The sequence below is a fragment of the Pagrus pagrus genome (assembly GCF_965226575.1).
Source record: "Pagrus pagrus genome assembly, chromosome: 1".
Taxonomy (NCBI): domain Eukaryota; kingdom Metazoa; phylum Chordata; class Actinopteri; order Spariformes; family Sparidae; genus Pagrus; species Pagrus pagrus.
The window spans coordinates 4,459,705-5,014,960 of record NC_140185.1 but is presented as its reverse complement, the minus strand read 5'-3'; the positions used below and the strand labels follow the sequence as shown (position 1 = coordinate 5,014,960).

At 41.1% G+C, this 555,256-nt stretch overlaps 6 protein-coding genes across 16 annotated transcripts; 4 read left to right on the top strand and 2 right to left on the bottom strand.

The window, feature by feature from the left end:
• The first annotated feature begins 13,246 nt into the window (after positions 1-13,246).
• LOC311263163 (AP-2 complex subunit alpha-2-like) lies at positions 13,247-35,251 on the top strand. Its single transcript, XM_084363083.1, has 23 exons — positions 13,247-13,519; positions 17,995-18,063; positions 20,131-20,273; positions 20,438-20,631; positions 21,349-21,478; positions 22,149-22,250; positions 22,342-22,450; positions 24,274-24,424; positions 24,773-24,941; positions 27,021-27,158; positions 27,242-27,424; positions 28,179-28,276; positions 28,415-28,646; positions 29,627-29,791; positions 30,116-30,205; positions 31,108-31,241; positions 31,644-31,726; positions 31,898-31,988; positions 32,195-32,317; positions 32,402-32,518; positions 32,997-33,066; positions 34,151-34,285; positions 34,407-35,251. Exons 1-23 carry the CDS (start codon positions 13,453-13,455, stop codon positions 34,482-34,484), a joined length of 2,871 nt encoding a protein of 956 aa, XP_084219209.1. The 5' UTR covers positions 13,247-13,452; the 3' UTR covers positions 34,485-35,251.
• A 4,074-nt stretch (positions 35,252-39,325) lies between these two features.
• On the bottom strand, positions 39,326-43,593 carry LOC311252689 (protein C19orf12 homolog). Its single transcript, XM_084346101.1, has 3 exons — positions 43,478-43,593; positions 42,452-42,626; positions 39,326-40,341 (listed from the first exon to the last, which is right to left on the bottom strand). Exons 2-3 carry the CDS (start codon positions 42,609-42,611, stop codon positions 40,076-40,078), a joined length of 426 nt encoding a protein of 141 aa, XP_084202227.1. The 5' UTR covers positions 42,612-42,626; positions 43,478-43,593; the 3' UTR covers positions 39,326-40,075.
• Positions 43,594-43,789: 196 nt separating this feature from the next.
• On the top strand, positions 43,790-48,459 carry LOC311252598 (tumor protein p53-inducible nuclear protein 2). Of its 2 annotated transcripts, none has more exons than XM_084345888.1 (4): positions 43,790-43,855; positions 45,924-46,067; positions 46,206-46,392; positions 47,290-48,459. In XM_084345888.1, exons 2-4 carry the CDS (start codon positions 45,944-45,946, stop codon positions 47,516-47,518), a joined length of 540 nt encoding a protein of 179 aa, XP_084202014.1. In that variant the 5' UTR covers positions 43,790-43,855; positions 45,924-45,943; the 3' UTR covers positions 47,519-48,459. The 2 variants fall into 2 exon arrangements, with proteins under 2 accessions (XP_084202014.1, XP_084202013.1); XM_084345887.1 differs by lacking the exon at positions 43,790-43,855 and adding an exon at positions 44,471-44,608.
• LOC311252483 (uncharacterized protein F13E9.13, mitochondrial) lies at positions 48,226-56,615 on the bottom strand. Of its 2 annotated transcripts, none has more exons than XM_084345675.1 (6): positions 56,556-56,615; positions 54,223-54,305; positions 53,953-54,133; positions 53,492-53,642; positions 52,260-52,387; positions 48,226-48,744 (listed from the first exon to the last, which is right to left on the bottom strand). In XM_084345675.1, the coding sequence occupies exons 2-6, from the start codon at positions 54,286-54,288 to the stop codon at positions 48,554-48,556; spliced, it is 717 nt and encodes a 238-aa protein (XP_084201801.1). In that variant the 5' UTR covers positions 54,289-54,305; positions 56,556-56,615; the 3' UTR covers positions 48,226-48,553. The 2 variants fall into 2 exon arrangements, with proteins under 2 accessions (XP_084201801.1, XP_084201800.1); XM_084345674.1 differs by lacking the exon at positions 56,556-56,615 and adding an exon at positions 54,812-55,643.
• On the top strand, positions 55,618-63,965 carry ccne1 (cyclin E1; the record flags this gene model as incomplete). The annotated part of the gene is given in 13 exon segments (XM_084345559.1): positions 55,618-55,633; positions 55,636-55,792; positions 56,330-56,380; positions 56,585-56,672; positions 57,007-57,072; positions 57,219-57,385; positions 58,104-58,239; positions 60,240-60,386; positions 60,558-60,653; positions 60,988-61,122; positions 61,949-62,060; positions 62,197-62,354; positions 62,876-63,965. Coding segments are annotated over 13 exon segments (1,515 nt in total). The 3' UTR covers positions 63,062-63,965.
• A 239,046-nt stretch (positions 63,966-303,011) lies between these two features.
• Positions 303,012-531,423, top strand: znf536 (zinc finger protein 536). 9 transcript variants are annotated; one of them, XM_084349074.1, is made up of 9 exons: positions 303,012-303,568; positions 328,605-328,686; positions 348,155-348,263; positions 382,708-382,807; positions 414,684-416,977; positions 451,163-451,321; positions 459,687-461,450; positions 528,318-528,641; positions 530,832-531,423. In XM_084349074.1, the coding sequence occupies exons 5-8, from the start codon at positions 414,685-414,687 to the stop codon at positions 528,596-528,598; spliced, it is 4,497 nt and encodes a 1,498-aa protein (XP_084205200.1). In that variant the 5' UTR covers positions 303,012-303,568; positions 328,605-328,686; positions 348,155-348,263; positions 382,708-382,807; position 414,684; the 3' UTR covers positions 528,599-528,641; positions 530,832-531,423. The 9 variants fall into 9 exon arrangements, with proteins under 9 accessions (XP_084205200.1, XP_084205199.1, XP_084205201.1 ...); XM_084349073.1 differs by having other exon boundaries at positions 529,286-531,423; XM_084349075.1 differs by adding an exon at positions 321,506-321,577 and having other exon boundaries at positions 528,318-531,423.
• The last annotated feature ends 23,833 nt before the right edge of the window (positions 531,424-555,256 follow it).

The window sequence follows — 555,256 nt, the reverse complement described above, 5'->3', positions numbered from 1 at the left end:
ACAGAACGAGCTGTAATATAACTGACTCACAACCAGCCATGGAGTACTTATTCAGTTATCTGTCAGTATATTGAGAATATAGAATATAGGCTTTACGTGTTTAAAGGCCGCTCCTTTTCCAAATGATGAGCTTCAGAGGAAATAAAACAGACACAAACAAAAAAAACCTTCAGCAACAATTCATGAACATCAAACATAAAACCAACCATTCAAGGAAGGTAAAAAAAAGTAACAGTATTAAGAAAATGTGCTAACAGAAAGTGTCACAATGAAATTCATCTTTGAGTTGTTGCAAAGTGGTTACCAACTTCAGTGTGAATTAAAAGGGACACTTTGCTCGTGGCCCCCAAAAATCACTGAGCAGCTCTCATAGGAACAAACGTTGCTCCGCCTCAGACGCTGTATCCAGAGTTCCCTTGTTAGATCCATGCCATGTAGATACCGGTGCAGATATGTGCCGATGATTTTTTATCCTTATTTTTCTTTAAAAAAAATTTAATGTATATATTTTATAAGCTTTAAAGATTTTTTCACCTTTTTTCAACAAACCAAAGAGGGGGAAAAGACAAAAAACAACAAAAACTAAAACGATGTAGGTTACCCCAGAATTCAAACAAACCCATCAACGCACCCACACAGGTAGCTGTCAATTAAGTAAAATTCTGTTGGACAGTAATTTTACTGTAAAACTACAGTAAAACACAGGCAGGTTGTTAAAATCTGAATATGGAAGATTGCCATTTAATAGTAAGACGATCAAGTGAGAATAACAAAAATATAGCACACAAAAGTCTGCTTGTGGATCACCACAACACTTACATCCTGAGTCAAGACCTGGAAATATTTGAGCTAAACTGCTTTTACAAAAGTGTTCACCTTATCTTTATGCATACATTTCAAAGTCCTCAGCTATGCTCAACATGAATGTTAAGGGAAAAGAAAGTCAATAAGAGTATTTGTAAGTATTATAAATTCTATGTTTTAACCTTATTCAGGCATTATAAAATACATCTAATGTATTATTTGTTTTAATGTCCAACACCTTTCAGGAAGGATGCTAGCCTATACTGTACACCAAGTGAGTTATTGATTAACTTTCTCTCTCACACATAGTGCACACACACACACACACACACACACACACACACACACACACACACACACTATATCTAAAACCACAGTACGGTCTACACACATTAACAATTGTTCTAATTATAATCAACAAAACAGACAGCAGTGAACTCTGTGTGTGGGGACTAGCACCATTTCACTTGTTTAATTTCATATTATCCACTCAGAACCAGTTAAACGTCTGTGAAAGTTAAATGTCCAATACTATTATCATTTTCATGTTGAAGTTGTGATAAAATGGCATTTTAATTTTCATATTGTCCTCAAAGAGCATGATGAATTGTAAATGTAAATGAAATACACTGGGGGGCAGTTTGCTTATTATATTTTATTGTCCACAGTAGAACAGGTGAGGTCTTTGTAAATTAAATGTCAAATAGCTTTTCTATTTTCATTTTGATATACCCATTTCACGCCCATATGTAGGTATGTGATATTATAAATTATAATGCTATTGTGGCATTACATTTAAATTTTCCAGTTTGCATTATCATTTTTAATAAAGTCCCCCATGGGCTCTGATAGACAGGACTGATCCACTCCTGGTCTTCTTAACAGTCAGATCTGTATATCGAGAATTGAGCTGGCGGTATTTCTGACATTAACAAACAAACCAAAAAAACATGATCTGAGTAACCAGGGCGTGATGTGACAACTAGCCTGTCACTGCCGGCTTCATTCATTCTGCAAACTCTGACTTAACGGGCATTCTTCTTTGCTATCTCATGAAATTCTTTTGGTTTTATACCAGTATTTCTTTTGGCATTCCAAACATGTCCAGACATAGTGTATGTCTTAGAGTAGGATGTGCATAAAAACACAGAACAAATCGAATTAATTCAATAAGCAACAGTGCATTTTTTGGCCACCTCTCAAATTCATACATAAAACAAGTGGGGGACAGCATATCACCAGAGTACCTGCTACCTGTAGCTGCAGTTAGTTAGTTAGCTCAGTTAGCCATGCAGCTAGCTGTCCTACTGGAAGCTCAGAGTGGTACTTTGAAGGCGAACAGGCCGGGGCTAGCTGGTTAGATGCTAATTTTAGCAGATATCTGCAACACAGCGCGTATACGTCTTTGATATATTGACAACACTAGAATTTCTTCACATTCTGTTGATCATTTTTGTTAATGTGGTTTCTGATGTTTTATTTGTAAAAAGTGTATAAACTGCACCTTTAACCTGTAACTAACCGGTTCAATTATCTTCAAGCACTGAACGATGGAGCGCGCTGGACTGCATCTCCCAGTCAGCACTGACGAAGCTGCAGGTAGATGTGAAGTTGACTCAAGTTTTTGAGAGCTTTCCAGCTGTCCTTGTAAAAGCTAAGGTTAGCTTGTCTGCCGTGGCTATATTGAGTTTCAGCTCATCATTCTTCTTCTCAAAGTGCTCTTCCATATTTGTAGTCCCGGTGTGATAAGGTACTTGAGGTAACATTCTCTTTGAATCCCTAACCCTCTACCACACTGATTGACAGCCAATCGGCGGCGCAGTGAATGATCCTTGGACATGGCACAGGGTTTTTGGTCTTGATGTGGTACAGCATAGTGCCGTTGTTCTACTAAACTGACATGTAGCATCTCACATTTTAACTTACATTTGACTTTGTTCCTGGAGATGTTCCCATACTGAGCTTCTTTTAGCACGCTTCATATTTGACCTCAGACTGCTCTAGGGAAGCCATTAACAGTGTGTCTGTGTGCAAATGATCCTATAGCTCAACATACGTAACCAGTCAAAAATATACCTTTCAGTTATTCATGGCAGTGAGAAGGCATCCCTAGGTAAATGTAACAACTGCACACTGTTCACTGAAAGAATTCATATTGCACGAGCAGAAAAGAGTGAGCTGTTTACGTGTGTTACATTAGCTAACCGCAGGAAGCTAGCCTGTGTTACTAAAACCAATGAACAATTACCATACTGCATAAACAGGAAGGTTTACCCGAGGAATGACTTTGGATTATTTGATTTATTGCATAAGCATATTCATGTATGTATATATTTATTTAATATTGACTGAAATGGTAAGGACGTTAGACCGCCTTTTATAACTCTTCTTTAACTGTCTTCACCCGCTGCTGAGAGAAAACTGGTCAGAATGGTCAAGAAGAAAATAATGATAATTTTATAGAAAGGAATCCCAGATCTATGTTTCTGTCAACAGTGGATGAGAAAGAAATGATAGATATTGTTAATAATGTAAAAACAAGATGTCTGCTGACTTTAACGAAATACACATGACAGTAGTGAAAGGGGTTATTGATGGGATTTCAAAACCACTAACATACACCCGCAGCTTGTCATTACAAACCAGTACATTTCCAAACAAAATGAAAATAGCAAAAGTCATACCACTGTACAAAACTGAGAACAGACACCACTTCACAAATTACACACCTGTTTCTTTACTTCCATAATTCTCCAAAATTCTGGAAAGTTTTTAATGACAGACTGGACAAATGTATTGACAGTCAATATGGATTCAGACCAGGAAATCACAACCTCCATAGATCATAAAGAACATGCTGTTGGGGTATTTCTAGACCTTAAAGAAACATTTGACAATCAATTGTGAAATACTGATTAGTAAACTGGAACGATATGGCATCAGGGGCATGGTGTTGGATTGGGTAAGAAGTTATCTAAGTGGCAGCAACAATTTGTGAAGTTGGGAGAGTTTTCTTCATCGTGTTTGGACATTGCTTGCGGCGTCCCCCAGGGGCCAGTGTTGGGTCCCAAACTGTTTATTTTCTACCTTAATGAGGTATGTATAGTATCCAAAATACTGAAGCTTGTGTTATTGGATGATGATGATTACAAATAGTTTTCGTTCAGGTGCGAATCTACTACAATTATTACAGGTTATCACTACAGAAATCGGAAAATTAAAAAAGTGTTAGATAGAAATCAAATTTGAATAAAATAAACAAAACAAGGCAAATAAAAAAAAAAAATAGATTATAAATATATAAAAAATTATAAGGCAAATACTCAAGTACAGATATAAATAGATGGTGTCATCATTGAAAGAGTTAATGGGCACAAATTCCTTGGGGTGACAATAAATGACAGAATCAGCTGGAAAGCTAATAAAAAATTCCAAACAGTACTTTTACTGTTCACTGGTTTTACCTTATTTAAAGTTATTGTGTGGAGGTTTGGGGCAACACATACAAAAGTTCACTGCAGTCACTCTCTACTAAACTAAATCCAAAAATTCTGGCCATATGTACAACACTCAAACGTTTTTCTGTATCAGTTCCTGGTTTAAAACTGTGGAACAGTTTGAATTTGAAGACATGTCCAATGAGTTTCACACGGTACAGTGATGCAGAAGGGCTTTAAAATTCATCAGGGGATTATGATGGTTTTTGTATTGTTTGTTTATTTATTTATGTTTGCAGAAAGGAAAGTGGGTAATGTATATATGTGTAAATATGTAGATATGTATGTATGGGAATTATGTTTATAAAGTTTATTTATAAAGTTTATTATAAATGTATTAATACATGTGTGTGTGTGTGTGTTGCAGGAATTGTGGAGTCATCAAGTCATCTCCATGCCATGTATTTGTTCTGCTCAGTCACTGAACCAGGTGCATTCGCTAATTAACTCACCTTCCTGGCTGAAGAGCTGTGCTGATTGGACTCAGCTGGTTTAGTGCATGGACAGAACAAATACATGGCATGGAGATGACTTGATGACTCCACAATTCCCACCTCTGGTGTGTTGTAGTATTATTCTGTGGGGCTGTTTTGCTGTCAGTGGATCTGCTGCTCTAAAGAAACTAAATGGAATAAAACCTAAAACCTAAAATCATCAGCAGAAGATTGGCTCTTGGGTGCAGTGAAGAAGAAGTGGTAAAGGAATGGATCAATCAGGCTAGAATTGAAGTTTTGGAATGGTCTTCACAAAGTCCTGACTTGAACCCCATCAGAACATTTGGACTGTACTGAACAAACAAGTCTGTGCCAAGAAGCTCACAAATTTAGTTGAACTTCACGGATTCTGTCAAGAGGAGTGGTTAAAAATCCATCCAGAAGCTTGTGATGGCTTTCAAAAGCACCTAACTGAAAATGGCCGAGAGACATTTAACCAAATATTAGAATTACTGTATGTATATTTTTGATCCAGCAGGTTTGGTCACATTGTCAGAAGACCTATAATAAATTAATTATTAACCAAACTTCATGACTGTTTTTGTGACAAAGTAGTTTGTGTTCCTCTCATTCATCACAGAGAAATGAGAACTGTAGAATTCATTGGAACTGAAGACTGTCATGATGAACATGTTCTTTATGAGTGGATGTTAACTTTTCACCGCGACTGTATTTGTATCTGAACAGTCTGGAGGACTGTTGAACAGTCTGATAGGATATATGTTACATTCCTTTAATAGCAGGACAAATAACACATTTCAAACTGTACATGTTGCTTTGATTTATTTATGTGCTTACATATCAGGTTTACTGTGTGATGACTTTCCTTAATTAGTTGTCTTTGCACGTATTATTTCCATGATACTGTAGCTCCTCAGCTTTAATGTGTGACTCATAAATGTCTCCATGGTGCAGTAATGATGTTGCTGGTATGAGCAACTACACATGTTTACAAGCTCTTACCATCAGTAGCAACATTAGGGGTAAAATTAATGAGCTTTTCCTCCTGGAAAAATTGACTAATGAGCGAATCAGACGTTCTCACGGGATGGCCTGGGGTTTGTGGCTGCTTTTATCTACTGCCTTTACATGTCAGAGGTGCTGATACACTGCATGTGTTTGCAAACTGCAACTTTGTATTTTTATCTTTTATTTATTTAATCAAATATGATGTTGATTGCCACCAGAGAGAAAAACCCCATGTGCTCGTTTATATTCCTGGCAGACTTGGGATTGCACTTGTTCACATAACAACACTGAGGATATGGCTCAGTAATTTGCTCTCACACGATGGATGTGGGTTTCTGAAATTGTTTGTGACGAAGTAATGATGTATGTTCACTAGCAAAGGGGGTAGGCCACACACATGGTTTAATAGTCACAGAATGTTTTATCTGCACAATGTAGTGTGACGTCTATCTGAACTGAGCAGATAACTTATCACCCCAAACCCCAAATATGTATTATAAAGCTTACTAAATGACCACTGAATTTGTCTGAGCATTCCAAGATTGTAATTAAAATCATGAACAACAAACAAACAAACAAACAAACAAACAAAAGAAAAACAATTAATATATTTGAAAAAAAAGGATATGCCTCAGATGCTTCAGTTGAGTAGCCTACATGGGAAACAGTAATGAAGAAATTACTCAGTTGTTGTTGTTGTTCACTATTTTTCCTTTATTAGACCCCTTATTAAAATATTCCAATATGTTTCTCATATTTCAAACCCTGTCTTTTTACAAACCTGGTGAACTTTTACTGTTAACTTTGACTGCAGAGCATGACTTTGTTACTGACATATGAAAAAGAGAAACATGGGTTTGATTTAAGAAAGATGGAACATCCTGTGATATTGCTTTGGATGGATGGATGTGTTTTTTCAATTCATTCTTTTACATATATATTTAATATATATTTCTTTCTCATAATAAGTTTTGCCTAGATGTGGTACACGTCATACAACAGGGCAACTCAAAATAATTTTAGTAACCTAATGCATAATGTATTATAAGAATTGGAATAATGGGTACATTAATAAAACTTTGTGCAGTATAACACTCTACATTTAATCAATACAAATGTGTTACTCATGCATATTATTCTTATATCAGAACAGTCAATAACATTGTGATACATGATACATCATCAAACAAGCAACACAACACACACACACACACACACACACACACACACACACACACACACACACACACACACACACACACACACAAAATGCACGACAATACAATAAGAGAGATAACAGAGTACCAGTAGCTAAATGGGCCACAGAGTGCCATAAGTTGCCCCTGCTGTCTGTACCTCTCAGTGCCAGTTGGAGGATCACGCTGGCTTGCTGCAACTGAGTCATTCAAGCCAGGTTTGTATGGAGCAGTGCCCGTCTGCCACTCTGTCTGTCTGCCCTCTCTGGCCCAGAGACACACCTGGGGTCGGTGTGTTTAAAGGGAAAAGTACAGCTGGCAATCTGCTCGCCACCGCCAGCCACACAGACATTCCAGCGCACATGTATAAATGCTCACCACAGCTCTGGCTCTGCGTAGTAGAGCATGGTGACCCCATACATTGATATTTTACAGGGTGAATGAACTGATAAAGTCTGCACTGGTTATCTGATTTTTGCTATTGGTGTGGGTGGGAAATAAACTGTTTGGAATACAACAACTTTAGCGCCAATGGCCACACAGGCGGTTAACCAGCTGTGGGGCAGATGTTGTTAACCACTGTGTCCAGTCTGTGGTTTCAGTAGTCCATATGTTAGGGTGTGGTTACATTGAGGTGTTTCAGCTGCAGATGTACCCATCTCTGTGTGAAGGAAGAGATACCCTTGTATTTTTTAGCAGACTAGCTGTCCACCAAAGACTTGCATTTCACTCTCACAATACATGTACAAACATGTTAAATGTACTTGTATGAGTCAAGTCTATTATTTTTTTAATTTGTTTTAATGTTTTTTGCACATAACAGCAGTGATTGTCTGTTGGGCTCTGAGAGCAGCCAAAAAGTATAGGTGACTTACACTTTGCACTGCGCCTGAGGACATCCTGTATAGACACATAGCAGTTTTGTTATGCAGGTGTCATGATTAAAACCTCCAGTTAATACATGTGTGGTCATCATCACGACAACTCCCTATCTAAAATAAACCTCTTTGCCAGGAGCCCCCTTCACTCCAGGGCCCTGGGCATGTGCCCACTTGGCCCATGCAGTAATCCATCTATGATGACTAATTATAATTATAGCAGGAGACAGGAAGTCTCTATCTGGTTCTTTAATTTTGTCTGAAACAGTAGCCTGTTTCTTGGAGGCCTCATCTGAGACCTGGCATACGTAAACACATTTACAACCGGATCTGACCGTCAAAAGCCCTCTTAGAAGGAAATGACTGATGCAGGTTCGCTAGTTACAAGTTATCTGTGGCCAGGATCTTCTGAGAGTTAAGTAGCATAATGAAAACCAGTGTTAGAGTGTGATCCATCTGCTCTCTGTTGATACAATTAGAGAGCCCAGGCCTTTGTGTAGCATTGAGAGGTATTGTGCAATGCGTTCTACTGCTGTATGGCCTCCATACAGGCAACCACACGTTTATTTTGGTTGCTTAATGTTATTATATAGACCCTGTCATCACTGAAACATCTTAAAATAATTCACATGGATGACAGATGTACCTGACTCAGGATTTTATCAGTTGAATCAGATTTGGCTGTTTAATAAAAAGATTCAACTATTCATCTTTTTTTTTTTCAGTTCAGTACAGCACTACATGTGTGTGTGTTACCTGTAGCCCAAGATTCACAGTTTCATGCCATTCTTTGTCATTTGTGATGTGAAAACATCACATTTCCACACAGTCAGAGAAAGTAAATCTATGTGTCACTCACTACATGGAAAACTTCTCAAGCAACATATCAATTCCACACTGAAAACACTACAAGTGAAAGTCCTGTATTAACAATCTTATATAAGTATGTAAGTATTATCAGTAACATTGACTTAAAGTATAAAATTACATCTCTCATCAGTTAAATGAGACTGTGTGCGAGACACTGAACAGTGCTAGAGCTGTTGACTCACAGGGTTGCTCACCCTGTGAGTCAACAGAGACAGAATGAGAATATTAGAAAAGGCCTTGTTTTTGACCATTCGACACGCCGAATACTAATAACAAATGGTACGCATATTATGTATAATTACTGTGTCCGTGTGTGTGTGTTCCTTTCTACCCTCTATCAGAGCACAGAGTATCAGAGTACAGCCCTGCATCTCCATCACTTTTGCAATCATCTCCTTCAGCTCCTCCTAACCCATCTCTGGCTCCACCTCCATTTTGTTCATATCCGATGGTGCAGACACCTACTTCATCTCCTCCTACTCCATCTCTGTTGGTGCGGACCCCCTCACTGTCTCCACCTCCTGGCGACTCGCATGATGTGGCTTGTGACCAGCTGGACGGCGAGCTGTCTATCGTGTTCATAGACAGTGTTAAAACCATCTCCTCCATCTCCTTAATAATGTTGTATACAAGTATTGGGAGGAGCTCTGCTTTGGCTGTCAGATCAACCACCCCAGCCAGAAGCATCATAAGTGTGTGTTGGGAATCCCTGAATTTTTCTGTGAGAGCAGCTTTGACCGGCCATTCAACGCTTCTGCAGCTCTAAGTGCATCTATGTCCACAAAGCCAGAATTCAAAGGGCTGCAGAAGCTATTCTACATGAGCTGAAATCAGTAGAGAGGATCAAGGATAAGATCAAGGACATGTGTGACACAAAGATTGGTGAGGACTACATCAAAATGGTTCAACTGCGTGTTACAAGTGACTATTAGAGAGGGTTAGATCACTGGGATGAGTTGTAACCACAATGCAGAGCAGCATTAACTGACATTACATTGTTGACTTTTGTTATTCTTTTATTTTTTTGATTATTCATTCTTTCTTTATGTAGTATGCGTGTGTGTGTGTGTGTGTGTGTGTGTGTGTGTGTGTGTGTGTTTAAAATCTGAGCCATGTTCTTGGTGATTGCTAGAATAGAATTGAATAGAATAGAATAGAATTACTTCATTGATCCCAGACTGGGAAGTTCTTTCGTCACAGCAGCGATGGGAAAGAATGCTATCATTGCTATCAATGCTAGCATTGGTTTTAATGTCTGACATTGTTTTACTGTGATTAGAACAACTGTGAAATAAAAGTCTGTGTAACAAACATAATGTGGTCATTCCAGTCTCACCTCTATCATGGAAAGCACAATGCAAAAGATGTATTATGATCCTGCTCATCCTGGAGGTCTTGGAAGTGTCTATAAGCTTTGCAGTGCTGTCAGGGATTGTACAGAGGCACCGAGGCTACCCGATGTTAAACGTCTTTTCTTGGGACCAAATGTCTTTACACTTCATGCCAAAGCTGCCAGACATTTTCCTAGGAACAGGGTTTTGGTTAGTGGCATCGCAGACACTTCCAGATCGATTTAGTAGATATGTGTGAATATTCTACTGAAAACGACAGTGTGAGATACTTGCTAACGTGTATTGATGTGTTTTCTGAATATGCGTGGGTCAGATGTCTTGAGAACAAATTAGGTACGTCTGTTACAAAAGCTTTTAATAACATTCTGAGCGAGGGTCGTATACCTGCAAAACTCCAAACAGATGCAGGCACACAGTTTTATAATAAACACTTTCAACATCTATTGGATCAGTATAAAATCAAACATTTTTCAACATTAAATGAGACTAGGGCTAGTGTAGGGGAGTGTTTTAACAGAACCTTCAAGACTTGTGGATGTGAAGGTATTTAACACCTGGTAATTCATGTAGATATGTTGACGTGGTCCAGGACCTTGTTGATGCCTATAACTGTGCCTATATGTCTCATCATAGATCAATAAAGATGCCGCCCAACGCTGTCAATAAAGATAATGAAACCAGTCTTTAACACTTTATATAAGTTGAAACCGCAGAGAACAATGTCCATTAAATATAGTTTGGGGGAAAATGTGAGAATATCAAAACTTCATGGTGTGTTTAGCAAAGGTTATGAACAAACCTACACAGACAAATGTTTTTGCTGAGCGTATTACAAGAGATCCGCCTGTATACAGACTATAAGTTTGTGTGGGGGAGGTCGCAAAAGGTACATTTCATGAGTCACAGCTACAACTAGTAATAATTGATAAAAACAAAGCTTTAAGAATAGAAAAAATGTTGTCCAGAAAAAGATGTGGTCGTAAAAAGATGGTTCTTGGTAAATGGCTGTGATGGCCTGAGAAATTTAACTCCTGGCTCCCTGAAAAATATATGATCCATGTGTGATAAAAGGCGTATGCTAGCTGGTTACAAGCAAACTTTTGAATGTGACACATACCTATCAGAGCTATGGAGAAGAACAGTTTTTATGTTTCACTGCCTAGTAATGCTTCAATACATGTAACAATATATGGCAATACAGGACTAAATTAGCTAAACCGATAGTTCTGAATGAGCCATATGAGGTCGGTGTTATTGAAGTCTAATATCCCTGTGTATGGAATAGTTTCACGGCAGCTGATGCTGATGTGGATATCTATGACTATAGAACACAGTAGACACATACTATATCTCTATCTAGCTGTTTTCTATGATTCTAGAACACTCGCGATGATGCTAGATATATGTCGTACTATATGAACCAAGATGGGGGAGAATAACCAGGATTTATAGGAACAAGTACACAATATGTTGATGGGTTAGGAGGAATATTTCACAGTCTATTCAGGTTAAGAAGTTGGGCATCAAGAATGGTAGAGATCTGATCAGACACTCCAGGACTTTGTCTAAAGACATATTGTAGGCTAGACTTCTAGGAAGACAGCCATGGCACTCATTCATAACCAGTCTGAAGAATGTGTGAAGACTGGGATGGATCTGTTTACCGTTCCTTACACTCAGACGTCCATTCAGAAATCTACATTTGTTGAAATCCCTCTAGTTTCAGCAATAACGGACACAGGTCCTCTCGAATTTTATATGGGCTAGTGGGGAGGACTACCTACCCCTATATGAATCATATCTTTTCACACTTGTGAGGATTACAAGTGCAGACGGTACAAACCTAGCTAACGATGCCAATGTGGGTTTTATAACTATCCAGGATGCATAATACTCTCACTGGTTGATGGGAGACAGACTCATAACACAATCCTCCAACACATATCCCTATCACAGTATAATCGAATGTTTGATTAACTATGGAAAGGACACACTGGACACGCAGCTCAGCACCAGTCTGTTTTGTAAAGACACCAGTAGGCCTAATCATATGAACGATGCGTCCATAGAGGGAAACAGGGGCTGGTGGCTAGAGGCGAATACACTGGAGACAGACAAATTGTGGAGTTAATCGCTCTGATACACGCTGATTTCAAGAAAAACTCTCTCTTACAACTGTGGGGAAATGCACAATATCATGTTAAGATTATGCCAGCCAGCGTATTTGTAAAAAAGGTGTCCTACTGTACGGTTGGCACATATTCAAAGAGGTACCAACAGTCAACAGTCACATACTCCTCTCGTTGACCAGTTACAGATACAAGCTTGACGAGCTCCACCCTTGGCAGGGTCGAGGTACGGGCATTCAAGGCACACGCCTCGGGCCTCCTTTCTACTTGGGTGCCCAGACAGAGGGGTAGAGAACATCATCTGCCCATATTAATTGCATAAATAAATATATTATGGGGGCGGCTGTAGCTCAGTGGGTAGAGCAGGTGACCAGCCACCAGAAGGTTGCTGGTTCAAACCCCGGCTCCCCTGGGCGGAACTGAGCTACATGCCGAAGCATCCTTGAGCAAGATGCTGAACCCCTACACTGCTCCTGATGTGCAGTTGGCACCTTGCAAGGTGCAAGACAGCCTCTGCCATCAGAGGGCCCTGGATGAACTGGCGTCTCATTCAGGGATGTGCCCTGGCCTTCGCCCTGTGAGCTGGATTTGGCCCCAGTAGCCCCGCAACCCCCCCGAAAAGCGGCATCACCCCGCGACCCCAATAGGGAAAAAGCAGAAAGAAAATGAGATGAGATGAGAATATATTATAAAATATTTTAAAATGATAAAAATAAAAAAAACATGTATTTAAATGTTTGTATATTTATGTAAACTTTTTTTTAAAGATGAAAAACGTTAGTGGGTTCACCTCATGGAGAGTCAGGAGAAAGCATGTGTAAGTTTAAGCTTGAAATTTAAATAATGGTATTTATATAATATATATTACACATTTCTTCTCCAGAGCAACAACACGGTGCTGGCTGCTGACTCCATGTCTGTAAAGCAGCCTGCTGTGTGAGGCTGTCAGGTTGATCCAGCTGAAGTAAGAACCGGTTGGTGTTGTTGGTGTGAAACTCCACGTGAATGGAACGCAGCCCTGCCTTCAGTTGTAGTTGTTGCCAACGTCTGTGGTGTTGCTCCAGAGATGTATGGAACGCAGCCGCAGTGTGTCTGGTTCCTGTCTCCTTCTCAGGCTGTCACATATCGGGGCTCCCCGCTCTCCCTGCTCTCCCTGCTCTCCAGCACCTGCTAGCTGGTTAGCAGACTTTGTAACAAAGTGACCTGTTCAAATTAGTTTAAAATCCAGAAGAGAAGACGTCACAGTAACAGGGAGCGGACAAAATGCCTGCGGTCTCTAAAGGGGACGGGATGCGTGGCCTGGCCGTGTTCATCTCTGACATTAGGAACTGTAAGTTTGTTGATCACACTCACAGACAACACTTTGCTGGCTCGTAACAAGCTAGTTCTCTGGTGTAACGTTGAACGGCATTAGCGGTCTGACGGGAACATGTCCCCAAGTGTCTCCATCGCTCCCTCACTCACAATTTGGGCAACTTTTAGGTGTTAAGGCGGGTTTACACCCACTCAGCTGGCTAGCCTACACTAGCTACGTTAGCTGCTAGCTTCCAGTTGCTAACACCATGTCAAAGGGCGTGGACCGCTAGCCTGAGATAATACAGACCATGTAACTGTCATCTGTGAGCGGCTGATGGGTCTCAGATAGTTGTGAGGATTATTGTGTTATTATTTGAGGTAAAGTCAACAGGACGGTCACAGTTATGATCAGGGTCAGTGATAAACACACAGCATGTGCATTTAAATAAGAAAAAAGAGGAAAAATGTGTGAAAACACGTTTGTCACAAACAATACACATTATTTGAACACATTATTACTACATACACATCCTGCATAAAGTCAATCAAACAGGCCACTTCCCTCTTGGATGAACTCACCAGGATCACTGGTTCAGGGAGTTATCTGTGACTGCCATGATGAAACTAGTCTCATTTCCTTTCTGTGAATCTATATCATTGCGTAACATTACATTTTCTTGCTAAGTAAACAGGTTTATTTTGCAGTTTGGATCTATGAGAGTCTCAGATTCCAGCTGTGAATGGCAGCCCTGCTAACAAACGACCAGGATCTCTACAGATGGTTTATGTCAGAACTGTATTCACTGAGAAAACTCAAACTGGGGGATTTGAAAACAGTCCCAGAAACAGAGCATGTAGTTCCACTTAACATTTTACATTTGGTATATGAAGATCTGCTGGGATCAATTTATTTGATATGTGCAGTGTTGTGTGTTGCCTGTGTCGTATTCCACACTGCACTTCCTTAAATCTATTACACAGAAAAGTTTGGATACACTAAAGTTTGTTAAACTAATCGGGCTACAAGCATCTCGGGTTTCCTCTTTTTAAGAATCAGCGATATGTTTGCAGCATACAAAGTACGGGGAAAGAGTCGCTTTCTAGGGAGCGCAAGTTCAATTTAGTTAGAGGTCCTGTTTGGAGTTTAGAGTTTTAGGAGTGTATACAGCCAAATCGTAGTCTTACCCATATAGTACACCAGTTATGAGAACATGATGACCAATTCTTCCTTTAATATATTTATCTAAAATGAATGCTGTATTTGTATTGATCAGAATAGCCACTCCTCTGTTACTTGGTCAAAAGGAAGAACAGTTTAGCTGACTGAGCTGTTCTCTTCTAAGCTTTTCCTGCTCCTTATCATTGCAGTTGGTCTCCTCTGTTAATGCTTTGTTAGCGCTTTCTTTCTTCAGCCATGATAGAACTTTTTTGATTTTAATCATATGATTTAACCCTTTGGTATTTAATGAAATATATTTAGTTTTACTCGTTGCATTGAATTCTTACCCAAGAGTATGACTAGCATTTGTCTTGGAAGTGAATGAACACAGTATATCGCTTTATTAAACACAGCTGTTTGCAGGATGCATGGCCAGGTAATGTATGTATTTTAGGCTATGTAAGATTAATAACCGTTATATGACTGTGATGAAGAAAGGTGCTGTACCACCAGACTACAGAGCAGCAGCTTTGCTCAGGCTTTTAGACTCCTCAGTTGATCCTCAGCACTCTGCTCTAGTCATTTCACTTATTTGACAGGCACTTAGAATAACCATTATAACTATACTGAATTTCAGTCTTTATGCTGATGCTCTTGTTTGGTTATGTAGGTCATATAGAGTGGTGTAGCGAAGACGCATTTTTGTAGGCTAACCCTGAAGTTAGCATCACCCCGATTCCCTCCACAAAAAGTTTATGGGATTTTTCAATAGGACTTTGGAATATCGGCAAAAATGTATGTTTATGACACTAACATGTCATGTTCAGCAAGATCATCTTCACAGATGAACACCGCTTTTGTGATTTTTGAAGCATAAATTAAATCATAAAGTAAAAAGCTAATGTTAGGCTATAAACAGACGACATCACAGTGACATGACTGAAACGTCACCACCACTAAGCATCTTACTACTCAATTACTATACAGGTTTTCTGTAAATTGATCAATCTACAAGTTATAAAGATCGATTTAGAATGATTTGCAGCTGAGGTCTGCCTGTAAAGACGGACTAGTGAATAGATGAGTCTGTGTTTGGCATGATGACATTTAATGTCCCCGACAACTTCTGTAGTCGCGTTTAGCCACTTGTTAGTGCACAGTAAGTGCTTTATAATTAAATTGTGGGACGTTAAACAATTTATTTTATGTTGTAGAACAAAACATGTAAGGCATTTAACCAAAAATCAAATTAAAAAAACACTGACTTTGAAACGAGGGAGCCAAATGTACAAATATTGTAACCAACGTCAAGGTTTTAGGACTACATCACTCTATCGAGGCATCAGTATTAAATTGAGACTGTTTCATAACCAGTTAAAAAGTCATTGTAGTACGTTTAACTACATTTTGCAATAACTTACCTTGCGAGTAGTTCAACTACATTCATATTTGCATATCGGATCGAGTAGTGCATCCCCCCGCCTTCTTGTGTAGTTAATTACTAAAATGACCAATAATTTTGGGCCGTATTGTGTTTTTCATTCTTTCGTCCTGACCACTGTGAAGAAATGCAAAGATAAATGCAATCATAGGTGTCAATTTGTCATACGTGTTCATTATTGCTAATTATTTACAAATGTTCAGAGAAGTTGTTGCATGCTCTTTCAGAAGTTACCTTGCTAACTGAGAAATCCTTCTTGGTGCAATACCCCCACCCTGACTCGTTGCTGGAAATCACGTTTCTCACTGATGGAAATTGTATCCAGAACCTAAGCTGACACTCCTGCACTTTAATGTGCATGAATGTGGGGGTGTTTAATGTTTTTGGGTTTGTATATGACCTGTGAACAAGTGAGCACATTTTGTGGTATTTTTTGCTCGTAAATGACTTTTTTTGTATTATGTTTTCCATATAATTTCCCATCATATGTACGATGTCAGTTTGATAAAAATGTTTTATTTATTTATTATTTTTGATTTATTTTTCAGTAAACCAAGCTACGTTTCTCTGTTAGGTAGCTTTGCTATACCGCAGTTCAACATCTTCCATTGTAAAGTAATTGGTAGCTTGCAAAGCTATGCTTTCAAAGTAGATTCCCACACACAGATAATTATAGACTCCATTGTGACCACTTACAAACACACACAAATATCACATATTCACTGTGTATTTCTATAGGGCTGAACCGTGGCCGAGCAAGTTGCCTAACATTTCAATTCCTCCATTAGCGTTCACTTCTGTCCCATTATAGTATCTATATTATACATGTAGAAAGGGGTCTAATTAAGGTACTGACTGTGTGTTAGAATGAATATGTGACTTTGAGAAGTGTGAACAGTTCTATGTCAGAGTAGCACACTGCACTCACCAAAGGAAAACACATTCAGAGATTATTTTGAGTTGACTTTCACATGCCATAATTACAACTTATAATATTGCAATTAGGACAAAACATAGTTGTAGTTATTATATAAATGTCTTGTAATTATAGGTTCTTTATCTCACAATTATGGCAATATTGACAACTTATAATAATGACATCTTTAAAGGATAATTGTGAGATAATGATTCAAGGACAATATGAAGAGTTGAGATAATAAGAGAATAGCGTTAGCTTCTGAATGTTTCTTCCTTGGTTTGGAAGATGGTATTGACTAAGAATGATGCGTCTCTGTCAATGACCCAAGCATTGTTATTTATTGGGAATGTCGGGTCACAACCACACACACAAAGCTCACACTTATTTACTGATTGTCTTGTTAGTCCACCAGTCCCAGCTGCTGTAGGTCATTTCACAGGTTTGAGCAGAATACTTGCTGTGTCCGTGTATCTGTGTATACTGTCAGCACGTACACTATATATATTTTAGTGTGTAATGTTTACTGTCACTTAATGCTAACTTAACCTCTGCACTGAAGAGGTTGTTTGAATTGGGCCCACTGGGATGAAAGAGAAAGGACCCTCTTTGGACCTGTTAATCTGCACCTTCATTCATTATTGGAGATAACTTTAGCCTGGTCTGCTAACTCTGTTTTGATGACATGCAGATGGTAGGGTCAAAATCTGGTTCAAACGACATGCACACATGGATCCACCCTGTCTAGTATCAGGCGGGAGGTCCTACCCAGTACTAGAAAGGTGTACCCAATAAAGTGCCTGAGTGTAGCTAATATGGCTCATATTATGCAGCTTTTTATAAAAACACATGACAGAGCCATAATGTTGCAGTGAATTACATGTTTTCTGTATGAAGCAGAGCAGTGTATACAAGGAAATCAGATGGCTTATTCAACCTTATCACTTGATCACAGCATTATATAACATGCAACATATCTTGATCTATTTACAGGTAAAAGTAAAGAGGCTGAAATTAAGAGGATTAACAAAGAGCTGGCCAATATCCGCTCCAAATTTAAAGGTAGGTGAACAATTCTGACAAACCAGGCTAATATTCAGTGATCGGGGAGGTAAAACTGACTGTAGCACCTGATGTGTTATTGATTCTAATAAAAACCTTCCTTTGCATGACACAAGTTCTCCAGTAGCTGCTAATCCGCTTTGCTAATTTACCACGTGACTTTGTCTCAGCTTCGCCCTTTTTCAGTTTCTCTGCAGTTTTGAAATGTCTGTTGCTTTGTCTGCACCGTGAGAGAAGCCTTATGTTGGTGCTGTTTCTTCTGCCACCTGTTCCTCTCTGTCTATAATTAGTTTGCTCCAGAATGAAGCTGCCTCCTCTGTCCATAGTGACCAGCATATTGGCCTATGTTCATTGTGGCATATTCCCTATGTGTTCTCCTGTCCCTGCACTATACCAAGGTTTGGCCTTACCTCAACAGTCTCCACAACTACTGTAGTCTGTGATGCCATGTGTGTCCTGGGCACATAATTGAAAACTACAGTAGGAAATGAAGGAAGTAAAAAGCTGTCCATAGTCAAGTCCATTTAATGATAATGAAACACACAAATTCGACCCATCACTGCAATGTCAAGAAACATCCTCATAACTACAGTCAAAACAGATTTCAGCTGTTGTTAGAAGGAGGGTTTGTTGAACTTTGTTTCCTTAAAACTCATCTTCCTCGCCTGCAGTTATTTTCTGAGTCAGCCTGACCAACCGTTCGTAAGTTACGAAAGATTTTCAACATGTTGCAACTTCCTGGAACCATGAAGAGTGTTTTTTTACAAACTTAAATGTGCAATATGTAATCTGTAAAAAAGACTTGAAACAATGTGTTTAGTTGGAAGCATTAAAAAGAAAATTGCGGGATGAGCAGTGCATGTTTTGGCAAGCTCCCTGATTGTCTCATGGGCCTGTCAGACACAGTGCTCGCTCCTGGGTTCAGTGCAGTTACAGCACCGCTGAGCCCAACCTGATTGAAAGGTTACTTGCCAAGTGGTGCACTGAGCCTTGCACACCACTTTGCTTGATGCAGCAAAAAGCCACCATGGCTTGTGGAGCGGAGTGTTGTCGTAGTGTTGTGTCTGAGAGGCCCTTCAGCCGTGCTCCTCAGAGTACACCATTTCCTGTAATCTGTGTATTTGGTCTTACACATCTGTGTGCATAGAAAGTGAACGTTTTCCTTGTATATGATAGTTTATTTAGCTAGAAAGCCTAAAGGAAGTCTGATGACATTATTTATAGATGGACAGAGGTTAGGTATTCAGAAAGTCATGCTGGCTGAGTGGATCTTGTACAGGACTTCTATGCAGGTGCCGCCTCCGGCTAATAGTTTTTAGGGACACTGCACAGATTTTAAAGCCCCCTGAGGAATTGTGATTTGTCATCTTTAGGCAATGTAAATGAAATTGACTTGACTTAATTCAGTGTGACGCAGAACAGTGCAGAACAACTCAGTTGTGTTTGCTTCTCCAAAGCGCTGACCCTGCTGCTGTACACTGGCAAGCTTTTCCACCAGATGCTGGAGAGATGCTCTGTGATGGGTTCTATAACTGAACTTTGACCAGGAAGCACACTTTGTATTTCTTTAACTGCAAATGTGAGTCTTACAGGTAAAACATTGGACTCATGCTACAGGAGTTGAGTAGTGTAGCTGCCCTGCAGCTGCGCTAGACTGTTCTGTAACTGGGTTGAGGCCATAGATATTATTGTCATTCTCATAATTTTAACATGTTGCCTAAAATGATGAGAATGACAATAATATCTATGAATTATCTATGAAAACTAAATATCTATGGATAAGGCAATGCATGAACCACAAGAACATAATAAGTTAAAGTCAGACATCAGCCTGAAGTGCCAACTCTGAATCAAATCCTCATCAATGCTTTGTTCGCTCTAAAATGGATATTTGGCTGTAAAAATCTAATTCCACCCTGTTCCTCCATTACTCACAAGTCTGGTATAGGATGCCTAAATGCATTGTTTGAAATCTCTGCTTTTATTTTACTTCATGTAAACATTCAAATCCATGTGTGTGTGTGTGTGTGTGTGGATGTGTGTGTGTATTTGTGCATGTGTTGATAGGAGACAAGGCTCTAGATGGCTACAGTAAAAAGAAGTATGTCTGCAAGCTGCTGTTCATCTTCCTCCTGGGACATGATATTGACTTTGGACACATGGAGGCTGTCAACCTCCTCAGCTCCAACAAGTACACAGAGAAACAGATTGTAAGTTTGTCCTCATGTCCATCCAGTGTCTAAAGTGTATGTTACAAATATTTTAACATATTTGTAAGGGTTGGGACTAAACACATAGTTTAAGATATACAGTATTGTTTCTCCTCTATGTGGTGGAATTGCACTACAAACATTTCTCCCATGTCTCCTTGCAGGGTTACCTATTCATCTCAGTGTTGGTGAACTCTAACAGCGACCTGATCCGTCTCATCAACAACGCCATTAAGAATGACCTGGCCAGCCGCAACCCCACCTTCATGAACCTGGCCCTGCACTGCATAGCTAATGTGGGCAGCAGGGAAATGGCTGAGGCTTTTGCCTCTGAGATTCCCAGCATCTTGGTGGCAGGGTTTGTACATAAACCCTAATCTTTCATTTTCAAACATGAATCCTCTCCAGTCTTCACCTTCTTGCATCCACTGTTGATTCTGTGGAGTATATTAATGTAGTTCTGTCACATCTAGAAGTTTCTTGGTCCTGCAGAGAGACGTTGAGTGACCCAGATCTTGCTATGAAACAACTTTTTAACATATTTTGAATGTAGATTTTCATATGAAGGATTATTTTCATTTCCTTGAAACTGTTTTATGTTAAAGTGTTACTACTCATTATGCATAAACAAATGCTCCTCAGTATGTGCGTTTTTGAAAAAAGATCATTCTTCTTTCTTTTAGCAGTAATAATACATTCAGTGGCTTCATTTGGTAGGTAGATATTTGTACTGTGTTGACCTAAAGGTTTTCTGTCTTTGTGATACCTATTGAGCCTGTTTTTTATTGGGTTCAGGACATTCGCCTGTGACAGTTGCTGATAGACGGATGGTTCATCCAATGACCTGCCAAGTGTTTTTTGAAAGATGATTCTGTGTAACAATACTCATCTGGCACATCAGGTTGTGAAAGTTGATGATATGTGTGAGATGCGGGTCATTGTCAAATTGGATGTCAGGTTGTCTGATTGTAATCTATGCTGGACTGTGCTTGTAATTCTATGTAGTGTATAATTTAGATTAGTTGAGATGATGATTGTGGCGACTGAAGTTGTGAATTGTGCTTGCTTCTATCAGGGACACCATGGACAGCGTGAAGCAGAGTGCAGCACTATGTCTGCTACGGCTCAACAGGACGTCTGCTGACCTGGTGCCCATGGGTGAATGGACAGCACGAGTGGTCCATCTCCTGAATGATCAGCACCTGGTAGGACTGTACTCATGTCCCAGTTCCATACTGCATACTGATTAATGTGCTCACTTTGGAAAAGTGACAAAATACAGTATCCTCAAAGAAGCAAGTATGCACACTAAATATGGCTGACTTCAGAGTGTGCTGTTGATACACACTGTTCTCTTATAATCCAGTCTTTAAAGAAAATAGAGTTTCTCACAGCCGAAAAAGCTGTCAGTAAATTGTAGGCTCTGGTTACCTTATGTGCCTCAAGGCACAAGGCATCCATCTCAAGATATATTTTACAAACAACAGAACATGAGAAAAGTACTAATAACTCCACTAATCAGGACTTCGGAGATAATCAACACTATAAAACACTGAAATTAATAACCATTAGAATCAATAAGGTAAAAACAAAATAAGATACAGTGAGTGCTAGCTGCTCAGATGGTGGTGAAAAAAAAAATGGATTTCTCTTTGAAAGTTTCAATTGGCAGTAGTAGTGTGTTGATTTTGATAAAGTAACTGCTAACACAGAATACTTTGATGATCTACATGTAATACTCCAAAATGAGTGTGCAGCATGTTTAGTGTGGCCCACTCACTCGCTCTAATGTCCGTGCACCTGAAACAGGCCGAGGATAATGAAGTATTGTGTCAGGTGGTCCGTGGTTTAAAAGGTGTGTCTGTCTGTTTTCAGGGAGTAGTAACTGCAGCCACCAGCCTCATCACCACTCTGGCCCAGAAGAGTCCAGACGACTTCAAAACATCCATCTCACTGGCTGTGGCCCGGCTCAGTAGGGTGGGTATCTTTCTGTGACTGCATACTGAGCTAAAAGATCATCTCTCATGTCACCATCTCTTGATGTGTTCTCTTGTTGTTGCTTGTACAGATAGTGACTTCTGCATCCATCGACCTCCAGGATTACACATACTACTTTGTTGCTGCACCATGGTTGTCTGTCAAACTGCTGCGCCTGCTACAGTGCTACCCTCCACCTGGTATGGTACAGTACAGTCATGTGTTTCTGGAGGAGAAATTATGTTCCAGTGTAGAAAAGTACAGTCCCATCACCCGATAATTAGTGGAACACATTTACTGCTGCCTACATGTAGTTTGTACATCATTTAGGAAAATATATTTTATGTTCACAGCAACGATATCTCAAAGACCACTAGCAGGATTGATATTCATGGTGCCCAGATGATCATTCATGTTTTTGTCATTTCTGGTATTTGCTCTTTTATTTTAACTACCATGTCAAATGTTCAGCTTTTCTCCATGAGGTCCATGTAGCCTGAAAATGTTCAGCCCATAGCTGATTCAACACCATAGCTCAGGAACTTGACTGGTGCGCAGAGAGGCACACAACTGCGAGGCAGTAATTCTAGTTGTAAGTTCTAGATGTAGCCTGTCGAAACGATCAAAACCAGTGTGGTACCAAATAACATGCAACAATCAGGTGTAGAAGAACCTGGATATGAAAAGCTGGAGGTGGATGGGATGGAGGAGGGTTGCACAAATGCCTGAAACGAGAGGCTGACAGCAGCAGAGAGGAGAGCGGTTTTAAGTTTGACAGCAGAGATGTGACTGGCTGATAGTGTTCGTGGAGTCTGGTTGGTTAGATGGAGAGGGAGAAAATGGAACGCCCATGGGAGGGAGAGAGGTGATTGAAAAGATAGTCTTCTTGACTGAACTTAATCACTATCCTCTCCCACAAATCCTCCAGAGCTTACAATTAAGGTATAATTAAACAGTTTTGAAAAATAATTGTATAATTTTCTTTATTAGTGAAATAAGAAGATCAGTATCGATCTTCAAGGATCCTCAATTACAGAGCAGGAATGTAATTGATTGTTTGCTGGTGTCATTATTTTAAAAAAGCAGCACTTTTTTAAAGAAAAAATAATTTAATTTAATTTAATTTTGTAATTTACTTATTTATTTATTTTATCACAAATGCTGTCTGGATCCACTACAACGACTTGACTGCTCTACTGCTGCTGACATGTAGCCTTAGTTTCATTTGGTTTGGTCTACTGGACAGAACACTCGACCTCTTTAAGTCATTATCACATTGAACAACCGGCACTACAGCTGGAGAGGAACACTGTGTGGTAGATAACAACCCCAAATCACAAATTGTCCTTTTTACATGTCTGTTCATGTACAGGTTGAGTAAACAGGTAGGCATGTTATTTCCTCTTTGGACAGAGTCACTGTGTGAACTTCTACCTCCAGTCTTATGTATATAGGATTTTATATATATATATATATATATATACATATATATGTTTGTTTGTATGTATGTATGTATGTATATATATGTATATATATATATATATGTATGTATATATGTATATATATATATATATATATATATATATATGTACACACACATTATATATATATAGTCTTATATATACTAAACTGAACTGAGGGTTTGAATAAAAAAAGGTTGCATGAAGTGATTTTTGCCACCAGATAATTAGTTCCAAAGTAGAAAGGCTAAAATAGCAGAAACCTACAGAACAGTAATGATCCTTGATGTATCAGTTTATCTCATTCTTTTGGATAATGAGATTGCAGAAATATTGCCTGTGCTAACTTGGACATGGAGCAGAAAACCAGCAACATATGCCTTCCCACTGAAGTCTGTAATGTCTCTGCTTGTAATGTGGCACTACATAGAGTGATTTGATTCACTGTTAATATAACAATGCATGATGAAGGCCTTATAATAACAGTGAGTTGAAGTAATAATGTTGACAAGAGTTGAAATAAAGGTTAGGAGGTGCTAAGAACACAGTCTTTGTCGTTGCAGAGGATGCAGCGCTGCGCAGTCGTCTGACAGAGTGTCTGGAAACCATCCTCAATAAAGCCCAGGAGCCGCCCAAGTCCAAGAAGGTCCAGCACTCCAATGCAAAGAATGCTGTTCTGTTTGAAGCCATCTCACTCATCATCCACCATGACAGGTTGGTTCTGTTCACTCTGATGAGCTCTCTGCTGCTCATTGAATTACAGTGGTGTGTTCTGGAAAAGGATTTTAATATTGTGTCACTGGATAGGCATTTAGTGAATAGTGTTTGTTTCCAACAAGTTGTATTAAATGTTAGTGTTCTGTAGTAGACACCAGACTACATTAAAAACACCAAGAACACTAAGCTCTGACCAACATGCTTTATCTTTAGACTTTACATCGAGGCTACAGAGCGAAACCTTTAGTTCACATTCTGTGCTGTGTAGCACTTGTGGGTTATTGGATGTTGAAATGTGTGTTGGTATTGTGACACTACAGCTGGTTGTTGTATCTTGTTTCTCAGTGAGCCCACCCTGTTGGTACGAGCCTGCAACCAGTTGGGCCAGTTTCTGCAGCACAGAGAAACCAACCTCCGTTATTTGGCTTTGGAGAGCATGTGCACACTGGCCAGCTCTGAGTTTTCTCATGAGACAGTAAAGACGCACATAGAAACTGTGATCAATGCTTTAAAGGTGAGTCCTTACACAGCTGTGTGCCCTTCATAAGCTTTTGCAGGTTAATGTGAAAATGACGTGTACAGCTTGGATCATCTCTTGTAGAACCTGATGGTTGCTCCTCCATGTTTCTTTTAACCATCTGACCAGTGGGAAGCTATGGAGTCTGAGATGTGCTGCAGGAATTGTTTTTCACCTTTTCAGTGGTTATTTATGATCATTTAATTAACTGCCGCAGTGCCAGTTCAAAACATGTTGTTCGGCAGAGATGATCAGGTAATGTGAGGGGTGTACAGATCCAACGTGAAGCCTTCTTCATCATGGCCGCACCGATTATATCAGACATGTTTACATTGATATTTACCATTAAAAAAATCTGGATGATTACATTGGTACTTTCCAACAGCCAATGAGAGAGGCATCTAGAGGAGCTCCGCCCAGTAACGGTAGCCCTTGAAGCTTACGTTAGCATACTGCTGTTGACTGTAACATTAAATCTCACCTCCAGTTCTCACTGAAGAATAGAAAAGCCACGTGGACCGCATCTCCTCACTCATCCAGACTCCTTTAACTTTCAGGTTTTGTTTCTAGTGTCAATGCAACATGTTACTTCAGCAAGTTGTTGTACCATGCTAATCTCTATTTTGTTTGCATTTGCTTCCCCATGAGATCACATGAGAGGAATCACTTGAGGTGGTGCATTGCCCCCTCTGGTACAATAACCTTATCGGTAGTGTGTGATGTGCCATTATTTTAAAATCTTGTAGTCTGTGCATGTTGTAAAGATGAAGATGTTATGAAGATTAGAGAGAAGAAAATCGGAGTTTCTCTTTATGTGTGTGACACAACCCGATTTCAAAACCTGTTAGGACTTCAGAAGTACTGTAGTTCAGTCTGCGGAGTCGTGAAGCCAGAGCGCTGAAGCCATGCTCCTGTTGCTGCACAGAGTGGTGTTTGCTCTTCATTTAAAATATTGTTATATTGAATGTCATGTGTCCAAATTTCACCAAATTCAACACTAGGCTTCCTTGGGTCCTCAGCAACAAACATGTCAAGTGTGAAGTAGATCATTTTGATCATTCAAAAAGTACTTTTTACTGCAGTAGTCGTTTGGACAAATTGATTAGCCTAGAGGAGAGAGAGACTGATAATAAAGCTCTCAGAGGATCAATTTGGTTGCAGACTTGAGCTAATAGTAGTAAATATTAAGGCTGAAGCCACAGTCACTGTTGTCAGTGGCTACGTTAACATGCACCCTAATCTTCCGCTATTATTCCGAATATGTCAATATTCAGAATTTGATACAGGTCATGTAAACAGCATATTCTGTTTGGATATTCCTAATTAGGCCTTATTATGAATGTAGCATTTTCCAGTTAAGGTGTTGGATATACCAGTTTTATTCTACTTTTGGAGCATTTTGTATACAGTGCATCTGGAATATGTGCCTACATTAGGGTTTTTACTACAGTTTGCAACGCACAGCCTTTTTCCTGTTTGCAGCATAGGCTCAGTTCTGTGCATTGCAAACAAACCAATGCTTGTAGCTGCAAACCGGAAGTCCAACAATTTGCAAGGCTGAGGTAGAGATGCATGCACAGAAGAAAGGAGAAACACACCTACTATTAAACATTGTGAAAGTCTTGGATATCAACACGTGTAAATATCACAATGCTGATTTCTTCAAGAAGCTGGTTGAACAATGTGCATCATTACGCAACCGGAGTATGTACAGCTGCATGTAAACAGGAATATTTGTGGAATATCCAAAACCAGAATATTGTGTGCATGTACACGTAGCCAATGTCACTTCTTTGTGAAGGTTTCGGTGAGAGCCAAGAAACAGACATTCCTGTTCTCAGACAGAAGCTGTTCACTCTGTCAGTTCTTATTCTTTGAAGACATTAATACATTACATTAATGAGCTTAATAGAGGGCAGGCTTATGTGGCAGAGCTGCTGTCTCCGTAGTTTGTGCCACACATCTCCCTTCATAACTGTGTTTGTATAACAGCCTACAGTGGAATTTAAGTAGCTGATACAGTTTATTAATCTGCATTTGTTATTTAATATATTGTGTTCGTTTGTTTTTATACAGACAGAGCGAGATGTGAGTGTCCGCCAGCGGGCTGTTGATCTGCTCTATGCCATGTGTGACCGTAGCAACGCCAAGCAGATTGTGGCTGAGATGCTGAGCTACCTGGAGACCGCCGACTACTCAATCAGAGAGGAGATAGTGGGTCATCAGCACAGGCGTGTACACCATTTAGCTTCTCTGTGTGTTGCTCTTGTCCTCAGCCAGTTGTTTGTCTTTCTCAGGTGCTTAAGGTGGCTATCCTGGCAGAAAAATATGCGGTGGACTACACCTGGTACGTGGATACCATCCTCAACCTAATCCGCATCGCCGGCGACTATGTCAGTGAGGAGGTGTGGTATCGTGTCATCCAGATTGTCATAAACCAAGAAGATGTCCAAGGCTATTCTGCCAAGACTGTCTTTGAGGTAAGCATTAAGATTTAGCTTGATGTCAGTGTGCACACTCAGCATCTGCCTCACCAGTAAGCTGTGGGCCCCTGTCCTGGCAAAGGTTTTGTTGGACACCAAGAGGACTAATTGTGGGCTAAAGACTCAGACACACCAAACTGACAACAAAGAACCAGCTGTGTCGAAGGTCGACTGTTGTGTTGCCTCACGTCTCATCGTGAATATATATTGTGCACTGATCCACTCACCCATTAGCTGCTGCCGGTTGTACATGCTCAGTCGGCCAAAAATCTGCAGAAAAGGACCGTCCAGAGCCACACATGCTCACTGATGGCTCTGACAAGGTCCCACAAGCTGATGTCAGCTGGTGTGTCAGGGCCTTCAGTGGGAATTGGCTACAACTGTTAGCTCTGTGGTCGAGTCCAAATATGAGTTTGGTCACATGAGTTGCAAAAGCCCATTTCACCAATCATCCCCAGGTGTCACATGGGCTCTTTTACTCTTTTGAGTGCACATTTAAAAATATTCTTTTCTTGCGGGCGTACACACTAACATGCTGCAGCAACTATGAATTTCCTGAGCCGTGTTCCGAGCCAATAGTGACATTGAAATAACTATTAACCAAATTATCCATAAATCAAACATTTATTAATGATGGTTATTATAAACTGTTACCCCTTTTCCATTCAAAACTTGACTGGAAATAATGGTGTGCAGATCTCTTCCATGTTGTTCCTAACCCACTGCTGTCATGCTTTGTGACCACTTGCAGGCGCTACAGGCTCCCGCCTGCCATGAGAACCTGGTTAAGGTGGGGGGTTACATCCTGGGAGAGTTTGGGAACCTAATTGCTGGAGACTCACGCTCCAGGTACAGACAGCATTCACTGCTCTGAAAGTGTTATCAGATTTGCCTGACTCCCAGGTCAGGTCTTAAAGAATGTAGCGGTGTTTACTGTAAGAAATGAGCAGAAGTTTTACTGTTTCCCATTTGTGTCTTCTCTTTCAGCCCTCTGGTCCAGTTCAACCTTTTACACTCCAAGTTCCACCTGTGCTCTGTGCCAACTCGGGCGCTGTTGCTGTCGGCCTACATCAAGTTCATTAACTTGTTTCCAGAAGTGAAGGCCACCATCCAAGACGTCCTGCGCTCAGACAGCCAGCTCCGCAACTCTGACGTGGAGCTTCAGCAGAGAGCTGTGGAGTACCTGAGGCTCAGCTGCATCGCCAGCACTGACATACTGGTTAGTGAATCTGTGTGGACGACTGATGTGGTATCATCAGTAGTCCACACAGCTGTGTCAGAGTCAGATTTCCTCTGGTGAATTATTAGCTTTGGTTCTGCTGCTTCAGTCACTTGGTTGCTCTTTGTAATTCTGCTTGGGTCACCTATATAAGCCATAATTCCATGTTGTGACCATAAAAATTAGTTATTTCAGAAATAAGTCACAAATAACTCCCACACACCCTTTTAAATAATACAAAGCTTTGTACTTTTTTCCCCTCACATGTCCCCCTTCATGTTTTCCCTCCTTTGAGGGAGGGATGGCTCCACCATTTGGAACAACTCTAATCATTTTTGCACTCGGACATGGTCGGACTACATGTTGTATGTACTAGTTCTTATTGAGCATTCACTGGCAGCAACAGTGAAGTACAGAAGCCTCAACACTACTGATATGGGAACTGCTACACTGTGATGTGCCTTTTATAATAAAGTTTTTGTTAAAGATCAGTGTTTTCCTTGTAGAAGGCTTTGATGATGGTGTTTGATGGTTCTCCCTCAACAAAATGTTACATTTATCACACAAATTCACATAAATGACACTATTAATATTACATATCTGTGCACAAACATTTGGAAAAGCTGGAACAGATAATAAATGATCAACACTGAAAAAACTTAATGATAAAACTACAACCATTAGATCTGTCAGTTAGTTAGTTTCAGTGCTCTCTGCAGTGATGTTACATTCATTTGGCACAGATGGTGCCCATTATGGTTTGGATGTTGCACCTCAGGCCCGGAGATTTGGCCCATTTCCTCAATAGTCGACACGTATGAGTTGACAAAAAACACTTTGCATCATAGTGGCCACGTTGTGTCATATGTCTAAGACTTTACTCGGTTACTAATAACTGAGAATGAGTGGTGTAGTAGCGGTCTGTAATGCCCAGGCCTGAAGCTTTACAGCACTGTCTTGCTCTCTCTGCCCCTCCACAGGCCACAGTCTTAGAAGAGATGCCCCCATTCCCAGAGAGAGAGTCTTCAATCCTGGCCAAACTGAAGAAGAAGAAAGGCCCAGGCAACCTGCCTGACATCGACGACACCCGGAGGAACGTCAACGGCAGCACTGAGCACAGCGAGAACACTGAAGCCACAACAAAGGTAATTACACAGTAGTGCTGTAATAGATGGCTGAACATGGTGATCAGTACAGATTGGACTCATTTATTTGTTACCAAACATTTGTTCATATTAATCCAACTCAGGAAAACTTAAACTCTTTTAAAAAGCAAAGCTTCTCATACAAATCAGCACATTTAATAATTGTATGCAATGTGTTGAGCTTTTTGGCCTTTGCCTTTATTTTCTTCCATTTATCGCATTTCCTTGATCTTTACCTTCGCTTGTCTTATCTCCTCCTTCTCTGTCTTCACCCCTCTGTCCTTCCTTTCCTCTTCCTGTCTCTTTCTTTCCTTTATCCATCAGTCTTCTCCTTCACTGATGGCAGACCTTCTTCCTACCAACAGACCTCGCCCTGCCTCCTCTAGTCCCATCATGCGCTCTGCTGGGACCATGGTATATAGAGACAACACATAGTATAGTGAATTACATGCTGTAATTATTAATTGGCACTGGAGTGGCAGCTACTTTTGTCTCATTACATGGTTTGATCCTTTGGAAATGTATCTGAGTGACCCTTTATAATCATTATTTTGTATTATTAATTAATTAATCATGTTACTGCAGAACAGGATATACAGTAGGCCCAGTACGGGCCTGTATTTGCATGGTGTTTTTTCTGGCTCACTAACAACAGTCAGCGGACAGACATTCTGCACATGGACTTTTCTGTCTCTGTTATGAGAGTTTCTGTCTGACAAAGCTCAGGATTGACAAACACAGCCAGAGCAAGCTTCTCTTCCATTTTCTGGATTACCAGGGTGACAGGTGACAATTCTGACTGATTTAATAAATGATTGGCTTTCTTAAAAAAGAGCGCCTGTGACATCACTGGCACCTGCCTGAAAAGTTGAGAGATTTTAAACTTGAAGCGCTCGGAGCGGCAGCACAAAAGAGGAAGAGTGCTCTGACAACAGACGCTTGGCACAGGACTAGGCAGCCGCGTGTGGACACATACGCTCCTCAGTTAGAGACACAAAGATGCTGGTGCTCAGAAAAAACGCAATGTGGACGCAGGCCCTAATAAATGTTTCAGGAAATTTAAGTCTAACATGCTAGCATCAGTGTTAGCTTCTTCAACAGGCTTAAATCAATGTTAGCTTCTCCAACAGGTATGGTTTGAGTCATAACAGTGTTCATGTTGTTCCCCATCTTCCTTGTCGTTGCTATAGAGACCTAACAACAGTGGTGCTGACAGTTTTGGCAGCTACTTTGAATTTAGGACAGGGTTCAGTTTCTGGTGTTCTCTGTATGTCAGAACTGTTGACAGATGATGTTTACTGATGTTTCTCTCCCAGGGTGCCACCCACCCCTTCACGGACCTGCTCAGTCTGAACTCCCCCCCTGCTGCAGGAGCCAGTCTGCTGGTTGATGTCTTTACTGAAAGCCCTGCTGCTGCATCTGTCGATGTGTGTGAGGAAAACTTTCTCAGGTGGGACCATACTGTGAGCTTGGTTGATGAAATAAACAGAGAAATAGAGGTTACAACTATTTGTAAGAAGTTGCACATACTGTAGAGTAATCCACACTCCATAAAATATTAAAGGAGCACTCCGGCGATTTGGTAATGAACCATCAGAAAGTTGGGTGATGTGCAGGAGATAGATGTGGAGATAATGCAGAGTCTCTGTGTGAAAAGGGCTTCTGATTAGACCCTCTTGAGATTAAACCCCCTGTGCCTTGTTTCATACTTAATTTGAAATGATATGAAAATATTCTGCTGGTGTTTGTCGGAAACCAAGCAAATGGGTGTAAGTGCGACCTTTTTTTTATTTACTTTAATATTAAACACCAATGGAAGTTCTTGTTGTAACTGTGTGCTTGTAAATTCCAGGTTCGTTTGTAAGAACAATGGTATCATCTTTGAGAACCAGCTTTTGCAGATTGGACTGAAGTCTGAGTACAGGCAGAACCTGGGTGAGCAGCTTTATAATACTATCTGTCCCAGTATGCTTGACTTCTGCAGAGACTTCTCACAAGCTCGGGATGAGGAATAATAGAAGATGGGATCAGTCATTCTAAAGTAAATATTGTTGATACAATTCAGACGTGATTGTTCAAAGATAAGGAACTCTAACTGTCCCACAGGTCGCATGTATGTGTTCTATGGCAACAAGACGTCCACACAGTTCCTCAGCTTCTCCTCATCAGTGGCCAGTCATGACACGCTCGAGACTCATATCCTTTTCACAGGAAGCACTGGAGTTAACGCAAGTAATTAAATCAACAAGTGCTCCCATTACCTCCCAGACATGGAGAGTTTTGCACTTCCATTCTGCAGCACTGCTGCCTCTGCATACCGCTCAAACCTTTATTGAGTTAGTTAAGCCTACTAGTTTACTAGTCATTTATGTTTCTATAGAGTCCTTGACAATTGTCTCCACAGCTGAATGTCCAAGCGAAGACAGTAGACCCCCTAATAGACGGTGGGGCTCAGGTCCAGCAGATGCTCAACATTGAGTGCGTGTCAGATTTCACAGATGCACCGGTACTCAACATCCAGTTTAGGTTGGTGTCTGAATCCACACTTAATATATACTCATATATACTCTGCTTTACTGTATATGCTAATTACACTCTGTGTGTAAACAGATATGGTGGAACTCTTCAAAACATCGGAGTGAAACTCCCTGTGATGCTGAACAAGTTCTTCCAGCCCACAGAGATGGCATCCCAAGACTTCTTCCAACGCTGGAAACAGCTTGGAGCGTAAGGTTACTTTTACGTCCTCGCTCCCTGTCCTGTCCGATGTGTCCTGTCAGCAGTAACTGATGTCCCTGCATTTGTCTGTCAGAAAAAGCAGAAATCACTGCAGCGCTCAGAGGCTTTAAAGGTCCAGTGTGTATGATTTAGTAGTGTCACAACCAACTGAACACCCCTCGTCTCACCCTCCCCTACAGTGGTTGAAAACACCAATAATCTATCTGTAACATGGCTTCAGATTCAACAAAGTGCGATCAAACCCCAACCCCTCACGAGTGTCATTGTTGGAACACAAAGCTTCCTTGGACTGTTCCTCGCATTAGGTCATATATAAAACAAAAAAGGAACAGTATAAGGTTCAGATAGCTTGTGTATATTGCAGTGTTTGCAGTGGTTAGCATTCTATAGTAACTGGTTCCTCTTACTTTGCCCTGCCCCCCTCCCAGTCATGAGTCTGATGATCTTTTTTGGCTTTCTTCTTCAGTCCTCAGCAAGAGGTTCAGAACATCTTCAAAGCCAAACACCCGATGGACACAGACGTTACCAAGGCCAAGGTAAGAAACCAGTTCTTCAAGATAACTGCCCCAGATGAAGACATGAACCAGCTCTTTGTGAGTTTTTTGATGGCTGACTTTGGCGGTTACTGCTCCACTTATTTACTTATTAAATTAGTGATACATTTATGATGTGTAGTCTGTTTATTTGATTCATTCATGCCTCATTCTAAAAGTGTAAATCATTCTCCAAACATTCCCAGCAGTCTGCTGGAATATTTTGGTCTAAAATTACATTAAAGCATATTTTCTAGAAAATGATGAAGCAGTTTTTGACTTTCTGTCACTTTCTTTAAACTCTGGGAAAACAATTGATTGTTGAAGGCACTAACAGAAAGCTTCATATAACTAATTAGTTCCCATAAGAAAAAGTGTCTTTGGATTGAATGCTGATAGTTTGATCTGATTAACTACCTGAACCAGTATGTAGCAGATCTGTGAGGGCAGCCTCAGGGCCACCGTACATTAAAGCCTTTAAGCTTTATTCTTATCCCCCAGCTGTACTTCCTTGATCATATTTCATGTCTTACCAGGACCTTCACCAGCACCAGTGCAGCCCTCTACACTGTTTGAAGGCAGGGCTGAATCCCCACTAACTCACTTGTATCTGCTACAGCATTAGCAGAAAGAGTTTCATTAACATGGTGCTTAAAAGATAGAAAACAATTGAGTAAGACCTGGAGTCAAGGCTGTTTTGTCACATGTTGTTTTCCAAGGTCAAGCCTGAACTGTCACAGACATGGATGAGAACTAAAGGAAGGAAAACAGTCACTGTGTCCTGAACAACCCAGAGTAAAAAGTCTAATCAACGGAAGCAATCAATTACAAATAAACAGTTTGCTGACAAGTGTGTTAAAGCACATGTGATAATGTCTTTGAGACAATCACGTGTTTCACAAAGTGTAAAGAATTATTATTTTGACCTGACAACTCTGAGAGTCAGACTGTGAACTAGTGTGTCGAGGTCAGGAAATTAAAATGGTGCCTTGTGATGTAAACCTTTACTTTCTGTAATCAATGTGCTTTGTGTGTACATGTAATCGTCACTGGTCTTCTAACTTCTCTTGTGTACATTCTTCTATAGATCTTAGGTTTTGGTGTCGCTCTGCTGGACGGGGTGGATCCCAATCCTGCAAACTTTGTCGGAGCTGGAGTCATTCACTCTAAGTGCACACAGGTGGGCTGCCTCCTCAGGCTGGAGCCCAACGTACAAGCACAGGTAAAGACACACACACACACACACACACACACACACACACACACACACACACACACACACAGAGGTTTATCCCTGTACTGACGCATGATACAGCCTGTGTAACTGTGTGTTCTCTGTGTAGATGTACCGCCTCACCCTCCGGACCAGCAAAGCCTCAGTGTCTCAGAGGCTGTGTGATCTGCTCTCTGAACAGTTTTAGACTCAACTCCCCGTAGCTTCACTTCAGATTGGAATTGATGTATTGTACAGTGTAAATTGTTTTTATTTTTTTTATTTTACTTACTCTACATGTAAATGACTTGAAATGTATTCTGCTCACAAAGCTTTACTAACACGTCACTGCTTTAAACCGACCCTGATCTCTGCAGACAGCTCTCTGTAGTGCTGCAGTGCCTGTTCTGAACACCTTTTAGTTTGTGTGTTGTTGCTGCTTGGTTCTGCCTTTCTTACAAACACTTTGAAGAGTTAGTTAGGAAGTGTTCATGAGATTAAAGGGACATTTTGGTATTTTTAAACCTGGGCCTATGTATTTTGGTGTGCAAGTCATTCTTTCCTACCAAAAGTTTTGCAGTCGGACAAGAAGATCAACTCCAAGACTAAGGCCCAGGTTAAAAAACACCAGAATTCCCCTTTTATTTAGGTAAAAGTCTCAATAAGATTGTAAGATTACCAATGAATTCAGTTGTTCTGATAGCCTTTCTATGAAAAATTTATTCTTGTAGTGTTTCAAACAAATGTTGCACAGAACTGAGAAGCTTTCCTGAACTTCTCACCCATTTTTGCACTTGTTGGGTGAAATAAGATCACATAAGTAGATGAAATAGATTTAGACATGATCATTTTGACTTTGATGTCAGAATTATTACTTATTTCACCAGTTTTACACATCTGTCATCTCAGGAGGCAAAGAAAAGGTTTGCTTTGTGGTATTTTTTAGCAAAAAATAGACTTTGCATGCACCAGTTATGGTTCTGTTACGTGTTTTTCTTTTAAGCTACATTATGCGCAAATTTTACACAGAACTCAGACACACAAATGAAATAGCGGAAAGTCAATCAAAAACACTAGGTAGCAAATATGTATCATTTCGTGATGGTGATGGAATTTCCAGAATAATTTTTCAACACAGCCGTGCCTGTAAACTTGTGTTACTCTGAAGAGCAGAAACAGCCTCTGAATAGACCAGAGTAATATTCTCAGTCTAAAGCACTGCCACGCTGTCACACTACTGTCACCGAAATGTTCACAGAGCACTGCCAAACTGATAATATTTCTATATTTCAGTAACACATGGTGTCTTTTCTGTTTTATCCAATATAACCTCCTGGCTGTAGCTTCATATATAATGGACAGATATGAGAGAGATGTTGATCCTCTTGTCTAACTCTTATCAAGAAAGCTAATAAGGGTATGTACCAAAATGTCAGACTATTCTTTAAAGAAATATTGATCAAAATTAGTAAGAAGAATTAGAGAAATAAATGTAAATGAACATTATGTTTAAGGTATGAATAAGGGTACTTTAATCTGGACCTGAGAAGCTACACCGTCACAGGTAATTTCACCAAAGTTTTAGCAATGGCTGTAGGCCCTTAACCATTCACACATTTGTCTTTTGGAGAAAAGGTTTCACTTCATTTTAGAAACCGTAGACTCGACCCTTTTGGAAGTCTAGCGATGATCTGTGTCTTTACACTCAGCCTGGACCAGCCGGCACAGTGCTGCAGTGGGCCTTCTGTTACTGGATGTCAAGGGGTGAAATTTCATATATGCCAGCAATGAACAGAACAAAGTATAGCTGTAAATGGCCACTTGACAATAAGCATTGATGTTCTGTTCAGTACTATGGAAAAGTCAAATGGGTATATGTTTACTGTCAAAGAGGACAAAGCCAAAGAGAATTGGTACCTGAATCTGCTCTTCTTCTCAACTGCACGGGCTTTTTTAAACTGAACTGTTCTGGCTCAGACTGTACGCTCCCATTAGAGCAGGCAGCAGAAAGGCTCTGATGTGCCCACCTGTCGAGCACCAAAGGAGCATTTTAGCCACATATTTCCATCAGAGTACAGGAAGACCTCTAGACAGCTGAGAGGAGAGAAAATATTAGAGTTCGATTAGCTAGGCTGCTCAAAACACCCAGTAAATGCTAATGTTGCTCTGAATTTACTGAATGTGTCATGAAGCTACTGTTTGGTACCTTTGTTATGGTCTTTATGTGATTTTGTTAAGTTTGTGTTACTTTCAGTTGCTCCCAACAAATCTGTTAATGCAGGTTTAAAGCAATTCTGTTTTCCAGCCTTGGTTTTGTTCGTCCAGTATACTTGCTGTCTGGTTTGCTGCTCTCTGCTCACCTCTGCTGTTACAGACGTGGACTCAGCTGGTCCACAGCTTTACAGTCCAAATGGGGCCACCAAAACACAAGCACCAAAAGGACTGATAAGTAATTGTTTACCTTTACTTAAAGCTAAAGAATGCTGACTGTGATAATTCACACCATCACAGCAGCTGAAACATTACTGTGGATGAGGATCGGGGCCACTGTGAAAAATGTGAGAGAACTTCTCCACAGAATGTTCCCTTTATAGACCCAATCACAATGTTTGCAATAAAATAATTTAAAAAGAAAATGAAATTATATATAGTGTGTGATGCAGGGTTTTCCTATCTGAAGTTATTGCAAAGTGTATATTTCTAATTGATTTTAAATGCTTGTTTGATGCTTTCATATCTCAATAACTCAAAGACAGTGACAGCTTGAGTTGACCCAACACTAGCAGTTAGTCTGAGATATGGCTGTTGGCGCTCAGCAACCCCGTACATAAAATAATCATAGCAGAAATGTCTGCCAGGCTGGACCAAGCTGTTTAATCTATATCTATATATCTTTAAACATTACAGTTACTGCTGAAATTGACAACAGAAATAAACAAGTAAATAAGTTTGCCGATTTCACATATCTCAGCAGCACCGCCGCCAAGTGACTAAACTGGGTGTCACAATTACAACTTTATTTTTTTATGTATTTTTTTTTTTTTTGAGAAAAAAGTCAGAACTCTGGCAGTAGACAACTGTTTAGCCTTGCACAGTGTAGCGGCTGTAGAAAAATGACACCATTCACATAAAGGTTATCTTCACTGTGCTGTTCTGTCTGCAACTGGGTTGGAATTCTCCCCCAAAAATGAAGGTTGAATGATGGTATAAAGGAAGTGAGTCTGCCACTGTGCAACCACAACAGGAAGAGGAATTCTTTCCCCAGCCACGACTCAAAGAATTCTGGGAAAATTCAGAGCTTAAAGTCAGAATTCTTTCTACTTTTTTTCTCAGAATTTGGACTTTAAGATGAGAGTACTGAACAACAACAAAAAAAGATTGACAGTGGCCCTAGGCCTCTACTGCGTTTTTCTCAAGGCTTGCTGGATTCTAATATAAAGCAGTGTTTAAGTGGAGTAAGGGTACAACCTTATGCTAAATGATACTATAGATATATGGGCCTGATCTGTGACATTAAGACATAGTTTGTGTCCTTGGTACTGTACCCAGTACACACGCTGTGTTTACATGACATTTTCACAAATTGTAACGATGCTGTGGCTTCTCGTGCCTTCTCGGACTGTTCGGTCAGACTTATGCTGCATTTGAAAAAAGGAAAAAGCTGCATATGCTGTTTACATGTAATGACATTTCAACATCCACATCCAAAAAGGTTTTTTATGAATAAAAAATGTGCTTGCTTTTCAATGACAAAAAAAAATAAATTTAAAGTATAATTGTACGATGTTTTAAATATAACTCAAGCCTCAGAATCTCAGTGTATTTGAGACGTGTCACTGCTTCATGCACTCAGTGCTGAAGCTCTCACACAGATGTGTGTATCATTTCCATCTCTGCTTTGCATCACCAGTTTTACATCATCATATCTGAATGAATATCCACTGCTGGACGTACCAATGACATTTTAACACCCGTGATTTTATACTAAGGCTGACACTTTAACAGATAGAGTCGTTAATACACTTGAATTGTTGCCACTTACTTTCAGGACCACCTTATTTTACCAGAGACATACCTGACACTTTCTGGTGTTTCACAATTACAGGTGCCATCATGATTTGACCTAAATGATGTGAAAGACTCGATGTAGAAGCTTTTATAGTTGTTGAATAATAAAAAAATCATTGTTAAAATAAAGAGGTACATTTGATATGTTTTTCTAACCACCCTGTGCTTTGTTCTGAAACAGGCTGCTTTTGTCAGATCCAGAATCATTTGTTACATCTACACTGTGTTCGTTGTCACCATGTGGTTATTGTAATATAGACATTTGTGTCTTGCATCCCATCTGAGTCATATTTTGTCACGTTACACAGGTTAGTGTCTGTATGACACAAAGCTGTGTGTTCTCTGACTGACTCAGTCATCATGTTAAAAAAGGGTGAGCTGTAACTTTGGAGAAAAGTTCTAGTGTGAGTGCAATATGCTTCCATATTGAGTCAATGTAGTCTTTGTAAACCATATGTTTGGCACATTATCTCATAACTAACTTACCATGAATCATGTTATAATAGATAACAAAAAAAATCCCCAGCGTGGGATTTATAAAGTTTTATATTATCTGCTAACTTTATCTCTTCATTTCCTCGGCAGTAATGGGGTTCTTTAGACTACAGTATCTATAGTTACTTTTACCACAAGGGCTTGATAAAATTTAATATGACAACATGTATGTTATTTTAACTATAAAAGGTGAATTAGATATGTTAGTTATGGGCTCAATAAAAACATGTTTGAGAATGGAAGATCATAACGGACCTTTGGAAGCGGCATGTTAAAATAATCTGAGCTCAACCTCGTAGTGTTCTGGAGCCGTGAAGCTTTGAAGCAGATTATTTTGTCATATAACAAGAATATAATTTGCCACATAAAACAAACCGTGTGAAGATTAAATTGTTGCAGCAATTCTTGTTTACGGATTTACGTGCATTTTTTAAAATGTGCAGTGTAACAATCCTGAAAAAAAGAAAAAATAGTTAAAAACCACAATAGCTTCCAATGTTTACTTTAATTGTCATTTATCAGCAGTGGTATACACGATCAGCCATAACATTAAAACCACTGAATAACAATGATCATGTTGATACAATCAAATGTTCTTCTGGAGAAACTTTGTGTACTGGCATTCATGTGGATGCTACTTGACATGCACCACCCACCCAAACACCACTGCAGACCCCGTCCCCGAGGCTCCAACTCTCCCTGATGGTAGCGGCCCCCTCAGCAGGACGATGCTCCCTGCCACTGGAAACACCACTCAGGACTGGCCTGATGAATGTGACCAAGAGCTCAAGGTGTCAACCTGGCCTCCAAACTTCCAGAGGGGTGTACTCGGTCTGCAATGGTGTTTGAGTGGGTGGGTCACGTCAAGTGACATACACATGAATGCCAGGACTCAAGGTTTCCCAGCACAATGTGTATTGTAATGAGATGATCATTGTTGTCAGTGGTTTCAACGTTCTGGCTGATAGGTGTATTAAAACACCCTGATACAGAGTGTGGGAATAAAGACATGCTATTCAAATCCTGAATAAATGACTTCCGAGGCACATTTTAAGAAAACTGACATCAGATTATCATACAAAACATTATTTGTTTATACTTCACTACCCATCCATTATTGAGTAACACAGGTAGGTGTCTATGATGACTGTCCAGTGATTTCTTTCTTGTGAAGTACAAAAATAAGAAATGTTTGGCAACCTGGACCATCCCGAAGAGTCCATGTGTAACCATGACTTAGTCCTGATAACGCACCTCTGCTCTAAGTTCCTTTGTGATGTAGTTGAGCAGCGCAGCAGTGACCTGCTGCTGAAGGGTGGCATTGCCCATCACAAGGGCGATGAGCTGGGCCGCATCCATCCAGTCCAGGTTGCCTAAGACAGCCACAATGTCATTATAGAGCTTCTTTTGCTGGGTAGGAGGCAATTCCATCAGGATCTGAGGCAGAGGCCTGAACTGCCCGCTGGTCAGCCAGCTGCCCAAGAGACCGCCGATTGCTCCACCTGGTACAGAGAGGGTAGGTACAGGTTCAGTATAAATCCAGTTGTAGGTTTCCACTGAATGAAGCCTCAGCTTGACACTCTGACGATTCCCTTTGTCTTCATCCACATCATAAATAATCCACAGGACTGCTCGTTAAAGTTCAACAGTTTACTTCTGTGTGGTACAGAAAATTGTCCATTACTATTAATGACTGAAGCAAAAAAATCGTTCTGCCTGAATGCATGGGGCAGTACCAAACAAAGCTATTCTCACCAGACTTTCAAAATAAAATAGTTACTAGGCACTAATAATCATCGATACCTACTTCCAAAATATAACAAATGAAATATAAGTGAGATTTTATACATTTTTAAACTAAATTCTCCACTGTAATGATGAACTGTAAAAATATCAACATGCAAAATTATATATATTACTTCCACTTGCTTCTTAATCCGTGTAAATTTCTGTTATACAAATGAACTTAAATTATTAAATGTAATTACTTAAACGCAAATAGGCTGCATTTAGGCCCCAATGTAAACATGTACTAGTATGAAGTAAACCTGCACCAACGACAGCTGAACACACTATATATACATATACACATATTTTTTACATATATATATACACATATATATACACATGTATACACACACACATACACACACACACACAATCCTGAAATGATAATACCCAACCCAACCAACAAAAGGCCTCAAAACTCACTTCAAACCCAAATGTGTATAAATCCACCTCTGGAAATAGTCCCCAGCAGCCAAACATCACTTGACAATATATTAAACTACGGCTGTGTGTTTGTAGTTTATCTTGCCTTATATGTCCTGTTGGGTTAGTCGAACTCTAAAAAGGTCTCATTTGTGAATGATCTGGTTGACTAGAGGTTTACCAACAGTGGGTTTTTTAAGACCCATATAATTCTGATAGTTTGGAGCAGGAAGAAGCTCATAAAGAAGCTGATAACAGTCAGCCTCTGTAGTAGGGTTGGGCCATATGGCCTTACAATGATATTGCCATATTTTTAGGATGTCGCAATACATATTTTGAAATCTCCTCAACAACACTTAATAAATGCTAAGATTGGGCAACTAAATCAAGTATCACAATATTTTTGACCAAATACCTCGATATCAATATTGCGACAATACTGTGATACTGTGATTATTGGCACATGAGATTTTTGATAAATGTAATGTAATGTGGATATGACTGTGTGAGTGGGTAAAGGCAAGTGTCTGGTAAGTTCAGAAAGTTACATCAAATGACTGTAATGCAAACTTTAAAACCAGGAAAAGACAATGGTTAAGTCATATTGCAATATAATGAAATCCAAAATCTAAGACCATAGGCTCACATCACTTGCTGTGTCTCCCAGCACAGTCTCAAGAGCATGGAGGAGATACCAAGAGACCGGCCGTTACACAAGAAGAGCTGGACAGGGCCGTAGAAGGGCATCAACCCAGCAGCAGGACCGGTATCTGATCCTTTGTTCCTCCTCTGGCCCTGGGTTCCTCCTGGTGGAGGACAATGCCTGGCCTCATATGGCCAGAGTGTGTAGACAGTTCCTGGATGACGAAGGCATTGATGCCACTGACTGGCCCTCTCGTTCCCCTGACCTAAATCAATTGAGCACCTATGGGACGTTATGTATCGGTACATCCGACGACGCCAAGTACGGCCACAGACTGTCGTCCCCCAGGACGGATCAGCCTGGGATTTCAATCATTACTTTGATTTTCGTTGTGATTTTGAATCCAGCCCTCAGTGTGTTGATGATTTTGGTTTCCATTGACCGTTGTTACATCATTTTGTTCTCAAGTGAAGACATCAGTAAAGATTTTCAACTTGAACAATTCATTCATCAAGATCTGATGTGTGTTTTAAGTGTTCCCTTTATTCTTCTGAGCAGTTATATCAATGTATAATCCAGCCCTACTCTGTAGCCTGCACAAAGTTTTGTATTTTCCTTCAAGGTAATGGGACCCTACAAATCTCAAAGCCCCCAGTCAGTGTGGGCTACATTTTGGACCTGTTGATCAGGCAGCTGTAATGTCTCCTTCAGCAATGAGTTTCAGAATCACTTATTTTCATCTGAGTATTTATTCTTACCAACAGCAATCCCTGGAGGTCCAGCAAGTAGCCCGCCTGCAAAGGCAGTTCCTCCTGCCACCATCGCTCCTTTGGTGGAGTTTTTCACCGCAACCTTGATCTGATCGTGAGCTGATATTTCATAGCACAGACGCATGACATCATCCACTCGTGGAGCCATCTCTGCATTGAGACACTGGCATGATAGGAAAGAGAGGACAGTCAACTCTGAGGTCTTACCTACAATACAAAAGAACGCAACACAATGCACACATACTGTATGTTGTTGTTTATGCAGCAGTCTACATCCTGAAGGAAAACATTCACATCTCTTTATAAGAACTAATCTGCTTTCAGATAAATGTCAGGTAGACTGAGGCTAACTGGATTGGTTATAAACCAGGAAGAAGAAAAAGTGCATCACATAGGATTTTTGAAATATGGTTTCACTTTGACTTCAGGTTCAACATAGCTTAACAGCTTATAAAATAACAACAACAACAACAATATTGATAATAATAAACCATAATTAGATATAGCCTATGTCACTGACATCTATATTTCACCAATATGTTTGAACAAATCTAGATTTTTAGTAAAATGATGTAATGCTCTAACAACGTGTACGCAGAATGCCCACTCTGCTGGTCACAATCTCAATGTAACATTTAAACAACAACGTTTATAAATGAAGTTGGGCGTCAAAGTTTTGTTTGTTAACTTGGCAGCCGAGGAACGTTACTGGTATAAACTTTGAGGGTCCATATAAACTCAATTAATATAAACTAACTTAATATAAACTAAGTAAGCACGAGTATAGTCTTTACAGTGTTTTCAGACCAGATAACGTCATTATATAGAGGCCATTGGGTTTCATCAACGATGGTTAGATTAAAATTCAACAATACTCCAACTTTCGTTTCTATTCTACATCTAACACGACATGACTTCAAGCCCCTGGAGTCATTTCTTCTGTGTTTATGAGGACAGCTGTCACCAGCCTTCACTTGACAAGTGTCTAATTGCTGCAGGTTCCTTCAGTCTTACCTTCAGTCCTCTCCCGAATACGTAAAGAGATAGTTTTTGTTCTTCACATGCATTCGGCTCTCCTCAAAACGTAGGTTTGCAATGTATGATGGGAATCAGCAGTCGTCTACTTCCTGCTGTACAGAAAATATATCAGAGAGTGTATAACAACGAATCGACACAAGATGATTCTTTTCAACAAAACCCATAAACGCACAGAATTACGCCAGTCTATACCAATATCCTAAAATAAAACACGTAGGCTAAATCAATGAAACAAATATAATATCTGTACTGATAAGTTGTTCCTCACTGCTCAGGGGACAGTGCGCAGTTAAAGTCGACACAAACACAGACTTATCTTCGTGAGCAGGAAAAGAAAAAACCTGAGCTGAGACGGTAACTGCACCGGCTTTATCAAATTTTTGTTTAGAAATGCATGAAAATCAAAGATTTGCTTCAGAATGCTTCTATTTTGTTCGATTTTATTATTATAATGAGTGTTTTTCACCCTTACACAACTTTAAAACTTCGCCTAGGCTTACTGACGTGCCTGTAAGTAATCTGCGCATGCGCTCAAAGCAAGGCAGTGGCTGGTGTTTGGAGTAGGTTATATCTGCAAGTGAAGCAGAGTTCCGCTTAAAGTTACACATGGAGTCAGCTTGTTTGACATGACTCGCTCGCTCATGAATCTGTTTAACTATAAACATAATAAGTGAGTTTATTGGACCCGGTTACAACAGGCTACATTAGCTAACTGTTCAGAACGTTAGCACTACTGGCCCATGTACACATGACTTATTGTAGGCTACATTATGCGGTCGTGGTCCCACTGTGAGTAATTAGTTGTGGTTGATAGTTATGATACTTAAAGTAATTAGTTGTGATGACTCAGTTGTGTAAACAGCCTTTAACTGTCACATCTATGCAGAACAGGGACAGTGGGTTTGTTGACATGTGACGTAGGGACTGACGCACGCTCGCCCCGCCTCACTGGGCGGGGTTTGGTGACGTTTGAGGACACAGCGAGGACTCCTGCAGATAAACAACTTTGAGATCAAAACAATCTGTAGAGCAGACAGCAACTGGATCACCTCTGAACACCGGCCACACCCGAACAGAACCTTTATCTGTAGAACTTTATCTGGTCAGGTGAGTCAGCATGTGAACTGATATGTATCTGTTCATCAGTGGCCTTTGTGAGGCTTGGATTTCATTTTTCTTTTGTTCTCTTACTACGGTCTCTTGGCTGTGAGAGGTCTTCGCAGTCTTTGCCTGCTTGTAATTTGAACTGAACATCGTGTATGTTGTATTATAAAGTATGTTATATCAGGACTACAGTCTCCACTTGGAAAAACTAAACCAATTCGAGTGATTACAAGAAATGAAGCAACTCTAATCTGAGCGCACAGTCATCTGTTTTTTCCTCTGTGGACATCTATATAGATTATAGGCCTGTTGACATGATGCCAGGGACAGGGTTAGTTGCAGTAATGTGGTGTCGCGGACAGTGTCCTGCCGTGTGTCCTGCAGTGAGTCTGTGTTGACAGGGAGGGGTCCGGTGACACAAAGTTCAGGGCGGACACCGATAAGTGAGCAGGGAGGCATCCAGACACGGGAAAAACACGGGTCTATTTATGGCTTTATGTTTTAAACAGCAACAGCAGATATTAACCAAGTCATGTAATATAAATGTAATATGCCATGGAATATTAGAGCCATGATATATGTTGGGATATACCTAAAGACATGTTGAACAGCTGAGGGAAACACGTCTTCTGTAGTTGTTTTGTGATCTGCTGACAGGACTTGACGAGTGAATGTTGTACCGACATTATTCACATTATGATCACTTATCTTCATACTTTCACACGTTTTAAGTTAGATTGATCAGTTTTGGTGTTATAAGGACAATAAAATAATGCAATACAATTGCAATACGTAATATTAAAATGTCTTTAGCCAAGAATAACACGGGAACCTGTACCGAGGAATAACAAACACAGTGTCGATCCTGTAATACCAGGGTCAGCTGCCTTCACTAATAAAAGTTAGGCCCTTCTTCATGACAGTTATCTGAACAGATTACATAATATCGCTGCAATCAGTGTAATTCCAGCCTCTTCATGTTCTCTCAGCTGATTCGGGCCTAACTTGACCCCACGTCACGTCACGGCGACGTACTAACTCAGCTGCTCAGATTTCCGAGCTGCGCAATGGAAGGTGGTGGTATGTAAGGAAGACAGGTGTCAGGGGTGTTTGTTGGGACAGCCTCTAGGGGGAGCCATGTACATAGTTTATGTGCGTGAGACGCATGGTGGAATCTCAGGTGGAGGAGGTTATTGGAAACAACTAAGAACTTTTGTATTTAAAATATTAATGTGATGTCATCAGCTGACACAAGACTTTCACTCCTCTGTAGCTTCGGTCTATTCTTTTAATTGACCTGCTTGCTGTTATTTTACAGATTGCAACAAAGGGATAAAGATGTTTGGAAAGATTCTGTCCCATCTGCTTGGGAGCGCTGGCGACGACTTTGAGGCAGCAGATGACCCTTATGAGGAGCTGATTGAGTTTGAAGAAGGAGAATGGGTCATTGTTAATCTGCCAGGTGAGAGATAGATCCTGCCAGAGGTACAGAAATATGTTATACACACTGATGTAATTTAAAACAGTCTTGGCTCAGGGAGGCCGCTGCTTATACTGGGATGAAAACTGATCTGGTTGAACTCTGATGTTCCTCATACAGAGAGCAGGCCGCTGTCAGCCCCTGAGGTGGACCCTCTGGAGAACCTGCTGATCGAGCACCCCAGCATGTCTGTGTACCAGATAAGACGCAGGATGAGTGGAGCGGAGGAGGACGAGGAGCTGGGCTCTGATGAAGATGAAGAGGACGAGGAGCTGGGCTCTGATGAAGATGAAGAGGACAACTCCAGGTTAGTTTCCATCTACAACTCCAGCCTACACATGCACATGTTTAAAATGAAAAACCAGACTGAATTTACAACACTGTTCGTAAGATAAGTGAACATGTAGTGTCATCCTCTTCTAAAAGAGTCCTAAAGAGAGGCCAGAACAGCTTCTGTGGCATCAAACTGGTAACTACAAAGTGTTATCAGATTCCAGTAATTGCCTCATTATTTGTTAGATTGTACTTCCAAGATGGAAAGTCACTCACAACCTGTGTTTTCAAGCCTGTACTACTATAGTGTAGTAGTACACACTGTGATCTAAGTTGGGGTCACCTCCACTGATCAATCATTGATGTTTAGGGGGCAGCCCCAATATTAAGTACTCTCCACAGTGACTGGCTTGGAAGGCCTATATGCCGATATGCCTCACCTGTCAGATGGATTGTGTGCACAGAAAAAGTCTTAAATCTTTTATTTCAACTTGTGAGAAATGGAAGCGAAAACACAAAAGTGTTGTGTTTAAAGACATGGACATGAGAGTTGTATCAATCTTATCTATTTTTCTGTAAGATATAAAATAATCACTGTTACTCAAATGTCGAACTAAGGATGATAAGTCCTTAAGGAAGGGTTTCAAAGTCAAGAATCAGCTGTCATGTTTAGCTAACAAAAACTCTGTTTTAGGGAAAGCTGACATGTATTTCAGCAACTTAGGTCGCTGAGTGGAAACAATCTTATTGATGATATTGACTAACTCACCTCTTGAGAAATGACAACCATCCAAAACCTTGCAAAAGTGTCCTCACGTTTGGGGTCTAAATCTAACTTACATTTGGTTTTCACAGGATAGAAGAGGCATCCACACAGAGCTGGTGTACAGTTATACTAATCTCTCTTAACACTTCATCTGTGTCTGTCCAGGCCAGTGGCAGTGAGGCGGCACATTTCCTGGCGTCTGGCTGCCTGGGGAATTCCTCTACCCTGCGACATCCAGCTGCTGGCTGTCCAAAGGGCCAGGGCCCAGGCTGAGTGGAAGAAGCTGAGCCGCAGCGCACTCCACAGGCAGAACCTGGCTAAGACACGATTCTCCCCGGCAGAGAAACGCTACGGCCACTTCAAGCAGCCCTGCCAGCGTCTCTACAACTACTGAAGAGGAGGAATGGAAGTTCTGGTGAGAGGGTGCGTCTCAAGTTGCCTCCACCCCGGCCCAGTGTGCAACACAGTGCCTTGATTCAAAATTACTCAGGTTTTCCACCACTGTTGCACATCACACATATCCACACAGGCTAAGCATCTGAGATTCACCACTTCCTGTGCAGTATCATCTGCTACATGTACCACAGCAACACACCTTTTAATCTTGATGTTAATGTCGCCAACTTGCACTGTAACTCTCACGTCAGAAACCACTGAGTACAACAAACCTCGATCTCCTGACTTCATGAATGACACAGTTGTTCCCTCAGGTTGGAAAGCATTAGTAACACACGCAGTTACTTTCAAATTAAAGCGTCTGTACATCATTCAATGAGAACAGTTGAGTTGTTTGAATTTTTTTGATTGATTAGATAAAGTAGGGGTAGGGTGTGTGAAAGTTTGATGTTGTTACTGTTGCAATGTGTGACACTGATCCAAATATGGAACATTCAAACCTGTAGAATACTTTGCTCTAAATGATGATGCTGTTGCATAATAGCACATTTGGATCGGTAGTTCCTTGGTTGTATTCAGTATGTATTATGCCATGTGCCTTAGCTTAGATGTTCATGTAATGAGTGCATTAAAGTTTATTTCATACCATATTGACCTGTACAGTATTCATGATGTTCAAAGACATAATGATACTCTGAGAACAGATAAAAATGATAAATGTTCCTTTAGTTTCTTATTGAGTCTTAAGGAATAAAACAAAACCACTGTTCATGTTTTGTACTGAGTCTACCATTTTGTAATTTTTCAGCTGGTTCTCACACTTTCACAAGTTGTTCATTTTAGACTCATGTGTGTAAATACATTTGAATATTATGTTTTTCTATTGATGTGTATTTATAAAATGTACAAAAAAACTGCAAATAAATATTGTTTTCTTAAGGTGGTGGCTGTATGTGCTTTAATGTGGCATTACATACAGTTATTATGCCTGGAATTAAACGTGTAAGGAACTGGGCTGATGAGAGAAAACCTCTCATTTTACAAGGTCACATCTCTTTCCCATGAACCTCTTCACTCGCTCTGGATCAACAGCATTGGCCCAGTGGCCACCCTTCTTGAAATGAGAACCGATGATCATCCCATTTGCATCAAGGTAGCCCTCAATGTTGTCATAGGTCACTCCAGAACCTATAAGCACTGGGATTCTCACAGATTGCGAAACCTCTGCAAAAAAAGCAAAGAAACACACTGTTTATGGGTTTTAAAACATTAAAAAAAACATTAAACGGCTCCATACAACATGTCTGGTATGTCATCCGGCCGCCCGAAGATTCTAAATTGATATGAAAAGACGTTACACATACCCGTCGACGTGCACTCAAGCTAATGTACCCATTCAGAGGAGCTGCACACTCATGCTTTTGGCTCAGCAAGCTCCAGTGAAGATTTCGGCTTTAAAAAGGTTGTAAAAACATCTTTTCAAATCAGTTTGGGATGTTGGGGCTTTCAGAGACTTGGATTATACTGGACAAGCTATATGGAGCCTTTTTTCTGTTTTAAAACAAGTCCCTATCTACTTCAGTAACTGCAACATTGTTTTGCTGTGAAGCTCCAAAAATGTTTTGTGGACGACAAAACTTCACCTGACTTTCCATCAGCAGGGGCTGAGTAGATGATGACTGAATTTAATTTTTTTGGGTGAACTTTTCCTTTAAAAATGGGGTTGGTAAGATAATAGAAACCAGCAAGCGCAAACTAAATTTTAAACAGTGTCCAGCCGCAAAAAATCCCACTCCCTCCCTTCAGAGCCAGTCCTCCTTAACACATGACCATACACTGCCTGACCACAGCACACAGACTGCCCCAGTCGCTCTCACTGGCAGGCAGGGGAATGTGTTAGTGGCTAGTTCGCCATGTTCAATGAGCTCGCATAGCTTTTTCAGTCTAATCAATACATATCTGAACAACTCTGTTAAAAATCATATCAAAATCATATACACACAAGAATGTTCCTCAGTTCAAAAAAGGTACCTGGTGTGACAGTTAGTCCTTGCTGCTGGGGGTATGTGCTTGGTGCTAACTGGGTTGGTTGACTGAGGTGCTGTGTGCTTTGTGCTACTCAGTTAGCGGCGGCTAGGACCAGGGTACTGTGAGTGCAGCAAATCCTCATCGCTAACCACTTCCAACTACCTCATGTCTCACATGGAAGAAAACACCTAACATTATCATAATGAACATAAACAATGCACATGGCTATCTCAGTACTCGTTGCTGTCTAGCTAATATTAGTACTGGAACATTTTGGCTGCACTTTCTCCTCCAGTGTTGTGTGACCAGCTTGTTGATACCCATACAATTAATCCACCAAGCCTTGTGGAAGACTCTGGCCACATGCAATGAATGCAGAGGGACAGCCACAGATATCGATTTGTGATTTTTTAGTTTTTTAGTATTTGACAGAGCATTAGATTTATTGATTGCTGTCGGGATGTTAAGATATTTTCTACAAATACAACAAAAAATGCTCCTAGAACAACTTACCAACCCCAGACTTTAATGAATGTCACCCACAGTGTCTGTGACTAGTCCCAGCGAGGCTGTGACACAGTAAACCTTGGACGCAGTGGAGGCAGCACACTGCCATCATAAGCTCCAGTTTCATTGTGTCTGTCTGCTGCCTGCATGTTTGTGTTAGCAAGAGAGTGCATGTGTGACAGAAAGAGATTGGGGTAAAGTGTGTGTTTGTTCTTGTGTGTGGCAGCACACTCACGTGTATGAACCTGAGGCTATGCCTGTTAAGCTCCAAGTATTTACAGTCTTTCTTGTATGTTGTGTTGGAGACACTGCTTAAAATAGAAGCCCCTGTCTTGCTATGACAGAGATATACTCCAGACTTTAGACCCAGTGGCACTCATTAGAAACAGACCTGGGTGCCTCTTGTCACAGCCTCCTTGCCTACTGATGGAAAAATATTAAAATTCTGGTGGACCCCCACAATGTAAAATGCTGCATTATGGGTCTATTAAAGTCCTGTGAACAACAAAACTTTACCTGACTTTCCATTGGCATGGCGGTGAGTAGATAATGAGAGAATTTTTATTTTTGGGTTAACTGTTCCTTTAAGTATTAGTGAACTAGTACCAGGTAAATGTAGTCAAGTGTCAAAGGTGCACATACTCATTATATACAGTTGTGGTCAAAAGTTTACATCCACTTGTAAAGAGCATGTATCATGGCAGTCTTGAGTTTGAATGATTTCTACAGCTCTCACTTGTCTTTGATGGAGTGAGTGAAACGCACGTCTCTCTTCATTACCCATCGCTGTACTGGGTTAACGGTGAAGCCCTGTCATGTTGTCTTGTCTTTGTTTTGGCTGTCTGGTAGCCTTTCTGTGCCTTTCTAGGTAGCATACTATGGGAATGCTTTTTTATTTATGTGTTCTTATGCAATAAAGACGTTACTCACTTCTCCAGTAAATAGTAGGAATCATGGATAAGACTTAGCACCAGGAGATAAACTAGTCCACTCAGCTCATGGCTGTGCTCTCTGGAGGGGGCCTTTAAACTCCCGATGTTACGACAGTACAGGGCTCGGTAGTCGATGACAGCCATCGGTGAATGACGATGGAATCGTTTGTCAGCCCAAGTCTAGTATTCACCCAGACCATGGTAAACCAGGTGATAACCATATATGGGTTAGTTACTATGAGCGACACCTGTTGCTAGGCCCTTTTCACTGTTTTCAGTTGTCATAGTAGGAAATGCACAGCTGTTACTACTAATATGAATCACCTGAAACTGAAACAAACAGATTTCAGTCATTTTATTACAGTACACTTGCATTTCCCAAAATGTCCTCTACAAGGCACGTGCAGTGAACATATAACGATTAGTGCAGCCTTAAGTCTACAACTGTGCTTAAGAACAATGTAGTCTTTCCACCACTGGTTTCCACCTGGTCATCACTGAGGACTGTAATGAATAAACCAGGATTCAGTGGTGCTACTCTTACTGTGCATGCTTCTATGCATGTGTGCACTGGAATAAAAAGAACCACTGTCCAGCTTAATCCACTGGAAATGAATCCATTCCTTCAGTTCTGAAAGAAATTCAGAGTGAGAACAGTGTGTACTGCTCAGTGTTTGTTGGGTAGATGGTCACCATTAGTGAGTCAACAGTTATTTGGTCAGGTGCTGAGGCTTCTGCAATTCACCTCAATAAAACCCTCCCATCCAGTGGAGCTCAGATTGGATTACTTGATATCCAATAACACATTGCTGTACATGGTGTGTGTGAGAGTGAGCATGCATATCCAGCATTCATTACTGAGCTGCAGCCGGGCTTCAGATGGTTCTATATTGAGTGACTATTGATTACTGGTCTGAAGGTACCATGTGCTGACCAATAGAGGACACTGAGACCTGCCGTCAGGAGCTCTCACAGGGTTAGGTGAGGGTGTCCTCTGGTGGACAGACAGGGTAGTGACTGAAGTATACAGCATAAGGCTGTGGTACTCTGGGAAATTACTTTCTCTTTTTCATTTTATTTCATTGATAATTGAATACTTTTAGATTTTTATAACATTTTATATGATGAATTTAAAGATGAATGTCGAATCAATCAAATCTATGCAAAAAATAGCTATGAGCTGCAGCCTTATATGGCTATCCAAAACTGTCTGGCTGTGTGATCAGCACCTCGCTCCTGGTTGTATGAAGTGTGGAGTTACTGAGGAGTTACCTCTGAGCTCCTGCTGGTCAGCCTGCACTCCAGTTGCTGCTCCTGTGATGATGACTCCATCAGAGAGGAAAAACTCTGCTGCACGCGCCGTCTCTTCAATGCTCATGTCTGATGTCAGGGCATGGGAGCTGGGAAAACACACAGGGAGGGTAAATAAATAGAAATTAAAATGCATTTTAAACACTGACTGACAACTTGGACCAAGAACAACTGAGCATCAATCGCCTAAACCCTCATAGTCCCTCAGACTTTCTAACCCATTAAGTACTTTATTTCAAAATAAAGTAGGAGTAGGAGTGTGAGCTCTGTGGGATAGTGGTTACCCTCAGAACCAGAGAATGCTGGTCTGGGCCTGTATTTACCAAACTTTACTTCACATTCACTCTAAAGAACCAAATGACAAGAGAAAGAAGCTCTTGAGCGATCACATGATTAATCACATGTGCTAAGAGAAGGAATAACCAATCAGAGACAAGGATTTAACTACATCTGCCATACGGTTTGTTCTTCCTTCCTTACATTGTAATAAGTGATATCTTCTCTAATATAAATACATGAATTACATGTTTTATTAAGTTCATTTCAACTGTGTGATATCCCTGACATTTCTATTAGCCTACACCTTAATGCATGATGCCTTACATTTTTAAAATACATAAATACACATACACATCAAGGGTAAAATATTCACACGATGACTAACCCAAACAAACAGGCAGGAAATTCAGCTGCACTTGCACATAAAGTACAAGTGCAGAAAATAAAGATGCATAGAAACCGATGAATGCCAGCTTTATTCTTATCATTTGCAACAGCAGTTGAAATTATAAGGCCAAAACAACCTGACTCTAGATTACACATATTGCTTCTGATAACAAATACGTTGTCCAGTCGTTCCAAAACATGTCTTGGATCTTCTGACTTTTATATGCGCCATTTTCACCTTCCTTGGACAGTGGACAGTGTGGAGACAGACAGGAATTCAGAGCAATAGGTCCTCTGTTGGACTCAAACGTGGGACGTTGTGGTTAAAGGGTATGCGCCTTATTCTCTTTAAGATACATATTATTTTGTTAAGCCACCCAAAAACTATTAGTATGAATCCTCATTAATTACAGCTGTATCCAGAGACGGTGTCTCGTTAGTGTCAAATATGCTTTTAGGTCTTTTATGCATTTCATCGGCTCGACAGGTTCTACTTTCTATTCAAACTGTATAGATAGTGATCTCACCTGTGCTTCTTTTTGATGTCGGTGAATATCCGCACATGCTCAGCTCCAATCTGTTTGCGATATCTGAGTAAGTCGCCAGCGCAGGCATTCAGGAGGCCCTCATCAGCCACGTGAGAAAAGACAAAACACTCGGCTCTGATGAAATCCAGACCTACGATCATACAGTGACATTATAATGGTTTACTAACTGGTAGCCACTGTGTCAAATACAGGTAAGTTTTAGCTAACACATAAGTAGTTGACCTTTGTTCTGAGAGTATGAAGTTTCTCACAGCTCATTTCACTGGTTAACACACCCTAAGTTAGAAAGTGCTATGCATGTTTTGTAGGAAAATCTGTTGACAATCAGGCCACGATGACACATTACTGAAGTCCTCTGCTCTGTTCTGTCCTAAAAGCTTTGACTGCCAATGACTATAGCCTCATATACAGTTGAACAATGATGAAGTCAAAAACTGAACCTGAAGCCAAAGCTACAGCTAGTGCCTGCTGGTTAGCAGAGGACAATATCTGCACTCCCAGTGGCAGTGATGGACAGACGCCTCTCACAGCAGTGCACACTGCCGTCATAGAGGCAACCACCTCAGGGCCCACGGAGAAGGAGTAGGGGATATCATGCATGTTCTCAATGATCACACCATCCTAAAAGAAGAGTTCACAAGAGGCGTTTACTGGTTTGCCTGGAAAGAATTCAAATGTGTGAACAATTCACACAATGTGCAATAACTTACAATCCCTGCATCACGGTAGATTGCTGCTTCCTTGCATGCTTCTTCAGTGATCTGGGACATTTTCATACAACCCAGGGGGGTGCCTGAGGTAGAGCAGACACCTGATTACATACAGCATGACTTTATATATGTTTACATTTAATTTCACTCCTCACATCTGCTTCACTACAGTTCAGAGAGAATACTGCATACTCTATCCAACTGTGTTCATTTTACAGTTATAGTTACTAGTTTGTTTTATTATTCACAAAAACATTATGATCATTAGCGTTTAAAAACATGAAGCACTGTATCAAACTACCCAACAGTACAGTAGTTTAAACTAGTTTCACTCAGACTGTAACAACAAACATGCTTCTTACTTGCACATGAATGCATGGGCAGAAATAATCAGATATTTAACAGTCATATTCACATGGCACTGAGTGCTTCTGATGCTTTGAGCAGATTGAGTTAAAACAGACTGCACGTTGACTTCAGTAAAATGGCAGCACAGTTGTAATGGAGTACAGTGTGGCAGCCTGCAGCTCCAGTGCTTCCTCCACCACTGAACACTTGTCTGAGGGCACAGACCTGTGCATCCGTTTACCTGGTAAGGCTCTAACATGAATCATCCCAATCACCACAGATCTCAGGCGGCCAAAAAGCTCCAAAAACGTCATGTTGTGCGGCGAAACACGGGAGAGGAGAATATCTGGTTTGTGTGTCAGCGCGGGGTCACGTGACTGGCCAAAGGTCATTTGCGTTTCATCAAACAACACAACACAAAATCAATCTTCTTCACAATCTATACCAGGCTCCAACAGCTGTTTATCTCACATGACCCGAGCAGCTGTATTAAAAACTCACCACGCAGCACAGACACTCTGTTTAAAGACAGGTGCTGCGTGGTTGCGTCGGAGAACGACTCTGATTCGGTAACACATGCGGGAAATGGGCGCCGGCAGCAGCACCGCAGCTAACATGGTTAACATAGTTGATATACTGTTAAATAACAGCTGCGCCCACAGTGACAGCGAGTCACCGGGATATGTAGAGTCCACAGGCCGGAGAGGCGCCATCACATCACCACTCTCGTGTCGTGTTAAGTTTTATTTGAGGTTTAATCCAGAGGACGAGGCTTTGTTTACATCTGACAGACTAGCCACGCGGTGCCTGAGCACTTCCGCTTTGGAAAGCCCGCCCCCGCAGCTGTCACTAACAGCAGTCACGCCTCCCGCTTTTAAACTTTAATTTTCCTTTTCTTCAGCTCCGTGCAGACTGACTCCATCACACAGGTGTGCTGTGCTGTCTGTGCAGGTGTGAACGCGAGGTGAGCGGAGGAGAGATGAATGTATAAAGAGGCGGAGAAGATGGACGTTTAGCGCCAACTTAACTCTACTCCCCCTGACGTTGATGCTTCCAGTCATCTGTTCCTGCGAGGCGCCAGCTCAGAGGAACTAGCCCGGCCTGGACCCGCACACACACCCAGACCAGCTCCCAGCCAGAACTACCGACGGACCGAACTCAGACTACATTCATTTATTTTTCAGACTGGGATAAGAGTGAACTTCAAGGGTCCAGTCTTGAGGTGAGTGGATGGAACGAAACTTCGTGTAAGTTTAGTTTAGCTTCTGCTGCAACTTGTGTAGCTATGCTCAGCTCAATGCTGTCTAAACCGGAACAAGACGGACTAAGATAATGGATTTAAAGCTTCTGTGGATGAGGCTTGTGTTAGCTTGGTGCTGGCTGTTGTTGCTTTTACTGTTTAATGGTAAATTGTGAAAATAGGCGTCCTAGCTGTGCCTGTGTTTCGGCCATTATGTGGCCAGCCAGCTGTCCAAACTTTGTGGAGGGAAATAATCAGGTTCCCCTCAGAAATACACAAAATGACCACGTTAAGCAGTTAATATAGCGTGTGTTGTTCATTCCCGCCTGTTTTCGTGAACATACGTACATTGTGTGGTACTTTTAGCGACTTGTAACATCGCGTACCGTTTCCATTTCCCCGCGCCAGGCTGAGCTGGGCTTTGTCAGAAGGAGGGAGTTGAGAGTGGGGGTTGGGACTCAATCAATGTGTTTTCTTAAACCCCAAAAAATCAAACTTAAACCCATTTCTCATTCACAGGTTTACTCCACAGCTGACACAACCCCCTCTGAGTATAATGCGGGGACAACGGTGAGTTTAATATGTTCACTTTTAGGCGCGTCAATCAAAGTGACGACAGAAAGAAAAGTTGATGCAGCTTTAGCCATCCGGGTAGTTAGCTCGCTGCTATAGGACCTGATTCTGGCCATATGAACAGCCTTATCCAGGCTTCTTAACATGTTTTATGTTGACTGTGAAAACTTACAGCTACATTTGTGTTGTTGGTTGTTTCAGGGAAGAGACACAACCCAAGTCTGTTGCTCCCGATGTGCCCAAGGAAACTACAGTGCGACCGAGAAAGAGGAAGGCAGATGTTGCCATTGTGAGTAGACTGAAAGGCTTGCAGACCAGCCTATAGGTGGCCTTTCAGCTGCAGCTAGTTTGCAAATGTAGGCCTAGTTGAATAACCCAAACGTAAAACTGCTGTCACATACATTCATCAGTGCTGGCAAATAAGTAGAAAAGTATTGATGCAGCTGATATTGTGGATTGTTGAATTGCTTGATGCCTTTTATTGGTGCTTGCAAAGCAGCACATCCCCGGGGGACGGGATTCTGTTTCTACCTTACACAATGTCTTATCTTAAATGAGATTGGACCAGCTCTGTGCTGATGGTGAACTATATCACATACGAGTTTTCCATCATTGTTCCTCAGTATTTACAAGATCTGGACGATGAGGAGGTTGCAGAGATGACAAAGAAGAAGCAGCGCGAGTGTGAGGTAGCCATGGTTATCTTTTAACACTTTGTGTCAGAATATGTGCCCCACTCCAGTCTTAACCCAGTTCTGTTCATGTATCTGTGGCCCAGTCACTGAGCCTCACATTTTCTTTGTGTCATCTCTCTGCTCTCCCTCTTCCTGTGAAGCCGGGCTGGAGTCCTGATCCTGGTTACACAAGTCCACACAGGTGGATTCCCACACCTGATCAGGAAGAGGACCAACCAGTCACCCTGATAAATGCAGGATTCCCCCACTATAACTTTAACAACATATTTACAACCCCTGTGCATTGTGCACCGCTTCCCGCACTGTGGTGAGTACTGTTGTTGTACTGTGGTCGATTATTTTAGGTTAGACGCTATGTCCTGCAGCCACCTGTGCTCTCTCTTGTATCCGAGCGCATACTCATGAGTTTTAAATTAAAGACATATCCTAAGCCAAGGTTACAATGTCTAGGCTTTGTTTGTGTCTTCTTTTGTGGCGTTGCCTTTGTTTTGGTTGCAGCTAATAGTTTTTCTTGTTCACCTTTAATCACTAACTCAGGGTTTCTGCCAGAAAAAGTTGTCAGGCCTGGCAGGAGCTGCCTTCACCCTTACATGCTGGTGAAAAGCAAGACACGGGAACTCTGTTTGGGTTTTGAGAAGTTGTAGCATTTCTTAACCAAAAACAGCCTAAACTGCACTGCTTCGTTCACTGCTACACTGCTAACTTCTTACTCACTGTCTCACACGTGCTGTCAATGATCGTTAGGGTTAGGCACACAGTCTCCACACTGAGTTACTCTACAGGAGTTCATTACTTGGATAACACATTTAAGCAAAGAAACAAACAAACCCATGTTTAAACTACACTTTTAAACAATTTGCCTGGGCCCAGTGGAGAGTCAACTTAAGTCTGGCGGGCTGCCGGGCTTTCAATACACTGGCGGAAACCCTGCTACTGTCCTCACTAGAGCTGCAGCCCAGAAAAGCCCTGTAGGAACCAGATTAGTGATGAGTTACCATTGTTTCCATCTCTCTTGTTGTTACCAGTTGGGCCAGTAAGGATGTGGTATGGAACAACATGTTGGAGAAGGATAAGACCTACACCAGGGATGTCCACATGATGGAGAACCATCCTCATCTGCAGCCCAAGATGAGGGCAATTCTCCTGGACTGGCTCATGGAGGTATGTAGCATATCTTAGTGACCAGTATAACACCTCTTTGTCGACACCAAAGCATATATTTGGAAGGAAAAAGTACTAAATAATAAGCTGCAATGACTGGTGATATCTCATGTCTCTGAAAGAAATTAACCTCATCTCATTTGGGCTAATCAATATTCAGTAAACGCCCCATCTGCTTTCACCCTTTAGATTTTAGTTCTTGTCCAGTGTTGGGACTAACTTGCTTATTTGTTGTAACGAGTAACGTAACACTTTAGTTCTGCAATTCAAGTAATCCATTATTTAGTTAGTTTATCATAAAAGTAATCCGTTACTGGAGGATATTGCTGTCTTTTCCTTTCTTTTTGTCGCCACAAAAAAACAAAGTCCCTGCAGCATTTGCACTGCTTCGGTTTCTCTCCTGCTGCTCAGCAGATGGCTGCTTGCCAGCGGAAGGTAAACCTACAGTTGTCAGTGTGCATGCGTAGCTAGCTAATTCAATGTAGCGGGATGGCAGAGGGAGAGGACAGCATTAACTCTGTGAAAATATTCCCTTTAATTTTTGGGTGAAAAGGACAAGAACTTCATCACAATGAAATGCTAGCTGTGCCTAAAGGATAAGTGCTCACCAGCTGCGAAGAGCTCTACTTCAAATTTGAAGAAGCATCTGCTTCAGCTACAAATTAGCGGTATAGTCAATACTTTCAAAGATACACGTGGCTACACACCGTCTAGACAATATAACCGACATGCGCAACAAGTTGCAAAGGGGTTTTACTGGAATTTACTCTTAACACGTTACTGCATTATCTACTGAGAAAAGTAACATAACAAGTTATTTTTATTGTCAGTTCTTTTTATCTTTTGTCTATATAATGTGGTAGTTGGATAAATGTTTGACTTGACCAATTTAAAGTTACAGGAAACTTGATTTAGAATTGTTTCTTCCACATTTATATGTAGGAATACATGAGATGTATTGTGGAAAGCATGTGATGTAACTGAAAAACAAAATAACCAGTAAAAATTGGCTTGATTTTTAGATTTCACACAGAAGTCCTGTACAGTTCATTATAGACTGCTACAGCAGTACACAAACTTGGCTCACAGTAACAGTCGCCGTTGTAGCAAATTTCCCCATTGTGGGACTAATAAAGGATTATCTTAGTAGCTGTGAACTGTAAATTAGAGCAGGATGATTCCTGAGCAACCAAAACTGTACAAAGCAGCTCCACCAAGTTCAAGCCAACATGACGGTGAATTAAATGTTTGTTTGTGCTGAACATTGACGGATTATCAATAACTGGAATATTAATACGCAGATCCACCCAACAAGCTCCACGTTACACTGAAGCAGCAGAGAGACAGAGCGATAAAGTTTTTATTGCAAAAAATCCTTTAAGTCTTTCAACTGTAACATTCCTGACTGTCCAACACTGGGACAGAAGTCACTCCCTGTCAACACGTCTGTCCATCACATATCGTAAGCAGGGTTTGGGCCTTTTTCTTCCTTGTGACTAAACAGAGCTAAATGGGCTTCACACCCAGCATCTGAACCTGGAAATAAACAGAATAAAATTCAAAACATCATCACAGTGGTGACATTTCTAAGCGTTGATGACAGATGGCATACAGTACATAATTAACACCGAGCCTAACCCTCCACAAATTCACAATTTTAAGCTGCCTGTGCCTTTTTAACCACTTATTTGTTCTTGGTTGCATATTTTTGTGAAGCATTGTGTGGAAATCAAACTCAATCAGTGCCATTTTACTTTTTGAAATAAAATATAAATTAGGCATGACACTACATGAGCACAGATGGAAATGCCTCTGATCTAATTAATAGCAACATATCAATGGAATAGATGCTGTTCCTTCATTATTGTGAACTGTCTATCATCTGATGATGATCTGATCATCTGTAGTTTCTCAGCTAAACAAACCTACAAGTGGATATGGATTGAAGTCATGCGAGGCCACATCAGTCCCGTGATGTTGTGTTTGTGTTCATGTTGTAGGTGAGTGAAGTGTACAAACTGCACAGGGAGACGTATCACCTCGCTCAGGACTACTTCGATCGCTTCATGGCCACACAGAGAAACGTGTTCAAATCAACACTGCAGCTCATCGGCATCACCTGTCTCTTCATCGCTGCTAAAGTAGAGGTAAGATGGGTTGACTCTACAGGATGTTTTCTTATGTAGTCTGTAGTTCTTTGTAGTCTTTTGTTGTGGGTTTCCGTGAAGCAAATCATCCTGCCGCTTCAGCATTTGACAAGATATTGGTTTGTATGATTGGTTGTTATAATGCTCTTCCCTTGTTTCTGTGTCCCCCAGGAGATGTATCCTCCCAAAGTCCACCAGTTTGCCTATGTTACAGATGAAGCCTGCACTGAAGATGAGATTCTCAGCATGGAAATTATTATTATGAAGGTAAAAAACACGCACACACTACTCATTGTTCCATGACACATCAGTAAGTGCTGGTCTGCATTTGTCTAAGTATCATATACCTAATCTACCTCTACCCTGGACTTTGATGAAACTTGGTGTTGATTGGCCCTTAGTTACTGAAGGCACTAATGGAGGACAGCACGTGTTTATGGCATGATTTTATCGCATGTCTGTCCTAAAGGTAGTACAACCCTGGAACTGTGAAAGATCTTGATTTTCTATCTAGATTTAAGTTGCAGTAGTAGTATTGCTGTTTAAGATTTTACATCTCCAACACCAACGGTTTGTCTGCTCTCCTTTGTTTCTGACACAGGAGCTGAAGTGGAGTCTCAGCCCACAGACTCCCATATCCTGGCTCAATGTTTACATGCAGGTGGCCTACCTGAAGGAGACAGACGAGCTGCTCATCCCCAGATACCCCCAGGCTACCTTCACACAGATCGCAGAGGTAGTGTGTGTGTGTGCGTCCTTACTAATGAATTGATATATCATTTGGGTTCTTCATTAAAGCTGCTGTAAACGTCATCGTTTTAGCCGACTTCCTGTCTGTTCTACAGTTAGCATTCTCCTCCCTCTCTGCGTCACCATGTGAACGTGCAGCATTAATCTCCAGACACAGCAGCAAACAGGAGGATCTGCGTGTTTGCAAACAGACAGGGCCACCACATTATCCAGTTCTCTGTCCTGATTGGATAAAGTGGGCAGGGATACCAGAACATTTTCTTTTAGTGCATGAGCACGGGGAGGAGAAACATGGGCTACTGACCAAACACTATATATAGAAGTATAAAGAGCTGTTGAATACTTAATTTAATAAAAATATATCTCCATTCAATATGACCGAGTCATGTATCAGCTGTGATTTTTGACAATTGCACATTTAACTGGACGCTGGACAGTTAAATTATCTTGCTATGTTTTATTGTTGTCAGAACTTATTAGTTATATTAGAACTGTTAGACAGAAGTGCAGGCTGCACGGTGCAGTTCAGCTTGAATGTTGTTCATTTAACCTGGAAGAAGTTTTGATTCATTCAATCAAAAACATAATGAACATGAACATACTGCTGTGAGAGGCAGATAGGAAGGTTTATTCAGTGTAATCGTCCAGCATAGAGCAGAGTAGGAAAGGGAACAGCTGTCCATGCTGTGTTCAGTGTCCCTCCACAACCTGTGATAAGTGGTATTTACATAATTGCCAAAGATGACCACTTGTTGGGAGGTATGCTCTGGTGTTTAATTCCAGTTGGTTTTCCTTTTTTCCCTTCCCCCTAGTTGTTGGACCTGTGTATGCTAGATGTGCGTTGCCTTGAGTTTTCTAATGGCATCCTCGCTGCTTCAGCCCTGTTTCACTTCTCTTCCCTGGAGCTGGTGGAGAACGTCTCAGGTAAAAAAAAACAAAAAAACAAGCTTGTCTTTTAAATGGAGATGTACTCTTATGCAAAAGTTATGTTGGAATAGGTTTTTATTTTTAATGTTAATGTTTTCCTGCCTATACCCTGGTTGTGTTTCTGTCCATGCAGCTCTGAAGAGGGTAGAGGTGGAGGAGTGTGTGAGGTGGATGGTGCCTTTTGCCATGGCGCTGCGGGAGGTTGGAGGGTCACCTATGAAGACATTCACAGGAATCCCTGCAGATGACATGCACAACATCCAGACCCATGCCTCCTATGTTACATGGCTGGTAAGTGGAAGTAATGTAATGAGAAGATGATGATGATGGAAACAGCTGGAAATAAACCCTGAAATCACTATTTAAAATCAAATGACATTTGCTTGGCTGTATAAACTTAGAAGTAACATTTGTTTATGTTAGAACTTTAAGTTTTATTATATTCAGTTGTCAGTTTTAGGCTGTGACTATGTTGACACTTGGTTAGGGTTCGGAAAATATGTTTTGGTTCTTTAATCACATAAACATTTGGAAGTTCTTTGGTTTTGTTGGTACAAATACGGCTGGAAATGGTGCTGTCCTCCAATATCATTGGTTTTTCACACTTACAAAGGTGCCTAGCTGTAATGTAATTTAAACGTGATGTGATCTGTATGACCAGGAAAAATGTGAACTCATACATATTTTGCTAAAGCATGGAATGCCAACATTTTATTCTGGCCACAGTATGCTGGTAAAATGTGCATAATGGACCTGATTCGACTGCTTTCTGGCAACAGGACAGTGAATATGTGTTTTTCTGCCGTACACAGGAAAAGGCGCACTCTTACCAGGATGTGGAGTTGGAGCGTCACGGCAACTGTCCTGTCCCTTCAGGCGTCCTGACTCCCCCTCTGAGTATTGAGAAAACTGAAGCGTTGGTCCTAGTGGATGCTACAGTGCTGAAAATCAGACCGAGGATGCGTACACCATCCCCTCAACGGCCTCTGCCAAAGTAGTGGAACAACCACTGAATCTGACAAGACAACAGAAGAAGACCAACTCAAATGTGTTGACTCTGAACAGCGACTCTGCAGTAACAGTACACTCGTATATCATTGGATTTTCAGTGGGAAGTCTTTGATGGAAATGGTATTTTCTCCTTACAGTCATGCAGATTCCTTCGTTCCAGGTGCTTGTAAATGTCTTTGTAGTGGGTGCACGCACTGACTTTGGCTAAATTGGGGAAACACTGATGCACAGTGAGTAAATAGTTTGGATGGTCCCTGTCCCCACGGGAAATGTTGCCTATTTAACCCTCCAGTTTGGATGAAAACGCAAAGCAAGAGACTGTTTGGGATGGGACGGCTCGAGGAGATTTTTGTTTTTGAACAGCATTGCACCCAAATGCTTGCATTAATTGGCGACCACACTGACAGGAAGTGGTTGCCATTCTTCTTTTCTATGCAGAGGCCAAATTGAATGGACATTTTATGAGTCTCTCTACTTAATTTAGTGTGCATGTCTGTTTGGTGATTGCTGGTTTTAATCTATTAGTGGCCTCATTTGCCCAAAAACTATTCCTAGAGTCATTTTTGGCTCTATGTGCTGCTATAAAAGTGGGCTTTTCATGATGGAGGGTAAAGAGTGTATGTGTGTGTGTATGCATGTGTATGAAATGGTGTGTTACTCTAGTTTTTGGTTCTACTCTTGTCATTTTATTGGACAACATGACCATGATTTGCTTGGGGACCAGTAGCTTGGCTACCTAAATGGACAAGTGAACCAGCCAGGCTTCAGAAGCTAAAATGTTGATTGTATTTAACTTTTATTTTAATCCACCCCCACAGACACCCCACACCACCAAAATGTAAGATTTCTATTTGACGTTTTAATAAAATGCTGCTACATGTTTTCATTGAAGACAGTTTCTGTGGACTCTTTCTTTGCCTTATGGACTATAAACTATAACTATATAAACTATTCTGACAATTGTTGATGAAGGTTCTCACTCATCCAGGGCATACTAGTACCAAGTGCTATATCGTAGGCAATTGGACTTTTTTCAATTTCTTGAAGACATTTAACGTCATCAGAGGAGCTTCAGTTCAGAGCTGTTGAAGCCTCTTGGATGAGACGTGAAACATCTTGTTGCCTTGTTGAAACAAATCCAGTTGCCTACGATGCAGCTCTTGGTATTATGACAATTATTTGAAATATTATTGGTAAAAAGATACAAGTGTGACTCCCTCCATGTAGTCTCCTCTGTACTGTAATAAATCCCTTCACTCTGGTGTTAATGGCACTAGATGTCCACTAGATGTCAGTGTGATCCTTTCTGTTTGAATCATTCTATTCTCACCAAGAAAGAAACATGCACATATACCATCATTAAAGTAGCAGACTAACGGTACAGTGACATCACATATCAGAAACAAAGACATCAACACCAAGTTCCCAATCAGCTCATACTGTGATTTTTTTTTTTAAAGCTCGAGCTGTAAGATAAGATAAGATGTTCCTTTATTGATTTCCCTTGGGAGAAATTCACAGGTAGCGCAGCAGTACAGAGGGAAATAAGAAGCAGTGTGAGTGAGTCTCAAAAAATAGAGACAATAAAGAGATATTGGAAAGAATAAAATAACAATTTGAATAAAAAATATGATAAAAAAAACTATTAGAATAAAGATAAACATACTACATACAGTTACTGTCCTTGTGTGTACATGATGTGTGCAATATATAATAAATGTGCAGGGTTCCTGAGATATTAAATAACAAGAACAAAAAAACAATCAGTCTTTGTGACCCTCTCAGCTCCTCTAACTCTCAGTATGGTTGAGTCCTTAATCAGTGGAGGAAGCTCTAGGTCAATCAAGACAAATCCAAGTGAAGTCTTTGTGTCTGTATGAACAAAACCATACAGAACTGAACCTTGAGTGTGTCATAATTCTAAGATCTTGGAATTACAAACCAGTGCCATGCAGAACATGTTTAAGATTAGGTGTTGGCTCCCAGTTGGTTCAGAGAAGTCCAGAAGTGTCTTCAGTTAGTGAAGGAGCAGCAGAGGCAGCGGCTAGACATGCTCTTTACTTTTGAAATGTAATATTGTAAGTTGATGAAAGGTCTGTTCAGCAATAAAAAGTTTCCTTTAAACCACTTAACCATAATGTAAGGTCACCAGATCCACATCAAACTGTACTCACTCATACAGTAGATACCAGCCACGTGATACACCTGATCTTTTCCATCAAGGTCCTTGTATTATTCCCTGAGAAATTAATGAAAATGTAAAAAGTAAAAAACACCCACAAAGTAAAAAAAAAAAAATGCTGGCTCTGTCCCTTTATCTGGATCCACACCAAAAGTTAATGGGGTCTATTCTTGGCTGAGACCCGTCCTCCATCCAAGTTTTGTGGAAATGGCAGTAGGTTAAACTCAGAGTATCAGATCAAAAGCTGCCAACGACCTGCATTCTGACCAATCAGATCACTGGAATATAGAGCCTCCACAGATTTCTGACAGGGACAAAAGTAAGCTGAGTAAGAGTTTCTTATAAAGCGACAAGTAATAATAGCAATAGATATTAATGCAGGTCAGAAAAATCACTTTGCTGTTCCAGGCTTTCTGTTAGCGCTCTGGTTTTTGGACAAAGATTTGACAAACACAGGGACAGTTTACAACACTCAATCTGAGTCTTTCATTCTGGACAGGCTCTCTGACAGTGTGCTTTATATTCCATCACTGAACCTCAGAATAACTTGACATGTTTAATGCTCATAAATGCGACAGATTGGTCAGCTGGACCTCAGCAGACATGAACTTCTTCTTCCTCTGTGTTTTGACAGTAACTTTCACTCTTTCATGTGTTCGTCTCGTTCTCTTTAACTGACTGTATTGTACCAGGCTACATTTCATCCCAGTGAACGTATCTTCTGCTGTGACTTCAACAAAACTGTCCTGAGGATATATGTTTCATCTAATTTGATATTAAGTACTTCATTCATAGTTGATGATGTTGCTTGTTGCTGAACTGATAAACCAGTTGATAACCAGCTTTGTGATGCAAGTCCTGAGGATCACTAATGATCAGCTCAGTCAGGTTTTGCTTAATCCCACGCTAAATCATTTAATTGCTATAAAATAAATCATAGTGGGGTCACCTGGAACGAAGTCAAACTTACTTAGTGGAGTTTTGCCTGTTGTATCTATGCTTTAATTAATTTTCAGCACATATTATACTAAGAAAGCTCACACTGAGTCATGCAGATCTTGAACACCCAATGTCATGTGACACGACAAGAGTGATCGAGATCAGTGGGGTTTAATTCATCTTTTATGTGGAAGCCTGACCTCATCTCTGGGCTCCAGCATGAAATGTTGTTCAGTTCTGCTTTGTTTATTAAAGCCTTGTTGTTTTTGCTTTAATATTCTACTAAAGTACAGAAAAGGCTCTAATTCTTACAGAAACTTAAACAGGCAAAATTCTGGAGCCAAGTTCTTGTCAGCTTTTTCAGAGGAGCAACAGAAAGCATCTAAAACTGGCATCATTCATGTGCAGCCCAGGACCGGAAGGCCCTACAGTGGGTGATTAAAACAGCCCAGAACATCTACTGAGCCTCAGTGAAGTGAGACGTCTGCACAGAGCCCAAAGATACTGAAAGACAACACTCACCCAGACACAGTCTGTTCACCTGCTGCCATCTGACAACACATACAGAAGTACTCGCTAAATTAACACACTCTCTTTGTTTTCATGACTGAATCAACTAACTGGCCATAAAGGACAACATCATTTATACTGTTTTACTGTGTTTATATGTGGCGGACCCTGCCATCTTTATAGCTTCAAACAGTGTTCTGGGACCTTATTTTCCTCTGAGAACAGCTTGTTTATTCATTTATGGAAAAAATATTTATTTCTGAGTTTGTATTATTACCTCATCAATATTGCAGGTATTAAAATTCTGGGTTCATAGTGCCCCTTTAATGTCTTGGGTCTGTGCTTCAAAGTTATAAAATAAATCAGACTTGATTTTAACTGCTCAGCTGAGATGGCTTTATGAAACTATCTGCTTAAACTTTATTATATATAATACAATTTACATGTCTAATATAACATTGTCTCTGTATCAGGCCTTTTAATACTGCACTGTTTTCACTGTCACCAGATAGAGGATACTGCCACCTCATATTTATCTTGTTTATTTATCGTGTTTCTACCATTTCATTGCACAGTGACAGATAAAGTTTCTTCATCCAAATTTTAGACTGAAGACTTCTTTTAGACTTCTTTGCTCTTTGTCAGCTGCCTCTCGGGAAACCAGCTCTGCAGTGGAGAGCTGGAGACTGAGTAGCCACACAGAAGCCAGACCAGCCACCACACTGAAGTTCTTGTTAACCACCAGCGCAGCTCTACACTTGTTTGTCTCCGGTGGTTAGTTTCTTCTCTGTATGTTGACACTGCCAATGCCAAACAACACGTTTGCTCTAGCTGAGCAGAGTCAGAACCAGGCCACACGTCCCCCCGGGCCCTGCCACCATCCCATGTAAACAAGTTGCTGCAGTGTATATTAGCAGACACTTTGATGTCACCAGCTGACTTAGTTTCTATTCTCTTACTCTTAAATATTTTATTGACTAAGGCTAATTCACAACAGTGGAGTGAGATATTGACTATAACAAGGGCTGCGACTGCTGTCTCTTTCTCAAAACCTCAAAGGGATAGGTTTATTTTACAGTGTATGTTATCACAAACATGGCAGCAGCACATACTACATGGAAATGATTTCCAGTTGATTAATTTGAATTTCTGAAGGGCTGGTGATTGTTTAGGGGGCTCCAGAAACCCTGAAGTACCCTTAGACTATGAGAAACTGTGTAGAAATACAGTACTCAGGGACTTGTGATGTTCATGCCTGTCTCTCTGTCATGCTCTTTTAAATGTGTGTCTGCCTCCCTCTTGTGGCCACTCTAATTAAATGCAGGACCACTTGAGGAACCACAGATTCCCTCACAGAGCCTCATGCTCCCCCTCTGAGACCACACATGGAACAAAACACCTTGTGTCTGAGAGAGAAATGTATCTTTTTAACATAATTTTAACTAAACACCTCCATGACAAAGTTAACAAAAATTGACTTTTTAACAAAGCGATCACACTAATGGTTGGTAGACATTTACAGACTCTTTTGTTTTGACGTTGTTTTTTTGAGTAGTTACAGTTTGCCCCCTGCACAACATGCTTCCAATAAGAGCACAACATCTAAAACAGAGATCACAAGTCATGTGAATGTTAATATGCTCCATGAATCCACCATTTCATAAAATTCGGAAACAATTTTTTCCAGTGCTTTACTTCTTTTTGTGTTTTATGTTGCTATTGGGTTGGTGGGTGACTGTGTGAAGTACTCAGCTTTACATTTTGTTGCTCCTGCATTGTTTATCCTTGAATAAGAAGGTGCTGTAGGCCGACATAAAAATGATGATAACCTCAGTCTGAAGAAATGCAGGTATCACATTTTGCATTTTATAATGTGTTGTCTTTGGTCTCTGGGGTCTCTTGTTTTGAATGAGTATGTATACTGTGTATGCATCTATTTCATAAGAGATATTTTTACTTACCAGATGTGTAGTTAGAGGTATACTATGAAGGAATATTGCATAAAAATGTCTAAAAACAACTGGAGCTTTATTATATATTTTGTTGATTTGTGTACTTCATACATTTTATCACATTATTAGTATCCAGGTGTTTGTTCCTGTAGAGGATCTGGCTCTGCACCTCACTCTCTAGCCTGCTCTAAGCAGCTGAGCAGCAGGTCTGGCCCTCCACACAACACCTGGTCAACGTCTTCTGTTTCATTTCAATAGCTGCAGAAGTTACATATTGTACATTATAACTTGTGTTGCTGTGCAATTTAAAACCTGGCACCTACATTACCCACTGTGCAACTTAGTCACTAAGTGACATCAGACCACTCAGTCCTTTAAGGCAAATCTTGCCACTCGGCAGCCATCTTGGCAATGCCCCCGGGGCAGTTATATCAGGCTAGCAACACCAGGCTCCTATCTAAATCACTGGGCAGAGAGCCAGAGCATACATAAAAACTGCATGTGTAGAATCGCCAATCAAATCTGATAAAAATCCGCCATCTGATAAAAAACACTTAAAAGTTTGGTGTCAGTCAACGAATAGATTTCAAAATCCTGCTGTTGGTTTATAAAGCACTGACTGGTTTCTGATCTGCTGCTACGTTCTGAACCATCCAGACCTCTGAGGTTGTCCGGTACAGGTCTGCTTTCAGTGCCTACAGTCAAAACTAAACATGTTCAGTTATTATGAACCACATATCTGGAACACACTCCCAGAAAACTGCAGGTCTGCTCCGACTTTCACCTGAACTGCACTGACTTTCATTCTTTAGTCTTGTCTCTTTTAAACCTATTCTATTTTAGCCTACTTTCCTATTTCTCAACTTGTTTAAATGTTTTGTTTCTTGATGTCTTCCTACTTGTTTTTAATGTATTTTAAATGCAATTTTTTATTTCTTTTAATGTCATTTTATGCTCCTGTAGAGCACTTTGAGTTGCCTTGGCTCAATACATCATGCTGTAACATGACGTTAGCTCATTCCACCAGAGCACTGAAACCAATGTGAGTTTGATGTCTAATGTTTGAATAACCTCACCTTCAGTGCAACAACACAACTCTTTTGGGGGGAAGGGATGCAATGTGTGTCATACAACCGCCATCTCTGGTGTTCTGGACTCCTCTATTCAAAATGCCTTAAGTGGTCTGTCTCTTTCTCATAATGTCTCTGGTGACATCACTGGATGTTATTTATTAGATTACGTGCAGCTCCCTCTGGAGTCACAGAAGCTTTATACTACTTTTTTACATGTGTGCAGTAGCACTCGTCAAGACCTGTAGACACTTTACTGTGTGAAGCTGGTGAAGTTACCCTTTAAGGATGGTTCTGTTTCATCAAATGTCAGTGAGCCAGTGTCCAATATCAGCTGTATGAGAGGCCCATTACATTGTCCTGTATATACACTGAGTTTTTACTCTTTTTTTGTACTATAGTTTAAAGTCTTTTATATTTTGGATTCTTTGAAGAAAATGAGTCTCATTAGGTGAAAAACTTAATAAATCCATCATGCACTGTGTCGTCTTTTGTGATTCATAGTGTAGAATTAATGTTAAAAAGTCAGATTAACAACAGCTCAGAGAGGAGCAGATACTACAATCAGGCTTCACTGCTGATCTGAAGTATTCAACGATATCTGTCACAGAGAGGATGTATCTCTACAGAACAAGGGTTAGACCACCTGCGTTTTCATAAATTTACTAAAATTAACTGATTATTATTATTATTATTATTATTATTATCATCATCTGTCCCCCCATTTAAATGAACCATGCTTAATGTAATTAATGAACATTAAATCACACAATAGAGTATGTAAATTACATATAGCATATACAGCAACAGCACAATATTCTGACATCATACACATATAAACATGTACAATGTCTTAAGAAATCTTCAACAATTGAAATGAAATAAATATACACACACCTCACAACTATAAACATCATAGTTTAACCAAACATAACCCTAACAAGATAGGTGACATTAATGCATCAGTCTATGGCAGTTACATCTATAGAACTAACTTCTACCATAACAGATAGGTACTTCTGTCGACAAGAACGCTGCCGATTGGATGGATGCACTGTTCATCTTTTCAGACCATCATCAGACTGTAAACTCAAACTGGTAATGTCTGTATTCCTTATGGTTCTGACACAGAAGTTTATGAGCTGTTGTGTGGGTAAAACACCAGCCTCTTCAGTCTCTGTCTTCTGCTGCTCCTCTCGGGGTCACTTGTCCTCCGGAGTGTCTCTGGGCTAGTTAGGTAGACTGGACAGGTCGGCAGGACAACCAGTAGGGCGGGTCTTGCGAGAAATGTAGTGGGATCCATTATAACGCATATGTAAATGGTGTATGTCCTTCCTGTTAGACAGTGCATCTGTCCAATCAGCAACAATCCTTGTCCACAGAGAGTACCTACATTTTTTTCTGTTCACTTTACAAGATACAAAGATTCTTTCATCCTCAACCACACCTCTGTATCTCCCAGTTTTTAATGTTTTAGATCTGGTCAAAGATCAGAATAACCATTGATAAAATGTAACTACAATTTATTCAAGTACAGTTTTGAGGTACTTCAGTATTTCTGTTTTCTGTTACTTTATACTCCACTAAATGTATTTTATAACTTCAGTTACTAGTTACTTTGCAGATTCAGATTATTCTGTGTTATGCAGCTTCCTCTGGAGCCACAAAAGGCAAAACATTTTTCACATATGCAGTAATACTCCCCAAGACCTGTAAACACAATTTAATTTGTAAAATTGGTGGAGTTACCCTTTAATCACATTACTTCCTGCATGGAGAGGGTTGCAAATACAGCAGATTCCACTCAGAGCTAACATCATATTCTTGCTCTTTGACACGTTGTGCTCATAATTCAGGCTAATTGGTTTAAAAAACACAAAGATTATATATATATATATATATATATATATATATATATATATATATATATATATAAAAATACATCAACCACTTGGTCAGTGCAGCTGGTGAGAGGTGTACGAATCAGGTGCAGTTCCTGTTGTGCCGGAGCTGGGTGAGAACATTTTTTAAACTTGTGGGCTGTGATGAAGATAACAAGCATATAGCACATCACGTCTCTGCTGGGAAACAACCCTGAGCTGCTGCATAACATCAAGATATACCGATCACATTAACTATAGAAAGCAGCCCAGCTGCCACAATAAAATGTTGGCCTTACACAATTCTGCAAATCAGCATAAACAAAACACGTTATATCACGTTCAGATTACATGTACATGAACTTACTTTCATGTCTGGACGAGGTGGGGCTCATGGTGTCATCACAGCTGGTGAGATGAAGCATGAAATCACTGAATATTTTCAAGGTGGTGTGTTTTTGGTGACAGAACCAGGTAAGCCAAAACACCATCTTTTCCAAACCCTGATCAAGCATTTTTTGTGCCTAAACCTCACCAGATTATAAGCACAGCGCTGCCCCAACATAACAGAAAATGAACAGAGAAACATCAGGTTGCAGCATAAAGTTCACATTTTCAACGCATCAGAGGTTTGCAGATTCATTCATTGCCAACATTTATCTTTGCCACTGAGTTAACAAAAACACCGCTCTGGAACAACATAGCAATGATAGTTGGTTGGTCCAGGCTGAAATATCTCAACAACTATGGGATGGATTGGTATTACATTTGTACAGATACCATGGTCCTCACAGAATGAATTATAAGAACTTGAGTGATTCCCAAAAAATGAATCAAGGGCCATCAGGTCCACATTTTAATTTGTCCTTTTATGTATTACTATGTGTATTACTTATGTAGTGCTAATTAGCAAATATTATCATGCTAACAGCTAATCTAAGATAGATAAGATAAAAATAGTAAACTCCCATCAGCATGTTAGCATTGTCACTGTAAACATGTTAGCATACTGACATTACTGTAGCTCAAAGCACTGCTGCGCCCACTTCCAGTCAGACAGCTCCCTGGTTAACTTCCTGGTTATTAGTCAGTCCACCGGCGGCTGTCCAAATGTCCCCCAACTTCCTGCATTAATACGTATTTTTATGGCAATGTTCATAAAGGATACTGTGGTATAAGTTATGATCAGTGATTGCACTTGGGTACTGGTGTTAACAAGCACACTGCCTTTCCAGTGTTACATTACATCACATGTTCTATGTACCAGGGTGGAGAGACATAAACAGTATAAACGACTTGAATAAATACAGTATGTATGTGATTGTTTTTGGGGTACAATGGCATCAAATGTTTAGCCTTTTAAATAATGTTCATTTGTGGATTTAATCTAGATCAGTATGTGGGTCTGTGGCAGACCCAGAACTTCAAGAAATCCTTGGCAAAGTGCTCCATTCTCATGTTTTCCTTGATAAAAGAAGTATCTGTATCTTCCCTTATAATTTAGACTGAAGGGGACATATTTGGAATAGATCTTAGCGCTGTATGGCACAATAGAGCATGTGTGGATTAGGCCTATTTAATAATGCGAGCACAAAGGCACTCTGTTCTTTTAAGTCTTTATGGGATTTCATAATGTGTGTTTGTGTGTGTATGCGAGTGTGTTGCGTGCGTGTTAGACATGAGAGGCCGTTTCCTGTCGATACTACTCCACACATCCCCGGTTCCTTTTCCATTGTAATTCCTTTAATTAAAGTGATTTTATTCACAGGCACACAGCTGGCACCGGCTACTTTCCATTAGCCATCTGAGTGGACGCCTCGTTCGGAGGGAGGACCCGCACTGGGGCTGCTTCCTATGGAGCACACAATACTATTTTCATCTCCCAGCTGAGTTTGTTGTGTGTTTTGAATTTATTAATCATTGATTTTAATGTGCTGCCTCTTGACAGTGGCAGCTACCCACACATTAATTAATTCCTGCTTTCCAGCCTTACAAAATGGCATTTAAAAACAATGAGAGGTCGGCTGGTGTTTCCTCTGACCTATAAATGGAAGGTGTCAAAAAGCAAAATGTCAAAATTTGCTTTTATTTGTTCTTCCCTTGGCAGATTTTATTGCCTCCTTTTATTTGATAGAGCAAGATAGAAATGAGGTTATTTTAGGTCTATTGAAATGATGTGTAAATACAGTTGTGTCACCTTTAATATTCTGCTCATCTTTTTGGAAGGCTGTGAAATGCAATAATGTCTCTTTTGTCGGGCATGTTTCCCTCAGTGCACCTGCTTTGCATACGGCATCTGCCAGGAGCACTCTCAAAGGAACTGTGGGTCTTAAGTTGAGGATAAAGGTGCATTGCCATCAACAATAGGTAGTCTGTGTTTATCCTTTGAGGTCTTAAACAAGTATGTGTACAAAGATTTGCCTTCCGTGAATTGTTGGAAATAGAAAAAGGGAGATTAGATCTTAAATTAAGCATATGGTGCTAGAATCTGAATGGTGTTGGGATTTGAATGTATTTATGGAAGTATATTCTTTTTTTATTTATTGAGCAGACCTGAATTGTTCATCCATTTAAATGAGTGACTGGTCTGTGTGTTTGGAGAGATAAAAGCTCGCTCTCATAATCCTTATTGACACTCTGGGATGCGTAAAGACAGCTATTGCTAAGTCCCTGCAGTGCCCTGCCCCATGGAAAGGGCCTCATCCCTATTCACAGTGGGTTGTTTAAAGCTAAAGATTTCCTGACAGATTGTTCTCAACAGATTGATTAGCACATGTTGTGAGAAAGACAACTACCCAAACTGGGTTTGTGAATGTCTTGCATATTTGCATGTGTGTTTGTGGGTGCACACTGGCGCTGCTGTGTGTGCATGCAACCCAGGAGTAAGGGGGAGTCGTGGAGTGCTTATCGCACGCTTCAAAAAGCATTCCTGCTATAATTAAAAAAGCAAACAACCACAGTCGTAACCTGATGGCATTTAGTGGGAGCCCCGTCGAGCTTCGGCACAAAACCGCGAACAGTGCTGACAGCTGCAAAAGATAATACACCCGCTCTTCTCAGCTCACCTCTATCATATTCAAAACGGCTGTTACGTAGAAAGAGAAGAGGTAAATAGATACCGTGTACACGCACACACATACTCACAAAAAGTGCTTATGCTTCACAAACCTATAGTATAGTGTGGCTGATCTGTGTGGATCGTAGCACAAAGGCCATCTGATACACTCAGGTCTGATTTGTGAGGTCATGAACCACTTTTAGAAACAGCTATAAAATAATCAGGCAAATTGGTTTGATACGGAATCAGTGACTTCATTCAGCGTTCACACATCCACACTGCTGTTCTTTGGTACAGATACAAGGCCTCTGGCTCCGCCTAGCCTCAAAGTAAAAATAATCATTCCCATGCAAATGCACTGTTTGACATGTTCAATTAGACCCTTGTGAAGAAAACGATCGGCGCTTTGAAGAGAGACAGTTCCCACTGTTAGTGCACCTATGAAGCCCTAAAGCTGCTTGGCCTTTCTCCCCCTCCTCTCTCTCGTTGTCCTCCCCGTTCCAGCCTCCCCTTCCTGTGCCTGGCCTCTAAAGGGAGAGAGAAAGAGAGATCCATCGATCAGGGCGATCGTTGAGCACCCGCCCCGCCTCCTGCCTCCTGCCTCGCATTGTTTTTATCTCATCTCTCAACCCTGTTGCCATGGCACTGAAGATGGCACTTCAACCCTTGTGCTTAATGATCTCTTGGATGATAGCCTACTTGTCAGGCATTCATGCCCTGTTCTGTTGAAATGCAAGACAGAGAGGAATGAGCTGCTGCTGCTCGTGAGAGGGAGGGGTGGTTATTTGAACGTTTTATTCTGAGCTTAACTGGTAGTGAACATAGCGTTATGGGTTATTTACCAAATGAGCTTTCTTTAACAGCTGTTTTGTTTCCTCTTCCTGGCCAGCTGAGCTGTGTTCTCAGAGATGGACATTGAGAAAGACAGAGAAGCCAATTTGCATTCATTTAGTGACTCCTTTTGTTTTGCAGCATTACTTTAAAAGCCATCCCTTTTTCTGGCAGTTCAGTGCTGGGTGAACGATTACTCATATAAATAGCTGCCATTGATTTGACTAAGAGAATGCTTTGTGTCATTATGAAGGCAGAAAATCCTAATTTGGAAATTGGAACACAAAAAAAGCGCTGAGCATTCAATTCATATCCATAATCCACAACATTGCATGAAATCAGGGGTGTCGCGTTACAATGCTTGATTTTAGTCATCGCTGTGATGGAGACAAAGGTAGCGCCTGGAGCCATCATGGCGGTGCTACTCAGTAAGGGAATGTGTCATTTTATTATGTTTTATCTGGCAGCCTCCCTCTGTGCTTTGCTGTGTGGAAGGCCTATGTCGGGAACATGCAGGGGTTGTGATCTTGGCAGACTGGGGTTAAAGACACTAGCTATCATCGTGAATCTCCGACCAAAAAGTGAATAATTAACAGCAAATGTGTTCAAATGTGAATGCAGTCGTGCCTAATCACGTATAACTTGAGGGAGATGATGTGTGCAACAATGCCCCCACCCCCTGTTATTTAAATATGGATTCAGGCGTCTCACTCAGTCGAACACATTAGTGACTGCTTATTGATTGAGATTCTTGGAAAAGAAGAGATATGCCGGCTCGTCAGCGTTTGAAATGAAACTATTCGATCATATCTGACCTATTATTCATGTGTGGCAGGTTACAGTTGTTCATTTAGTCTTGGCGTGATTCCCCTTTGTGTTTTTAGGGATTCACTCTGAATGATCACTTTGATTGGTTCTTGATGATCAAAATGTGACAATTATAAAGATAAATAAAACAGGGAGAGGGCTCTATGTAGAATCTTTCATATATCCTCAGCTAAAGAACCTGATGTCTTCTAGGTTTTAGTTAGGTGTGTCGACACTTTGAGTCAAATATAACGCTGGTCTGAGTTAAGTTAAATGTGTTAGCTAGTGTTTTGTCTCTTGAACACAGACAGGCAGCATTATGAAGCGACTTAATCCTCTCCACCCTTACAGAACAGAACACAATGAAAAACACACTCTTGGTTTTATCTGCTTTTATCCCCCTTTGTGCCGAAGAGCTTTAAAGAATCAGCGTCTTTATCTCTCCCCCACTCCCCATAATGCAATAGGGCAAATGCTTCCTGTGTGTCATAAATAACGTATTGAATGGTCCAATTGAATTAAACTAAAAGATCTGGGAAGAAAATGGGAAGTACTCTCACTTTTTCCCTCTCATTTTTGACGGCGGGCATTGCTGTAAATTGACACTGAAATGGTCCGTCTCGCCTCAGCCGCCCTCCCTTAACACCCCCCGCCCCCCCCTCCCCTTGCTGGCTCCATACGCCCCCTCAGCGCAGTCGGATAACGTGCATATTAACGGGCACTGGATAAAGTGTGTTGAAATGGGACAGAAATGCAGTAAATGAGATATCCATTGTCTCGCAGATAGCATTTTCCCTCATCAAGCGGCTGGCTTGATCTCCTCCCCTACTGACACCTGATGGGTTTATGACGTAGCCACTCCAAATTAACTGACCTTGGCCTTGCTGTCTGCGCACGTACACACACACACACACACACACACACACACACACACACACACACACACACACACAGTACTCAAGAAAATACCTCAACTCTGTGCAATTTAGCAATTTTTTTCACAGTATAATTGATTCACAAAATCTCTGAAGTGGCATTTGTTGTCAGAGTGACAAAGTCACATAAAGTCAGACTGCCTGATGGCAGGAGAAAAGGTGTACCTGGGTATCTTGGGCAAAAGGCTATGGGGATCAGGGGAACCAGGAGGCAGGACTTAAGGGTAAAATAGGTCTGGAGGGCAAGGCATGTCTTTGGGGAAACAAGGAGGCAGGGCCAAAGGGTGAAGGAGGTATGGGGGGTGACCAGGAGGCTGAGACGAGGGGCAGAAAAAGGCTTGAGGACAACCTTGGGACAGGGGCAAAGGGCAGAGCAGGTCTGGAGGGTGACCAGGAGGCAGGGGAAGCTTTAAATACACTACACACATGTATCATGTCAGCCTTCAGTTCCAATGATTTCTACAGCTCTCATTTTTCTGTGATGAATGAGAGGAACACAAACTACTTTGTCACAAAAACATTCATGAAGTTTGGTTCAAATCTGAATTCATTATGGGTCTTCTGAAAATGTGACCAAATCTGCTGGCTCAAAAATATACATACAGTAACTTGAACAATCAATTTCTGTCATTATAGAAAGTTGTGTGAATCAAATTTGCTTTGTAGCATGGCCTCTTAACTTCTTCTGAATGATTCTGATTGATAACAACATAACCATTTTAATAGGACTTGTTTGATACAGCCATTAGACTCAGCCACAAACACTACAATGGGAAAGTCTAAAGAGCTCAGCATTGATCTGAAAGAGCACATTATTGATTTGAACAAGTCAGGAAAGTCACTTGGAGCCCTAACCGAGGTCCCAAGATCAACTGTATATACAACTGTTTGTAAGTACAAAGTGCATGGCACAGTTGTGTCACTGCCACCATCAGGAAGAAAACACAAACTATCACCTGCTGCTGAGAGAAAACTGGTCAGGATGGTCAAGATTCAACCAAAAACCTGCAATGAATTAGAAGCTGCTGGAAGACAGGTGTCAGTGTCCACATTCAAGCGTGTTTTACATCAACATGAGCTGAGAGGCTGCTGTGGAAGAAAGAAGCTCTTGACCCAGACGAGGCACCTTAAAGCTCCACTGAAGCTTGCTGCTGATCACATGGACAAAGACAAAAACCCTTCTGGAGGAAGTCTGTGGTCAGATGAAACAACAATTGAGTTGTTTGGTCACAATGAGCAGCAATATGGTTGGAGGCGAAAAGCAGAGGTTCTTTCATCCGAAGAACACCAAACCTACTGTCTAGCATGGTGCTGGTAGTATTATACTGTGGGGCTGTTTTGCTGCCAGTGGATCTGCTGCTCTAAAGAAAGTAAATGGAATAATGAAGGAGGAGGATTATCTCCAAATTCCTCAGGAAAACCTAAAATCATCACCCTGAAGATTGGGTCTTGGGTGCAGTTGGGTGTTCCAGCAGGACAATGATCCCAAACGCACATCAAAAGTGGTAAAGGAATGGATCAATCAGGCTAGAATTGAGGTTTTGGAATGGCATTCCCAAGTCCTGACTTGAACCCCATCGAGAACATTTGGACTGTGCTGAAGAAACAAGTCAGAAGAAACAAGTCAGAAGTCAGAAGTCAGAAGCTCACAAATTTGGTTGAACCGATTCTGTCAAGAGGAGTGGTTAAAAATTCATTCAGAGGCCTGCAGAAGCTTGTGGATGGATATCAAAAGCACCTAATGGAGGTGTAAATGACCAAGGGACATTTAACCAAATATTAGAATTACAGTATGTATATTTTTGACCCAGCTGATTTGGTCACATTTTCAGAAGACTTATAATAAATTCAGGTGACACAGTAGTTTGCGTTCCACTCATTCCATTATAGAAAAATGAGGGCTGTAGAAATCATTGGAACTGAAGACTGCCGTGATATACATTGTCTTTACAAGTGCATGGAAACTTTTGACACTGATTGCCAGCAAAGAAAGTGGGGCACAGCGGCAGTCTGTTTCTGAGGGGAATTGAGGGGAATCCCTTACTTCTGCAGGGAGAGGCTGGATTGTGCAGCTTCTCCTCTGGACCCGGCACGTGTTTAGTAAACGCAAATCTGTGGGTCTTCCAGCAAGGTTTAAGACTCTGGCCTAGGTGAAGGTAAAATCCAAACGTCTGGGTGCTTCCTTTTAGTAACTGCTGCACAGGAGAAAGCTAGTGCTTTCAGCAGTGCCTTATGTGGGACTGGGGTGAGTTGCAGGCATGCAGCAGTACTTAAACTCTATGGATGTCAAAGCTGTCGCACCAGGACTGTGTGTTCAGGTGCGCTTTCAGCCAATGGGCGAAGAGACCTTTGAATCTGGAGGAAGGTAACGACCATGTGTGACTTACTGGACCGCTTTGGTTGGCACAGTCACCTTTGTTTCAGGCTTTGGTTTTACATGCAGGCCTCTATTGTTAGGACACTGTGTTGAGGTCCCAACAACACACAGCTTGGGTCACTGCTGCATATTGTTCTTAAAGCTCCTGGACATTTCAACACAGGCTTGTATGCATGCCAAACTCCCCATACCCATACATAACTAGTAGGAAAATTACTTGAGTCAAGTTAAGACTTTGCTCAGAGATAACATTTCCACGCCAAGGTAATGTTTTATAAATAATGACTTATAGATGGTTTACTGCATAAGTCATACCAGAGATCAAAATAAAAATCGTAAGTCTGTTTTATGAAGTCTGGCCTATGCCAAAACCCCTCTGACATTAAGATCAGTTTAACACTGTCTATAAATTGGGAAGACCTGGTGGGACTCTTTATTTCTCAGCTCAGGGAAAGGCAAGAAAATGCAGAGTGCTGTGGCATTTCCCCATTGATACCTGTGAAATGTAGGTTAGATGTTTCGTGGAACTTGCATCAGTGTTTAGTGATTGTCATTTCTACTTTGGCACGGCATTATGGGGATTCTCTTCCTTCGAGTGGCAACTGTCAGGGAATATTTTGGTGTGTGTGAAAAAAGAGAGATGCCTTGAATACACATGCTATTAATAATTAACTATGTGCTTTATTCCCCTTTGAAAGTTATTATGCAGAATTAATATTTCATATGGGTACAGGCTGTACATGACAACTGTGCTAAGACAAAGGATAGTAATGGCACAAAGTTTGACAAGTCTGTCTGGGCTTGCTCTAAAATCATTGGCCTTCATCTTATATTTAGTATTCTAGAGACGCCATGAGATGAATCTCTATTTTTGTTCACTTTCTTATTCATGAATTCTTCTTTCCCACCCTATGTGCAAAATATAAGAAGTGCTCCATTTTGAATGCACAGTGGTAGGCTTCCCCTCTGGAGATGGTAACTGTCATTAGCCCATCAGGATCTGGAAGCTCTTGTGATCCACATCAGCCCTTAACACTTAGACCCTGAAGAGACTTAAAAGATCCTCAGGGAGAAGAAGCATCAGGTCAATGGCAAGTGCGCCCTCTTTCCTCATGTGGCACTTGGGGGACGTTCTGCCAGCCCATTATGTCCTGGGTCTTCAGTGTCTATTGTACTTTAGCATGAATATCAGCCTGCTATCAGTGAATCTGTTAGTTTGTTGTTCTGTCTTTGCAGCATTTTCTGATCTTTGTTTTTGAATATATGTTCACAATTTGAGATAATACATGGTGATTCTGTTATGACTAGACTGCATTTGTTTTCTTTGAAGATCTTCATCAAACAAGTGTTTACTTAAAGGTTCAGTGTGTATGATTTAGTTGGATATATTTTCAAAATTTGAATATAATATTCACAATTGTGCTTTCATTAGTGTATAATCACTGATAAGAGCTGCTATGTTTTTGTTACCTTACCACTGGTTGCATGTACATTGCAGAACGTCTCTGGTACGGTTTTGCTCTGTGCTGTCCGGCAATCCCCACTGGCTCCATTTTGAGTGCAGCACTGCCGGACAGCTGGAGTTGCGAGACAGAGGAGTTTCCGCGATACAGCAGTTATACGTGTGTGTTATAAACACAACAAACAACAAAAGGTCTTCCCAACCAAAGGATTAGAAGAAGTGCTTGGATTTGTCTCTTCTTTGAGATTTCTGTGCTGGCGTCAACACGGAGTGTTTTAATATGAAAATGAATGTTGTTATGTTGTTTCGGTGTCTGACTTCCTGTCTGCTTTGTGCTGAATTCAGCTGAATTGCTGCGCCTTGCTCCAGCATCCGGCAGAAATAGAAGCCTGGAAGGGTCTGGACTGCCGGAGCTGCAACGGAGTAGATAGGCAACGCAGAGGAGCCAGTGGAAGTACTCACACAGACTAGAGTGAAACCTATCAGCTCCACTGCCGTGACGGAGCAGAGACGGACCAAACACGAATCTGGTGGAATTTAGGGGTTAGAGTGAGCACCTCTGTGAGTTTAGCCAACATAGGGGTGAGTGAGGCATGGGGTATTTAGTTGGTTGCAATCTGCAAACTCACCACTAGATGCCACTAAATCCTAATAATAAGTGCTTTACAAAAAATCAAATCAGTCATGTTACTTGCAGTGCACAAAGTGGGCCGGTGCCGCCTGGTTCACAGTACTGGCACTTTTACATTTTACTCGTTTGCGTATCGTGACTTTTTGTTGCATACCAGCACTTCTCACAAGCTGCTACTCAGTTCTGTCCTCTCCATGTTGTGCCAGGGACACAGGATGATATGGAGCGCACCCGCTTGCTTTCAGCACTCATGTAAACCAATTGGGGTGTTCAGAGCGAAAGGCAAAGCATTAATACCTGTTCCGAAGGGCAACTCTCAAAGTATGCTATGGTATCACATGAGCAAATCAGAGAAAAAGGGAAAGAGTAATTCATGGTGTTGGACTTAGTTGTATACAAAAGTGTAGTTGTGTAAGTGTAAGAAAGGGAAGTTAAAATCTTTATTGCTTTCTCAAACTGACTCACCTGGCCAAATCTATGTGCTGTGGGCGTGCTTGTCAGATTGGAAAGATTTAGGGGATTAGGGAATTAGGGGATCCAACAAGGGCTTTGTTTGAAACATACTGGGGCCCAAAGGTTCTTCACTCACAATCAGCACTCGGAGTTGTACTCAGGACAAGATTGGGAATAGAGCTCTCACCAAGGGCTAAATTTGTGTAGGCTTAGGTTTAGATTAAAAGTAGTCAACCCACAAAAGCCCATACCTGTCCGAACACTGACCCTTATTATTTCCTTGTTTGTCTTATTAAGGCAACAAAAAGGCGTGTGTGGGTATGTGTGTGACACAGGGACATGTGCAGGGTATGTGTCTGTGTGTGACGTAGGGGCATGTGTGTGTCGTAGGTACACATCCTCACTTTCACTTAGGAGAAACTTGTTTTCTTGCAGGTGGTTGATATCTGATCTCCCAGATACAGGCAATTCCGCTCCAGAGGCAGGAGGTAAGGAAGCTGGGAAAACCAGCCTGGGAAACAAAGAAATTCCTTATCATCACTTTCTCTGTAAAATTGTCTCAGGGGCTCTTTCTTTCCATCTCATCCTTACCCCTTGATTCCACTGGTCATGTCTCTGTTACCTGGCGTGTGTGCCACTGTTTGGTTCAGTTCTCTATGCAACATTATATCCCACTGGGAGCTTTTCTGAAGCGACTGAGGTGCGGCGTGACGCAGCTGGTGGAGAAACAAGGACTGTCTAGAACGGCTGTCATCAGCTCAGCTGATCGTAACATGGCCGTGAAGGTCCCAGTGTAATCTGTTGGTTATCCTTCCTGTGGTATTACAGAGTGGAGAGGAAACAGGCGTGATACATGCACAATCCTCCTGTCCTCTCCACTATCCTCCCGCACAATGTCATAGTTAACAGGGCCAACCTGTTCAACTACTCTGTATGGTTCTAGCCACTTTGGAGCTAGTTTCGCAGTGAATTACTTTTTCTTTTTTTGCTTTCGAGTATGGGTGTAAATGAAGCCAGACTCTGTCCTTTTCCTGTAACTGTTGGTCTCTGTGGGTTTTGTCATAATTTCTATGCGCAACTCTGTCAGTGTGTCCCTGAATTTTTTCCACCGTCTTGTCGTTTGCCAAATCCAGTGTGGTATCCCTTGGCTGAAGCAGTGTATCTGCTAGTTCTTGGATTCCTGGATGGAGTTAAGAGCATAACAGAATTCAGGCAGGTGTGAATTCAAGCTTTTGTGGGTATCTCCAACATAGGAGGCATCATAGTTTTAGCGTTCTGTTGATCATTTCTGTTAGGTTGGTTTGTGGGTGGTAGGCGGAGGTCATATTTGTATAAGGCTGGATTTCTCACAGGTGGCTCTGAAGATGGAGGAGACGAACTGGGGTCCTTGATCAGATAAGAAGGAGTCTGGGACACCCCCCCCATTGAGGATTTCTTGGGTGAGTATTTTTGATATTGTCTACGATGTAGAAGTGCACCATCATTGTCTTTTGCAGGTTGAACTTCTTCAGCTGCCGCAGGAAGAACATCCTCTGTTGAGCTTTTTTGGTGAGGGATCTGATGTTCAGCTCCCATTTTAGGTCTTGGGAGATGATGGTGCCCAGGAAGTGGCAGGACTCCACAGAGTTGACTGGGGAGCCACACAGGATTATGGGGGCGGGTGGGGCTGGGTTCTTCCTTAAGTCCACGACTATCTCCACTGTCTTTAGAGCGTTAAGCTCCAGGTTGTTCTGGCTGCACCAGGTCACCAGATGCTTAATCTCCCACCTGTAGGCGGACTCATCCCCGCCAGAGATGAGCCCAATGAGCGTGGTGTCATCCGTGAACTTCAGGAGTGGTGACTGGGGGTGTATGGATACATACACCCACACAGACATTGCATACATACTGATTGACTGATGGACATAATTATATTGCTTATTTCATTTAGTTTATTGAAACCTTTTGCATTATTTACAGACTGTGTGGTCTCCCTCTTTTGTCACACACTGTTGAGCCAGCTTGTGACAGATGTGAGTAGTCCACAAATACCAGTAGGTAAACATTACTCCTGTAAAAGGGGCCCATTAAATCCACTCCCAGCATCTCCTAGTGCTTGGTCACAACTGTTTGCTAAACTTTCCTGCAACCCTTCAGTACTCAGGTGTGTACTGCTGGCACACTTGACCTTCCCGGACATAATTCTCTACATCCAAGCTCATCCCCAGCCAAAAGGGTCAGTGCTTTGAAACTGCTTATGGGTTTGATATGGATTACGAATTCATGAGGACCCTTTGGCTGAATTGACCAGCCAAAGGGTCCTGCAGTGTTGTGTTTTCTCTTCCTTCTCTCTACAGTGACGGCAAACTCTTGCAGCCACAGGGCCCGACGAGTGAGGCGTGCACTGGGTCTGTGTTTTAAAAACCCAATAACAACATGGCAGAGTGGTTGGTGACAAGGGTGAAGGATCTACCTAGTCCAGATAACACCTCCACCTTTCCAATGCCCACACTACCGCTAAATACTCCTTTTCATTCGTTGAGTAATAGCGCTCTGCTCTATTCAGGCTCCTGCTCCCATATGCCAGTAGCTCCTTCATCCGCATCTCTGTTTTGGGGCCAGCGCAGACCCAAGACTGACATCACTGGTGTCAGTGCTGATGACAAAAGGAAGGTCAAATTTGGGTGTTCAAGGAATGGTGCAGCGACCAGACACCTCTTGAGGGTTTTGAAGGCAACCTGACACTTGTGGATCCACAAAAATTTGGTCCCCTTCCACTTGCAAGCATTGAGAGGCTCAGCTACTTGGGAAAAGTTGGGGACAAACAGGTGGTACCATACCAAGAAACCTTTGGACCACTTTAAGGTTATTTGGCAACAGGGACGCCACTACAGCCTGGGTGTTCTCTCGATACACTTGCACTCCCCCATGCTGAGACACTGTGTTATGACCCCAGGGGTCATAATTTGTATGTTCTGTTCTGTTCTGTTTGTCTGTGATGTTGTCTCCCTCCTGCCAAGAGGAGGTGCTGTTTTCTGTTTGTGTCCAGAACACCCTTACAGGTGGAGGCTGCGGATTGGGGAAGCTGGAAGGCTGCTGATTGGTCAGATCTCAACGCTGGGACATTTAAAAGTGGAGCCTGGAGCAGACCTCGTCGCCTCGCTCTCTCTCTCTCTAAAGCACCTTGGCCGAATCATTGTGACTCCCATTGAATTCAGAAACACTCGATGTTCGTGTTTGCAAAGGGATTTAATATCTCTTTTGTATATATTGTAAATAGTTTTGTTAATATTATTCAGTCCAGTTTTATAGTAGGGGTGAGTAGCCTTTTTCTTTGTGCACCTTTTTCTCCTGTTTATGGTTAGGGAGTTAGGTAAGACAACCTGTCTTTTTGTTGGCTTTTGTTTTTGGTTAGGACAGTAAGTTTTGAAGACCCAGATCGTTTTGTTTGTTGTTTTAGGTGAGGCTCACCCTGAAGTTGTATTTTTCGTTTGGGATAAATAAATTCCCTTATTTTGGACTGCATCCTTAGTTTTGTGTGTTATTCTTGGGAGTGGGAGAAAGAGAGGGAAGCCATATGTTATGTTCTGGTAAACCCTAGGCCGGGGCATAACATAATTGGGGGCTCGTCCGGGATCATTGTCCCCTCGTTCTTTTTTGTCGGACAAATTCAGTTTTTTTTTTTTCTTTCTTTCTTTGTTCGTTCCTTTCACGTATTTCTGGCGGACACTATTTCATTTAGTGGCACAATGGAATTTGATTTGGATGGTTTTGTTAGGCAGCCTACGCTGGAGCAAATTAATAAGTGCAGAAAGGTGGATTTGATGCTCATTTCAAATGTGTACAATGTGCAAGTGCCTCCGAGCGTTAAAAAGGAGGAGCTGAGGCGGCTCCTGGTGGAGACGTTGTCGGAGAGGCAATTGTTTGCTGTTCCGTCGGCGGTAGAATCTGCGGGAAAAGGTGGCGTGGAGCTTCGAGAGCCTGTTCCGCCTGTCACGCCCGTTCGCTCAGATCCTCCCCTTACGTCGGGTTTGTCAGCGGAAGAGCTCCAGCTGACACTCCACATTAGGGAGATGGAGATGAGGAATAGGCAGTTGGAGGTGGAGGCTATGCATCTGAGGGTGAAAGCATTAGAGCTGGAACGCCAGCCTAATGTCGCTCCCCGTTCCCCTGTCACCCCGCAAGACCCGCACTCTCTCCGACAGAGTCTAGACGTGAGCCGGCTCATTGCAATGGTGCCTCCGTTCAGAGAGTCCGAGGTGGACTCCTACTTTAGCGCATTTGAGCGCATCGCTGCCACCTTAAACTGGCCTAAGGATGTCTGGACTTTGTTGCTCCAGTGTAAGCTGGTAGGAAAAGCTCAGGAGGTGTGTGCCGCCCTCACTGTTGAACAGAGCTTAAATTATGACATTGTTAAAGCTAGTGTACTACGTGCCTATGAATTAGTTCCCGAAGCATACAGACAAAAGTTTAGGAACTGTGTGAAAAGTGTCAGCCAGACATATGTGGAGTTTGCGCGCGACAAAGGCGTGCTTTTTGATAAGTGGTGTCATGCCAGCAAGACCAAAGATTTTGCGCAGCTGGGAGAGCTGGTGCTTCTGGAGGAGTTCAAAAAGTGCCTGCCAGAGCGCATCGTGGTGTATTTAAATGAACAAAAAGTTGTGTCGCTCTCTCAAGCTGCTGTTTTCGCGGATGAGTTTGCTCTAACTCACAAGAGCGCGTTTTTGGCACCTGTCCGAGAAACGCCGAGGTCCGCGGTGACTAATAAACCTCGGTCTCCTAAAAACTCCCGGCGTAATTTCTCTAACACGGGTGAAAATCGTGAGTGTTATTATTGTCACGAAACTGGCCACCTCATTTCAGTCTGTCCTGTGTTAAAAGCAAAAGACCAGTCAAAGAGTAAAAATCCCTCTGCTGTGGGTCTGATCAGTTCAGAGCCTGCTATAAGCCAGCACGGAAATCTGACAGAGGTTGATGATTCCTTTAAGCCATTTACAACACACGGGTTTGTCTCTCTGACTGGAAATGAGGCGTCCAGGGTTCCGATCACTATCCTGAGGGATACTGGTGCAACATATTCTGTGGCCCGTCGTGGTATGTTGCCTTTTTCGGATAAGTCGTACTGTGGTTCTGATTTGCTGTTGTGGGGAATTAAACTGAGCGTGATCCGTGCGCCGCGTCACACCGTTTTTCTTTCCTCCAACTTAGTGTCCGGTACAGTACAAGTAGCGGTGCGTGATCAGCTGCCGATGGCCGGAGTTGATCTCATTTTGGGGAATGATTTGGCTGGGAACAAAGTTTTTCCGTCTGCTCCGGAGGTAATTGAAAATCCCATCGCTGATCTGTGTGTTACCTCCGCTGCACCTGACGCGCCGTCAGTTTTTCCGGCGTGCGTCGTAACCCGTGCCCAAGCTCGTAAGCTTGGTGAAATAGTCGATCTGTCTGACTCGTTCTTGAACTCATCTGAGGTATCCGTCAGCCCCTCTTCTGACCAGAAAAACGAACCTCTTTCTGTTGAGGTGGAAACAGAAGACAAAGAGTTGTGTTTGGCAGTAAATAAAGAGCAGTTAATTAAAGCGCAGCAGTCTGACAGTACGCTGGCTGCCTGTCTGTCTGCTGCCCAAGGGCAGAAAAACGAGAAACTGCCTATGACTTACCTTTTTGATGAAGGTGTGTTGGTGCGTAAATGGTCCGCGATGTCCGGTTTGGAGTTTGATGTGGTTACACAAGTTGTTGTGCCAAAAGAGTTCCGTCTCCAAGTGTTGAGTTTAGCCCACGATCACAACTTGTCCGGTCATCTTGGCGTGAAAAAGACATATCACCGTGTGCTCCAGTATTTCTTTTGGCCAGGGCTAAAGTCTGATGTTGCCCGGTTTTGTCGTTCGTGCCATATCTGCCAGACTACGGGGAAACCAAACCAGGTTATTCGTCCGGCTCCTTTACGCCCAATTCCAGCCATCGGTGAGCCCTTTGAGCATGTCATCATTGACTGTGTCGGTCCCTTGCCAAAAACAAAGACTGGATACCAGTACATGCTGACCATGATGTGCGCAGCCACACGTTTTCCTGAGGCCGTCCCGTTGCGCTCGCTGAGAGTTAAAGCTGTAGTGAAAGCTCTGGTCAAGTTTTTTTCCACCTTTGGTTTGCCAAAACGCATTCAAACTGATCAGGGATCTAACTTCATGTCGAGGGTTTTTGCACAGGTGATGTCGGAGCTGTCCATTAAGCACCAGGTGTCCAGCGCGTATCATCCACAGAGTCAGGGCGCACTGGAGAGATTCCACCAAACATTAAAGTCCATGCTTCGCAAATACTGTGCTGAGTCTAACAGGGAGTGGGATGAGGGTCTGCCACTGCTCCTGTTCGCCATTCGGGAAACCATGCAGGAGTCTCTTGGTTTCAGTCCCGCTGAATTAGTTTTCGGGCACACTGTGCGTGGTCCGCTGCGTCTCCTGCAAGAGAGGTGGCTTGCAGACCGGCCCGGTCCCGCGCACAATGTCCTCGACTTTGTGAGTTCATTCAGGGAGAGGTTACACACTGTATGTGAGCTGGCGCGGAGTTCCCTCTCCGCTGCCCAGTCTAAAATGAAGAAACAGTATGATAAAAACACACACGTTCGCAACTTTCACCCAGGTGACCGTGTGTTAGTTTTGCTACCTGTTGCTGGGTCTTGTCTTCAGGCCAAGTTCTGTGGTCCTTATGAGGTGGAGCGGAAGTTGAGCGACACAGACTATGTGGTCAAGACGCCAGATAGAAAAAAAAAGTCCAGAGTGTGTCATGTTAACATGCTGAAACAATATGTTGACCGCGGATGCGCTGACGCGTCGTCCGTGCCGCCTGAGCCATGTGCATCACCTGTCGCCTCTGTGGTGTCACCGTCTTACAGTCCGAAAGAGGACGGGCTGTGCGAGCGGTCTATGTCAGTTCCGTCGGCCCGTTTGGAGAACTCAAAAATTCTGGAAAATTTGGAGGGACATTTGTCATATTTGTGTGATTCGGCTAGAAATGACATTTGCCACCTCATTCGTAATCATGATGCGCTGTTCGGTGATAACCCCACACAGACCACAGTCCTCATGCACGACATCGATGTGGGTGATCACAAGCCAATTAAGCAGCACGCATACCGCGTTAATCCGGTGAAGCGGGCGGTAATGCAGACAGAGGTCGCATACCTCTTAGAAAATGGTTTTGCTGTGCCGAGCTCCAGCCCGTGGAGCGCACCTTCGCTCCTGGTGCCCAAGTCTGATCAAACTCCTCGGTTTTGTAATGATTACCGCAAGCTGAACGCTATTACCAAGCCCGACTCATTTCCTCTGCCCCGCATGGATGACTGTGTAGATAGAGTAGGATCCGCCCAGTACGTCACGAAACTGGACCTACTCAAGGGTTACTGGCAGGTGCCTCTTTCACCTAGGGCATCTGAAATTTCCGCCTTTGTCACTCCAGATCATTTTCTCCAGTACACTGTCATGCCTTTCGGGTTGAGAAACGCTCCTGCCACTTTCCAAAGGCTGATGAATACTGTCCTGTCAGGTGTGAAAAACTGTGAGGCGTACTTGGATGACATAGTAGCGTATTCTTCCACCTGGTCTGACCATCTAGCCACACTGCAGGAAATATTCAGCCGCTTAAAGGGTGCCTCTCTAACCTTGAATCTGGCCAAATGTGAATTTGGTAAAGCTGTGGTGACTTATTTGGGAAAGCAGGTAGGACAGGGACAAGTGCGCCCCCTGTCAGCCAAAGTTCAGGCCATTTTGGTGTTCCTATCCCGCATGCGCAACAACAACCAGCGTCTCATGCGCTGGTCACTGTTGCTGCAGGATTTCAATGTGGAAATAGAACACATTAAAGGTAGCAACAATGTTGTGGCGGATGCCCTGTCACGTGCAGGATTTTAGGTCAAACATGTCGTAAGGGGAAGACATGTTTGATCTTAGGTGGGGGGGTGTTATGACCCCAGGGGTCATAATTTGTATGTTCTGTTCTGTTCTGTTTGTCTGTGATGTTGTCTCCCTCCTGCCAAGAGGAGGTGCTGTTTTCTGTTTGTGTCCAGAACACCCTTACAGGTGGAGGCTGCGGATTGGGGAAGCTGGAAGGCTGCTGATTGGTCAGATCTCAACGCTGGGACATTTAAAAGTGGAGCCTGGAGCAGACCTCGTCGCCTCGCTCTCTCTCTCTCTAAAGCACCTTGGCCGAATCATTGTGACTCCCATTGAATTCAGAAACACTCGATGTTCGTGTTTGCAAAGGGATTTAATATCTCTTTTGTATATATTGTAAATAGTTTTGTTAATATTATTCAGTCCAGTTTTATAGTAGGGGTGAGTAGCCTTTTTCTTTGTGCACCTTTTTCTCCTGTTTATGGTTAGGGAGTTAGGTAAGACAACCTGTCTTTTTGTTGGCTTTTGTTTTTGGTTAGGACAGTAAGTTTTGAAAACCCAGATCGTTTTGTTTGTTGTTTTAGGTGAGGCTCACCCTGAAGTTGTATTTTTCGTTTGGGATAAATAAATTCCCTTATTTTGGACTGCATCCTTAGTTTTGTGTGTTATTCTTGGGAGTGGGAGAAAGAGAGGGAAGCCATATGTTATGTTCTGGTAAACCCTAGGCCGGGGCATAACACACTGTAACCCTCTCTCAGCTTATGCAGGACAGCCTGGAGGTCAAGAAAATGCTGCTCCCAGGATGGTGAGTAGATGATGATATCATCCAAGTAGTTCGGCTCTCCCAGGGTCAGCTCCATCAACCTTTTGAAAAGAACTGGTAGAGGCCAAAGGGACAGGTGAATACTGTTTTGTCCCTGCTACCTTTTTCCACCATGCACTGCCAGTACCCACTGTTGATACCAATATTGGAGGAAAAACAGAGCCTGTCAATGAGTTCAGTACTGCCTAGATGTTTGGCAGGGATAGGTGTCAGTGTAGGTTACAACGTTCAGTTTAATTCACACAGAACCTTGGTTTCCCTTCCATCCCCTTAGGAGCAAGGACACCTGGTGATGCCCATGCCAAGTGCTATATGATGTGCACTGCTCGCATTTCATCCGCTCACTCATCACTTTCAATTTGGCTGGGGAGACTTGATAGTCTTCTACCTGTCCCTTAACAGGTTGCAGAAATGCCTCTACCCTACTCCGTCAGTATCAACATCTGAGACAGCGAGATGAGTTGCAGGTCTGGGGTTGATGGCTGAATGATCTCTGAACCAGTATGTGCCATGCAGTGTTGCCAACTTAGCTTATATTTAGCAAGTTTTCAGACCCTGCTAGTCACTTTTTTTTCAAAAAAGTGACTAGTGACAAATGTAGCAGCTTTTTCTGGTGTATTTGGAGACTTGTGGAGACTCTGACGTGAAAGCATGTATCGTTCAACGAGCAGTGGGTGCTGCCGTGGGACCGTCCCAAAGCACTCACAGGCGGCCCAGTCCTCGCGCAACAGTCCCTCCCAGCTGCAGTCAGAGCAGAAGTCCACCCCTCGCGTCCAGACTGCGAGTCGCGCATGCGCGAAGCTGCCGCTGGCTGATCCCACCCTGGGTTACAGTCAGGGCTGGATGTAAATGTAAAATGTTCTTTGTCCAAAATAAATCACTGCACTAAAATGAGTTAATTTGTAGTTCTAAACATATTAAGGGTGTTTTTTAAATCTCTCCCACGATGTTATTCCTCTCTCCTACAGCGTCCATTACAATTAAATGCACATGGCCAGTTATGCAAATTAGGTGATGATGTCATTTAGTGACTTCTAGTGACTTTTAGGACAACCAATAGCGGCTTTCCTTACTGAGGAGTTGGCAACAGTGGTGCCATGTCCAACAACCATTTGCATTCCTTTGATGCTTAGTAAATCCAGGCCTAAGACTCTGAGAGGAAAAGACCACCACTGGCAGAGAACATGTGAGTTCATGAAGCTGCATTGTAACCTAGTGCCATCCCAGTGGCCATCTCCTTCCCCCCATCAGCAAAATACAGAGGCTCTCCAACCCAGGGATTCAAATTTACACCCTCCTCCTTTATGGCTAGCCACAACTCTTCATTTAAAAGAGTGTAAGATGAACCTGAATTTACCATAGCTCTCGCCTTCACTGAACCACTGGTTTCAGGAACAGACCAGCTGGTGAGGCAGATGTCTTGATGAGGAGAAAAGGAACTGTGCCATCCCCGGCTGCAGATGTGAGATAGTATGGACTGTGGGATTGCTATGGAGATGCTTTATCTTGGGTTGGAAAAAAAAGGACTCTTTCATTATCATTGTGTGATGGGTGGTATATTGTACACAAACTGTATGATACACTAGTGGGACAGCTGTAGATTAGGCGGTAGAGCAAGTCATCCAGTAATCGCAAGTTAGCTGGTTCGATCCCCTGGATTGCCGGCTGGACGTCGAAGTATACGATAATGAACCCCAATTAGCTCCTGATGAGCAGGTTGGCACCTAGCATTGCAGCCTCTGCCATCACTGTATGAATGTGTGTTTGAATGGGTGAATTTGACAAGTGTTGTAAAGCACCTTGAGCGCTGGAATACTGGAATAGCAATGTACTGGAATAGCAATGTAGAAATGCAAGTCCATTTGTGACCTGCAATTCTTGTGTGCGGTAAGTGCATATTGTTGCCTTACGGTTTCTCTAAATACCTGGTTGTTGGAAATAATAAGGGTGTTCTGACAGGTAAAGGCATAGTAGGGTTGACTACTTTTAACTTGAATATATTATTTGTCACACTCAAACTCTGACTGGCACCCCAGCATACAGTCAGCCACTACATAAGAAGGAGCACCCCAGATGGGACATCAAATCTGATTAAACAATGGGCAAAGAAAAGAGTGATTGTGAAGTTTTTCAGGTTAAAATGAAAGAAGTAATTGGAAGTTAGCCGCCTTCAGAGTTACCTGATGATCTATAATAGTTTGTCCATCACAGGCTGCTTTCAGGCTTCATCACAGGCTTGTACCTTTTGTTGCTTATTGAAAGGTCACAGATGAACAAGGTGGACAAGAGTCAAGGCATAACACCAAAAGCTGCGTGCACGCTAAAGGCATTGCTCCCATGTAGTTCGGTATCTTTCCTCCCTCTACAGAAAATTAATGTCTGAACACTGATGTGTAAAATCTAATTAGGCAACTTAGATTTTAGAATAAGTTTTAGATTTACATTAGGAAAAGTTCTATTTGGGAATATCATTAATTGTAGGAACAACCTTTTCATGCTGCAGTTGTCATTGATTTTCAAAGTGTAACAGCTGTTACCATTGCATTGTACCTTAACACAATTAGTTATTAAATTATACTGTGCTGTATGAAAGCTATATGCTGTTAAAGTGTAAGGTATTGCGATTACAATACATGTTCCTTTTTTGAAATTTTGGTACATCTCTTTGTCGCAACATTTCTTTCCCCCCTTGCTCTCCCTCCTCCTCTCTTGTCTGACTCTCTTGTCTCATGATATGCCACAGAGAGACACAATTATCCACTTCATTTGAGTCATGGTGCTAATGGTTGAGACTGGCCTCTTGGGGGGGTGGGGGTGGGGGGGCAGGTACCAGTAATTGTAAATGGTGTAATGAGTGTGGAATGGCCACAATGTAGCGCACCGCTATTACAGGTGACCCACTCCTGCCCCCCTCCTCCCCTCAACATCACACTGACAACAAGTGAGCCCCCCCCTCTCTCCTTCAGGGTTCAGCTGAGACAGAGGAAATATTAGTCTCACAGACCATTACTCCCAAGTGGTTTGGCGATTGCTCCTTCTTGCCTCCTTCTGTGGATGGCCCCCTCACCTCCTGTTTCACTTCTCGCCTAATCTGACATTTGATTTTTTCCCCTAACTTTTGTCTTTTTCCTGACAGATCAAATTAACCCTGTGGTCTTGGGCTGGATTCAGTATTTGTATAAAAACATTAAGCAATGATATAGCACATATAGCCCTTCGTTTTACCCCCAACAAACCATTTTGTCTGACATTCATTTAGTTTCATATTTTGTGAAGGTTTGAATCAGTTTCCATCATTTCAGTAATTAATTTGATTGGTCTGACAACTGTTGTATCTACACCAACATTGCTGTTTGAGAGAATCAACATCACTAAGCCTGGCCTAACAGGGTTGCTATTATTACCGGTAAAAAAATCTGTCAAAAGTTCTGTAAAATATAGAATTTTTAAATTAATCCAATAATAAATGATCTTTCAACTTGCTAAAATTATTACCCACACTTTCTGTTGTAAACATCCATCACAGATTGACTTCCTGCTTCAACCTACTGTACTTGCTGTTGTTGTTTGCAACCTCTGCCTACGCACAGAGCACATTAGCAACATTTCAAGTGTTCTCACTGTGAGTTTTACCTCAAAATAAAGTTAGTTAATTTGCCTAAACCCTTGGCTTAATTACAACCTGTCTAATTGTCTGACTAAGATGTGGTGATGTCACCACGTTTGCAGGTGTCAGCAAATTACTTTAGTGAGTACGTTATCAAAGCAGATGGCTGAGCTACAAACGTAAGAAACAGGTCTAAATACAGACTTATTCTACAACCTTAAAGTGCCCAGAATTCAAGGGTAGCTCCAGAACAATAGGGGGCAGCATGATGGCTAACTGCTGCTCATTATACTGGACTTGCCAATCGGTGACTATCTTTGACTGTAGAGACTAGCTGCTGTTAGCAGGTAGTCTACCTTAGCTAGCTTTGCTGATGAGTTTTATTTTGTCTATGTTGAGTTTCAATGAAGTATGTTTACGATGAGTTAGTGAGGCTATGGTATTATGAGACAGGGTGGGACAGGGCTAGCTGGTTAGCATGCTTACTTCAGTAGACATCTCTGCAACACAGTACATGGTTGTCTTTGACATATTGTCAACACGGTTGTTTCTTCACTCTCTGTTGGTGTTAGTTCATTTTTTTAATATTTTAAACTAAAATCCTGGCTATATCTTAAGAAATTGCTCCTTTAATATTGAGCAGAGAACTTTATTATTTCTCTGTCATCTAAGGTGTTTCACTACTATTACCATTTCTACTGCTGAAATAGCTAGTTAGCTCCCTAGCTAGTACCCACCATGGCTACTAGTGAATATAAGACTGTTCTCTGCAGTGGCCATGTTTTACATTCTTTTTCATTAACTGTAACAGAGAGCCATTTTTTTGCCTAATTCTCTGCCCCCTGCAAACCTTTTGCAGAGGGGAAGGTGATGGATGTGTGTTGTTGAAAAAGAGAAGATAACTGAGCCTTCCTTGGTGATGTCTTCATTACTGTAAGTATTCTCTCTTGGCATCAGAATCCTGTAGGAGACAAGCAGCCAGTCACAGTTCTTGCAGTCTCCACAGTGTATCTCTGTGGTTGCTGTAGCCTCGAAGTGTAGTTACATATCTGAGAACACTCATGTCAGCTAGCTATGGTGGCTCTGTGTGCGCACAACTATAAATCAACCTTAAATTGTGTTGCAATTCCCACTAGCCACAGACAGAGGACAGTAAAGGTAATATATTACTAAACAACTTTTAATTCCTATTACTCTCTCAATCACATAAACAGCAGCTGTTTAGGTGGTGAGAAATAAAAGAGGAGGAGGAAGAGGAAGATGAGGAAGAGGTGCTGTTCCTCTCCGGTGGGCGATGACATCCCAGCACCTGCGCGGAGACAGGTGAGCGAGCGCACTGACTTTCCCCAATTATCACAAGTGACACAGTGTCAGCGAATTACCTCCCTGCTCACCGACGCCTGGAGTGCTGGGGAGCAGCGGGAGGCCCGACAAACCTTAGGCAACATTTGTCGAAGAGAGCTGCCTGGCTGCCTGTGGAGGAGCAACACACACACACAAGTAATTTCAACTCCTTCTCATACTCACATGATGAGAGCACTATTCTATTCTCCCATCTCACAAACACACACACGCACATACATACACACACACACATTCCTCTCTGGATGAAGTGTGCGATGAGCTCCTTGTCATGGATTCCTGCTTTTTCAGAGTGTGGGAGCAATATGTGCTTGCTTTAAATGTCCTCCATTAATTTGCTGTCCCCCACTCACCCCTCCACTCCAGCCCAACCTTTCTCCCTATTGTAAGAGGCATCACTGTCAACATGTCTTAAGTCCCTTTCTGGCTCTTTTTATTTGGTTCAACAAGCTGAGTAGTTTTACTGAGTGATACTGTGGAAGCAGGAGCACCACCTGAAGTGTACTCCCCTTTTGGTCCAATTTACCTCATTGTTGTGTATGACTTATGACCATCACTTATCAAAACACTTGTGGTTGAATAGGCCATCTGAAATATTATATAACTTCTTCTGAGTGTAACCTAGTTGTGATGCCTTTAAACAGCACAGTCAACTAATTTGGTGCTAAAAACGTCTACCATGAGAAAACTCACTATATGACTGAGAAACTGCACACACTAAAAATATTTTAATTTTTACAAATGTGTTGCAAACTTAAAGGAGACCTATAATGCTTTTTATTTTTTCAAATTTCGCTTCAGTGTGTTTATATAAGTTCCTATGCATGTAAAAGGTCTTGAAAGTTAGACAGACCAAAGTCTGCACCAATGGGAGCTCCTCTCTCCCATAGAAAGCACTGCTCCTGAAGTGTCTGAAATGCCTTGTCAGTAGTCCTGCCTTTAATTCCATGACTTTGTGACATCACACTACATCACTATGTCACACATTTACACAATTCATGCCAAATGGCTAGTTTGACAAGTAAGAATTAATTTAGCACAGCTGCTCTGGTGTTGTTGTGAGCGCTGGCTCAGGTTTGTGTGAGGTGACCAATTAGAGCAGACTGGAAGTTTATTCAGAATGGGGGCCTTAAAGAGACAGGAGCTAAAACAGCATTTTCAGATGGAGAGACAGCATGAGAAAACATAGCATTAGAGCATGTAAACCTACTCTAGTAATAACCCAACATTCAATTCTGAAACTAAATATGAGCATAATATGTCTCCTTCAAAAGGCAAGTGCCATAGAGTGACAAAATAGAACTTTGTTCACCAAAGTGAAATTTTCTGTTTAAAGGTCCCATATTATGAAAAACTCACTTTTTCATAATATGGGATTTGGGGTGTTATTTTGGGTCTATGGTGCTGCCACACGCATACAAACTTTGAAAAAAGACCATCCGTGCTTTTTTGAGTGAGATACAGATTTCTGACGATGTCTCGCCAGCAGTTTCCAGATGAGCGAGTCAAATGACCGGTTGTCGACGTCGAAGGTCGGTCATTTGAATAATCCCACCCACAGTGTCCACCCACCAGGTACAGCACTACCGTCTCGGAGATCCGCCATTACACTATCGAAAGCACCATGTCGAAGCACAACGAGAAGTGTTCTGTTTTTGTTTGTAAAAATCAACATAAGTGCCTATATTCTGTCCCAGCTACAGAAGAGACAGTGGTTGCGTTTCATTTTTAACGACAACGTGCCGGCTACAGTTCTTGTGAGTCTGTTTGTGTGTGCTAACCACTTCACATCGCACTGCTTCAGTAACGAGGGTTAGTACAAAACTGGCTTTGCCTCGACACTGACCCTCGTAAAAGGATCAGTCCCAACCATACGGGACCCAGCAACTGCACCTGAGCCACAGGTAAGTGTCGCCACGTTTTGATAGTATTTACAGTTGCCTACGAGTATGGTGAAGTCAGCTTGAAACTGGCTAACTAGTTAGCTCCACTATGCAACAGCGTTTGAAGCGAGTTTAATGTCAATAATATTACGAGGGAGCTTGGTTGTCGCAGTAAAAAGTCTGGAAACATGTGCAGACTGGAGACAAAGACTATGCGAACAGTGTCCAAGAGTTTGGAGACTGTGTTGGAGACAAACACAGCTTTCGCTAGCTGTTTTTAGATGTTACCTGTTGCAGGTCAGTGGGGGATGGGAGCCAGGTGGTTGTGTCGGGGAGTCCTGCTGCAGCCGCAGTCTGTATTTTTCTGAGCCTCTCCTTCTGGGTCCAATTCTGGGTTAAACTGGTATGGTTGAACGACAGCATCTCGGCGAGCCATAGTGATACATCCACCTTAAACATTAGCACATGCTACCGCTAGCGTGAACGGCATCCTCTTCCTGAGAGGGGCGTGTGTTAGGACGGAGCTCATTAGCATTAAAGGTGCAGGCACAGAAACAGCCTGCTCTCAGCAGAGCTCAATAGAGCAACTTTTAGACAGCTGATATTCAGGTCCACTGATGGGTTTGGGGCAATACATTTCGAATACAGTGTTGTTGGACCTCTGACAGCTGTGTGGAATTGATGAAAAACAGTATAATATGGGACCTTTAAGCATTTCATTAGTCTGATTTACCAAATACAGACTGATGGTAAGGGCACCTATTGCAGGGTACCATTCCCCTCGTCCTCCTGTTATCTTAGTGTTAGTATTTTCAAAATCCCTGTCGCTACTTGAAACAACAACAACCTCCAAGCTAGCAAGCTGCAAGCTGAAAATGGCAAGTTACCCTCACACTAACGGTATGAACCCAAACAAACTAGCAGCTGTTACCTTTTCTCCTGCAAGGATTTAGCCATTTTAATGCCAACATGCAAAACAACAAGCATGTGGGAAGGTGTGCACGACACTCCATCCTGGGTTTATCACCGCTCAAGACGATTATGATTGGTTTAAAGAAATGCAAACAAGGCAGAGCGCTTTTTCTCCTATACTAGAATGACGATTGGCGTGGCCAGACCTTTTTTCAGCATTGTAGAAATAGTTCTGGCTATGAGAGAAAGGTGTTATGAATGTTTTTTGAAAATTACTACTGAAATGTATAACACCAATAGTACCAAAAAGCACCTAGTCATTCTCCATTTTGAAAAAAATTGAGTTGTTTGGCCACAATGACCAGCAATATGATTGGGGGCAAGAAGGTGAGGTCTCGAATCTGAAGAAATACGGTTGGGCGATGTCTGCTGAACTGATGTCCACAGTGAAACATTGTGATGGACGGTGACATCATTTGAGGGAGCGTATCTCCTCAGTGTTGCCTTAAGGCAGCAACTGCATTTTAGCTCACCACGGTAGCCACCGCTTTTTCCCACTGTTGCTCTGACATGAATCTCCAAATGTCTCATCCTGCAGAGGAAACTATGTCCTGTTACCATCAACATACATCCCTGTGCCAGATTTAAATGCATCCTCGTATCCTCGCCACATGTCGGTAACTTAGCTTTGTTCAGCCTCATTTGCATAAAACAATGTTGGCCGACTAGCCAAGGAAGCCAAGCTAAGAAAACTGTGTATAAAATCGGCATGACTGAGAGGAACAGTGGCCCGTGGGAAAAGAAACACTGCTGCTGCGAATTCGGTTCACCTAACTGAGCTGGTTTGATAAGAAAATAATGAACAGGACATGGAGACATAATGTTAGTGCACTGAGCAGCAACATACTACTTTTCATTTTCCTCTCCCCACGTATCACAAACAACAACAACAACTCTTGCCCTATGGCAACTTTGAGAGGACACGCCACTTAATTGTGCTCTCTGGTGGGGAGCCTTTTGAATCATGATGTTACAATGGTCAGGGAATAGTAGATGATGGCTGACAGCCATTGGTGATGGATTGGCGATGGATGATGGCATTGTTCATCAGCCCAACCCTATTTTGAAAACAACATTTATCATAAGCCATAGAGGAGGTGGCCTACGACATTACTTATCACCCACCTACAATGCTGTACTGAGTTCTCTCCCCAGACAGCTTAACAACCATTCACACCTGGGCTCACCTAGCCCTAGCAACCCACATGAAGGCTGGCTGGGTCAACGACCCACAAGTGGCCCCAACGACTCTGAAACTCAGAGCTCATACGTGTCCTTAACGACTTTGAAAGGACACACCCACACTTAGTTTAAAAGCCTGCAACTCCTCTCCAGTTAGTTAGAACTGAAGAAGTCTCATGGATGAGAGGTGAAACGTCTTCAACAAACTGAAACACGTCCAGTTGCCTACGATACAACACTTTAAATTACCATGACCTGGATGACTGAGAACCTTCATCAACATGTTGCTTACCATTTTCGGAGGGATGCCCTTCAACTGGTACGGGAGTACTAAAGAACATGCAGAAAGCTGGCTGATTACAAGAACCACCTGGATTTCAACTTGAGATTCAACACAGGATAATTCCTAAGAACTTATACCTGGGTTCCACCCTGAAAGGACACAGGGCCACAAGGATCCTTCAGAGGGCTCAAAACAAGCTACTCAATGAAAGAGTGCAACAGATTAATTTCACCATCAATGCACTCACTACTAAGACTGACCAGATATTTGAGGAACTAACATCACTGCTACCAAGCAATGTCCTGGAAAATGTCTCCAAGTTTGTTGAAAAGGCACAAGCATCACTACACACTAAAGGTAAGGAATGACAGACACGGAAATTCCAAACATTACAGACACGTCAAAGCAACTCGCATAGAACAGAAGCTCTCACCTGGAGAAATAAGGACATCAACAACACAGCTTATCCAGACATACAAGAGAAGTGGGTGAAAAACTTGTCAAACAGTGAGCTCACCTAACTGGAGAAGGATGTCCTTGCCAAAGGACTGAAATTTGCAGTAACTCCAGAACAGATACTGGTACTGTAATAGATCTCATCACAGCAACAGAGTCAGCCATCAGAAACAACAAGTTGGCAGACACAGAGGCAGCTAACAGCTACAGCTGAAGGTATCAGCCGCTCTTGTTATAATGCAAAGCACCCCCCTCCAACCTTACTACTGAGGAAAGGAAGGCCCTGGCTTCACTCAAAAGAGACCGGAACATCACCATCAGCTATGTGAAAAGTGAGTCTCAAGAAGGGATTTAAAAGAGGATACTGAGTTTGCCTGCCTATGATCTCCAGGCAGGGAGTTCCATAGCTGAGGGGCCTGAACAGCAAAGGCCTGGTCACCTTTAGTGACAAGTCGAGATTTTGGAACCATTAGGAGGGCCCTGCTGGAGGATCTCAGGCGGCGATCAGGCTCATAAGGAGTCAGCAGATCACAGATATCACGGATATATTATATGACCGACTGTGCCCCGGGGAAGCCATCCCATGTATCTATGGGCTCCCCAAGATGCACAAGGAAGGAACATCGCTCAGACCCATCAGCAGCAGCATCAACTCAGTTACCTATAATATATCCAAACACTTAGCCAGTATCCTCAGTCCTTTGGTCGGTAACACTCAACACCACATCAAAAACTCACAGGATTTCGCTAACAAAGTGAGAGAAATAACACTGGACTCAGACGAAACAATGGTTTCTTATGATGTCACCTCACTTTTTACATGCATTCCCACTCAAGATGACGCCTGCTACCGGACAGCACTCTGTCCAGCAGAAGCAACCGCACCCCAGACCACATTTGTTTCTTACTTGACCTCTGTCTGATGACCACCTACTTCCAGTACAGTGAAGGTTTCTACAGACAAGCACGGCTGTGCCATGGGCTCACCGGTGTCCCCAACAGTGGCCAACCTACATGGAAGAAGTTGAGAGCAGTGCTTTGATTACTTTCCTACCTTTCTTGTATTTCTGTTCTGTTTTTGTTGTTCTTGCTTATATATTTATTACTATTATTATTATTATTATTATTATTATTATTATTATTTTTCTGCATATTTGTGGACTTTGAATAGAGCAGTTGTAATGCAAGCAATTTCCCCTCGGGGATCAATAAAGTTTTTCTGATTCTGATTCACAGGAACTGTTTCGAGCAACTGGTTCAGGTATGTTGACAACACCTGGGTCAAAATCAGAACAAGGGAAGTGGAAGCTTTCACAGAACATATACATGCTGTGGACAGTAACAAATGGTCAAGTTCACGCGGGAAGACGTCAGAGGAGACAGTCTGCCCTTCTTGGACTGTGCTGTACACATTGAAGAAGACAGAAGCCTCAACATTGAGGTGTACAGAAAACCTACACACAGATCAATACTTGCTGCTCAACTCTCAGACCGTGCCCACTAAGTCAGAGGGGAAGGAGAAAGAAAATAAGCACATCAGGGGAGCACTTAAAACCTGTGGTTACCCAAACTGGACCTTGTCAAAATCCCTAGAAGATCCAGAGCAGACAGAGAGGAGGAGATGAGAAAACGTAACAACATCGCCATTCCTTATGTCTCAGGAACATCTGAGAAACTCAGGAGGATCTTCAATTAACATCAAATCCCGGTTCACTTCAAACCTACCAACACTGAGGCAGAAACTTGTCCATCCTAAGGACAAAACACCCAGGCATAAACAGAGTAATGTAGTTTATGCTGTTCAATGCAGCCAAAATTTTACAGATTTGTACATTGGGGAGACAGACACCTCTCCATAAATGAATGACACAACACAGGAGGACCAACTCCTCAGATCAAGACTCTGCTGTCCACTTACATCTGAAGGAGAAAAATCATTCCTTTAAGGACAACAATGTAAACATCTTGTCCAGAGAAGACAGATGGTTTGAAAGAGGAGTAAAAGAATCCATCTATGTCAAACTGGAACGGCTGTCTTTGAACAGAGGAGGTGGCCTTAAACCTTACTTATCACCCACCTACAATGCAGTACTGAGTTCTCTCCCCAGACAGCTTAACAATCATTCACACCTGGGCTCATTTAGCCCTAGCAACCCACACGAAGACCAATTGGGTCAACGACCCACAAGTAGCCCAACGACTCTGAAATTTAGATCACACACATGTCCTTAAGGACTCTGTAAGGACTCTGTAAGGACACGCCCACACTATGTAAGGACACTCCCACACCATGTCAGGACACTCCCACACTGAGTTTAAAGCCTGCAACTCCCCTCCAGTTAGTTAGAACTGAAGAAGCCCCTTGGATTAGAGGTGAAACATTGATGAAGATTAAGATTAACAATGTATTAGTAAATTAAAAAATCAGTATTCCGGCACACAACAGGATGCCATTGACACCATTGTATTAACAGTTACATTAAAAGGAAGAAGGAGCGAACTACACATTTCGCATGTAGCTTCATCAGATTTGCTCTGTGCTTAATTACCAACAGGTGTTTCTTTCTAAATATTCAGGTGCTGATCGGCAGAGAATCGTACACACTTACAATACCATTTTGTATAAGATAATAAGATACACATTTCTTTTTTACATCAGAATATCGAGTCAGTCTGATCCGAAAACAGTACTGCAGAAGACTTATACAGAATCTTTACGATTTCATAGGATACCATTAATATATAACAATAAAAAGAACGGTAATACATGTAATGTATTAGTCAAGTCAAACATGTTAAAATATTTCACTCTCCTCCATGGCAATGTTGTCATCTAACATCAAACATTTTTTCTGACTTGAACCTGGGTGTTTTGCAGGGGAAAAAAATCGAAGCCTATATCCATCTATGGTAAAACAGACATTTCATTTATCAACTTTTGGACTAAAATTCCAGGGAGGAGAGAAGCTATGAGGCGCTCTAGCAGATCTTTGACTCATGATGGGACTCGAGGAGAGGATATTAAAGTCTTCATTGCCAGAGAGACATCTGTATCACAGCTGAGCCCTCCTCCCATTAGCCTCCAGCTTCTCCCCCCCTTTGTCCTACAAGTCCCAGTGGCCTTTGCTCTTCCAGTCTCCAGTGAGGAAAGGGAGAGGGTAGGGGTTGTGCTGACAGACTTGGATCCTCACCCTTTTGCTGGCTGTCCTCAAACACTTAACAAAGGGATTGTCAGTTGGGTTTAGAACACTGCAGCCTGAGAAAGTATCGTTTTTAAAACACATATAGGTATATATGGTGCAGTCTGTAAGTGTTTAGGCAGTGACACCTTTTTCTGTTGCATTGGCAATAAACTCTAGAACATAAGATCTGAATTTAAACAATGAGATCAAAGCTTTAATTTGAGGAGGTTTATTTTGAGACTGGGTAAATGGCACTGGATTGAAGCCCTGTTAAAAAGTTGAGGATAATGTGTATATAAAAAAAAGAGAGGCTAAACTCCCTTCTGACTGAAAGACTGAATCATCGTTTCATTTGAAATCCCATGTGCTAGGATAGAGAGCCGAAAAAAGTGTCACTGTTCAAATACGAAAAATAAACACTCGTTGGTCCACAATATCTAACAGACTACTGACACCTTTGCACAATCTTTTTTTCTTATTTTTTTCTTTTTACTGCTTTTAGATGTGGCACATTTGTTTTAATAGTCTTTCAAATATTTCCTAACAACTCTTCTCTTAAACCACATTGCAGACATTCTTATTTGTACCTGTGGGCAAGGATGTTTTCTATAGCATCCTCGGTGGATGGCTTTCAAATTCATTCCATCACCCCGTATTGTCTATTTAGTACAAACTCACGTGAAATCATACATCTGTGTGGGTTTTATTATCATCTGTAGTGAAATCATTCAGCTAATTTGAATAAAGTCTTAAATTAGTTTACATTTATACATTTTATTTAAATTGTATCTATAACAGTGATAGGACCCAAATGCAGACAAGATAGTACACTGATTTATTGCAGCTCAGACAACGTGAAGGCTTGCAGTGTCGTTAGGCAGGCAAGGGTCAACACCAGAATGGCAGTCCAAATAGGCAAACAAATCCAGAGGGGCAAAGCAGGCAGGCAGGTGGTAAATTCAAGAATAGAATAAACCGGCACAAACTCAATAGGGTTCTGCCCTTTGGGCTTGAACCCTAATAACAGGGCACTTTCATATTGCATATTCCAAATTCTGGCCTCAGATGTTCTCATTTTAGTCTCATTCCGTCCCTGTCTTCAGTCTCCTCTCACTTCCCTCAGGCCCATGTCCTTCCTCTACCCCAATTGCACACATATGTCTTGCAAACGTCGGTAAGACGCAGTATGGTGAATGTTTTCTAATTAAGAAGATGTTGCTGACAAGTCAACCAAATGTGGATGTCTCAATCAAATGCCGACGTCTCGACCAAATGCCAACGTATCAGCAACGTCTGATGTCCAGTGGCTGTATTTGCTGAACGACCAGCAGATCATCCAGATCCTCATTTGCCCATCTCTGACAACACCCAGTCAGATCATTCAGATGCTTTGTGGTCAGTCTTTGCCAATGCCTTGCCAGATCTTTGAGATCTTCAGTGAGACGCCCAGCCTAGTCATCAGTCGGCTGTCTTCCCTGACATGCTGCCAGATACTCCAGATCACCAGTCTCCAACGACGCCCAGCCAGATAATCAATTAGAGATTCTCCATCGACGCCCAGCCAGGTCTTCAGTCAGCTATCTCCACTGTCCCGTTACTGGCCTCCTGCTCTTCACTCCTGCCGCCGGCCTCCTACCCTCCACTCTAGTGATCCACCTGTCCAGTGCCTGCCTTGGCCTGCAGCCTTCTAAACAGCTTCACCTACACATCAGGGTCTCTCCCAAGAGTGTCCAGACTGTACCTCAGAACCGTCCTGTCAATGTTGCTGTCACCTGGGTTGCTCGTCTTTTGGTTGTCCTTTAGAGCAATGTAGAAATCCCATCCAAGCCTCAAGCCTCATCCAGACTTGAGCTTTGGTTTCCTTTGGCTTATGATTCAGTAAGCCTATGTACCCCGACTTTGTATTTAAATCGCTGAACTCATCCCGTCTGTCTGGACCATCTGATCTGTCCTTTTCCAGTTATCACACACTCACCATCATGACAACAACAAATTTCTTCCACAGCAGAAAGCCTTACAGAAAGATTGGTGGGAGACAGAAGAACAGTAACACTCCTTTTTGACTGAATAAATCATACCCCATGACAGTCTGGGTAAAATATCATTTGAAATCAAAGAACCACACGACAAGTCCTGCACCATTACCATCTGATCACTCTGAGACCTTGTCTTGTCAGGGGCTTTATAAATTGTAATTTTTAAGTTAACATTGTGCTTACATAGTGAGAATTCTTAATTAAAGTTGTTTTTATTTAAATGAAAATTAACTTATAGACGGACAAAAAAAAAACCTGGGACAGGTACAGGTAGTACTGGTTGTTTCATGGGTCTCTAGTTCAAATATGATGTCCTATGTAGTCAGCAGTTAGCTGTGTGTATTCAGAGGTAACAGGGCACAATGCATACAGAGCGTGAGAAATGGGCCATCAAAGGGGGCCCAACAACCCATTTTTTCACCAGGACTCCATTGTGGGTTAATCCAGCTATGATAGATCCACTTTCCTCGCATTACTGTTATTTTACAGCACATATACAGTACATGGGGCAGACAAGTACCAAAGAAATCTAATACAGCAGTTCTGCAAAAATGGAATTTTTTGTCAAGCTTCGAATGCTCAGTTTTATTGAGCAGAAGTTTAATTTTGGAAAGTTTGTGTTGTTTTTAAGAGATGCCGTTGTATTGTCAGGTGTTCATATGATTTTGTGCACTCACTGGACTTTTCTGTCTTCATTATGAGCTAGTAACCCAAATCCTCCAGCAGGGGGTGGTATTAGCACTTGTTTCTCAGCTGGGGCCTCTTGGGATAGACAGCTGAAATGCCAGCACTGCCTACAGAGACAGAAGGAAAGAGGAGGGGTGGCAAGGGGGGGTTGGGGGGGGGGGGGGGGTCTAAACAACCCAACAGTATCAGACATGTAGTCTGAACGGAGTCAGGAGAAGCTGATTGTTATTCAAAGTTATGTGTGTCAGGGTCGTTAAACGAGTCGATGACAGGGATTTCAACTGCAGCCTGCCGCTCGATCCCACACCGTACCAGGAGCTCACATCTATCTCAATTCCCTCAACATATGTGTTTGAACGGGAAATAAATCATGGTTCATCATTGGTGTCTCAAAACACTGTCAGTCACTCCTGCTCATCATTCTGTTTTCTCCTACTTTGCTCTGTGGAATTCTATTTTATTCTTTTTTTTTTTTTTTTTTTAAAGACATTTCTCACATCACGTAGGCATTAAATCACCCATCCCTAACATCACCCCCTTTATAGCCTAATCCGGGTCTGGTCAAGTGAAAAAAACCAACTCCCACGGATCCACAGTTAAAGAAATAAGCTTTTTCATTTTTTATTCCTGTGGATTTAAAGTCAGTCAGGAACATTATCAGGCTGGGCCCAACCGAGCAGAAACATTCCATAACCCCAACCTTCCCGCTGACCCCTCCTTTGCTTTTAACAACTGCCGACATAGTTTGGCTCTGTTATGTGATCATGCTTGGATGAAATCTGTCAAACAGCTCCCTGAGTTATTAGGCTGTCTGCGCCTGACCTTTCCGCAATCAAAGATATATGACTTAAGGGCTCGGATTTGCCATGGCAACGGCTCCAATTTGCCGCCGTGAGAAAAGGTCTAATTGTTGCAGAAATTTAATGATCTAGCCCCGACATCAGGGGCTGTGAGATTTTATGAACTGTTTACGCTATAATTTTCTTTTGTTAATGCATTCCGCCTTAACCCCTTCCCCACTGGCTGCCTGCAGGGAGGGGAGGGGGGGGTAAGAGAATGTGAGTGTACATGTGTATGTGGTGAAGTAGGGGGGTGTGTATTGGGTGAGGGAGGGTGGCGATGAGGAGGAGGCGGAGGAGGAGGGTGATTTCTGCCCGCAACCTGTTAGCTTACGTGTCTGGCTCCTCTTTAAAAAGGGCAGTTTTGTCTTTAAGAAAAGCAGCTGCCTGCCGCATTATCTGCTCTCAGCGATGTAGACATCAGTAATATATTCTACAAGGTCAAAGACAACTGAGATTAAAATGTCTAATCAGTTAATTTGTTTTATTGAGAAGGACTGCCGTGTGATTGGACACACAGAGAGATAGAGGGAGAGAGCGAGAAAGAGGGAGAGGTGGAGGAGGGGTGGAAGAATATGGAGAGATGGAGGGGAGGAGGTGCTCAGATTTGCACATTGGTATTTTGACTGAGCTTGATGCTGGAAAATATGGCCGTGCCACTCAGTTATAGCATGTTGATGAAGCTCTGACACCCTTTGTTTTTCTCCCTCGTCTCTCCACCCTCCTACTCCTCCTCCCCTCTTCGCTTTTGTCTCACCCTCTCTCACCATTCATTTTCAATCTATGGCACATTCATACAAGACTGATTTTATTAGTTGCTGAAATAGACTTATATTTTATATCTCATTAAATATTCAAAATAAATTCAGCATATTTGAGCTGTTCATACATATTCAGTTTCTGTAACTAGGATCAGAATATTTTGATTGAGCCGGTACAGCAGAGACATTTTGAATTTCTTTTTGTGTGCAGATAATTCCATTCAGAGGAATGAGTTGAATCACAATTGATCTCGTTGTTTTCTTTCCCCCCACTTACAATTAAATGTGGAGGAATATATTTCTATGGATAAAATGACTACAGAGGGTATTGGTTTGTGCAGGCCAGCACATTTCGTCGTTTGACTTCTCCAGAGACTTCTGAAGAAAAATGTCTCTATAATGAAGACGCTAGCGTTAAATCACCAAATACTGTATGCATGTACAATATATGGGATATATGGGCAACCTGACTTTTAATACATGATATCATAAGGATTACTGTAATGACCTTTAATGCCTCATAATGACCTATATCAGCATGTAGGTGAGGGCTGTGATGGAGCACTTTCTAATTAATTTCATGAAATAAGATCTTGTAATTGGTTATACGTTACTGTAACGCACTGTGCTGGATTACAAATGTAAGCTTCAAGTTGAGCTCTACCTCCATACAAGCGCATCAATTTTAACATTTCTCTTGCTCAGCTCATAGAATAGCAGGAATTGAAATGTTATTGCAGATATTTTTTTGAAAGAAAAAAATGTAACAGTGGAATCTGTTGTAACACTTTCAATAACCATTATTAATTAATGGTAAATTCATAGTTAGGTAATCATTAGTTACTATTTATTTGACTGTTAAGAAACAATGACATTTTGTTAAGTATTTGTTTATTTAAAAGTTGCAATTGATGTTTCTAATACTTTGTAAATGTTTAATAAATACGGTGTAGTTCATCTACAAACATTATTTGGATGGGATTAAAGTTGTGGCTGATGTTTAGAAACCTTTACAGTTGCTTAATAAACGGTTTATAAAGCATTTCATTGTTTGGTAACTGGAATTTCTATTAACTACAGTTGTTTAACTATAAATTTGCTTTTATTTTATTCATGATGGTTATTATGTGTACCTGAATCAGCTGTGACAATTAGAGGTGAAACAATATGTATTTGTTAATAGACAGAAAATTAATTGGCAACAACTCTGATAATATATTAATTAGGATTAAAAAAAGCAAATCAATCATTGATTTCAGCCTCTCACTTAATATTATAAAATTGTATACTTTGTATACCTCTGAATTTGGAGATGTAGTCTTAGGCAATTATAGCAGAATTGTTTTCACTATTTTCAAAGATGTTTTACACAAAATGATTGAGCAATAATTGAGAATAATTTAATACTGAAAACTGATAACCATTCACTTTAGCCTGAGTTGAAATATCATTTAAAGCAATGGTAATGCAGTTGTGCAATATATAAATATAACATTTTACCCAACCAATCCTATACCATTGATAATAATAAATAATAAATAAATGTTTTTATTAGTGCTACTCACCAATTTATCCATGTTAATATTATACGAGTATAGTGAGTTTTTCAGTACATGTTCTCTTGGCAGGATAATTAAAATTACTCCTCCTCTACTTTATGCAAAGGCATTGCTCACACTCAGGACACCATATAAGTGTGTTTGTGCTTGCTCTGTTTTTTTCTTCAGGCGTGTGGATAAATGTGTCTCTCTGAATGTGACCTCCATTAGGAACAGCTGAGGAGATCCATCCAGGGGCAGTTTGTTTTCCAGAGAGGAGCAGCAATGGTGGACGGCCCTTGATTTATTAGAACCATGAGCCAAGTGACCATGATGAAGTGCATTTGCATTTTAAAAGACTATACAGCTTCATCTGGAGAAAGAAGAAGAAAGTTAAAGAGCTGCGAAACACGAAGAGAATGGGCTGATGACGAGAGCCGAGCAGACTGCTGAGCTTCAATAATCACAAAGACAGGAATGACTGGAGAGTAGAAGAGAGAAAATAGATACAGTAGACAGTCTGTTTTTAGCATACCCAATTTGAAAGATATTATAAAAACATTTTTAAAATGGGAAATATTATTTTTATACTCTTAAACACGGGGATGAGTGTGGTTGCTAGGGAAAAGGAAAGAAGAGGCAATTGTGCAAAAAGAGGGAAAGTGAATGATTTAGAGATGTTTTTAGACGGGACACTGATATTAGATATTTAATCCTGTGTGAAGTTGTTAACATAGAGTAATGCCTGATACTTAAGCAGGAAAACATTTTGGGATAGTTGCTGCCAACCTTGCAATCATGCAAGGGTTGTGTAAGGGTTGCGAGGGTTGTGTAATGAAAGTAGGGCTCTGGCAGTGCATGTATGGCATGTCACAGAGTTCCTGTGAGGATACTGCTTTTTAAGTGTCTCTGTCAACATGAAACTTAAAACATCTAAATGAAAATAAAATTGAAGAAAATAGAATTGGATGCATCCTGTGTCCGCTGCGAGCTGCATGGCTTGCGTGCATCCTTCAGATGGAGTGTAACAAACAGGCTCCCAGCCGAAGAAGTGATGGAGTGTTTCTTAAATGAAAATACACCTGTCTTTAGGACAAATATGTGGCACTAATTACCTGTCTAACCTAAATCTCTGGGCGCCAGATGTTGCTAAAACACAGCGAGACAGAGACAAATTGCAGCATGCTGTTGTAGCCCTGCACGTAAATATAGTAGAGGCTTAAATCATCTTTTCCTTGACCCTGTTAGAGAAGTTGCTCAATGTGATTTTCGAGTATGCTGCACCTGTAGGAAACTAATTGTAAAGATAGGGTAAGGTATCACAGTATCACATAATCTCTCTTCCGCTCTCGCTCTCCTCAGCCTGATCGAGTCATAAGCAGGATTACATTTTGATCTGTATCCTTGCTTCTAATTCAGATTTCTATTTCAGTTCTGTAGACTCCCCATATCCTCCTCCTCCTCTTTGCTCCTGTCTTGGCCAGATGAGAGAAGGTCAAAAAAATGATGCTTGATGGCATGTACAAAGTGGTAAAGACTTATGAGGCGAGCTTCGCAGAGGACCTTGGAAAAACTTTCCAGGTCTAAGTTACAGTAACCCAATAAGAACCCTTTAATTCAGCACTCCCACTTAGTCCTCTAAATGCACCCTCCTCTTACTCCTGCTCCTCACTTTTCTCTCCTTCTCATCTTCTCACCTCACATCTGTGGTTCTCTCTCTCTCTCTCTCTCTCTCTCTCTCTCTCTCTCTCATCTCCACAGATCTAACATTTATGTTTGGCATTTTTGTCTTTCTCTGCTTCCAGCTTTGTGATTTTCCATGTAAAGAATGGGTGAACAAAATGGTTGGAACACCAAATTACACACAGTATAAGATTATCAGTTTGCTTTAAAGCAGTAGGACCCAGGCCAAAAGTTGCAGCAGCAACAGCAACCATAAACAGTTTGAAAGATCTACTGATGCACATGCAAATTAGGCAGGTATTTGGCTTCTGGATTCCTGAATGGGTAAAGCAGGCACAGGCTCAGGGGCCCAAGGGGTCAAGAGGCCCCTAAGCCATCGTTTCTTAAAATGTAACGAGCTGAAAGTGAACACGATGAAACAGTAAAACACAGCAGATGTTTGAAAGAACAAACAGGACGAGAGAAACTAAAGAGATTCAGTTAGAAGCTACAAAAGTACTGAGAGCTGAACACACTGACTATTAAAATCGTCTTTCTCTAAGGTTTCCTGCACGGACAGTAGTTAAGTATCGCTTTCAGGGGGAGATGAGTGCTTGTTACGGGTTGGTCACAGTCGCAGGATGTCATTGCGGCCCACCTGGAGGCGGGGCAGCCGCAGCTTGGCCCTATTCCGGAGCAGGTCCTCCGTAGCGGCTCAGCTCAGCGCAGTTAAAGGGGAACTACCGTTTTTTACAACCTGGACCTTATTTCTAGCATAAAATACGTTCATTTACTCACCCAGATAACTTTGGTGTCATTTGGAGTCGATCGGACGAAATTAGATCCAGTGGAGCGCCGCATATATCCATATAATGCGAGTGATTGGGGCACCGAAGCGCAGCCTCTATGAGCATTATCTGCCACGAAACTAGTTCATTTCATCAATATTTTGTTATGATACGCTAGTGCTATTCCCTTCTGAGTCCGGGCTAGTCTGTTATCAACATCCGGGGTCTGTAGGTTGACCTAGCCATTTAGCCTAGCCGCAGCTGTTTGTTGTTCTTTGGCCAGCTGTTCCTCTCTCTGCCTCCGCATCCTCCTTTCAACGAGCTCCTCATCTGTGTACTCTGGCTCAAAACGGTAAGGATGTCCATCATAAACAAAGTCATCGTCCACCACCTCAGAATCGGAAAAATATTCAGCCATGTTGCAAAAAACTAGCAGTAGCAAACTACAGGTAAACAAGCCGGCTGTCGCAGGTGCGCGTGGCTTTCAGAGATGACATCATCCAGGTCAGAGGTCAGTAGGTCAACCTACAGACCCCGGATGTTGATAACAGGCAAACCCGGACTCAGAGGGGAATAGCACTAGCGTATCATAACAAAATATTGGTGAAATGAACTAGTTTCGTGGCAGATAATGCTCATAGAGGCTGCGCTTCAGTGCCCCGATCACTCGCATTATATGGATATACGCGGCGCTACACTGGATCTAATTTTGTCCGAATGACTCCAAATGACACCAAAGTTATCTGGGTGAGTAAATGATCGTATTTTATGCTAGAAATAAGGTCCATGTTGTAAACAACGGTAGTTCCCCTTTAAACTGATAATGGAAAAACAAACCAGTGTGGCTCAGTTCGACTCGCCACCGCCAAGAGTGGAGAAATGGCATTATTCAGTCGTTTAGGTATAGATGTGTTATTTGTGTCCATAATTACAGACGTGCACCCCTAGTGTACAACACAAGGAAATGCAATTCTTAGAGATGATGATGAGAGATCATCTTTTCTATGCACATGGAACATTATCAAGATCAGAACAGGACCAATGATGCAGTCAGTTAGCTAAATTGTTTTTATGCTAACTTCCTGTGGCACACAGTGCAAAAGGTTTGTTCGGGAATCAGCTTCAAAAATGTACATTTTTCAACATACTTGAGGCCGACCAATTAAAAATGGAGCGAGGAGTTTTGTAAACATATCACATTTCCATAGCAATGAATGGACTTGGGGTTGTCTTGTATACATACACAGAGCTATATGGAAACAAGCAGCCTTAATTTCCAGTGTGACCACAATACTGATGTTCAGGTACAGTTCAAACCAACAGCAGAACAGATTGAGTATATAACGCATGTGAAATGAAAAATGGATTGATAAATCAAGTTTAAAGCTGATTTATTTAAAAAGTGAAAATAGAGTCATGTTTTATCATTTACTGCGTCTCATATTGATCATTTATCATTCATAACACAGACATGGTTATTTATTAATTAAGGAAGGTGTCCTCAAGGGTAAAAGTAACAAAAAATAATTGAAAAAAATGGAAATTATGAAAATGCTTACCACTTAATAATAAAAGTAATAAAAAATTGTCTGAATTGAAAAAGAGACAGGTAAACTGTCAATTGATTAATAAAACTGACTGAAGTTTATTTTACAGTATGTGTCTGACAATGAACTTGGCTACCATTTATCATTCACAACACCCACATTCATCGTTTACAGCGAGCAATTTTTGTTACTTCTGGTGAAAAAAAAGAGAGACCACGCCCACTTGGTGAACCACTTGACACTCATTGGATCCAACTGTTTTTCTTGCAAGACCCATATCTTATAATTCATCCAGCCCATTTTTCGATGTGAAAGGGCGGGAAAAAGTTGTCCAGCTGGCAGCCCGCTAACGTTAGACAACAAGATGGAGGGAGGTTGGTGTGGTCTGTGCATACAGCAGAGGGTCTTTTCTCGGCTGTCCTTCCCGTGTTCACACACGAGCCATGTCCGCTGGACAACCAGAGGGAGGGGGCCTTAGGCCAGTGGGACACCGTGAATTTAAGGTTTAATCAGATCACAAATGAGACAATAATTATCTTGCTAGCATTCTGTGTCATAATGGGATGTCGTTTCATGTGGTTGGCCTGTAAAACGGGGTTGTGAGTAGTTGTTTCCCCAGTGAGTTTCTACACTGACCTCTTCAGCTATCCCAGCTGTGTTTCTGGGTGAGGCATAGTGGAGAAGTCACGGAGCTGGGGTCTTGCAAGAAAAGCAGTGGGATCCATAAAAAAAAGAGTGTTGAGCGTTTTCTTTTTTTGACTGGAAGTAACAAACATTGCTTGCAGTAAACGATAAATGTCAGTTGGGTGTTGTGAATGATGAATGGTAGCCAAGTTGATTATCAGAGAAATACTCCATCCATCCATCCATCTTCATCCGCTTATCCAGGGTCAGGTCACGGTGACAGCAGGCTGAGTACGCTTTCCAGCTCCTCCTGGGGGATCCCGAGGCGTTCCCAGGCCAGATGAGATATGTAATATCTCCCGTGAGTTCTGGGTCTGCCCCAGGGTCTCCTCCCAGTTGGACGTGCCTGGAAAACCTCCAAAGGTAGGCGACCCAGAGGAAACCTGATCTGATGCCCGAAACACCTCAACTGGTTCCTTTCGACGTGAAGGAGCAGCGGCTCTACTCTGAGCTCCCTCCAGATGTCTGAACTACTCACCCTATCTTTAAGGCTGAGCCCAGCCACTCCAAGGAGGAAACTCATTTCATCTGCTTGTATCCGCGATCTTGTTCTTTCAATCACTACCCACAGCTTGTGACCAGAGATGAGGGTTGGAACACCCTCTGGCTACAGGGGAGGCCTGGTGTCCCTGTACCGAGCGAGGTACTCGCCGTATCATAGGGTCTTCTTGAATTGCTCTTAGTCCGGTCCCTCCCCTGAGACCAATTTGCTTCGGGAGACCCTATCAGGAGCTAATGCCCCCAACTACATAGCTCCCAGGATCAGAGGCACAAACAAACCCCTCCACCATAGTAAGGTGGCGATTCTTCAGGGGGAAATTCCCTATGAGCATTTGAATCACTTAGATTTTTTAAGATTATTTTTTGTTACTTTCACCCTTGAGGACACCTTCTTTAGGTAATAAATGTCATTTATATGTTGTGAATGGTAAATGATGAATTTAAGAAACATTTCATTATAAGACATGACCCTTTAAACTGTTCCAATGTTCAATCAATGTGAGATTTGTCATTTCTTATAGTTATTTTACTCACCCATATACAGAATTAAAAACTGTTCCCAATCCTGTTTCAAACCCAAGCATCTAGTCTGGTATGAGCCAGAAACTGAATCACTACCCAGACCTCTGTCTTCTGACTATGGATGGGCAAACAGAAAACTCTTCCACTACATTCTGCTGAAGTGTTCCTTGAACATGTGTCTGTATATGCCATAAATCTGTAAGGCCTTGATATGGATGCATTAATACCTCCAACACAAACCCCTGCACATTTATCCTCTGCAGTTGGCAAATGAAGTGCCTCTGATTCTTTTTCTTCTCTTAAATCCTCTTTTCCCTTCCCTCCATCCTCATGTCTCTGTCTTCCTCTATTTCCAGACTGTCCATATTTGAATTATAAGTGAAGGGGTAATAATAATAGGGGAACCACAAACAGCCTTGCTCGGCTTTTCCTTAAAGGACAGGATAATGAGACGGAGTATCTATTTGCATAGCATAATGTGTGTGTGTCCAGACGCTGTTAAGAGACACGTGGATCTCTCTCTTTCAGCCTGGCTGAGAGGTGGGGTGGGGAAGCTTATGGAGCTGTGTTTTTCCCCACATTCACTTCCACTGAACGGCCTGACGATCCCGTCCTTGCAGCTGTAGGAAGTTTGGCGCACATTGCAGGAGATTTCTCTTGTTGGGGTTATGATGTGCACAGTCATTGGCGCATCAACCTGCCAGTCTTAATCACAGAAAACCAATATGCAGCAAAGGTAAATATGTCCATTAAAGGCCCCCAGGGGCGGGATTATAAGCGGCCAGCAGCCTATGAAATGCAGATTCCCCCATTCAGAATGCTACACACACCACTCTCCTGTGTGATATCAGCCATGAGCGCTCATTCTAATTATTTGGGCAAATGTACTAATTAGCTATCAGGTGCCCCCACCCCACCCCCATCCTCACTTATCATCCTCCCCCGACATCTTTTGTATTCAAAATAGGTTCCCAGCATGGTTGGAATTTTTCAGGCCATCAGCAAATATTTACCAGTTCCATCTCATTATGTTCCAGGCTAAAATGCTGGCTATGAATATCTTAAGGCCCCTGGTACATGCCATCTAAACTTTGCCTTGACCTTTTACTGCTGGCCGCCTGCACTGGCAATTGAGCTGCAGTTTCGCTATGTAGGCACACATGCACATGCCCACACTCAGTATCTGTGTCATCATGTCTCAGTGCTGTTTCACTGTAGACTTAAGACTAAAGCAAACTGATGATTATGCATATGCACCTTCCTCTGCATAGTTCGCCTCGCCATCCCTGCCTCCTGCTCTGATCAATCCATTAACTTACATCCTGTTGTATATATCTGGTTTAGCACGATCAACAGAAATGCTGACAGCTCTTATTTCTTTTGCTTTGGCGATTAGCAACTTGGTCCTTGTCAATACAATAGTAATGAATGGGCCAGATAAATGTGATTTGGGGGCATAATCATTTTTTTGTGATAGTTTGATATTGCTGGTCTGCATTTTTGCTTTAAGAGCAAAGTGATTAATCAATAATTAATTTTGAAGCGGGGGCACTGATAGAGGCGAAACGATGAAAACATTTGCCATAAATCTGCACTTTATTGCTAGTACTATTGAAGGATTCGTGGCAACACCTCGTCAGTCTCGGTAAGTATGTTGTGAGCATTTTCTGTATGGTTTGCAGAATGGCTGAGAGAAAATATTCATGTATCTTATTTACTGCCAAATGTCTTTTTATGTAAGGGATATTTGTGCACTTATCAATTTTATTTAAGCTGGAAGCTCTTCCCTGCAAAGTCTGATGGTGGTAAGTCGGCTGCTTCACAGAAGTGAGGGTGCTATGGATGTTAGTGTAATACTTTTGTATTAAGGCTTTTAGGACCATTTCCTGTATTCTTGGCTGCTACTTACTGTATGTAAACTGTATGAACTGGATGTGATTTTTCAGGTGCTCACCTGCTTGTATGTGGAGCTTTTTCTTTCGAAAACTGGACGTGAATTTTCTGTTTAAGGTCACATCATACTGTAAACTCCAGCTGATGGCGATGCCTTTGAAAGAATAGTTTGATATTTTGGAAATTGTATACACTTTTTGCCAGCAGGTAGATGAGACGATTGATACCACTTTCATATCTGTGCTAAATATGAAGCCCCCAGAGAAGGTACTGTAGTAGCTTAGCGTAAAGACTAGAAGCCGGGGAAACAGCCTCGGTCTGTCCAATGGATTAAAGGAGCAAATTGTAAGTTGTGACCATTATTTTTTACTAACATTATCAGTAGTGTGAAGAAACACCAGTGCTGACATTGTGTTGCAGAGATATCTACTGAAGTTAACCGTCTAGCCCCAGCACTTCCTGTCTCATAATAGGTTACCACTTTGTACGGGAGGCGATAATCTATTAGTATAGCCCCTTGTAGTTCCAGCAGGGAGATAGCAGTAACTGCCAGCAGCAAGTTCACTACATTTAACAAGCATCTAATTTCCTCACAAAACATAAAAATACAACAGTACCCTTTCTGAATTCAAATGTATCTCTGTTACCGAACGAAGATGAGCTTAATGATGAGTCTTATTACCAAAACAGTCTTGGTTCGTCTTTCCACGATCACTTCTTGGTCAAAAGAAATTCTCAATTCACAGAGAAAGACGGGAGAACATTTTGGGCTCTACAGTTCAGGGGGAGCCCCGTTGCCCATGGTGGCACCCACTATGATCTGAGGTCTTGGTCCAGGCAAACTCAAGGGCCACTGGCTCACTAACTTCACTGCTAACTGAGCCATGAGCTAATTAGCTAACAATAGCTAGCTACGTTGTCAGTTACTCTGGTGATCTTATATTTTTGGAGCTACCTTCACATTGTGTCCATATTTTACAAATGACACCTTTAAACAAATAACATATAACGTGTGAATGAGTTAGCGTCAGAGGGGCTGCTAGGCTGATTTGTTTATACATTTTGATATAACCAGGCTAGCTGTTTCTGCAAGTTTAAGTCTTATTAATGAGCTAGGCTAACTCTCTACTGGTTTTAGCCTCCTATTTAATGGACAGAAATTAAACATTAACACTAATTCCAAAACATTGGATTGCCTAGTCAACCTTTACTAAATTTGAAACCATTCTCTGATATTTAACATACACCTAATATTAGCCTGCTCTTCAGCTGCTTATCCTCCTGCTTTATAGCAGCATCTCTGACTCAGAATACAGAGTTGCAAAACAAAAAGGGTTTTAGTGCCAAAAATATCCCTCTACATCATCATTTTAGATGTATAGAGATGTGTGTGTATGTTTGTGTGTGTGTGTGTGTGTGTGCGTGTTTAAAGGAGACAATGGTGTGAATTTAAAGACAATGCTGTGTTCTTGCCAGGGCTTTGAAGCTGAGCCAAGCCCCATCATTCCCAGAGGTATTTACCCCCATCTCTTCCTACCACATTGTTAAACACTACCTCTGTACGTTTTTATAACACCATTGTTAAGCTCAATAGATTTTTATTTGGCTGCTTTACCCCTCCCTCCCTCACTCACTCTCCCATACTCGTTCTCTCTGGCTCGCTGTGTTTGTGTGTTTGCATTGCCCCATCCTTTCACCTGGAAGTGTCTAGGTGTGTATTTATAGTTCCTTAGACAGCAGACATGTGACCCAAGACCAAACATCCTTTTCCTCTCTGGAAATTACAGAGACTGGAACAGCAAAACTGTTGACTCTAAGATGTCTCATGTCTCTTCTTAACACAGTTTTGGTCCATGTGTTTGTGCGAGACGCTCATTTGTTTTAATGTAACCACGAGCTGCTCAGTGGATAACTCATCTGTGTTACCTTTTATTATCAAAAATATTTAAGAATTTAGCTTCAACCTGATATAATAACCTCACTGTTAACATTCATAACATTTCTCATGCTAAATAATCTGTACTGTAACCTGCTTTTCAAGTTTTAAAGCATTATGTTGGTGATATACAAAAAGATATCCTGTGAAAAACACGCAGTTGGTCTTGATCTAAAGGCCCGAACACAACAGGCTGATGTTCAGCTGTCAGCCAACATCTGGGCTGTCAGTGAGCGTCTGTGGGACTCGTTGTTGCAGTGTGCCACGCACTATTGGCCCTACTCGGCCCTTGTCTGTGGCTTTTTGACAAATTGAGAATGTAGAAACAGCGACAATCCATCAGTAGGAGAGATGACTCCTATTGGCTATTTAGATAAGTGAATCAGTGCACAACTTTTTATCAGACATATTATTGTGAGAGTGGTGTGAAAAATATATCATAACAATTATTATAACAACTGTTTGTATATCTGCAGTCTGGAGTCTTTCAGTTTCCCTTTTTGAATAACAAATGCAGACCCCTGCCACCTGGTGGTCTGGGGGATCATATCCTCTCAGACATGCGCACAAGCTAGTTGGCTGTCAGCTGCAGTCTTTGCAGTGTGTTCAAGTGCAGCTGACATGAGGCGACGCGACAGGGAGCATTTGTCACCACTGGTTCTGTCAGTATGTGGTTTGGTGTGTCTGGTTCCTTACTTGGCGCACAGACACACACACATTAGTTTGTGTGTTGCACTAATGCAGCTGTTAGAGGGCAATTTTTGCAACATTGAGTTGAGTTCAATTTTGATACAGTTGGAGGTGCAATGAGAGCCCTGGCAGTCGGGGTTTTGAAAGGGACAACGTAATGGAAAACCCAATCATTTCTTTCTGAAACAGCGCACTCCAGTAAACCCTGTGAAGACAGTACCAAAATGAGAAAAACGCAACGTTTGTCGTCAGCAACTGCTCGTATGATTTTTTTATTTTTGAATTATCCAGATTAGTTTGAATGTGTCATAGTCTCATATTCTGAATACATTAGTCTTTTTTAATGTCAGATTGGTGTCACTCTCATATTGCCATTTGTCCAGTGCTTGATGACTGCTCCTCGCGTCCAGCAGGACAGATAGGGAAGGATGACTGAGAGTGGAAGAATGGATGGATAGGGGGAGGAAGGATGAATTTGTGAACGGAGGGGCACAGAAAGAGAAGAAAGTGAGAAAGGGGTAAGGAGAAAGGAGGTTGTGCTTCAGCCATCTGTTGTGTGTTCCCCAGCAGCAGCAGCAGCAGAGCAGAAGAAGGTGAGGTCTGTCCACATCTATCCTCTGGCCGCACATCACAGGCCCGCCGTTGGCCCAGTGTCGGCCCCGCTGTCTCCCTGTGTGCACGAGCATGTGTGTTTGTCTCTGTGTGTGTGTGTGTGTGTGCATTATGTGGCCAGCGTCGACCCCAGACACGAGCTGCTCTGGCTGATTTAATGAGAAGGGCTGGGTTGCCATGGCTAGGGCAGGCACTGTCTCTTTCTCTCTCTCACCCACACACACACACACACACACACACACACACACACACACACCACTCGACATGCCCAGCCGATTCCCCACTGCCATGTCACTCCCCTCCAAAATCACACACGCTTGTGGAAACTCACACAGCTCTTCTGGAAAGTCATTGGGAAAATATGAAAATTGAAAAGAGAAGGCCCATCCTGGACACGTCAACCCTCCTGCATTTTTGTGTCTTTATGGAATTTGGGAGCATTTCGAAAGAATGGGGGCAAAAAAATGCTAATGTGCGCTACAATGAGAGACTTGCCTGCTCTCTCGCCTGGCCAACAAGTGTGGCAGTGTTTTAATGATGCATCTGCTTGTGTCAAATGATTCTGGGCACATGGCGAAACCCAGGGCTGCTGGCCCCTTTGATGTCACCGAGCATGCACGCACACACGCTTTCTTGAAAATACTCACACAAGCACTTCTGCATGTGCCCACACACACCCCTTCACATACTCCCATCAACACATACACACTCACACACATGCACTCCCATACAGCTATGTACTGGGCAGCGGTTCACTCGGGCCCCCCTCTGGTGCTGTGGTGGCTGGTTTTAATGTCCCTGCCTAATGATCTGGCACGCGTCGAAAGGTAAATGATAATTTGCTTTAAGTGGAGCCTTTAGGCGGAAAAGCCTTGTAGGGCTTAGCTGTCTCCCTGACATGACAGTGTTTACCACAAGCAGCCCTCGACAGATTTCATTTCAAATATGATTTCTTTATGAAAATTCATCGGAGCGACACCCTGACTCTGCTGACTGTTGCATGAACAGACATACATCTGTATTTGTGTGTGTGTTTGTAATTCTGAGAGATCCTCCATGAAGGCATCCAGGACATGATTGAAGACAATTCAGTTGGAGACGGACGCCGGCGGATGGACACAGCAGCAAGAATTACCCAGAGAGAGAGAGACAGAGGAGAAAATCACTTTTTTCTCTGTGGGAATGATTTTGAGACTGTGAAAGCACATTCTGAGGAGACAGCGCGAACATGCAGCCTTGGTGTCGTGTCTCTTTGTAGGAGAAATCTGGGCAGTTTCAAATGAGTTTCTCATCACTGAAATGGGGACTCATTATCACTTTTGTATACTCTCTCCGTTCCATTCTTCATCAGGCTTTGTAAGCACAAAAAGTGCTAAAGCAGTTTTTTTTTGTTGCCGAATTCTCTTCACTTGTAAATCAGTCAGGAGTTACTTATGTGATGAGCGAGTGGAGAAACTGCTGAAAGTAAATGTCTTAACACCACAACATGTTGGGATTGTGACAGCTTTCTGTATTTTGCATCCGAGCAAAAATAGAATTGATCACATTTCTGTTGTGCCAGACATACGAACCGTAAACACTGAGCGTTACACCACCAATTTTCAGTATCTGGTGAAATACTTCTCCATCATAAACCACTTACTGAATCACAAAAAATCGTTCTAAATGAGACGCCGTCAACAACAATACTCTGTCACGACAACTCCACACTACTTGTGAAGCGATTCACAATGTGAATGAACTGATCTCAGACAAGGAGATATGAGGATGGAATCCGCAGTGGAACAAGAGCAGAGAACAGAGGAAGAGGTGAGAGTAAATGTCAAAGAGAGGTGAGGAAAATAGACAACACCTAAAAACACAAGGCAGTTTAGATCAGCAGAAACGAGATGAGTGGGTGAGTACCTGACAGCTGATCACAACATGCAGCTGTAGGGTGGATGTCTTGTCCCCTCGCCTCTCCTGCCTCCGACTTACTTTCATCCTTTCCCTTTTAATCCTCTCTTCAACAAGTCTTTCTTCATCCAACCCCCCCAAAAATCACTTTTTTCCTCTTTCCACACCTCTTCCTCTCCCGACTCAAATATTGCGTATTCAGAATCATCTCTCACACCTCTCAATGCCTTTACCATGCCATCACTACTGGAATCATGTCTTTGTAGCACAGCACAACCTATTTTGCAACGTTGCTCACTGACTGTACTCCCCAGACATGTAGCCTGCAGGCTTTGGGTTTTTGTTTTGTCATTTCCTGCTGATGGAAACATCGACACACATGACAGCAGAATTTCTTCTGAGCAATATATATTGACTCAAATTATGATTTCATTTTTTTCTAATGCAATTAATCTTTTTAAGGCCTCTGGAAATATTCAGATCCTCAGTTTTTCTTAATAATTGGCAATAAGTGACAACTTTGATTGTTGTTTATTTATTTATGAGATTCAAACTCTTCCTCAGGACTGTGTGGATGTGGTTTGATCACATTTGATTGACAACAACAACCAACTGTCATCAGATTTTGATCCAAGTGTTGCAAAAATCCTGTTTGGAATATTTGACTTAAAATTTCACCCACTTTAAATTTGGTGAGAAAAGCTCAGACAGAAACACAATATCTCACAGGTGAAATAACTACAATTTTTGCAGCAAATCTTGTGTTGAAGAAAACATGTTCAGGGCCTTAAAAGGGACTTAAATTACAATAATTGTTTTTTTTTATCTTTATTTTTTTCAAATGTTTTTTATTAATAGTCTACTAGTGCAGTGGTCTTCTTTATAATGTTGTATTCCTTGTTGTGACAAAATATCCTGAAGCATGTCAAATTGATCTGGAAAGAAGTGAATACTCGAAAAAAAATGTTGAGACAAATATTGTATAAATATAATATAAGCAGGCGAATCTTCTTTTGATTTAGTTTTCATTTTTAGTTTACTTTCTCATACAGATCTCAGGTCTGTCTGCTCGATATTGGAGGTGTAAGTCTGCTCTGCTCTCTGACGAGAGTTACAGTACATTTACAGTACAGTTACATTTACAGTACAGTTACAGTACAGTCAGCATGTCTGTCACTCACTTCATTTCTACAGACTAATAACAGTAAAAGCAGTGAGGAGAGGAGAGGAGTGACAGATAAGTTGTTATAAACAGTACATCAATGGTCTGTAATAAGGTTAATATTCTGAAAAAAGATACATACATTCAAGACATACATTCATAACGGCTGACTACAACCACAATAATCTGTTAAAATCATTCACGTTTAAAACTAAAACATTAAATGAATTACTATATTAAAAACAATCACTACACTTGTTATTGTTTAGGTTAAAATACCACATTGTTAATCTGTGATCTGCAAAGTCCTCTGAAACGTCCAGCCTGAGATCAGCTGCTAGAATTAATTTGTTTTATGCTTTATGTTTTGATAGGAGCGTGTCCACCATTTTCTGTCGTTTGTGAAGTCACTCGTCTACATGTTGATGTTTTACACTGTTCTCTGTATGATGTGTTTAGTGAGAGTTTGCCAGTACTAGTTAATCATGTCTGACGGAAATACTGTATTTTAGTTTAACTTAACAGGGTATGTCTCTCCTGCAACACATTTGTTTCTTGTACATTAGTTAATTTATTATGTAAATGTTTATATTCAAATATATAATATCATAAAGCTGCTACAAGGACCTGTTATCTGTTGCTGATTTTAGCAGTTTTAATTTTATTTTTACTTAACCTGTATCAGTATTAAATTGCGACAGTTTCATAACCAGTTAAACGTTAGCATAATGTATTTATTTTTAAACATATTTTATATAAATGTAACACCACTGTGTTTTTAAGAGGGTATTACATTTCTTTCCTATAAGATGCTTCCTTTAAAAAATCTCTCAACATCTATCTCCTGCATTATCCTTTTTATCTCTTCACTTGTCTTAAACTGGTAGAAAAAGGCATGCTTTTAAAGTGATGGGAAAATGTGATTTCCAGGCATTAGCAGTACATGTGTATGGTTGGAGTAGCTGCAGGGAAAGGAGATGCTGTTGCTTTAGCTGCAGATTTCTTCCTGCTACGGGCGCAGAGAGGGAAGGCCCTAGGGGCACAAAGCCTCAGGAAACGTCTGGATATCTCTTAAGAGGCTGTTTCCCCCCAGCTCTAATGGAGTGTGGAACATAGAAAAACTGTGTATTTGTAGCATAAAGTTCACTTCATGATCACTTAACTGTGTGGATCAGGATAAAGACGAAGGAGAGATACTGGGTTTACACACTGCACTTGAAGTACTGCCCTTAAGACATTTTATTTTATCAGAAGCACCGACATAAAGCACATTGTGAGTAAATTATGATTAGTACGAATGATGATATGACACAAATATAATTGGAGCTGCAGCTAATGATTACTTAATATTGATTAATCTATCAATTATTATATTCCTTCAGTATTTCACTTCAACTTAATTATGCAGTCCACAAAATTATCAATATTGTGAGTGACTAATAACTAAAGCTCATCAGGTTACTAAAGTGATGTCCTCAAATTCCTCATATTGACTCAAATATTCAGTTGTTGAACACATTGTTATGCTTTAAACATGCTGAAAAAAATTCAACTGCATTCTAAAGTACACAAAATGGACCATTATTTTCATATTTGGGCCTTGAAACTGCTCACAGAGCAGCACAGGATTGTTTTAATGACTGAAGGAACACTCACAAAACATTGTATTCTAAATTTACCATAATGTAACCGACAGTACATTTCATCCCAGACTCGGACTCGGACTTGCTGATCCACTTGTGCTTTTTGTGTCAGTGTCACGTTTTGCCGAAGAGTCGACTGTGAAAGCACGTTATTACAACCCATATTGACATTTGATGTCAGAATAACAGTGACACATGTAGGTTAAGGCACTAAAACAACTTGGTTAGGTTCAGGAAAACATCATGGTTTGGGTTGAAATTACTACATTACTTGTGTAACTTCCATTACAAACATGTACATGTTGGTGAAAGTAGTTCCAGAGGCTGCGTTTTTCTGGGGTGCTAGGGTGTCATTTTACCTCGCCTATGGTTGTCACCCATAAAATACTTAAATTTCCACCACTTTTGGTTTTTGTGCAAAGTTGAGCATGTTTAGGCCCCTCAAAAAATTATTTACTTTAGGCACAGAAAGAAGGAATAGTAATTCCATCAGATTCAATAGGACTGGTGCTCGGGCCCTAATAACTGCTTTCCTAAAAGAGAAACTATTGATTACCTGCTTCTCATGGGACTTGAACCCTGATCACCTAGGTGAAGGTCTTATGAGTGAACCATCCCCAACCTCTGCCTGTCATTGAGTTTCTTGCTGTTTCTACCATGTTCGTCCATTGCTCCCATCATTAACCGCCCCTGCCAGTATTGCACCTTCGTAGTGTATACTTTTTGTACCTATAGGCAAGGCAAAACGTCACACTCACGGTGTGCTCTAGTGGATTAGCATATCTATCAGACACTTTGCTGTGAGACTGGGCTGGTTCACCTACTTGCTAACTTTGTCAGCTTGGCATTTGCTTTGCTGTGACTGAAAACAAATGAACCAAAAACGATGAGCTGCAAGACCCTTGAATAGAGCTGAGGGAAGCTGAAGAGCTGGGTGACAGTCATCTTTACGAACGACACATACACATAACACATAGTAAAGTGATCCATTATTCATGCAAAGCAGCCTTACTGTCTGGTAAACTGATCATTATGTGCAAAAGTGGTGGACTACCCCTTTTGAGGCTGAAGTCTAGCTGTAAAGTTAATTAATTTCATTAATTAACTGAAAGTTTGTGATAAACACTTCTGCTCATGGCAGACATTTTGCCTGTGTGTATGTTCTTTCAGTGGCCTCCGCCCAAGTCAATTTATTTAAAGACACTGACTAACTCCAATTACGTGGGACCCCTCCTTTGATACGCTGTTTTCCTTTCTTCGCCAGCCATCTTTGATTCCTGGGCCGATCCGCCTCCTCTTGCACACAGCTGCCTCCTCGCTTGTTGTTCTTGGCACGACATCCAAAAGTCCTCCAGCCTTTCTGCGGTCCCCTCAAAAAGAAGAGGGACATCAAAAGGCTTTCGCAGGGCTCTGTCGACATGAACATCGCTGAACCTTCCTTGTCTCTCAGTCGGCGAGTATATTTGTTGCGTGTAGGGGTTGCGGTGGTGGTGGTGGTGGGGGGGACTGTAAGCCTCAGACCCCCTTTGGCTCTTTGTGTGTAAACGCAACAGAAGAGGCTAAGGGCCCTCTCCTTTTCCAACATAAAGAGCCCCAAGGTTAAAGCTCAGCCACTGATCCCCTTCCAGCAGCCACGTTCCTCCTCTTCTTCCCCTTCCTTGCGTCTTATTCTATGCCATGCCATGCCATGCCATGCCATGCCATACCATGCAATTCCTTGCCATTCCTTGTCGGCCTGACAAACAGGTGCTGTTTGTCTGACCTTGACTCTTTGAAGAGATTATATATTTAGCAGCCTCCTCCCCTCTTGTTGATGAACACTGTTCCCTTTTCCTCTCCACTGTTTCTTTCTTTAAATCGTTTCCTCTTTCCTTGATTACAAAGCACCTTTATTTGGTGGGGGCTACCAGATTACACTGTGCACACAGACACATGGTCTGTAGGCGTCAGCCAGTTTGGGTCATAGTGCAGGGTTTCTACACAGACTAGACTTTATCTAGATTATTTGCATAGATGGATATTTTAGATTTTTTTCTTACATACAGGGTGAGGTTTGGTAAGACGCCCAAACAAATGGAACTCAGCCTGTGAAGATTCCAGTGAAGCTAATGTTTATGTATGTTTTACATGCAGTAAGACAACATTTGTCAATCTAGATCTTACATGCTTTTCTTTTGTACTTCTGTACAGCAACACACTTTAAGGTAATTAGATCAAATTTATTTGCACTTTTTGATTTTTCAGGATCTGTGTATTTTGACAAAAATCTTGGTAATCAAATGAGAAGATCCATGTGAGGAAACACTCATTAGTTTGGGGCCAAAACCAAAATGGATTTCTCCGATAATTATAAAAATGTAAATGTTGACAAGGTACCCCCTATTGGTTTGGGCCACAATACCCTGGATGCACCTCCACTCCTCCTATATTTTACCTCCCATGTTTTCACCCGTATCCACTGGTTAGTGGTTTGTCAGTAGGATTAGAAAAAAACTACTGAACAGATTTCCACGTGGCTGGAGGATGAGTCTCAGCCCAGAATAGACCCCATTAACTTTTGGTGCAGATCTGGATAAAGGGACACATCCAGGAATTGTTTCTCACTTTCTTAAACAGGGTGTTTTTTTTTTTTTCATTAATTTCTGAGGGAACGATGAATGGATCTTAATGATAAAAATCAGGCACATTTAGGTGGCTGGTATTTATGAGTTTGAGTACAATTAGATTTGGATCCTAATAAAAATCTATTAATCTTCCACAACACAACAGAGATTATGATTCCATCTGCATTGTGTTATTGTCCGAGTGGTTGGCTGTTACAGATCTGGTGTGCGTGAATTATGGTTAAGCAGTTATGGGTGGTTTAGAGTGATACAGGGCTATCCAATTTAATATTGGATTAGGCTTGTTTGAATTAAAGGAGCCTGTTCTACTCTGATCTTGCTTCTTGTTTTATATATTCAAAGTGAAATCTAAATGTTAACTTGAATTTGCTTTAGGTTAAAAAAAAAAGAAATCAAATTAATTACTCTGTAACTCTGTGATTAATTAATCGAAATTAATCAGTTTTTGAGTGAATCAGTTAATAAATGGACATTCTAAACTTTAAAAGGAGGTGATATTTAAGCTTGTAGTACTCTGATAGTTGGAGAAGTCCTTGCTGCATAAGTTGCACAAAATGGTGCTCCTGTCAACAGTTCCATATGGGCGTATGTTCTTTCCTGACAATGTTTTATAATTTTTGACAAATTATTAATTATTATTATTAATTTTGTGCTTGAACTTAAATAAAATTAAGCTGTCGCTAGACGTGAATGGACTACAGTAGAATGTGGGACTTGTCATCCAACAATCTTGGCCTATGGTATCTTAAGAGTTGTGGCTCCTTTAAGAACAGGGCAGTTTGTAGTAAGTGAGTGGAGAGCAACAGAACGGTCAGCAGGGAGGTTCTCTAGTGGCATTACATGTACAGCACAGGTCAGTTTGACAGTGAACAAACTGCAACTCCTTAATACACAAGGAGACCTCATGTCTGAGTAACAGCTATCACTTTCACTAATATCCGCTAAAATCCATGCTATTTGCATCCGTGCTAATACCCATGCTATTGCTATCCATGCTAATGATGTTATGGTAGTGATGGTATAATGTTTGACTATTAACCCCAGTCCATTCTCAGTTTGAGAAGAAATGTTACCCTGTTAGTCAGAAACACTGGCTGCAGTGGGAGTTTTATGCTCAGCAGCGTTCAGTCATCCTCCAGTACTGCGTTTACAAAGCTGCTCTGGATCGTGTTCAGTGGAGTCAGGTCAAGGGGCTTCAAGGAGTGCCATTAATATGCGTTTTTTATTTAATGTTATTTTTTCTGTAATTAATTAATCAAAATTACCCCACTATTGGTGCCACTAGCAAACCACATCCCAGGAGTTCTTCACTGTCACATATCTTGACAATACTCCGTCCTGGACTCACTGAATGCTGTTAATTCAATGCTTCAACATGTCTGTCTGACGTCCAGTACAACTGGCCAAATGAGCTGTTTGGGGTGCATTTTTGAGGTGGATTTCAGTGTTCTCATGCAATAGCAAAGGTGACATCTTGGGTCCGGTTAATCAGAACAGTGGGCAGTTCACTGCATATGTCTGGTAACTGGGTGTAAATGTGTCTAGCTGTTCTGTTGTGGCCCTGCAATGCATCCTGTGTGATAATAGGCCTGGCAGCAAACAGGGCAAGGAGGGGAGGATTTTGCACGATGGGAGGAAGGCGTCAAAGGGACAACACGTGTGTGTGTGGCATATATATATTCACATGGGTGCATATACATGTTTATATGCAAGTGCGTGTATGCCTATGTGTGTGACTGGGCTCGTCGGTTACCAGGGAAATGGATGTGTTGGCCTCATCAGAGAGTCTCCAGCTGGTGGAGAGGCTTCGGAAGCGACGCCTTGGCAGCCGCCCGGTCAGGGGGGAGTTTGCATCTGTGCTGCCTTGGCACTGGACGGGATTTGGGTTGTGGTGTATGTGTGTGTGTGTGTGTGTGTCGAAGGTTTGCTATTGCAGGCTGTGGGGGCTGAGGGCCACCCCTTTTCACCTCTTAACAACCCCTCACCTCACCCTGCACACACATGCACACACACGCACACACACACACACACTACATACTTGGTATGGTTTGGTAAAAAGTGACATCAGCTCCTTTCAGGTATATTACAGTTAATATTGAATCAACGTCGGAACCCATTGGCTATCATCTGATGACAACTAACCCAGGAATTCCACTGGATGCGTTGCGGAACGTCTCCGGTATAGTTTTGCTCCGTGCTCCCTCGTCCGTCAACCCCACCGGCTCCGTTTTGAGTGCAGCACGGCGCAGCACTGCCCGGACAGCTGGAGTTGCGAGACAGAGGAGGTTATATGTATGTGTTATAAACACAACAAGAAGAAGTGTTCCCAACCGAAGGATTAGAAGTACTTGTATTTGTCTCTTTTTTGCGATTTTTGTGCTGGCATCAACACGGAGTGTTTTATTCTGAAAATTAACCAGATGTTATATTACTGTTTTGGTGTGTGACTTCCTGTCTGCTCTGTGCTGAATTTCGGCTGAATTGATGCGCCCTGCTCCGGCAAAGTAAAAAAACAGCTAAATAGTCATCAGATGATAGCCGATGGGTCCTGAAATTACACTTTGGTGCATTAGATCTACTTCTTTTGCTCTTCACACAGACCGTTTACCTGCATTCAACCAAAGTCTGCTCACATGGCTGGTCAATTTACTTGCAGTACAACAGACTACAGACAAAAACCAGAATGCTTCAGATACCAAAATCATTTCCCTTGCCTATAAATCCGACATTCACAAGCTAATTATAGAGATTGGATTAGATCTACCTGCTAGTGATCAAGCCTTTTTAACACTTTGTTGACACTTTCCATTATTTGCTTATTGACACTTTGCAGATTAGCTAGCTCAGAAAGCTTTTTAAATTCATGATAGAAAACAAATGGCAACTATTTAGATTAACAAGCACTTGCATATTCAGAGCTTGCTAGCGTGTTAGCTCTCCAGCTACAACAGTTTACTGACTAGCCCTGACCTCACCGAGCTAGAACAAAATATTTTACGAAGATGCATGGATTAATTTTGCCATTCTATTTTCTCTCTCCTTGGTGTTGCTGAAAAGACACGACCATCAAGGAGTTTCTAATATAATAGAGGTGAAGCTCCTCCCCTCCTGGTTGGTGGTTAATGATGAACAAAGTTTGAATTAAATGAATTACACAAACTGTATGATGTTTGTCAATTCAAAAGACAATTTTGCAAGTCAAAAAGGTTGCAGTTTGTTGTAAAGATACTAAATCACTGTTTAGTATTGTCAGTGAACTAAATCATCTTGCACGATATAGGCTATGTCATTAACACTAACACAGCGGTCACCTTGGCACAGAGGAACAGTATGAAAATTAAAAATCACAATTAGTCTGACCATATTATTAGCTACAGTTATGCGAAAGGAGTGTTAAGCCAGTTGTGGAGCTCGTGAATATATGGGACCAGCGACAATGTTTCAGTTCTGGGTTTCGGTTAGTGTTAAACGAGACAGCGTCACTGTTGGGTGCGTAGTCTTTCTACCAGCTTGATGACAAACTGCAACTTTCTTGAGCTGAAAAATGATCCTTTAAATTGACAAACATCAAATGTATAATTCATGGCAAAATACAAATGGGATAAAAACACAATTTGTCCCCCACCATTAGCGACTGCACATCCTTTATCTGAAATCAGGTCCCGTGTTGGTCGACCGGAAGAAGGTGTGACTTCACCTCACTATACAAAGAGAACACATGATAGATACAAAGAAATCTCTTTCTCCACATTTTTTCTAGTACCTCTGTCTTTCTCCCCTTTTCCAGCCACATTTTTTCTCCCTCTTCTCCCTCTACTCCTCCTCTCAATCTGGCCTCCCCCTCTATTTTTTTCCACCTAATTTTTCTCCCGTTCCCTCCATTATTCACTCTTTCTATTCACCCTCATTTATCCTTCTTTCTCCTCTGTCTGTTGTTCTCTCCTTCTGCTCCTTTGAGCCCCCTCTCCTTGAAACTTTCTATCTATCTATCTATCTATCTATCTATCTATCTATCTGTCTGTCTATTTTGTTCTAGTCTGCAGTCTATTTGGATACTCCACATGCTCCGCTGTATTTGTTTCAATCGAGCGTCTTATTCCTTGCTCATTCATCCCTGTCCCAGCTGTTTTTATCCGCCGGCGACTGTCGTTAATATGTTTTTCCACCACATGTGCTGCAGATTATACAGCCTGATACAGCGATGATAGCAGGAAGTTGTCTGGATGAGCGTTTACTCGGGCTGTAGCCATAGCGGTTTGGACGGGCCACGTATCACAGACCAAGTTGAAACACAAGCCACCAGGAAATGAGCCTCAACACGACTGGCTGACCTCTGACCCAAAACTGCGTTGCTTTGTTCCGATGGCGGCCAAGCTTGAGGCGTGCAGTCGTGTTTGTGTGTGTGTGTGTGTGTGTGGTTATTTCAGTGTGTCTATAAGTGTTTCTACAGTATACAGATATGAAATGTAGTCTTTGAAAATGGGGCTGACATTGCAATTGAGGACGGCGTTTGCTCTGGATATAGTACATGTGTGGGGGTGGGGTGGGCGGGGAATTGTTAGGAATTGTAATTGGGAGTAATGGATGCATTGCTCAAGCGGCTGGAGTCAAGAAAAAGGCATCAATTGGGCCACATGTCAGTTTTCCTCTGTCCATATGTGCACACACATACAAACACTGTGTTTCTGTCACTTTTAGGGACATTGTATAGACTTACATTCGTTTCCTGGGAATCTACTCGAACTATAACCATAACCCACTTTTTGCCTAACCCTAAGTCCTCCTTACATTAGCCTTAACCCAAACCTGACCTTACTATACCCTTAAACCTTAAAGTCTTTTCCCTAAAATGTAAAGACACATTTGTGTCCTCACAATGTGAGTAATGTGAGTGTGTCTATGCACACACACACACACACACACACACACACACACACACACACACACACACACACACACACACACACACACGTCATATCATTATTCCAATCCACCCCACCACTAATCACTCACCCAGCCCGGATCAGACATATTTCAGATTTTCGGTACATTCTTGGTCTATCCGGCTGTTCCCTTTTTGTTTCATGTCACTGTGGCCATCTGATAGAAAGTGTGTAAGTCGTGATGATAGTCATCTGTGGAAAAGATGAAGGGGAAAGTGGCTGGATCAGGACCAAAAGCCACAATACACCCTGTCCCTCCAGATCTACTTTTAGGCATCGCTAATGGAAAGATGGAGGGAATTATTGTCTTCACTCTTTCACCTACTTTCATTCGTATCTCCCTTTGTCACAACAATTAGGGCCTCGGGAAGTGTGTGCACACACATTATATCCATATCCATATGTTTATTTCTCTGTGTCTCACACATGTTTCTCTGTTGAAATGGTTTTCATTGTTGGTATTTTCTGAAGCGTACTCGGTGTCTAATAATGTCTGGAGCAGAACCACATAAAGATGTGAACTGAGCAGTGCCTGATATTAATGCAAAACACTCCAGACAGCTGCAACGTTGAAACCTTTGCATTAGATTTATATCTGAAGTCAACATCTTATGTAGTCTATTTTTGTAGAGTGACTCAGCTTTTTAAGTTTAGAGTTAGCTCTAACAACATGCAATTAAGCAATTATTATTTGAGAAGCATTAATTTATGTCGACATAGACACGACTGGCTTTGATTGTACAATTTTATATATTGTAAAGCCTGTCCTCATCAGAGCAATGACCATATACAGCAGGTCAAAAATAAAAGCAGTTTATTATGACCCTTATTCACTTTTTTGGTTGTCAGGCAGCGACCTCTACCTGCTGTAGTAATTATTACAGTGGCAAAGGAGGAAGTGTGGAGAAGTGTTATAGGTCGGGATGGACAGTCGGGTTCAACAAGCACAGGACTTTCATTCAGGAGGGAGCTGCTTGTGTCTGGTGTGAAAACAGAAATCAAAGGTGACTTCTTTTAACTTAGTCACGTCGTGAAGTAATGTCATGTACATAAGGTAACAAGTAACTTCGGTAACGTAAGTACGGTTGTAAGTTACAGAACTACATAGTGATTTGAACCCAAACCACAATGTTTTCATAAACCTAACCAAACTGCAGCCGTACGATGAAGGTTGGGCGCATGTGTTTCTGTCATACTATTGTTATGCTAATTAAAACCTATGTGTTATGTTGTTATAGGAATGGTGATATATGTCATTTTGGGAGACGCTGACTGTGACCTACTCAGTCATTCAGGTATAAGGATGTGTTGAGGATTGTACAGTTGTGTGTCAGCCGCGGTGATAGCTACCACTGAAGAATGCAAGGTCAAACCTTTCCCAGACATGAACATCGGTATTGGACCATTCTGTAAAATGTTGAATGTAAGGATAAGGACTGTAAATGGGGCCATCTGGGTGTATTTTAATCTGGATCGTCTCAAATAGAGCTCATCAAAATCTGATATTTTCTTCACTCGGTTTGCGAGCCTCCACAGTGCAAGGAGTGAAAATGTGACTGTGTGAATGTGAAAAGTTACTTGGTTGCACTGGTGACTGAGTTTGTTCTAGTTAGCAAAATATGCAGCTGTGCTAAGCTCTGACTATTATTATCATACAACTGTCAGTAGTTAAATCTGGGAGGAACTTGATGACAAAATAAAACCTGGTTGTTTTACTTTGGGAGTCACATTCTAACAGTAAACAGTCAGATTCATATCATTTCAATAATTTAAGTTTAGAAACTGAATATTGCTAACAAGTATCACAGGTATTTGGATTGCAGCACATTAACCAACTTTAAACTCATTAAAAATGATATTCTACTAGTAAAAAACGTGTAAATAACATTTTTTTTTATCTCCTCTACATCACTGCTAGCAATTGTCAAACATTTAACCTTGAATACATTTTAATAAGAAGGCCTGTAAAACACACACAAAAAGTCAAATATGATGTTGAATTCTATTAATGTCTATTGACCTTTACTGTCTATTGACTATTGACCTTTTTTGTCCAGGTTTTATTGAATCTGCTTTAAAGGATAATTTAGGATATTTTCAGCAATGGGTCTTGATTTCCTGCCTTCATGACAGTTTCTTCACTGTTGAGCGTTACAGTGTGTCGCTCTCAACCTTTGAAGCTGTAATGGCAGCCCTGCACATCCCTGTCCATTACACATTCTTTAACAGATGGTGTGTCAGCAGATGAAGCCTGAATGAATAAAACTACAAATACACATTCCTGTACATTACATTCACAGAATTATTTGGGACTTAAATACAGTTCTCCCATTACAAACCTTTTGGTGCTCACCCATCTAAAAGTGAGCATCTCTACCGAACAGCACTGTGTGTGTGTGTGTGTGTGTGTGTGTGTGTGTGTGTGTGTGTGTTGATGGGTTGTGGAGAGAGTTTCTGGTGCTTCCCTTCCATGTTCAACAGCATGTTTGCGTGTCTCAGCTCAGAGCGTCTCTCAGCCTAATCCGTCCTTATCTCCCAGTGCGACAACACAACAAGAGGATCTTTAAAGAAGACATTTCTCTTTTCCACAGCGCTGAGCTGCTCTACTGATACTGTTTTAATGCTGAATGCTCGTCTATTTGTGTGTGTGTGCTATGCCTTTTCTACTTCTTTCAGATTAATTTCATTTGTGCACATATATGAGTCTCTTTAAGTCTGTGAGAAATAAGTGTGTATGTGTGTGCGTAGGCCCGAGCTTGTGCATGCCAGTGTGGATGTGAATGCTGTTGTCATTCCAAAGCTCTTCCAACATCAAACTCAGACTAAAGGTTGTCTGCACGTCTTGACATTAGATAAATGCCTAGTCTGGTTGTACACACAGCTGTACCAATTCTCCAATAGGTCTCTCTCTCTCTCTCTCTCCCTGTCTCTCCGTTTCTCCCTCTCTCTCCGTCCAGGCTGATCTAATGACTCATAGGAATGCATCGAGCCGCTTGTCAGAGATCAATCATCTTCGTCAGGTCGTTCTACCGATTGTTTGAGTAGAAGGCCATTAGAGAGGAGCTGTTTGGAGGTGTTTTGTGAACCTAAGCGGCTCCAAAGGTCAGCGGGAGAGAGAGACAGAGGCAAGGAGTGAGAGAGAAACAGACAAAAAAGTGTGTGACTGTGTGTGTGCGGCTGCTACCGGAGAAGGAGAGGCAGTAGACAGGTGGATGTATGGAGATAGAAAGACAGGCCTTGTCAGCCCCGTTGCGTGACTCCACTGCCCTTTGTTAGTATGAATCCTTAAACAGCTCACCACAAGTACAGAACCTGAGATTAATAATTCCCACGCACTGCCTGGCATCCATCCCTGATCTGAAATATGCATGGTGGAGGAAAGAGGAGAGATGAGAGGATGAGGAGGAGAAGGGGGAGACCAAAAGGGCCCACTAGATCGTGGCTGCCGAGCCTTTTGGAGGAGTGACAGATTCTGTTTTATGTGGCCTGTCAATAGCGCCTAATGAGGAATCCCACCTGTGATTTGCGTTGTGCAGTGAGCAAAAACCCCTGGCCGTAAACTGCTAACATGAGGTGCCATCAACTTTTCAAAGGTCCTCCCTCCTGAAACAGCCACATCTTCCCGTTTGAAATGAAGTTGTGAGATGGTGTAATTTAAAGTTGTTCAGTAACTGGATAGAAGATGTTTCCCTTTTCTTTATTTTGAAAGCGATTCAGCGTGTATGATTGTGTCGGTGTGAGCGTGTGTGTGTGACACCGTCTGTCCTTTGAAAAGAAATGGACTGGGATTTCAGCAGAAACAACAATTGATGATTAAAAGGTTTTATTGCCAAGCTTTCTGCAGAGTTACAATCATAATGCTGAGGTCATTTGAACAGGCTGAAACTTTGTTGCTCACCCATGTGTGGCTGCAGGAAGTAAAATGCTGTGGCATCTCATTTTAAAACAGAAGACGTGTGCAGAGTTGACACCAGATATGAAACCTGAATTTCTGTTGAGGTTTGGCTTTTAAACCTGCTGCTTTACAGTAATCTGACCGCTGAGGTTGAAGTGATTGTTTATAAATGGAAGCTGATTTAAGGCGGTTGTGCCTTGCCAGTAATTGGCGATGCGGTGAAGACCTCTGTTGCAGACCTGTCTCCTGTCAGAAAACACTTCATAGGAAAAAGCTGATTTTAAATCAGCTGTTTAGCAGCTAATGTAAAGGCAGATTTCTGTTATGAGGATATGGATGTAATGAATAGTTAAAATGCGAGACGGAGAAAGGGAGGAAAAGAAAGAGCCAGTGTCTTCTGCTCATAAAAGTCCTCTGCCACACAAACCTGCATGCTATAGCTATTAAACTGAAGGTCAGAAACTCATCATTTCTGTGGAGTACGATTGCTAAACAAAGGACATGATAAATACACAGCCAGGCAATTATCTTATTTACTTTGGCTGCTAGTTTATATTCTTAATGCTACTTTAATCTATTTTTTTGTTTGTTTATTAATTTTTCCCCTTGTTTTTCATTTTTTGGTTGTTCCTTCCCAGTTCTCACAAAGGGGGAGAGTAGGAAAGTAGGGCGCTCACTTTGCAATTTCGACTCAACCCCAGACTACTTCTTTATAAGGCACTGAATTATTTTCTTTTAAAAACAAACAAACAAAAAAGCGACTTTCAACCGGGAAGAATATTTAATTGTTTTTTGATTACTTAGGAATGGGCCATGGGAATAGGCCTTTGTAAATATTTAAACAGATTCAGCATGATGCCATATTTCCATTCTGCCATTAATGTTTTTAAATGATTGTCATTGTCATCTGGGTTTGTCATTCACACTAAAAATGAATTACTAAAAATAGAGAAAAAAAAGGACATAAGTTTATTTCTGTGTCAGTTCAGAGGAGGGCAGTGGATTGAACTGAGATGTGAAGCCAAACAACACGAGTCAACAGCAGCTCCACACAGCTGAATGGAGAGTCCTGCATTTCCTCTGCTTCCCAGTGGGTGGCAGCAGTGAGCAGAAAGCCCTAACAGAAGGCTGCCACTCAGTGATTATAATTTATGATCCATTTCTATTATAGGTGGGGTGTGCAGAGACAGTTACAGTAATAATTATCTGGACTAAAGTGTTTCCAAGGCAACCAACATACCCCCCCTCCCCTACACACAAACAGTGACTTTGCCTCATACCCTCCTGTGGCCTGCCTGTTCACACTAAAGAAATCATTGACTTTTAGTTTTGAGAAGGCTTTTGTTAAAAAACATGCTTGTTTAAGATCACAGAGAGTAGTTTGTATTCTGCTTTGATCCTTCAGTAAATTAATTATGCGGCCAGGAACAAAGACATGAAAATACAAGTGAACAACATTTGAATTCTTATCTAACAGATTTGAAGTACGATTTGAGAACAACATTATCTCAAGATATTCAGTGTCACCTTTTTATTTCAATATTTTGCTGTCATTAATTTGCCCTGCCTGTACTCCTTGAAGGATAAATCCTAGTGTATTTTGTGTAAAGTTCTATGCCTGATTAAATAAAGGATTATGTTATTTCCCTAACAGTGCCTGAGGAACTTCCATTCAACTCTCCTTCTCTCTTAAATATCTACTTTGATTCCCTTGAAAGTGTCACACGCAATTACTAATTACAATACTACTGCTAAACTCAGGGTAAGTAAGTAGAGGACACATTGATTATGAGCTGCAATTCTACTTGTATAAACAGAGCCTGTACCAGAGACATCTCCTTGTGCATACCATACACAAAGAATGTGCACTCAACCAGCAAACATGGAATAAACCTGTAACTATGAGCCCCGTGAAAGAGTCAGTGTACCGACAACTGCATCCACTGAAGTTCGGCAATGCGTAACAGGAAGGTGTAGAGTTGGAGGGCTCCATCTATGCTCATACAACTACACTTATAAAGCCCTTTTAAGACACTGACTATGCAACATCAATTTGAGTGGACCAAGTTACACAGGAGGACTACCTTTGATTCAGAAACATCAAGTTTGTAGTTTCCATTAAAGCAACATTACATTGAAAATTTCTATTTTGTGTGATTTGGTGAACTGCCATAAATACAAAGCCCAGGTTTTTGTAACAGTTTCTCAGATGTAATGTAACATTATGTGCCAACGACAAACCAAAAGCATGTCATCACAATGTTATGTCTTGAAAACGTATGACTTGAAGGTAATATGCATGCTCAGGTAGGAAAACCTCCTCCTGGTGGCCCAAAGCTTCTGTGATAGTGGTGTAAACACCAACACTCCCTAGTGGTGCCCGAGCAGTCATCATTGAGAGCGTAGACACAAGTAACATGGCATCATTTTCAGGAGCTTAAACACCAAATGAGCTATAGTCATGAAACATACCCAACATTGTGTGGAAACTCTTATTTCTTTTGTCAGCCCAATGATCACATCAGGCACCTCAGTGTCTCTGCCTATGTGGTGGCCTTTTGGAATATCTCTTTGAATTTCCCAGATTTTACTGCTGCAGGGCATTTGAGACAAGGAGTTTCCATCTTTGCTTCTCCTGCAGCCAGCTCAGGTGGCTCATTGTTGGTCAGATCCTCCAGGAAATATCCCACAGCAGGGTGGCTCTTTTAGTTTCTATGACTGGTTCCCTGCAGCTCCATTGGGTGTCTTTCTGAAGGTCAAGGATGCAACGACTTGGATTCATGGCCTACCATGATTTCACAAATCCTGCATGGTGTTTGGAGAGTTGGCGATGAGGTAAAAAACATTTTTTAACTGCATTGAAAAAATGCATGCTTGACTTTAAAGTTTCTACTAAAACAAGATTCATCAATGCAACTAGTAATGGATGTATGGTATGTTTTCATTTTGTCTTTGGATTCTGGACTGAAGACTTTTGTAATGGCCTCATGATGGCTGGCCCATCATAACCCTGGCCCTGGATGACTTCATCAGTTTTGAAGATCCTCCCCTGTTCACTGTACATTACACAGCTGAATACAGTGCTCCTTTATGGCCATGTCATACACATAATTAACAACAAAGGATGCCTGTAATGTATGACACAACAGTGGACTCCTCGAACAAACTTTTCAAAGCGAAATGCTTTATCAAATCATTTTGCGTTCTGTTAGAAAGGAGAGACACCTGATTTTTTGTGTGAGACTCACTTCTCCTTTATTAAATCAAGATGAAACATGAGGACACTCTTATTGACTAAGCAGTTCCCCCAGCTCCAGGAAGTTTCCTCTGTTTGAACTTGAGGCTTTCATCACAACCTCTGAAGTGTTGAAGTTTAATTTAATGTCAGTGAAACAAGAGCTAATCTCTCAATTCTTTGTCAGATTGCAGTTAATGGTCTGCCTTTTCAAAGGCAGTGTCCACTGTCGTTCTTTCATGGGCATACCATCTGATCATGATTAGCATATGTGACTCACTCACTACTGCAGTGGTCATTGATTCTGTGTGCGGCCCATTTCCACAGGTTAACCCTCCAGGTTTACATCCAGTCCTACTCGCACACCTTTTATCATTTCGCTGAAGCAGGCCCACAGCATCATTCTCAGGAGAATATCCTAACCAGGGTTGCTGTATATACAAGTGCACCTGAAAATGCTGTTTTTTGTGGGGAAAATTGCATAATGGATTGACAAGGTCCAATGAAATTAGCTAATTTAATGGAGGCCTCATTATGTTTGATGTTTTCATTTTGGACGGTGGACAATTGTATTTGAGAACTGCAAAAGATGTAATTCTTCTCCTCCAAATTCCTCCAAATCTTCACTTTCTCTCTCAGAAAGTTCCCTTCCTGTCTCAATATTCCCCCTTGTATCTTTGGATAGAACCTTTCTCTACTATTTCCTTCTAGTTTCTCTCCTTTTGATTGCCATGTCTTCTTTTGATTTTAAAAAGCCATCACTGTTTTGTGCATCTTGGCTCATCATCTTGAACACATGATGGAAATGTAACATTTTGCAATGCTGGTTTAATGTCCCCAACACATACTGCATGAGTCTACAGCACCTTTTAAGAAAAAATAGAAAGAAATATTTTTTTTGCAAAATGCAAAAACGTTTTCCTGTCTCATTTTACATATGTATCCATGGTTGCACCATGAATTAAGATTCACTCATCAGCACACACAATAACAATGCTCAGTGTTATTGTTATGTTCAAGATGCACCTCTTGCCCATAAATTCATGAATACCTTAACAAACTAACTTTACCAGAAGATATGGAGAACATATTGTAACTGAGATAAGGTAGGTGGATTATTAGATATTTCAGTATTGACTCACAAAACTTTACAGGTGTGTAGGTGAGATCAAAACTTTCCTTGAGCTGAGAAAAGTGATTTGACAACCTGTGACATCATTACAGTGTAAAGTCCTATGGATCATGTGGCAACTTGTACAGTAGGAGAAACTCTTCCGCGCATATTCAGAGAGCCGCATAACCAGGAAGTACACCCAGACAGCTGGAAGTGTTTTTGGCATATTCGCCAGACGAGCAACTCTTACTGGACTCAATAGCCGCCATCTTTAAGGTTCAGTGTCTAGTTCTATTACAATTCAATGAGGCTTCAATTTAGTGAACAGTTATTATTTAATGCAGCATAAAAGTATAATATAGAAATTCTTAAGCCCCAACGTCATCAGCAAGTTAAAGGGGATAACGAAGCCGCAGGTAGTGGACCACCATAGCTACCACCAGTGTGAATGACAAAGATGGTGGGATCTTGAGCAGGCTTCTAGTGAGCAAGACCTGATGCTGGAATGATTATCCACAGGTGAATGTGGTGAAGGGGGGTCGTGACGGTTCACTCCGAAATGACAACTGACAGCCAGAGGGGGAACAGATTTAAATTTGACAGCAAGGACAGGTTGGTTGATAGATGAACGTGAGGAAATCTGGTTGGTTAATTGTGAACCCCTCCATCATGTAGTCTTCCTGACTGAACCTAAGCTCCATATCTGCAGCTCTGAGTTAGGGTGCAGTTGGTGAAGATTAAGCTGAAAAAGAGACAGGGACCAGCCTCACCTGAACCATGCCCTTTCCCCACCTCATGCTCCTCAAGCTACAGGGCTCAGTGGTTTGTGCACATCTACCTATATGGGCCTCATACTCTTGACTGTTAAAAATCCAAATAGTTTAACCTTACCAGCCATTTTCCTTGCCTGTACAGCCCCAACTAACTGAGGAAGAGCAAGTGAGAAGCAGCAGGGGAGGGAGGGAAATTAAGAAATGAATTGTGGCTAACAGGCAGGTTTCACGATGGCTCAGACGAGGGGTAATAGAAGCAAATTAAGACAAGGTGAAAGCACATTAAAAAATAGGACATGATACAGCATGATACAAATAACTAGTCTACATAATCAAGCGACACGTGTTGCCAAACAAGAATCAATTAGGTAAAATGTTGAGATTACATTTTATTTTTAGGATTTAATTAAAAAGAAAAAAACATGTAATTTTGGTGCTTTGCTCGTTTTGAAACCATGTCTGAGATACATTAAACACACACACAAGTATAGTGTTAAAATGAGGCCTGTTTTTATCATATCAACTGATGAGGTGAATCCCGTCACAGCTGGAAGATAAGAACACAAAATAACATTAAGCTTGAGGTAAAAACAAAATGAATTTGAGTTGTATTTTATGCTTTAAGCAAGAACATTTTTATTTTGTACATACAGTTTAATATTATCATTTTCCTCGGTGTGAGGAGATATACGGTCTGAGCAGGATGCTAATCATTATGGATAGTCCAGCCCAGATTATTGTATGTGGGTGTAGGGCTGTGCAGGGCCGGGCAGTCCTCTGAGCAGATTGTGTGGTAACTGGTAGTGGCTGGCATTAGCAATGCCAGCAGGGGTGAATTAGAAACAGGATCAGTGGCACGGCTTGGCCTCAGGCAACGCAGTGTTAATGCCGCCTGGCCAGACCCTCCTCTCTCTCTCATTCTGCCTCCCTCGTTCTCTTACACCAATACACACACACACACACACACACTCTTGTCTCCCTCTCAAACTCTACCCCCCCACCAGCCCCCCTCCAGCCCCCCTCCCCCCTCCAGCCCCCATCCCCCAAGTGTGTGTGTCACTGATGGAGGCTCTTGGCTGATGTGTCACCAGCGGGCATGCAGATGGATGCTAGTCAACACACCCCAATGAGAACACGTTGGCACACACAAACACAAACAAACCAATGCAAAAGCATGCGCACACACATAGACACACACAGACACACACACCCACACACAGAAAGACAGACAGACAGACACACACACACACACACACACACACACACACACACACACACACACACACACACAGAAAATCACATATACATCTATAAGGGTAAAACAGTTTATACTAAGATGTAGTGATGTTGTTTTAGAAGATTGTATTAATACTGACAAAAAGCTGATACATGTTATGAATTATTTCATTGTTTCAATTGTGATACTGATTGAACAGCTCCATGTGAACATGTGGGCAGCTTTATCAGAGGTAGCTTATGTGTTCAGTGCCAGGTCCAGTCAGGTTTGGGTATAAGTACATGTTAATAGTAGAACACATTATAATTCACACTTTCCTTTACTTTCTTTGGAAAACATTTACTATAATATTTATACATCAATGCTTCTTTTTCTTTAAATCAGCTATGGAAGTGGTAATAAATAGGAAAGATCTGCTCTGATGGAAATTGAAAAAATGCATTTTTAACTGTTGCCAAAAAAACTCTAGAGAGGGAAATATAATAATGAGGGGATTGGGTATCCAGTTTAGAGATTTTGTTTCTGTCTTTAGACTACGACTATTATATGTTGTCCTTTGAGTTTACTTGTTTGAGTTTGCTCCTCTATTCAGCTTACGTGGCGCTATGTTAAAGTTAAGTTTTGTTTAGTCGCCCTCTTTGATCAGCCCAGAACTTTATTACATATTTCTTAAAAGTTTAGCTTCATTTTTTATGCTCTTTTTGAAAATCCACCTATCACTCCTCTTGCCTGCCCCTTTGGTCCCTCAAAGAAACACTTGCTCGGATTTTATGAACTTGTCTGCTGTGTTTTTGCAATTTGAGTTTATTCACCCCAAACAGCCACACCAACTGTACGGAGGGTAGCTGCCGGAGCATGTGTGTTTAGGTAACAGCTCAGCCTCTGACTGATCCCAGCACTCATGACTCTCCAGCTCCTTATGTTATTTTCTGTTTTCTTCTTTTTGTCCTCTTGGCTCAGTACTAGGGTTGAGCATCGTCCATCGCCAATGACAGTCATTAACTACTGAGCCATGTACCATTGTAACATTGTGATTCATAAGGACCCCGACCAGAGAGCACAAAATGTAGTGTGGCCCCTCCGAGTTGCAGTCAGGCAAAAGTTGCTGGCGTTTGTGATGCGGGAGAGAAAATGAAAAGAAGCTTGTAGCTGCTGAATGCTCTAATATAACATCTCAGTGACTTGTTTATCATTTTCTTAGTAAGCCGGCCAAGTTAGGCGAACTCAAGATGCTCTGTTGCATTGGTTGCAGTGGTGTTTCTTTTCTGGAGGCTGCTGTTAGTGTGTTTTTCTCAACTGTGCTGTTGTTATTTGCAGTCTTAGTTTAGCTTCCTCTATAAAGCTAGCCAGCATACTATGTATCAAGCTTCTGAGGCTAAACACAGCAAAATTAATGTTACAGATCTGGAGCAGAGACGAAGACCCTTTTAACCCGGCACGGGGATATATGTGGGTGGTGACGGGAGACAGTTTTCTTGGCTGGGTGAGATCAGTGGGTCAGAGCGAGAGTGGGAAATACATACTGTAACCTCAAATTCAGATGCACATAGTAACCCACCCACACCTTCCCCCCAACAACAATATCATCGCCCTTCACGACATTTCACTGTGGACATTGTCAGTCGCCAGTTAGGTCTACATCGCCCAACCCTACTTGGTACATTTATAAATTTGAGTAACAAAGCCTCTCAATTACTGCAAATGATGTAGCTCAAGAAACAGTCTGTTTACACTCATTTGCTTCATTTCATTGCATTCAGTCATAACACACACTTACAGCTGTTAAGATGTGTGACGTGCTATTTTGTAACACTATAAAAACGTTTACAATGTAGAAGTTTTAAAAAAAACCACAACATACACTACTAGTTGTACTTCCTATGGTTCACTAGTTTATGGATAGCTATGATTATATTCTTGTGCTGATAAGCTGTTGAACTTCTGTTTTTATATAAATACCTTTGTTTTTGCATGTTGGACATTAAAATGTGTGTTTTATTCCAAAATAATATATTTAACAGTGAAGAATCTGATATCAGATACCTGACATTTGCATGGCATACACAGATAAATATAACATATATTTAAACTCACTGTAACTGAGCAGTTCTTTATGTGTGTGTGTGTGTGTCATGTTTGTTTGTTTGTTTTGGAGGTGCTGTGCCTTTAAGAGAGCAGTGTGCCAGCTACTCCGGGCCTAATGTCATTACTCTGTACAAACTTGGTGTGACAGAGGCAGGAGGCGCCCACAGATTGATGACATTTTATTGTTATTGCAGCGCCACTATTAAACTGTTCACCACTCCTGCCTCTGCTGCTGAGGGCTTCTACCTAGTGAGAGAGAGAGAGGGAGAGAGAGGGAGAGAGAGGGAGAGAGAAAAAACACAAAAACAGCAAATTGAACACATCACCAGTGTGATACAGATAAAAATGATTAATTTAAGTATAAAATTGCTATTTTGATGTTATATTTTCTGTTGTGCATTTTCATACCATCATATTACAATCCCCCACAAAGACCTCGTGTACATTACATTGCAAGGAGAGACATATTTAATTTGTGTACTAGGCTGGCTTTACAAATGTGTTCTTGTTTTTAAAGCATGGCGGTCAGAATTGCAGCTGGAGATGGGCTTTAAATGGTTCACTGTATGCTATTAAAATGCAGCAACATAATTATGTGTAATGCAGAGGGCTATTGTGTGATTGACAGAGATGAATGAATTGGCTCAGCACTGTAAGTTGGTTTGGAGTATGAGTTACAAGAGTAATGAGACCAGTCAATGAGTCTGTTACTTTGACTTATTGATGGCAACATGTTTCATATCAGTGTAGCTTTTCAAATATCTGATTTTCCAAAAAACATCTGGCTGAGGGTCTATTGACAGAAACCTCCTGTATCATTGATGACACATCTAGCTACCATTCATTCAGGTATCTTTTCATCTACGATCCACTTCTCTATCCATCTACCTGTTCATCCATCCATTATTGATATCACTCAGAGGATAGACCGGGGGCATATATGTGATATAATTCATTTATTTATAAATAAACGATCAGACAGCAAACTTGGCTGAGACATATACTTTTAGCAGCTGCCTCTATGAAAACAAGAAAACACAAGCTTGTACATGTATAGCCTACAGTACATCATGTTAAATGTTTGCAACTGTTGAACCAGCAGAGGCGACCCTCTCTGCTCGAGTCATCTTGCTAGCTGACTGGCGCACTTACACAACACAACCATATGACACACCCAAACGTGGCTGCGACTGCGACTGCCTGCCAAAGAGTAAGAGAGAAACAGAAACAGTGTGAATGCATTTGGGATTTTCTTTTTAGTTTCTTTTTTCCCTCTTTTATCCCCATTTTATTAACAGACAAGAAGAAATATTAGACAGTTCAGCAGTAGTCTGTATCTCACATGAACAGCCAGTCTGAAAATTGATAATTCATTGAGAGAAATTTCTGTGTTGATATCTGCGTATGGTTTAAACCCTTTCATTAAAATGATCAGCTAGTTTATCAATGTTGTCCCCATGTGACTGGTACCAACTACTGGGGTTTGCGTCCGTTATAGATGGGTTATCTCAAATTGTTATCCACTGGGACTGTGTGCTGGATCATTTTGTATAGCTATGCAGCTTTTTCCAAATGTAGTGCACAATGTTCAGGCATGGTGTTATGGTGTTTCATAAAAATGTTTTAACTGATTAGATATGGTATATTGCTCTTCGGTACACACCCACGATGGTTTGGTTAACTACATGTAACTGACTTAAAAAATGCACACATAGTGAAAGAAAAATTAGACCTGCCTTTTTTTGGGTGTTTTTAGTGTTGTAAGCCTAAATTGCACTTTTCTTCCATTCCATACAAAATTAGTCATAACTTTGATACATTTTATTGTATAGATTGTCAGGCATTTGGATTGGCAACATACTTAACACACAGACCTATTTTGGGATGGCCATCATTTTTATGGCAGATACTGTGCCCCCAGAGGAAAGGCTGAGGCCTTTGCATCTTTCAAGGTTTTTTTTGTAATTTCTCCAGAATTGGGGAAATATTAACTGTAATTATATTATCAAAATCAAGAGGAAATGTGATGCCAAGGTAAGTGAGAGCATTTTGTGAGATTTGATATCAAGGTGACCAGAGAGAAGGAGGGCCTCTGTTTTTGAGCACTTCAATCTGTAGCCCGAAAAAGATGAGAAATTTCTATGGTTTTGCGAAGTCTCCTTAATTGATGATTGTGGCCGAGAAAGGAACAAAACAATATTGTCTGCATATAATGAACCTCATTAGCTTTACTGACACTATGTATGTTTTCATCTTGTCTTATAGAAGCCAACAGCCAAAGGTTTTGATTTGCACTGACGGACAGAATTTAGCAGTGTTTTTGAATTACAGAACTAATGTTAATGAGTATTCAGACTACAAAACCGTAGTCTGAATACTCTAACAAGTTACAGTGTAACACATTACCAGCAATGTTCGACAGTTTCTGGGAAAAAGTATTTTCAATTGTAGTCTTGATTATTAAAGCTCATTGCCAATTATTTCTTCAGGTGCTCTTCATAGCCACCAGAGAAAATTATAGCCAAAAGGCTCAGTAAAGTGCAGTATGACCTGCTGTGTCACCAGAATTTAATTTTGTAACGTGGGTAGCACTGATGATGCAGGATGAATGGCACCAAAACTGTCCAGTCAATAAGTAACTATATGTCACTCAGTCGATATGACTTTATTTTTGCCTCTTGCTTCTTTTCTACTAAGTCAGTTTGAACAAGGCAAACATCAAGATCATTTTTCCTTGATCCGGCACAAATAAAGTGAACTACAACTGTGAAAATCCACCTATAAGCAGTGTTCAAATGTGTCCACACTACAATACAAGCAACCTTAAAGGTGCGCTCTGTAGTTTTGGGGGAGAAATTTTGATCAGAAGAGAAAAATCTTTATTGACTGATTGTTTCTGCCTTAACAAACTGAATAAACAAACTCTTTATTTTTATGACTGAATAAACAAACTGACCTTAAAGGACAACACAGTTTCATACTGTTTTACTGTGTTTATATTTGGCGGACCCTGCCACCTTTCTAGCTTCAGTGTCCTGGGACCTTATTTTCCTCTGAGTTTAAATTTCATCTCCAAAACTACATAGTGCCTCTTTAATTCACCACAGTGAAAGACCTTTTTTGATCTTTTAAACTCAACCTTTATCTCAGTGTCACTCATACAGCCTGCATGTACACTACAGACAGAAAGGAATTTGTAACATTGCATGACGAATTAATTCCTGAAATGCAGTGAGCATGACATGTTATATCTAACAGTATGCGTGCCTAAAGATGGATTTTCTTTAAACACATGGGCATTAGAGGAATAATAACGAGCCAAACAATGTTTATTGTTGCTAATGCTCCTAATACACAGCTTTTCTCTACAACACACCTGCCATATTGCATCATGCCTGCTCTTGTTGATTGGCTGAGTGGCATTGTTGCCTTGGCATCTCGTTGCTACGGCCACCCGCAGCCTGGCACTGATCCACCACCCTGATCAGGATTGGCACTTAATGACATCATCATTGCCCATCAGTCAGCCCTGCTGTTACAACGAGTGTCCCTCTGTATGCCACTTGTTCAGCCAAGCAGTGGGGGGTATCAGGCATTGAAGTATTGGCAAATAAAAAGGTGAGCAAACTATGAACTCCAGTCAGCCATCATCTTACTGCAAAGAAACAACAAAGAACACATTTTAACAATTTTAACATAAACCTTTGAGACCTGAATCCATTCATTTCTACTCATTAGAATTATTTTTTCTTCCTTGTAAAAAAAAGAGGCTTAATCTTAATTGTATGCAATCTGATGTCTATATTTTTGGCATGTCCACTACAATTAACATTTCAAACACAGAATGGGGGTGTGGTCAACTGTCGTACATAACCCATTACCATCACAACCAAACGTTCTAGCAAAATCAACATCACTAGCAAGGATTAGCGATAGCATTGATATGAGCATGGCTAAGCAATAGCATGAATATTAGCATGGATAGTAGAGATGTAACGATACCAGAAACTCACACTGCAATATCATCACGATATATAGTCCATGGTACGTTATGTATCATATTTATTAACACATTAAAAAAAGAGAAAGAAAATGATTTGAACAACGTCCTTTAATAATAAATGAGACCTACACATGTGTAAAGTAGCCATTGGACTCTGTACAATTGCATAACAACACAGCAGCCAGTAGCAGGGGTGACACTGGGGATAACTGAAAACAGGCACTTGGCTGCAGGTCGCACTACTCTCCCTCCCTCTTGTTGTTCAGACCAGGGCTACTAAAATCTCTGTCAGCGTCACTGACACGTTATTATTTCCTAACTTTACGTTCAGTGGTTGTCGGATGTTAATGGGGTTTTTCTTGTGGAGCTGGTGCAGGGGATTGTGAGCCGTAGTTACCCCACTGGTAAACACACTGTCTGGCTGTCGCAGCTGCAGTGTCTTTGGCCTTGTTAGGTGAAGCAGACAGGATGGGTGGTGGAGCGGTAGCACGGCAGCCCACTCTGTGGATAGCTGGTCTGCTTGCTCCACCTCAGGTTTTGCAGTGAAAAGCAGCTCCGGAGAATGAGTGAAGAGGTCGCAGTGTTACTAAGGCTCAAGCACCGCCCAAAACAGACATCACTGTGTGAGCTAACAGTTTGAGACAAGCATTGAGAATGAAAACCAATGAAGCCAACCAATCACAGAAGGAGTAGGCAGATGATGCACGACTCCCAGACTCTACCTTAGTCAAACGTCATTGTTCCATTTTAGCAACAGCTTAACTTTTGTAACTTTGAGCACAAAATTAAGTTATTTGTCAAAAAATATTTGGTGAACACTGTAGCTTGTCAACATTGTCAGGAAATTACTCAGGAAAATATAAAATATCATAAATATACTACACAGGAGTGGAATGAAATTCCTTATTCAATTAATCCTAATATTTGCATGTGTTTTAGACTGATGGACCACAGCCCCACAGCCCCACAGCTCAGGGTTGGGCAAGACATGACAATGGGCTTTTTTAAGTGACATGATACAGGTGAGCGAGAAGGCAGGAAACGAGAGAGAAGAATGGACTGCATGTCGGGAGAAGGAGAGCTGCACACACAAATGTTTGGACTGGCGCTAAGGCTGCTACACTGAGAGTCTGTCTGTAGAAGACGGGGCAACCGAGCAGGAAATAAGGCCTGAGACGTGGTGTGATTCAGCAGCCGTGGGCGTGCCAGAGGAACGTGAAAGCGGAGGGACATGGTTCAGCGCCTGCTATAAGCTCAGTACAGGAAAGTGATTCAGCTGACCAAACCTGTGTGTGTGTGTGTGTGTGTGTGTGTGTGCGTATCTCCCCCTGTGTGCAGCCACACTTGAGGTTGCTTTTCTTCTCCTCCTTTGCAGCGCATCAGTCCCAGGAAGGAGGGGCAACAGGACTGGTTGGTGAGGAGAAACGCAGAGGACACTAAACCAAGCAGGTCAAACATGACAACAGTAATACAGACAGGTCCCTACACTACCCTGATGAACATAAGTAGGACAGTTACATCAAGTATTCAGACTGTAGCACCGCCGTTTTAATACATAGGCTATATTACCAATTTTTTGTTTTGCTCTTTGACTCATGCTGTTAACTTATTTATGTAAATCCAGCCATTTTAAAGCAAGTTTTACAGGATTTTGGTGCTTTGAAGTGGCTGTTTTTTGTTTTTAACTTGTTTTAGTTTATGAGCATTGTTGCTGTACTTTAGACTATTACTTGTAATTCATATTTTAAAGCTCTTCCACTGCGTTATTATTTTATCTTTTTTTACAGTTGTAAATACCTTTGGGTTGCTGATAATAAGAAAAAAACCACACACTATTGTGTGACAACTGTTCCTTTAGATCATGGGGGGTAACACACATCAAGGGCTTTAGAGAGGTGCTGATCACTGACAGCTCAGGCTCCATACTCACTCACTAACACCAAATTCAAGAGGTTCATAGTTGCTGCTATCATCAGTTCTATTAGAACTGGAGAGTATATTTCATTAAAACACTAGTAAAGAATGGCACTAAAGGCTTTTCTCCATGGAAAATATGTTTTGGCTCTTCTCTCGACTGGCTTAGGCAAGAGTTTGAATTACCAACTGGCTCTGCTGGTGGTAGAGCTTTCCTACTGTTTATCTTATTGATTGAATTTAGGCCATAATAGACAGTGTGAGACAGATGGTTCATCCAATCACCTACCTGTTTTTATGCCCTTTTAGATTACATTATGCACTTTCGAGCGTTGCCTTTACAAATGATTTTTTTAAACAATCTGGCGCGTCAGGTTAATGTCAAATGACCTGAACATTATAACATACAAGTGTTTTTCTTTTTTTCAGTTAATGGTTGGTCTAACTATGTGTGTGGGTGTTGCCAACTATGTGCCGTTTCTGCCTTAAGGTTTTTCTGCCAAAATTAAGAAACTGGAAGAGTTTTGTCCTTTGAACACAATTGGATCTTTTATAACTCTAGTGGTAGGAAAACACTGCAACTAGAGGCATAAACCTTCATGTAACATTTTAAAAGATTTACTTAACTCAATTGTCCCATGAAGTCTGAGCTTGAGTTGCCAATCAGCTCATCAGGGAAAAGTGAGGTGACAGCTTTGCACAAGATAACAAGAAGCTGCCAGTCTGACGACAGGGAATGCAGCACCAAGATGGGTCTCTTTGCGTGTTTCGCTCCAGGCAACCCGGGGCCGAATGTTAGTCAGCTAACAGGGTCACTAATGTTAGCTGAATAATTAAATGAGCAAGCGTTAACTGTCCAACAGCAGCTCTGTAAACCATCTAGGTACTGGATACCCTGTTGTCTAATTGGCCATAGTTGGTGTTGGAGCTTGTGTTCATACTGGCTGCTTCACTTTTAACTGGTACTGTTAGCCGCTAACTTTAGCAACAATGGAACAGCAGAAAACATTGTCTCCATAAATTTGTACGTAATACTTGCTTGAGCGCATGCAGGGCCATCGTCAGACAGTGTCCCAGCCCCCCCTGTTCTTTTGTCAGGAACACTGCTTCCCTGATTTACTGGAGCCTACTGGTCATTTTTGATTTTTTTTACTTAGAATATTACAGTTTGACCCTTGTTCTATATAAAATTCCTCTTTGTATAAAATTGTTGAAAAGATAACAAAGGCCTAACATGGCTTTATGGCTTTCTGCAATATGCCCTTTAAAATAGGAATACTGTAAATGTAATTATTATTTGCAATAAAATATCAAATATTTAGGTATTTGTCATAGTTACAATGCAGAGATTCTGATGCATGACGGTGCAGCATACAGAGCAGGAATTAGAAAAACTTGTCATGACAAAATCTTTAGCAGCACAATGACCCAGGAGAGACTGACTTGTGTCTCATACATATGTGAACATATTTATTGCCCTGATGTGATCCTCCATGAACCTTGCATGAAGCCTGGCACAAAGTCACTGTTGTTATGATGCATTTCTTACCGTGAGTATTTTTGTAACTGAAAATGTTGGAAGAAACTCTGAACAGATTGTTAGCTACAAATACTCCCAAATGACTGTATGTAAAAGTTTGGACATGTCTTGTTTTAAATTAATGTAGATCATTGCTGCTTCTGTTTGTGTTACTGTAGTGTAACTCGTAGCCTCATTACTTGAGTGTGTAGGTCAGGTGCAGTACAGATCCTCGGCCTCAGCTTGTACATATACTGTACAGTATGTTGTGTAACAAGTTGCATATGTAGAGCTGTTCAGCTCCGGTGGTGAGATGATGACAACTGTTATTTAAAACAGACCATATAACTAAGTAGTTATAGCAAATGGCCCCTTTAATTTAAAAATGTAATGAAGTGTTTGTATTGAAATTTGTAATAAAACACCCAGAGAAGATACAGAGGACATGACCTTGGTATCGTCAATGCTAGCTGCAGGGCTGCGTGCATGTGACATTTTGTTTTACAGAAGGAAGACATCACTGGATTTTAATATAAAAATACAAATAATAAGTAGTCATATATTGTTAAATAGAAATATGTACAATATGACAGTGGATGTGAGAGTCTGAAAGAGTTAAAAAGACATTTTTCATATCATCATTCATTTAAGGCCAATTAGGGTTCTGATGTCTTCCAAAAACACTGTCTTGAAACCCAGATGGCATATACTGTACAGTATGTTGGTCACGACAGGTCAGACATATTATAATACTACATACATATTGATACAAATTCATATTCATATTCATAGCTTGAATGACTTAATCATCTCAAATGTAGTATACGTGGTTGTAAATTAAGGTGGCATAAAAGACCAAAGGCATTGCAACTTAAAGCAACTTTATGTAGAAATTGGCATGACACCTTTCACCCTATTACCAGACACTGTTCCCATCAAAGTGTTGCTTAAAGAATGTAAATAGAGAAAACACAAGAAAATTAAAAAAGATTTTCATCAATTTGACAACACCTGTGTAGCATTTAGAGAACAGACAACACAACTATATACAGAGACAAGCTGCAAGTAGCACAGACGACAATTTAAACCTTTTCTAGAGGACAATACAAAGTGCCAAACACGGCTTGGACATGCTTCCTGTTGCCATGGTTAATGACTCACAGAGTTATTGAAGTTGAGTTCGTGACTCATCTGTTTATGTTTATGATGTGGTTTTCTGACTTTTTGACACTGTTGGCATGTGCTGAACACCTCGCCCTGAGTTTGCAAAACAGGCTTTTTGTTATAAATATGAAGCAAGCCCAGTCAGAGATAACCCTGATGACATCACAAATACATGGAAAGATCTGGTTTGCTGTTTGCTATCATAAAACAAATAAACTATTTGTTTGGATTCATGATTTAATATAAAACAAATACGCTGATAAAAATTGCCTTGCGTGACACCCATTATGAATTTGCTCATGAATATTATGGCAACAGCACCTTTTCTTATCAATTTGTAAATCTTAATTACTGGAATAGCATGTGGACCACTTCAACCCTCAAGGTTTGTGCAACTCCTTGCCTCTGAGAAGATGCTGATTGGACTCTGTACATGTTTTGCAAGACAGATATTAAAAGCACTTCTGGCCAACAACTCAAGGGCTGATTTCAGACTAACAAAAATGCTTCTATCCAAACTCAATTTGCCATGCTCAGCACCCTGAACATCTGTCTGACATACACAATCTGATCTTGTGTCATGCACATGACCCGCATTATATCTCTCTACGTCTTCACATATTTATCTGTAGTATTATTGTCACTATGTTCCTTCATTGTTATTACTTAATATTTGTTGTATTTTCTTCAAACAATCTATATCTGTACTGTTCTTATCTACAGTATATTCTTCTCTGTGCTGCTGCAACAACCTAATTTCCTCACAGGGATCATTAAAGTCTGATCTTATCTAATCAAATTTTTGTTTATTTGCTGTGGAAAATGTGAAAGTTCTGTAGAAGCTCAGAGCTGTGCCGTGCGGCACTTACAGAAATTAGCAGCAAGTCTTCATTCATTCTGCCATCTCTAGATAATACACTCCTGTCCACTTGTTTCTGTCAGTGGTGAGTGAATAGCTGTCAGGTGGGTTATTCTACATGGAGCTTGTATAAAATGATGCTGAAAAGTTAAAAAGTTTGTCATTGCCGGTTATGAGTGGCATTTAAAGGGGGGGGGAGACAGACGGACAAAGAGAGATAGCCAGAGACAAAGTGAGGTGTGGGCCAGGGACAGACTTGATGGGATTTTAGAAATCTATGAGGCTGATGATGAATGTCTGAAATAGGTTTGTCTGCCTATTGAAAAGCCATTTGTTTTCATTAGCTCCCAATGCTAGGGTAAGTCAGCAGTGGGGAAAGAGGGTGGGTGGCTGAAGCTTAGTCATTATGGGGATGGACCTCGCTAGCTAAAGGAATTAGCCCACAGCTGCATTGGTCCTTGTACTGCAGCCTGGTGGAGCTCCAGTCCAGGGCTGAGTGATGTGGAGGTGGGTGAAGCATGTGACCACAACAAATTAGCCTGTCCTCACCAGAAAGATGTCAGGATTGGCTGCTTTTTCAAATGCTTCAAATTACCTATTTGTACATTTTTGCTGACAAGAATCCTCCTGTGGCTCTTCAGCTTATGTATGTTTTTGTATCTCAGAAAGCAAAGACAGGTGTAGCATGACATTGTTGCTACAAAGCCCCTTAGGTAGGTGGTCCATACAAAGTATGTGTCTGGAGACAGCTTTGTGATCCCTTTTTGTACAAATTGTTAAAGGGGACATATTATAGAAAAAAAACTACTTTGTCAGTTGTTGTGCAAATACATTGGGATATCTGGAGCACCTACCAACCAATGAACTGTAATGTAAGACAATCCAGTCAGTTTTTTGTGGGCTACCTCAGACAACATGGGATTCAGGGAGCCATTCAGGGCCTCCTTCTTACATGAAGTGGAAGCTCATTTGAATGCCACCCCCAATCTGAGTATCTCCACCCATGGTTGGAGAGCTACCCTTGCATTTACATTACATTTAGGGCATTTAGTCCAAAGCGACTTACAATAAGTGCATGGGAGGGAGTCATGCTATGCGGGGTCGAGATGAAGTCTGAACAAGTGAGTCTTGAGTCTTGAGAATATGGCGAGTGACTCTGATGTCCTGATATTGGTCGGGAGTTCATTCCACCACTGAGGCGCCACAACAGAGAAGAGTCGTGACTTCGCTGAGCGACCTTTGTTTGCTCTCAGCGATGACGGTACCAGCCGGCCAGCTGATGTAGTGGAGCGAAGTGTTCGCACTGGGGCGTGTGGTCTGACCAGTGTATGTAGGTAGATGGGTGCAGTTCAGTTGATGGCCTTGAAGGCCAGTATCATCATCTTGAATCAGAAGCGGGCAGCAATAGGAAGCCAGTGGAGGTCACAGAGGAGGGGGGTCACATGGGAGAATTTGGGTAGATTGAAAGCAAGGCGTGCTGCAGTGTTCTGGATACGCTGCAACAGTTTTGTCGCAGATGCCAGCCAAGAGCAAGTTGCAGCAAGTTGTAGCCACAGCAGTGATGTTGGGGTTGCAGGATAGTCCGTTGTCAAGGATTACGCCCAGGTTCCTCGCAATCGATGAAGGCAATACTGTGATGTCCTCGACAGTGACTGACAGGTCCATGTGAGGGCGGTCTTTCCCTGGGATGAAGAGGAGTTCAGTTTTATAAAGGTTGAGCTTGAGGTGGTGCGCAGTTGTCCAAGCGGAGATGTCTGCCAGAGATTTCGAGATGCGCGTTGCAACATGGGTGTCGGAGGATGGGGGAAAAAAGAGGAACAATTGGGTGTCGTCTGCATAACAGTGGTAAGAGAATCCATGTGATGTGATTGCATAGCCTAGTGATCTAGTGTATAGTGAAAACAGAAGTGTTCCTAGTACTGAGCCTCGAGGGACACTGGTTTCCAGAAAGCAGGGTTTGGTCAAGGAGCCATTCCACATGACCTGAAAGGTGCAATTTGTCAGGTATGATGTGAGCCAGGTTAGAGCAGAGTCAGCAATGCCAAGTTCAGCCAGAGTGGAGAGGAGGATTTGCTGGTTGACTGTGTCAAACGCAGAAGATAATAGGTCAAAAAGAATGAGGACAGACGAGCGGGATGAGTCTCTGGCGGCACGGAGGGACTCAGTCACTGTGAGGAGGGCCGTCTCAGTGGAGTGAGCAGTCCTGAAGCCTTTGCCAAGGTCCACCACTGTTTTCTTGCAGGCGCCAGACCACTGGCGCTAGCATTACTTTAAGTGTAAAGTCGAGTATAGCTGCTTTGTTGTTGGCTGCACAGACCAGCACAGCAGGGACCACTGGATTTCAGCATTTGTAAGCATGAAAGTACACAATATTTTTTAACAGGTCGAGGACTAAGCACGGGAGCTGCTCTGTTGTTGTCTGCAAGAATCAACGCAAGTCTTCATCTACTCCTATCTGAGGATGTCCAGACCCAGTGGATAACTTTATTTTTAATGGAAATATAAGGGTTAGGGTTAGGGTTAAGGGTTAGGATTAACTATAAGTTGTAGTTCCTCAGAAAAAGCTACTTTTTAGGTGGAGTTCAGAGAATGAGTTGAGGGCCCTGTCCAGACACCTCACTACACCTGTATCACTGATGCTCTACTGATTGGTATCAATGATCTTCTCAGCGATTTCAACAAGCCACTGCAGAGCCCTGCTGTCCTGGGCCATGGACCTCACATAGTCTACCAATTTGTAATGAGTTCAGTGGATTAAAAAAAAACTCTTAAAACAACAAACAACGAGCAAAAATGGTTTTGCTAGTTAATGTTTTAAAAACACACAAGGTAAGTTAACATTAAATCCCTGTGTCTTGTTAGAAGTTTTAAATAATTAATGAAGGTATCCATGTTGTGCCAGCTGTGTGTAAAGTAAGCAGGATTTGGAGTGTGCTTTTTATTCCATTAACTTGGATCTCAGCAGATGGAAAGACAAGCGATCATTATTCACTGAAAACATGTAGCGTGTGTCTGCCTTTGCACTATCAGTGTGTTTTTGTTTATATTTTAATATTTTTTTGTAAAATTGTTTAGCTGTTGTGGCCACCAACAGTGTCCTGGGCCCAGAGCTTTGGCCTATACTACCAAGGCCAGAGTTAGCTCTTAATATATATATATATATATGTATATATATATATACACAGTCTGATGTTTAGGAAAACACAGAGCATTACTGGATTCTGACTGATAGATTTAAACAATGAATGATGTCAATGTTGCTGTTCTTTCTGCGTTAAATTACAGCCCCTCAAATCAGACTGCAGATTAAACACATGTTTCTATTGCTGCCGTTGTGTGAGGACTACGTGTTTCATCACCTGCCCGGCAAGTAAGCTCAGTTAGCTCTAAATAAGCCGATTAGCTGGTGGGAGTCTGCCCGCACTGTAACCTCGGATGACGTGGGGCAGTCACCATTTTTCTCTTGAGCAAGGAAAAGACATATAAAAAATATTTCTTTTTTTTTTACCTTATTGGAGTTATTTTTGTACTTAAAGCCAGGAGAGCTTGTATAAGGTTGCAAACCTGCCACTCTCAAACATCTCCCAGCAGAATATATGCGGGGGCAATACAATCAGACTATTGCCTCTTGTGGTACAAAGTTGTATTGAGAGACAGAAATGTCCAAGGCTAGCTGGTTAGCATGTTAACTTCAGTAGACATCTCTGCAACACAATACATGGATGTCTTTATAATGTCAATGCTTTTATTTCTTCACATTCTGTTGATAATGTTAGCTCATTTAAAAAAAAACAAAAAACGTTTAAACCAAAATTTTGACCATATATTATATATTGCCCCTTTAAGAACTGCTGCATAAACACCTTGGAGCCAGCAGGGCTAAATGTTGAACTCATAATATCTGGGGTTGTGACTGATACAGTACATAAAGTAGTAACAGTATTGTGATGGGTGTGCTTGTGTGTTTGGGAGACAGAAAGAGATCAATATAATAAGGCTGCATTTAAACTCGTTCATATTTTACATCTGAAAAATAGTCTGTGGCTGGCTGAGTAAAGTAGTTCATACATTCAAGACTTAAGATTCTTGGTACATGCAGTGTACAATAGATAGTAATATATGAGTCGCACCTCAGAATAAAACACCGGATGGTAACGCATATCCATCTCTCAACACATCTACACATTTATCTATCAAATCTTATCCCCATCTGCCGTAACATCTCTTATAATATAGCAAGATCTATAAGTAGGGAATATGAACAGCTCTGGAATAGCCTATCCCAGTCTGAAAGGGTTTGTTCATGTGGAGCTGAGAGTGGCCAGAATCAATAAGAGAGAAAAATAAGAAAATGACATGGCTCTCTCCAGATGAAAGATCTAATCTCCAATATCCATTTTCAGCTCAGGGCCTTGAACTAAACCAGCAACACTGCACCCTGTTACAGTAAAAACACAGATCTCATGGGCAGATCCACATTCATCTTCACACTCTTTCCTCAGCAATGTTGGTGATCCTGAGGACATGTAAAGCAATTTCCTTCTTTTGCCGTTGTTACTCATATATTTTTATTTTATATGCATTTCCGTACTTCCTCTTAATGAGGGGATGACTTAAGAGTGTGGATTTGCATTTGACATAAAGTCGTGTCCTGTTTCTGATGCAGCTTTCACATAGACGTGATGACAATTTAATACCCCAAATATAGTAGTCATACTTAAAGAATTTCATTTTATTTGCCCATTACATTTGTGCTGCTCTTTTTTCCCTCAGCTGAATATTAAAGCTGAATATTGGTGTGTTGCAGGCTCGCTGTGTCACATTAACAAACACTGACATGCAAGTATTAAAAAACCATACAACATTCTGGGCCAAGACTTTAGCTTCCCGTTCGGTTTCTTTCTTTCTCTCTCCCCCTTCTCTCCTCCCTCTCTTCCTTCTTCATCCTTTCCTTCTGAAGGAGAAGCGCCTTTGTAGTTTCTGTCTGCTCTTATCAGTCCTGGCATGAAGCACTTGCCTCTGCCACTGTCCTCGTGTTCTCTGCAAGCTCCCACTTTTGTGTTGCCTAATGAACTCTGACCAAAATTAGACATACTCTTCAACTTTTAAACTGAAGGAGCCCCTTCAATGGTTCCTTTGTGAAGTGCTGCCACCGCTGTGAAGAGAGGGTGTGTGACTGAGTGTGTGTGTGTGTCAAAAAGTAGTGGAATGCTGGACTGTTTTATGGTAGACATGAGGAATTTAGGCCTGAGCTTCAGTCAGCCCCCAGGCAACTGGAATATGTTGTCATCTCCCTCTCTCTTCTCTGTCCACACACATACTCACATTCAAGCTTGTGTTTAGAACATCCGTTTGAGTGTTCATCAAGTCCTTTGAATAAAGATTTGACATGTAAGAATTCTGCATTAAAATGTCTAATATATATACATTTTTATATATATATACACATACATATAATATATATATATATATTGTTGAGTTGTGTACATTATCAAATGTTTACAACAATGTTAAAACCCAGACAAATCCACAAGTGTACTTAAGGTAAGTGTTTTTTACCTGTTGCTACAACTTCTGGGCTATAGTGAGGAAGTAAGTCTGCGAAGAGTAATTAATTATGAGATGGGACTAACATGAACATGAAAAGCACAACATGACAAACACTAAAACATTACCTCCTCTTGAACATTTGTGCCTGAGTCACATAGACAGATAGAGTTCATCAGTAATGGTGGTTGTTTGCTGGTTCACCAACAGCAAAGCGAGTTCGACTGTGGGTTCATTTGTATTTATTTACGGTACTTGCGGAACGATTTATTCACCCCAAAAAGTAACTACACTGTAAATTATCTGTGAGCTAGTGAGCAAAAGCACACATTGAGGTCAATGACTGATCTCAGCACTCATCAGAGCTTCTGGTTCTCTCTTTTCTTTTTCCCCTCTCCTATCTGAAACATGTTCATAAAGTAAAGTACATTTCCCCTCCAGCTCCACTCGGCAGTCAATATTACAGTACAGAAACACCCGACAGTGGAGGCCTCTGCAGATCATTGCTGCAGTCAGGTTTATACATGAGATCAAAGACAAATCCACTTTTTAATCCCAAAAGTAAAAAAGGAACCTCTGAGCTCTCCTCCCATCGGTAAACGGCTCCAGAATCCTACTTGATTCTGGCTGTTTATTCCTCCAGAAGGTTTGGCTCTGCACGTGACTCTCTCATCCAGAGCTAGCCAGCTCCAAGCAGCTGAGCAGCAGCTCTGCATGGCCCTCCCTACACAACAATCAGCAAACATGTTTTATTTTGTTTTGATAGAGAGACCCCAAGCGACAGAAATGACATATTATGCGTTTAAATGGTCACTGGTAAAAAATGTATCCAAGTTATCCAGATTTATACATGCTCATGTACACACAGTGTGTACTACAAACTATCGTCATATGTAGTATACTGGTTTAGCAGTTAGTATACACAAAAATCAACACACCATTTTATACTTACAGGAAATGATTGAATAAATGCGGCGTCCCACGTTAATCAAATACGACTTTGGCATGTCACTGTCAATTTAACTTCACAAAGAAAATGTCATTGTTAACATTTAATACTTCTTTAATACTTATTTTCCGAGATCCCTTTGGAGCTGTGTCACCACCACCCACAATTTGTTTTAACTTTTACAGCTGTGAGCAGCTTCTCAATTTCTTTTGTGCATTGCATTGTGGGAGAACAATGTCCATCAACAGCACGCTCAAAAACTGACTCTATTTATCATGTACAGTACACTGCGTGGATTTAGGATACTTGATTTAGTCTCTTTTCCAGTGTGAACACAATACATACTCTAAATCTGAAATCACCAAAATTGGAGTTAAAAGGTTGCTTGAAAACAAAACAGCACTCTCATATTGATTCACTCGTTCATCCTTAATCCTATGCTTTATTTTTCATGGTCTAATTAATTTCCATTCTTTTGCACCATGTTTCCCATCCTCTCTTTTTTGGCTCACTCGCCTCCCCAGCAGTCAGGCCTCACCCATACTTGTAGGGAGGACGGAGAAGAGAAAGGGAGGTGGGGTGCCTCAAAAGGAGGCAGAGGTGGAGGATTATAAATCAAGGTAAACGGTGGCTGTTTAACTCCTGCTATGATGTAATTTCCAATAGAACAGCGACATGCTGGCCTCCTCTCCTCTCCTCTCCTCTCCTCTCCTCTCCTCTCCTCTCCTCTCCTCAAAGCCCTACTGTACATTGTATTTGCTACCATGCATGTCATCTTTGTGTAGCTGCTTATGCAGACACAGCTCCCTACGTACCACTCCCTAAGCACTTGACAAGCAGGCCAGGGGTGTATTGGGGATAAAAGGGGGGGTCCTGCTTGTGAGTGCATAAAAATATCAAGGCTAAATGTGAAGTGATGTGATTGAATATGCCGAATATTTATCTTTGTCATTTTATTGATCATCTGATATGCCTAATAATAATAAAATTAAGCAATGTGGGTGGGAAACACCTACAACCAGAGCTGAAACAAAGAAAGACATGAATTAACACCCAAAGCGTATCATATCATTACAACATCCCATCTGCTAAATTAGCCCTGGACCAGCACCTGACATTAGTGTTTTCTGTAGAGTGAATACGAATTACCAATATTAAAGGATAAATTCACCCAAAAATTGAAATTCATTCATTACTATCTACTCATTGAAGTGAAGTTTTGTATTCCATAAAACATTTCTGGATCTTCACAGCAAAACAGTGTTGCAGCACTCTCCTAGACAACTGAAGCAGATGGAGACAAATGGGTCAAAAAAGCCTAAAATGGCTCAAAACACCTCGCCCGGTGTAATCCACACCTGACATCCCAAACTATATGGGACTATGAAGGACTTCATTTACACCATTTTTTAATAGCTGAAATCTTCATTGTAGCTGACCCTCGGAAGTGGGTGAACAAGCTCCACCACCATCAAGGGTGTAAACAACTTCTTTTAAAATAAGTTTGGGATCTCAGAGCTTCTGGAGACTTGGATAACACTGGACATGCTGTATGGGGCCATTTTATGCTGTCTTGGTTGTTTTTTTTTTACCTTTTAAAACAAGTCCTCATCTACTTAGGTTATTTAGAAAAATGCTGTACTATGAAACTTGACCCAACTTTGGGGTGAGAGAGGTGAGAGGATAATAACTGAATTTTCATTTTAGGATGAACTTGTTCTTTAATGCTTCCCAGAGATCACTGATAAGTCAAACAGAGGCCAGACATCTTTCTCCTTTCAGATAAGTAACTCATCAGTTCTGTGGCATCCACAAACAAAGACATCCAAAAGTCCAACGCTGGTATCATCCTGAACATGACCTAAACACTCTTAAATGTCCACTTGACATCACACTGCAGGCTTGCCAATCACATGACAGCAAAGAGCAGTGACTGAAGTGAGTGGCAGATTGTGAGGTATGAATGGCACAACTGATTGATGTCAGCCATGCCTTTAACCCTTTTCTCTCCTGAAAGTACCAACCCATTGGCTTTTCCCTACATGAGGTCTCTCCCAACCCACTTCCACAGAAGAAAAGAAAGGCGCGAAGGGAGGAGGGGAGGAGACAAGGGAGTGAGGAAGCCCATTGAGACTTGATTAGTATGTTGGTGTGTGTATGTATCCTAGTTGAAGACTGATGTGTACTTGAGATGGTATGTGCTTTGCCCTCAGGTCAATGACATTTAAAACACCAGAGAGTGAAAAGGAGAGGAGCAGGGTGTGTGTGTGTGTGTGTGTGTGTGTGTGTGTGTGTATTCCCATAGATCTGTTAGGGCTGGAGGCCCACTGTGCCACTAATTTGTAACAGTAAGGTTGTGTCTGGTAATTGTGATCAGGTTACTATAACCTTAATAGACAACCAAAGAACAAATGATTGGTATTGTTGTACTGTAAGTTATCACTCGCTGTAATTTCCATTCATCCTCATAACGACTGAACATGTCGAGTGTCATTTTGTAGCAGTTTGGTTAGGTTTATACAAGAAAACTACTTGGTTAGGTTCAGAACAATATTGTGGTTTGAGTTACAATAAAGATGTTACTTCTGTAACTTCTGTTGCAAGTGTACCTACATTACCTCAGTAACTTACGTTACGTTATGTACATGACGTTACTTCACTACAGTAGCAAGTTAAAAGAACTCGTTGACTTCTGTTTTCACACTGGACATGAACAGCAGCTGCCTGTTTAACCCAACCATCCATCCTCGACCTCCTCCCTATAGTACTTCTCCTCACTTTCTCATTTGCAGCTGTAATAATTACCACAGCTGCTAGAGGTGGCTGCTGAACAACAAACGTAAATATATATAAATTACTAATAACCTGCTCTCATTTTTGCCTTATATGGTTCCTTTTCTGATGAGGACATTTTTCGGAACAAAGATTCCTCAGTAATTACTGAGGCAGTAATTTCTAAAACCTCATACAAGCATGATTGATAGCAAAACTAAGGATCACATTTACTAAGGCCTTTGCATCTGTTTTTCTGGCACAGGTGTAGTGCATTCTGCCTGAAACACATGTGGCGTATTTATCAAACTGTTTGAAAGTTCCATCTCTCTTTCTTGCATATGCATTGAGGGGAGCATCACGTGAATAATAGGAGGAGACATGTTAATCGAGGTTGACTATGTTTTCCATTGGATTTATTAAGGTCATACAATTTTCAAGGGCCAGTCTTGTGGGGAGAATTTTCTACATCTGAGGGCCAGGTGTAAACATCAAGCAGATGGGGAGATTATATATATTGTTACTATATATTACTATTGTCACCTGCTTCGATCTCAGCTGCTGGACCTGCTGCTCTCTCTCTTTGTCTCTCCCTCACCGATTGTGATGGCTTTTTTATAGCTATTTTTTTTTACATTTTTGATTTTCCTTATTGTGTCACTTGATATGCTTTCCAATCCCCATGGACATGACAAATGCAGCACACATTTGTGAAAGACACTACAGCCCTGCTGGCAGTGAGACTGGACTTAGGAACAGTTGTGCTTTGAGATAAATGCTAATGTCAGCACATTAATATGCCCACAATTACAATGTTTACATGCTGAAGGCACAATGTTTACTGTGACCATTTTCAGCCTTTATCATGCATCTCATCTCTATGTTCGCAGAGTCCTATGCTCTTTTGCATTTTATCTATAAGTGCTGTTGGACACCTTGCGGTTATCCATTCATACAAAGGTGTTCATATCACTCAAAGATGTAATTGCCTATCTTGGAAGACAATTGGGCCAGCCACACTGAACATTCACTTCCCTGACTTCCTGAATGCTTTTCTTATTACTCCTCAGTCTACATTCTAATATCAAGTGGATTAATAATGATGTCTCTGTCACATCTCTGTTGTCTAATTGAACTAATTCAATTACCTCAACAGATAATGCAATTTCTTACCATGCATATCTCTATCCTGTTTAGTGAGGGACACGTGTCAGCCACTGTGGAGATATCAACGTCTGACCTCAAGAAAACTGTCTTGCCCACAAATTTGAGGGCAGAGGTAACAAGTATAAGGTCAGTAGGCTATAAGCTGTAGGTGGATGATTTCAACATACTGACTCAGGGAAGCAAAAATCTGCTGAAAACATAAAACCCTTTGAAAGGTCTCCTTAATGTGTCATATTAAGAGGATATTGAGCTGGGGAACCCCAGAACCAAATACGCTCTTGATCATTCTCCAGGTCCAGATATGTAAACTAGATTCAAGACTAAAACTGTGTGTATGCACAAAGATAGAAATATGCATATGCACATTATTTTCATCAGATTAATAAAGCTGTGAGTCGGCCTAATTCTGTTTATCTAAGTCATTGTGGAAATGAGTGCACATGCGCAAGCTTAATTTCCATGTGCAAAACTATCCATAAATGGACTTAAGAACGCCCTTAAACAAATATGAAATATTGATACGTGTGTCCACTCCACCACTTGTTACACCTGTCAATGAGAAGAATGATAAAGACGAAAAAGGTACAAATGATTGTATCACATCACATCTCAAACAGCATCAGAACAGCTGTCATCACGCACGACCATTAATGCACGGCTGTGGATATTTACATCACCCGTAAACCATCATTGCAGTAATATCTAAATCATCATTTCTGTACTGTAAATAAAAAGAATGATAAATGTATCACTCATAAATCATACAGGTGTATGTGCTGGAAAAATGTGTACATTGTGCATACACATCATTCACACACGTGTTCCTCAGATATACACTAGAAGACTTGCGACCTCCTGACAGCAAAACCAAGAACTTCTTTGATTATTGTATTCGTTGAGCATTAACAAGTCAAAAAGTGTGTGCAACTTGTTAAATCAAGAAAAGGACCAAGGATGAGGGCTTCATCGGTGTCATGCTTCTCATTTTTTTCGTTTAGTTTTCTTTGTTTTATTTTGTAGGTTTCATCCTTGTGTGTCATGTTTTGTTTTACACTTCCTGTCTTTATCTTTTATCTGCTTTTTTCCTGTTCACCTGTTTCATTAGTTAATCAGTCCGTCACTTGCTCCTCACGTTTTCTGCAGTCCTGACAGTGTTCCCCACACTTTATTCTGGTTTGTACTTAGGATTTGCCCCAGCCTGCTTTTGTCTGCTTTGTTGCCCACTCGTATGTTGCCTGCCTGTGATTTTTAGACTTCAGCTTTACAATATCAAAGCTCACCTTTTGCATTTTCGACCGTCTTTCTTTGTGTCCTGCATTTGGGTCTTCTATTGTGAAACCTAACAAAACATTACACCGAATGAGCACCCAGTTTAGTTTTCTAGTGCACACTGTCACAGTCTGAGCAAATGTTGGTTTAGGGCTGGACTGGTGCAGATGATGAAATGTACATAATCAAAGTAATCAACAAATCAAAAATTTGTCTTGATTGTGCTAGGTCTACATTCCTGATGATGAGTAGGCGATAATAAATATGTTTAGTATAACAGTCAGTCTTGCTCACAATAATCTCATGAATGATAATTTAAAGTGACAATTCTAAAATGCTTATGTTTTGGTCATTTGGTCATCAGTTCAGGTTTTTGAGAAATTGAGAAGCACTAATTACAGACATGTATTGATGTTTCCACTGCAAATTATACTGGTTTTAAGTATGTGTGCATCAATGTTTAAATGGTTTCAATCAGTGTTTGACTATTTTGCAGTCATCTGGTTATTCTGTTATAGCAACACATGCCAATGACTTTGGATTACCTCTGTTCCATTCACTCCATGAACATCTTATCAAGTCATTTATTGTAGATTGGTCCTTGTGAAAGCACTGCAATTGTTTCCAATGTAAATAACATGATTTAAGAGTCTTGTTGGCTCAGGCATTATTTTCTCCATAATGAATAGATATGCCTCCTTTGGCCATGATTTTGATATAGACACTTGTTTAAAGAAAAATAGGACATTGTGAAGCAAGGAAGATATACTGGCACCATGGCAACCCTTTGTGCTGTACATTCGTTTTTTTGGGATATACAGTAGTGTTGGAATTTTCTTGAGCTTACTAATGCTTTTCAGGTATATCATTGTGATCAAGAGCAAGAAAGCATGTGCATGAATTGGCTCACTTCCATGTTGTTTCTAAACTTTTCTATAAAACCTCCATTTTCAGTATTTATTTGGCTGTCTTTCACTCTTAATCTCTGTCATTCTGTCTCTACAGAAGGATACTACTACTGCTACTGCCAGGGGCATGGTATGCACACAAACACATACATACAGTATGGACAACATACACAGGCCGCTGCTACACACAATCCCTGGCTGGGCTTGATGAATGGGCCTAGTTTAAATTATTTTGTGCAGATCTCATTTAGGCCCTTGAAGAAGAGATCCAGCCTGTTTATTCATTTCACATTTGCACCCAGGCTTCAATATCTCTGTCTATGCCTGCAAAGAATTTACCCTCCTCCCATTCAAGAGGAAAAAAAGCCTGTAAAAGAAAAGACAGAAAAAGACAGAGAGAGAGGGAGGGAGCGAGAAAAAGCAATTTACACAATGTACATAAAATGATGCGCTCAGAGTTTGATAACCTGCATAAATTATAGAGTATAATTAAATATTATACCCGGTGAATCACCGAGGAAAGAGGATGGTGGGAGAAGAGACAAGAGGATAAAAGCAGGCAGAGGGGAGAGAAAGAGATAGAGAGGGGAAGACAGAAAAAACAAAAGATGGGGAAGAGGAAAGGAAGAGGAGAGAGCATTGGTGCTAGGCTTGGATCTTATAATTGTTTTTATTGATTATTTCTTAAGGTGAAATGGTTTTAAGATAGATAAGAACAGGGAGTCAGGTGAGGGAATGGCAGAAAGCAGGGCGATGGAATTACTATAAAAGAAATCTCTTTAAAAAAAAAAAATCAAAACAGCTTTTTGGCATTGTCAGATTGGCTCAGTGGTGGCCCATATAAATTAAATGGAATATTAAAAATTTAAATTGTTCTGCAAAGGGTAGGCGTGGAGGCCGTCTCTGGTGATTGCACAATTGACCCAAAAATATATTCAAATTAGCATAGCTAAACAGTGTCTGCACACTGAGGGGTGGTGGTGGCGGTGAGGGGGTTGCAAGTTTGTGAGTGTGTGCAGACGAACATGGACACATTTGTTCACTCTCTTGTTCTTCTTTGACCCCCAAGAGCGAGGGAGAAGATATGGTAAGAAGAAGAAGAAGAAAGTAATGTGGAATGGACTTAGATCAGGACAGAGGCGTCACTGACATGCTGTACTACAAAGGCTAAACTACTATTTGGATGACTAGACTGGGATGCAAATACTGTCATAGATGACAGCAGACCACCCAGGTACTTTGGCCTTCCATTATTTGACTGGTAGTAAATGCAAACTCTGAGGACTTTGTCAACTTAATTCAATTAAATCAATTAAATTAATTTAAATAGGTATAAGGAGCACAAATCCTACAACCAGAAAAATAAAAGAAAATAAAGAAATAGGGGTTGATGAATGTCCTTTCACCCTACCTCCATCAAAGTCGACTCGTGCATGTGCAAAGGACCATAATTTGGAAATTCAATCTCACCTTTTTTCTGTGTGAATAATAATTCAATAATTGTACAAGATTGTTTGCTTAAAACCTGTATAATTGTCTTACTGTTTGTTTCTCTTGCCCTGTCAGAGCCCTTTTTAACGTGTTCCGAGATATCAGCAATTCAATTGTGGTGTACAGTATAATTCTACTCCAATAGAGAAGAAAATGTTGAAAAACGTTTTAAATGGAGATATAGGTTTTAGCTGAAGTTCAGGAGCAGGACCAGTCCTCAATCACTCCCCTTCCTGTCATGTGCCTACATAAACCTCACCGTTCTCCATGCCTGCCTTTCTCGTTTCTCATGCACAGAACATCGAACCCTATGGCTTGTAAGAATCCCACATCGCAGCCTCAAGTCATTAAAAAACTTGGACTTACTCATGGATCGTTCCAACATGGATCTCCTGTCCCGAAGCCCCTCCAACGAGGACCTCTTCAGCTCAGCTCCACCACAGTACCACAGTACCACAGTCACTCTAGAAACCGTGCTCACCTTGTCCTCTGGCCCAGAAAACAGGACTCCTGAAAACCAGCATCCAACCATACATTCCACTCGAGGAAGACCAGCAGCCACCAGATGAGCAAACAACAAGGCAATTCCTCCCTCTGCAACTCCTACTCGCTCCCTTGCTCGCTTCCCGAGGCAGGCAACCCAGCAGGGACACGAATGCACCTCTACAGCGCACTCAGGGCAGCCGGTCATGCTCACGTCAGTCAGTTCCAGTCAGATTTCCCGACGCTTCACTTCTGTCCGACTGAATGGTGGCAGGTCTCAGGAGAGCGTTAAAAGAAGGATCATCCATCATCGGTAACTAAGTCAAACTTTTCCAACTCCTTCCACACTCTTCCACACAACAAAAGTCGTAAATTGTAACAACCATCACTCAGGTAGATGCTGCAGGAGTGCGCTCATGTTTGACATCATCATGCTCTCTGTAGTGCCTCCTGGGTTGCCAGCTCTGCTCCATACTATTCCCCATTCCCTTACATTCCACTTATTTCGAGTCACACCACATCAAATGTTATCAATTGCATCGGGTTGCCAGGCTCACACGTGTCATCCTTCCAACAGTTTCTTTCTCGTAATAACCGTCATGTGTGTGTTCCGAATCGCATACTCTGTGAAGACGTTTTTACTCTAGTATGTACTGCAGCTGCCCTTACAAAGTATATACTGTTACATGCAGTATGCATACAACTGGGACATAGAGTGGTTTCTGAACTGCATACTTTTCTTTTTACTTTTAGTACGTTATGCAGCGTCCCCTACAATGTACATACATGCAGCGTGCGTACAACTGAGACATACTACTTTGTTGCGACAGTGCGCCTTGAACGTTGACCCTCTTGCTTCTATATCTGTCGCAGCCCCAGAGTACAAAGACTGAGTACTGACACCTAAATGTGCTTTCAACTGTGTTCGTCATTCTGTCAAATGAATGTAGTAGGACATTATAGTATTTTTGTATACTGCATTTTCATATGCTTCGTATTGGGACACACTAAATATTCTCTGGCATACTAAATAGTATGGTAGTATGGGCAGTGGAACGCAGGGATTCTCTCATTTCTGGCACTGGGTTGCCAGTACCTCACCCCACAACCTCTTTGCAACAACCTCTACTAACATACACTGGCACCAGGTTGCGAGGGCCTCTCACCACTACCTCCTCTGTAACAACCCCTATCCCTCTCTACTGACACCGAGTTGCCAGTTCCTCTCCCCTTCATCTCTCCTAACAGCAACCTTTCCCACTTCTTAATGCCATCAGGTTGGCACTCGCACCTAGCAGCTCAGGGCTGCCTGTCTCCTGTTTCTTTCCGCAGCCCACCAGCCATTGTTGCTGCACCATCTACAATTCCTCCATATACACTTTTCTCACTGACAAGAAACATTTGGTTTTCCATGGCTTCAGAGATCCATCTAGCAAACTTTCCTCAACCCTCTCCCGTCTCAGCATACCTTCAACAACAAATCCTCACCAGTAAATACATCCACCGAGCTGAACTACTCCTTCACTCCCTTGACCAAACTTCTCAACCGAGACTGATTGACAGCTACGAAGGCATACTCATCATGCAGGCTAAAGTCCCAACTTGTTCTAAAGAGCTTACAGTCTTAGAGATTTCTCTCTATATAGAGATATTTTCTGTCCAGCTTAGCCAGCTTGCAAACAGGAGTTTGATGATCAACTGACTCTGGTCCTTGAACTGATCCTCCGTTTTGGAGGCACAGGTTTCTATCATGTACAGTTCACCTCCAATGCAGCAGCATGGCTTCAACAATTCAGTACACCTACTTGGGGTGCCTCAACTACAGTTGCACTGTCACACCTTCGCTGATTCATGTTTCATCTCCCACATGGTAGACCAGTGCTGCAGTTATGAGGTAGATCCATATGCAATAACTTCAGCGGATCCAGCTGCAACATGCCTCAGTGCAGATTCCTGCATGTGTGCTCCTTCTGTGGCTGTGGCCACTCTTGACCTGCCCGCCTCCACAACCCAACCAACCACTAGTTAACCACATCTGCTTCAATGGCTATCAACATCCCAGCACTAGGAAAAGCGATCACATAAATCTTCCCATTAACAACTTCTCCTTATATAATAGAAAATTAATGTCTACATGAATCGGGTTGTATCTTATCGTACCCAAACCGAATCTAATCGAATTGTACCAAATCGGGATCGACTCTTGTCCCTGAATTGTATCGTAGCCCATGTATCTAGATATGTATCGAATCGTCTTAGAAGAGAGAGATGCACACCCCTACTGGAAATGCCTTCTCGCAAACTGGAACGGCATCACCTTCTTCTATGAAGACCAACTGTCTAACTCACACAACATTCAGCTCTTCACTGATGCTGCTCCTTCTGCCGGTTTTGGGGTTTCTACAGCCAATGGTGGTTCTAAGCCACATGGGCACCTGAGTTCTTGAGTTCTTTCAAAAACCTCTTCAACCATCTACGTCAGTTTCAAAATCGATTTTCAAGAAAATCCATTCCTGTTCACTTCAGTAATGTCAACTCCTGATCTTTCATCCCGCTGCTTCGGTACCCTACATTCTAGCCTCCTACCTCGCCATCTAGCCCATACTATGGACAACATTCCCATTAGCTTCTTTGGTTTCCTTCTGTGCTCAGAGTTCACCACACTATCTGCTAAACACTGCCTGGTCTACACACTTGATCTAGCAAAACCAACCAAACTGGCAATCCAATTCCCATAATGTACTTCAAACTAGACACGCACCCAAGCCCATATGAGTCTTCTTCTTCCAACCCCACAATGCACAATGCCCAGCCTTATCTCTGTCTTTGAGGGAGCTTTTTTGGGGGTCTGCCAGCTCGGGAGCTGCCGTTGATCCCTAAAGAAGTCTTCCCCACACCGCAACCGCACAACATCGCACTTGTACTCAATTGCCTTCTTCTACATCTTACTCATATTCCACCTCAATAAGCTATAATGTTCATCTCATCTCTGGTCTTTCCCCGTGAAGAAGGCTATATTTTCCCTGAGTCTGTCCTGTTTGTCTGTTGGTTGGTTTGTCAGCAGAAATACACAAAAACTATCGAATAGATTTCAATGAAACTTGGATAGAGGATGGTCCTCAGCCCAGAGTAGACCCCTTTAACTTTTGGTGCTGATACAGACAAATTGATGGATCCAGGAATGGTGCATGGTGAAAAACATCAGTCATATTTAGGAGGCTGGTATCTATGAGTGAGTACAATTTTATTTGGATCCTAGATCTAGTGATCTTAAATTATTGTTAAGCAATTAATGGGTGGTTTAAATTTTATACTGATACAGGGCTATCAAATTGTATATTGGATTAGACTTTGAACTTAAAGGAAACATGCTCTACTGAGTGCCATTCTAGTTTAGCATGAGCATTAATATGTTGTGATAATGAGCAGATAAACATACAAATAAAAGAACACTTCCTTTAGAAACACAAACTTTAAATGACAGATCTGCAACACTACAATTACAGTGTAATGACCAAATTATACAAGCAGTGGTGGAAGAAGTGCTCAGATCATTAACTTCAGTTTCAACAATTTAAAAATACTGTAGTGTAATGTATAAGTAAATTCTATTTTTCCTGTAATCTTTGCTTTTGGTAAAATATTGGATAATACGACCTTGTTGGGCCTCAAACAGTTCTTTAAATGAAGCCATCTGAAAAATGTACAGAGGAAATGCCTGACAAAGGATAGCACTTGAGTAAATGTATATAGTTACTTTCCACAGTTTTTCCCAAGGGGGATAAAGATAAATTCTTACCCATAGAAAATGTCATCAAAGAAAGCCAGAGCTCAAAGTGTTTCTGAAATGATGGTGCCTTAAATCATCACTGACATGTAAGTGATGGTTGACAACAAACAATGATGACAGCACAGGACCAGTACGCACTGAGCAAACTACAGTCTTTTGCTTTCAAGTAAAAACACACCATCTAACGACCACTCCATCTTTGTCTCTCTTCCCCTCTCGCCCATTGTTTATTCAAATTTTACAGACGGGGTACTTTTTCCAGTTCAGCACCTTCACCAGTTTTGTGAGAGAACGGCATTATGCCAGTGTTATTATGCAATTCATCACCAATAATAGATTTGTTTACGGGGGCCCCCGTCTCTCGCTCGCTCTCAGCGCTGCATTTTCAAAATAATAATAATAATACATAGTGTATAATGACGGTAATGGTACGCAGGCTTTGATAATAGATGTGCTGGGAGGGATAAGGGAGCCTTGATCAGCCTGGGTCTCAGCTCAATTGTCTTCAAAGCACTGTTTAATGTAGAATAGGCATCCTGGGAGATTGTCTCGAAACCAAGAAAAAGGTGGGTGTACGGATAAGAGAAATGAACGCACCAATGGGAGCATGCACACACACACATGCACGCACACACACACACACACACAGACATACACACAAGCAGACATACGCTACATACTCAAATAAGCTCTCACACAACCACCCACTGGTGCGTTTCTCCTCAGAGGGCTCTCTGGTGTAAATGTGTTAAAACTCTCCCTTGGTCTTTGGCTTCTGCTGAATAAATCTGTGTTTTAGTCTTCACTTTAGCACTTTAAACTCGGGGTATTTCCAGCATGTTTTCTCTCTGCCTCCTCCTGGGCTTTGACTGAGATCTCAAGCTGCCGACGGATATAGCAGTGTGCCTCGGTACATGTAGGTGAGAATGTTTTATTACTTTCCCCCAGAAAAGTACACTTTAACCACTTACTCTTTCATATTTAAGCACTAATATTACAGTTGAAAAATATGTTTTTATCTTTCATTATCACCTGCGCTAATACTTAGATTGATGAAATAAAGAAACACCATGTCTCATCCCTAGCCTCCAATTTCACTAATCATTAGGGAAAAAGAGAAACAAGTTTCAGGCGCTACAGAGAAGAATACTTAATATTAGTGGAACTTTGAAATCATTTGAAATAGATTATGTTTAAATATAATTTCTTATTACATCTCTGTGACTCTGCTAATTTACTTGGTAGGTAGGTCTTCAAGAACACAATGAAAGTCAGCACTTAGTGCCATTTGAGGCCATATGAATAATGATAATAAGGAACCTGCATTCAGAACGCGACATGTGTTCTCTGATTAACTGATTGTGTGTGCTGTTGCAACTTTGATGATATCCAATGTGCTCCTTCCCAGGTGTAAGTAAACTGCAACACCGTAATACAACAAGATACTGATTTTCATTGGGTATGTGTGAGTTGTGCACAATCATTCCAATGTTGTATCAGATGCGTAAAGCCAATATCAAGGTTACTGAGTTAATGTGAAAGCGTCACAGTTGTAATCAATAAACCTTTTTGGGAGGATCAAATTCAGAAAAGTAAAATATTTTACATGGAGGTTTAAAACTGCTTCAATCACTATTGATATAAAACCCAGTAAAATTAATGTGTATAATGTGACATTTTCTTACATTGATGAACCCACAGAGAATTAACACTCAACTCTGCACCTCTATGCAGCTTTGTAGCTCTGTGTTTTGATTTATGCACATTTTGTGCGTGATCAAGTGTTCAATTGTATATGTGATATTGGTGGGTGATGATGTGATGGTGTCTGCACAGAGCCCAAAGGATACTGAAAGACAACACCCACCTACCCAGCCACAGCCTGTTCACCCAGCTGACATCTTGCAAAAGACACAGAAGTACTCACTGCCATGCCACCAGACACCAGAGCAGCTTCACTCCTCTGTGACACTCCTGAACTCTTCCTCAACACTCCAACATGAAAAGTTTATTTTTGCGACTTCATTGATTATTTATTTATTAGTTTGTATAGTTTTTGTTTTTGTGTTTGTAGTATAGGAAACTACAACTGGAGTTTGGTTATATTGAAAGACAGGATCATATTCTGTTACAAAATAGTCACAAAAGGAATTCTTTTTTGTAGAAGTGTTGAAGTAGTTTAGTTACTTAGAGTTAACTGAGTTCAAGTTTAAATCTTTAACTTAAGATATAAAATGTTGCAGTAAAATGTCTTTTAAACTGAAAAACATCTAACCTTTGTTGTATTTTTTGTTGAGTTGTGTACTTACATTATCTCAGTGTTCAAACCACAGAAATCCTAATTTTAACAGTGGGTAACAGTGTGTGTCATCCTGTTGCCTGTCACTACATCTTGTCACTATAACTGAGAGAAATTCAGAGAGTGAGAAAGGAAGTCAGCGAACAAGACTCAACATAACGTGATTAAAACATTACCTCGTCCATGGACATTTCTGCCTACAATTTTAATTGGCAATGGTGGTTGTTTAACAATGAAGACAACAACTCCCATGATCCAACACTACTTATTTCTTGTTTTGATAGAGAGACCCCTAAAGGGCAGACATTACTATGCATTTAATGATAAACTGCTCATCAAAATGCCTGCTGGTAGGTTCAGGTTGTAAATGCATCAATTTATTTTTATTTTCAGGTTTTACTGTCAGATCAATATAGATCTTTTTTTTTAAAACGCACGCAAGAATTACTAAAACGCGCAAATGACTAAATCAAGGGCGTGCGAAATACGAGTAAATCACACACACGTTTGTTAGTGAAATGAGAAGTACCGTCCGTTTCTGATGATTGAATGTCAGAGTTTGATATCTTACATCATTTCAGTTTTCCCTGTAACGTTCATCCTAAATATTGTTTCCATTGTTCAAAAGACACCATAATCACATTCTGAGTTATTAAATGCTGATTTCACAATCAGAATGTCAATGAATACAGTGGCAAATTATGAATAAATATATAAAGGCATTCTGAGAGTTGAAATGGTTTCTGTGAGTCAAAGTCTGATTTCCAAGTGTAGGTCTAAACTATATTCACTATAACTTTAATCACGTAAATGTCTCAACTGATTACACTTTAAACTGCAGAAACATGTTTGCTTTTAACACTTTAGTGATGCGCGAAACTAAACATTGTGATTAATATCAGATGAGCTGCTGGTGGGTGAAATAATACATGTCATTAATGAGGAAAACATCACGTTACCTGCACTATAAGAAACCATATAATGCTAACATATCAACGTTATAAGAGCTCTGCGCAATAAGCACGCAGCACATCAGTTTAACTTTATTGATTATTTAAATCTCTTGACAATTTTTAGTTCTGTGTTCTGATTTAAAGAATTATAGATTATGGCATTTTTGGCATAAACAAAAAATTACAATAGAACCTTTTCTGTTCTTTTTATTCGAGTTTCTGATGAAAAAAAAATCGTTAAAAGCACGTTTTTATTCACCCCTTCCACTTCTATGAACAATTTCTTGTCAGGCAGTTATGATATTGGTTCACTGTTCTTAATTTGTGTTTTCTGTAATATGTTAATTATGAACTAAAGACTAAATATGTTTAATTTTAAATTTACCTGAAATGCATACACGAGATGCTCTCCTAGGTCGATGTTGAATTAAGTTCTGACTCGGTATGCTGGTTATTGTCAGTGGGTATTACATTTACAGTAACTCAATGTTTCAGCATTAGGTAGTTTAATAATTATACAGTAAAACTATTAACACTTTTAGCATGTGGAACTACGTAGCACTTTTATGGAGTTGAAATGAGCTTTAATAGTCCTGACATTGGTGTACAGTACATTTACTCAGATATGCGACTGTATTTAATGGTCATATACTTAAAAAACATTTTTTTCATTGTGAATCAATAATTTCAAAATGTTTGTCGGGTCCAAAATGATTGTTTTGTTTATGTAAGAAATCTGATGATTGGTTCCAGCTTCAAACAAGGTTTGTCAGCCAGTAGTGTAACGATGTTGTATCACTTGATATATGTGGTAGCACTCCCGAAAATGTCTGGGCATGCTCCTGATGAGTCAGTGGATGGCATCCTGGGGGATCTCCTCCCAGACCTGGATCAGGGCAGGGCACCAGATGCACTGATACATAATGTCCCATAGGTGCTGAATTGGATTTAGGTCAGGAGAATGAAAAGGCCAGTCAATGGCATCATTGCCATCCTCATCCAGGAACTGCCTACACACTCTGGCCACATGAGACCCTAACCCTAACCCTGACCCCCTAACCCACGCTACATATATACACGCTACATGTATATATATACACACAACCCCGAAATATACAAATTCACACACAGCACCTATGCACACGAATAAGTACTATAGATGAAGAGTGATGTGGTTGCCACATAGCCAGACGCTCCAAGCAATTAGGGTTTCAGTGACTTGCTCAGACACCCAAGAGGTGAACTGGCAACCACATGCACAAACACACCCTTGCACATGCTTGAACAATTAAAAGAAAAACCTCATGCATACAGAGGTTGGACAGAGGAGCAGAGCAATGGAGGACAGGTATGGCATTATAACATGTGGTAGGAAATCACTTACTCAGACACAAAAAAAGCATGCAACCCACACACACACACACACACACACACACGCGCGCGCACACACACACACACACACACACACACACACACACACACACACACACACACACACACACACACACACAAAAACACACCATATGTCGCCAGGTGTGTCTGTCACCCTCTCCTGCCCCATGCACCACTATAATCAATTTAACAGGATAGTTTCATCATCAAATATCCAAATGATGATTGCTTACTTTACCTAATCTCCTAATGCCAGTGACCTCTAAATGCGTGGAGGGTAATCATGTTTTCCTGCTTGTTGCCGTACTCATGTACGTGTGTGCTTCAAACTGCCTGGATGGGTAGGGGTTGCCTGTTTTATTTTGGTAAAACACCGGGGAATGCTGAAGCACTGCAGAATGCCTCTTGTAATCAAATTTCTTTATGTGTGTTAGTGTGTGTGTATGCTCTTTTTTCTGCTGTTTGTGATTGGCGTTGAATGCAAAGTGACTGTCAGTGATCCTCATGAATGCCGAAGTAGCTCATTGACTGTGAACTGGGTCTTGTTAGCAGTTGGGTAAGCAGGAATAGAAATATAAGCACTTAGACTATTTATTCATGCTGACTGCCTTCCCCAGGCTTTTTGAAGGTAAAGAGGAGTGTTTTGTGTGTGTGTGTTTTCATGTGTCTGTCTCTTTGCATGTGTATAAGGGAGAGAGGGAGAGAAAAAGAGAAAGCTAGAGACTGACTAAGATGACAGGGTGATAGTAATGGCAGTGTGAAGTTTTTGCCATTTAATCAGTGATCCTTTGCCTTGGAAGCAGATTTTTTTTTTAACACAAACTGATTTGCCATCCTCATTAAACTTCTGACACTTTCTTGATTAAGAACAAATGTATTTTTTCCAAATGTATTTACCAAAAACAATACTGTAGGCTCGGTTTGGTTTTATTTAAGAACTGTGCAAAAGTCAGATTAGTCAGAATGTAATTTCCTCCTTACTCAGTTAAATCATGTTTTCTGCATGTACCAGTATCTTAAAACAACACATTATCTCCAGTTACGAACATACCAGTGTTAGATTCGTCACATTATTTAGCTTAATTACATTACCAAGTAAAAATACCTCACAGTTGACTTCGCTTTCACACGGGACAACAGCCATCTCCTCAGTGATGGTTCTGTGCTCCATCCATCCCCGACTTCCAAATAACATTTAGCTTGTTTAGCGGCTAAATGTTCTCCTGTCTTCACCAGCTAGTAGCTAACTTTGTCTGTTTTTGGTGCTGGTGATGTAGCAGTTTATGAAAGATTTTCTGGTAGAAGGGATGGCAACATAATGGATTCATAACAGAAGCTACAGAAGAAAGTAAGTAAGTAAGTAATGTAAGCCAAACCACAATGATTTCCAAAACTTAACTATGTAGTTTTCTTGCCTAAATCTAAATAAACTGTGACCATATAAGGAAGGTTCAATATGCCTGTCACTGGTAATGCAATGGCCATGTTGTTCTGGGTACGGTGATATACAGTATGTCATTTTGGAGATGCTGACAATGGACCTATTCAGTCGTTTAGCAATGAGGATGGGTTGTTAATATGGAGACAACAAATTCCCATGATCCCACGCTACTTAAAGATGTCATCAAACTATGTCTTTTTATTAATTGTTTTGATTGAGGGACCCCAGCTCTAAAGTTTGTAGAAAACAAAAAGAAAGGGGCAACAAAAAGACCAAGGCTCAATCCCATTTCCAATTTTTACCCTTGTTTTCAAGTGACCCCTTGCCCCTCAGAACAGAGTTGCAAGGGGTAGTGGTTGAAATCCCCCTCAGGAAATGGGACGACCCTTCAAGACCCTCGATCCTTATCAATTGTTGTCTATGGCATATTACTGGACTCTTGCAATATGTTCACCACTTCACGTGATCAATCAGGTCATCAAATAAAAAAGTACTGCTTCATTACATGGCCACATTTTATAGGCTAACATTAGCAATAACAATCTAAAATTAGACATAATCAACTAGCAGTTGTTTTATGCTTTATGAAAAGGACCATTATACATTGAAATGGTCAAGTGTGAAGTGTGCCTTTAGCAAACCTCCGTTTGGAGGGCCATGTAGCCCAAAGACTTTTCCCTACCCCTCTTTCCCAACAAGAAGTGGGACCCCATGCCCTAAGACATGAATACACAAAATGGAGGGATCGGGCTAAGTGGTCAAGCAGTGTATTGGGATTGGGTCCAAGACTTGTTCATTTGTTAGTTGGTTAACTCAACATTTTACTAAAACTGCAGTCATATAGGTTTTCCTCCTTAGGTATCATTGGATCCAGTGGGTAAATGCTGTCCTGATTTAAGCTTCTCAGGCAGTCCTTGTAACTGAAATTAAAACATTTGAATGGTGGCACACAACCTATAAGTAAGCTTTGTCTTCTTATTAATAGGGTACTTATTCATGAAATTCCCTTAACTGAGATCATTTTCACTCAGAACATTGTTGGGTTGTTTTCCTGCACCTTAACACCCATGGGTGTATAACTAAGAGTTAGTCAGAGATAGCTAAAGGTGTCCTGATAAGCTCTTAGAAACAAAGGTATCTTACATTCACTGTTTCTCACCAAAAGGTGTATCCCAGAGGCCAAACAAACCCTCTTAAAACATAGGCTACGCTAAACAAATTCATTTCAATATGCCGTTTACATCCAGCCAGTGATTGTGAAGCATGAATCAAACAGCTGATGCAAATCAGCTAACGCAAGCGCAACTTCAGCATTGCCTGAATTAATGCTATACTCAATTTCCTTTATGATACTGGGAAGTGCATTTCCTTATTTCATCTTCAGACAACATGAAATATGCTTAAAATGAGGCCGAAGACAAGAACAATTAAAACTTAATGCCAGTCAACTCTTTAAAGACTTTTTCTCTTTAAAGTGGGCCTTTTTTTTCTCTCAGTTTTCTCCTTACATATCCACTGTCCACCTAAATCAACTGCCATTGGCAATTACAGGATAAAGAAAAAAGTGGCAAAAGTCCCCTCATAAAGTAAGTTAACTGACTCAATAATGTCCATTTTATGACAAAATATATATCTAAAGGTTTCTTATATTTGCTAGCATAAGCTACCTTAATATACTGCTCACAACAGACCAATTAGAGCTATAGTAGTAAAACATTTAATTGTGTTATATTGGGCAACCCACACACACACACACACACACGCACTCAGTGTTTTCACGTGGTATTATTGTTGGCGCCGCTGTAGCAAAGACTAAGTCAGAGTAGCACTACCAACAACACCGGACAAGTTTATGTATTCATTACCTCCACCGAGGAGGTTCTGTGTTTTACCCGTGTCTGTTTGTTGGTTTGTTTGATGGTTGGTTTGTCATACACAAAACCCACTGAATAGATTGCTACAAAACTTGAATGGAGAATGGGTCTCAGCCCAGAACAGACCCCATTCACTTTCGGTGTGGATTTGGATAAAGGGATGGATCCAGGAACTTTTTCTTTCTTTCTTAGCATTGAGATAGGGTGTTTTTCAACATTTCGTTTATTTTTAGGGAATAATGCATGGATCTTAAAAGAAAAAAAAAACAAGACCAAAACCTCAGGTCAAAACCTAGTATGTGGTAACCTAGTATGAAAAAGTGGCCAATATGTTATAGGGTTAGTCAGTGGTAGAGTTAACGATATGAATTCCTGGATATGAAATATTCCTTTGTCAGCACACGGTAATTTAGGAATGAGTCCATTTGTTCTTACATTCACAAGTTACATTCATAGATTTCTATATATTACTTGCTATTAAGACAGCTGTAGCCTAAAAATATGTAATGCTGATATCTACTGATTATTTCCCCTTTATTCAACTAACAAATTTCCATCTTTACAAATGGTTTCAGTGTGAACATTTCCTTTTCAGCTTTATTTATATATTTATATATTTTACATTTTAAAGGTGCTATTTGTAAGAATACAAATACAAACAAGTTGATTTTTTTGAGTCTCATTCCCAACTCATCAAAAAGTGAAGCCAACCTCTAATAGTGTTTTCATAAACAGCAACTGACAAATAGTAGAATAGTATGCCTCTAAAATAAGGTTTAATAATGATTAAAAGCATTGTCTTCCACCTCCTTCACATTTCTTCCAAGTTACACTTTGGTCACTCTTCATGTTCTCACTGTCAGTGAGCTCCTGTATGTGGGGAGGAGAGGGCATCAGCGCTGAGAACAGCTGGAGGGACACACCCTCGGGTGACACACTAACCATTCCCGTGGATTCATTTTGAAAGGCCAACGTCCAATGAGCATACGCTACTCGACTGCCCTGATCAATCCTGTAACTTTGTCATCCACTTAGTCACTCGCTCAGTCACTCACTCCCTAAGTCACGGACATTTGCATTTCTAGGGCTGGCACTGCTGTTGTGGTCCAGCCAAAAAAACAGGTGTTTATAGGTGGCTGGTATCTGTGGGTGAGTACAGTGGCTCAGTGCAGCAGTGGCTGTGGCTCAGGATGTGGAGCAATCGTCCACCAACTGGAAGTCGGCGGGTCTATTACCAGCCCCTGCAGTCTAACATGTATGTTGTATGTCATCTACTAAATACTCTATACTTGGGCAAGATACTGAACCCCAGTTTGCTGAGTGCGTATGAATGCTCCTGATGAGCAGGTGGTGCTTTGCATGGTAGCTTCATTACCTGGCCACTAGCGTTGCAGGACTTTGCTGCTGGACTAAAGTTAAATTTTGAGCACCATATGCCATCAAAGGGGGAATGCAACATTGAAATACGTCAAAATGGATTGTCATTATTTGAATTTTTTCAATAGTGGTTTGAAAATTTGCTTCATTAAAGGTATAGTTGGTAATGTTGGAGAGCTAGCAAGATTTGAAAGTGGCACCTCGTCTAAGCTCCACCCCCTTCTCCCCCTCCCGTCAGTGCTCTGTCCAAAGCCCCGCCCCACAAACTTGAATGCGCATCAGACAGTCCGTCAGCAGGGCAGATGAGAGCCGTTAGCACTGGGCTAATACAGGCTACAAAAGTAGCTAAGTTGGCTAACGTTACATATTTCATGAAAATAACAAATCCCCCCGAAGCAAAACAACTAATTACCTGTCCAACAGAAAGACAGCAACCTCTGCATCACTTCTGGAAGTGCTACTTTAGCTGCATTTTCTCTGCCATCGTTCTCTTGCTAACTGTGCTAACTCTTCTTCTTCTGCTGTTGTTTTATGGCTGTTGGCAAACAGCTGTTAGGTGTGCACAATGGTGACACGTGATGAGTGCACGCAGGGAGGAGGGGGGACAGAGGGGGGTGCAGGCAAGACGAGACATGAAGGCATCTGATTGGTTCTTTCAACTCGGGCCGAGAGGGAGGGATTGGTCAGAGTTTTTACAGGCCTGCAGCTGCCACAGAGGTCTGATTTATTTCAGTCCTTTTTCTGAACACATTATGTATGGACTACTCTCAGGATGGGAAGACCATTTCACCCAGTATAACAAAAAGTGTTTCTGAACAGGATTACCAACTATACCTTTAAGAGCGACTCAAACATGTGGCACCAGGGATGTTGGCTGAGACCAACACACGACCAAAAAAAGCAGTCAGAAGCCAGCAACATACTGCAGTGCTGAAGCCCCGGAAAGTCATTTTTTTCTTCCTCTTTGACTCTTTGACAGTTGCAATTATTTGTATCTGACATACAAACAAGTAAATAAGTGTGACATATATTATACAGTATATCTGTGTATTTTATTTTTTACTTTTTTTGTTACATTAGCCCAAAGGAACATATCTCAAACAAGACAATAGGAGACCACATCTTTGGAAAGAAGATAAAAAACACATAAACTAACAAAAAAGGAAAAGTTACATATCAATATTAAATAAATGCCACACTGAAGTTGCACTACACAGTGGAGTACTGTATGCCATCGGTGATACAGTATATGATCATTAATGTGTAAAGTATATATTGGGCTTTGGTATTTCAGTGATCTGCTTTTAAGTTTAGAATGAGCTCACTAAATGGCATGGGGTGGATATGCTGGGTTTTAAACAAAGCAAGTTGGTTTTCTAAGTGCTCACACCAATTAAATCTCCTCATGCAGTGTATAATGCTGTGCTATAACACTGGTGGGTTTTGTCATTCAGAGTCATACGGGTGTATGACATCCTTTTCCAGTTAGGATCGAGCACAGTGCTCAGAGAGAGGTGGAGAGATGGAGAGAGTGAATTGTACTACTGAATGTGTGTTCATATGCAAGTGTAAACGTGCTGCTGAATGTAAGTGTTTTTTTTTTTTTTGTCTAAGTGAGTTCGTGGGGTGAAGTGGGTTATAGAGGCAAGAAAGAGAAAAGGAATCCTTTTATGTATTATCAAATGTTTCCCTTTAGAAATTCAACACTCTTTTCAATATTGAGTCTAAAAAGAATGTGCTCAAGACTTTACCCTGCCCGCCAGAATTAGTCGGAGGACCATTTTTAGTCATAAATTATGCACAGAAACAAAGAGATAGTCTCTTTTTTTGTTCTCTCAGCGTACGGGCCCGAGCAAATGCCTTTTAAAAATCTTTAAAATTGTCCATTCAACTCAAAGTTACTGAGTGTAGCAAAAATGTCGAAGACATAAAGTCGGGGGAAGATTGAATAAAATAATGCGGGGGGACAGATTAGTCATGGAGTTGAGCCCACACGCTCTTTCAGCCGCCGCACAATGCCACTTTTTATAAGCGGCCCCCATCTCCACAAAGGCTGCGTTCAATATATCGAGGATGATACATGGTCAGACGTGTAATCTCTCTTTGATTCTCTGCTCTCATTCATCCCACAACCTTTTCAGCCCTGACACTGATGAGCTACTGGGCTCGATCACACACACATACACACACACACACACACACACACTGCTGGACATGCACGCTCACGAGACGTGCAACCATGAATGTACATATGTGTCTATACTCTTGCACTGATAAACGTACTTGGGCTTATATAGGTACACACATTCATGCTATTACATGGTGTCACACACACACACACACACACACACACACACACACACACACACACACACACACACACACACACACACACACACACAGCCAGTACTTCCTGGTCTTAAGAGTTCATTACAGCCACAGCCAGTCCTGGCATCTCTATTGCAGCTCCACAGTCTCTCTGTGGTTTTATTGACCAGAATGTTCAGGTGGTGTATGCACAGAGCCAGCTATTGTTGAAAGATAATGGCACACAGTGTGATGGAGGTTTAGAATTATAAACGATATTGGATTTCTCATATTGTGAAAATGTTATGGTTCCCTTCTTGACCAAATAACTTTGGATTGCCTTTGAGGTTCTACCTGTGGGTGAGCCGCATTTCACTGGTGATATGTCATGGAATTTGCACCTCCTCATCCTGATACTGTTAAACTTTTACTCTTCTTATTCACCCCCCAGAGTGGTGCCACTGTGACTGAATCTTAACTGAAAGTGGGCGTCCTAACATGCTGGACACACTGGATGTGTGTGCAGCACTGCTGCGTGGTGTTACCCCTCACTTTTCATCAGCTTTCATGTTAACCGGCCACACTGGATGCATGAGACGTGTTGCTGTGTCGAGATTCGGAGTCGCACCTATTTCTACCACTACATGTACGGGGTTTTCGGCAAAAATAAGCCTGAAAACGACCTGTAGACAGTCATATCCACATCATACCAGTGCTTCACTACAGTTTTCACGTCTGTACCTGTAGAATATGTCACAGATATGAAGAGAATACACACAACAGGTAAGGGGCAGTTTCACATTTCTTTCACTTTCTCTCCCTCCCTCTCTTTGCCCCCACCTGCTTTCTCGCTCTTTCAAAGGGCATAGAGGAAAATCACGTCATCATATTTATTGATAATTATTAAAGGCAAACTCCAGTGTGTGTCCAGCCTGTTCAAGGGTTCGTGGAATCTTAACTCATCTTTGATGCCCATTTCTGTGGTGTTTTAAGAAAAGACAATCAACTACTATAAATGACTCATTTGGTCAGTTGACAAAGACGAAGAGTAAGTGTTCATTACATTTCTGATCACTCTTGTAATCCATTCTTAACATGTGGAATCAGGGGAGACCGTGATCCCCAACATTTAACCAAATCTATGTCTACTTGGACACTAACCCATGCGTCAGAATAAATGTTAGCTAAGTATGTAACCACAAAACCACAGATAAGTTAAAGCTTCTTGATGTTGAAACAAGGTTTGTTTAGGTCATATTTTCTATATCGCTCTTGTCAAAACACTTTGCTTATGCTCTGCTTAGGTTTATATGCAAAAACACTAGGTTAGGCAAAAATCAGTTTTGCTTAAAATACCTGTTTTGGTGGCCACTATCACGGGTCGATACGGTCTGACTTCCCATGAAAAACAGCAGGTTTTGGTCACCACACAATTTTTTTTAAATATAACCAGGTGTCATTAAAAATATCCAATGGTGTCGCTCGAACTTCGGCCATTTGTCGGCCACCCCCTCCACCGCCTGATGTGAAAAGTGGCTAGCTAGCCTGATAACCAGATTGAATTGACATTACGTTTTACTTCCTTCATTCAACCTGACATTGTGTTCATGTTATCAGATTTCAAGTTGGGGGAATTTTAGTCATTTTGTTTTCATTTTGTGATGAGAAGCATGGAAGTTATGTTAGCGATAGTAAGTAGCATCAGACGAAAGAGTTTGCACATTGATGAAAGAAATATGTTATCAGTTGTTGTCTGTGTGTTGACTAACAACTGTTACAGCTTAGTTGATCTCATGCATGCTGGTAGCTGTTATATATATATCATTGTTATATTGCTATTTTTTTTACGAGTGTAGCTACAAAGCTAGCTAGCTACGTCACAAGATTCTCATCAATGGAAGAGTAAAGAGTGTATGAAAATTTACCAGGAATGGCAGTGTCAGCGTTTTTGTCTTTTGCCATTAATTAAAACTCAAAACACAACCCTTTCCTAAAGTCATTTTCACCTCTGCCAAGGAGGTCAAGATCTGCCTGTGTTTGTTGACTTGTTAGCAGGATTACACAAAAACTACTGAACAGTTTTCCACAAAACTTGGATGGTGGATTGTAATTGGCAGAGATCAGACCATTAAAGTTGCATCTCGAAGATTCCCGGAAGCTGCAATTGGGCCTCACTGCTTCCTGGAGATCCAGTGTTGCCTGTTTGATGTCAGTCAATTATCAGTTGGCAGCTTTGCCACGCCTCCATAACATCACCATGTCTTCTGAGACAGTAATTATAACACGTACTACTTACTGAATAAAAAATGGTTGCTACAAAAGTAACGTTATGTACATGCTAGGGTTGGGTGATGTCTGCTGAATTGGCATTGACGATGTCTCCAGTGAAACATCGTGATGGATGCTGACATTGTTGTTTATGAATTTGAGACAGTGTGTCCCCTCAGTGTTGTCTTAAGGCAGCAGTTGTGTATTAGCTCACCACGTTAGCCGCCGCTGTTTTCCACCGCTGCTCTGACATGATTCTCCAACTGTCTCACCCTGCAGTGGAAACTATCTCCTGTTCAAATCAAATCAATTTTATTTATATAGCCCAATATATAGGCAATGTGATTGTGATTTTGGGCTATATAAATAAAATTGATTTGATTTGTTTTGAACAGGAGATAGTTTCCTCTGCAGGGGGAGACAGTTGGGGAATCATGTCAGAGCAACGTTACCACCGACATACATCCCTGTGCCAGGTTTAAATGCATCCTCTTCTCCGCGGCCACATGTCCGTAACTTAGCTTTGTTCAGCCTCATATGCATAAAACAATGTTGGCCGACTAGCCAAGGAAGCTAAGCTGAGAAATCTGTGTATAAAAAAAGCATGACTGAGAGAAACAGTGGCCCGTGGGAAAAGAAATACTGCTGCCACAGATTAAGAAAAAAAGAAAATAATAAACAGGACATGGAGACGTAATGTTAGTGCACTGAGCAGCAACATACTTCTTTTCATTGCCTCTCCACACATTTCACAAACAACAACAACTCTTGCCCTACAGTAAGAAGCTACCTTGAAGATGGATATCAATATGTACAAAAAAATGATGTCAAATTAGAGTTGTGGAAGGTTATTTGTGGCATTCCACAGGGTTCAGTGCTCTGCCCTAAATTGTTCATACTGTACATAAATTCAATCTGTAAAGTGTCATATATATATATATATATATATATATATATATATATAATGTGTAATGTGTAAATGAAAAGTCTTAAAGAAATGGTTCGATATCAATAGTGATAAGTTATCACTGAATATAAGAAAAGCAAATTTAAAAAGTCAGTATGAACTCAGGTGAATAGGTATGTTAAGCTAAGGACATACAGTACATAAAGAAAAGATGTCCACCTGAACTTGTGGAATAGCAGTGACGGGTAATTAAAAACGTGTAGTTCACTTTGCACATTCACAAAAATGCTTTAAAATAAGGTGGTAAACAAATACAAAACACAAGTATAACCATTATGTGTATGGAAATATTTTGGATCTGTTTTTGTTTCTCTTATGCTTTGTTCATATATAGAGAACTAAAATAGGAGCTGCTCATATGATATGAAAAAGGGTAGGAAACATAAGCATAAACACAAACATATTTTACTATGTACTATTAAGTAAAATACTAAATAACTTAAATATGTTTTGCTGCTGCTGTCTTATCTGTATGTGCATACATATACTTATGACCGAAATAAACAAAACTGAACTGAACTGAAAATGCACACACACCAAACCAATGCACACACACAAACCAATGCACACACACACACACACACACACACACACACACACACACACACACACACACACACACACACTTACTGTACATTTGCTACATGTGGCAATTTACCTCCTTCGAGCTAATCATTTTACAAATTCCATAAGCTCTTAGAATTTCTTCATGTGAAGATTGCTACCAGGCCTCCGATTCATTATGGTGATTGAGTTCCCTTCAATAGCAAAGTTTTTAGCAGGAGAGTAAGAGAAGGATGGAGGGAGAGAGTAAGTAAGAAACTGAATGTGAGAAAACGTAAAGAAAGAGAGGGAGACAATCAGGAGAACAGTGAGTGAGCATTCAATGGAAATCCTTTGTATTTCGGCCTCACTTAGAAGGATAGATTAGGATACTCCGTGCCATAAATTCCACGTGTTTATTGAAAACAAATGATTCCTTCCTAACTTGACAAAATCAGGACTAAATACAAAGTCTTTGTTCAGTGCACAACCCCTCAGGAGAACTGACATAAGATTTTTGATGCCTGTCTATACAGCACAATCATCAGGTCAAATATGTTGCCCTTAATACCTGCAGATCTACTGACGTTTCCCTCAGCCTCAGCTGTGCGTCGTGTTTAGTGCTGATTAGGAAATGTTATCTAAAATGGTAAACAGGTTAACATAAAACCTTCTAATCATCAGTATGTTAACATTGTTGTTGTGAGCATGTTAGCATGCTGGTGTTAGCAAAGCTCTCCTGTGATTAAGGAACAGTAGGTAAGCATTGCTCTTGACTTGATTCTTGAAGGTGCACTTTGTACGATATGGCCACAATTTTAGTTTAAAACGTTCAAATAATTAAGTAACATTAGTTATGAGTGTAAAGAAACAACAGTGTTGTAACCCCCTCGCCCTGGCCTTTCCAGCCTCTTAAAACCACTTTGTACCTCAAGAAGCTATAGTCCGATAGTACAGCCCGGTAATATGAGCTGGAAGATGTATGCAAGTGGTGAGTTTTCTAGGTTTTACAAACTTAGCTTTTTTAGTCTAATAAATGAACCATATGAACTCTCAAAATGTTAAGTAAGGAAATATCCTGACACCTTTTTTTCTAAAATTTAAAACGAACATCTTTAGATGTCAAGTTTCTCTTGTTAACCTAAAACCATAAAATACCATAAAAACATCCAGGGTCCATGGTGGACTCACTGGTGTTGTGTTAAATATATCATTTGACACATTTCTGCATGACTAAGAAATTTCCCCATTTGCGGGACAAATAAAGGAATTCTGATTCTGATTCTGATTCAAATGTGGATAAACAACCTTTAGACCGTTGTTATAGTTTGTTGAGTTACTTGCATTATTTCAAATGTTTCCAATAATGTTCAAACCAAGAGAAATGCATCATTTTACTCAAGAATATGGTGCACTTAATTTGCTTGTCTGTCGCTATAACTTTTGGGAGAGAGTGAGAGAGTAAAGATGGAAGACACTGAGACATAACCTTGTCTGTGAACATTTGTGTCTTTTTGTCAGATGTAGATAGATTTTTATCAGCTATGTTTGTTTAACAATGAATAAGTCCCATGATCCAACACTAATAAGGTCTTTTGCTGTGATTGGGAGATCCCTAGCAGCAGATATTACATACTGTGCATTTAATGTGGTTTTCAAAATTGCATTTTTGTTCTCTCAGCAGTGTGGGCACATGTGAATGAGATCTCCTCACAGCCAGTATGGACAGGAGACATGATTACAGAGACCAGTGAGTCTCTCAATGTACTGTACACATATGGGAGTATTATATTAAGATAGACATTAAAAATATGATACTATATATAAGACCTTGTTTATAATGGCTTACTTACATAATTAGTATACATAATGTAATTTAGCTTTTCTCTGACTGTCTTTCTATCCGTCTCTGTCTCTCTCTCTCCATCCCTCCCTCTCTCTCTCTCTCTCTCTTTCCTTTTTTACACCAGTAGCACCTGGACCTGCACTATTCATCATGCGGATGACTCGGAACATGAATTAGTTTTCTTTTTTTTTACGGTGGAAGATGAGAGCCAGATGGCATAAAATTAAAAAAAGGCTGGAAATAAAAAAAGAGAAGAAAGCAAGGATGGAGGGAGGAAAGGAGTTAAGGAAAGAGGGATGGAGGATACATAATTCAGATTTTTTTTGCTACTATATTGTCTTCTGTTCTTTACACTCTGTCTTCCATGTTATCGTAGAGGGCACATGGTAGTGTTGGATTAAGGTCTTGGATTTTTTACACCATTACGCTGTGCGTTAGAGCTTTTCACATGACCTCCATTGTCGTTTCTTTATACTTCAAACAAGAAAATTGTGAAACTCTAATTAGTCTGTATAATTGAGGGCGGATGAAGCACTGCCAATCGGAGCTTGTCTCATGCAAGGTGGAGTGGTTTTGTTCATTGGCTGTCTTTTCATGGTGGTCTGGCCTCTCTTTATTTCTCTCTTTCTCTCTGTCTCTGTCTGTCTCTTCCCTTGCGCTCTCTTAGCTTTGTGCTCGTCCCTTTTTTGAAAAGCAGAGAAAAGGCTCTCCTCCAGAGGGCCAGGAGGTGAGGGTTGCATTATTAGAGCATCAATTGTGACCAATTACAGTTGTGAGAATGCATGCTCAGTACCTGCTGCATGCAGTCTGGCTGTGGGAGACCAGCAGCCGGCTCCAAACACCAGCAGGCCTGACCACCTCAGCAGCTACTTGTTTTTTACTGCAGACCAACAAAATGCTCTCTGCATCTGCGTCTGCTGCTGGTTTGCTAAGCTGCTGTATTCGTCCTTATCTGCATTCAGCTGAATGAAAAACAGGTTCTTTCGTCTTTATCCTGTTTTATCAAGCCGAGTGCAAAAAAGCGAAGTCTGCTCTTCGATAACAAACTGCCTTTGTGGAGTAATGAAGACATGCTCAGGGGGAGAGGTCTGTTCGGGACATATAGATATTGTGGTAAATATGACAAAGAGGAAAATATGATTATGACAGACTCCTTAGCAGTATCTCTAGATTACCTCTTTTCTGAAAATAAAAATAAATTAATCAAACCCACATTTGTCCTCTGATCACTGATCAAGACTCTCTAGACTCTCCTCATTTCTTGGTCATTTTGGTCATTTTTTTCCAGGTAATCGATGGACAAAGCTCCTGTCACTAATGGTTGACAGTCCAAATATTTGTGGGCTCTCATTTTAAAGGACACATCATGCCATCACATGGAAACAATTGCAGCTTTCTACCTGTGAGAAGATCTGTAAGACAGGAAATAAGAAAAGAAATAAAGAATAATAAAGTTAATAATAATAATAATAATAATAATAATAATAATAAAACACTTTAATAAAATGATAATGAAAGCTAATAATAACATTGATAGGGATGGTGATGTCTGTGTGTTGAATGGGTAGGGCTTAAGCTGGAAGTTGGTGATACTAACTGGAAGTTGTTAATTTAAGCCTTAAATCGATATGGGTTGATCAGAAGTTGTTATATTTATTATTTATTTAAAAAAAATCATTTACAGAACAGCCTAAGAATTGAGCTTAAGATCAATTTTTTAGATCTATTACAATAGTAAAAGAATTAGACAGAACAAGTTTTACGGTACGGATATTGACACATTTAACTTGGATGATACTCATGCTCATAAAAAGTGCATTATCTGTAAAACAAACAAACTGAAATTTAACTGAGCAAACAGTTTCTACATTCAGTGTACCTGTCATGAGTACTACAGCTTTGGAAAACAGATATATAATGTCTTCTGTGGGTCAAGAGGGAGCTTTTGAAAGTCTTTGAAAACAACCTCTCTAATCTCAATTTGGACTTGAGAGTTCACATTTTGAACAGAATGGTTCGGTTTGGTCTCGTGGTGGGTTGAAATGAGGGAGGGATGGGTGTCTAAGCTGCTTCTGCTTTTGAGATGCTCAACTCTATGGAGGTGCAATTACAACTTTAAGGTTTACTTTTATGAAGGACTATTAGACGCTCCCACTCCACCTGGGTTAAGTGTTCCCTTGTAGTATATTTAAGGTATCTATGGCTGGCAGAAGCTCAGTCAGTAGGTTCCTGTTGATAACTTTACATTTTACAAACAGCACAGAAAATACATGGTAGTTCATTTTTAAGAAGTTTCTACCAAAGATGTGCAGTTTGTCTCATCTGTGCAATTTAACATACAAACAAACCTTGGAATCAAAGCTAATGAAGTTTTCAGACTGATACAACTCTTCCATCAGATATAACTTAACTGCAACATGTTAAATTAAAAGTTCCAGCTATGAACAAAAGCACAAGTGACCGCGTCAGTCCAGATTTATTCACAGTATGGTATGGAGACAAAGGATGGATTGACCAGTAAGTGCAAATGTAAAACAGTGGTTGCAGCAGAGATCATCCACTACACCACACAAGATGTCATCCACCAGCACACACACGCACACACACATTGAAAAGGCATGCACACGTGTGTGCGATGTCGAGCGGCTACTGTCATGCTATCAATCATGGTTACGAGGCCAGAGCTTCCCCGCTACGTTAACTTCATGACCTCTGGACCCAATCTCAATTAAATTTCTGATGAATCTATGATTCATATACAGTCTCCTGTCACTGGCCTGTCATTCAACACATCCTGACGAGAAACCAGGCCCTTTTTATTTTATTTTTGGACCAGATGCAAATAAAGCAATAGCTCAGGGATTCAAGAGAAGAGAGGAGAGGGAGAAGAAAGATGAAGAAGAGAGAGGATGAAAACATCAAGGAAATGATTGCGGGGAGGTTGAGTCTGTTCGCTGCACACCAAAGGGGGTTAAGACAGGGTTTGGCTGGCAAAGACAAGCCAACAGAGACACAAAGTGCTAAATCTAAAAAGTTTCTCAGGCATTGTTTAGAATCCCTAACAAGGGGGACTGTGAACAACAAGGAACATAATTTAGATTTCCTCCCCCCTAGTCTGTTTTCCTTTTCCATGTACCCAAGCACATAAATAGCTATCTTAACAACTTGATGCTATTTTGAATAGGGGCTGCATCTCCCTGTGGATTTCCATGAGTGAGGCAATTTGCCGGCGAACAGGTGCGTTTTTAATGCTTTCATACAATTAAAACAGAATCTACCTTCCTTCTCCCTTCCCTGTTTTCAGAGGCGCCCTCCTTTCATACTTAGGTTGAATTGATTTAGTTTGTCTAATTAAACTCAGAATAAGATGTTAATTACCTAACAAGGTCACCTCTCTCTACCACCAAATTTACCGTTGGTATCCTTTCTTCAACAGTATTTTCTTCAAGGATTCAAAGGGAAAGCAGAAGAATGGTGTTAATTGCCTATATGCAGTGTCCCATTTTTAAATTTGAACGTCTTTTTTCCCCAGAACTTTCCTTTTCCTGGGTCTTTTTAAGCTTTGAGAAAATGGGGATTCATTGTGCCATTGTTCCTTTCTCTCTTGTCCTCCACTCAGAAACGATGCGTCAACTCATCACAATATGGCCTTTGTCTACATTTACCAAGTTTCCCATATTCGGTGTGGAGGAAGAGAGGAGGACTGATGGGGACAATGGTTTGTGTTAAGAGAGAGCATGGATCGGAGATAGGCTGCAGAGTGATTTTTACACACTGTAGGCCAATATTGCAGCCTGTAGTACTAAGTTGGTTTTCCACATTGCCATAACAATGTTTTTAATAGTACTGTTTGCTTAAGTAAGCAAGTATGTTGGAACACAAGTAGTAGAACCAAGATGTTAACACAAGCAAAACCAACATAAATGGTCAAAATAGCACCTCCCATAGACCATAACACAGAATACAGGCTATTACATGGACTTAGAATGAATTAGGATAACAAAACACATATGACGTTAAAGGATAACTTCACTAATATCAAGCTTTAAAGTGACTACGAAGAATCTTCAGTTTTTGTTGATTCTAGTGCCCTCTTTTGACAAAAGTGGTACAACCCCAGTGCCTGCTGTTGTAAAGACCTTAGCTAGCGTGTGGTGGCAGCTTGTGCAATTGTTTTGAAAGCAAGTGACAGAGAGACTGCAGGATGGATCGCGGTGAGGTTATGTATTTATATGGAATTTTATTTGTGATCGGACCTGAGCACAGGCATTAATAATAACTATATAAAAATAGTCTTTTCGCTGATGGTCTTGTTTGCTGTTACAGGTCGTTTAATTTAATCATCAGAGGAATCACAAGACTGTTACGTAAACACTTAAAAATTCCTATCGCATACTGTATGCGAAAAAGTAGTATAAAGCCTTTTGTGGCTTCAGAGGAAGCTGCATGAAATCTGATACCCCGCCTTCCAATAGACATGCTACCATACTATTTAATATGCCAGAAAAATATTTAGTATGTCCCAATGCCAAGTATTTAAAGTGCAGCATGCCAAAAACACCAGGATGTCCTATTACATCCGGTTGCATTTTGCAGTATGTAAGCCAGCATGCTTTTCTGGCTGTTCTTACCCACAATCCTCTGTGCAGCCGAAGATACATCATATAAGTCGACGTTGTGTCACACAAATTTAAACAAAGCCTATGTAGCACAAACATTTGACAGCTCATTGGACAGAATGACAGACACCACAGTCACCGATGCAAGCACATTCAAGTGTAAGTACTATAATCTTTGTACACATACTGCATGCAACAGTATATACTTTGTAAGGGCAGCTGCAGTATGTACTAAAAGTAAAAAAAATATAATTTTGGAACCCATTTGGAAATTGCCTCCAGTGATGTCACTCAGTGGCTAAGTTGCATTATTGGTAATGTAGGCACCAGGTTTTGAAAATCAGCCCACTGGTTTAGCACTGCACTCCTCTAACACCGTTGGACTCATAATGGACAGTTTAAAAAAAAAAAAAATGATGGAGATCGATATAGCAGAACCAGAGATATTGCATCTTTATTGATTTTTTCTTCCTTGGCGCATACATTACCCACAATGCAACTTGAGCCACTGAGCAACATCACTGGAGGCAATTTATCAGATTACATTCAGCTTCCTCTGGAGCCACAAACTACTCTTTTTCCACATGCAGTATGTAGTAGTACTCCACAAGAACTGTAAGCACACTTTGTGTAAAATCGGTAGTTACCTTTTAAGTATGACTGTAAAATAACAGCAATAAATATGCCCTTACAAGTAGTGGAAAAAACACAGTAGCATCAAAGTCTTAAAAAAAATAAAATGGATGAATAAAATTGTAAATTAGATTTCACTGTAAACACAATATATCCTGATACTAACAAAATGAAAAGTTTATGAACAGTTTTGTGTCTTACTGACACATGGTCCAATCAGAAGCAGCAAACATGAAGGTTCTTCATCATTCTTCAGTGTGCATCTTTGAATATCTGTGGGGTTTCATTGGACTTGACTTTGACAACCATTTCCTACAAGTTCAATATTGTGCTCAGTTTAACACACAGAAGCTGCGATACAGCCACATGTCAGGCTGATACTATCTTCTTCTAATACACACAGAAGGAAGGGTATCAGAGGTTAAGAAGTTATTGGAATTTGGTGTGCAGTGTACAGCAAGGACACATGACACAGACAGGCAACAAATAAAGGGAAAAACATTCTTTGAATGGTGTTAGTACACCGCAGAACTCCAAGCCAGCTTCAAGGCAGATTTTCCTTTAATTTGTTACCTGCCATGTGCCTGATCATACTCTGGCCACTTTATAGCCTAGTGCTCCAGCATATTATTCACAACACTAAGTGGTCAGTCAGCTGTCCATTAGCTCAGTAGTTTTTAGGGCTGTCCTGTTACCACTGTATCAAATTTGCAAAAATGCAGTGCTAATATCTACCACAGAAATGAGCTCAGTGTCCCCTCATTGGGCCAATAATGGAAGGTTTGCCTCCTCTTGAGTCTGACTGTGCTCTATGATCATATCAGTGAGAAAGCATGCACTGCAAGTCTTTCCTTGATCCTAAGCCAGCCTTTTGATAGAGTTTAAGATCTAAATCGTGCTGTATCATAAAAAGGTAGAAACCGGACCATTCACCATGCTACACTTCTCAATCTTTCCACTCTAGCATAGTAGATCAAGTTTACAAAAGACAGATCCACCACTCAAAATATATACAAATATTTGAAAAAGAAAAAGTAAACCACATGAATGGCTCTTAATATGCACGTGATGCCTCATTTTTAACCTGTTCTCACTACCAGGGCATTATATAGTGACATTTTGTCATGCAATGTGTCTCAGATGTACAAGGTAGCCTTTCGAATCTGTACAGTCTGCCACAAAGCTTTTCCAACACGTGGTTAACATTGTGAAACAGTGAGTTTGGCTAGGTTTAGGCAACAAAACTTGGTTAGGTTCAGGAAAAAGACGATGGTTTGGGTTAAATGACTATACACATTATATAAAAGTAAATTACATTACATATTTTACATTACGTATTTCAAGTACGCCACTTCCGCAAGTCAAAATAAGCCGTCTCCTGGGTGAAAGCTCTCAACAATGTGACTCTCAGCTGCTCTGACAGAAACTAACTAAAACAAAAAGAATCACAAACAAACCAACAAACATGTTAAACAACCCAGTCGCTTAACAAAAGGCAAACAGTTACTCAAATAAACCAACCTACAGTATGAGTCAAACAAAAAAATTATTCAAATCAAATTAACAAAATAGGCAAAATGACAGTAAACCAAATATTTAAAATCAAACATAGTGGCAATACTTATAACAATAAAAGGGCAAAACAGCAGCAGTGTAACTGTAGGGCACCCTACATTGAAAACATGCAGTTATTATAGAAATCTCATGGTGACATTTGTACATGCTGAGTCACCCTACTCACCCAGCTGGTATGAGGATATCACAAGGGATCAATCAGAACAAGGTGAGCAGGGGAACCATGGGCCCTGTTACACCAGGGGCTGCCAATATTCGTGAAAGATTCGTGGAGAGGTGCGCGGAAACCATTGGAGGGGAGAGGAAACGAGGAAATATGTTTTAAATATGTCCTTTCCTCTGAAGCATCATGTTAAGCGACGTCTGTTTTTGCTGACGGCTGACAGCTGATCACAGCCAGTTGACTTTAGCAGCTGTAGAGACTTCTGATAACTTTGTGCCAAAAATGCCATTATCTATATATAGTTGTCATAATAACACATAACTAATAATTGTTGAGAGATTTAAATAATCAATTAAGTTAAACTAATGTGCGGTGTTTTTCAAAGGCTGATCTCTGGAGAAACTCTAACAGCTGGATCTGCATCTGTGTTGCTGTCTGGTTTTGCGGTTTGTTGAAGTTCACTTCCTGTTTCATTCTCACAGTTTTATCATCATTGGACATGTTGGAATGTGATGCTCCTGCTGATATCCTGCGTATTAATTTTTGTGCAAATGAAGCTTCTGTAAACACATTAAACTTCTTCTGGGTTTTCTTGTGATCCTACAACCTTCAAGTTCAAACTGTGCCTGTGATGTTCTGTCTGTTACCTGTTTGACAAACAAGCGAGGCACAGGAACCATTTCTACTGGCAGAATGCGTTTATATTATTTATTCATATTCATTGATATTCTGCTTGTAAAATAATCATTTACAGTAATAACCCAGAATGTGATTATGGTGTCTTTTGAACACTGGAAACTATTTTCTAGCTAACTGTTTCAGGACAAGGTGAAATGATGTAACACATCAAACCTGATGCTCAGGAATGATCCACCCACGTGTGCAAAACTTTCATGAAAAGAAAAATGTTTCTAATGAATGAAGAAAGTTGTCCGTGGTGCTTTTGTTCACCTATAATCAGGATGACAATTTTAACTGGGTGGTGAATCAGAAAAAAAAAACAACTTGATGGTGACACACTTGAGTTTAACCTGTTATCTGTCTTCACTCTGGTATGAAACTCCAGTGATGTTGTGATGTATCAGATTAGTCTGATCCACTGCAGCATTCCAATCAATAAGTAAGGGGTCGTGCCTGCCGCTCATCGCTCCTCAGAGATCGCTCCTTGCTCCTTGGAGCACAAATAAGAGTTTGAGTTGCCCTGCAAGATGGCAGACAGGAAGGACTTCGGTTCAAGCGAGGATTGAGGAGTGAGGAAATGACAAACAAGTGAAATGAGACGCACCTTTAATGCACTCACATACAATGAAGTTGCATTCCCACCACATACGTAGGTAAATATAACTACTTTGCTGAACATTTTTCACTGTAAAGAGCAGAACACAAAGCTCTGAATGCAATCAACAATCTGAACTTTCCACTTTTAGGGCACTCTGGCCAGAAAGTCAATGAAGGAGATAAGGAGGTGAAGAAATGGGTGGAGAGGAGGGTGAGGAGATGAAGAGAAAGCAGCAAAGACAGGAGAAAAGGGGAAGTTCAGGGGCAGTGGAGAAAGGAGGAGTGGGAGGGGAGTGGGAGGTAAATTAGGTGTGTAATGTGAGGTTGATATGAAGTGATTGAGTGTGGTGACCTCCTGTCAAGAATCGGCCTGCTCTTCGACAAACCTTCCTCCTCACTGACACTCAGACAAATGTTCTCCTCCATGTCCGCCTGCTAACATTCCTTCCACCAGATACGCAGTCTGCATGGACCCTCGTTGTTTCCTTGCTGCTGTCTCTCAGTGGCTGTTTATATCCAAGAGTAACCTGTCTTGTATCAGGTTTATGTCTTGATTGCACTTACACCTTACCAGTGTTGGCTAACATTACTTTTAAAAGTAACTCATTACGTTACAAGATTACTGCCATTAAAAGTTAGAGTACTTTAGAGTTACGAATAATTACAGTAAAACCCCTTTGCGACTCATCATGCATGCCAGTTATATTGTCCAGACGGTGTGGAGCCAACTGTACATGTACCTTTGAATGTATTGACTCTACCGTCATTTTGTAGCTTCTCTACGGCCCACAGTCAGTAACTCCTAATATTAAGAATGACAGACGCATGTAACATAACAAATCATAGTTTGCAGTACCATCGTGAGTGAAGATATGGTACATTTTGGAACACTCAATAAAGAAAATGGCCAAACTACAATGGTTCAGTACAGTGTATTTAATAATCTCTACATACAAGAGAAGGCAGACAAGCAACACAACCAGACCGACACACTTTATGCTTTTATATGAGAATTGATGCTGTTTTAAACATCTGGTAGAAATAAAGGCAACCCGCAAAAATTCAAATGTAATCAAACAAAGGCATGTCAAAGTACAAAATCAAATTGACTGACAAGTGATTTCTGGGAAATGCAGTGCAGGCACACCACAAACAACCACAAATGAAAACAAAATAAAAGGATCTTGTGGAATTCTGCTTCTTGTACAACATACGGGTGCACAATATCTCAAGATAGCATATCTACTTACTATCTCTACTACTTACCACACACATCTGTTTAACTTCTCTGTCTTTTTTTCTAAATCAGTCTCTCTTTGTCGTCTTTCTTTTATCTCTCTCTTACACTGCCATCCCGTCCCCGGCTTTCCTTCTTCCCTTCCTCTCGCCTCCCCGTCCCTCTCTGTCTCAGCCTGTGCATGTCGCATCCCCTTTGCCAATGAAGGGAGAAACACCTTGACAATTATCTAAAACTCAGCTAAAAGGGTTAATCAGATTGGATCGGACTACCTTGAAAGGTGTTTGGAAATAGCCATGCATGCCCTTGTTACAACAGAAATGTGTTTAAAGAGAGGGGCATACTGTGAGTTTGGTATCTTACTATCATGGATTTTATTTAGGATAAAAGGTTTATCTACTGCTCCCTGGCATTCATCTTTTGGAGCTCCACATTTTCCACATGTCCTGATTTATTGTGTTTACTACAAATCACCTACAGAGGACTGGTTCTGGTTGGTTTCCCGTTTATCCTCAACAATCTCAACATTTGTCATCTAAAAATTTAAGCATGATCGTAAATGTCATGTACACTCATCTCTTTGACGATGAAATTTCCCTTCATTCAGTGTAAACAAGATAATAGGTTGGCTTGTGGTACTGTAGAAATAGATGACATTTATGTGATTAGAAACCTGATTTATTTAAAATAATACACTTGAGACAAAGCTGGTTCATGCATCCTCAGCACTGATCATATCTGAAAGAATTAATCTGTTATTCAAAATAGAAAAAAACCCCACATCACTGTATTTATGTGATGGTCCCTGCTGTGTTTGGTGTCTCATCTGTTTCAGCCCAGTGGATACAAGCTGACCACTGATCTTTTTGCTTTATTCCCTTTGTGATGAATATAGACAAACAGAAGGAAAAAGTGGCAGCGCATATGCACAGTCATAAATGTTAACAGATTGACTTCTGCTTTTATGTTGTGGCACAGTTTTGACAGGTGAAAATAATTGAAACCACTTCACTGGCCAATATCTAAAGTAGTAAAAGTATAATAGAAACATGTCTCTGTTTCCTTCTGTACTACCTAACGTTGCTAACATTAGCTAGCTAACGTTCGGCAGTAGTACATGACAGTACAGTACAGTACAGTACCGTTCTACAGTATGTGCACTGTGCTATACTTTTTTCCCCACAAACTGGAAACTACCAAGACTGTTGATTGCTGACAAAACACAGAATCCACGTGATACCATCGGCCTATTGCCTCACAAACCTTGTTAGAAGCTGGAACAAATACAAATGTTATCAATATGACCTCCATTTAGGCCTAGCTCTGTTTTGGTCATGTACGGTGAATGTAACTTTAAAGTTGCAGCCTGTAAACAAAACAATGAGGCTAAACTGCTAAGTGCAAAAAAATATGAACGGTACAGCTTTAACGTTCGGGTAAATTGTTGCGATTTTGGATGAGCGTTGCAAAATGTGCCATAATGTAGGATAACTTGACCATTTTGTAACACTTCCATTAGTAGTCGGTTTAAGTCTGTGTTGTCCATTTTTAATTTATTTCCTGACATGATCAGGAGAGCAACATTTGGCTCAATGCTGTGTTCAAGTCCAGTTGTTTTTGATGCACCACTAATTCCAGTTATTTATTTATTTGAACTTTCCCACCTGTCTTTTTGGACAGTGCCATTTTGTCATGGCCTTGCTTACTTTAAAGGGACATTCTGAAAATGTTAAGGCGCAGCAAAGAAGCACTGTCCATTCAAAACAAAAAGAGGAAAACTAAATAGACTGTAATGAGATGGACATAAGCGTGTGAGCACTGTATGACTTAAAAATCAACTGACTAGAAGTTAAGTCTCGCTGCCGTTGCCTAATGCAGCTTGAGACACTTTCCAATTTGGCACTTTAAACCTTCCTGCTGTTTGTTGAACCAGAAGTCTTATCACAATATTGAGATGCTACATCTGAGTCGTGATGTAAAAGAAGTACGTTGCGTTTTGAGGAAACACACTTATTTCTGCAGAGAGGTTGATAGGAGGATGGACACCACTCTTATGTCTGGATGTAATTACAGACATTAGCAGTTGTGAATTGAGGGAAGCAGTTGCTCTCGCTCTGTCCTTATCCTCTTCAAGTGGTGCTTTTGGGTCAAATCGAGTTATGGTTTTACAGGGGGTTATGTGCCTGTCTATGGACAGGCACATAACCCCCTGTAAAACCATAACTCCATCAGTGTATATATGGCTTCAGCAAAAGAAAGGATGTGTTAATTAGTGAGCTCTCGAGGTGCTGGTTGGCAGATTAATGGACAGACCTTGGGACAGAGACAGGCTGGCTGTTTCCTCTGTCTCCAGTCTTAATATTGATATAGACAGTCTCATCAAACAGTTCCTAAAATGTACTCTTCCTTTAAACTGACAATATGTTATAATATATATAGCAACAACAAAAACCAAAGCACAGATTTTATTTAGGACACCCAGTCTAAGTGTACAGAAACATGTTCTGTATGTTCCGGTGAGTGTGTACGAGCTGGGTCAAGTCCAGTTCCAAGCCCCACTCACCTCCACCATGCTGCAGCAAAGTCCACTCTGTGTTCTGCTGCTGCTCTGTCCCTTCTTGTTCTCCACATTTTGTCCGTCTATTTACACCTATCTCCCTCTATCTATTACTTTATCTTCCCTCTTTCTCTCCCCCCCGCTATCGTTCCCCTGTTTTCTCTTGTCCCCCCCAGCCCCCACCCCCAACCTCCCCACCACCCGTCCCCCTCCTTTTGTATTTATTGCTGTATTTATTTCTGCTGAAAAGCCAGTCTAGTTCATTTGCTAGTCGGCCGGGCAGAGCAGGGCTCCTATTCTTAGGCTTTTATTAACATCATGGACTGCACAACAACAGCCACAGAATCTATTATTCATTAAGTGTAACCAATATAAAATTTAAAACAGTCTGGGCTTTTTTTTTGTGGAATTATGTAAGGTCAGCATAATTTTCTGCCTATTACTAATATCTATATCATCTTTTCCTTAGTCAGCTCTATTTAAATATGCAATCATTTACAGCTTTTGACTATATGTGTGTGCACACCCAATTTTCAATATTCCTCTAGTAGACTTTTTATGCTGACATCAATGGCAAGCTATTAAAGACAGTATTTCATTATTGGTTCCTCTTCCCCAGTGGTTATTTACAATCCCATATATACTAAGCACTGATATTAAAGGAGACCATTTTAATGAGGTGCTATCTGCCATGGCAATATGTCTTTCTCCGAATGAGATTGTGTTTAAAGATTTTATCAAGAAATGGCTGTTCGGCAGGGTTATGTTTTGTCCATGAAATATGCATTTCATATCTCTTTCATTTCATTAACATAATTTAATTTGTGCTTTGCATTCTGTGCATAATACATATTTGATTTACAAAACAAATATTTCCATTAGAAAATGAATTTCATGCACGCAAAAGGCAGAACTGAAAGATGTATTGTAAGGAAATAAGAAAAAAGGAATTGTATTATCTTTGACTCAGGGAAAAAAAAAGCCTTGGCAAGGAGAAATACACTCAATAGATTTCTTATATGCATGTGTGTGTGAGCGGGAGTTTGTGTGCGTACTGCATGTATGTGTGTGCATGTTGGTGTAGACAGTATGTAAATGTGCATTATAGAAGCAATGACAGCTGAGGGTATATTGCATAAAGTTTAGAGCAATATAACTCAGATTGATTTACATGGCTTGCATGGGGCTTTCTCTCTTATGTTAAGTGCACCATTGCACTTAACATCAGAAGGAGCACACTGAACCCATTTTGAATCTTGATTTTGTGTAACTACTTTTAAGAGTGAGACCAGCCATATGAGCTTTCTGTACAGAGAATATATCGTGTCCCACTGTACGAGCACCCATACATCAAAAGGCTTTCATTTTTGTCTCCAAGGTGTGTGCTCTATGCACGGTAAGCCGTGCATCTCTTTAAAGTGGCCATCTTTTATGCCTCTACTTAAGAGATGTTTAGCTCCTTTCCTCTTCCTTTAGCCACCAGTGGGAAAGCCCTTTGCTATGATAAATTATGAAGTCTTTCCCCTGTTCGTTTCCCATTCCTTTCTCCCATGGAACCCTGCTAGTTTTAATTAAAGCACTTCACCTTGCTTGTTTAAAGGCTATCACGGGCCCCATGATAACTTTGAGAGAGTGTGAGCGAGAGGGAGATGGAGCACAGGGCTTTGGATAACACAAAGCATTTAAAACCGGCCCTGGCGTGTTCATATTAATTTGGCTTATCTCTCAGAATAAAAAAAAATCCAGGTAGAAGTGAGACAGATCCCGGGATTTAATGAGCTCAAAATGTAAAGGCAATGTCAAAACACTGTTTTTCCTCCTTAAGTTTTTTCCTCTCAAGGGGGGGTTTGAGGGGTGCGGTGAGATCAGTGTTTCAGGGGTAACTAGTATTAGCAGGGATTTCAGGCTTGTTTGACGCCGCGTTGAAGGAATGGCTTAAAATAGACGGCGGCAGGTAGAGGAGGTATGCGGCAGGAGAATAAGGGGGAGAGTGAGTGAGACAGGAAGAGAGGGAAGGCTAATACCTGGGCTTCACTCCGCTTTGTCGCCCCACTGATAGGAGGATGTTACCGCTTTTCAACCTAATCGCTCTTTTCTATCCCCATCTCCCTCTATCACTGACTTACTTTCTTCCTCTGCCTTCGCAGAGCCGCTCTCTCTGATTGTCTCCCCCCATCTCTTCTCAAACTCACCTGCCCACCCACAGTCTTCCCTCTGAGGTGTTTGCCTGCCCGGTTAGCAGGAGCTAAGTATTTATATAAGTCTCTGACAGGTGCATGCAAGTTGATGGCAGATGGGGATGGATGGGGGCGAATGGGGGTGTACAGGAGTTAAGGGAGGTGATAGCATCACAGTTCTGTCTCTCCCCCTCTTTTAAAGGCGGTGGGTGAGTGTCTCAGGATGACTCTTTTAGCATAAGCCTCTTCTGAACTGTAGTTTTAGTGCTTAACACCCCACTCTTCAAACCAAATCCCAAATGAGAGGTTTGAGATTGGAATTTAAAAAGAGGAAAAAAAGGTTCTTGATATCATAATATGTAACTTTGCAGGCTATATCCTCGGTGTAACAGTGCAGGAGGCTAGTACTTATTAAGCATGCACACGGGGTGCGTTGCGCACAGAGCCTGTTATTGTATTGATTTTCCCGATATAGAGTGAAACCTCATTTGTTTCAGTGCACAGTGCAAATATGTTTTATTCTTGTTTTGCTTCATATAAATCATGCAACATGCATTTATTTCTGCCGTTCAGTTTTCGGGATACGGCGCTGTTTGTCATAGCTGTAAGAGATCTTAGTCTTTCCATTTTACAGCAGTGGAACATCACTTGACTACAGTTTCCCAGATACCATTGCTCACCTCCACAACGAGTAACTACACAGATACTGATGACTGTTTTATATCATGATCCTCAATTAAACTGAATATTTTTTTCATCCCTTAAAGGGAAACCAAAGAGACCACAACTAGAATATCCTCCACACACTTAAGGACAAGAAAGATAAAAACAATTGCAATATCATTAAAAAGACAACATGCAGATGGAAGTATTAGTCTACATGTTATATGACCATGCCTTTTGCCTTTACTGTTCACAGAAGCAGATGTCTTCACGGGCCCACGGGTTGATGTATGCGAGTAGATCCACTATCAGCTCTAATCACTCAATGCATCACACCGTTGCACAAGAGAAATGTGTTTTTTGATAAGTTACAGAGGGTGTGAACTTTGAAATGTATGGAAAATTAGTAGTAGTATAAAGTAGTAGTAGTAGTATTCCATTCCATTAGTAGTAGTAAAAAAGTAATTATTTTTTATCCCAATCGTGATGTTTTCCTAGTCCTGACCAACCCTTAACTAAAGCTGTATCAGATCAGAAAACAGTTTTATTTTTGCGAGGGGATCTGTAAGAGATTTGGAAGGCACTAACAAATGATGTACTGCCTCTGCAGGAGTCAGTTCAGAAAACCTATGTGTCATTCTGAAGGCTATTTACAGATATATTTAGTTTTTTTCATTTAGAGGACCTGTTGGGCCTAAACCCTGGGGCCTTATTTATAAAATGATCCCTTTTAAGTAAGACTTAAACAGAAAACCTTGTGTAAGTAGTAATTTAAAAAACCTTACTTTGACGTGGAAATTTTTTCATCTCTAAGCAAAGTGTAGAATTGACACCAGTGATTGTCCTACTCATTGTAGGGATACTGCAGTCTGGGACACACATGCGTCCAAGCCTGTGGTGATCTTTGCGTGTGCTTTATGACAAATATATTAGGAATGATAAATTAATGAATTATCAGTTAATGCAATTAGCAGACCTATGCTCATATTATTTTTGGACACACTGCATCAATAAATGTTTTCATACAGAATTCTTGAGCAACTTTAACCCAGCCCTTTTTGCAGGTGTGTGTGTTTTTGTTTGTTTTTAATCCTCTGCCAATTAAGTCTTTTTCACTCTTTTGGTTGTAAAGTGCTGTAAAACTGAATAACACAGTGAAAAAATATGGTGTGAGGAATTAATTGCTTGATGCAAAGCAGGATTTAATGTTTTTTAAATAGTGTGTAAGATTAGAAAGAAGTAACCACCGCAGTACTTGCGTCATTGGAAGATGTTAAACAACAAGTTTTTAGAAAGTGACAGAGTTTTCAGCGAAGTACTTTTTTGCACATGATGATCCATAGCTTATAACTCACTGTTGTTTCCCAAGAAATGTTCTATTAGATTTTGCCCCTCTCTGAAGTTTTTCTTTAATGTATTATAGGCAATTAAGCATGTAAATAATGTAACACAATGGTTTTACCCTGAAAGTTGTGCACCGTTGACTACTGAAGGACAGGTGGTGTTGCCTTAGTGCATCAGGTGGAAAAATCTTCTACAGGCCAAGTAAAGGTAACTTCATTTTATAAAAATACAGAACTTAAGTTTTGGGTCAACTTGGTCCCATATTATGAAAAACACGTTTTCTCTGGTCTCTACATATATAAACTGGTCCTCCCTGAGCCTACCAACTCCCAGAATCAGGAAAGCAAACGAGTCCTGTATGGTCTCTGCAGCCCACCCACTGGTAAAACGGGGCTCCTACAGGCTGTTCAGATTCAGCTCCTGTTGTTACGTAATGACAGGAGTGATTTTCATAGGCCGAAAACACTCCCCTCTTCCCGGAGATATCCGAGAGGGGGGCGTTCATCCCCGAGGTGAAGGTCGGTGTGTCCAGCGGTAAGATAGCAGTGTTTCGCAATGTCGTCGCTCAGAGCTAGACACGCACATTGCTCTGTTGTTGGGTGTAAAAATCAACATAAGTGCCTATATTCTGTCCCAGCTACAGAAGAACAGAAGAGACAGTGGTTGCGTTTCATTTTTAACGACAACGTGCCGGCTACAGTTCTTGTGAGTCTGTTTGTGTGTGCTAACCACTTCACATCGGGCTGCTTCAGTAACGAGGGTCAGTACAAAGCTGGCTTTGCCTCGACACTGACCCTCGTAAAAGGATCAGTCCCAACCAATACGGGACCCAGCAACTGCACCCAAGCCACAGGTGAGTGTCACCACGTTTTGATAGTATTTACAGTTGCCTACGAGTTTGGTGAAGTCAGCTTGAAATTGGCTAACTAGTTAGCTCTGCTTCGGTCCGCTATGCAACGGCGTTTGAAGCGAGTTTAATGTTAATAATATTACGAGGGAGCTTGGTTGTCACAGTGAAAAGTCTGGAAACGTGCAGACTGGAGACAGAGACTATGCGAACAGTGTCCAAGAGTTTGGAGACTGTGTTGGAGACAAACAGCTTTCGCTAGCTGTTTTTAGATGTTACCTGTTGCAGGTCAGTGGGGGATGGGAGCCAGGTGGTTGTGTTGGGGAGTGGGGAGTCTCTCATGTAATGGTGGACAACACACAAATTCCTGAGTGTTGGCAATTAAGCTTATACAACCAGTTGAACGACAGCATCTCGGCGAGCCATAGCGATACATCCACCGTAAACATTAGCGCATGCTACCGCTAGCGTAAGCAGGATCCTCTCCCTGAGAGGGGGTGTAGCAGGCAATGCAGCCGTTGACAGACGGAGCTCATTAGCATTAAAGGTGCAGGCACAGAAACAGCCTGCTCTCAGTAGAGCTCACTTGAGCGACTTTTAGACAGCTGATATTCAGAGTCAAAACTCATCATATTGTTGTGAGTTCAGTCTCAATCCGCCCAACCAGCGTGTTCAACTTGTTCTGGGTTTTCAGGATTGGTGAGGTGGAGGTAGACATTGACACCTGTGGCCAAACCTTTGCCCCCACTGGCAGCTGCTGACTTGGGAGCCTCATGCACTGTATCCCTGGGTGTAGGGTGCAGTGGCTGCAACACAGCTTCTCCCTTTTCAGGTGAATAAAAGAATACAATCTGTCCATATATTGTATATTAAGTCACTGACACCCAGGTTGTATACTCTCTTAATTACTTACTGTAGTCCAGTAATGCAGTTGACTCCTATAAACCCTGATTATATAAAGGGAAATTACAAGGCAGGAGCCATCAATTTCTGTTTGTTTAAGAGGTAATAACTCTTTAAGTATAAATAACAGGTGTGTAAGTTCCAGTTTTTTAGAAACTGCTCAAGCTTGTTTTTTCTCTTTTGTCTTATGAATTGAATGTAAGCACACCATCAGAGATTATCTTAAAGGCTAATTTATGCTCAACATTAGATAGTTATACAGATATGGATGGAGCCCTCTGTCCATACTTTTAGTTCATTTCAGCAGACATCAGACATTCAAAAATACTGGAGATGATGTTCTTCTTCTTTTAAAAAACTCACTGGTAATATTAGCAAAGGTAAATCTTCATCCTTCACCGTCACCATGTTTGTTGTTGTCAGAAACTCATGACTCTGAGTTGCCCTCAGTTGTACTGATTAACATCCATGCCAGAGTCAACGACTCATGGAAGTATGTGGGCAGTTACAGTTACATCATTTGAGATGGAGGTATCTATTTTAGCACAAAAAGGAAGCATTAATGAGCCTTAAGACCAAGGTCAAGTGTTAATCTAGTCAACTGTGTTAAAGATTTGCACTTTGTACACCCACCAAACTATGACTACTGTGTGGTGACACTAATCCAAGTGAATGTAATCCATGCAGAAATGATGTTTTCTCTAAAATGTGTTTGACAAAACAGCAGCAAGAGCATACTGTATGTAGGGTATACATGATTTTTAGGAGACGGGATGGTGTGTTGAAATTTTTTAGAAAGAAGTATGAATGGGTGTTTGTGATTAGGGAGAGTACAGTATACGTACGTGGCATGAAATGGTCTTGAGTCGGGAAAAGGTTATCTTAACAGGAAAGACAGTACTTTTCTTCTCCCCCTCTCACAACGTTACAAACCTACAGTGTCTTGGGCTGATGGCTTATTTTCCATCAGAACTGATATCTGATCTACTCATCTTCTATGAGGTATCAGGACTGTTGCAGTTGAAGTAATTGCAGTACGGACATTACGTGCGGACCTAACCAGCTGTAGATAAGCACCGTGTTAAGCCTCCAGTCCTGGATATTGTGTGGCTACAGACACCACAGCCTGCCAGCTAAATAGGCTAGATGGGAAGTACCTCCTCAGAAAACAACACATAACAAACATATTCCCTTCCTCAAACAAACATGTTCCCTTCTCCACATTATCACCTTAGCCTGAACAAAATGCCTCTCTTTGCTCTCCGGTTCCATGAGCACAGGTACCTCAGCTTGTTTGTTAACATCAACACCAAAGAGAGGGAGAGAGGGAGAGGGGAAAAAATCAATCTAATACTGCAGAACTATCAGATCATATGAAATTATGGATTCTTGGTCTGAGCATTCAGCCCTTGTCTGCCGAGCTGTGCAAATCAATTCAAACAGACACAAAGAGCAAACACACGCCGAACGCCACAATAGGAAATTGAAGCGAGCGGAGCCTCCCTTTTTAAAATATGCCGCTACATATTTGTTTTGTGGATTACCATTCTGAAATGAAATTTGAACAGTTACTTAAAATAATATGCAAAAGATATTTCTTGCTTTATTTTATTATTCCTCTCCTCCATCCCCCCGTCCTCTTGTTTGTTGGAAGAGAGGGGAGCGATGGTAGAGGCCACAATGTAAACAGACACACAGAGCTGCTATGATGCTGATTATGTTTCCAAAACATATTTTGGGGCCTTATCCCCATTGCAGGGAGTTGAGTATTTATCCTTTTTTGTTTCCATATTGTGCTGCTGGTTCTGAAACATTTATAACAGTATTTGAGGCGCAGTAAAATGGGGGGCTGATGTTGGATTTAAACTGTTCAAGAAGAAAAATCTGTGTCATGGTAGGTGCAGGCAACATTCACTGACATTGTCTGTCAAAAGGCAGACCAGGTGGGAATTCATTGTATGAGTAATATTAAGAGAAACTATTGTAAATCAGCTGCTTTAATGTATGTATTTTTCTTCTTGGGCTCATTTCAGTTCTAGTGTTTTTAGTCGTTTTTACCAGTTTTCTCTGAGGAGGATGTTAGATCAGATTGAGGTCCCTTAATTGTGTTTCATCTTTGGTAACACCTGAGCAGAATACGTATCAGAAATGCAGTTTGGAATGAAATCAAATTCATGCACCCACTCAATACACTCGCTCAATTGAAGTGCTTTTTTTTATGAACCAACAGTATCACGTTGCAAAGAGAACAAAAGGCCTCTTGGATTATGTTCCACTGAGCTGCCTTTACACTCCTTTAAACCCTCACCCCGTTATATCGCTGCCTCCGATCTCTGTATGTCTGCACTCCTCCTCTGTAAAGGCACTAAAAATTTATGTGCCACACTTCGTCCTCCCCTTTCTGCTTTTTAAAGGGACACTGTCCTACTTACCTACCTTTCAGTACTTCAGCACTTCCTTGTGTTGCCCCTGTTTTCCCCGAGGAGCCACTCCGTCCTACCTTTAACCCTGCTCTACTGCTGTACTACATTTTTCAAGACAGATTTTGGAAACAAAAAGTACTAGCTGAAAAAAGATGATTATAGCAGAATAGTTTTCCTACATGATGGTGTTATGCTTTGGATGTGGATGACCATTGTTGTGTCTTACTGTAGCTGCTTTCTTGATTTAGCGATGTCAATGTTCACGTAGAGCCAACCATAGGTTTACCCATCCTGGTTAGGGAAATCTGTCTTTTTGATGCAGCCCATCAGAGATGAAGTGAATGACTATGATCTGTATTTTGTAGGTAGACACCTCTTAAAAGTTAAACTTTTTTTTTTTAATTCCAGCACTTGTCCAATCTTTGTCTCCGGTAGGGTTGTGGGTTGGCAAGCACTGAATGCACTGGGCATGGTTTTCATCTGGTGTGGTACCTGGATTTGTACTGGAGTGGTGTGTGGTTGCAACCTAGGTGTGGGCACCTATAGGTTGGGGAAGTGATACGTTTTAGTTTTTTGGTTCCTATTTAAACAATCTGCCAATGGAACCACACTGTCTTATCACCTCTGACTGTCCTCTCCTAATTTAGCCTCCCTTCTTAGCAAGAGTAGCAGATGTTTTTTTAATCCCTTTTAGGCTCCATCCACATGAATATGTAGTTGTTTTGAAATGTTATCTTTGCTGTGTTTACACCTAGTACATGTGGTTAATTGACTGACATGGATATATGCTAGCAGCTGTAGTACAGTAAAATATTCCATTTTGTAATGCTACTACTACATGCACAGGAGACAAATTATTATTGGAGCGGTCTTCAACACTTCCGGCCTACATGGAGCCTTGGTTCTGGGTGGAACCTGATCAATGAAGTTGTGGCTCCAGAGGAATCGTTAGCAAACTTTTGGACGATCAACCTCAGTGAAACACAGTGTCTGCATGTGGAGGGAGAAATAACAAAAATGAGGACCACAATATTTATAAATGTAACCAAGTAGTTTTCTTGTCTAAATGTAAAACGTATATTCATTCAACCTTTATTTAAATCTAAAAAAAAATCATTTAGGGCAAGCCCTCATTTTCAATGATGCCAAGGGCACAAATAAATAAAACAAAATAGGTGCAAAAATGTGATAACAAACAGAAACAACTAACATAATCACAGAGCGAATAAACCGAATGGGTACATACAAATGATAACAGATAAGAAGCATTATTACAGAATACCAATAAAATGGAAAAAAGTGTTTGAAAATGATAAGAAACTGCAAACGAACATGACAAAACACAAATAAAACTGAGGTGCATACAAGATATATGGCAGACAACCATACAGGACAGCATGTAGTTAAAAACAGTTACATTCAAATGCAGTTTTCCCAAATGTAGTGTTTACCTGGGGAACTTGCAGCATTACACAATCACTAGAGCGTGTTGAATAGTGACTTTGTGAGCAGTTTAATAAAGAGCTGATATATGGTGGAGTGAGTGAGTCTAGTGGAGTAAGAGTGGAGACAGAGGCATGTCTATAGATCACATCACCATAATCCAGGACAGATAAAAAGACAGCTTCAATGATCTGTTTTCTACAGAACATGGGGAAAGTAGTTCTGTTTCTATATAAGTAACTCATTTTTTGTGTGTGTTAATATGAAATTGAAATGTGAGTTTCTGGTCCAACATACCCAAATATTTGTATTCAGAAACCATTTCAATACTGTGTCCTGTTAGAGTGGTAACATGCAGATCAATATCTGTGATATCTCTGGCTCTTGAGAATATCATGAATTTGGTTTTGTTTGCATTGAGGACTAATTTCAGGTTAAAAAGAGGATCTTGCAGTTCGTCAAAAGCTTGCTGGAGAATTGTATGGCTTTCTGTGCAGTTTTGGCACAGCAGTACATGACTGTGTCATCAGCATAAAGATGGGCATTACAATTTGTTATAGAATATGTAATATTGTTAACACAGATTGTGAATAAGACTGGACCCAGTGTTGAACCTTGCGGAACCCCTTTAGACAATGGTAAAAACACGGAACAATCATTTCCTACAGTCACACATTGTTGTCTATGAGACAGGTAGTCAATTACAGGAATCACAATCAAAACCAACATCACTTAACCTCTGTATGAGCAAAGCATGGTCAACAGTATCAAAAGCCTTTGTTAGATCCACAAAGAGGGCAGCACAGTATTTCCCTTTATCAACCGCAGATATAATATCATTAGTAACTGAGGTGATACCAGTTACAGTACTATGCTTAGCTCTGAAACCAGACTGCTGAGGACTCAAAACAGGATATATTTAGAGGAATGATTTAAGCTGATTATTGACTAATGATTCAAGCAGCATATATTTGTTAAAAGCATCACAAATATCTGATGGTTTATCTATTTGACAATTATTAAATGTTATACTAGAAGGTATAGACATAGAGGATTTGTTTTCATTTATATTTACTGCTTTCCAAAATGTGGATGCGTTTATACCAGGAGCTGGAGATTAGTTATATGTGATATCTGGCCTTTGCTTTTCTTCAAAGGTATAGTTGGCAATCCTGTTCAGAAACACTTTTTGTTATACTGCGTGAAATGGTCTTCCCACCCTGAGAGTAGTCCATACATAATGTGTTCAGAAAAAGGAACAAAATAAATCAGACCTCTGTGGCAGCTGCAGGCCTGTAAAAACTCTGACCAATCCCTCCCTCTCGGTCCGAGTTGAAAGAACCAATCAGATGCCTTCATGTCTCGTCCTGCCTGCACCCCCCTCTGTCCCCCCCCTCCTCCCTGCGCGCACTCATCACGTGTCACCGTTGCCGGATATATTCAGCACACTGCATATGGAGTTAGCAGGAGATACACACTCCAGGTCAGAAGGTGGCGGTAATGCACACCTAACAGTCGTTTGCCAACAGCCATAAAACAACAGTAGAAGAAGAGTTAGCACAGTTAGCAGGAGAGAACAATGGCAGAGAAAATGCAGCCAAAAGTAGCACTTCCAGAAGTGATGCAGAGGTTGCTGTCTTTCTGTTGGACAGGTAATTAGTTTTTTGCTTCAGGGGAATTTGTTATTTTCATGAAATATGTAACGTTAGCCCCCTCCCGGAGCACTGACGGGGGGGGGAGAAGGGGATGGAGCTTAGACGAGGTGCCACTTTAAAAGCTTGCTAGCTCTCCAACATTACCAACTATACCTTTAAGTTGTCTAAAGGTTTCTAAAGGCTTCCTCACCAGTCCACCTAGCTAAAGCCCAGGCTTTGTCCCTTGCATTGAGTATCATTGATAGTTCTGAGCTGAACCAGTTTAATCTATCTTTAACTCTGAGGTTTATGAAGGGTGTATGTTTATCAGTAATGGGAACTAAAAAGTTGGTAAAATGTTCAAGAGACTGTTCTACATCCAGTATTTCAGTACTATACTGTATATTACTGTTAGCAATGTCGGTTAAAAAAGCCTGGTCATTAAAATGTTTTAAATTTCTTTTGATAAAAATTCTTGACGTTGATTTTGCCAATCCAGCACTTATAATGCAGACTACAGGACAGTGGTCACTTACACCAAGTGCAAAAACTCCAGAGGCAATAATTTTCTCCTTCCTATTACACAGAATCAGATCTATCAATGTTGACTTTGAGGGATCCTTCAAATTAGGTCTGGTCAGCTCATCAATCAGCTGTGATCAGATTGAGATTGTCACATATCTCTATTACGGTTTGATTAACCAGTTTAGGTTAAAATCACCTAGAACCAGCATTTCTGAGTTACAGTACTGAGCAAGTAAGTCTGCTAAATTATCAGTTGCACTGGAGTTGCCCTTCATCCAGATGTGCAGCTGTCTTACCCAAAGATTCCACTGGATGCATGTGCGTTGCGTTCCGGCTCCGGTACGGCAACCCCTACCAGCTGCGTTTTGAGTCCGGCACAGCGCAGCACCGCTGGACAGCTTGAGTTGCGAGACCGAGGAGTTCCCGTGATAATTATATAATCATGTGCGACTGCAGTCATATGTATGTGTTGTAAACACAACAACAATAAGTGTTCCCAACTGAAGGATTAGAGGAAGTGCTTATATTTGTCTCTTTTTTGACATTTTTGTGCTGGCGTCAACACAAAGTGTTTTATTATGAAAATTAACCGGATGTTATGTTGTTGTTTGACTTCCTGTCTGCTCTTTGCTGAATTGCTGCGTCGTGCTCCGGCATCCGGCAGAAATAGAAGCCCTGTGATAACGTCAGTTAACACATAGACTAGAGCAGGGGTATTCAACTAAAATTCAAATAGGTCCAGTTAGAGAAAATTTCCTCAGGCAAAGGTCCGGAACATCATAATGTATAACTTGCATTATGATTTAGTGTGATATATATTGAAGTAGCCTAGTAGTTGTATCAACGTCTGCATGTAATCAAGAACTGACTGTCAAATCAAATAAAGAAAGAACAATTCAGAAACATTTCAACAATATTTATTGTCACTTAACATTTAATTATACAGATATATAATACTGTAGACTTTACTGTATTTTCTTCTCTCTTTAAGGAAAAGAAGGGCTGCATTTAAAAATAAAATAGTGAAACTAAGCTTTTTAGTATTGACCCAAAATCTAATCGACTCTGGGGAACATTCACTAGCACGCACTTGGGCAGTGAATGAATGGGTCAGGATACGGGTGAACTGCTCATATTGGGCTCTGAGACTGCTTATTTTCTGTGACCTCAGTTCAGACTTGAGTGGGTATGTTTGGTCAAAAACTTTGTGCTTTGTCTCATTGTGGCGTTTCACATTGACACTTTTTATGAGTGCCAGGGTCTCTGAGCATATGAGACAGACTGGTTTTATGCTTCCAGTGGGAAGAATGAACATGGATGAGTCTGTCCATTCTGGGTTGAAAGCTCTGTTTTCACTGTCCACTTTTCTCTTAGAGAGCGCCATGTGTGGTATTTTTCTCTGTTGTCTCCGGCTCACTCGTCTCTCTCTGTCTTCTCTCCCTGTATCGCTCACTCATCTTTGATTGGCTGAGTAGCGTCATGCTTAACTTGCATGCAGTTGGTCAGTGGATTTCCTGATCTGCTAAACCAAGGTCTAGAAAAGCTGCGCCAGTCAAAATAGAAGCGCCCCGTCAAAATGTATAATACTTAAATAATTGATTGACTATAGGTCCAGGTCCATATAGAACAGCGTCTGGGTCTGGACGCCTGTTAGTGACCTATGGACTAGAGTGAAACCTATCAGCTCTGCTGCCGTGGCAGAGCCGTGACGGAGCAGAGCTGGACCGGACACGTATCTGGTGAAATCTAGGGGTTAGTCAGCTGAACTTTACATTGCCAAAACAGGGAGGGCAGTATGCCAGAGATGATGCACTGCGTATGTGAGGCATACAAAGTTATCTTTAAGCTTCTCAGACTGTTGCACCCTCAGATCATTAGAGCCCACATGAACCACAACAGTCGAGACGGACGGGTGATGACAAAGCAGCTGCAGGACGGAGGTGTTGCTGTCCTTCACGAGCGCACCTGGATGGCGTCACTTCCGGACCATGGATGACCCAACGAGGAGCACAGTCTGACCGGAATGACTGGCTTCATCAGCAGTGGTTTCCGGTGGATATCCTAGGATGTCCTGAGAAGGAAGGTGGCAGTTCGGAGTGGGGCTCGACCTTCGGGTGAGAGCGAGCGGCAGTGGCAGAGCGCTTCCTTGGGCACTGGGCCGCCTGCCCAGGCATGGTCAGCGAGGAGGCTGGCTGCGGTGCAGTCGATGGCTGCTCACACAGCTAGGAAAATTTTCTCTCATCCAAGACATCTATCATTGAAACTTGTTTCCAGATGGAGGGTTTCCGGTGTAACGGAGGGATGGGGACATTTGCTCGCAACTTTCTGCTTCTCACCAGCGTCCAGGGCTCCGGGGTTGAACAAGCTGGGGTCTTGGGCTTTGCATTGAGGCTCAGCCAAGGGTCTTTAATGGCTGATGGGATATCAGCAGGAGCAAGCCCACCCACAGCAAGCATGGACCCATTCCAGGGCACAGTGGTGTCGCAGTCCGGTGGGGCCAGGGCTGACAATGTGTAAGAAATGTATGAGATGTGCATTGCCTGGGCAGTGGCGATTGAGGAGAGGCGTATGAAGAGTTCATCTTTCATCTTCAGATCCTCTCGTAAACGACTGACATCCTCAGTGATCTGTGAGTAGACCGTTCTCACACACCCATGGCTACAGGCTACAAACAAGGCTAGGCCAGGCCAGCTAGCTGTGGCAGTAGCCGGTGTTTGGGTTCAGCGATAAGTCTCTCAAGTGGAAATCCACAACTGATCAAATTCAAAGCTATAGAGCTACAGGACCTGTCCTTGCACAAGTCTGAAAGACGTCTGTTTGCAGCTCCCAAAACAGATTGGGGGGATTAAACTAAAAAAAAACAAAAAAACAAGAGGAGATGGTTCAAGCTCGTGGAGCGCTAACCCGGAAGTTAGCCACTACTTGTACTCAGCTACGAGTCGGTTTTATCATTCAAAAGTGTCATTAAATGAACAAGAGGAAGGTCGGCGTTTGACCTCAGTAAATAACAATCTTACAAGAGAAAGTAGAATGATAAGTTTCGCGGTTTAGGGTCAAAAGTGAACTTCTGCATGTCGCTGCTTAGTCCTGAAAACAGGAGGAGACCAAGGATTGAGCCTTGAGGGACTCCACATGAGGAATATGCAAGGGTAGAAAATGAGTTGTTAACAGAGATAGAGAGGGTTGTATTTGTTATGTAAGATTTGAACCAATCGAGGGCTGACCCGAACCCAGAGACGGTAAATCGGTATTGTGTAGTCCATTGTGTCAAAATGACGCTAAGATTTAAGAGGACCGAGATTGAGGAGGGACCACCTTCGGCTGCTACGAGGAAAATTGTTGATTGCCTTTAAGAATGTGGAATCTGTGCTGGTCAGTGTAGGTTAATGGTCAGCTAATATGGGTTTTCAGGTGTGAAGTCCAGATGGTTATTATTTCTGAAATGATGATAAAACACTTGTCTGGACAGAAATGGTTTCATATCAAAACAGTTATAAAATGAAAATGTATTAGTGGGGATACAGCCTTACTACAGTAACTAATAAAACTGCTTGTCACAGCGCTTGATCTGGCTATTTTGACTGACATGTTTTTTTTTTAAAACGGACTGTATTTGTAACTATTGTTACAGGCTACACCATGAACATTATTATTTTGACCTAATCCCAAATACACTGTGCTTCTGATGGATATACCCTCTAGTGTACCAGAACCACAGCTGAAAATAGTCCCCAGCAAATGCACAATTTACTCCTGTTTGAGTGACGTTTGATAAAAACTACAGTGCCCAGTTTAAGTAACTTATTTATTTATTGTGCAAGGAACACCTAAACCCATGCAACACATGGAGCAGGCAGAGTCTGAGCCCTCTAGGGAAACAAATGTTCAATCCTCTGAATTTTTATGTATTTTTGAGAGGGTTTTCTTTTCATAATGTGTTTATGTAATATCTGTGCAAATACTCTTTTTTGCAGTTCTGTATTATCTTTGTAAATACTCTTTTTTGACAGCTCTGTCTACTTTTATTGGTGTCAAAATGAGAGCTCCTGTGTTCAGAAAATGCATCTGTGTCCCTTGGCTCTGCCATATCCTCTGAACTGCTTACAAAGAGGTGCCTCGTTATGAGAGTGCCTTCTCTTAACACCATCTTCTATTGTACATATGCAAAGAAAAAAGTAGTACTATTGACTCTTTGCAAAATTTATATTTTTAGTGCTTGGCAGACAGCGTGCTGAAAGTAAAATACTTTTAGCTTTAACAAAAAGTGTTACACTTCAAGTGCAAGAGTCTCAAAGCTGAAGCACCATAAAGAAAAAACATCAGGTAAGTATGAGCAACATGTGAAGGCTTTCATATCGACAGAGAAAGCAGAGGGAGTAAGGTAAGAGGATGTCAAACTGATGGGGCTGTTTGAGATGATTTCATGCTTGTGTGAGCTTCGTTCAACCTGTTACTATTGATGCTGAACTTGTTGCTCTCTGAAGGCCCCACTAAATTTAATACAGCAAAGACTGGATACAATGAACACAAATAATTTACACTACAAATAATACAAAAATAATTACAAAATATCCAGGTGTTGAGTGGCAGTAGTCTCAAAGAGTAAAACTTCTCACACTCATCTACTTTTCCTTATCTCAATCTGGGTTCAGTACAGATTTAATAAAGGAAATTAACAAGGGATTAAAGCTTTCGCCTGGATTCACCTCATCATTTAATGTTAGGAACAGTGCATTGCTTTGTACATTCTGTGTCCCAGATCATCCTTTCAACTGCATGATAACACAATACACTCTTAATCAAACATAGTGTTTTTTCACAGCCAAGTATACAGGTTAGTGAGTTGACAGTGACATCAGCAGTAAAGGTGTGTTTAGACGAAACACACGCAAAATTTTAGCTGCAGTGTAATTGTGTCTAAAGTCAACAGAAGTGATTGAAAGCAAACAACTCAAAATTTTCTCTTTACACCACAAACTACAGCAAAGCAACACATTCCCACTCCCAACTTGACAAAGCTGTCATACTCCTGTAGCATCAATTTTGCGTGAAGGGCTCCATGGTTAATATGTGCGTTGCGTCAGACTTTAAAAATAAGGCTTGCTGAGAAACAGTTCACATGAGTTGTCAAATAGTCGTGGTTTGGTTAGGTCTAGGAATAGATCACAGTTTGGGTTAAAATAATTACATTCAGTCTCATAACCTAAGTTACATTATTTACATATGTTAACATACTATGTAACATAACTTAAAAACAAATCATTAGCTGGGTCCAAAATCACCAACTACCCACTAAATAGTGGACTACATAGTGAGTTCATATTTTTGTAAAGTTGTTCAAATGTATAGTGAGATTTATTACACCCTATATAGTTAACCAAGCATTATATACCATCATACATTGCGCTGGAGGGAAAAAAATGACAAAAGGTTTTTTCATTTGACCAATGACTCACTATATAATCCTCTATATAAAACTCCCTAGACACAAACTCCAGTGTCAACCGTTCCATCCATCCAACCGTCCTCACTCAGACTTTTCTCTCTCTTTATTCTACTGTACTAAAAGGGGCTTCAACAACTGTTACTAGAAGGTGTGACAACAGCGTCAACCTCAGGAGCATGGGGCCACTGACCAGGCTGCTGTATATGATGCATTGGGGGTGAGAGTGGGCTGGGCAAAGACGAGTCTGCTTTTGGGAAATGTTTCAGCTTTGGCAAAAGATTTGCACTTACCCTTGTGTAAAAAAATTCACTTTATGTTCAACCAGAATGGACAGCACTATCCTTTTTATAATTTGGAGACAGTAAAGGGCCTTTTTATCTTGTGAGTACAACCTAGCAAAACAAACCAGGGTTAATGTGTATTCTCCTTCAATTACTTTTTTGTGTCTATGTAGTATAACATCATTATCCTCACCTCATCTTCCTGCCATTTATTCCCTCAATTCATCGGTCTTCATCCTCATCTCCTACAAGACAAAACCATAGGATTTGTCTTTTGTTGCCCTCTCTTTACTCTCTGTTTTTCCTTGCTTTGCCCCTCTCCCAACCTACAACCTCCCCCACCCCCTCTGCCATAAGAGCTCTGAAGGGCACCCAGGTGCCCAACGGGTCGCTGTAATGAGCGCTAATGAGCCAATTGACAACCTCAGTACAGGCTGATTGGTGCTGCAGGCTCTCACCATGTGCTTTACAGAGCACCTCCTGGCACAGGCCCCCAGCCTGCTGGATCTCTGCCCTGTCATGCCCTCCATATGGGCTTAATGTGCTTACAAAAGCGGTGGTGAAAGTGGTGAATTCTCAACGCATATGATTTTGCTTTAAAATGTTTGTATCAGTTTAAGGCAGCAATGCATGTAAAAAACATGCTTATGTATTTGTATGACAGGGTAGATCTCCTACCCTATCATACAAATACATGAGCATCTCACGTCAGATGATTGCATTTTGCCTTCATCTGCTCAGCTTTTTGTTGTCTGCATTTGTGGTCTTTTACAAACCTCTCATTTGAATGAGGAACAGCAGTACAGTCAAGCAGTTAACACACATTTTTTTGTTATTCAATATGCACTTTTGTGTAAAGTAATGTAAAAAACACAAGAAGAGCTGTCATGATAACAAATGAATAAAATACTTTTTGTTGCCTTTTGAGGTTTGAGTGTGCTTTAGCTCCAGAGGAGATCTACAGAGCTGCCTGCTGGAGAGCTGCAAATAGTTCAGAAGAGAAGCCACTGCTGAGAATTCGGTCAGAATAGTAAAGATCATAAGATATGATGTATATGTAATGAAGTCTAAGTTACGCTTCAACAGGTGAGCTGGCCAACAGGCCAATTTCTCACAAACTTTGTGTATTCCCTGAAGTACCACAAGCATGGAATCCACTTTATTAGCGCTCGTCAACGTAGCTAGCTCTCTGCTCTGATTTTGATTGCTCACGGATGTCCCACTGTAGTGCTTGTCAGATGAGGGATATTCCTTTCTCTCCATCCCTCCACTCCTCCTCTCCTCCTGTCCTTCCTGTCATCTCTGTGGCAGCAGGAGACATCTGGACGACTGTCACGGTTGACACGGTTGGTTGACGAGCACTGACAAATCCCCATGGACCACAGAAAACAGGAGGAGAGGACTCTCATTGGTAATGATGGACTGTGTGTGTGTGTGTGTGTGTGTGTGTGTGTGTGTGTGTGTGTGTGGGAGCAGTTTATATGAGTGTTGTTTGCAAGATGATGGTAAGATTAATAGTCCCTATTTCCAGAAAATTATCTTCATATGTATATATGATCAAAGATGTTCGGACACATTGTTTAAAGTTCCTACCTTTGAAAGAAGCCACTATTCTTCCAGGATGACTATGAAAGCTAGTGGTGCCCTGATAGACTCCTCTTGCTGAGGGAACACTGAGGTCCTTTAAGACTTTGAACCATTTACTGAACGTGTGTACTTGACTTAGTTAGAGGAAACACAGCGGCAAGGTATGATGCACATCAAAACACCTGCCCGTTTTCTACGTTACCTCACACTGTGCGTCACAGCGGGTTGATGTGCCAATACTGATATCGATATTTTAGAGTTCAGACATTCTTAAACAATATATTGACAGATAGTCAGTCTTTATTTTATAAATGCATTTCATAATCAAACATTTTTCCTTCATAAGCTAATATTGGTTGATATATTGGCACGGCTGATTCATCATACTACCAGCTGTTGCACCTTGACTACTTCTTCTGTCTGTATGTATGCGTACTACAGTCATGAAATGACGTGTAAAATAACATGACTCTGCAAATACAAATACACATTACAGGACAAAGTGCTTATTCAAGACATATTTAGCTTATTTTCAGGTTCATATTTTTATTTTGGGTTACAACTAAAATAGGCTTATATTCTTTAATGCTAAAAAAAAATCACATTATTTTTTTCTCTGTTTCAGCTCCTGTCTTTTGAAGGCCTCCCTCTCGAATACCCAGTCTGCTCTGATTGGTCAGTTCACACAAGCCTGAACCAGCACCACTCATCATGTCTCTGGCCTGCTTCACTTCTACCGTGAATATGGGCATAATTACACAAATGTGTGACATGGGGACGTACTGCATCACTGTGTGATGTCAAGAAGTCACTTAGTACCATAGTATCAAAGGCGGGACTACTGATGAGGTGTTTCAGGCACTTCAGCAGCAGTGTTTTCTGGGGAGAGAGAGGAGCTCACGTTGGGGCGAACTTTGGGCTTTTTAACTTTCAGGGCCTTTTACATGCACAGGAAAAGGAAAAAATCAGTAAAAAGTAAAAATAGATCTTCTTTTGAAACTATTGACTGACTGTGTTTAAATTAGAGGGACGGTTCCCACTAATAACACTAGACTTTGAGACAGTCGGAAGGCCTTGGTCATTAGACCTCAGAAAGAGGACACATCAATTCAGAAATGTAAAGTGGGTCCAGCCGTGTAGTGCTTTCTATGATTAAAAGGAGTTTTAAATCAATTCTGCATTCTATGGGTAACCAATGTTGATCGGCCAACCCTGATGTAATGTGCGACCATCGTGTTTTAGTCAAAAACTCAGCGACCACAGTTTGGACCAGTTGGATCCAAGACAAAGGAGAAGAGCTATTCAGTGTGATGAACACTAAATTCCACTTATCGAGGCAAGAGGAGAAAAACATATTCATGTTTTTTTCTCAGATCTTGGAAAGATTGTGAACACTTTGCCATTATCCATTGTTTTTAGCCAAATTGTATTTTAAGACAGAATTATGATTAAAGCTCAAATTGGACACTGAATTTGGCTGACTGATGGTTGATGTGTTGCTCAAAAGAGATTTGCCTACATGCAAATCTATTCCTATAAAACTCTGGTTTGAAACTGATTACATTATGTGAATATTTAAAGATTATTTTGTCATCCATAGTTTATTCAGGGAATTTGTTTGTCTCTTGTCATATTTTGGTCTGCGGCATGGGAGTGAGCTGTTAAATTTGAAAATATGTGTTTTTATTGCCTGACCCGATGGGAATAATGTGAATTCAGATATAAAGTGGCGGAGGTAGAGCTGTATTTAGTGGATCTGAATTAAACCCTCCCCTTGTGGATTTACTGAAATACCCCTCAAAGACAACAGTGTTTGTCATTTATAGCCCTCGGCACAGAGTAATGCTGTATAAAGTTGCATTGTAATGACATATAGAAACAGTGATTACAGCCTAATTCAATTGCTCCCTAATCTCATTTCCATAATGGCCTTTATTTGGAACCTCAATTTATTGTTTTCCCAGAAATCATTATACAATTTAGCCCTTAAATCCATTTTGAATATGCGTGCCCACTGTTACAGGCAGGCATACGATGAGACGCACACATAAATATCACATACAACCACAGAGAGAACAGAACCAGCAAGTGTGAGCATACAATACATACAGAGAGACACACAACAAAATCTCTCACAAAAAACTTCACGTAGACAGACACTGTCTATAGACGCACACACAAATGTACGCGCGCGCGCGCACACACACACACACACACACACACACACACACACACACACACACTGATGGCATTATGGTAATGGATAGGCGGGCCCAGCTGGTATATCTGGTGGCAGCAGTGTGAGAAAAGAGGAGGGTTATAATGTGCAAATATTAATGATCCTGGGTTTGGGACTCTGGACACACATGCATCTTTGTGTGTATGTGTGTGTGAGTTTATGTGTGTGTGTATGTGCACGCGCATGTGTGTGGTCAAGTGCCAGAGGGTGGGATCCAACAGCCTGGATTTAATCACTGGGACCCCTCTCCATAAGATGACTATCATGATCTGCCAGATTCACTGAGCTCCTCTGATATGTCTATCCCTGGTGACACAGCTCGATCTGGGCTTCGACGTTTGGCCAAGTCACCAAGATCACCATAAGTCCATAGTAGGCATTGGACCAACCATGGTCTTAGAGCTTGAACGCTGCCTGTAACCCTGTACAAAGCTTTAGTTCAAATAACCCTCAGTCCCTGTGCGGGGGCTGAGCTGCTCTTCGAAGGGTGTGTGTCGGGGATTTCAGAAACTCCGGGATGAAAGATAGTCTTGGTGCTTTTTCCAGCGTCTTTGTGCATGACAGAGCTTGGTGTATGATATCTGCTGTGCAATTTCTACATGGATAACCTGCTCTCTCTCTGTCTCTTTGAGGCACTATGAGGAGCAATCATGCAAGACTGATTCCTGTGCTTTCTTAAGAGGATATATAATACAGTTCACCTCTGCATACTACTGCTGCTGAGAACCTTTTGAAAAGACTCTTCGGCAGCCACCAAGGAGGATCATGTTTTCTAGAATAGTGCAAAATCAAGCAGAACAAAATGAAAAAAAAAAAAAAAGAACCTCAGGAAAAAAGAATAGAGTAGAATAAAGGGTTACTGCAATATCCACGGCTTATCTGTTAGACACACCTGTAGCACCACTCTGATATAGACAGAAATTCTATGAAAGAATTAAAGCCAGGTGATAAACCACTGGCCTGTTAACATTTGTCATCGTAGTAGTTCTAATCATATCTAAATTCATTATTTGATCGTGACATGACAGCTGAATTTAAGTCCAAGCTTTGGAGCCAGCCTTGCGGGTGAAACCTTTTGCTCAGGGCTGCACACAAGTAAATGTGCACAGGGCTGTTTTTTATGTGAGAATATTAATGTATTTTACTCTTGTACATTTTGAACCTGCCTTCCAACAAAGACCTGAATCAATCAGACAGCTTGTTTGACGGGCTGGGATGCACCATAGATTGTTGCAATTTAAAAGATGTGCACGCTGGCTCTTCCTCAAGCCTTTTTGATGAATGGGCACTCGTCTCCCAATCGGCCCAACCGGCAAAATAAATGTTGCAACTGAACGTTTCTGCAAACCACAGATATGTTGCAACTTTATGTTTCATGGCGTTTCTGTCGTGCTCTTAGGTTGAAGTTAAACACTTGGGGTGAGGAAAAGATCTTATTTTTGTTTAAAATACCTCAAACACAACTGGAGATGTCCCAGCATCTTTTTGAAAATATTTGTTATTGTTGCCACAAACACGGCTGGACTTGTCTCCTTAAAAATATCCAGTGGTTTTACACTCTCAGTTACTGTATTTGGAAAAGTTATCTCGAACTATGATTACTGGCTTGGCAGCCTTGTTGCCTTGAGGCAACTCCACTCATGAAAGTCACCTCAGATACTGTACATGTAATGTGAATGTGGCATATTGTGGAAATATGGTCCGTATGACACGTACAACGTATCTGTGGTTCACAGAAACATTAACTGATGACATTTAATCTGCCAACTGGGCGGCCCAATAGATCTGCATCTTTATTTGCAGTTATCTCAACAGGACTTTCCATGAAAAGGTCAACCTTACCTTGGGATCATTGTGACATTGTTGTCCAGTTGTGAGCCACATCGAAGAAATAAACAGCAAATATGCAATGACTGTCATGATCCTGGTTGTGCGTCTGTGGTTTTCCTATTTTATTTTGAAGTTTTACCCTCACGTGTCATGTTTTGCTTTTCATTTCCTCCCATTGTTTAATTTTGCGCCTTTTTCTGTGTCCACCTGTGTCTCGTCTGTAATCAGCCCTTGTGTGTGTTTACAGTCTGTGTGCTCCCTCTTTGTCAGTTTGTCCTGTGTTCCACCTGTGTTGTCCTCCTGTGTGGTTCCCTGTGTGTTTCACCTGAGCCTGTTCCCTCCAGCTTCTCCCCATTTTACCCCGTGGTATGTGTTTTTTTGTTCCTCTTGTTCTTCTTCGTTGGTACTTTGTCTTAGCTTTTGTTTGCTACTTTGCATTTTTTGATATTCTACTCTACCTGGTTTTGGATTTTTTTTATCAAAAGCTTGTTTTCAGTTCCTAATCCTGCCTGCCTCCCATGTATTTCTGCATTTGGGTCCTCACCTTTTTACAAATTGGGTTACAAGGACTAGCTTATGCTAGTAAAAGACGAGATTGTTTGTCCAAGCAAGATGGGGGAAAGAGAAAACTATTTTTGCTGTTCTGAATGGTCAACTTAAATGTGAGATGAAAAGCCAGCCATCATGGAGATGGGCAACATATGACAATGGTTTAAATATGGGGATAGAGGTTCACAGTCTGCTGAACGACATTCATAGTGTTATATGCATGAAAAGTTACAACTAGGGCTCTGACACACTTGGCCGATGGTCAGCCGATGCTGGGGCCGTCAGTGACTGTCTGTGGCCCTAGTTGTCGGCATGTGGCCTGCATCGTTGGCAGGTATCCATGGTTACACCCATTTAGCACAGTTTTTCCTTATTTTTCACCTCGCCATTTATAACTTTTTACCAGACATTCTTGATTAGAAGTGGCTATATAAGTAAGAGTGGTGAGGAAAAAATGCTGCTTAATTAAGACAATGATTTGTATATCTGCAGTCTTGAGTCTTCTGGTGTCCCTTCTTAAATGACAAATACAGACTACTGCTTTTTGGTGGTATAGAGAGGGGTTCCTCTCCCTAACATGCAGAATGTACAAGCTAGTTTGCCATTGGCTGTAGTTTTTGCGATGTGTTCAACTGCAGCTTTCTGGCCGAGACATGGGCAACATGAGGCGACGCAACAGTCAGCCTTTGTCATTGTTAGTTCTTTGATGTTGGTTTGGCGTGACAGGGCAGGAACAGTCCTGTCAACAAGCCTGCTTGACATGGATGTGCGTTAGAGCCCTGCATTGGGATTAAGATCCATTGGGACCAAAGCAAATCTTGCAGGAGCAGGCTGTTTTAACTTTGCTGTGGGTGGGAGCGGGCAAACAAAAAAAACAGCAGGTCCCATGATTGCTAGTTAACTAGGGTTGCTACCATGTCGAAGTTTGCCCAGCAACTAATAAGTTTGTGACACTGGGCGTTTTACAAGAAAATACACTCACTGTCTGTAGAGCACTGCGTGACTTACTGCACATGCAAACCGAACATTGCCCACTGCTGCAGTTTCACATTAAAAGCATTTAACTGCTGATACCTTAAGTTGCTACATGAGTTTAGCACCACTGCCGTTCATCAAAATACAATATACTTTGACAACAAATCAAATGAAAAAGAAAGGGACTTTGATAAGTACTTACATAAGTACATACTGCTCAATTTAACTCTGTTATTGCTGACAGGTATGCATTTCTTTGTTAATATCATACACAGTGCTTTCCCTGTGAGCCGGGAGAACGCACAAAATAGAACTCTATTGTTGCAGGAGGAATGTTCTGGCGGGAGTGGACAAACACATCGCGAGAATGGGCGTTAGTGGGTGGTAATGGTCAGAAATCCAGCTGAAGGGCAGGAGCAGGATTAGGAAAAGAGTCCCATGCACGGCTCTAGTGTGCATGTAAGTGTCATGTCATGTCTGCAAGCCTCTTTGATGGACTGGTACCGATAAGAGCCATTCCTTCATAGATCTGTATTTACTGTTTTTTTATATATATATATATTTTCTGCCTTACCACAGAAAAGGTCAACCCCATATTGACATGATCACCTTCCCAGAAATGACCAGGCAACGCAGGACAAAGGCTTTGCTGAAAAATAAAATTAAAGAAGGGACAATTTCAGACAGGCAGTTGATAATTTTGAGTCTCGTATGGACACTATAAAATAAAATCGAAAAAAAGATTAGAGTCTCAGAAATGACCCTGAAATAGCGTGAATACACAGAAAATTGTGATATTCAATAAGTACCATCCCAGGTACAATACATTGAGTTCACATTGATCCCCAGCATATTTGATCAGAGATGGTAACAATTAAATATCCTGGCACATTATACACACACACACACACACACACACACACACACACACACACACACACACACACACACACACACACAGTGTCATAGACTCAGGCACTGCTTGGCCACCAGACGTGGGCCACTGTTGCTGCCGATTGGTTGGAGTTCTGTCAGATAGCCAAGCTCTAATGGAAACGCTACAATGCAGCCAAAGTACGGGAATCATTTCAGTGATAAAGTTATATGTTCAGCCTAGAACAACCAGTGGAGATAATGTTTGGCCTCATTATAATTCTCACCATGTTTAAACAGGCGGCCACAGAACGCAAACAAAAGCAGATGAAATTTGAAAAGTATTATCAATATTGCAGATAGTGGATGCCCTTTCCAATCACAAGCTGCATATCTCTCACAGCAAATATATGGTTGAGTAGTTCATTCATTTCTATTAGGCCCCTTGTATGTTTCCCTGTGGCTCATATATATTTATGCAGAATTGATGAAAAGGCCAAACAAGCTACCATTAGATATGGGTTGAATTCACTAGCCTGCCCACGCTAAAGGTACATTTAAAAGACATTACTTTGCAGTGACGGATCTCCCTATTTGTTCTGCTCTTTCAGTGGGATCGTTCCTCATGTGGTCCAGGCCACAAGCCAGCTTTTTGTTTTTACAGTAAGTGCATGCATAGTGAGTGTGTGTGTGTATCTGAGGAGAGGCTAGAGGGGAAAAGACATAAAAGGAAAGTGTACAGTACTGTAGCTGCATACATGCATGTGTTTTCATGCATTTTGGTTCATGGTGAATATGTGTGCGGATCTACCTGTGGTTCTCTGTATATCCATGCATGTGTGTGTGTATGCAGGCATGTGTCTTCATCTTACACTGCAGTCCCCACTCAGCACGCCACTCCATGTATTCTTCAGCTCTGTTAATAGCTGGCTGCTGGAGCAAAATAATTGTCATTTTCCAGCCAGTGGGTCTAAAGTCATACAACATAATGAAATGTATAAAAAAGAGGGGGAAATGGCAGACAGGAGGCATGCTAAATCAAATGTAGAGAGATCTGAATAATTTAAAGCACAGGAAGGCGAGAGGAGGAGGAGGAGGTGCAAATGGAAAGATGGTGAAAAGTATCATTTAGGTTGACAGCGCTATGTGCTAATGTGTGTGCATCTATGAGGGCAGTGCAATATCCAGGGTAATGGTGAATAGAGAAATAAATATGAAAATAAAGGGGGGGCGGGGTGTAGGGTGATCACCACTGGCTGTTAAGCAAGTACAGATTTGATGACTTTGTTCACCGACTGATTGATCGATTGATTTGCTCATTCACCTGTCCTCTACTATGTGTACTATCTGGAGTCTATATCCCTGATAGTCCTGTCTTTCACTGGCAGGTGTGTCTGTAACTAACACATTAACTAACCAGGCCAGAGCACTAAGTGTCCTCTGACAGCCTGTCATTTAAGCTCCACAGCCAGGGAAAGGGAGAAAATAGTCAGGAGGGAAAACAGAGGGAGGAGGGGTGAGGATTAACATGTAAAAGAGGAAGACGGGCAGAGAAGGAAAAAGAAAAAGAAGCGAGTGAAGAGGAAGAGTGTGATCGGCTGTTATGGGGGTAATGAGGGAGGCGTTGAGGGGCAGTGAGGACAGAGGAGGCTGACCTTGTCCAGACGGCCCACTCAGACGCACACACACACGCACACGAGCGCACACACACGCCTACACGCTTACACACACACGTGCACGCACACGCACTCACTGACAATCAGGGGATCCGGCAGGTTGGTGCATATACAGGTGTCTGGGCAAAAGACAGGTAAAAAATATTGTTATTTGGCCATCTTTCTGTCTGTGCTTCTTTCTCTTTTTTTCTTCTTCCTCTCTGTCCCTGCTTCCTCTTTTTTCATGTGCACACGCACACACGCACGCACAACCACACACAACCACACACACACACACACACACACACACACACACACACACACACACACACACACTCGTAAATCCCTGATTACCATGTTGTACACCTGTCCAACATTATGAGGGTATCTGGCACAGACTGCAGTTGTCTCTAGAAAAGGTACAGGGGACACACACTCACATATACACACAAACACACGTAAAATGACTGTGGACACTTCCCGCAAGGGCATTGTGTGAATGTGTGTCCATTTGCACATTCATCTGAGCATGTGCCTTACCACAACTGTGTGCATGTTTGTGTTTAAAAACATTTTATGTGTGTGTGTGTGTGTGTGTGTGTGTGTGTAGGGCCTGCAGAGGCCTGTCTCGTGGAGACACAGTTTTATTGTGCATCAAGCAGGCAGGCAGACAAACAGTTTGCCAGTTTTTCTGGAGCTGAGCTGGGCTGCAGCTGGTGATGAAGTGGAGCCAGCATGTAGTCAAGGCTGACATATACCATCCACTGGTGACAGCAGCGTCAGGGATACACACACACACATGCACGCACCCCGCACGCACGCACGCACACACGCACACTCACACACACACACACACACACACACACACACACACACACACACACACACACACACACATACACACACACACACACACACACACACACACACTGAGACATACACCTACACTGACCTATTATTTCAGATAATTCAAACTATCCAAACAGAATTGTTAGGATTGGTATCTTTTGAGGTTATTACAACAAAGGCTGTTAAATCCTTTGATAACTTCAGGATGACTCTCTTTATGTCCAGGCTGATACTGTACTATGATGTCTGGTAGCTAATGTGCTGTCTATGCATGCTGAGTTATTAGTTCTGGGTGCATTTCTGCATTAACTGACCATGACGATGTACCACAGCTATAGTCAATTTGAATTTGTTATGTATCTGTATCTACTGCGACCTCGCACAATCCAGGTCAAACTTTTTGCACTATTGGATAAATCTGGACAGTCTTCGCCTACTTTAAAATCGGACACACATTTATATTTATATTCACACTTTATTTATATTTTATATTTTTATTATGTCTTTTAAGTATTTTAAGTATCGTTTGTTGTTTTGCATCTACAGACCACAGCAAATTCTAAAAATGCTATTCTATATATATTAACCTTGTCTTTGTCTTATTCTGCTTATTCATCTGTTAATGTGTATATGTGCGTATATGTATTTAAAACTAATTCAGGTCAAAATATGTTTTGAGGGTGATATAATGCTGACTGGATGAGGGGTCTTATCAACATAAAGAGGATATTGACAAAACATTTCAACATATTGCATTGTCTTCTCTACATGGTCTTCTCCTGGCTAATAGAGCAGGATTAAAGGAACAGTTCATCCTGAAATGAAAATTCAGTCATTATCTATTCACCCTCATAAATAAATAAAATAAATAAAACACAATATGCCTCCATACTCTTCATTCACTGTAACCCAAGTCTCCGGAAGCCAAGTCTCACCCTTGACATGCGGTCAAACATGTGCACAGAGAGGATGAGCGACAACGCACTTACCTTATCAAATACATTTCAGTTGTTTTTTAATGTTTTAAAACATCTACTTCAGTTTTTTAGGAGAATGCTGCAATGCTGTTTGGCTGCAAAGCTACAGAAATGTTTTGTGGACGGCAAAACCTCACTCACATGTAGGTGAATACTAGATAATGACTGAATTTAAATATTTGGGTGAGCTGTTCCTGTAATGTTTTTTTATGATAAGACAGCTCAAAGAACTTGGTTAAAGCAACGATGTTGTCTTAATTAGACAGTGGAAAAGTTACTACTGACAAGAGGTTTATTTTCTTTTTTTTCTTTCTCTCCCTTAACCTTAAATGAATAGTGTGACATTTTGGAAAACACACTTATTAAAGTGAAACTCTCGCCAAAATGCAACCTAGGCTTCTTTTTGTGAAGGAACCCGAGTCAAACCTTCATGTAAAAGCATAACAATGTCGCAGTGTTCTAGATTGCAGGTTTGACTTGGGTTCCATCACAAAAAAAGCCTAGGTTGCATTTTGGCGAGAGTTTCACTTTAACTGATTTGTTGAGAGTTAGATGAGAAGATGGATACCAATTCCCTTGGTGAGGCACAGTCACTTCTTGGAGTCTTGTCTTCACTATGCAGTCACTATGTAAGAAATAGTTCAGCACATAGCCCACAACAAAACCACAACTTGCTGTCTTTAAGCTTATTTTATTTTATTTTTTGAAAAATAAATAAATATGAAATTGTGGAAAATTGAGCTATATTTCACTACTTCCACACATTAACAGTAAATCAGTATTATCAGTAGTAATAAATGTGAATATGTGAGCATTATGTGGTGTTGTAGTGCAAAAACCAAACCAAAACCGAACAAAGCAATGTGCGGATGACCAAGTGAGAGAGAGGGAGCACAGAGCGGGGCTGGGCTTTTATTATGTGGAAGCACTTAGCTCAGGTGCTCCACATCAGGCTGGCTGCTGCTGCCTCTTCCACCTTTAAAGAGAAACAGTACGACACAGTAACTTGTCCACAACACCCAAATATTGTTGTGTTATCCCCCTAATCTTTGATTGATGCACATTACAAGAACATCACACTTCCTACATTTGAAACATCCTACAACAAAATACAGGCAGAAATAACTTTTCCCTCAAAATGTATTTGGCAAAATAATTTTTTATATGAAATAGAGGAAATGAAGGTACGTGTGCATGCATTAAAATAAACAGTGAATGATTAAACACAAGAAGCTCTTTGGTTAAATCTCATTGCACTTCGCCCCACTCTCAGACCTTGATAGAGACGATGTGGTGAAAATGCTGTTTCTTTTCCCGTAGCTGCAGTAAATTTCAAAGAGAGAATCAAAGAAGACAAAAGAGGTGGATTCAAATGGTTATTCCTGTAAAATATGTGACTGTCTGAATTACACAGCCACTTGGCTCTCTCAAAATAGTCCCAATAGGCTTATTTGAGATGAAAGAGGGGGTTGGGGGGTATTTTCTCTCTCAACAGTGTCTTTGGCATGGTAGAGCTAACAAGCACCATTTAACATTTTAAAATAATATAAATTGTTATATCTAAGTATGCTAAATTTAACTATTTCTCAAGGGGCAGATATTAAATTTAGATCAGTGGATGTTTTAGTATCCGATCATGTCCAAAAATTACTCTTGACACAAAGTTTATCTGTGACACCCAGAGCAACAGAAGCTCTACATGCAAACAGTTGCTTTCTAACATAAAGTTATTAACATAATCAACAGTATTGATAGCAGACAAGGGAAATTCCTTTAGTAAAGAAGAGATGAAAAGGACGATATGGATGCCATAACTCAGGCCATCTGTTACACATGTCTACAGTGTGACCAGATACTATATACCACTCAGCTCCTGCAGGGCTGCAACCCACATGCAAGCTGTATCACTGTGAGACTGTGTAGCACACACACACACACACACACACACACACACACACACACACACACACACACACACACACACACACACACACACACGCACCAGTGTGCCTTTTGTTTTCTTTTTTTTTTTTACAATCCTTTTATTTTGCTATTTGCCCACTGTCTAAACAATAATAATAAAAAAGTAATACTTAATTCATACTTACTTATTAGGGATGTAACAATATGGAAATTTTGGCCCGATACTGATATCTGAAATAAAAATTTGGCTGATAGCCAATCCTGATTAAAATGTTTTTATTTATTCTCCCTTTTGTGTAAAGGAAACAAATAAATCATTTTTTATAAAAGGATAGTTGAACTGGTTTACCCTGGACCCTTCATTACACTGTGAATGAGCACAAAGTCAACCGTACAAATATATAAATGTATAAATATGTTTATTTATTTCATACAAAAAAAAATAAAGCTTCGTTTTTTGTACTTTTGATTTTATGCTCGGGTCAAAAATAGGGAATTTAAAACATGGGCCACAAGCCGAGTTTGATTTTAATATTTAATTTATGTGGTTGTGTGACCCAGAAGTTATTAATAATGGCTTTATTGACTACAATTGTAGGTCTGGCTCATAAACTACTGTTTATAGCAATTTATGAGCTGTAGCTTTGCGGGTAAACACACCGATCTTTACGGCCCTTCTCACGATCTCTTGCAGTGTCTCTGGGCTCGTTGGGTAGAGCCAATGGCAGTGCAGCAGCAGGGCAGCCCACCTCCACCATCCGGCCTGTTCGCTGTGGTTGTGGGGTAACTGGCCCATAATCTGCTGCATCAGCTCTGCCGCTGGCTGGTTGATTTTACAAACCAACCGCAAGAAAAACACAAGCACAACTGATTAACACCAGACAACCACTGAAAATATAGTTAGGAAATAATAATAATAATATTTAACAGAGGTTTTTTCATGGCCCTATTAACGTTGGATGGACAACAACAGAAAGGGAGATCAGTGGGACCCAGGGCCGAGTGCCAGTTCTCGGCTGTCCTTCAGTGTCAGACACCCATGGGTGCCCTGGTAATTCCACTGGACAACCAGAGGGATGGAGGTCAGTGAGCCTGAGCATAAAATTAAAAGTACAAATAACACAGCGTTATTTTTTATTTGTATCACATTCATAAGTAAACTAATAATTTTTTCATCGTCTGATTTTGGATTCTTAAATGAATATCAAATGAACAAATGACACACGCACCCTTCTGTCCCATGGTTATAACTTTAAAAGCCCTTTCAGCCTGCTATACAACTAGTAACTCCATGATGAGAGTTTTTCAGTTCTTAGCTTGACAAAAACATTATTTTTGTGAAACATAAATTAATGTGATTAAACGTAAATGTAAAAGTGATCAGAAAAGCAATAAAATAGAAGGAACCATCAAGTTACTGTGATGCCCTCCTACTGGCCCGTCTGGTCCATTTTCCACCAAAATCTCCTCGAACATGTCATGCAGAGTGGACCCGGCCCCGTCCCTTCATGTCCCCGTGCTCTTTGAGTGATCAGCCCTCTCTCTAACGTGCTTCTCATCTCCAGCTCCGGCAGCATGCCTATCCATCAGTCTGCTGCTGCTGCTGCACGTTAACATACATAACAATGGACTGGTCCTTCTGTCTGTGAGGAGAGGCGATGCAGGATATAGGACTGGAGTCCATTTGAGCAAAGTGTTTGTTTACAGCCTCTAATAATGTGGTCTTTGTTGCATTAACACCATGGTCTGTGTCAGCCTCAATTTAACAGAACTCTCGGGGGTCTCACCAAGGAGATCACGGCAACAAATGTCACTGGAATATCTTACGAACTGCAAGTCGCTGATCTTTCTCCAAGACAGTGTAATACTCTCACAGGGCCAACATTTTCTTTCCCTTTATCTGAAAACAAACCATAAATGTATGTTCCAGAATCGTTGAGAAAGTAATGACTGTGTTCCAACGGAGGGCAGGTTTGGATTGTGCGCCAAAACCATGAGACACAATGGACAAACATCGGTCACTGCCATCTTATTTGCCGAGAGTCTGACGCCAGTCAACAAGGTGAATATCAGCTGATACCCATATGTTAGGTCAATAAATCAGTATAACCCTAGTTATTACAACTATACTGTGTGTGGCATTGTAAACAGCAAGTAATATTCATAAATGATGATTTCATTAATATAAACATATCTGAAATCACAGAGAAATATCATCCAACAGCTCTTGGGCTTTTTAGCCTCTTTTATCTCACTCTTTTGGTTTCACTGCCCACAAATTCATTGTATTATTACATTATCACACCTCTCATCTACCTATGACCTTCCCATCCAGCCAACTAAACCTAAAGCTAAAGGTCCAGCAGTTAGTGCAGACCGAAACAAAACAAACATTTCCTGCCACCCAGAAGACAAAAAATGATTAATACAGCAAATGCAATCTGGCAGCACTATGACATGGCCAATATCACCAACTGGGAAGATTTAGTGAGACAGACTAGTAATCAGGGAAGGGAAATTATCATTATCAGCTACAGAGGTATCAGTTGGCTAAATGAAACAATAAGCTTCATGTGCTTGTGATTTAGATGGAGATGTGAAGTGTCTGGTTGTCTGTCATCCGCTGCTCCTTGGATGTTCCTGCAGATCAGGGAGGGGGAGAAGGGGGGAGGGGGAGGGGGGGGCAAAGTAAAGTCTTGTCCAAGAAGAAGTATTATTGTCCAAGAAGTATTAGTTCTCTTTTTAATTTTAGCAAGACGAGGAAGTCGGAATTCAAATGAAAGAATCGGTTTCCATCCAGCTAATAGTAATCCATAATCCCACCGACGTGTCTAAAGCACAATGTGGTCGCTGTGATTAACGTTAATGCCTCCCCTACTCAATTTATTGAAATGTTGGAATGAACACATTTGGTTTGGAACCAATGCGCTGGCTTGTGTTTAAAAATGTGGATGGGTGGGGGTAAGGGGGTTCGAGGGATGAGACGAAAGTGATGGAAACACTGTGAACGTGAGAGAGGGAGAAAAGACAAGACAGAGGAAGTTAGAAGAGGACAAAAAATCAGGGGTGGAAACAGAGGAGGTAGGGATGATTTCATGGAAAAGGGAGAATAATGGTGTAAAAAAAAAAAAAGATGTGGTGATGTACAAGCAGAGGAGAGAGATGAGGTATCTGAGAAGAAACAAAATAACTTCCAGGATGAAAATTGGTCCTTCCTGGTCTCATTTTAAGGCTAGCCTGATGATTTTAATTTCTGGAAATGACACACTTTGCAGACAGACAAAAAAGAGAATGAGAGCAAAAAAGAAAGTGGTATTAGAATAATTAAACGCGGGAAGAGGGTCGCGGTTTCATTTTCAGCAACACTTCAAATGAATTCCTGTAATGATCCTGAAACCTTGAAAAGGCAAAATCCAATCAAACAATATCTACTGGGCTTCATTTTCTTTGCTGGGGGAATGACCCCTCTTTGTCAAAGGGCGAGTCATGGAGAATGTGGGTCGCCATAGACATACAAATGAAGGGCAGACAATTTGGTCTAGTTAAAGCTATTATGCCTACAAGTGCGCGTGTGATAATGTCAAAGTGTGTGTATGCACATGCCCAGGAGCGCAACTTTGTATGTGTGTGTGTGTGCCTGTAAGCTTGTGTGGGCAAGAAAAGAGAATGATTATCTGTGTGTTTAAGCATGTGTGTGTGTGCGTGTGTGTGCACACACACACGGGCAAGTGCGCTGCAGCTTTAACACTTTGCGGCTGTGATATGACTCATTGTAAATGATGCCATGGAAGGTCAATTGTGGAGATCAAAATGGCTGTTGATGGAGGGGAAGGGAGAAAATGTGTCATGTTTTCCCCCTCACTGCATGCTGCTGCCGAGGCATTTTGATTTAAAAGAATAAATGGATCTGCTCAGGGTTATTTCTCTCTGACTGCCGCCGTCCAAAATAACACCCCTGGCCCATATTTTTTGGAGGAGCCTCATGCCTTGCACCCATTGTTTTTACTCCCTCCCCTTCCTTTGACCATTGGAGAGGTAATCAGGCATGAGTGCCTTGGATTACAGCACGAGTGGATGAGCAGCTGCAATGCTCCAATGACCTTTTGTCACTCATTACTGGACCTCCTAAAAAGAAGGGAAGGAGGAGAGAGAAGAGAGAGAAAGAGGGAAAAAAGTCAAGGAAAATGCAAAAAAAAAAAAAAAGAGGCCTCCTCCGAAATCTTTAGGGATATTCAGTTCAGTGACCGTGATGTGTTATTGTCTGCCTCGCCTTACCCAGAGCAGATGTTAAATGGACTGATTGACAGAAAGTCATAATCTGGTCTACGGAAAAGATGAAGAGGGGAAAAAAAGGGGATGGTGATGGAGGAGGAGGAGGGTAAGGCAGCAGAGGAAGGATACAAATTAGAGGAGGGGGTTGTAGATGAGGAGAAGAGGGGAGGAAGTGATAGAAGATGATGTAAAGGAATGGTTGGAAGAAAAGAAAACTAGATACTTAGTCATAGTAAATGGTTGAGTTCATTAATTAAGCAATATATAATACAGTTAATAGAAGATGAAGGGTATGAGCTGTAAAGTTGTATTTTCCTGTTTATTGTTGGAGCATGTGTGTTAAAATAAAATAATAATAATAATCTAGGGAAACGACAGAAACGAAAGATGATGTCTCCTTCTTTGTCTCGTCCCTGTGTGTCCTCAGGGATGTGTGATGTCCATCCTCACCTCAGCAGGTTGCGATTGAGCCCTCTGGAAAAACCTTCCTGTTCTGTTCTATGTCACACATGTCAGTGTTCACAGAGGCATCTCTCTCAGGGTGTGTGGAAAGGTTATTCAACATTTCGCCCCACGGTCGGAGAATCATCACGTTTTAATTTGTACAGATAACAAAACACTGGCAACTTACATATATCGGCAAGAAGGCAGAGCGCACACACCGTCTCTCCTTCAGAGCGGTGTACGTTCCCTGTGATTCGAACAGCAGCAGCCTCTCGGTGCTTGGAGAGTAGTTCCCTTTCATGCTCTACTCTATGCTGGACTATTACAGTGCGTAACACAGCAGTAGGCTGTGTGTATTTCCCCTTGTGTCATTCCCTCTTAGTGAATAACAGGTGTTGTAGTGTTTCTGTGCCACCTTAACTGCACTGATGGATTGTGATGTGACAAATTGGCGAGGTATGGATTTCACAAAAGTGTCTGTATGTGTGTTTGTGCTTGTTGGTAATGGACAGACCCCGTGGGACCTGGACCACATCCTGTTTTCGCCCTTAACTCACTACTGATAGCCATCAGCCCCGACGTTCGGTGGCACAAAAAGGCCTTGGAAGAGCTTGTTTTGGGCAAAACAATTAATGGAAAAGGCAGTACGACTGTGCGGCTTGTGATAAATAGTTGGAGATATTTCAACTTCTGCCAGGAAAATGCAATATGTGTCGCAAGAGAGGAGGGAACATAACAAAACAATGAATTTGTTGGCGATTAGTTCTGAAGATGCATCTCTGTGAGATCAGCTGATTAGAGCATGAAGCCTATACAACATAGAGTGTTAGCGTAAGTGTACCTTAACTCCAGATTCTATGGTGCAGCCCTTTACGCTTTGGTTCCTTTAACTAGCTTCAATGTCCAATTTGTAAGAAAGCAGATTGTTGTCTCATTCTCAACTCATCAAATACTGAGACTCAGTGTTTCTCAGATTGATAAATACTGATGTTTTGGGTTGTTAGGGCTGGTTGGCCACCATCCAAAGCATCAGTATTTGACAAATTGGGAACAACAACAATTCAACAATCAACTTTCTTACAAATTGGACCTTTAGGAAAGAGGTTTTGGGGAGGAGACTATGATCCAGTCTCAGTTCAACCACGGTGATGCCCACATAGTATGTAAGTGTGGATAAAAGGGTCTTCAGTACTGTGCTCATAGCATTTAGAGTTACAGTATGTAACATTAGTGTCTATTCATTTTGAAGAGCAGTGGCAAACGGGCAACAGCAATTTTTGACTGATGAATGGTGTCACTCACTGGGATACTCACTCACTCACTCACTCAGTCACTCACTGTGGTCCAGCCAAAAATAACTGGAGGGGAAAAGAGAAAAGGAGAGGGAGGAGACAGAAGGAGTGTGGAGAAGGTATTTACGTATGGTAATTGCATCACCAGAGGGGGCAGTCTCATACGTTTGACCTCCAGGTCCTGCAGGTGTTTAGGCCCCTCACACACACGCCCGTGCACACATTACAACTGTCTGCTCCCCGTAGCACAAAGGAACATTGCAAACATTACATGCATTTGGCAAGACTTGCATGCCTGTTAGTAAGTGCAGCAGCAAGGCCAGCTCTGGCACATACATGCACATAAAAAGACACACACACACACACACATACACACTCTGGGACTGATGCCAAACTAACATAAAAAAAATCACTACTTAAAAATAGGGTGGCGCTCTTCCTCTGATGTCATCCATGCAGATGCTTCGAAACCTTCAAGCCCTCAAAGCTAAAAGCAATTCAGATGTGAATATTGAGTGATTGAATGCACGCCAGAGAAGAGGAGGAGGAGGACCCCCACAATGAAATGGTTTCTCCCACAATTAATGCAGCGCACCTGTGATGCTCGATAAAGAGTGCTGCACTGTGCACAGGTGTGGAACATTAGTTCTGGGGGTGTTCCTTGAAAAAGACAAGCTTCTCCCTCTCTCCCCTGTAATAACACACTATGACACACACATTCACTGGTGGGTTGTGCGCACGTACGCACACACACACACACACACACACACACACACACACACACACACACACACACATACTGCATAGGAAAATTTGTAAGGGAGAAAAAATTAAGTGTGCTGATGCTGTGAGAAAAGTAAAAATATGTAAATGAACTTGGTGCCCAAGAATCAATTCTGTCATTCACAGTATTGCGCACATCAGAGCTCAGGTAACCAACTTTGAATGTGTAGCGTGTGTGTGTGTGTGTGTGTGTGTCTTCATGCAAGCATACATCACTCCCAGTCTCTTTAGCTATCTGTTTGTGTTGGTTTGAATGTCTAAAATTGTGAATGTGGGTGTGCATGGAGGCAATATATGAGTGTTTGTGAGATCCAGTCTGTGTGGGAAAGAACTGCAGTGAAATTAAGGCCCAATCCCAAAACACCCCTTGCTCCTACCACATAGTCCTACCCCTTCATTTTGTTTGTTCACGCCTAGGGGTAGAGTGTCCCAATTCTTGTTGGGACAGTGGGGTAGGGTGAAGTGTTCGGGCTACATGGCCCTCCCAATGGAGCTTTTTCAGAGGCACATTTCAAACTGAGGGTTAGGAGAACTCATTTTAATGTTTCAATGTATGAATGCATAAAACAATCGCTGAAATCTGATGTCCCCGCACCTAACTAGCTGTCTAGCTAACATTACATTGTTATTGCTGATTTGTGACACGCATTTTTCCAACGTTACCATTCCCCCATTTGATGTCATATGACTGCCAAAATTTGAATTAAGTCCAGCAGTTAAGTTGCTGAACTTGGTACCACTCCTCTAATATGTGCACACTGACAGGGCAGGAGCGCGGGTTGCAAATTTTGTCCTATAAATTCATAAATTCTTTTTTATTTGATGACTGAAAATGACATTAATGACAGCTGATGAAGTATGAGGATCTGGGTTTTCATAGGGGGAGATTTCAACCACTGCCCCCTGTAACTCTCTTCCCAGGGCAAAGGGGGCACTGGAAAACGGGTAGGGGTGAAAAATTTGAAATGTGACAGAGTCTGTGCTTTTAAAGCCCCTCCTTTCATCACACTGTAATATTTAAGTAGGTACCAGTTATGGGCCATCATAGATTGGATGTAATGTGAAGTTCAAAGAGGAACTCTTACTGAGAGGGAAAAAAATAAGACTGTACTTGAAATCCTTCTCTCTGCTCTGAAAAGATAGAAAGAGAAAGACAGAGAGAGAGAGAGAGAGAGAGAGAGATGGACTGATAGAGATGAGAGAGATACTTAACCTTATAGATAGACCTTTGAGATAAACACAGTTATAGACTGAATAGATATTAAAAGATGGATGCTAAGAGAGATAGAGAGAAGCAGTAGCAAGAAATGTACCAATAAGTAATGTGCTTGTCTTGCTAATGTCTATTTTGATGCTCTTAGCTTAACCCAGCCTCTAACTAGGTCATTAAGTAGCCTACCAAACCTAGATAATCCTTCAGAATTAAGTGTGTCTGCATGTTCATGTTGAATATTCAATACAGAGTAAATATAGCTTCAATACACTGTGCTGGCACTGTTCAGAAAGTAATAACAGACGTATGCAGTTTTTAATAATTGCTTTACGTTGCATTCAAACAGCATTTTTGAAACGAAAGAATCAGTTTGTGTGTGGATGTCTCCAAAACGGATGAGAAAAATACCAGAAACAACACATTCTTTCTCCTCCAAATAAATATTGAAATGCATTGAAGATGAAGACAGCAAACTAGCAAACATAGATGTAAACATTGAGGGTTTCACATTTTCAAAAGCTTTGCAAATATTTCATAAGGAAGGAAATGCAATCAACACATTTGTTAGGCGCCAAGAACACACACTAAACTTTTTGGGTGAGAAACACTGAATGCAGGAAACTCCACAGGGTACATTTAGAGGAAGTTCATTGGAAATTCTATGTTCTGTTGCTGCTGCATGTGGCTACAACGAATTATATTGTTTTAACAAACCTTACATTCTGTGCTGTATATACATAATACATGGGCAACATATTAGTGCCATATTAGTGCCGACTGTTTTCTAATTACAATATACTATGAAAGCAACATTATGTAGAAATGTGTATATTGTGGAATTTGGCGCCCCCACAGTGGAATACAACTCCGGTAAATGCAAATTCCAGGTTTCTTCAACAGTTTGTCAGATGTAATGTAACGTGTAATGTACGTACTTACTACAAATGTAATAACAATGTTATGTCTTGAAAAAACATATGTCTTGAAGTAATGATGCATGCTCACGCATTTTTGACATGCGGTAATCAATGTTTGCTCAAACAATGCACACAACTCAGAGCAGTAACAGCACAGCTTGCTAATATAACCACAACCACAGACAATAAAACCGGGCTGTAACATGCTAATGGCTAAGCCTCTTTGGAAATGGACTGACTTGGCTTATGATCAAAAACAAGTGCGTTGACATCTTTGCTAACACAGCTAAACATCAAGCAAGTGCAACAAGAAAAGACATATAACTTAGCAAACCAGCTAATATTACTTGGTATTCAACGGCAACAAGTCCAGCACACAGTCTGTCGTCGGCATCTATAGGCTTTTATTTAATGAAACTGTCGCCAACAACAAAAAAAGCCAGTCTGAGACTCTTGTCTCTCTCAGTCACGGTCTCTTTTCCTCTTAGCTTTCTCCATCAGCATCCCCCTTGGACTCTTCACCTCTGTCATGATGTCCGTCGATGTTGCTGAGTCCTGTTGTCCCGGAGAACATCAGAGGAAAAACCAGAAAACATTTTCTCCATAATAATTGATACAGTTTGACCAAAATCACTGGTAGTTGATGTTGTCAGTGATGCCATGAAGCATTTTTGCACCGTGATCTCACCCACTCACCAATGTTACAAGTCACTGTAACATTTAAATGATTTTGAAGCTGTTAAAATCAAAGTTTGAATAGTTGCATAGTGTTAAAATATACAGGCTGTTTGGGGATTGCAAATGCAAATATATAGTAATAATTGTAGCCCTACACATTGTCTACAGATATATGAAATGATGAGTGAAAAACTGCAGCTTTCCAGAACTGTGACTAAAACATTTGCTTTGTCTCACTATTACTCAACACATACAGATTAGAGTGATAAAATAATCCAGTGGCTTGGAACTGACACTGTTCAGGACAGGACCACCTCTAATCATGACTTCAGTAACAACCCATAATGTGCTTTCCTTTCATACTTGTGATCATTTTGAAATGAAGGTCTTCACAGATAGGTCACTTATGTTGAGGACGGGTGCGGGTGCAGCTGGTTTCTCATCTACCTGCAGCTTAATTGATCCATTAATCGCTGGGATTGGTCACAGAGTGAAGACACCTGCTACCCCACCTGGGTTTCTGTCAGATGGGACCATGTACAGATAGAAATCCACCAATGTCATTTCCAAAAGCCTGTGTGTTCTGAGTTTTCATGTCTGAAGGGTTTTATTTCAGAATGATTACTAGTTTGGCAGGCAAGTAGAAGAACAACCAAACCATAATGAAGAATTAAAAATGCTCCTGCTGAAGAAGGAACACACAAACTGAAAAAATGAAAACATACACAAGTAACAAAATATTTTACAGTAATGGCTATCATGTCACAATCATGGCAAAATAATCTTTACATTTCAAAATGTATTTGTTTCTCCTCTGTCTCTTCAGTATGTTCAAATGACATTCTACTTGGAATTATGTTTTAAATGCAGGAAATCATTTTCAGAACAGGTGTCACATTTTCCAAAAGGATAAATATCTCATTTAGGTATGAAACACTTCCTTTATGTTTTCATAGCTGAAAATTAGTTTGGTGCCTCAGAGCTACAGTACATCATTAATTATGCACTTGAATCTGGATAAGTACACACTCTGACCTTGGGCTGTGACAGTCCTGTAGTGACCTTTTTCCCTCTCTGTGAGAACAAGGGCCCACATACAGTATTCCCACATCGTCATCTGGAAACATCATTGTCCTGTCCTCGCTTTTTATTTCATAAGAAGAATGAGTGTATTGTTGCACTCACGTCATATGGAAATAACTTTTGGAACAGCCTGACAGTTAAAAGCAATGGATTTGCATTGTTCATACACTGACGCTGGTGCCAGCATGCCAAGTTTTCTGTGTAGTTGTCTGTGTTTTCACAATGTTAATTCTTAGATGCAGAGTCGTTAAGTGACTCAGTTGACTAGAAAATGTAGATTTAAAGACTGAGGTGTCAACACCGACTTTAAAGACGCCTAAAAACAACAAATACACTCCAATCAATGAGTTATCACTTGAAATGTTTGGTCTGTGTGTAGTACAATAATCTGATGTCCTTTAAACTATGTAATGCATGAATCTGAGGACAACTGTATAAGTTGAGTGATAAGTGAATTTGCTTAATATGGAGACAACATGAAATAGTCAGTTTTACATTTTTTTGCTATGACAATGCTGTGTTTATGATCTGGTTAGATTTAGGTACAAAAGACACTTAGTTTGGGAAAAGATCATGTTTTTGCTTAAATCTTGCTTTTGTTGCCATAAATACGTCTGGAGATATCCCGAGGTATTGTCAAAAATATCCTTTTTTTGTCGTCACACACGGCTGGAAATTGTCCTGAGGTCTCCTTAAAAACATCCAGTGGTGTGACACTTATAAATGTTGAAACAGCAACTGTAAATATGCTTCCTCTTTGTGGTTTTATTGAAGAATAGCCGCTAACAAAGCAATAATTCAGTGATAAACAGGATTCATTTCCTATAAATTCTTAACAATAAAAGTCTCCCGTTATTTAGTTTTTCCAAAAGCTTTTATTAAGAAGCAGCAAATCTGGGAAATGTTGGGTTTTCACCAGCAGTTACTTAAACTGTAACTACAAACTGTACTGTAACTACAAAAGTACTGAGAGCTAAACCCACAGAGACGTCTACAAACATCTTCCTCTCTGCTCTCCTGCACAAACATGAGTGATCGCAGCACACGCTTGTCTGGGGGGAGAAGGAGTTTGTCACGGGTTAGCAGCAGCCAAGAAAGGGTATATTGTGGGCACGACTCAACTGCCAGTGGAAAACCCCAACAGTAATTTGATCTTTCGTATATATGAAAGGATCAATCAGTCAAGCTTTAAAATTTTTGATGTAAGTTTTCTCTGATTCCACTATCTTGATTTATCATGACAGCAGGCAGGCAGGAGAATTTGTACATAGAGAGTCAAAAGAGAGCAAAAAAAAGTAAAAACACGCCAACAAAAAAACAATTACATCTGAAATTATTGAAAGTTTAATTCACATTGGATTGTATCATCAAGGGAGCTCCGTCTTTACACAGTGGGTAATTTGAGTTTTTAGTTTTACTCAACTGATATGACAGAAGTGAAACACTGGATGTTTTTAAGGAGACTTAATTTCCAGCCATGTTTGGTGACTAAAACAGGTATTTTGAGGCAGAACATGATCTTTTTCTAACCCTGACCAAGTGGTTTTCTGCCTACACCGAACCAGATCATAAGCACAGCATCGTCAAATCATTAAATGAAAAATTTAACTAAAAGAAACGTAAAGTTAACATATCTGTCACAGGTGTGCATCTCTCCCTTGTAAGATGATCCGATACGCATCTAGTTACAGGAGCTCGGATACGATTCAGGGATGATACATTTACAATTTGGTGTGATTTGATGCGATACGATGCAGTCTAATTCAGTTCTTAACATTTTTCAAGATAATGTTAAGAATAAAAGTGGAGGTACATGGGGTTCCCTGGTCTTTTCCTTCATCAAAGGGCAATGAGAATAATGATTAGTTGCAATGTCACTATTGTCCACATCAGTATGTCCTCTACTCACTGGCTGCTGCCAATTATTAATTTTGATTATGACTTTGTAGTACACAGACAAATAGAGAACTGCTGCATGTACAAACATTATGACAATATGTTATATAATATAAATATAGTATATAAATATATAATATAAATCGTCTCACACAGCCAGGCCCAGGTGCCTTATTGGCAATTTGGGAGAAATATTAAATGATTGCCTTATGATTACCTTAGAGCTTGTGGAGTTGTAGCAGGAGAAACTGTCTGATATCTGTGTCTTTGTCTTGAGTTTTCTTGCTTGTGGAAGCCATACTAGGATCCACATAATTACGGTACTATGTTTTATCATAGCGTCACTCCAGGTGAGTGTTACCATCGTGCTACCAGTGAACTTAATCGCTGTCCTACAGACCTTACAAACAACAAGACTTCTGTCCAGTTGTCCTTCTTTCTTTAAAATCCAAATGTCTTCCAAACGTTTGACTTGTAGTGCACTATGAACCATGACAGCGCTGTCAGACATGTTGTTTTTTTTTATACCTTCCAAGCACGGATCCAATAGCAACCAAGGACGTTCCGATAGCAAAGGAGGCAGTGCGCTAACATAACTCTTGTAAAAGTAACACAGGGGCCTCACTCTTTTGAATGAGATTTTGAGATGCTGTGCAGAATTAGCAACCAAGCTAAGCTTCAGTCAACCGATTATTAACTTTAGAACTGGACCATTGTCCAATTCATAGTAATTTTTTATCCATGCAGGGCCAGCACATCGATGTACTCGCATCTCTAATGTTAAAAAAACAATTTCTGATTCATATCGGTGAATAGTACCACAGATATTGGGGGTGTAAAGTTACACCCCCAATATCTGTGGCTGCAGAAATGAACATTACCAACATTTACTTAGGTTTGGAACAGCACAAACAGAGAGCCATTTGTCATTAAGGTGTTACATGAAACAACTAAATTCATGGTTAAAGAAGTGCCTGATGTTCAACTACATGTTTTAGTAATTCACCATTATGTAATGTTCTCCAGCCAGCTGCCGTTGTAGAATTACGTATCCACTGGAAGCCTTTTTCTTAACCATTACAGTCCCAAAACTTCTTAACATGGCACATTTTAGACATTTGAAATTAAGTTTAAAAACCTTCTTACAATGCAATCTTTACATCTAACACTATCATTTGAAGCGGCACATGTTTTAGCACATGCAAGCCTGTCTTTGATGTTTTCCACAATCTCCGATGGCACATGAAAAAAACAAACTTGAACCTGCATCTCAGTTTTCTCAAGCTGTCTGCTACATTTAAAATGCTAATATAAGACTAAACTGATTAATAATTAAACAATTACGGTCATGAATCAATAACTTCTGCACATATTTTTCATTAGTAAATTGCACAGAGTAAACAAAGAAGCAGTATTACCAATTCAAATGTGGATGAAGGGGGGTGGGGGGGGCATTCTAATCGTCCTAACTTTGATGAAAAATAAACATTCGAGACAGTCACTCAAACAGTAAGGCCTCTGGTACAATTTTCCAAAGTAGATCATGTTGTTGCTTTAGATACAGTTAGTTGGTTGATTATTCAAGTAAACATGGTTGGAACATTTTTAATGAAGTAGTCCAATATGAGAAATTCATGATAAATCTGGTGTGTGTAGTCAATGTACAGAACATTTGGACAGATTTGATGCCCATCTGAGCCTCCATAAAGTTGAACTGATTTCCGTGGCAATCTGTCTCTAGTTTGAGGAGCTCGGGTATTGCAGTACAAAGGAGGGACTTCCACAGCGAGCTTAGCCACAACTGTTAACGTGTTTCTGATTAGTACAATGACTGCTTGATTGACTTAGTCATGTCTGTCGGAGGCTAAATTCACTGTAACATATATTTTTCTCTGCAGCACAAAACCACTGCGCTCCTGTCGCTTTTATCCATCAATGTCAAAGTGACACGTTCATGGATCATTCGTGTTTGTGGCTCATCGTGCATACGCAATTTACCGTCTCCCTTCCCCAAATGCCAGCGTGGTAATAGCTGATGCCATGGCACTAAGTGTAAAGCCTGAGAAACAAGGATAAAAGCATAAACAAATCTGTGATAAGAAATATGACATGGCTATCAGCATGCAGAATAAGCCTGGCCCTGCGAGCACAGGCACCCAGATTAATGATAAATTACGAGGACCTAGGCTTGTTTATAGCACTCATTTTCCCTGCTGCACCTGCTCATATTCTCTTGGCCTAGAGCAGCCCCCTCTCTCTTTTTCTATTTTCTCTCTCCATCTCTCATACTCCTTCACTCCTTCACCCCCCCACCCCCCCCCCTTTTTTTCTTTTTCTTTTTCTCTGAGTAGGTGCTTATTTAAAATGATCCTGTGTTCCTAAAGCACTCTGCCAAAACCGGTGGGACACCCCATGAAAACATAATCTGTGGGTGCATAACTCGTGGAAAAGGAGAGACGAGCGGAGGGAGAGAAAATGTTAGAAGGTTATGGTAAAGGTTAAGTAAAAAAGAGAGAGGGAGAGAGAGGTTAAGAGTAAATGAGAGACAGAAAATAAGAAGAAGGAAAAAGGGTGAGCAGCGAGAAATATTTTGATGCGTAACGTAAGAGAGAGGGAAAAAAAGATAAAGGCAGAATGAGATGAGAGCAGTGGGCAAGCACAGCGGCCTTTTGGTAGCAGCTCTTGTAATAATACACCACCCGGCATCAACGCAATGCTTAATTTTAATATTAATTACAAATATCTCTCCGCACAACAAGGAAATAATTTGACAATCACTTTGGCCCCGAGTACTGTATTAAATGCAAAGTGAGGCTAAGGGCGAGAGCAGTCAATATGGAGAACTAAAGTCTGAACCCCCACCCCTATCCTTTTGTGCCCCCACCTACCCCCCTCCCCCTCCTTTCCCTCACCTCATTACATGAAGTGTGAATGTTAATTCTAGTAGGTTTATTAGTTAGAATTAAGGAGGGAAAAAATGAGAAGAGGTTAGCATTTTTATTGTTCATTACAAGTGTCTCTCTGGTGGTACCTGGGATTTTTTTTTTTTTTGTGGGGGAAGGTGAGGGCAGGGGGGTTGCTGTTAGGCCATGGGTGTGATAAAGGGGCAGTGGGTGGAGGAATGTTGTAGGGGGGACTACGAGTGGCTATTGTCTGATTCATAATTATATTTTTATTATTGCTAAGCTCGGGGGCCCCCTCACACTGTACAAAGCAATTTCTAGTAGAGAGCGCTACGAGGGCAAAGTGTTTACATACCAAATTATAAGAATATACTGACAGCGTTTGGTTGTTAATAAGCCGTAATCACTTCCCCTAATTTAATCCGGTTGCTATGGTAAACAAATGACACTTGAGGCTGATGGCGGTGAAGGAGGAGAGGAAGAGGTGTGCCCAGTCGGAGGAGGGAGAGGGAGAAAAATAGCTGATGAAAGAAAAATGACATGCACATACACACGCACACGCACACGCACACACACACACACACACACACACACACACACACACACACACACACACACACACACACACACACACACCCTCCTCTGACAAGACACCTGCTGTCCTCTGTGCACCATCCTACATGTTAGGAGGGTTGTGCGTGATCTCTTCTAAGCATGTGAGGAGAGAGACTGTGCTTATATTTGTGTATGTGTGCTGGTCAGAGACAGCTGTTTGTGCAGTCAGCAGTGCTGCTCTCCTCAGAAAGCAGAAAATTGAGCGGGAATTGGGCTAATTGTACGGAATGACTGATGCTAGTGGAAACTACAGTACATTAAAAACACAGAACATACACACACACATGCGTGCGCACACACACACACACACACACACACACACACACACACACACACACACACACACACACACACACTGTCCGTCTGCCACAAACAGCCCATTCTCACAGATCCCATAGAAACAGTTTTCCAGGTGTACAGTTAAGACTGTGGTTGTCACTGCGCAGAGATCTTGGTATTATTCTCTTGTTATCTTTTGTTCTGTCTTGTTTCAGGTCGTGTCACCACCTTAAACACCTAATTCAGGCCCACAACATGTTGAGGAAGTATGATACAGGTGATTTTATAAATGATGACAGCCAGTAGTTGCTGTTTCGTATTAAGCTTTATAAAACAACAGTAATTGTTAAAACACATCAGAAATGAATCATTCTGGCATTTATGTTGCTGAGAATATATTGTTGAAAAATATGTGTATGAATGAAACAAAATTGTAAATCACAAAGGATTACGATTTAAGGTCCTATTTGTAAGAAAAGCTGATTTTTGAGCGTCATTCCTAACTCGTCAAACACTGACGCTTTGGGTTTTCCCAACTCATCAATACTGATGCACTGGAATTGATACTGATCCATCCTATATTCCCAAAGCGTTCCCTGTTTGATGAGTTGGGAATGAGACTCAAAAATCAGCTTTTCTTAAGAATATGTCCTTTAAAAGATAAAATGAGTATAAAAAGAATAAAGAGGCAGTCGTTCTCTTCTTAGAGAAATCAGATTGTTTGATGTGTTTCTAGAGTTCATTAATTAGTAAATAGATTACTGAATTGACAGAAAATTAAATGACAACCATTTTGATAAATGATTGAACGTTTAAACTCAAATTGATCTATTTTCTGCTTCTCTCCATTTTATAACTTCAGAAATGTATCCTCTGAGGTTTGGACTGTTTGTCAGACAAAAAAAGACATTTGATGATGTCACCTTGGCCTCTGCCTCTTATAGTCCTCGTGCAATGACATGTCAAGGCAGTGATTAAGAATCAATAGGCGCTGATAAGTTTGACTTCACACATGAGACACACCAGAGGCAGCTGATCAAATCTGGAGAACTGAAACATTTGTTAACATACATTCAAACTAATGTGCACTATATCTCTTGTCACTTCCTGAACTTGCTACCAGCACACCATGCTGTTTCTATTGCATGAGACACATTACTTAAAAATTAATCTCCATGTGGAATGAATTGACTATTAGGATGCATGTTCACTGCTGTCAGGTGGCGGTCTGCTTGTGCATTCATACATTAACACTTTTACTGGCCTTCTGTTGGTCATGAACCGGGACCTTGTTTCTTTTCTCGGGTGTAAAACATAAAGTAGAATCCAGGTAGTGTGTTTCACGGGCTTCATCTCCACAGAGTGGCTCCTGCTGATTAAATTTGACAAACCTAAAGAAAAATCTCCACTTCTACACTCTAATCCAGCAAATAAGAGAGACTGAAGAGAAAGGGGTTGAATGGTTGACAATGGCTTCCACTTGCAAACCCTTTCAGAGGAGAAAATCCTTACCTGTCATTCTTTAGTACATGTTGCAAAGGTACAGATAATTACATCGCAGTAGTATCACTGTAGTGTAAATCCAGCCTCCAGTAGGCTACTAATCAGCCAATCTTTAGTATTTCCTCACAAGATTGCTCTTTTGATAGAAAGCAAGTTTTGAGATAGTTTAGCGGTGCCTCATTGGTGAATATGAAACTTTACACAGAGGCTTGACAAATCTGGATCTATTGGACAAGAGAGACAGAGTGGAAGAGAAAAAGAGAGAGACAGAGAGGACAGTCGTCTTTGTGGCTCTGGTAATGGTTTTCTTATTCTCTCTATCTTCTCTTATAGATGCATATCAATACGTATCGTGGCGTCTGCATAGAGCCTGCCACATCCAATATCGCCTGGACATTTTACATAATTATTATTTTCAGGAGTCATTGGGGTCTCATAGAAGGGAATGTAAGTGACAGGCATTTAAAATGGTTTTTAAATCATGCGGGATAACCAGGGCCTTTCAGAAATAATTGTGTCAAACTGCTTTTCACCTTTTTCGCCAATCAATATGCACACTTATTCATGGGCATACGACTATCCACCAAAAGGCAGCGCTGCTCTTTAATATACATTCTTGCATTTTAATGGGCTACTTTAACAACAATACCGGAGACAACAATGTGTTTCTGTGTAATATTCCTGTAAAAATTGATGATACAGCCTCTTTTACGTAAGGCACGGCACGGCACTGCTCTCCCCCCACGCACGTATGTATGTAATGTACACACACACACACACACACACAACTTAACGTGTACATGAGGTGTGCACACACAAACACACAGACATTTTGTTAAGTGGTGGCCTAAGTCGATGTAATCACATTCACTTTGTTACACGGCTCGTAAATGATTTAAAACTAGATTTCATGCATGCTTTCATACTAATTCACTCACTCGTATTTTTCATTTTGGCTGGAAAAACTCTGAGAACAATCAAGAATTACCCCATTCTCCAATTAAGCCTCTAAACAGGACCAAGAGAGGGGGAATCTATTCATTTTCTTTTGATTAAAATTATCGCCACTTGCAAGGAGCTTTGGGGTTTATATATTAAATAATGCATTATTTCATAATTATATAGAATATATAGATTTTTTAAATAGGATACTGGGCAAAATGGTGACTTTAATTAGATTGGTGTGTAAGACATCTCGGGGGTATGATAAAACAATGTTAAATATCTCACAATGACTGTAAAATATGTTCCAACAGATAATGAAACACAAATAGGGTTTCGCTTTGCCATGGCTCCTATTTGTCGAAACATCCCCACATGCATTCTCAGAAAATTCATAATTACATTGAAAATACGATCAGTGGAAAACACAGCTAGGTGCTAAATATGATGCTGTCTGTCGCCCCACCTATTCACAGGCATACATTATCATCCTATTACTATAAGAGTAAATTACTAGAGAGAGTTGACTATATTGCGCGCTGAGCGGGGAAGACGGGAAGGCAAATTCATGGTAGAAGACTCCCTTAAGATGCTGTTTGGGCTCCTGTCACACACACTCTCACTGACACACACACACACACACAGTACATGTGAGCTAATAAACAGGTCTAGAAGGTCATTGGCGGCGTAATATCCACACAAAGAGGAGCTAAGGTCTAAGATTAGCAGAGAACTAAAGAGCACTTGGCAGAGTGTGAGGGGGTAGAGACGCTTTTACAATTAAAGCAGAATTAAAGATGCACTAAAACAGCAACACTTTGCCAAGCAAACAACGCCTGCAGCCTCTTTCAAAATTACAGCGGGCTAATTTGAAATGAAGGACAAACAGTGGCTGTGTGTGTGCATGTGTGTGTGCGTTTCCAGAACCTTCTCCTATTATGATTGCAGGCGTACAGACCCCTCATTTTGGTCTATATATAAAGTATGTAAATGTCGTCTGGCTGCGACAGTCAGAAGCGTCAATAGAAGTTGACAGCTGAATTATAACCGCAGCCGAATCCATCAGTCTTTTGTTTTAACCGGAGAATGGAGCGTTTTTAAAACTCAACAAAGGCCTTTAATCAAATTCTCAAGGTTGTTGGCTTTAGCATTGTATTAGTTTAATAGTTTCTGCTGCACCATTGATGTTAATGACACATTCCTATGTAAATATAATGTGGCTCCCAGAAGCCATCAAAACATTTTAAGGTCCAATGAATACAGTTGCATTTTTTTCCCTCTCTCCTCCCTTCCTCCCCATACAGAAATGTCTTTTTATTTAGCAATCTCCGCACAGTGCGTGGTGATACAATAAAAAGGAGGGGAGATTGATTAATGGAGACTTTAAGGTAGTGATGCGCAGCACTGATACAAATAACTGTGGAGAGACAGAGAGGAGAGAAGATTGTGCCTCCCTCCCTTCTCCCCTCATCTCCACACACGCACGCACGCACACACACACACACACACACACACACACACACACACACACACACACACTAATCTACACACACATGTAGACACAGAGTTTTAAAGAATTCACATATGGAACTACACATTGGGCTAGAATCACATCTGTGGCTGTGCACACACACACACAACCACACACACACACACACACACACACACACACACACACACACACACACACACACACACGAAAATCTAAATCACATGTACAGTTTAGAGGCCTTTGGCACAGATTCATCACCCACTATTGAAAGATAATGAAACTGCATATTTTCACACCATTCAGAGACTGATGAAAGCATTTAGAGCAATATAGCAGAATACATTAAAGGCACTATCATATTTTGAGAAGCCTCATAACATGTTACTGTCTGGGGGAAAAAGAAATGTGGAGACATCTTGACCCATATCTTTAGATACTGGTGATAAGCAGCCTTTTGTATGTATTCATTTCTTAATCAACTCTTTGTATTTAAGTGGTTGTTGGTCATTCAAAGGGGGGAGGAGGGGGGTTGGGGATGAGATACTCGAGAGCTGGCACCACATTTGCAAATATGCTTGTACACACAAAAGTGAGCTAAAGGGAGGGAGAGACGTAATGGAGATTTTTCATGCTAGACATGTATTTATTAGCTAAGAATCAGTATTCAATCATGACCTCATGTTCTGTTTTCTGGATTTCTGTTTTCTTCATCCATTGTTTACTCGCCCAACAGACTGAAATTAGCTTCCACATGTCACATGTAATGGTCTGCGCCACGCATTCTTTAAGCGCTGTTTCTAGCAATCAGTATTAATACATTCACAAGATGACACGTAATTCATTCAGAGCTCTCCCGCAAATCTACCATGAAGAGAAATATTGATTCATTAAATTCAAAATCATTTGGAATTCATACATTTTATATCAAACTAATGAAATCATCTGAAAAAAATATTCAGATTCTTTACTTACTGAAAAGCAACAATATCACCCTAAAAATAATCAATTACAAGTTAAAGTTCTGGAACAAAATATTCTCCAAAATTTACTTGAAGTAGTCAGTACACATTATGCAGCAGTGTGTTCAGCATGGACTGTTTTTTGTTTTTAATGATCATTAATGATTAATAAACATGTAAGCAGGATTTTTATGTTGTAACTGGTCACATTGCTCATTTGAACTACTTCATATACTGTTGGACACATTTATCTTCAACCACATTTTATATTTCGACTTGTCAAGTTCATGTTTTCAAGTATAAAGCTTTTATTAAAAATAGGTTTATTTCACGTGTATTTTACCAGGAAGTCCCACTGAGATCAAGATCTCTTTTACAGGAGGGACCTGCTGAGGTAACAGACGAACAGAATCACAACATAGTAAATGATATACAAATGAGACATGAGACATGTAACATTTCATACATCCATACCACATGTTCCTGAATCATGTGACTCTTTTCACATAAGAGATTCATTGACTGATATAATAATAATAAACAAACCCTTTTTTTTCATGACTGAATAAACAAGTTGACCTTAAAAAAAAATATGTAAAAAATGTCATACTGTTTTGCTTATATTTGCCCGACCCCACCACCTTCCTACAGTAGCTTCAAACAGTGGTCTGGGGACCATATTTTCCTCTGAGAACAGCTTGTTTTTTCAGTTATGTAAAAAATAAATATTTTGTGTTTCAATGTTTGTATTATTTCCTCATCCATATTGTAAATACTAAAATTCTGAGTTTGAATTTCTTCTCCAAAACTACACAGTGCCCCTTTAAATGTCGCATATGCAAATGTGAAGTCATTACATGTGAAGTGATTTTTCTTATGTGATGGTGTGACATTAGTTAGCTTTTATCTCCATGTCATAGAATTATTAAACACGAACAATATAAACAAGCAATCATAGCAATTTCACATTACTTGTAGAATGTAGAATGTAGTTTGAAATTTCACATGTGAATTCAAAACAACATTATACAGACGTCACGTGTGAATTTATTTGTGTTCTGGAACATCTAGTTGTAACGTTGCCCCACAAAATATTACCCAATAGTTATGTCATCGTTCAGCATGTAAAGCATTTTATATTATGTACAGATTATCATGATTACAATTTGCTCATAATCCGTTTAGAAAGAGTTTATAGTGCCTTATAATAGCATGTGAGCACCACTTGGAGAAAAGTGCTACCAAATAAAAGATCAAGTGCATTTGAGCATTTCCATTACACACACACAGACTTTTACACACATTGCACAGATTTCTCATGCATCGTCTTCCTGTGTGCTCTGGGCTGTAACATTTGCTTTCTTAGTCAAGGAGAACAATCTCATTTGCAGGGAAACAAATTAGAAAAAAAAGATGTAGCTGTGACAATACCTCAAATTCCGTCGTACTTTTTTTTCCCCTTTCTTCTTCTCCCTTTTTTAATTTACAATGCAAAGTGTAAAAATAAACATTGAGGGCTCAATTTAGCGTGGTTTTCAGCCGTGGCATCGAGGGAGAGATAGGTGGGCAAAGAGGAGGGTCCTTTTTGCATGTTGTGCGCTCACACACACACACACACTCACACACACAGACACACACACTGCACCCTCAGGCCCTAAGGGAGCCTCAGAAACACATACTGTACCCTAATCACACACACAGATTCTCATTAGCTATAAAGGTGTCCCAGAAACAGAAACGTGCACAGGAAAACACACAACACTGCACCACACACCACCGTGGAGAAATTGGGAAACAAGCAAGTCTCACACGCAAACAAAAGAAGAGTTTGTTTGTTTGCCAAAGATCTCCATGCCCAAAAATATGTTTAAAAACAGAAAGCGGAGCAAGAATAGGTGAAGCAGTGCCCCGGAGCCATGTGTGAGTCTTTAACCCTGTGTTTACTGTCATTCAGTTCATCTGAGCGCATTGTGTGCGACCTTATGGAGCTGGATTCATTCCTTTAACAAAACAGAAGTCGGGGAAAGGATGTGTAATGTGAAAATGTTTGCACCTCCTACTTAAAACGTGAATGTGTGTGTATCACTAAACCAGACATGCCTGATTGTAGCCTGTTAGTGGCATCAGTTCCATGACAGGCCCCTGCACACACCTGAGCACTATCCTGTGTGATCAATCATCCCCAGCAGACAGACAGAGAAGAAGAGTGAGGCAAAGACAGTGAAGTTATAGATAATCTTTTTACTTGCTGTTGAGTAAACATACAGTGTTTGTTAAGTCTGTTGCCATGGCCGAGCCAAGTGGAGAATGACGGATGCAGCAGCGTTAGCTGGCTGATTAAAGCCCTATCTTCTTCAAAGTAGGGGGGATTTTCACTCTGACATTTAAAGAACAAACACAATGCTCAGTTGGGTGGCATATTTGCCTTTTGTTCCTTTTTAAGATAAAACTTCTGTCCATGTGGAAGTTTAAATCTTCTTGGGTAGCTGTTGTATGAATGTTTTTCTTTATGTCTGGACGGCTCAGCGCCTCTGTTCTCGTGCATGTGTTTCTATATAGATGCTGTACATGTGTGTGTGCGTGCCCATGTGTGTTCCTGCATATAAACCCTCATTCAGATAGACCTCGGTCCAACTTTGGCGGTGGCCCGCGGCCACATGGAGTGGTCTGATAGAGCACTGGAGTCTACGGGAGTCACACACACTGCTGTCGAATGGCGGGGCCTCTCTTATCGGAGCCGCCAGCACGGTAAGCTAGGATTAGCATCTAGATCTGCGAAGACTGGACGTCAGCATAGGGGACAATGGCGACAGAAGAGAGGAGGTAGCAGGACGAGAAGATGGAGATAGAAGGGGTGGGGGTTGGGGTTGGGGTGTTAGAGGAGATAGAGGGATGTCATACTCACCAGTAGAGCAAAGAGCAACATTTCTGACATCCCCGGTGTGAGCAGTTCTTTCCTTGTCCTGCTCTTTTAAGCAATATTCTTCCCATTTCATTCACTCCTTTTGTCCCTGTGGACAAAGTGCATGAGAGCAGCATGTGCGTGCCCATGCCTACTTGGACTTTTTTGGTGGTCTGATGTGGAGGATGTACTTCAAAACCACAGAAACATCACACTCATGGAGCAGGCTAAGTGGGCCCTGTTTTTGAAGTCTTTCTTTGAAATAAGCGAGGCAATCCCTTGGCCCAGGGATCATATTCTATTTACGTTCTCTTTGCCAACGACACAGGCGACGCTGGCCAAATTCACAAAAGAAGATCCACATTGGAAAATCCGGCTAATCCCTGATTGAAAGTTCATGTGTTGGCTTCGATGGATAAGCTCTGGCAGATTTTCCCAGGAAAGTGGAGTAAAGGGAAAAAAAAGGCAACAAAACTGGGATCCTTTTTGGTTAAAAAGTGGAGTCAATGTCAGTGGCAGGCAAGCAAAGCTCATGTCCGCTTGTCAAGAGCTGCCTTTCATGCTTATGGCCGCAATGGGTTCTCTCTTCTCAACGTGAAGGGAGAGGTTATGTCTCCATCTTCAGAAGTGGTTGGGGTTAGTAGGATGTTTTAGTAGGATCTTCCAAAGGTCGACCTCAGACACGGCAGTCAGGAATGATGCTACCTTACTTTATTTAGCTCTTTTTCCTCTTTTTCCTTTGTCCATTTATTGCGTCCTCAATTTTGCATCCACTCCTTCCTCTCTCATGTTCCCAGTCTGTCTCTCCTTCTTTTCCTCCATCCTTCCCTCCCTCCCTCCTTCCCTGGCTGCCTCTACCCTGCTGCCTTTCTCCTCTCTCTCTTCCAGGGGTGGTGGCTATGGCTAGAGAGCCTGCACAGATGGCAGGCCAGCTTGCCTTCAGGGGAAGGGCTCCACAGCTTAAACTTCCTCCATTTTTCCTCTTTTCTTCTTCTCTTTTCTTCAGCTCAAACTTTTGGCCTGCAACTTTTCACGTCTGGTGAGCCTTTATCTCAGCGTGCATGATGTGAGAGGGAAGGCAGGGTCCTCGAAGGGGGCGGGATATCTAAAAACGCATGAGCTGTCCTCAGATCAATAGGGGCCATCAGTATCAGTGAAGACCCAGCAGAGAGGCCAGTAGAGTGTCAGTGCAGGGCCATTGACTAGCCGATAATCTGACACTTGAAATTGTCACATTTCAAACCTAAATCCCATCATTCAAAGCGATGCATCTTTCACTCTGAGTCGCGTTGATTGATAAATAGTATAGGCGCAAGTGAAGGCTTTCTGCTCAGATTATCACATCCTGTGATTTTTTCCTGCTTCTTAACATGCAAAAGCTTCACTTAGTCAGACAATGGAGGCATTAACAAGCACAAGTATTATTACAAGTCAGAGTTTCCTACTCTGTGTTAATAAGAATCCTCTAGATCAATGTCTTCCTAAGATGACCCTGTGATAATGGTAATATTACCTCTCGCTATCTCTCCACACATCATTTCACACTTGAGTCAATGTGAACAATGTTCCTCTAATGGTTTGCTATACTTAAAGCTGTCACCACCATAAGTGGTCTTGTTAGCTGTGGCCCCTTGCCTCTTCATGGGATCAGCCTAACAACTTGACCCGTGTCAAGTGATCACCTGATAACCACCCCTCTGTTTTAGCCCTCCTCCCATTAAGCCCAGCAAGACTTGTTAGACTCTCAGAAGTTCTGACAATGTACAGCAAATCATTGTAATTTAATCCTAACTAAGATACCCTCATACTTCACTAATTGTACGTTGTATGTATGTATGTTTAAAGGTTGGCTACGTGCAGAGGCTTCTAAAATCCGTGCCCTTAAGGACAGACCAAGGGTGCTATAAGTAACATTTTATTTTAGTAACATTTAATCACTTCAGGATTTACATTTACTACAGTTTTATATGAAAACATTTATTTTTAAATAAAATCAGGATTTTAATGCTGTTAAATGTGCAGTTATGGAAAGAACTAGACCTCAAAGAAATGCTCCTACACTTGAGCTCTAACTGAACTAAAGTAAAATCAAAGTCATTACAGTGAAAGATACACAGCCTTCCTCTTTTCACGGGGAGATGGAGCTACCTGTCTGCCCGAGGAATGCCTTATCTGCGGGGAAAAACTGTCAAATGCGGTGGCGACGAAAAGGAAAATCAAGAGACATCTCGAGACTGAAACACTGTGCCAAGGCAGGCAAACTCATTTAGCCACCTTAAAATGAAAGAAAAGGTTTAGAGACTGGCAAAGCTCATGTGTGACGAGAATTTCAGGGAAAAGTAAACTCTATAACAGTATTTTTTTAATTTTTTTTTTTTACAATAAATAGAATTAAAGAGAACAATACAGGATGATGTTAGATGATAACCCTGAATTAAGCGTGATGCATAAGAGCATACCTGTGATCCTATGTAAATATTAAAGGGCTGGATCACGAATTACAATGTATCACTTGCCTGGATTGGTATTGAGCAAAGCAATTAGTTTTGGTTGAATCTGTCCAGGATTTGAGTTATTTGTCTAATAATTCTGCCTCCAGTACAATGGATGCGGATGGAATATCATTTTTGGTGCTCGCAAATCAAAATACAATATTTAAAAAACTGATCGTCAACACCTGAAAGTACTCTCACCTCCTTTTTCTCTTAACCATGACTTGTCCTTTCACCTTTTATATTTTTTATTTGTAAGTATTTCTGCTCTATAAAATGTATTCTAAAGGTTTTGTATTTCATAATTTTTTCAGAGCTGTGTTGATCAATACAGTAGCTGTGTAAAAATAGATGTTAAGGGCTATTAGCTTTGGGGTGATTGTGAGAATAAAGCCCTGAAAGGGAAACCAACATATAAGGAGATTTTGTTTCAGCCATCCTGTTTTTGCAGGGTAACGTCTTAGGCCTACTAATAATAATAGTACTTTTTAGCAGTTTTCATTAATCTAACTGTGCTAGTGTTGTCATTATGCTGCAGATGAGGTTTTGTGTGAGAATTAACACTCACCTTGACCTGTGACTCGCACTCTCAATTACGCATAAAATTCTAATTATATAGAGAGATTATAACGTTTTTAAATATGATTGCAGCATTTAATACACTTTAAAAGTTGTACGTGCTGGTAGACTGGCTGTTTTTTTTTTTAGCACGGTTCCTAATTAAAGCTTAGAGAGGATTTGTCATCAGTGTGCTTCAAGCATGTCCTAATTCTCATTTTCATAAAACATCTGTGAAATAGTCTATATTTAACGCATGTGATGGTTATTTAATGCACTTTTTATGCTTGTCTCACGGACATCTTCATGTGCTGAATGTGTACTATCAGCACAGCCGAGGGACTCGAGCACCCTTTTCAAACATCGATGAGTGTAGAGAGGTAGCTTGTGCGCTGATATATGAGAGACAGACCGACAGGGAGAAAGAGATAAAGAGAGAGACAGACAGGGAGACGAAGGGGATGAAGGAGAGTTGAAAAATGAATCCGGACTTCGTCAGAGAAATCAATTGAGAAACACATAGACACGGGCAGCAAATTGGGTGATAAGGCCCTCGTGTCCTCCCCCTCCTTAATGAGGAGCACTGAAGCATGAGGGTAAATAAAAGAGACATCTCTCTTTTTCTATCTTTGTTACATTTTCTCTTTTATGACTACTCTTGTTCTAGCTGCTCTGTTGCTCCCTCTTCTCATGATTCTGTTTCGTTAGATTGTTTTCTATCTCTTTCTCTCTTTATATCGATACATTTATACATGTTAATAACAGCTGACAGGATGGCAGGACCCTGCTATGACTCCAGTATCTGCACGTGCACACATTGTGCATGTGTGTGCAAGGATATAATGTAATCTGAGAGGCCTATCCTCTGTTACCAGGTTTGGGCGAGGGCGACCAGGGGTTGTGGCGGCATATGCCCGTACTTTGTGTAGAACAATGCAAGCAGGCAGGCAGTCGGAGCTCGGAGGTATTCTGCAGGTGTCTCAGAGAAGGACCCTTCTGTAGCAGTGTGTCTTGGACCCGATCTCCCGAAAGCTGTCTCTCTCGCTGCCAGATGGACCCATGCTTTTCCCCACACTCTTGCTCTCACAGCTAAGACCTAGGCTTTTCTCCCTCTTTTTTTTCTCCCCCTCCCTACAAAAGAAAAGCGCTTTGGCTGAAAGAAAACCACAGCTGAATTTTATGGTGCCGCTTCTTTTGCCAAGCTGATTTTACAATTCAAAGGGACAGAGTGCATGGAAATGCTGTTTTCGCGCTGCGTCGTCGCTATGCCTTTTTAGATGCAAGTTTGCATTGGCAGATATGTTTGCCACACTAATATTTCCCTTCCCAGTGTGAAATCTTGATAATATCCAGAGTTGCAGAGAAACACAGCTCAGTGTGTTTAGAGTGTGCTCGGAGCAGATCTTCTGGGGTGTAATTCCTACAAGACCTCAATAAGGTGACAGCAGTGTCAGCGCTAAACGTGATCACACTGTCTACAGACATCATGGGTTACCGTGTGTGTGTGTGTGTGTGTGATTGTGTATTGTGCTGTGTACGTGTATGCCAGTGAGTATGCGCCAGCACAGACTAAAATACTGGCACACATTCTTTGGCACATATATCACCAAGCACAAAATTCATTAAGTTTTAACAACGCCCTCCCCGTACCTTAAGTAACTGAATGAGATGCAACACAACTTCAATCGCACGACCCCGATACAGCTACACCTCGCACTGAGCAGAGGGAGCACTCACTTACTCCGGGGACAGAATTAACATCCAATTTCCCACTTCTCATTACAATTCAATAAAAGCCAATCTGCTTTTACCTTTAGAGCACTGTTTTGGGTGGATGCTTTCAGGGGGCCCCACTCCACTCTGAGCCCAATTAAGAACATTTAAACATATTAAAATCTCCCAAGCTCTTCACTGTCCTGATTACTGCTTAAATATAATCTGCTTTTATATCCTCTCTCTGCCTCTTTGACTCATTTTTCCTCTAAAATTATATCCGTCAGTGATGATTTTTTTTCCTCTAGAGGGGATTCAGGGTCAGGCGAATGAGTATCTCTACCTTTCATGCAAAGATATTGAATTGCCAAGTGGAGAGTGAACTCTGTCTCACACTTTCTCACACATAGTTTTTTTTTTCTTTACAATCAGCCCCTTATTGCACAGGACTCAAGTACACATGCTTCACATCATCTTACATCCATCCTCAGCCTCTTGCCTCTCATTTATTCCTAGCCTTGAGGACATATAGTTTGTTTAGAGAGTTTCATGGATGAATATTGATGTATATAAATGTTTCTGCTAAAAAAGCCCCACGATCGCTCAGTTGTTCTGTCACATCCATCATGGCAAATCTACTTTGCTCATCTCCACTAGTATGCTGTCCGATGGGCATGGCTAAATGGGCCACGAGTCACATCCAAGGGTGGAGTCAATCTGAGTGCTCACAGAAATGTATGCTAACCTCTATATATACAGTATATGGTAGAGACTGGGGATGTCAAGTGCTTTGTAAGCTTCCCTGATAATATTAAGCCTGTGCTTAGAAGATACTGGCTTCATTCATGAAGCAAAAATGCCCTGCAGAAGTGTAATTCCACAAAAACACATAATACTTTAATGCTTTAAATATAGGGATGCAGCCATCTTTTATGGTACAGTCACACCAGAAAGTGGCACTGCAGAGTTCATCTACGTGTCCTTGTAAAATATGGGCACCCAGGCTGGGTGACATGGTGACTAATCTCGGGGCTAGTTGGTGAAGTACTGTAGTTGGCAGGCAATTGCCAGTTTAAACATTCTAGTAAGCCAACTACATGCTAGTTCTAGTCACTCACAATAGCTCTCTGAGCTTCTTTCTGTTTTGCTCTGTGCTGTGCTGTTTATTCCAACCTGGCATTTTGCTGTCGGGATTGTACATGATTTAATTATTTAATAGGGTAGAAAGTTTTCAGAGCTAGTTATTGACCGTTAGTAAGCTTGTTAGAATGGTTGCTACTGGGACAATAAGTTCACAGAATTTATTCAAACAATAGCTTCCTCCGTTTTAGATTCTGTAGCTCTCTGTTCCTTCAAAGGTCAGTACTGTTGAGACAGCTTGTTATTGGTCAGTGTCATGAATATGCAAGTCAAAGTTCACTGAAGTTGGACAGACTTACTTCAAAATGTGTAGACTTACTTCATCACCATTAATCCAAGGATCAGGGTGATTACCTCATTTTAAAAATTCATTTTCATATCTAATTTTTGCTGATTTTGATGGTTTTACCTTTTAACCTTTCCCACATTTTCACAAATAATACACAGGTGTAAAAATTATTATGGTATTTTAGTTCCAGAGCCAGACTAAGGCTAAGAGATTTTACAGATCCTATATAAATTGGCCAAGAAGGAGCTGCAGTACTTCACCCAGAACAGGGAAACAAGGGATGGGTTTGACCCAGCCTGAAAGAACTACATGGAGCTGCCTCCTGGTGAAAACACCACCAACAGGGGTAGGCGTTGGGATTGGCGGCATTGAAGGCTGGGTGGAGGGCAACAGCAGGTACCTTCCTGGAGAACAAAAGGGGTTGAGATGAAGGCTGTGACCATTGTTTGTGCTGATGCAACAGCAATTCAGAGTACCTGGCCTTATTGAAGTCAATGGCCCACTGTTCTGGAGGGGATAACGGCTAAGGACTCTACAGTTCTGCTGGGGAAAAATGCTTACATGGGCAATCATGAAGAAACCTGAAGGGAGTGATTGGTAGGAACAGCCTGCCTGGTATGAAACTCAGTTGTGCTTTGATGTTGGACTTCTGTGCTAGTCGTGGATTGGCCAGAACAAACACCATGTTCAAGCACAGGGTGATTCATAACTGTGTTTGGTACCACCAGGGCAACACCAGGGCAAAGCTATAAAATATATATTAAAATATTATTTGGACACTTTAAGACGCTTACGTTTTGTGAGACTGGCAAGGGTTAAACACTCCCTGTTCAGGATGCGGCACTACACAATGTTCTCACTTTTATGCTTATGCTTATTGAGATATCCAAGTTTCCTGAACCTTCTTCAGTAAAAAGGCGACCAGTTCTCAAGAATTCCTTCACAATCACCACCAATGGTAAGTTGGATCAGATGATGGGAAACCTGGAAACCCAAACGTGTAGTGAGGGTGAGCTTCGAGCATCTGGCAGAGACCCCAGTCCAACTGGGGGAGGTTGGAAACATGGAATCCGAGTAGGCCATGTTGAACCCAACCAAAATGTCTATTGTGGAAGATGCAGTGACTTAAGACCTGAGGGAAGCCTAACCTATGTATACCTGGAAAAGGTCTCTTAGGTAGTCAAGAAGCTCCTCGGTGGTAATTATATTGGTATCACACTCAGCCTCTGCTGGAGCGATGTGGATGCTGCCCTGGCTGTAGAAGAGAGGACCAGCCATCTAGATCTGTTTTGTGTACTTGGAGAAAGATTCAAAGTGTATCCCACTGGAGAGTTCTGTTGGGGTACTACTGGAGTACCGGGTACTGGGGCTGTTGCTACAAGCAATCGATTTTTATATAACCAAAATGAGAGCTCTGTTCATTCAAGGCAAAAAGTCAAACATGTTTCTGGTGGGTGTAGGCTTTTGCCAGGGTTGTCCCTTGTCACTTATTTCTCTTGAGATATTTATGAACAGGTTGCCAAAGTGCTGCCAGGGGGAGGAGAGTGTCCACTGGGGTGGTTTGCAGCAGAGTGTGAAGCGGTTGGGATGAGATTCAGCACCTCCAAGTCTGAGGCCATCATTGTCTCCTGGAAAAAGGTGGATTTCTCCCTCTGAGTTGGAAGTGAGTTTCTGGAGTTTACATGTAAGTATCTTGGGGTCTTGTTCATGAATGAGGGTTCTTGTCCATGAGTAAGGGCAAGACAGAGCTAAAGTGGAAGACAAAGCTTTAAATCTACTAGTCGATGTATGTTCCAATCCTCACCTATGGTCATAAGTTTTGGGTAGCCACCAAAAGAATGAGATTACAAATGCAAGTTTTGTTGGTAAAGTGGCTGGGCTCACCTTTAAAAACAGGCTAAGGAACTCAGACATCTGGAAGGAGTTCAGAGTAGAGCTACTGCTCCTTCATGTTAAAGGAGTCAGTTGGGGTGGTTTGGGCATCTAATCAAGATGTTTCCTGGGAGCCTCCCTTTGAGTTTTTCTAGGCATGTCAAACTGGCAGCAGACCCAGGGGCAGACCCAGAACATACTAGAGGGATTATATATGTCATCTGGCCTGGTACCTCGGCATCCCCCAGGAGGAGTTCAAAAATGTTGCTGGGGAGAGGGACATCTGCAATACACTGTTTAGCCTGCTGCGACTGCGACAGAGCCATGGATTAGCAGAAGAAAATGGATGGATGGAGTTCCTGGGCCCTTTTTTTATTAGAAGCTGGTCTTACTTGTCCACTTGAATTGAAGGTAGCCATCATTCATTTGGTAGTGACACCTGGGCTTTTTCTGATATGACAAGACAAAAGGTAATCTGTAAAATAAGCCTATAGAGAAAGATTTAGATTGTTTTTTCAGGTGCAAGTTGCAGATGTATTTTTTGACACACATGTCGGCAGGGATCCATAAATTACATTCAGTCCCTGTATATCACCAGTTCCATGTGCATGGGGTTTTAGTTGACAAAGGATTTGATGCTGTTTTATGTATTAAGATGAATATGTTGATTGCTTGTGTGCCTTCCCACTTAATGATAATTTCACTACAGTGTAAGTAAGCACACAGTGTGATATTTCAGACGACATTCTCCTGTAGTGAATGAGAAAAATGTGCACATAGATGTGGATTGCGACTTAGGTTTTCTATTGTTTGTACTTTCACGTCTTAATTAATGATTAATTCTTGATCATACAGAACACTCAAATCAAGGAGATTAAAACTGCTAACAACCAATAACATTTGGGACTAACAAATACAAGTTCAGTGTAAATGTACTTTTTAATCTAAAAAGGGATATGGATGAAAAAATATAAAACAAATAGGCCTGGTCAAGATGACTTCTGAAATGGGGTAATCAAAAGTTACGCTTACTATACTGACAGTTGCTGGGATATGACCCATATTGTGGCTGAGACTTAAAAAATCATTCTCCAGGTGCATCTGCTCACGCAAAGACAGCCAAACTTCAAATTATTCACAAGGGTTAGTGTAATTCAGAGCTGTGTGTATGTAAGTCAGGCATGTAAAAGGGGCATCTTAAATTATACCATGCAAACTCCTGAGTCTCATTAATATTACAGGGACTATTCTTTGACTTCATTTCATTTAATTTTTCCGTCTGAGTGGGGACAAACGTTGAAGCAAGGAGGAATTATAAGGTGTGCAAATCACATTTTCGGGTTCAGTGTACAAAAGAACTACTAAATTGTTTTAACCTCTCCCTCTCCACTTCACACAGTAACAGCTTTTAAAAAGTACTTATTTGTTTTTTTCATGACCATCTCTCAGTGAGAATCCCCTGTTATCACTATTCTAACTTTTTTGCCACAGCATGCTAATCTAAAATATTAAATTGTATGTTCTGTACTCTTTTTTGAGCATCTTTTTACATCTACCTCTCTCTGTTGTCCATCTGTCTTCATATACAAGGAACTTCTTTGAAAAAGCACACCTGTGATTAACAGACAAATGTTTACAACTGATAACAAACTCAACAAAAGTTGGATTCATTTAACAATTCAGTACATCATTTCAGTAGACAATGACAGTGTGCCGTACTACCAGCAGTCACAGAATACAGCTAACGATAGCAACACGTTCAAAAGCGGACAGGTTGTAAGTCCTTAGCAATAAAGCAGGCTAAAGATGATGTGATTACCTTAGACCTCGCAGAGTTGTGGCTGGAAAAAAAGTTGATTCTTTGTTTTTTTTGTCTTGTGTTTTCTTGCTAGTGCTAGCTTGACTGGCATCCTTGTCATCAGCACAGATTTCATCATGCTGTCTCACTGTACTTAAATGCTGTTCTACAGAGCTTACAACCGGCCTGCTTCTGGTCCAAATTTCCATCCTTCTTATAAAATCCAAATCTCTTCCAGACTTTTGATTTTAGATTTGATGGTGCGTTGTAAATCTTACCGGCGTTGTTGGACATGTTGCTTTTGTTTTTATGTGGGAGGAAACGATAACGTTGCTGTGACGCATCCTGCCATAGTCTCACGCTGACCTTTTATGAGAGTTTGAAGACGCTGTGAAGGGAAGTAGCAGCATAACAGATTCACTCAACTGATTCATAACTTTAAAGATGGGCCATCGACCAGTTCACAATTCATTTAGATCAATCCAGAGGCCCAGGTATTGGTGTAGTCATATCTTTAACTTTAAAACCAAGTTTTAATTCATATTGGTTAATTGTTACACCCCTAATAACTAGTAAGCTATTCAGATGTAACTCATTGAGCAGCTTATAAACTTAAGTACACTTTACCATGATCATTTCAGATTCTAATGATGTGGTCCTCATTCTTCAACGCTTCTGCTAGCAAAGCGTTGTCCGAACATGGCAACAAGTAGTGCCAGGAAGCTTGAGTGATGTGTTGCCACCTTATTCCCAATTTTGAACCACTAAAAAAGTAGATCTTTCTGTTTTTTGAGTAATGGGCATTGCACACCTTTCAGGCCACAAGAGTGCAGTTATATATACATAGTAGGAGTGGATGTAAAGCAATTAGTGCTTCATTTTACACCAACAGCATGTCTTTTTCCCCAGTAAACAAATAGAAATATACCAACTCTTATGCATGTTTTAACATGACAGTAGCAAGACATGATCTAAGTATTTAAATGCATTTGTGGACTTTTCACCTATTCAATAATATAAAATATGAGCAATTTTGGCTGGGACTTTATTGCAGATTCTTCAAAATTAGTCCCTTTCTGTGAACAAATAGCTAGATTTGTATTTATTTTGTATAACCTGTGAGAAGTCCCAAATTTTTAGTCACTATTCAGTATGAACAAGATCATCGAAAACAAAGCAATAAAAATGACCGCAAAAGACAATAAACTGACTAATGACTCCAAGGGGGCAGCTTGTGTCTAAACATTTTACTCATCATTATAAAAGGCTTTTATTTCCTTGTGGCTTTTACTCTATATATCAGGACTGAGGTCATTGGCTCTCACATTAAAGATTCATAAAACCAGTACTAGGGATATGGAGAATTTATGAAACACTCACTCTGCCTGCTTATTACTGTAAAATTGCTGATATGCCAGTGGGTGACAGTATAAGAAAACGATGATACATTTTTCTGCATACACACGCCACTGGAGATGCAAAAGAGTTGTGTGGAGCACTCAGTAATGGGGGGCATCCAAGTAAGCGGATAAGTATTTTGATGCTAATATTGCCAACCTGACGATCTCTCACATACAATACCAGTTTTACACTCCCTCACCGCCACCACTGTCTACGGAGGATCATTATGCATGGAAATGACTGGTGTCTGAGAGAGCTTGTTTAAACTGAGAGAAAACGGAGGCGAGGCTGTGCTGAGGAGAGATGGAAGGATGGAATAGATGAAAAGACTTAACCGTTTACTGTCAATAAGGTGAGATAAATCCAGTGTCCAGAATTTGAAGGAGATAGATCGGCGGATGGATGACGGGAGGGAGGAGGCTGATAAGTTAAATGACCTATATATATGTGTAGTCTTACTGTTTATGAAATGGAACTAATGGTGTCAGAGGTAGGATATTCTGTCTTCTCTTCGATATGGCAAATTTCTTTTTCTATTCATGAAGACAGACTGATGCTCTGTGTGTGTGTGTCCATTTCTATGTACTCTTACACACTTGTGTGCCAGTGGATACTGTAGGTGTGTGTCCATCTTTGTTTCTGAGCGTATTTGTGCCCATTGTGTGCAAAAGTGTGTGTGTGTGTGTAAAAATTAATCAAAGCGGGGGCGATGATGAACAGTTTCTGTAGAATTCTGTCAAAGGTTAAGAGCTAGTTATTTTTAAGAATGACATGAATCTCGGGGAGACAGTGATTGCCTAAATGACCACTGTAATTACCAATTACTTCTTGAAGCAGAGAATATATTCACGGCATGTAGCCAGCTAAATACAGACAGGCATTAGCCCATTTACGTACTAATGCACATAATTTAGATCCTGAAAAGGGCAGATGGGAACACAATGGAAGATATAATAGATACAGTCTAATATCATTCCAAAAAGAATATTCGATTCATAGGAGATGAATATTACTTTGTGTCAGATTGTTTTTCCATAAAACATTCAAAATATATTCCATCTTTCTTGCTCTTCTTCTTGCTTTTCTCCCTCCCTCTCGTTCCCCTTTGTATGCCGCCACCACCATGCTGTGATCATTAACGAAGGGTACTGCAAAGGAGACTTGTGTGGAGACACTTTCCTGTTTGGCAGCCTGTTATCCCCCTCCTGCATTAAATGACAATGAGGACTTGACACAATTCACACAACTAGCCTGGCATCACGCGGTAGTTACCTGCCCTTGTCTGTGGCACACAGTTCAGAAGTTAAACTTTCACAGTGACGCCCACAAACAACAAAAGGGCACAAATCAGAGAGAATATATATCGTTGGGATCCAGGCTTGATTTCTCTCTGTCACCCAGCGACCGTAGATGGGGGAAACAAGCGAAGTTGAGGAGGAGATGGAGACGGGGAGAACATAGGGTAGAGAGAAAAACAATGGCTGACAGGCCTGACTGGCGAAAGGATATTTACTAAATTAGACATAAACTGCAACGCTCTGCATCTCCGTCAAGGAACTTGTAAAGTCTCATAAATAAGTAAAGCGAAATGACAGAGATGGAGCACGCAAACGAAAGTGGTGTACAAAATCTGGCTGCAAGTGTGAGTGCATACTGTATGTGTGTGCTCGGGATGTTTTTGGGTTTGGGATAATGAGTTGTCGTTTTGCTGCTCTTCTCCACTCAACAACAACCTTTTCCCCTCTCTCTTATACTACATATTGCTCTCTTCCTCTCCACCCTCATTTCTGACTCTCACTCTGTCACCTCTGCTATTGTCAGTCTTGCGAGTCCCTCTTTGGCAGGATAATAGGGACACATATTTGCTCTCGACGTAATCTTGTCTGTGTTCTATCTGATAAATACTTGGAGGAGAAGCTGATTATTATAGTTGGCGGTGGGGATCAAAGGGAGATGTGCCGAGAGAGGGGCGAGTGTTTTGAATCCAAACTTTGAGCATATGACTTCACCCTCCTCCTCCTGCTCCCCTCGCCACATTGCTCACTCGTTACAAAGTCATGTCCGCGCCGGCCGCGACCCGTTTGAAAGGGATTAGCTTATTCCATGTGGGGTTTTTCTTTAGCAAGTGCTGGCACTACATAGAAAGCAAATCCATAGGGGCCCTGGGATTCACATTGTAATGGTAGTAATAGCTATGGGGAAAAAACACACTCTTGCTTCTGAGCTGTTTGAAAAGCTAGCCCTCTTTCCGCCAATATATTATCTCACACCCCTCATCCATACACAGCCCCATCACAGAATGTGTCAGGATTTAAAAACGGGACAGGATATTTTTAAGTAGCAGAAACAAAGTGTGTTGACTGTTTATTTCTTTCACTTGCTTCCTGTCATCTCTTGCCAAAGCTGTTTAGCAGCAGCATTGTCACTCCTCTCTTCGCCACCGGCTCCATACTCTCACTTCTTCTTTCTCTTTTTTTCTTTATCTTTAAACAATACCTGCGTTTTACAGTAGCAGCACTTTTTTAGCTGTGTCTTTATTTTCCCTTCGCTTTTTTTGGCATCATCACTTTTTTTGGCAGTTGTCTTCAATAGTTAATGCCTCAATGAAAAGGGGTGACAAACAACAAACCGTTGCAAAAGAGAGGTTTATTTTGGAAGTGAATTTGTCTTTCTACACTATGTGCATTAACTCTATACTAGGTGCCCTTTGGCGCGGAACAGTCCACTACAGAAGTGATCATTTTACATAAGAGAGATTTTCTTTGTGCCTTTTGAGGCCTTGATCTAATATTTCCAAAAAGGTGTAATTAACTTTTGTATGTCCCCACCCCTTTTTGAAATGATCAATTTTGTCCCAATCAGTTTTTAATTAGTAAAAACAATGTTTAAAATTAGATGAAAAGAGCACTGTAACAATCCCCACATTACATTGCCTTAAAATTGCATATGTTTAGGATCATCTAGAAAAGTTTTTTTTCATTTGGGCCCTTCACATTTCACCTTTTTTTGTTTTTTGAAGGACTTTTGGCCAGTGAAATAGCACATTCGTCTTCTTACAAATTAGAGTTCAATTAAAGTTCAATTCAGCACAGTAAAATAGAACTTTTCTCAATTCAACACACTCAGGGGTTTTACTTCTACAGTCTTGGCTGGAATGACTAGTAGTTTATCATGGCTAATTTTGGCAAATGTAAACTTTAGCCACAATACCAGGAAATAAGACAACTTACAGATTTTTTCATAGCACCAAGAATGACATGTGTCCCCTTCCACCCCTGAACCTTTTGCTCTGTGTTGCTAACAGCTTCATTTATGCATTTTAACCAGCAGACAACATGTCCCATAGATAGTAGCCTTAAGCCTTGCTTGGAAAGGATTTATTTTACAAGGGAAGGTGGATTAAAATAGTTATTACTGGAGTGTGTCACAGATTGTGTGAACTACCATCAGTGAAAATTCTGGGACACCATTTCCTCGTGATAATTGGTCTCAAAGGTGAAGAGCAAGGAACATTTCAAAATTTGCATACCTCAATAAACGTACTGTCCTGTTTCGTACTAAAAAAACACATGTATTAGATCAATGTAGTTGATCAATGGAAATTTCATCAGCAACAATTTTCACTAAGTTATCGCTTTAGTGATATGTGAAGCAACATTTCACTGGTTCTTAAAGTGAATTTCCGTTTTGGTTTGTCGGAATAACATAAATCATCACCTGGGAACATGTGATGGGCATTTTTGACAAATTTTATAGATTGAAAAATAATCAGCAGATTAATCAATGATGAAAGTAATTGCTAGTTGCAGCTCTCCTATTGTTTGTTAACAAATTAAATTATGTATGAAACATAAGACATTTTGTTGAGCCTCATTAACAGTTAACATTAGATTCAATTAGAAAATCTTGAAAAAATGACTACACAGCCTTTGACAAAAATCTAACCTTGACAGGCATTAGAAATAACATCAACATCAATCCTTTCTGTCCATTTTCTCAACAATAAATGGTTGTTGTCTATAATTATCTAGTGATTTGGTTTTGTGATCATATTATTGTGACCTGTGCATTGTTATCAGTTATCTGTAGTGTTGGTGATCTAGGATTTCAAGCTCAATATTTGTATCTACAATACAAGATAAGAGCGTCTAATAAATGCAAATATGAGTGGAAAGTGAAAAAAAAGATCATTTTAATGCAACTCATCTAGAAATCAGAAAAAAGTGAGAACACTGTTACCACTGCAGATAAGCGCGAGTGCAAAATGCTAACCCTGATATCCATGAGCACAGAAGTAAGTGGTGGCTGTGAAGCCATGGCATTTGAATGACACATTGATGGCCACGGCTTGTACGTGGCATGCCAAGAGTCCAGAAGATAGAACCAGTCTGGATCGAAGCAGGCCAAGAGCTTAGTGGGGAGTCCACAAACTGCTCAAAGCTGACATTTGTGCCTCCAGGAGGTACGCAAACAGGGATAGACAGACAGTCAGATCCAACAACCCTCCAACACCCGCCCCTCCCCCCGTCCCCCATCCCACCCAGTTGTCTTCATCTCTCCATCAATCTCATTTAATTGTTTTTCCATTGGAGATGTTGTACATAAATAACTCACTGTACATTATTCCTACTCCTCCGTTCTCTCCAGCAGAAGTGCCATTTTGAGAGCAGGCCCTGTCTTTGGCTGTCTGGGGGACGGTGGGGAAACTGCTGATGTGCTGTGGATCGTTTTTCCTCCAATAGCGCTGGAGTTCATTTAATGGGCTCAGGTTCTTGTTAAATCACGCAGACTGATTGCTTTTATGTACTACCGCACTGACTTTTCTATTTCGCCACAAAATATACGAAATGTTTAAATGTGGAGTACGTGGGGCTGGAGGGTGAAGGTTGTGCCTGAATGTTAGAACATGGACAATTATAAAATTTCAATTTTCTGAGAAGAACAAAACGAATCACCAACGTATATTTAATGATAGCAACATATCCACAACCCGACACCAACATCTTTTATGAGTGCAGGACACAGGGATTAATGGAAGGGATTATGTTTTACTCTGGATCCTCAAGCTTTCTGCTCTTACTTCAAACCCAATTCATAGAACATGTATAAAAAAATACTGGCTTTTTTGCAGTACCAACTACAGATGACAGTGGGAAGACAGTTGTCGAGTACTTCGAGTATGTTAAGCCTTAGCATTCTAACAACCATCTGTTATTAAGACCTAAGAAGGAGAATCCCCCCTGTCAAAGCAACAAATTATCACAATCATCAAGTTCTCTTCATAAAAAAGCAGCTGTGATGTTGATGCAAGCTACCAGGTAGGGAACATCTTTACCTACTCAAATATGGATAGACTACATTTAGAATCATCCCTTATCCATTAGGCTCAAAAGGTTTGACCTCTTTGGAGATGTATCTTACAAACACACTATATCTTCAAAGTAGAAATCAATCATGGTCCTACAGGTGTGTTCTGACCAGTTGACTTCACAGGCCACACAATTACTGACAAAGTCAATGTAAAGACATGACTGGTCATATTAGATGTAAATTTGCCCAGGGCAGGGTGGAGTTGAGGTAAGAACATCTAAAGAACTGGAGTTCTTTAGATCAGTCTGTGGCTGAGCTTTACTTTTTTACTTTATTTCACTTCTCCTTTCAGAACACACCTAATGGAACACGCTTCTTTTAAACCAGGGCCTATTTCATATATTGTATAAAATTCAGTTGTTGGCCTACAATAACATGTAGGGCAGCCTGTAGTGCCAAGTAGGGTATAAACAGTAGTTGTAGCATGGCTAATGTTAGCCATGTTAGCGTCACTCTCTGCACTTTTTCCAGTGGTTTCAGAGGTCGAGGTTATGTCAGTCTCTTAAACCCACAAAGCTTGGGCTGTTGTGTGCAATGGGAATGTGTAAACTCGGCATTTACACCCGGGTCAATTGACTCTGCAGTAGACCCGTGTTATTTTCACCTCGGCTTGGCTCAGCTCGACTTCAATCTAAATGTAAGACCCGGGCGTACGCGCTAAATTCTGCCATGCAAAAAAACGGCTAACTTCTGGTTTAGCGCCCGGCTAACTTGAAGGGGGATAAAATAATTTAATCATGTGGCTCTTCTAGACTTTCCAAATGTTATTGGACCGAATGGCTTAAATTATGAAGTGAAGCGAGTCATTTCCCAGGGATTGTGATGCTCAAAAGAATGTATCCACCGTTTTACAGACGCTTCTTTCACATGGGTCTATTGTTGTTTTCTCTTCTGTTACAACTGTTTCTGGGCACATTCATGACGTGAAACGTGACGCCAGTGACGTACAATGTGATGCTCCAGATAAAAATCATAGACGGGCTGCCTTGCTTGCAGGAAGTGGGAATAGGGTCAATAGGCAAATTTTAGCGGGTTGACGCACTTTTAAAAAACCTGTGTAGACCCGCTAATTTTGGTGGAAAAGCGGTATTACTTATAAGTTATCAAACAATCCACTGCGGCTCACAAGAATGTCCGCACACTTGCCATAGTATTACAAAAAATAGGCCAGTTTGTTTCAATAAAACATAGTTGACCAGCTCACCACGACAGATTGGTGCTACACAGCGATTTAGTGTACGGCTAGGTAAGCTTGCTAGTGCTTCATGTTTGCATGAGCACTGTCATCAATGTTGTGTGATGTAAATGTTTTCTTTTTTTTTCTTGTCTAATATAATATATGTTGGATTCATATCGATGTGTATTTTCAGACACATTCAAATATTTGTAAAAAATAAAAACTTTCAAAATAATATCAAAGAACAACAACAAGATCCAGGATACAAAAATACATTTTAAATGAAACCATTCTTGTTATTATTTAAAAGTTAGTCATCTCATAGGATCATTGTGTGCTGCAAATGTAAAAACACCTATGGTATGACCAGTATAATTTATTTTGAAATTCACTCCAAACATGTCATTGTCAGTGAGAGAAATACTAAACAGCATCAGAGTTGAAATAAATCCCCTATTCCTCATCACCTACACTCTTTATTCCTCCTAATTCCTAGCCATTGTGTGCTCATAACATTTTGTTTTTCCACTGTCCTCAGTTAATACTGACGATGGACTCAGTGAGGGTTCAACAGAGTGGGATCTGTGTGATTAACAAAACTGTTCTGCATGGTGCCAGCCAGCACTGATGACTTTCATAAGGATGCTTTCCAACAAAATTATGCAGTGTGCCATCAAAGTGGTATGCATCCACTTTATCAAGGACTCTTTGTTTTAAGCTGTTGCTCGCCATGTGTCATTGACTTTAATGCCTTATAAATACCATTGATATATTAAATTGGTATTACACTGCCATATTTTTATCATCTCTGAGCTTGTTTCTGGCACTTTTATATCAAGAGGGAATGAGAGAAAAGAAGAAAAGATGAAAAAGGCTCTGCCAGTTTTTCTTTTTCTTTTTTTTCAGAGAAGGCTGATGGTGAGTTCTGTTCATTTCACTCAGGGCACTTTGTGTTGATAGCTTACTGTGCACATAAGAACCGTGCAGTGCTAGAAATAATTGTTCTTTTCATGGTAAGAAAGGCCATATCAATTAAGGGTAAATAGTCTCCTTAGTTATTACAGTACAGCTCAGTGGTATGCCGTCAATTGTACTCCGTTCCGTTTTTTTTTCCAATGTCTGTGCACAAACTGTATTTAAGCCTTGTGATGTTGTTAGCAGCATTTAAAATGAAAAATACTCACAAATATGTGCTTATTTGTGAGTCATTGTGTAATGGCCATGCATAGAAAAGGAAGAGATGAGAATCTTAAAAAAAAGTGTTCAAAGAAATTATTCATTTTCTACTTGTGGATGGCATGCTTTAACCAATTACACAACAGGAACAGTTGGTCTGTCTATTGAAGGTTGAGTCTGTCTCTTTATTTTTCATTTTGCTCTGAAGCGCAGGGGTACATACTGTAGGCCTATTATTTCTTATTGCCTGGGGAATTGATCTTGAAAGGAAACAGTCATACTGTGTAGAATATAAGCAGCGAGAAATCATCAGGGAATACGGGGGTATGTTTGAAATATCCACAAGTAGGTTCCTTCTTTGATATGATGTGATTATTTTACATTTTCAAACATTTGCTGCAAAAATAGATTACAATACATTTTTAATCTCTGCATTTCACATTAGGGATGACGCTGTACATTCTTCTCTTATGTATTTCATAATGGATATGCATCACCATCATTCCTCAGGCCTATTGTTTGATATTCTAGAAAATGTTTAATGTATGTGCAGAGTGCCTAAGCTTACACCATATCATAACTAAGACATCAGCAACCTGAACTAAACTCAATCCACTGTATAATTGAGTCACAATAGACACAACATTAAACAACTAGAAAAGGGCAAATAAGCTCTCATCTAATTGTTAGAATTGGGTCATACATCAGTCAGAACAGTGATCTCAGGAGCAGGGAGATGATCATTATTACCCGTATTAATGGATGAAGAGGAGTGATAGTGTTTCATGATGGTGATGACCTTTGACCCCACTTTTGTGTTCCTGTGTGGAGCTGGATCAAGATGAGTGGTTTGACAGCTAGTGTGGGAGGAGGAGAATCTGAGTGATAATTAGAGGACAGATAGAGAGTGATTCCAAAATGCTGATGTAGTATAATATGTCATTTTAACCTTATTTTGAAATTATGATTCATAAAAATGTCTGCAACAATTGCCTTATCTAATTAGTTTGCATTTTATTGCAGTGGTGGAAGGAATCTGTAGCTTTACTTCAAATGACACTATGTCACTTAAAGATTATTCTATTCAGTGCACTCAGGGGTTTAGCTGTTACAGCCTTATTTGGTCTGGTGTGACGGGTAGCTCATAGTGGCTAACATTAACGAATGTTTGCAAACTACAGATAAATGTTGCTGTATCAGTCATCAAGTTAATTGTTAACTCAGTGATTATTGGCTTATGCACAGCATTCAACGGCATCATCCCAAAAGTCCTGCACTCTATACTCACTCAGCTCACTGTGCCAGCTCACTGTGCCAGCCCTGATCTGTGATTGGATCAAAAACGTCCTGACAGACAGGAAGCAGCAGGTGAGGCTGGTGAAAAACAAAACATCCATCACCCAAACAATCAGCACCGGCACCCCCCAGGGTTGTGTGCTGTCCCCACTGCTCTTCTTCCTCTACACCAATAACTACACCTCAGGTGACCTGCCATGCAACATTCCCGAAGTGTGCAGATGACACACCTTAATCGGGATGGGGATGTGTCTGGATACAGACAGGAGGTTGAACAGCTGGCCCTCTGCTGTGGTCATGTAACTTAGAATTGAATGCACACAAAAGACACAAAATCTATATTCTGAATGGACTACAGTAGCATTTTGAGTGAGTATTATCATTTTAAATCACCCTGTGTGCTCTTTATACTGTATATTAAACAGTAGATACCACAGATCTACCTGCCTTTTAAAGGTCTGTTAACTAAAGAGTCTCTTCAACATTTTCCATGCATATTGGCAGATATTGGATGGATACAGTATGTCAAAGATGAGGCAGATTGTGTATTTTATAACTGACGTTCTACGAGTCAAGGGAGAAAGAAGGTCAGGGATTAGAAGTGAACAAGACCTTCCTCTCATCACTAGATTTCTGTCCAACTATTCAGCCTGCAAGCATATGATTGACTGGTGCCAAGTGTGGCCTTATGCTTTTTGTCGTTGTGCCAGCTGCAACATCCCCTGGTAGGCCCCAAAATGATGCATCTTCTTTGATACATTCTTAAGTACACATCAGACACAGTCAAATATTAATCTGCCATGCTCGGAGGCCAAACAACATCTGTCTCAAAACATGAACTAACATTCCCAGTTTTTCTTTTCTGGCTCGCAGAAATATGCCCCTCCAACTTCAGAACATCCATCTGCAAAGCTATGCGTGCATTTGTGCATTTATTTACCAATTCATAAAAATTCAAATACTCAGAATAAAATGTAGCAAACACAAGAGCAACCATAAGCATGAAAACACATCAGATTTATTCTGCCTGCCTTGTTTACCGGTTCACGGAACACTGCATGCAAACAGAATGCAAATGCATTTGATTGAATCAGGTGATGCTGAGGTAATTGTATTTGGAGAAATGTCCAAGATTTTTTTTCATCATTATCAGTGGGGGGTTTTCTTTATGAAATCCATCTTAAACAAAAGCTATCATCACTCCCGAGCCTTGTGATCTTCCTTTGTCACATGCGGATGTGGATGCGTCTTTAATTTCCTTTCAATTAAAAGTAAATATACGCCTTTATTTTTTTCCCCCACTGTGAAATCCAAACAAGAGGAGTCAACATGAGCAGACAGGTGAGGAATATTCATTTATATCTGCCTGCCGGTTTTTCCTTTTTTCATTGTTGATGCTGATGATGTGATTCAACAGGCAACACCGTGCCTGCATGCCTTCTATCAAACACACCCACGAGTTTGTAACCAAAAAAAAAAAAAAAGCCTCTCCGCCGGCTTGTCTTGTTCAGAGCTGGATGGGAAAGACAAACAAACACCAAACAAGTGCAACACAACACAAACTTTACTTCATCATTAAATGGCTGTTAATCCATGTCTCCTGTAGCTACAGCTACTTTGATCAGAGCAAAATTGTCACAAAGAAGCAGCTTTTTCATTCCTCATTGTCTAGTTACTTGTCATTGTAGATATAATGCAGTGACAGCAGTATTGCTTATTGACAGCCACTGCTGTGAATTAGTTTAAAATCTGTGTTACTTTCCATCAGCCCAGTGTGTTGGATGATTTCTATGATAATGGGTAGGAAGGGTTTTTTTAGAGAACAAACTTGTATAGTATTTACACAACATACTGAGAAGAAAATGTTACTTCCATTATGCTAAAAGTAGCAATACAACTATACTACAAACAGTGCAGTTCCGTAAAACAGTAGGCCTACTGTGTGTTATGTGACTGTAATGTAATAACTGTTTTTAGCAACTGATTAAATTAATTAAATTAAGTATTCAATTTACAGGAAGTAGTTATAGTAAGGCTTTGACATTTTACACATCTACTGTCTTGCCCTACTGTCAGGCAGCGCCAAAGAAGTTGTACCCTCCATGGATGACAAAACTTTAGGTGAGGCATGGACAACTTCCTCGTCATCTCTGGGTAATTAATTAGCCAGTTTGATATGTTTTTGTTAGAGATGACTTAATAGATTACTTTTTTTGATTGTGGCACACTCCCACTCGCAGCCTCCGGTCAGCTGACGCAAACCTTCTGCCCCTCCCATCAGGACCAAATACTGTACTTGGGGGGGATGTGGCCTTCTCTGTTGCTGCTCCCTCCCTCTGCAACTCACTCCCCAAGAACATCAGAGACTCCTCCTCACTGACCACATTCAAGAAATCCTTCTAAACACACCTCTTGAACACTGCCTACAACTTTTAACCCCTCTTTTGATATGTCCCTTTGTGTTTTTGTTTTGTTGGTTTCTTTTGTGAAACATCTTCTATTATTGTAAGGCTTCTTTCCTCTTGCCTTTACTTGAACTTATATTACTTTAGGGCTGTGGGTAAGGAAAGCATTGTCTCATATCACTCCACGATCTAAATCATCCTTAACCTTAAAGGGAAGGTGCACCACATTATGCACTCCCTGATTTAACTTAAAGGGGAGAATACAATGTAATGTATGAAATTACCATTTATGAAAATATTCAAATATCTGAATAAACCAAGGAATAAAATAAGGTTATCCACAAAATAAAATACGTTTTCACAAAAATAAATCTCATCTTACATTATTTTTATTGTTGTTTTTTCACAAACTTTAGCCCCCAGCCACTGGCTGCATTGCAAAGTTTGTTATTATTATTTTTTTTTACAACAAAAATGACATTTTTGTCATCACAGATAATGGGTGCTTCAAATGTGTGCAGCCTCTTTGGTGTTGTTTAGAGGTGCTTTTGATGGAGCTTTGTAAGGTATCAATGTTCAATTATTTGTCATTTCACATTTTTTGAATACAAATAAGTTATAGTCACTCCATGCTTCTCACACTTACAACATACATACAAATATTTAAATAAGAATAGAATATACATATGCAGTATACACACATATATTACATGTAGGCCGGCAGTATGTTCAGTGTCACTGTTAAGTGCCATGTCATTTGTTTATGGTAGAGTGCGGAGGATGAGTTGAGGACTATTAGGAGAAAAGCTGCTCTGAACTCTGGCGGTATGGCAGCAGATACTTCTGTATCTTTTGCCAGATGGCAGCAGGGTGAACAGACTGCGGCTGGGGTGGGTGCTGTCTTTTAGTGTCCTCTGGGGTCTTTGCAGGCACCTTATCCTAGCAGTATCAGTGATAAATGATATAAATGATAAATGATGATCCGAAACAAATGCACTTGCTTACCAGATCGCGATCTTTACTACGGAAGGCGGTGCTGATATTGTCTACACGGGCCATCAAAATCAACCAAAAGTTTCTTGTAGCTGCTTTAAATAATACAATAATCATACAGGTAAGAAGTAATTGGCACAACAGTAACTACTGGTAATGTTACTGCTTGTGCTACTGCTGCTATCGCTATCTTTAAGCCTACCCATACCACTGCTACTTCTTTTACTTGAACAATCATTGCTACTGCTGCTGAAGAGAATTCACTTCTTGGATAGCGTGTGCCAATACTTAAATTTTTTGGTAAAATCATTTTCCAATTTGGCTTCCGTCACACAAACTCCACACATCCACAGTTGTGGCAGTGAGTAGAAAACAACAACACTGTATTCAATTTTCTCATTTCACATCAGGAAGGACACTGGTTTACCTTAAGTAATACTGAGTCAAGGACTTGATTGAATTTCACTGATGTCATTACGAGGTCACATTTCAGTGTGTAATATGATATAAATTTAGTTATCCCACCCCTCCTCTCTCTGTCTCTCCTTGCCCTGTGCAGGGGACTCTTGTTTGTGCTTTTAAGCTAGCCTGGTTCCTTGTGCCCTGTACAACATGATGGATGGTCCCATCCTTTACAAATGTTTTATTGCATCTGTCATTAGCCAAAGGTGGCGCAGGCATACTGTAAGAATATGCATGTGTGTGTGAACCCACCACACTGCATGAAAGCTGCTATGCACACACACACACAATTCAATCCCTTCTCTCTCGCTTGCACTTATACAGGTTTGCAGCCTTTTGTGAAGACACACTTAAAGCCATACTTTAAATGTATTCAGTGTACCAAAGCGGTACACCAAGCTGCTGAGAGATGGAGGGCCGATATGTGCATTTTAACAGGGGTGGCTTAATATCTGGATGCACACAGGATTCCTTGATAAGTCACTGCACTGTGCTGTCCCAACTGTTCTTCAACAGGGAAATCCACTGATTGTACACATGAAATTCAGTTCATTAGTCACGGGGAGTCCTGCGTAGTCTGTGAAAAAAAGTGTAATGTCTTCTGTGGTTGTGTAGGAGCTTAATCCCCTCTGAGAAAATAACCCTGATGATGTCATCAGCTTGGGCTTGTAGGCTACAAATCTATAACAGAAAGACTGAGCTACAAACAAAAGGTATAGATCCAGTTTGTTTGGTGTTTGATGCCAGGATTTCTTCGTATCTCTTGCATCAATTTTGATAATTTCTCAGTCCCTTGCGAGCCACTGATTTCTATGGCATTGCAGTACTAAATTGCTAGAATACCCTTTTGATAAATCGTTTACTTTGCCTTTCATTACTGCCTTCTTGCAGGGCACTATTTGACATGTCGGTGCCACCTAACATCACCCATATCTAGCAATCAATTGCTGTCAGGTGATATTGGCACAGTCAGAACTGCAGGTCACAGTTTTCATCTGTTGACAGTTTTACAGAGAACCTGTCATCACACATCATCATCCTGATTCAAAAAAAACAAAAAAAACAAAGAAAAGGCTCTACTTTTTAAGGAAACTTGAGAGGATTACACTAACAAATGATCATGTCCTCATTACATAATCTGCCACATTTACACCAGAAGAATAGTCCCAGTTTGTATCAAAACAAAATATTAATAAGTTTAATTGGTTGTTGTCTCCTATTTTGATATTATGATTTGGGAAATAAATCATCAAATGATGTGCATAAAAGACCGTGTCTGTTATGTCAAAAAGTACATTTGACAAACTGGTTAAAACATGACATCAGTCGTGTCCACATTCGTGTGAGCTATCATACCGTTAGCTTGAATATTTACATTAGGGCAGAAAGCAGGAACAGTTGCAGTAGTTTTGAAGCATGATATACTGCGTGTATATATTATCAAACCTATTACCACAACAGTAGGAGTAAAAGTGTGCTGCATTAAAACTACTCCGAAAAGTACAATTTACGGAGTAAATGTAACTCGTTAATACCCACCTCTGCCCAAAGGATACTCAAAGACAACACAGTCTGTTCACCCTGCTGCCATCTGGCAAAAGATGCATAAGACTTCTGCTGCCGTACCACCAGACTACAGAGCAGCTTCATTCCTCATGTTGCGTAAAGGGGCTGCAACTTGTTTTTTGTCGTACAACCCTGTGTTGTACAAATAACTCAAACTGGAACCTTGAATTATGACTGTGGACTGTGGCACGTGGCTAAAAAAGCCTAAAAAAACACTTGCCTGGAGAACTTTTTCGTCTTATAGCACAGTCTGGGGACTTTGTATCCAGTCTTAAAACATCCATGACCCACTCTCAGTGGGGTTAAAGCTCACAGGGAAGAGAATGTTCAGTGTTTCTGCTTTGAGTCATGTCAATAAAGACATGAAATACATACAAATTTTTGTCGGTGCAGCTTTGGCTTTTGCGTTCACAAATCTAATAAAGCCCTTAGGCCAGCTTCACGTTCATCCTGAGGTCATCGCATGGCCTTATGATAGACTAGTAGACATGTGAAAGTGGAAACAAGAGGTTAGCAATAGAGATTTGGCTAAGCAAGAAGAGTTGGGGTGGCGACTTGTCTCCTTTCCAACCTTTTCTCTCTCTCTGTCTTTGCTTTGTCACTGTCTTTAAGACTGCTGCAGTAGCCCAAGGTGAGTTATAGAGTTACATGGGCCGCTGCTTCTTCCTTGCTGATGTTTTGTTGTTTTGACCCCGCACCGTCTGAAGAATTTTTGAATAACAGATCTTGCCGCCCTCGATGTTTTTCAGGGAGGCCTCATGCAAAATGAATAGGGGTGGCACATTTTATTGAAGTTTGATTTAAAGAGAAGGGGGTGGGGGCGGGAGGGGGTGGAGGACATACAGAGGAAGAAAAGGCATGAGAAAGAGAAGGATCTTGTCATAAATTATTTTATTCATATCCAGCTCTGCGATGTATGTTGGATTGGTAAATAATGCATCGCCCCAGCGCATAATTAGGACAACAACACTATTCTTTTCTCTCGCTCACGCTTCCAGATAACTGTGTAGCTGTTGTTGATTCCTCCTCCTCTTAATGGACTTCAAGGCCACTTGATTGATCTGTGAAAAAAGCTCACTAAATGGCCTTTAAGTGCTGCTGTTGCTCTTGCACAGTATGTGTGAACATGCATCGCTTTCTTTCTTTTTTCAAATTCATGTTCAGAACTAAATGATATAGGTTATCATGTGAATGCTCATTATCATTTAGACACCAAATAAGCGAAGGTAATGTGTCCTAGAACACAGGAGGCTCCCCGGTAATGTTTGTCGCCAGTGATGTACATGTATATTGGCTTCGCAGATTCATTACTGCCTGAACGCCGCTGCCGTTGAGTCTAACGCAATGTGACAAAATGCAAAGCGCAGTTAAAAGAAAGGCGGGAAAAAAAGACAGGAAAGAAGAGGAGGTTATTATTTAATATATGTGTCTGGGTGTGTGTGTATGTATGTGTGTGTCTTCCTCTCTCGTCTTTCTTCAGCAGGAGATAACACCTTTTGGAGGAACTGCCTTGAAGCATTATCCCCTAGACAGGATACATGGCTAATCTTCGGCTTTGAGCCATTACGCTACATTTATCTGTGACCCCCTCTCTCTTTATATCATTACAGTTAAAGTCCATAAAAGTGTGTTTAGACAAAGATGAAGGCATTACCTGCTCAGAAACCCCAAGTGCTATTAGAGGCTTAGGCCCTTGCCGATGTGCCCTGGATATTAAATATCCTTTATCTTAAACTCTCTCTCTCTCACAGCTCTCTGGGTAAGCTGATATCTCACCCTGCCCTGCCTTATATTGCCATAGGCGTAATAAATACACAGATATCAATGGGCCAAGTTTGTCCCGGTCTCAAACGATTATGTGAGGCATGCCTCCCCTTTATGTAGTGGGAGTAGCAGGAGAGGTTTTATTTATTTCAGTGGGAGGGTAAGGACAGACATAGTTACAAAGTCAGACCGAGTGGAGAAGCAGAGCAGGTTATCTGCTCAGCTGAGAGGGGCAGGCCGAACCAGCTTGGTACTTGGGCATACACACACACGCACACTGCACACACACACACACACACACACACACACACACACACACACACACACACACACACACACACACACGAACATGCAAACAGCTGAAAAAAACCTACACGTGCACACTTTTATACATTATTGTTATGTACACCAAATCTTCCCCAGTTAATGTCATATTCTTTGAAAAGGACACTTCTCTCCAGGGCGTGAAACTTGAGAACTAAGTCTTTAACCCGTGATGTTATCCAACTGGAGCACATGAGAATGGGGACCAAAGTTATCAGATTAAAAATAACATTAAGGTTTCTAGTTTAAGGCCAGTAGAATGGTGCACCTGGCTGACTGTTCAGCACATTTTTCTCTGTTTTTCACAAGGACTCCCATGTATACCATCGCTATGGAGGTGGAATTCTTTATATAGATGTGTCCGGTTTCTTACCGACAGATCCAAGTTTTTCTTACAGTTACAGTCTGAGAAGGCAAAATAATGTGCTGCAGACAAAAATTTCAACAACTTTCTCCCTTTCCCTTTAATTTTTGGAGATAAATAGGAAAAGGGCAAACCAACACAAACATAATACTACCATGTAAAAAACCAAAACACCCCATCATTTGTAAAAGTGTAGCCACTATAATAAAGTCTGATAAAGACCCTACTGATAGACTCATCGATACAGTCGCAGCCACTTCAAAAAAGTCTAAGAAATGCTTCTAGGGCAAAAACGTGCCTGTGCACCAGGGCTTCATACGCCTTCAGCGATCAAATTCAATTAATGGGAAAAGCAGGTGTGACTCCACGCCTTGCGCTGAAAAGTTGGTAATAGTATTGACTTTTATATTTGTCTGCTAGAAAAACACGACATGTGCGTAAGAGAAGGAAGGAATACATTGTGTGCCTACCAAAGAAGAATGAGAAGACCTGAAGTTCAACCCCTTTTTACTTTCACACTTTCAGATTCTCCTCATTTCTGATGTTAAGAGATTGAAAGGAGATTGCTGACAAGGCATACTTCAATGTAGAACGCTGTTGAAAGAATTAGTTCCATTGTTGTCAAAAGGAAATTTAACAAGATAAACCCTAGAATATTAAGTTGGATTCTGCCACTGTGCTCACATAGTGAGAATCATATTTGTTTGGATGGAACAGCTTCACACTGTTGCTAACTGCAGTCACATATTTTCTCCAAGATCATTATGTAAATTCAGTTTTAGGGTGGATGTTCATTATGCCATAACAGTAAAACCACTGTCTTCCTTTCACTCTAATAAGGCTAACAAAGTAGACCCACTTTCTTCAGGTTTCCCTTCCTTTTTTTTTCTCTTCTTCTCTTGTGCTCTCGTGTGCTCCCACTCCCCACCGTGCACCGAGTCACTTTCACAACTTTCATTACCTCTCTGAGGGCTGGCGGAGCAAGCTGGCAGGGGAGATGGGTGTATATCTCCTAGCTATAACCCATCGTCCCCAGAGTGTGGAGGTCAATGAGATTAACCTATAGCTCCTTTTTTCCTTCATTACACACTCCAAATTACACCCACTTACAGACGAGAGAAAGAAAGAGGGAATCATATATGGGCTGATATCTATTTAAAATCTAATCCCTTTGGGTGAATTGCTCAGCCTTTCCATTTCTCTTATGTTTCTGCCTATTGCCTCTGGGCTCCACTGTGCCATGGTGCGCTGCGGCGCCGTTCAGTAAGGTGCTATAACCTCGCCCCTGTTCGTATTAACTTTAGATTCATCTGCACTAATATAGGAGACACTTAAGATTATAACTCCCTCTTTTCTGTTGTTATTGCTCAGTTAAACATTAAAGACTCAGAGCCTATTGCTCTGTTGCCACAAAGCTCACCACTCAACTTACTCTGATTATTTACTGTGGATTCCTTTGGTTGCACCTTGAGGCACTAAAAGAAACATTATCAGTGTCAAGGCTCTCTTTTTTCATCCTCAATTTACCATGCTGAGTTTAGTGATTTTGGAATTGCCAAAATAGTTCATAGAAATGTAAAGACTCTGATGAAAATGACACATTTCTCCTTGTAGGTAAGGTTTGAACAGCATTTGTTCCTAAAGAGGCAACCACACTGAGATATTTTATTATCGTTGACCTTTTCTCTGTATACATGTTCTATAGTGTGCAGTACATGTGCATCTCATGGCCTTTCACCACACTATTTGTTCTGTTTAATTCCAGCATGATGCTTTAGAGGTTATATACTAATCAAATTTCATGATTCCGACTTGGAATGTGGCTCAGTATAAGAATAATGTTCTTCATGATGTTTTACAAATACATATAAACTGTTCTGACAATAAGGTAAACACATGCTATAAACAAGGTCTGGCAAACAGGCTTTGATATGCAGGTTTTCAAATCAACATGTGAAGGATAACAGAGCTTTGACCAAATCATCTGTGCCCAAACTGCAGGTGCACTGGTCCACAGAACTGCAAGTATTTCATATGTCATGGGCAGCAGTCTGGAAAATGACAGCATATACAAAACAAGGGAAAACTGCTTAGATAAAGAGGAAGTTGGAACTAACCAACAGAGATATGACAGATGTACATTATATATACAGTGGATAGGGGAATGACAACTACTGCTAGTTGGTGTGTAACCTTGCATAATTTGTTTTGCAGCGCTTGCACTGATGATTCACTTACTTCAAAGTCCTTCTTCAAGTGTTTACATTAATTTGTCTACCTCCTGTAGTTTATTTAAAGGATGTTTATTGAATGCATTTGAGCATACTTACAGGCAGTGCAGCAATGCTGCACTCTGATTGGCTGATGTCATTAGCTCATCTAATTCAAAGGAACCAAACCTGCTGACTGGAGGATTTCCAGATCAAATGCTCCAAACTACCTTGGTTCAGTCTCAAAGGGTTCTCCAGTGGCCAATCAGAAGCAAGTCCAGCTGTGAAGTGTTGTCCCCGGAGATCTTGAAAATATGCAATTACAGTTTGAAACTACAGATGCAGTTTAAAACTAGAATGACCCTCAGTAAAGCGCAGACTTCTGTCAAGGCCCAACAATCCCCTGTACTTCAATCATGCCCAATCCAACGTAACGTTATGGGGGCAATCAGACGTGGTGAAATGTAACATAGTGTGTCATGTGTATTCACTCAGCTTGGCATTGTGCACCAGTTTAAAACACATTCTTAGATGCCAACGATCACTGTAGGACGAGCATGCTCGACCTACTATGGCAGAGGCATGACCGTAGATCAGAGGCAGAGCAGAACGCCTGTAGCATGTTATTTAGCATGACTAAATGCTACAGACGGAACACAACGAACATATCACTGTGTAGTGCTATGTTTCACTTGTGATCAGTCAGTTTGGCATTGTGCCCCAATGTAAAACACACAGTAATGATCTGCCTCGCATCCTGGTTGTTGACTATTATTTTTTATGTGTTGATGTGGACAAACACTCACTAGTAGGACCAGCATGCTAGTAGCATAACAACATAGCAGCTTCTCCTTTTAGCAAACTGATCCACAGGGGTTCACAACATGTCACACATATGGACCATGGATTGACACTCCTACACCAGCACACAAGCCTGCAGCATTTCACCACAACACCGGATATGGTCTGAATCTACCATAACAGCCAACGACTAGGACAATGCAAAAAGACTACCCTCTGTTAAAACATACACCGATCAGCCACAACATTAAAACCACTGACAGGTCAAGTGAATAACACTGGTCTTCTTGTTACAACACAATGTATTCTCCCACTCCCTGATGGCGGTGCCACCCAGAAGGACAATGGGTCCTGCCACACTTCAAAACCTGCTCAGGACTTGCCCAAGGAACATGACAAATAGCTCAAGGCATCAACTTGGTCTCCAATTTCCCCAGATTCCAATCTGATTGAGCTCTGTGGGACGTCCAATCCATGGAGGCCCGACCTCGCAATCCACAGGACTCAAAGGATCTACCTGGACTGTCTAGTGGTGCTGGACACCGCAGATGATCTGCAGTGTCTGGCTGGATGGTGCAAACTTTTTGCCTGATTCTTTTTCCTATGCTATCTTGCAATGTTAAATTAATGTAATACCTGGATCTATTCCTTTATCCAGACCACCCGGACCAAGACCCATCCTCCATCCAAGATATGTGGGAATCTGTTAAAGGATAACTACCGTTTTTTACAACCTGGACCTTATTTCTGGCAAAATATATGATCATTTACTCACCCAGATAACTTTGGTGTCATTCGGCGTTGTTCGGACGAAATTAGATCCAGTGTAGCGGCGATATATCCATATAATGGGAGAGACGGGGCAGCGACACACAGCCTCTATATAACGCATTATCTGCCACGAAACTAGTTAATTTCATCAATATTTTGTTATGAAATGCTAGCGCTATTCCCCTCTGAGTCCGGGCTCGTCCGTTATCAACATCCGGGGTCAAACTAGCAGTAGCAGCTACAGGTAAACAAGCCGCGCTGTCGCGGGTGCGCGCGCAGCTCAGAGACGACATCTTCCAGGTCAGAGGTAGTAGATCAGCCTACAGACCCCGGATGTTGACAATAGACGAGCCCGGACTCAGAGGCTAATAGCGCTAGCATTTCATAACAAAATATTGATGAAATTAACTAGTTTCGTGGCAGATAATGCGTTATATAGAGGCTGTGTGTCGCTGCCCCGTCTCTCCCATTATATGGACATATCGCCGCTACACTGGATCTAATTTCGTCCGAACGACGCCGAATGACACCAAAGTTATCTGGGTGAGTAAATGACCATATATTTTGCCAGAAATAAGGTCCAGGTTGTAAAAAACGGTAGTTATCCTTTAAGTAGTTTTTGATTAATCCTGCTGACAAAACAACCACGAACAAATGGACACAGGTGACAACATAAACATAATCTTAAAAATAATCTTATACATGTACTCATCAACATGTTTATGTTAATGTTACTCATATTACTTGACATACACTATATTTATCATTATATTACTTCCGCTAAGAAGGTTATGTTTTTAGTGTGTTTGTCAGCAAGATTACGGAACTACAGTCCTGATTTTCTTGAAACTTGGTGAAATGATGTTTTTCAGTTTCCTTAATGTTGCAAGATAGGGCATTTGGCCATGGCGCAATAACTGGTTGAATTAAAATCCAGTGGATGGCAGAAAAGTTCAATAGTGACAAAACATAGTCAATTGTAAAGAAACAATCACTCCATGTCCAAATCCACGTTTATGGACCAGCTACTGGCTTTAGCAGAGGTCTGCACTGTGCAATTGTCTATCTACAATGTTGTAGTGTTAATTATTGCATCAAAGCCTTACAAAGTGTTTTTAGCATCTCTAAAATGTGGATTTTTCTTCACTCCCACTTATCAACCTGACTGCAGCAGCGATCCCTGGGGAATGACCTCCATTGTGTATGCAATCACACAGATACACCCACCCGCTGTTGCTTGCTGTTGCATGCTATCATGTGACCAATGTACAGTTACGGGATCTGGCTGTTGGGGCGAATAAACACAAATGATCCAGCAGTCATACTTGCTTCACCGGCGGTGAATACACCATTAAACAGCCACCAATGCTCATGAAAATCCATCTGACATGACTCAGGCACAAATGTTCACAGATAAGGTCATGTTATTATTTTATTCAGAACACGTTTAGTCTTCCTTCACAAATCTCTGACTCTCTTGGACAGGTGAAACACACTGTTACCTTGAGTAAACTTAGCTTGAGTAAACAAACTCTTGGTTTGAACATTGGTGGAAGCATTTAGGAAAATCAAAGTACACAACTCAAAGTGAGAGGTTTGGCATATCACCTGTGTGGAAAAAGTGAAAGAGTGAAGTAATTTGTACCCAGATTGAAAAAAACTGGGTTTCTGAAACACAACACTTGAATGCTGATGTTGTTCTGTGTCTGCTGCATGTTTGAAGGCAGCTGTAACAGGCATGTGATAATACCATATGTCATTGACCACCACCAGTGGTCATGTCATTTTGAGTTGATCTCTGGGATCTGCATATTAAAATGCAGTTACAGTTACCACTAGTAACAAACAGTGCTGCCAGATCAACCAGAACTCCAACCTTCAGTATTATAACATCAATTAACATTTCTGACCATCAACATTGTATGAAGAAAAGATACATTTTCTTATGGGGATTTTTACACTCGTATGAAAGCTGCATCCACTTGTAGCATACACAAAACCAAGGCTTCCTCCAACAGAATGTATAGTAACTATTGTTAACAGTACGGGTCAGGGATCAACCCAAAATCAGAAGCTGCCAGGAAACAATAGGAAGCAATGTTCAATATTATCTTCACAAATTTGTTTGTCGTTGAGCACATCTGGTTTATAAGCTGGAGGATGGCGTGACGGATAGAGCGTCACTGTGGTTGGTGTGACGGAGTAGGCAGCAGCCCGGCTCATGTAACTTCCTGGTTATGAATAGCCTCTGTGGAAAGGTCAATGCCATGACAACCCTGTGATGGATGTCACTGACGTCCAATTAAATTCTTCTAAAAAAGGCGCCTTGGAGGCTCTTGTGTGTCCTTATTAAATATAAAACAGCTAAATCAAAAGTCTGAGGGCCTTCTTCTCTGTGCTTAAAGCCGACCAGGACAACCACGAGCATTTTTTATTCCTCAATTATTCATGTTTTTGATGAGGGGGTCAATAAGGCGAAGAGCACTCATTATGAATGTTTGGAGCTAAGCGCAAAGGTCACAATGCACAAACACACACAAATACACATCTTTTCAGATGTTTCGAACTTTTCTTCCCGTGCTCTATCTCTGGATAAATAGACGAGAGCAAAGAACAGTACTCCCGTGCTTTGAAGAATGCAAATATTTGTTGCCAGGTTGTTGGAGTTTTCTTTCTCTGATCTATCTCTCTTTCTCGCTTGGTCCCCCTCTCTTCCACACACACACACACACACACACACACACACACACACACACACACACACACACACACACACACACACACACACACACACACACACAAGCTGCTTTGAGGAAACTGGGACAGACAGTCAAGCCATGAATAAGAGGATGCACGTTTTTATTTGTGTATTTTCTGGCCCTTTGAAAACTTCCAGCACATCCACATGTGTATAGACACACACATGCCCACACACTTGAATCAGCCATCCTCAGTTTCCTTACTCGAGTGCACCGGTAAGAGTCTCTCACTTTTTAAGCCTACCTTTGGTTGAACTTATACTTCTCTTTTTTTCCCCATGTCTTGTGTATCCACTCTGAAATTATAGATGGGGATAATAATAATAATGTCATTTTGTACCGGAATCTTAGTCATTACCTGCAGTAAAGTGCTTCTAATTGATACCACCAGAGAGATAATGATTACAATGCCCTCCAGGAACATATTATTGCAATATTAACCTTTGTATATACTTTTATGCAGAAGACTCTGGCACATTAAGGGATCTCTAAATCTTACTTGTACGGTGTAATGCCATTACAAAAGAATGGATACTCGGAGGTGTGCCCTTTTCCTGATTAAGTGTGTCCAGGGGTTTGCAGCCATCTCCTGGAGATGGATGACATGGAAGTGTAATTTCCAGTGTCTCTCTCTTGTTTTACTGGCTAAAGCTTTCTTTCTTTCACATGCATCTCTTTACAGCCGTGCACTAGAGATAACCTTTTTTATAATTCCCCTGTATGTGCGTTTGTATGATTCTTATGTAGGTATCTGCATGTACCATATCTTTTATTGCATGTGTTTGACTGTCACATCAGTGCTTATTTCTGCGAGCATCCCCAATATTTGACCAACACACAGCACAGCTGATGTGCCACACTCAGCTGGAAACAGGACTGCTTCCAAAACAAAGGCTGTTTTTGGATACAATGCCTTCACCATGATAATTGGCCAACACTGAGGCTATGACCCTAACCATCAACCACACTGCAACCTTCCTGTCTTAATATTGCACGGGGTACCATTGTGCATATGTGAAATGTTATGCCAAAGAGAAAAAATGCATCTACCGTGTGATTCCTCATCACACTGTGGTTTATGGCTGTTTGACCTGATATCTTAAAGAAGCAAGAAAGGCAGCAACAGTAACAGCAGTGAGCTGATTTGGAAGATGAAATCCAGTGAACAGATAGAGGGACCTTTGGTTCAGAGATCTTTTACACAGCAAAGACCAGAGTACTGCTGACAGAGGGCAAATGAAAACAAATTAATTCAGTGAGGACTGCGGTTATATGTCTGTGTATTGGTGTGTGTGTGTGTGTGTGTGTGAGTATGCGTGCATTGGTGCATGTGTCTAACTCATGACACAGTCCAAAACGGCTTCTTAAGACCTGATGACACAGGACAGGAAATTGGGATATCCGAATACTCTGGAGACCTCTTGGCTTGGCCTCAGACACTCTCCCACCCCCGCACACCACCCACCTGCAGTAGCAGGTTTCAGCCTCTGGTGGGCATTGTATAAAGCCAAGGTCTGACCCTGTGAAGATCACAGTGATGTAGTCTTGGTAGACATGCTTCCTATTTATGTATAGTAGTTTCATGTGGTAACTTTATTTATATGAAGCAGATATTAAGTATTTTTTACACACCATAAGTTGCCTCTTAAGCACCAAAAAGTTCTGGCAGTGGAAGACTTGTCATGAAAGACTCTTTGTTACAGTGTATCTCTCTCACAGTATCTGGCAGTATCTGTTTCGCATTTACTACTGCTAAACGTATACTGTCCTCTGTGTCCAAGTAGAATGACAGCATCAGTTGTTTCACCAAGTGCCTCAAAACAACATGCGCTTATGTTCAATTGACAAAGCCCTCCAGCAGTCATACAAAGTCTAAGCAAAGAAGAAAGGTGATGAGAGCATCAGTAGACAGATACTGGATGGATGGGTCAGAAAAACATCCGACTTTAAATTTAATTTGGAGGCTACACAACATAACACGTGGTCTTTGTCTTAGTAAAAACCCCAGTGAAATCTTAAGTATTTTGTGCATCTTTCAAATCTTTTAATTTGGTTTTGTTTGTAGAAGGTTTCTAAGAATCCCACTGAAGATGGGTGCAGTCTATGTGCTGCTCTCAGCTCATTCACTCTATGCTCCTTGGTCAGACCTGTTGAGAGAATAGTTTTGTCTGGTTTTGATTTTGCCATCAGATGGTGTTGATGTTTGAAATAGCTAAAATAATTTAATATTGTCCCACACTTACTAGTCCAATTGCAATGGGTCCAGCTTGGCGTCTGTCTCGCAACCTTTTAATTCCCAAATCTGTCAACAATGACTAAAATTCATTCACTCTCTCTTTTTCTCCTCTTAGCTTCCTCAACATCAACTTCCTCTAGGGTCTCGCCTCTGTCATAATGTCCCCAAAAGCATTTTAAGTTACGAGGATAATTTCAAATGTTTCCCACTCCTGGCCCAAAAACTTCCTCCAACTGGCGGTCCAAAGCTCCTGTGCTAGCAATTGAAACACCTACACTGAGCCAAGGTTTTAATCTGCCAGTTCAGTTCGGGCAGAGTTGGTTAGGTGAGCTAACTAGCTATCTGCAGCTGCAGTTCACAGCAGTTAATGGTTACTTTAGCAAAAGTAAGTAAGTAATTTGTTCATCAGGAAATTCCAAAAATCACCAAAAGCTGAGACATCAGAGGGATAACCAGAAAACATTTTCTCCATGACGTGGTGTGTGACACTTCTTGTGAGAGATCGTACTCACTCAACCAAGTTACATAGTGCAAGAACAGGCGTTCGGGAGTAAGAGAGGCACCATTCTGCCTATTATGAGTTAGTGTACCATCACAGTGATTTTGAAGCTGTTATTTTACAGTAAAATAGTTACATAATGTTGTTCTAATAATGTATCAAATGACGTTGTGTAATGTGAAAGGTGAAGCTTGCAGTGATGAACTATTATAGAGAATTATAACTCCGCAGTTGTACGGAGCATTATAGCGCAATGCTCATCAAAACCACAACAAAGCACTGAACCCAGCTTTGAGTGAAAGGGTTTTAAACCCCACTGTGACCCTGCACAAGACAACCAGCTACAGATAATGGACTGATGAACCAGGTTTGCTTTTTTTATCTGTAGGAATATTGATGGCTATCATCACAAAGAAAAAATGAAATATGTAAAATGAGAAAAGTGTCAGTTACAGTTGCCTCCTGAACTAGATTCAGGTAAATCATTTACTGTGTTTGGATTGCAAGGCTTAAGATGCCTGTTATCACTGTTTCTAATACACTGCTTAGCCTTATCAGGTTTAATCAAAGATTGTCTAATAACCATAAACCTGCAGCAGCTTCAGTGACACACAACCTTGAAGCAAGGTATGAGTCTTTGACCTGCTTTGGGTCCAGTTGGCTCCTCTGGGCTTTTGCCTGAAGACCTTGACTGTACAGCTTTCACAACAGACTGACTGAGCACCATTGCTCTTTTTTCAGCATTACCATACTGTGCTACCGTGCCAAGCCAGTGACATGGTCAAGGGTACAACAGCTGTATTTATTGTGTTGCTGGTAGTGCCAGTAGCATTTGTCCAGCAGTGTTTACTCTCCACTATATGTCCCCAGCAGCTTCACTCATCTTCAACTCAATTGAGCAAATGTACCTGTTTCTCATTTCCAAGGCCAGAAGATGGCCTGGAAAGATAGATAGTTGGCCAGGAATTTTTTTTGTGTTTAGTATTCATCTCATAGTTGTAACACAAGGCCCACTTGTCCTTGAATGCTTGTTACAAATAACCCACATAATTCCCACAGGCTCAGAGATAATTCACTGATAATTTAAGGCACTAGTACTGTGTAGCATTTTCCCCTAACACAAAAAAATCAGCACATTCCTTTGTTGTTCTCTCATTGTTTCCCGGCTGCTCCTGAGCTGACACTAACCTAGTAAAGCGTCTCTTTTGTTCTCAGTAACGGGAGACTGTTTCTGAGGTGTACACAGAGGTTAGTGTGACTGAGCCCTTTTGTGGTGTGGCAGCACCTTGCGCTTTATCTACCGTTTAGCTTCTCTTTTCACTGCAGAGCCGCATTATCTCCTGATTTAAGGAAGTGCTGCTGAATCAGGTCAAGTAGGTGCTGGCAATTGTCAGCAAGGTAAAAGGTGCCTCCAGCGGCAACACTCGCAAGCTTTTAAAAAATGATTAAATCTATTCTGACACTGAAACCGTTTTTATATCTACAATCAGACTTTACGTATGAATGGAGCAATGAATAATCTCTCTTAATGCAATTTTCTTAGGACCTACAGTATGGCGGAGTATTTTTGTACTAGGGCGCCGTAAAGAGATTAATTTTAGTGGTAGTTTTCTCACCAGGGAGTCAATGTAATTCTATAGAGATGTAGCGAAAAGGAGAAAGGAAAGGAAAGGAAAGGAAAGGAAAGGAAAGGAAGAGAGTGCAAGAGAGTATAAGAGAACACAGGGGGAGAGGAGTAATCACGTGTGTCCGGCGGAGGTCACCACTGGTCTGCAGGTTCTAATTATGTGCTAATAGCCACTGAGGAGGTCATTTGGAGCCATTAGCCAGCGCCTGTAGGTAGTTAACGGCCCACAGCATAACCCAGCCTCCTTAATGTTCCCTGCGAGGCCGTTAGCGCTCTGTCACCAGCCAGCTCGCTGCCTCGTTACTGCGATTAGAAACCAATTGATAGGTAATAGTAAAATATGATCGCACACTATCCAGGAAATATGGACTGTGGTGGAAAGGTGAGAGGACAGGAGACAGCGAGTGGCAGTGCATGGGAGCGCCTACCCATCCCAGAGGGGAAACGCAGACATCGACGCTCTGAAGCTAAGGGCAACAACTGACTGATTGAAAAGTTGAATAAGATCTGGAACTACACTGAGTTCCCCAGAAGATGAGAATGTTCGAATGTTGACACTGCGGGTGAGTTGAAGGCATGGTGGGGTGAGTCCTTGTGAAGATGCAGTATGACATTTCACTGTTGGGGGTTCGTTTAGGGCTTTGAGTGCTGTCTAAATTGTCAACTCAGGGCTCTAACTAAGGAGGTCATCCATCATAAATAAGTTTCACATTTGATGTTACGCACTGTTGGCACCTTTAAGGAATACAGAGAAACAACGCACATTTCCACACATGATGTTAGGGATGACTAGCACCAGTTTGTTATTTTTACATTTGTGTTTAAAATGCAGTTCTTAAGAAAGACAGTTGATTGTTGAGGTTCTTGCCCATGCCGTCAAATACTGACACTTTGGGTTGGTATGTTGAGCCAGCCACAAACCCAAAGCCTCGCTATTTGACTCATCAACTGTCTGCACTTTTACACCTCCAAAAAAATGTAAATAAAAACCCAGTTCTCATTTCCTTCATGCTGCTCTGGAAGAATTTCCAGATGTCGTTTGACCATCTAGACAAAAAAAGTGTTAATTCATTTGCACAATAGAAAATACTTTTTAATCCATTTCTCAAGTTGTAAATGTATGTCCTGTCATGGAGCCTTAATTCCATATGGTTTTGGTCACATGGTCACAAGGAAAATATTTCCTCATTATTGAAAATATGAAATATGCAAAAGTAACAATAATATGTACCAATATAGCAAATACAGCAGCTTGGTCAGAGGCCTTAGAGAGGTAGTCAGCACCAACTTCACCAACGGGGAAGAGGAGCATTGTACTGCTAAACGGTACCGGGAGCAAGATGTATTTTGGCCATCAAAAAGAAAGCCCACCTAAAAAAAATATATATCCGTTTTAGTGTATGTGGCAGGCACAGCTGCGCTGGTGTGTAGTAAAATAGATGCTGTACAGTTGAGGGAATGAAGTGTCAAACGAAAGGGCCGTCTGACGGCAATGTAAAGAGCCAAAGATGTTCAAATTATAGTGTTCACTTAAACAGATACATATTTTTTTAGGTGGCCCTTCTGCACAATGCTCTGCTTCCCTGCCAGTACTACACGCTGCTGCTTCTCCACACAGGGGAGAGCTGACAGTCATCTACTGCAGGTAATACACTGACTCGAGATAAGTCCCTCGTACAACCCCACATCAAAAGACCCGAACAATCACTTTAAGCTTCAAACTATGATGCTCTACCACTCTAGCCTCAGTTTTGTACGGGAAGGGCTCCTCAGTCAAGTTAGCAACAATGCATTATATGCTACGTGCGATCAGACTTTAAAAATAAAGCTTACTTACAAACAGTTCACACATTATGACGTGTTATGATAAATAAGACATTTAAATAAGTACGTTGCTTATGAATCTTATGTTATGTACGTGATGTAAATATACTACACTGTTGACTGTTTCACAATGGACGTGACCAATGGTCTCCTTGATGAAAGTCTTGAGTTTGTTTAAACCAACCATCCTCTCAAAGCTCTTTCTTAAGTGGACTTTGTCACTTTTTCTACTACATCACCTAACTCCCTCCTTTGTTACTGTAATAATTACTACGGCCACTAGACGTCGCCGCCTAATCGTAAATGTACATTTTGGTTGTATTAACTTGCTTTCACAGTCTACATATATGGTAATCTGATGAAGATGAGCTGGTTAAACAACCGTCTCATTTTTCAAAGAACGCAATTTAATTATGTTTTGGAAAATCCGAAGCTTAGCCCTGTAACTGAAATGCTATGGTAATGTGTGAGAGACACAAACTGGGGCTAAGTAAAGATATACAAACACATCTATGAACACACACAGCATTTCCTTTTCCCTTAGTGTAGTCATGAAATCAAATCAGTATCAACTAGGGGTTTCTCAACGTACTATGCAGAACATTGTTCTTAATCAATTAGAGTCAGATGTTTTCATTTAGATATATTTCATTTCTGCTCCGGGCTGATGTTGATTCATATGATTTAAATTAAAATCACACTGGTTATAGGTCAAAGGCAGTATACTTCCTGCTGCTCCACATTCATCAAGCCCGGACAAGTTTGATCTTGAGTTTATGCTCTGTCCTGGCAAATAAAGAAATACAGCGCTTCCAGAAGAATCACAGATTTGTCCGTGATGAAATCTCCAGGCTGGGTTGTAAATATTTGCCTGTGCTGTATTTGTGTGAGCGTTTCATTAACGATCAGAGCTGACAAACATGCACACTCATTGACCCCAGCCATCGGGGGAGAGCCTGAGACAGTAGTGTGTATTTAGTGTGTATTTGTTGAAAACGTAAATGCCTCACATGAGGGATTGATGTCACCAATAGAGGAGACGACTGCAGTGGAAATGAATCTGGTGTGGTAAACCTTTTCCATAACCAGCGCTCCTGGCTCTTATTTAAGGCCATGTCAGAACTTGAAAGTGTAATTGATACAAATTCTAAAGTTTAATTTTTAAAGTTTATAGCCACAGAGGGTTCGGGGCCTCAGATTGTTTAAAATTGCACTCACTCCCTTTTCATTAAAGAAGGATAGTCTGAAAACATTTGTTCATCAAAGGGTTGCTACAAATTAGACTTTGAGAAACTCAATTTGAAGTAAAGAAAAGTATTTCTTTTCCTCGGGGGGAAGCCAAAGTCTCGGCTGTGTTTGCATTTGAATATAAACAGGGCACAATATCTGGCTTTAAAGATGCATGCAGTCATCAAACACAAACACGCAGACACAAACTACACTTGCCATATGCGCATACTCCCCCCAACTATATAATTTGGTAGTTCCCTCTGAACTGATACAGACAACAGCATGAAAACCCTGCTCATGTTGTGCCCATGCTCTTAGACTGTTGTGTCTACTCACTAATAGTTGAAATTAGCAGTAAGGCCTCTGGAGACGCTGAGGAACAGGCTGGCATGTTGTAAATGTGGGCCTGTTAAACGGGGAAGAGAGACTGAGAGTCAGATAGAGATGGCCAGAGCAGTGGAATAACATCTTAATCTATCTGAGAAGTGAACAGTGGCCGGTCTGTTTTTGGAGCACGCTGTCTTGGATGACTCCCAAGCAGAGGGGCAAGGAGCAGAGCCATCTTCAGCTGCTAGTCACTAACATGGCAGTAATAAGGCAGTGATGACCCTCCCAGGACTGCCGGCCAACACTCCCTCTGCCTCCTATCCCTTCAGCACAAACACACACACAAACACAGGCCGTGCACTTGAGCAGATACGCAGTACAGCCCCAAATTTCTCTCTCTGTGATATATTGACTTCCCTGCCTGCTGACCAATTTCCATTCATTTTGAATGAAATTTGATAGCATGCTGTATAGCACAGCAACACAATCAGGAGGTTGAAATGTGGGTCAACCCAATCGCCAGAATAGATGTTGGCAAAGTATGTTTCTGCAAAACCACAGATGTGTTAAAACTTTGCGTTTCTTTACGCTGCAACTTTTTGTTTCTTCAGGATCAATTTTCAAATGCGTCTCTTGTCATGATGCTGTGCTTATGGTCTGGTAAGGTTTAGGTACAAAAACCACATCTCCTTAAAATACCTCATGAGAGTCAGGTAATGAACACGTAATCTGAACGTGACATGACACATTTTGTAGACTTGTCAATATGGTACGTGGCCTATATGACACGTTCAAATGTGAATGTATCAGTGGCTGGCAGAATTTATCCTGGTGACTGATGATACTGCTACCATTTTTTTTTTTTTTTTGCAACACTGTATAGGCCAAAAATTTTAACAACATTAAAATATGTTAAATGATTGTATCACTGAGGTACAATCAATGCGAGCAACGCAGAAGCATTTTACTAGTCATCATAGTATATAATCCGTCTGCAAATGAAGAAGTAAAAGTGTACCAACAGAAACAATGTGTGATGCTGTTGCACCTGTTGCAGTCAGACCATTCCTGCCGGTCAGGGATGAACACTGTCCATCACTCATGAACAGCACTCTATAAAATCAAAAGTGAATTACTGTGCTTTCTTGAATTAGGTGTCATGTAGCAAACTGAAGGACTTTAAGACTTTGCTTTAATCTTAGGACTTTAGACTTAGATGAACTTTTATTAACATGTTTTAACATTAACTTGCCTGCAAACACAAATAAACAGAACAGATTTGTACAAAATTGATGCTGTAAATTGTTTGTATCCTTTTTGGCGGCCAAGTCCACTGTCAGTGACAAAACGAACCACTATTATCATGAAAGTGAATTATATTGTCATAAAATGCATTAGTGTTATATCACCTTATGTAGCTTAAATTATTTCCATTCTACTTACTCTGCATACAAGTAATTTAAGCCTCTCAGATCCATGTTAGCCTGTACAGAACTGCAGGCAAACAGTTCTGAGTGCCTACTTACACATATATGGTGGTGTGTATGTGAGCGTGCAACCCTCAATGCTATGTATTGTTAGAAATTTGCATGCTTAAGTCCATATGGCAACTTCCTTTTGACCTGCTTTCCCATCCCAGATGCATTGTCAGGGCTGTCAGCCGATAAAGAATCACTTGACTTGCTATAACAAGTTCAAAAGGAGCTGATGACGCGCTGTTGATCCATGGAGAATCGGCAAAAGGAACACCCCTACTGCTTGCTGCTATCACTCCCATAGAGATAGCCATATTATTGATGGGGAATGGTTATGCTAATTTCTTTAGGGGAGGAAAACTTTTTTTTATTCTGGAAAATGCTCAAAAAATAAAAGAAGGAAAGAATAAAAAGGAATTTCATACACATCAAACTGAATTCCATATAACCATTTAAAGGAGCAGCATGAGAATCAGATTTTCATAGTGCATAATGAATGTGGAGTATCTTTTAAAGAGGAAAATGTGTTTTGTCTGGGAAGGGGAAGAAAGCAGATATTAAGGCTATCTATTAATGTCTCACAGAACACACACACACGCACGGACGCACGCGTGCACGCACGCACGCACACACAAACTGACTCAGCGCTGTGAAAATATCTTTAAAGAAAGCTCAGATATTAATTTAAGTTTCAATAGAGGGGGAAGCAAAAAGAGATCATGTTAAGCCACCTTGTACCTTAATATAACGATTGTGTTCACATGTGCAGAAAAAGGGTTTTGATGATAAAATGTGATAAACAGGCTGCAATACATTCCGGAATGTGATTTAAATAATAATAATAATAATTGTAATAAGCTGCAAGGTGCGGATTATTTTCACCCACAGATGGAGTGTCATGTGCTGTCTGTCAGAGTGACCATTTACATGTGTGTATCTGCCTCTCTCCCTCTCTCTCCCTCTCTCTCCCTCCCTCTCTCTCTCTCTCTGACACATACAGCATGGCACAAGCGGCGTGGAGGGGGGGTGAGGGCGGATGGGTGGGTGGGATGGGGGGTTACGCACAGGGCGGCTATGAATATGACCCCGAGATATTCCATTGTGGGCCCATGTCCGGTTCTGAGGACATTTGATAGCATCTCAGTCAGTGGCATTAATGTGTCTCTCGGTTCGACATTTTGAATAATCGGGGCTGTCTGCCGTCATCCTGCCACTAGCTGTCAGCAGCACCGTCTGTCTGTCTGTCTTATCACACTCCTCTACTCATGCACTTACATTATAGAAAACAAGCTGTCCGTGCAAGAGAGCACTTGATACTTTTTTTATTATTACCAAACCGTTCCCATAATTACCCCATAATCATTATATAATCCTATAACAAAGCCTCTATTGAAGCCCTGTCTTTTGTCAACGCTGGGACACTGAATCTATAATTGCATTATTCAGTCTCTTCCACCCCCCTATAGAAGCATAATATATCAAAACCATCCCACAAGGAAGGTTTTAGTTGCGAGAAACGCTTCGGCCTATGCGGAACGTCTTTTTGGTCGTGTGGTTTTTCCGCGTCGCAAAAAGTTGTGCCAACTTAAAGTTTAGAGCTCCTGTTGGAAATATCAAAAAAAAAAAAAAAAAAAAAAAAAAAAAAATCACCCTTAAAAAGTATTTGCTTCTTTTGCAGGGAGAGTGGGCGCTTTTAAAAGTCTTCAGAGAGGTGTGTGGAAATGCATTCATTCACAAATTGGACCAGTCGCATTATTGATATATCATATTTTCAAATAATTATCTTCATACCCTTTTGCGCTCCCAGGCAGTGAGAATAAATCGTCAATACATAGAGAAAAAAAGGCAAAAGCGAGTCCCTGAGGAGCGGGTTTGCGTTTGTATGCATGGGGATTGGCAACACAACGGGGCTTATTTACATTAAATACGCCACAAGGTTACAGTGCAGATAGATGAGCGTCATTTTTATCACTCATTACTTCTCTTAAGCGGTGACTGACGCTCAGGACGCACAAGAGGCAACACTCATTTATCCTGGAGTTTTTTTAAGGCGAAGAGAAGAGGAAAAAGACTCGAAACAGTTCACTTGGAAGGTAAGGACTTCTACTTTTTGGAGTAATTTTGTGACCTGGGTATCTTTCCAGCGAGCCAGTGTTTAACGCGCGGTGCTTTCAGCGGCGAGGCTGCCTCTGTGAGAATGCCTCTGTACAGGGGGCACATTTTAAATAAAAGAGTGTTTGTGGGCAGTTCAAGGTCAGAAACAAAGTAAGGTGGTTGGGAATCGGCTTTTTGCTCTGGCCACGGCACCAGGGGAAATGTAACGATGAGGGGATTATTTCTTTAAACGAGGTTCAGCACACCGCTGGGCTCACCAGCTGATTTTTATCCCGTCAACGACGAATACCGCTAGACTCGAACTGTATCCAGCCACTCCGCTTTGCTTTCTACAATGGAGTGCCTTTTAACGGTACAATGCATTTCACCTACCAGATAGGGGGAGTCCAAGCTGAAAGATGAAGGGAATATGCTGATGCCTGGCGATCGGCATCAATGCAAACGTTTACCTTTAGAAGGCAGCGACAGGAAAGCGAGAAGAGAGACAAGTCATAAAGCCGTATTTTTCATTTCAAACTCAGGATGCGCGGCAGGGAGCAGTTGTAGGGACAGGATCGAGGAGTGGACAGTCTTTAACAGGTCCGAAGCGCACTTTTCAACACCCCCGTCATCCGACAAGAATATGATCCGGTCACATCATATGGACATGCCTCATTATTCAATGAACACTATCTCTCACAACGCATCGTTTACGCGCAGGAGTTAGCCGGCGCTTCGCCAAATTTAAAAGGTAAGAAGAAGTGTGGCGCTTATAGTACACGAGTGGGGTTTTACTGGGGGCTTGAAGTGTATTACTCGCTGGGAAGTCAGTTTTGTGGAGGATTGGGGTTGTTTGTGCGGGTGCATCGCAGCGGGGGCCCCTGATGTCTCCCCAATCATGATTAGAAAATAACAGTGCAATTATCCGTAGCGAGTGACGATCGTAAAAAAACGGCGACAAAATAGCAGCTGGGACCAAGACACGGGCTGCGATGCTCGACACCTTGCAACTCAACGCGACAAAAAAAAAACTATTTTTTTTATTCCAGCAGAAAATGATCGCTAAGTTTTGTCTGCCGCTGCATGTTTGACTCCACACTCAACGCGTAAAAGGCGTTCGGGCGCACGGCTTTGCAATATTGCTGCACGCAGATCAGCGATACAGTACGAGACTTTGAGAAAAGTCCAGCCGTGTTCCCGTTAAAAGTGTCCACGGAAAACTTTCTTCCGCACTCGTGCTGACAGAGTACGGCAAGGCGATTCAAGTTTACCGGTGCGTTTGCCACCATGTGTCAAAACTTGTGAGATGGAAGAAGAGCCGGTGAGACCTGCCATTTTGTGCAGTGATCGACCTCTCTTATGAATAAGCAGCCCCTGCACTATGCTTTGAGGAGACGTTACGATGGCATTCAGACGAGAGGGGTAAATATCATGCGTCGAGACACACACAGGCGGCGGGGACATCGACATTTTTTTGGGAACAGATGCCACCTTTGCTCGGGGGGGTGGGTGCGGATGTGAGTTTTTCTTTTGACAGAGGGGGGATAAAGTTAGGGCGAGTCGATAAAAGGCTACAGGAGGCTGATAGACATCCGTTACAGTGGAAATATAAAATGACGGAGCCCATAAGCCAGTAATATTTTTCCAGGGGATGGAAGAGGTCGGTGTGTGACATGCCAGTGCACTCGTGCTCTCGGGACTTTTCGCGTTATCTTCTTTAAATTTACAGCAAACTGTTATTTTTTATGATCCAGCAGGTTGAGCGCGTTCCGTGCGCTACAAATATATACCCGGGTGCCGAATTCCCACACCGAGGGAAGCGATGTCAGAATTTGTGCTTAAATGATGGGGCAGTATTGAATTATCAGTAATATGTGACAGGGACGAGGCTTGTAATCCCGTTTAAAGCCTGTGTCTCACCGTGCGTCTTGAGTGGGGAGGACCTTTTCTTGGAAGTCGAGCTGACCCCTGAGTGATCTGACCTGGGTTATCCAGCCACTTCCAACTGCTACCAGCGCTGCACAATGGCTGTGAAGACACATGTCATCCTTCTTAAAATACTCTACAATGTCTGCCACGTTGTTTCCCACTGTTTCTCTAACCTTCCCTGAAGTTGTCTTGAGCCAACAGAAAAAAAAATGTTGCCTCTTCCTCAGATTCATTGTGCGAGGAAAAGGGATAAATAGATGTACTGTGCGAGTTGAGATGCTGTCATTGTTTAATGGTATGCACAGGGCGGATATTATGTCTGAAATAGTGTCTGGGCGTAAACCCTTTTTGTCAACTCCTTACATTCCCTTATTGGAGATGAAATAGCGAGTGGATAACTGTCCCCGCTCCTCTGACAGTTCAGGCTGCCTCAGACCTGTCTGCCCTCTCCTGCACCTCTCTGCGCTGCTACAAGTTGAAATGTTGTCATCCTCTTCGGGTGAAAATATTTGGGAAGAGACACTGTGTTTAAGAAAAGGCCTTGCTTTGCTCACTGGCCTGTTAGAGGAATTTATGGAGTGAATTTTTTTGTCAAGGCCTCAGTGGATTGTTTAGCAATTTATTTAATATTCTTCAGGCCTACTTTGGATCTATTTGTATTTATCTGCGAGTCAGGATACATTTTTACACTGCATACGACTCACTAATGAATTATCTAATTAAGTGCTGTCATTAAAATAATTATTCTGATAAAATATGCAGGCATTATTTATCTTCACTTCATGGCAAGTCGAATAGATAAATTCACAATGTTTATGGATGGGGTGTTTTATTTTGAAGTCAGCATGAGATTTATTGCAGCAGAAAGAACACACACACACACGCAGCGCAGGTATTTTGACGTTTTCCCGTGCTGTAACTTTCTGACCGACGCAGCTCAAAATGTGTTCTGTGGCAGTTGCCGTTGATCTTGCATTAGTTGCCTTCCCACCTGTGCCCGTGTCAGCGTTGCTAAGGGGGCTGCAGGCCGTGACTGACTGTGGTGATACACATCTCTGAGCTGAAAATGAGGGAGAAGGGAGTGATGAGAGAGAAAGGGGGGGAGAGAGACAGAGAGAGAAAGAGCATGGCATGCAAAGGATGGCATCGAATCAGTCCTCTTTTCACCAGGCTGTCAGTCAGTCAGTCAGCCACTCGGTTCACCGTGGAGTAGACCCACTCGACTGGAGCCGCCACGTTGTCAGTCCGACTCGCTGTGAATTATTCGCACGTTGACATGTACACAATCAGATTTTCTTAAAAAGGAGAGGATAAAAAACAGTGCGAAAAATTACACACTTGTTTAACAAATGCGCATAAAGAAGGCAGACGTCGCAGTGCCATCGCAAAAACACACAAACCCACAGTGAAGTGGTCGCACAAATTACATAATGGAGCAGCCCAGAAAAATATGTGTGTATAATCAATGGGACAACACATAATTTAAGCGATCCTGTACCATAGTCGTGATATATGCATCTGCAACATAGTGCAGTCCACGGTCAGATAGACAGCCTCACTGTTGATCCCCTTCTCATGTAATTATAGGGGAGAGGGCTCCAGCTGTACAGGCTGTGAGGCCAGGGCTCCCAGTCCGCTGGGATCAGGGCGGTGGTGGGCAGGCCAGATCAGGCCAGCTCTGCTCATCAGCCAGCCATTAATTGATATGTGCAGTCATTGTGAAAGCCCCCCCCGTTACCTACTGGGTACAGGCTGTGGATACTGGCTGTGTCATTTCTTCACTTCTATTCTGCTTCTAATCTGCTCTCTCTTCTTCACACGGGCAACAGGGCAAGGCGACAGCGTGCATGTATTCCACTGTGTCTGTGTGTGTGTGTGTGTGTGTGTGTGTGTGTGTGTGTGTGTCCCGCGGGGGATGAGGAAGGTGTCGAAGGGGCTGTAACACACAGGCGTTAGTCTGGGTTGAGCCTTGTAGCTCCATGACCTTGATCTCCAGAGTTCAAGCCAGAGAGGGGGAAGATGTTGGCGAGCTGGGCTTGCAGTTGCAGCACGAGGCTAATATGACAAGCACTCTCACACAGACACACACACACACACACACACACACACACACACACACACACACACACACACACACTCACAATTGAAAGCATTGAATCAAATGCGGGATGTGAACTCAAGAGGAGATCGCTCTGACCACAAAACATCACACGCTAGATTACACACATTAGACAGAAATCTCAAACGATGAGATTTTTTATCACATTTGTTTGAATTTCTGTCATTGAATATGTGAGATTAGATTTTTTTTTCACCGCTATGAGCCCACGGGGTGTGATGCTGAACATTTAGAAGGAACAGCAATTATGATTTATTCCACTGTGGTGATAAATGGAAGGTTGCGTGAATGACCTCAAAGTTTTATGAAGTTAGTGTCTCTGACCTTTGCTCATTATTAGGCCTCTTCCGGATCTAATTTTGTGAAACGAATTTGTAAACTGATGAATATAATTTATCCATCCTTCGCACGGCACGATGATGTCCGACAGCCTCATCGTGTTGTAGTTATTTTTCTCTGTCCAACTTTAAATGTAACGCTTGGCTTTTGTTCGGAAAGATAAAAACTGTGACAGAATGTAAAGGAAATGCATTACCTCTGACTCAGTTATTGAATAATAGAAAAAGCAATAGAAAATGTGTAAGATGCCATTAGCCTGAAATGAATATGCTATCAATTAAATCTAGCTGTATGAATGATCGGATTTACTGAATCGTTGTTTAAATAAGAGTTTATGTTCAGTTGTTGCATGGGTTACACTGTGTGAACGTCTCATCCTTTGCTTGTGAGCTGGAGTGTGCCGTATCTTTTCCCCGGTATGTTCTTTGCCCTGAGAGCTTGATAAGGATTGGGAGTTAAAGGGTTGGAGGAGCAGTGGGTTAGATTGGTTGGGGTGGTGGTGGTGGTATGGGGGTAATCACAGACGTCATTTTGATCTAAGAATAAAGGGTGTAGGGCAGATGAGGTGCTGACAGACAGGCTTGACTTGAGTCCTTTCATGCCGGGGTGCCATCGCAAGGAGCGTCTGCTTGTCTGGGCAGCCAGGGGAGCTGGGCTGGGGTGGTGGGGGCAGCTGGGGTTTGGATGGTAAGAGAGGAAAGGGAGAAATCAAAGTGGTCTTGGAGGGAGAGATGGGAATGGAAGTGGGCGCGAGGAGGATCTGGTTTTTTTTCACTACCAGACTTTAATAAATAACTGAGAATGTGCGTGCATACAGGCCGACGCATGTGTGAGCATTTGCAGCAATTTTAGATCAGTGTGTACATGAGCACCTTAACCCATATAGTGTGTGTGTCAGCCTTGAGACAGTCCATTGTCCAGGCGATGCTCTGGCCTTGCCCATTCTCTCTCCCTTTCTGTGGAATCAGTTGACGCTCACATAACACCAACAAGGAATGTGTCCTGAAAAAATGTAATGAAAAAAACACCTTATCCTCACAACCCGTGATACTCCTCCTTTGTTTGCCCCGGCTTCCCTGCTGAGCTCCCTTGGCATTAAGGCATTATTGAGTTTGGCTTTAGTTTGGTATTTTTTCCTCGAAGTTCATTAGCATTTTGGATTTAAGGATGCGTCATGCAATGTCAGGACCGTTTTCTCTTTTGATGTGTCGAAAGACGCTGCGTTTTCAGCTGTGTCATTTCCGTAGACAACAGCTTAACACAAACGGGCAAGCACACATCAATCAGAGGTCCTGAAGCAGAGAATTGTTACTGCTTAACATTCAGTCACGCTCAGCTAAGACTGTGGTAAATACCTCCAGTGTTGATGAGATGGAAGGTTATACATGTGTGCGAGGCAGGTTATGTCTATTACCCACTTCACATACCATTGCTGACTGCATCGCATGTCATGTCTGCTCTTTAGCTGGTCCACCTCTCGGATGTGACCTCTGTAAACTTCCCAGACCTCTGTTAATGAGCATGCCAAAGGAGCACAAGATGGAGGGAGAGGAGAAGAGGGAGAAAAAGGAGGGTGTGAGGATGCTGGGGAGAACTCCTGCACCTTTAATTATGATCAAGAGGTTTTCACCAAAGGATGGAGGCGTTGCAGTACTGTTGCGCTCGTAAATCTGGCCCCGGATGCCGTATATTGTGTCGAACGATTACTGTACACCATTATAGTGCATATTCAACTGCCTCTCCAGCACCTGATTTGCATAATTGGATCTTTAATGAAACTTGCCTTGTGGAACAAAAAATACAAAAAGTGAGATGAAAAAAGTGGTTTGGCATGAGGGCTGGGGGGGTGGGTGGAGAAAATAACACGATGTAGATGAATGCCCCCTCAAATATTTATTGGACTTGGGAAAGGTGTTGATAGCTGGAAGAGTCAGGTAGACAGAGAGATAAAACGTGTGGTGGTGGGGTGACCTGCTCTGGCCCAGGCGCTCGCACATCAGCGGCAGTGCTACAAATAGGATGAGAAGTGACTGTGAAAGCTGTACATTCCCCGCCAGGTCTCGCGGGTTAAGACTACAATAGCGGGATATTCTCTAGCCCGGGGGGGATTTCAGCTCCTCTTCTGTCGACACTCATTGCACCAACTTGTTACTCAGGGAAGATGGCTCTTTTGTAGAGGAGCCGATTCTGCGCTCGCCTAGTGGAATTCCTCCGTCACAAATATTTTGACAATGCCTAATCAGGAGCCGTCATTTTTTTCTTTTTCAGGGTTGGTGTGGGTTGCTTGGAGCTTTCTTGCAGTCACTGAGTGCTACTTTTTCTTACATATGCGTTTTTTCTTTTCATGTGAATTAGGAATTTCTTGAATTTCTAGTGATAATTTGTTTTTTTTTATGTGCATTTGTGTGTGTGTGTTTGCCTGGAATATGACATTCACTTTCCCTGCCACTTCTTTGCGGCATCCATCTAATTGCTTAATTGAATTCCAACGTGTCCGATGTTTCCCTCGGCCTTAAGGAGGGGAAGGTTAAACTCCTCCCGGTGCCACTTTCACGCCAGTGTGAGGGCCTCAGATAATAATAGCAGGTTATTTATCCTGTCTCGCTGAAGGATCCATTGCTTCAAAGTGACAGCGAGAGACAGATAAAAGGAAGAAAAAAACAAAAATGTTTTAATCAACGTGTCATGAGAGTAGACTATTAGGTAGCGCTCTTGTTTCTGCTCTGAGTGCCCCTCCATTCAAAAGTGGGACAGCCAGTTGTTAATCGAGTGCTAATGTTAAAAAACAACCCAACGTTGATGATGCGTTAAAGCATTTGTGCGCGCTTAGCTGCCTGCATGCAGCAGCTTCTCCCTCTCTCGGAGTGTGTGTATGTGTGTTTGTGTTTCCACTCTACATCCGTGGGAGTGGATCATGTGTCAAAGCGGTTTACAGGTGGCCTGCAGGGCAGCAGCTCTACAGAGAGGTGGAGGAAAGGCAGGCAAGGTTCAAGTACCTCAGAGGCTCTAACGGCGCTGAACTGAGCAATCGCAGCATCTGAGAGGACCCTTCAAAGGCCTCCTTATCACACTCCTCACTCCACCATTTCACTCTTGTTTCTGCAGCCTCTCCATCCTCTGTCCCCACTCTCATCTCTCATTCTTCCTAGCTATCATTTCTTTTTCCTCTCTTCTTTTGCCCTCACTTCTCATTTACACCATCTGCCACTCCATTCATGAATCTTTATCATCGCTAAAATGACAATAAGTTGCCGATTAGTTATTAAGTGCCACACCCTGCCAGCTGTGATTAATTTCCCGACTTTATGAAATTGGCCTGGAAATCACATTAAAGTGATCAGGAATCCAAACACTTGTCCTGTAACTGGAGAGAATTAAAGAGGAGGAAATACCTGACAGAGAGGGGAAGCTTTTCCACCATTTCCAGGTAGCCTAATTGTGAGATCAATTCATAAACAAATGTATTTGACACTCTTTTAGCTGACGTCCCGGTGATCCGAACATTAGATTTTTCTCCAGATGAAGAAACTGGTGAGTGTGCTGGTGTCTTCTCCTCGCACATGTGAATTATCTCCATGCTGGTCGGGATGATTCATCAGTTTCAATCTCACCTTTTTACTAAAAATCAAACAATCGTGACGTCTTTTCTGGCCTGACAACACACATTTAACTACCATCACAGCCCCAGTGGAGTGTCAGTGGAGAGTTTGAGTGTCCCACGATGGTTTGAGCACACATACGAAAGAAGCGATTTGGGATTTTTTTGTTCTTTAAATTGTTCTTAACTCAATGTGACAATTGGCAGCCAGAAAACATCCGTATTAGCCTACAAAAGCAGTGTGCTCATGTAGCGGTGGATCCGGAGAGAAAAGAGATAAATACACAGTAGGCAGAGCGATGACAGGACAGAGCGGGAAAAAACACTCGCAGAGAGAAGCAGTGAGCAGAAGGGGAGAAGGAGTGAGACAGAGAGGAGGGATGATGTACTTAACGGTATCTGTAGGCTTCCTTCTGAACAAGCTGCTGCCACAGATCCTGGGAGCCTGCGTTGATAAATTCGGTTTGATAAAAGTCACTGAAATGCCGGCCTGTCTGCACACCTCTATTAAGCGCTGGTACATTTGTCACAGCCAGTGGAAGTCAACCAAAGGGTTTTAATGTCACATCAGGCTGAATTAAAGACTCAATCGAAAGCCCTGAAAGGTTTAGGTTTTTATTTCAAGTGACAGAAGTGGTGGTACAGCTGTGGCTGGTGCTAAAGATTACTGGGCTCAAGTTGATCAAGGCAGTCATTTTACATTTCATATTTGGCTATTGGGAATTTTGTGATTATTTGTTGCTCATTTTAGCCTGGATGCTCATTTTGTATCTGATGACTTTGAGTGAGGGAGGCGGGTGGGGGGGTAGGGGTGGGGGCGCTTGTGTGTGTGTGTGTGTGTGTGTGTGTGTGTTTGGGAGTGAGGGGGTGGGGGTGGTTGGGGTTGAGCTCATCTCGAGTCTGGCATTATTTTTCTAATTCATGTTTTTTAATCAAGAGAAATTAGATCTATGTTGCATTAATCATCAACATTCCTTAATATAGCAAACTGAGGGAGCATTTAAAAAAGGCTGCATTTCAAAAACACACAACTTTCCCCCTGAGAAGCCCCTTTAATACCACAGTACTGTTCTCCATTTATGCAAAAGTAAATAAGTAAACCCAAAAGGCAAATGAGCATTCCAGGCGTTTAAACACACAGCCTTCTGTAAACGCCTGGTGCAGCCGCGACCACATCTCTGAGGCATAGCTGCTATGAGACGCAAAGGGTAGCTACTGTGCTTTTTTTTTTTCTTTTTTTTTAAGGTAAATATATGTCTACTTGTTTATTCTTGCTCTTATTTGAGGACAGGGTATACAAAAACAAGTCCTTTTTTCTGATTTTTATTTTCTGGAAATATAACCGTAAGACAGTGAAAGGCCTCTGTTTAATACTGGAGAGCGTTGGACAAGCTTTGGGACTGTACACAAATTATTGGAGTGGGGAGGGGGCAGAAAAGAGTTGGAAGAAAATAAATGTGGTAACGCTTTATAATACCCATCACTAATACATGGTAAATGAATAGTTAATTCACTGTTAATAACAATGAAGTGCGTTATAATCTATTTATTTAGTAATTGTAGAGGTTTATAAACATCAGCTGCAGCTTTATAATGTTTGTAGATGAACTATGCAGTATTTATTAACCATTTACAAAGCATTATAAACATTAGTTGCAACTATTATGCATTTTAAGCAATACACAATTGCTTAATACACGGTTTATAAAGCATTTCATTGTGTGTTAACAGTGAAATAACAATTAGCTGTTTAATTAATGATACATGTAACATTAATTAATGATGGTTGTAAATATGGTAACACCTCTAACATACAGTATTCATGACAGGGCACCACAGTATTTACACCTCACCGCAGATACAAAACCAAAATTTGATGCTGAACTTGTGAAGCCAAACGTTGAACATTTTACAAGTTTATATGAAACATTTGACTTTACTTCAGTTCTGTTTCTGTTATGCAGACCAGAGCGACTGCAAATTAAATGCTCTTTTCCTTCAGAAACCAATAATTAACTCGACATGTATTGTGTGTTTGCAAGACAAACACCTTTGTCGTACAGCCCTTTACTTTTCTGCACCTACACCAACCATCAGTAACTGATGAAAGCACTAATAATAAATACGAACACAATGAAATTCATCCAAAAATATTTGAGCTTCTCTTCTCTTCACTGCGTCTTCTTTTCTTGTCCATGCACACACACACACACACCGAGACACACACAAACAATCAGTCGATCCCACCTGGTGTTTTATTTAATTAGGTAAAATACACATTACATGTACATGCGCACGCTTGTGTGTTTGTGTAAGTGCGTTTGTTCGTCAAGAGCTGTCAGTCTTTTATGAACTACTTTAAAAAGTGTTGTTCAAGGTGGGAGCTAAATACTATTTATCTATTATTTATCTGCCTTATTACTGGGGTTGAATTTACAAAGAGAGCTCTCCGACGTGGGAGAATTCCCCCGGCGCCCAGCTCTTTCCTTTAATACCTCTTTTTAAGTCATAAGATGCGCTCCCACCCCTGCTGAAACAGAAACCTTTAACAGGTCTCCTGCAATTTCCAACAGTTTTCTCAAATCATCTTTTTTATTTCTATTTTCAAAGGGCCTACCTCATCATCTCCTCTCTCTCCTGCCCCCACCACCTCCCCCTCATCTGCCTCTTCCTCTTTTGTTTTCATCCTTGTGTTTTTTTAAAATTATTATTATTCTTGATCGTGAGCTGCAGTTGTTTTCTTTGGCTCAGAACTGCATTTTATCTCTTTTGTTGTGTCGTTCACACCAATCGTTGTAATGGGGAAAGAGTTAAGTGGAAGTGCCCGGGCTCTTGTTCGGCTTGTCTGTCGGCTGCTTTGGTAAACAGGACTGTCAGATCTGCACAGACAGAGACGGGGGGCATTTGCATCCATGGTGTGGTTGATGACACTGATAGGCTTGAAGGGTGGGAGTGAGATCACCCGTTCACAATGTGTGTCCCAAAAACTGGAGGGACATTTTGAACAGCTTCGCTGTTTCTAACCTTCTGTCACTCGATGACACCCATTAAAGGAAGAATTGGAAGAGGACATGGAAGACTTGAATTTGTTTATTGCTCCGTTCTGACTGTGCAGTGTATCATAGTAAGTCAAAATTGTAAGAGGTTTTGTTCACAGGCAGGACCATCACATTTTATAGTTCACATTTCAAGTTCAAGTTTATGACAACTTTGATCTCATGTTGCTCTTCCAGCTAACTGTAGGTTGTACAAGTAATTGCTGAGACTTGGAGTGAGGTGACATTGTTAAAAAGAAGTCAGACAAGGGAAGAAACATGAGCGGTCAGACGACTGGACGGGCTTTAAACAAACCCACTGAGCTGCATGTGGCACGGCTAGGCAAAGCCGTCTCAGTGACCGAGCACAGTACTGCAACAACAAAATCCCTCATTGATCAAAATGCCTTTCCCCACAGAACACCATAATAAAAGCCACGTATGTAAAATGTTGTCAATACACTTCAAAATGCTAACAAATTAAACCATCGCTATTTTATTATAAATGTGTTGCCAATGCGTGGCAGTAGAGATGGTGATGTCATTTGGTTGGTCCAACAGTAAAATATCTCAACAACTATTACATTCATGATCCCCAGAGGGTGAAGCCTTCTGACTGTGATGATCCATACATTCCGCCAACACGATTGCGCGATGGTCCGTAAGAAAATGCTCGGCTCCATGTGATGTAAACTTCGTCAACAGAGGTTGAGCGTGTAGGCTCTGGGCTGAGTGTACCTCCAGTTTGTTGTGACCGCGCTAACACTACACTGCCGCAAGCTACGGAACACATCATACATGTGGGGAATGCGTCCTCCAAGTGGACTCCAGAGACTAGTAAACCAAACTACTACGTGTCCGTGGTGTTGGTGAGAAGTTATTTGTATGTGTTGCTGTCATCTCAATGTAAAGTCTTGTGTTTTCATCGGAATGAATGGGAGTGTTGAGAGTCCAGCTCCACAAACTGACTTCATGGTACTTGCTGTACTAGTTGCATGCATACAGTGTTTTAATGTGGTGAGGGGTTTAAACCATCATTTCAGGTGTGCTGAGTTTTTGTTTTTTTTAAGTTTTTAATTTAAATGTTTCTCATGTTTACAATTTATTGACTACTGAAATCTTATCATGACAGAAAAACTATGAACATGAGATAATAATAGTGAGAACAGCGATCCTTCCAGCCAGACTTTTAACCTGCTTGAGGATTTCTTAAATTGTTGAAAGTGATAACCCGTATTCCGTGCCACAGCACAGTAACTTGCACACTTATTGCCCCGCTTCCTGTCCTGATTGAGCGCCTGCACACTTCACCCTCCCTGTGACCCCCATGACCGAAACTTGCTCTGTCACAGGAAGTCCTTCAACTCTGTGCTCATATCCTTGCAAACACCCCTCATCCTGCCTACACACCATCAGGACGATCTCATGGCAGAGCTGCTTCGTATTAGGCATCGGAGAGGTTTGCTCCACAAATCTGATGTTGAGGTGGAGTTTATTTCTCTCTCTCTCCCTCATAGCCTCCGTCTCTCTGATTGCCGATCAGCCCCCGAGGGCTTTGAGGCGCTCTTGCTGGATCCCTGTGATTAGAGTAAATGGCCTCCCCTCTGCTCACCGGAGATCAGGGTTGGTTTGCGGGATGGGAGTGAGGCGGACTGAGGAGGGCGAGGTGAACAGCGCAGGAGAACTGTGAGGGTGAGGATATGGGAATAGATGGAGAGAAGGCTAAGAAAAAAAAAAATCTGAAGTGTTGGTTTGACAGCTGGTCAGTTTGAAGCTCACTGGTGACAGGATCCTTTAGGTGGGTATAATATCATGCTTGCACAACATCAGATTTATGGTAAAACTGGCTTCCAAGTGAGGGAAAAAGACATCACATCAGCCTCCTAGTGGTATTTTCAAATAGGACATTTGGGTTTTTTATAGCTCCGCTGTCTTCCACGTAGTGTTACAAATGCTGTGCCCCACAAGAATCAAACATGCCAACAGATACACCAGTGTAAAAGTACAAGGCACAGCTGGTTATTGTTAGATAGTAAAATAAATTGCAACTGATAACTGACTATCATGTTGGCAGTCTATTCCTCAAAATATCATGAAGGCGGCAGCATATTTGGAGGAGTTTTTTCAGACTTAGTTGGGGGTGAGTGTGTACACCAGTGGATGGATCTCCTCTCCCTGCAGCGCAGCGAGCTCTCTGTGTGTTTTGGGATATGTGGCCTGTAATAAAATGTAACCCCTCAGACGCTGAATCCTCTACGTGTGTCTGCCTCTGCCTGTAAGAAGCGTGCTCTCCCTCCGCTTGCTGCCTCTCTGCCTCTACAGCATGTACCAGTACCTGTCGTGTGTGTGTGTCTATGTGTGTCAGTTACTGCTGGGAGGGGCATTTGATCCAGCCATGGCTTGTGTTCGTGTGGAGCCCGGAGGAGAGCAGCGGAGGTCAGTCTCCTCCTCAACACCCCTTTTTCATCCAATTTCTGTGGCTGCGGGCGGCCGCTTGCCGTGCTTTTGTTGCCGGAGGTAATCTGTGAAGTGATCTTAATTATGGAGGTTCGGCCCGTTCCTCACTTCCCCCCACCTCTTCCTCCTCTCTCTCTCTCTAACTCTCTCTTTTCATTCTTTCTCTCTCTGTCTTCCTCTCTGTACACGCTTTTAATCTAACAGCGTAGTTAGCTCGTAATGAGGGCGAAGGGAGCACGTGCGCTTCTGCTTACACATGCTGTGAGGCTTCGAGGACGAGGAGGAGGAGGAGGAGGAGGAGGATGAAGAGAGTGAGGAAGGATGAGAAGGGTGGAAAGACAAACCATTATACAGTTTCCATGACAGGTTTGTCAAGAAAATTATACAGCGGAGCAGAAATCTGGAATTTATTTTGAATTCTGTCAGACCCAAAAGTGAGTGGTATGAAAAGTACTGCTCAACTTTACATACCAGAATAACAATAATGACGATATCAATGTCTTTTGTTAAAGCCTATGCTCAGTGCTGTATCTATACAAATTTCATTAAAAATCAATTCAATTAATTTGACCGCTACAAGTGGAGAAACCTCTGAAACCACAGTCCAACCAAGGTTTTTAAAGGTGCACTTTTTACCTGAAAACACTAGTTTTTCAGTACGTCTCGCCTTTGTATTTTTAATTATATTCAGTTTGTTCTACCTTTCGTAGCACTGACACAACACACAGCATTTAATGAAGAAATACATCTATGACAGCTTATTTAAAAGTGAAAATAAAATAAGGTAATCAAAAAGTTATTCCTTTGAGGAGCAGTACGAACGGTTATGAAGGAGGGAGGAGGGGATGTTTGGAGACCTGGGGGGAGGCAGGGAAGGAGTGGAAAGAGCCGAGGGGGCAAAGGGGAGCATGGGGGGGAGTTTGATGGGATCCATTACACATAAACAGCCTAGGCATTGATGAGATGATCCGACGAGGATTAGGCCGACAATCCTGATGGACACTGAAAAGGTGACCACATGGGGAGGGGCATGTGTGTGTGTGTGCGTCTATGTGCTCTTGTAGGAATGTGTGCATGTGTGTGTATGTGGCTTTGAGCACAATAGTATATGCCGTATGCCTCATTATGATACCACCACCGCCGCCACCCATATCCTCCTTCCAACTCTGCCGCCGTTGCTCTTTAAGATCTTGCTGGGAGCCATTTCCAGGTCACAGTGAAGCCAAAGGGCAGCAGCTGGGGCATGAATGGCAATCAAGGCAGTGCCACATGGCTTTGAGATGTTGTTGTTGTTCATGTGTGAGATGTTTAATGATATCACTTACCTGGTTTCACTTTCTTCCTTGCTTTTTACTATGTGCAAAGGACGGTAGAATTAAGGATTTCACCAGGCTCATTTCATTATGAAGAACAGCTCAAACTGATGCTGATACAATCGGATTAAGCAACAACAATTTTGGTGATCAATATATATAAGTATTTGGGTTTCTTTAATGTTAACATTTATGGTTTTTTTAGGTTTTTAAAAATGCTAAATTGAATGTCTTAAGGTTTGTTTGAAAAATCAGGCCATCTGAAGAGATCAACTTTGACTGTTAATAGATGATAAATAAAATAAAAATCAATCATTGTAATCAATATTATCATAAATCAATAAAGAAATAATTAAGACCTGAAACAACTAGTTCATTAATAAATACATTTTCTGACAATCAACAAATCAATTAAGTAAAAAAAAAAAACTTACTGGTTCCAACGTCTCAGATGGAATTATTTGCTTGTTTTTTTATTCCAAGCTGAATATCTTTGGGTGTTGGTGGCCGTTGGTTGGAAAAAAAACCCAAAATATTTAGATATGTAAACTTGGACTGTAGAAGCTTGTGGTGGCATTTTTTTGCGACCAAACAATTAATTGGCAATGATCCTGTGCAGCTGTGAGTCATGTAAGAATCATAGACAGGATTTTTCAGGGGGGAGAGGGAGTTTTTTTCTGTCTGCAAGGTAGTTTGTGAGTTGTATGCATGAGTGAATGTGTGTGTGTGTGTGTGTGTGTGTGTGTGTGTGTGTGTGCGTGTGTGTGTGTGTGTGTGTGGGGGGGGGGGTTACAGTGAGGCTGGTAATTCCTTCAGGGTCAAGGGGAGGGGTCGGGGTTAAATGGTGTGACGGGGAGGTCACCAGTGATTAGCTGCCATCTGAACTAATGGCTGGATACTGAAGAGGGCAGGAGACAGAAAGAAGAAGAGAGGGGCACATGCATTCGGGTTACCACTTGGTTGGAAATCTGTGTGTGTGTGTGTGTGCATGTGTGTGTGTCATTGTTTGTACTCGTTTGTTCTCACCCCCACCATCCCCTCCTTCCCTCATGTCCTTATATTATTAAAGGTTGCCTCCGTGCTTAAGTAAGGCAAAGCAGATGGCCCTTTTCATAAATCATGCTTATAAGATGATTATAGGCGTCGCCGCCCACCATTCTCCCCTTCACTTACGATACAGTAGTGCTTACAGTTTTCCTCGAGGCCTGTTAATCTGGCTGCATTTTTAAAGCACAAAGCAACTGTTCAAGCTAAACTCAGATTATTTTACCGACCAGGGTAAAGGCCACAGTCGAAACTCTGAAAGCAGCGAAAACCTGCAAAGGTGACAAGTCAAGAGGAGAGAAATGCAAAGACGAGATTCTCTGCCCTGCTGGTGCTGCCTCCTTTCTCCTCCAGACTCTCGGTGTTACCCCCCACTTGTTATGTTCCAGTGCTTGGCGCAAAGTTGCTCAGAACAGGATGTTAAATATATAGCGCGGGGAGAGAGGAGAGGAAGAGAGATGGAAGAGGAGTAAAAGGAGGGGTGTGTGTGCATGTGTGTGTTGGATTATGTCTGTGCCGTTGCACTATTCCTTGATGTATGCACCATGTCAGGCAGTCATTGTCTCCTGGGTAAAGAATGATAGTTCAAATACCTAGCATCTCTCCCCTGGTGCTCCAAATGCTCGCCTTTGAAGTTTTTATAATCCATCTGTCATCTGCGAGCAGGGAGGGCACATGTTCTGTACCACTCAATTACCAAATTCTCTTTTTGCCAGCTACAATGAGACAGGAAGCAAATAATATGGGCGACCCTGAAAAAAGGGAGGGAGGGGTGGTGGTGGGGGGGTATAGAAAGAGAGAAAGAGAAAGAGGGAGGAATTGCTTGAAATCCTGCGTTCCTGGCTTTCTCACGCACTTGATTGTGTCCCCTCGCTGCCTCTCATAACAGGAGAACAAAGCCTGTTTGTTGTGGGTGGAATGCCTAAAATGTTTCCTACTGTTACAATTATGAAGAATTTGATTGAATGTGTATTGTTTCAAGGGCTTGGTGATTTTGATCATTTTTTAAAGTGCCTTAGATTGTTATTCTGCTTCCCTACTAGCAATAATAACCTACTAGCAAGACTCACCTAATCAAATTCCATTTGATATAAACATTTAATTTGTTATAAGGGCTGCTAGATGTTGTGAATGGCTAGTGTCTGAGAAAAAAAGTGTGTTTTGATTATACATTATTCATTACTAACACTTAAAGATGCATTCTGATAGGCTTTTTGTCAGCGGCTGGCTGGAGAATCTAATGAAGTTTGCTGCAGTTCTTGGTGTAAAAATCGTCTTTAATTGGTGAACGCTTTGTTGTGTGCCACTTTAAAGCTGCACTGAGGCGACCAGAAAAACTTCAGATAACCGTCTGAAAAATAACAACAGCAGCAGTTGCAAATTACGCCTCTGAAACATATTTCATTTACATACGCCACAGGCCCCTTTTAAGGCGTCTACCTTTTAATTCTTTTTCATATTTAACACTCAATACAAAACAATAAAAGCCTCAGATCTCTGTCTGTATCCTCGTTTACATTGAAAATCCCCCCAGCCCTCCCTCCCCTCCTCAGCCCCCATCCAAAAGCATCCTCACTGGGAAGAAGATGAAAAGATTGTTTTGAGAAACTCGAAAAGAAATTTGACATTCTTTGGTTGCTTCTGAAACTTCCAATATTCTGCCGTAATTGTTTCATACACGTTATATATCTTCATTTGGGGAGAATGGGGGAGATGAAGAACACGTCGGCTTCTTTCTTCCTGAATAAAAGGCAACAGAACCCATCTGGTTGGGTGAAACACGGCTGGCCCTCTCGCGCTCATCGCTGAAATAATACTCCCTCTAATGACTCCCACATATTCTGAAATCTCCCTTTTGAAATTGGTCTTGGCAGATTATTTGCAGGTACTTGAGTTGCATCTGTTTGCAATTTTGCAAATGTGGAAGACTTTAATGCTGGGCAGGGGCGGGTAGCAGAGAAAAGTCTATTTTAATCCCTGGGATAACACCGGCTGCCAGTATGAATGCGCCTGGGTAGTGGCCTGCACCTTAACCCAAATTTTGACTTGTCTTTAGGTGACAATATGTTGATGCTACATTTCTCTTCATTTATGATTCATAGCTGTCTGTACATGGGACCAGGACTGGTTTTAATCTGAGCGTCCTGTGGGGCTTCAGCGGGTGGTGTTTGCAGGTTAGTGTGAAAGCAGGTACAGTGCACTGAGAATACCAAAATGTTCAAGTAGAAGTATAGATGCATTAAATCAAGTCATAACAGATTTTACGCACTAGTAGAAAGAAACTCAGTACTTATCTCAAGTACAAATGTGAGTCCACAGAGGGAATCATCTCACTCCACTCCAGCTGTTGTTGTGACTTTCCTGTGAAAACCACGTATCTCCATGGGTTGAGAAATTTCTCCCACTTCTTGAGTTGAATAAACCCTTTTAAAAAAACCTTCATTATCCGAAACATGGTGGGAAAAGGCCTGTTTTACAAGCTTCATGAAAAGTTGACATTTTGGAGATACATGGTTTTCACAGGTTAGTGATGAAATTGTGATTGTATATTAAAGTATCATCAATTCATGAGAGAGAATACATTACGACAGTATATTACAGTATAGCAAGTAGTTCCTCCCCTTGACCAGCTACAACAATAAAGTGCATTAATTAATGCATTAGCAATAATAATGTAATATATGATAACATAACATTCACAAGGGCACTTTTTCAGCTTTGAGTACTTCATTTTGCAGATAATACTTTTATACTTTAACTAACATTTTGAATGCAGGACTTTTACTTGTAATTGAGTATTTTAACTACAAAGTTTTTTTTCTACTGACACAAGTACCTCCAGCACTGCAGAATAGTCTCACACACTGTATTCAGTGGTTTGATATGTATATCACAGAAGACACGGCCCAGCAGTGTGTCAGGTGTTTGTATTGTCCAGTATAAAGTACAGTGATCAGCGAAGCTAAACCAAAGCTGAAATGATTGTGACTTCAGTCCTTATTATTTCTACCATGTGGTGAGCAGCTGACCAGCTTAAGCCTCCCCCGTTTTTTCAACCCCCCGTCTCCCTCCCTCCCCCTTTTAAAACTGTAATAAGGTGCCCTATTGTCCTATGGCAGGGTGTACCGGGGCCACAGCCGAGCCCACCCGGCTGACTGTAATTGCATAGGTGGTTACAATTACATTAATTACATATTTCATCAACACTGTTTATCCAGCCGCACGGTAAATGAAGAAGCCAAACTTTTAACTCTGTCTTTTGTTTTTGCCCCCCGCCCCCTCCCCACTTTTTTTGTGTGTGGTTGTTTTATTAGGAGCGAGGGGAGGGGAGGTGCCAGAGGAGGAATTATGCTGAAAGTGTATGCCTTGCAACTTTTCCCCTCCCTGTTGGAAATGTTTATTTGAACAGTAAGCTCATGATTTGAATATTTGTAATCCATGCTTAAATTTACAGGCCAGATGAACTTTTTGGCACAGAATGGCAACCATAAGTAGGATTTTGAGAAAAGCTTTACAAAATTTTAAGCCATGTGCAAGGCTTATATAATTTAGAAGGGGGGAAATATGCACAAATAAAACAGGCTCTGTCTTATTTACTTTACACGCGCAGAAAAAAACTGCATCATATGGCGCCTGACGTATATATGTTAGTTATGTCCTTCTGTCCACACTTTTAGAAAACAGAATCTAAAGCTAACAAGCAGTTGTCTATGAATACTTGAAGGAGTAAAAACGCTCCAGAGGCACGGGCACTCGAGTCGTTCTCCTGTGTCAGATGTAGATGAGTGTACTTCATATTGACTTGTGCTGGCGGGGATGCCACCCATATTGTAGGCTGGGAGGTGGGTGGGTCAACCGGGCGAGTGGCAGAGAGAGAGCGGGAGAGAGAGGTCGCTGAGGCGGGCAGAAAAAAGGAAGACTTTCTTAAATGATGCTAATCAGTCCGGAGGGGCCTGGCCCTCTCTCCCTCATCAGCCTGCTGTAATTCAGATGTGCTGAGAACCTGGAATTAAATATGTCACTGTGAGCCGCGTGTGTTCTCGTGCGTGTGCGTATGTGTGTGCCAGCCTCTGTTTGCCTTGTGTCCACTTCTGTGTGTGTGCATGCACGGGGTGTTTAGGGGTTAAGTAGAACCAAATTAGTCGATGGGAGAACTAACAGCAGCAGTAGCTTTCTGTGTGGCTACTTCTTGGTGAATGTCAAGATGATTTAGCTGCTCTTCTGCTCGCCGTCTGTCTCTGAGCACTGGCCCTCCAATCACCGCTCGGAGCTGTCTGTTTTGTGGCCCTCCTTGCAACAAATGAATATTAAATCTGCACTGGGCAACTTCACACACTGGCAAGAGGTTACAGACTGAAATATGAGGACGGTGAAGCCCAGAAATTCTGCAAGGTAACATCAGTAAACTGTCTTCTTCTGTGGTGTCTGCTGACGGTGAAGGAGGTACTGCGAAGAGAGCAACTTTTAGTCTGTATTTATTCGTTTGGTTGCTTCCTGAATTTCATCCGTCGGGTCAATGGGGGACTCTCTTGACTTTTGCATGCATAAACTTGTATATGTATAATCCAGCTCATGGAGCTCTAACTCATACAAACCACACTAGATCAATGCTGACCAGGGCTGGGCTGATGTACCACAACTTTTATGAAGACTTAGATGGGGAGGAACAGAAACACGTTTTTCTTCTTTCTAATTTTGCCAAAAAGCTAAACTTCTCAAATATTTTCCACACACAAGCACCTTTACTAACTTTAGTGATGTAAAAAAATATAGTCTAAAATTGGCAAAACTGTGATTTAGATCTCGTCATGTATTAAATGCTTTTCCACGTTTTATATTTTAGCAAAAACATACTGAGGTTCGATAAGCAGCTCTAGTGTTGATGTGTGCGCGCTCACAAAGGTGTCTGTGCTGTCTTTTTTTTGCCAGTGAAGGGTGTATGTGTGTATTCTTGCTAACATATTGTGTGTGTGTTGGGGGGGGGGGTGCGGGGGTGCGAGTGTGTGTGCGCAGGGACGCCAGTTGGGCTAACAGCTGAATCATGGCTCAGCCGCTGCCCCTCGTAGTCCTTGGCAGTTAGCGGTGTGAAAAAGCCTTCTCTTTGAGGGCATTATATAGATTAATGTGCTGTGCCTCAGGCAGAGACACACACACCTCGCCAGGGAGGGATCCTGACCGTGTGTGTGTCTGAGTGTGTGTATTGTGTGCATTGGGGGGGTGTTAACAAGAGACTAGGGGAAGGTACCGTGAGTAAGCTGTGCGTGTGTGAGTGAGCGAGCACAAAAGAGAGAGGCAGAGAAAGAAGCTTGGGTGGCATTCAAATGTATTCTCGGTGAATTTTTGAATGATTTTTGATATATATTTTATGATTTTACACTTGTTTGTGGTGGAAAAGTTATACCGTGATAATAGAAATTATGCAATAAATAACACATTTGATCATGAATAAGTAATGACAGAGTGTAAAGTGTAAAAGATTTTACTCGTAGCCTGGCTCTCTGATGTGGCTGTACCTGTCTACTTCACTTCCTTAACCCAGAACTGTGGCTAAACTCGCAGATATCAGAGTGCTTCCTTGCTTTCTGCTTGATTAAACTAAGAGTGTGTGAGCAATAAATGCACCGGAATACTGAATTGAATGCACTGTATTAAACCTGCTACCTTTTATACACCTGAATCTACATGTGTTCAGGCTGCTGGGTGTCTGCAGGGGCATATGGGGAGTCGATAGCTTTCCATCAAGCTATTTTTATGTGAATCCGAGGGGTGTTTATGAGGCCTGGGTGACCTGGGAGGGGAAGTCTCTCCTCACCCTCTCTTTCTTACTGTCCCACACTTAGCTGAATTAGTTCTTAGCTTACCCAAGTTAAAATCAGGGTGTAGCTGAGCTGACATACAGTATCACAACAAAAACACACAGATGCCACAGCTGCTGGAAGCAAATGCAAACGGAAAAGTACAACACTGTTGCAGCTCAAGTTAAAGCAAAAACCTTGTCGGGCTAAACAGGACACTTTTAAGGCTTCTCTCTGTTTCTTTCGCTCTCTTGGTTTTCATGATTGCTCATATCTTTTATGTTTCCCCTTTGCTCATTTTCCTCACTTTACCCCTTTGCTGAGAATTACAGGGGAGATTTTCCTTATCAGGATTTTAGCACATTCCATTCAAGGTTAGGAACATCTGTTGTTTTGTGTATGTGCTGGTGCATGTGCAAGCGTGTGCATGTAACTTCAAGTTCTGAGGTTATTGGTTTGGGATTTTTTTTTGCCTCTTTGACAGACTAGCTGCACAGGCTGGGAACACACAAGTGTTTACATACATATGAATGTACATGTACATGTGCCCATATATGTATGCGTATGCACATGTGTGTGTACTAATATGCAGCTCTCTCCAGCCAGCGGTCTAAATAGCCTACTTTTGTCTGACAACGGCATCAAGTCATGGAGGTGCACATATGCAGAAAGCTACTTGGAAAGGCCTCCTCGTAGCTGTCAGCTTTTATTATGCGCTGAGGTGTCATGTTTGTTAGGAAGCTGAGTGCAGATGGCAGAGTGGAAGAAATGGATCACTAATTTTAACAATGATTAATGAACAGAGATGGAAAATGAATTACATCGGACTATTGGAGGCAAAGAATATTTTCTCTGAAAATGTTAACTTCGGCTGCCAGGCAGCCGGCCGTGTTGTGGGAGTATATTGAGGAGGGGTAGGGAATGTGTGTGTGTTTATGTGCATATATGTGTGTTTGCTTGTATGTGTGTGTGTGTGTGTGTGTGCACTAAGGTGCAATTTTCCCCCTGCATCTTTTGTAGAATCAACACTTCACTGCTCTTGCCTATTACTTTACTGTTCGCCTGCTTAAACACTGCCGGCTTTGTACACATTGTTTTCCCCCTTATGTGTATTGCACTACCAGTTAAGGCACACACTCTTTAATAAGGTAAACACAGGAAAGGTTAGACTGTCTTAAAATGTTAGCTTTTCCCATTACTCTGCAGTGGGTTTTGATATCAAATCATCGATGTAGCAGATTCAATCAAGTGTCAGTAGCTTTTACAAGGTATTTCACTCTGGAAGAACAATAGCAGGTCTATATGTGCCTTTTACTGTTTGCAAGCTGCTTTTGTGACTCCATATTTAGTCTTGATCATAAAAACAGCAATAAAGTAAAATTAGAAGATATTTTTTGAATTTTCAAGGGAAAGCAGCCTCTGCACAGTGTCCAGAAAATCAACCTGATGGACTTTGAGTTGTTTGATTGACTGATGGACACCTCATCAATCACACTGTATCATCATGTTCGCGCAGGCTCTACATGACAGAGGAAATCAGTGTGTTTACCTTTCATACATCAGTGCTACGATATCATATGGCAGTATAAAAAGCCGACGTGACATTCCTCATTGCTTGTGATCTGAGAGGAGTTCCTTATAGTTTCTCTTCTCTTCCTACCACTTTCTTTCCTTATAAAAGACAACCTGTCTCTTTGTTCCCCCTCCACCCCACCCCGTCACCCTGCCTGCCTGTATTTGTGTCTCTTTCAAGGTTTGTCTGGTGGGCGGTTGGTGCAACATGGTTTAATAGGTAGATGTGAACTATTTTGAATTTAATTAAGGGCCTGGTGGGAAATACGTAAAGGGAGAAAACAGAGCAACTTCTTGCGACGTTGTGTGTTTGTGTACATGTGTATGTGAATGCAAGGGAGACACAGCGAGAGAGAGAGATCTCAGGTTACGGCAGCATATGCTAAGCACTCAGAAAACATACACAATGCCTTTGGTGAACAAGGTAGTCGGTATGCCCTTGGGAGCCAATTTAGATTGTGACTTAAGGCGATGTCGTGGCTTTGTGAGTGAGCGCGTGTGTGTGTTCTCTGCATGTGAGTGTGAGTTTTACTCTTAACGCTCCATTGAAACAGTAGTGGTGGGTAGGTCTGGGTGGCCCTCCTGCAGACCCTCCACATCTGTGTTCCTCCTCTACCTCCCCCCCACCTCCCCCCTGCAGCAGACTCAGCCAGCTTCTCCGTGCCTGGCTGCCTCTCCACATCCAGAGTAGTCATGAGAATTTGTCAGACCTGCGCTTCTTTGCCACTCAGATTTTTAAGTGATAATGTGCGGAATTAATAAGGACACATAGAAAAGAGCGCCACCTATAGAGTACCACAGGAATTAAACAGCGTTTCTGTCAAGGGAACCAGGGCAATGCTAACTTCCAGGTTAGCCTGGAAAAACACACCATCCCTGCTGCACTGCATCGCTGTCACTGTGACTGACAGCTGATCTTTGGGTAGCAGAGAGCAGAAACAACACTGTGCTGAACATGTATCACTAAAGATTGAATGTAAATATACATAAGCAAGATGTTGCAGATTACCATCCAAGCAAACTTCAACAGATTTAAGCAAACATTTGAAATGTCACCAAAGATGAAAGGTAAATCAGGAGAAACAAATCAATTAGCTTCTTCAACAAAGGAAAAAACCTGTAAAACTTCTTCCGCATGAATCAAGCTTAAAAACTTTTTGCAGGGTTTATCTTTTGTAATTTTGAAAAACCATGACTCATATTTAAAGTCAAAGCCAGTCGCTGTCAGTTTCTTTACATCTCTCTGTGAAGCTTCAGCTCAAATGCTGTGTTACATGCTAGTTTAAAGGGGAGTGGCAGTATCTTACTGCACATACTTTGTGTTGGCTTGATTATTTTTCTGGTGTTAAGCGGCCTGGCTTCAAGGCTGGAGCAGATAACATCCTGTGCTGTGCTGCGTAGGCTCCTCTAACAGTTTTCTGCTTATGAGAACAAAGCTTTCTGAGTTTTTTTCCCCGAACATTGCATTTTAACACTCAATTGATAAACCTTGGCATTCTCAGTACGTGTCCCGGTGCGATTCCCTCGCCCTGATCTGGATATTATAGTGTCAAATTATAAAGTAATAATAATAAGAAAATGAAAAAAAGTTCAAGATTGATATGCACAAGCAATTATAGTTCATATATTTGTTAGATTACTCCGGGATGTGTAAATGACATCACGTCCTCACAGGAAGTCCTGAGGAAAAATAAAGATGTTGGGGGTTTTGAGGGGGGTAGAGGATCAGCACACAATATTTTAATGGGTATTTCTCGTCTGTCTGTGTGGCAAACTTGTCAAGCTTCAAATGTGGGTAACTGTGAATTTCCTGGTGTGTGTGCTTTGTTTACAGGCTCTTGTCGTCCTACCTTCTGTGGAGCTGTCGGCACTCTTCCTGACATCCGGCATTCGTTCGAGCGGCGGCAGTCACACAGGTACGATCACACCAATTGATCACGGGGAAAGGGGAGGATATTAAAGGTGTCTGTCACACTTACGCGCCTGCATCTTCTGATTTCATTTAAATCTTTGTTTATCCGGGAAAGTCAATTGAGCATGCAGTCGTTAAGCAGTGCCATGCTTCTCGCTAACACTGCTGAGACATTCACATGTGGGAGCTGCCCCTTACAGCGTCTGTCGGTAGGTCAGTGGCTCGCTCCGGAGTTTCACAAAGTTATAGAAGAGAGTTAGTTATTCACCATCATTGCCACCATTTTTCCTTCCAGGCAGATTGAAATGAATGGACATCCAGCCAGTAATAAACCCTTGAGGCTTCCATCACATAATGCATGGACATTGCAATTGTTAGAAAAAATGTTGGCATTGTACATTTATGCAAATGACAGATATGATGAAACTTTACATTTGACGTGTTGAAACATAACGTTTCCTTGGTTAGGGTTCAGAAAACATCATGTTTGAGCAAACCTGGTGCAAATCTGTTGCTACAAACACAGCTGGAAAATGTCGCAACATTTTGTCTAAAATATCTACTTTTGGTGCCACAAACACAGCTGGAACATTTCCCAACGTCCTGGTAAAAATATCCATTGGACACAAATGGCAAAATGATTCAGTCTCTGGCTTGGCATCCCCTCTCACCTGACTGTAATGCCACATGACAAGTATTGTAGAAATGTGATTATGTTACATGCAAATTTGAATGTATCCATGGTTTGTTTCCAACCTTATTTTCACAAGCTACTTGCTCCAAATATTGGATGTCTAGATTGAGATGATTACTTTAAAATATACATTTGGCATTTGGTAAAACTGTCTTGTTGACACTTTGTTGCTCTACAGAGCCACCTGGATTTTCTTCAGAATTTTACTCTGAACTGTAATTTATGACACTTACCAGACCCAGCTGTTATTTTTCAGGAAATATCGCAGGTGGGTGAGATAAGTAAATTACACTGTCCAGTTTTTTGTTTCTACAGGTCTAAAATATGATGTGGAAATAGACCAGCTGTTTCTCTTTGACCCCCAGTCATTGGTAGGCTAAATGTGTCTTTGACCAATCCCTCCGCTGAACACAGTCCCATCATCTCAAGTCCAGTTAAGACAATGAGCAAGCATAAGTCATAAAAGGTCTTTTAATTTTAAAATACTTGTAGAGACATACTTAGAATTAGTGTATGCCATCTTGAGTGCAAGATAAGACATCAAAACATTTAATATTTTTTTCCATGATATGGCAAAAAATAAAGAAACAAGTAGACCAGCGACATAAAGTACAGCCCGACAGCACATAACAACACATCAAGTGACTTCTAAGGAATTTAATACCATTATCCAGAATATAATGATATTTTGACACGGAAAGCAGGATAAGGATATGTTTTTGGTTGTTCTTTATTCGTGTACATTTCATTATAAATCAACAGCCTCAAATAATAAAACTCCCTCTACTATTATTATGTCCTTTTCACCCCAGTGTTTAAAAAATATTGGCAGGTGTGTCATAAAAAAGAAGTAAACACTGGAGTTCTTGTTTTCTCACTTCTTAGATTTGGTGCCAGTCGTTTCATCACATATTGACTAAGGATACCAATGGGCCGCCATCCCACCACCCCTACACACACACCCACCCGCCTGTCAAAAAGCCACAACACCGTCAATTCCTCTCTATGTAGCTCAAGGAGACAATTAGCAAACAGAGGTGACATGGTAAACAGGTGCAAGCCATTATTCCTGGAGCTGGAGGAGCGTGGCCACCCCATCTCTCACGGTGATGGGCTGTTATGGTGTGTGTACTGTACACGTGTCTATGTGTGTGTGTTAGTGAGTGATGGGGGATCATATGACAAGCACAAGTGAGGGATACGTCTGCTTTGTGGGGTTAGGATGCTTCAACCGCCTGGTTGTCTGTAATCAGTGTGTTATCATCACCATCACCACCGTCATCATCATCATCGTCATTTTTGTCACAGTGCTCATACAACAGGAACTGGACTCTCTCTTGTTCTGAGACACCCTACAGTACATTCGTCTTTGCTCATACACATCTCTCCAACATCGCTCCTCTTCTTCTCTTCCTCTCTCCAATAGCTTCTCTTACTCCCCTCACTTCTCTGTACTGTTTTAATTCATAAACCGTCATCATCCTGAGAGTTGGCTTCCTGAGAAACAGAACGAGATGAGGGGGTCAAGCGGGTTTGTAAAAATTGATTGCTTGCAAAGTGCTAATCAATGGAAACCTTTTCTCTCGAAGCTGGAAAATGCATGTTATAACATTTATTAAAGGATTCGGAGCGGCAGGGAATAAACATACTGTATATGGCAGCTGTCCTCTGCAGGACACGCTGAGACAATGGCCTGTCTGAATGATCAGCCGGCATCCACATGTGCCTCACTAAAATGAAAAAATGAACACATATTTAACTGCCAGTGTAACATTCAGATGATGTCATTTTGGATCATATCTGGTTTCACGCTCCACACACAGATATTTTGTCTTCTTACCTTAATAACGATAATATGATTCTACATGTCTCCAGACAAGCCATGCCTTGGAAATGGTCTGTTGTTTTGAAACACATTTTGCCGGCTGTAGTTTTATTAATCAAATATAGCATGGGTGAGTCATGTCGTTTTGGCTTGTGTCACATCGGAGGTATGTGCCACAGATTTCCCTCATATTGGAAGCAGAGCTAACACATGCTCCCCTTGATGCATTCTCACACCATTTCTCACACGAAGTGGTCACACACAAACTCACAGATGCATACATACAAACACGCACACCCACACCCACACACACGCGTATACACACACACACGCGCACACACAGGCAGATGACTTATATAGAAAGGGATTCATAAACAGACCTGCTCACACACACACACACACACACACACACACACGGATGAGCATTTACAGACACACACATGACCGAGCCGCTGCTGAATTAAAGGGAACCGGCTGTTGCTTCCACTGGATGTGTCTCTGTAGCAGTGGTCTGAAGTCAAATCTAAATACATTTGATTCATGACTGTACCTGTAATTTACTTTAATAATGCCATTTTATGCTACTTCATTTAATTTAACTTGTAGTTTTGGTTACAGCTATGGTTACTTTGCATATTAAGAATTTAGATCACAATAAAAACTATGCAATTTTATAAACTGAACTACCCCGAAAGTTCATTAGGGGGGTTAAAATTATCAAATTGTTGCTCACAACATAAAGGATCAGCAACAATAATACATTCATTAATATAATATTAGATAACACTGACATGGGTCATTCTGCTGCATAATGTAGACATCTAAAACTATTATAGGCCTAGATTTTCGAAAATAACTATTTTGACTAAACTAAAACTCAGAATGCCGGCCTTTGACTTGTAACAGAGTCTTTATATATTGTGTTATTACTACTTTTACTGAAGTATGAGCAGCCGGTTATTGTTCTCAGAGGAAATAAGGTCACCAAAACACAGCTTGAAGTTGGAAAGGTGGCAGGGCCTGCCAAATAAACATGTGTTCTCCTTTAAGGTCACTTTGTTTATTCAGTTTATTCAGTCATGAAAACGAAGAGTTTGTTTACTTAGTTTGTTAAGGCATAAAAAAAAAAAATCAGTCAATGAAGATCTTTCTCTTCTGATTAAAATGTCTTCCCCAAAACTACATTGTGCACCTTTAGATAATGTTTATGTTGTTTGGGCATTGAATGATAAAGTGTAAAGTACTATTTCAGCGTACCCACATAGCCACAGCCTGGCTTCTAATTCTCTGTAGTGATTTCCTACATTTCCCAGTATCCTTTTAATGCCCCCTCAGGAAAGGGTGTGAACCTTTTTGCGTCTTGCATTTATGTCCATATATTAATATAGGTCAAAGCTCATTTGTGAAGAATGGGGTTGTGTTTTTGATCACTGCTTTCACTCAAACACAACTTTCTTTCTGGACTGGGTCACATCCACTTTCACTAGAACTGGCTTCCCTTCAGTGTAATTTTTAAATTTTGAATCAAATCTGGTCGAGACAGACGCATTTATCTTTTTTTCACACCAAAACCTGACATCAATTACACTGCTGGAAATATCAGCGTGATTTCAAACAAACTACAAATTGTAACCTACACTCCATTGTAGGCTGTTTTTTTCCCTCAAAGGAGACGTAAAAAGAACAACATAAGGTGCAGGGGTGGTGGGTGGAGAGGGGTCAATTTTCCCACAGTTTCCTCTTCAGTGTTGTTGGTTAAGATTGTCACTGTTGTGTGCTACTCTACCCCGCTGGTATAAATAAGACATGATTGGCATCACAGCAGAAGAAAAACTCTCTCTCTCTCTCACTCTGTGTCTCTCTTTATCTCTGTCTCTCTCTCTGACAGCCTTCATTTGCTGGAGGAGTGGCAGACTTGGTGGGAGTTAATGATTATAATTATTTAGCTTTTTTTATTTCTATTTTTTTACATTGTGGGATAATTATTTAAGAGGTTCGTGTAGTCATTGTTGTAATCAGTAAAGAGAGATTACAGAAAATCCGCATGCCAACAGATGGCATTTGGCTGTTGTTGTTGCTTCATATTAAACCCAGTGCAGCACACTCGGTAGCAGGCAGGCAAGAGTGAGGGGACAATCAGAAAGGGCCAAATTATAAAACAATTTGTCCTTCATCATAAATCAATTTATAATATCACTCCATCCCAGAAAAGAAAAGGAATCAAAAGTAGTTAGCCTTGTGTGTGTGTTCAATCCCAAACCAGCTATCACACACTCATCTTCCCAAAGTGGTTGGGTTTGGGGCATGGTGGGAGTTGGTAGTGGGTTTACAAAAAAAGCCCTTCAATGCAACAAACAGTATTTAACCAGAGAGCCCAAACCCCATGACTTTATCTATTAACACCACAGTGCGCTGCCATGGTCGTTCACACGCAACCCAATTCACAAAGAAGGTCAGCGCTCGTTAGCTTTGCTCCTCTGGGACACCGGCTGCTTCAACCACCTCCTGGACTGTGAGCTGGTGCCACTTTCACTTCATGCCTACATTTGCATATTACTCCCGTTTTTTTTTTTCCAACTCTATGTCTAATTATGTATTTCTATGTATTTCTTGACAAGTGAGAAAGAAAGAGATAAATACAAAGTGAGACGAGGGCACTTGCTATCCAGGGTCGGGGAGCAGGAGGAGCACCAAGGCCGCTGGCCTACATTCCTGACTAATTGTATAATTGGAAAAGCTCTCCAAATGAGCAAGCAAGCCCCCCCTCGAACCCCCCTCACCAACCACCTCACCCCTACTCACTTAACACCCCCCCTACCCACTCACCCACACACATGCACGGCCTTCAAAGCAAATCACAAAAGAGCATTTTGGGAATAATAATAATTTCAAAAAGCGTCCATTATTAATCCCACACACTAGCATCCCTGGCAGCAGCAGCTAGGCTGGTTAGCACCAGCAACCCCCACCACCCCACACCATCCCCACACACACTCATTATGCCAGGCAGTAGTTTGCTATCAGCTGGTGTTGTACTAGTGTTAAATAAAGTTAAAACAATGATGTCCACTGAGAGAAATCATCAAACCAAACTAAGTTTCTCAAAATATTCCATAGGACTAAAAGTGAGGAGCTTGATACAAAAAAGTAAATTTTTTCATAGTTGGCAAAGGTCCGACAGAGCCACTGACAAATGTTATCCAGCCTGGTCGCCAGGATACAATGTTAGCAGTTGATGTTACTGCATACCACTTACATCCACATGCGTGTGTGTCATAGGCTTAGAACCATATTGAGATTTGTACAAAAAGTCTCAGATCATGTTCACAGTATGTGTTGACCTGACTGTCGTATCGGGAGGTGGAGGGGATGGTGGTGGAATTATAGGCGATAAAAGCCGCCGCAGTTTTGTAAGTGTGAACCCAGTGGTTATTTTTAAAGGGAGACAATCTCCAGTTATGTTTGTGGCAACCAAAACAGGTATTTAAGCCAACACATAATCTGAACCCTAAGCTAGTGGTGTTTATGCCTGAACCTAACCAGACATTAAGTACACAAGTTGTCACAACCTAAAATGTATAATTAAAACTTAGGTAATGCAAAGTTGCAACATTAAGAAATGTAAAGTTTACACATAAATGTGGTACATTGCCAACATTTATTCTGGTGACTGGCTTGATGTTTTCACAGGCTTTATAATACTCTAAACTGGACCCAGCAAACCAAATTGAATTTGAATTAAAAAAAACAAAAACGAAACACCCATGTAAACTTTCTTTTCATAAATAATATTATGCCCAATATGGGATGACCTACCTGTGTGCTGTGTTAGCGCTCCTATTTTACTGTTAGTACTGGAGCTCATGGTCAAATTGGATTTCCTGATTTATGGCCCCTGCCACGCGCCGTTCATTTCCATGGCTACTGAAGGAGGGGTGGTGGTGGGCTGGTGGTGGAATGATTTCTGAGGTCGACAGTGGTGTCTAACGGGATTGTGGGGTGCCGTTAAAACGAAGCCGTTAATTAATGCTATTGATCAGCAAAAAAATAGAGGCAAATGTGATTTGCATACAGCCAAAGTGATCAATGCATTAACCGATTTTTTTTCTCCCCCCTCTGAAATCTGATTTCCTGAGTTTTCAAAGTGAAAGAGAGGGAGTTCAGACTAATGTGGATCGATCGGGCCTCTCTCAGACAAGAATACAAAGCATTTTATTAGCCAGTGAAGGGTGAAACATACCGGGAGGGAAGACGCAGTTTGAAGTTGGGTTATGTATTTATGTCTCACTTCAACAAGAAGACATCCTCTGCCTTTACATGTTCGTTTAAACTGTTATCAACATTGTCATATTTTTTCCCTTTTCACACACTGTACAGAAAACATGGTAATAAGGTGATATTTCTGCAGGGCCAAACTCAATCTGTTTTCTAAAAGGCAACAATGTAAAAAACAAAACAAAAAAAAAAACATTGATGACAATAACAACAGGGGCTTGAAAAAAAAACAAAAACACAAGAGGTGTTAAAAAAGCAATATGTTGTTTTTCCCCCCTCCTTTCTCTCCCTCTCTGTCAAGAGCAGCTTATTATAGCGTATTGATTTATAAAGCTTTAAATGTGATCCTTCATGTCCAAGTCAAGGGCAGGGAGTGAAAGAGAAAGGGAGAGAAGAAGAGAGGGAGGGAGAGAAAAAGAAAGGGAAAGGCAGAAAGACAGAACAGACTGAGGCGAAGGGAAAAAGGCGTCTGGAGACGGATAGAGATAGAAAGAGAGCGTCCACGACATGGGGAAGTGACAGCAAGGCATTTTCAGAGCCGCTCTGGAACACAAAAGGGTAATTGTTTTAGCCCAGATGTTGCTTTCGCACAACAAGCAGGATACAATGTTCCTACTGAGCTGATGAGCCCAATCAGTGAAATGATTAAAAATTGATTTTGTCCCTGTAATTACAGTATGTAAACTACTTAGCCGGGATTGCAAAGGAAGTGATTTTCTAATTACGTATATACTCTGGTGTCTAATGATTGGTTTTTTGAAGTAATGAAGAGAGGGTCCTAACGACTCCACTGTGTTCTGTTGTTGAAGGGAGAAGGCTAGAGAAGGGGAGTGTGGGGGGAGTTGGGGGGAGCATCGTTAGGGCAAGACAGCAGGCTTGGATACAAAAGGGGGATGAAAATTGAATTTTTGCCAGCCAGTGCTAGCACGCTAACACGGGGGCCCTGTGTTCGTTTGCATGGGATCTGGAAGCTAAATGGAGGCTGTGACTTCTCATGGGGGTCACCAGGCCCTAACCAGCCCCGGCAATCTGGACCCTGCAATTATAACCTCAGGGGGGGTCAGGGATCCAGGACATCACACATGCACGGGAGAATTAACACTTGCACAGGACACAAGCACACAAAAATAAGAATATAGTTAGGCCCTTCTGCTCTGTATGTACTTCAAGCTTCACTCAAGTAACTTCTGATAGAAACCGACTCTTTAGGATCAAAGCCCACAACTGAAATATACTGAGAACGATGCTGCTGTTGGAGCTGTGTCTGTGTCCTGTGATATATATGTACAGCAATACAGGTCTTATGTTATTGCGATTTACATGTGTTAGACTGATCTGAATCTAAATGTTCAGCAAAGTCCATCCATCTACTGGCTCCAGTGTTATATTTAGCGTACAGGCAGGAGAGTAGTATCAATCATCTAATCTAACTCTTGCCAAGAAAGCAAATAATCTTATTTCTCAAAATGGTGAACTATTCCCTTAGGAACTAAATTGAACCCTTGCCCATATCAATGTTGCAGCAATATCCTTACTTGGTCTCATGTGACAAGCACCTGACGGTTGCTAATCTAAGCTAATATTAACATACTTCATATAAATCTAACTGTGTGATTGGCATCACTGAGTTTTGCTCACTGACTTCATGATGTACTTTTATGTTATGTTAAAACATTCACCATTATTCAATAACGTCAGCTGTTGAGGAAGTTACATAGGCTCTTTTTTTCAAATCATTTTAAATCTCCTTTTAAAATTGAGAAATTTTGAAAAGTATGACACTAAGCAGGTGTCAGTTTAGAAAGTACTTGCATGCTCGCTGCCCTCGCTGGAGTAAATAGTAAAAGTGTCCTCTTATTTTCAGTTCATTTTTTAAAATGAATAAACATACAATAAACGTCTAAATTAACTATATATAAACTATTCATTGTTTGAAAATGCAACCTCACATTGCTTTCTGTGTAAAACTCTTTGAGATCCCCAACTCAAGGATTGTATTCAAAAGAGAACAATAAAATATAAAGAAAAATACCTTGTTGTGCCTCTAAATGTTTTTTAATATCACTGAGTCAAATTCTTTTCTTGATAATAAACTCCAACAAAAAGAGAGCAGGGCCTCGTTCCTGGTGTTGCAGAAAGTGAAATGTCTTAATAAAGGAGTGCAGGTGCATGCTGCCAGGAGCTTCTTATCATTAACTGTCCGTGATGCTGAGGATGACACTGAATACACTGAAGTGTAAAAACGAAAGATAAGCAAGCAAATCTGAGCCTTGTTGTTTTTAATGTAATTGTTAATAATCTAGTGTCAATCATATTCTGGTACACTGGGATATTGTTTTTTGTGGTACACTATAAAATGACTTTGCATATATAACGCTAAGTTGCGCTATATCTTTAAAAATGAGAATGTCACAAAGTGTAATTGTTATAGATGACACAAGAAATAATTCATACTTGGAATTGTGCGGTATGCAAACAAAGCTTAACGTGCAGATAACAGTTTACAGCTTTCAGCTTGCTGTTCTGGGACGAAGTTCAGGAAAGTAACCTTGAGTTAGCTGCTGCTCGCGGCATTCATTCGTCCTGAGCTTACATCAAACCTAAAATAAGGCAGTGGCTCTTTCTCAAAGTCTCATGGAAAAATCAGCAAATGTATTATCAGATATTCGAGTTAGAAAAAAAAATTACAAATAGATTGTTGAACATGTGTATTTTCACATTTTCTTATTCAAACATTAGCACTCATTTTACATCAAACGTCACTTAAGAACGTCAGTGCTTGTGATAAAAGCATGGACTTAAAAAGTCAACTGAAACAATGAAAAATTAAAACGTAGCTTTTGACTCATCTTGCAGGAACTGCAGCTACAGTGGTTACGATCGTTTCTTAGAGTATCTACAGTTACATTGCTTTTGGGAAATAGCTCCGCAGCTTAAGATGGTTCATAAGATGGATTTTACATTCATTTTAGCATTAAGATGCTTTTGGGAAACAGGGCAGGATAATGACTGAAATCACGATTTCAACAGTAACCATTTTAATTAGGATAATTCATTTTCAGGCTGGTGCTCAAAAAGTGAATGCTTGTTAAATTGACTCCTTTATGAAGGAAAGCATCTCTTCAACTCTGTTTTCGCATTTCATTTCTCTTCTGTTCCCTTCTCTTTTCTTGTCAACCACAACTTGATGCAACCTTTGACTCGGGTTGTAAACAAGAATCAACCGTCGAGTCCAGTACACAGTGTTATTTTGGTGATGCATTGAGACAAGCAAGGAGTCACTCTATCAGACAGGGAATATAGAGATAAACTTACAGGGTCGCAGAGCACATAAAGAGCACATAAATCATATCACACAGAATGAGTCACTGCCTCAACCATGGCTGCGCTCTCTCTTCTTCTCTGCTCTTAACATATCTAACAGAGCCGGACGTATTTTCTTATCCTTATCTTTTGTTCAATATTCAATATTTAATTATGACTTTGTTCATTTATTTTTTGTAAGATTTTTTTTTTCTGAAGAAATAAAAGGACCTGAGTTAAGCCTATGATTATTGGGAGGGAAAGATCTGTGGTTTTTAGTTCCTTGGGAGCATTAATAAGTGACAGAAAGCTAGATTAAGAAAGCTGGGATGCGGCTGGAAAGAAAAACGACAAAGCTTTGAAATGCTGCCAGTATCACCAACTGCACTCTTCTGACACAGCTGATTGTAAGAGAAGCCGATAGCGCAGACGGCGTAGCCCTTTAATAATTCATTTAGTTAGGCTATGATCTATCATTTTGTACCTTTTGACATGCGATATTGAAATTTAATATTGCATCAATACAAATGATATATTGCCAGTCGTCAGAAGAAAGGATGTGGATTGCAGAAAGATCTCTGCAAATGTCTTTTCACTCCTCTCTCTTTTTCCTCTCCAAAGCTTCATTGTACTGTAGTAGAAAGGCATAAGAGAAACATCTGTCTCCCCCCTCCTTTTCTCCCGGCTTTGATATGTGTGTTTAAAAAAATGACAACTTAAAATGCTCAGGGAGAAAGTCTCCTGCTCAAACCAGAGTCAAGAGAGGCTTGGAAAGAGAAAAAAGGGGGAGTGGGTGAGAAGCAGACGGAACATGACAGCAGTGGCTGAGGGAGACGTCACGCGTTGTCAAGGTCTTTGACATGACTCTTTAGTGCGGTGAAATCCCACAGGCGATATTCGGGCTGCAAGCGGAGCGTTAGGTGCTGGGAACCAAAGGCTGCTGTTGTGGTGTCAGTCTAGCCTGGCTCACAGACTGCTTCATGTACGCAGTCTGCTCAGTGAGATAGGGATGCATCGATAGCAACACTGGCTGATGTCAGTCTGAAGTAGATTATATGTGTCAGAGGATTTCCTCTCTAATAAATGCTGCTACTGAGGGAGACAAGGCGAAAAAAGTTGATTTTCTACATTGTCTGCTTTTTTCACACAGACGATAAAGATTTCCATCATTTTCCAGTAATAATTGTATAAAGTTCAAAACTTACTGCACCGTTTATATTGACCATGACAAAAATGATCATGATTTGCATTAGAGCACTTTTTGGCCATCTCTAATGTGAAGGTGCTAACACATCTGCACATCCTTTTCTTTATTCAGAACCATGCTGATAAGATAACAGTTAGCAAGTGCAGGTTTATAGGCAACTAAACCGCCAGACTAAATGTTGCCAATGTACATTTCTGTAAACCATGGATATGTTGAAACATTTCTTTTTTTGGACTTTTTAATGTTTCTTTTGTCACAACACTGTGCTTATGGTTTGGTTAGGTTTAGGCAGAAAAACGCTGGGTAAGGGTTGGAAAAGATCATGTTTCGGTCTCCACAGACACGGATAGAAGTTGCTCGAGGTCGCCTTTAAAATATCCAACAGTTTCACACTTACAAATGCTGAAACACAGACTTGAATGTGCAGGTAATAAACACGTAAAAGCAAACTACAGATATGTCCGAGTTTGTACGTGTCAATATGGAACATAGCCTATGACATGTACAAACTGTAAGTTGCAGAAATGTTAACCGCTAACATTCTATCCTGTGGAGATCCTGCCAGTTCAGTTTTAAGATTATCGCCGGACTGAAACATCATTATTGGATCTTTTTTTTGCATCGTATCGCACCTTCTGCAGTACCCGTGCATGCAACTACAGTATGGTTAAGGACTGGAAAGATTTGGGTTATGCATCTCTTCCCACTACAGTATATGCAAATGATGAACTGAAGTTCTTCGTGCTCCTGAGCTCAACTAAACTGCTGCAGACATTCTTGGTGTGAACGTATCCTAACACCGCTTCATCACCATCCACTGACTGCCCATGTCACACTCATTGTAAAAAAAAATATGGCTTATGATGGGCTTGATGATTACTAATGACGGTGTTGATGATGATAGTGATGCTGTCAGTGGCAATAATGATTACAACAATATAGGAGGTTGTCATGACAGTGATACTTGGAATCATTCTTCACTAGTGAGTTATTACATACTCAGCTAAGACAGACCTAACTTTTACAGCTCTGACGTGTTTCCTCTGTAGGTGCAAATATATTTCAACAGACAGATCAAAATGAGCGTGTGTAATATGTGTCTCGACGTCGACTACGGCATCTTTTCACGAGACTTTGGGTGAATCAGAGACGTTGACCTGTTATTATGTGTGTTTGTGCAAACCCGTGTCACTCTTGTTCCAGAGAACTGATGAGTGTGTGCAGCTGTGTCATTAACACCATGTTTGTCTCTGTATATTTGCATTTTTACCACTGATATACGGATGTCAATTAAACAGGGGAAGGAAAAAACAGTTTAGGTGACGATCCCTGCATGCATTTGTGGGCTATTTATAACAGCCCCTCCTTGATTTCCTCATGGTCTGCTCCTCGAAAAACAACACTTGACACTATTTCCGTTAAGGTTGTCTGTTTGACGCGTACCAATTCTTTGTTGATTGCATTAAAAAAATGTTGTTTAAAAATGCGTAGTGAAAAATAAGACACCGCATTGTTGTTAATTTCTTCACAGCTTCCAGGAATGTTGACCTTTAGCTGTGCCCTGACACTGCTCGGAACATGTAGGAAGTCTGCCATGGTTGTAGGTGTCTGGGTATGTTAACAGTGGGGAAGAAAGACACAGTGAGAGAGAGAATTAGGTGCAGTTAGGAGGTGCCTTGGGTTGCACTGGGTCGTGGTGTGCCTCCCTGCTCTCTGCCTTATGTCAAGGCTTTATTATTTCACGTGCCAAGGTCCTGACCTGATACACTGGGAGCTGCCTTTCTTGTACTTTCCAAAAAAACAGATTTTGATACAACAGCTTGTTGAAAACCTGTTTAAATGCAAGACGCACCAAAAATTGGAACATCATTGACAGCGTGCGTTGTAGTGCTAAAGGAATAATTGAATAGTCTACAGAGATAACTGATTAATGTCAGTTTATGTCATTCGTCAAAAACATTTTGTTGATTGGACAAAACTAGAAACTTGAGGACAATTCAAAGTGGTTTACATAAGGTAAATACATTTTATGAGAACATTTAGAAGCAAAAATGACAAAAGAAAAATCGATCAAAATATGTCACCTTGGGCGGGAAATTTCAATTTGCACCCACTATTATTTTCCCAAATTGTATAGTCTAACAGTTAAGTTTATTAATTGAATAATAAAAATAAAAAAATTGACTGATGGATCAAAACTGATATGAATACATTATGAATGAATCAAAGCGTTACTTGAAGCACTCCATGGTTTGTTGAAATTGGGAATCGGTGGAAAAACCTTCCTGATGTCACTTTGGAAGAGCTTCCAAAGCTAATAGGACTTTCTGATTACCCATGATATCATACTCGCACAATTTTTCTTGGATGATATTTGTTATTCTCTTGATTGCTACTTCAATCTTTGCTTGCAGACTATTTCATCTTCTCCTTCTTCCTGTCCTTCCTTCTTCCTTCCTTTCTTCCTTTTGCCTCAGGGGTGCGTTCGGCAGGTCAACACCTCAGCAGGTGGGTTGTAGTGGGCCAGGTGACCTTTGTCTGTCATTGTTTTGCTCCTCACACCTCACCCAGGGAGAAAGGGAAGGAGCTTAGTGCCTTACACCTGCCACTGGCTTTACTGTCATAGCACTGGGGTGCCTTGATTGTGGTTTGCCAAGGATGATAGAGAGGGTCCCAAATGATTTATACACACAGCCAACAGATATCAGAAACCATAGAGAGTGGGTTCACTTCATGTACACTGTGGATACACACAATCTGATATCACCATGTTGGTGTTGGTGCATAATTATTGTTGCTCCAGGGCCATCATTTCAACTGACCAATCAGGTTTTTGTAATGCCACAGCTGAAAAAGGGTATGAGAAAGGGTTATATTTCCAACCAAACCATGTTTTCCTAAACCTGACCAAGTAGTTTTGTTCCCTTAACCTAGCCAAATATTTTTGTTGCCTAAACGTAGCCACGTATTTTATTTTTTTTTGCCTCAACCTGACCAAATAAGTACAGAAAAGTAAAAAGAAACGGAGAAGAATAACAGTTTAATAATATATTCCAAATGGGATCCAAGCCCCAGTCTCCTGAGTGACTGTCCGGTGTGCAGATGATGAAAGATGAAATGATTGTCCTTGAGCAGCATTAGGTATGAAGTCGCAGGAGCACCAACACGAGTCACAAAGCTATGACAACAGGATGATTGGTCAGTTGAAATGGTGGTGGAACAAAATTGATTGTGATGATGTAGGAATGACACCAACACACTGGTATCAGATACACCCTGTGGATACAGCGGCTTGTACCTGATCTGATCTGATGGTCCTTGTACTCGTGTTTGCTCAGAACTACACTCCACCATGTTGAGAAGAACCAAGACAAGCAGCTGCTATGTAGATAACCATAACGAATGTGACGTTAGATTCAGAATACGATTTACGCTCATGCGCGTGAGATAAATCAAACGTACCTCAAGTGAATAAGGGGATGGAGATGAAATGAAATACCCAAATGCTGCCTCCACTGGGGCCTGATTGAGTTCAGGTGGCTGGAAAGTGTCTCACCCAGGGCTAGTTGTCAGTGAAGTATCTGCTGTCTTCTCATCTGTCTATGCTGCAGGGCTAACTGCTGAACATCGGGTGTGTTGCTTTGACGGATGTTTGTGTGCCTCCTGTGTTGCGGGGGGACGGGCCGTTGACACACTTCATATTTCAAAGGCAAGGTCTGAGGAGAAAATGAAGATTGATGCAGAAAAATGGTGCAGCAACTCATCGCCCATTCGATACATATATTATCATTTACACATACGTGACACCTTTGTGCTTGTCTATATATCTATATATACATATGCATGGGCGTGATCCAAGGCGCCACACATATTCACGTGGGGGGGTTTCCTCTGTTATTAGAGCCATGTGATATAATTGCATTTGATCTCCAAATAAACAGGGAATCAGTCCATCTCCTTGGTGGAGATGGCAGATGTGATGGACGAGCACATTAGCGGCGAGGACAACATTAGATTTGCTCAAAATTATTGATCTTTTGTTTGTGAGCCAAGTCGGCGATAAATAACAGTGCATGGGAGATGTGACTCATTATCACCGTGCCAAAAGCCCGACAGACCTCTGTCAAAACACACTCTCCTTCCCCCCTCTCTTCCTCCTTCCTTTCATCTCCGTCACTACAAACCAATTTAATCTGTTTTTAATCCTTCCCTCTTTTCTGTCGCCGGTGCCTTTAATGCGAGGCCTCACTGTCACTATCTGATTCCCTTAAAATTTTAATCCTGCACTGATAACCCTGTATTATTACATACTACACACACACAGGCGGCAGGACACTCACACGTACATACACATATACACATGCAAATATGTACACACAGCATTTAGTGGCTCTCTCAGTGTTTTTATTCCTTTTTACCTTCTTAGTGAAGAAAAAATCCTTTTATCACACAATGGGTAATTTATATCCATTACCAGCGTTTTCAATCCTTTTCAGCGCGGCTGTCACTGCCTTTGGCGCACTCATGATTAATGTGATCTAATAATAGTCTGCCATTATATTTCCTTTAGTAAAACATGTACCAACATCCTATTCAGCTCCACGAAATTCATTGCCCCTTAAAATATTTTTTCCCCTTTTCGTTTGAAAGACAAGATTGCTGTTTTTTTTCCCTCCATCTCGTTGCCTCCCAGGAGGTGATTATTTGTTAGGGAGGGGGGGTGGGCATGAGAATGATGAGAGGTGCCATGATTCAAAGTGGTTTGTACGGATGCATTTGTGTGTGTCTGCAGGTCGGCGTGTCGGAGTGTGTGGTCCTCATGCATGGCCACATTGTTGAGGTTGAGAACAGTTTTAGCATGAAGTATGATCTTGGTATAGGTACTGTATATCTCAGTCAACTCAAACAGCTTCTATGAGCCTACATTTATTTCATTTTCACATGGAAATTAATTTTTTTGCACTTTTTTTGTTTTTTTTCTTCTAAATTGTTTATTTTTAATGAGCAATGCATACATTTTGATTGATATTTAAAGACAGCATGATTTAATCATAAAATGATCATAATTTTAGTCCACAATCACTGATTTTGAATATTACTATAACTATCTAACTGTCCAAAGCCCAGATCATAAATAAATTCTTTCATTTTTTATATGAAAGCAGGTAGTTTGGACTGGGTGATGGAGAGGAAAGATTCTCCCCATGGAATGTGCATAGGATTAGGTGTATGTCTGTGTGTGTGTGTGTGTGTGTGTGTGTGTGTGTGTGTGTGTGTGTGTGTTGCCGGGGAGGTGGTCCAGCAATGGGCTCTGTTCCCTCCCAGCCGGACAGCCTGAGCCAGTCTGCCACTCATGGGGCACGTTTCAGACGGGGCGGTGCCAACCCTCAAACACACACACACACGCACACACATGCATGTATGTATGAAGTTGTGCGCGCACACACACACACACACACAATCCTGGCTCCCTCCCACAAAGAGGGTTAACCCTTACTGGGTTCTTAGACTTGTATCCAGGATGAACAGGTGGTCCCACAAAACATGGGCATCCATTTCCTCATGACTTATCCCAGTGTGTGTGCGTGTGTGTGTTTGTGTGTGTGTGAGGAGGGAGGGGTAGACAGAGACACTGGGGGGAAGATGGAAAAAAGAGTAGACATGAGTGCGTAGCTTTAATACACCTTTTGTATATGTGTTGGTGTTGCTCGGTACTGGGACGGATGGTGTACGGAGCAGCTTGTGGTGGATCCCTTCGCTGTGTGAAATTGACATCAGATGGCCGTCGTGACAAGAACAATATTACATCCAGCTTCCATTTAGCAGGGGACAGCTAATATATGTGTGCCGTTTGAACATTTGTTTGTGTGTGTGTTCCTCAGTACCTGACCCCAGAGTCTGACCGCACCAAACACAGCTGTCAACACTTTACATCTATGTTTTTTTCCCCCTCTCTGCTTTTTTTCCCCTCATTTTTTTTCTTGAATCCCTCCATCCAGGATCCTTCCATTAAAGATAACTTGTATTGAGCCACATCTTATTCACTTCAATCCGCCTCCCCCTCCTGTCTCAAGTGATCCTTTCCCAGCAGAGAAAATCGAAGGTAAACCACTTCTAAGGCAAAAACGGTGCGCTCCACTTTGGATGTTTTAAATATCACCCTCTGATGGATGAGGAGATGCAGGGTTGTGATGGTTCCTTTGGTAGAACACGTCAAAATCACAAAGTTACACATTTAGCACCTGACCGGTGAGATAATGTAAGTTACACTCAGCAGCATCTGGCTGCTACAGTACAACACATAGCTGAGACCTCTCTGCCTTTGATAGCTGCAGTCTTTCATGTTGGCGGAAAACGCTCCGCTTTACTTCACTTTATTTGTTCTTTTGTGATTTTTCTGTGGCTCAGCCCCTCCGAACCCCAGACACATGTGAAATAGACGTTTTGGAAAATATGAGTAAGTAAGCAAAGAGAAAAAGAGCAAAGCAGAGAGAGAATGGAGCTGAGGAGATAAACATAAACAGAGCAGAGAGAAAGAAAGAAGGTTTCGCTCTGAGTCAGCGGGTTTTAGTAAAGTCTGATTAAACGAGGTGGGAAACCGGTTGGGGTAGTAAATAACAGAGGTGTCAGAATGTTGCTTAATGACCTGGATATCTACTCCATGAAATATGTAGCTGCAGATCTAAGCAGGAGCTGTAGATTTTCTGTTTTTCTTTAATGCCTTAATGTGCACAGGGAGTTCAGATGTCTTAAACGACTTGCTGTGAGTGGAAAGCAAGTTCACTATGAAAGCTTTGAATTTTAGCAAGAATTTGGTAACACATAACATCATCATTAACATTATGTTTATTCTTAATTAACATACAGCACATCATGCTTTTTAAAGCCTGAACCTACAGTTGAAGGGACATGTTCAAAAAAAACCTTTGATAGAAATGAAATCTGGTCATCTTAATGGATAGAGGGTGTGCTGTGGACAGAGTGGAAAACACTTTGTGGCTTGTGATTTTGGACTATACAAATAAAATCAACTTTGCTTCTATTATTATTGACCTGTACATGAAAATAACAGGCCTGCGCACATCTCTGTTGGCAGTAGGATTTTTATTGGTTACTTTTTATTACTATTTATTATTATTATTATTACTTATTTGCCATATTACAATATATGAATCAGTATCACAAATATTCCTCTGGTTGATTTCAATCATATTGCAAGCCTTTATGGCATGCAATAGTAAATTAAAAAAAAAAGAAACATCGATAGAGCATCAATACCCATCGCCCTGTCATCAGGGAGATGGGTATTGATGCTGTCACTGCAGTGTTGAACTGTAATATAGAACATACAGAATATCACAAGACTTACCCTTTTTATACTAAATATCAGTGTTGTAGCCAAGACAACATAAACCCAGATCAAGTCTTGACCCTGACTTGATTGTATCCACGAAGAGATAAGACCATGACTTTGGAGGGTTGAGAACAAGACCAGACCACTGCAAGTCCCAAACTCACATGATACACTTACGATGTCTCATGGAAAATGCAAACCATAGGCTCTCCTCAAATTGATCTTAAAGATCCACACCCCCCATAAAAACACACACAGAAAAGAAATGAAGATACTGCTTCATTCTTCCGCTTTCGTTGCCCATATGCAGCCTATGTGTGAGACCTAGATAAGACCAACATCTTTAAAAAGTAGTCTTGTGACCGGTGGCGAGAACAAGACCAAGCTCGAGTACTACAACACTATTAAATATTAATAAAAAATCTCACAATTTAGATTTGGAGGTTTACATGTCAGAGTAACTGTCTGCTATTGGAATGTTGTATACATAAAATAGCAGAAAATGTATACGCCAAAAAGTCAATGAAATGTTTAAAGGCTTGAAGAGAAGGGTGAAGAAAAGTAGGTGGATGAACAGGAGGAGGAGGAGAATGAAGGTATCGCAGTCAGCAGTGCAGCGGTGCAGCAGTCGATTCACCTTCCCCTCCTCTTTCCAGGGGGGAAACCCCTTCCCGAGGAGGGGATGCTCGAAGCAAAGAGAGAGGGGGAGGGAGGGAGGCAAAGGGAAGGGGGGCAGTGGTGGCGGTGAACTCAGCATTTTCCTTATCTTCTCCCTCTCTCTCCTTCCTTCCCTCTGTCTGTGTCTCTCTCCCAGGGCTCCCTGATCAGTGCCGACCAGAAGCAGAGCTGAAGCTGAAGCTGGCTTAACGAGGCTAAGCACACTATCACGCTGTCTAAGAAACCACCCCCACCCACCGTCTGAGGTGACTAAGGGCTTTCAGGGAAGAGGAAGTGAGGGAGGGAAGGGCTGTGGGGGGGGGGATAATAACAAATGGACACATTTTAATTTTCAGATATTTATTTGTAACAGTAGTCTTGCATGAATGAGTGAAACTCAAGAGAAGGAGAAAGGAAGGAAGAGGGAGAGAAAAGAGGAGAGCTGTCTGATGGGTCTGTGCAGCAGGTTAGAGTTATCCACAATATGATGCAATCTGTGTACGGTGATGATGACGAGCACTATGATGATGAGGATGATCATTATAATGACACACACATATGCACACACACACGGGCACACACACAGACAGCAGTTGGCTGGGACGTCTGTTGTACATGGATGTACAGAGGGCCTGCATGGGCATATGAACAGATAATTCCTATTTAATCCCATCAGTGATCCGTTGTAGTAAGGTTACTCCGTCTATCTTTACATCCGAGCTTGTCTGCCTCTTATCTCTTTTGTCATTCTTCTCTTCAGTGTCCACACATGAAGATGTGTATTGGACATAGCCTACGTTATGTAATATAGGTATGCATGCGTTTGACTTGGCCTACGTTTGAGGGTTTCCAATGCAGGGGAGGGGAGTGCAAAAGTGCAACTGAAGTCTAGGAAGGTGTGAGGAGAAGTTAGAGTCGGAAAAAAAAACCCTTCAGCATTGTGAAGTGGAGAGCCCTGCGGGCCTGACGCTCTGGCATGCTCCGAGGATGAGAGGTTAGTTCACCTAGCAGATATTTCTTGTCCAGCTGTGGAAATGCCTTTGCCATCATATCAGGAATATCTAGCTGAGGTGCGGATGAACATGTTGCATTTATCTGTTAATAGCAGGGCCTAATACATGTAGCCATGCGTGATTTATTTCAGTTGATATTAAAGTGTTGGTTGATTGTGATGCTGGTTTGGCAACCTAATGCAGAAGCATGACAGAGTCAGTGAACTCTTCTCCTCTCACAGCACCTTCTCTCATCCTTTCCTTTGCCAAATTTGGACACTGACACTAAATGGATGTGCCATAATTCAGATGGGAGTGGGAGGATATATATATATATGTGTGTGTGTGTTAGTGTGTGTGTAGCTGTGTGTGGTTGTAAAGTGAGGCATTATGGCAAAAAATGCCTGAATAATTTAGCACTCACATTATTTTCTAATGCCATTCTTTAGAATCTGACTGCGTCACTCTAACAAATGCGTGTGTCGGAAAGTTCAGGGGATTTTGTAGGGCGCCTGTGAACAGTGAGTGATGGCAACCAGCCGACTCTCAGCTCCCTCTGGTCTACCAACAGCTCCATGTGAGCCCCGTGCACCATATTCCTTTCTCAAAACTAACACCATGGTGAATCGAAACAAAAAGGCCACATATTTTATTTATGTGTCAAAAGTGCGGTGAAAGGAGGGTAGGAAGGAGGGAGCGGGGGCATATCACTCTATGCGCTGGTTGATATCATTCCATCCTTGCGGATCAATTCTCCCAGACAGAGGGAGATGAGAAAGGAGCGAGCACAAGACGGAGGGAGGGAGGGAAGGAAGGAGAGCTGAAATGGTGGTCATATTGATTTGTCAAAGAAATACAGCGTTGCGTGTTTTGCTTAAACGTCCACATAAACCTGAGCTGTCAGAGGTGGGCGGGCATGAACTGACATTTGGCCACACAGACACGGATTGTGAATTTTTTGCTTGGCTTGGCTGTGCACAGTCTTACCTGTCAACCTCTTGTGGAAACATGGTAAAGTAGACATTCACAATTGGTCAATCACTTTAAGTTTTTTATACTTTTGTGTCATAACCCACTTCAGCATGTTCAGACTGCAGGCAAATCAGATTTAATTCTGAAATCAGATCTGAACGTATGAGCAACAGAGTCAGAGTCAAAGTGCTGTATCGTAGGCAACTGGACTTGTTTCATTTTCTTGAAGACATTTCACCTCTCATCCAAGAGGCTTCTTCAGTTCAGAACTGAAGAAGCCATAAACCAGATTTGGGCTGGCAGTCTGAACAACGCTAAAGCAACCTTTTTTGTAGCTCTTACCTACATCCGTCAACATCTCTTGAGCAGATTTAGCTTAGACACAACCTTAGGATTTTATGTTTCTTGCTAAATTACCATTTCCTCTTTTAGGTGATCATGCTTAGAGCCTACTGTCCTTGAACATGTTGTAGACTAATGCAAAATACATGATTCATGAGAAGTATTGAGCACTTATCAATGATCTTCTAAGGACTTCCATAGGTATCCATAACAGGTAAGTTGACTTGACTCCAATCTTGCCTCCATGTCCCTACAACATTCAGGCCATAATACGAACCAGTAACCTCTTTTAATTGTGAATAACAACCTTGGTAAGAGTGAAAGATGAACACACTGAGGTTATATCTTAATACATTTTGTTAAGATATAACCTCAATTAATACCACCCGCACAAATTTAGCTGATCATGGTGAAACTCTCTCATCTAAAAAAGACTAACACAGCAACTTTGTGCTTAATCCGTTTGAGGAATTTGCCAGTGATTCAATCATGTTTATCTACTCTCAAAAAATGTAGTTGACCTGACAGTTGACCATGGGGCAATAGAGAAAAGCCTTCTTCCAATCTGCAACTACATACAGTACCTGGCACGAGGACAAGAGTGTGTGTGTGTGTGAATTAAAGAGCAGTTAAAGAAAACCGGAGAAAAGAGCAGAGAGTGTGCACAGGGCCATAAAAGGGATAGTTTAACCATTGATCGAGAGCAGTGGTGGAAATGGCAGCTGTAAATCAATTTTATCTTGGAGCAGCTAAAGAGTGTTTTCTAATGAGGTTAATGCCACATAATGGCTAAATTCCTCTGCTTAAAAGATGCCCTCAAGGTGGTGGCGAGAGATAGATGTCGCCATGGAAAGCTTAACACCTCACCATTCAACACCAAGCAGAGGGATGCCTTTTTCTTGCAGGGAGATTGTATCTTAAATGCTGTTAAACCTTTATTCATTACAAGGTTTCAGGGGGTCAGTATATCATCCAGTACACCTTTGTGTAGACAGCTTGTTTCATCGACACACAGACACATCTGTGGCTTAGATTGGGCATTTAGTAAATTATTCAATCTGTATGTGATGAGTTCCTCTTTGAACACATTTTGGAAAAAGTGTATCAATCAAATTTTAACAACTACTGCAGAATACCAGTCGTCATCTCAGTGCTAGGCAGCTGGCAGGCTAGCATGTCAAACTGGAACAGGCCAGGTACTGCCACTGAAAAGACAGACCGACCCAGCACTAATAGGTTATGAATCAAGTTGACCTCTGGCAAATAACCGTGTTCATTCAAATCTTTTATGTTATTGGGGATGAGACCTGAGTGACTAAGTTTTTCCAAAAATGCATGCATGTTTGTCCACAGAAAAAAAGATGTGCACAAGGCTTCAATTAAGATAGTTTTTTAAAGGCCAATATACATTCTTTTTTCAGAGATACTGGTATTTTCATTCATCCATCTACTTTTCAGAGCTATTATCCAAGTACAGTTGGGCTGTTTTATCTTGCCCCCAGCCCTTTCATGCATGAATTATTAAATCACAAAATAATCCACAATCATGAATAATCGTGAATCATCATGTCAATACTGTGTATATTTAAAAAAAAAATCAAAAAAATCTTATTTTGAAGAAGTTACGTCAATGTCTGCTGCAGTGGACACGATGCATCAACTACATGATGTTAACAGCTGTTAAATCCTTTTATTCTCAGAAAACCGGATGGGAAAAAATTATATTTTTCCACTGAATAAGAGATGTTAAGAATAGTTTTAACCAGACTTGAATCTTTTTTCTGTTCTTTCCAATGGATTTTATGCGCCAAAGGGTATATTCTGCCTTTTGGACTTACTGTACATTTAGATCAAATCTGAGGACTGTATTGGTGATTAATTTAACTATGTGTAAAACACTGAATAAGATTAAATAGGTAGAATATACCCTTGGGCGGATAATGTTGGAGTGGACATTAAATACATTATGCATGTCTTGTCAGTCATAGAAATGCACAAGAAAAATGACGCGGTAAAATCCTGATAAAGTTATTATTACACCTTATTTGGTTGACTTTTTTTCTTTCCCTTTTTTGGCTTTCTTTGAATAGGAAAATGTAACATTTATTCCAGATGTGCTGTCCTCTGTCCTCTGCCATTTTGAATATATGACACCATATACCAAAAAAGGATAATTACTAAATTAAATTGTGGACAAGCATTTGGGGGTCCACCAGTTGGTGGTTGAGACATTGTTCCCCAGCTAGAATAGTTAAAAATGGCTTTCAAATATTAGTCCACTATAGGGGATACCATGCATGAAAGGCCTAGACTCATCTTTCAGATCTCTTAGGGGGCACATGCAGCATTTCCAGGCGATTCTTATCCCTCAAGAGTGTTTATAGTCTTCCTGGGGGTCTCTTCAATTGTGGATGTACCTGACATTCCTCCACAATGAGGTCACCAGGAGACAACCTGATAACATACCAAAAACAACCCATTTGGCTCTTTCTGAAACTTCTTTTGAAAATCTGGCCTTTCTAGCCCAATGAAGTCAACAGACCTACAGTGTTGGTGACAGCCCTGAGGTCAGCAAATTGGACCTTCTCAACTCTTTGGCTCAGTCAATACTGGACATGAAATAGATTGTTTTCATAGCGAATGTTTCCAAGTATTTACTCTATTAAGTCTTCCTGCAGGTGTAACCACATCAGAATAAAACAAGCTTCTGAAGTACCTTTAAACAATGGGACATTTGATCAATTTAGTATGGATGGCTTAATGCTTTTATTTCAATTTTACAAAATTGTGTAATAGCAGAGGTTCAAAAAAGACTAATCTAATTTTCTTAAAGAACTCCAAACCTGACCCAAGGGTAAATTCAAAGACAATGTTTCTTGTGTTTCTTGAGCGGACACAGATATACAGGGCTTCAGTGAGTGAATACCAGCCTGAACAGTTGACAGTTGTAGAATTAAATGGGTGGGCGAGTTTTCGAAAAAGCCAAGAATGCTGGTTCCAAACCGGAGCTTGTCCAAAGGTAATTACAGTGTGCAAAACACAAACATAATGCAAGCAAATGTCAGCTACTGTTGGTTTGGCCAGCCAGCATCTTTATTTTTACAATTTCGTCTCCTGAATTTGCTCTTGTACACATCTTACTAAGTTGGGATAGAGAGAAATAGGGAGGAAGCTTTGAGAGTCAACAACGGATATAGCCACAACCGATACGTGCAGGGATTCCCAAAGCATCCAGTATCAAGACTAATCATAAGTTAGCTAGCTAGCATGTCAGCAGACGTGTTGAAATATTACATTACACAAATTGCATTATACAATAATGGAAGCATAAGGAATCCTCTTTGTCTTCAGCGAGAGTGATCCGAGGAGTCTGTAAGCTGTAAACTAGACTCCACCATAGGGTTGTTGACGGAAAGCCGCTCACAATCAGCAAGTGTCTTTTAGTGATGTGGAGACAATGTGAGTGCATTGCATTCTGGGAGAGGCTTGGAGGACTCGGGCGAGGTAATGCAGGCTTTATACATCTCTAATATTAAGGAATTCTGAGTCATATCCATCTTATTGGTGGTGGATGGTGCACTGATGCAACCTATTTAAAAATGTATTTAGTCCAACACTGACCATACATCGATCTAATGATATCGTACTCATTGATTACCAACATTAAAATGGCAAACCAATGAAACAGATATAGGATATGCAGAAACATATTTAAGATAATACTATCATACAACACAGTGCCTTAGAACCACTTTGTGTGTGTGTGTGTGTGTGTGTGTGTGTGTGCGCATGAAAGAAATGAGTACACCCAGTGTGCAGCATGAAACTTAAGGAAAGTTCATCTCCACAGACCTCTAGCATTGATCACTGGGGCCCTAAAGCTATTATCATGATCTAATTAGGTTTAACATAAGTCTGTGTCACGGCCCGGTGCAAGGCTGCCTTGTCCCCAATTCCACACTTTCACAGCATCCCTATATAAAAATAGCACACATGTGTCACACATACATGCAGTGAATACTAATACTTTTTTCAGAGATATTGAGATCCACTTTGATGTCAGACTGAGGTCTAAGCACAGAGAAATGGTGTAATTCATGTCAGTTAACAAGTGTGAGGCAATCTCCCAGACTCCTCCTCATGTGTAGATGCATGTTATTGCAGTCCATTGAAAAGAAATTGGTGTAATTTGTGGAAAATAAAACCAGCCGCTAGTTTAAAAAGGGGAACACTGGAAGATGTTTTTCCACACTTTACTATATAAACATGCACACTGTTACTCCACGAAACACAAAACTTTGATGCACTGGCTTTAGAGAAATATATTATATTAAATAGTAATTATTTAATTAAATAAAAGTGTTGTTGGGAGTGATGGAATAGCCTCCTGGTTGTGATGGTTTTTATAGTGTAATATCATATCTGTTTTCTGTTGTGTCCCACAATTCTCCACATGATGCAACTAAAAGACTAAACTGACTTCAGCGTTGTACATTCTACATTGTATGTTCTACATGTATATTGCTGTATAGAGTAGACCTAGTGATATTTATTGAGTTGCCTGAGCTAGTTAGGATGGGCACCATTGCAGGCTATTACGATGATATTTGTGCATGCTATTCACCAGTTATGAATACATGCATGGGTCGTGTGTGGAATTGCAACTAAAAAGCCAGAGGAATCTAACTTAAGGAGCTCATGTTTTCTGACGTTTTTGGAGAATTGGAGTGGAAAATTGCAAGATATGGCCTTTTTTCACATTTTCATTAATTTCTCAGGGAATAATGCATGGATGTGTAGGTATATTAAGATGGCTGATATCTATGAGTGAGTACAATCTGATGCAGATCCTAGATCTAATAATCTTAAACTAGATTAAACAATTATGGGTGGTTTAAAATGCAGAAAGCATAAGGTTATCAAGTTCGATATTGGACCTTGGTGGAGTGTGATCTGATCTGTGTTCCTGAGAACTATGAGTCGGAGATGATCTGAATACCCAAGGCCCAAAACAGTGTAAAGGGTGAAACATGCAGCCAGTGACCTAATAAGAAGACCTTTGAGGAGTGGCCATTAATAAAGCTGTCAGAAATATTCTACAATAGAATATTATATATAATTTAATTTGTTTTATGTACCTTATATCTGGGCTGTGGTGCTTTAATACAGCTGTGAATTAACTACTCTGACACCTTATTCATTTTCAACACGATTAGCAGCAGTGGTGTGGATGGCTGGCGCAGTGGGTGGTTGTGGCCCAGTGCACACACTCATGGGCTCATTATGCCATCGCACAGGTGAAATGGAATGCACACACACACACACACACACACACACACACAGGCTCGCACACACTCGCACACACACGCACACATAGACAGGCACACATACAAGCCTTGCATGTACAAACTCAAGAACATGAAAGCTTGCACACACACTGAATACTGTGGGTCCTCTTGGCCTCTTCACAAAGCAACTTTTTTTCAATGTTGTACAATCTACGCATCCACTACAGTCTTATTATTTCAGGCCCAGGCTGAGGAACCATGCTTCAGTCTCCATATAAGGGAAGACAAGTCCAAAAAAAAAAGGTGTTAAGAGGACTCCCCTCCCTCTCCACTACTCCTGTGTCCTCTATTATTATGAATAGTGGCGGTAAGAGAGAAAAGCATATACTCCATTCGAATCTGTTCATGGTTCCTGAAGGACCACTCTCACCAGACGAGGGCCCTTTTTCTCCCCCCCTCCCTCTTTTGATTGATATGTGAAATCCGTCTCTCTCCGCAGCTCTAAAGGCAGTCCCTGTGTGTGTCTGAAAGGTGCTCATTGTTGAGTTGAGACCACTTTGTCAAGAAACAATCCTGTTCCCAAGGAAGCTGAGAATGTCTTAAAAAAGATACAGGCCCTTATTGTGTACATTGGGGAACTTTAATTTTGTGTGTGAGGTCATTTTAATCCTGATGAATTTTTATAGTAGCGGTTGTAGTTCAATGGCTAGTCGCCCTAATGCTCTAAAGAAGGAGCAAAATAAAGGAAGAATGGGGAAGAATGAAAAACCCACCCACAGGCCTGTTGAAGAATCCTAAACTTAAAGTGTCACAGAGTGCTAGGAGGAAGGGTAGAGGCCTTTGTTTATGGACACATTGGGATGTATTTAAGTTCTACAAAGGAGATTCCCTGAATGAAGGCTTGGTTTCTGCTACAAGGTTTGAAAATGCGTGCTCTAAGGATAGATTTGCCACGGGATAAAGTTTGTGTAGGGTAATCTCTCAGGCTACAGAAGCTGATGTGAGTGAACCACCCAAGACATTGCCTCTGAACTGATGCCAAAAAGGAAAGGCAACAAGCTTGAACACAGTCGTGCATCTATGACACTGCTAATGGTATGATTGAGCATTCTTAATTGGCATATTGGATTTTTCCAACCCCGTTTTATCACATTTGACCTACGTAGACTTTCACAATAAAAGATTTGCCATGTGAGAGTATTACACTTTCTGATAATGGATGGCTAACCTCTCAGACTTCTTCTTTTGTGCAAGCTAATGGTCCTATTTGAGCAGCAGTTTGTCTTTCATCTGAGCTGCATGGCTGTTTTGTTGTCAGTTCGCCCTATGGCCTTGTGTAGGTTCAGACTGGATGTGAGCCTATTAGGCAGCTGAGTTGAAAAGTAAACACCAAGAAGCTAGAATGTGGCCATCCAAACTGGGTTAAGTTACTTGATTTTGTGCATTTTAGCAAATTAAAGCACTAGATAAACACATGACTTGTTTTATTTTGTTGCTTTTCTCAAAAATGATGCACGTCGCGGGAGGCTCGCTCATCACCATTGTGTCTAAATGGAAACTGGATCTTGTTTGAGAAACGGCAGGGTGAGACCAAACAGCGTGATTCATAATGGTTATTTATGTACCATGTAGCTGAGACTCAGCAGGGGGCAAAGGCATGGTCTTTACTAAGTACATATCTTCCTGCTTAGTTTCTCCTCAGTTGGGCTTACAGCCTGTCTTCCAAATGAATATTTTTCATATGGATACTGAAAATACATCATCTCAATGTTTTGATCATCCTCAAAATAACAAGTGTAGGAGTCTGTGTTCTTGTGCAAAAAAACGAGGTGCAAGTGTTCAAGTTTTACTGGTGCGTCAGATTGCACATAGTTTGGGTTACCTCTAGTTTAGTGACAGATCCTCATATTGGCTCTAATTCCATTACCTAGAAAACATACACATAAAAATACCACCACAGACACAATTCCCTCTCTTTCCTCTAACTGTCCTTTATTTCTTTCTCTTCTTTCCCATCCTCCCTCGTTTCCCTCTGTTCTGAGATGCAGAGATCCAAGTGCGCGATGGTGCATTACTAAGGACACCTGCTCTGTTGATGTGGCCAGGCAGATTGACTGTGTACTTGTGAGTGTGTGTTTGTGTGCATTCATCAATTTTTAGGCTGAGACTGGGACCAAACCTATCAAAATTGTTCTGAAGTGAATTCCTGCCTCAAATTATGCATAATGGCCTTTTAATTCTGTGCGATGCAACGATAGCTGAAACAGTGCCCTTCTCAAGGTTTCACACCGAAAATAGTAAGAAGCTCAAACCATGCAGTCATTACGTATCAAATGATGAGGTAAATAATCATGATCAAAACATGAATTACATGTATTCACTATTTTTCTATAACACATCCTTTCCTCATACATCATTAATTTAGATGACGTTTAAATTATTGATAAAGAAAATAAAAATAAATTGTACAGTTTATCATCACCACCATTAATAAATGTTAGATGTATAGTTGATAGAAATTTTGTTATTAGTTATTTCACTGTTAACAAACCATATATTAAATTGTTGTTTATAACACTTTGTAAATGGTTAATAAATAATGTGCAGCTCATCTATAAACATTATATAGTTGCAACTGATGTTTAGAAACCTTTACAGTTGCCTAATAAATGGTTTATAAAGAATTTCTCATCATTTGTTGACAGTGAAGTAACTATTAACTAAAGTTTAATTAACTATAAATTCACCATTTATTCATGATGGTTATTATGTGTTATATTAAGTGTTCCAAAGAGATTTAAAAGGACCGATAAGACGATACTAATCGGGGCGTCTTGGTGAGTTTTGGTGGCTTCACCCTCTGCTACATCCCTGAGACAGATATTTTAAAAAAAAAAAGAAAAAAAAAACATGGCAACCCCCACTCCACTTGTCATTTCATTAATTCCTGAAAAAAAAGGAGAAAGTCCTCTTTCCAGGGGGTAAAAACGAACAAAGGAGGGAGAGTTCAATGCCTAGCAGGTCACAATATGTTCTGTTACACTACACTGTACTTTCTCTTTTTACTCTGGCAGGAGAAAAAGAGTTCTGCTCACGTCCCCTCCTAAACCCCCCACCCCGTGCCCTGTACCCCCACAGCACCCCAACTGACATACAAAAAAATTCTTATTCACTTAGTATGTAGGTCACATTACAGTGATGTCTAGCTATTGGACATGGGCTTAGATAACTGTTTGTCGAGTATTAAATGCTTTCGCTGCCTCAGCAGCCTCTGCCACTGGTATTTCTCACACAGCTGTGCAACTGAAAGGAGGCAGCGCCGCAGCAAAAATCATGTCACATACATACACATGCACACACACGCGCTTCCAACCGCTGACGCTCTTTGTGTATCCTTAAAAAAATTCTTGTTAGCACAAAACATTCACTTTTTTCAGATAAATGCCTTATGTGAGGTTGAAAACAGGTTTATGAAAGGGAGTTAAAGCAGCATCTGTAAATTAGGACCGTGCTGCGGTGAATAGGAGGCAAACCCATTGACCTGAGGTGCTAACTCAAGCAGATGAATCTTTGCTTTTCTTTCCTCTTATCCCTGTTTGCTTTGGGTGACCTTGCACACCAGCCTCGCTGCAGTGTGTTCACATAGCACCGGCCTAATGGCTTAGATAGGCCCCAGCGTGGCCAGTACTTTCCACTGAAAACACCCCTCCACGTTCGACCATTCCCTCCTCAATTGTATGCTCGCTGTTCACAACAACCACCGCTACCTCTGATTTTTGAAAACAGCCAGGCGGAGGTGCGGGGCAGAGGAGGAAATTGCACCTGCTTTTATACCAGCGGGAACCAGGTGAGGAGTATTTTTAAGAATTGACTTAAAACAAAAAAGACAGGAGACAAGAGGGGCATCTCACTGCTGTACTTTTTTGCCCTCTGTTGTCTTTGCATAAAATGAAAGATGCAAGAAGTGTGTGTGTGTGTGTGTGTGTGTGTGTGTGTGTGTGTGTGTGTGTGTGTGTGTGTTTGTGAGTTATCCTCCCCTCCCTCTGTCCTTTGTATGAAATGAGCCCAGATGGTGATTGATTTTTCAAGTGCTGACATCCCTGCTTGAGAAGCACCCCTCCATTCTACACACACACACACACACACACACACACACACACACACACACACACACACTCTTCTTTGTGCCGAGCAAGTGAGGCACACTAACATCTCAGTGCCATCATCATCTTTGTGACTGCCAGCAACCACCATTGATTGACAAAAGTATGCATGCAAACAAACAGACATACACACACACTTACACATACACAAGAACACCCCCCGCACACACACACACACACACACACACACACACACACACACACACACATACACACACACACACTTATCCAAACACACAAGCACAGAGTAAATTAAACAAAATAATATATTAAGAATCATACAGTAATTATACTTCTACTTGAATACTGTTGAAACTATTAGTTGATACATTGTTCAGTTGATTGACAGAAAACTGATCAACAATCTTGACCATCAAACAATTAATTTGATCATTTATCAAGCAAGAAAATGCCAAACAGTTTCTGAAATGTGAGAATTTGGTGATTTTCTCTGATTTATGTCATTGTACGTTAAATAGATTGAATACTGTTGGCTGGATAAAACAAGCACTTTGAGAGTGTCACTCTGGGCTCTGGGAAAATATCCATTCTACAGTACTTTCTCAAAAGTATTCTTGTTTGCTCAAACAGTTTATCAAATTAATCAAAAAGATAAAGAAAAGATAAAACATTTGTTTAAGCACAAATGAGCTGTTTATATAAAGAGACCATGTGAACAGAAAACAAATAACATAAAAAAAAAGATAATTGCCAGATTATGGAAACAATTGTTAGGTGCAGCAACAGACCCAAAACAACGACCTTTAAAACCTTCAAATTTCATTTTCCCATGTTTTTAAAAAAGGCAAAAAGAGACACAAGTTACTTTTTGATGTTTGCTTAAATGTACAAAAATGGACATGAATTCAGTTTCTAGGAGGCCAAAATGTGTGAAAAAGGTTATGGATAGAATAAGCTTGTGAATTAAAGGAGAATAAAGCTTGTGATTGCAGAGACTGTATGAGAATGTTTCTACAGTGAAAGACTGACAGAGCGATGGTAGGCAGGGATCGGGTAAAGTGACAGAGAGCTGTACGCCACAGCAGCCCCATTGAGTTAAAGTGGCTGTGTGGCTAAATGATGTCATTGGCTAACTAGGCGTTCTCAGGCCATTGCCTCTGTTTGCGTGACTAAATACATACAATTAAGGCCTAGGCACTTCTCAATCTCTGTGAACTCATTGTTATCCCCGGGTTCAAGTGCACTGATAATGGGGGCCAGAGGAAAACAGGCGTAGCAGCGAGAGAGACAGAGAGCTGGTGGGTAAAATAGACATCTCATTATTAGTGGCATTCTCTTTCACCCCAACAGCGCTACTAAAGCCTTGCTCACTCATCTGTCCCCTTTTCTGCCTGTTTTCTTTTTTTCCCTTGGCTCTTTGTCTCACTTTTCTTTTCTTTTCTTTTTTTTTTTACCTTTTTTTCTGTGCTTTGCAAAAAAAAAAAATCCTTCCTTCTCTCCACCTCTTTTTCTGTTCCTGTGTCTCTCATCACTCAACTGCTTTGTTATGTGAGGACGCTTTGTATGAGCAGTATTGGCTCCCACACGATTGTTCGTTTTTTCACATAGGGGCTGAGCATGACACACACCTTTTAGTGGTGTAAACACCCCCTAATGCCACCTCTAAATGCATCATTAGTCAGTTAGGCTGCTGTGAAAGTGGTGGGACAGTGGATGGGCAGGCAAACCAAGAGGAAATAACTTCAAAGTGAGATGGTGCTTGTTTTTTCTGCCCCCCGGCCCCCTCTGCACACACACATTCACCTTACTTATAAATCCTGAAACTAAAAAGAAAAAAATGCCCTGTACATCTTTTTCTGGTTGAAAGCTTTATGGGAATGATGATGTTAAATTTCAGCTAATGACTTCACTTCACCAGGCCCTTATTATTTTTGACTTCAGTTTCTGTTTCAATTTGCTGCGATCATCTGTGATCCTGGGACAAATCTGAACTCTGAATCACAAAAAACTACAAAATTATGCATAAAGGAAGTAACTAACCCTCAGTGGAGCCCATCTAGAGCAGTAGAGGTCACGTTATGCCCCCTCGCCATGACACACACATACACAGGCACACACATACCAGATTGAGTGTAATCGTCTAAAGCGAGACTTCCCTGATGGCCTCGACACTTGACAGTGATGCCCTCAAGTCTCGGAGAAAACTCTGTAACCGGAGAACGATTGCTTCTGTCTGTCTTGAGTAACTTGATCACCATGCCGTCCTCCCTGCCCACAGGCACACACAATCACTGTTACACATTTATGCGCACACACTCACACACAAACAGCACAGACACATAGATTTTGTTTCACTCAGACACACACAGGCAGACTTACAGATAGATACTACTAACCAGCGAGGAGCAGAAGGAAGCTCGCACACACACGCACAAACAAACAGCCAGTACGCACAAGTGTGTGTGACAAGAGGTGTGTTTGAGGCGCGACGGGGAGGGCGGCCCGTTCTCCTCCAGTCGCCGTCGGCGGGGCGCGGTGGCGGTAGCCTAGGTAAATGGATCTTATTTAGCGACGCGTCAACACGTGTAAGGGGGCTTACGGCTCATTAGTCTGGGCCCGATCGTCTCTGCTCGCTCACTGATGGATGGCAGGGGCTGCTTGGAGGAGGTGCAGGTGGGGAGCGGGAGAAGGAGAGCCGGATGGACATCGACCCCTCCTGCCGAGCTTCCTCCCTCCTTGTCCTTCTTCTTTCACTGTTCCTCCCCTCGCTTTGCTCCATCCATTGCTTCTTTTTTTCCCTGCTCAAAATGCATTAACTGCAACCACTTCATGAAAGCTTTTCCATTTGCAGATCTAAACATGTCTTGGGTCATTCCTGAGAATTCACCCAACCAAACAACCAAGTGCACAATTAAAAATCTTATGAGAACAAGTGTTGAATACTACAATGTACAATAGACCTTTGACACTGCTGGCAATTTGACATGTTACAGTTGGAAAAGCATAGGTGTAATAAAATGAATGTCTCTCTATACTGACGAGTAAGTATAAAGGATCATATGTTGCACTCTGAGGCAAATTTGTGGGTTTGGGCTATTTAGATACAAATTGATTAATTTAAGTTTTTAAAGGTCCAGTGTGTGGGATTTAGTGGCATCTAGCAGTGAGGTTGTTTAGTGCAACCAACTGTATACATCTCATTCACCAAGCATATAGGAGAAAATACAGTGGCTACTACAAATGTGAAAAACGAAAACAGGCCCCCTTTATCCATTGTTAAGTTTGTCTGTTCTGGGCTACTTTAGAAACATGGTGGTGCAAGCCCGCAGAAAGAGCGCCAGGCTGTGAGGCCACTTCTACATAGTGGACAAACAATGTAATTACAACGTCACATAATGCACTGGGGCCCCAAAAGCCTTTATCCCAAAAGCTTTCATCGTAAAAGAAGCAGCTTTAAAATGCTGGATACATTTTCTCTGAGCATCTTAATCCCTGCAAGACCACTCGTTTCACTATCAGAATATATCTGTTCTCTCCAATAACATTTGGAAAGTCTAGAAGAGAGTCACACTAAAAAGTATTTATTCCCTTTCAAGTTGGCCAAGGGCTAAGCCGCAAGTTAGCAGCTCAGTCAGTGGAAGTCTTTGACAATGCGGAGAAGATCCAGGTTGAACTGTTTTGGTTTCATGTGTCACTGAGCAGCTTTCATATGAAGGAAGGCTGTGGCTCTGTCTCTGATGCTGGAAACTCTTAGGTAATGAAAACACAATGATTGTTAGTTTCAGGTGATTATACACTAAGGATGTAACGATATCATCGCAATAAATATCCCATGATACATTATTTATCATAATATAAAAAAAACAAAGAAAAAGATGACTTGAACAATGTCCTTTAATAATAAATCTGAGGTGTACAGCATTTATTATTGGTATGCAGTTTGTCTTTACTCAGTGAGGTACTGAGATACTTCTGCTCTCCTTCTTTAGTAAAATAAAAACATAGTAGTCAGCTATGACCTAAGCATGTGCATAAAGTAGCCATGAATTGTCTTTGGCAATGAATGACTGGACTATATACAGTTGCAAAACAATACAGCACACTGGACTGCAAAGTCCTTTTCTTGTGGATAAAATGATCAAATATGGTCAAGACACAAGGTTGCATTTGCAGACACACCTTTTTGCAATTGACAGTGAAAAAACACAACACAAACGCAGCGCATTACAAATTCCAAAATGAATTAACCCCAGCATATACAGTATGTATGTACAATGTTAATCTAGACCACTGAAAAAAGGAAAGTAGCACCACAAATAGTAATTACACATTTCTCAAGATTATAAGATCCAACTAAAAAGAAAAGAAACATTTAGTTTAGTCAAAACTTTTTCTATTACTGATGATCATGTCAGGGAAACAACAAGACACAGCACATTGACACATATTAAAATGACAGCAGAAACTTTGACTCTCACTCTCTTTTTGGCTCATAATGTCGGGTCAAGACTGCTGCTTTCAAACTCTACCCAGTTCCAAACCAACCAGTCCTCTGTATGTGGTGAACTTTTAAACCCTTACATTAGCTCCCTGACACCTAATTGTTACCAGCACACAAACCTGCACTATAAACGTCTCAACCATGACACACACACACACACACACACACACACACACACACACACACACACACACACACACACACACACACACACACACACACACGCACACAGTGCTTCCAAAGCACTGAGTCAAGTCCCTCTCTCTTAAGCTCGTAAAGCATTCCTCTCATTCATGGAAGCAGGGCCCTCCTAGTGAAGCGCTTAATTGGCTGCAGATTGCTCTTTAACCTCAGGGTTACACCGCACACAAACACGGTACGCGCACACGCAGACAGAGGTAAACACACATGCACATAGACACACATACAGAGACACACACACCATTTGTACAGGCTGTTAAAGTCTTAAGGGAAATGGAGTGTGGTTTTTACAACTCAGCGGGGAGGTCAAAGGTCAACAGATTTGTAACAGTCTCTAAGGATCTGTCAATCAAGGCTAAGATGCCAAGGCGACTACTGCACACACACTCACACACAAGCACTCACATTCACACATACAGTATGTGTGGATGCTGTGTTTTCTCGAAGTGTCTCTTCTTCACTGATTGAGAATTAGATAATCAATGGGAACATTTTCCGTGCAGTCAGGTCAAACGTGCTGGATTGGATCACATGAAACCTACATGACTTTAGAGTTGGTTCAGCCAGTTTGGGTCTTGCCAGTCATCTCGTTCCCAACCTTGAGATATCTGCTTAGCAATGCGACTGTACTGTTGTCATACAGTCATTGAGACCAAACTGTGGCTTGATAGAAGGCAGAATTTGTGTTTTTGCAAGTCTTATTGGAGTTTTGGCGAATTGTAAATAAACAAATGCAGGTTCAGGGCTGTGTTTGGACATTTGATAGTAATGGTATGAGACATTTCCGACATATATCCTTATTTACAACGTAATGAGATATTTCGTTTCTTTTGTGATCGAATGCGTGTGCATGCGTGGGTGTGTTATTCTCTTCTCTCACTACTCCCTATTGTTTATGATACATGGTGAATATGCTTTTCTACATGACTCACTCTCCTCCTCCAAAAGAATTAAGATCTGTGTGTTTCTCTCCCAAATTAGCTTTTTCACTTGTATCGAAGAGCACTGAGGAACTTGCTACTAACGTGATTGTGATCGACAGAGGAAGAATGAGAGGGAGAGATTGAAAGGGGGACAGAGGGAAACTAAAGGGGAAGGAAAACGAGGGGGGATTAGTTATTTGAAGCTGTGAGTCAGTTAACGTTTAAATGCTGTTTTTTTAATGAGCTTATACTGCTGAAGGAAAAACACAATTTACAGCATTAAGACATTTGATTTTCATGACTGATAGGTTGAAAAGAAAAACAGTTAAGATGAATTTTTCAAAAGGAACAAAGGACCCTGGTGGAGACTCAGTAGTGCCTGCCAGTCCTCCCATTGTACAGGCTTATGAATGATTAAGCTACTGTAGCAACAAGGGCAGATCACATTACAGACGCCATTTTGTTAGTTCCCCCTGCAATCTTTCATATCTCCACCAGTTGTTTGCCGTGTTTACTCCAAACAGGATAGTGGTGGTGTGTGCATTTATGTATGTGTGTGTGGGGGGGTGCAGGCAGGGTGGCATGCTCAGAGTCAATGCCACAAATCGTTGTTAGATGCAGGTCTCCGTCTGCCATGCGTTTTGGACAGGAAGGTAACGTGATTGGCTTTGTTCAGTCTTCCTGGCAGCCAACACCAGCTGACATCTGTTCCCTCCTAACCACTCAGACTTATCTCCATCAGGGAACACACACACACACACACACACACACACACACAGATACAGGCAAGCACACGCTGTCACATGTGCACACATCGATTCACACGGTCATACACACAACCATACTTGTGCTCACTTTCATGCACGTGGGCTAATTTTGTGATAATGGAGAGTTCAGTGTGCCAATAGTATGTGGGTAGCAAATAAATGCATTCACATAGGTATACAATGGGACAAAATGGAGTACGAGCAGATTGCAAAGTAATACAAAAATGTCAGAATACACTAAAGACACATACACACTATAAGCACAATACACATATATAAAAAGCATTATCAGATGTATTAAATCTACATTGTCTTGAAACTGTTATGAAAAAAGTAAACTGGCATCAGTTGGAAAAGAGGGGAGAAAGTGGCTGATTTGCTTATGCATTCGGGGCTGATTGTGGCGGCGTTGCAAATCTTATTGCATTGCTAATTTATATTATTGGCGGCTGAGTCCCTGGCACAGAGGCCTGGGCGTATATCTTAGACATGTGGAATCTGAAGGCAGAGTGGCATGAACACTTTCCGGGTAGACAAATTAGGAATTTCAGGCAGTTTTGCCTCTCCTAAGCAAATAACCGTCTGCAAAACTTGCCGGTGTATAAAAGACTGCCTTTTTCCCCTCAGAGATGACAGGAGGGGAAAAAAAGAAGAAGGGCGAGTGGAGAAAGAAGGACAGAGGTCTGCGTGTGAGAGGGGGAGGCTGTTTGAAATTAGCCCTCCACTCTGGGGTCCTGGGAAATGAATGTGACACGTCCAAATTTGGTGTTTTTGTTGCAATTACCAGAAAACACCAGATGAATTCTTTGCAAGCCATGTGTGCTGGTTTGTGTATGCATGAGTGTGTGTGAATATGGTGAACGCATACACATATGGATGTGTGAGCATGTATGTGTGTGCACGTTCATGTTTGGAGGGTGTGTGCATGTGTGTGTGTGTGTATATGTGAGCAGGTGGCGGGCATATTTGAAGATGACAGTAGGGGTCTGACCCATGCCAGGCCCAATAAAGCGACCTTGTGATGGAGCTTATGTGACACACTATCCCTTGGGCTCTGAGGTCTCTCACTCCCTCACACACATGTGCACAACACACACACTCGTACACACAGTGCCTCATGTCTCTAGTGGTGCTCCCCGTCAGATAGTAAAGGCAGCACTCTGATTGCTGCGGGTAAGTGTGAGGCCTGTGTGTGGTCTAATGATGACACACTGTACACTCAGCACAACGCTATTGATCCCAGTCGTCACCTCTGCACACCGGTACGCGGCCCACCAACTCATATTTCCAGCTGTAAGCTAACAACCACCTACGTCTGTTTTGTAATGTTTTGAATGTTGCTTTCACTTGTAAAGTCGAGCTGAATCATTTGAGGTGCTGTGCGTCATGCTAAACTAGAAAACCACAACAGGATATACACAATACTCATGCGCACAATCATACGATAATGAAATTTGAAATGCTGTCTCTGAAAAGTTTAACCAGACTCATACTTTTTGCTTTGGTGTTCAGAAATCATCTGCTGAGAGATTTACTCTCTAATAATGCAATATGTCTTTTCTATTATAATGTTGGAGTGTTTGGAAAAGTTTTCATCATTCTGCACACGCTAACCTCAGGCCAACATTCTCTGAATACCCTTTAAAACCAAGAACTATTCAAAAGTATCCTTCATTTTTTCACAACATGTATAGCCCAAGAACTCAAACGGTTGAGAAATGTGCCTGCTTCAAGTGTTGAACATACTGTCTGTGAATACAGTCATAAGGCTAATACGAGGAAGGGAAGTCTGAGTGGTTCCATCATAGACTAGCTTGACAGTAATGCTGTGAGGCAGACACAACTGTCTCTGAGACAGAGAAGAAAACAGGTTGGATGTTACCTGTCAGAGAGACAAAAATCCATCTCATCTCATTCTCTCTGATGCTCTGTCTTACTTTCTCCCTCTGATGTGCTGCTGGGAGTGTTTCATCAGGCAAGGACAGAGGAATGGCTTTCTGTGAGTGTGTGGATACAATAAGAGACCTTTACACCTTGGTGGCTAAAATGGCAGACGCAGACAAAGAGGTAATAGTCAGAGGACTGCTTTAGTACCCAGCATACCTGTAATCTGATTTCAGTCAATCAGCTACTTCCAGTACAGTACACTCATATGGCAAGCTAAATTACCCAAGTATACAAAAGTGTAGAAAAATCACTCACGCTCTTGCTGTAAGTGAACTAGTCGTGTATGTAGAGATCAATGTACATCAATGTACGATGAAGAAGCGATGCAGTACAGATTATGGAAAACAAAAGAGAAGGGGAAGCGAGAACCATTTTTTTTTTCTGCTGATCTGGCCTGTCAGTTGTTGCTGCCAATGAATCCACATCTCATTGCTGGTCTAATAAACCAAACTAAAAACAAGAGACCTGATTCATTTGCTCACATTTTTTCAGCAGTGCAACTTACTGGAGAGCAAGACCTGCAAGATAACATCAACTGACTGATTTTGTGTGGTATACATGCATGCCCACGTTGCTACTGCAGCCATCCATTTCCTCATTTAGGCATGTTCGATACCTAAAACATGAGGGTGAGCACATGATCTGATTTTCTGTCTTGACTTCCATCATTGTCTCCTGTTTAATGACTTGTGTCCCGATATTTATTTAATTTCAGTCAAGGGACAAGTTGCACTCTTTGGATTTTGGAGCCTACTTGTCATGGGTTTAACATGTGGTTGCCTTTATATGCATATTTGTAGAAGTCTAAAGTTGGGAAGCCAGAGGGGTTTCTATCTGAGGGTGTGAGTGTAGGGATCTAATGTATCTAAATAAAGAGCTTGCCTGATAATGGCATGTATGGATCAATATACACTGTGTAGAGTAGGCTATAGCCAAGCTAAGAGCTTTAACTAACAGATGAGACATCAGATGAGGAATAAAATCTGAGCTTTGTGTATCAAAATAACAATTAGTTGTCATTGTTACTGATAAGATGAAAGATGCTTGGTCACGTGACTTAAATCCTCATTTCCATTGATTGAAATGGAGGTACATTTCATAGAGAGAAAGAGATAGGAAGAGACAACGAGAGACGAGCCAGGCCAGTCAGAGAGGGGAGACATTAGCAATCAGGTAACAATCTGGAATCTGAGTGCCACTGCAATACGGAAGAACACATTTCCAATCACAGGAAATATACTTCTCAGATTGGAAATTCGTCTACAACTTGTTTGTTTTCTTTGCTGATTTGCTTAAGTCTACATTAATATGTGCTTTTAAGAGGAGCAGTGATAAACTGGCATCCAAAACCACAAAAAATGCCAATAAGTCATTGTCAGCTTTCTTTGCCTCTTTATTTCTCCCTTCCTTGCTTTCTTTTCCTGTGTCCTTTACTTGTGTTACTGTATCGATGAATGAAAACGTAAAATTAGAAACTAAAACATGAAGGATAGAGCAACTGTAAGAGAAACCCATGACTGATAGTTTGCCCCAGTTTGAGTGAACCCTGGTTTTCTGGTTTAAATTAGCATTTTGTACATAAAGCTCTCACTCGGCATGTTTACATTTATATTAACATCTCTCAAGATCATGCTTGTACCTGTTTTTTCCCCCCTTTTTTTCTGAAGGATTTGTTCTATTTAATTTATTAGACTTCAGCAAGTGGTAAGAGATCTTTTTAGTGTCAGCCCTGTACTCATTTATTTCAATAGTAATTTTACATTTTAATATTACCTAAACCACAATTTGACTTCAGCTCATATCACCAAAAAGTGTTCAGGAAGGATTTCAAAATTAGAATCACACTTTCCTACGTCTGCAACACGTCTATCGCTCTCTCTCCCCCTCTAAGCTCTCTCGGTGAAAAAGTGTGAACTAACAAGCGTCCAGCAGCTTGTAACACAAAGGGCCATCTACACATGTTATTCAAGAGAAGCAGTGGAGTCTGGCCAGATACTGCTGTTATAAAGAGTGAGTGAGAGGGGGAGAGTGAGTAAGCAAAGCTGTATAGTGATTTGCCATTTATAATTGGCCTGCAATGGTAGATGCTGGCTGGCAAGGACTGCCTTTTTTTTAAAAACACAATCTGTGCCTGCGGTCGGGGCGATGCATCGCTAATGACAGAAAGCCAGAGTGGTGTGGAAGCACAACAGCGCCTGGTGGCTACAAGGCCAGCACTCGCAAATATGTTCACAATCCCATTTCAGATATATGGATAGATGATGTTTCGTGGTAACAGATCATAGATCTGTCTGGTTTCTATTTCAAGTGCTTATTCTCACAAGTGAAAAATCATAGGCAAGAGTCAGATTACACATTAAGGACATTAAGTACAATGCCAAATTCTTCTTTGTAGATTAGTGTAACTGGTAAAGAGAAAGGAGCTCAGCCAACTTTTAGCAGATAAACAGAGTTACACGCTGTCTTACTGGTAGTTGCCCATTAACAATACTGGAGCAGGAGGTGCATTTTTGACAATAGCGATCTTGTCCAAAAGGAACCTGAAGATGCTAGTCCCAAATAGACCAGAGAATAATTACCCATTTCAGAATGTGGTCAACCCTAACAAACCCATGATAGGGGTCAGCCCTGTACCATTTAACAAGCAGCTGCAGACAAATAGTGCTGCAAAGTCCTGCCGATTAAACAACAAATGATTTTGAGTTATTTTTAGGATGTATTAAGAACTTTGTGACCAGAAGCAAAAGACGAGTAAGTTCTCTCTCAGTCCAATGGTAGCTCAACAAAGTCGACAGAAGTGTTTGCCAGTGACTCCCAAAACAACATGACCGTTGTACAATAGCAATTTGGTTAGATTGAGGCAACAAACTTCTTAGTTAGGGTTAGAGTTATGTACGTAACTTTAAATGTACGTTCTACATGCGTCAGCTATTTCACTAAAAAAAAGAATAAACTCAAGAAAGAAATAAGTGTAAATATGGGTCATAATAACCTTACCAGAATGGGACCCTACTCAACATGACTACAATGTAATTTGGACCCTGCCTGACTAGCAAAGCAGATTTAGTCTTTGTTACAAAAACCAGGTTGACCTGTGACTTCTAAATGGGGGGTGAGTATCATCTACAAAGGACACTATGGTCCTTCAGTTTGGAAAATCAGACCAACAACCACACAGAACCTCGTCTTCCAGATCCAGATCACACCCCTAGTTGTACTGCAGGGGAAGGTCCTCTGTGCAGACAGAACAGGGCTTAGATGCCCAGCCATGGATAAGGTTTTTTTTTTTTGATAAAGAGCCCCCACCACTACCTCACCCCACCTCTTCTCCTTCCTGATGCCTCCTCCATAAACAATGAAAAGTTAATGAAGAGGTAACTTAATGATGTAATGAATATAGCAAAGCCCAAGGTCAAAGCTGGCTACAGTCTGGGCACAAGACAGGGCCAGGTGATAACACATGGTTTTATATGCCTCTCTGTCTCACACTCATACACACACAGTCTCAGTATTCAGGCAGATGTAGATCTAAATATTATTTGTCAGCTGGCATTGAGAGAACAGTTTGATTTGTCTGCAGTTATACACTTTATAGCTTACACGTGTGCATTCGTAAATGGTAAATGGCTACATTTATAGCACTTTTATCTAAAGCAAGGATTTTGCAGGTCATTCCCCCACCGACACATCTATGGCAGTGAGCTGCCATGCATAGTGCTGGCCTGACCATCAGGAGAAACTTGGGGTTCAGTGTCTTCTGTCCCAAGGACATGTGGAGACAGGGATTGAAGTGCCAATCCTGTGATCAGTGGACGACCTGCTCTATCTCCTGAGCCACACACACTCACTGTATGTTGTGTCTAATAGAAGGAGGGGTGTGTACTTATGTAGGTAGGGACTGGGGGATAAGTGTGTTTGAAGTACTGTGGGTAGTTAGAGTAGAGTGATGTTTATGCATGTTTTTAAGTTTCTCTGTGCATTTGCAGCTGTATGTATTTGTGGCTTTTGCATTCTTTCCTGTGTGCACTTGTGTGTGTGTGTGTGTGAGTGAGTGAGTGTATGTGGGTATGACAGTACAGGGATTTGTTCTGATGTTGAAGCTGTTGATTAAAAATTTAATAGGTTGGAAAGACACAGTAGAGAGTTTGGCGGAGCCAGGTACGATCAATAGAGCTCTGGTGAATGGCCACTACCCCTACTTGTTGGGCTGGAGAGCACTTGGGAATGTGTTTGTGTGTGAGTGTGTGTGTTTGTGTGTAAGGCAGAGAGACAGTGTGTGTGAGGTGTGAACGTTCAGCCTTTAAATAGTCAGTAAACCAATTCCATTTTAAAAAGATGCTATTTTCCTCACAGTGTAGCACTTTTGCTTTGAGTTTTTTTTGTTTTTTTTCGAGCACCATAGCCCCTGTCAGAAAAAGTTTGGATTTGTGTAAGTATCTGTCTGATATTGCCAACCCAATACATCTGATTTACTGGGAAAAGAATTACATGCCTAAAATCAGAAGAGGAAGGGGCAAGGACAGTGTATAGGAAAGTGGGAAGGTGATATAAAAGGAAGGAGAGGATAGGAGTTCTTAGTGTGTGGGTTATCCAGCAGCCAGGTGCTCTCTGCCTTCGATCTGTTTGGCCTCCACCAGGCTAAAGAAGTGTCTACACCTCACTTTATCCCCTTATAGCCTCTCACACCACAACATACGGGGGAGGGGAAGAGGAGACCAGGGTAGGGCTGAATGGAGAGGATGGAACAGGAGGAAAGGCAAGGAAAGGATGGTAAGAAGGACAGAAGAAGGAATGAGGATGTGGGAGTGAACTAGGAAGAGACAGATTATTGCACACAGTTATTGAAAGCCAAATAACCTGTATCCTCATAGTACAGGTTCACTAGCTTACAAGGCGTGGCAAAAAACAAACTGCACTGAAATATGAAGGATTCCGACTAAGATTAACAGACTAGCTAACTAGCTTTGATAACTTACATTTTTATAATGTTAGCTAGTTATCTGGTCAGAGGCTATATGCTTAAGTAAAATGTAGCGCTGCATTGAGGCATCACAGTGAATAGATGCAGTTAGCTACAGTGAGTATACAGCATGGGTCATGCTGGTGGATTCCTTTCAGAATAAAATCATTTTGCAGATTCCTCCTTTCTCACTTATATCCACAGGGAAAATAAGAATCTTTTCTCATCTGTATTTGTATTTGTCTGTATTTCTCATCATGATGATGACACCGAGTTTTTAATGCAGTGCAGCTTTCTTTAGTGGCAGTGTAAAGTCTTGTCTTGTTCTTCTGTGAAGAGATTCTTTGATTTAAAAATGTTTAAAGGTCATATTTTATGTCCCTGTGTAAGTTAGACATGAGGGTATCAACAGCCACTAGCCAGCATTAAGGTGCTGTTGTTCAACTGATGATCTTCACTACTGCTACTTGTAGTTAGATAATCTGACCACAACTCGCTTTCTAACATAATTAGGCTTGAAATAATCAGGTTTTACGATCATTGTTCATTCGAATGTGAAACTTGAAGCGAGGGTCTGACCTCTGACCCCTTCTGGCCTGTATTTGGTGAATAGATTCTTGGGCACCGTTTTTCCTGGGTACCCGATTTAATCGGTCTGGCTGATTATCAGGGCCGATATTCAGCATTTGTCCCATTATCGGTATTGGTGTATTTTATTTCTTTCTTTTTTTTAAGAAATTAATTTTAAAATGCACTGATTTGGCTCTGATGCAGTATTCTTTCTCTGTTGGTGGTCACCAGTGTTCTCAGCGTCCACAACACTATCTGATCTCTAGAGTAATAGAATAATTTGATTCTGCAAAGTAAGTAGTTGTTAAATTGATCAATAATGGAGTCTAGTGAAAGTCTTAAGTAGCAGAAAATGGAAATACTGGAGGGAAATACCTCAAAATTGTACACATGTACAGTACTTGAGTAAATTGTAGTTCATTACATTCCATCACTGGTTATTCTCAAACTAAGATTTTTATATAAAAAACATATCGGTCGAACCCTAATACTGGCCCACAACCTTTGTCATGAATCATTCTCTCCCCCTCACCGGTTTTTCCTGTCAATCTCCTCTGTGTGCTAAAAGCAGACTCTACTAAACTTAGCATCCCCAAGGCAATCTGTGATCCATCTGATCCGCTGGACAGCAGGCATGGTAATGCACTGGCACTGTAGAGCACTGTAAGATATTATATCATAATATTATAAGCATGGATGCTTTATTATTAGATTATAAGAACAGAATATCTGCGGTGAGTGTTTTATGAAGGTCAAAGAATTGAATCAGAAATATTTCACCGCTGACCTAGACCATTTTGCATATCATATGTGTATATATATATGTGTGTGTGTGTATATATATGTATATATGGTTTGCATCCCTGTTTTTAAACCCTTAATACAGCCTGAATGTGGTTTTAATATGCATTCATGGTTTATGTCTTATGAGGGACGCTTTAACCAAAATGTGCATAAGACCTCACAATGAAGATAAGATACATGAGCTATATTGTCTTTGTTTTCCATGTAGGTTTGTCTTCCAGCCAGGGTCACACACAAAGAAAAACAAAAGACAGACAGACAGACAAAAGACAAATAAGAAGTGCTGTAATGTGTGAAAATGTCAACTCTATAATGTACATTTCTGCAAATCACGGGTATATTGAAACTTTACGTTTCTTAAGGTACAGTTTTTAATTTTGTGTTGCGACATCGCTGTGGTTGTGCTCAGCTTAGATTTAGGCCCAAAAACCACTTGGTTAGGGTTAGGAAAAGAACATGTTTTGACTTAAAATACCTGTTATGGTCACGACAAATGTGGCTGAAGATGTCCTGACTTCCCATTATAAATATCCTTTTTTTGTTGCTAGAAACGCAGCTGTCAATTGTCCCGAGGGTGTCATCCAGTGGTGTCACGCTTGTAAATGTTGAAACTCAGTCTTGAACTGCGGTCATTGGCTTTGTAGCCTTCTTACCTTTTAGTCGATCACTGTCTCCTCCACCTCCAAATAGGACAATCAGGTCATAGATATGTAATATGAATGTGATAAGATATGTTTCCTAGAATTGTCAATATCGTACATTGCTTATAGCATTGGTTTGCAGAAACGTTCTTTGCCAACATTTTTTCCTTATGACTGCTAATGCTAATGCTAATGAGCCGATGGCCACATTTAAAACTAAGATTTTCATCATTGTGAAACCACTATATAACCATCATCATGGGTTAAATTGTGAAATTTAGCCCTAGAAATAGTCAATCACAAAATGCAAGAGCATGCTCAACACATGTAGATTTTGATAGGATGCTCTTGTCGCACAGTTCAAGCTTTGCGTCGATAGCCTGCGAGAAACGCCTGTGTATGCTGAGCGCAGTGTTAACTCCGGGTCATTTTGACAAGTGTAAACACTCAGTCTCACCATCAAATTCCATTAAACACAAACACACACTCCAAAAAGAAGCCCCCAAGCAGCGGCATTAAACAAGTGCTCTCATTTGGACATAAATAGTGTGATCTTACTCTCATAAATCACTCTGAGATTGTACATTTGGCCTGGGCAAAGGCTTCAGGTTTGCACACCCCTTCTGTAAACAGGTTCTCTTTCAGCCTCTCACAACTTCAGTACAGAGTCTTTGTGTATGTGTGTGTGTGTGTGTGTGTGTGTGTGTGTGTGTGCAAGGTTACCGTGCTTGATCCATTTTAAAAAGAGTCTTGCTGTAATCAAAAATAATAACCGCTCAAAGCGTAAACTCTTCCAAAGCCCCCCCTCTGCACCCCCCTACCCTCCCCTTGAAGTATGAAATAATATTCTGTGTGTGGGCCCTGGCCGAACGCTGAGAACGCAAACATTTCACAATAAAGTTGTTTAAATAAAGGCCTTGGCATAGATGGCTGGGAGATAGAGGACATGCTGCGTTAATTACAAGCGCCCGTTAAAATAAACCGCCGGTATAAAATATGACTCTCTCCCTCTCCCATTCTTGGGGATTTGAACCTATAAAATGTCAGCGAGGTGTGTACCTCAGATGTGCTGTTTGGAGACCAAACACAACAGCAGTCCTTCTGGTTGGAGATTGGAAAAGAGAGATAGACAGACAAAGAAAGAGAAAGAGGGGAAGGGGGGCAAGATCCGCAAAAAAACACAACAGATCTCTACAATCAACAAAGAAAGCAGTGTTTACTCTGCATTTAAAGACTTATGAATTCTTCTCGCCCCCGCCTTGCCGTTGCGTGGCGTTAACTGAAAGGGAAAATAGCCCAGTTAAGCACTCGGTTTATTATTCTTCAAACTCTTGTCTGAAAAGTAATATGCTTTAAAGGCACAGTAAATGTACTGGTGCTCTCCCCTCTGTATCTGTTTCAGCCTTTCCCTTACCAAGCGTAATGTGTGTGTGTGTGTGTGTGTGTAAGTGAGTAAAGTTACATTGCAAAGAGAGAGGCAGAGAGATGGATTATTTTTCCTGAAGCGTGGACTTAAGTTTCTGCTCTCTGCTGCTGGGTGGCCCACTCCTCTTTAGCCGTGTTAACATAAGAATAGAGGGGTGGCCAGGGGGTGAGGGAGGGGTGGGGTAGCCGGGTAGCTGGTTTAAATTATTCTGCGCCTCCGCTGCTGCATAGCAGGAGCTGTTGTTATCCACTTAGAACATCAGACGATTTGTTCCTTCTCCCTCTCTCTTCTCTCCCTCTCTCAACCCTGTGGGCGTCTTTATTCAGGACCCTTTGTACCAGTGTTATGTTATAACGCCTGTCCCGGCCAGGGTGCGCCTCGTTCCCTGCCACTTGTGTGCTTTTCCTATGCTGCAGTTTTTATTTCTGATAAAAGAAAAAATCAATAAACACAAAAATGACTTGTGTTGCTTGGAAATGTGGTCTCGCCCTGAAAAAGCTCCATATCTGATTTTAAAAGTCAGTTTTGTTGTTGTTTAGCAGGGTGATGTCCAACTGAGCTAAACTAATCAAGTGAAACATTCAGCCCCCATGAGGATTACCTCAAAAATTTAAATATCAAATGTTAACTCTCCGTACCGCAGGCTGTCATCCAAGCTCAGTGACGAGCGCTGTGACGCTTGCAGGCCCAGATGAGGAATGCAGTTATGAGGAGATATTTGTATACATTCAGCCTGCGCCTTGGAAAGCAGAGATGGTGGTTGAGCACAGCTTAAAGACATCTGGATGCGATGAAATGCCATTTGTCTAAACAATCAAGAGTCTTACCAAAGCCACCCAACGTGCGCTGTGCTTTTAGTACATACTTGTGCAATGTGCTTCAACAGAAAGCGTTATTGACAAATATTTCATTGCGACAGCCTCATGAGATCTCAAAACGAGTTTTTTTTTCTTTCGCGTCATTCCAGCTTTCTGCTGTAAACATAAAGCATTTGTGACGGCTGTGTACTTGAGGATAGATGGGATGAGATGAAGTTCATTTTGAAGGGGAGAAGGTGGAAATAAGGAGACACATAAAACCAGGTGGCATTTAATTATAAGCAAGAGTGAGGCAAATCAGTGAGATCGTAATCTAAATACTTTAATGTACTGCCTATTCTCATTCTCAAAAGAAGAAAAATGTTGAATAATAAATGCTCATATTTTGTGGTCGACCACCAGCTATCTCTGCAACAGAGCTTTCAAGAGAGCTTAAATAAAAGTGACTCGCAAAAGACACAAAATGTCAAAATGGATTTCTGTGCAGGCTAAAGACCCCAAATCACCAGACAAACACCCAATAAGAGAACGAGGCATCGTCCGTCAAAAGAAATGCCACACCTATAGATGTATTTGCTCCTTAATTCCATTTAAACAAATCATGTGGGCAGTCATGGAAGCCAGGGCTCTGACTATGCCAGTGGCGTGTGTGTGTGTGAGTGTGTAGTGGTGGAAGTGAAGGGGGCAGGCAGACATGACTGGGATAATAAGCGTCATGGAATCTAATCAGATTTCTAAGAGGAATTGATTGTTGTGAGGCAGCCGGTGCAGGAGTGGGGTTGACAATAAGCTGAAATTTAAGTGTTAATTTTTATGCTAATCCTCTGGCATCTCTGTGTGATGCAATTTGGTCCAGCAGCCCCTCGACTTTGCGCCGCAGATATGAAATTGTCCCGTGCACAGAGAAAATGTCAGCTTGCCAGACCCTGAAAGCTCGTAATTTATTAGGTATGTTTCTATTAGTATGTGTCACAGTTGTTAGGGAGCCACATGCGCAGGCAGGCAGCCACACCACCTTGTTCTCTCCCTCCCTTCTCCTCTCTCTCGTACTCTATGTCTTACTCTTACTATTCCTCCACCTCAACTCGCCTGATCCTCCTTTCTCCATTTGATTTTCTCCATCCACTTCTACAGCACAAACACACATTCACGCACACACACGCACAGTGGCACACACCATGCATGTTCTTAAGATGGTCTCGGCTCAGTGGCTGCTACACTGGGGCCTTAATGTATTATCATATATCGGGTGGTCCTTGCCCCCTGGACAAAAGGCTATTTAATACAATTTAATGACATTCCCAAGATTGGGGGGTAGGAGGGGCGGGGGGGATAGAGGGATAGAGAAGAGCGAATAGAGGAGAGAGGGAGGGAAGGGGGAAAGAAAAGAATAAAAAAAGAAAGGCAGAGGCCCAGATGAAAATAGCATCTGTGTTTTTCATGGCTCACCCAAGCAAACATTAGAGTGTAAAACACGTGACTTTCCCCCAGTCTTCTGTCTCTACCTGCAGTAAAATGTAACTAGGGGCCTTATAGGGGCTAAGTAGTAAGTATGAGTAGACTTTCAAAATACCTTTTATGTGGCACTTGGCCCAAGTAGTGGAGGAAATAGTCAGATTTTTCTCTTTAGTAAAAATATTAACCACAATGTCAATATAGCCTCCTCCATTTTACCATCACTCTTAGCAAGTCAAAGACACTTAAACTTTAGTTGTTCATTATATTGTTTTTGTTTTTTTTTTTAGCAATGATCACTCAATGTACAATTTTTAAACAATATTTTACATATATATATATTATCCATATATTGCCCAGTCCTACAATACACACTAATTCAATACTAGCTTCCATCTGATCCCGCCTCCATCCAATACATGAAAGTGCAGTGAAAGGGTGCATAAAGGGCACACAGGCCAGCACCCTAAAACCAATAAAACAACTGTCCAGGGTATGTTTTCTCTTTTCTGATTCAATTATAGAATACATATAACAGGCCTCAACAATTGGTGTCAAACATTGAGACATTGAGACCTTCAGTGTCTGGAGCCCCGACACAGGTGAATAATCACCGGCCACGACTGATGGGGTCACCAAAAATTAACCTTGTTAAGGTAAAAAAAAGATTGAGGTTTTCCTAAATATTGTCAAAATGTTGTTGATTCAAGATTGACATCAGACCGGACATTTCTGCTTTTTAAATGTTTAATCGAACCACATCTATCACTTACGTTAAGTGTTTGTTTTGTGTGTAAGCCTCATGACATTCAGATGAACGCAGGGCTCTGATGTCAAATTCTTATCTAGTATTAGAATGCAGCACTGTGTGGACTGTAAAAACATAGCCAGCGACCCCTTCAGCAATAGTTTTTCCTCCAAAACATTGCTTGGCCATATTTAATAATTACAAGGAGACAGGGCTGCCCAAACTTGTATTGGTGTTAAAACACACTGCTGATGTCACCACTAGTAACCACAGATGTCACCAAATCAGCCAGGACTGAAGTTATGAGAATCATGACTTCCTTTGTTATATTATTATAACTTTTTCAGTTTTCACTATTTTAGCTATTTGTTATTTTAGCCTTAAGAATTGTCTTTATTCATACATTGCCCTTCTTAAATACATACTGTAGGCTTACAGACTCTGAAGGACATAGCATAGCCCACTAGCTTCAGCAGCGTAGTACTTGCTGGTTGCTAGTCTTATGATGACAGGTGATTCTGAACGTCAAGTCTGGTTTTGGAATGGAAAGTTTGGAAAGTGCACCTGTATTCCAGGACACACTTCATGAGGCGCTGAAAAGGAAACTTGCAAAATACGTTCTGTAAGATCAAGAACATTTTAACCGAACACATAGCCTATAATTAATTAAACAAAGATCTTACCGCTTCTTGTGCTCCTCCAAATCAACACTGCAACACTTGAGGATCACGATGGCCACACAGTCTGTCGATTTTTTTGTATTTGGAAGCCTGAGCCTCTAATGCCTGCTTCCTTTTCTCTCCAAGCTTTTCAGCTCCTCCTTTACATTTTGACATTTTCAGCTGATCTCGCTGTTGTTGATGCACGTCTCTAGATTGTTAACGCAACAGGGGGCAGGCCAGGCCATTGGACAAATACATTTCCCAGCATGCCTTGCTTACATTTTGGGAAGAAAACCAAATTGAATAAATGGTGGATAGCCTATGCCTATACATTGTTTTTTTATTTGTAATAACACCGTTTGAGGACTTTCCCCTAGCCTGAGGAAAAATATAAACAGATAAAAAATAGAGTGTAACAAAAAAACAACCTTAATAGTGAAGTACAACCAGGGAAAGTGGTATATATAGCTGCTGGCTTGACACATTTAGAAAAGGTTGATAGATAAGGAACCTTTAACCCAGTTGATTGAGAATAATAAATAGTAGAAGGGAAGGCCGGTGAAGAGGAAAGCCAGGCCAGGTAGTTAATATTTGAAGGTTTTAAACTAAAATTCTTACATATAGCACCTTCAATACATGCTTGGGTGTTTAGTCTTTAATAATATCTCTATTTTCTTGGCTCATCATGGGATCTTTACATGAAATGTGAATTTTCAAAGTTATTACCAACTCTTTCTCTTCTTTTCTTAATAGAGTACCTTAGTGATTGTACATACTCTCCATCACCACTTGTTATTATTCAGTTTTGGTAAAGACGTCATCAGGGACGGAAAAAGAACCAGGGACAATTCATATGTTTTCATAATCTTTCAGTCGACACTCTTCTCCCTAGTATTCTATTCTATTCTATTCTATTCTATTCTTTTCTATTCTATTCTATTCTACTCTATCTTCAGTCTTCTCCCTCTTTATGTTTAAACACTGCTAAAATGGCTGTGCTCCGTGCTCATATGTTGAGTGGTACTAGAAAGCCAGTCAAAACTGTACTCAGTGGGCCCAGAAAACACACTGAAAGGTTTGGATGCAATTCACATATAGGTCAATTAAATGCAACAACATCTGCTCTCTCCCTACCATTTGCATATGGCATTCATATGTTAATGATGTCCCTTGTTTTTTTTTCTGCATGTGTGTATGTGCATGTGTGTTTGTGTGTGCTATTTGTTTCTCTCTGTGTGTTTTTTTCCTGTACTTCCTCCCCTCCTCCCATTCTCTTTGTATCGCCAAACAAAAAGAGATGCAGAAAATTTGGATTCATACTTCCCTTTTTGAGAAAAAAACCCGAGATACGCCCGTCCTATTTTCACTTCCTCTTGCATGACGATTAAAGGGGAGGTTAGACGAGTGCCACAGTTGTTCCATTGCCGTGCCCCTGATTTCGACAAGAAGCCCCTTTAACAGCAGAGAAGGCAAGGCCCTCTCTCTTCCCCAAGCAGCTTAATGCCTTATAAATCAATGATGACACAGATGGACTAGCGATAATCTATTTAGAATGCCTCACAGCAAATATTGTTGTGCAGATGATTAGACAGCCAGTTATTTTAACTCAGACCCCTAAACCCAATCTTCCGCTTATCATAATGCTCCTCAGATTTATAGTGGTAATTTGGGATTTGATATTTTTGTTATTTGAAATAAATTTGGCAACCACGACATGTACTAAATGGGAGAAATTAAAAGTGAAATCAGGTTGTGTCAGGGCAGTGTGTGTCTCCATGTTTGTTTGTCTCTGTGCATGTGTGTGTAAGACAGAGGGTGTGACTTGGGTGGCATGGGCAGCTTGTGAAACAAAAGGCATGAAGAGGTGGTGGTGTCTTTGCCAAGGCCATAATGATAAGGCATGTTTCCTTAAAGCAGGGGGAGACAGACCTTTAGCAGAATTGTGTCTCCAGGGCATTTTGTGTGTGTGTGTGTGAGTGTGTGTGAGTGTGTGTGTGTGTTAGACAGTCTAGTGACACGAGGGGGGTTAATGGCAATCCAGGGTCTCTGCCCCTTTTCATGGTCGATGGGTCTCAATTTAGCGTGAGGAGGAGGAGGGGGAAAAGAAGAGGAGGAGGAAAAAAGAGCAGAGGAGGAGTGCAAAAATGAAGTGGAGGTTGTCAGACGTGGCAGCTGCTCGGAGGCCCTGATAAATATAAGCCCTTATTGATCGGTTGAAAATGAAAGATCCCCGAGTGGCGTGCAGTATTTAGCTTCTTGTCTGCCTCGCGTCAGCGGTGGCCTTGCCCTGGAGGGATAGATTTTCAGCTGTGCCTCCGGGCACCGCAGCGCGCTGGCTTTGATTTCATCTTTAACCTTTTTCGGCTGCGTTCCCTTGACCTCTGCAGCACCGCTCGCTGAATTTGTTAGATTTTCATCTTGACATCAACCCCTCCCCACCTCATCTTCTTCTTCCTTTCCACCCATCACTGTCTTCCTCTTCATGCTGTATCCCCTGTCCATCTTCCTCAGGTCTATATTTCACTATCACCTCCTCTTCTAATCGCCCCTCCTCTGTTTCTCTCTCTAGGTGGCCATTCCAGCAAGCAGTAGTCAGTCAGGAGTGACAGTGAGAGGCCACTTGATCCCAACAGACAGGTTGCACTCCAGTATGCAGTTGGAGTGTTAAGGTGAGCACTCACACAGTTCATCCCTTAGCAGCAAAATGTCTTCATTTGAAGATTTTGCCCATTTTTCCAAACCCTGTATGATAGTTTCTTCCCACACTGTAATGATAAAAGAACAAGACACATACACACAAGTAAATGCACACATACACTCACACACTCCAACTGTTCGTCATTCACTCACCATTTAGTCTTATCCCCAAAGGCACTCTGTCTTAAACTAAAACACACACACACACACACACACACACACACACACACGCAAACACACAGACAGTCACACAGCTACAGTACACTGCTGCTATGTGCGCCGACAGAACTTGTAACAATCTGGATTGTGATAATCTATGATAATCATCCACCACATGCCACCTAAAAACGCACATGGGTGGCATTCAACACCCACACTGGCACATTGCTTCAGTGCATCTCGTCTCCCTCTGCCGCTCTCCCCAATGTCACTACCTCCAGCGTCAATGTCACCACTCTGCTCCTTATTTCTCTTTTATGTATGAGGAGGCTTGCGCTGTAACACGAAGGGGAAAAAGGAAGAAATCTTGAACAATTTATGTTTGGCATTAGTGTAATTGAATCCCACTCGTATATCAAAGTAAGAAAGTTGTGAGGTGTAGGTGATATAAATGCAAGGTAGGGATCCATGAAAACACAGATCTGTCCCTCCCCTTTTCCTTGTCTTCTGAACAATGTCTCCCATCTCTTTTTTTATTCTCTCCCTCTCTCCCCTCCTTTAGTGAGATGGACGATAAATTCCCAGCCAGAGAGCCAGCAACAGCTGTTGGCAGACAGGCCTGATATGAGAATAGCAGCATAGGATGAGCAGGCATTAAAAATTAATATGCTATTTAGCCTAGGTGTATTTTAGGTATTTGACATTTTCATGTCCGGGACAGACTAAATTTATTCATAGTACAGAAAAAAAATAAAAAAATAAAAAAAATAAGAAGAGAGGAATGGGTGTAGGGAGCGGGGGCAGGGGTGGGGGAGATAGTAAGGGATGCAGGGAACACTAAGTGACGGCCATTCTGGTTTTATGGTCACCCTGTTTCACCTTGCCTCCCACCACAGTGATGAGCGTGGGGGGGTTACACCTTTATGTCTGCTTCACAGTAGCACATGACGAGGCTGGTAGTAATGATCACACCACACATAAGTGGAAGCTGTTTTCCAGCGAAACTTCTTCACTTATATGAAGGTCTAGATCAAACATTGGAGTATGTGCAAGCAGTCCAGTAGGCTAACATCCAAATGATGATGATACAGTATCCTGTGTTAATGTTGAAAACATTTCAGTGCACTGTACTCCCTGCACTGATCTCACCGATATTCATTGCAGCAACATTCTAAGCTGATTACATAATGTTTTTTACTTTTCATGAAAACTGTTTGTCTTTTTGTGATATTTTAATATTTTAATTTATTTAGTATTGAAAGAACATTTTGCTGTTGGAGACTAGCCTCACTGGAAAAAACTGCAGTATTGCTCTCTGTTCAAACACCTAAATCCACCTTCATTTAGTTTAGCTTAAAGGTCTTTTCTCAACCTTGGCAACAGCACTTTAAAGCAACTATAAGGAACTTCCATTTTTTGTTGAATTGGCGGCCCCTGTGAATAAAAGCGGTATAAGCACCACTGCGTTGTGTCTAAAGAAGGCTAGTGCATGCATTTGTTTTTGGAAGTGAAAGAAACGCTGAACATATTTTTAACACTATTTTTATTTTTTACACAGCTGTTTGCAGGATGCATAGCGATGTGTTAATATATCTATTTGTGGCGATCAATAACTGTAAAATGATGACAGTGAAACAAAGTAACATTTGTTTTGGTGCCGTTCATTAACCAACCCAGCTGGCCACCAGCGTTATTAGAAGTTGATACTTGGTTGAATGTAGGTTGTGACGTCATCAAGTTGACATAGAATACTGACAAAATCTGACATTGTTTTTTGGTTGGTCTTAAGTCATGGTATTGAATAATGTCTTCCAGACATCTCACGCCTGTCATTTTGATGCAGAATACCAACATTAGTCGTGACGTGTGGTGACTAAAACATGACGTCTGCTAAATGTCATAATGGTGTTAAGTCACCAAAATTCAACATTCATCTTTCCAACATCTCTCCAGTGTTGGAGGGTGACGTCTAGCCACGGTTGGGTTTTGATGTTAACCCAGTTTTCATTTGCGACTAAAATGTAACATCTTTCCTAGAGTCCGTCTTTCTGACGTTTCAAGTGATGCATGGTACCAGCTAGGTAGCTTATATGTAAGCCTACACCTAACAGATTCAGTTGCTCAGTAACAGTAATGTTGTCGAGAAAGCTATAGCTATCAACATTCCCTTGTAATATGATTTCACAGGGAACCCACCCACGACAGTCATTAAGAATAACTATAATAACTGTATAGAAATGGTATTGTTAGCTTATGTAGGATATATAAAGGCATCAGTATTCAATTTACATTTTCATAACTAGTTAAAAACGCATTGAACCGTAACCAAGTAGTTTTTGTGTCTAACAAAACCCTAAGTAGTTATGGCAGATATGACAATGATCTGTTTTGTAGCAGTTTTGGAAGTCACAAACTATTTTGTAAGTTAGGATGTTTAATCTGTTAAATGTTCAAAAAAGAAAAAAACAAGGTTAGATGTTTGTACGATGGTTTAAGAAGATTTATCAAGTCTTTTGAAAGGTGTTAGAACAGCACACAGACATCACATTTTAATTCCAGGAGGACACTCTGTGAACATTGTTATGTGTAGTTTGGGTTGACACTGAACCTCCTGCAAGATAACAAAAGTGTTACTTTAGAGTAACAGTCATTTTGACAGGTGACAATGAATGTTTCCAAAGAACTGGAAGCCTAACACGTAAGCAGACATTTGGAGTTAGCAATTTGTATTAGTTTGACTCTTTTTGAAAATGAGGAAACCAAGATGTACAGAACAGTTGAGTTGCATGTTGATGAGGAACAAAAAAGGAATACTGTAGATATAGAGTAGCAATATCCAGCATTGTCATCCATCCAGATTAGAAACTTAAACGCCAGCTGTCATTACAGATAAGATACTCAGCAATGTAAACTTTACATTCTGTTCAATTGTAAACATGACTAAATGCCATTCTTTTGCAAAATACACCATGCACACAGAAATGTCTTAGATTTTGGTCATAAATTGATACCATTCGTTTTTATGTTGCATAAATTCCCTTTCCAATGGTCTAAGATTAGGAAACTTCTCTACTGCTACTGAGCCACTTTCCGCAGTCAAACATAAGACCCCTGGAGGTCCAGACAGCAAAAGTACAAGTCCCACGCTGAGCCATGCTAGGACAGTCCTCTCTTCTTATCACTCCCTCTCTCCATCTCTCTGTCTCTCCTTCTCCCTCCCTCCTTGGTGATTAATGGCTAATGCTGCTCTAGTACATCTCTATATCCCTCCTCATCCCTCCCTCGCTAATCGTTGTGAAATCTTAGACATGGCCTGGATTTGGCTTCCTGGCGAAAAAGGGGGGTTCGATTGGATTGGGGAGGGGAAGAATTTCCACCTCCCACAGCATCCATATTGTCTGTTTTTTTCATATTTGACTTTCTTCTTCCTTGATATGCCATTGACTTCCTCTCTTCAAATACCTTTAAAATAGCACATATTTTACACTTTACACTTTGTTCATCATAACTCTTAAAATGGCAAATGTTTGTCAGCAAGCTTTATTTTAAAAGTCTAACCGGACTTTGCATTTGCAACAGGTTGGAACACATTCACTTGACATCAGGGATATATTACTAGATCTATTTATGATGATAAAACAATACATATGTGTCATACATACTAACACTAAACACACTGTCCACACATTTCTATATCATTAAATGTTAAGTTTGCTAATGGCTTAGTTGATGTAAGCTGGTACCTAGGTAAGTTTATTTTCACAGAAGAGTGAGACCACACTAGGCGGAGCTCAAAGAATTCAAGTATTCTTTGCACATTATTTATAAAACACCCATGCAATCAAAATGCATTCACAGGGCAGACAACTAACCACTGTGATGTACTGTGATGCACAAGCCGTGTCTTGCTTTTACACACCGGCTGTTTTACAGAATCCAAAATATTCTTCTTCTTCTTCTTCTTCATAAAAAACGAGGAGGTGGATGTGGATGGCTGGGCAGTGGTTTATTTAAGCTTGATTACAATCTTTCTTTAACCCTTATCAAGCAGTTTTAGTTGCCCGAACTTGACCAAACCTTATCCAGATATGGGTTCCAAAAAGCTAAAAATGTTGAAGATTGCTTAATACAAAGTTAGTGACATTTAAGGTATTTCACAAAAAAAAATTCTGAAATCAAGTCCACTAGCTTTTTCCAGCATTTTGATGGTCAAGAATTTCCCACTCAGATTTATCTTGAAATGTGTACGTCACAGGAACTTAGGTACTGTTAAGTAGCCAGTAATTCTTCGAGAAGAGAAAGTACAGTATTAGTGTATGAAAGGGCTGAGATGACTGAAAGCTGGATTTAAACCCATGTAATTGCAACCACAGTGCATGCACCTGTGCTCACACACCAACCAGCATGTAACACTGTCACAACATTGCAAAATCAGTATCACTTCTCGTTGTCTTTATTTTTACCTCTGATTTAGCAGTTACTTCACCTTCCACCTCTCTCTTAATCATACCTTTCATTTCTCTCTTTTTCACCTCTGTCTGATAATTATTTCATTTCCTTTCCTTTTTTTCTACTTCCACCCTGCCTCTCGCCTCCTTCTCTCCATCTCTGTTTCTTCCACACTTGGCAGCAACTTCCCGTCACCATACAGCTCAGTACTGTATATACGCTCACTGTTATTACCTTGGGGAACGTTTAGCAGCTCTGTGTTTAACACCATATAACCTCCGCTACATCAGCTGCGGCAATAGAGAGAAAAACCTGGGAGGTGGAAACCAGAGACGGCTTGTGTTAGGCGAGCGTTCGACTGATCACCACAATAAAGACGAGAGAGAGAGAGAGAGAGAGGGAGCATGTGACAAGCCTGCTTTATTTCAACCTATTGGATGATCAGTGACTCTTAAGGGGAGGGATAATTTCTTGCGATATCTCTCACTACAAAGTAAATAGAAATCAAAGCCCTTCACGCTCCAAGACAGAAGCACTATATGAAAAAAAATCTTAACAACCTCCTTCATTTCAGCTCTTTCTTCTGTCTGTACTTCCCATTGATTTCACGTAACTGGTGTTAAGTGAAACTATTTAAGAGGCAATGAATCCACTTGACTTTCTGTCTCGGAGGTAGGGGGTGATTGGCTCGCCGTATGGTCAAATAAAGCATCTAGTTAAACTAGTACTTGTGTTTTTATTATTCCTAATTATGCGATCAGACTTTCTTTGATATCCAATCAACAAAATTAAACATTACATTAAGACATCAAGTTAAGTTTCTCTTTTTTTCCTGTTCAGTTTGCGTGGCGTTGTGGTTTTTTAAGTCTCACAATAGCCAATGTGCCTTTGAGTATGCAGCCTCTTGGTAGATTACTGTCACTCCCTATCATTCAAATATCTCACCCACCCTTTACTAACATATTGTACACATCAACCAGCCACCCCCCTCTCCCTTCACATCCCCACTGCGGCCCGCTCATTCCCCTTCTCCCTGATAGGGATCTGTGGGCGTTGATGCCAGTCTCAGAGGAGTTCTAGTGGGGGTAGGGGGGCAACTTGACAGATAACAGGACTACCAAAAGAGTCAAAACCGAGTCATGTCCATGTCCATCAATGTGCTTGTCCACAAGTCAGTGCACGTAGACCAAACATCGACAGCAGCTCGGGGAGAGGGTTATTATAATGGTGATTATAAAAAGAAAAAAAGATTTAAAGAACGTTCGGGGGGATTGGGCGCTCAAACAGGAGCTCACACACACACACACACACACATCTGCACAGAGGTTTCTCTCTCCGTCCCATCATCCTCCCAGGATATCAGGTTGTAATTGATATATGGGCTTGGCTGTCACTCCCCCACCCCACTCTCCTATGTGTGTGTGTGTGTGTGTGTGTGTGTGTGTGTGTGTTAAAGTAGACTTATCTAGATTGCACCCATGATTCTTCCCATTGGCCTCTCTTTGGGCTGACCCACCACTTCCCGTGTTGGATGGACAGAGACGTATGAGTGGAGGAAAACACTTAAAAAAAAAAAAGAAAGAAAAAGAAGGTGCATCATTTCACAATTCCACAAAAGGCTTAATGTGTTATCAAAGTAACTTCCAGCATATTAGTGACAAGAAGCCCCAACCCCCTCATATCCTTTGTCCCCCCTCTCAGCGCCTGCCGCCTCCCTCTCCTCCTTTGTGGCATTGCTCGCTCGCCTCGGCAAGCTTCCTGAATTAAACTGCCGGCTTCCTGTTCTTTTATATGCACGGCCACATCTGGGGCGCCCGCTCGCAGGGCCCCGCCGCTTAATAACAATCACCTTCCCTTTCACTCGGCCCTGATTGTTTCTAATTCGCCCTGACAGATAGTAGCTGACAAGCCGCCCGCGCCTCCCTCCCTCCGTGACCCGAGCTCACTCAGCACACTTATAAGGCCTGTCATTTTTAATATTTGATTTTCACTTCGTAAAAAGTTATGTGTTTTAGAGCTGCCACAACCACAGCCACCATCACTCCCCCACCCCCCCACCCCCACCTCAATCGTATGATGAAATCAGTATTTAACTGAATCCACGTTCGATGGCCATCCCTCCCTTCCCTCTCCCTTCTCGGCCCGCTTTTTTTCATCCTTTTTTTTTTAAGCCTCCTGCTCTCCATCTCTTCCTCCTCTCCTTTCATTAATTGTCTTTCTCTCTCTCTGCCCTCATCATTTCCACCTTCTCCTCTCTTTCTGTCTCTTTTACTCAATCTCTTCTTTAGTTTATGAAGACAAAGCAAGTGGCAGAATGTAGCAGCGGGACTGTACAGATTCATATGTAAGCCAGTCTCTAACCCGTAGTGAGCCACCTTTACAGCCACATTCATCCAGGCGTACACAGTATAAAGCCACACGGCTAAGAACAGAGCTGTGTGTATTGACAAATAACCGGTGTCCACAGCCGTCCGTCAGACATTCAGCTTACTGGCTTCCAGTGTTATTTGCTTTCCATTGATTCCCATTAAAGGTATATAGAGCCATGTAAAATGCATATCAGGTAGACCAATCATTAAATGAGAGGATGGATTCATCGACAGCTTGACGGATGACATTTTGCCGAGCGATCCATATAGGCCTTCAATAAAAACACAATTTGGAGCTTAAGACAAAGGAAAAAAGAAAAGGGGGCATTTAAGATGGAGAAGGAGAGAAAGACAATGATTAGAAGATGGATTCACCAGTACACAAAACCCATCTTCACTACTGTTCAACACATTGACACAATCTCGATCAAAACACCTTCCAGACCACCACTCATTTTGACTGATGTTAGTATGATATCCTGGTGCCATCGGTGAAAGCGTTGACAAAAAAGCACTGAAGTGATTTTCAGAAAATATACAAAGGTATTTGTGACTATTCTTCCTACATTGTTTTCCTACATAGCTGTTTGACATTTGCTTTTATTTGATTGTCGGTATTGAAACTAGACAGGACAAGTTGTTTGAATCTGGCTGGGAATCAAACTAGCATTCAGTGCTGATGCAACATGTCTTGATCCAGTTATGTAGCTAGACAGAAAAAAATATTGTATTGTAATATTTTAGTTTATCAAATTAATATATATACCTTTTAAGCATAGTAATATTACTTTAAATGAATTTGTACCCTACAGTATGGGATGAGTCTATTTTGTATTGTCTCTGTTTAGACTATGTCTTGTCTTAGATTGCGGATATGGATTATATCATGATCTGGCAGTCTTCCCTTTTTCCTGGTTTTAAAGGCTGCAATACAGTGAAATGATGTTATTTTACAAACTTACCAGACAGTTCTAAATGTTCCAATACTTGTCTTTACCCACTTTATATCCTCATTACTGGTGATTATTTATGGAATACACACTATTTTACAAATGGATGAAATAAGTACACAGAAGACTTCACCGTAAGACCAATAAAGCAATGGGATTTATGAGCGGTTGGCTCAGTAGCCAATCAAGACCTTAGACAGCTGTCCCTGTTTCTCAACTGATCGTTGCTTCGCGAGGAAAGAGAAAGTCAGATTTAGTAGCTATGTTGAGCTGTTGGATAGAGCGTGGTTGCTTTTCATCTGTAATTGCTGATTATATTCAACATTATTCGAAAGTTCTAAAGAGTCAAAGCTTTGTGCACCACACTAGATGAGAACAATAATAATAAGCCGCCACCTAAGTTCATTTACTGTGACCACAATCTTTTTCTAACCTTAATCACATAATTGCCATGTGCAAATATTGTACAAAATAAAAAGTTGGATGTATAAAAAAAACCTTGTTTCGAACATGCAATATCAACATTGTTGTTTGATGGTAGAATAACATCATTGGCCAATGGTTTCCAGAACTGTTACAAATCACCTGTAACACATATGCATGAGAGTTAAGGAGGCTGCCTCTCCCCTCATTTCCTGTCATGTCTCTACTGTCCACTGTCATGTGAAGGAATAACTTCAAGGTTACTCATGGTTAAAATGTTGTTTCTCATCTCAAGCACCCTACATATCACCAGTCATCAAGACAGTAACACCGCAACAAATATAAGATCATCAGATAAGTAAATCATCCACCAACTCTGCAAAGACTTTTTTTCTGCCATTGCAGTCAGCTTTGTGTACCCAAACATTGTCTAACAAACCCCCACCCCTCACTCACCCACACCCACCCACCAAGACATACTATTTCGGGACCCCGAGGTGCCCGGGGCGCACCCACTGCCATTCTCCGTCTTTACCCAACGACAAAAACACAACTAATTGGAGTACCATTGCATGTTTTCACTAAAGGCACAATTTAATTACATTTGAGCTGGGAATGAGTATTTTGGGAATGTCTGTATGTTCATTCAAACAAATCGAGCGAATGAAAAGCAATATTTGTTTTGCTTTGATTAGCAAACGGGCAGGGTAATTTGTTAAGGAGAAAGAGTGAGGGCAGAAAATGTTTAACCCCAAGCTTTCCAGTGGTGGACTGCTCTCACGCACGCATACACACATTTCATCTCCTCCCTAAACGATTGCGCCCTTTCAGTCCCAAACATTAATGAACTTATGCTCCTGGCTTTGACCTCCCTTTTCTGCCCTCTTTTCCCTATTTCTTCTCCTTTTTGTTCTTCCTTTCTTTCTCCCTCATCCCCAGCCTCTGTCCTGTGGTCCTCCTGTTCATAAATCCTTTATTAATAACTCAGTGAATAATGTAAAGAGTATTGTTTTCTCCAAGGTTGTATTAATAAACATGAATGAATTTATTTGTCTTCACCAAAGCATGATTAATGCACATTAATGTCTGGATATTGCTCACTCTGCCCTGCATCACCAAGCACATATCACTCCCACCCCCACGCCCACACTGTCTCTCCCACCAAAAAAGAAAAAAAAAAGACCTATCAACATTAAATATTTATGGCATAATATTAATGGTTTTGTAAAGAAAATAACAAGTTATTAATCCTCTGATTAACAACTGATTAACCTTTTTTATTAAACACGTGATCCGTGCATCATCGACTCAGGATATGTCGACTGACTGCGCTGCAGAATAATTATTTTTGTGTCTTTTCTAATTGCAAAAATCGCTTGGCTGAACTATATGTGTGTGTATGTGTTTTTTTTTTTCCTTTGCCTTGACACATGCACAGATACACCACTCACACTTGTTCAAACAACACGAGATGTATGTAGCCCCAGATTACAATAAGGGATAAAGGAGAGGAAGAAAATAAAACATACAAACATAACTGGCACATTCTTTCACATTGAGGGAGAACAAGAACAGGGCCTAAATTTAGCTGCAGATCTTTTTAAAACAATGGGGTTTAATTCACATATCCGTTTATTCTGCAGTCACTGGCATGGGGTGGGAAAGTGGAGTGAAAACATGGCTGAAGGACAAAACATTTTCTCTCATTTTTTTATGCCTCTGCTCATCTCAAAGCTATTGTCTGTGTATTTTTAGTTCTTGTCAACTGAAAGACAATTATGTTGTGTTTTCTGACATAATGACACTGACTTCAGATTGGAGAAGACTGAATTAGACACAGCTTGAATCTGTAGTTCAAATCCACCTCGTGTTTTTTTTAAATTTCTTTTATATTTTAGTACTTTTTAAAATGGTTCAGTGTTTGGCCAGTTTCCAAACACCATTGCTTATGAATACAAAGATAAGTGGCAGCTGAATGGCGAAGTTCTGATGTCAGACATTTACTTCAGCTCATCAGTGCACCACTTGGAAGCCAATCAATCTATGTTCTTAAAGGTTCAATGTGTAGGATTTATGGTTTAGTGTTGGAATTGGTGGTAGGGCAGGTGTGGTTATTAGAAAATAATAATTATTGATAGTGTAGTGATTAAAATCAAATTAATCAAAATTAATAAAAAATAATAATCAAATCATTAAAACGAGGCACCACCCTGGAATCAGGGAAAATAACCAGACCGAAAACAGTCTGAAAAGAAGGGTTCACTTTAAATGTAAATATTTGTAAAATATTTAGTATTAAAGGAACAGTGAAGGAAATGAGTCTGAGCACTGACCATCACAACCAGCGATTACCACAAAACATTTAAATAGAATATATTAATGTTAGCAAATTGTTCTCCATGCTCTTGAATACACACAAGACACTGTTCCAAAAAAGGTGGTGGTGCGACCATGGGACAACGGTTTGTTATAGCGAGGTCATTAACCATAAGTCTACAACAAGTCACTCATAAGATTATGTGTATTCACTCCGAACATATGTGTATGCTAGTGGAGAGAGAAAGAGACAAAGAGAGCTAACGCTCGGAGCGTAGCAAAGAGGGAGAAACAGCTGTGGAGACGCAATACTCGCCTTCCTATCACTCAGCGGCCAGTGAACAAACTCAGGCTCGAATCACCTTTGGCTGATCCTTGATAGGAATGCATCTTATAGTACGCTCACACAGCGGCAAAGCTAACACTTTAGCTCCACAGAGTCGACGTGGGCAAAGAAAATGGGTTAAAGCGGGCGTTTTCTGAGGGGAAACCGCCTTCTGCAGGGATGAGAGACTGGGGTTGCACAGCTCTTCTCTGGATCCGGAACGTGTTTGGTAAACACGGGGCAGTTTTGGCTCATCCAGACATTTGTGTGCTCCCTTTTTAGTAATGCTAATGCTTCCAACAACGCGTTACGATGGGACTGCGATGACACAGGCGTGCAGCTGTTTTTGTCTTCTCCGTGTATCCGGTTGCTGCGGAACTGACAATGCGTTCGGGTGCACTCTGAGACAATGGGAGATGGGAGTTTTCAAACCTGGGGGAACTGCGACGATCAGGCAGCACTTACTGGCCATTAGGGTCGGTGCACTTTCCTTTGCTTACCAGGCTTTTTTAGTATAAGGAGGCCACATTTAGGCTTTGGTCTACACACCGGCCGCCTTTTAGAACCATGTGGTGAGTGTCCCAACATATGTTTCTAAAGTAGCCTAGCACAGACAAACGCTGGCTCGAAAGAGGGCCTTTTCACTTTTTTTTTGTTTTTTTTGCACTTTTAGCAGCCACTGTACAGAGGGTGAGACTACAGGTGTTGCATCGGCAAGTAAACATCATATTTTGCCTTGATATACCTGCTTTTGACACCACGAACTCTACTGGAAATTGTCCCGATATCCAGTGGTTTCACACTTACAAAAACACACACACACGTTGAAACACAGTTTTGAATTGTAGACACTGGCTTGTAGTTTTGTCGCCTGTAACTTATAGAACAAATAGAATCATTGGGCCCCAGGAAGGTAGGGAAAAAATATTTTAAAAATTACAGCACTACTTGCTGCCTTCAATCTTTGTTGGAATTGTGTTTAGCTCACTGCAGAGCTGTGCACCTACACACATGGTGTATAGAGTGCTTTATCTAAAAGATATTTGTGTCCTTATTTGGCAGCACAGTGAAGGTAACAGATTTATTTTTGATTCTTAGTCATAGTTATATTAATAAAGTTATTACAACCAAACACATTAATTAGTCTATTTTGCTCTGATGGTGCAAATCACATTGACTTTTTGAGGGAGCTGTCTTGACGCACATAGAGACAATAGATGTGAAAGGCATGCTGTTTGGATTTTCTTTCTGTAAAGGGAAGCATGAAGTGTCAACACACAGCTACATTTCCTGCAACATTTTTCCTGCGACTTTATAAAACTGAGCTCCTCACATCAACTAACCCCTTTAATTTAAGTCAAATCTTTGTTTAAGCTTGCCCCCTCAGCCATTTATTTTTACTTTGTTTTCATGCCTTTCTGCCCATGCACCCTTGCTTGCCATATTTCAAAGCTGAACTGGGCTTTTCATTGCTTTGTTACTCTCCCTCCTTTTCTTATTTTCTCCCTCTTTCTTTTTGTCTCCCCCCTGCTGTTCCAACCATCAACAACAGCCTTCACCTTCTCTAAACCATACGTCACTTTCTTACTTTTTCTCTCTTTTTCTCAGGTGAATTATCTCAACATTAGATTTTCTCAATTCTCTCTTGAAGAACATCTCATACTCTTAGTCTTTTTGTTATGTCTTTTAGCTTCCTGGGAATCCTCACAAGCCAGTTACACACCCAGACTAAAGGAAAAAAAACAAAAAACAATTCTTTGAACTTTGAGTGCTGTTTGTCCTAATTACAGATCATTTTATCCCTTTAAAAAAATCTACTTTTATTGTAATGTTGCCCTGGATGCTGATCCTACTGAGGTTCAACCTTATTTTACTCTCCTGGAACTCCCCTGTAGACCTGGATTCATCTCATGTATTCCCCACAGGCTCTCCTCCTGTGAGCGCTTTCTTTTTCTCTCTGTCTCTTACCGGCTCTATCTGTTCGTGCGCTCTCCAAATTTTCTCTTTTTCATTCATTTTTTTTGTTGTTGAAGAAATCATTTCTATGCTATCATTATAATGAATTACTCTGATCCCAAAAAATGCAGAAGGACATATGGTTTGGCCCAGTTTCTGAGAAGTGCCGGGTTCAGTCTTTGGTCATTCTGTGTAAAGAATGTGTGTTTGCATATGTGTGTGTGTGTGCGTGTGTGTGTCTGTGTGTTCATTCATTTACAAGTTGGATTTTCAGGGCCTCTTGGGAACTAGAGGGTATTTAAAGTGCTGCTCACACAGAGGTGGACTTCACAGTAATTAATAAAGCAGTAAAGGTGGTTAATTCTACTTTTCCGATCACTTTTTTAATCTTCTGTCCCTCTGTTCTTGAAACACACACACACACACACACATACGCACACACATACACACACACACACACACACACACACACACACACACACACACACACACACACACACACACACACACACTAACACACACTAACACACACACACACACACACACAAAGCAGCAGGTACATGAGCCTTAAGCCTCTTATGACTCCTTGTCTCCATGCAGTGCAGACACAACAGTGTGTCAGGGAGAGGTTTAGGCATGGTGCGGGCCTTCCTTAATTACTGAAGGATTGCTAAGCAGATACGACTGTGCTTTCACTGCAGTAGGTGCTGGGTCAGTGGCGGCCTATGGGATTAATTGTACACACCAGCTTCAATCAGAAAAAAAGGGAGACACACGTTCCAATAGAAGTTAAAGACCTTCAGCTTAAGTGTAAGACAAAAGGATAGAGTTTAAAAAGTACACCATATTGAGTTTTGATTGGATTTACATTTTTACCTATTAATCCAGTGTCATAAGTTTAGTATGAGAAGCATATGTTGAATGGACTATGATCCTACGTTGCCTTCAATATCTAGTGGCAACCTCCTATTGTCACAGAGGTTTTTAGACGCAAAACATATACTTGGTTCTTGAAATTTGAAACGTAGCAGTCAGAGGCTGTGCTGACTGCCTTTGACCACTTGTTGATGATTGCCTTGTTGGTCTCCAACATCCCAGTCACCTAGTCAATTCCTCTTCTCCCTCTTTCCAAAACACACAGCCTAACATATAGCCAACGTATTTTTAAAGAAGCAAGTAGAAAACAACACCTGTGCCATATAAGGGCCCTGACACACCAGTGTTGTGGCCATCAGTGAGTATCTGTTGCCCTAGCGTTGGCGCTAGCTGACCCTTATCGGCAGCTTTCGCACCAATTGAGCATGGTGAATCACGTTGGTGAGAAAAAATCACTCTGATGGGTTGTACAGCAAAACGTGAAAAAGAAAGCACAAGCCCTTTGAATCTGTTGATGTAGTATCCATGATTTCATCCATTTTCTCTTTTTGAATAACAAATTCAGAATCGCCACCTTCTGAGGGTTATTTCTTCTCATACTGGCACAGAATGTATGAGCTAGCTGGCCGTCAGCTAAGGTCTTTGTGATGTGTTCAAAGGCAGCTTTTTAGCCAAGACACAGGTGACGTGAGGCAACGCAAGTTAGCTTTTGTTGCAGCTAGTTCTTTGACATCAGGTTGGTGTGTCTGAGTTTTAACAAAGAAACATTACATTCAGCGCTTACCATTTCCAGGGTGACTATGATGGACCGTTTAGACAGCACTCTCAACCACCATCATCAAACACCAAATGAGGGGATGTTCCAGCGGTGGTCAGAAACTTTGAGAATCTATGACAAGAAGTTCAAAAGCTGTTCTTGAACCTTGTGGTGGACCAATTTCACACATCTATGTAAAGAATTTCACTTGAGTCCTTAACCCTAACCCTAAGACAAAGTCTCACTCCTAAATTGTCAAATACTGACACTTTGAGATGGCGGCTGACCCGTCCTACAATTTCAAAGCGCCAGTTTTTGTCGAGTTGGGAGTGAGTCTCAATAATCAACTTTTCTTACAAATAGCCCCTCTCAGCTTAACAATAATATTAACCTTAACTTACCCTGATTCTAACAGTACTAAGTGTAACTCCCTTCAAAAAGTTTTGGGGACATCATACCTCTTGAATTACACCTTCTCTCTAATGAAGTAGAGAAAAAGAGGGTGAACACACTTTCCTCATCTCTGTGGAGCGCAGTGGTCTGTCACTCCGCTGTGCACACATTAGATTTGTCACTGAACAAATACAGAGACACGTCAGGCGCAGTCACAACACTCCGAACCACCGCGAGTTTTCGGTGGGAGGAAGACATTTTCGCCTCCTTGTCACCAGCGTGAGTTTGGACGTACCGTCACAGGAGTTTCGGTGACAGCCCAGTGAAGGCTGCTTTGTTTGCCTAACTCGTCTCCATTCCTTTTAATGAGCCATTATGGTTATGTTTTGTCTCAGTCGTGTTCGTTGGCTGGCTGAGTTTCTGAGACGGCAAGACAGAGGATAAATGGGTAGGGGGGCGGTGTTGGTGGGGGGAGGGCCCCAGTCTTCAAACCTCCGCGCAGTGTTTCAGGAAAGAGAAGCTATTGAAGAAAGACACTGTCAGTGAAATTTTAAAATGTTTGGACCAATCTATCGGAATTTTATCAAAAACTGGAACCCGTTAACGTTCTTCACTTTTGATATTGTAGGACAATATTGACACAGAAATCCTCGATAACAAATGTGACACAATTTCAATTGGTCTTAGCTTCAAAGAAAGCATTGGTGCTCTGACAGTGTGATGGCAATGATGCATGCTGTGAGCTTATGTAGTAATATTGCACGGAAACTAAAGTTTGGAAGTGGTTAGGCCTATAGGCCTGGTCAGAGGTTACTGTCCCATTATGATCCAAATAACGTTGCTCAGTCTTTTCCACTTCCACAAAGCATTGACAACATCACCACTGGCCCTCAATAAAGTCCCGTTGAACTAGTCCCGCAAGACAGCTATAGCAACTCCTCACCTATACTCTGATAACCTTTTCATCATCTGTCTTGTCGCTCTTAAATGTTTCCGAAATCAAAGCCTGAGTCTCGAAGCCAAACTCTCCTCTCTCTTCCTCCGTAGCCTCTTTATCCTCCTTTTCTTTTGTCTTCTCCATTTGCCTGGAGGTGCGAGTAGCTTCCTCTCCACAACACGTGGTAAACTGTGATGGGATCTTGAAGGGGGGAAGATGAGGGGAGTTGGGTGGCTAAGCAGACACTGTGACAACCCACCTGTCAGCAGGTACTCAGTATAATTGGTAAACGAAGGCCGCGGGATAGTAGCGGGGCCCCATCTCTTCTCTCTGTCTTCTGCTCTGTTCTTTGTTTGACAAGTATTTGAAGTCGCCAGGCAGTCGTTGGAAGCTTGTTCCATCCTTGTTTGGTTCAGAGAAATACAGCGGCCAACCAGGAGAGAAGAAAAAGAAAAGAGGTGAGAAGAACACATGTTAAATCTGAATCGCATACGTGGAAGTTCATGGGACGTGATAAGCCAAGGAGTGGACAGCTACACCTGTACATTTCATTGTGGATTCTGAATGGATAAATGTGTGTTTTATCCATATTAGACCCTTCCTCCTCTTTCAATGCCAATTCCAGCCATCAGGCTCTGTTTGCCCTCTAATGAAACATATTCATCTTCATCGCGCTCTCTCGCGGCTCTCAAACTCACTTTACAGCATAGTCAATTAAACCCTTAGGGGCCACTCTGTGCGGAAAAGGATATATAATGCTTTGACATTTCAGCGAGTCCACATTAGGCCCACCCATAGAGCATTCTGCTTTGAGCTGGATGAGAAAGAGTCATAGCCAAGCCTAGAGGTAGGGGAAAGCCAGTCAGAGGGATTGGGTCTCTTATAAGCTAGTTAGCTCTTTGGATTCAGTTACTTATGCTGATGTAATAGGGCAATTGTAAGCTGATACTGAAGTCTCTCTGTGACCCCTACACTGGCTCTTGTTCTCATATTAGGCTACCTAATATATACTTATGCGTATATACTGTAATGGTAGACTAACTAATAAATAACTAAAATGGATTGAACTCATGGAGTGTATTAGTGTTGTGGACCACCATAAAGTCCTTCTACGGAATTTTTTTATATTCTGTCTTCTGTAAATCTGTGATTTGCTTTGTTTGCTTGAGTTGGTCGCTCTTAGACATTCACACAGTCATCTGTACAACTGGGGTCAGCAGTGTAACGATGCAAAGCAAGTCTCATAACAAGCCCTTTGCTCCAGGGCTCAGTGTGTTTGTGTGTCTGTCTCCCAGGCTCGGAGTTGATCCTGCATCTTGATGGCATGAAACAGCTTGACAGAGCCAACTTCTCCTTAAGGCTGAGCATCACCCCTTTCCCCTGTCATATCCCCTCTGACCTGGGGGCTATACTTGGATGTGTGTGTGTGTGTGTGTGTGTGTGTGTGTGTCCGTGTGTGTATGTAGGAGCACACTTCACATGCTTCTTGTGAAGACAACTCTGTACCCAGTGAGGTTAATCTTAACCAAGTGATGTAAGTGCCTAAATATAACAACAGAAAATTGTTAATGCTTAGGAGTGGATATTGTATTGCAACAGGGGGTATTGTAGGAAAACAAATAGGATGCTATGTCAGTGAACATTTTACCAATGTGTTTAGTATCAACATTTTGTAACTTGAATGTGATTTATAGGACACTGGGTTGCTTAACTGTAAGCATAACTCAACCCTTAAACCAGGGGTCTCAAACTCAAGTTAGCTTGGGACCACTGTTGGTATAGTCATCTTGTAGGAGGGCCACTACAAGGTTCAAGTACTACATGAAAATGGAATATTTCATAGCTTTTATTTTGATTATTAACATAATAATCTAAAAATACAAACAGCAGTTTGTATACATTTTTAGATGATTAGTTTTTTAACAGTTAGTGTAAATCTCTTTTCCCTGCTCCTACATAACTTATAGACACCTTGCACTGAACTAAATACATTTTGACTTTATTTCTTGCCAGACACCTGGCAGCACTGCTCGTATTTTATTCATATTTGACAAGAAACAAATGCAAACACAAGTATGCATCTGTATGTACATTAGTTTTTAACAGTGCAAATCTTTTCCGTATGTTATTTAAAGGTGCACTTTGTAGTTTCGGAAAGAAATTTCAATCAGAAAAGAAAAATCCTAATCGATTGTTTTTTATGACTGATTAGACAAACTGTCTTAAAAGAAAAACACAATTTCATATGGTTTTACTTTGTTTATATTTGCAGAGAACATAGCATACAAACCTACTGCTGAAACTGCTTTTTTTCTACATGTTTTTAATTTCTATTTCTAATATCTATTAATGGCAGTGATGGAATGTAATTAAGTATGTTTACTTAAATTCTGACAGTCATATATATATATATATATATATATATATATATATATATATATATGACTGTCATAATCTCTTTTTTTAATATGATTGCTAATTAAGTACAACATTTTATGTTCACACTACTTGGCCTCTCATGCAGCATGTAATCTGCAAAGTAACTATTAACTAAAGTTATCAAGTAAATGTGGTTGAGTAAAAAGTACTCAAGTAAAGTAAGTGCCTCAAAATTGTATTTAAGTAAACATACTTAATTACATTCCATCACTGCCATTAATAGATATTAGAAATAGAAATTAAAAACATGAAGAAAAAAAGCAGTTTCAGTAGTAGGTTTGTTTGCTCTTATGTTATGTTGTCATTCTTGTTAGCTACATTACAGAGGCCTGAGAACGTGATCATGTGGTGTCACGATATTATGAAGTGACCAATTTCATCAAACTGAAGCAGTTTTGATCCAATTTAAGCAAACTGCTTCAGATGTGCTCAGAAGGTATGAGGATTTCTGTTGAATGGTTTATAGATAAAACTCTAGAGGTGTCATGACTTTTAGAAAAGTTTGAATTTTTTTTTTAATACTAGGATTCAAGCCATGGTTCTTAACTTCAGCAATATTATATTCCTTCAATTATGTCCAGCTGTCACGTCTGACGGATCAGGCTTTTAATTCAGAGCGAGACGTCTCCGATTTCCTATTGAAACAGGGATAATACAGTTGTAATTTTGTCGAGGATACTAATGTTGTCTGTTTTATGGTGGATTGTACGTGATTCCTATTTGTTAATTGTGTTTGTTTCTATCAATAGATCAATGTATGTGTGTGTGTGTGTGTGTAAGATGGGTAAACTCTATTTGGTATGCCCAGCCACCAACATGAGGAACAACAATGCTAGGCTTCTATTGTCTTGAGCTGCTCTATAGGGGTTAGCTGGCAGCGCTTATGAACAGATGTGTTTCAAATCATTGTTGTTATTTACCAGTGATAGGCTAGAGCTCAAGAAAATGTCCCCCTGTTCTGATTTATTCATTCGGACAGTGGATTTATGCAGAGATGCTGAAAAACCTGGATCTTTTCTGCACGGATAGACGGGGAGATTTATTATTCATGAAGCTAATGCATTGTTTCTGTTGCTTTATATCTCTTTTTTGTTCTCTCATCCTGTTTTTTTTTCCTTCCCCCCTTCCTCTCGATGGATGCACTGAATTCTCTCAGGCAAAGGTTGGCAGTTAAATGTCTGTGTTGAAATGAGAAGTTTGAAAGACGAAGCGCTATCTCTGTTTATATATGTGTGTGTGTGTGTGTGTGTGTGTAAACTGATTTAAATCGCTCTTTGAGCCCTACAGAATGGCGCTTTAAATGTTAAATGGGGGTTGAAGCCTGCCTGAACTAATTTGTAGGGCTTTGCACCGTGTTGACATTTAAATGTGATAAGAATAGCAAACTGTACTGCCGACCTATTTTGAAGATGCTTTCGGAATACATTCACATCATCTGCGGCCTATAATTAATAAAAAAAGACAGGCCTCCCTCGCTCCAGATTTGATTATAATACAACCTTATAAACACACCAGGGATAGATGAGAGGAGACGAAGAAGAAGAAGAAGAGCTAGGGGAGGGAAGAAAGGAGAAGAATTACAGGAATAAAAACAAGAGAAATGATGGGGGCAGGAATTAAGAGGGAGGTGGATTGCGAACACCTGGTCTTTGAGGCAGATTGCGTTGGCTGGCTGCTGTGCTATCACATTACTCTGATCCTGCCTCTCTTGTTTGTCAGAGAATTGAGGAGAGAGAGGGAGAGAGAGACAGAGGGGAAGAGAGGGAGAGAGCGGGTGGCGGTGTTGGGGGGCTGGGGGGGTCGAGGTCTGCGAAATCAGCATGCAAATAACACCACATTGTTAACTTAATCAGATACAGGGGGAGAAAATATGGAGAGGGATGGGAGGAGTGTGGTGGGGGTGAGGGGAGAATGGGGATTGCCAAGGAGGTGAGGCAGAAAGGAAGAGGGGTTTTGCGGTGATGGGAGACGGCAGAGGGCGCGCAGATTATAACCACCCACACCCCAGCTCCACCTCCCACCACTGTCCACATCCAACACCCTGGGGCTGCTCCTGAACTGTGTGCAGATGTGTGTGTGTGTGTGTGTGTGTGTGTGTGGAGAGAGGGAATTTGAGGGAAACTGATGCAGCCCCTTCACTGCTCCTTCAAGTGCCCAGCATAAGCAGTTAGCTGGCAGCTAGTAAGCTAGCTTGTCTTGGCCAGACCGCTGACCACAGACGTTTTCATAATGCTACTGTAAATGTCAAGATATTTCTGTCATAAACAATAAAAGCTGAAAGGTCCAAGCAAACCTTAGCAACCTCGCAGACACTAATGACAGCAGTTGAGCCTCTCCTAAATACACATCACTCCTCCCTAAAGGCCACAGATGAACACTTCTGGATTGTAGTCATGTATTGTTTTAGGTTAGCATCTAATCAGCTGCAAAAACATACAGTACACTGCATCTCCTCTGCTCAGCATGTCAATGTGTTTGTGTCACATATTTTGATATAAATATGATTTGCAGTATAATTACATCATAACATAATCCACATACACAGTGCCTCTACATACAGTACAGTGTCCATAAGTATTTGTGCATATGTTTGCATGGATAATGTAAAGGGAGAGTCAGACAGGAGAGTCTCGTCTGTGTCAGTTTGAATACAGAAGGTTTGTGCGTGTGTGTGTGTGCATGTGTGTGTGTGTTTCTCAAGGGAGAAGTTCATACAGTGTACTACAGCGAGGTCATTTTTCATTATAAATATCCAATGCCTTAATGAACTTAGCCCCCCGCCAGAGCACACACAAAAATGTGTGTGTGTTTATGTGTGTGTGTGTGTGTGTGTGTGTGTGTGTGTGTTCTGTGTGTGCTGTATCTTTTTAATGAGTGTGTGTACTGTAGCCTTTGTAGTAGAAGATACGTCGGTGACGAAGCTGAAGGTCAGGCAGGGCAGAGAAGAATGAGAGAAATGCAGTGTTGGCCGGGACAGACAGCTCTGAGCTGAAGCTCTGGTGTAGACAGACGCAAGGGATCTTGGGACACGTCCAGTGCATACCTACAGACACTGACACACACACGCACGCACACACACAAACACACACACACACACACACACACACACACACACACACACACACACACACACACACACACACACACACACACACGCACACCACATATTGGTGCTACGATACTTTCATTGACAAGATTTATTTAGAATAAAACTAAACGTAAAATGTATCTGTGTCTAATCTTAATCATGCATCTTAAACCTCATCAGTCCCCTCACTAGTGAGGCCTGGAGCAGTGAGTCCAAAACTGTTTTGCTTGGTGTAGACTCTGAAGGATGAACCCGAATACCAATTCATTGACACCACCTGTCAGGTTCCAAACATATTCATTTGAATTAATTTTAAAGTGGATGTTTTTTGAAATGCAAATTATATAAAGCACATTGTTGGGCATTTAAACTATTACAGTTCACTTATGACATTTAGCTGTTTTCTAACATTTATCTTTTACTTTTAGCTAGTTCAACCGTTTCTTTCTTTCTTTCTTTCTTTCTTTCTTACTTGTATCTTAACTGTTTAGACTTCCCTATCTAGACTACACCTGCTAGTTCAGGTGTTTATTTCTTTGATAGCACTTTATAATAACCATCATTAATAGATTGCGAATGTATAGTTAATTACTCAGTAATTAACTGCTAATTACAACAGTTTTTTCACCATTAACAAACACTGAACTGCTTTATTAACCATTTGTTTAGCAATTGTTAGCTGTGACGTTGCAGCTGATGTTTATAGTACTTTGTAAATGGTTAGTGAATACTACGTAGTTCATCTGTAAACATTATTGCGATGGCCATCATAAAGTTGCAACTGGTGTTTACAACACTTTACAATTGCTCATTAAATGGTTATAAATCATTTCATTGTTTTCTTAACAGTGAAATAGTTATTAACTAAAGTTTAATTTACTATCAATTTACCATTGTTAATATGGTTATTATAAAGCGAGATTTATTTTTATTATTATTTTTTTTTTAAATTGGTTGAGCTAAATTTCCCACATACCTCCTGACAACTGCAGAAGTACCCCCTGGGGAACAAGCACCCCTGGTTAAGAATGACTACTTTAAAGGACTTACAGTATCTTTCAAGTTTTATGACGACAAAATGTTCGTACACACAGACTAAGATTGAGCTGTAATTTCAGCGAGAGCCCAGCTGTGGCAGCCTGAGTTTTGCACCAGCACTACTCTGAACATGTGTGTGTGTGCGTGTGTTTGTGTGTGCATAACAGTGTGTTTTGTAGTCCGGTTCACAGAGAAGCCTGCAAGAAAAAAAAACAAAAAAACGCTCCTCTGAGGTTTCACCCAACTTCTCTTTCCTGCTTTAATCACCGCTGCTTTTCACAGAGGCGTTGGCATCGATGCCAAAGCTGCCTCACTGGCATGTTTCTTCCTCTCGATCTTTTTCTCCTTATCCATCTTTCATTTCTTTTATTTCCTCCTGTAAACCTTTTCATCCTCCTCCACTCCTCCCAACCCCATCTCTGATGTTAAGAGCAGTCACCACAGTGTTTTTCTGATAAAGCTTGATAGATAAACATGCTCTCTTATGTCCCCGAGGCCCTCCGCCCTCTCTCCCGAGAGCACACCCCTCCAAAGCACTTCCTCTGCAACAATTAGTCTGTAATAAATACACCCTGGCCTTAAAGTAGATAATGCTCTCTCTCTCTCTTGCTCTCTTTTTCTTTCGTTTTATATTAAGTGCCACATTAGCTTGCCATACATATCTGACTTTGAGGTGAAAGGAGAAGCAGTGCCGTGATCTTTTTTCTGTCTCTTCCCCAGTCACACCGAAATCACATGAGAACAATAGCAGTTAAAACACCACTATGAGATATTGTAACATATGCAGAGAATCACAAGCATTTCCACTCAAGTCTGAGCTGATGGCTTTGATAAGATTAGTTTGCTTTCTTAAACAGGAAGTGTGCTGCTTAAAGAAGAAAAAAACAGCATGGTTGCATAATAAGTTTAACTACTTCTCAGAGAGCTAAAGTTCCCTTCAAACTCTTCAGATTAACACAGAGAGAGGAGACGCAGAAAAGTGGGAGAGGAGAAAGATAGAAAGGGGGAGTTTATCAAAGTGATGGAATAAAGAGAGATTTAACACGGTCATATTAAAAAGACATGCGGCAGTTTCAATATTTAAAAATCCCATTTGCTTCGACAGAAGAGCTTTTTCATTCAAGAGCATATGGCAGCAGTACCTGTATCCAGCCTCTCTCTTATCTCCCTCAAAGACAAAGAGAAAGAAGGAGTAAAGGGGTGGAGGGGGTGGAGGGGGAGCTGAAGAAAAAGAGATACTTTCAAACAGACATTCAGACATTGAAGAATCATTCAATTATCGGCAGCATGATGTAAAATAATTACCTGACTCGCTTCCTGTAATGAGTGCTGCTAATTAGCCATAGACTTTTGTTTTAGTTGAAAAAAGAAAGAGAAAGTCCCAAACTCCCAACAGCACAGAAGCTGTGAAAAGATATGTTGAATGTTGAGGTAGCACCCCATCTTTTTTTTCTAAACACAGACACACACACACACAGCACAGACACACACACAACACGCACCATGACTCTTTACTATAGTCTCACTTGGCTTGAACGCACAATTTACCTCCCAATGTATGCACACACAGCTCACAGTAAATAGTCGATTCAAAAAAGATCCTTCTTCTCTTAATTAGCTGTGTAACAATTAAAGTCTCCTCTTAGTAAATTGAACCTTTGTCTCCCTTGCCTCCCTAGTTTGATTTCAGCACCTGTCACAACAACCCCTCCCTTTACCACCACCTCCACCGCCGCCACACACCCACCACCATTACCTCCACCGCCACCCCCCCGCGACTGTAGTCATTATGCAAAACTCTACCAGAATGCGCCCAGCATGAGCGGAAGAAAACAGCAATTATTTCTGATATTCTGTTATTTAGGCCGTATTGACATTCAACTACTTTCCCTTTCTCTCTGTTTGTCTCTTTCTCGCTGCCACCACCTGAGAAACAGAGTGAGACTGAACTTGACTTTGTTTTAGTCTCAGTCGTGAATCTTGCATGTCATCACCGCAGTCACTCTGCGAGAGGCATAAAGGCAGCGCTGGCCCATAAGGGGACCTACACATTTCTGTGTGTGTGTGAGTGTGCATGTGTCTGTTTGCAGCATTGACATGCAGCGCAGAGGGTGACCAGTGATGTAAGCTATGACAGATACACAGTGGTCATTGTCTCTCTGGCCTCTTTCTTCCCGCAGTCTAACCATGCGTGAGCTCTCTACACTGCCATATTTGTTGTCTAACACACACACACACACACACACACACACACACACACACACACAGACACACACACACACACACACACACACACACACACACACACACACACACACAAGCACGCACGCACACACACACAGCACATTTTCAAAAGGAGTTGAGGAGGAACTTGATGTGAGAGGCCACTGTCCTTAGGTTTTTTGAATGTGCAAATTGAGAGTCATACTTTGTACAAATAAAACCACAACAGATGAGTATAGAACAGTTTATAAGCATGAAGAAATACAGTAACATAACATTTCTAAGACATGCAATAAAAGTGAAAATCTGGGCCTGGGAAGATTATTAATAAACTATGTAGCCCATCCTATGGCCGTTCATGATTTTTCTGTTGAATGCCCATATTAGGACGTTAAGTTAGGGACCACACTGGTGGTTTTTGTATGATTTACATTAAATTGGCTATACTAACTTATTCTAAGGCCTAAAGCAGCGATTCAGATTCCTGCGTATTAAAAATATTTTTTCTTATCCTAATTTGCCGATATTGGCCTATATCAGATATATCGATATTGATGTGTAATGTTGCAGTGCTTCCCATAAGTTAACAAGACTCTGGCAGCCTGCCATAGTTTATTTTGCTGCGCCATGGTCACCTATTGATCCATACATGTTTTTCACCTCTCATAATAGCGCTGAAGATCTCTAACGTGTCGCGTCCTTGCTTCAGCAAAAGTGTATCTCACTCCCAGTCAGACTACGGCCCGACCCCTTCCCCTCGTATCAACACTGTGTCACAACTTCACTGAGGCGGAACTAGCTACAGTATATCTTCTGGTCAGGGAAAGAAAAAGACATAATAAAGACTTAGAGGAACAGCTGTCAGGTAAACTTGTGGTCAATCTCTCTCCAGTCTGTCTGTCTGTCTGTGTTGTTAACCTAGCCGGGCAGTGCATAGCCTCTATCTCCCTGTCTGTGTTGTATTTACCGGCCACTTCCAGTACTGTTCTGTGACTCTGTGTCTGAAAAATGTGAGACTGAAATATAACTCATGTTATTTATTACATTTGATAAACGCCAACGGGCATGTCTCAACCACACAGACCTATAGACTATAGACCCAGACTAAACAGTGTTATATTTGATTATTTTCCACAATTTCTCATTTATGGTCATGTTATTTATTACATAATTTTTTTGCTCAAAGTGCACCAGATTGCGTTTAACTTTAAAATGTGTAACACCCTCGCTGAGGGTCCGAGGTCCACCCCCATAGTCCCAATAAATCGTGTGGGAAACACTTTATTGCCTGATATGCACCAAATTTTATATATACATATATATATTAAAGCAAAAGATAAGATAAAAAGCAGAGCAAAAGATATTCTGAAATTCATAAAAAATGTTCAGAGATTCAACTTTTCACTGATTATCATTCGTAATAACAAAAAATAGTATTGCATTTAAAACAAATGCAAAATAGAATTATTTTGACTAGTGTGGTATTGATGCCTTTTTGGATCTACTGTTTATTTATTTATTTATTTTTCCTTTTTTACGTGTGTGTGTGTGTGTAGGTTTGATAATCGATGTTTTCAAAAAGAACATTATCAGCAAAGTGATAAGTATCTATTAAATACCTAGTGTCACTGCCAGTTCAGTAGCACACACAACAGTAACGGGATGAGCTGTAGTTGTTGTGCAGTATTAAAGCAGGATTGATGCTGTGTATAAGCATAAGACGAGGCACGTTCACTATCATTATCATGTCAATTACTGTAATTTTTATTTATTTTTGCCTTTTGCTTCTGTCACTGTGCTTCACTAAACAGACAGCGCTTAACAAATGTTTGGCACTATTAATCCAATGCTCATCGTCGTGCTTTATTCACTGCTGCGGGGGTCTGTCCGCGCCACTGTGACCACTATTGTAGTGTACTCAGGAGGGGAGAGGTGCTCACAGATGTACATGCACACACACACACGCACGGACACACACGTGCGCACACACACACACACACACACACACACACACACACACACACACACACACACACACACAGAGACATCTGCAGGTCACCATCATCATAGTGGGAATAATACCAGGGATGGTTATCATAAAGGGAAGCTTTGAGCTCCCGGCCGTCTTGGGAAGATGATTTGGCTGGCCCGGAACAATGAACTGTGGGAATCCGCTTGTCCTGCATTGATCTTCCTCCCATGGCATCCCCTGCAAGGCTGTCAGAGCGACGGACAGATAAAAAGACCCACAACATTTTTCTTTCTCTCTCGCTCGCTCCCTCCCGGTGTCTTTCTTTTCTCTCTGTCAGGAGGGCTCCCACTGATCAGCGGGGATGAGCTGAAAGTTGAACTACCTGTTGACAGGACCTCTTAAACAGCCCTCAATGACATATTGTGCAAGAGAAGGAGGGAGAGGCAGAGGCTCCTGTTCATTCATATTTATCACTGATCTGTTCAGTCCGTGCTCTCATCAAATCCTTGCTCTGTTGCTGTTATTTTCTCTGCATTAAAGCGCAGCAGGGCAATCTGTTAGTCCAGTGTTATTTATATCTTTGTATTTTTGGATGCTCTGTCTGTTTTTTTGTCTTTCCACTATGGGGTTTTAGAAGGTGACCACTACAAATTGGCCCATAAGAATGTGTTTGGTTTGTGATTGGTGTTTTTGGCCAGACAGTCAGAGTTCTGGCTCTTTCATGCCACTGGAAACACTTCCCCAATGAAGAAGTAGTCCTTTGGGAGAAGTGGAATAAGGCAAGTATTTAAAAATTATTGTAAATTAAGCCTATTTTTATTTTAATATGTTTTTGCCCATGTTTGTAAGAAGAAACATTATCCCCATTTAAAACCACAACTAGATGAGATTTGATTTTGATCTTGACTGGAAGTCAACTTTTTCCTGAGTCAAGACAGAACAATCAATCTCTGAAACATCCCATCTTTTTGATAGTGCGGTTATGAGTTTTGATCAAGAGGCTGTAGGCATGGGATGGAGTTAGGATTGAATCTGGCAGGGGTTGTGTGACTGTCTTCCATGTGCAGTTCAGAGTGTTTTTGCCTCATTACAGAAAGTAATAATGCCGTGAAGTCAAAGAGCGAGAGAGAGAGGAAGGAAAACAAGGCAGATTTTTTATTGGATTAATTAGACTCCTTGCAAAGACCACCTGCAATAGAGGCAAAACACAAGCCAGGAAGAAATTCATATCTAGTCTGTTCTACCTACTAAGCACTTACTCTAACTAAACCAACTTTACCCAGAAGAAATTGATCTTTGAAATCATGAGGAAGCTCTGTTTGTACTCTTTGAAAACACACTTACATCTTTTGAATGGATCTGAATGTGAGACACAAAATATGTAATATTTAACTCTCAATACATGTAACATATGGTAAATATCCACGTTGTCCCTTAAACATCAGATCGCTGTAGCTGCAACCCCCCCCCATCTCATTAACGATTTGGTGCAAATATGATGGAATTCAGCACATTGTGAATAATGATTGATTTGTTTAATGCAATGAATTTGTTCATTAGGACTTAATGAGGTATTGCTTTGTGATTAGTCGATGGCTTTTGTGTCAATACATGTCAAAATAACAAAGTTCAACTAATGGCTTTTCGATCCTTTAGTTTCTCCACATCTTGTCTTAAATGTCAGAGGAAAGTTTCATGACAAAACTCAGGCCTGACAGTACTCTGTACATGTATATTCAGAGGTTTGTTTGAAATTGTTTATGTTAATATGAACTTATAATTGGTAGCCATTCCTAATACTGACACCACCTTTCATATACTTCAGTAATTTATATGATTACAATTAGAGGGAAACACATAAATCCCTTTAGCATTTATGATGCATAGTACTATTGATAAGACCAAAATGAACCGAGCACATTCAAATGCTGACTGAAATATACTTCCATTGTGTTACAGATACCACTTATAATTAAGCTGAGGCTTGAAGAGAAAAAGAGCAGAGAAGAAAAATGTATTTAGTGAAACTGAGTGAAATCAGTTTCTGTGTGTGTGTGTGTGTGTGTGTGTGTGTGTGTGTTTGTGCAGAGGATTTGGCGTGTTTACGGGTGCACGTGGTGCTTTGCTGAATATTAAACCACAAACTATAAAGACAACTGAACCGTCGTGAGAAAATGCTAAAGGAAGTCTTTGTGGTTTTAGAGGTATCAGAGGAGCCAATAGTTTTAATGAGGCAGCATTGCTGCATATGCCAGGAAATGATAAGGTTGTACAGGTTAGAATAACGGCAGATAGATACTGTAGCAGTGAAGCTACAGAGTGGATGCGTTGTTCGTTTTGGAGTCTACACGGGCTACACAGCCATGGCAGAGACAGTCAGACATAGGGACAAAGTGGCACCAAGTATTTCTGGTAAGAATGACAAACCTGAGCCTTGATCTTCTAAAAGCATAGTACTGTTGCATTATTGCAAAGACTTGTTTTCTTCTGTTCATTTGATAAATATTTTGCATGAGACTCGTCACAGTAACAGTTAGGATGATGTCACGATAGAAAGAGGTGTTGATGTGATTTCTGTGGGCAGCCATTTGATAGTGCTGGATGAGTTGCAACATACTCACCGTGTCTTTTAGAGGGCATGCGCATATTGAATTGTTGTCTGTAGTCAAAGGGTTGCGTTTGAGTCCATGTCTTCGCCTGTGTGTGTATGTGTTCCTACTTGTACACCACCCTCAAATTCCCTTGCATGTGTGTGTTGATATGAGCAGAGGGGGGATGTCACATAAGAAATGTCCTTTTTAATCAGGGGAAAAAATATAAAATGACTCGGGAGCAAGGCGAGCATATTAATGTGCCTCATTTGCATACGCTCGTCAGCCAGGATACGTTTATAAAAAACACAAACTGGATTCGTCAGTTCATTTCACATTATTCCATTGTCTATCTGCCTTTGTTATATGTTAAAGATAAAGGCAGAAATCAAATTGAAGAAAAGGGCAAGCTGCTATCTCCCCAAATGAGCAACAGCTCATCAGCCTAGTTTAAATCACAGATTTCTATTCCAAAAGGCAGCCGCCTCTGTAAAAAGGGCCCATTCAAATAAGGTCTTCTCTGATATAAGCACGCCTGGTGATGGAAGCTGGGGTGTCACATAAATACAATTTAAAACCTAAGCCATTTAAAGCAGTCCAACAAAGTTTTATCTTTTCCAGCAATTCTTTCCCAAGTTAATTCTCGCGATAAATGTACAAATATACGGTATGTATACATATATATTTTTATTCATGTATAAACTTTTAGTTGTAGGCTTCTGAGATGCTTTATTTTGAGGATGAGTGAAGCTATATTCAAGTCACATGACAACATGATCATAAGATCGGTTGTAAATTTAAGTAGGCTTTGACAGAGGCTTGACTTGCTGTTACACATAAGCGTGCAGAACATAGTATGCTCTTTATATTCTTGATGAATTCAGTGGAATTGCTTAAGATACTTGTGGGGAGAAATAAGGAGAATTCAAAGGGCAGCCCACAAGTGTCACATTCCTTTGAACACAAGTGGAAACTGGTCACAGTGTCTAATTCATATCCCCAAGATAAGAATCCACCATTGACAGTGTGTTGGAGGGGCCAGTGGCTAAAAGAACAGGCACCCCTTATGTCTACTAACCTCCTACTGATGGGAGAGAGAGGGGGGAAAAGAGTGAAAAAATTCAAATGAACGAGAAAACAAATAAGCCGAGCACAATGTCGAGTCCTCCATGCTTTAGAAACATACTGGAGGTGGAGAGAGAGGAAGAGAAAGACAGAGTATTGAGTCTTGCAGAGCCTTAGCTGCCCTTCATGCTTGTAAAATATATACTGAACATGTGTGCACATATGTAATGTGGGTGTGCACTTTTGTTGCCAGATTGGGTCCATAAGCTATCTAAAATGATCCCACTTTCTCTTAAAAGTAAACTCCCCTAATGTCAGTGCTTTACACTGCCTCTCCATGAAAGGATTTTTTGATGATTTAAATCATGCGTTATAACACAGTGGCTGCCACTGTTACCAGGCAGCATACTAATCAGCTTAATGAGATATTATACAATATTTTGTTGACCAAAGCAGAATTGTGGTTATTGTTTCTGAGGGTTTGACCCCTGCCAGCAGCAAGAGGAAGTGTGCAGATAGATGTTCATGCCTCTCCATCTGGAGAGCAGATGGATCTGCATTAAAACCAATGTTGTTCTTTTTTTATGTTTATTCACTGATGTTACACATATAAATACTTTCACTGACAGTACAACATGTTCAGAAAATTCTGATATATTTCAAGAGCATTCCAGCAACCCAGGACTACAACATTATTCTGTGTCATACCGTAGGTAGAACAAATACAACAAAGTAACTGCTTCCTGCTTATTCCTCTCAGACTTGAGGGTGTGCTTATCTGTTATCTATTTTTTTCATCAACCAATGCATCTTTGCCTGCACTGGGAGCCCTTTCAACACGGGCAACTGTTATTTTCTCTGTCCCAGAAACTGAAAAAGAGTTAGGTAGAGAGAGGAAGACAGACAGAGAGAACTGGGGGAATAGAAAGCAGCGGAGGGAGAGCAAAGTGATTCACATCAAATGTAGTGCAGCTCTTTAATGGAATTTTGCGCCAAGACAAGTGTCGTGGCAACAAGATAAGAGTGTTGTGTTTACTGGAATAACCCCTTGGTTTTAAGTGCTATTGTTAATATCATAATTGTAGTATTGCGGTGGCTCCCCGACAATGCCGTTGCTCCGTTTCATTAAGGCGTGTAATTGGTGGAATTCTGATAGGATGGGCACAAGTAGCTTAATTATACACTGCTCACTGTGTTTACAGAGTAATTATTCCATCCAAAATGGTGTTACATTTTGAAAAAGTTCTAAGGAGTCACACCATTTCTCCAGGCCCTTGGTGCTGACAATTCATGCAGTGCTCTGTGCATCAAAGACAATACATTTTATTTCCCTGTACTGGGTGCAGCGGCACATGTGTTGTTTTCCTAAATGAAGTAACACGTTAGGCTTGCATATGTGGTTTGATGAGGAAGAAAATACGAAGAGCAATTTTTTTTTCTCGAAACCTTGAAATATTTCTCCATTAGTTTTTAAATTCTATTATTTTGATTATTGTTTCCTTCTTTCTGTCTGTTTTTACAGGATGGAGGACTCTAGTTTGTGTCTTGGTGTGTCATCAGCGGTGCCTGACGCTGATGCCCATCTGAGCAGTGCAGTGTTAAATGGCCGCTACCCCATCAGTCAAAAGCTTCATCAGCTTACTGCCCAGCTAGGACACGCCTTTCCTGATCTACACCGCCCGCAACAGATCCCTGAAGAGAAAGCAGCCACGCCTTTGGACGAGAAAACCCACCACGCAGCCCTGGCCAGTCAACCTATCAGCAGTCAGATGGCCCTGCTAGCCAATCAGCTCAACCGAGACATTGATGCAGGGGCACTAAGTGGGTTGAATGGGCGTGTTGACCTGCAGCAGTTTCTCAATGGCCAGAACTTGGGCATTATGTCCCAGATGAATGATATTGAAGATGATGCCCGCAAGAATAGGAAGTATCCCTGTCCATTGTGTGGCAAACGCTTCCGTTTCAACAGCATCTTGTCACTGCACATGCGCACACACACAGGAGAGAAGCCCTTCAAGTGCCCCTACTGTGACCACCGAGCAGCTCAAAAAGGCAACTTGAAGATCCACCTCCGCACCCACAAGCTGGGGAATCTTGGTAAGGGCCGTGGCCGTGTCAGAGAGGAGAACAGGTTGCTGCATGAGCTGGAGGAGAGGGCCATTCTGAGGGACAAGCAGATGAGAGGGAGCAGCAGTCTCCAGACAGCTCCAACACCACATCTGGGCATCAATAGCAGCTCTAACACCCATCAGCAGCAACTAGGCTCAGCTTGTGGCCTCCTTCCCCCCTCTGGTCTAGCCACTCCAGACCCAGTTTCTCAGCCTTCCTCTTCACCCAAGCCGGCTGGCGCCCAGGATGAACTGTCCCTGAACCCAACTACAGGCTTCCGCTGCACCTTCTGCAAAGGGAAGTTCAAGAAGCGTGAGGAGCTGGACCGCCACATCCGCATACTCCACAAGCCCTACAAATGTACCCTGTGTGAGTTTGCTGCTTCCCATGAAGAGGAGCTGATAAGTCATGTGGAGAAGGCCCATATCACAGCCGAGACCACACAGGGCCAAGGTGCTGGTGGTGCCGGCGGTGCGCCTGCGGCCACTGAATTCCGCTGTGACGTGTGTGGCCAGGTGTTCAGCCAAGCTTGGTTCCTCAAGGGCCACATGCGCAAGCACAAGGACTCGTTTGAACACTGCTGCCAAATCTGTGGCCGTCGCTTCAAGGAACCTTGGTTCCTCAAGAACCATATGAAGGTGCATCTCAACAAGCTGGCCATCAAGAACAAGCCCCCACAGCCCAGTGAGCAGGAAATGGCTGCCGTCAATAGCATGAATAGTCTGGCTCAGGAAGCTCATGCCAACCTTTATTCCCGCTACATCTCCTGTCTTCAGGGAGGCTTCCTTTCACCAGACAAACAGGGCCTGACTGAGCAGCACCAAATGTTGGCTAAAGCCGGCATAGCCATGAAGGAAAAGGAGATGTTGGGGAAACTGCTGGGGCCAATGGCAGGAGGTATGGGCCATGGGCTGGGCGAAAATGAGAAGCGCTCACTCTTGGGTTGTCTCAACCTTGTGCCACCACTCAAGTCAAGCTGCATGGAACGCCTCCAGGCAGCTGCAAAAGTGGCTGAGATGGACTCCCTCAATAGCTACCAAGCTTGGCAGATAATGGCACGTGGCATGGCTATGGACAGGGCTTTCATGCCCAAGGAGCAGCAGCAACACCAGCACCATATAACCCCAGGGCAGGAAGATGAGATGGGTGGTGCTGGGGCCTTGGCTTCCTTCTCAAAGGATAAACAAGACTACTCCTTGATTGCTTCCAACGATAGCTCCAAGCAGAAGCAGCTCTCGGAGGCCTTGCAGGGATCCAAAGCCGGAGGAGCCATGATGCCCATGAAGGAGGATGGACGAGGCTTTGACAGTCACCGTGACTTAATGTCCCACCATGGTAGTGCTGAGGCTCCTGGAGTCCTGGCTGGCTTGGGAAGCCCAAACATCGACTACAGCCTCTCCAGCCTCTCCAGCATGAAGGAGAAGCCTTCTGAGTGCCCTGACTGTGGCCGGGTCTTCAGGACCTACCATCAGATGGTTGTCCACTCCCGCATCCATGGCAAAGACAGGAGAGGCCTTGAGGAAGCGTTCCAGCAACAAGGTTTGGACGAACGCCGTGGATCAGCCAGTGACCCTGAGTCCCAGTCCATCAGCCGCTCCACCACTCCTGGTTCATCCAATGTGACAGAAGAGAGCGGTGCTGGAGGAGGACACTCCCAGACAGGAAGCGTCCAGGATGACAGCCCACATCCCTCCTCCCCATCCTCAGGTAAGAAAAAAATCTGAGAATGAATGACAACCACTTGTATTCTTTGGTCAGTCTGCGGATGAAGGGATCAAAATGTTATCCCACTGACATACACTTGGGAATAATGTTTCCTTTTTAATTCAGTGCTACTTACCATACCATCCTACAATTGTACCTACATAATTTCCACTAAGAATCACTTTAGTGCATAGATGTGTGTATAATCAATGTGTCAAATCCATCTCTTCAAAAGGAAATGAAAAATAACCCAAATACCCAATGAAGAATCAGAGCCACACATTCCTCCCATAACTGAAATACTTAACATCTTTCTTCAAATACTCACACTCCCTCACACACCCTCAGAGTGGTTTGCTTTCATAGGATACTTAACACACAGAAACACCCACACATATAATGACAGATTGCATACACATACAGAGTTGTATTGAATTGAAGTACACACTGCACTATAAATATCATAAATACTCAGGTATTTACAGATATATGTTATCTCACTTGGAAGTTCTTGTGCTGGAAATAGTAACAATTGTCTACTGACACTGCTGTGTTCATTCACATTAAGCCAAACAAAAGACTCCAGAGAACACAATCCTGGAAGAGACCTTCACCATTGCATGCATGTTTGCAGGTTAGCATTCAAGATCCCTGTGGAACATGAGTAAAGACAGGGAGCAAAGGGACGTAGTTGTTTTAACCACAGCGATTAATAAATGTCTTTAATAAACACGTTAGAGACAACCATACCCCTCCCTCCCGCTTACCCAGCAAACACAGGCCGACCGGGGCTAGATAAGTGTATGTTTAGTGGGATTAAGGGAGGCTTGTTGCTAATGATTACACAAGTTTTTAAAGGTAACTTTCGCTTGCTCCTCAGGGCACTATGCTACTGCTAAGAAGCGCGTGCTGTAATTAGGTCACGACTATGCGATAATCAGTTGGTTTAAGCTAAACAAGACACTAATTAAAGATATACATATAAAGCAGGTCAAAAAAATGGTGAACTTCATTTGCGAAAGAGAGGATGTGCTTTTAAGTCTTTTGAGAAAATATATAAATAAATAGAAATATAAATCAGAGTGGCTTAGCTTAAGGCTGTAAGCAACTTAATTCCACCAGTGGAGACGAAATTGTTTATTTATTCACAGAGGCATGAAGTCCTTATCATGCCCGTGTAGTGTGATGGGTTTGAACATGGGACAGGCTATGTTTATTTTAATCTAAGAAATAATAACAGACAACCCCCCACCCCAATTAGGAATTAATGAAAATGAGAGTGAGATAAAAACCTATTTTCTTTATAGAGACTATTAAACATAACACTTTCTCAACAGGGTGGGGGTGTAGCCGATGTAATTATCTTCTGAATTTTAATGCTGGAAGTTTCTCCCTCCATCTCTCTCTCTCTCTCTCTCTCGCTCTCTCTCTCTCTCTCTTTCTCTGTCTCTCACTCTTTCTCTCTCTCTCTCTCTCTCTCTCTCTCTCTCTCTGTCTCTCTCTCTGTCTCTTTTGACTCAAGCACTTTGAATCTGAACAGTTCAGCTTGTGGTGTTTCAACAATTTCAGAAGTACTGTATTAACATCCAGTGTTTGGTATACAAAAAGAAAAGCAAATTAAAATAATAATTGACAAATAAAACCAATAGTATTTACCACCAAATGCTAACAAAGCACAAAGAAATGCATTAGCTTTAGTTGAGTGGTTAAATCTCACCCTCCAGGCACCATCTGTGGAGAAGGAGGGTATGATTAAAGACAAAAATATAAATACAAAAATAAATTAAGATAGAGTAGCGGCAACTTTGCAGAAGAACCAAAAGCCTGCTGCTTTTCAGAAGGCCTTAGTGTTGCCCTTCCTGCTGTCTTTGTCTAACTGTTTTCGTGTGTGTGTGGTTTTGTGCACAGGTAGCCTGTCTCACCCTTAGCCGAGTGCTCAGTCAGAGGCTTGATACGTTGGCACAATTCAAGCTCTTTGTCAGTCTGCCACTGTCGTAAATGAAAGGCTCTCCTAGCATTTTTATTGTAGAGCTTTGCTTTTTATAATCTTATAAGGCGTAGACTAAAAGTATTAGAGCATTGGAACAGACTGGGATGCATTTTTACAGACAAATCGGTGAGAGAAATAAACACTAAAAATGTTAAATATATGTCTTTGCTACTTCCTGTTATTTAATCAGAAGTAGCGAAACTGTTCTTTCGCACAACTTACACAATGTGATTCACATTTGGAGCTCGGGGACTCTCAAATTAGAAACTTTGATGTGTGAGAAAAAAACGTGTCTGAGTCTCATGTGGAGAAAGGTGTCATGCTTCTTCTCTGCATGCATGTTTGTTGTACATGTGCGTGTGTGTATGTGGGGGGAGGGGGGTGGTTATGCTTTACAGTATGTGTGTACATCACTCTCTTCTGTAGTGAACAGGATGTGGCTACTGTAACGTTCTCTTTATCTTAATAGCTCAGCTTTAAGAAAAAGGGCTTGTAACTCTCTGTGTGTGCACTTGCAAGTGTGTACCTGTGTACGTGTGAGCCTCTGCCCTGCCACCTACCTACAGCAATTGTGAGTTAAACTTGAATTATAGTAATCAAAAATAACATCTCAACTGTGAAAGAAGGTCAGCTTTTGGGCTTTTGTCTTTGAGACGGCACTTGTTTAAAAGCAATGAGTGGAAAAAAGGGAGAAGTGAGGAAGAAAAAGAACAGAAAAACAAAGGCCTCTGTCAGAGATGTCCTTTAAAGACCTTCCTTATTACAATATAGCACAGCAGCTAACCTTGAGCATAACATTCTTTATTCTTTTACAACAAAGAGGTAATTACATTTATGCCCATCACCATCTTTTTTTGTTTGGTTATCCTTGGACTGACTTCACTTCAGTGTTACTGTTTCTTACAATGATTAGGCCTGAAAGAAGCTATGTTGAGAGAAAACACACTGTGCAGTGTAGCAGGAAGGTTCAGCAACAGGTAGACTTGACTTAAATGCAACTTATCACATTTGATAAGGGGCTTTAGAAAGCATTGCCTTTTTTGCCAGCTCTTACATGCAAATAACCCACCATTGAAAATCCTCATTTTGCAGGCAAATGTAGCTGAATGTGAAAAAAATAGGCTTTGCTGCACGCATGTAAGGCCTAAAGCAGCAGAAGTCCTCCTTACATGTACCTCTGCAACCTTCCCAATACGCATAAACCCCACTCCCACCTCTTGGCTCCCAGCTCTTAAAGACTCTATACACTCCCTCTGGCTCTCTCTTCTTCTTTCTCTCTCTCCAGAGAATCCCCCCGTGTCTACATTTTTTAAGAGGAACAGCATTTTAACATGGCAAGGATTAGCCTGCATATCCCTGGTCTTTACCGCGGCTCAAACAAGCAGGCAAAATGCTTGCTCCATACAAATTGAAATTGGATTTGCCAACTTGACGCCTTAGGTTATAAAGCGTGGATATTCATCTAATTGCAATGATACAATGGGGGCGTAATTACACATGCGGACAAACTGTTGCAGTGTAATTACTGTGTCATTAACGGGAATAAAGTAGAGTTGAACAAGATCCAGACTACTATGAATACACATGCTGACAAACCCTATATAGTTTGCTATTCACAGCTAATTTTAGTCAATGTATCGTCAAGACTGGCAATACCAGTAATGGATTAGTATTGCTATTCTTTTACTACCTATAACAATCCAGAAAACACTATATGCAAATCAACCAAAGCCAGAATACTGTAATAAACAGAAAGATGGCAGAAAAATGAGAGAAAATTACAAATATTTCAGATGGATTAAAGACAATATAACTACATTCTATATAAATACATTGTTGGGCAAAAATACTGTGTTGAATGTATATACGCACTGTACTCCAGCTGAGGTAGGACTTACATATCTCAAACATATGATTGCAAGCATACACTCTGACAGGATTAAGCTGATAGGTTGAGCCCTCCTACCTACTGTGCATATGCATATATTCCCATCAAATTCAGTGCACACAGTCGACAAGACATGACCTGGAGAATATATGCTTGAGTAATGCTATCAGGCCCCGATATAAAGTACAATAAGAAAGAGGTAACACTTTAATTAAATAGTCCACCTACAGAGCATTTACAGAGTGCTCGTAACATTTCAACAGCTTAATAGTTGAGATTCAACAATTCAGCTGTTTCTCTTTGTCTATGCTGAAACTAGATTTTGACAAAGAAGCCTTCTGCAAGACACAGCCACCACAATATAATGCAGGACTCCTTTTAGATATTGTACTTTAGTTGTACAAATTTTCCTTTGAAATTAGATAATAGATCACGTTACTACCATCAGTTGACATAAAGTTATTCTTGTCTCCTTTTTGTTTGTTAAATGTCCTGGAACTGAGCCTGCTCTAAATGAAGAGTCTCTCATGTTGGAATTGAATATATATGATATTTGACAGTCCAGTCAAAATTGCTATTGTGCCGTGGCCTTTCCTGCCCATGGAAAAAAACACAGTTTAATTCTGTCTTCAAATCAGCAATAGCAAACATGCAATGTCAGCTGACACTTTTTAAAAATAAAGGAACCGCAAATTACTTGGCTAGGTTTAGGAAAAGATCGTGGTTTGGCTTAAAATAACTTTTACTTAAAACACACACCAATGACTACTGGCTTCACACGGGTATTCAAACCCTGGAGTCCTGGTGAAAATCCTGTAAAAAATCCTGTGAAAAACTTCTACCCTATGTGTATCATATAGCTCTTTCTAATACGTTAGTCATCTGCTCTCGTCATTATGGCCCCCTGCTGGTACTGCACCTTCATACACGCATGGACTTGTCACGCCAGGGCCAGGCAAACTGTGACACTCACACTCTATCCCGGTGGACTGGCTTTGGCATGACCTGGGGCTGGAGGGTGGCATGGCTCAACAGGGACACAGACCTAATCTTGTCCCGGGGCAGCCGAGATTATTCCAGCGTTGGTTATGATTGTGAGTAAAATGTAAATCAGGTGCTACACAGACGAAAACAAACGAATGTGCACACTGAAATCAACCAGGGAGGATAAAGCTAACCCATTCCCAAAGTCAGCCCCTTTTAGCATATGATTACTCACAATGTAAATAATCATCTCCAGAATAATATACCTCCTTACTGTATGCTACATTGCTCCCACACCACCTCACACTGCAGCTAACACTTTGAAATGAGGCCAGTCTTCTGTGAGTGTGCGCGCCATAATATATGAGTGTGAAACTATGTGCATTAAAAAATAATGAATTATGTCCCTCATTTTTTCTCCCCTCTGCATAAATTACTTTTTCTTTGTAATTGACATCCGTTCCTCTACTACTTCCCCCCTCGCACTATTCTTCTTTTCTCTATAATCAGAGAACTCAGTGGTTACAAAACCTGAGCTTTCTACCCCCCACTCATTTGCAGAAGTCTGGCCTGTCATATCTGTATTTTTTATGTGTCACCAAACTTAAATAGACAGTCATTGTGTTAGAGGCACATTCATTCCCAGAGCTGTATTTTTGTACAGTAGGTCAGGACTCTGGTGTCTGGTAAATGATAAAAGTTCTATTCAAACGCACTAATTGTCAGTGTGCTGCGCTGATTGACATGTCTCGGATAAATGCAGACTTAGTATTTTTGTACACGCTTGCACAATATAAAAGGCCAATTTATTTCTCTGTTCTTCTTTCTCTTATTTCTTGCACAGTTCATTTGATTTCTCTCTTCCTTTCTTGCTCTCTCCCTCTCTCTCCTACCCAGTCTCTCAGACTCAATTTGTAAATATTACCCATGGTGGGAATTAGCCAAGGCTTTTTAGATATTTTAAAATTCCAATTTTATTCCGACGAGTGTGTTTGATCGAGGGAAGGACTGTGAGCCTTGGTTTGCTCGTCAGTATTCCTGGGTGGCTATCAGTGGCTAGCCTTGTCCTTATGAAACATTTATCAGCCTGTTTTATGTCTTAATGATCACGTTAGGATTCCCCGCTCGGTTATGAAGCCGGGACAGAAAAAAAAAATGGACTGTTGAGAGAGTGAAGGAGAGGCGATGAAAAAATGACATGGGCAATCCAGAAGGGAGAGACTGAGTGGAGGGAGAGATGACAGGGCATCACATTCCTCAGTAAACAGCATCACATTATGCCATCCACTCTTTTCAACTCCAAATCTTTGCCAAAACATAGCTTACCTTTCTCCTGGAAGAAGCTTCCTTGGCTCACACGCACGGGCGCGCACACACACACACATGCATTGCACACACACACACACACATTGCACACATACACATACACACACATAGGCACACACACCCCTCCTTCCTCTTCTTCTGTCTTCCCCATTCCTTTTTATGTTTTTATAATTAAAACATAATATTTATCTTTCCATAACAGAAGGCTGCCTTACTCTGTCAGGTAGACTGTTTGCATATTAATATTCTTAATACATCAACAAGCTATCTTCTCCAGTGTCACTGCTAAAACTGAGCAAGAATAGAGAAAGAGAAGGTGACTCAAATACAGCTCTTTACTACAGTTTCTGAAATGCTGGAGAAACTTGATTGAACATGCAGGAGAAGAGACTCAAAAGTAACAGGGGAAGCCTTAAAAAAAGAGCGCGACAGAGAGAGAAAGACATAAATTAACATCACAGTCACAAGTTGTGCTGGTGCCTTCAGGATGCACATATAAATGCACAAATCCAAACTAAATAAGCGTTTGTTCCCCCTTCAGTCAGAAGTAGCAGGGAAACTCTCCATTGGCTAAAATGTTTCTCTTCTTTTGATTATGTGTGTGCTTAACAGAGGGTTTGAGGGACGGAGGGGAGGGCAAAGCTGAATGAGGGTGAACGCCAAGTTCCTTTTCTCTGTCTGGTGACAGCTGTCTGACTCCGTCAATGTGGGATTCCTGTGAAATGAGGCAGGGCTCTCAGACAGGGAATGCAAATGGACAGCGCTGGATGGTAGGCGGCTGAGCAGAGCCGGGCCGGGCAGCGGGGATGGGGCTATGGAGTGGGTGGTGGTGGGGGGAGTTTTGTTTGAACAAGTTAACTTGGGCATGATTGGGGTTTGTCCTGTGTGTGAAAGAGCAAGAGAATACATTGACCTTTGCCTCATTAAAAATGGAGGGCCAGGCATGTGATACCATGACTGAGGAATCTCTTGCTTGTTCTTTTTTTCACCCCCTCATACTCCCCATTTTGCGATTCTCCCCTCTTTCTCTTCTTCCCTCGCGCTGTCATTCTTTAATTTTGCCGCCCTCCCTCCTCCCGTTTCAGTCTCCTCCTCTTAACCCCATTGACAGGTCACATAAAAAACCTTTTGTATAAACATCAGGGTGCTGACATGAGAGCAGAAAGCGACATGAAAAATGTGCTTTTTTTCTTAGTTGTAGCTATCTCCTCATCACAAAAGAGACAGTAGGAGAGAACGAGGGGAGAGGGGGAGAGAGAGAAGGGAGAAAGAGAGGGAGAATTGAAAAGGGTGGAAAAGTGAGGGAGGGATTAAATCCAGGGATTAAGATCTCTGAGCTTTCGTTTTTTTCACTCTCTCCCCCTGCCACATTCCAATTGTTCTTAAAATATTTGGCAATGTCAATTAGTAAGTGAGCAGAGCTAGCTGATGAACACAATTTTCCAGGCGACTGAGCACCCTATTGTTGTGGAGCGAACAGCAGATTTCTGAGGTCATTATCATTCCCTGTTAGCCGTGCCCAGCTGCTCTCCTCTTGGCTCTAGCCAAACTCCACTCTCCTCTCTCCTCTCTCCTCCTCCTCTCTCCTCTTTCCTCTCTCCTCTTTCTCTCCTCTCCTCTCCTCTCCTCTCCTCTCCTCTCCTCTCCTCTCCCCTCCTCTCCTCTCCTCTCCCCCTTCCTGCGCTGCTTTCACCAGTTCAGAGCTGGTTGATAGCAGGCAGCAACAGGGGGCCTTCAACAAGAGGAGGGATGGGAGGAGCTGGCTGGGGGAAGAAGGGAGGAGAGAGTGAGATGTATATAGCGCAAGAGAGGGGGGGATACAGTAAAGAAAAATGAGTGGGGGGAGGAGGAGGAAAAAAACAGAGAAGGGCATGGGGGCAAGCAGTACGAGGGAGTTTGCAGGCTCGGATCAGGCGGCGAATGAACACAAGAGGGAGCATGAAAAGGGTAAAAGAGGAAGGGAGGATGGAGACAAAAAGAGATGATCTGATATAGTACTTTAGACATGTAGTTAAAGAGATGGTGCTTTAGAGAAAGTGGAGGACATGGTGAGCATCATAGAGGGGAGAAAGGAAAAAGCAGCACTTTTTAAGTAGAGGCTCACTGAGCCTGACACTTTGCACAACAGTCATCAAACCTACTTGATGTTCACAGTACATTACAGTGCATTTTGCCCTTGTGTGCAGCACTTAGTGTAAGTGATATAAAACACTTTGGCATGACTGCAGAGAAAAGTTGGTATGACCAATGTTATTACCATGAGAAATGCTCTTTCTTTCAAAGAAAGACATCGTCTACAGTGACCTCTTTTAACAACATCACAGTCTGTATTTAAAGCTATTTTCAATAAAGAGAAATGTTATGCTAAAACATATTTGCCATACCAGTGCGGTGAACTTGGCGCAGATGAGATTTAAAAACAAAAAACACCTGCCTGCTGTTACACTTTCAGTGGGAAGAGTTTTCTTTCACAAAGCACAAAGCATCAAGGTATCTGCATCTAATCACCCAAAGCATTCTTTCTTTTTCTGGTTGTGGAAATAATGAAAGAATACTTCAAGTCAAAGTACAAAAGGAAAAACTAAATATGAGCATGGAAAATCAAAAATCCCTGACTTTTTTGTACTTGCCAGTTGTACAGCTTAATGTGTTCCCAGCGGTGTTTTCACCTTCCTCCTCTTCTTCCTCCTCTTCTCTCCTCCACCTTATTGCACCCCTAACAGCACCACCCAGCTGGTTTACACACCTTGGAAAGCAGAAAGTTGTTCACTTAACAGTTAAGTTGTATTTTTAAACCACTGTCAATTTGTGTTTGTTACCATGTACAAATGAGGCATTTAAACATCTTGCCTCACCAAACTATTGAAACCAGGTATAAGCAGTGAAAATAAAGAATTCCACCAAAAACCCATGAACAGACCAGCAGCATTCAGCCATGACTCCTTACTACACACTCAGCTCTACCTCCTGTTTCTTTTGTCTCCCTTGTCCAACCTGTAGAAAGTTTGCATAAGTTAACACTGGTTGGTAGCTGGTGTCTGAGTTCTTCAGAGTGTGTGTGTGTGTGAGAGAGAGAGGGAGAGACAGAGAGAGAGAGAGAAGGAAGACAGCAAGAGAGAAGTGAAAAAGGGTGAGCGGCATCAAAGCGTTGCTCTCAGCTGCAGCTGCCAAGCTTCCTCGTCCCCAGTTAGCAGCCATCCAGCTGTCAGGCTGCGCGAAGAGGAAGAGAGGGGGGAAATCTCTCACCAGCCATATGGTCCCCAGTTCTGTCGGAGACACTCCACGCTCCGTGGGCAAATGGCAAACTCATATATCTAATCAACACTCTTAATATCCAGACCTGAGACCAAGTATATTTTCAGAGTCTTGCCTTTCAACAACATGGTAAAAGGGAGTATATGGAATATGACCTGGCACTCAGAACATGTGTTTGTGGTCTGATGTGAGCTTTAATAAGCACTGCACACAGGTTACAGGGGTTACAGGGGAGTACTATGTATGGAAAAGCCTGTTTATGTGGATCTTAAAGGATAGAGCTGGTGTCATGGTGCCGTGAACATTTCTGTCTGAGTCACACAATGGTAGTCGTTTAACAAGAAAGAAACTCCCATGATCCAATGCTACTTCAGTGTGTCATCAAATGACATCTTTGTTTTTATTGTTTTAATTGAGAGACCCCAAGGGGCAGAGATGACATATTGTGTGTTTAAAATAAAGCTATATCATTTCCTAAAAAAGTTTGGCTCCATAGTAAAAAACAAACTGGTGAAGAATATATACATAGTTGTTGGCAATTATCATTCAAACAGAAGTGATCAGTGAATTTTTGTGGTAGTTTCAGCTGTGGATCGATCCACATTTTGGTGAACTAATAAGTACTGTATTAAGATCTTATTTAATAGTACTTATCTGCTGTTTTTTCCAGCATTGTTCAGTTGTGAGTTGTATAAAGAATTCTTCCTGACCGCCAGTTTTGTTTCTAATCACTGACTCCAGCTCCCTGAGAATTGTCCTTTTTTCCCAAGTACTAGTAAGTATGGTAACTAATATGTATCTTTGTATGGGCTACATCTAGGCACAGGCATTCAAGGCAAAGGCCTCTGGCCTCCTTGCCAGTAAAGGGCCCAGACAGAGGGGTAAACAGCTTCCTTCATTAAATAATAAAACAATTTTTTAAAAATCTCCAAAAAATCCCATACCTTTAACAGTATTTCAATATTTCTATTTCTACTTATTTATTTAAGTTGTCTTTAAACATACGCAATGTTAGCGTCAATGCACAGGATCAAATATTTCAGAGGTTTTCTGTAATATAAGTTTTCCATTTACATACCTACATCTGAATATATGCAGTATAAGCACATATTAAACTACTATATGGTTTTACTTTTCCTGTAAATACATAACAAACCAATTGCATATGAATACCAAAATATAAACAAATAAGCTTAAAGGTAGGATAGCTAAAGGGTAATAAATTAATTGTCTTTTTTTCATGGCAAGACGCAAAATAAAGATTATCCTCAATGTGATGACTTCATGATTCATGCTGACGTAATAGCATGTCGACTTCCCAAATGAAGCCAAGTCTCTAGACATTTCTTCTTCCATGTGAAACATTATCATGACAGTATTAAGTGCAGTGGATTGACTTGAGCCCTTCTTTTAGTTGAGCAGAAGCTGTTAGCTGTAGCACAGCTAGCCCCAGAGAGCATGGGCTTGAATATGGCTTTGTGCTGTATCTGTTAGCGGGATGCTACACCTGCTCATCTAATCCTGGCAGGCCTCTGCCTCCAGTCTCTCCGGCTGCGGAGTAACGGGCGCCTTATTGCACGGCAAGCCGCACTGAATCACGGGGAGGTTTGTCGGTATTACAGCGACATCGCTGTGTAAAGCTTGGAAACAACCGTCGCCCCCTCCTCGTCGGGACTGAAGAGCACAAATCCCTCCCCGGTTCAGCAAACAGCTATTAGTGTATGGATGGAGCATGTAGCCTGCAGTGGAGGTTGTGGATGTAGTAATTGGTATGTGTGGGAGAGCAAGATAGACAGAGGCAAAGACAGAGAAAGTGAGTGTTGTGGAGGAAGAGAGACAGCGTGAGAGGGAGAAGTGGAGAGAGATTTAAATACGATCAAGAGGTATGGACGGGGGCAGCTGGGGTAAGAGGGGAAGAAGGGGAGCTATCCAAGTCCCACAAATCTTTGCTCAACCCAACAACCTGAAGCAGAGGCCATTAAAAGCAGGAAGAGCTGGGCGAGATAGCAGCCTAGATGGATACAGTGGCAGCAATGGTTTGGAGGGACAGTAACTTTAATGGCCCCACTGGGTTTTTAATGAGTGTTTTGCCCCAAACAAAATGAGCTAATTAGTGTTATCATCCATATATCAGACCCTATACACATCCATTCGTTCTCGGGCAGACGCATTCACACTCTGCTGTACACACTTGCAAAAACCTGCTCAAACAACTCTTAGCTTCTTTATTCTTTATGCCATGTACTGTATTCTCCTTACATGGCTTACATGTTACTTTAACGTAATTGAGCTTCCTCTTTTATCAAAAGTCTAAATTTAACCATCAGTCAGTCAGTTCATTCCTTTTTTGATTTGATTGTCTCAACCTATGCGGCCGCACTCTCGATTCACTTTCTATTTCATCCTATTTCATCCTGAAGTGAGCCCCCCCCCCACCTCCTCCTTCCTCCTACACACAATCACACACTTTCAAGCACGTAAGGCCGTGCCCTGTTTGTGAGAGGAGCGATTATGTCTACACTGGTTTAAAAGCAGGATAACAATGCCGCGAACGGGCATTTAGAAAAACAGAAAAGGGCTCAAGCCAATATCCCGGCATTTGGACTCAAGCCGCTGTTACCTGCGCATAAGCCGCGTGTTTGTCACGCCATCGCCTCTGGTTGACCACACCGCCCCACCAGCCCCACACTTTATTTCTCTTGCACTAAGCCTATTATAAAATCAATAAACAATTGAGCTTTTTTCCAGTCCTTTTAAATCTTTTTCTCCTCTATATATCCTCTGAGATGAAGGGGAAGCATGCAGGCAGCGGCAGTGTGGAGAGCGCTGGGGGAAAAAAGAAAAGAGTAAAGGAAAAAAGGAGAAACAAAACAGCTCAGTAAACCCTTGCTTTCAAATTGTTGAAGTCGAGTGACTTTTTAACCAGCTGGCGTTCATGTCAGAGTTATTATCCAATTGCGTCTTCCAAGACCTGGTTTTGACCCTCAGTCATGGGAAAGGGCGCTTCTGATGCACACATGAGAGTGCGCACTTTGGTATTGAAAGAAGCCTTGTGTACAGACAGGAAAAATAATTTCCCTGCATGATCTGATATGTGTGTGATGTGCGTACACAGTGTGCTGCAACTCAGAAACAGAACCAAATTGCCCATTTATATTTTGACCCCACGCTACCGGATGAGGTTCAAAATTTTCTGCTGGATTTTCATCTACTTTTGTCACATCGCTTTATATGAGTTATCAAGTTGGTGTGGTTATAGAAAGCTCATGAGAATGATTGAGGGATTTTTAATTGTCACATTCTCGAAATGTAATAACCCTTGAGTTGATAAAAATCAACAAACACCAACTCTGACAGCTGATTTTCAAATTAGGCATCAAAAAATGTTGCGTTTACAGATTTTAATTCCCTCTGTCAGTTTAAACTCATATTTCAAACTCAGCGGTAGGGAGATGACAATATAAACTTCTCTTTATTCCACCAGTCACAGAGAAGTTGGAAATTAGAATGTCTGCTACAAAGCTGTGCCTCCCCCCCTCCCCCTTTTTTTTCTCCCCCGTTTTCCAACTTCTCACTTTGTTTACTCCTCGAGTCTTCTTGGAGTGCAGATACAGTAATTACCAGTGATCAAAAACAGCGCAGGTTTTTCTGCTGATGCTTTTGATGTATGCATGACATTGTGTGTCACCACATCATCAGTAACACAGAAAGCAAGCAATTTGTGGGAAATAAGCTTTTGCCAGGCGTGCTTTAGTAGATCCTTTGTGGAGAGGATACAGTATATTCCACAGATTGTAACTAAAAGTAATGATCATCTTTACAACAGCTGCAGATGATGAGCTATAGTCGCTGCAGTGCTTTATTAGTGTACGATAGTACAGCCTATTTAAACACTCGCTCAGCTTGTTGTTCTGCAGGCGTCAGGCCTACACTCATCCACCAGGCTTGCTGTATACAGTGGCCGCACTTTTGACTGCAACAGATTTCAGCAAGCTGTTGATTGCGTCATCTTGGACTTTAATCTGCTAGCGAGCCTCCATCTTGGCTGACCCTTCCCTCAACATGCCTGCTATTGGCTGACCCCCTGCTTCACCAAGTTCTCATTGGCCAGCAACTACGCCCCCCCTGCATTGAGCCAGGCCTTGATTGGATGACTTAAACGATCCCTGGACAGCTCTCATCAGGATGGTCTTCATGAGTATGGATGTGGACTATCGTGGTAAATTGTCCGCGCTTTCCCTGGCTGCTATTTGGTCCTCGGAGACAGGGCCCACAGAACACCCAGGGTGTGTCAATGCTGGACAAGCATTTGGCCGGCTCGTCGCTATTCCCAGGGTTTGTCCCCCACAGAGACCCTGTGTGGGCCGCTGGTGGTGACTGTGCTTCAGGCAGCATGGTGTGGCCATGTGTGTCACATCCCCCCTTGTCATCCCACCAGACGGAGGGCTGTATCATGGCTATCGTCCTGTCACACTTGGATGATGCTTCTTCGCCTCAGAGTTTGACAGTGACTTGCCTTAGTGACAATTACCATCAGAACCAGCTTTCTTATCCACCTGGTTCAAAAGGTCCGTGTGCTGGAGATTGGCAGGCGGCTAATTTTGCCTTTTCCACTGCTGTCATGCTATGCCATTTATTTCACTGCTCCGTTTATGTTTTTCTCTGCTCTTCTTTCATTATGGCGAGTTAACCATTCAGTCCTTTTCACATCACGATGCTTATATGCATGTAGTGTCCCTGTGCAAATAGCAGGCAACATCCGGTCCCTGTTTGTGGGGCCTCTTGCCACCGTATCACACCTCCATTCATCAGGAGAGTCAGAGAGAAAGAAAGCCAGTCTGTAGCATCCGTGGTCCCTCCCTTTACTCTCAGTGTTTTGCTCCTTCTTCCCCTTATTTCCACTGGGAGGAACACTGACCTCATTTGTGAGGACAATAACCCCCTTGACTTTGGGGATTAAGACATGAAACCTTTGTGGATTAATTAGGTTCAGAGCTGAATTCATTTTGTGTCGCCATGGAAGGCAAAGAGAGGAAAAGGAAAGAGGAGGATATGGGCTGTAGGCTCCATTATGAATTTGCTGTTTGCCCAGATAGATATATTAAAAACAAATGTTGGAGCTGATCACATTTAAATCCTCCAACAGAATGGAACTGCATTTGTTCACTGGGCTAAGCATTATGGGAAGTAACAGTAACACAAACTGTCAAATCACAGCAAGCATTATAGAGTCTTATACATCAGTGCTGACTTCAAACCAGGATTTTGCAAGCGAGGAGACAATGTTAGCCCGCTGAGCTTAACTCTTTGGCAAGGTTACACATGCAAATATGGTTTGCCGGACTATCTTCAATCCGCAATAGGCTGGAGCCTGAATCTGTGCATTCACGCCTCTAGATCTACTCTTAAGCTTGTCACACATAATGTAGCAAGTAGCAGTCCTGACAATGCCGCAGGAATCACATTATCTCAGTTGTCTTGGTAACAAAGCAAAGTGTTTGTTTTCCAAGATGCGGTGCAATTGCAATTTAGACGGTTTACACCTATTGTGCTTTTTTTTCAGTCAAGAGCATATGTTGTTTGAATGTATCTTTAGCTCGCAAACAGGGCTGTTAGTTAGATGTTTTGTTTACAAAATAACAAAGGTGTTTTTTTCACCAAAGGCACAACAGAAGATGTGTTAATGCATGTTTCATGTCATCTTGTGCTCGCTGTAAATAAAAGCGACTGTTGTCTTATTAGAGTAACACCTTCTGAATGCGACAGCCCCAGGTATAGCTCCCTTATGGACCAAGTGTTGAACATGTGCTTGATGAGATGCCTTCCTCACTTTCGTTTACAGCTCGTCTAATGAACCACCATCTCGTCATGTCTGCCGACTCCCTTATATTTTTTTATCTGCCCTCAAGTTAACATTGCTCGACGGCCCACACAGTGAGCATATGTTTATGTTGATGATAAGGTGGTTATAGCAAGTGGGTGTCTCTCTTATCCTCTCGCTGTTGACTTGTAAAGCGTAAACCTCCATGTGAGGATCTCAGACTGAGTCATTCCCAGACCTAGATTAGGCCTTGGATTCCCGCACATAATACATGTGGAGATTCTAGATCTTCCTAAATCAGAAGCCACTTAAAGAATGGGTTTTACAAGGGCACACACTTCATTCAAGGACGTTCAAACAGACCGTTGCAAATGATGTCAAACTGTATTTTGCCTCATCAAATCTACTAACCAAGGACACAAAGGTTCCCTCGTTAAGACTTTCAGTTTAGCCACATTTTGAGGTACAATCTTTTAACCCCTGGGCTGCCATCCAGCTGCGAGAAGTTAGCTCTTCCCTCTTGAGGACACAGGTTTATCCTGGGCTTTCATAGAGAGAGACTCACATTCCTCCCCAGTGGTCTTCCTTCATTCCTCCTATCCTCCGTCTTAAGACATGGAGCTAAGTCGAGACTAAGCCACAAGTCACCCTCAGGGGGGGCCGGATCGGCCAAATGCCACCTCTCCTGGCAGGGCTTGTAGGTAGGGTGTAATCGTGCCGGCGCAGTACTCTCAGGACCAGAATCAGGTATTTCCTATTAGACACAGAGATGAGGAGTGGATTTTCCGGAGGAGGATAGGAAAGCTGTTTTGGTCAATCCTCCCTCCCTCTCAATATATCAGTCCTCGCTCCTGCTCTCTGCCTCTTTTGTCCCTCCTTACTAGCCTCCTGATCCTTCTGCCCATCCCCCTTACTCCACATTTCTACCTGTTTCGCTGGTACTTGACAAGACAGGATTTTGTCTTCCCTGGCATCCCCTCTTTTCATCTTTTGGAGAGAAGGGCAAAAAGAGGATGAGGGATTGAAAGTTTGTGGAGGAAAGTTTTTGGAGGACGTTTCTGGATTATGTTCACAAGGCACAAGCTGCTCACAGTGTGAACATGGCACGTTGTCAATGAGATCTATTTCCATGACGATTATTTTTATACTCCAACAATCAGGGAGCCGACAGCACAGTACCACAGGAGGAAAAAAAAGTCTTTCTTCCAATTCGATACACACTCTGTAACATTTTAGCTGTAAATACTAACAAAGCCATGAGGGAGAAGATAATGACAAGATATCAACCTTTTTCTGGCGTCACAAATTCACATTCTAGTTTAACTAAGTGTCCTGTTGAGTTGTCAAGTGTAAGTGCACCGAACCTCAGGCTGCGTACGTCTTCTGATCGGATGCTCTCCACTGCTCAGTGTTGCGGTAAATGCAACATCTGATGGCTTTCTGAAATCCAGCGTGTTGGACAGGTGAGATGCTGCAGCTAGCAGCACTTTTGAGATGCGAGTTAGCACCATGTCACCCATCCCCATCTGTAAGCTTTCAAGGCTGTATGTTCGGTGTGTGCCTGTATGTGTGTGTGTGCACATTTGAGGAAGTCTGAAGTTATTCAGACTGGTTTTACACACTGTGTGTCCAAGAATTGTAATGGAAACTCTTGTAAAAAAGAACATTTGTACTTTCTATCAAGAATATGGCAACGAAACAACTGATTCGGAATTCACTGCCATATTCAGTGTCACTATTTGACTTGGTGTTTGGCAGACTCAAACAGGGTGCAGATTGAGAGACAGTGTCACAGGGAGAAGGAAATGTCTTGCCTCCTTCATCTGCCATTTAGATTGCTTCCATTTATTGCTTTCCTAAGCCTTTCCCTGTTATTCAAACCCGAAAGAAATGATCAGTCACATTCACCTCCTACTTTACATGAAGTCGATGACAAGTGACAGGACATGTCAGATGTGTCAGTACGTCTCAATGCATGTATATGACTCCTCTCCCAATGTCTTGCGTGCTCAGTGGGCTGTTGGAGGGCTTTCTGCAAGACAGAAGGGCTTGGCTGCAGAGCGGGGCGAGAGCCAGCCATCTTGATGATTTTTTCGGGGTGCATCACCATCTCTCTGGAAGTGCCAAGTGTGCACCAAGGCCATGCCATTCACTGTAGAGAGTGTGTGATAGGGGCACGCCATCTCCCATCTTTTCCAGGCATCTTTTAGTCTCGGAAACAAAGATGAATCTGGTTGCCACATTAAAGACAAACGCTCTGATTTCTGCGAGCAATAGAATTGTAATTCAGTGAAGCTGTAATGAATGCAGTGAAATGGTTGTCTAGTGAAACATTTTGTGAACTCGATTAGAGGTGCTAAACCATTTATTTGTGAAGTCTGTTATTGCAGACATAATTTGTGGTGGCAGCGCAGTTTACCTAATTTTATTTATGTATTCCCTTGGTCAATGTTGTTTCTAAATGAATGTGAGATTTTCGTCTTATTGCCGAGCACTAATGCTTGGATTTAGTTTGTAACCAAAAAGAGTCACATGCAACTGTCTGCTGTGTATTAACTAATCCATTCAGTTTACTGTTTCCATGAATACAAGTCAAATAAAAACATGCATAGATTTAAATGAGTGCAAATTAAGCTGTCAGCTCAGATTTTTCATAGTGATGAATTGTCCAAAAAATCTGAATCTTAGTGTAAACGTCTTACATGAGCAGCTTTGTTCTCCTATGATTTGACCTGTAAAGCAAAGCTCATTCCACCAATTTTTCCCACTTTCTCTCTCCCCCTCCTTCCCCCTCTCCCCAGTCTAAATTAACGCCACATAACACCGATCAATGGATCCCTGGTAATCGCGTTAGACATTTTGTTTTAAAATACCAGCGCCCAGCTGGTGACTACTAGCACTCATCTGTTTGTCTCTGTCTCTCTTTCTCTCTTTCTCCTTCCTCCTTCTCTCTGTTGCTCATTTTCTACCCCAGTCCATCCATCCCTCCCTCCCTCCTTTTCTCTCTCTGCATCTCTATCTCTCCTCAGTGTGTTTGCTTTACAGGCTGGAGGGAGGGTTGGGTTAAATTTGGCCCGAATCCTAGGTATCACATATCTGACCATATTTCAAGCCCAAATGCAGCATGTTTAAAAAAAAAAAAAAAAAAAATCCCTTTTTCGCTTTAAAGGTCAGACATTAGTGCTGGTAAAAATTGATCTGTGGATTTATGAATTTAGCCCTGTTGTTGGGGCTCCTTTGTAATGGAAGATTCAGTGGGGGAAGCTTAACATTGCATTGTTTTGCTTTGACAACGCAGCCACGAGAGCCCGTGCAGCTGTTCCCCATGCTCACAATGGCAGATTAATTAACACAATCATGTGGCGCTGGCTCGGGCTCAACAGCCAGGTCTGCTCAGGGATAGATAGGTAAATCCTATACATGCATTTCCAGACTACCACTGAACATTCTTGTGATGCCGCGCCATAACTAGATAGATTTGGTCGCTGACTGGTCAGCTGTAGGCATAAAAAATTAAGGTTGAACAGGGGGATCTTTCGCTAATTGCACTGATGTTGAAATTGCTGTTCGTAGTTTGTGTGTGTGTGTGTGTGTGTGAATTTTAATGCATTTATTTTTTTCTGTGGTGTGTTGCACCTGTGAGTGGGCAGACGTGTGTTTTTGTTACAAAATCTTACCTATGTACTGATGTGCACAGTATGACAATAAGCCTATATACATATGTATTATGTCAGCTTGTATATGTGTGTGTGTGTGTGTATTCCTGCTAGACACTCCTCCCATCATCAGCCGGTCTGGAAAGCCGTTGCCATTAGACACAGCCCCTCTAATTAAGATTCTGCCGGTCGACCCGTCTCTCTTACTTACTTAGTTCCCTGACATTTTAAACTGTCTATTATGCCGCCTGGCTTTCAGGTGCAATGCTGTGTAAATGGCAAGTCAAAAAATTATGTATCTTTTACATACAGTTATCCATCAGGGAAGGGGGGGTGGCGGTGGATGACAGATAGGGCCCGCTGTTTAAATTATTACCGGACTCTGTGATCTTTCCCGATTGATCATATCACTTTACGTCCTTGCTGTCACTCTATTAGCACCTTTCTTCCTTCCTCACCCATACTTCCCACTCATGATTTTTAATATTTCATCACATTCTACCACACACAAACACACTCCTCTCCTCAGTGTTTTGCATGAACATGACCGCAGTTTGTCAATATTTTACCCTTGGCCCATCCCCTGTGTTGATATAATGATCACTTAACAGTCAAGAGTAAGGCGAGGAGGAAATTAGGGCGTCGGCAGCAGAGAGGACAACAACACTGAAGCAATTATGTTTCTTTCAGCCCAAGCATTCTCACGTTAATGAAATCCCTTATCGTAAGGGGAAGAGGAAGGTGGGGAGGGGAGGACAGGTGCACGAAATGTACGTCGTTCATTTATCTTATTCTCTGAAATGAACGGAAGGAGCTGCAAGAATAATGTAGAGATAAAGTCCGGGCAACAAGTGTGTGTAGTATTTTTTTTTTTTTTTCATATCGCTGGCCCTGCATTTTGCAATGACAGAGGGAGAAAAGGGAGAAAGGGAGATGAGTTTGTGAGGCCGATGAATGAGAGAGGAGGAGGGGAGGGGAAGAGGGAGGGCACGGTGTATCACACGTTAGCATCTTCCTAAAGGACAAATCGAAGACACTCCCCATGCTAACATTTGCAGTATTTACCTTCCTGCAAAACGTCTGCCCTTTTCCTTTATAGATGGGATCAGTCACAGTCTGGGAAAGGCACAGAGATCCTGAAGACTTTATGACAAAATGGAAGTGATCAGGATCTCTTTCATGAGTTTTCTGTGGCTAACAAAGAATTTGTAGCAGAAATGGTCGTACAGGGTAGTTTTTCACTTCAACTGAAAACTGTTATGGAACTTTAGAGTGCGGTGCCACTTCACTGTGTGGCCCAAGAAGCTTTTAAAAGAAGGGGAAAGTATAAAAGGTGACTTATGACTGTGGCTGAAAATTCTTGAATTCTTCTCATGCACAGTATCAAGAGAACAATAACCCATTTGTGAAATTCCAAAACAGATTCCCTGAAATTGTATAATATTGCATTCTGCAGATTTCATGGAAAATGTTCATGATCTAAAAGGAACCTTGGATAGCCTATATAATTTTCAGCAGCAATTAATGTGTGTGACTCATGGTCAAGAGCATATTTTTAGAGACTGTGCATGAAAGCAGGTGTGGAGCGAATTTTCCATGAAATCCTCAGAGAGACAGAGATGATCTCACTGCTAAGATACTTTGGGATGACAATACATAAATAAATAAATGCCCCAGTCCTTGTTAGCTGCTGCTATTAGTAGCGTGGTTCTGCAAAGACACTAATGTCTGCTTTGGGCTGCTCTGCTCGGCTTCTTTCTGTCTCTCCTGTAAAAGAAGGCTATCTGATTGGAAACAGATCTGGGGCACTGGGGGGGCTCGCCCCAGCTCGTTGGATTTAATGACCCATTTCCTCAGCTGCCTCGTGCCACAAGCAGTTAAACGACAGTCAAGGTGCCCAGAGGTTCCCTACCATGGGACTGGGGAGGGGGGGGAGTACCAAGTACACTAGCTGTAGAGACAGAGTGAGTAATAGAGAGAGACGTACCCTGGCTACCAGGCAGCAAATCAAAGCCTATTTCCCCAGCAGGAAGTTAACTAGCACCCACCACAGTCCCAAGTCAGATGTTTAGTGCATTCCAGGAGTTATTTGGTGATCAAGTGCAGAATTTAACTCCTTTTGGTGCAGCCATGCTTTTGACAGCCACACGTGGCTACACTTTGCATCCATTGCATTTACAAGAGCTTGACCAATAGCAAGTTTCCTTCAGTCAAGAAACTCAAAATGAAATGTTTTATGGCTATTCCCAATGGAGACATACTTTCAGTCTGACATATTTCTCCTTGTTCTGATCAGTGGCAAATGGAAAATGAAAAGGCCCTTGTTCCCCAAAAGCAACTTAAGGCTAAGATCATTGAGATTTTGTGTCATTTGCAAAACATACAATTTGTTTGTAAGTTTTTTTAATAGATAGCATGGCTAACAGACAATATAGTGAACAACGTTACTTTATACTGTATTCACAACCCAATGACTAGAATAAATGTTGGTAATGTACATTTCTGCACACCAAGGATATGTTGAAACTTTGATTTGATATGTTGAACCTTTATGTTTCTTTGTATTCAGTTTTCAATTACATTCTCGACTGCTGTACTTAGCCACAAACATCACATGGTTAAGATAAGGAAAACATCATGTCTTGTCTTATCTTAATTCACACCCTACATCTTAACAACATTATGGAAAATATGGAACATTTTCATATGTCTTACTCAGTCATCAGTAAAGTGGTTTAGCACTTACAAATGTTAAGACGCTGACTCCAACAGTGATATTGTTCTGCATCTGCCCTCTGAATTTTTTGAAATGCTAAGGACGGAAATCTCTGATAGTTTAGTGGTTCACCTTGTATGGACATCTGCAGAATGGTCACTCTGTACAGAGGCACTTATTCTTGGAAACCTGACATTTATCATTGATTTTTTCTAAAGTTAAATGAGGCAGAAAAAGCTTAATGTGGGAATTTGGCCAGCACTAAACAGCACTGGAACCACACACAGACACAGTGTGCAAATGATGTGAGCCTTACTCTCCACTGATCATAAGAGACCCCACCAATTTAGCATTGCACTCCTGTTACATTGTTTGATTTACAGTGGACAATTAAAAAAGAAATAAGAACTTTTATTTTATACATTCTTCAAAAACGTGGTGTCTAAACTACCCATGGTGCAACTGGACTGCTGACAGTTAAATTGGAGATTTGCTTGTGTTATGCTAGCAGCCACTAATGCAGCCTCCAGCAGAGATGCAGAGTGGGATTGAGAGGTCCTTTAGCTTAATTTCCGTTTAACTCCACACCGCTGAACTCTTTTAGAATTAAGAAGTAGTAGTCTCCAGCCCCACCCTGTGTAATCTGGTGTGACATCACTGGATAACCTCACCGGCAAGATGGTTTGTTTCACAAAAGGGTTTGTTTTACAAACCATCTGGAAAGGCACCGCTAAAAACTCCAAAAGGGCAGGCACTTTCAAAAAATATTTGGCAGGTGATTGGACGAACCATCTGGATATCACTGTCTATCATGTTCTAACAACCATTCACATCAACAGTAGGAGAGAGCTACCACTAGCAAAACCAGTGAACCACTCAAACTTTTATCAGTAAACGGAAGAACAAAAACATCTTCTTCATCGAGAAAAGCCGTCTTTGCTTCTTTCAATGAAATTTAACCTCCAGTTCTGATGCTATAGAATCTACGCTAACCTCTTGAGGAGCCTGCCAGTAGTTCCTCGAAGGACACTAATTGGATGAACTGCTGTAACTTTGGCCACAATCACATAGCTTGATGCTTGACGAGATGTATTTGCTAGATCACGTGATTCCGCGATTCCAGCTGCCATGCAAGGTCACTTAAGGTAATTTATCAGATTGGCTTCATACAACTTTGTATTTTCACAGTGATCACCAAGACCTATTGATAGTCTTTGATCTGTAAAACTGGCAGAGTTCTCCTTTAACGCCTGAGGTCATTATATGTATCATGATGCTTAGTTGAAAGAAACTCCACGTATTAAGTACAGCCACCAAAAAGTGCAATGTTGATAGCTGTTGCATGTTCTGTATGTTCTGCACGATGTAGCTCACTCCTAAATTTACTCTGAATCCGGATTCATCATGTGGATTTTGATGGCTAAAATCTTCTTGCATGCTCTTAAAAGATTGCAAGAGACAATTGAACACAATACAGCCAAATAGACAGCACATTATATTGGTATGACCTCCTTTTGTTTAGGGTAATAGTGCTCCATTTATAACAATGAGCCCACTTGACCTTCTCCACAAGTACAGCAACAGTGCTCGAGACCCAAAGGAGAGACCTAAAATGGCCATCAAATTTCCACCACTAAAAACTTAAGCACGCTCTGCCCTATCAGGCTAATGATCAATTATTAATATCCACAATCCTCAGCCTTGATGTGGCTGCTTGGATATAGAAAGCAGGCAATTATGTTCTACTCTCTTATTTGGGTTTTGGCTGCCTCCATCTCCGGCCTGCCTCTCCCTCACCATGCGTTGAGCTCTCCTATAAATATATAACAGATAGTTCCTCTTAGCACACCACAAGTTCTTATTAGGGCCCTCTCATTGCAGATATCCAGATCCAGATTAATTTGTAATTAGTCTTGAGTTGTTGAGCCTCTGAAAGATAAAGGATTCCAACTCCCATTCTATTCGCCCCAAACACTGACGATCACTTAAAAAGAACAAACGCTCTCGTGCTTGATAAAAATAGCTTAAGCTCGGACTTATTTGTTTGGCGACAAATGCCAGACACATATGTCTGAATGGCTTGGGTGATGCTAAAGCAGAAAATAAATGAGTTGCTCGATAATGAAACTTGTTATTGTGTCTCTCTGACGTCTCAGTTTTTTTTTTTTTGTAAAAACGGGGGAAAAATGCTTAACAATTCATCAGCTCAGCACAGGCAGCCCTGGCGTTTTCTCAGCGCAAGACATCACTGTAAAAGCACTGAGCAAGAAACAAAAAGAAGAATTGAAAAGCTGTCTGCTTTACTTTTTTACAATGTAATTGTCCTTCCAGGAGATACCCCCACGATGGGTGTCTTTCAGGCTTCCCATTAATTTGTCTCCAAATTTCACATATCCCTCCACAGATGAAAAAAAAAAGATAAATGGGATACAGACATATGGGCTTTTTTGGGGCTGTGTATGTGTGTGTGTGTATGTGTGTGTGTGTGTGTGTGTGGGGGGGGGGGGGGGGTTAAAAATACTGGAATAGTTTTAGTCATTTAAGAGGACAGGGGGTGTAGAGGCAGGGGGGTGAGGGTGGGGTGGGGTGGGGGGGCTTCAGTCTATTAATAGTTGAGTCATCAGTGCCTCAATGTTCTGAAATGGCAAATTGTTAGATCCCCAATGGTGATTATTACTTGCTGTCAATGACCTTCATAACAAATTAAAATTATGCGACTGGGACAGAGCGTGCTCTTTAATAGGCGTTATGCATGGGATTGTGTGTGTGTGTGTGTGTTACTTTCTGCATGTAAATGTGTGTGTGTTTGCATGTGGCTGGCCAGAGGGTGAAGGCCTCTAGCATTTAAAAACTCCCCCTCCCCTCGCTAAAATTGGGGCCTTTCTCTCATTTATTCTTAAAGTGTGGCTCTATCTCTTGCGGGCATTGTCTCATGCCCACACAAAAACACACCCTCACACACACACGCACACCAGCAGGATGTTTGCAGCTACAGTATAAATCTTTTTATTTCATTTTCCGAGACACTGGACAAGTTCATAGAAGAGGAAAACGGGACACGTCCTTGGTCTCTGGATTTACTGCCTGACCAGGCTATGGTAGGAGCGATAGTCTTTCTCTCTTACCCACACACACACACACACACACACAAACACACACACACGGTATGTATGCATGACGTGCAGCAGATTTACCCACTTTAGCTCCCCCCACCCCCTTGTTAAAAGTGTTCATCGCCCCTTGTGGTAATATATGTCTTTAAGTGCACATTTATGCACCCGAGCTATTGATCACTGTACATTCCCCACCCGATAATTACTCCAGCTTAATATGCACCCTTAATGAGGCTTAATTGATTCATTTTCATTGATGAAGAATAACGCCACTAATGGCTGCGGTGTGCAGAGCATTGATGCCACGTACAGTATAGACTGCGACCAGTGCCAGGTGGATTGAGGGTGGGATAGAAGTGCTGGTACTGTAGCTCAGTTTGATGATTGGCCTATTGTGCTTGCTGTTGATTTAGCATGCACAGGAATGAATAGGAAATCAATGGAGGCTCAGGGAGGAGTTCTACTTTATTTAGTGTTAAAGGGGCAGTGCGACAGGGCGGTTGTCATCTTTAGATGACAATCTATATGTACAATAATTGAAGATTTGGTAGAATATCCTGTCATGTCCTATCCCCCTTTTTCTCCTTTTCCCTTCTTCTTTTTCTCATCTTTTCATGTTTCTTTTATATTAAGTGTTGTTTTGTTGTAGGTTTTGCTTCCTGGTTTTTCCTTGATTTCCTTATTTGTTATTCTCATTTCTTTTCCATTGGTTTATTTCCTTTCCGTATGATTTATTATTTTTCTTCCCGAATAATAATATTCCTCATAATATTGTGTAAACTGCGGACATTCGTCTAAATTTCCACGTATTTGCCTACTGTTCCACATGTCCTACCATCTTTCTCCTTCCCTTCAAACTACTCTTTTCTAATTGTATCATTCCTTTCCTTTTCTTTCCTTTTCTGTAATCCCTTGGTTTTATCGTCTATTGTTTTTTTTCCTTTACTCATTCATTTAAATGTCTTTACTCTCCATCTCCCTTCCTTTGCTTTCCCAATATCCTGTCCCTTTCCTTTTTTCCCTTTCTTCTTTTCCCATCTTCTCACTTTTCATTTCTCTGTTTTAAACTCCTTACCTTTCTCTTATTCATTTTCTTTGCTCTCCTATCTTTTTCTTCTTTCCTAGTATTTCAGTGTCCTGTCAGATCCATGTCCTATCATCTCTTCCCTTCACTTCTAACTCCTTTTTTCTAATGTTCTCATCTCCTTCCATATATTTCCTTTTGTTCCATCCTGTGTTATTCTTTTCCATTTATTTATTTCCTTTAGTTTCTTTTTTCTCTTCCATTTCCATTTCCATTCCCTTCCTTTCCCAATATCCCATAATGCCCTTTCCATCTTCTCCCTTCCTTTTCTTTCTTTGTTTCCTCATTACACCTTTCCACTTGTCTTAAATCCTTTCCTTCCATATTCTTGCATTTTTCCATCCATAGAAAGCCAGCAGTATTCCAGTCAAAGAGACAGAGACCTAGTCATCCTTCACTAATGGTAACCACACCACTTCCTGCCAACACAGACTGAGAGGGGGCATGATGAATATACACCCTGATTATTATAGCACTACACACAGAAGCACACACACACATTGGCAAGTGTGTGTGTGTATATACAAACGCACAAACACATTAGTAATTGCTCTTGTCTTCATGTCCTAAAAGACACCCACCTCTGTCCCCATCTGCCTTTTGTACTCTCATGCATGCATGCAAACAGTAGTGGACAAAACACACATAGTCACACACACATACACACACACACGTGCGCGCACACACACACACACACACACACACACACACTCATACACCCTCAAGCATCATCCACAGCCTCTCAACGGGGCTATGATCACCCTGCTAGAATGATAAAGTTAGTGAGACATCAGTGCTCCCTCAGACATTTGTATGTGCATGTGTGTGTCAGTGAGTGTGTGTGTGATTGTGAGTGTGTGTGTGTGTGTGTGTGTGTGTGTGTGTGTGTGTGTGTATGTCTTTTTCCAATGCTCTTTGAAGCCTGAAACAGACTTGAGGAGGGGGGGAACAAAGGTGGGCCGGTGCCAGGGAGAAACTTATGGCACCATTCCTCTTCCCCTAGCTGGGCAGAGGCATAGCCTTTACTGAGGGAGAGAGCCACCTTCTGTCAGTCTGGGAGAGAGGGGGGTGAGAGTGAGAGAAGTGGAAAGAAAGGAATAGAGAAAAAAGTAGGCTTCAGAAAGCATCCCAAACAGAAGAGGCACTGGTTAATACTGTCCATCATTTCCACCTGTACAGTGATAAGGACTCAGGTTTGGCTCCTTCAGAAATGGAATTATTTGCACACATCTTGTCTAGTGTTTTAGGCTGCATTTTAAGACAAGTGTTTTTTGTAGCAATGCCCTTCATTCGATAGTTTTGGAGAAATTATCTTCACAGCATGAAGATCACACTGCCTGAATAGATACCCTGCACTCCACACCCCCTTCATTCAAGAAAGTGCTTTGAACAAATAGCTTTAACACAATTCCGCACAACCAAAACCGCTACCCTTTCATTACCTAGGTTGAAAAAGAGAACTATTTCTCCTCCTCCTCCTCCTCCTGTTTTTTCCCCTCATTCTCTCTTCTTCTTTTTTTTCTCCCTCCTCCACAACTCTAGTTTTAGTGCGGGCGTTCACTAATAAATATAAATGTTTGTGATTAGCATCTCTGCAGCACAGGTGCATGTTTGTTGCGAGGGGAGGCTTGTTCATTAATTTTCAGCCATGAAAAGTGCAGCGCGCCATGAACGGAGAGTCCAAATCACACACACTGATAAATGAACGCACAGATTGTTAATGTACCATTGTAAGGCTGCTGCCTCCACCAGCTTTGAATAAAAGGGCCTGCTGCCAAAAGCAGGGCTATGAGCGCGCGCGCACACACACACACACACACACACACACACACACTCACACACACACATAAACACACAGTGGGTCCGAGAGGTGTGGCAGGATGCTATTCAGAGGTCTAGATTAAACTGAATAGAGCTTTAGGACGGGTGTGTTTTTTATCCTTATACACATATAGCCAGGGATTATTTAGATTATATAGACAAGACACCCCCTGGTGTGAGGCCTCTGGCTTGTGTTGTCTAATTAGATTTGGTAGAACTGGTATATGCTGGTAACCACAGCACTAGGAACCCTGTGTCCTGTTATAAGGGTGTGTTGGAGCACTCAACTGTGTGGATTGGGCCATTCAGATAAAACATTTGCCACTACAAGTGACTTTGCTTGCACTCTAATTTGGAAAACTGTGGTTGGTAATCCTCAGTATTTTTTTTATTGTCATCATGATGGTCATAATCATGATTTCATATCTGGATTATCGCCCTCCGCCACCCCTCAGTCTGGGTTGACATATTTGCTTGGGCGTGGACACAACACGTGTGCATTATCAGAATCAGCACATACTGTATATTTTAATTAGATAATGCACGCTAAATGTAGAACCGATCCTCAATATGTGTTTTTTGAGATATGGTCGTGACTGCACCGTTCACAACAGGAGAGAGAAATACTGAGGAAGAGTAAACAAAGAGAAAATAAATAAAATCTGCCTCAAAATGGGTTGTTTTTCAGGAGCTGCGAAAATGTTTTAATAGGGGACTGCTGAGCACCTGCCTTAAAATGTCGTTTCAACATCTCCCGAATGCCATTTTGCTTAATTGACTTGGAAATGGCCCAAATGTATTGCTGAATGCGATCTAATTAATATTAATAATAAATGCCATTATTAACATCAAAGAACATCTGGTGCCCCTGTTTACCCCACCGCCTTATATGTAACACATTCTGCTGCTGTTTTCATCTCACAAGCATTGCGCGGGTAAACAACAACTTGCATTTCCTTTATTTTTATTTTCTGTTGATTCTCTTTTTTTTTGTTCTCACAATTTATTTGGTCTTTGGTCTTATTTCTGTCGCTCGATGGGGTCAGTAGTGAAACAACAAGTACGAGGTGAGGATGCTGTGTACAATTCGGAGCACGGTTGCTCTTTTCTGGTCCCCCCCTCCTTTTTCCCGCTTCTTCTTCTTGGTCTAGACCTGGTTGTTGTAATACCTTGGAGACTTCTCAGATCCCTTGTGTATCCCTTCGAAAAAAATATAGAAAATAAAAACACCAAAAGCATCTGTACACTAAAAGAGCCCTGCATTAGGACTTTCCCAATGCCCATAAATCATGGACCAAATAACTTTAATCTAAAATTTCATTAAGTAGTCCTTGTCAGGTAGTAAAAGGAGGGGGATAATGCAGTGGTGTTTAATGATAATTGGTGTTTGGTTAATAAATTCTGCGAGTTCAGATTACGTTTTAGCAGTGGCTGGAATGCTAGCATCAGCAGTGTAACTAAACCTCAAATTGATTAACTCGCATGAACCAGACGCTCACAAAGATGGCAGTGGTCCAAATCAAAAAAAGAACGAGAGGGGAAGGGGGTGTTGGGAGGTGTGTGTGTGTGTGTGTGTGTGTGTGTGTGTGTGTGTGTGTGTGTGTGAGAGAGAGAGACAGAGAGAGAGAGAGAGAGAGAGAGAGAGGGAGAGCAAGCGAGCATCAGGCCGGATGGTGTTGTGTTGCTCTGGTGTAAGGAAATCAAGTCCCCCCGGGCGCATTTTTAAAAGCCTAATGCCTTTCAAATGATGTCATCACATTTTACTCTTTCTCTCTCTCCCTCCCTCCCTCTCACCCAATCTCTCTTAATATCTTTCCCCTTTTCAAACTGTTTCCGTCAATCACCCCCCTCCCTCCTCCTACCCCCAGTTATTTGGCTACGGGGAGAGGGCCGGCGGGCTTCGACGGGAGTCACGTGACGCATTAGAATAATGGCCGAGCAAGAAGCAAAACATCTTGTGTTTTTATGACTGATGTGCTTTTTCCCCCCTAGTTTTATTTCCTGAAAGTGATATCATACTAATCAAAACCACAGAACGTTTAGAGTGCAAAGTGTGATTGAAAGAGCACCATTAAGGACCTGGCAAACTCCCCCTCCCCCACCAGGCAGCACCATATATGCAGACACGATCATTGGCTTTATTTTTGCTGTTGTTGATCTTTTTTTTTTTTTTTTTTGTCCTCCAAATTGGGTGTGGTTTCTGTAAAGGAGTAGGCAGCGTGCCCTGCCCCAGGGGTACCAACGTGAACACCGACACACACACACAGAAAGATCCTTATCAATTTATATATTTGTCAGTCAGTTGTGAAGGCTGCCCCGGTGGTGTATCCCCACGGTGGCAAAGCATCGGTCGATCCGTTGCAAGATACTGGTGACGTGCGGTCGGAAGGGAGAGGTGTCTCACACTCACACACTCACACACTTACACACACAGTTGCACTTTCGCACACAGTTTCTCAGGGGGGAGTGTGAGTGCAGCAGACAGCAGGCAGAGTGACTGATACTCAGCCTGCCTCCCAGATGGCCTGCTCAACTCTGCTCCAATCTGATCTCAGAGCCTTTGTTCTGGCATGTTCCATTACGCTGCCGTGACACCAGTAAAGGCAGAGGGGAGAGGAGCTGGTCTCAGATCAGATATAGCTGAATTATACATGTATTTCTCTTTTTTTCCCCCCTCTGTGATATTCTTGTACCAGCACAGTCACAGTTCTGCGTATGTCATGTTTTTTCCTGGGGTAGAGGTGAGTGAGGGGGTTCTTAGACGACAGATACAAACTGGTTGAGTTTGAGAGGGAGAATTTGGGTGGAGAATAATAATAATCGTAATAATAATAATAAGGGTAATAGTGGCTTAATGTTTAATTAAAAGGTAATCTTTTGTGATTTTATTCTTGAATTATGATCATTTGTGGGGATTAATGCCAGAAAACGAGGGTTGGCTGAAATAAACATGTCAACTCAGCAGCAGCCTTCAACACTTTCAACAAATTTTGATGATATAGATGCGTGGATGTGTAAATAGGGATCTTTATTTAAATATCAAATGCTTATAGAGTGTTTCTTTTTCTTGTGATATAATGAAGAATTAAAGAAATATAACAATTCAGTCATTTAATGTAAAATATGTTTTAATAAAACATGTCTTCAGTTTTCTTTCAGTCTTGTGTTACACCCACAACATTATTGGTCTTTGAAGAGGTATGGAGCACATGATGGCACAATATGGGTTTTTCTCTTTTTGTGTACAGAATTCTAGTAAATGTAAAGATTCTTAGTATGCGTACAAAAAAACAAGGTCTTCCTAATTGTATAATAGTGTGAGCAAAGTGAAAGCGTAATAGTGGCTGTCCTTTACAGGCTTTCATATAAAAAGCCAAAGGCTCACCTGTGACAATCACTTTAATGTTGCGTGTCCTACAGTGAATCTTCTTTGCATAGAAAAAAAAGATGAAAGCTGGGGAAGGAAAATCAATACTCGGAGGATAGTTACGGCTGGGTGTCAACAAGCGATCGAGAGTCTCTCCCCACATCACACACCCAGCTGTGAACGATGATGCCTAATATACGGGGTGACCTTCAAAATGTCATAAATGTGTTGTGCAATAAAGTGTCAATATTTGTGGTTATATGGAGCAGGATGACTTTTACAGTAATTGGAACAGCCGCATTAAAAGCTGCGGATCAGTCAACTGATTAAAGACAGGCATGCTGGACACCCGGCTACTGACGCGCAGACCCAGACGTGGGCGTTTCTATAGGTGCATGTATATACGCTCACATGAGGAGAAGAGCAAGGGAGAATGCCCAAAGTTCTGTTTTACCTTTCTTTGTAGTGTGTGTGTGGGAATGTGTGAAGTCATTTATTATTGAAGGGCTGTTATATGCCAGGAGAGCACACTCTCATCCTCTCAGTAGTGTGTCTTCCTCTTACAGGAGCACTATTAACCCTGACACACAAGGACGTGCGTCTGTATCTGTGTGTGTGTGTGTGTGTGTGTGTGTGTGTGTGTGTGTGTGTGTGTGTGTGTGTGTGTGTGTGTGTGCATGACAGAGAGAGACAGACATGCAGAGTGTGTGTATGTGCGTGTGCCTGTTTGGAAGTGTGGTCTGGTGTTTGTCCTGCTTCTAATCTGTGTTTTGGATTTTTTAATTTTAGCCCCATCTGGGGTGGGCAGGTGGGCCACTGTCTGTTACACGATCTGGGGAATCTTTGCCAAAAAGGGATCTGTACAGTAGACCGCTTGAAATATGTTTATGAGGAGGCGACTATGGCTACAGTATGGTGCAGTCCTGGACTAGGCACTGGGGGAATTGTACCAGCTTTTATTTATTTATTTCCTGTCTACAGGCCGTCTTTTAAATGCATTCAAATGAAAATGCAAAAGACGAGGGTGGGGGCACAGTTGATTTTGAAATTATGCAGGAAATTATATTTTCACCTGCAATAGTTTACATACAATTTGTGTTTAGTGTTTTTTGCATCAAGCTATGGAATATTTTGTGTCATGCAGGCCAAATTTTACTAGTTGTAATTTCATAAACATGTTTAGTCCCTATCACTGTACAGGTGGAAATAACGGACAACCTTGTTAATTCCCCAATTTTTTTTCACTCTTCTTCATCTCTTACTATCTGTGCAACATCACACATTGTTAAAAATTATGTGAAAATCAAGATAATTTTAAACCAAGATCCACAGCCTAACATCTGCTTTTACTGCCTCCCGGCTCCTTTCTCCTCACCACTACGTAGAATGAAACCACACAGTTGCCAAGCCCAAATAGAGGCAGCTGGTATGTAGTATCTGCGTATTGTCACAGACTTACATTTAGGTTGCCTTTCAGTTTCAGTTGTGATAAATAGCCTTCAGCCTGATAGCAGCGTTTGCTGAATGGAGTTGTGTGTTTAGTGTCAGTGTGGAAGAGGACTTGCTGACTTGGGTCTTTCCATTCTGTAAACCTTATTTGACTCCCCGACAGAGGAGGGGTGGAATGGGGTGGTGGGGGGGATGGTGGGGGCGACAGAAAAGAAAAGATTAGGCTACTGTTAAAAGATGTTGCTTATTGTGCGCCGTGGTTGCCTAAGTGGGTTGCTCGATTTTGATTCTTTTTCTTTCTTCCCTGGCTTCCTCCCCTCCTCCCTTCGTACATACCAAATCGTGTGCCAGATTAGGAAATAAATCACATTTCTAACTGTATTTGTGCTTCTTTGGGTCACGCGCATACTGACATGCTAAATACTTTTTTTACCATGGTGGCCACATACTCTGTTTACGATAAAATATATTTTATCTGTACATCTGTGAGTCTTCTTCCTTTTTTTCATGTCAGCAAAGAAGAGATCATTGTCACTGTTGCTCGCAACCACAAGTTCATAACTGCTTGTGTTAGTTCCTCTGCCTACCAGTACACTCGGATGAATTTGCTGATATAGACATGGCAACCTGCACGACAAAAGAAGAAATAAAACAAAAAACAATATTTTTTTCACTTGAATTTTTATGAAATCCGTAAAATCTTTGGTGACAGTTGTGCGTTGTGTGGGTTGATGTTGAACCTCCTGCACAGTGACGTCCATCAAAAGCTATTGGAACTGGTACAGATATTTTTAATTTAACAGCTACACAATACAAGACATATCAAGCATCTGTTGTGTTTCCTTTTTGTTCCTTTCAAGTTCTGTGTTTTGAACTTAACTGTGTTGCTCGGCCCTTTAAATTCTGCACTCATGACTGTCAGCACATCACAGGCTCTTAACCATCCGTACAACAAGGCCACTGTGTACAATCTGATGATGACACCCTCACCTCAGATTGTGCTGCTGTCAACACATTCCCAGGTTGTCGTCAGTCATTTTAGATTCATATTCAGGAGGTGATTGTGTTGATAACAGACTGCTGTTGCACTAAACTGTGCATCATCGTTTTTTGGCGTGCGGAGGAAGCGGCAGAGGGCGGGGTCAAAACCGTTATCACCCTATCATATCTCTGACAGCTACCTGTCAAAATCAGGTCGCAGGAAGAGATGTGAGGAGATCCTGCGATGCTGACATAGCCAAATCTATCTCTCTCTCCTTTTTTTTCTTCTGTCTTTCTGTCTTATTTTGCATTGTTAATTTTCACTGCAATCCAGCATATGCTTAATAGGAATGATGATGATAGAGAGGATAAAAAAAGAAAAACAGGAGGAGAAAGGGAGAGGGGGTGGTGGTGCAGGTGGTGGTGTTGAGGGTGTGTGCGTGTGTTTGAGTTGGGGGGGTGTATCTCAGGACTATGGTGTTTCTAAAGAAACTGAAAAGCTTATGAACTGTCAGCGTTCTGTCAGGGAGGAAAATAGCGTGGCCCGTGAACCCGTTTGATGCGTTTGACTTTGTGTGGCGTTTGCACATTTGAGCAGGGGAAATGAGGGACAATGAGAGAGACAGACGAGAAAGAAAAAAAAAGAATGTGTTGTGATGTGTGGAGGGCTGGTTTGAAGTGGCACTCAACACACCTTCCATTTGTCTCTCCCTCCTTGTGCTGTCTCTGTGCTCCAGATGTTGGGGAGGACTTGGGGAAGGCAGCGGGGAGCATTCAGCCGTCTCTGTCCCAGCATCGTGAGCGGAGTCTGGGCTCCTCCTCCAAGGATTGCCCCTACTGTGGCAAGTCCTTCCGCACTTCCCATCATCTCAAAGTCCATCTGCGGATACACACAGGTCAGTACATCCAAAGATATCACTTTTGCGGTGCATAGATTGCATTTCTCCGGCAATTAAACATTTATTGTACTTCATGTAAAATTTACTCGACTGCTTGTACTGACATTGCTTCTGGGGTTAGCCTGACATATTGGTTTATGAATGTTGGCCTAATCAGACATCTGCATCTGAAATGATGGATATGATGCAAATAAATTGATTGTATATTAGTTTTGTAATTGATACTGCATCTGTTGTCTCTGGGAAGCCCTTAAAGGAACAGTTCCCCCAAAAATGAAGATTCCGTCATTATTAAGTTTCGTAATCCACAAAACATTTCTGGAGCTTCACATCAAAACAGCACTGCAACAACCTCCTAAACAACTGATGTTGATGGGGACTTGTTTTCAAATGTAAAATAAAAACTAAAATGACTCTTAACAGCTTGTCTGCCATAATCCAAGTCTCCAGATCTCACATTGATTTGAAATGTTATTTACACTATTTTTAAAGCTGAATTCTTCACTGCTAGCTGCTAAATTAAAGTTGTCAGCGTGCACCCAATCTGAAGTGGGTGCACAAGCTTGACCACGCATCAAGGGTATAAATAACATATTTTCAGATAATTTTTAGGAACTCGGGGCTTCTGGAGAAATGGACTTACACCATACCTGTTGTATGGAGTAATTTCTGTCCCCAGCAACTTCAGTTGTTTAGGAAAATCTCCAGCTCCAGAAATGATTTGTGGACTATGAAACTTTGATTTTTAAATGCCAGACTAAATAATAGTATGTCAAAAACTATTTTCGAGCTAGGAGGGTTAAAAGAAAGAAAGACAGAAAGAAAGAAAGAAAGAAAGAAAAACTTCCTTACAATACACACTACCTCCATCAAAATTAAGTGCACAGATGGTCACAGTTCCCAAATCACAGTATCACAATGTCCTGAAAATAAGCAGTACCATAAGAACCCAGTGATCCCAGTTCATCACTAACACAAACTGTAATTCTCACCTAAACCACTATCCTGTTTATTCCTCAAATAGTTTCTGTGCAGTTTATCAGATGCATTTTCTTAAAATTGAGATAAAAATGAATACATAAAATTGCAAATTATAGTAGGAATAAACAATTCTTAACAGTGTCCCTCATTGGGGCTTCAGGCCGTTATTATTCTGTTTTTTCATACTCATCATTTCATTGAGCTCTAATTAACACAACAAGGGTTCAGTGTCCTCTGATGACATCACTCAGAGGGCAATTTCACACTCGCTAACTCTCAATAACTTTCAAGCCAAAACAAAGCCGGCCTGTCCACAGTTTAGGGATATGCGTGAGAGGAAGTGTCTAATAGATTTAGCTTTATATTTCAGCCAGGCATCCCAGCCCTCCTAGCTCAGCCCATACATCTCACCAACCAGGGCTCAGGCAGTCCTGTGACAATCTGTCCGCTGGTTGTTACTGCGAGGTTAAGGCTGCAGTCAGAGTAATGATGTGGACTGTGGACAGTAGCCAGGGTTCTAACCCTCTGCAAGGTACGAACGCCCCACTGCCCATCCAGGTTAAAGTCACAATTAGACCACGCAGAGGTCACCTTACAACAAGGACACCTGCTTTTAGCTGGTGGGCCTGGTGTGTAAAGAGAAAGTTTGTCAGGTGATTTTCTCCCGCTCAGTTCGTCTCACAGGGAAACTAGAATGAGTTAATTGTGATATTTGGAAATATACCAGTCTAAGTGCTGGAGAAAAGTTATGAATACCAATAGGACATATTATATTTTTTATTAATTTATTAATTATTATTATTATGTTTCTCAAATTCTTGATTTGACCATCCTGGCCCTTTAGTTCTACTCAGAATTAGAGGCAATCAGTACTGTAACCCATTAGTTGTCCTTAACAAGGCGCACGAACTGTACTTCAAACCTTGAAAGGAATTAGAAGAAAAGCTTTGTAATACAGCTGCTAATATGTCTGCTTACACAATAAGTATCCCTTCGTTGAATAATTCATCCAGGTAACAGCTAGGGATGGTCGTGATTTTCAGGGGGTAACTATTATCTGGTGTTGAGAGAGGTGAGTTATGTCTGCTTTGAGTAGTACAGTAAGGACCCATGAGGGCCATATTTCATCATGGAGGAAGCAGAGACCTCAACACAGGCCTGGTGTGAAATCATTTGGTAAAACACACAGACAAGTCAGTCCATCAGATTTCATCCACACAGTTTATTTTACATTTATCCATTCGTATCTTGTAAATACAATAAAATACAAGGTTAATCTTGAGCTCTCTACACCCAGGAGCAGAAGTAGGAAAGGTCACTGGGGATGTTGTCTTTTGGACTGGAATGTATCTCTGGATGTGGGCCTATCTAAGCACAGCATAGTCTTCTTTACGTGGAGAGAAAAACAGCTTGATGCATCCCCAACATGTGGCCTTTAAATCATTCCTATAACCTAATCATACCAGCTCCACTGTGACATCCTGATTACATCCACAAGATGACTTTTACAGTGGCTAAAGATCCTCTCTGTGCTCTGGTGACAATGCGCAGAAATTCACAGATGACAGCCGAGCTCCCCTTCATCCTAATGCAATGTGAGTGACACAATGGAGTTTCGGTGGAGGCGGCATTGTGCAACGCAACACAGAGATTAATGAGCGGCTAACACCAGCTTGAAAGGAATGAAGTGAATTTAAATTTCTCCAAAAGTTAAAGAGCTAATGTTACAGTATTAATTTCCTCTTGAACAGTGAGTGGGAAAATATCCATTAGCAAAATTAACCACAGTTTTCTAGGTAGCTAACATTGTGCGGCTGTGGTGCTACAGTGTGGGGCCACAGCTAATGAACACACTGCAGAGGGTGATATTTCATTATACAAATTAATGCTCACATTTTAATGGGAAAGTCACATAATGAATCTAGGCTTCAGTGACAGCAATTAGAGGCCCAGATTGTCCCCTTCTGGACAAGGCACTATTTAGCAGTAAGCAGCTGTGTGTAAAAAATAAAAAGGTCCTCGCTCTTGACAATAGCCACACATAACTTCAGGCAGGGCCGCATAACCAATAAGAGTCCCTGCTCACCTTTAAACGAGGAGAGGGGGAGACAAAGAGAGGGAGGAAGAGAGAGGGGAGAGGCAGGACTTGCCCATGTCACTTAACCTTAACCTAACCTTGTAATCAGGATGAATCAAGAGGGACCTGTGATCTCCCTCTCCATTCCTCCACACTTTACCGCCTCCTTCTTCCCTTTTCTCCTATTTCATCTAGTATTTTACTCTACCTTTTTTTCTCAGTGTTTCTTTTATTCATTTCTTCCTACAATTGTTTTAATCTGTCATACAGTATGTTTAATGCAATGCCACTGCTAAATTTAATACATTATATTTACCAATTGGTGCACACTGATACACAAGTTCATGTCTATATTACGCTTATATGATCTCCCCCTCAATGGCTGAATGAACTGTTAATCCTGACAGTATTAGCTGTCACTCACCACTAACCTCGTCTTTAAAGGATAAGGCTGGCAATATTATATATATATATATGTATATATATATATATATATATATATATATATATATATATATATATATATATAATTTTCATTGTCAACAAATCCCATGAAAAGACCAAAGCCAAGAATGAATTGATCGTACTACCAAAGCCTGATCTGTCTTATTCCTCTGAGCACAGAGCTCTATTGTTGTCCAAACACTATTAAAACACATCAATGAGACACACTGTTGCACTGGATGACATGTTCATTACAATGAGCACAGTCTTTGTAATATATTTTGAGCCAATCCCACGTACACCATCCTGATGATGTAAATACTTACTAGAGTACCAAATATGTATTAATCTGAAAAGAGTCTCCATCAAATGTACTATTTACCCCTGAGTAACATTTGCAAAGAACTGCCGTGCGAGGGCGGATATTTAATTTCACTGTTGGGGGTGGACAATAAACACAGCAAGAGCATTTTCCGAAGGGGACACCAAGAGTACTGTTGTATTATATGATATAGAATAAATGTTGGTATTGTTCTATTGAGTGGAAGTTAGAGGTGACAAGGCTTCCAAACCAGTGACCACAGTTTGAGTCTGCGTTTCAGCATTTGTAAATGTGAAACCATGCAATATTTTTGATGAGGACCATGGTGTTCCAACATTTATAAACAGCACACCACTGGATATTTTTAAGGAGACCTCAGGAGTTTGTCTTGACACAAATAGATATTTTTGAAGGGAAGCTGGGCTGTTTGCAGCTGTGTTTGTGACAACCTAAACAGGTATTTTAAGACAAAACATGATCTGTTCCTAAGCCTATCTGAGTGGCATTAACCTAACCAGATCATAAGCACAGCGTTGTGACGAGAGAAAAAAATGAATATTGAACCTAAAGAAACATAAAGTTGCAACACAGAGCAATGTGAAGTTTTAACTTTCTGTTGTTTGCAGGAATACCAACGTTTATTCTGGCGATTGGGTTGGGGTTGGTACACTAGACACTGGACTAGACCAGTGTGAGGCATATAAAGGGAGCCAATCTTTGAAAATTTAAAAAGACATTGTTTCGTGTATATAGTTCATGTTTCCAATGCATATTATTATATTATTTAAAATTATACATTCACAATGATATATGCTATTGAGGAGGACAAATTCTTCTCTTTTCCCAGAAAAGGGGGTCCGGGTCAGTGTTTGCTTTGTTTTTTTGTTTTTTGTTAAAGATACACATCTTCTTCACAAAACATTGGCCCGGGGCTGACTGCCACAGACAGGATAGGGAAGTAGGAAAGCACTGAGAGATGGATATTGTTGGTTTTGTGCTATTCATGGAATTTATTGATGATAATAAGAATATTGAACATACCAGCTTTATCCTTCATGTGTTATATTTGCCACTGAGTGGATTTATTTAAAGTTCCTTGTACTGTGCATCTATGGTGTCACATTCCCCTCTGAGTTAATTGAACTCACCTAACATGTACAATATAGAGGCATTCTCAATTCACCACTAACCACTGACTTAAGCAGATATACTTAAAACAGATGTAAAACAGCTTCAATCCATTATTCATCTCTCAAACATCCAACCGGTGTTTTTTTTTTTTTCCATCCTTCCGGCCAAATTCATCTTCCAGTATGTCATATCTATTAAGCCATTTTAATTGCCCCTCAGAACAGGTTTGGGGTATTTATCTTTACTTGTTTCTATGGCGCTGTCACAATTCACACAAAGCCAGATGAAATCAGTACATGAAGTGCAAACATACTGTGGAGGAGCTGATCCCAGTACAGCAATCAGGAGACGGATGATTTACAGCCACAAAGGTGTCACTTAGATGTTTATGAGCTGTAGTTTTTCAAGTCACAGCTAAGAAAGCTGCTGTGGTGCATTTCTTACCCCTCTGCTGTTCACTTTGTCTGGAACAAAATGTCCAAAGTAGCTCAACAAAGCCAAGACGGACAACAGCAAAAAGTTTACCGTTCTATTTTTAACTCCCAAATAGCAATTTTCTGGTTTTGTGGCGGCAGTGATCTGTCATGTGGCTGGGAGGTTGTGCTGTTTGCGCTGATATCAATTAAAAGTGGATTAACGGGTACATAATGACCTTTAGCAGTAAATTGTGTGTAATGTTGCAAGGCAGGATACAGTATATTCCCCAGATGTCACACCAGGCCCCTGACGTATGATGGAGCAGATGTCTTAGCCAGTCCAAATGGCCCTCTAAGACACAAACACACACATACATACACACAGGCTCAGGCCTACAAGCATGCATAAACATGTGTTCACACACATTCCAAATGGTGTTCACACACACACGTAGATGCAGAAATGTACTTCTCGTCGCCTGTCGCACTCACTCTAGATATATTTAAATGCTAGATTTTAATGCAAAACTGGAATAAAGCGCTAACTTTCTGAGAGCATTTGTATTTATTTTCAGTTTGCTTTACTCCGTCAACATCAAAGGAGAGCGTCAAACATATAATATTCCGTGCTTTTCATTCTCATTTTAGATATGTAGATGGTACATTACTCTTTATTTTCCCCTCATGAACATTAACAACCTCTTCTAATGGAAGAAAAGACAGAGGAGGGGGAAAAAAGATCAGATCAGTCTAATTTCTGTCTAATTTGGCTCCTAGAATATCATTTTGTCCAGTTAGAGGAATTGAGAATGATCATTTGCATCAGGGACGTTTCCTTATTAAATCAGCACTGAGCCTCTGTTCAGCAGCTCACAGGAGAAGCACTTATTGGGTTAAAAGCTCATCTCGTATGGTTTATTTTAAATATACTCTATGCCTCATAGCCACTCTAGCGTAAGAGAAAAGATATCAAATCACTGTCTTTCTATCTATAGTCAGGGCTATCTGTCTCCCCCACCCCACACCACCCACCCCACCCCACCACCCCCTCTCTTAGTCTTTGTTGCTCCTCACTTCAACATTTCCACCTTCAATTTTCTTTTGTATACCCTCCTATCCTTTTCTCTCCTGTATCAATATTGTATTGAGTTGGTGTTTGTGGCCCTGTATTTGAGAACTCTGCAGTAGGTCTGCAGATCGCAGAGTCTTTTTCTGGAATGGTGCCCTCTAAATAATGATAAATTACTTGAGCAGTATGCCATTTGCTAATTATATCCATGATTTACTACACAGCCCGACTTAAATCATTCAAACCAGCCTTGCGTAACAATGCCTTTTTTTCCTTTTTATAAAATGGTTTCCATGTGTATAATCTAAACATTTTATGGCCATCCACTGTATATATAGAAATGTGCATACACACAAAACACTTAAAGAATCCTTTTTTATTTCTTTTCCACTGACCCCCCTCTCTTTTCACACAGTCACTGTTATCCCTTTAACAGAAATTCTACTCTGGGAACTTTTTATATGTATACATAAAAAAAAAAAAAAAAAAAAAAAAAAAAAAAATCAAGCTTAGCATTTTTTCCCTCTGTGTTCATTGTTTAATGAATCCAAATCTGGCTCAGACTCCAAGCCTATTATAATTGCTAGCAGGATGTGTTCTATTTCAACATAAGTATCATTCCAAGGGAAGATCCACTTCTGGAATAATTCAGAATAATGCTGGTGTTATACCATTATCAAGAATATTCATGAATATGGATGCGCAGCATAAATAAATATATGTAAATGTTACATGACAGATTCACCCCTCTTTTACCATTATATAAATATCTTTGATCTGTGTGTCCTGTAGTAAATCATATTGTTCTTTATCATAGGGCTTCACTGCAACAAGCATGTGGTTCACATATGTTGCCTACACATTTATAATTTTTTTTTATACTCATTGACTTATTTTTGCATCGTAGCGTATCATGCATATTTTGCTCTCGGTGCACCACAGTGTGGCAGTCGTCTGGCAGATATTATGCCGGGGCTGATTTATGCTTCTCAAGATAAACTGCAAATAGGGAATGTCCGAGAAATTGCGCTCTCATCGCCAAGGCACAGGACTGACAGCAAACAAGGCCAGAAAAGAGGCATGATGACCCCACTGCAGGCACACATGCAAACACACACACACACACTTACACAGATGCACAGAAACACACATACACATAACGGAAACTCAGCCGCACCCTCATCCCCAGCCCTTCCCCGTGCAAACACAGATAGCATCGAGACAGTTTTGTTGTCAGTTGAAAATATTATCTCTTGTAGTGGACTGAAGGCACCATATGGTGAAATGTTTTTTATGGTGTTGATGTGAGTGATGGCTCACTTGGCGGGGCTGGATCGAGCTGGATCGACCCATATTCAGATGCCTACTCCACACCCCCACCCTCGTTCCAATGCACACACACACACATGCAATAACACACGCACACATCAAGTGGAACAGAGCCGGTATCTGTCGAAGAGCAAATACATGGGATTGTTGATTGAATGCTGGATTGTGTTCATTGTCACTTGTCAATGAACATTGTCACTATATATACATATATATATATATATATATATATATATATATATATGTATTGTGTATTTGTGTATTTCATTCTGTTTTTTTTTTTCTAAAATTAGATTTATTATTTTTTCACTTCCTCTCCTCGCCCTTTTTTAGGAGTTGATCCCAACTAAAAAGCAAGGCAATTGCAAAATATCCCCTTTTTTACATTAGTTAATGAAATGCATATCTTTTTGTGAGCTCTACTCATTTGACCTAATTTTCTTTGTTCGGGGAGGTTACATGACCCTAGGGTCCACATTCCCTGCTCCAATAAATAGATTTTGATATCCAGTCAATCTAATAATCAGGTTAATTATTCACTGTTTTCCCTGTCTTTCCCTTTCTGTTTCTCTGTCTCTTTCTTGGCCTCTCAGGAGAGAAACCCTACCGGTGCCCTCATTGTGACTATGCTGGCACCCAGTCTGCCAGTCTGAAGTACCACCTGGAGCGCCACCACCGCGAGCGTCAAAATGGCTCCACCTCTTCAGGCCCATCCGCCGGCCACACCCCTTCTTCTGACCACAAAGAGGATCATGGGAAGGCAGCCAGTGGTGGCATCTTTGCCCGACCAGATGTCTTACGTAATGTTTTCAAGGGCATGCCTTCCAACCTCGACTTCAGGGCAGGTCCATTGCTGCCACACCAGTGGGCGTCGGCCAGCATGATGTCTCCGCACGACCGAGATCGTGAGCGGGAGCGTGGAGATCGCCGTTTTGACTCCGCCTCCTCAGCAGAGAACATGAAGACTGCCGATGGCCCATCCTCCCTGGTCTCAACAGCGACAGATAGCTTCTCTGACCTAAGCAGGGCTTACCAAAGCATGATGGGAAACGGAGTCCACTTTCAAGGTTCTCTCCAGGCCTTCATGGACAGCTTCGTCCTCAGCTCAATGAAGAAGGATTTGAAGGACAGCCAGAGTCCAGTCCAGCTCCAGGCCCATCTCTACCATGATAACGGTGAGCCCAAAGCAAAGCGGGCTGTCTCTTCTGACCAGGAAAGAGAGGATAAGGCTGAAGCCAAACAGAACTCAGTGCCTGGCAAACCTGGGTCCCAGTATGAACCACTTGATCTGTCTGTGTCTGTCCGGCCTGAGTCTGCATCTGGATCTCTCCCCGGCTCCTCAGTCACCATCCATGATAATGTGGCATGGCATGGCTGTCTCTTCTGCTCCTTCTCCACCTCCTCATTGGAGCTCATGGCTCTGCACCTCCAGGCCAACCACATGGGCAAGGCCCAACCGCAGCGGTCTGATACAGGCAAAGAGCTTCATGGCGAAGCTTCTCCCATCACCTCCACCATTCACTCCTCCAACACCAAGACCTCTGGTGTGGCCCCTGACAAAGATGAAGACAGAGATGGTGAGAAAAGCCAGGGAGGCTGGAACAACCACATGGACCAGCCCTACAACCCATTCCAGAGTGACTTCTACCGGCGGTTTGGTGGTATGTATGATGGATCCCCGAGGACAAACCAAGGGTTTATAGCCCCAGCAGAGCAGGTTCTGGACCTACCTAACCAGGCCTTTGGAGGAGCAACTTCAGCTGGTGATGACCATGTTGGTGAGAGGGGCTCCTGTGGAGATGCTGAAGAAGACCAGGTTGGATCAGATGAGGAGGTTGTAAAGGCTGGGGCACGCAGTGCCAGTGAGACCCCCTCAACCACACCCAAGAGACAGCAACAACAGAATCACTCTGATGAAGAGGAAGAGGAGGGAGGAGTGGCTGAAGAGGAGGAAGAAAGAGATGAACATGGGCCAATGGACATGGAGAGAGAGGAAGAAGAAAGTCCAGCTTCCGACCACCTGCAGAACCACCCCAAACAGCTCCAAGATGATTCCTCTCTGCCCCCAAGGAGTGGAGCTGGTTTGGCAACATCTTCCTCTGCCATGACACCACATTCTCTGGTTCCCCAACCCAAGAACCCAGCTCTGGCACTGGAGAAGCAATGGCAGCAGGGCCTGGGCCTCCTGTCCCCCGGTGGACCTCCAGGACTGTTGAAGGCTGAGCAGCAGACCCACCTCGAGCAGCAGATGAACATGCTGTCTGTCCTCAGAGCCTACAGCAATGACAACCTCCCCGCATTCAACGGCCTGGGAGGTGGAGCATCCACAGGGGGCATGAAAAGGCCAGATGCACCTGGTGAGTGTATTTAACCCCCACTGTCATTGTAACTGCTTTAAAGCACACAAAGATATATTTACACCAGCAGAAAACCACACACATAAAAAGCCATGAATACACACATGTTTGAAACAAATTAAATTTTCTCAGTGCTGCATAGACATAAACACAAGACACACCAGACAAACACATATCATTTTTTTTTCCCGACACCCACAAAGGAATCTCAGACACTCACTAAAGGTCTTGAGATTGGCTCTGAAGTGATTTCAGCCTTATTTCAAGCAAGTTTAGAAGCTATCAGCCTGGCGACTAGCAACAGATTAATCTTTATTACACGTTTATATTACTGGGAGTGCAGCGCCTCCCTCCCGCTCCACAGCATGGAGGGAATAACCCTGGATGAGTCAGAGCAGGACCTCAGTTCCCTGTGCCACCTCCTGCACATGTCTCTTAACTATCTTAGCTCTCATAAAGCTGGCTCCCAAAAGCCCATTACTTTATAAGACTCGTCGATCTATGACCCTGTGAAAAATGAACTGTCAACTTTCATGATTCTGCTAAGGTTACAGCTGCTCCTTGAGACTGAAGAAGGAAGCTCTTTTTTTCTCATTTTTTACAAGGCTCTTTCACTGTTTAGGGGTAGTTGCTAAAGTATCTCTATAAGAAGAAAGTAAAAGGCCAAAGTTGGTATTGAGCTTTGAAACACTGACTTATACACATTACAGAGACTTTCCTAGATCTGGTACGCAGATATCCCATTAGTGGCAACTTCTTGCGATTACACATTGAGGCATTTGAATGAGTATGCAATCACCCTCTACCTTATACATACTAGCAAAAATAATAACAAAAAATAAAATTTGCAAAATGGGTTGATTTTAAGTGCCTGATAAAGTATGTTGTTGCTAATTGGATGCTGTCTCTTGTGTCATATTGTTGAGGTTTTGTCAGATTTAATCTAGATATCCTTTTTACTAAATCTTGATTTTGCTCTAATATGGCCTCATAGATAATCAACATTCATAAATATATTTCTATTTATGGATAACGAAATAATTGGACATTTTTCCTATGGAATGTAGTACTCATGTTTACAGGCTGAGATTCATAAACATAAAAATTAACCCCGAATAATAGTGACCCCTTTGTTAATGAAGCAGTGCAGCTACATATGTTTATCTGACCTTTCCATCTGACAAAATATTGTCCGTTGTCATGGAACCAGGCTCTCTGCATATCTTAACATGGTGAAGGCATTTTAAGCATATGAGATTGATATATGTTTCATTTAATAGAGAAATGCTTTTGTGTGAGAATGTCCTACTTATTGTCTAATCAGTAAGCCTGTGGAAGCAAGCTATGTAATGTGGGCAGTTCCCTCTGCTACTAGGAATGCTTGACCTTTATAGATAAGGCTTTCTCTGTGGAACAAAGGCCTTTCTTACATGTTGGTAGTTTGTCCTAGTCTTAGTCAGGCATTCATTGCAATTAGAAAACCATATGAGTTATCATGTCTCCAACTTTCTAGAAATAGATATTTGCCATTCAGATCTCTAGGATGGCACTGCCATTAAAATAGAGACAGATAAAGATAATAGGAAGTAAAAATCAAGACATGCTGTGGTGTGCTGGAAAATGAGTAGTACTTAGGGTCACGGTACCTTAGACAACTCAACCTGCCAAACTCCACTCACATCCCAGTCAACAGCTATCTGTGTGTACTGCTACAGTGATACCATATACAACAATACTGTATCTGTGGATATACTGTAGGAAGCATTGAAAAATGGCTGGGAAATTCTAAATACAATCTCAATTATGTCTGAGTGGTAAACGGGGCCTGGGATTCTCACCCAGAAATTTTCCTTAGCAGAGTAGATGTAATTTCTTGTATTCCGGTGGCTTATAACAGGTAGATTGATACTTTTATCTGGATATACTAGCATGAAAAAATGTCTGTTTATTTAAACAAGGATCTCTTTATGCTTGCATGCAATTGCAAATTCTTTGCTGTTAAAAAATCAATAAGTAAAGTGGAGAGGACAGCTGTAGTCAAAGTGCCCCATATGCATTCTCCAATAAACTACATACATCTACTCATCATTTCTACTACTATGACGAATCACCACTCTGTGTGTGAGCAAATCCAGCATGTTAGCTTTATAAAATCATAATAGCTTCGTGGCATAGAGACAGACCTTTAGTTTAATGCCAAGCTTTGATTTTTAGTAAGTTAACAATTTCGTGAACATGTTCTGGTGACAGTGTGTGACCCACCTAAACTCAGCCACCTGGCATCCGGGCATCAATGACTAGAATGTTTGCAGCACGCTCGTGTGTATGTGTGTGCGTGCTATGTGACAATCTGCCTTTTTTGCAAGGTTGCAGTGAAAACGTGGTATGGAATCTTTGATTTGGGAATTCTCCCAATAAACAAGTGGAATGGGCTACACCTACTGTTACTAATTTCAAAAGCTTCTTGTTTTCATATCTTTGTAGTAAAGGACAAGGTGAATTCACCATGAACCAGAATGATACTTTGAAATGAAGATGCTAGAGTATGAGGGCTCATTCTCAACACACACGTCCTATAGAAGCTCAGGTTTCTTCACAGTCCATTCAAGTAGTAAATGAACTGGAGACTCTTGGTTGCCTGCAGGTATGAGTGTGAGTGTGTTTGTCTATCAGTGTTAACCCTGTGATGGACTGGATGTCTTTATCCCAAACGAAAGCTATAGCGATAATCATTATTAGTAATTTTATGATCACTTTATGATTACCGCTATTACAGACTCTCCACTGCCACTCCACTAACTGATGATTGGCAGTAAGATGTATTTCAAGTATTAAAGTACTAAAGTACAAGTATTGTATAGCAATATTTTTGCTGTCTATATTATATATGATACGATACGATACGATACGATACGATATGATATGATACGATACGATACGATGCGATATGATATGATATGATATGATATGATGTGATATGATATTATTAATGCTAATGCATTAAGTGTGTATGTGTAAGCAGTATTATAATGTTGTTGCTGGCCAAAGTGGAAATAAATGGCAACACTTTATAATAACCATCATTAATAAATTACAAAAGCGTAGTTAAGTAAACTTTTGTAACTTTACTAGTTATTTCACTTATCAAATAGTGAAATGCTTTATAAACCATTTATTAAGCAAATGTTTATTGTAGAGTGGGAACTGATGTTTATAATACTGGTAGTATTTAATGGTTAATAAATACTGTGTTCATTCATAAACATTATAAAGTTACAACTAATGTTAATAAACCTTTACAAACGGTTTATAAAGCATTTCATTTTTGTTAACAGTCAAATAACTATTAACTAAAGTGTAATTAACTATAAATTAACATTTATTAATGATGGTCATTGTAAAGTGATACCAAATATGTTTAAGTAAGCCTACTTTGTTCTGTTGAGTAGTTTATTCTATAACAAGGCCTCATATTTTATGATTTAATCTGCAAAAATAGCCTTGTGACGGGCTAAATAAATGCACCGTGTTAAAGAGTATATTTGCCCCTGAAATGTAATTGAATAGAAGTATAACATAGCATTAAATGGAAATTGTATCTAGAATCTCTACCAAAATTCATTACTTGGGCACTTCTACCACTGTTGTTAATATCACCATTGTGACTACTGGCACCACTCATATTGTGGCTGCTGCCAGCTCTGTCACACATACTACAGTTGTATGATAAAGCTTGGATGGGAAAATAGACGCACTTGTTTCATGGGAAAATGCACTTTTACAGTCCCTCTTTATGTGTCCACTTGTAAACTCCTTGTGTTGGGGGTCACCCGCAGCCTGAAGAGCAACAGCCACACATTCCACTGTTATTTGGTGGGTGGAGAAGGTGGGGGTAGCAAAGACGTCCGCAAAACTCAATTCAGACCTGGCAAAATGTGATTATCTGGAGTGGGTTTGCATTAGGTTTGTATGCAAATACAGCATAAATCATTAATATCGAAATTCTCCCCTGAATCTGTGGGAGCTGTTGTAGGGCACGCGCTGTACGTCTGGAGTGGCCGTCTCTTCATTAGTATGCCCAGAGGAGGGGAAAAGGGTTACAATGCGCATGAATCTACTTGCACTCTGACACATAACAGATACACACATATACAGATCCACACACACATATTCACACGTCTGTAGTATTAAACCACACCTCCCTAAATTGGCCCAGGAATTGGATTTATCAATAAATGTCATTAACAGCAGCAGTGGCCCTGAGGTCTCTGTAATCAGACAAGGTATCTGGTTACTGAGGTACAGTACGCTGTGTAAAGATTGATATGAACCCGCACCATTTGCTGTACTGTAGATGTGCTTAACGCAATCAATACTTGGCTGCAGTGGAGACCTATCTATAGCCATGCATTATCAAACATGAAGTATTACATTATTCAAACAGTGCTGTACATGCCATGACTGCTTGCGAACATTGCTCCTCACATCGTATTACTTACATAACCTCAACCCCCTCGTTCATTTAATATATTAAATGTGGACCAGGACTTTAGAAGGTTGAGATTGACAAGCTGGAGAGGAAGCTTTGAAAGAAGTGTGGAACTTAGACGAGCGCGTTGAGGATTTCAGAGGAGAAAATGGCAGAGCTCACAGCTGAGCACCTCTCGCAATTTGAGAAGTAGGCTACATAAACAGAGAGTTAGTGGATAGGAGGGAGAAAGGAGAGAGGGAAAGGCTGTATATTCTCACATCAATTAGACCCATCACGTCCAATTTACAAGTGCTCTCACATTGTGCTCTATAGTGCTGTAGTTTGTTGGTGTTTGTTGCTGATAAAATCTCTGAGTTACCTACTGTACATATATTTTAGACAGTAAAAATAATATAATTTTGGAAACTTGAGAGGATGAATACAGTATGTATGTGAGTGTCAGTATATAACAGCAAGAAGCACAGTAATGTAGCAACAGTGAAAATGTGTTGATGAGTCTCTTGAACTTCATGTAATGTCTGCAATTCTGCTCTTGATATATTTTTGATAAATATTGCTAAATATTTTAAGAATTAAATAAGGTCTAGGTTTTAGTTTAAAAATAGAGGTCATTGATATGGGATAGATATTCACAGTATTCCATCTTTGGGTTTACTTTGTTTTTGGCAGTGTGTCTGCTTCTCACAACCCAGAAATGCAAACATAATTGCAAAGTAGGGCTGCAGGATATGGTAAAAAAAAGAGAGAAAAAAATGCATTTATTCCAACAGATATTACGATTTACAATTAGTGGGAATTATAATTTTTGCATCCCAATTTTTATTTTCACAGAGAACAATATTCAACTGACATTTGTTGAGTCTGTATCAAACAAACATGTTTTCCTACATCTGGAAAACATGATTTGGAGGCCAGGACATCTCTACAGCTCTACAGCAATTCATTATAATGCTGTTATGTTACACATTCCTTCAAAACAGCACTTCTTGGGATTTGGATATTGCACTAGGCTATATTGTGATTTTGATAATATTTTGATTATAACACAATTGTTGTGTGATGCAAATAGAGTGACAGAGAGGTTACTTTGGAGCAGGACAATGAGCAAACAGTGGCTGAAAGCTCAGGAACAACTCTAGTAGGCCTAAGATTTGTCTGACAGAAAGACACTGTGATCATTTAAATGTTTAAAATTACAGTTTTAAATCAGTGTAATTCATCTAGTTACTAACCATTGAGTCTCTTAGAGTAAAGTGTGACTCTTGCAACAAAATCCCACGACACTACAGGGAGAGATCTGTCAGAAATACCAGGTTTTCCACAGACCCTGGCTTTAATAAAAATGAAATGCAGCTCAGTTACAAGCCTTTTTCGATGTAAACAAGGGTGTGGCTGTAATTAACATGGACCAATGATCCTGACTACATTGTGAGCTAGTTACTTTGACATAACCATACCCACCTTTGATTGAAATCATTTGCAGCACGTAGTTGTTGAGAGGCATTTTTGGCAAAGTAGAGAAAATGTAAAGGAAGAAAATATTATGAGAGCAGATCGTGGAGACAAAGGCAAATCATAACCGTTTAGTAAAAACTAACTCTTAAAACGCACTGAAAAAAGTAGTAACAAAAAATAATGTTAGAACTTCCATGGTTGATTTTTTTTAACTGAAGTATAAAAAATAGCTTTACCTTGCTCAAAGATTCCTGACAGCTCTCAAGAAAATTTAAAAACTGTGAGGTTGAGGCAGAGACACATTGTAACACTTGTCTTCCAACCCTGAATTGTCTGTTGCTCGTGTGTGTGTGTGTGTGTGTGTGTGTGTGTGTGTGTGTGCACTGGGTTAAGGAAGTTTTCATCTTAAATACAGTACAAACTGTGTCACCAGTGGCCAATTACCCTGTCAGAGGGAGTGCACACTCCAGCCTGCCTTCACTGTGCGTGAATCCATGAGTGCTGAGGTCATATTAGAACAAAGTGTAAGAAATGTACAGACCACACACACACACATGCTCACACATACACATTGCTACATCTGTGAGCTTATGGATGAGGCAGACGCATGCTCGCAGAGTACAGTGTAGACCAATGTAATAAAAGTCAGATATGTGATTTGTGTGTGTGTGTGTGTGTGTGTGTGTGTGTGTGTGTGCGTGTGCGTGTGTGTGTGTGAAGTTGTGTAAAGCACTGATTGTAATTAAAGACATATGGTGGGATTGGTGGGCTCACTGTGAAGCGCAGATGTAGTGGATCACAGTTGGCATTACTGGTGTAATTTTCACTTTCTCTGGTTTAAGTGGAAGAAAGGTAGGCACAACAATTGAAGCTTCGCACACACACGCCGCACATATGCTGGTGTCAGTATAACACAGAAACAGTAGCCAACATTGTCTCTTTATGTACACACACAAACAGCACTCGCAATTATTACACATTAAGGAGCCTGGGCCTGTACTTATCAAACTGCTGAGCCCGAATATGGACTAAACTGATACACAATTGTCATTTTTATCTCTTTTCACAAACAAATTAAAGCTATTTGTCACATTTATTTTAACTTAAAATGCTCTTGAATTTAAGGTCTACAGTGGTGTATTAAAGTGTTTAAGAGTAGATTACACCATCACACCTAACAGAGACACTGTTTGCTGAGGAAATTTCTTCACGGTAATTCACAATAGGTTAATTTTAATGTTTGCATTTGATTTTGAACATTTGATAGGATTATACATCACTTTTTATCAGGGCTGTAAACACCAAGAATAATATGTTTTGACACTGATTTGTCTGCAATCACTTTCTATGCTTCCTCATTGTCTAAATCCTCCCTATTATATGATTTCTCAGATGTATGTCGTCTACCAGCTGCAGAAAGTATTTTCTGATCCAGTTTGGTTTTCTCTTTTTTTTTCCATTTCAACCATTTCTTTCATATAACCCTTATTTTTTAACCCAACTTATTATATTATAGGTACAGTATGTTTGTTCTTGATATTATTCAAATAATATCTAAAGGAGATAGAAGGATTTCACAAAGATTTAATGAACTTTTTAAAAATGTTTTTGAATAAGAATAGTGAGTAAATTAAGGAAGTTGGGGAGACGCAGGGCGAACCCCTGCCAATGACTGGCTAATATTGTTATATACACAGTATATGTGGTTAAAATTGGTCTACATAAAGTTGCACTTGAAGGTTACTCTGACAGCTGACTGTTAGCAGGGGTAAATCACTTGAATAGTGGACACGTATCAAGACATATGAACAAATAACCTGCTTAGAACAATCATATGTGTCTGATATGTTTTTTTTGCGACAAAGAAGTTTAATTTTCACGTTAAAATGTGTAAAGAAGGCATCTACTCCTTCTACCTCATTAAAATTTCCTAATATTAACATGCACAGTTTGGACACAAGATGTCTCCTACTTCACAGTTTCCACTCAAGTTTCCACATCTCACTCGTGTACACCGAATACACACAAACTATTTGTGAAGTCACAAATCATGCTGGTGGGCCAGTCTTTTAAAATCAGATTTTCAATGAGCACAGAGAAAACTAACACTTTGAGCAATGGATATAAAAAACTCTGCACATATATCATTCTGCCCAGAGAAGCTCAAACATTCAACTGGGGGAACCCCAAAGAAAAACAGAGTTTAAACTGGAGGGGGACCCATCATAAACTGCTGTTACAAATATTTCCTGACTTGAAACCAACAGTGCCAACAGCATTAGTGACACTGACCACCAGTCAACATGACTCCATCCTTAAAAAAACACCCCTTTTATTTTACACTCTGTCTGTCCAATCAAGGCTCACACACCTGCGTACGTGCATTTACACTTACAAGCACACACGCACGCACACACACATTTAAACTTGTGATAATGCAAAACCTGGTAATTGCCAATAATACTGTCCTCATCAGGTGGTTAATTACCATGAATTTGGTTGCTGTTTGTCTCTAGCAAACATGCGCTCACACACATAAACACTCACACACATAAACACTCACACAAAATGCTTTGACAAGTGCAAAAGTGCTCGGGTACTTATTGCTCCCAGACACCTCCGTGTTTACTAATGAGCCAGACGGATAGCTTACCTGCACAGCGGAAATTATTTTGTTCACTTAAATGTAGGTCTGAAAGTTCAGCAATGTGACACCCGAGGATCCTGGTGGGGGCAGGTGGTGCTCACGGTCTCATTCACACAACAGAACCTATATTGAGGATAAATAAAGGCCATGGCTAGGTAGGTTTCAAAATTGTCATCATTCATTTGGTTAGTAGACTCAAGTAGTTAAATGGTCAATGGTTAAAAGTCTCTTTTCTGAGAGTCTACACAAAACCAGTCATACTTTTGTCCTGTCATTGTGGCTGCACCGTTATTTCTACTTCATTGCCACGTTCAGTGTAGACATGTCTACAATACAAGACTACACCAAAGCAGCAAGGACATGAAGTCCTGCGTATCCGTACTGTTTGCGTTGTTGGAAACATCTGAAAATCTTTTGTTCCCCCTCTGTACTCCTTCACTTCAGCAATGCTGTAAGCTTCAATAGGTTAGACTTGTCAGGGATTCTTCCAGCAACTACTCATCAGCGACAGTGCAGTGATACTCACGCAAAGAGCAGGATTGTCATCTCTTAGTTAATGATCATTTTGATTTATCACATTCCGGCCCTTGTTTTAGTAGTTATATACTCACCATAGTGATGGCTAAGATCCGGGAACACTGCAACATCGCTATAACAAAGTCTCATGGGGCGAGAAACATGAGCAGTTGAATAATCAGACAGATTGTAAGAGGGGCATATAGTTTACAGCAAGGATGGTAAATCAGAGTTGCCACAGGAAGTGTTAAATTTCACAACTGACAGTTTTGGTAGCAATTCTTTAGTTTATGTGGTTTTCCCTTCCAAAAAAGTTGGGATGTACACAAATCTATGCAGTGATCCGTTACCATGTAATTTAATTATTTAGAAACATGACCCTGCTGCATCCCGGCAGTGTTCTATACACCTGTATGCAACTTACTAGAAATTATATTGCACAGGTCACTAATATCCATAAACAGCAAGCAACTTGTGTAACTTTAAGCACACACAAAACACAACATACATGCAGTGTTAGTAGTAAATATCTGTGAAAGAATAATAAATATATATATATAAGTGTAGTTTTTTAACACACTGGTATTGGAACAGTCCTTGGTATCAGCCAGGTTCAGGTATTGGAATAGGTGCCAGCAGGGAAATATATGGAATCGGAAGAAAATCAATGTCTGTTTAAAAGGAGCTCATGTAACTTTTGTTGACATTTGTTATCATCCACGAACTGGTAAAACCAGACCAAGGAAGGCTGTAACCCCTGCGTGTACTGAGCTGAGCAATAGTGCATTTTTTTCCTTCATAAAATATACTCTTAATGTGCAAGAAGAAGATTTTGTTATTTTGTCTTCAAAACATTATATTGTCTTTGTTAAAAACTTACTGACCTGACCTGAGACTAACCTGACTTGACTGACTGTGGATTAATTGTCCAGCCTCATTTCTTTTTAGCTGCGTTCCCAGATCTTAGCAACTAAGTGAGTAAGTGTAATTATGTTATTAAGGTATAAATAATGTTCAAAAATACAACATTAAGTCCTAAGTTGTACTAAAACAAAATTGTCTTTTTAGAAACTCTGATCTGTTTTCTTACAAAATTCCCTCTGTGACCAGTTGCATTAGTTTCGGGTCAGAGAATGTCAGCATCAGGTCAGACTTCTGCCTTGAACTCTTGGTTATGTCAGAGGACCAGACTGTCCAGTTAAATCATTTATTCATGGCAAATTGAATTGCAGGCTTGCAAAGGTTCTTGTAAACAGCTTAACCTGATTAAAACTTCAACCAGAGTTTGACCAATATCTGACTTAGAGTGCATGGAAACTCGACCACTGATGATTCTCTGTTCAGACCAGACCAGAGTCCATTAGCACTTCTTCCTCTCCTCTTGGATCGCTGCATTTCACTTTCCCACACTCCAGGATCCTCCCTTTTCTTTATCTCTCGCTCTCTGTCTTTCTTTCCCTCCTTGTTGCTGGAGGGCACGGGCTCCTCCAGTGATTAAGCCGTCTGGAGGCCTGTCGGTCTGTCTTTAACTGAGAAGAAGAAGACGACTGTTGGTGAAACACTTCCCCAGGCTCTCATTGTGTGCCTCTGCCATGCGGAGATGACAGCTTTGACGGCTGGCGAAGGCGAGGTGCTATTTCACATGTGCAACAATATTACCAGTTTAACTTGTGCAGAGGTGAATTATCACCTTGTCACCCAAAAGTGCAAATAGCGTAGTTTTCAAAGAGCAATTAAGTGTAATAGCTGCTGTCAAGCCCTAAGGATGGTACCTGTTGCTCACTCTCTCTCTCTCCCTCTCTTTTCTCCTCAGCAGATGTGATAACTCTAAAAATATTTTGACCTCGCTAATTCCCCAGATATTAACTGCTGCTCCTGCTGAAAGGACCTTTTTGAAAAGGCTTCATAATTTTTCCCCATTCTCTCGCTCAACCATAAGCACTAATACCGTCAATGATATTGGCCACATCACGTTTCCTGGAAGTACAGTGCAGTGAATGAAGGGCAGTATCGAGTTGCCCTTGAAAAGGAAATAGAGACGAATGCTGGATTATTGCGAAGTTACATGACAATTATTCTATTCATTATTTTGGAAACAGGATGGGGAAACAGAAGTGAAGACAGCGTGGGAGCTGGGAGGTTACTGGCAGCTGGAGATCACATTCATACGCTATATGTGTGTGTGTGTATGTTTGTGTGTGCTCACGTGAAAATCAAGTGCTTTTATGTATATATGCAAGTCTGCATACCCTTTCCCCCTGTGCACACTCATAGCCACGTTAGTGCGCATTGTATTCGATATTGAAACACATGAAACAATGGGTTATAAATTGGCCTTCCAACCCGATATATTTGACATGATCTCTGCTTCCCATCTCGTTAGTTTGCTGTTTGTTTCTTTTCTTCCCTGACTCCTGTAGACTTTGTTCAGTTTGAGTTGCTCCTCTTAAGAATGCAACGTTCCCTTCCCCAGGCGCCCCGGAGATGTGAGGAGGACGCCTCAGAGGAGTTGTACTCAAAAAGCTCCTCATCCTCCGAGAGAGAGACACAGAGAGACAGTAGAGACAGAGAGAGAGAGAAAGAGAGAGAGAGAGAACAGTACCGCCAGGCAGAGACACACAGGCATAATAACTACACTTACACAGCTAGTCGACACATAATGAGACAATGCCGCAGCAACTTCAAGGAAAAACACAGATATATAAAAAACAACAGAGAGTCAGGCAGACAGAGAGGGAAACAGGGGGTTGGAGGGGGGGTAAAAAAAAAAAAAAGAAGAAACTATGTCAACTTTTATTTCCTCTGTTATTCCACATCAATGGAGGCATGCAGTGATACTAATAAAAACAAAAAATATACACAGGTATAGACACATAGGCGGCAAGTTGGCGTGTTTGAAAAGCTCTGAGGCAATTAAAGACAAATAACTTGCATTATTTCCCGTAGTGAAGGATGATCCCGACCACTCGCTAAAAACATGTTTGATTTAAACATCAAAAAGCGCCAAGAAACAAATAAATAAGACTCAAATAAACAAAGTTGCGCTAGGAAAAACACAGAGATAGAGAGAACACAAACCGCGGGGGGAATAAGAAAAAGAATAGCAAGCATCGAGACAAATAAGCCAGCAACATTATAACATTAGCAGTTAGAAAATACACTTAATTCCTCGGCAGAGATGGATATAAACTGCATTGTTGCGTTGCAAATCCCAGCGACCGGATTTAAACTGCAGCATTGTTTTATTAGGGAAATATGGGGGTGGAGGAACACTGCTTGTTCTAATTACAGTGATTTAATCAGGATTAGAGAGGTTACCTGGATGAAGCGAGGGGGCATCCGTGGCAAGGGCACATGCTTTTAGACCGACTGGTTACATGCAGTGGGATGTTTCACAGAGCTGGCCCTTATCAAAACTCATCTGCAACAATGACTTCAGCTCCCGAAACAATGACTTTCTTTGCTCTTGCATGAGTAAACAGTGGCCTATTGTTCTGCCTCTCTTTCCCTCCTCGCTCTGTCTTTATTTCTTTTCCTTTTTTCTCCTCCTGCCTAGTTAAACAGCAGGCAGAGGGAATCCATTTTAATCTGATTAATAACTTAGTTGATCACATATAACCCAATTTTCATTCAGTGCCGCCCTTGTCTGCCCGGCCACACCCACGCTGACCTTTGGAGTCGCCACAGTAACAATAAAGCACAATAAGCACCATTGTGCTGTCAAAAAAGCTGAAGATGTTTTACATCATTACAAAAATTTTATGTCCCCATCTTTTTAAATGAGATGGTTTCCACAAAAGGCCAGGCCTACAATTGAGTGAGTGTATCAGTGTGTGTGTGTGTGTGTGTGTGTGTGTGTATGGGGGTTATTACAAGTGGGATTCGAGTTTCCTGGGTCGCAGGGATGGGAACAACTTTCCTCATGCATTCACAGTAATATGAATCGTCCTTTTAAAACAGATATGGTTACATATTAGTTTTGAAAGGTACAGTAACTGGCTCAGCGTTAAGCTGCCCTCCAACACTGGAGTTCTTTGTTCCCGGGCCGAGTTAATAACTGGCCCCTGATCCTCATCTCATACTGGTTGCGGAAGAACACTCTCAACTTTTTTTTCCTCCATCTTTTTCCCCCTGAATGTATCTTTGATTACACCGTTATATGAGCTTCGTTTTGTCATTTCAATTTCACTCGATGTGTTTAGCGCTGAGAGATTTGTATTCAGGATTGGCAATTATGATTAGAATGCCACAAAGTAAGCCTTGTGAGTTTTTGCAATGACAAGTGAAAGAGAGAGAGAAAAAATACCCTTCCTCCCTTTTTCTCCCCTTTTTTCTCTCTCTCACACATACACACACAGGAAATATGAATCAAATATTCATGAAGTGGGCTGAGGTTCTCATACACCCATATGCTTCCTCATTCAAGCAGCTTGCAGTGGACAGAGGCATCCATCCAGCTTGTATGACACAGCCGAGTGTGACAGAGAGCATGACAACACCCCTCCGCCACCTATCACCACTACTGCTGCCATCGCGATAATCATCAAATAGGTCATAGCAAACATGCACTCCTCTCCTCCTCTCCTCTCTTCTTCCTTTGTCCTTGCTGCCCTCCGCTGTACCCCACCACTTCCTCTTTCACTTAATAATCTGTTGTGCGAGAGATGAGTCCTCCTAGTTCCGTGATTCACTGGCCAGGAATCCTTGTAAAATCAGGGCGCCGTGCGTTTGCCAGTTTCCAGAAATTGTAAGAACTTTATGGTTTATAGTTTTTTATTATCCCTCGGCAGGAATGAAAAGGGTGCTGCGAGGGGAGGGTCTGGGAATGGGGGGGTGGTGGGTGGATTAAAACTGGAGGGATTAGCACCATACTTTAAGATAAATCTTTTTTAATGTGAAACCTCATCCCCGCTCATTCTGGGGTAACCACTCTTATTAACTGCTTTTCTATCACTCCCTTTTGTGCGGCCTATTTTTTTCACCGAGCAACTTTAAGTACAGGCTTTTGGACACGGCCGTGCACCGCCAACTCTGCCAGTTACACAAACAACGTCCCTTTTTAAGCTTTTAAACACAGAACAATGGCAAAGCACATAGCTGCGCACATTAATGCTTTTGTATATGGGAGGGAAAGAGAAAAAAGCAAGAAAGCAGAGAAGAAAAGAGATAAGCAGAGCTTGGCTGCGCTGCCCCTCCGTCTCTCCCTCTCTCTCTTTTTTCTCTTCTCTTTTCCTCACTCTATCTCCGTGAAAAAAAAGGAATCTCTCTTTCCATCATCAAATCCAGGCTGATCTGTATGTGTCGGGGGCTAAACAGACAAACATCATATTCTCAGTCTCCAGACTCTAATTGACTGAACAAGGATTGGTCACACTTTTAAGAAGCGTTCCATAATGGATTTCCATGTTTGTGCCTCTTTTAACTGGCAGCGCGAATGGAAGGCATAAATGTTGTCTTTATTACCGAAAACAACAGCCCTCTCTCTTTCTGTCTCCCTCCATCTCTCGCTATCTTTTTTTTCTCGCCGTAAAAGATGATTTCAGTGCGACGGCCGGCATTCATTGCAAGGTCAACGCTGCCTGACAGATGACAAACGATCTCAAGATGGCCACATCATCTGTCCTGTAGTTGTCGGGCGCAAAAAACAGAGATGAAGACATCTATTTTTTCTTCTTTATTCCCTTCCACTTCTTTAATTTCATTATCGCGTCATGGGGGGGCAGAGCGACAAAAAACAGCCACCTGATTATCCATGGCACCGGCTAGAAGTGCTTCCAGGCCAAAAGCAAACGCGGAGTGGGGGGTTTGGATGGGGGGGGGCTGGGGGGGGCAAATGAACAAGAAGGGAATCTATTCAAAAAATCTGCACTTATCGTGTTTCTGTATCAAGAAGCAGACTTGGCAAGAGATGGGGATTCAGTATTATGGACAAGCTGCTCATCAGATGGGAGTTGGGTTTATTTCTGTGGCTCACCCTCCCTCCCCCCAACTCCCCTCTATCCATCCATCCCTCCCTCCTTCCCATCCACTGCCACCCCTCTTGTTTGCTTCCCATCCAAGACATGTCTCATTTTCCCTGACTGGACAGCTACATCAGAAATGCCCAAAAGAACTTGGCATCCTTTTGTGGACAGAACGCAACTTTTCATTTAAATTATTTGATTGATTTTCTCGCTGTTTATTGTTTTTTTCCTCTTCTTCTTCTTCTTCCCTTCATCTTTTTTCTTTTTTTTCTGGGCTCATTATCTGCAGTATGGAACACAGGATAAAAACACACGCGTGCACACACACACACACACACACACACACACACACATACACTGAGCTAAACTCCATCTCCGTCAGTGACGGCCACTTTTGACAAAACACTAAGTGCATTTCTTAATTATCTGACTTCTCTCTAATACTGTTGTCATCTCGCAGACAATCCCTCTCCTCGCTCTCTGATGTTGTTATTATGTTCTCATTTGGACGCTGGCTCTCTGCAGGTAGTCATCCCCCACCACCCCTTATCGTATCCCCCCTCCTCTTCAGACACACACGCTTCTACTCATTCTCCTCACTCGCCGGTCCTTGTTAAACTTTGCTTGGTCCCCTTATGTATCATAAAAAAAATGTAAAAGATCACTGGTATAAGGCGTCATCATTTGTCAAACGACATGTCCAGAATTATAAAGATTTTATTTTTTATTTTGTGCTAAAAATGAACTTTTGTAACGCTGCGCACCCATGCACACACATGTGTACACACACACACACACACACACACGATACGATCAGTGGAAGCAGTCAATAGGCTGAACGGTTTCATGTGGATTAGCAGACTGTACAGCAGATAGAGGGAGAGGAGGAAGAAGAAGAGGAGCACAGGAGGAGGGGGGTCTTTCTCCTCCTTTGCTAATGAATCCTTCCAGTGATCAACACCATCCGTCCATCAACGACCCCCCCCCCCCTCCCTTTTTCTCCCTTCATCATCTGACAAAAAAAATAGCTTGGCTTGTTAATTAAGAAAACAAATATTCAGCAACTTTATCAAAAGTGACGCACAACTTTCTTCTTTACATGACTTTTTTACGTTCTTTCTTCATTTTCCTCTCTATGAAAGCGTGCCACCAGCTTACCTGGAGTTGTGTGAGAGCACTTCTTTCTTTTCGGGCTGTTAACTTGAACACAATGCAGTGATTTTTTGGTAGGGGGTTGTCATCTCGTTTCCAGCAAGGATTAAAACTACCCTCACTTCGTGCAATTTCAGAGTTTTCTCGGTGTATGTTTAATCTATCCAGTATGATCCTGCGCTAGATTCCCTTATACAATAAAGTGAGCCACACTACAGCCTATTGGTTTTTTGGGGCCTTGAATGCAGAGGTTGCAGTATTGGATCTTACACCTATTGAAGCTGACGCAGTATAACAAAGCGTGCATGGCCAAAAGTAATGATCATATACAAATATCAATATGAGAAAGAGTGTGTGCTAAAGAAGACGCATTGCTATTGATGTTTAAATAACTGTAGTGTCAGAGAGATGGAGAGAGGGGGAAAAATGTGAATCATATTTTCTCACTGTGTCTTGTGAGGTGGAAAAAAAAGCAGTTAATCGAACACACCTCACGAGGTTTAAACAGTGAAGCCAAGGGCAAGATAAAAACAGCACCTCTCTGTCTCCTTCCTTTTTTCTCTGCGCGGTGGACAAAACTACAAACAAATACATAATCAGGCAGTTTGCTGTTTTTGCTGTGAGCCGCATTATCTGCCGGTGTTGCCGCTCTCTCCGAAAAGAGACAAAGACGGGAGTGTTTGACAATGCAAACTCTGATGATAAAAACCAGTAAAAATGTATGTCTTCAAAAGTGTTTTTTTTTTTTCTACTCCTGTGTGTGTCTTTTAATTTGTCTGGGCAAACGCAGCTGTATTTGCATTTCAAATACTCATATTTGAAGAGGGCGGTTTAAATGCCAAGACGCGAATTGATGACAATCACCTCGGCTCAAAAGCATCGGCAAAAACCCTTCTCTCTTCGTTGCTGACATTAAAACTAAACCAATGGCCGCAATGCAAACACAATACAAATATATATTTATCTTCCCTGCCTCCCTTCTTCCTCCACCAACCTTTCTCTCCCTCCATCTCATTATTTTAGTATCACTTTACATTTGAATATCAGTTTCTAAATTCACAGGGCAACAGTGTGTGAGCCGCCTCTAACAAACTAAAATAAGAGAATAATCAGCGGGGTTCAGAATGAGGAGGAATTGATTCAACGGCAAACAGTCGGGGTGCATACACACTTTCACACACACGCACAGCCTCCTCCCCTTTCGCTGCCTTTTCATCACTTTTCCATATTCATTTCTGTAATTTACAGTAAATCCAATAGCTGTCAGTCACACATACACACACACACACACACAAAAGGAAAAAAAAGGAAGAAAAAAATGCTGTAAATTTACAGCTTTGGGAAACAGCTGCTGCAACATTTACAGCAAAGACCACTCTAAAATATTAAAGATGTGTCATCACCGGCGCTCGGCCCCTGCATCTGTAACCATCTGCTTTCTATTAAAACATTACACCCAAAAAAAGCACACGCAGCCCGCTCGCTCAGCGATGCTATTTCCAGCCCTTTTTTCTTTGCTTTTTTCCAGATCTGCTCGATCTGGGGGAAACTGCATCGGCACAGACAAACAACCTTTTGAGTCCTGCCGAACTAAAAAAAACACAAGTTCCTGAATATCTGCTTGAGCTGTTGTATCAAGCAGCTGATATTAAATACAACAGGATACTGAGGGATCAAAAGATACATGAGGTCACAGGTTCAGAAGTTTACTGTCTTCTGTGCAGGAATAGAGTTCACAGACACAGTTCACCACCTGTTCAGGCTGAGATAAATTCTCCTGAGTGAAATGAATAGTGCAGCTTAGTGAGGTTTGTTTGCATGTTTTCAAGGTTTTTTATCTGAAATATGATTTTTTTCTTTCACAATTGTATTTTCCTTGTGATGAATAGTAACCAAAGGTCAAACACACAGCCCTCCTTTTGATTTATTTCATTACATTACTGGTCCCGTCAGTGTGACCTTGAGCGAGACACTGAACCCTCAAGATGCCATGACTAAGAGTATCAACTAAATGTCTTAAATGTAAAATTACAGTCCTCCCTTCCCTGATGTCCTTGGGTTACTCAGGGGTGTGGAGGCGTACAATGACTCAGACTGTTTGGGGCGATGACATCTGTCCTGTTAGAACAGATAGAGAGAAAAAAAGAGGAGTGTGAGAGCTGGGCTTCTGAAAGCAGCGTCGCAAAATATTATGTTACAACTGAACAGAGAGATGGGAGGAGAGACTTATGGGCTGAGTCAAAGGTAAACAATTACAACATCGTGACTCACTTTTTTGGAGAGTGGCTAAAGGAAGATCATCTCTCCCTCTTAATAGGTAATTTCCTTTGTCTCCTGAGGATCATATCACATGTTGTTGCCTTCAACGGGGTGGTCTGCCGAGGTAAACGGCGATCGAGGAAAGAAAAGAGAGAGAAAAATTGCAGATTGAAACTTGGCTGGAAAACTTTCACAACAGCGATCCTTGAGAAACATTCTGTTCAAATTAAACAAGTGCCTGTTTGTGAGGAATGTAACAACAGATTCAGAGGGACATTTCCCAGTTTCTGTCTCGTTTTTTTGATATTTCATACTTTCTGTCATCTTGCCTGTGTAGAGCTATAGCTGTCCATTTTGAGGCTCGTCTCCTTCATTTGTAACCACTTCCCCCTCTTGTTTTCTTTCCTTCTCCATGTCTCTCCGTTACTCTTCCTTGTGATGTCACTATCTCAGCGTGAATCATTAGGATATCAGTGTTCAGCCAGTGACAGAAAGCGCATGATTAACAAGCTCTCTTGTTTTTCCTCTCCTCTTTATCCTCCTTCCTTTTTTCTGAAACGAGGACTCCCGCTGCTCCCAACGACATTTCTCCTCATTCCAACCCCCCCCTCCTCATCATCCCTCCTTCCCTTCTCTTCCTCCCTGTCGTGGATGGCAGGGAGTCACAGGTGTGTGACAATAATTACACATACACTCAGAAAAAAATAATGTCGTTTCCTCCATTTAATAAGTTTGCAGTAAAATAGGCAGGGAGATAGAGAGAGAGGCAGAGAGCTCAAATCTTATCGGATACCCCAACCTCTAACTTAATCATATGGCTCTTAAGAGCAGCCTGCCACCAGCTGGGGCTCCGTAATATGCATGCAATGTGTGTGTAAAACGATACGCTTTAATTTTGAGCCCACTTTAAGCAGCAACAAAATCTGTTTATATGGGAGACATTTAAAAAGAAGAGAGGGATGGAGGGAGGGTGAACAGAGGATTGGGTTAACTCTTGCTCTCCAGGCCTGACAAAAGCCATCTGTCGGGTGTCAACTACTATCACTGTATACTGTAATGTACAGAGAGTGCAGAACAAATGGGGGAAAAGTTGACTTTCTTTTTTAATATAAAAGCGGGTGGAAACTGAGTCAGAGGTGGGTCACAATCCAGTGTGTCACCTGGTTTAAAATTCAGTTTTACTTCTTCTTGCTTCCTCTTCTCTGCCTTTTTTCCCCTGTTGTGTCTCCTTTGAAGACACAACAGTTGCGTCTCCAAAGTTGCTTTAAAGACAGACTCACAGCTGACTTTTGAAATTAGAAAACACACATTCTTTCACACAGTCCAACCCTTCTTCATCTGGCATGGCCACTAGTTATGGAGGCTCATGTTAGCAAAAACCTTTGATACACTGTCTGGGTGACTATGATTATTCCATGCTCGTGTTGAAATGCAGTACATATATAAGTGCTTGTTAACCACTAGGTTCTACATAAGCCTACAACTAACAGCTTTGGCTGCTCATTGATAGTAATTTTGTTGAGAAAGCTAAAAGTTATCAACATTCTGAGTAATGACATGTTTTCACAATAGTAAGCCAACAACAAGCTGTAGCTCAGTCGCAACGGCAATATAATATGTTATACTATAAAACAGTCCTCCTGCTGTTGGTCTTGTTTGCTATTGTAGGTCATACAGAGACATCAGTGTTGAATGCGACTGTTTTGTTTCCAATTAAAAAGTCATTGTACTATGTTTAAGGAGAGGGTTGTGGTCTGTGTGAAAAAAGAAAGTACTTTGGGTTAGCTAGTTGTGAAGTCGTCAGAGTTGATGGTCACAGTCAGATGGCTGAAAAGAAATACATGTGACTGTTGGTAGGAAGTAGGAAATGAGCCACATTCTGTTGGGTCAAAGTTACATGATTGGTTGACCCAACCGCTCACCCCAGCCATCCCAGACCTTTTGAAGATTTTGAGTCAATATAACATCATGCTTGTCCAGTCTTTGCAGATGGTCACGCGTTAGCATTTATCCTGACAGTGGCCATTGTTTGGCACAACTTACATACTGTTGGCACATTTTCACAAACAGAACAAAACACTAATGTATCACACACATTTTGTGTTGGCTATTTCATCTTTTAATTAAAGTTGTATGATGTTTACACGTAGTGAAATATTCAAGCTGATCAGACTTAAAAATGTTAGACAGAAGCGTCCCTTGCCCTTTGTACTCACAGGGAAACACTTTAAATCAAGTTGATGATGGGTAATGACATGGGTTTTGGGAGTCTTCAGGGGTTGGAAGTGGGATAGACAAACTGAGCTGCCGTTCGCTTGAGTCGCACCAGCTAGTGTGCCGACCCGGGGTGTCACCAAAGGGTAAGAAAGAGAGAAGGACGTCAGAAAGACAGAGCGAGGCATTCAAGGACAAGTGAAGCAAAAGGCTTTCGGGGAAGGAAGGAGTAGAAGAGGAGAAAAGAGGAAAAGGAATGGAGGGGAGGGCCATGTGTAAACTTCAAAAAGCCTCTGACGGCTGCTGCTGCTGCCGCCGCCAGCCCTGACCACTCTACAGATGCTTTTGTTCCCTGCTCTCTCGCTGTCTTTCGCGCCCTCCTCTCCTTAACCCCCCTCCTCGTCTTCTCCTCTCTTTTCGCCTGGTGTCTTTGGTGATCCAGTGTGAGAGGAGCGGGGGCTATCAAAGCCACCGCTGTCTGTTACAGACTTCAAAACCCGGGGCCCCCGTCCGTCCGTCAGCCCCAATCATCATATCTGTGAGGCCCCAGCGGAAAGCCTCATACACTGGAGGAGAAATATTTGATCTGTCCTCTTTGCAAGGATCAACAGTCACACAAACGACAGGAGCACCCCGGCGTTGCGAAAGGAGGAGGAGGGAGGAAGAGGAAGTGGGAGGATTGGAGGAGGGTGGCGGGGGCAGGGGAAGTGAGGAAGGGTATCATAAGGTAGTCAAGGGATAAAACAGACAATAAAAAAGAAGTGCAGCCCTGTTCCCCAACCTTAAAACACTCCTTGCAAAGATTGCTTTCATATTTCATATTTGTATGCTTTAATATGATTAATATTTAAGCAGGGCCCACATCTGAGGCAAAACTGTTGAACATAGACTTTATAAATATTGAAAGAAAAAGTTGGTTGGTATTTCATTATTTTCATCAGTGCAACCATTTGTTTTTCTTAATTATCTTAGTTTTTTTGTGCTTGATTCTCTTCATTCCCTTCGCTTGTCATTGCTTTACTTCATTATCCTTAATTAATCCATGTATGCTATGTGCAGTAATATTGAGATAAATGAATGAGCTGCATTGCAAAGTAAAGCGACCTAATCTAATTTTAGGCACCTTTTCTTACATTGTGCTGTGTTCCTTCGATTGAACTTTTAAATATTAAACTCAAACTCATGAAGTGGCAACACAAAGTTGTAACCAAAGTTGGGTTAACAAAAAAGGGTTTTTTTACCTTTTAAAACCCAAAATTTGCAGAGAAGAAGTGAGGAAATTATTTTTAAGACTCGCACTTAACCATCATTAATACATGGTCAATTTAATTCAACTTTGGGTCATAGTCATTTGACTGTTATCAAACAATGAAATGCTTTATAAAGCATTTCTTAAGCAACAGTTTATTGTAAAGTTGCAACTGATGTTCATGATACTTTGTAAATGGTTAATAAACACTGTGCAGTTCATCTGTAAACATAGAGTTGCAACTAATGTTTAGAAACCTTTACAATTGTTAAAGAAATGTTTTTTAAAGCATTTAATTGTTTGTTAACAGTGAAATAACTATTATATAAAGTTTAGATCAGCCGTTCATTAATGATGGCTATTATAAAGTGTTACAGAAATTATTTTTGATAAAGAATGAATAATTAATAACCACTGATGCTTGAATCAAGTCATTACCAACCAGAAATAACCAAACAGTGTTGGCTCCAGCTCCTCTTTGTGGTGATCTGTTTTTGTTGTTGTTGTTGTTTATAATGATCTAAATTTAATTTACTTTACCTTGGGCTCTGGGGAATTTTGGGGCATGTTCACAATTTTCTAATATTCTATAAACAAAATTATTAATTAAAAAATATGATGGACAGATTCATTGATAATGAAAATCTCTGTTACATAGTCGCTGTCCTATCAAACAAAATGTTTTGTGAGACCCGACCTTTTATTTGTCACCACATCATTACATGTTGGTGCTCAGAATAGCCTAATAGGCCTGTATCTATCCAGGTTTCTATCAATCTATTTAGCCATCTATCCGTCTATCTTACTGTCATATGACTGTTATTTATAGACATCACTGTGTGTGTCTCCAGGAGGCGGCTGGTATAGTTAGCTCTTAAATCCTGTATGTGAGATCAGACTACATAATTACCTATCACATTAAGCCCTTTATGTCCACCAGACTTAGGCCTCTTTCGCTGTCTCTCTCTCTCTCTCTCTCTGTCTCTCCCTCTCTCTCTTTCACACACACACACACACACACACACACACACACACACACACACAGAGCAGCAGCAGTGGAGCAGCTGGTAGCATTATTGACAACCAGTGTGCCTGGGGGGGGAGGAGGCAGAGAGAATGAGAGAGAAAATCAAATGGGGAGAAGACGAATATGTGATTGGAAGGAGAGTCTATGTTAGTGTAGATGACTAACTTCAAAGCATTTTATGTTTAATTGACCCGCACACACATAGAGCATACCACAACTTCCTAAACACAGACACACACACACACTAACACACGCCAGCCCCTTTGGAGTGAATCTATTCAGACAGACTGCTATCAGTGATGCAGGCATGTCACTCATCACCCCATTGCATCCAACAGAAGAGTCAGCAGGACATCGTGTCAGGCTTCATGGAACACGCACACACACAAGCAAGCACCACCAGACTCAAACACACGTGCCAGGCTGCAAGTCCAGGGTTCATGAGGTTGAATGTTTCCAGAGCTGATCAGTGTACGTCTTAGGTCTGAGTACATAGTGTGATGGAAGATTGTACCTGAGTGGACACCGCTAATCTGCCAGTGTGCGAGTGTGTGGTTCTCTTATTGTAATATCAAGAACATGCGGGATGATCCACACAGGTGTACTCTGGATTAAACAGACATGAAGGCATACACGTCACACACATTGGAAAACGTTTCTCAGTTGTCTTTAAACGGAGGAATTAATTGTCTGCTCATTCTACTCTGCACTTCTATTTTATTCTCTAGATTGTTCCCATTGTTTATGCTCATCATGTGCTCCATTTCCAAGTCTATGAATTTATCATGTTTTACTAGAAGCGAATTTTGGCAGTCAAATTCCCCCCCTTAAGTTCAATATAAAATATGCATGTCCATATGAATATCACAACAACTGTTATGCTTCTTTTATTGTGAATGCGCGGAATTATTAATGCATCAAAATTTTAAACCATCACGATTAAAAAAAGTTTTTAGGATCTTTGATGATTCATTGGCTGTCATATCAGGCTTCTAATCAGCGCTTCGAGGATCGGGATGATGCTAATGGGTCGAGGAAGTGGAAGTTTAAGTAACCCCGCTCAGCGCCAGGGATGCAAAAAGAAAACAATGCATGTTCATTTTGACAAGTGGAGACAAGTCCAAATGTGAGTGTTAGAGTCTCGGGGGACTCGGGTAAAGATGGCAGGTGATCTGCACTGTGTGTGCATATACGCGCGAGTGTGTGTCGCTTTCAGCAACAATAAACAGTTTGTTTTTTTCTTTGAATGTAGAAATTTGGGGTGTCACTCTGCACGTGTGTGTGTGCCCGTGTATGCGAGTGTGTGGTAACAGATGTCCACCCAGTGGCTGCTGGGACGGCACTTCACATTCGACATGTGTTAAGTGACAGTGATGGACAGCAGGTAGTCCTTTTAATAATTCAATATATTTTAATCTTCTCTCCTCTCTCTCTCTCACCGTATCTGTCTCTCTGTCAGAAGCCAAATAACACCGTTGACAAGGATATGATTACACAAATTGGGCACATGTGAAAACACATTGTTCCATTTTTTTTTCTCACATACTTTGATAAAATCCATTCTTTTATTTGATTTTATCGGAGCTTATAATAAATTTAACACAAACACATAAATGCACAGCAGGGGCGCATGAATAAATGAGCTTTTCTGGCCTCCTCACATGTATTCAAAATATCACTCCATTTTAGAAAAGACCAATCAAAAGACAAAAATAAAAGGCAGTGGCAGAGCGAATGAGCCAGATCCAGCCAGCCAGCTACTCAGTCAGTCAGTCAGTCAGTCAGCCAGCCACAGACATAGACATTTCCCCAACACCAGGATGCGGGTAAGTGAGCCTCAACTGACCAGAAATGATTTGCCTCTGTCTGTTAGACACGTAATGGAGTCATTTAACTAGTCAAATTAGGAGCCGGCGAGATGCCGCATGCTTCATTACTGGGTTCCAATGGGCACCACTCTACATTTACGTCAGAAATGATTTCAGGGCAAATTAATGTTTTTATTGTCTTGCTTAAAAAAAAAACTAAAAAAAACCCACCCACACACACACAACACAGACACAAGACGACTCTTACACACACGTATGTCTACATTCTTGTGCACACACGGCTCGGAGATCAAAATGCAATACGACAACACACACAGGTTGTTTGCACATACTGCTCTGTCTGTCACACTGGCGCTTCTTTGCAGACTCACACACAACTAAAAGATCAGCACCATCTAGAGGTCAGAATCAGACACTGTCCTCGCCTCACAGACGTATTAAAGCTCTTATTTGTCCCCCTTCTTTGGATTGAGAAATGTTTCCTGCAGCATGATTTGTTACACCCAATGATTGTTTCCCTTAAAGCCATTTATTGAGAAAAAGGGCATTTTGTGGCCACAAGTGTGCAGGCCACGGATTATGGAGTAGGGCTTAACATTTGTCGAACAATTGCAACATTTTCTTATAGGAAAGAACTCACTCAGAATAGGTGGAACATGAGCCAGAGAAGAGAAAAAGAAGGGGGGGGGGGGTTTAAAACAAATTTCAGCAGCAGAAAGGCAGATAGTTAGCAGTGCTGATGATGTGAGTGACAGCTATTTAGCCCGGCTTGATCCAGCACTCCCTCTCCTGACCTCTAAATCAGAACCAGGTGATGACGGAAATAGGAAATAGAATATATCCACTGGGGAGAGATCAAAGAGTGAGTGTGCGTGTGTGCGGAGAGGAAGGGCGGGGGGGCTGAACATGCAGATCTGCTCCTTGTCGGCAGGGAGGTCTGACAACTGGGATTATTGATGAGAGGCAGAGCCCTGTTAGAGCCAGCAGAGCACAGACCTCTGGGATTTTGAGTCCTCCTGGTGTTTACATGTCCGGCAGTCTCACAGGCCACCGACTCTTATCAGCTCAGAACGAATGAGATGCTGGAATTCCACCGGCAACTTTCAAACTTCACTCTGATTAGAGTGTCAGTACAGACTTGGTAAAGTTGCCTTTAATGGTCAGAGCAGGACCAGGTTCACTCAGAGCTCTTTCCTGTGGCAGTTTCTTCAGGCTGCCTGCAGCTGCTTGTATTTATGTTATCATAGATTACAGCTGCATTGTTTGAAGTTGACTGACAGCCAGTGATATTTATGCTTATGCGCAAGTGTGTATTTGGATTCCTTTGTTTTTGACGAGGCACGCACACACACACACACATGCACATATAAACACACCAAGAAGCACCGGTGTAATCATGCTGCACACATCCCCAGCTGTGCAGACCCACACAGACACACACAACGCACACTCCCTGTCGGTTGTTGTTGTTCTTGACATTCTGTCGATATCATTGTGTCCAAAAGCTTGGTTCGTTTGATGCGGCTCTCAACTGGCGCTGGCCAGCGCTCTTTGTCGCACACACAGACACTTTGTTCTAAGACCTATGTAACCATCTCTCTGTCTCGCTCTCTCTTTCTCTCTTTGTTTCCATCCCTCTTGCTCGTCGTCCTCTCTCAGACTTCATCACTGTCCCTCTGCGATAACAGGCAGCCCAGCCACAAGGACAGATCGGTTTCATACGCAGTCAGAGAAGCATGTCAACAAGGCACAGTCAGGCTGAAATGCAAACATGTTACCATATACTTAAGTCAGGGGGTGGCCATTAGAGATAAACACAACACCATATTTGATAGGGGAAAATAATATACTATTGAATAGATTGTAAAAGTCAGCCATGAATATGTGCGTGTCCAAAATTCTTGCTATGGTTTTTGGTGGTTCCTTATGTATGAAGTTGTTAATTTGTTGTTGAGCCTGGTATCACAGATATGTCGGTATTAGCCTCTATATCATATATGTTGATATAATATGGTTATAATGCAGAAAAAGATGCTTAGGATAATTTATTTTTGATATACAGATGTCAAAATGTTTTCTCCTAAGTAGAAGTATCAGCATCAGCCCTAAAAGCCGAGTTGGTCAGGGTCTATTTGAAAGAATGATTGAAAACCAAATAAAAATAACATGTCAGGGCTCATGTTGTTCTGATTTTCCACTCTCTAGTTTACATATTTCGATATTTCTATTTGCTCAAGAAAAAATCCAAACTATAATGTTTCTTTAAGTTTTCTTCCTTCCTTGCATGTGTTCACATCAATGTGTTAAGAAACATCGTTTTGTCTCAATATATGTCTGATTTGTTTGAATGCAGAGATGCACAGATTGATTTCTCCATCCACCTCTGGTCAAGCAGGGCCGGTCTCTCTCTCTTCCTCTCCCCCTCCCCCACTATCGAATCAACACAGGCATTTTATAGACACAGGCCCTGATGCTGAGATATTGTTTTTGACTCTCTCTGTTATGTATTGATCACTGGCTCGTCTGTTTATCAGCACGGTTTGGACACTTATAGATGAATACAGGCGTACACACACTCCGTCACACACCGGAACATAAAGGCACATAAGAACACGGCCTTTCAACAAGACAAGAGATCTTTGTCGCTGCCACGTTGCAGTCAAAGAGGTGTGTGTGTGTGAGCGACATTCAAACATTGATGTCTGACTTCTGATTCCTTGTTATCTAATTATTACCCCTCCATTCTACACAGATGCAACACTTTGCTGTTGCATGTTTTTGTGCATAGTTGAACTACATGGTCAGCAACTTCATTCCTGATTATAGCTTTCCACTTGAGCGTCGACACCAAGACACAGTCCCATGTGTTAACTTCTCTGGAACTCAACAGTGCAGGGGTTTTCAGATATATGCATTTCCAGCCTTTGGATGGTACATTTTTATGTGTCGTGTCAGTGATCAGTTGTGAGAGCAGGTATGGCGAGGAGAGCGCTTCATAGACACAGGAACTTCATACAGAACTTTGCAACTTGACAGTGACGTGACATCTAGCACACGCTGCAGTTGGCTCTACGCTGGAGCATTACTGTAATTCTGAGTTTTGAATTTGTAGACAATGTGGCTGCAGAAACATTACTCTCTTTAACAACAGTGGTTTGGGATGTTTTGTTGTTCTTTTCATGCACAACACAACTGATTCTTTCAGGTAGATTGTCAGTGGCACTTTGCTCAAATGCTTCAATTAAAATGCTAAATGAAATCTTAAAATTCTTAAATATTATTTTGAAAAGACTGAAAAGTAAGTTTAGAGGAACTTGTACTTTACTTGAGTATCTAATTGTTCTGCTACTTAGTACTTCTTCTACACTACATACTTACTCAACATTATGTAAAGTAGGTAAAATTAGCCCCACCTGCACAGATGTTATAGGATCAATAATAAGTATTAGAAAATTAATGTTCTTTTCCGCTTTTTCCCCGTCGTTTCCTGACACGAATAAGATTCTTCCTCTTCTCCTCCCTCTTTTGTCTTATTTTTATGCATTTCTTTTATTTTTTGCTTCTTACACTATCTGCCTGCCAGAATCTCTGAAAGCTTTACCTCCGTTCAGACTGGAAGAACAGCCCTGTTATAGCTGTTTTGTGTTCTAAAGAAATCTCTTTTTGTGCCATAAAGCAGCCTGGCACACAATGTAAAACACATTATAAATGCCAATGAAAGCTGCCAGTCTTCATGGTTGGTTGTTTGTGGTAATTACACTAATGTCTACAAATGAAGGTGGTAATGATTTATTGATGTTACAATGCTACATGTAGTACATTTAACAATCAGAGGTTTGCTGTAGTTTTTACAATTCGATATAGAACCACCACCCTAACCAAAGAACCTTTGAAGATCCCTCTTTTTTCTGGGTGGAGCAGCGGCTGAATACATGGTTGAGTCCGAGCACCGATCGAGTCCTGGCTCGGTTGTCTGCTCTGTCCAGAAGGCAACTCCGCAGGACGTTAGCCGGCTCAGCATTCTGGGATAGCTGCCCAGGGGTCCCGGATGACCTCAAGAGTTAAAAGCAAACAGCGGGAGAGATAGACGAAGGCATGGAGGAAGCATGGAAACTGACAGAGAGACAGAGAAAGGAGGGATGGAGGTATGTGGATGAAGGCAGGGAGGGGGGAGGAGATGGGAGAGAGATGGAGGGTGGGAGGTTTCTGAGAGAGAGAAAAACTGAAGAGAGGGAGGAAGGACAGTGATAAAGGAGGATAAAATCATCAAAATATGTACACAAAAAAATTACAGGAGACAAACAGACAGAGTAGGGGACAAAAAGGAATGTGAAGGTATGCTGCATTACCAAAAGTATGTGGACACCCCCGTCTGTCCTTCATGGTTAACACCACCAGTGTTTTAAGTTGTTCTGAACAGTCGAAGGTGAAGTGAAAGGCCTAAATAATCATTTTAATATGGCTGCAGCATCAATCCTGGAATCTGGATCTGACTGTACACTCAAAAAAGTTACAACCAGTGATGTGTAAAGAATGATTGAAGAACACAAGAAAGAACATTTCAAAAAGCTCTTACTCACACACCTGGCCTGTTGCAGAGTGGAGTGAGCCTGAGATTGTCAAAATGTTACAGATATTGTCAGACATCGTAGAGGTGTGTGTAGAGGGAGTTTCAGACGCTGTTCGACCACCTGACAAGCATTGCAGTTAAAATATACCGACCCCTTTATTGTCCATCACCAGTGGACGACCTCATCAATGCACTTGTGTCTGAATGAGAGCAAATTCCTGCAGCCATGACCCAAAATCTTGGGGAAGGCCTAAAACTAGAACTAATTAGTATTAAAGCTCACGTTCACATTACATAGTTAAGGCCTGACTTTCATGTCCCGAGGTGGAGGGGTGATGGTGTAGTTACAGGCAACAAGGGTGGCAAACCAGTGACCACAGTTCAAGACTGTGCTTCAACATTTGTAAGTGAGAAACCACTGGATATTTCTGCTGAAGGACCAGGGCAGTCCCGGGCATTTTCAACTAGACCTTGGGAAAATTTCCAGACGTGTTTCTGGTGACAAAAAACCCCAACAATATTTAAGATGAGAAGTAAGGATATCTTAAACCTGTTTTTTTTTTTTTTTAACAAGACCTCGGTACATCTCCAGCCATACTTGTGGCAACCAAAACAGGTATTTTAAGCCACAAAGTAAAAAAAAACAGGATCTTTTCCTAACCCTAATGAAGTGTTTTTTGTGTCTACACTTAACCAGAACAGAACATTTTAACCAAAGAAACAAAGAAAAAGTTGCAATGTTTTGCAGAAAAAATACATGCCAATATTTATTCTTATTGAGATGAAAGTATTGCAAGATGAATGAGTGAACCAGAGGTTTAGAAGCTAACGAGAGAGACAGATGAATTGAGAATGTCATCCCTCAGATGGACCTCATGAGCGACACGTCAGATCCGTCATTTCACTCATTGACTGGCCCACCTGCTTTCCCACACTCGTCTTCTCCTTGGCCTGATAATGACGCTTAAGAAGGTAATGGTGTAAATGAAAGCTGCCCCCCCCCCTACTTTCTATCTGCGTGTCTCTCTATCTCTCTCTCTCTCTCTGGGGAACAAAGAGGCCTTATTATACCTCCCTGTCAGCGTCGCTCTGTGTCTCACCACTGTACAATCACTGTTTTCAGCAGCACTATCAGCATGGGGTAAATGGAGAGAGAGAGTGGGCGAGACAGGTAGAGAGAGAATGGGAATGTCTGTCTCCAGTGGCAGTATTCAACACTAGTTATCTAGAAGTGCTTTTTTAGTTTGAAGCGCACCGCTCGTTTGTTGAAAATGTCTTTGTGTGGAGCTTTTTTTTTCTTAAAGCTTGAACAGGCAGTGTAATTTATTTGAGGCGCGCGTTCACATGACACACATAGGAACACACACGTACACACACTCCTTAAGTCGAGAGATATCTTCTTATTGGGGAATCTTTCAATAAATCAATGTGACTTTAAACACATTTCCCAGGCGACGCGGCTGACCTGATAAGAAGTGAACTAATCTCTTTTGAGGCTGCCGGGAGAGCTTTGAACCAAATCTACTGTGCATCTATCACCAAGGTTATTTGTCAATGGCTGCTAATCCCAGGTAAATTTCCCTGGTTTTATATCAGGGGTTCTCATGCCTGAAGTTTCTCGGCCTTGGGAAAATAAGAGAGCAGGCTTACAGAAAGTAGGGGAACAAAAGAAATGTTATGGATTTCAGCAGGAAAACAATGGAGCTGGGAGGGAGAGGGAGCAGGGAGGCACACAGACAGAATGTGTTTGGACTGCAACGCATGTGTCTTTATTAAATAGTTTGTTAGTGTAATGCGCACACATGATCAATCTTGCTATTTTTTAAGAACACACCTGATACTGAAGTTTTTTATCTTTCTTTAATCACCCTATTCTGGTCTCATTCAGTGGAAAAACACAAATGACAAATCCTTCATTAGGGTATATTTTCAACAATTGGTATATATTTTTTCTCCATTAAAGTAAAATTAAAGACATACTCTACTCAGAATCTTGTAAAATGAGCAAGACAAGAGTAACCTGAGAACAGATGACACAACCATAAAAAACTAAACTCATGAAGAAAATGAAGAAATAAAAAATCAGTTTTATTCTTATGGTGCTTATTACCAAACAATGCAATGCTTTATATGGCATTTATTAAGCAATTGTGTATTGTAAAGTTGCAGCTGAAACCTACAGTTTAATTAACCGTAAATGTACCATTTTATTTATAGCGGTTTTTATAAAATGTTACCAACACTACATTGACCATAAATGAATGTTTCTGTGAATTGCTAGAGCATGTCACAAACACATGATTACCTCTCCTGGGAATTTTTGGGGACCAATCATACTTTGATCTTGCGCTAGAGATGTCATAATCAGGTTCAACCAAAAATGTAGTCTTCCAAACGTTAGAGAATCCCATTAAGAGGTTAAACACACCACTGAACTGTGTGCTCACAACGTTTTAATGTCATCTGTCATGTCTGCACCCGCTCAAAGTCAGAGCAGAGATCCAGGGAGTCAGGTTTTGGTTACATATGTGTAATTTATGTGCACACAAACTAATGATTGTGACCAACGGCTGGTCGACAATGTGAAAAATAGTGGTCCGCCTTCACCGAACACGCAGCATTGTTCCACCACACACACTGTTTGGCAATAAATAATTGAGCGGTCACATTATTAAAAGTGGGAAGTTTCTGTTTTTACCATTTGTTGTGTCGCACTACCTCATGTGGAAAAAAACCTTTCTTTGATTTTTCATCTCATTTTTTCGTTTTCATTTTTATCCTCTATTCCCCCCCTTTTTTTCTCTTCATCCCTTGAAGTCCTCCCCCAAATGTGCGCAGAAGATCATGGAAAATCTCTTGCCATATCTGTCATCTGTCACGCTCTCTGATGAACAGTTTTGATCTCTCGCTCCTCTGTTTATGGCCGTTGTCAAGCGAAAAGAGTCGTAGCCGTAAGTGCTTACACCAGCGCGTAAATAGTTTGACGTGTGGCTCTGTAACAAAGTTGTAGGAGTAAATAAGGAACCAAACAACCACGCAGAATTGCAATTAAGTTGTACGTCTGCATTATGAAATGTTTGGAGCAGCGTGATTTCTGCTCTCTCTTTTACATTTCCGAGTCTTGATATCAAAAGTGTGTGTTCCTTTGTTCCAGAAAGACTTGTTGGCTGTGAGAGATCAAAGGGTAAGCAAAGTATATTATGGATAGCACTCAGCTCCACACACACATGCACACACACCACACAGTGGGATAGCAGAGGGATATGTGGAATATAATGTGATTGCTGCGAGATTCTTCCGTTGTGAGGTCATGGTGTTAAGGTCCAAGTGAGACGGAGGATTTGCTAGAAAAGAAGACTTCCACAGCTGAATGGAAAAGGCCTCAAACAATAACTTTAAAATCCATACAGACTTTACACTCAGAGAGGACCACAACTCCCGTAAAACATTTAAAATCATCCAGGCTCTTCAATGGAAATATGTTAGATATGTGATGCATCATTTTATGCATTCACCCTCACATTTTTGGCACTTTGCAACAGTTTGTAATCTCTACTGGGATTTCAAATAAAGTTATATGGGTTTGATCAACATTTGGCTGCTTAGCGTTTGTTTGAAATGGCATCATGACCCACCGGCCCCTCACAAGCTGCTGCTTACAAAGGGTTTTAACTGTTTCTTAAAGTATTTTATTTTTTAAAACTATAGAATACAAAATAGCTAACAATGAGTGATTATAGCCTTATAGATTCTTGTTTCCAAGAATTCTCCATGAAATCCTGTAAAAGAAATGTTTAATCTCAGTGAGGCCTCATGTGGTTAAATAAAGTTCAGTGAAATGAGGGGTGCAGTGGGAGGCAAGAAAAACATAGATTTTCTCCAGTTAATATAGCATTGTTTCTGGTAAAACAACAAAAACAAAGTACAGTTAATAAGCTTGTAACTCACAAACCAACTGGTTTTGACATGACTGAGCAAAATTCTTGAACATAGACTATACAGAGAACCAGCTAGAAACAGCCTGACAGTTTATTGTCCTGAACATTTTCTTTGTAAATTATTTTATCACTTGAAAGTAATAATACAAACTTAGTTTTTGTCTTCCTATTGCGTCAACGGCATACAATTCCACTTTAAGAGTTTTTGAGTATAAAAGGATTTTTAGTATCAAATAAATTGTAGTGACTGATGATGAACTTAATTTGGTTTCAGAAAAACATCTGTAATTTCGAGAGCCTCGGACCAAAAAAAGTGGTGTCAATGTTGCCCAAACCCACATCAGCTGAATCTGAGATAATGGCTGTTCAGACACGTGAGATACAGATCAGTGTTACTGTCCAGGACAGGCGACCCGGAAGGCAGAGGAGAGGCCTGAGAGGAAACGACAGAATGAGCGACACAGAAAAAGAGAAATGGATAGAGAGTGAGTGATTCGGGGAGAAGGCAAAGACGAGATGGAAGAGGAGGGGTGTGGAGGGGGGGTGGGGGGCTGATCTTGGAAAGGTTTAGTATATCATAATTATCCCGTTAAGTAACGGCGGAGCAGCCTCCCCGGGGGAATTTGTCTTAAATGGAAGATTTGCAAGGAGAACGGGTCAGAGAGAAAAACGGCTTCCAGTCGGCAGGAAATCCTGTTTACATTTACATAATCATATCAACACTCACTCCTTCTTCTTCTTTGTCTCTTTCTTTTGGGTGCCTTTTCAAAAAAAAAAAAAAAATGCAAAGAGACAAATGAGGGAGGGCTTTAGGCTGCTGCTTGTTGAAGTTTGTTGTTGTTGCTTCTTGTATTTTTTTCTGCTTGCTCTTATTTTCTTAAAAGTGCTGCCAGTGTTGGCAAGGTTGCCTCTTTTTTAAAATCTCTTGCCAGCACCTCTTTTCAACATCTCTGTCTTTTCACCTTGTAATGTCCTCTTTGAGTGGGGCTTGTCAGACCTTTTTGGCCTCTTTCCCTCATTGCGGGGGGAAAAAATGAAGGGGGGAAAAGCAAAAAGCAAAAGAAAAAAAAAAAAAGCTTAAGCATAAATAAGGTATGGCATGCCCGGCTGTGTGAGTCTTAATTGAGATCTGCTAAGAGCAGGCAGCAGATGTTTGTAACAGCAACTGTTGAATCATCAGAGACCAGTGAAAGCCTGTGAAACCATGTTAAAAAGAAGCCAGGTGCTCCACATATTTTATTTCTCACTTTCTCTGCCTTTTTTCTTTCTTTACATCACGGAGAAGCTGAAGTGATGATGTGGAGTGTGTGTATGGTGACAATAAAATGAGAAACACAAATATATGGGTTATTAGCAATGCTAAACTGCTGTTAGGTGTCAGTTGCATGTATCTGCCAAAAAAAAGAAGAAAAAAGAGAAATGAGAGAAGAGAAATTTGACTTGAAACTCAACCAAATCATGGAGCATAGACTGATTGCTAATAAGATATTATAAGGTGATGAATGTTATAAATAGATATATTGTAGGTCATCAACTGCAGGGAACATTTCTCTCATTAAGCTTTATTGTAAATGGACTGTAAAGTATAGAGGTACTTTTTAAAAAAAATGTTATCCATTTACATTTAACTTAATTCATTTGAATTCAAGCAAAATGTGTATCAACCATTATACATAACGATATCGCTCTAAGTATATACCACAATTATATATTATATAATTATGTAGTGAGTCTGATTCGTGAAAGAATAACAACCAAATAACTGTGAAGATTCAGGTTTGCAGGATTCCAATCCATGAGACAAAGCCATTCTTCAATAACAGTATCGTGGGAAAGATTTGTGTTTTTGTTTTCAAGTCGGGGGCAGTTGTTGGCAGTTTAAGCAGCATTTTTTATATGCACGTTAATTTGGTGTTGTTTGATTGATGATAAAAAAAAAAAAGATTTTGAAGTTTGAGAACCACTCATTAACATGTTGTTGGGATCTAGGGCAAAAAATTGTCGTCGGGCCATAACAAACTACCATCCCTGCATCCCCCATGTCCTAAACTTTGTTCAGTTATAGTGCACCAGAAGACCAAAAATGTAATGAATAACACCTGGCCCCACATGTTCTGTGTCAGATAGTGTGACATAATATAATTAAACAAAGTAGAATAAGGCCCCTCTTCATACAGGGCCACACGATTAGTTGATAATGCAGGACCTTTATTTGATTATTGTACATTAGAAGTGCAGAGTCCTTAACAAATTTGCAGTCAATCAATTTATGTACAACTGGTTGATATAAAGTCAACTTGGGACTCTTTGGGCCCATGGGAGTTTAGAGCCCCAGGGCAGTTGCCTGTTTTGTCATCCAGTCTTGTTTACTACATTCATTCATTCATTCATCCATTCCCTCACAGTTTGTCATGTTAGCCCCTAGTGGCTGGAAGTATACGTGTCAGTGTCCACACACACTGAACTAGAATCACTATCCACCTCTGAACTTGTCATATCTACAGTGCAACACTGTGTGTTCTTGAATACATTTCAGATTATTTATTTCTTTATCAAGTGAGCTTTAAAATAATAACAAATAAAAGATAATGAATGATGAAGTTCAACCAGCGACAGGTTCTCTGTGATTATGAAAGATACCTACTGTATAGCTGGGTAGCTGTTACTTTCTTGTCTGTCAGTCTTGTTAATCATCTGCAGAGCTGTGACTTCTTTTCCTCACTGTATGTGTTTTTTATTTCTCTAGGATTCTGTCCTCAGCTCTGTATTTTTTCTTCACTTTTCTTTTTTAACTAATACAAATATTTAAAATGACTAATTTGTAGTGGAGCTACTGATTACTGAGATTTAAGGAGGAGCCTCCAGAGGTGGAGGACACTGACTCACCAGCATCTATATTTAGTACAAGCCCTGACATTTTGGCTTCATTATTTGAAGTTGAGATTTATCACTCTACTCATATTTTCTGTCTGTGTCTATCTTTATGAGTGAGTTTTATAGACTTAAGCAAGGCAACACACTTAGTGTTGCCCTATATATGCATATTGCCCTATATAATATTGCCCTATTTGCTGCTGTGTCTAGTTCATTTCCTCCTCCCTCTGTGATCCACTGAACATATATCCTCCATACTGTGTCATCACACTCCTTTTCTCTGTCCTTTTCTACTTCTTTCCCGGTCAAATGTATGGTTGGTGATGGGGAGACATTTCAATGGCAGATTAACAGACTCCTTCCTTCCCATCTCCCATCTGGCCTAATGCCACACCGAATTAGTAACCAGATATGTCACCAGCACAGCGCTGGTGTGGTTAACACTGTACGCTTCTGGGAGGGCCGTGGCTTGCAGATTAGCACCTACAATTAATACAATTGACTCGCAGGAAGGCCATCTGCTCTCTTGTGTTTGGTAGTTCATTGGTGCCGCACTTCAAAAAAACAAGAATCGGCCGAGAAGTTTGCAAGGCCCAATAAAAAAACAGTTTGTGTGTGTGTATTAGGATTGTACAGTGCCAAGGACCTCATGATGGAAATTTGATTTAAACTCTGAAGGTCATGACAGGACAATGCATAATTAAATCTCCTAGACTCCTTCCATTACATTAATAAATCATCATCATCTTCCTCTTCTGCTTGTTATTTGTTGTAGAAACAACCCAATGGCAAGAATATATGTTTGCAAAGTATGTTTCTTTGTGTAGCAACTTTATGGTTGTTTAGGTTAAATCTTCATTTTTTATCTTGCTCTGCTTATGCTCTGGTTAGATTCAGGCACAAAAACCAGATAGTTAGGGTTAGGAAAACATTGAGTTTTGTCTTAAAATAGCTGTTTGGTTCCCACAACCACAGCTGGAAATTGTCCCGAGGTCTCCTTAAAATGATCCTGTGGTTTCAAACTTACAAATGTTGAAACACAGTCTGGAACTGCGTTCAGTGGCTCAGCAGCCATCCTGCCTGTGACAGCAGCACCAGCAGCATATCCTCCTGATATGAAAGTCAGGTCATAAACTTGTAATGTGAACGTGATATGACATGTTTTGTAAACTTAACAGTAGGTAAGTAACCTATGACGCGTACAAATGTGAGCTTATGTGGTTTGCAAGCACGGCTAAAAAGCACACAGAGGTACTGTAAGTTGAAACATATTTAATAACAATAATCCTATTAAAGGACCTCTGTAAAGTGAGATTTAAAAGGTAGCTGTAGCCGCACATAATGCTCAGGCAGGAAAGAGACAAACCCAATTTGTTACAGTACGCTAATGCAAACACCCACTGGCATGGCCTTTAGCCTGTGTCTGTATCTCACAGAATGAGGGGAGGATGTTAGTTCATGTAAGCACAAAGCCACCGTCCCCTCAAAAATGAAAAGAAAAAGCGATTGGTGACGACAATCTGTGGAGATGAAATGACCTCACCTTCTCCTGCCCCCTGAAGAAAAGCTTCCTTTTGAGCACAGGATGGATGGTCATATGGTTAGGAAAAGCTCAAATGCTTGATTTCCTTGCACATGAGGACAACGTTGAGTTACGGAATGAATGACAGAAACACACACAAAGTTGTAGATACACATAACCACACACTTTGAAGAGACAAAAGCTGAAAGAAAGAAAACAAGTTCTGGTGTATAACAGCCTTCGTTTGACCGTGATAGGACCAGGGCTCATGGGTAATCTGGCAGTTTCATGATTTCTTTCTCTCTTTTTTTGCCCTTTCCCTCTCTCTCTTTTACATTAGACGACAGGCTGTTTCAAAGCACAGTGTGTCACAAGCATTTAAGATGTGGCCTTTTTTCCCCTGCACATTCCAACACCATTATGCTACATTGTTGCTGAATAAAAGGCTGTATTATGTTCCAGCCCCCCCAGTAAAAGGGCAGAAGTGGACCCAGTTTTTATCTGCTGAACGAATCAATCAGGATTATGTCAGCTGAAAAGAATCACAGACAGCAGTCGCCAGGCACTGTGTCTCTGTGTGTCTGAGTGTGTGTAAGTGTGTATATCCCCTCTCTGTGCGTAAAGGATGGGAAATTTGCAATGGAGGAAAGCACTTGTTGGTTATGAACATGCCCGGCTTGGTGACAAAGATGTCATTTGGGGTCTAAAAAGCAGATTTTTTTTTTCTATTTATGTATTTACCCACTCCCCCTCAACCCACCCCTTTCTCCTCCTCTGTGGGAGGATTGGAAGGGCACTAATTATCATTTCAGCAGAAATGATTAGGAGATCAAACAGGGATCGAATGCCATTTCCTTCCATTAATGCAGGGGGTTTAGAGTGCCTGTCATGGCTTGGCTTGTCCTAGGGCCTGTGGAGAGAAAAAAAAATAACGGGGGGAGAGAAAGGAGGGAAGAATGGAGGATGGAGAGGCTTAAGAGGAACAGAGCGAGGGAGGGACAGGAGTTTGGCAACAGAGACAGAGAGAAGAGCTATTCAGTTAAAAGGCCAGTGGATTTTGCAGTTATAAGTTGAAGACCAGAAAGCCATCATCTGCACAGGGACAGATGATTAGAACTACAATGACTTCTTGTGTGATTTGGTGAAAACTTGTACAGACACTGAACTCAGAAAAAGGGACACTGGCAGATATTTTGAGAACTCAATCGACAGGGAAGCTGCAATGGTTAGTCGATCAAAAGAAAGTCACATGTAAATCTTTTAAGTCATTTGTCACATTTCTGTTTTTTCTGCTCTTTCTTGTCATTTATCACCATAAGTGAAGAGTCTTTGCATTTTGGACTGGTGGTTGGAAAGACGAAGCGATATACTGTAAAGACGTCACTTTGGACTGGGAGAATATGAGGAGCAATTTTCCCTTTTTTTTTTTTTTTTTTTTACATTTTTTACAAACCCACTATACCCAAACACTGGTGCCTGTACCACCGGTGGTACAGACAAATCCCAAATATTTTTTAATTTAAAAACATATAATGCTATCAGAATGCTACACAATCAAAAACCTAAACTGAAAGGTTTAAAATAAGTTTAGTCTTTCCTTTAATATTTTTGTTTCAGCTTGCTACACAGCATGTGCATACGTCATCCATGACTAATACGAGCTAAACTCAAACTGTGATGGCAAGATAGTAAAGGGAAGTGAAATGAAAGGTTCAAAAACACTACAAGCGTGGCTTCAAACAGGATCTATCAGGAAGAGAAGTAGCAGGAGGAGATTATTTCAAGCAGCCCTGTTGAAATTGAAGTTGACAACAGTGAACCGAGCACGAGTGCTACCGGCTACTTAAGTAGCCCCCCTGAAGCGTTCACAGCATCTGCTAACGTTAGCAGCAAAGGTGCAAAAACAGTGAGGAGATATGACGCAACGTCAGTCATAATGCTGGTACTTGGAGAGCCTAATATTATGCCCCCATCTGGGTAAGGCTCCAAAAAGGCTTTTTATGGTGTGATGACTGTAAACAGATCTTTATGTGTAAAAAGAAGTGCAGCGCCCCTTTAAAAACAGGCACCACACACAAATTAAGAAAAGAGCTTCCTTTCATGAGACGTTTTGTTGACATTTCTTTAAAATCAATTTCCCGTGATATATATGTGCAACCTAGCTTCCTGTGAAGATAAAACTTTGAAAGTTTGAGGCTAAATACGAAACCAGAACACAAACGAGCGACGCTGAATCTGCACCGAACAAAGTTCGATGTTTCCATTAAAAGATCAAAGACACTTGAGGTGGATATCTGCAAGATTACCGAGAACAGTGAAGCAGAGGGGCAGAATGGAGACAGTGGATGAGGTTGTGATTGTTTCAGCACGTCAGATGAGAGAAATGTCAAAGAGAATGTGAGAGATGACCTCTGTGTTCATCGCCCATTAATGACCCTGCAGCTCCCAGCTTCATTTTCCCTCTCATCAAAAACATAAAAAAAAAAGCATTTCCTCCTGTCTCCAATAGTCATTTCCCCCCGCATTGTATTTATGTATTGAAAAAAAGGTAATAGATCAAGCACATTCCATTATTCTCTTATAAGATCATTAGCAAATATAATTAGATATGAAAGAAAGTAATTTGGAGAGGAGAGGGGAGAAAAGCGCTATCAGGCAGAGAAGACAGATTGTAGCATCAGAGTGTTTGGGCTTAAATTGCTCAGCGGAGGTATTATCAAGCCGGCAATCTTTTAGCCTCAGAAATAGTTTTGGAGTCAGAGAGCGAAAGATAGAAAGAGGCCACTAACATTCACTTCATTGTGTTTCCCCAACTGCAATCTGCATTCTTTTTTACATTTCACTGGCTTTCCTTTTTTTTTCTCCGCTGAATCCTTCCATCCTGTCATACGCATCACCTCATATTAGACCTGAGAGTTTGCAGCAAAACAAAACTGAGTTTATAAAAAGAAAACAAGTTGACATGGAGTCATCACACACAAAAAAACACATTATCACAGACAACAGAGAGCAGCTATCCTTTTTTACCCGCCTCTTGCACATATTGATTCAGCTTTTGTATTATTTTTGCAACTTAAAAAAACAGAAATAACACACAAATTGCATTCCGCCTTGAAGTCGCTTCGTGAGGAACCTTTTTGCCGCTCATCTTGTCTCTTCTCTCTCTCTCTCGCACATGCCACCCCCCCACACACCCCCCCACCACCACTACCCGCCCCACTCTCCACCTGCACACAGGAGTTTTTGTCACTCTTTGTTGCACCTTAACACCGTACTATGTTTGTCTAATAGGGATCTGAGTCGAAAGCAGACTGAGAGCACAACAATCCTGCTGCGTTTCACCACAAATTTGCTTTTTTTTTTTTTCCCTCAACCCTTCTTCTTCTTTAGTAGTGCTTTGAGGGATTGTGGGAGGGAGGGGGAGGAGTGTGGGAAGGGTGCAGTGGAGGGGTGGCAGGGTGGATGTGGATTTTTCTAGTCTTTTGTGTGAATCACAGGGAATGGTAACTATAAACATCCTGTATTCATTAAAACCATCTAAAAATACAATTTTGGAGGGGGGGGGGGGTGCGTTCACTTCCTCGTCGCTCCTCCTCGGTGTATACAAGCAGGCCGTGTTATGCCTGGTGCCGCTCATATTTACATATTTATAAATACTGGGCTGTACAATGAGACGGGGCTGTGCCAAGAACAACACTTTCTGCTAGTGCAGGGCTCGGATGCCTGAGTGGGGGAACAAAGAGCCACAGCCACCTTCAGTGGCACACACAGGGCTCACAGAGCTCGACTTTACACCCTCTAAAGTCCATATGGATAGACGCGATGACAGATGACGCACTGCACACACACTACGTTAATGCCTGTGTTTTGTTTTTATAGTTCTTTTAGATGAGACTGATATATTGTAAGACAACTTACATTAATACATGTGCGTCTGGACAATGAGCTGCATCCCAATTCAATTGAGGAGAGAATTTGAGTTCAGGACAGTGCAACCTTCCTCATCCTGCCTTAAAGGAACAGTTCACCCAAAAATGAAAATTCAGTCATTATCTACTCATCCTTAAGCCAATGGGGCAAACAACATTACAACATCCTAATAATAACTGAAATAGACGGGGACTCGTTTAAAAATTTAAATAAAAAAAATAAATAAATGGCTCATAAAAATTATCTAGAAGCTAAGAGATCCCAAATTGATTTGAAAACACGTTATTTACACCCTTTTAGAGCCAAAATCTTCACTGTAGCTGTTAAGCTAAAAGCATGCAACCCATCAGATGTGGATGCACAAGCATGACCAAACATCGAGCGTGATAAAAACATCTTTTCAAATCAATTCAAGGCTACAGAGTTACTAATCTTTCTGTTTAAAGTGAAGCAGTACCTGCTTGTGACCCTTGTCACCAGTTGCATTTGCCTACCAGTTGTGACAATTGCCACTCAAGAGTTATCTATTTCTCTTGTCTTATTTGACTTATTTTATAGAGAAAAGAAAAAAAACACAAAGAAAACACAAAAAAACTCAATAAAAGGCTTTTTTTTCTGCCCTCCTATAGTCCAGCCCAGTGTTGTAGTCGTATATATTAATCCAGATAGTTTTGGTTTCATTTAATCAGATTTAGAGATACTGCCTTCACCTCAATACAGTGGAGGTGAGTAGAATTTCAGTTGTTGGGCGCACAGCATTGAAAAATAAAAGAATTGAACACCCGTGTGTCTACCCACAAAACAATATGTTTTTTTATTACTCTGGATAATCCACAGGACTCGCTTTGAAGAGTTTTCACAGAAGTACTAATGAGCTACTTTACTACAGAAATGATAATAACCGTTGACAGTGTGTTCTGAGAAATATTCAGAGTAACAGGAACGCTGTTTTAACAATGCTGTGAGCACCACAACACGATTCCATTCAAACAAATGGAGTGGAGACAGAAATCTCAGTTCATTCTATGTTAAAATAACTATTGACCTCCGAAATATTTATGAGCCAAACCCAAATGGTCATCAAAAATAGAAATGATAGAGTAGGAAACTGCTAAGACAGTGGCATCAGCATTTCTTCGTCATTAGTATGTTTAATATGAAGAAATGCTGCACAAATGTGCCACTGCAAAATGCCAGCTTCGACTTGGTAAGTGCCTGTTGTGTGATGTTTTCACAGACTGCTATTAATGTGAGGTGATGCCTCTGAGACCGCACACTCACACTTCCTCACACACACACACACACACACACACACACACACACACGCGCACACACACAGTCCACTGTATCCCAAGGCGGTCTCCGACACATGCTCAGAGTGCAGTGTTATGCCATTGTTCCATCCTCCTTCCCATTTATCCATTCTGTTAAGCATGACACATGTATTAACAGTGGATGGATCCTGGAGCTGTGTGTCCTCACACCATATGTTTTCCTTTCCCGGGCCCTCTCCTCTCCAATAACCACCACTGTCTCCATCTGCCGTCTCGCAACACACCACTAGAGGGCATACTCGCTCTTTTATATTGTGCTTTAAAGCATTGTAGAGATATAAGTATTTAGTGTAAATTTACTTTACCGCTGTTAAATGAGAGAATCATAGTTAGACACCTGTAGATTAGGATACATTTTTTATCAGTATCATTTTGCCATCATGTATGCACACCGCATCAACCCCTATGAAGGGCAGACTCTTTGAAGGAAACAAATAAATAAGCCGTGCATGCAGCCTTCATGTGATAAATGAATGCCAGGCAGGTTCTCTGTGTCTGTGAGGTGCATCTGCCGCCTGCCCGAATGGGAAATTAAAAACTGCGAGGGGAAGTTATGCTAAATCTATAAAGTTGGCCAGGAAATTTCCCCCCCTTCGCAGCGGCAGTTGTTTGGGGAGAAGGAGCACCGTGCTTAAATAATAACATTCCAGGTGGCTTAGTTAATGAACAGTGAAAATCAAATATGGAGCCTAATCTGGAGCTCGTTACAGGAAGTTTCTTTACAGGGAAGTCAAAGGCAGGAAGTGCCCTCGGGGACAGACAAGAGACTTTTTGAAGCTTCAGAACAGGGAAACTTTATTTTTGTTTTATTTTAGTTATGGTTGATTTTATACATAAAATAAAATTGTCATAGTAAATCTTAGGGACATGACAAATGACAGATGTGTCATGGTGGCTTCTTTTGCTTTTTTCAGTTAAGTAAATTAACTTCTCATTTAATTTTGACTTTTAATACAAAAATGTTGAAAGTGAATCTCCACCAATATGGAAATGACTGGTCTTAATGTATGCAGAGGTATGCTCAGCTATTTATACATAGGCTTCATTGTCTTATTTACTGTGTTAGCTTGCCATCTTGTGGTGGAAGTTGGTTATGAAATCATATCCTTCACCAGTGAGGGATTGTTATCTGAGATGCACCGCACATATGATGAGATAACACATATTAGTTTACTATAAACGAGACCAGCCCTTCAATGTACATAGCTGTACACTCACAACTAGTCACATTAATGATGTTATGTATGATATATGATATTATAAGTGCACATTCAAAATCTGATTTAATCTTCTGTGTCTCGGTTTTTCAATGAAAGCTTCTCCCAGAATCACTAGAATTTAAAACAAGCTATTTGTAGTTATCCTTAGTGTTACTGGAAGCATCTGCAGTGAGTAACACAGAGCATTAACAGCAGAAGGCCGTATGAGACATACAGTAAAGTAAGCGTCGGTCGCAGCGATGTGGGGTTTGTTCGCAGCATGCACAACCGCAAGAGAATTATTACTCAGTGTTGAATCTAAGAGATGTTTTATCATGTTATTAGCTCTTTATTTTCCTTCCGTTACGGCGCCACTTCCTTTCATTTTGATATCCATTTCCGTCCTCGCGAAAGCACAGCTCAAATAAACCCGTGTTTTAATTTGGTTTTGTCAGATTCATAACACCACTTTAAAAGAACATGACATGCAAATGTGTTCAGCTGTGTTTTATTGCAAAATAATTTTCTAAGAAGTTGCTGAGGGAATGAAAGTGTAGAAAAAGGAGGGGGGCTGGGGACAAGTTGTATTATTTAGCGGCCGCTGCTGTGGGACCTAATTACAGTTATGCATTTGTTACTGTCTCACCGAGTCTTAAAACTTTTTTTATTAGAATTACTCACTTCACTTCTCACCCACTGTCACACTCCCTGTCACACTTATTGAGCCAACCAAGTTGCTTGTAACAAGTATGAAACTACTCCAGTTGTCAAAACCGTAATGTGTTACAGTGGCGTCTCAGATCATTTTAGAAATGATTATTTCACAATCTCACTGCGTAAGCTCCTGTGTATGGAAAATGCAAAAAATGAAATTAGGAATAAATGAATGTAGATTTGTACGGTAGATGTAGCAATCTACTGAAAGCTCTGCTGACCTTGCATATATAAAGATCATCTTCTTTCCTTCCTAATAGTTATTTACTGTGATTGTTGGAGGACATGGCTGGACACAATAACAAGAAGACCCTAGAGTGCAATACAAAACCCAAAACAGTAGTGCTGCAATAATGAGGTTAACTTTTAACTTCAAGGGCCTGAACTCTGTTATACTGTATGGACATTGATAATCTGGGGAGTTATGATATTTGAATGTACTTCATTTTATGATGTTCCTGTTAATGTGTCCTGCAGGTATAGATACAAACTGCATATTGTCAGTACATAAACAGGTTTTTCTGTTGCTAGTCCCAGTTGTCTTGTTTTTTTTTTGTTTTGTTTGTTTTTTTAATATTAGGCACAGCTCATATACTGTATGGTAGAATCTGAATACAGTGGAAAGAATTTATCATAGGATCTGAGGACTGACTTTAATTTACATTTCTTTAGTATTGTGAAGAAATGGCTTGGGAATAACCAAAGTAGAAGAAAGTTAAAATAATACAATGACAACTAGAAGTATAAACTTACCAGATATTACTGCTAGTACTATGTAATTAATAGAAAAAGATTACTGTAGAATTGGTATGGAGTTACATTGAAATTAAGTTGCCACAATACTTTGGTGAAGTGATAGACTTTAGCGTTTGTATCCTAATGCCAATAATATGTTGAGTTGTTTGGTCTCATTTTTAAGGCTCAATGTGCCAGCGTTCTTGTTGCACAGAATAAACATAGCAGCCAGTACTTTCTGTATTATATACCTAATGTATTCGTCATTTCCATGTCAAGGTAGTGTACACTCGATATCCAGTGTGAAGGTTACTATGTTGTTCTCTATCAAATGGAGATTACCTGCATGTTTCTATAAAATAGTTCACACTCCACTTGAAGTGTAAAAGTAATTATCAGTTAACTATAGTTATGGTTAAAATGTGAGACCTCACAACTTATATTATCTGCTGACAGACTGTGTAAGGGATACAAATGCTAAATACTAACAAACAAAGTATAGTGGAAGCTTAGTTCCCATGTATGTACCAACCAGACCTCTTTATTCTGCATTATTTTTTCTCTGTAATTACCCAGTTCTTTACAGAAATGCCTGGTAATTTAACTGATTTCAGTTTTGCAAGCAATTTCTTCATATTACTCTCTTTATTACATACAATGATCGTCCATAGACTTATTTGTGGATAGTTTTCACTGGGACTACTTTATACAAATGAAATAATCCCCAGAAAAATTGTTGACAGTGAGATCTATGGATTATACAACATGGCAAATACAGCTGAATTTTTAAAGATCCCCTGTGTAGGATTTAGGCAGAAATGGAATACAATATTCAGAATTATGTTTTCATTATTGGGTAATCACCTGAAACTAAGACTTCAAGACGTTTTTGTTACCTTAGATCGAGCCGTTTATTTCTACAGAGGGAGCGTGTCCCCTTGCGCAGAGTGCAACATGTTGAACTACCATGTTTCTACATTAGCTCAAGGCAGACAAAGCAAACATAAACTCAAGAGGGCCTGTTTTTTTTTTTTCACATTTTTAGTGACCAACGTAGGGGAGGGTAAGGTGAAGCAAGTTCAGTTGGTTGCAATCTGCAACCACACCACTAGATGCCACTAAATCCTACACAGTAGATCCTTAAATGCTTTTTTTTAATGATGAGACCACCAAAATCAGATTCATCATCATTCACTTCCTTTATATTGGTTGGAGACTTCCACTCAGAACCTGGACAAATTAAACAAAAAATATATTTAAAACTAGCTCTAACTACAGGTAAGTGAGAAAAAAATCTGTGATTTGGGTGAAATGATACATTTTTAGGTTTGACACAATAGGCCAGGGAAAATTGTGAAGAGTTGACTGAATCCATCAATTTGGCCCCTGACCGTATAATGCATTGATGTAAAAGTGTGTATGTGTGTGTACTGCAGGGAGGGTCTGTGTGTTGGGTCCGTGGTGCTAATCTGCCTCTTGTTCTCTCATTGGCCGTAGTGCATCTCTGGGTAGGAGAGGAGGACCAGCCCATGACCCATGACCCCGCGCTGACCCACGACCCCAACCATCTTAACAACGACCTTAACCACCCTAACAACCATAACCTAGGCGACCCCGAGGGGCTGGACGCCCACGCTGTAAACAAAGACTAACGGCCCACACCGGAGCAAGGCAGGATGATGAGGATGATGATGATGATGATGAAGGCGATGAGGAGGAGGATGAAGGATAAATGAAGGAATACACTATTACAAAGACTTTATTTAAGATGAAAAAAACACATACTACCGTCAGAGTCAAGAGAAGGCAAGAACTATATGAAGGAAAGTTTGGGACAGTTTTTCCTGTGGGGACGGATTTGCGAGATGGACCTAATGACTTTTGCAAGTGATGGCAACTTTGCTGTTTTGTCTCCTGTGGTCTGAATGCCCCTTGTCTTCGCTGTCTTCTCTCTTATACAATGTTTTGGTTTGTTTTCTGTTTTCTTTTGATGAAACTACCTGTCTGATTAGCACTTCCTGTAACTGGCACCGCAATCTCTGATACATTCCTTGAGCTAGAAAGGTGTGTCTTTTTTTAATTAGGGTTGAAGTCTAGTACTTAATCAAATGCTTTCAAAGACTTTGCTCCTCCTGTTCAATGAAGACGTCAGTTATTTCTCTACGGACCACCAATATATTGTAGCTGGAATGTATTCTTCTGTAGAATAGAAACTCAACTTTACCGGACTGTTGACAGAGACCAAGCACACTACCTGTCATAACAGCCACGTCTGGCTCTCCTATCAGCTGTCATATAGTTACTATTTATGTCCCATGACCATGCATCACACTGATTATGGTTAATAAAGGACAAGGCACCATGTGACAATCTACAACACACATTTGTCTCCAGGAATAATATGGTATCGCTGGTGGAAGAAACAAACCCATAGACTTTTGATGATGGTGGTGCTAATGATGATGTGACAAAGACAGAATATATTCAAACTGCCCTAAATGTACTTATAATACTATATCCCCCATAACCAGGCCACTACAGGCCCTCACCCTGCTATATGACTCCCTTTGTCTTCTTTTCTTGTACTGTATCATTCAACACAGCGCCCGTAGACGCTTAATGTACATAGAGAGATATACAGTAGTTAAAAAAAAAGAAAAAAAAAAAGTTTTAAAGCATTTGTGACGAGGACAAGCAAAGAAGTGACAGTAGTTTACACGGCCACGTTCTCAAAAGGTAGGCATTCTTCTAGAGTTTGACAGAGAAAATTTAAAAAGAAAAGATCTCAAAAGCAAAAAAAGGGGGAACAGTTTCTTTCTTTATCGCCCTCCACCCCTTTCTCTTCATCTCTCATGTCAACCTCAAGGACTCTAGTGTTGCAGATGTTTCTAAAATACTGCCACTGATCATTGTTGCACAGTGTTACTGACTACTGAAAATGGTTTGATGTATTTACTTTAAGATGAGAAAAAAAAACGAACAAAAAACTGGAAAAAAGACATATTGTGTATAGCCTTAGATACCAGTCATCTGTTATTGCTTCTACAAAGCTATGTAGCTGTGCTAGACCGTAGGACGTAGGGTTGATTTTATTTTTAATTTTTATATGTACTGTACATTAATGCCTTCTCCATTTACTGATCAAAAAAAAGAGGAAAAAGATGACAATCGTCTCCTGTGCTGAAAACATATTTGCCCCCATATATACAGAATCCATTATGCATAGAGGGACTTTATCCTTTCTTATTTCTTTCATTTGTTTTGGTTCTCAGAAGTATTTTGCACTGTGATAGTATTATAAATCCAACTTATACAGTACAAAACTAGCTAACTAACTAAACTGAAGGTGTGTGTCTGTGTGTCCCTTGGCATTGTGAAATGTTTCTACGTCATTTTTTGTGAACCCAGAGAAAAAATTCTAATGCGGTATGTACAGTTCAAATATAATACTTCTTTATTTTAGTTTGATCAACCTCTATACTGTATGTGGCTTTGACAAATTGTTACCCAGATTTCTTTTTGTATGCTAATACCCTTTTGACCTGCAGCATCGGCCTGTTACTGCTTCAGCGATGATTTCCAGTGCTCAAATTCCAACTTGAGGAGATTTTGCTGCAGTACAGCCTGTACTTTTTTGTTCCATTTTAATTTGATTCTTGTAGATTACAATTAACCATTCTTTCAATTTCAATATGCCAGGAAAAGAGGGGAGTCAAATCTAAAATAAGAGTGAGACATATGAAAAGTGAGAAGTAATGGTTGTAGTGAAATATAACAGGGTGTTTGAAGGGAGGAATTCTGGAAATGGGGTCTGAGTAAACCAATCAGACGAATCCTGCAGGAGGCACTGACCAATGGCTTTGACCTCTGACCCTATCTCTGTTTTCCAGGGGTGTAAAGATGAGAGATTAATGGCGAGAGTCTCGCTTGGACTCTCTCCTTCTCTGAACCAGCTATAATGAGCATTCCACTCCACATATTATGTACAAAACCTGTCTTGTGAGCTGAACACTCTTTATGTTTCGCTGTACCCTCATGGCAGATGCTTCGTTTTGTAACTACTGAACTGTACTTATAGTAAAAATAAAATGTATTCAAACTAAAAAATGGATTGTCACAGTGCAACGGTCTGTTTCATGTTTTTAATTTCTTCATTTCTGACAGACTGAGAATCAGGAAGGCAAGCTGGCATGTCGGCGTGTCACTGTGTGATCAGATGTGGGTAAACTATTTGGAGAGCAGTCCATCACTTCAAGACAAGTTATTATCTCTGTCAATTTGATGGCAAAGCTTCACGGGCTGTGATCATGATGTCGAATACGCACAACTAAATTACTGTCTGCAACACTTTGTCTCCCAAAGGTGCTCTTAAAGTAGCTGCAGGGAAAATATGGAGATGATAGCAGACACGTGAGTATGCTCAGAGTGTCTCATGGCGACATGTAAAGGGAAGATAAGGTTTCATTAAATGACAGAAAATCACCTGCAGATTAGAGACGTGTGCAGTGTGCGTTATACGTCTTTGTCTCTTGTTTCATCTTGTCTCAGGCCCCCATGCAATTTATGGTTACGTTCTTTCTGACATTGACTTTACGCATCATTGTCCCACCTGGTCCATGCCACATACTTTTGACTTGCTCTTATTTACCACTCTTTCATATATGTATACTGTGTATATATATATATATATATATATATATATATATAGGTAAAACCAAGTTAAAACAGCTGCAACATTCGAGACTGAAAACCAGCTGCAGATAGCACGACTACATGCATCAGTATATCAGATCACACAATCTGATACATAAGCCAATGGCCAAACCGTTGTTAGCAGATCTACAAAAGGTTGTTGCACACAGGGTCAAGCATTTATATTCAAATATACAGGTGGAAGTAGTACTCAGATCTGAAATAAAAGTAACAGTATAACAATGAAAAAATATTACAAGTCCTGCATTCCAAATCAAGTAAAAGTATGACTATATGATCAACTACAGATGGGCCACTAAAAGTATCAAAAGTAAGTGCAGAAAATGACTAGTGATGGGATCTCGCCAGCAGTGATGCCCATCAACAAGTTTACTTTCTGACCCATGAGTACTTAGGCGTCATTACGTCATGATTACATTAGTACTAAGTCGTTATGACTACATTATTAAATTAGCACTCATGGGTCAGATCACACTCGTCATACTGCCTTCATTTTTATTCCAACTACACACCAATGAAGTTAAGTGATGAATCTTGCATCCTTGTGATGGTATCTTGCTAAAAACAAAATCTTTCCAGCGACAGACAGGCAGACAGACAGACAGACACCAAGGAAAAACACTCAACAGGTGTCTCAGAACAGATTTTACCATGATAACACATACACACACACACACACACACACACACACACACACACACACACACACACACACACACAGACAGAGAGGGTAGAAACACTACCAGTCAATTCTGTAATGGCTGCTAAACAGAAGTCACTGTGAAATGTACTCAAAAATAATTAAAATGAACACACACAAACACACTATACAATTCTGCACTGTAGCAACTGAGGATCAATAAAATACAACCCTTTCTTTATGTGTTTTTAAACTGGTTATTGGGAGTGTCAATTGTTATTGTTGTTACTTTTAAAATCAATATTAAAATCGGAGCGCAGCGAATGTTTGGATCAGATGCATCTATTTACAAATGCATTATTATGATGCTGATAAAAGATGATAAAAGAAACTAAGAAATTACAAACTATATCTAAGACTCTTATACTTTCAACATTTCAAAGAAGTCAAAATGTTCACTGACTTTCTCTTTGAAATGGAATGATAATAATGATAATAATTAATTGATCATAGTTTGAGCCAGATATTATTAAAGTCTTTTTTATTCCACAACCCATGATAATCAAGACTGGTCTAATGTCTAGGTATGAACGTTACACTGAGACATACAACATGTCTTCGTACACTGTGTTGCTGTGTTTGATTGTTTTTGTTTTTTTACAGATATTGTCAGAAAGGAAACAAAATAAGTATTGATCATAACGGGGATTTTATCAGTTCATTTCAATACATTTGTGTGTCCTTAAGATTTAGTTAATTTGGGTTCATCAAAGGTAAAGTCAGTGTTTAAGTTAAGGTAGAAATGAGCGTCAGTTGATTGTCAGGGTGAGAGGTCAACAACTCAACAAAGGGTGAAAAAATCTAAAAATTTAAGTTATATACATGTTTATGTGTGTGTGTGTGTGTGTGTGTGTGTGTGTGTGTGTGTGTGTGTGTGTGTGTGTGTGTGTGTGTGTGTGTGTGTGTGCATGTTCAGTGCAAGTAAAGTATATCATTTGGCATAACATCATAACAGTATCTAAAAAAGACTAAAACTCCCCCACACATCAAAGGTTAACTCCAACACAAAGTTTCCTCCCCTCACTGCCTCAAAGGAAGAAATATTACACAGTTTCATTGCCCCCCTCTGTCGCCTGAAACCTGATCCACACAACATTGATGGAATCCGTACTTGGGTTAACCTCGCGTCAGGACCCTAAAGGCTGTTGAGCCGCTGGGAGGCTGCCCAGGTCAATGCCTGACTAATTTTTAAACGGATCAGCTGCATCGCACCAGATGTGGGCGGCCTCCTGCCACGAATACCCCAAATCTGTTCCCAATAAAACTCACATCCGGAGAAAGTAACTGTTTGACTGCTTGCTATCTACTCACACACACTTACACACACATGGCCAAGGATGTTTCAAAGGACTGGATATAAGACTGAACAGGAACAATCAGGATATTACTTGCTCTGCCAGTGTGTGTCCGTGTATATGTTTTGTGTGTGCATCATATTGTATATTTTGGGTGCACGTGTGTGCCTGTATGTATGTCACTCATATACAAGGATGTGCATCTTGATGTAAGAGTACACATGTGTCTGATTAAAGAACACATTAGGTCATCTTTCATTCTGTCCGGCCCGTCGTGTGTGTGTGTGTGTGTGTGTGTGTGTGTGTGTGTGTGTGTGTGTGCATGTGTGTTGCTGTTCATTGTTCAGCTGAGTAATTTCAACATTTGAAGCGACCTCTTTCACAGCGTGATGAACACCGCTCTTTGCCCTTCATTTAACTTCCTCTCTCTCATCATATTCTCTCACTCTCTCCCCTTGTCTTTCATTTCCCCCCTCTCTCTCTTTCTCTCTTTGTCTCTCCAGTATCCATTTCCTCTCATTTTCCTCCATTGCATGTTATGCAGTCGTGTGTGTTAGCACGTGTTTGTGCGTTCGTGCCGCCGTCTTGTATAATTGTCTGCGTACTTGTCTACGTGTGGATTGATGTGTTTAAGATGACGCTCTGCAGTGGTTGCAGTTATGCCAGCGTTCAGTTGGTCGCTGGGCAGATGGTGACCTGCAGATGAACTTGTCTTTCTGCTCATTTGTTCAGCTGCCTCTAATTTTCCCTCCTCCTTCAGAAAATTAGAATGGCTGCGCTCTGGCAGTGTAGCTCTATGGTTGACCACCAGAGGGCACAGCAGACCAGGTTTTGGTGCAGAGCCTGTGGCAGATGCATGTTGCATTGCAGAGGGAAACTAACATCGAATGTGTTCAGGGAATTTTAGGATTTAGAGAACCTTGTTTTGATTAAATTTAACCAATTGCAGGCATACAAAATCACAAATAAATTAATCATCTGCTATTTCCAAAATTTTATTTGTGTGTGTAACACTTTTTACCAGCATTTAAACCTTCATTTAAAGACCAAGTAACTGATCAGTTAGCTGAAATCATACAATAGCAGATAAACTAAATTAATAATTAAATGTAGAAAATAATTAATGGAGCCTGGTCAAAATGTTTTGGGCCACAGGGGACATGGACATGGCTTCCTCCTCTTCAAAAGGAGGGTCAGTGAAGGACGCCTGCAGCCAGTAGGGATTCAGAGTATTGCTCAATGCGCTTCAAAATAAAAGGATGTTAAGTGCCTAGCTTTTGTGCTTTTATGTCATTGTCCATTTCCTCCCTCTTTGTTTTCTGCTCTCTGCTATTTTCAACTGTCCCAAATTAATTTGTGCTCTGTCACAAGGATTAAATTACTGATTGCTGTTTTTGGGGGGACACGAAATATACAGTCATGCAGTATACAAAGTGAGTGATGCTGACAGAATTTGTCAGTCAACAGAAAATTACTTGCCATCAATTTTGATAATTGATTAAGTCATTTCAAAGTCTACAATGCAAAAAACCTTTATTATTCATCGATGTTAATGTAAAAGAAAAGCCAAAGTCATAAGTCATTATCCAATGGAAAAGTCAGGTGAAGTTTTGTAACTCTACAGCAAAGCATTGCAGCGTTCTCCTCAACAACTGAAGTAGATGGGGAATGGTTTTAAAATGTAAAAATGGCTCCAAACAGCTCGTCTGGCATAGTCCAAGTCTCTGTGAGACCCAAGATCCCAAAATGATTTGAAAAGACAATATTTACAGCCTTGACGCCCAGTCGAGCTCATGTACAAACTTTGGTGCGTGCTAATGCTTTTAGCTCAGCAGCAACAGCAAAGATTTTGGCTTTGTAAATTTGTAAATTATATTTTTCAAATCAATTTGAGATCTCTGGGCTTTCCATGCCTTGGATAACACCGGACAAACTGTATGGAGCCATTTAAAACAAGTCACCCAGATGCAGACTCTCCATTTGCATGTGGGTGAGTAGATAATGACTAAATTATAATGTTTGAGTGAACTTATCCTTTAAATGCTGCTGAAATATATCACTGTAATTTGATTGTCTTTAGGTTTTGGACTTTTTTTTATGACAAACAGGCAATTTGAAGATGTTCCTTCAACGTGTTTGGAGTCAGACGATGTGTAATATTGTGTGGAATGTGGATTTTTTACATTTTAATTCAATGAAAAAGCAATCGATAAAATGGCTAATTAAAAATCTAAAAAAATGTTAGTAGCAGCCCCCATTTTAAGCAGAACATATACAAATAAAGGCTAATGTAACAGCTTGTCCCCTCATTCCTATGCATCCTTCTGTTTCCTGCTAAGCATCTGTGCTTATGTATGTGGGTGTGTTAACGTCTGCATGTGTGTCAACGTGTGCCCAGCAAAGTGTGTGTGTGTTGTGAGTGTGAGCTTTATGCAGGGCGGGTGTGCTGTGGCCTTCCCTCTTTCTCTCTCCTCAGCTCTTATGAATCGATGATCATGTGGTGTAAGGGAGATAGATGGCCCCCAGCTCCATCTTGTCTCCTCTAATTGTAAAATATTAGTTACATTAGACTCTGGCCCATGATTAATGGAACTTATTTGGAGGGTGGACTCTCACGCACACACATACTTTCTTCTTTTTCTTTCTTCCTCTCTCCTTCTCTTGGTTACCAGGGGCCTCCAAAGTCTCTTCCTGAAAGAATTGAGTGATTTCACTTAAAGCGGACAAATAGGCTTCCCCCGGTGGAGAAAGTGAAGGAGGAAAACACAGGAAAGACAGAAGAGGAGGAGGAGAGGGAGAGGAATTGGGGGAGGGAGATAAGAAAAGAGGGGAGAGCTTATGAACGGGGGTAAATAACAGCTCTACCGGGAGAGGTTTTAAAAAGTTATGGTGTTGGTTGGATCCAAAGGGATTTAAGCTCCCTGGTAGATAATTCTGAGTTAGATTATTCTGTATGCAGGATCACACTCGCAAAATGCAAAACATGATCAAGACTTGATCGTGTTTACAAGCTGATCTCTGTGAAAAAGGGATATTTTCGTCTAATGCTAATATTACCTGCCTTGCACAATGCTTCCAGAGAGGAGTTGATAAGTTCAGACAATGAAAAAATTCTTAAAGTTTACACTGCGGCACAGCAGCAGTTTTCTTCTTCTTTGTGTCCGTTGTTAAATCATCTGCAAGTGAGAGAAACACATGCATGTACATACACACAGTGTATTAGTTCCTCTTTTCCTGTTTTGCACAAATTGGATGTGTGTCCTTGAGGAGCACCTGGTCAGGGCTACGTGACCTGCCCTAACACACACACACAGCGGAGCAGCAATCACTCATAATTTTTAGGGAACACACAACTTATAGTTTTGTTATTATATTGATACAGATGTTTCCATCACCAATAAAGTGGTAACATTTTGCAAAGCACGGTTCGACATTTATACCAAAAGAGTACAAAGAGTCAAATGACACTGACAATTTTGGCTTATTCTATATATAAACTAATAGATTTAGAGATTTAGAATCAACAAATACATCATTAAATGTGGAGTCCACGAGGTAACGTTAACCTTATTTGTGAAGTAGTTTATTATTTTACGTCCTACATTGACAGCACATGTGGTTCTTCTGTAGGCAGGTGATTATTATAAGAAGGTAGATGTTGCTTACCCACCTTTCAAAATCTACCACCCACATGAGCCAGGCAGAGATCAAACACAAACAAACCCTCCATGTAGTGAAGCATCAACAGTTCTGGAGGAAGTATTCACAACATTTACGGAAGTTAAGTAGCAATACAAAAATGGAGAAATATCCAATTACAGCCACGGTCTTCCCTTCAAACCTATATTTAACTAAAACTACATCAAATAGGACTAAAATAGAAGTATTTTTTATACAGCATGCACCTGTCATTGTACACTTATAATATTATTAGATTATTATTTGCAGAATTTTAGTTTTGTGCCTGGTTAAGGTCGGGGGGATTGAGCCCTGTCATCTGCCCCTTTACTACCCAAAACGACAAACACAACAAACCAATTTGCCACTGCATGTCAAGCCTCACCACAGCCAACATACTGTACATGAATTCATGTCATGTTTACTTCCATTACATTTTCAAAATGACACAAACATCTCTCTCCAATAGTATGACATGTCACACTACACAAATCGCACAGCGACAAAAACCACCACTGCAATGCATTATGTATACAGCATGTATTGCAAGCTGGGTATATTAATGCCAAAATAATTAATATTAAAATTAAACACTAACTTACCTTTAAAAATTTTCATGAGAGCAAAATTCTTGATTACTTCCTTGAAGACCATTTTCAAAGAATATGACTCTCAGTCTTCAAAGGCTCAGTCTCTCCTGATGCTTTTATTTTCTTATTGTTGTACAGGGGAATGTGCTTCTTGAGGCACTGTGGTAGTAAAAGAGTTGTCAGGTAGCTGAGGTGCTTCTTTGTCGTTTTAAGCCTTTTTGAAAAGTCCTGTTAACTTTGGTATTTTTTAGAGCAAATCCAAATCCTACCATCTCATCTCATATTATGATACATTCACCTCGTTCTGTTTTTTTAAAGCAAACAAGTGAATGTAAAGTTGTTATTAAGTTTGTTTTGCATGTTTCTGTGTTGTGATACTCAATAGCTATAGGTGTCTAATTATCTGTGATGTTCAGTTGAAATGTTAGCAATAATATCTTTTAGTTTTTGTTACTTTTTATTCTTGTACGTCTGAAACATGCACCATAATGATGCAACAGATCATGTTTATTTCAGACAACAATGAGCTGAGATAAGCTTCCCCCTATTAACCACTACAGTCCTGGCTATCAGTCACAGAGCAGGGTGGCGCCAGTGCTTTACTGAGTGGTAAACTCAACAGTAGTGTAGCCAAAAAGGGTTGTTTCATCACCCAGTTCTCCCTGCTGTTCAGACCCCATTGTCACAATGTTGCTTTAACCTCCAGACTAGTGATGATTTGATTTATTTAACATAATTTTCTACAGATGTACACACTATAGTGTAAACAGTCCTGTAGCTTAATGCTAAATATGAAATAATCATCCTTCCGGGTCCCTATGGAAAAATCTCTACTTTCTGTTTTCAGACTGTTTCCCGAAGTTTAAGCTGTTGTCGCTGTGTGTTGAGGTCAAAGGAAGTTCATGATGATTAATACAGCAGAGCAGCCGATGCTCTTTGTGTCAGAATGTGAGTGAGAAGCAGGTGGCCAGCATATCTATCAACCCCCACTGCCCTCCATTTTTTTTTCTCTTTATTGCTGAGAGACATGGATGACAACCTACGCGCACATGCACACACACACACACACACACACACACACACACACACACACACGCACACACACACACACATTCTCACACAGACACATAGTTGGGCATCCATTATCTGTGAACAGTGACAGGTCAGCAGCAGATTGTGCCTCCCTCAGTTCAGCAGGGACTCTGACTGAGGAAAAATAAGGCAAGGTTGGGCATTCAGTCTGCACACATACACACACACATACACACACACACGCATGCACACTGTAAACCCCTCTGAGAGAATGCGTGAATATAAGAAAATACAAGTAAATAAGTGAATGAAAGAAAAAACGAGTGAGTCAGTGCCTATGGGAATGAAGCAATGCGTAAGTGAGGGAGTGATTGGGTGAAATAAGAGTGATGAGTGAAGGAGTGAGTAAGAACCAATGCGAAAGTCAGTGACTGAGTAAGCAAACAGATGAGTGAGTGAATGAGTGTGTGTAGAAACTTTAAGCACAAGCACAAAAAAGAACAGCAGAAAAAAGGCATAAAAAAGTGAAAATAGAACAAGAGAAGAAGACAGAGCGGAAGGAGCTGCTATTTTGGGTTCTTATTAACAGGTCCTACTGGTAGAGCAATTAATAATCTAGTTCAGTATTTAACATGGGACCTAGTCCCTGGTGGGGACGTTTTAGCTAGCTTTGATGCTGAAAGAGCTCCTTCCCCTTCACCCCTCCTCCCCCAGCAGTTCCTCTTCTCTCCTTAAGTGCCTCCCCTGGTGTTATTTGCGTGTTGGTTTTCTCTAGTTAAGCTAGGAAACAGACCAAATCACTATTCCCCAAACTTCAGGCCAATTTTCTATCAACACGGCGGTTCGTTGAGGGAAATGCTCGTAATTCATCAGAGGGAATCTAGAGAAGGATAAATTCCCTTCAGGCTGTTTGAAGTAATGTAAATGTATTTATTTTTGGAGGGGGCTGAGGGTGTGGGGGGAGTTTAAAGAAAAAATATATATTTCAAATAAGTAATGGACACAAAGTCACACAGTCATGCAGGCCACATTTATCATAAGGCTTTAACATAGAAAACAAGCAGGCTCTTATACTTACACTTTTACTTTGACAATGAGTTTGGGCAAAAATCTAAGTTTGACTGCTATGGTTGTGGACTAATATAAATATATTCAACCCAGTATCAAAATAATTGGACTGCTTCTACTGTACTGTCATCTCATCTCATCTCATCCTAATTTCTCTCTTTTGTGTGTCTGCATATTTTTTTTTTCCAGTTTTAAATAGTTTTTACTTCCTTATTGCGTGACTGTATTCTATTTTTATAATCGGGACCCCAGAAGGACTAGAGGCATATCTATGTGCTTCTAATGGGGATTCTTAAACATAAACATGAACACATATTGTTCAAACAAAAACAGATAATGTGCTCTGCAGATACAAACTGCAACCACGTTTTTCAGGTAATATTTCTTTTTTTCCACCATAGAACTGTCAACCAATACCCTACTAACACAATTTGCCACAGTCAACCAAAGGCAAACCTTATAACATCAGATCTTGGCTCACAGTCATCAGATTTAGTGTTGTCACAATACTGGAATTTCTAACTTCAGTACAATACCTTGAGAAACATCAATGTAAGATACCATTTTCAATAAAACAGGTATAAAATCGACACAGCATTGAAAGTATACAATTTTAGATTTTAGGCTGTAAAAAAAAAATGAGGTAAGACTTTTCATTTCTTGGCTACTAGCAGAGAACAACAGAAGGACTGTAGTAAACATTAAATATCACACTGTTTTTTAAAACATTCATTTTTTCTCTTCAGATCAGGCCTTTCAAAAAAAGGTGGGGTGGGAGGTGTAAGAAAAGGGGGGTGTTATTCATATGAGAATAGCTGGTCCACCGTAAGGGTCAGTCCACCTTGTGAGCTTAGGCTGAGTTCTCGCAACATACAGTAGACCTGCTGGTCTTGCAGTCCACTGGTGGAAACTCCCCAATGTGCAAGTGTCTACTCGCTGTCACACAGCGGTTACCTGCCTATACACAGAAAATGAGTAGTGTATTGAAAAAGTTTCAAACATTCAGATTTTTTGTTTATTTTGACAGTAGTTCAGACTCAGATTCAGATTTAGACTGTTTCTTTTGTATCATATATGCATATAATCATACAGATGGTTGCTGTCTTTAAAGTTCAAAAAGGAGCTGCTAGGAGCCATGATGACTTTCCATCTTGCAGATTTGCCAAAAATGTAGCTACAGGGCAAAAACAAAGAGCTGTATATAGTTTATTATTCAGGCATTCAGCTAATCCTTAATAACATTCCATTTTCTCAAGATTTGTAGTGGAAAATAAAAGCTTGACTGGTGCATTGTTGCCATTCATGTTATTTGTACCTCATGATCAGATAATGAAGTCTGGTACCTTGTGCAAATTGACAGTATACAGAAATTGACAAGCTTACCTACTTTCTCAGCATGTCATTACATAAATGACTTTCAGATTTTTTCTCTTTCTTCTTTTTTTCCCCCCACAAAATAATCAAATTTCTTTATTTTGATCTGAACCTCACCGCCTTGCATGCCCATCGAGTTTAAAATGATACATTATGGCTGTATAAGCTATTGTGATCAGTTTTCTGTCTTATTTTCTATTGAGTTCAGTCCCTTCAGTTCAACTTAACATCCATCTGTGCCTCCTCCCATTGATACACTGTATCTAGTTTTGAAAACGAAAGCATGCAGTTTGACCCAACGCATTTCTGAAGTGTATTTTCCCACCATTAAAACCCCTCATTCATTTCCATTATTCATTTTTTTTCTTGGACCACCAACAATAACATAGCTTCTATTTAACTCTGTTTAGATTTTCTTGAAGGTGTGGGTTTTATTAATTAATGAATTTAGGTCCATGGTTAAAAGATGACATTTTGCATATTTTGTGAGTAATTTAAGTTAAGTACATGCATATGAGTAGTTTAAATCACAGCAGAAAATCATTTAATACAGAAAATGTAGTACTGCTGTATTTAAAACATTATTGGGTTAAGCTGTGCCCACAGCAAATAAAAAGCTAAACACAGATATTTTTGTTAAATAAACAGATACATATTTAAAAAACAATAGAAGTATGATTTGAGCAGTGAAACACCTCTGAAAACTATTTTCTATGTAGGTGCATTGACATTGTCTGTGTGTGTGTGTGTGTGTGTGTGTGTGTGTGTGTGTGTGTGTGTGTGTGTGTGTGTGAGGGTGTTGCTGCAGTTTGCTGAGTAATCTGGGAGCCGCAGCATGCATGCAGGTTATTGGACAGATGGTTTAGCACATTTAATTGCTCACACCTTCTGTGTGTGTCTCTGTCTCTCTGCCTACAAACTCTCTGTCTATCTGTATCTCAGTCTATCTCACATTTTCGCTGTCTTTTCACATGAACAGCTTTCTTAAATAGTCAAGAGTTTGTATTACTTTTTTAAGTTTCTACTCGGTGTACACTGTATTTTTAACCTTGTATCTTACTGTCTAATATGCATTATGGACACATAAATGCATTTGTGAGTTTTTCTGTAGACCTGTCAAATGTTGCCGTGTGTCATGAATTCCAAAAAGACACCCTCATGTTTCCCCAGATTTTCCCCTCTGATTCTCTTTTATGTGTTTTGTACACACTGACATACACAAACTGTGCAGATATTCACAAACTTATACTCAAACCCACACTGCGGAAGCATGAATGCACGTATAGAAACACATAAAAGTGTGTATTTATGTGCACATATGCACAGAGAAACACACTGCCTCACACATATACAGAGGCACATAAAGACCAGGAACAGCGTGTTGGCATCCAACCAAAAGCTTCCGTCCTTAAATGCCATTTGATGCCAGCACTGCCATCTGTTGCCGTCTTAAGATAGCTCTTCTCACAAGGCGCAGGCGAGACAACACTTTTCTGAGAGCTCTGCTGTACTTTCCACATATGGCCACACGTTCAATATAAGACAGTTTGCAATAAGCCCCCTTTCTCTTGTCCTCCCTGTCACTCCACACTGTCACTTCATATCAAATAAAGACCCCATCATCACCACCCTCCCCCCAAAAACTCAAGTTTTACCAGACTGAACTGCAACTAATCAACATATCTGAATGCATGGGAAAGATGATAAAATGAATAAAAAATAGCTTAATATTTCATTTATTTTGAAATCTACATGTTTCTGAAATTATTGCCAGACTTTTGACATGGACACATACTGTGTGTGTTTATGGGTAAAGATAAAATAATTACAGTGAGCAAGGGGGGTGATGAAGAGTAGAGTGGGGGTGAGCATGTTTGGCAGGTGAAACATGGGCAGGTTTGTGGCAGCGGTGCGATACAGCCACATGTGCACACACACATAAACACACACACAACCCTCCACCCACTGAATCGTCTCCTCCTGCCCTCCTCTTCACTTCCTCTCTCCCTTTTCCTCTGATCTTCATGCAGAGGGCCTTAGGGGGTTAATTAACAGGCTTAGATAATGCCACACTAATGAAAACAAGACCACTGTTTTTCTCTCTCTCTCTTTCTGCCTCTTTCTCTCTGTCTCTCTTTCTCTCTCTTTCTCTGTCTCTCTCTTTCACTCTTTATTTCTCTATCTATGTATATCTTTTCTTTCCTTCTTTCATTGTTAAAGGCTTTTGGCAAAGAAACCAAACCAAAGTGTCTGTGCCTTTAACAACATGCTTGCTTGAATGAAGCAAAGCAAAAGTGCAATACGAAGACTGTGTCAATGTCACTGGTAAACAACATATAAGTGGAGCAAAATAAACCAAAACTTGGGAATATGGGGAAAATGGGAATGTAATTAATTTGAAATAGTCTATGGAATCTTCTTGCCAGGAGAGAACCTCAAGGTACAAGCATCGTCCCCTCCACCTCCTGACGGAAAGTCAGTCACTTAACATGTATTGTGAATGTGATACTATTACACGTTTTGTGGAAATGCCAATAAAATAGGTAGCTTTATTACATGTGCAGAAATATAACTGCTAAAATGTTATCCTGGCGACTGTGGTGAAATATGTGTCTGACATTTGTATTTACTTAACATATTACAAAATATATTTACAGTTATGACTGCATTTTGTTTCTGCCTATTACCTCATGGTTGAATCTTGTGTGTCAACACGACCAAAATACACCTACCAGCTGCATCTTTAAACATGCTGATTCAAACCTGAAGTTATTTATCTTTCATTATGGGTTAATAGTAGGCCTTTGCCTAGTAATCAGCACTTCCTCTTACATTACCATATATCATATCATATACATTTAGTATAACATAACTTTTGGCGTCCCCCTCAGGAATTGCTTTTGAGAAATTCTTCTGTTTATTGAAATATCCGCCCTTGGGTACAATGTAATTTGTCATTATACAACACAGGGAAGCATAACGAAATATAAGTTCATAAACTCCTTCATGCTATACAAATTACAGAACATAGATACAGGTTTTAATATACAAATATACAAAAACACAAAGTGCATCTTTTGAATATGAGTTGGGCAATTTGTAAACAGCAGCAATATGATGGTGAAAGTGGTAGGCATCTTCACATCAAAAGTTCGACATCAGGAATACACCAGTCCACCTTGTCCTGTGAGTCCTGTGCTCTGTTGGCCTGGAACACGGTCCGTTGGTCGAGTGCAACAGCTTGATCCGAGATGTTGTGGAAGAGACAGGTCTCTGTAAAGACGTGGGAACAACAGTCTCTGATTTCAAGTTGTTCGGTCAGCCTGACTCCCATTTATCCATTTCCTTTTCCAGCAACCGGACATTAGCCAGGAGCAGCACCAAAACTAAGCTGGATTAGCATGGCTCTTATCCCGACTGTCTTCCTCCCGGGCCCGGTCAGGCTGGCTGGTCAAAAGACATCGCAGGCTGTGATGGTCTCAAGTCCACTGCTCTTAATGCAAAACACCCTCTTTCTTCTCCAATGATGATGAAATCATTTCTGCCATGTAGTTACACCAGTCGTGACTGCTGTGACCCAGTGACAGGGAGATGGGTGACGGAGATTAAATGGATAAAACAAAAAAGACAAGAATAGTAGAAAATAGTTAATTTTATGGAATGGTGGTTGGTGTGGATCTGCTGGGCGACAGTCAGCATGTGGGCTGCTTTGGTGACTGGCACAGACCAGAGGACATGGATTAATGATGGCAAATTTGGCCATTTTGAAGTAGCTGGGCATGTGGATTGTCGCCTGTGTGTATGTGGGAGTGAGTGTAAGAAAGACAGAGCCACTCATTAATTTTTAATCCATAACAAAGTATAGCCTGTGTGTCTCTAAGTGGCTCAGCAGGAGTCAATGTCAATTTCGACCCTAACTCAAGTTTATACATTCTTTCCAAAAGTTTTCCAGTCGTGTATTTCAAACCACACTTTCTCTTTTTTACCTAAACATCTCCCTAGAGATAAAACCAAGCTTGATCTGTATTTATTTTTAAAGTCCACGGAGACAAACAGTAAGTAAGCAGGGAGAGGGGGGAAAGAAGAAAAAAAGAAGAAACGAGTTGAGTTGTTTGGGGGCATAACTCGCTCTCGCTCTCAAAGTGTAAAATGGGATGGGATATTCTGCCTCTCGGACTTAACGTAATGTAAGAGAGTGTGAAATTAAACTGCACACGAATAAAAGAGACCCTTCATTGTGTGCCGCTGACTAGCTTATCTGGAAATTCAGACAACTGGAACATCCAAAGCCTCCAAACTTGTAGCAATCCCCTTTGTGTGGCTCCGGAGCAAACAATGTAATATCAGAAAGCCGGAGAGGCTCCAAATCCTGTGTCAGATTGCCAAACACAAAGTAGCTGTCTCCGTGCATCCTGCGTTGCCTCGCTGCGTCCTTGCATCACGCCTGTGTGTGTATACTTTAGTGTGCATGTGTCTGTCTTTATACAATATAAGTAGAGTGTGCACTCACTCCCTCTAACCCCATGTGTATGCCAGTGAGTGCTTCAAATAGATTGTTTCCTCTTTAATTCCTGGCCTCTTACCTATTGATATTCCTTGCACCTATCCCCACGCCTCTTTTAAACCCCATATGTTAATTTGATTTAGAGCATCTCAAATTGAATAAGAGATAAAGAAAAAAAAGTGAAAAAAGAAAACGAGGGTAACAGCAAATGTACTGTTATTAATAACCTAAAGTACCACAGAGGGCTCAAACTCTCTTCCTTCATTCTGCCCCTCCCTCCTTCCTTCCTCCCTCCCTCTCCATTTTGTTTTGTCCTCTCTGTCTGTCTGTGAGTGAGTGAGCTAAGTGAAGTGGGTTATGATGGCGGTGTAATCGGCATCCCTCAAAGAAACGGCTGGTGCTATTAGGGGCCATTGTGTTTGCTGCAGTGATGATCAGATTCAATCTAGGGAGAACATTCTGTGCTGGAGCTGTGGCAAGGGGGGGAGATAGAGAAAAATACCTTGCCTCGTTCCGCTCAGCTATTGTGTTCAGGGGACTAGATGTATGCACGCTCTTCAAAAGATGCATATCGACTCAGGGAGCTGCAAAAGTTTAGATCAGATGAATTTGTGGGAGCTCTCTGACTGCACAAAGTGAGGCGAGTATTAAGTGTTGGGTAATGTTTTCAGGATATATTTTGTTTCAGTAAGGGGCTCTGCTGTGCTGCTGGGCTGGCGCAGATGAGAAAATCACTTTTCCTCTGCTCTTTGTCCTCAACTCTACCCTCTTCTCCCAGTCTCTATTTCTCAGGCTAATCTTTCGTGTTGTGAACACACCTTGATAAGGTCCAGTACAAGCCTTGAGGCCTGAGAAATTGACTTGTGACCATAAGGGTGGAGGTTCAGATCAGGGTACCAGGTCAATATATCTTTTTATTGAATACTGGTCAGTATTATACACTGTTGACATGATGGAGGGGAGGCAAGGAGGCGTGCCTTACAAGTCTTTTTTAAACAGAGATAACGCAATACTGCTGTAAACAATGTCTGTCGTTACTCCTGCTTTGCTTTTTTATTGCTTTTGATTTAAAGTGTAACTCTCGCCAAAATGCAACCTAGGCTTTTTTTGTGAATGCACCCTAGTCCAACCTTCGTTTAAAAGCATAATTACTACAAAAAAGCCACTTTTAAGATTTACCGTTCGTTTTTCGGGTCAAAATCATTTTCAAGTGCGTGCCAGGGGCAACATTATGGTAGCATCTAAACCGCTATTTTTAAAAAACTAAGAAGACTCAACACAACGTGAAACTTTGCTCGTAGTATCACCAGGGTCCCTACACATGAACACGAGCATTGAGAACATTGTTTGTGTACACAGAGTTACAGCAGTGCTTTCCAGACAATTACAACGGCTGGTGTAATGAGTGTTGAGGTGTTTTGTTTGCTTAAGGTGCCTTTGCACATCGTTGGCTACCTATTTGGCAGACATTTTCAGTTAGCGTTCTTCTCCTTTCAGTTAGCTGCTAAATGCTGCTAGCTGCTGTTTAAAGCAGTGGCGGGTCGTTCACATGACACATCATTAAAAAATCACACCTCCCTCCCTTCCTGCCAAGCCCCCCAGAAGAGCACCAGGCCTTGGAGCCAAATTGACAAAGTGGCCAAACATCAGATGCTGGACACTGGCCCAAAAAGACTATTTCCCATAAGCTTACATTGTGAAACAGGAGGCTGTAAAATGGTGGATACATTATTTTGAGTGTCACAGCCCTCACAAAATAACTCATTTCACAATCAGAATTTGATCCTTCCGGTCCGATAACATTTGGAAAGCCTAGAAGAGCCACACAATTAAATCATTTTATTCCCTTTCAAGTTAGCCAGGCGCTGAACTAGAAGTTAGCTGCTTGAAGTCTGTAGTATGCATGCTCTTATCACCCACATTGCTGAAGATCCAGGCACTTTTATACCTGTCAGACTTGTCAAACTTGTTTGGCTTCACACACCACTAAGCAGAACTCCACATATCTGACACTGTATCCAGTCATAACTATACATTAGATTTGGGTGGTATCCAATTTTTAGACTGTTAAACCTACCCCAGATTTTATGTTTATGGTACAACCAGCAGCTGTATAAGGTATTACCACCAGCTGATAACAAATCGCATTGTAGTGTTTTAAGGGAGCCTCCACTCACTGCTATACCATTTTCCACCACAAGTGGTGACATGGGGATCCTCAAAGGCCTTGCCTGAGACCTATTAGTTTAGTTTAACATGGTTATGATATGCTCTTGTTCTGTTTCTCTTTTCAGGCCAGAGACCATTCAAGTGCAGTTACTGCCCCTACAGTGCCTCCCAGAAGGGCAACCTGAAGACTCACGTGCTGTGCGTGCACCGCATGCCCTTTGACAACAGTCAGTACCCTGACCGACGCTTCAAACGCTCACGTCCCGAGTCAGACATCCTTGAGAAGAACCCTGATGACACCATTGGTGTTGTTACATCTTATCAACCAATGACAGGAGCAGATGGAAGCCATGGGAGTAACATTGGGTTGTTTGCAGGGGATGCCTTGTCTCGTCAGCAGGAGTGAAGCCATCATGAATTGGGCTGGTTAATGACATCCAGGGGTTCAGGTTTGTGTTGCCATGGATTTGTACCATCAAAAAAATACTCCCTGATGCACCTGAATGTTGGTCACTGTCAGAATCATTTCCAGCAGAACTAAGCTGAGGACACTGACCAAAAATCGACAAGACAATGAGATGAACAGAAGCGCTTCATGACAGCGCTGTGAATAGACCACACTTCCTACATTATAAACACAATGTAAACATACTCTCTCTGTGTTATTAGAAGTCTGTGAACATTCACAAAAAACACTTTATAATCTATGTATTTTTGTGAGGTGATTCATCATTTTTTTTAACTGAGCACAGTAGAGTATGTGTAAGAATGGAGAGAAGAAAGAGTTACAAACTATTAATGAAATCATACTTAAAACAAATCAAGGAGGAAGGAGGCTAAAAAAGCAAGAGGGAGGCCTGATGAAGCAATCTGAAATCATTAAAGAGATGTTTCTCCAAAAATAATGATTTTATCAGAAAAATGATCTGTGGAAACGCTTTAACAGAACGGTTAGTGTAGGGAAGATGGAGGAGGAAGAGGAGGGCTTCTGAATACACACAAGCACCACAACAGCCACCTAGAACACAACACCAGTGGCTGCCAATTTCCCAGTCCGAGCAACGAGCGCTGTATGTGTGTGTATGTGTTATAGGGTCAGTGGCGGCGATGGTGGCGTGTGTGTGTCAGGGATAGAGGGGAAACAAGAAGGAGGGGGTATTGGTGCCAGCCTGACTGGAGCTGTCATCGCAGAGGAAATCAATTCAACAACACACACACACAAACACACACTCAGAGTCCTACAGTGGTAACCCGACTCTGGACGGTACACAAGGGGGTCAAGTTGAGTCCAATCAGCTGGCCAGAGCCCCTAAAGTCACCTCTTTCTCTCCTTTGTCCTTCCCTTCACTCTCACACTCTCTACTACAAGCCCAATCCATTAGAATGGCCTGGAAAATACAACACAAATCAATCGGCATATTTAAAGCACCCATTAGCTGTATTAAGGCTTGTTTTGCTCCAGTTTTGGCAATTCAACGTCTGCGGGTCACCTTACAGGCTCCACATCAGGGGAGGAAGGGGAGTTTGAACCAATTGTTTTTTAGCTTGGGCCACTTTATGATGACAGATACACACACCACCATTGCTACTGACCCTACAACACCTACACTCACATACAGTGCTCATCAGTCATACTGGGAAATCAGCAGGCACTGGTGTTATGTTCTGCGTAGCAGTGGTGTACACTCAAGAGCACTACTCTTTCCTCCTCAACCCAGTCACCAGAATAAAATGTTGGCATTTTACCTTTCTGCAACACACTGATACATTCACATATGTACGTGTCACAGATACTATATTGACAGTTATAAAGCGTGTCATAACAGTCAAGACTGTCAAGCCCCTTTTCACTCCATGTGTGAACATCAAATTCAGCAGCCTGGTTTGACGCTGTAGTTTTCCCTCTGGCATCACTTCTTGAAGAGTCCCTCTCTTGCAGTAGTCTAAAGAGTGAGAAAAATTTCAAGTTGGGGTGCAGCCGGGTTGGTTGGACGGGTCGTACACTGTTCCCTCTAGAGACCAGGGTTTTTGTACCATTTGTGACCAAGAGTCAAAAGTGATGTTTTTAAGATATGTTCTGTAAGTTAACTTGTTTAAATGACGTAAGTAATGTAAAATAAGTTACAAGACTGAACGTAGTTATCCTAATACAAAGTATTATTTTTTCTTAAACGTAATCAAGTTTTTTGTGCCTGAACCTGACCAAAGTACGACCGTTTGTAAGAGTCCAACAGTAATAACATGCCATAATATGTGAACTGTTTGCTGGCCAATGACCACAGTTCGAGACTGCATAAGTAAACTTCGGGACATCTCCAGCCTTGTTTGTGGTGGCCAAAACATGATCTTTTCCCAACCCTAACCAAGTGGTTTCTGTGCCTAAACCTAACCAGATCATAAACACAACATTGTCACAACATAAAATAGAAAATTCAACCTAAAGAAACATAACGTTTTAACATTTCAACATTTGCAAAACCGTAAATTGCAGACAATTATTCCGGCGACTGGGTTGTGCTTCAGAGGCCCTTCTCTTCCTCCTCCATCTTCCCTACACTACACTGACTGACTAAGACATTTACAGATAATTTTTCTGATAGAAACATTAACTCTCTTCTGAATTCCCTCTTGTTTTATAGCCTCATCTCTTCTGAAAACTACGATTCCATTAACAGCTTAGCACTTTGGCAAGGACCTGGACCAAGCTGTGGGGGGATTTTTGTTCATAATATTCCAATATAACCAGCTGCATTCTGTACATACGAAGAAGATGTGTGACATCCTGATAAAAGTTCACCTCACATGAAGAGTTTGACACTCTACCACCAACTCAGACGAAAAGCAGGATTAATCTCCTCCTCTGATAAGCTCTTTTAAAGTTGCTACACAGGGCGGGACATGATAAAAAATGTAAAAAAAAAAAAAAAAAAATGATAATCATTCACTTGAACCTGCTTTATGTCTCAATTTTACTGCCATTTCCATAGAAATATTACACATGTTGTTCTTTCATTTTCAAAGGAGGCATTCTCTTTCTGTGTATAAGTAGTGTTTTATTTTTGTGTTTTATTCCTGAGGGGGAAAAAAGCAGCATAAATCATTCAACATAGAATGTTTTGATCTTGTAAAATCAGCCTAAGTTGTTCTAAGGGCAAAAAAAAAGCATCAACTTTGATTGTACTGCGTTGTGCCGACAGCTGTTGGTTACTGCTGGGAGAGGGAGAATGAGAAAGTATGGCACTTTGTGTTTGGTTGGTATTGGTGGTAGGGGGCTGGGGGCAGGGGGATTGTTAATGTTTTCCTGATAAAGAGAAATGATCTAGACTTTAAGAAAGTCAATATCTTACTGCACAAACACACATGCAGTGGTGGGGAGGGCTAAACTCTTAAAACCCCAGGGCCACAGCTCTGCCTAAAGGGGTTTATGGTTTGACAAAACACGCATGTACACGCACAGTACCACACACACACACACACAGACACACACACACCAACAACAAGAACAACAACAACAGGGTGAGAAATACAATCCCAGCTTCATGCATGGAGAGATTGAGGGAAAAGCAGAGAGAAAGAAGGAGAGCAGAAGTAAAGAGGGGGAAAAAAAGAAAGAAAACTGCTGTAAATGTGGTTTAAATTGTGTTGCTACATTGTTAACTTTTTGGCCTGACAGAAAACTTGCTATACATGACATACTGTAATTTATTTATTTATTTCAGCTTTCTTACTTAATTCGGTAGCCAACAGGACAGTTGTTCTTACTGCCTTATAACTGAGTGTGTAGGGTCTTTTCCCACTGAGCTTAATGCTATGAGATGCAGATAACTTAATGTAGTATAAGCTTTAGGTTTCAATGCACTACTGTATTCATGGTGGCTGTAGCTTGCTTGTCTGAATGTGTCTTCACATTTGTGCGTGTGTTAATGTTTACATATATTAGTAAAAAGTCAATAGGTTAAAAGAAAAACGTTTTTAAAAAGTTCTATTTTTGGCACCAGTATCCAGTCAACTTCAGCTAAAGCATGTGAATCAGTAGAGTTTCATCATTTTGTTCGAATGAGGCAATCATTTTTTGTTTCGACACCGGAGAATGGCATTTGTTGTGATTCCTCTGTGACTTGTACTCTTTGTCCATCCCTGAGAATGATACACCATTTTCACCCCTGCTGTAATCCCAAAATAATCCATTCCATTGTCTCCGTGCTGTTTGATCTCCATCAAGCTCCTTATTGCAGTAGCACATGCAGTTTACTCAATTATAATCACTGGTGCTAGATGAAAAAAAAAAGAGAAAAAAACTGAAGCAATGCCCATTTAATTCAGTCTGCAATGGATTCTGTAGTATGAAATCCTAGTCCAAATACTGCCCACATTCCTAAATGATTCCTATAGCCTATGGGAGGAGAAGTGAGGAGAGGGGTTTTGTTGCAAACTATAAGCTTATATTAACTGTAGATAACTTTGTATTTAAAAGATAGATATCCTTGATCATTATTTATTACTGCATCTGTTTGACAGAAGAAAAATATTTCATTAAAGAGGTGTATCAAACTTGGACTGAAGTCTAGACATTCTGGTGTACTTTGAACCAGTGTTTTTTCTGCAAAAAACCTCTGACAAACACTGTCTTTGCATCTGGATCCATTTAAACCATTCAGGTCAATCACTCCTCTGAAGAAGATAAAGCATCCTGACTGTGAAAAGACTGCTGGCACTAGTACTGAAAATGTTTCACTCAAATCTAAGTGGTAATTCCCAACAGGCGAGTATATAAGCAACCCATGTGATCTGGAAAGAGAGGGGTAAGGTGGTGCTGAGAGGACTAAAAACAAGTCCACAATCATTGTAGCGGCTTCTTCAGACTATAAATAGGTACGGTGGTACTTCGAGTTAATGCTTGCACAGACATGCTAACATGCTTACAATGACATTACACAATGTTTAGCAGGAAATATTTATCATTGTCACTATCTAAGATCAGGACATAAATATGCTACCATTTGTTAGCAAAAAATATAAAACACAACTGAGAGTGATTAGAATGCCTTTAGTTTTGCAGGTATTTGGTCATAATCCAGGACTGGACAAATTAAAATTAACATCTTGATAGTGCATATGAAAAGTTAGGGCATCACCAAAGTTAATACTATTCATCCTGAGGGTACCACAAATAACATTAATTGCAATCCATCCAATATTTGTTCAGATATTTTAATCTTGACCAAAGTGGTGGACTGACTGGCAGCAGACCAACATTCCCATCCCTAGAATAACGCTGCTAGTGTTACTCTAAACACTGGACTAAGAAGCAACCAAGCCCTCAAGACAAACTTTTCAAGGTCATATTATATTTTCAACTTTGATGAAGTGTCACTATGTGTCAACATCCAGGCTTGGACTTGAAGACACATTTTGCTTTTTCTAGCCTCAGAAATGCACAGACCTGGCACTTGAGGGTTCACTATAACATTTAATGTTAGAAAACACAATTCACTGACATCCATTTTATATGAATTTATCTAATCTCTTTTGACATGTGTTTTTTTTTCTAATATACATATGTCCTGAGTAGATTGAAGGTCAGTGGGTTGCTTAAAGGGTGACCACCTGTGATGTCACTAAGTAGCTAAGTTGATGGTAGGAAATCTAGGCAGCAGGTCTTGAGAAAGAGTCCACTGGTCTAATATTGCACTTCTATAACACTGTTGGACTCAGGTCAAAGATGGCAGCTGAAAACCACATGTCTCTTTGTTAGGAAAGGGAAAAAGAGACAATGGTGGTGCTCGAACCCTGCGCTCACAGATATAACATAAAAGAGTGTGTGTGAGATGACTGGTGCCAGGTTAAAAAGGTGGTTAGTTGCATGCAAGACCTTGAGTCTGTGTAAAGCAATATTTAACCAACATCAATTTAGCCATTTGGCAAAGCTTGACTACACAGAGATCACAGTAACATCTTAACTGTTAACAAACCACATAGATTCAGCAAATGTGCATTTCATCAACCAAAGTTAAACAGTCCTGTACTTAGTCGTGCTATGCTATCATGCTATCTAGGTCCAGTTTAACTGTTGGTGTGGTTTTGAAACCCCCAATGAACAACTTCATCTGGAAGTTCTCTGTATCCCAACATACTCCTTATGGACAGTTTCAAAACAAATGATGAAAATCGAAACAGCAGAACCAGATATAACACTTTTTTTTACCGCACATTTGTCATCTGTATAAGAGGAGCCAGTAATTAAACATTCAACCCCACTATTTAAGGAAGATTATGGTATTTGAACCTGGTTCTTATTCTTACTATGGGTCATGGCAGTAGTCAATATCTAGGATTCCAGCACCAACAAGTACTAGCCTCCTAAACCTTTCCAAATACAGATATTTTACATTAATCATTTCACAAGGTTTGAAGGTGACAGAAAAAAAGGAAAACAAAATTATTATCCCTCTTGATTAGCTGTTGTGGCTTACTGCGTAAGCAACTATGACTAACTGTGATTTTTCCATCCAGAATAACCTGACTGCTATAATTCAACAGAAAACATAAGATAACCAAGAAACCTACAGTTACTGTGAAATGCATGATTTGTCTAAATGACATTTAAAATTTACACTTGAAAACTTTGTGCAAACTCATTTTTTTCCCAACAGTTTGGTCATTCTTTATAACAGCGTCAACACATCCAATTGAACAAGTAACCCTAAGATTTAAAATGTAAAAATTGGAGTTTGTTGTGCAGAGGTGCTGTTGAAAGAGTTCTGTTTGTAATGGATACCTTACATACATTTCAAAAGCAGTGACTGCTCGCATTAAGTGTTTTGCAATTGTAAGATCTGAGGAGCAATGTAAATGCAAAGCGAGGGAAAATAGTGGGGAAAATATCTGCAATGAACGGACAAAAAAATGGGGAAGAAGCCAAACCAGCAGCTGAATTTGAAATGTTGTCCCCAGGATGAGCGCTTTTTACTGTTAATGGAGAAATAGAGTGCGTGGCATATTTAATGGGTTTTGTTTTTATTGTACAGCACTGAATAATTAACTGGGAAGCAGCATGTCACATAGATTTATCTTTTAATTAAAATAACGTGTTTCACGCATATTTGAGTGGTAGTCCAAATAAATGCAATATCCAAATTTATGTTTTGTTTATCTTCCTGTTAATTATCCAGAGATTGTTCACTGTACAGCCCTTCATATTCCCACTCTCTGCATCTTTCTCTCCCCCTCTCTTTCCCTCTTCCTCCTAGCAATAACCAGTCAGGTTTTATTAATTTATGGATCATCATGGCTACATGAATAAGGTGTTTGGCATGAAACCACCTCATTCTTATGAAGTGAGACATGACAGCATAAAGAGAGGAACACTTTTTGTCCTTGTCTCTAGAATCAGACTAATTTCCAATATCTATTTTCTCATTAGAGCTGAGCCAGGTGGAAACAACCAGTGACTCCTCAGATGCATGCTACATGCAGTGAAATATCCTCAAATAATAATAACAATGTTTAATTTTGTATTAATATTTCTCAATACATTTTCTGTCCAATAGTTTTTGAGAAATTTCCTTGTGAAAACAAACATGGAAAAGTGAGGGGATTACCGAATTTATTGAGGATGTTTCCTCATGGAACACTGAATGTCCGTATCAAATTTTGTGCCAATCCATAAAAGTTGTTGTCAAGATTCGTAACTGAATAAGTGAAACCATTGACCAACAGGTGGCACAAGAGGAGAGGTGAGATCACCAAAGTCTTTCAGATTCATTCTCTGGACACCTTGTATATGAAGCAAATATCATGGAAATCCACCTGAAAAAAAAAAAAACTGGTGGTGCTAGAGGAAATGTCATTCATGTCATCATTGAAGGCAGGATACTTCCTCCTTTGGGCACCATGAATGTTTGAAATTTCATATCAATACATCAAACAGTTGCTGAGATATTTCAGTCTGCACCAAAGTGGTGGAACGGTCACACTGACAGGAGAAATTGTAATTAGAATTTGCTAAAGCTAGGGCTAGGTGATAATCCGATACAGAGCTTGATGAAATTTATGTTGATATTGATGAAAACCTTTGGATACTTTTCCTCAATATATTTAGTTTTAACAGCCTACCACACATCATAAATTAACAGCAGCTCAGTATGCCACACGTCTGCTCTCTGTGATACTGTCTGTTTGCACGAGGGCGGGGCTATGCTCACACGCACACACAGAACACACAGTGGAAAGCAGCTTCACTTCAGAGCAAAGCCCACAGTGGCGGGAATGATACAGACTTCAGGGTATACTTCATTGGAGTCAATGACAACAATGTTCATTATCCATTAGTAAAAGGGAGACAGTATGATCAATTTATCAACTGCCTGTTGATCAAGTAGAACATACACTTCGGCCACTCTGCCCACAGTAACTTGCTGCTCCTCTTGATCCACACCAGGTTTGTCTTGCATAGCTATATGGTTCTCGCTATGCTAAAGTGCTGAAAGTGACCTCCTCAAAAGCTGAGGGAAGTATTGACAAAAAAGGTAACACAATGTCAATTATGTGGAAGTGGTCTGGATATCTCAAAAGCAACAAAAAGGGCCGATTAAGTTGGTGCCATCCAGGACGGTAATACAACATATTTTCCATTAACTTAAAAGGTACCATCCCAGTGACCACATCATTATATTAAGTTACATGGCAGGCTAACTTGTATTGTTTTATTAAGGCAAATAAAGCATATCTGCATATCCGTTTTTTTTTATGTTAAATTACAATCTCAACTTTATCTACTGAATCCTCTGGTTTCTTTATGCTTCAGTCATTATCAGGATACTATTCAAATTAGCTGAATTATCAAATTATATATTGTGATAAATGTAGATATTAATCAATATGGAAAAACATAGAGTGAACATATTTTTGCCATGTGCCAGCAGCTCTGATCTGCACCTGGCTACAATGACAGCAGCTCATGAGCGGCTCACAGAGGCTCATGTGTATTAAAGCATTTAAAGCTATTCACCACATCAAACTGCTGGGCGACAAAAAAAAACTAAACAAAAGTGTCTGGATTTAATAAAAAGACAAATAATTAGAAATGGAAACCAATCTATTTAAACTTTCAAAGGATACATTGTCTTAGTTTCAGTTGTTGTTGATTTTATTTTTAAATTTCAGTTGGATTTAATCGTTTACAATACAAGGACCTTTAAAAGTCACAATGACAATCCTACTAGGTCAGATCTGGTAACAGACAAAGAGAGAGAAATGCGTGGGTTACTGCCTTCTAACTTCAATGTAACAAATGCATCATCTCAATCATAATCCCTGATGTACAAAATCAGTTCAATGATCTAGGAAACACTTTAAAAGAGCCAATTTTTATGTTGAGAAAATTCTTCTCAGATCAGATGAGTTAAAACCTATTTTCTTCCCACGATGCAATCAGGGCAAATTAATTTAAAAACCTTCGTGCAACCACAGTAATAATCTTTCTAGGATTCTCTCCCTGTATTTTCACTTTTCATGTGCTTCAACTGTGTGGATGAATAAATGAATATCTAGCAAAACGCTGTAGGCTACATACAGCATGTGAGCTAGCAGTAATTAAATGAGAGTCCCAACTTAACTTCCTGTCAGTCAATGCTTGTGCGGTGTTGGATATTATAAAAAAAGGCAGCAGAATTTCAGTTAAACTGATGCAAAATATGTATCAGTGGATTCGCTGGGAGTAGCTGGGCAAGCACCCCTTGCACTCACAATGATTGTAATTATGTCTTCAACAGCAAAATAACTTATAAAATCCATCAGTGATGCTGCATGAAGGAATAAAAACTTATCTTTGCTGTCGCAACAATTTCACCGCTGCCTGTTCACTCTCTGTCTCACCCTCTGCTCCCTCTCACACCAGGTTCCAAATATTGCAAAAGTCTTGTAGTTCTTTCTGTAAAAGTTGCCTGTGTCTGAATGACAATAAAATGGTCAGAGACAGTAATTAACGTCGGCAATAGCTACACTCTCTGTACCTGGATAAAAGCTGCTGTTGGCAAAGGACAGTGATTGCAGTCTGTCTTGCCTTGGCAGCACCTTTCTTTTAGACCCCTGCTGCATAACCTCATTATATTCAATATTGTTATTAAATCTCAGGTGCTTCTCAAGGTTTGTGGTGTTGTCACAGTACCTCATAGTCCTCCTGCACACATCACATACAGCATCGCAGCTGTTCTGAGAACTGAAAAAGCTCCACACAACTGCGTTCGCGGTGAGCCATCATCAATGTCAACTCTCTGTCATTGACCTTACACATTTACAGAGCTATAGTTCACATATGACTGTCAGGTGGAGGAGGAAGTAGCTCCTGACAACTGGGTGTTATTAAGACTGGATCCTGTTGAAAGTGGAGTTAATTTCTACTGTGTCCCTATCAATATTTCAAGATCAATCTGCACAGCACAACTGCTTTCCAACTTTTCTTCCTTCCCTTTGCTGAAATGTGTACCCCTGTAACTGAACAACGACATGTAACAACAATAACTAACCAGCTTTCCTCCAACTTGACCATTCTGCTTTTTACGCCTGCCCTCCATCTGAATTTCATGCATCGTCGAAATCACTGTAAACAACCCATTGCTGCTTTGAAACTGAAGGTCATAACAGGATTGTAAAATTATTCGGGAGACTCATAAATGTCTACATGGAACATTGAGGACATAATTAAAAGACAAATAAGCCTAGAACAAGCAGCTATACTGCTGCATTGTAGGTAACTTGTTTCAGTTTCTTGAATACATTTCACCTCTCATCCAAGAGGCTTCTTCAGTTCTAACTAACTGGAGGGGAGTTTGCAGGCTTTTAAACTCTGTGTGGGAGTGTCCTTACAGAGTCGTTAAGGACGCATGTGAACTCTGAGTTTCAGAGTCATTAGGGCCACTTGTGAGGAAGATGTCAGAGGAGACAGTCTGCCCTTCTTGGACTGTGCAGTACACACTGAAGAAGACAGAAGCCTCAACATTGAGGTGTGCAGAAAACCTACATACACAGATCAATACTTGCTGTTTGGCTCTCCCCCCCACTGGAGCACAAGCTGGGGGTCATCAGAACCCTAAACCATCGGGCTAAGACTGTGCCCACTAAGTCAGAGGGGAAGGAGAAGGAACAGAAGCACATCAGGGGAGCACTTCAAACCTGTGGTTACCCAAACTGGACCTTCGTCAAAACCGCTAAAAGATCCAGAGCAGACAGAGAGAAGGAGATGAGAAAAAAGAAACATTGTCATTCCTTATGTTGCGGGAACATCTGAGAAACTCAGCAGGATCTTTAATAAACATCATATCCCGGTTCACTTCAAACCTACTGTACCACCACTGAGGCAGAAACTTGTCCATCCTAAGGACAAAACACCCAGGCATAAACAGAGTAATGTAGTTTATGCTGTTCAATGCAGCCAGGACTGCACAGATTTGTACATTGGGGAGACAAAATAACCTCTCCATAAATGAATGGCACAACACAGGAGGACCAACTCCTCAGGTCAAGACTCTGCTGTCCACTTACATCTGAAGGAGAAAAATCATTCCTTTGAGGACAACAATGTAAACATCTTGGCCAGAGAAGACAGATGGTTTGAAAGAGGAGTAAAAGAATCCATCTATGTCAAACTGGAACGGCCGTCTTTGAACAGAGGAGGTGGCCTAAGACGTTAGTTATCACCCACCTACAATGCAGTACTGCGTTCTCTCCCCAGACAGCTTAACAACCATTCACACCTGGGCTCACCTAGCCCTAGCAACCCACACGAAGACCAGTTTGGTCGGACCCACAAGTGGCCCTGACGACTCTGAAACTCAGAGCTCAAACGTGTCCTTAACGACTCTGTAAGGACACTCCTACACAGAGTTTAGAAGCCTGCAAACTGCCATCCAGTTAGTTAGAACTGAAGAAGCCTCTTGGATGAGAGGTGAAACATTTTCAAGAAACTGAAACAAGTCCAGTTGCCTATGATACAGCACTTAGAATTATACTGTCATGCACTGTCATATTAACATTTTTGTTTAGGTCAGATAGGTAAGGGAGTAGGTACTTGTAACAGGTATTCACATGCACATCTGAGCAGGTGTTGGGTTGAAAAAAGTTGAAGTAGTACAAAGGTAGTTAATTCTATCAATCTCAAAAAATGAGCCAAATATATATATATATATATAAATTAGGGCTGGGACTCGATTAAAACAATTAATCTAATTAATTAGAGGCTTTGTAAGTAATTAATCGAAATTAATCGCATTTTTATTCGCATATAAATATTTGACCTGAGAACAGTGAGAAGCAATTTTTTTCATATGGGTTTTAGTATACCATTGAATAATGACTGAATACAGAAGCTTAAGCAACAAAACATTGTTTATTTTTTTTCAAGGTGGTACTTAACCAAGACCAACAGAGTAGGGATGCAAATTATCGATTAATTCATTAATCGTTGGTTGATGGACCTTATCGATCGATTAACGATTACCTGATAAGATGCGATTTTCCTGAGAACCTAAATTTAAGGGGGAAAATTTAAGCTGAACATTCCTTTTACAGGACTCTACACTAGTTTGTTAGTTTATTTTTAGAGCACAGCACAATGAAAAATGTTTAAGTAACATGTTATTTGGTAAATGGTCTTTCCTGCCACTACACTATGATGATTACTGTATTTAACTACTTAAATCACGATAGCATAAACTGATTTGTTGAACTCAGCCTGATGTAAACATTAATAAAACACAGGCAGCTCTATGTTTTCCCTGTGTGATGTCTTATGCACCGTGAGACAGTGACAGGTCTGTACGCTACCTACGTCTTGACCACATGTCAGCTGTTCAGCTGCAGCAGAGGAAACGCCGCTGTTCTCAGCTCCACTGCGACGAGCGCTTTTTAAAACACAGTAAAACGGCGCAGATCCGGTGTGTTTATCAAAGCTTGGTCGCAGTGCTGAGGCACCGGGTCGGTTTGAGCTGCGTTCAGGCTACATTAAAACTTTATAGATCCATGGGCAGTGATCAGTGTCGGTGTTTTTTTAACTCGTTAAATAATTGTGCTCCAGTATAATCGGTACGCCTGAAACTCATCCAGTGAGAAACGTTCCGCGGTGCAAAAATAAGTGCGATTAAAATGCGTTAATTTTTTTAACGCGTTAATTATTGTGTAATTAATTAATCTTAATTAACGCGTTAAAGTCCCGGCCCTAATATAAATATAAATATATACAGTACAGACCAAAAGTTTGGACACACCTTCTCATTCAAAGAGTTTTCTTTATTTTCATGACTATGAAAATTGTAGATTCACACTGAAGGCATCAAAACTATAAATTAACACATGTGGAATTATATACTTAACAAAAAAGTGTGAAACAACTGAAAATATGTCTTATATTCTAGGTTCTTCAAAGTAGCCACCTTTTGCTTTGATTACTGCTTCGCACACTCTTGGCATTCTCTTGATGAGCTTCAAGAGGTAGTCACCTGAAATGGTCTTCCAACAGTCTTGAAGGAGTTCCCAGAGATGCTTAGCACTTGTTGGCCCTTTTGCCTTCACTCTGCGGTCCAGCTCACCCCAAACCATCTCGATTGGGTTCAGGTCCGGTGACTGTGGAGGCCAGGTCATCTGGCGGAGCACCCCATCACTCTCCTTCTTGGTCAAATAGCCCTTACACAGCCTGGAGGTGTGTTTGGGGTCATTGTCCTGTTGAAAAATAAATGATGGTCCAACTAAACGCAAACCGGATGGAATAGCATGCCGCTGCAAGATGCTGTGGTAGCCATGCTGGTTCAGTATGCCTTCAATTTTGAATAAATCCCCAACAGTGTCACCAGCAAAGCAGCCCCACACCATCACACCTCCTCCTCCATGCTTCACGGTGGGAACCAGGCATGTAGAGTCCATCCGTTCACCTTTTCTGCGTCGCACAAAGACACGGTGGTTGGAACCAAAGATCTCAAATTTGGACTCATCAGACCAAAGCACAGATTTCCACTGGTCTAATGTCCATTCCTTGTTCTTTAGCCCAAACAAGTCTCTTCTGCTTGTTGCCTGTCCTTAGCAGTGGTTTCCTAGCAGCTATTCTACCATGAAGGCCTGATTCACACAGTCTCCTCTTAACAGTTGTTTTAGAGATGTGTCTGCTGCTAGAACTCTGTGTGGCATTGACCTGGTCTCTAATCTGAGCTGCTGTTAACCTGAGATTTCTGAGGCTGGTGACTCGGATGAACTTATCCTCTGCAGCAGAGGTGACTCTTGGTCTTCCTTTCCTGGGGCGGTCCTCATGTGAGCCAGTTTCTTTGTAGCGCTTGATGGTTTTTGCGACTGCACTTGGGGACACTTTTAAAGTTTTCCCAATTTTTCGGACTGACTGACCTTCATTTCTTAAAGTAATGATGGCCACTCGTTTTTCTTTACTTAGCTGCTGACTTCTGCACAACACAACTGATGGTCCCAACCCCATTTATAAGGCAAGAAATCCCACTTATTAAACCTGACAGAGCACACCTGTGAAGTGAAAACCATTTCAGGTGACTACCTCTTGAAGCTCATCAAGAGAATGCAGAGTGTGCAAAGCAGTAATCAGAGCAAAAGGTGGCTACTTTGAAGAAACTAGAATATTAGGCGTATTTTCAGTTGTTTTATACTTTTTTGTTAAGTACATATTTCCACATGTGTTAATTCATAGTTTTGATGCCTTCAGTGTGAATCTACAATGTCGATAGTCATGAAAAGAAAGGAAACTCATTGAATGAGAAGGTGTGTCCAAACTTTTGGTCTGTACTGTGTGTGTATATATATATATTTATATATATATATATATACATGAAATTTTTGCCCAGAATTTTGTCCAACTTTACACTTGTAAACTTAACATCCAGTTTTTTAAGCAGCTCAACACAAAACGATGGACCACATGCATTGCAACAACAAACATTGTATAACAAGTACATTGGTTAGTTAAATTTTCATCACTAAAAGATCATTCACTGGATCCTTGACACTTAGAGCAAATAATCTCATACAATGTTATTGTGTCTATCCTCACATGGGGGGAAAATATAGGCTCACAAAAATATCCCCTTCTACTAAGAAGGATCAAAACAGGGTGAAGCAGAAAGTAAATTAAAACCAGCAATAAATAAAGTGCACATGTAACAGTGGGGAGCCAGCCACTTTTCTTAGGTGGCTCAGACATTGCTGGTTGTTCCAGCTGTGCAGGCCTCTCCCTCTCCCTGAGCAAGGCACTGATTTAAGGCCACACCTCAGCCCTCTCAGGCCTTCTCAGACAGGTCCTTAAACATAGGATCCAGTACTGTTGCAACCCTCAGCCATGTGATGTTAGTTTTTTCCTTGTGTTTCTCCATGTCTGTTGTCAAGGTCTCCTTGAATTTAGCTATGTAAGCTGGGTCATTCTCAGAGACCTCCTTCACTCGCGATAGATGACATAACGCTGGCAGCAACACTGAGCAGGAAACAAACTTCTCTCCTCCCAGAAGTTCAGTTATGTACCTGCAATAATAGAGAAAAAGCACTTCAGTTAGGAACTTGCATTACACTATACATTAGCACACACATTCACACACACACACACACGCACGCACGCACGCACACACACACACACACACACACACACACACACACACACACACACACACACTAATTTAGCTTGGCGAAGTCTATCCTGCTGGAGGGACAAACTCTGCAGCACCTGCAGATGAGACTGTGCTTACGATGCTAGCAGGCCTGCTAACAAGTCTACAGCTAAAATTACCTGGAGTGCATTATGATGGTGTGTGTTGAGTGCACCACATTAGATATCACAGGTACTCCAGATAGTTATATTTACCATTGAAAAACATGAAATCACTTTAAACACACATGCTTAATGACCTTCAATTTTAAGGAAAACACTGAATGACTGCCGATGTCTGCAAGTTACATGTTTACATACATTTCTGAACAGCAAAAATCTGTAAAATATTACCTCATATTTCATGATAAATTACTTTTGAACGTGTACAAATACAATAAATTGCCATTAAAAAGGCAATATTAACAATCTTAAATAAATAGAAAAATAAATTACTGCAAGTATCTACTGATTTACAGGCATAATGTTATTAAAATCACTAAAAATCTGTAAAAAAAAAAATTAAATAGAGAATTGATCCTGTAAAATTAAAGTTTACAGTTTATTTTATGTGTTTGTACAAAAACTATTAATTACCCGTAAAAAAACCAATAAAAACACTTTAATGACCTGCAGTTTTAAGGAAATGACTACTTATTTATGTAATTTTTTCTATACTTTTCTTTATTATTGTGAACAGGAAAAATCTGTGAAATATAACCTAATTTTTATGTATACATACATTTTAATCTGTATAAATGTGATTAATTGTCATTAAAAATGCAATATTAAAATGATCTTAAATTGTGGTAAATTACCTGTAATTTTAATGGCAAAACTTTAAATTACTACACGTCTGCAAATCTACAGACATTTTACTATTTATAAAAGGGCCAAAATCTGTAAAAATACAGAACATATTTGTAAAATTGCATTGTTTACAGTGTACTTTATGTAAAAAAGTGTTTTAAAGTACTATTAATTTTCCCTAAAAACATAAAATCACTTTAACTACATATGCTTAATGACTTGCAATTTTAAGAAAAAGGTTTTATGTAATTTCTGTAATTTTATACATTTCCTAATAAATACAATTACATAATATTTTGTGTAAAATTACATTTGAATATGTGCAAATCCAATAAATTGCTATTAAAAGACATAATTATAATGTAATCTTAGACTATGGTTAATTACTTGTCATTTTAACAGTAAACCTTTAAATTACAGCAATAATCTGTTAATTCACATTACATTGTTTTATGGAAAACAGTGATAAACAGAATATTTTATGTAAAGTTACTTTTCAATATTTAGAAATACAATCAATTGCTGTTAAACATAATATTTGTCTATATGTAATAATACATTATGGTTAACTAACTAATTTTTAGTACAACTTAAAATCATAGAACATTTCTGTAAATCTACAAGCATTTCATTTTTTCTGAAAACAGGAAATATCTGTCAAAAAAAACCAAAAACAGAATATTTCCTGAAAAAAAATGTTCTTACAGTGTAGATAGATGGATAGATAGATAGATAGATTGATAGATAGATAGAACACATACACACAAACACATACACACACCCTATCCAGTCAGGCATTTCCTCAACAGCATCTCTTTCCAGATAAGAACATCAAAAGGCTGAGTGGTCCTGCAAATGGAATCATCTCCACCATCAATGGGGATGATGCTCATCTAATACACTGCCTATGTGCATGTCAGGCTTTGCTTGTGTGTGTGCGCCAGTGGGAGTGAGTGTGTGTCCAGCCTCTCTATAGAATGTGGTATTGCGTCTGTCTGAGTGGATGACTGTCAGCAGTACTGGCTCTGTTATCCTGCTGACGTCTCCATTACTATCGTCTGAGGTGGGACTTAGCCCTGTCTGCTGTCACTCTGCTGACACACACACACGCACACACACAAACACTCTGACAAACTGCATTTATAAGGAAAAAGGAAATATATGCCAATACACACATGTTGAGAGGACCACCAGCAGTACAACATGTTTCATTGAAAGATGCACTGATTCTACAACATGCCTGATGCACATAAGTTCTAACAGTCACACACACATGCATTTTCATGTTTTTAACTCAAACATAGAAAAGTTTCCTTAATGTACATTACAGACTCTTTGACTTATAGCCTGGAGCTGTGGACGTGGTCATGTGTTTCAGTCCGAGAGCATTAAATTGCAGATCACTCAGGAGAAGGGGGGGGTCAGGAGAGGTCAACGTGAGGTAACCTGAGTGGGTGAGAACAAAAGAGGCAGCTTGTTTTTATTGCCACGGCTCAAATGTATGTTTCTGCGTGATGACATCAGCCTCTGCAATATAATATAACCACTTCTCACATACAGGAAGTCAGTTTATCATTTTAATTATAAAGGATAATGCTGTTTTTCAAAACCCTGATTTTATGCCTATAATTCCGTCATGTCTATCCGTTATGTTAATATTGTTTTTATTTCAGTAATTGCTGAAATCTAGGAACACAGCAACATCTCTACAACAAAGTCCAGCTGCCAACAAATCAAGAGATTCAGATGACCAAAGAGGTTGCACATGAGCTAACATTTTAGGAAGACTATCTAAACCCCTGTACTTGGAGATAAAACCACACAAGTACATCCAAACTGTTGGTGACAGTCTAAAGGTTAAGAGTACATAGAAAACTGATATAGTCAAAGATTATGCTACTTCAATATGAATCTGACACAAATTGAATGTGAAATTTGGAAAAAGACCAACGCTTTCTCACCCATTTGACTGGTGTGTGTGTGTGTGTGTGTGTGTGTGTGTCCTTCCTGCTTGCTTGCTCCTGCCTCTAATCACATACCAGCTTCAAGCTATCTCCTCCCAGTTGAAGACTAAACTGTACTGAAGCAATGATATGTTTAATGTAATTTTTATTTTTTATTTAACTCTTACAAAAATAGAAAATATAATATTCTAGTTCTGGCATGATTAAATTCTATCAAATCAGCTTTTAATCCTTACATATGGCATTGTGACAAATGTATCTATATATTTTTTTGTATCAGATTTTAGATTTGTGTCTAGGTATGTATCATACTATACCACAAAAAATACTTAAAGTTCAAAGGTCCACTTAGTAGTTTTCACACGTGTCAACCACAGTTTGGTCTTATGACCTTATATTAAGTTGGGTCCTTGCCGACCTATAATCATGCTGATCATGGCATAAGCATTAAGTTCAATACAATCTATTCAGGGGACAGAACATAATATTTACATCTTTCTTCCCAACCATGCATGTATGTCTAATACTGTAATGCTTCTACTGCTAGAAATATGTAAGTATTGATATTCATCTAAAATGGCTGATGCTGTTGGCACAGGTTGGGTGAGCGCCATACCACTGATGGAGATTCTTTGGTGATGGGAGCATGTCACACGTCGCTCTGATGATAAAACTGATCTTGCTTGCTTTCATTTCCCATAGTTTCCTCCAGCTGATCTTTCTCATCTGCAAACCTTCCCACTGCATCCATCGCTCCTGTTTAGCAAGAGAGACAGCCTTTGCATTTCTGAAGACCTCTTCCTGTCAACGCACCGCCTTGACCACCCGCTTCCTCCACTCTGATGTTGTAGCCTTTCACCTGGTTGGTTTGCATGCTTTCAGGCCAAAACCTCCTCTTCCCTGCTGGACTGCCCCACAATGTCTTTATGCCTTATGGCTGATGTAGCTTGCTGCACTGCATTGGAAGGTGTCCACTTCCGCCCAGTTACTAGGGGGAGTGCAGCAGAACTGATGATCTCATCTCTTGAGTCCTTCAGTGTCATCTGGAGTCTAACTTTGGAACACTTGTATTCCTCAGTTAGACTACTGAGAGGTAATTCCAGGACTTCTTTGCCGTAGAGGCCGATGTTACTTAGACATCGTGGGACGCCAAGCCATCTTTTAGCGTATGAAGTGATGGTTCGCTCTATCTTCTCCACGGTTGTTATAGGGACTTCATACACACTGGCCCTCATTTATCAAATGAGCGTACGGCAGAAAACCGTGCGTACGACCATTTCCACGCAAACTTCGGTATTTATCAATTTGGACGTGAGCGGAAGCTACGATCAGATCTCACGTCAGGTCTGAGCTCGTGTACGCAAATCTGAGTCTGTGGATTTGCGGTGCAGCACAGCTAAATCTGGCTGAGTCTGAAAATAATTATTAAACAAACCTCAGCTGTCATTAAGCATAAGCAGTCACATATTTAGAACAGATCAAAACGGATTCTCAACAAAATTTTTAAAAAGTGTTTTTACTGATGCCACTTTTATGTAAAATAAAACTATATGATAGGCTAAATAGCCTAACATGACAACTAATTATTGCACATTCAAATTTGAAATAATAATAAATACAAGCAGAAATGTGTGTTTGCAAATTAACTCATGGCAAAATTGTGTAATTGTTTTCGTTTTTTTCCGATTGGTGTGACACAACTGGAACAACAATTAAAAACATCTGGTGAGATAATCATTGTTTGCACTGTGGTTGGTCAGATGTTAAGTTATTCCCCTATTTAAACAGATACCGTGACAGTCATCAAATCTTGACGATGGCAGATTTACTTGTTTTGGAGGAACACTACGCGCGTGTCAGACGTGAGCGCGTTTTCAGAGACCGCAGGGATCTCCTCATGGAGAGTGATGCTTGGCTGATTAGTCGCTTTCGGCTCCCAAGGCACGTACTAATTGATTTATGCAACAATTTAGATGCTCGTTTGAAGAGGGAAACCAGACGGTCAAATGCCTTACCTGTACCAGTGCAGGTGCTCGCCACGTTGGGACCTTTCCGCGGGAGATCGGGGACAGGGCTGGGGTCTCCCAGCCAACCATCAGCAGGACGATGCCAGCAGTGTTGGCTGCGATAAAGTCCCTCTCCCGAAAGTACATTAGGTTCCCATACAATGATGCCCAGCAATCTGTGATTAAAAGGCAATTTTATGAGATTGCTGGGTTTCCGAATGTGGTTGGAGCGATTGATTGCACTCATGTGCGTCTGAAGGCACCATCCATGAATGATTACGCATTCATCAATCGCAAAAACTACCACTCGATTAATGTACAGGTGATTTGTGATGCCAAGCTATCACTTTTAAACGTGGTGGCCGGGGGGGACACACGATTCTTTTATCTTTCAAAACAGCTGTGTTGGCGCGTGGCTGCAGGAGGGCACACTGCAGGGCCAAAGTCATCTCCTCGGTAAGTAGCTACCCTAGATAAATTGCATTAAACTAAACAAGGTATCAGATGATAAACATTTTGGTATGGTTCTTCTAGGTGACAAGGGTTATCCTCTAATGGAATACCTTATAACCCCGCTGGCAAACCCTGCTACAGAGCAGGAAGGCAGATTCAACAGTGCGCACACACGCACACGGGTCACAGTGGAGCGCTGCTTCGGGTTGCTGAAGGGCAGGTGGCTCTGTCTCGGAGCAGCAGGGGGAACGCTGCTGTATACCCCAGAGAAAGTGTGCGACATTATTTTGGACTGTTCAGTTTTGCACAACATTGCATTGATGAACGGAGTGCCTTTTGATGTGCCGGCGCAGCCGGATGAGCCAATGCCCATGGACCCGTGGCCAGCACAGCCTCCACTGGGGGCTATACGAAGGACACAGGACCTCATTCATCGCTTTTAGAACGTAAAGTACCTTAAACTCTTGCAAATGCTCTGCAATATTTAATCAGTAATGTGGCGTATTCTAGGTGAAATTGGCTAAAGGCATACTAAAACAGACAATGGACAACATTTAGTCGTTTAAACATTTTATTCATGCTTTTTTAGCGTTTCATTAATTTCTTTTAATGTAGTGTTTATTGCCTCAAGTGCGCCGACAACTGAGGCCAATAAACTACACATTTCTGTTTGTCTCTCCAGGACCTCTGCCGTGATGATATTTGGCCTTGGCGCAGCACGGGGGGCAGAGGGCACGCGCTCACTCTCGGCAGCAGTGGGACCACTCTGGGGAGGAGACCTGGCCGACATGACGCTGGTGCCTGGCTCTGAAACATTTAAAAATACAATAAAAATGTATACCCATGTAACATGTGTAAGCCTAATTATTTGTAAGAAATGGTGTACAGTTTGATAGATTTTACAATGCAAGCAAAAGGGGGTTGTTACCATTCTGGTCTGGCTCTGACGCGAGTGCGTCTGTGTCTCCTCCACCACCTATACCAGAGATGGACTCGGACCCAATTAAAGAGGCAATTTTTTCCTCTGTCCCCGTCAGGATCAGGCTTGAGTCTGGTTGGCCTCCTCCAGTCTGCCTGATGCTGCGCCTAAGTGCAGCAACGCGCTTTTTGGTGCCCAGCTTTAAATCAGACCACTTTTTCTTGACCTAAATGTAAAGAATCGTCTTGATCAATTAGCAGGCATAAGCTTGTAGGCTGCGGATGAATAAATGATACATTTAAATCGTTAGGCTTAAGTTATTGAGAATTGTAGGCTATTCAAACCTCAGCCGGAGTCCGTTCCTCTACGGCAGCGCTGTTGACCGCCTCCGTTATCCTATCCCACACAGCGTTTTTATGAGCTCCTTTGATTCCACTCTTCAGCCTGCCAAACAGAACAACTTTGTTTTGCTCCACCTCGAATGTCAGAATGCCGATCTCCATTTCGGAAAAGTTCCTTTTCTTGACAGCGTTTTACCTCTCCATGTTTGACCTCAGTGGGCAAGGCCTCCGAACCAGGAATATTTAAGGGCGTAACATGTTAATGACGATCGAATTCAGCCGCTGCATTTATCAAGACCCGATCATTCGTATGCTGGGATTGGTCAGATACGAATGTTTCATAAATCACACGTGTGTCCTGTCGTAAGACCAATTCTGCGCTCAGATCTGCACCCGTTTTCACGCAAGATTGATAAATGAGGGCCACTGAGTGGCCACATTGTCTGTGGGAGGAGTCCAAACTGTGGGCACCAAAGCTTCAGTTTCCCAGGCAATAGTGCCTTTTTGATGTTCTCCAGGCTGTTGACAATCTCTTGCTATTCCGGCTTTCTGTACAGATGTATCAAAGTACTTATTTCTTTCCAGGTAGGTGGACAGCCGTTGTGCTACTATAAGCACACCGCCAGCCATTCGCCAAGCCCTGGGTATTCTTTGCTTCTGCCACACTACTCTCATTAGCCTCCACAGAAAGCGTTGCACATCAGGCGCATTCCTGTATATGGTATTCTGTTAGGCCCCGGAGCCGATGCTGCTCTTGTTTGCCGGACAGTGTTCTCCACTTCTTTCCATTTTGGCGGGCTAGTGTCCAGGTTGAAATCAGGTTGTTGAATTGGTGGGATGTCAGGTGGGATGACTATCTGCTCATGCCTTTTCATGTCAGGGTGGATCTCTTCCAGGTGTTCCTCCATTTCCTGCTTTGATGTTTTCAAAGTTCCACTTTTTTCATTTGTGAAGAGGTCTTTGACGAACTTGAAAGGATCTTTGTAGAACCATGTTCTTGTGTGTTCTTTCTTCTTGCGAAGTTTCCTCAAGTTGTCAGCTCTTTTGCAAAGACGCCAGACGGTTCTTGATGTCTGCTTGGAGTAGCCTAAGATCTTCCCTTTCAACGTCAGAGGCTTTTTTCCATTGCTTTATCAGCTGTCTCCTCTCTCTGATTAGCCTCTCGATCTCCTGCTGCCTTCTGGACTTGGCTGGTGCTGGAAGTTTCTTTCCACTTCTCCCTTTACTCACTCCAAAGCACTCTTCTCCATAGTTGTAGATTGCGTAGATTGTAGATTATGTCACCCATCCTTTCAAGCTTTTCCTCTGGTGTTCTCACTTGTTGCTCCAAGATTTGGGTCACTGTTGATTGTTGATTGTTGATTGTTTCCCACTCCTTGTAGACAGCTTTGGGCCACTTCACAGCAGGTTTGTGCCCTTTGATCTTTTTCTCCATTGGAGGTCTTAGTGGCTGCATGGGCTCCTCCAATGGCATTTCTGTGCTTGTATCACCCTCTTTAGTGACAGGGGTACTGATGCTCTGCAAACTTTGGTTTGTGTCCTGTCGCTGTGCTTCACTCGACTGATTTGACTGGTTGCTTCGCAAGAAGTACTGGTCAATGCAAGGCCTTTGTCTCTACTATCTCAAGCAACTTTCCTCCCTTGGTGGATCCTCAAGCCCGTTGCTGATGTTAGTTTCTCCCAACCACAGATGCACACCTGATGCTTGCGTTCTGCTGCTGTCGTGTATGTCTCGTCTACTGTGCTCTCCTTGTCTGTAGTCGTTTCCGTACCTGGGTCTGTAGCTGTGTTGTCAGTCAATGAGCCATCGTGCGCCCCTGCTCTTGCAGGCTCTACTATGGATGGTATGTTTCTTCATTGACATTTAGTAGCATTTAGTGGGTGTCTCCAACTAACTGTAACAGTGTTGGAGACTGCCGCCATGGGTAGCTGACCCATGACAGGCCTAGAGGGGTCTGTTCCCTCCTGTCAGCCGTCTCTCCAAACTGTCACACAGACTTTTCCATGTTGTCAGCTGCCGCTGCAGGATGATCAGCCCTCAGCTTGTGTCTTGTGCTCGCCTCCGAAATTCACCCTTAAGTGATATTTGGGACCCAGCATGGGTCATTCCTCTTGAGCCAAATCCACTGGCTACTTCTTTCAGCCGCCTCTAAGACTACTCTGATGGTCTTTTGCAGGGCCTGAGCGTGGCTTCCGAGATCTTTCAGCAGTCGGATGGTAGAGGATGCCACAAATATATATGAATACAATCTCAACCTTAGAAATCAAAGGTGGAATCAAGGATGTCCGCCACGCCACCAGTATTGGTAGGCGTGCCAAGAGGGAGAAAAAACACACACAGCATGTTGTAGTGTGGCGAGTTACGTTACCTCCTCTACCCTGAAGTTGCAACCAATTAAAAGACACCATGGCAACTGCTGATATAGGAGTCACATCAACTGAACTCGAACCCCCTCCTGCTTCTCTGAAATCACTGGTGATGAAATATTTTGTGTTCCCAGTGAGTTATGTCAAACAAGGTCGTCGACAAGAAGACCACAGTTTGTAAGCTATGCTATGCGTGTGTAGCGTATACGTCCACAGGCAACACGACAAATATGGCAAGACATCTCTGCAGGCATCATAAAGAAATAGATTTAACTGAGAAAACACTGTTAACACAGACAACTCTTCTGTCCGCATTTAGAGCTAAACTTCCACAAAATTCAACTCACGCTAAAGCAATAGTTAGTTCTAAAGGTACAGTATCTGTAGCTTCAGATATGCGACCATATTCAGTGGTGGTAAACCCTTGATTTAAAGTGCGTGTAAAGCAGCAAAAAAATTGTGTTATGAGTTTGTCACACCATAGTTACATGTATCATTGACCACTGAGCCAAATTTGAGGGATTAAAAAAATTGAGAAGTATATAAAATTAGGTCTCAAAATCATGGAAAAACAAGCACTTCTCTGAAGTGAACAACGCTGGGGGCGTGTCAGTTAGAGGCGCTGGAACCACGCCCAAGCGTGGGAGGGGAGCCGCCTCCATGTACTGCACAAGGACGTAGCCTACAGCAACAATGGAAGCTAGTACTAGCAGCGTCATCGGAAGGACCCAGCACTACCGATTTGACTGTGCTCAGCCTCGTTCCTCACAGTCTCCATCAGAATGGTAATTTATTTCCCAGTAATTTAAACCCCAGTCTACATATAATTCCTTGTCATAGCTATATTGGTGCACATAAAATATTACCTGTGGATTATCATTGTGCTGTCAGATGAGGTCAAATCATGTCATGATTAAATGCAATAACATTTGCTAACATTACATGGGCATGACAGGATGCACGATGTAAAATCACTTTCAGGATTTGCACCTTCAGCAAAATGCATTTAATTAAACGAATACAATATTTATAACATAAGCACACACTTAAACTGACGGGCACGTAATGCCGGTGGCGGAGATGGGAGCACCTGCTGTCGGCGGGACGGAGAGGATCGGTGGCGGGCACATAATGCCGGTGGCCGTGATAGTGGCAGCCGCTGTCGGTGGGACGGGAGGATGCAAGCCGGGGACGGAGAGGGTCGGTTCGGCCCCGCTGACCAGCGTCAACGGACTCTTCAGAAATCCAGACTTTACCTGGTGGTAGTTGCTGTAACACATTAAATTTGCACTCTCAAATCTGCCGTGAAGAGTGCACACTGCAGTAACAAAATAGAGTCACTAGATGGCAGGTACCCTCTATGACTTTTGTTTACAATTGACTGGTGAAACAAGTTATTGTTAAATTTATATTGTTAATAAATTATTTAAATTTGACAATAAGGCCTTAGTGTGGTACATTGCAAACGAATAATGGAGATTATATCACTCACTACACCATGCAGACCATTTTACATATATGTATACACAACACATACACACACACACACACGTATAGTATAGTTTTCTTGCCTAAACCTAACCAATCATGACCGTACGACGAAGGTCCAGTATGCTTGTCTCTGATAGACTTCATGTTTTTATAGGAATGTTGATATGTGTTGTTTTGGGAGTGACTGGCAGACGACCTATTCATTCGTTTAGGTATAAGGATGTGTTGATTTTAGGACTGATGAAAAAGGGCCTCTGTGACTCTTGGGGGCAGAAAAGCATCAGATCAGGGTTGAGGTTAATTGATAGTACAGTGAAAATCTTGCTGGAGTGCTGCAACCAACCCATGGTCGAAAACTACAACATTTGCATGTGTTACTAGTATGTAATACATAGTGAGTAAGCATCTCCTGATCTGACACCCTCCATCTGCTGGACATCATTTGTCCATGCCTTATAAAATAATCCAAAAACAATTGCCATAATAGAAATGTCATGTTTTTGCAAGGCTTTCTGCTGTTGCAGGTGTTACTGGTGTTGCACAGTGTTCAGGCGTACACTGATTACATTACTTGCCCACTGATTCCACTGTCCTTTTGCTTTTTTAAAAATCAATCTTCAGACAGATGACGGATGCCAAAGTTACAAACTGCTGAAGGCATCTTCTCGGTGCGGCAGTGGGGCCAGCAGCAGAGTTGCACCACAGAGTAGCAGGAGTTACATTGCTCTTACTGTCACTAACATGACAAGAGTAAGGAGAGTTGACTGACAAGATGACGGCACAGGATTTACTGTCAAAGTAAAAAAAAAGCAAAAGCGCCTATTGACAATATTTAAACCCAGTGGTAACAGGGAACCTGATAACATTTATGAGGTAAACGGAGTTGGTTACTTCACTGAGAAGTTGGAGGTCTGCAGCCTGTCACCTGCAATTTTCCCTCATGTTCCATTACTCGCACAGACTGAATAAAATTACTCCCTGACATGCCAAAAATTACCGTTGCTTTTGCTCTGTAGACAATTTGATGAATAATAATGGTAAGCGCTAAAGTCACTGAACACATTGACTTT

Bases quoted from the DNA above. Each gene is read 5' to 3' on its own strand.
- LOC311252483 (XM_084345674.1), bottom strand. From the start codon at position 54,962: ATGACCTTTGGCCAGTCACGTGACCCCGCGCTGACACACAAACCAGAT. The intron at 54,134-54,222 runs GTAAGTTATTGC...CTCTTCTTTTAG, and splicing joins TCTACCGTGATGCAGGGATT to GATGGTGTGATCATTGAGAA. The intron at 52,388-53,491 runs GTGAGATCACTA...GTGTTTTCCCAG, and splicing joins GACATCAAAAAGAAGCACAG to CTCCCATGCCCTGACATCAG.
- LOC311263163 (XM_084363083.1), top strand. From the start codon at position 13,453: ATGCCTGCGGTCTCTAAAGGGGACGGGATGCGTGGCCTGGCCGTGTTC. The intron at 20,632-21,348 runs GTTTGTACATAA...TGCTTCTATCAG, and splicing joins CCCAGCATCTTGGTGGCAGG to GGACACCATGGACAGCGTGA. The intron at 32,519-32,996 runs GTAAGGTTACTT...TTTCTTCTTCAG, and splicing joins CGCTGGAAACAGCTTGGAGC to TCCTCAGCAAGAGGTTCAGA.
- LOC311252598 (XM_084345888.1), top strand. From the start codon at position 45,944: ATGTTTGGAAAGATTCTGTCCCATCTGCTTGGGAGCGCTGGCGACGAC. The intron at 46,068-46,205 runs GTGAGAGATAGA...TTCCTCATACAG, and splicing joins GGTCATTGTTAATCTGCCAG to AGAGCAGGCCGCTGTCAGCC. The intron at 46,393-47,289 runs GTTAGTTTCCAT...GTGTCTGTCCAG, and splicing joins GATGAAGAGGACAACTCCAG to GCCAGTGGCAGTGAGGCGGC.
- znf536 (XM_084349077.1), top strand. From the start codon at position 414,685: ATGGAGGACTCTAGTTTGTGTCTTGGTGTGTCATCAGCGGTGCCTGAC. The intron at 451,322-459,686 runs GTCAGTACATCC...TTGGCCTCTCAG, and splicing joins CCATCTGCGGATACACACAG to GAGAGAAACCCTACCGGTGC. The intron at 461,451-528,317 runs GTGAGTGTATTT...TTCTCTTTTCAG, and splicing joins GAAAAGGCCAGATGCACCTG to GCCAGAGACCATTCAAGTGC.
- LOC311252689 (XM_084346101.1), bottom strand. From the start codon at position 42,611: ATGGCTCCACGAGTGGATGATGTCATGCGTCTGTGCTATGAAATATCA. The intron at 40,342-42,451 runs GTAAGAATAAAT...TCTCTGTACCAG, and splicing joins ACCTCCAGGGATTGCTGTTG to GTGGAGCAATCGGCGGTCTC.